General features: G+C 42.1%; 9 protein-coding genes, 1 long non-coding RNA gene and 1 other non-coding gene across 20 annotated transcripts; 6 read left to right on the top strand and 5 right to left on the bottom strand.

Moving 5' to 3' along the window:
- Nucleotides 1-52,817: 52,817 nt before the first annotated feature.
- On the bottom strand, nucleotides 52,818-53,653 carry dctpp1 (dCTP pyrophosphatase 1). Its single transcript, XM_061829477.1, has one exon. The coding sequence runs from the start codon at nucleotides 53,557-53,559 to the stop codon at nucleotides 53,098-53,100; it is 462 nt and encodes a 153-aa protein (XP_061685461.1). The 5' UTR covers nucleotides 53,560-53,653; the 3' UTR covers nucleotides 52,818-53,097.
- gatb (glutamyl-tRNA(Gln) amidotransferase, subunit B) lies at nucleotides 53,650-68,263 on the top strand. 3 transcript variants are annotated; one of them, XR_009796360.1, is made up of 15 exons: nucleotides 53,650-53,886; nucleotides 55,389-55,542; nucleotides 55,624-55,737; nucleotides 59,761-59,959; nucleotides 60,048-60,170; nucleotides 60,411-60,494; nucleotides 61,170-61,283; nucleotides 62,271-62,355; nucleotides 62,591-62,635; nucleotides 62,904-63,096; nucleotides 64,518-64,651; nucleotides 66,020-66,098; nucleotides 66,171-66,308; nucleotides 66,475-66,928; nucleotides 67,008-68,263. XR_009796360.1 is itself a non-coding variant. In XM_061829475.1 (14 exons), exons 1-14 carry the CDS (start codon nucleotides 53,741-53,743, stop codon nucleotides 66,607-66,609), a joined length of 1,743 nt encoding a protein of 580 aa, XP_061685459.1. In that variant the 5' UTR covers nucleotides 53,650-53,740; the 3' UTR covers nucleotides 66,610-67,058. The 3 variants fall into 3 exon arrangements, 2 of the variants coding, with proteins under 2 accessions (XP_061685459.1, XP_061685460.1); XM_061829475.1 differs by having other exon boundaries at nucleotides 66,475-67,058; XM_061829476.1 differs by lacking the exon at nucleotides 60,411-60,494 and having other exon boundaries at nucleotides 53,670-53,886; nucleotides 66,475-67,058.
- Nucleotides 68,264-68,441: 178 nt separating this feature from the next.
- fhip1aa (FHF complex subunit HOOK interacting protein 1Aa) lies at nucleotides 68,442-92,515 on the bottom strand. 3 transcript variants are annotated; one of them, XM_061829471.1, is made up of 13 exons: nucleotides 92,367-92,515; nucleotides 86,021-86,082; nucleotides 84,127-84,323; nucleotides 79,825-80,502; nucleotides 78,927-79,085; nucleotides 78,758-78,844; nucleotides 77,975-78,142; nucleotides 77,014-77,093; nucleotides 76,753-76,922; nucleotides 74,900-75,733; nucleotides 72,103-72,281; nucleotides 70,969-71,089; nucleotides 68,442-69,709 (listed from the first exon to the last, which is right to left on the bottom strand). In XM_061829471.1, exons 3-13 carry the CDS (start codon nucleotides 84,229-84,231, stop codon nucleotides 69,528-69,530), a joined length of 2,763 nt encoding a protein of 920 aa, XP_061685455.1. In that variant the 5' UTR covers nucleotides 84,232-84,323; nucleotides 86,021-86,082; nucleotides 92,367-92,515; the 3' UTR covers nucleotides 68,442-69,527. The 3 variants fall into 3 exon arrangements, with proteins under 3 accessions (XP_061685455.1, XP_061685456.1, XP_061685458.1); XM_061829472.1 differs by lacking the exon at nucleotides 86,021-86,082; XM_061829474.1 differs by lacking the exons at nucleotides 86,021-86,082; nucleotides 92,367-92,515 and adding an exon at nucleotides 84,462-84,532.
- On the top strand, nucleotides 72,161-77,135 carry LOC133505924 (uncharacterized). The gene is made up of 4 exons (XR_009796361.1): nucleotides 72,161-72,300; nucleotides 72,386-72,528; nucleotides 76,746-76,918; nucleotides 76,997-77,135. It is a non-coding gene; the product is annotated as an uncharacterized LOC133505924 (long non-coding RNA).
- Nucleotides 92,516-95,144: 2,629 nt separating the features above from the next.
- sh3d19 (SH3 domain containing 19) lies at nucleotides 95,145-105,177 on the top strand. The gene is made up of 16 exons (XM_061830464.1): nucleotides 95,145-95,247; nucleotides 96,229-96,268; nucleotides 97,655-97,769; nucleotides 98,036-98,180; nucleotides 98,252-99,118; nucleotides 99,847-99,918; nucleotides 99,994-100,106; nucleotides 100,212-100,237; nucleotides 100,318-100,477; nucleotides 100,572-100,634; nucleotides 100,817-100,883; nucleotides 101,183-101,313; nucleotides 101,393-101,448; nucleotides 102,937-103,118; nucleotides 104,561-104,661; nucleotides 104,748-105,177. Exons 1-16 carry the CDS (start codon nucleotides 95,235-95,237, stop codon nucleotides 104,853-104,855), a joined length of 2,259 nt encoding a protein of 752 aa, XP_061686448.1. The 5' UTR covers nucleotides 95,145-95,234; the 3' UTR covers nucleotides 104,856-105,177.
- A 583-nt stretch (nucleotides 105,178-105,760) lies between these two features.
- Nucleotides 105,761-110,289, bottom strand: rps3a (ribosomal protein S3A). The gene is made up of 6 exons (XM_061830466.1): nucleotides 110,131-110,289; nucleotides 108,943-109,046; nucleotides 108,264-108,451; nucleotides 106,854-107,062; nucleotides 106,666-106,775; nucleotides 105,761-105,937 (listed from the first exon to the last, which is right to left on the bottom strand). Exons 1-6 carry the CDS (start codon nucleotides 110,190-110,192, stop codon nucleotides 105,810-105,812), a joined length of 801 nt encoding a protein of 266 aa, XP_061686450.1. The 5' UTR covers nucleotides 110,193-110,289; the 3' UTR covers nucleotides 105,761-105,809.
- Nucleotides 110,290-114,971: 4,682 nt separating this feature from the next.
- Nucleotides 114,972-337,446, top strand: lrba (LPS-responsive vesicle trafficking, beach and anchor containing). Of its 4 annotated transcripts, none has more exons than XM_061828985.1 (57): nucleotides 114,972-115,851; nucleotides 135,681-135,912; nucleotides 136,737-136,837; nucleotides 137,279-137,374; nucleotides 137,456-137,577; nucleotides 137,665-137,791; nucleotides 137,900-138,019; nucleotides 139,119-139,265; nucleotides 140,898-141,095; nucleotides 144,120-144,253; nucleotides 145,573-145,681; nucleotides 146,412-146,564; nucleotides 146,924-147,092; nucleotides 147,167-147,240; nucleotides 148,544-148,606; nucleotides 148,811-148,908; nucleotides 148,992-149,084; nucleotides 149,689-149,797; nucleotides 149,910-149,991; nucleotides 152,517-152,640; nucleotides 152,710-152,902; nucleotides 158,595-159,623; nucleotides 160,275-160,459; nucleotides 161,019-161,172; nucleotides 162,061-162,241; nucleotides 164,826-164,929; nucleotides 165,325-165,432; nucleotides 167,630-167,768; nucleotides 168,511-168,862; nucleotides 178,194-178,348; nucleotides 180,955-181,039; nucleotides 181,291-181,424; nucleotides 184,133-184,194; nucleotides 197,183-197,247; nucleotides 198,640-198,748; nucleotides 212,571-212,737; nucleotides 231,125-231,249; nucleotides 231,364-231,378; nucleotides 236,917-237,060; nucleotides 238,984-239,120; nucleotides 260,907-261,024; nucleotides 261,339-261,441; nucleotides 263,257-263,372; nucleotides 263,449-263,561; nucleotides 269,421-269,561; nucleotides 271,276-271,395; nucleotides 276,811-276,963; nucleotides 296,557-296,724; nucleotides 310,195-310,284; nucleotides 312,902-313,079; nucleotides 315,368-315,439; nucleotides 319,743-319,898; nucleotides 323,876-324,043; nucleotides 328,123-328,224; nucleotides 328,301-328,497; nucleotides 335,756-335,907; nucleotides 336,634-337,446. In XM_061828985.1, exons 1-57 carry the CDS (start codon nucleotides 115,702-115,704, stop codon nucleotides 336,722-336,724), a joined length of 8,382 nt encoding a protein of 2,793 aa, XP_061684969.1. In that variant the 5' UTR covers nucleotides 114,972-115,701; the 3' UTR covers nucleotides 336,725-337,446. The 4 variants fall into 4 exon arrangements, with proteins under 4 accessions (XP_061684969.1, XP_061684968.1, XP_061684970.1 ...); XM_061828984.1 differs by having other exon boundaries at nucleotides 167,627-167,768; XM_061828986.1 differs by lacking the exon at nucleotides 231,364-231,378 and having other exon boundaries at nucleotides 167,627-167,768.
- Nucleotides 239,137-241,849, bottom strand: mab21l2 (mab-21-like 2). The gene has a single exon (XM_061828989.1). It carries the CDS (start codon nucleotides 241,041-241,043, stop codon nucleotides 239,964-239,966), a length of 1,080 nt encoding a protein of 359 aa, XP_061684973.1. The 5' UTR covers nucleotides 241,044-241,849; the 3' UTR covers nucleotides 239,137-239,963.
- trnai-gau (transfer RNA isoleucine (anticodon GAU)) lies at nucleotides 296,929-297,001 on the top strand. Its single transcript has one exon. It is a non-coding gene; the product is annotated as a tRNA-Ile (tRNA).
- Nucleotides 337,447-338,639: 1,193 nt separating the features above from the next.
- dclk2a (doublecortin-like kinase 2a) lies at nucleotides 338,640-369,586 on the bottom strand. 3 transcript variants are annotated; one of them, XM_061829631.1, is made up of 17 exons: nucleotides 368,886-369,586; nucleotides 362,017-362,354; nucleotides 350,316-350,445; nucleotides 349,212-349,310; nucleotides 349,085-349,135; nucleotides 348,915-348,997; nucleotides 347,294-347,375; nucleotides 346,899-347,007; nucleotides 345,335-345,392; nucleotides 345,143-345,262; nucleotides 343,832-343,978; nucleotides 343,622-343,755; nucleotides 342,509-342,586; nucleotides 342,316-342,412; nucleotides 341,685-341,765; nucleotides 341,486-341,599; nucleotides 338,640-340,259 (listed from the first exon to the last, which is right to left on the bottom strand). In XM_061829631.1, the coding sequence occupies exons 1-17, from the start codon at nucleotides 369,295-369,297 to the stop codon at nucleotides 339,978-339,980; spliced, it is 2,415 nt and encodes an 804-aa protein (XP_061685615.1). In that variant the 5' UTR covers nucleotides 369,298-369,586; the 3' UTR covers nucleotides 338,640-339,977. The 3 variants fall into 3 exon arrangements, with proteins under 3 accessions (XP_061685615.1, XP_061685616.1, XP_061685617.1); XM_061829632.1 differs by having other exon boundaries at nucleotides 338,640-340,256; XM_061829633.1 differs by having other exon boundaries at nucleotides 350,343-350,445.
- Nucleotides 369,587-408,708: 39,122 nt separating this feature from the next.
- On the top strand, nucleotides 408,709-499,986 carry nr3c2 (nuclear receptor subfamily 3, group C, member 2). The gene is made up of 9 exons (XM_061828757.1): nucleotides 408,709-408,988; nucleotides 410,760-412,460; nucleotides 468,018-468,145; nucleotides 478,495-478,611; nucleotides 481,176-481,487; nucleotides 485,064-485,208; nucleotides 488,613-488,743; nucleotides 493,436-493,593; nucleotides 495,090-499,986. The coding sequence occupies exons 2-9, from the start codon at nucleotides 410,779-410,781 to the stop codon at nucleotides 495,243-495,245; spliced, it is 2,829 nt and encodes a 942-aa protein (XP_061684741.1). The 5' UTR covers nucleotides 408,709-408,988; nucleotides 410,760-410,778; the 3' UTR covers nucleotides 495,246-499,986.
- The last annotated feature ends 321 nt before the right edge of the window (nucleotides 499,987-500,307 follow it).

Raw genomic sequence — 500,307 nt, 5'->3', positions numbered from 1 at the left:
ACTGAACAGAACATGTTTGAAGTCGATTCTCTATCGCGTATTACAGACAATATTGCGATATGTTTTTTTGCCAAATGCGTCAGACTTGTCCAAGAGATTTCTTCAGAGAGGTCTCAACTATTTCACGCAAGGATACGTACACGGAATTAAGATTTCGGACGGAGCAGGACGCAATGTCAGAGTTGCAGCGAAACGTTCAAACTTCATGTTGAAATCCAACAGGATAATATAGTGATGATGATGATAATAATTCAATCAAACTCAGGGAAGATACTTCTCCCTCACTTACCTTCGAACACACAGCCTTGTGTTTGTTGATATTGTCCACGTTTAGTAGTACGTGCGCTCTTCCGCGAGCCTTAATCCATCGTAGACACTTTGTCAACTGTGTTTTAGGCTTTGGAAAATGAATCAACCCAGCAGGACGTCTTTCATCGGAATTGCACATTCCCCAAGTGCATCTGAGGACCATTTTCTTCGTAACATTAACTTTTCCGAGCGCACGCTACTGACAACCGGCATTGCTTGTGGGACAATACGGCGAGAGGGGCGTGTTAAGACAACGCGGCTATCTGATTGGCTATTATCGTACCAATGATTGACAGGTCCATTGACACTAAACGAAAGCACTGCCGTTTTGGTCATCGCGTGTAGATGGAGCGTGGCCGCGAAGTTTAATGCGTCACAAACTCATAACTATAGTTCACAACAATATTAAAAATTCATCCAGTGAAAAGAGTTTCACTCATAAATTTAATAACCATATCTGACAAGAGTAGACTCTCAAAAAATAAAATAATAAGCTCAATAAGCCCCAAAAGACGCAACAATTGCACCATTTTGTTTCGAAGTTTTTTGAAAAAAAAAATCCTCATTAAAAGCACTTCCACAATTTTCTTAAAAAGTTTTATGTTATGCTTGATTCGTCTCTGAGTTTCATATTGAAAAGTGCATTAACGCACGTCACGTTGCCGCGTCGTTTTCATGACACGTGGCCTTAAATGCAACATATGCGGCGCATTCGAGTCCTCGGGGTTATTTAGCTGGAGTCATCATTGATCTCCAATGTTCTTTCGCCTTTTACTGGCGTTAATTGCTCAAAATCCGTGAGAACGAAAATCTCCAACATCTTAACGAGCTCTGCGGTGCAAACGTCCCGGTTCACGCCCCCCCCGCCCCAAAACCCCCCCTTGGAATCCCAATTAATTAGCGCAAACCGTGGACATGAAAAGAACTGAGCTCTTGCATTCCGTCATCATGGCGATGCTCTCTGGTCTCAGGGTGGGTGGGGGTGGTGAGGGTGTGTGTTGGGGGGGGGGTCACAGCGAACGACACCCACTGCCGTCCGACAGCCCCCCCCCCCACCCCCACCCGCTCGGCGGTGACACGAGACACTCTGCTGGGCATGGCGACCATTTTACTGGGACGAGTCGACGGAGGCCTTGAGCCGAATGCTGGCGCCCCCTCCCCCACTCGGGGGTTGGAGGTGGTGAAAGACGACTCGCATGATGATGATGGACAAAAAAAAAATCCTATCAAAGTCCATCGAGATGAAACGTGAAGGTTTCGGCACTTTGACATGAAAGCGCACCAGAGTGCAAGAAAATTACATCGCTTGCGTCATATCGTATAAACAGACAAAATATTAGGTACGGCTCACTTTCGCACTGATCGCAACTCCGCTGCATTGAAAATATTTTGACAAACGGATAAAAAGTGGGTCGTACACGTTTTGAAGCACGCTCGACGCTTCTTCAACGGCACTTTTTGATCGCAAATGCTAATCGTTGTTAGCCAGCTAAGCTAAGACGACCACGTTTAAATTGGTATAAGTAAGTAAGTAAGTACTCACGGTCCTTGTTGTAAACAAAACGCAAGTTTTGCAGGTCGTGTAGATACTCACTCTTGAATGTTTACCTCCTCAGCAAATATTTGATTCCAAACGTTGCTTGATTTTCTGGAGCTAGGCTAGGCCGCGCAGCTTCAACACGATCGCAAACTGCTCCAATTCGGGTACTAAAATTATACAGAAGATAGCGAGGGTGGACGACTTCAAATACTTGGGGTCAACAATCCAGAGCAATGAAGAGTGTGGTCAGGAAGTGAAGAAACGGGTCCGAGCGGGGTGGAGGAGCTGGCGGAAGATGTCTGGTGTTGTAAGTGACAGAAGAGTCTCCGCCAGGGTGAAGGGCAAAGTTTACAAAACAGTGGTGAGGCCGGCCATGATGTACGGATTAGAGACGGCGGCGCTCAAGAGACGACAGGAAGCAGAAATGAAGATGTTGAGGTTCTCGCTCGGATAGGATTAGAAATGAGCTCGTTAGAGGGACAGCCAAAGCTGGATGTTTTGGAGACGAGGTTCGAGAGCGCAGACGAGAGGGAGACCAAAGGAAAGGTCGACGGATGTTGTGAGGACAGTGGGTGTTAGAGAAGATGACAAGCCGAAAGGAAAAGAAGAAGAAGAATTAAAGACTAGAACAACAATTGCTTGAAGTTGAAGATCAGTTTTGGTCAGATGTGGAAACAAGCAATAATTCTATTTACTTCACAGTAAGTCGGTTGCTGTGAGTCTGCCTCACCCCGTGTTGTTTTGTTTTATGTGGTCAGCAAAACTAAATATGTAACACACAAGCATTGAATACATCAGCCTGACATTGACAAATCAGAGGGCCCGTTAAGAGCGTGTGAAAACGTTGTTCTGGCTTGCCAGTCATAAGCCACGTCGACCCATTGGGGAAGGGATTGCGCAATCAGAGGCGAAGCGAACAGATTTGAATGCAAATGTGCAAATTCAGAAGTTCTGACAATGGAATCATCCACATTGATGGATTTGAAGGGGAAAACTCAATAGAAAGCACAAATATTTTCCGGCAGCCCGCTTCGGTGTTTTTCTCGGCTGAGGCGTTCTAATACCGGCCGGCAAAGCTCCGCGTGGAGAAAAGAAGTCGGTGCGTCGCGGCCAAAAATGCTGCACACAAACAACTTTGAAAAAGAACTGACGACAAAAAGAAATCAGGCTTAATTTGAAGTGACGTTAAGCTCGGTTTGAAATGAAAACTGCCACTCTTTTCATTTTTTTTTTTTTTTTTTTTTTTGCGACTACGCGCGTGTGGCGGGCGCGGCGCATCCATATTGCATGAGGGAGCCTCCTCATTAATCAAAGATCCACAAAAGAAACTCGTTATGTTAATTGGACGCTTGTTTTCTAACGAAACACTTTTGATTTTCTGATCATCTCAAGTGTGCGCGAGAATGGATCGTGTGATCATCTATTTTCCTTTTGTTCGTCACTTTTTCATGCATTTATCATTTTTTTTCCACAACCGTGTATTCAAAATGAATTACGGGCCGCATTAGCGACTGATTTTGTCATGCATTCAAATGTTTTATTTTTTTTTTATCATGTGTGATGGTTTTATACATATATTTCATGTTTTAATCCTCGTTTCCTTCTTTATTCCTAGAGCACCGTGCGACAAATTATGAAATTCACTTTATTCATCCCCCTTCTAAAAAAAGAGGGATAAAATAAATACAATAATAATAATAAAAATATTACTTGTTAAAAATATATCTCATATTAAATATGAATAAAAATATAAATTATATTATAGATATTATATTTTATTATGTGATATATATTATATTGTATTATCTTATATAAATTATATATACACATATATTATATTATATATGATAAAAATTTAAAACTAAAAATTGATACATACATAGTTGCTTAATTAACTGTTATGAATCTTTTATTCACCGTGGGATGTGATGTATTATGCAAAGATGTAACCGTATTCAATTATACAAATGTGTAACGATAGCACATGGTACAAGTTTGTCGTATAAATATTTGCTTTAAATTTGGCTTTGTTTGCTTCGCCGTCTGCGGTTCAAGAATTGGGAAATCTCTTGGGAACGTTCAAATTTTCTCCGACGATAGGGCGAAAGATAACTTTAGAAAGCGAGGGAAACCCATATCAGTATGAGGTTAAATAAATCAATAAATTATGATGAAATCGGTGAAATGTCCTGGGGGGGGGGTCAAAGGGTTAATCTCACACAGATCACATGACACTGAGACGTGTTGAGTGCCTGTCACGTCCAGGCTTCATGCAGACGCTTCTGCTCTCATCTCTCTCTCTCTCTCCTCTCTCTCTCTCTCTCTCTCTCTCTCTCTCTCTCTCTCTTCTCTCTCTCTCTCTCTCCTCTCTCTCTCTCTCTCTCTCTCTCTCTCTCTTCTCTCTCTCTCTCTCTTTCTCCTCCAGTCAAGCGATTGAAATGCAGCGAGTGCGCTGCTGGCTGGAAGGAGGAAGGAGACGCAGATGAAAAGGAGCGTCGCCAGCTGACATCGCGCTCGTGTTTGTCTCCGAGCGAGAGAGCGAGAGAGAGGAGACAAACAGCGGCGCCTCTGTGGTGCGCCTCCCCCCCCCTCCCCCTTTCCATTCGGGGTCTGATCGCCGGCTTTGTGACGCCGTCGCCGCGGGGCCTTCTCCGCGCGACACAGTGCTACTTTTTACTCAAGTCGATTTTTAAAAATGTTCCTCTCCAATGCATCCTAGTCAGTCTAGTCAATGCTTCAGTTGTCCATCCAAAATAAGACGGAGGTTTAATTCTGAAAAAAAAAAAAAAAAAAAAAAGTATATAGTGGGCAGCATGGTGGGCTCAGCTGGAAAGCGTTGGCCTCACAGTTCTGAGGTCCCGGGTTCAATCCCGGCCCGGGTGGACGTACTTGACGAATGACTGACACGGCTCGTTTGGTGCTTCTCGGGTCCCCGTCCAATCCTCAGATGCAATAAAATGTAAGCCAATTCAATACGATTTCATATATAAATGTGTCGGCACGGTGGAACAGCTGTAGACCGTTGGTCTCGCAGTTTTGAGGGGCGGGGTTGAATCCATCCATCCATTTTCTTAGCCGCTTTTCCTCACTAGTCATGGTTAGTGCTGGAGCCTATCCCAGCTGTCAACGGGCAGGAGGCGGGGAACACCCTAAACTGGTTGCCAGCCAATCGCAGCGCACATGGAGACAAACAGCCATCCTCGCACTCACACCTAGGGGCAATTTAGTGTGTCCATGTTAATGTTGGATGTTTTTGGGATGTGGGAGGAAACCAGAGTGCACACCCGGAGAAAACCTCACACAGACACGGGGAGAACATGCAAACTCCACACATTGAACCCGGGACCTCAGAAGTGTGAGGCCAATGCTTTACCAGCTGAGCCCACCGTGCCGCCGCATCCCAAAAACATGCAGCATTAATTGGACACTCTAAATCAGGTGTGTCAAACTCAAATTCACAGTGGGACAAAATTTTAAGACCTTTTATAATGGAACCAAAAAAGTGTGTAATACCGGCGGGCAAATATTAATTTGAAATTGCCTCGCGGGCCAGATGTGGCCCGCAGGCCAGAATTTGACACCTATGCTCTAAATTGACCCAAGGTGAGATTGTCTCCATGTGCCCTGCGATTGGCTGGCAACCAGTTCAGGGTGTACCCCGCCTCATGCCCGTTGACCGCTAGGATAGGCTCCAGCACTCCCCGTGACCCCTGTGAGGATAAGCGGCGAAGAAAATGGATGTACGGAAAAGTATTTAGTGGTCCCTTGACATATGAGTGACCTGACAAAAGAGTTTCTCAAGATACGAGTGTGTGTGTTGTCACAGCGATGAAACTGTTGCGGGGTATTGTTAGCGTAGCTAGCTGGATTTTTTTCCGCTTCGCCGTCACCATCATGTTCATTTCACGGAGACAAAAAAAAAGCGAGCAGAGCGGCGAACACAAACAAGACGCGGCCCGAAGGCCCCATCAACAACATCAAAACATGTCTGCCGTGAATAAATCATCCGTTTGATTCATTGGCTTTTAATGGGGGCCGATTAATTCCGCCGTTTGTCGGCGACGATGCGGAGCGGATGCGTAAAGATGAGACCGTCGAGATCATCATAAAATCTTTAAAAACTCGACGGGCCGTGTTTGAAGTCACTTTTGGCGAGAGAATTTCATCTGTGTAGAATTGAATTGAAATCAGATGAACAAGCAAGAGCCAAAAATTGGATTTTTATTTGTTTCTGGCACTAACAATCTTTTTGCTTTTCTTTTTTTAATTCGATGCAGGGCCAAGAGCCGAGAATCAATCTCGGCAGGCAGTGGTTGTCCTTTCCGTTTGTCGTCGTTCATCAGGTCTGCGTATTTCAACATCATGAAGGAGGATTTCCAAAAGAGAAGACGCGTCCTGCGACCAGTCAAATCGGTGAAGGCAACAAACAAGATTGTTGGGAAGGGTCGAGATTTTCATGAGACCCCGAGAATATGGTTTTAATCTATCCGGCGATGTTGAAGCCTAAAACCTTTGAGTTGAACTTCGAGGGAATCTAAGCAGATATCTGTTTTGTTTTTTTTTTTTTCCTACGTTTGAAGTGCTGGGTACATCTGCAAAGACTAAGAAAATGCAATATCGTGACCGTAAATGTCCTCTTTACAGAATTCTTTTTTTTTTTTTTCATACGGGGGGATAAAACACACCCCTTTGACATCTTGGGGGTGTATACTTTTTTTTTTTTTTTTAGCATGACTCCCTTCCCCCTCTATATACCATAATTTTCGGCCTGCAAGCCATCACTTTTTTCACACGCTTTCAACCCAGCAGTTTATACGGTGATGCGGCGCTAGCGTTAGCGCGATGCTAGCGTTAGCGCACCTGGTGATAAGCTAATGCTGGCGTCGTGTTAATGCTAGTTCCAGGCTAATGCTAGCGTGGCGCTAGCGTTAAACACTTCACACGCTTTCAACCCTGTAGTGTATGCGGTGATGTGGCGCTCGTGTTAGCGCGGTGCTCGCGTTACAATACCTGGTTATAACCTGGTGATGAGCTGATGTTAGCGTTGTGTTAATGCTAGCGTGGCGCTACCGTTAAACTCTTCAGACACTTTAAACGATTTCTCCATGATGTTTTTCGTGTTGGGTCTGCGTTTGCCACGTGACCGTGGCGGCAATAGCCATCTCTCGCTGTTGTTTTCCCTCCCCTGTTCAGGTGTCGTCGTGCGTGTTTACCGTTGAATGCTGCTCATCAAATACGTGCCCCCCCCCACTGTCCGCCTCCCCCACCCAACCCGCACACGAAGCCCCACCGATCGGTCGTAACTTTAGCCGCCGGGCGGCTAACGTTCCCATTAGCCGAGATGTGAGATGAATGACTTTCCCGGGCAACAAGGCCCCCCCACCCCCCGTTGACGCGGGGCCTTAAATCAATGGCGGCTGGCGGCGGTCGTGCCTCGGAGACGTTTTCACCTCGCCGTGCGTTTTAATATTTTATCGGCAACTCTTTGCTGGGAAAATCTTTGTGCTCTGTGTAAAAATGAGCGCACCGTTACTGTAGACCTCTATGAACCATCAACGACATGTTAGCCGTCCGCCCGTCGCGTGCGTCCGTCATCATTAGCCACCGTTGTTATTCATTCAATCATAAACTCAACCGAACGCTCATCTTTTTCCTCATGTCAATCCCTCCATCCATCATGACCAATTGTATCCATAATTTATGCATCCATCCAGCTATTAGCCTTTCATCCAAACTTCCATTTTTCCCGCATCTGCTAATCCATCCATCATCCGCTCACTCATTCTTTTCACCATCCATCCATTCATCTGCCAATGCCATCTTTCTATCTACTCAATAACCCATATATTAATTTTGAAAGCATCGATTATCTGTTCATCCAAACCTCAACCTGCCCTTTTCCTCCACTCCATCCCTCCATCAGTATTTTCCAAGTGCTCGCAGACATAACGGGCGAGCAGCTCACCCCCCGCGGCGGCGGCGGCGGCGCAATCGTCAGCCGTCCGGCCGCCCGTCGCCGAGTCTGTAACGAGAGGTCCACTCCTGCGCCGACGCCGCCGAGTGCCATTCGTCACCATTACGGCCGCGTGCGATTTCCGCGCGTTACTGTCATGACCCTGCCGCTCCAGCACGAGCTGTGCGGGTGTCCGCGCAGGTGCGCTGATTGGAAGGTGCACACCTGCGCCTCATGCAGCCTGATTATGCTGTGGATTTATATGACCGCGATGACAACTGGCCGGCGCCAGTTCGTTGATCTTCATGTCCCGTTCGTGTGCTCCGGTATCCCTGATCGAACCTGTGTGTACCGACCTTCGTCCGTTCTCCGACCAACCTTGTAAGGCCGACTCCTTCGTTACTTCTGCCTGCTTTGATTGTTCTCCTGTGTACCGACTCCTGCCTGTCCGCTCACCTGCTCTCTTCGCCCGACGTCCCAACTACCGCTGCTGCACCGGACTGCCTGCTCGATTCCCTACCTCTGCATATAATAAACGTGTCTCCTTGAACTACCTTGCGTCTTCCGAGTCCTGCATTTGGGTCCTACTCTCGTTCCGATGGGACGTGACAGTTACCTTGCCTGACATTTGCGGGCGCACGGCGCCATTAGCGGGCAGCCCGGCTGCAAATTACCTTTCCGGAGTGGGTCGCTCAAAGCCCACGCGCACGTCCATCCGTTTGATCGTCCTTCCGCCTTCATCAAAGTGAACTTACTCGCAAATCCATCTTTGTTTCCCTCTATCATCCGTCCATCTTAACTTACATCTGTGATGCGGTCATTTTAAATTCCATCCATCCATCCATGTTTTGCTGTCCATCATCCATCCATTCTGCCCTTCTTCCATTTTTGCATTGTTACATGTCTGGCAGGTTTCTGTCCATCCATTCATCCTTCTTAATTTACAGCCATTCACCCATCTTACATTTATCCATCTTTCCCATGTCATCCATCCTTCTTAACTTCAGTCTCACATCCACCAATTGTGATTTACATCTGCCCATCCACCTTTTCATCTTGGTTTCCACTAATCCTTCATCGATCCATCCATCTTGACTTCCATTTTTGCATTGCTACACCTCTGGCAGGTTTCTGTCCATACATTCATCTGTCCATCAGTCATCCTTCATCTAATTTAGGCATTTATCCATCCATCCATCCATCCCTCAGCTTACATCCGTTCACCCATCTTACTTCCATCTTAGATCTGTCCATCTTTATCTACCACCCATCCTTAACTTCACTCTTACATCCACCAATCATAATTTATATCCGTCCATCCACTTTTTCATCTTAATTTCCACTTATCCTTCATCGATTGATCCATCCATCTTGACTTCCATTTTTGCATTGTTACGTGTCTGGCAGGTTTCTGTCAATTCATCCATCCTTCATCTCATTTAGGCATTCATCAGTCTTATCCATCCATCCATCCATCCATCCATTTTGACTTGCCATCTTTGAGAAAATCCATCCAACTGTTGTTGTTTACTGAAATTAATATTCAAACATTGTGTACTACTGAATCTGCTCCCTCTACAGTACACACACAAAAAAATAAAAACGACAGTGCGTGTGGGGCCGTCATTCGTCAAGTGATCGGCTTCAGTGGAAGATGAAAGGAGAAAATCCATCCCGGTGCAAACGGGCCAGCCGCGGTGCGTTTGTGCCGCTAACCGTCACCGTTTTACCCCGCACCGATTCCCAACAGCGCTGCGTTGCTTTCAAATCGCAATTGCCGCTTAGTTTCTGCATTGTGGCTTCTGCATGCATTATCTCCCTCTCTGGTGCACTTTTTCCAGGGCCGAGCTGTAGGGATGGGTTTTTTTTTTTTAGCCTTGGATGATGAGCTCGAAGCGACAAAGTTAAGTGCACGCTGTGAATAGAGCGAAAAAGTTCTATAGCTGGAAAAGGTTCCAGCCGCCCAGGTTTGTTTCTCCTTTAAATGCAAAGCGACGGCGGGACAATAAGCTGTCAGTCAAAGGTTGTTTCATGAGTACTTGCTATTCCCGCCCGGGCCTTGGCGGAGCGTGAACGCATTGCTGAGCGGACTGTGAATAGACATCGGTTTTTGGGTCCACCCCCCCCCACCTTAACTCTGGACTTTCCATATAAAAAGGTGTTTTTGAGTAAAGTGAATGTGAGGTTGGCCTGTTTGTCAAGTCTTTCAATTAGCGTGTACAAAGTGTCCCTCTGTACTGAGACGTGTAATATCAATAGCAGGGGTGGGAAGTACAAAGACTTTCTTAGTGTACTTGACTACATTTTTATGTGATTTTACACTACTTTTTTTTTTTTTTACAAATTTTTGATTTTACTCTGTTGATTTGAAAACAGAAATCTGACATGACACACTAGGAAAAACTATATTTATATGTGTTTATCTATGACACAGTGGAAGAGCTGGAAAGTGTTGGCCTAACAGTTCTGAGGTCCAGGGTTCGATCCCTGTGTGGAGTTTGCATGTTCTGCCCATGCCTAAGTGGGTTTTCTCCGGGCACTCCGGTTTCCTCCCACATCCCCAAAAACACGCAACATGAAGTGGACACTCTAAATTGCCCCTAGGTGTGATTGCCAGTGCGGCTGCTTATCTCCGTGTGCCCTGCGATTGGCTGGCGACCAGTTCAGGGTGTACCCCGGCTCCTGCTCGTTGAGAGCTGGGAGAGGCTCCGGAACTCCCCGTGACCCTCGTGAGGATAAGCGGCTAAGAGGATGGATGGATGGATGGATAGATGTGTATATCTCGTAAATAGGATTTGTTCTTTTCATTTTTGAAAATTTTCTCTACTTTTTTGAACCGAAATTACAAGCACCCCTTCCTGCCCCACAACCAAATCGTTTTTTTAACATAAATTGAAGAGCAGTTGAATGGTACTTGAAGATGTTTTTGCCACCGCTGGTAAATCCATAGCGACCCTCGTTTACCTCGCTGCTCTCCAGTGTAATCGCCTTCGCTTTGCTCCTGGGCGTGAAATGACTTTGGCTACTGTGACCCCCCCCCCTCCCCCCCACACACACACACACACTTGGAGTTTGAGCCAATGGCTCGCCACTTAATTGTTGCCGGCGAGGGGCCGGTTGTCGGGGCAACGGTGATTGACAGGATGAGTGACACGGTGCCAGTGGCCCCTTTGGTTGTTAATCATATTTGTGACATGACGTGGAGGGAAAAGTGAGTCCTTCACGTGACATTTGGTGGCATTTAGCGGGCGGAATGTGACCGAGTCAGCAATGATGCAAAAGGTCGAGGTGTGCGAGGGGGCTGGGGGGGGAGTTTGTTCTGGATGTGTGATGTTTGTCACTGCTTGAGAGTGTACCGGACCGCTGGTGAGAGCCTGGGGAAGTGTCGTATCTAAAAAGACAAAGCTGTTATATTCTTTCAACATAATTCAGCAAATTACAGTGCAAATCAAAACAATCAATAGAAAGATATTAATATTATGTTTGTGTGTGCGGCTCTGCACCAAAAAAACACTTTTACGCTGGATACGTTCTATGTAAATGGAAAGTCATATCTACAGTGCACATTTATGTTTGTCTGTCTGCAATCCTTGCCACCGACAAGGATTTTATTTGACATTTTCAAATTTTATTTTATTTAATTTTATCCATGTAATTTAATTTCATTTCATTTAATAATAATTATAGTATATAACAAAAAAATTCATCTATATTTATTTATTTAATCAGAAATTGACATAATGTAAAATTTCTAGACCTTTAAACAATTTGGGACAACACTGATAACGATGTGATTTCTTCTGAAGCTTCGGATGGGTTTATTGACATGTTTATGAGACATCTGTGGATGTACTTGGTGTAGGTAACTTCTTTGTTGTGTTCATAGGAAAGTCAAAAGAAATCAGCCAATACATCAGGAAGACAATGGTGGACTCGCACAAGTCTGTTTCATCCTCGGGTACAATTTCCAGATGCCTGAATGGGCTACATACATCTTTTCAAACAATTATATGCAAGTGTAAACACCATAAGAATCACATCAGTAAAGCAAAGCATATTTATTTGTAGAGCACATTTCATACACAAGATAATTCCTTTTTACATGGTTAAAAGCATTTAAATAAAAAGGAAATAAAACATTTGAAACAGAAAAAAAATGAACATACGTGTACAGTTAAAACCGGGTACAGTGCAAGATATATCATTTAAAAATGAAAAAAAGGTTTTTAACCTAGATTAAAAAAAAAACATTCACGCTTGGCGCTGACGCAGCATTGTGAATGAGTTGCAGCTGTTTAATACTCTTTTTGGAGATCAGAAGACCATTACAATAGACAAGTCTACTACTCCTGGTCTGCTTGACACATACAAGACTTCTCTCTAGATATGTTTTTCAGATGGTAAAAGGCAGTTTTTCTGATGAATTTGATATGACTGTTGAAAGTCAGGTCGGAATCTATCAGAAGGCCAAAGGTTAGGACTTTGTCTTTTGGTTTTCAAAGATAGTATTGCTCAAAACAATTCAAATTTGTAGATAGCCGAATACAGCCGCAGTTATAATTAAAATGCAGCGAGTTTCACTTCGCCTCTCGAGTGCAATTAAGGAGTGTTCTTCTATGTCTCCAAAACAGGCTTGTTGGTGTTTTCTTGACAAAGGTTTCTATTTTAGGGCACGCGCGCTTGCACTTTTCAGGTGGCCCAGCTCCTCGGTGTGGTTCTGCTTAATTAACGTCGCACCATCTGCCCGTCTCCCGAGGAAGAAGCCCTCCGGCTGCTCTCTTTCATCTCACCCGCGTGTAACTGGGTGTATTACCGGGAATTGACGTGTAAATGTTCACCGGTGAGACTCGAAAAAAAAAAAAAAAACACGGTCCGCCTGCGGTTCTGCGCACCGACCGACGTCAAACGTCATCTCTTTTTTTAAATTTATTCAATATGATATTCTTCATTTTCTTCTTATCCTATTTGCCGAGTCGTGCCGTCCGCGTGCAGGCCGCCGCCACGCTATTGATCACAGAAACGAGTGATTGACGAGTCAAATTAAACGTCCTGTCAACACTTGAAATATTGACATCGAAGAATAAGGCGCACGCTGCGATGATTTCAAATGCATAATAAACAGCCACGATGGTGCCCTCATTGAAATTATTCATCTTTAAAGTGATATATTAACGGATATGATAAATGTTTGGAGTCACGTCTTGTCATCTCAGTTTTGTGGGGTTTCATACTAAAAAGGTTTAAATGAGTGAGAAACGGACATATTGTTGGATTTCTTTCAAATTAGTGGGAAAAAAATGGATGTGCAATATTTGTAGTGTTGTTTTTATTTTTTCACTCAAGGCATGAGGAAATTTTGGGGTGATGTCATACTTTCAGATGTCTGCATTCATTTTGGCGATGATTAATTGTAGTCTCGTGACATAAAGCGGCGTGAAGCTATTTTTCTCTATCGTGAGTGTATGGGAGAATCATCAAAAGGTCTCCGATGATATTGAACACGTCCCAAAAAAAAAAAAAGTTTTTTATTTTTTTTTTTGGTGTCTGGTACGATTAAATCAAAAGTCAAGGAAAATAGTTTGTCCAAGTATCGTTAAATAGATTTTAAAAAGAGCTTTGGTGAAAATCTCACAATAGAACAATGTTATTAAAAGTGAAGCCAATTTTCAGTACAGACATAGATTTTATTTGACATTTTCAAATGTTATTTAATTTAATTTAATAATTATTATATGTAATAAATAAATCAATACATAATTTTATAAATACATATTTTTTTTAATTTTATTTGTCAGAAATTGACAAATTGTAAAATTTTTATTCCTTGAAACAATTTGTGACGACCCCGATGACGACGTCATTTCTTTGGAAGCTTCTGATGGGTTGATTGAGATGTTTCTGAGACTTCTGTGGATGTACTTGAATTCGGTAACCTGACACAGACTGCTTCTTTGTTGAGATATCAAGTCATTTGATATCGAAATAAAAAAATCAGCCAGTATATCAGGAAGACAATGGTGGACTCACACAAGTCTGTTTCATCCTCGGGTACACTGTTATTTTCTATTTGAAATTAAAATTAAAAATGTAGTGTTTTTTTGTCAGGGCGGTCGCGAACGATGAAATCAAAAGTCAAGGAAAATAGTTTGTCCAAATATTGTTGAATAGATTTGAAAAAAGGGCTTGGGTGAAAATATCGCAATAGCACGATGTTATTAAGAGTGCAGCCAATTTTCAGTATAGGCAGAGATTTTAAGCAAGAAACATGGCGTACACAATTAATGACGCGGTGGTCCAGATCTGGGCCCCGTGCCTTGTATTTGACACCTGTTCTGTAAAACATTCTGCGCACTGCAATATATCCTCAAGCACCATTCATGTAGGCATAGAAGCACGAGTTTGCATTTGAGTGGCCTTGCAGTCGATGGTGTTGCTGTTGTATACAAGATACTTCATGTATTTATTAATTTTTTCAAGTTCTTTTCGCGATAACTGTCTTGATTGTGAATAGTTTTTCATTTTATTTACTGTGCCTCATGTTTAACATGTTGTCTTTTATTATCGTTATCTCGCATGCACAGTCTCATATGACAAGAAAGGCTTTTGATTGGATTTAGTGTGACTTGTCGATTTGCTTCTCGCGCTTCTGTCCATCGAGCTTCAGGCGTGCCGGTGTCAAACAAATCACGCCGGCGCCCGTTTCACCGTTTGTCCGTCGCTGTGATGGGGACGCGCGACCTTGACGCCTCGCGCGTTTCTCCAAGGACGCCGGTCGAGAAAGATTGCAAGACGCCCTCGCTGACGGCCCTTTGTTTCACTTCGTTTCCCTGCGTTCGAATTGTACACGCGTATGTTGCGATTTTGCTGATCTCTTATGCACTGCTTGATTAATAAGTGATGACAGAAGACGAGCGGCGGCCTCGGAAGGTCAGCGCCAACTGGGGCGCGAGTGCAAACACCAACGGGGAGCGTTAACCTTGAGGAAGGAGACAAAACGCGTGGACTGGCATCTTGTCTTTAAACATTCAAACTGTGACTGTTAAAATTGCGAAACCCGTCAGTTTCTCCAAATTTTGTGGCTAACTAGTTAGCTTCTCCAAATGTTACATGTGAGTGAGGGGCGTGGGGGGTGCTGGAACAGATTCACGGCGTTTCCATTCATTCCAGTGAATGAAAATGTTTTGACTTATGAATGTTTTGCATTTTGAGCGAGGTCCGGGAATGAATTAAAGTCATATCTCAAGGCAGCGCTGTATTTGGGGAGGGGGAAGGGGGTTTGTGCGTTATTTACAGCACGAGGACACGGGATTGTACTTCCATAACCGGGGGCAGCTACAAATTGGAATTGCTTCAAGTTTTATGGTCCACCAAACAGTGCAATGAGAGAGGAGCGAGAGTGACAATCACACACACACATTGCTGAATATATGCATGATGTTAGTTTTTTTTTTTTTTTTTTTTTAACTTCTCAGCTGCTTCTCATTTCCTCACCCGACTTGTTCCGCTCTCTTTATTGAGTGCAGGTCGGCGATGCGAGTTGCAGTGCGGCGAGGAAGTCACGCACGTCCTAAAAATCCTTCGGAGCGGCTGATGGAGGCGGCGAGCCGAGTGAGCCGGAAACGCGTGCGACGTGCAAATGGGTCGACACTGTTTTGACACTTTAGCGTACGGTGAGTGTAAGTCACCAAAAACATGTTTACAGTACTCGTGTTTGTGAATGAACTAAGTGATGTTGATGTGCGTGAATGGATAAACATATCTATATCTATATGAATGGACAGATGTTTATGTCTGTCAATGGGCAGAAATGTTTACAGTGAAGTATTTGAACCCCCTGCTATATTGCAAGTTTTCCCACTAAGAAATCATGGAGGGGTCGGAAGTTTTCATCGTAGGTGGATGTCCACGGTCAGAGAGAGAATCTAAAAAGAAAAATCCAGAAATCACAATGTCTGATTTTTTTCAACGATTTATTTGTCTGATACAGCTGCAAATAAGTATTTGAACACCTGAGAAAACCAATGTTAATATTAGCTACAGTAGCCTTTGTTTGCAATTACAGAGGTCAAACGTTTCACCAGGTTCGCACACGCTGCAGGAGGGATTTTGGCCCACTCCTCCACACAGATCTTCTCTAGATCAGACCGGTTTCTGGGCTGTCGCTGAGAAACACGGAGTTTCAGCTCCCTCCAAAAATTTTCTATTGGGTTTAGGTCTGGAGACTGGTCATTGGCAAACTTAAAACGGGCCTTGATATGTGCTGGTTGAAGCATGGGAACCTTCCCTGCCACACATAATTTCAAACCATGATGTCTTAGTGTATTGACAACAGTCACCTTGGAAACGGTGGTCCCAGCTCTTTTCAGGACATTGACCAAGTCCGGTCATGTAGTCCTGGGTTGATTCCTCACCTTTCTGAGGATCACTGAGACCCCACGAGGTGATATCTTGCATGACCGTCATGTTTAGCTTCTTCCATTTTCTAACGATTGCTCCAACAGTGGACCTTTTTTCCACCAAGCTGCTTGGCAATTTCTCCGTAAACCTTTCCAGCCGTCTGGAGTTGTACAATTTTGTCTCTGGTGTCTTTGGACAGCTCTTTAGTCTCTGCCATGTTACAAGTTTGAGTCTTACTGCTTGTATGGGGTGGACAGGTGTCTTTATGCATCTGATTCAGGATAATACATGGAATGGAGGTGGACTTTTAAAGGCGGACTAACGGGTCTTTGAGGGTCAGAATTCTAGCTGATAGACAGGTGTTCAAATACTTATTTGCAGCTGTATCACACAAATAAATCGTTAAAAAAATCATACATCGTGATGTCTGGATTTTTCTTTTTAGACGATCTCTCTCACAGTGGACAGTGAAAATTTCAGACTCCTCCATGATTCCTAAGTGGGGGAACTTGCAATATAGCAGGGTGTTCAAATACTTCTTTTCTTCACTGTATATATAGCAGTGGACAGATATATGTAAGTTTTGGTGGTGTGGATGCTGTGTGAGCGCATCTACAGTGACAAATGAGCAGAGTAGAAGCTCGCACTTTTGATTTCCCGCAGGCATGCAGAGTCCAATTCAACATGCAGCTTTGCAGTCCCAGTTTTTAAAATGATTTTTTTTCCCCCCATCATCCCCCAGCCGTTTTCATACTGGTGGCACCAGAGGGGCCGCCTTGCGTTTTCAAGCCGTGCCAGGGCTTTTTTTGTGTTTTACGCAGAAAGTCAAAGAAAAGGTGATGCCGGCTTGACGTCAGTTTCAGTTTTCAGCGTGGAATGAGGAGGGGGCGCAACGGCACCTCCGCGGTATTTCGAGGACGTTTACGCACGCGAAACAACCCGTTCACGAGACGACTCATGCTTTCCGTTACCGGTGGTTGCAGGTTGCAACATGTCACGCTTGAAGGAAGAAACTGTTTGGAAAGGCGCACACGTTGGGTAGTGAATACGCGGCTCGGGGGCTAATGGGTGAGCTCATCGATGTTGTTCAGGGCGTCACTACTTTCGGTTTTGTGTTCTGTGCGGGGTCCACATCGCAAAGACACGCCTCTGGCTCACGCTGAAGACATTTGGGCGCAGACTGTATGGATGTACTTGACTGACAGCTCAAAAACGAGTGGGGCGTGTTTTCAGCGCTGTCATTCAAATTTGGCAGGCTTGTTCACAAGACCCTCCTCTGTGGTGTGTCAAATTTCAGACATTTTATTATCACTGTGCTTTGCGTTTTCACGAACTCGTAAATTCTAAGCACAACGATTAATACCAACGCTAACTACAAAGCTTTACCCCGATGCTAACCTGCAACTCTGATCCTCGTTTATTATAAACCTAACCCTTTTCCAGCCGAAACATTGAAGCCCTAACCCTAACCCAAAGACTTTATCCTGACCAAAACCCCTGATCACCCACATTTCCCCCCTTCCCCTCCTCACAAGAACCTCTTCCCCTTTATTCTATCAACTCGCTCCAACCAGAAAACTTTAAGTCAACCCCTAAACCTAAAAACTGACTCACTTTAATCCCATCTAAAGAAAGGCAACTTTTTTTCCTTTCGATATTTCCTCAGTGACGCTCAACTCACGGGAAAAGAAAGTATTATTTCTTAAACGGCCGAGCGGTGAATTGCCTGATAATGTAACGTTAAGAAGACAAGCTCCAAACACGATGTGAACGTCTAAAAGACGTCGCTTCCACCACAATCCTATTAACTTTCAATCCTATTAAAATTTCTCTCCGTGTTCTTCGTATCGAACCGGAGGACTTAAGTTTCCGGCCAAAAGTCTTTTGCGAGTTCTCTGGGCAATTCCGGCGGTTGTCTTTTGCTGGGAGTAGGAAGGAGGCGGGCGACGGGGCGGGGTGTTTAGCGGAGGCTGCTAATTGCTTTGGGACGGGCTCTAATGCGTTCCGTGGAGGTGGGAGGTTTTCTTCTGGTTTGCTAAGAGCCCAATAAGACGGATAAGCGAAATGCAGCGGGATGGACCCGCTCTGCGTGCCTGGTGTAATTTCCCGGCGAGGTAGCCCACTGAAGTCCGCGTCGCTGTTTCTTTCATGGATATCCGTGTGGGGATGCCGGCAAAAGCGAGTCAGTGGCGCTTGGACTTGTGATCTCGAAACCATTTTAAGGGAGGTTCTGCAGGGAAAATCTTATTTTTATTTATTGATTGATGTGTTCCGCGTTGCTAGGCAGCGTTCATAGGGCAGAGCTGTCAGTGCCCCAACATCCAATTCATTCATTCCACTATGCAGTTACCTTGGAAACGTGGGGCAAAGGGGTCGGGTGCCCCTCACGGCAGAGAAAGGACAGGGACGTGCGGCACAAACACCAAGAAAAAGTCATTATAATATGTGATCAAAGCTGTAAAGTTATAAGAAAGAAGTTGCAAGTGGAATATCCATCTATGCATTTTCTCAGCAGCTTATCCTCACAAGGGTCGTGGGAGTGCTGGATCCTACACCAGATGTCAACGGGTACGAGGCAGGATACACCCTGAACTGGTTGCCAGCCAATCGCAGGGCACATGGAGACAAACAGCCGCACTCACAATCACACCGACGGGGCAATTTAGAGGGTCCAATTCATGTTGCATGTTTTTGGGATGTGGGAGGAAACCAGAGAGCCTGGAGAAAACCCACGCAGGTATGGGGAGAACATCCAAACTCCACACAGGCAGGCGGGTCCGGGATTGAACCTGGGACCTCAGAACCGTGAGGCCAAACCTTTCCAGATGATCCACGGTGCGCCCCTTTACACAAATGTCAAAAAAAGTATTAACCGTGAGGGGAAAAAAATGTTACAAGAAATAAGTTGCTTGAGTAAAAAAAAATCTGTAAAGTTGAGTAAAAGAGTCATAATGTTATGAGGATAACATTTTAAGGGAATAGAAATGACGACAAAAGTAGCAATTATGCCAGAAAACATTCCCAACGTTCCTTAGATAAAAACAATGATAATATTTAAAAAAGAGAATTATTACGGGAAAAAAGATGCAATTGGGACAAAAAAACTTTACAGGCTCAGCAGTTATGGATTAGTACTGTGGTTTTCAAACTTTTTTGGGTGCCCCGTCCCGCCCCCCCCATTTTGGAGATTCACTTTTCCTTCGCCCCCCACTTGAAATCTTCTTTGACGGGGGCGTTGCTCGCAAGTAAAATTTCCGAAACGCTGGCAGGGGATAGCGCTGAAAATTGTAAACTGGGGTAGGGGGGCTGAAACTATCCACCCCCCCCATCATGATGCCATGCCGCCCATTTTGAAAAACACTGTCATAAAGCAAGATGAAAAAGTTGGAAAAAGCATGTTGCAAAAACAAAACAAAACAAAACACAACCAAGTTCACAACGTCTGCTTTCAACAGTCTTCTAAAATCAAAGCAATGCTAAATTTTCCATTCCTTTAAAAAGTTCCTACAAATCTGTCTTTGCCTATTAATAATTACCTTTGCATCATTTCTCCCCGCTCACGATTTGCTCCTCGGAACACGAGGCCTTATTAAAGCGCAGCTATCGTTGCCTCGAGGCGCGGCCTCAACGCGGTTGTCCAACTTTCCAACGGAAGGCGATTCGCGTCGTCAGCAGACAACAACGCCGCTGCTCCTGCTGCGTCGGCACCCCCTAAAAATAGACCTGGCGCTCCCGCAATGTGTCGGCGTCAGCGCCGCACACCTGCTGATGCCGCGCTGCTCTCTGTGTTCTGAAGGTCACGTAGGAACTAATTGAAGTCTTCGGATGGCCCGGGAAGTTGGTTCGAGTGGAAAAAGATCGCTGTGTGCGCCAAGTTGGCGACTGCTTTGTGGTGCTCATTACAGCCACCTACAGGACAGGAGTGGAAGGGTGAGAATTTCGCAGTCGGGAAGTTTACACAAGTTTTGTATTGGTGAGCTTTGACGGAGTGTTGGTACATTTTGGGAGGAGGGGGGTTGGAATGTGATATTTAGGATGAAATCTAATCAAAAGAAGTCCATTTTCTGTCGATGCAGGAAAAAAAATTTCAAGGAAAAATTCTAAATGTTACAAGGAAACAGTGAAATGTATGAGAAGTTGACAGCCGTTTGCAATTTTTTTTTTAATAAAACTCTCAAGATTATATCTTCCTTTTTTTTCCTCTATGAAAGAGATAAACACCTAGATACTACAGTACAGTACTTTTGAAATTACTACAATATTTTTTGGGGGGGATGTGTACTTTGTAAAAAGAGTTTTACCATGTTTCATCATCGCAGCCCTTGTTTATATCTTCTGCTGTTGATTTTCTCACAAGCGCTAGCGTGGTGGCGGGGGCGGGGGATTGGGTGGGGGGGTCGAGTGCTCATAGAAGTCGAGGCAATGAGCTTCGCGCCCGACTGCGTGCCGAAGTGAGGTTCAAGCGTGTAGGGAAAAACGAGGCTTTCTGGCCCGACGAGCAGCAAGCGGCCGTCGCTCTGGTTGCGTCTAAATCGCTCTCCGGGATTCGACCCGAGAGGACGTGAAGCGTTATCGCAAACGGCGGAGCCGTTCGATCGTCATTTGGACGAGAGATCAAGAGACACTAACGGACAACCGAAATGGATAATGTCTTCTCAGGTGTCAAACTCAAGGCCCGTGGGCCAGATGCGGCCCGCCACATCATTTTTGTGTGGCTCACGAAAGAAAATCATGTTTGTCATCTTCTGTGATTTTTGCGCAAATCTGTACCCAACCTCCAAAATTGTAATCGTAATAAACAATAATGTTATCGAGATATTCCATTTCACTGTTAGCAAACTGTTTTTCTACAACAACCTAAATGGTAGGCGGGCAAACTGTTATCCTTGTCTTCTGATTTCAAAACTAATTGTCCCTCAATTTGTTGTGTAAAGATAAGAATGTGATTTGGTGATTAAACCTTTTTATGGTTTGACTGTGGTTTCACCCCCTGCTAAAGCCTTGCAAGCTAGTTAAAGTGAACAAAAGAAGTATTTGAACACCCTGCTATATAGCAGGTTTTCCCACTTAGAACTCATGGAGGGGTCTGAAATTTCCATCGTAGGTGCATGTCCACTGTGAGAGAGATCATCTAAAAAGAACAATCCAGAAATCACAATGTATTATTTTTTTTTCAACTATTTATTTCTGTGATGCAGCTGCAAATAAGTATTCGAACACCTGAGAAAACCAATGTTAATATTTGGTACAGTAGCCTTTGTTTGCAATTACAGAGGTCAAACGTTTCCTGGAGTTGTTCACCAGGTTTGCACACACTGCAGGAGGGATTTTGACCCACTCCTCCACACAGATCTTCTCTAGATCAGACAGGTTTCTGGGCTGTCGTTGAGAAACACGGAGTTTCAGCTCCCTCCAAAGATTTTCTATTGGGTTTAGGTCTGGAGGCTGACTAGGTCACGCCAGAACCTTGATATGCTTCTCACAGAGCCACTCCTTGGTTTTCCTGGCCGTGTGCTTCGGGTCATTGTCGTGTTGAAAGACCCAGCCACGACGCATCTTCAATGCTCTGACTGAGGGAAAGAGTATTATCAAGAGTCACCTTGGAAAGGAAATTATTTTTTAACGATTTATTTGTGTGATACAGCTGCAAATAAGTATTTGAACACCTGCCTATCAGCTAGAATTCTGACCCTCAAAGACCCGTTAGTCCGCCTTTAAACGTCCACCTCCACCCCATGTATAATCCTGAATCAGATGCACCTGTGCGAGGTTGTTAGGGGCGTAAAGACACCTGTCCACCCCGTACAAGCAGTAAGACTCAAACTTGTAACATGGCCAAGACCAAACTCCAGACCTAAACCCAATAGAAAATCTTTGGAGGGAGCTGAAACTCCATGTTTCTCAGCGACAGCCCAGAAACCCGTCTGATCCAGAGAAGATCTGTGTGGAGGAGTGGCCCAAAATCCCTCCTGCAGTGTGTGCAAACCTGGTGAACAACTACAGGACACGTTTGACCTCTGTAATTGCAAACAAAGGCTACTGTGCCTAATATTAACATTGGTTTTCTCAGGTGTTCGAATACTTATTTGCAGCTGTCTCACACAAATAAACTATACATTGTGAAATCTGGATTTTTCTTTTTAGATTCATTATCTCTCTGACAGTGGACATGCACCTATGATGAAAATTTCAGACCCCTTCCATGAGTTCTAAGTGGGAGAACTTGCAATATAGCAGGGGGTTCAAATACTTATTTTCTTCACTGTAATTAGTTAGTTAGTTAGTTGGTTGCTCTGTCTGGTGGTATGTATCATTTTGCCGTGATTTTTTTTCCAATCAAATGAGTCAAACATTTTCAATATTTTTTTAAGTTTAATCTTTCCAGTTTGCCTTTGAATGAGCACAATTTCATGAAGATAGTCATAATGATTAATGTTTGGCAGACATACTGTGGATTTTGTCCGGATGACATCACTTTGTGTCAAAACACTTGCCGTTAAGTGGAAAAAAAATAAGGTGTGCAAGGGTAATCCTAAAAATATTGAACGCTCCTTGTGTAACTGCATTTAGAAAACCTGAAGTGAAACCCGCACCAACAGTTGTGCGTCGCACAACAAAGGCAGCCGGCGTGCGTCGCTGTCACAACTAATCGCGGCCATCTCCCATGATGCATCATTAAGTCGAACCATTACAGGACTGAAAAGTTCCTCATCAGCTCAGTGCCGCAACCTGTGGCTCAGTGCGGCTTTTTTTTTTTTTTTTTTGGACAAATAGTAATCCGTTGACCCGTGCCGGATGCCGTTAATTGGATCGGCCTGCCACTCACCGACGAGTCTGCCGGGAGTTTCGCGGCGGCGGAGCTCGGCCGACCTGTCCGATCGCGTTCATCTCGCTGACGTCTCGGCCGAGGCGGTCGCTCGGATTTATTGGCGCGGCTGAGAAAGGAAGGTTTTGCCGTTAGAGGAGCCGAATTAGACTCGAGGCTCGTGTTGGGTCCACCGGGGAGGCGATTGGCTGTTGGAGCGAATGTTTGCGTCATGCAGATTTAATGATCTTTGCACGTCCTCGTGCTAAAATAGGAGAGAATCAAGCTGCCATATTGCTTCAAAATAGTTGTAAATTTGTGTGTGTGTGTGTGGCGGGGGTGTTGTTACATTACAAGGAAAAATGTTGAGACAATATCAGATTGCCGCATCACCAGAATACTTGCATTTCTGCCACCAACCCTTGAGCAACTGCTTTTAACCCAAGAAAAAGCAGTTGGCAAAATGTCTCTTTGTAGTCAAAATTGGTCGCACCACGGCGTCCTGTCAATTTTGCGCCATAAAATATGTAAATCCGCGCTAGCTGACAACATCTGCTTCCACTTAGCCTGCGAGTTAGCTTAGCTGCTAGCGTTAGCTGGCTATCTCCCAATCTTCAATTAATCAATAAAGTCATAATATTCCGAGAAAATAGTTGTAGTGTATCTCAAAATTCTTTAATTTTACAGTAAAAAGTTGTAATGCAGGCGGCACAGTGGATCAGCTGGTAGAGCGTTGGCCACACAGTTCTGATGTCCCGGGTTCGATCCCGTCCCCGCCTGTGTGGAGTTTCCATGTTCTCCCCGTGCCTGCTTGGGTTTCCTCCGGGCAATCCGGTTTCCTCCCACATTCCAAAAAACAGGCAACATTAATTGGACACTCTAAATTGCCCGTCGGTGTGATTGTGAGTGCGGCTGTTTGTTTCGATGTGCCCTGCGATTGGCTGGCAACCGGTTCAGGGTGTGTCCCGCCTCCTGCCCGTTGACAGCTGGGATAGGCTACAGCACTCCCCGTGACCCTCATGAGGATAAGCGGTGAAGAAATTGGATGGAAGTTGCAATTCTAGGAGAAAAGCATTTATTTTATTTTAAGAGTACAAGGTCTTAATGTTACTGGCGTTAAAAAAATAATAATAAACACATTGAAAATAAATTGTCACGCTGATTGCGAAGAGTTATTTTTAGCAGGAAAAATGTCGTAATGTTGGGAAAAAAAAATCTGGAAATGTAACGTAAGCGGACGGTTCCAATTGGCCGTCGACATAACCGTCATCATCAATTCGCCGATTGATGACGTGCAGCATAGACTTGCAGCCAAATATCGCAAGAACCGCCGGAAAGAGTCCGCGTTAAAGCGCTGCACCCTTCTCACTTTGAATGATAACTAGTTGTCATCAGTCTTGGTATACTGAGCCCCCCCCCCCACCCCCCCAAACAGTCCTCCAAAGTTGCGCGTTTGTGATGTCGGCGCCGTTCTGGGCCCGTCACTCTCCTTTTTGAAGCCAAGTGTGAAATGGGCTTTAAATCACTTTGGCCGCTCGCAGCCACATTAGCGACTCCCCAGCAAAAAGGCCGTCTTATCTGTTTGGCTGCAAATGAGCAAAGTCGTCGCCGCGGCTTCCGTGCTGGGGCGAAACGCGGCCCGTTCCCGAAATCCTCTCAAAGGCGCGCGAGGAATTGAACGCGGCGCGGACGCAACCAGAGGGCACCTTTCGCAATCCGCTCGCTGGCTTCATTTGAAATTTATCTGCTATAGTAGAAAACCATTAAAATAAAAAATAAAATTAAAAAAAAAAACTCTTCCAGCTCCTCCAGGCCTCACAGTTCATCATGAGAGGATAGTTCATTCGGTCATTAGATAAAATGATGTGGGCCAGCATACAACATGGCTTATTATTGCTTTATTACTTATGCATAAGGCTTGGTGTCGAACGTGCGCATCAGTCACTCCAGCGGACAGTTAATCCAAATTTGTCTTCCCATCCCAGCTGTCAACGGGCAGGTGGCGCGGTACACCCTGGACTGGTCGCCGGCCAATCGCAGGGCACATGGAGACAAACAGCCGCCGTCATAATCACAACTACGGGCAATTTAGAGTGTCCAATTAATGTTGCATATTTTGGGGATGTGAGAGGAAAATGGAGTGTGCCCCACACAGCCACGGGGAGAACATGCAAACACAAGCCGGGCCGGGATTCAACCTCGATCCTCAGAACTGTGAGGCCAACGCTCTACAGCTGCCGCACCGTGCCGCTATATTTACATTTCAAATCGTATTAAATTGGGTTACATTTTTTTGCATATGAGGGGACCAGAGAAGCACCAAAGGAGCCACCCGAGCCGTGTCAGTCATTCGTCAAGTACGTCCCACTTGTCTGGGTGGGGTGGGGGGTGGGGGGGGGGCACAGCCCCTTTAATTACAAGTGCCGGACAAATGTCAGCTGTGGGGGTTCAACCCTCGAGCGTTTGCGTTCGATGGGCCTCCAGCGGCGAGGCGAGCGTCTCGGCGCTCTCGCTCTCTTGATGTCGCTATCTTTGCGCGGTTCTTGGGGAAATGACAGCGTCTGGCGCTCGGGAAAGCGTCTGCTGTGATGAATCACGTCGCGGTGCCGAGGAGGATGGGGCGGGGGGTAGGGGGGGGGGGACGGGGTGCAGCAGTGCACACATTTCCTGGATGTGACATTTGAAAGGCACACTTCTGCAGTGGTACCTTGAGATATGAGTCACCCGACTTACAAGTTTTTTTTCTTCCAAGCTGTTCAGTTTTTGCAGTCAGGTTGCCATCTTGCTTCATGTTAGCATACCCGCTGTTAGCGTGTAAGATGTCTGAAGCCTCAGATTGTCCTTTTTATAGTGCGGTGGCTCTTTGGTGAGGCAAATTCCTTTTCATGTTCCGCTTTAATCGGCGAGCTCTTCGTTCTCATCCCCCTCGCGATGAACGCGACGCGCTACGTGCCGTGTCTGCCAGCTGGGGGTGCGTTCGGAGTCGGAGCTTCTTAATTGGGCCTCTGATGCTCCAATCAAGACGTAATGATGCGCACGTCTCTGCAGAGGTGAGACGGACGCGCAGTAAATCCTCGCGGTTGAAATGTGGTGATGGGGAGAGCCGCTGTCCAAAAACAAGAAATGCAAATCATTTCAGTGTACCTGCAAATCCCCAAGATACAGTGTAGAAAATAAGTATTTGAACACCCTGCTATATTGCAAGTTCTCCGACTTAGAAATCATCGAGGGGTCTGAAATTTCCATCGTAGGTGCATGTCCACTGTGAGAGAGATAATCTAAAAAGAACAATCCAGAAATCATAATGTAGGATTTTTTTTAACGATTTATTTGTGTTATACAGCTACAAATAAGTATTTGAACACCTGTCAAGCAGGTAGAATTCAGACCCTCAAAGACCTGTTAGTCCGCCTTGAAAAGTCCACCTCCACTCTATTATGTATTATCCTGAATCAGATGCATAAAGACACCTGTCCACCCCATACGATCAGTAAGACTCAAACTTGTAACATGGCCAAGACCAAAGAGCTGTCCAAAGACACCAGAGACAAAATTGTACAACTCCAAACGGCTGGAAAGGGCTACGGAGAAATTGACGAGCAGCTCGGTGAAAAAAGGTCCACTGTTGGAGCAATCATTAGAAATTGGAAGAAGCTAAACATGACGGTCATGCAAGATATCACCTCCTGGGGTCTCAATGATCTTTAGAAAGGTGAGAAATCAGCCCAGAACTACACGACAGGACTTGGTCAATGACCTGAAAACAGCTGGGACCACTGTTTCCATGGTGACTGTTGGGAATACACTAAGACGTAATCGTTTGGAAGGTTCCCCTGGTTAATCCAGCACATGTCGAGGCCCGTTTCAAGTTTGCCAATGACCATTTGGATAATACGGAGGAGTCATGGGAGAAAGTTTTGTGGTCAGATGAGACCAAAATGGAACTTTTTGGTCATAATTCCATTAACCGTGTTTGGAAGAAGACGAATGATGAGTTCCATCCCAAGAACACCATCCCTACTGCGAAGCATGGGGGTGGTAGCATCAGCTTTGGGGGTGTTTTTTCTGCACATGGGACGGGACGACCGCACTCGATTAAGGAGAGGATGACCGCGGCCATTTATTGTGAGAATTTGGGGAACAACCTTTTTCCCTCAAGATGGGTCGTGGCTGGGTCTTTCAACATGATAATGACCCGAAGCACAAAGCCAGGAAAACCAAGGAGTGGCTCCTTAAGAAGCATATCAAGGTTCTGACGTGGCTTAGCCAGCCAGTCTCCAGTTCTAAACCCAATAGAAATCTTTGGAGGGAACTGAAACTCCATGACAGGTGTTCAAATCCTTATTTGCAGCTTTATTACACAAATAAATCGTATAAAAAATCATGCATTGTGATTTCTGGATGTTTCTTTTTAGATGATCTCTCTCTCACAGTGGACATGCACCTACGATGAAAATTTCAGAACCCTCCATGATTTCTATGTGGGAGAACTTGCAATATAGCAGGGTGTTCAAATACTTATTTTCTTCACTGTGAGTTATTTGCATAGATTATAGTAACGCAATCAGATGACTTTGGTGTGAGCAGCACTGTGGACGACCGGTTAGCCCATTTGGCTCACAGTTCTGAGGACCTGGGTTGGTGACCACCCTCGTCTTCGTAGAGCTTGCATGTTTTCTGAGGGCCTGCGTGGGTTAAGTGATGATTCGAAATTGGCCTTTGGTGTGAATGTTAGTGCAAGTGGTTGTTTGTTCCCGTGTGCCCTGTGATTGGCTGGCAACCACTTGTGGGTGGAGCTGGGAGAGGCCTGCAACCCGAGCGAGGAGAAGCGGTGTGCAAAAATGGACGGATGGATGTGCATGTCGCATGCAATTGAAATATGGGGGGGGGGGGCAGCGGTAGTAAAAGAGATGTGATCGCACGAGCCCCCGTGAAGCGCTCGGACGTATCGTCTTGATCTCAAAGGCGCTCCTGCCGCGCGATCGCGGTCTGGAGGACCTTTCACGAGAGAGCGCACATCATTCTTCGTCAGAGTGACGGCTCTCTTATCTTTGACATCCGCCGGGCCTCTGCGTCATGTTCCAGATCACCACTGTGTGGTCTTTGCAGTGTGTGGGTGGTTCTCCATGGGGGGGTGTTATTTTTTTTTCCAACCACACTCACAGCAGTTCAGTAAGAGGATGTTTTTATATATGTTGACTGTTATGTGTTTGTAATTAAAGATTTCATGTTCGGCTGGAAAGGAGATTGCGTGTCCCTTTTGTGCCAGAACAGTTTTACTGTGCCACGGCGGCGTTTTTGAGCTGCCGCTCTGGTTCTTTGTATTCTGATGAATTTTTTTTTATTGAAAATTCAGTTGGACAGAACGGTTCTAAAGAGAAGTGATGGGAAAAAAAGACAGGACATTAGCTAGAAGGAAGATGAGGAAAGTAGATCAGTATAAACGTAGTACAGCAACACATTAGATTTGAGTTTATTATGGGGCAGACATGCTAGACTTCGAAGGAAGGACAGGACAGGACGGGACAGGACAAAGATTCAGGATAGAAAGAGTTGTACACCCGACGTGTGGTCGGAGAGGCTATGTAAATCCTAAACCTCTTCAGAAGTAGAGTACAAGTGAGGGGATACTCAGGAGGTTTCCAGAGTACTGAGTTATTTATCTCAAGGAGTTAGTGGCCCCACACCAAGCGCATAAGTCCCAGAGGGGAGTTTCTGTGGACACCGCAGAGTAGTCGTAGTTGTATTAGTGATGGTGGTTGTATTTGTAGGTCTAGCTGTGGTTTTGGTGTCAGTTGTACTAGTAGTTGAGGTAGTAGCACGCATGGAGAGGCTCCAGCACTCCCGTGACGCTTGTGAGGATAAACGGAACAGGAGATGAAAGAATGAATAGTGCTAAGGGTAGTAGTTGTGGTTGTGTTACTTGTAGTATGTATTATTGTAATGATATTAGTAGTAGGCTAGTTGTAGTTGTTGTGGTCGTAAGGAATGAAGTGTAATCACTCGTCCAATAATAGCCAATCAGATAGCCGCATTGTCTTAACCCCCTGGCTGGATTCCACAATTTTATCCTGTTGGATTTCAATATGAAGTTCGTGAGGCGTCAAATTTTTTTTGAATCAATCGCCAACGTTTCGCTGGAACTCTGACATTGCGTCCTGCTCCGTCCAAAATCTTAATTCCGTGTACGTATCCTTGCGTGAAATAGTTGATCCTCTCTGGAGAATTCTCTTGGATAAGTCTGGCGCATTTGGCAAAAAACATACCCCAATATTATCTGGAATAAGTGATTAAGAATCCAGTTCAAACCTGTTATGTTGAGTCGCCATTTTGGAAGATTGTGGGTCATGGCATCTGCAGCTAAGCGTAGCTGAAGATCGGCAGTCAGAAAGGTCCATAGTACTCGTAATATCAGTAGTTAGGAGTAGCAGTGGTGGCGGTTATGAAAGGAAATATGTATTGCCGATAGTCCTTTGCGGCGGCAATATTTAAAGACCACCGTCTTGGTTTACAGACTATTTGTAGACGCTGGAGTGTGATGCGAGAGAGATCAAAAAATAATTAAATAAAAACTTCGTTTTAATTAAAAATAAAAAAAGTACAGATCAGCATACAGAAAGAAACATGCATCGCAAATACAGTCCGAGTGAACATTATAACAATGTGAACATAATGCGTCAATAATGGTGAGACTAATATCATATCCATATAAAAAAATACCAGCTATAAACAAAATATTCAGTATTGAAGATTTGAAACCCACAATAAGGACAAACTATCAACTTCAGTTCTATTGCTACGTGCTATCTACGGTACATACATAAAAATAGGAAACTGCGAGCAAGAATGTGCCTCACTGATGGCTTTACTGCCACCTACAGGACTGGCATGTGACCTGCGATCAAAAAAGCAAGAAAATAGTCGCGGGCGACGACACATTTCAATCTCCCAAACTCCTTGACAAAGGAACACGAACAAACTTTGAAAAATGTCTTAATGACGCCAAGGGAACGATGAAACGTCCTCGGCTGTGGCAACATCACATTTTCGTTCGAGTCCATCTCTGACAGAAATGACAAATGGGGTAGTTTTTTTCTTCTTCTTTTCTCTCTCCGCAAAGCGATCATTAGCTGCAGATATTGGGATGAATCGCGCTTTTATGTCAAGAAGTACCGGAAGAGTACAAAACAAAGTCGGCGGCTCCCGCGCTCGTACGCCGGAGTTAAGACGGCACCCCCAAAGAGTTCCGTTTGAGCCCCCTTAGGATGACATCATCAGACATTGAGGATTAAGAGGCCTGAGGTTAAATTAACACGAAAGAGTTTCAAGAGGATGTGCAAAAAGTTTTTTCCCGCTCAAAGTCATGATCCGACTTTCATATTCGTGGGAACTGCTCACCTTTTAAGGGGAATTCCGGTGGTTTGGATTAACAACGTATCCAACAGGTCATGTCATGTGTACTCTATCTTGAAAATGTGATGTTAATGCTCTCTCATTTAATGAAGATTTTTATCGGCAATTACGAATTTTCACGCGTGCCGCCATTTTGGCGAGTCACATGACCTGCGTGCGCGGATGCGACGTGATAGGCGTGTAAACAAAGGCTCGATTACGATGGGACACAATTATGCCCAGCGCTGATTTCTCGGATTTATCCTCATCTGATGAAGAAATAGCAGCGTCGGTTGATCGGGAAGACGGAGGAATACTTCCGTACAGATTTAAACCTGTGGCTGTAAATAACGTAGAATTTTCGGATGTTTTTTCGGACGAACAAAGGTAATTGTATTACTACCTAACCTACCTCGCGGCCCGGCGCCGGAGCTTGCTCGCCGAGTGCTGCCGGAGCTCGCTTGTGGCCAGTTGCCGGCCGCCGGAGCTCGTGAGCTCGCTCGTACCCCGCCGCCAGACCTTGCTCGCGGCCCCGCCACCGTCATTCCCGTCCGAAGAACCATCCGAATATTCAACATTATCTACAGCCACAGGTTAAAATTTGTATGGAAGGATTCCCCCGTCTTCCCGATCAACCGATACTGCTATTTCGTCATCAGATGAGGATAAATCTGAGAAATCAGCCCTGGCCATAATTGTGTCCCATCGTAATCGAACCTTTGTTTGCACTTCTATTAGGTCGCATCCGCGCACTGGGTCACGTGACTCGCCAAAATGGCGGCGCCCATGAAGATTCGCAATTGCCGATAAAAAACTTCTCAAAACATCATTAAATGAGAGAGCATTAACATCACATTTTCAAGATACAGTACATATGACATGACCTGTTGTATACATTGTTAATCCAAACCACCGGAATTCCCCTTTAAAGGCGACAGGACCGCGTCCTGCCTTTTCGGCGCACTGCAAGGACAAGCAAGACGTTACCGTGTTCGGGCGCAACTCACTGACTCCCCCGAGGCTCTTTTGCACAAAGATCCTCAAAAGTGGCCACTGACGGAAGGAAAATCTCAAATAAGGACATCCCAAGACCCCATCACGAGTTTCACTGATCGACGCGAAATTGTGTATCCTGTATGTCTATCATAACAAGACGCACGACAAACTCTCAAGGGGGAAGTCAGCCATTTTGGTTTGGCGCAGCCATTTTGGGGAGCAACTCCACGAAAAAGGGTCTGGAACGTTTGGAACGAATTTGCCCCCGACACCAATTTTACCAACTGACATGAAACTTGGCGGACGTGTCGAGCATAACAAGATTTGAATGACCCTCTCCTGGAATCGAACAGGGAGTTTTCCGTTCTGGTTTGAAGCTTACGTTTTGGGAGGGACCAAATGCCACACGAAGTCACGAAACCAAGTGGACATAATTGTATATCGTGATAGGTTTACATTCATCGCTGCTCGGAGATTTAATGATGATATTTTCCGATATTCTCATTTTATGATCGGTTGTGACGGCTCCTTCGGGTTTTATTTGTTTTTCCAATCGCGGGGCCGTGCCGCGTATGTAGGTTGCGCACCCGTGCGCATATATCTGAGCCGCATTCATCCTCCAATTAACCGGCAAGTCGTTGGAAAAGAAGGAAGAGGGCGGGCGGGCGGGCGGGGAGGGAAAAAAAAGGAATTGGGATGAGAGATGGCGCCGGGGGCTCTTTGCTACACTTCACAGGCATCCGTCTAATTACTTTTCTCCCTAACTAACTCACGACAACTCTCGGAACAGCGGGGGGAACAACAAATATCTTTCAGCCCCTGCATAATCCCCCCACATGGTACCACGTACATGCTCATTTATAAACAACATATTAAATAAGAATCAAAAGGAAAGTCGAGAGGCAGACGATACACAGCGTAAATAGAGGAAATTTGAAAAGCCGAAGTTCAGGGGTTATGGATCTCCCCCGACCCCTAATAAAATTGCCTCTATGCTTTCAACCTTAAATTATAATCCCAGAATATTTTATTTCAAACTCATTTTAGAACACTACAAGAGTAGAATTACATTGTAAAGGTGAGGAGAAAAAAAATCATTTCACCTGAATGAGTTGCATTACTATGACAACAAAGTCTGATTTAAATAATATCATAATACAGTGCTGCTTTAAGATGCAAGTATAACTGGTTCCATGACCATGCTCATAATTTAAAACCCTCGTATATGAAATCATCCTTCTCATTTGTAATGCGTGGAAATGTTGTTAATCCAAAGTTTTTGCTTTTTAATAAGGAAAAAAAAAAAGCACTGTGTTATTGTTTCTAAAACAAATCCAACAAATATAAAACAATACATATTTAAATAGAATGTAAAGAATTATTCTACTACGAATGTAAGGTAATGGAATACAGTATACCGTAATTTCCGGCCTACAAGGCGCGACTTTTTTCATACGCTTTCAACCCTGCGGTTTATGCGGTGCTGCGGCTAATTTGTGCATTTTTTCTGACGGCCGCAAGGGGTGCACTAGAGCGGAAAAGGTAAAAATGAGACCGGTGGAATATATGTGCCGAGGAAGTGACTTTTACTGGCCCTGTTGGTGCTGCTCTAGCGTTAGCGCTATGCTAGCGTGTTTTCTGGTGTGTTACTGCCGTGTCTCAGTGATATTTATCGGTAAGTTTTATTTTAACTGGCCCTGTTAGCGTTGTTGAGATTCTTTGCTAATATAAGTACATAATGTAATATAGTGAGATGCTAATATAGCTAACGCTTGTAACTCAATTTTCTGCTAGCAAATCAAGCTTGCAGCGTTAGCGCCACTGGCGTTAGCCCTAGCTTTAGTGTGATACCAGCGTCAGCACTAGCGTTAGCGCGTCGCTAGTGTTAGCATTAGCACCACGCTAGTGTTAAACTCTTTCTGTGTATCGTCTTTGGAAATATCTCATGTTTGAATGTGGGTTTCACTGTGGACACTTGCGGCATACACAGCTGCGGCCTATGTATGTACCAATTATGTATTTCCTTTACAAAAGTACTCGGTGAGGTTTGTAACAAGGTACGATCTGTAGGCCGGGAATTGCGGTATCATTTTTTGGATCCTTAGCGTATATGCCTGCCCAAGTTTTCTTACGTTATCTCTCCAAAAGGGTTTGAATACCGCAACTAGTGATGGTAACCGTTAGCATGAAAATGGTGTTTACCATTATATGTTAGCATCAAGCTAAGCTGACTCTGAGCTATGTAGTGCTTTTAAATGCGAAATGTGTAACTTTCTTTGTTTTCTATTTAGTTTACAGCAGGGCTCGCCAACCTTTTTGAGACTGAAGGCTACTTCGTGACCACCAAGCGTACGAAGGGCTACATGACCTGTAAGCAAACTTCCAAAATAACAAAACTCCTGATACTTTACAAATATATAAATACTTTCCATGATACGAAATTATTTCCAATTTTTCATGAATGTAAGCAAGTCAGATTCCAAATTGAAAGCACAAATACCTCAAGTGCTCCTCGCGGGCAACCATGCGCCCGCGGGCACCATGTTGGTGACCCCCAGTTTACAATAAACTTCAAATGGGAGAGGCAGTAAACATCTCTTTTTGATGAATTGTTCTCGACGCGCTATTAAGATTCCTTCATAGTTTCTTCGCAGGACTCGCCCCGCTCCACCATCACGAGCCTCTGCGGTGCGATGGGCTGTTGTATCCCTGTACAACACATCCTACTGCTTCCAGATGGAAAAAGTGACTTAAAAGTATGCCGGCATTCATGTGAATATTTCATATTAATATTTCCCACTAATTCACACTAATCCAAAATTTAGCCCATCCTAAACCGCTTTAAACCCCAACCCTGGACTTAAAAATAACAAACTTCTTTTGCTTTTATTTTCGTACAAATGTAATACATTTTTGGAACTGTCATGCCGTTACATCTGCGTAACATGCCCCGCCCACTACGCGGGAGCCAATCATATTGAGCGTGTCTTGTCTAGAAGCTACGTGGGAATCGTTCGCTACAGTGTTTGCCCAACCGAACTCGTCATGAAGTGCGCTGAATTGCGTTAACTGCTGACGGAGCGCTCCTTCCTCGAGTTTCGCAAGACAAAGCAAAGAATCAGCCAAATGACGAGAACAAGTTTGTTGTGTTACAGGAATAAAATAATAATCGGACGAGAAAAACTCGTTTTTATTTTGTGAGAACGTGAAAGTTGGAGCAGTTTAAGAGCAATATAATGAAATTATTCGCCAATAAAACGGGAAGAATGTGACTTTCCAAGCATGGGCCCCAATGATGTCTTAGAATTTGTATATTTATGCGATTCATCCATTTTTTTGCTGCTTATCCTCACGAGGGTCACGAAGTGCTGGAGCCTATCCCAGCTGTCAACAGTCAAGAGGCGTGGTTGCCAGCCAATCGCAGGGCACATCGAAACAAACAGCCACACTCCCAATCATACCTAGCGACAATTTAGAGTGTCCAATTATTATTACGTTTTTTGTGATGTGGGAGGAAACCGCAGTGCCCAGAGAAAACTCACGCAAGCACTGGGAGAACATGCAAACTCCACATACGCGGGTCCAGGATTGAACCAGAGACCTCAGAATGCTTTTTTTTTAGCTGAGCCCACCGTGCCGCCATATTTGTACTACAAACGCTAATATTTCTACATTTCTATTTTAACCTAAACTTTTTCACAACCAGTAATAAAATCTCAGTAGCAAACTACAATATCTAATGATGCTTTTTAAGGTAGAAAAAAATACTTGAAATTTCCTCTCTAATCATTTTGCTTAAATTGAGTAATACATGCCTCACTCACTTCCTTGGTTCCAGTTTGTGCAGCAAAGAAGGACATTTTGGCGACATCTTGTGGCATCCTAAGGTGATGCACAGTGCTTGAATAATAAATGAGATCTCTGAGAATAGTGATAGATACCTCGACTTGTTTGCGTATCTGCCTCACAGTTCTGAGATCCGGGGTACAGATCCCGGACTCGTCTGCGCGCAGTTTGCATGTTCACCCCATGCCTGCGTGGACTTTCTCCGAGTACTCCGGTTTCCTCCCACATCCCCAAAATACGTGCGGTAGTTTACTTGAAGACTCTAAATTGCCCATAGGTGTGAATGGGAGTTCGGATGTTTATGTGTGCCCTGCAATTGGCTGGTGACCAGTTTGGGGTGTACCCCGCCTCCTGCCCCAAAATAATTGCAGGACGACCTGTGAAAGAAAATGAATGGATGGATTGCGGTACCTCAATTTACAAGTTATCTGACAAATTTTTTAAGCTTGATTTGCAAGCAGAAATTTGAGTTACAAGCGTTAGCTGTATTAGCATCTAGCTATATTAGCAGCGAATCTCAACAAGCTGCAGTTTGATGGATACTTAATTTTTTAACAATTCCTTAAAAAGAAGCTTGTGCTCATTACGTCACACCGCGACATTCGCTATTGAAAACACACTGTGCTTCCTACTATGGGACACGGAAGCTCTTTTCGTAGAAAAAAAAGAAGAAGTGACCGAGGCAATATTAACCTATCGTTTCGAGCCATGTTTAGATGATATGCGGATCACCTCTATCTAAAAACAGACTCCCAGACAGAATGTATGAGGTAACGGGTTCATCGACACATTTAGCACCCCTGACTTACGAACGCGGATCTTTTGTCACATTTTGAGAGGATTATTATATAAACACCTACCTGTCATTTGGAACCCACGAAGCTCTCGTCCTTTGCACCCGATCTTTTGGAAACTTATGAAGGGTAAATCCACCCTCCCGAGTGTTCGAGCAATGCAACGAGCCGGCATTTTGGCTAACACGAAGGAACAACGAGTTACCTTGCAGCAGGTAAAACTAGTACAACCACACGAGACCACCTGAGTGGGCGTCTGCGACTAACGTCACTTCCTGCTTCTTCTCTAAAACAAATCCCTCGAGTGGATTTTCATGGCGGGAGTGACAAAAAGCCATATACGTCAAAATCATGTTCTGTGGTGAAAAAAAATGGATGGCTCCATTCCGGCTGCCTTTTTTTCCATTAATAACATACTAAAAATCATGCATTTCATGACAGTGGAGCTTTAATATTTAATACACAATGCCAACACCATAGACAGGACAATCAAACTAGCATTAATATTGCAGTAATTATCACCATTTGAATTCAACTCACAGGGATGGATTCTTTCTTTTCTGTGAAAACAGTTTTATTGAAGCTTCAGTGGGACGATGATCTCCTGAGTTTCATCCTTAAATTTGCATGTCACATGTATATTTGTACATGTGTACTTATGTGGATGTATTAAACTTCCCATTTAAAGGCCAAGGTACACACATTATGATGAGCAGCACAATGGTTATTGAATTATCATGATGCACAAACTATTTAATTTCATTACAGTCCGTTTAATTGTCTTATTACTGTATGTTTTGAAAAATTACAATACGGTGGAACACTGTCTATTTTTCTTCATAGAAATGTGGTACAAAAGGACGGATTAATGCCATTTCCATTCATTTCAATGGGCAAAGATGATTTCAGATCTGAACGTCGCTCACAGAACAAATGAAACTCGCAAGTCGAGGCATCGAGTTGGAGAGCGCGTGAATGGCGAATCACGAATCGGCTCGACGCTGACTCATTTTTATGTCTACACACTCAGCTATTAGTTACATTTAATTTCACAGCACATAAAGCCGGCCTTTTATTAGTTTCCCCCTCTCACAGCGTGATGCGTGCTCAAAAGCTCATCAGCCGTGGAATATGCGCTACCTCGGAATTATTGAAAATCAAATCATAAAACAATAAACCCCATCTGTCTGCCACCAGCCCACCCACTCACTCGCCTCGACGCAATCTCAGTCATCATTCTGCCCTCGTCCGAACACGTCTCAAGATAAGCGAGGAGAGCTGTTTGCTTGTTTTTCCAAATGGAAATGATTTATTTCTTTCCTCCCCCGGCGCCTTTATCTTCACCTGTGTGCGCAAAAAAAAAAAAAAAGAGGGGGAAGTTTTTCTGGTGGCTAATGTGGGAAGTGCACCGTAAAAGCATCTTAATTGGCCGAATAGCCCACGCCAGTCCCTCAAAATGGGACATTTATAGACAGACGCGGTCTTGGAACGCAACAAAGTGACTCAAACAAAATACACTTCTGCCTCTAATGGGCAATATTTCACGCTTCCCATTACCCGAACGATATTTGCCTGTGTGCGCGCGTGAATGCCTTGCTGTGATTAACGTCACAAACGGGCTGACTGACGACTCGACGCCGCGGCCGCTCTCCATCATTTGCACTAACTGGACACATCATTAGGCACACCTGCACATCCACTACAAAAGATGTAGTACGTGAGAAATCTTATTTTTTGAGGCAAAACACCTACGTTTTCTTCTTAATAGCTTTAATATCAAACAATACGATGTTTCACAAAAGCAAAGAAACATTAAACAAACCACACCACAAAAATTGCAAACATTACACAAATTCTGGCAGGATATATAAAACATATACGCACTACTTGAAGATGAACTGAACAATTTTAGGTGGAAAAATGTACACCAAAAATATTCCAGTAATTTTTATAATTCTTGAAACGGAGCGGGCCTTACTTTGCCCACCGCTGGATTACAAGGTACGGTACGATGGTGTATTCCCGCATACAGTAGCTACAATACTTCCCATACATCATCGGAGCCACTCAGTGCCGCATTTAAATGGCAAAACGGTCGCATGCTGCGTCGGTGATTGAGGATTCTCATTAAGACCTTGGGGCTCGGCACCGGAGAGGCCGAGCATAATGAGGGACGACGCCGACCGCCCGGGATTCTCGGGACACTCGTTCAGTCGGAACGCGCTTTTTATTGATCGTGGCGCCCGGCGATATATTGACGATAGAAGGCGCACGCTTCTCCGCACTGCACGGCTCTTTTGTTTCATCGCCGCGCGTAAAATCATAGACAAGCAATCTTGCGGCACGGCCAAACAGTGACATATTGTTTGTCGTGGCCGTTCCTATCGTACGGCAACGCGCCACAAAAGATTGAGTCTCCCCGTCTTGTTTTGTACAGCTGTAAAAAGACAATTTTAGTACGAAATCCCAAGGTCAGAAATCATTACCGTAATTCCCAGACTACAGAGCGCACCTGTTATAAGCCTCACCGAACACCAAACATAGCTGAGTCATCTTAGCTTAATGCTAACATATATTGGTAAACACAATTTTCATGCTAACGGTTAGCATCGCTAGTTGCGGTTTTCAAACTTTTTTGGAGCGATTACTTAATAAAACACAGGCAGCCGCATATTCTCATGATGCAAAAAAATGACTTACCATAATTCCTGGCCTACAGAGTGCAACTGGCTACACCGAGTACATTTGTAAAGGAAATACCATTTGGTACATACATACGCCGCAGCTGTGTAAAAGCCGCAAGTGCCCACATTGAGACCCACATTCAAACACGAGATATTTACAAACAAAGACGGTACACAGAAAGAGGTTATCAGTAGCACTAACCCTAGCGCCGTGCTAAAGTTAATGCTAGCGCCACGCTAATGCTAACAGGGTTGGTTAAAATAAAACTTACCGGTAAATATCACTCAGACACACTTTTAACACAACAGCAACATGCTAGCACAATGCTAACGCCAGCCCAGCGCTAACAGGGCTGGTAAAAGTCACTTCTTCGACACATATATTCCACCGGTCTCATTCTTACTTTTTCCGCTCGAGTGCCCCCTTGCGGACGTTAGAAAAAATGCACAAATTAGCCGCATCACAGCATAAACCAGAGGGTTGAATGCTTATGAAAAAAGTCACAGCTTGTAGGCCGGAAATTACGGTAATTACTTTTCTTGATAGTTAATTAATTGGTTAGTTAGCTCGCTTTTTTGTTGTTGATTAGGTTCCATAGAAAAGACACTCTGTTAAAAAAAAAAGAAGCCAGTTAGTTGGCGTTCTAGTTCATTAGTTAGCTAGCTAGTTAGCTGGGTTTCTTTTTGTTGGGTTACAGAAAGTGAGAATAATGGACTTACACCAAAAAAATGGGGTGCATAATGGAAAAACAGTTCATTCACATTCATTGTTGATCCAAAAAAAGGTGCGACAACCTCAAGGCCAGACGTCGCTTTTAGTTGATGACTTAAATAATTACTCGGCCGTTAATCGGTTGGTTTGGTGGCTAGTTTGCTGGTTTACAGAAAACAAGAGAACTGACTTTTGTCAAAAAAAGAATTGGGACAAGCGCGTCGCAGCTACTTTCTGCTTACGTTGGGGCCAAGCAGAGATTGTGATACACTCCAGTGGTCTCCTGGGTAATTAAATGATATGTATTTTTTTGCAGCATATGCGAAGTTTATTCTGAAAATAAAATCACATTTCCCCCCCGGAGTAAATTCCGGTGTACATAGTGCAGCAGTGTTTCTTTATGTGACTACATGATTGATTTTGCTCTCACTGCCCCACTAAATTCGATGTGCATGTATTCCGCCTGCAGGGGGCCTAAAATGTCGCAGAGCCATCAAACACTGCTGCAGGATTGCTCATCTTTTTATTTTTATTTATTTTTTAAAAATTATGGTTGGCTGCTTTACTGTGTGTTTCTTCTTGTTTGAAACATAATAAAAGTGTCGCAAAAAGCTGCACAGCAGAACGACGACTCGGGATTACGCAAACTCTGCATTCCAGAAAACCCATAAATCGGAATTTTCAAGTCTTAAAGAAGGCATGCGACTAATGAAGCGTAATTCCCCTCGCGTTCCGACAGTTGTTGCCACGATGTACCGCCTTACAAAGTTCTCGTAATCTGAGGGAAAAATACAGAATTTGTATATTAGTATGTAAAAAAAAAAATATATATATATATTATATATATTAACAGATTCACTGCACACATTGCAATTAATCAAATATTTTTTTTAAATTGTAATGTGACGTGAATAAAACATATTAAGTGACATTGCAAAGTTGGGGCAATAAAGTACGGAAGCGTATTACTGCCACAGCAAAAAAAACAAAAAAAACTTATCACATAATTATGTGAAACATATCACATAATTATTTGAAACTTATCACATATTTTTAAGTTGGGCAAGCGTATCACATAATTATGTGAAACTTGTCACATATTTTTAAGTGATAAGTTTCACATAATTATGTGAAAATTTTCACATAATTATGTGAAACGTGACCTTTTTTTTTTGGTGTGACAGTAATATGCTTCCGTAATAAAGTAAAACTATATTATGAGATAAAAGTCTTAATATTATATTGTATACATTTATATTACAATGTTATCAAACTAGTCCAATTTTCCACACTCTCAAAGTTCAATTTTTTTTCATTTTTGCATCATAAGTAAAACTGTTGCTTAGACAAACTATATACACTGAAAGAAAGGTTGCAAATCATCGCCAGGAGCGGCGATACCGCGCAGTGAATTTTAGATGAGGTGAGTTTTAACCATTTAATTTATTCACCCACCAGACATGAAACTGTCGCCTCCTCATGTTTTAAATATGCGCACTGCTTTGTGTGTGCTTCCGTGTGTGTGTATGCCCATGTTTGTTTTTGTGTGCATCCATGTTGTGTGTGTGTGTGTGTGTGTGTGTGTGTGTGTGTCCGCCCTTCATGACGCAGTCAGCGGTGACTTCAATTTGAGTCTTTCAGGATTCCCAAGTAGCTAAACGGCACGATTCGCGTCCTTTCCCGGAATGCTTAATCTCCGACTCCCACCCACCCCACCTCACATTCCGCCAGCCGCCACCGCAATGGCGGTTGTACGTCGTCAAAGTCGGATCGTTCCGTCAGCGCCTGCATTGATCGGTCCCCTCTCCGTTGTCGCTCGGCTCGCGCGATTGAGGTGCATCCTAATGACGTCCCGGAGGCCGGGCGGCGTTATTGAAAGAGGACGCGCCGCCGTCAGGCGGCAAACGGCAGATAACTGGAAATTGAAATTCCCTCCCAAAAAAATTCAAATGGGGTGAGATGATCTCGGCGGGCCAGGATGGAACGGGAAAAGAAATTAAAAACGAGAATGCTGATCCAGCGATCAAAGCATAACATAGTAATTACCAAATGCAGTCCAGTTGTGCCCCAGGGGTTAGCATCACGACGGCGGAATCCGTGAGCTAGCCGTTGAGCTCCTTCACGACATTTTGGTGATTGTTTGGTTTCAAAATGTTCCCAAAAAATGGTGGCGTTTTATATGTACTGTATTAATATGAGGGAAGTGATTGCTTTGTTTCCAGGATTCACGCAAAAAGTAATTTTGACACAACGCGTGATTGGGTGCGATTGATTTGCTCACACCATTCACTCGCACACACACAGTATGCTTTCATTTATATATTTATATATAGTGTTGATTGAAGATCTGTGAATACTTGATTGTCAGTGTTCACACAAAGCCGCTTATCCTCACAAGAGGGACGGGATTGCTGGAGCTAAAGGCAGCTGTCGACGGGCAGGAGTCGGAGTACACCCTGAACTGGTTGGCATTGTTTTTCTCAGGTGTTCAAATACTTGTTTGGAGCTGTATCATACATATAAATCGTTAAATAAAAATCATACATTGTGATTTCTGAATTTTTCTTTTTAGATGATCTCTCTCACAGTGGACACGCACCTACGATGAAAAATTTCAAACCCCTCCTATAGCCGGGTGTTCAAATACTTATTTTTTTTCACTGTGCGTGTGTATATATAGTACTACAGCGTGTCTGCGTGCAATGAATCACCTGTTAGGTCTTCGGGAGGTTGTGTGTGACTTTGGTCGAAAACAACATCCCTAAAAAAAAAAAAAAGGAGGCGTATTTAGCCTTTTATTGTCCTCCATAAAAGCGGCCATTAAAGCCACAATGTCACTCTCCTCCGTCCTGAATTAATGGAGCCTCTCCGGGGGAAGATGGCCACCATTATGGGGAGTGGGGGCGGGGGCGGGGGTAGCAAAAAGGCAGGATGCTGCTCCTTGCCGCTCGTCTGTCTGCCGTGCGTGATGACGAGTTCATTGCTGTGTCACAACCTTGAATGAGCACCCGAGATGTTTTGTCACGCGAGGGTCCGATTCTCTTCTTGGTAGTCTTCCCTCACGTGTTTGTGTTTTACTTATTGGCAGATTTTTTTTTTTTTTCAAATATTTCTTTCGGAGCATGTTGTGGCTCCTTGGCACCCAGGAACTATGTTTTAGTCAGTTGAGGAGCTTTATACTGTGCTTTCGCACCATCTAATGGGATCTTGGTACTAAGGAACTATGCTGAAGTGAGTTGAGAAAATTTAGGGAGACTGTTTCTGGCATCTTTAAGCAATTGTAACCCTTTGGGGGGGGGGGGAATCATTTCCAAATAATAACAGTCTTCATTTTATACTCCTGTCCTACAGGTGGCATGATTGCCATTTTTATTGCGCCGGTATTACCAATTATTCTAAACTTAAATTACAATAACTCACTGGCCAGTCCAGTACTGGAATGGCGTAATCCATACTGGGAACTCCACAGCTTCATAATTCTGCTATTTTTAAATTTAGCCTCGCATTTGGCGCCTCTACTAATTTGTGTTGACGCAGAAAATTGTCTAATGCAATATTTTATTGTGAAATAACAAATGTGGGGAGTTCACAATAGATTTCTCGATGAAATACTAAACTGAATTTGTCCAAGTCTGGATTAAATCTTGCTTGAGTAAATAGTAGTAGTAATAATACTAGTAATAATAATAGTAAGTAGTAGTATAGTAGTAATAGTAGTAAGTATTATATATCTAACTGTATTCAACTTTAATTTAAAATAGAGTAATTAAAAAAATACAGTAACTCCATAAATTCAATGATGTGGTGGAACCCTGCTAAAAAAATTTCTATAGAACATTTCAAAATAATTTCTAAAAAATTATAGAAATGTAGGACCCAAATCCTATTGTTCTGCAGAAATTCTATAGAAAATCACAGCCAAAGTTCTATAGAAGAAGTTTTTTTGTACAAATTCTATAGAATTCTATAGAATTTCTATAGAATTTTTTTAGCAGGGAATTTGCAGGGAATTTTTATATCTTTCAAATATTTTAGAAATAAGTACAGAATTGACAGAAATGTCGAACAGTGGTGGGCCACTGCCCAAGTTGTCCCCAATTTGCACAATTAAAGAAAATGCCAAATTTAATTACAAAATGTAGGCACATATGCACCAAATTTTTACAAATGTATTTTTTGCCCAATTTAACGAAATAATGCTCCAAAAGTGCCACATTATAATTTCATCAAAACTTTTTTTTTTTTTCACCACCACTGCTCTATTTGTTGCCCCCACTTGGGCCCCGATGAAAGTGGACCGGAAACAGCTTTTGTTATGAAACACCACTAGGTGGCAGTATCGTGCTGCAAAACCCTTCCAGTTCCCACTTCCGTATCCCATCAGCCGGCTTCGAGATGAACAATTTAAACATTATTTTCATTTCGTGACCGTGGTTACCTTATCCTAGCACGCAGTCGGTCGTAAACGAATAAATCGACACTCAACCAGGCTGCGTGTGAAATAAACAAAAACCCAGAATCAAGCTCATTAGGGACCCGCTCAGAAAGCCGCTCATCTCCTATTCGTCCAAACATTTTCCGCAGAGCCGGCTGCGACCCAAATTTCCTTAAAATGTGCAAAAAATATGCAAGAGATATGCAAAAAGCCCTGGCGCGCTGGGACTATTGATTTAATTTCAGCGCTTTCCGGTCCCCGTGTGCGTTGTCGGGGTATTTTGTCACTTAATTACGCGGCGAGATTGCATTTATCCTCGCCTGACTCCTCACACCGTTGACTTTTATGTCAGACGATTTCTTTTTTATGTTGAAATGTCGCAGCAGCGGTGGTTGAAACATCACAGCCTATCATAGCAGGGCAGGCCGGAAGCGCCAATGTGATTGGACACTTGGTAAGAGCCAATGAGCTGACATCTGAACATAACATATGAAAACTTCTGTCTACTTTGTTTTGCTTTCTTGTAATAAAGATCTACTATAATTCCCGGCCTACAGGTTCGGTACGCGCCGTAGCGTTAAACTCTTTCTCTGTACCGAGGCTTATAACTAGGTGCGCTAACGCTAGCGCCGTGCTAACGCTAGCACCGTGCTAACGCTAACTCCGCACTAACACTAGCGCCTAGGGTTGAAAGTGTGTGAAAAAAGTCGTGGCTTGTATTCCGGAAATTAAGGTATTTTTTTTTTTTTTTTTTTTAGCTCAACTAACCGACCCTTCCGAACTGTCAATCACTCGTACAATAATAGCCAGTCAGATAGCCGCATTGTCTTAACCCCTGGCTTGATTTTAATATGAAGTTTGCGAGGCGTCAAAGTTTTTTTTCTGATCGATCGCCAACGTTTCGCTGTAACTCTGACATTGCGTCCTGCTCCGTCCGAAATCTTAATTCCGTGTACGTATCCTTGCGTTGAAATAGTTGGGACCTGACTGAGGAACTCTCTTGGACAAATCTGACCCATTTGGCAAAAAACATACCCCAATATTATCTGGAATACGCAATAGAGAATCGAATTCAAACACGTTCTGCTCAGTCGCCATTTTGGAAGTTTGTGGGACATGGCTCAGGGGGCGGAGCTTAAGATCGCCATCAGAAAGGTCGATTGTCCCAAACCAGGAAATGAAAATTACCATTTGACCAGGTAGCTAAACTCTTAAATTAGTTTGTTGGTTTTGAACTGACGGACGAAGTCAGCTCATCCGCTCATCCGCTCAGATCAGTTAACGAAGATTTGTTTTCGTTCCCTTCGGCTCGGAGCAACCTTGAGAACACGACGACATGCTGCAGTCTACATTTCACTTTGATAATCCTCATTCCTCAGAGAAATTGAAGAGTGGCTTTATGATGCTGGAAGCTCATTTCATATGTGATTGACTGCCCAGTTTGGACCTGGCTTCTCTCACCAAAAGTCGTCTCACTTTTTTTTTTCTCTAAAGGTGCTAAAATTATTTTTGACGATTACAGTTTGATGGTAAAGCCTCACAGTTCTGAGGTCCCAGGTTCAATCCCGGCCCCGCCTGTGTGGAGTTTGCATGTTCTCCCCGTGCCTGTGTGGGTTTCCGCCCACATCCCAAAAACACGCAACATTAATTGGACACCCGAAATTGCCCCAAGGTGTGATTGTGAGTGCGGCTGTTTGTCTCGATATGCCCTGCGATTGACTGGCAACCAGCTCAGGGTGTACCCCGCCTCCTGCCCGTCGACAGCCGGGACAGGCTCCAGCACTCCTTGCGACCCTTGTGAGGATAAGTGGCTAAGAAAATGGATGGACAGTTTGATGAATTAATTCAGTTTTGGTGATTTCTTGGTGGGAGAAAACTCCATCCACATAAGCAGCTAATGTGCTCGTTCAAACACGGGGCTTGCAAAAAGGTTTTTAAAAAAAAAAACACCCAGAACAGAACAATCGAAGCACTCTGGACCTCTCCCGTCCCATCTGGCTTGTTTTTGGTGCTGGGAATGGACCCCCCCTCGGTGGTACCCCTTGAATAGAGAGGGGTGCGCCTCCGCCTCTTGGCAAGAGTGTCAGTGCCCGGCAGCCTGGCTTTTTGTCCGGTGTGACCCCCCCCCACACCATTCCACAACCTATTATCCAACTTTTTGCAGTTTTGTTCAAAGCTCAGTTCTCAATTATTACTCCCCCCCCCATTTTATGATGTGACGTATTTAACTGTGGAATTAATGACAAATTATTATTTCTAATATCTGTGTTTCGCAAGCTTTCCATTGATATGAACCATTTCAAAACAGGACAGAAATTAAGTTTTGAACGTTTTTAGGGACTTTACACTTCCTTTTAAAGAGAAATATGGAATATGCAGATTGGAGCACCTTGTGCCTGAGCTCATTATTCAGAATTGATTCTCATTCATTAATACAAACACACCGGTGCAAAGAAAATTGGCCGGCACCAACCTGTCATGGATCCGACTGTGATTTTGTGTAAACGGACAACTTGAGCGCAGGGTTGTGAACATGTCGGCGCATTTATTAGTGCACGAGACCCAACGTGAGCTCGTACCGTAATTTCACGTTTTCAACCCTGCGGTTTATGCAGTGATGCGGTTAATTTGTGCATTTTTTTTCTAGCGGCCACAAGGGGCATCCGAGCGGAAAAATTTTGAATGAGAAAGCTGGAATATATGTTCCCAGGACGTGACTTTTACCGGTCCAGCCCTGTTCGCACTGAGCCATTGTGTTACTGCCATGTCTCAGTGATTTTTACCGGTATAATTTTGTTTTAACCATTCCCGTGCGCGGCACTAGCATTAATGTTAGCGCAGTGGGCACTTGCGGCTTTTACACAGCTGCGACGTATGTATGTACCAAATGGTATCTGTAGGCCGGGAATTACGGTATACAGAATGATGCGGTGATGATCGCCGATGACTTTAATGCGCCCGCAAAGCTCACTATCTCTCTATCTGTGCCCCCCCCCCACATGAAATTCACCAGCTCCATCTCCAAATATGGAGCCCTATACGGTGATAAAATAAGTAGCGCACATGCTGAACGAGATGCACACTTTGTTCTCTGATAGCGTTTATATCCGTTAACAACCAGCGATGCTATCGCCTCCAGTGACGATGTTTAACATTTATAGTTGCCCCCCCACTTCCAAAGAATCAGCCGCTAGACCAAAACAGCCCCAGACACACATCAATGTCTGTTCACACTGAGATTGAAGTCCCTGATGAGAGGCTGATTTATCTCCAGCTACATGTGCGGGGGCCCCTTTTGTCATGCCAGCTTCCAAACCTCCCCTTGGTATTATTGTATGTGCAGGAGGGGGGGGGGCACCCTTGAGTGGCCAAGAAGCGCAACTCATCAATGGACAATGTAATCTGCCATACACACAGTCAAGAAAAGTACTAGAGCAAATGTGTGTGTGTGTGACCTAGCGGTAGTGTATGGAGCCCCTAAAGGGACATTGTAAAAAAAAAAAAAAAAAAGTTTCTCATTGTAATGAGACACCTTCTCATTGTAATGAGTAACTGGTCCATTGCATGTGTGCATGTAGAAAAGACCCATTTCGATTTCAGTCTATACGGAGCCCCTAAAGGGACATTGAAAAAAAAAAGTTTCTCGTTGTAATGAGAAATGTTCTCATTGTGATGAGAAACTTTCTCATTGCAATGAGAAAGTTTCCCTTTCGGGGCTCTGTAGTAGTGAAAACCACACCCAAAAAAAAGAAACAATTAAATATTTTGTCATCTATTTCAGGTTTTTAGTAGACGATGGAAATAAAGAAAAGTTACTGCTAAAAATATTATTTTTACAAATATTTAAAATACATTTACTTGAAAACATTTTCTGTTGAGGTAGAGTTTTGGTTTTATACACACACAAAGTATTTGCACTGGTTTTAAACAGCGAAAAACAAATATGCTTGGAATTTGAAATTGAGCTTGTTCTTTAAAATAAAATATCCCTTTTTTCATTATATATATATATATTGCGTTTTAAAAATAACAATGTTTTAAGATAATGCTTATATTTTTCATAAATCTATACTTGCACAAATATTAAATTATACTTATGACGACTGATTTTTTTTACCAAATTATCTTTAATTTTTGGTGCAAAAACTACACAAAAATACATTCATATTTCAAAAACAAAACATTTTAAAAATATTTAAAGTATATCTAAGACCGTTTTAGTATATTTTTCAGTTCATGAAAAGTAAAAAAAAAAATCGTATAATGAAAAAAATGAAATGAAAAAAAAAAATTAATTTGCGACATTGTGAGCATTTTACAGTACGTTGCCTAATGGTCATAATCATGGTGTAGTTTTATAGTTTTGACTGCCGTTCTGTGGTATTGTATTTTTTTCTTTTCTCCTAAGAAGCGTTGCAAAATGAGGCAGAACCAGGGTCCACAATTCTTTGGCAGGGAACAAACAGAGGAGAAGAAAGGAGCAAGAAGCGCCGACCGTGTGATGACCCGGCGAGAAAAAAAAATGCAGAGAGACGAATGGACGCGTGGTCAAAGGCGCCCGAGGCAGGTTGGCTTCCGCTTCACACTTTATCACAATGGCAAAGTCGGGTTTTCTGCCAGCGCTCGTCGCTGTGCTGGAACGAAATGGACGAGGCTGCTGTTGATGGAAATCCTAAGGCGGGTGGGGGAAGGGTAGGGGGGGGGGTGCAGGAATTGACCATAATGAAGCGGAGGGGGCCACTTGGGTAATACTCAGACGATATAAGCGACAAACGTGAAGGCGACTCGAACACCTCGTGATTTGTGGGAGATTTCAAATTAGGACGACTTTTGCGCAACAATTCGGAATAATCGACCTTCAAATGTGGCTGCGGACAAATGCTAGGAATGCGTCCTTTAAAAATATGAAAAGAAGAATACATTTGAAGGACATGTTTAATCACAGTCCAATGTTATCATCCTTCAAATGTGTCAATCTTGGAAGATGGGATGATGCTTTCGATAGTAGTGATATATCCTTGAAAAGAAAAGTTAAAAGAAGCCTGCATTTGAAGGACACGCCTTCACGCTACAATATAACACAAACATGCCTTCAAACACAGCCTCCGGATTAGCAATACAGTTTTCAAAATACATGAGAAGTCCACTTTTAAAGGAATTTTTGATTGGACTGTCACTACCCTTCAAATGTAGCTTCCAAATAATGGAACTCACCTTGAAGTAAAAAAGACTGCAAAACAGAGCAGTGTTGAATCTTGAGGGGGAAAACTAAATAAAAGTAAATCTGCATTTGTAGCAGGACCTTTCAAGCAGGGAATACCGTCAAACTGTATTACAATATAATTGGACTTCAATTGCAGCCTTCGAAGGCTCCAGAATGCCTCAACGAATAGCAGGGATACATTCTTAGAGAAACATGAAAAGAAGGCTGGTTTTGAAGGACTTTTCAAATTGGGACCGCCTTTGTATTAAATATTGTAGCTGCGGACAAATGCTAGGAATGCATTCTTTAAAAATATGAAAAGAAGGATACATTTGAAGGACATGATTAATAAGAAGTCCAATATTATCATCCTTCAAATGTGTCAATCTTGGAAAATGGGAAGATGCTATCGATAGTATTGATATATCCTTGAAAAGAAAAGTTAAAAGAAGTCTGCATTTGAAGGACATGCCTTCATGGTACAATATAACACAAACATGCCTTCAAATACAGCCTTCGAATATGCGATACAGTTTTCAAAATACATGAGAAGTCCACTTTTAAAGGAGTTTTTGATTGGACTGTCACTACCCTTCAAATGTAGCCTCCAAATAATGAAGCCCATCTTGAAGTCTAAAAGACTACAAAACAGAGCAGTGTTGAATCTTGAGGGGTAAAAATAAATAAAAGTAAAGCTGAATTTGTAGCAGGACCTTTCAAGCAGGGAATGCCGTCAAACAGTATTACAGTATAATCGGACTTCAATTGACCCCTCCGTGGATATTGCGCAATCCGCGTCACTGACCAATCAGAGGCCAGAGATCTGCATAGACCAAAGCCCGTTTTTGCTCCCGCCATTTTCTCTGACAACATTGAATGGTCCAGTATAAGTTTAGTTAGCGTTTTATCGCGTATTTGGGTTATTTAACAAAAAAATATGGTTAAGAGGTGTAGTCACGGACTTTGTAATAGTGACGACAGGTATCCTGAAAGGCTAGTTGGTGGAGTTCGATTCGTACCCTTTCCAAAACCGAAGACCCAGTACGAAAAATGCCTTCGATGGATCAAACTTTGTGGAAGACCGCATCATCAACTAAATCCATCTAATATCAACCGGAACACATATGTTTGCACGAAGGTATGCCCTATATTTGATTTTCAATAGATGTCTCGTATAAATGAATTCGAAGTTCTTCGCTAGCATAACACTGCTGCGTGTGAACGATTGCCACACTTATTCTTTGTTGAGCGATATTTAGCGATGATCGGACTGCACAAACTTATTGATTTCTTGCTGGCTCGCGGCCAGAAGCTTAACCAGACGGTGTTTGCACGAAGGTATGCCCTAAATTTGATTTTTAATACACGTCTCGTATAAATGAATGAGACGTTCTGCGCTAGCATAACATTGCTACGTGCGAACGAATGCCACACTTATTCTTTGTTGAGCGATATTTAGCGATGATCGGACTGCACAAACGTGTCGCTTTCTTGCTGGCTCGCGGACGAAGCTTAACCAGACTGTGTTTGCCCGAAGATATGCCCTAAATTCGATTTTTAATACACGTCTCGTATAAATGAATGAGATGTTCTGCGCTAGCGTAACATTGCTACGTGTGAATGATTGAATGAAACCAGAAGCATGGCGTCTCTCTCAGTTAAAATGTATTGTATTTAGAATTTATAATATATCGTTGATTTGAATGAAATCAGAAGCATGGAGTCTGTCTCAGTTCAGAATATATTGTATTGTATTTGCCATTTTTACTGTTTGTCTTACGTGAGCGCACGTGGCGTGACGTCACTTCAGGAGGCGTGGTTAAGTGCCCTGTACGGAGGGGTCAATTGCAGCCTTTGAAGGCGACAGAATGCCACAACGAATAGCAGTGATACATTCTTCGTGAAACACGAAAAGACGGCTGGTTCTGAAGGACTTTTGAAATTGGGACCGCCTTTGTATTAAATATTGTAGCTGCGGACAAATGCTAGGAATGCATCTTTTAAAAATATGAAAAGAAGGATACATTTGAAGGACATGTTTAATAAGAAGTCCGCTTTTAAAGGAGTTTTTGATTGGAATGTCACTAGCCTTCAAATGTGGTCTCCAAATAATGAAGCCCATCTCGAAGTCTAAAAGACTGCAAAACAGAGCAGTGTTGAATCTTGAGGGGTAAAAATGAATAAAAGTAAAGCTGCATTTGTAGCAGGACCTTTCAAACAGGGAATACCATCAAACTGTATTACAATATAATTGGACTTCAATTGCAGCCTTTGAAGGCGACAGAATGCCTCAATGAATAGTAGTGATACATTCTTCGAAAAACAGGAAAAGAAGGCTGCTTTTGAAGGGTTTTTCAAACTGGGACCGCCTTTGTATTGGATAGCTGACATTATTGGCCTTCAAATGCGAGCTCCAAAGTACGTATGCAGCTTATAAGGTAGCCGTGCAACCTTCAAAGATTGGAAAACAAAGACACATTTGAAGGAAACTTTGAATGGGAGGTCAGCCTTCAACTCAAAATTGGTAGAGCGCTTTGAAACAACCCCAGCGACGTTACTGTATGTAAAAATAAAACAAATCACAGCAAATACTGCCTCGATATTTGCGACGCAGCCCACGAAAAACTGCACAAAACCAGCAAGCACCTATCCTGCTCTGACCCATTTTCTGAACATGTTCTAGACTTTTTTCCTTTTCTTTTCTCCCAAGCCAGATGCGTCGGGGTTGGAAATAACGGTTGGGGGGAAAGGGCTCCCCCCTTCGGTTGCGTCTGGGTGAACTTGCGACCCCCCCACCTCCTCCTCCTTAGCAACAGTCCTTCGTAGCAACAGTCTTCTTTGAATGAGGATAGCCTTGAAGGCCATTCAGAGAGTGGATTTGAAGTACAATGCGGGCCACTATCATCACCACAACGTTCGCCATCTAGCGTCAAGTAAATGCGTTTGGTGCCCCAAATAGAGTGTGGGGGGGGGGGGGGGTCTCCTGAGTGCAAAACGTGGCGGACTAGAATCTTGAGTAGCAAAAAGAAGAATTTGCCACTAAATTGAGCTTTTCCCCCCTCTCCGGTTCTGTTCTCAAAATGAGAGCAGACAGGGCAGAAAGGCGCCTTTTACCGAGTCCGATCGCAGCAGCCACACGACCCCACTTTGATGAGGATAAGCGGTAAAGAAAATGGACGGATGTTTTGAGTGACCGTCACAGATATCTTAGGTTTTGAGCGCGGTCACAGAAGGAATTAAACCTGGAACTCAAGGCAGCGCTCCACTGGTGCAGTCTAGCAAAGGCCAGCACCAGCGCTCACGTGGCCAAAAGTAAATACATAAATATGTAAAAATAGTAATGCAGCACAGTGTACAGTGGTTATCACGTCTGCCTCCCAATTGAAAGGTTCTGGGTTTGAAACTTGGCTGCGTGAACTCTGGGTACCCTGATTTCAGTCCACATTCCGTGAGCATGCATGATTGTCGGGCTCATTGAAGACCCACAAATGTCAAATCTGTGGCCCGCGGGCCATTATCAGCCCCCACCTGATTGTGAAATTATGGCAGTGCAGCTCTTGTGTTTTATGTGGATGGCACTTTAACAGTGTTGACCCAATCACGCATACAATAATTACCAACATACGCAGTTTAAAGATGGAAGTCCATCCCTCATAAATAATAAATTGCCTTTTACTAGTGGAGAAAAAAATTGTCATAGTGGCAGTGAATCAACACTAAAGATGTGATAAGAGAAATCCCGAGACACGAGTGACTTCAAAAACTTTACTTTGGTTGAGTTACAACAAAGTTGCCTTTTACATACATGCCATGACAAGAAGTGACGCTGTAAAGTTAGTGTGCGATTTTTTTTTCAAGGGTTTCCTTGAGCTAAGTAAATAAAAAAAGATACTTTTCAAAGTATTAACACATTTCTGAACGTGACTTTGAACATGTAGATCCTTCCGAGCATTCAAGATGTGATTGCCGCCGCCGCCACCACCACCACCGATTCCAGATTGTACAAATAAAACGAATATAGGAATTAAAAATCAGTCTTTATATTCGGTGTACTTCTTAGCCGAGCCGTGCACTTTGCTGGCGGGGTACTTGAGTCTGTTCAGAGCCATTTTGCGGAGCACGGCTTGGGGTAAGTCCACGCGGCACTTCTCGGCCAGCTCCACCAGGTAGATGAAGACGTCGCTCAGCTCGTGAGCGAGCTGCTCCCGCTCGGAGTCGCTCCAGTCGGGCAGGCCGTCGGCCACTTCGCCCTTCCACTGGAAGAGCTCCGAGACTTCGCCCACCTCGCCCACCATGGCCAGGAGCAGGTTGCGGGGCTGGTGGAACTTGTTCCAGTCGCGCTCGTCGGTGAACGCGGCCTGCATGCGACGGATGTCCTCCACGCTCGGCTCCGGGCTGAAGGTGAAGCGGCCCCCCGTGGAGTTTGCTGCGTGTGGCGGCGCGGTTCCGTTCACCGGACCGTCTTTGTACGCTTTCCCGTTTGTGGCCATCATGTTGAAGCTGCTTTGGCTCACCTCAGGAGTCTTGTTGATAAAGTTCGTCCCGCCAAACGCCGACCCGGAAATACGTCATTTTCACTACCGTGGGATCTGTAGTTTAAACACGAGCTTCTCGCGTGAGTTACGTCCATAATAAAACTACAATTCCCATACGTATCTGCCCTTCACAAACAACATGGCAGCCTCCTGTGTTACAAAAAGACTCCGCTACAAAATGCTAAAAAGAACATTTTTATTGTGTCCCAATACGTCGTGTACGGTCCGTGGATTTAACGTAGAATCTTCGCGATATCACGACCAGTTGCAAAGCACAAATAAAAGGTTAGTGAAGTCGATAAAGTGGAATAAATGTTCGCGGTGTGACTAACCTGCTAGCCCGTCTGTAATATGTTATGATCGTAGTTACGACGTTGTTCTACGTCTTCTTTCCCTCGTAAATTCACTTTTTCTTTTTATTATATCCTTCATAGTGAAAACATCAAAATGCGATTTCACCGGATCATTATTGCTACTCTTGACCAAAATGTCAAACCTTTTCTCGTAACATTTTTTCTGCATCTTTATCTTGGTAACATTGTAGTATTTTTGGTTAATAGCTCGTAACTTTACTATTTTATTCAATTTTAAAATAATTTCTCAACTATTTAACTATTTAGTTGTAACGACAATTTTTTTCCTTCAATTCTTTATTCTCAAAATTTTACAGCTATTTTCTCTTTCCATAGCAACGTTATTGAACTGTTTTTTTTTTTACACTCATAACTTTCCCGATTTATGGGTTGTTGTTTGCTGAAAATATGGCAACTTTCTCAATATAATATACACTGTGCAGTGACAGATTCTAGACTCTTCTTCTCCCATTATCCTTGTAACAACGCGTTATTTTTTTCTGTTGTCACGATTATATGTTAATAACTATTTACCAATTTTCTGGTCATAAATTGACACTTCATAATCATAGTAGTTTTGTGCCTTTTTCGGGAGGGTAGAGTGTCTCCTTTTTTCCTCATATTACGTTTTTTGTTGTTGAAATATAAGATCATTTTTGTTGTATTGAGTACTTTTTTTTAAGTTTATTGTCATGACATTACATATTTTTTGTCATGCCTTTACCACCGTATACTTAAAAAAAAAATCAAACTTTATTTTAATGAAGTTAAACTTTTTCCTCCTACTTTTGCAACTTTATTTTTGGACTTGATTTTATTCTCATAGCATTGAAACATTACCGTAATATTCTGACTAACTTTAATTTTTTTCTCAAAAATGTTTGTAATTTTATGGTTATTATTGTTACGGTACTTTGGTATTTTTCTTATAACATTGCAGATTTATTCCACTAACTCAAGTATATTCTCAAACTTTTTTCTCACAACATCCCAACTCTGTCATCTTAGTACAACATTTTTGCTCTACCATTATGACTTTATTTGCTTAACATTACACCTTGATTCTTGTAATATTATGACTTTATCATTCTAACCTTACTATTTTTTTCCTCTTAACGCTTCAACTTTTTTTTTTTTTAATCTTAGCAGTGCTTTTTGACTCTTCAGTCTTGTAAGCATTTGGTTTAATATTCCGATTTAATTTTTAAAAATTGTGTAACCTATCCAAAATTACCCTTGTGATATGACTTTTTTCCTAATAATATATTCAGACTTTATGATTGTTCTGTTACAATTTGTTTCTCACAACAGTGCAACTTTTTCTTGCAAGATGTTAATTGTGTGAACTGAATGTTCTGGCTTTTTGTTGTGTATACATTGCAACGTTGTTATCATATTGTGACTTTTATTTATTTATTTATTTTTACTGTGCAGCGTTTCCACGCAGCTGGAGGGCGTGGTCGGCCTGGAGATCCACGCCCAGATTCAAGCCTGCACTAAAATGTTCTCCGGCTCGGCCGTCCACTTCCTATCGCCTCCAAACTCCCTCGTGTCTTTCTTCGACGCCTCTTTGCCCGGTACATTACCTGTAAGGACTTGAGTCACAAGCCTCCTCGTACGATCGTCTTTCGGTCGGTCCGAATAATCAGCACAATTTGTGATTCGCCAGGTCCTGAACAGACGATGCGTTGAGGCAGCTGTAATGACGGGATTGGCCCTCAACTGCCGAATCAACGAGAAGTCGTTTTTTGACAGGAAGCACTACTTCTACGCTGATCTCCCTGTAAGTTTTCAGTTCTATCGTCTTATGTCAGGTCATTTGCTCGTATCATATTTGGGGGTCATTTCTTTTCTGTGACAGACTCATTAAATGCTCCGCCGACCAAATGTGGTTGACTGTGATTAGCCCGTGTCGTTACCGATTTCAGGGTTTGGAAAAGTTTCCGAGCCACTCAAATTTGCCATCAGTGGTATGAACTGTTTTGAATGGAAAAATACAAATGTAACTAAGAGTGTAAAATTTAAAGAAAATGATCAAATTTGCAGATACAGTGGATCAGGTGGAAAGCGTTGCCCTCACAGTTCTGACATCCCGGGTTCATTCCCAGACCCGCCTGTTCTCCCCGTGCCTCTGTGGGTTTCTTCCGGGCACTCCGGTTTCCTCCCACATCCTAAAAACATGCAACATGAACTGGACACTCCAAATTGCCCCAAGGTGTGATTACGAATGCGGGTGTCTGTCTCAATGTGCCCTGTGATTGGCTGGCGACCACTTCAGGGTGTACCCCGCCTCCTGCCCTTTGACAGCTGGGATAGGCTCCAGCACTAACCATGACTAGTGAGGATAAGCGGCTAAGAAAATGGATGGATAGATGGATGGATGGATTATAAAATGTATTTTAAAAATATCCAAATAAAATTGAATAAGAATATTTGAAATTGGACACAGTGGCTCAGCTGGTAAAGCGTTGGCCTCAGAGTTCTGAGGACCTGGGTTCGATCCCGGCCCCGCCTATGTGGAGTTTGCATGTTCTCCCCATGCCAGCGTGGGTTTCCTCCGGGCACTCCGGTTTCCTCCCACATCCCAAAAACATGCAACATTAATTGGACACTCTAAATTGCCCCAAGGTGTGATTGTGAGTGCGACTGTTGTCTGTCTCCATGTGCCCTGCAATTGGCTGGCAACCAGTGCAGGGTGTACCCCGCCTCCTGCCCAGGGACAGCTGGGATAGGCTCTGGCACTCCTGCAACCCTTGTGAGGATAAGCGGCTAAGAAAATGGATGGATGGTTGGATAGCCTGCGTCGTTGCCGATTTCAGGGTATGCGGCAGTTTGAAAAAGTTTCAGAACCACTCAAATTTACCATCAGTTTTGAATGAAACATACCCAAATTTAACGAGGAGTATAACATTTAAAGAATGTTATAAAATGTATTTAAAAAATGCAAGCGTCCAAATAAAATTGAGTAAGAGTTTATGAAATTTTATACACACACACTAGCACAGTGTGTGTATCCTAAAACTAATATTTGTTTCTCATTTAAAAGATTTTTTTGTCTAAAATATTCAGCTAAAATCCATTGAGGGTAGTTCAATTGACTTGATTAATTTCATATTTTGCTGGAATGAAATCATTGAAGTCTTTTTGTGTCAAAATCTTATCAGCCTGGCACCTATTTGACGAACTCCTCCTTGCAGAGGTTCTCCATATGTGTCATATCGCAAAGGCATCTGCCGTTGGATTTGGGTCCAGGTTCTGACAGAACCGTAAAAAAAAAAAAAAAACATTTTTTTCCCCCATTTTTATTAGTAGCCAGGCCATTCTGCTCGTGAAAGCCCACCGCTTCGCTTCAGTCCCGCCTTGCTCATGGAGCGTGAGTCATCTTATACGATCGGGTTGCCACGGCAACGCGGGGCAGTTGTACGCACCGAGGGGCCGGCGCGAGGAATACGGCGAGCGGATGAAATATTTATTACTCTCCCGATTTTCAGGCTGAAAAATGAAAACCTCGAGAAGGGGAAAATACGCAACACTTGCCTGGTGCATTTTAATGAATGGATGGAGCCGGGCTATGATTTGCATAATTTATTTCCTTTTCATTCTTACTATATTATTAACGTTATTATTTTTTTTAAGCTTGGAAGTTAAACTGGTGCTCATTATTTAATGAATTGACATATATTTGCCAACTTGTGACGGAGGCTAAAAGGAGAGCAGTAATGAGAGTGGGTATGCAATTTATACAAGGGAGGGGGGCAAAAGAGGACATTTTTGTTTGCTTCTGCTGTTTGTGAATTGAGTTCAGCAACAGTCAAGTTTGTCACTTTGGAGTGTTTCCACTTTGGTTTGACTGCCCCCTGTTGGCACAAAGTGGATAATTGGAGTCTATTTTAAGAGAAAAACCTCAACATTTGGTCCTTGCGTCATCTCCTCAAATCTTTTAATCCGAGGGGTGACTGTGGCTCTTTTTTTGTTAATTTGCAAGTATACGTTTGACTTTCTTACTATTGATTTTACACCTTGAGGTTAACCCATTTATGGGCAAAGTGGCAATTTTTTGCCTTATGGAGGTAAAAGTCTCCGAGCAGGCCACAATGAAGGAAATAACACTTCTTTTTCGTTTAACGCATAAAACAAAGGGCCAAAAAAGATGTACCCTCTCACGGGCAGCGTCCCAAAACTGGGACGGGTATGTTGTCAGTTCTGTGAAGTGGTACATACTAGAGATATGTTTATTAATTAATTCTTATTCTAGAATGACAATTACGCATTAATAATACTGTTGGATTAATGTTTTGAAGACAAACTTTGTTGCATACTGACCTTTCTGCCTTTCTTCTTTCGGAAAACGCTCCGCGTGTACTTGAGGCGGCCATGTTGGGTCAGGAAGGAAAGGGAAATAACGCCGCGCTAACTTTGACCGATGAGTTATCCTCTCCTGACACCAAATTATGGCTTCTGATTAAAACACTTCAATATTTTGATATACTGAAGGTTATAATGCGTGAAAATCATGATGTCCCAAAAATGGGACGCTGTCCACGAATGGGTTTTTTAAAGTCTTGACACCAAAAGCATGACGTGTGTGGTTTAAAAGTTGGTGACATTTGATTATTTCGATCCAAAAACATTTTTTTTTTTTTTTGTATGCACCATTGTCATCTCACAAGGATGTATTGACAAAATATTTGTCGATCCAGAAAGCCTTCGTTGAGGCCTTGAAATCAAAGTGTAACTACAAGTTTTTTTTCCAAGTTGAATTTGAACCTTGAAATTTGTCTTTTGGCTCATTCACATCAAAGATAGTTGCTGCAAAAATAGCATGATTAGCATATGTGGTACTATACAGATACATCTTAATAAATGAAATAATAATAATTCAAAAAAGTGAAACTTTTAGTGACGCACTGCACACGGTCAGAGTGAAATGTATTTTTGGACCAGAAGGCCTCGCCGTCAGTCGGAATTCATCCAAAATCTGTTGAGGTCATGAGTGTGCAGCCCAGTCAAGGTCATCTGCACCAAACTTAGTCATTAGGTCACGGTTTTTAGTCTTTGGATGATCTTATGAGGCCATGTGAACTGAATTCTCAAATGGGGGTTATGGAAGGGAATTACCGTAATTTCCGGCCTACAAGCCGCGACTTTCTTCCCACGCTTTCAACCCTGCGGTTTGCGCAATTTGTGCATTTTTTTTTCTTCTACTGGCCTCAAGGGGGCGCTCGAGCGGAAAAGGTAAGGGCGAGACCGGTGGAATATATGTGCAGAGGAAGTGACTTTTACCGGTCTGGCGCTGTTAGCGCTGTGCTAGCGTGTTACTGCCGTGTTTCAGTGATTTTTACCGCTATGTTTTTTTGTTTTTTTTTTTTTTTTTTTAACCGGCCCTATTAGCGCGCTAGGGTTAGTGTGGCGGCGCTAGCATTAGCGCGGCAGCGCTAGCGTTAAACTTTCTTAAGAAATGTATTTTGTTTTACTTTGTGAAAAATTGCACGATTTAAAAAAAAAAAAAAAAAAAACATCCTGAAATGGAACTATGAATTTTCACATCTCGTGTGACTTTTTGCAGGTGATATTCCACGCCAAAAAATTTTGGGGTTGTCATCATATGAGGGCATTTTGGCACTTAAATTAGCCATCCAGAACTTTATTTAAAGGTGTGACTCGATGAGGTTTCTTAAGAAATGTATTTTGTTTTACTTTGTGAACAATTGCACAATTAAAAAAAAAAAAAAACCATCCTGAAATGCAACTATGGATTTTCACATCTCGTGTGACTTTTGAAGCTATTTTGTACATTTGGCGCCAGGCAGGCTACCAGATCACGCAGCACCGGCGGCCCGTGGCGGTGGGCGGGGTGCTGAGCTACAGCCTCCTGGCCGGCGAGAAAAGGAACCAGGTGCTCCGCAAAAAGGTCCGCATTAAGCAGATCCAGCTGGAGCAGGACAGCGGCAAGAGCCTGCACGACGACGCCCGCGGCCAGACGCTCGTCGACCTCAACAGAGCGGGTGAGAGGCCCCCCCCCCCCCGTTTGGGGTCGGGCCCCCTTTGCCCCGAGCGAAGGGGCGTTGAAGCCTGGTGATGTCACACAATCAGGTGTGGGCCTGATGGAGCTGGTGATGGAGCCCGACATGACGTGCGGCGAGGAGGCGGCGGCGGCCATCAGGGAACTTCAGCTCATCTTGCAGGCTCTCCGTACCTGCAAAGGAAACATGGCGGGTATGACGCTCACTTTGCTTTCTCGATCCGGTATCAGTCTTGAAAAAAAAATGACAAGTCACTACAAATCATTGAGAGTAGAACCAGCCCATTGGGACACATGCCGTTATCTATATTGGGGTTGAAAAAAAGATATTATATATATATATATATATATCAGCCAATAACTGATGTGTCAGCCAATATATGAAATAAGAACACTTTATGTATGTATCTATTTATTTCGGCTTGTCCCGTTAGGGGTCGCCACCGTATGCAGTAAATGCAGAATGCCCCGCCCCTCCATTGCGGGGGTTACATACCCTAATCCTAGACATGGATACGGTGAGTAAGTCGTCGAGATTTACACGGAAGAGTTTGAAAGCCTAGAAAAGTCTGGACGCATACAAATACTTTGTTGCCGGATCTGTTGTCAACGGGGACACTGCTCGTGAACGCGGAAGTGTGTTCGGCTACATGTTAACCTTTGCCGCAATTCATTGATCTTTTCAGCTAGTATTCAATACAAATACCAATATTTAAGTAATTGACCCCTGGTTTTACACAAACACGCATTCATTAACTTATGATTGGAAAAACAAAAAAGGACAAGCGAGTCGGCTCCTCCGTAGCGTTTCCCAAGAAGTACTTACGATGCCAAGTTGGTTCAGTTGAGAATAATGCATAAAAAAAAAAAATAGGATGGTCTGCTCCTCCGTACACGAAGCGTGTTGCAGCCACACGTTAACCTACGTAAACCTCTGTGTGACCGATGGTTTATTTTCTTTTTTTAAATACGTTGGGTGTGTGCATTTTGAATATTCTGCTCCGGTTCAACATCCCCCACAATGTCGAGCAGCTTTTTTTGACCGGCAATATGGCGCCGTGAAAACGCTGACGTCACGTGCACGAGCTCTATATTAGAAAATGATGGGCATGAATTATCAGTTGCATGTTTGTATGCTTGAGTTCATGTATGCTGCCCCCTCCCGAAAATGGATCAAAGTGACTCGTCCGCAGAGGGCCAGCTGAGGGTGGACGCCAACGTGTCGGTGCACAGACCGGGCGAGCCGCTGGGCGTCAGGACGGAGGTGAAGAACATCAACAGCGTTCGATACCTGGCCAGGGCCATCGGTAAGTGATGCCTTGCACGGAGGTCCTCGGTTAGCGTACACGGTTTTGCGGTTACCAATGTGACGTGATCAACTAGTAAGAGGAGCGCTGGAAGTCAGGACCTTACTTACTGCTTTTCATTTTATTGTTTTATATTCATGGTTCAAAGGTGTTTTTCATGCAAATATTTCTTGTAATTATGACAACCCCGTTAGCATATAGGTTGCTGATATTTTTTACAGATTGCCTCTGAATTCAAGTATCGATTTGAGTAGTGGTGGCATTGTGGGGCGAATATAAAGTCTACACACCCCTGTACTACTGTCCAATTTTTGTGATATAAGCAAAATGACCCCCCAAAAATGCCATCATTAATCTGCCCAATAATCTGTACAATTTAATAATCATTTTAATGAATGGGATTGTGATTGGGCGTCATGGTGGGCGCAGATGGTAAAGCGTTGGCCTCACAGTTCTGAGGTCCCGGGTTCAATCCCGACCCGCCTGTGTGGAGTTTGCATGTTCTCCCCGTGCCTGAGTGGGTTTTCTTCCAGGCACTCCGGTTTCCTCCCACATCCCAAAAACGTGCAGCATTAATTGGACACTCTAAATTGCCCATAGGTGTGATTGGAAGTGCGGCTGTGTCTGTATGTGCCCTGCGATTGGCTGGCAATCAGTTCAGGGTGTACCCCGCCTCCTGCCCGTTGACACCTGGCATGGGCGCCAGTGCTCCCCGCGACCCTCGTGAGGATAAGCGGCGAAGAAAATGGATGGATGGAAGGGATTGTGATTGTTTTTTATGGCAGCTCACCCACAATCCTTCCACCCATCCATTTTCTTAGCCACTTATCCTCACAAGGGTCGCGGGGAGCACTGGCGCCCATGCCAGGTGTCCACCCGCAATCCTATTGAGCACAATTGATATATCAAATTGGAAAGTTCCTGTCCATTCTCCAGCATGAGTTCTTAAAACCTACATGAATAATGCGCTTCACGTTTCACGACCAGACTACGAGATCCAGCGACAGAGAGATGTCCTGCGCCGAGGAGGCGGCGTGCACAACGAGACCCGCGCCTACGACTCCAAATCCGGGTAAGAGCAGGATCAGCGGCAGGTTCCTTACTGTCAGACTCACGATGACGAATGGGAGTTTCTTCGCTTTCCCGTCTCCGTCTTGACCCAGGAGTCCTTCCAATTTGGAAACTTGAATGAATGGCGCACCCGAGCCCAGGAACGCACACTACGGGCTTCAAGCGAGGGGATGGAGACATTTTCACGATCAATGAGGTGCATTCTTTGTATTCATCTTGTTTTTGTTTTTTTTTAGGACGACCGTGCCCATGAGGGACAAAGAGGGTCTTCAGGACTACAGGTGAAAACTAGCTGCCTCTGCTGGATGCAGCATTAGGTACACCTCCGATCCAATATGAGAATCAGATCTAAAATTGTAACTTTTACAGGCAAAATAGTTCAGGAATTAATTGATCAGGCTGGTTCTGAAGTTAATGGGTCAGTCAGTTGCCGAGTTAGCAAGTGAGTTGTGTTTGTGTTTGTGTTCGGCCTTGGCTCGAGCAGGTGTACCTAATGTTCCGTCCACTCAATCGGAACCTTCATCGCGTGACGCGTTTGCGCTCCTTCAGGTTCATGCCCGAGCCCAACCTTCCCCCGCTGATAGTCTACGAAGACCCTTCCCGCGTTCCCTCAGGCGCCGACATCCGGCGGGCGGTGGTGGTGCAGAGTCTGCGGGCCGAGCTGCCCGAGCTGCCCGGCGTGAGGAGAGACCGGCTGGTGAAGACGTACGACATCCGGCCCGAGCACGGCTTCACCCTGCTGGTCAGTACCACTATCAGACCCCTGGAACTGTTGCTTGCCCCGTTCGGACAAGTACATTCAAATATTTTCTATATCTTAGTGGACACCACATGATCACATGGGTTGCGCATCCAATCGGCTGCGTTTAAACTCAAATGAGGAAGTGAAGCCCTCAGGCAGCCTGGATAGGCGACTTGGCTTTGTAGAGATGGCACAAATCTACATCCGTTTTCTTTTTGCCACTTATCCTCACGAGGGTCGCGGAGAGTACTGGAGCCTATCCCAGCTGTCAAGGGGCAGGAGGCGGGGTACACCCTGGACTGGTTGCCAGGCAATCGCAGGGCACATCGAGACAAACAGCCGCACTCACAATCGCACCTGGGGGCAATTTAGAGTGTGCAATTAATTTTGCACGTTTTTGGGATGCGGGAGGAACCCGGAGTGACAGAGAAAACCCACACTGGCACGGGGAGAACATGCAGACTGCACACAGGCGAGGGCGAGATCGAACCCGGGTCCTCAGAACTGTGAGGCCAACGCTATGCCAGCTGAACTACCGTGCCACACAAATCTACATTTCAAGCACAATTTCACATTTCATTCTGAGACAAGGCCATGACCATATCGAGGCACTTTTCAATTCTGCAATATCGTGAAGATTGTGAGGTCCTTACATACAATATTTTTTTTTTTCACACCCTCACCCGATTTGGAATGTTACGTTGAGCGAGCTTGCCCGTGAATATTTTAGAATTGCCTCAGGCATTCGGGAAATCGGTAAAGTTCAAATCCTAACTTAAAAAAAAAAATTCTCTCAGTCTGATGTTGGGCCCAGCTAGAACTGGCTTCAACCTTTAAACAGGTCCCGGCTGCTCGAGCCACAGCAACAGGAAGAGAGGGCAATAATTTTCCTCGCTATGTTTACAGTCAGTGTAATTTCCATTTCCCGTCATTCCCCGGACACTCACGCTCTTCACCGCTTCAGAAGAAGGCCACAAGGGGGCGCAAATACCCCGTACAACCCTCCAACGATTGACATGTTGCAGAAGAGAAAAACATTTCATGTAGGAGTTTTTTCATTTTTAGCTCAGATGATAATTTTTTAATAAATTTTGGGGCATGTTACCAATCTCCCAGCAATGGCATCAACATAAAAGACATGACAGAAAGTATATTAAAAAAAAATTTAATCAAATTTCAATAATAATAAAAAAAAAAAAAAAGCATGCAGCTCATAGAAATATCAAGATTACTGTCATTATTCAAAACAGGTTTATCATGAAACCGGCTACTTTTGTGAAGTTTCTCCTCTCTGTTTGCACCCATGTTGTTAGTGCAAGCAGTGAAGGGACAGAAGCCTCACAAAAATAACTAAATACTCAAATAAATAAAATTGGTCCGACGGTTAAATAATGAATGTCTGTTGTTGTTATGTGGCGCAGAACGAGGAAGGCCTGGTGGAATACTTTGAGAGTGTGCTGAAGGCCACCAGGCGGGAGCCCAGGAAGGTGATTGGCTGGGTGACCAACGAGCTGCTGGCCCTCCTCAAACAACAAGATTTGAACGTCAGCCAAAGGTGACGCGGGCGGACCAAACATCCTCGATGAGTGGCACCGATGTCGTGTAAAATACTAAATGCGTGCGCTCCCCGTTGGAAATACAGCGTTGTCTTAAGAGTTAAGAGTAAGTTGAATTCGGTCCGTGACCACGCTTATACTGCAAAACACCTCAAATCATCTTTCTCCATTGAAATAAATGGAAATTCCATTAATGTGTTCAGCATTTTTGGAGTGAAATAAAAAACAGCACTCCATAATATACCGTAATTTCCATCCTACAGAGGGCACCGGATTGCAAACCTCACCCAGTATATTTGTAAAGGAAATACCATTTGGTACATGCATAAGTGTAAAAGCCGCAGGTGCCCACATTGAAACCAACATTGAAACACGAGATATTTAAAAAGAAAGATTCAATGTTTTAACACCTTACCTTTGCTTAACATAGCAACAACACACTAGCATGAACAGAGCTGTTTAAAAAAGGTAAAAAACAAAACATACAGATTAAAAAAAAAAAAAACAGCCGTGGCAGCTCAACAGTAGCAACTGAGTAGCACAGCACTAACAGAGCCGGTAAAAAAAAAAAAAACATACCTAAATGTCTGAGATGCGGCAGTAACACAGCAGAAACATGCTAGCGCACTGTAGTAGAGCCGTTTAAAAAAAAAAAAAAAAAAAAAAACATACCAGTAAAAATCGCTGAGACGCAGCGATAACACAGCAGCAACATGCTAGCACAGCGCTAACAGGGCCGGTTAAAAAAGTCGCTTCCTCGGCACACTCCTTTGGTCTCACTCTTACTTTTTCCGCTCGAGAAAAAAAAGGCACAAATTAGCCGCATCACAGCATAAGCCACAGAAAGCGTGTGAAAAGTCGCGGCTTATAGACTGGAAATTATGGTACTAGAGTAATAATATGAATGTAAATAATGTAACAGGTTTTTGCATCATTAGTTCATGCCGCAATTCATTTTGTTGTGCTGTTCCTTCTGGTGTGCCCACCTTGGCCACCAGGAGGGAGTATAATACTGTATACTCATGCAGACGCTGACCAAAAAAGGAATTGTACTACTACGATTGTGACTTACTCAGGAAGATACTCTAATGTCATTTTTCAGAGAGAATAATGAATATTTGCTGGTCACTATTGTCACATTATCTGTATCGCATTTGCTGCTCCTATAAAGTGTGGCGATTGATGCTGTTAGCGCATCAATGGGATTTTTCATAATATGGTAGCATTAAGCTAAAAGGCCATTGAGAATGCAACGTAGCTCGATTTTTTTTTCATTTCAAATTGAGACTCAATAGCGCGGCTCTGCCAAGTCCAAATTTAGTTCCAAGAATGAAGAGTGAACGTGCCAATTTTTGCCGCAATTTCAGCCGCATCCCCCCCTCCTCCATGGCCCAGCTGCTGGAGATCCTGGAAGAAGGAAGAATCTCCTCTTCAGTGGCCAAGCAGGTCCGTACTCACGCCCCTCACACACACACTGAGGCGGTTCGCAATCTTCACGCGTGCGTGTCGACGTCTCAGGTGTTCCGGGAGATGTGGAGGTGTTCGGGTGCAAAGACGGCGGATCAGATCATCCACGAGCAGGACTTGGGCCTCGTCAGTGACACGGCGCAGCTGCACGCCATCTGCGCCAGGGTTCTGGACTCGCATCCGCGCGAGGTCAGGGGCCGCCATCTTGTCAACTTCGTGACGCTTTGACATTAAATTGACGTCGGGGAAAATTTTACTTTTTGTGATGCTTAATATGATTAAAAAAAACAACATTTACATCTCTTATTTAAAAAAGATTATCATTTGTTTTGATCATTTCTGTTGTTGCGTACAGGTGCAGGCCTTCCGGGCGGGCAACGAGAAAGTTCTGAACAAGCTGATGGGTTCGGTTCAGAGGGAGACCAAAGGGCGGGCCGACCCGGTTGCGGTGCGGAAGATTCTGCGGGACAAAATTTCTGAAACTGTATGAGTATTGGCTTTGTGTATATGATGTACATTTTTACATAATGTAACTTGCTTTCACTAAACATGTCACAAGAACCAATTGACAAACTCTCACTGTGTACATTTATTTATTTTCTTTATTTATATTTCTAACTCACACGACTTTCCACATTAACGTAAGTGAGATTCAAAATTTAAAGCACAAATAATGATAATAATTTGCGACCTGTGCTGTTTTTAGAATACGCCTATCCCGCCTCCTGCCCGAAGATAGCTGGGATAGGCTCCAGCACTCCCATGACCCTTGTGAGGATAAGCAGCTCAGATAATGGACAGATGCCGGGGTAACAATATGCAATATGATAAACTTACCTTTCTGACGGAAACGTAGCTAATTCCGCATCACTTTTTAAATCACCTCAGCTTGATACTCCGCCGAAGTTTCAACAAAGCTCCCGAAACCCGAGCTAACAGGTCAGCCAGAGCATGCCGAGGTGTACGTTGAAAAGCTACGATCGTGGACGCAACAATTATATTGATGATAATTGACGACACCTTGTCGAAATGACCTTTCCCAAATTTTATTGCACTGCCATTTTTTGTCCTCAACAACAAAACAAGAATAGCAACAAAACTTTATTGCAACATTCGTTCTCGCTACCAAACCAAAATGAATTGAACATTTAAGATATCATCTCAAAGACTGCATCAGACGCTATTGTCTTATTTTCTCGATTGAGTCGAGCCATGGCCTAAAAATGTTAAAATCTGAATTAAATTGTCACATTTCTGAATCGTTCCATTCGGATTCCTTTCAAACAGGCACTAAAATGTGAATGCGGGTAGCGGACGATGTTAAAGGGTATTTTTGACCCGCTTTTGTGGAAACTTAAAGGAGACAGATATAAAATTCACTTTTTAAAAGATCGTATAGAGCTCGTGCACCTACGTCGCCCAAATCACGTCACTGGCCGGAAGTGTCGGTCAAACAAACTATTCTTAAGGCTGAGTCGATTGGAGATGACGCAAAAATACATTTTATAGCACGACGCCCAGAGTTTTGTCCGATACCGTTAAACGTTTAGCGGGTGATAATAAACGAAGGTATGTGGGGAAAAATGAGGGACACTCGCCCTAGAGGAGCCATATTTAATGCCAAAGTCGATTTTTTTTTTTAAGATATTGGACTGTTAACCCGCTTCCGCTTGTCTAGGACAACTGGATCTACACGTGGATCTGCTGAGTAAGTCGTCCAGATTTACACGGAAGACTTTGAAAGCGTAGTAAAGTCTGGGTGCATACAAATACTTTGTCGCTGGATCTGTTCTCAATCAAGAAAAACCCACATAGCGATGGAGCCACTCAGATTTTTTTCAATACAAACACTAATATTTAAATAAAGGACCTCTGGTTTAACACAAATTCGCTTCATTAACTATGATTGGGGGAAAAAAAAAGACAACGGGTTGACGGCTCGTGGATGCGGAAGCGTATTGCTGCCACACATTAAATTTCGATAAACCTCTATGTGACAGCCTTTTTTTTTTTTTTAAATATGCACAGTTCTCAAATGAGTCTCTGTTTTCAGTCCAATGCGTATTTAAAAAAAAGAAAATAAACCGCTGGGATAGGCTTCAGCCCCTGTACACGGAAGCGTGTTGCGGCCACATGTTGAACTTCAGTAAACCTCTGTGTGACTGATGATTTATTTTCTTTTTTAAAAAACGCAATGGACTGAGAACAATGCATATTAGAAAAATAAAAAAGTCTGTCGGGGAGAGGTTTACCAAAGATTAACATGTGGCCGCAACACGCTTCTGTGTATGTTGGAGACTTCCCCCCTGTCGTTCCCCCCCCCCCCCCCAACGCATTGTTTCAAAATGAGCCAACTTGGCATGATAAATACTTGTTCGGAATTTGAGATTGAGAAGAATAATTCCCACCTGAAATGAAGCGATCGCTACACAGGCGTGTGTGTATTTGGTTGGGCACCAACCATCACGTTTAATTGCTGAAATCCATCGATGTTTTCTCGTCTTTTCAGCTGATATTCCATAGAATGATCTCTTTGAATATCTGTCTCGTCTGTTGCGACAAGCAACAGCGCAAAAAGTCTCGGGCATTGTGAATATTGTGCTCCGGTTCAACGTCCCCCACACTGTCGAGCAGCTCTGTTTGACCGGCAACATGGCGGCGTGAAAATGGTGAGTGACGTCACGCGCACGAGCTCCATCCAAACTACCGGGCTTCTGAAATTCCTCTCTCAACACAACTCAAGTGTGAAATTAAACAGACTAAATATTGTATGAACCGCCCGCTTCCCAAAATGTTGCCCGAGAGCGAGCCCTTCGGAATATTGATTGATTGTGACGGGCGAATTGACACATCCAGTTTCTCCACCCACAACTTAGCTTTAAAAAAAAAAAAAAGGGGGGGGGGCGCTTTGTAACAGACACAATATCCTAACCCACATGCTAAACATAGCATAGCAAGGAACACTTAAATAACCCAACCACCTTACCCCACAATATTTTCTAATATTCTCCTTAATTTGCATAGTGAATACGATATGTACAAGTCATTAAATAGGCTGGCGTGGCAGAAGGAAGAGGAAATGTGGCTTCCCCCATAAAGACTAGGTACCAATAATAATAATAATAATAATAATAATAGAAACGCCGCTTCATGAGGTTTAAAATTAGAGACCGCACCCTTGCTCGACAATAAGTCCAGAGCTGTATTGCGCTTGCGGATGCTAACGTCGCTAAGGCTAGAGTCCAAAAAGGCCGCCCACCCTGAGACAATTGAATTAAAAGGGCCCGTAATCGCCTACAAAAGCTTCAATAAATACAAATATATATTTAACATCTCTTTGGTTGGTGGCCTGAAAAGATAGAAAAATAAAAAAAATAATGTCTTGAGTTTGCCGCCGAAGGAGTCGAATTACTCTTCCATGGGAATGTAAGACAAGATGGAGTGCTCTTGGGCAAGGGCGGCCAGTTCCTTGAGGAATTCGCTGAAGAGGACGGTGGCAAACACGTCGGTCCGCTCGGCGGAGATGGACCTGGGCTGCGGAGGCGGCGAGCTCTTCAGGATGCCGCCGCTTCGCACTCGATTGCTTCTGTCTGGGGGGGACAACCGGATGTGCATTAGGTACACCTGAACAATACACTATTGCACTTTTGATTACTTATTGCACAGTTAAAACACAGTTTTTGAAGGTAAGGAATATTTTCAATTTATTAACCCCCCCTACAATTTTTGAAATATATCACTTTATAAAAACAAGGTAATAGCAAAATTGAAACGAATGTAAAGGTGATTTAATGGCACATTTCAATTCAATCTACTGCTCCTTTTGGTGTGCTTGGAACTGTCGTCGTGGCCACCGGGGGCAGTAGAATGCTAGTCATGCATCCACACGCAAACAAATAGTTTAGACTCCTGGGAGTGATGCAATAAAACACTAATATTTGTCATTTTTCGGAGAGGATAACTGCATTCAAGGGAGTACTATATTTGTCTACATGTGTTGCGCCACTGCTTGTCTTATATCCGTTGTTTCTAAAACCGTGATTATTGATGCTAATCATTCACATGTCAACAGCATCAAAGACAAATGAAGTTTATTCACGTAAAGATCCTTATCTCCACGTGGTTCATTAAAATTGAAAAGTATTATTTCTCCATCCATTTTCTTCACCGCTTATCATCACGAGGGTCGGGGTGAAAAGTATTATTCCCAAATCAAACAATTAAAAAAAAAAAAATCAAGTATAACTTGAAAGTAGATCTGAATTAGTATAACAGAAACTGCGCAGTTTGTTATCCATCAGTTTTCTTTTGCTGCTTATCCTCACAAGAGTCGCGGAGAGTGCTGGAGCCTATCCCAGCTGTCAACGGGCAGGAGGCGGGGAACACCCTGAACTGGTCGCCAGCCAATCGCAGGGCACATTGAGACAGACACCTGCATTCGTAATCACACCTTGGGGCAATTTAGAGTGTCCAATTAATGTTGCATGATTTTGGGGTGTGGGAGGAAGCCGGAGTGCCCGGAGAAAACCCACGCAGGCACGGGGAGAACATGCAAACTCCACACAGGTGGAGCCGGGATCGAACCCGGGTTCTCAGAACTGTGAGGCCAACGCGTTACCAGCTGCGCCACTGTGCCGCCGTTGTTTCTTGTATATATATATATATATATTTATTTTCAGTGCGATGTTTCCATTTCCTGTAGAGCCCTTATGGGCGTCTCGCATGTTGCTCAAGGGTACCTCGGCAGTGCCATGATTACAAATGTACAAAGGTCCCGATTGCTTCAATCCCTGACGCACAAAAAACAAAAAAAAAAAGGGGTGGGGGGGTGGGGGCAAAGCTCCATCACCTGCTTCTCCGTAAAGGGTGTCCCTGGTCAGCAGCCAGTGCTGGGCGGCGACAATCAGCTCAGGGAAGTCCTGACTGCTTGCAGCCAGCTGCTCGATCTGGTTCTTCACCGTGGCCAGAACCTGAAAGGGGCCACTCATTCAGGTCCTCAATCGCATTTACGTCATCCGTGGACTCATCAACTGGCGTTAAAAGCTGACTTTCCGCAAGAGTCTTTCTCAAACCAGGTGGAAGGAATAAACCAATAGATTATTGAATTAATTGACAGCTACTTTTAAATCGTTAATCTTTTAAATTATAACTTGAACAGATTTCAATCGCTCAACAGCAAGTGTCCTGCAATTCCTGCAGTCGTCTGTAAAAGCCGACAGATTATCTTGTTTTTAGACATTTGCAAACATCTGCTTTGAGCAAAAGAATTTAACAGACAAATTCGATTAAGTGCATCATGATCAGTTAATATTTGTGCATTTTACACACTGCCAAATTTAAACGTGATACGGAAATGAACAAATAATTTGATTGTTAAGATGAATCAAATAAGCAAACCTAGTTGACCGCAATTCAAACTGTGAGGCCAATGGAAATTCCCCACACGGGGGAGGGCTCAGACCGTCGCACGCGGGAGAGGCAAAAGGATGGGGAAATTTCAGACTGGTGTGACGGTCTGAGCGCTCCCCCGTGCTGAAAAGTCCCCTCGGGATTAATCGGCATGCACGTCGAATTTTTGGAATTTTTGGACTTTTTCTACATCCGTGCCAGTCTGAAACGTCCCCATTTATTCATCTTCTTTCTTGAACAAGAATCAACACTTCTTTCTCCATTCTCTTCTTCTTCTTCTTCTTGTTCAAAGCTGGAACGTGCTTTCCAGTTGATCAATAAATAATACGTTCGCATTTGTTTCTGTATTCTTTCATTCGCCGTGTTCGGCTTTGTGAGACGTCCATAGCGAAATGCACTCGGAGCGAAAATGAAGAAGCATGGACGGGGGACGTTTTCAGACTGGCACAGATATTGAAAAAGTAAAAAAATGTAAAGAATTCTACACACATGCGCATTAATCCCAAGGAGACTTTTCAGCACGGGGAAGGGCTCAAACGGTACCACCGTGCGAAAATTTGGATGCGGGCGTCACCTGGTAGAGTGAGCGGACGGTGGGCTGGAAGACCAAGTTGGTGTTGAGGAGGAAGGAGCGCAGCAGAGGTTGAGGGTAAGCCGCCAGCTGCGCCAGGATGCCCGTCAGCAACAAGTTGACGTGCAGCGAGTTGGACAGCATGTTCTCCAGGCGCGACAGCAGGACGCTGACAAACGGACCTGTCCACGTTTCCACAGCGTAAAAATGATGCATTTACAGGAAAGACTTAAAACAATAGAGTGCTGAATTTGTTGTTTAAGCATCTTTATCCTGATTTTCACAGGGCCGTAGACTTTGTGTCGTTGTCAACCTTCACCAGAGACAACATGACTTCGTGGGTAACCCGATAGGAGCGAACGGGCCGGTGCCGCCCGTCTTTTGTCACACATGCCTGTGACATTCGGCTGGGACGTTATGTGGCCAAGGGTAAGTTGACCTGTGCTTATTTTTATGATTAAAGTCCCCAATAATCATTTTATTTTTATCCGAATTTGATTTGACATTGTAAGAGCTATCGAGTTTTGCATCTTCTCCCCGTGCCTGCGTGGGTTTCCTCCGGGCACTCCGGTTTCCTCCCACATCCCAAAAACATGCAGCATTTATGGGACACTCTAAATTGCCCCTCGGTGTGATTGTGAGTGCGGCGGTTTGTTTCAATGTGCCCTGCGATTGGCTGGCGACCAGTCCAGGGTGTACCCCGCCTCCTGCCCCTTGACAGCTGGGATAGGCTCCAGCACTCTCCGCGACCCTCGTGAGGATAAGCGACTAGGAAAAATGGATGGATGCGTGTAAGAGCCATCACCCCTGTTAGTACGTTTCATTCTTTTTGGCACATCCATCGGGACGCGGCCACAACACACGACAGCCGAGAGGTGGCACTTGTTATTCAAGTAATCGATCCTCATTTTATATAATTACTGATTTCTTTCTTTATTCCTTCAAATTTGACAGGCCTGTTAACGTTACTCTTCTCTGCGGTGTGTGGGATTTACTGCACGTGCCAATTTTTTGTTTGACGAAACAATATGGTTTGGCTAATCATTTAAACATCAAATTCGGTGTCATAATGAACTTGAAAACCTTGGAAAGTCCACTTGGCCTCTTTTTTTGGAGGGGCTTCCTTTGGTTTCCTCAAAGAGGAAATGATGTTAACATGTCTCTCATTTCTTGACGGCAAAAGTGCGAACAGTTGCAATTAATACTTTAAAAGGTGTGTTTGAATAAGTTAATTTTTTTTTTTTTATGGTCTCCATATAGCGCAGATTTTCACCTATTGCAGTTGGGTCTTGAACAGACTGCGATAAATGGGGTGGATTCACTTTATTGAAATATCCATCCATCGATTTTCTTAGCCGCTTATCCTCACAAGGGTCGTGGGGAATGCTGGAGCCTATCCCAGCTGTCAACGGGCAGGAGGCGGGGTACACCCTGAACTGGTTGCCAGCCAATCACAGGACACGTAGACAAACAACCAATCGCACTCACAGTCACGCCTACGGGCAATTTCGAGTGTTCAATTAATGTTGCACGTTTTTGGGATGTGGGAGGAAACCGGAGTTCCCGGACAAAACCCACCCAGGCACGGGGAGGACATGCAAACTCCACAAAGGTGGGTCTGGGATGGACCTCAGAACTGTGAGGCTAACGCTTTACCAGCTTACCCACCGTGCTATCGGTATTTAAATATAAGGACGATATTTATTATCTATTCATTATTTTTGTGTTTAGTCCATCAGTACATTTTGCAAATCTCTTTGGTGGCATCATTACTCTACATTCGTCACGTTGCATCATTTGCACATGCGTCGCTCAGTCGGCTTTTTACTGGTTTAGAATCTCTGTATTTTAGTGTTTGTTTATTTTTATTTTTTACCCCAAGATTTACTTTTCAAGCAGCCAGCCTCTTATGAGCTGCTTTAGGTTAATGTTATGTTGCCTCCTATATCTAAAATACAAAATTACCTTTTTGTACACTGTATTGTCTGTGCTTTCATCCTGGATCAAGCTGTGCCAAGGTGGAATTTTAAAATGACACACCATCTCATCCTGCACTTTCTACTTTGGTTTCAGGCCAGACCATTCCCTCTCGAAATAGAGAAAATCTCAGTTTAACCACTTTTTCTTCGATTATTCACCTACTCCGATAGTCATTGCATCTTAAAACAACAGCATTTCTTTTTTATCTTTCTCCGTTAATATCGAAAGTAAACATAAGCAGCACGTCTAGCTCGTCTTTGCTCTACGTTGCCCAGACTGTGTTGCTAACTAAAGCGGCGGTGGTGGGCGCTGTCTCATATATAAAACACATTGATGGGCTGCGTAAGTACTTTAACATTTGTAATTATGAGTGTACGTCTTTAAGGTAAACAAGGAAAAAGAGAGTGGCGGAGCAACGGTCGTTGTTAGAGAAGGTTCCGTGTGCTGCCTAAAAGAAACCAGTGGCTTCTTCTTTTCATTTTTTACAGTATGTACGTGAATTCTGCCATTGGATGAAACAGCCAGTCATCATTTTTTTTTTGTGCGCAATGCAGAATATCTGCAAAGAGACTGCATCAGCGGTGCACAGTTGCGCACGCGCACAGTTTAGAGGGAACATTGGCTGACATTTTTTTTTTTTTTTGGCACGCCATCCCGCGATCGACCAAGACTGCCTCAATCAAGCACCCCTGGACTTAAATGTATATTTTGTTATAGTGGCTAGTTTGTTGTCGTACAAGAACGGTTCAACTAATGGAGACAAAGTCCACGGATGATTCCGCTCCTGATTCTTAACTGAAGCTACAAGTCAGCAACTCACCTGTAAAAGGTGCCAAGTGACTCCTGGCGGTGCTACGAAAGGTCAAACCAAAGGGCAACTGCAGCTTCTCGGGCTCCGGCGTCTCCGCGCAGAAGGAAGCGAAGTCCATTTCCTCGTCCTCCGCCAGGCCGCCATCCTTTGCGTCTCCGTCACATTTCCCGGCTTTAGCGCCGGCGTCGCCGTCGAACGTCCGGATGAGCTCGTCGTACTGAGCCAGGAGGTCCTCGCCCGGGTCTGTGGGACTTTTAGCACCCTCGACCAGGTGCTTCTGAGGGAATCCGTTCTTCACGGGGTTGGGGTCTTTGCGTGGAGCCGCCTCGGCGGCTGCGGCGTCTTTCTTGGCCACCAGATCGTAGACCATGACATCATCCTGGAACTCGTTCTCCTCGACGTAAGAGCCCTTCACCAACAAAATGGCTGACTTTCTCATTTCCTCGATGTGTCTGGGGGGGTCAGCGGAAGGGGGCGGTACGGGCGGAAGTTTGGGCTCGTCGCTCAGCGGCGCGCACGCGTCGTAACTGTCGTCCCACTCCAGCTCCAGCTGGTTGGGCGGCGGTCGCCCGGGTCTGAGGTGCTGGGCCGCCGCGCCCCGCGGGGGTCTCGTCCTGAGCGCGGGTTCTTCCAGGACGCCCGGCTGGTATTTCTCCGGAGGGGGGTCCTCGCCGTCGTACGCGGCCGACCACACTCGGCACGCCCGCATGCAGGCGCCGATGCGCGCGTGGGCGTCGTCCAGGTAGTGGAGGTAGCTGACGTCCAAGTAGATCTCGGAGCCGATGGTGCACGAGGAGTTCCCGACGGGGTCGCCCTCCACAGAGACGCCGCCGTCCCTCTCAGCTGAAGCAAAATCGACAAGAATTCCAAGAAAACGTTGAGGGGAAATGTTGGACACGCAAACTGCTTTGCCAAAACACAGGACAATAAAAGTGGTTCAACCAAAATACAACAGAAACCATTTTTTATTCATTTGAATTAAAAAAAAAAAAAGACAAAAAAGTGAGAATATAAAAATGTGATTTCAATAAATTTTTTAAAATGATACAATTTAAAGTTGATAATTATACACCTGCATATCCTGAGAAGGGTTGCGTCAGGAAGGGCATCCGGCGTAAAAATTGGGCCAAACATATATGTGCGTTCATCTGAGATGACACGCTGTGGCGACCCCGAAAGGGACAAGCCGAAAGAAACTTTATATTTTGAAAAAAGAAAATGTTATGACTTAAATAATTGTTTATTAATACTTTCGATAATTAAATCATACAATAAGCAAATGTTTTATGAAACCTTAATTTCCTCCTAGCTTATTTTAATTAATATATAAATAATGGAACACAATTATAATATGGGGAACATTTAAATATAAATAATTAAAATAACCAGTCGTCTTGATATTTTGGAATTTCCACTGATTTCAAACTGAATATTAGCAAGTTTCTTTCGGCTTGTCCCTTTTGGGGTCGCCATAGCGTGTCATCTCAGATGAACGCACATATATGTTTGGCACAATTTTTACACCGGATGCCCTTCCTGACGCAACCCTTCTCAGGGAGTGGAGGCCCCCCCTGGGATACGAACCCACAACCCACTGAGCTACAGGGCCTCTCTAATTTCAATATGAATATTAAAAAGGATAAATGATGATGGGAAAAACATTTGAATATTTTTAAAATGTGTGCCTTTATTTTATCATTTTGAATACAAATATTTTTGTATTAATTTTGTCAACATTTAAAATAATATTACTATTGAACAATAACTGTTAATTTTTGTTTTTGGGGTGAACATTTTGCAATTGCTCATCTTTTAATGATCAATACTTATAAATATAAATATATACGTTAAAAAGTACTCACCTTTGGAGAAGAGGATGGACTCCAGCTGTCGGAGTGGCGGCGGGCTGCGGTCGGGCGAGCAGCAGGACGGCGTCAAGGCCAAGATCTTTGCCGCCGACGCCGAGTAGAAGTCGCGCTCCCTCACCACGCGCCGCTGACTCAGCATCATGTGATTGCACGGGATCAGGTACCTGGAGGAGTACGTGGTGCGTGCTCTAAAACACTCTCTTCATTGATTTTTTTTAAATCTTTATTTTGGATGAAGCGATGCTGGGAGTTCACCTGAGGATGAGCTGCAACATGACGTCTTCACAGTGCAAACCGATCAGAGTGCGGAAAAGCGCCAGCGACACGATGCCCAGCTGAAGAAACGCAAAAGAAGACATTTCAGCTGTACCTAATATTTTGTCCTGCGAGGGTTAGCTCACAAAATGTTCATATTTCAGATCAAAATGTAGGGCGGGGCTGCAGGGGGGAGGAATGTTTGATCTGTTGGTGTGTCATTGTTGACAGTTGGCAAACATTCGAAACGGCTGACTGGCAACAGGCCCAGCAAGTTGGCCTGGGTGTTGGCACGGCAACAGTTTACAACTAATGCGATGTAAATAGTTCAAAAGCTAATTGATCATAATACATCAAAATGTAATTTCATTCATTTTTATTACATAATGCAATATAATAATAAAGAAAAAGTAAAGAAGCGCCTTTATTTTTTAGCCATTTCACTGAAATAAGACCTTTTTTAATTGAATACAATATAACAAAAATATATTTACAGTATATATATATATATTTACAGAATATTTGAAATTTGCATTTCCAATAATAAACTGTAATGAAAGAGGTTTTTTTTATAAAGTCAGAAAATGTAACATAACTAAAGCTTTGGAAAGGTCATAATATGCATGATTTTTTTTTAATTTTAAATATTTTAATACAGTAATATTTTTATTAAGCCTTTACGCATATTTTACAGTAGTGTCTAGTGTAGTTTTCCAGGCTTTATTCAGCCAGGGCATCCATTTTTAATTAGAAAAACCTCATAGCACACCACAAACAAAACATGTAAAGTAAGTAAATGTTCAGTTGTTCTCAGTTGATTCCATGTGAAATCTTGGCCTGTCTATGATTTCATTCATTTTTGAAGCATCTAAGTTGAATTTGCTTTTGGGTATTATGGTGGTCGGAAATCACGGGTCTAGTGTCGGGTGCCGTCTGTCCCCGTCTGCCTTCGGCGGCGTACCTGGAAGGGTGTGTTGATCCGGCTGACCAGCGTGTCTAAAATGTGGACATTTTCGTGGCGGTGGAGCAGGATGAAGGACAGGAAGGTCTGCAGCAGGGCCGGCTCGCTGATGCTTCTCAGGAACAGGTCCAGGTACGCTGTGGTGGTCATCACCTCCTCCAGGGTCAGCTGCACGGCGGAACCAAATAAAGAAAAAAGAAAAACATTTACCGTAATTTCCGGCCTACAAGCCACGACTTTTTTCCACACGCTTTCAACTCTGTCGTTTATGCGGCGATGCAGCTAATTTGTGCATTTTTTTTTCTAACGGGCGCAAGGGGGGCACTCGAGCGAAAAAGGTAAGAGTGAGACCGGTGGAATATATGTGCCGAGGAAGTGACTTTTACCGGCCCGGTTAGCGCTGCGCTAGCGTTCGCGCTGTGCTAGCGTTCGCGCTGTGCTAGCGTGTTGGTGCTTTGTTACAGCCGTGTATCAGTGATTATATGCTGGTAAGTTTTATTTTCCTCGTACCTGCGTGGGTTTTCTCCGGGCACTCCGGTTTCCTCCCACCTCCCAAAAACACGCAACATTAATTGGACACTCTAAATTGCCCCTCGGTGTGATTGTGGGTGCAGCTGTTTGTCTCTATGTGCCCTGCGATTGGCTGGCAACCAGTTCAGGGTGTACCCCGCCTCCTTCCCGTTGACAGCTGGGATAGGCTCCAGCACTCCCCGCAACCCTCGTGAGGATAAGCGGCTAAGAAAATGGATGGATGGATGGATGGATGGATGGATGTGTATGAACCTTGTGGAGAGCGGGTGCAAGTACGGGCACGAGGAAACCATTGTAGATGTACCCCAGCAGCTGGTCTCTGATATCAGGGTGAGCCACCTGGGAAGCAAAGTTAGCAATGAGAATTAAAATTTTTTGTTTTAACGTTGAATTATGATTATTATTATTATTATTATCTTACCTGGATGACAGCATTGCAAAATTCCAGGGAGTTGAGAAACTGGACCAGGGGGGGCACGCGGATCCAGTCGTCCCTGTGCAGATAGTGCCACTCGTCACTGGGGGTTTCCAGCTTGGTGGGCAGCGACGAATAAAGGCCGCTGAGGCCCGTGGCGAGAACCTGAGGTCAAAGGGAAGATGATTATTTGTTCGGCTACAAATATTCACTTATTGGGGTTGGATGGAAGGCGATACAGTATTTTGGATCATAATACAATCATAAATGTCTGACACATAGTGCAAAGTGTGTATACAGCAGAAGATCATTTGTGAAGTCAGCTGTTCGCGGATATACATACGTATGTCTCAAAAGTTATCATTTAAAATAGAAACTCATCAATTTTTCATCAAACGTGACCAATTTAGCACTGTGAATTGTTAGCAAAATGCAAATTGCTGTTAGCAGTACCCAGAAATGTTCGTTTTGCTAATGCTAAAGGGTACCGTTAGCAATTAGCAATACAGCCTGTGGCATGAATCGGATTCCTCCCTCCTCTCTACAGTTAATTAATTCCGTGCAGTAAGAGAGCAGAAACACAAGCATTAGCGGCAGTTTATCCGCAGTCAGATTATCCTCGTGTAGCCGGCCAAGCCAAGCCCTTTTCATTCACCGTTGGCCATTGTTAACTCTGCAATGGTGGCAAAAGCTGCTCATTTTTCCTTCTATTCTGCCCCGTCTGACGCGGGATTAGCATCATTCAATAAACGCGAGACGCGTACCGTTCATTGCAGTACGGAAAGCGCTAAAGGCCCCTTCAGAGGATATTTATGAGGAAATATAATGAAGTATTAGCATTGGAAAAATGTGCATTTTTTTGCAACTTTTCAACCTGACAAAATGAAAAATTTGCCGCACTGACCGGACAGAAGAAGGTGTTCTCCGCCACGTGTCCGGCCACCCGCCGGTTCTCTGCCGACAAGGACATGATGAGCAGGAGGGCGTCTCGCGCCTGCTGCCCCACAGCGCCCTCGCGGTGGATGAAAGGGATGAGCAGCGAGAAGATGAGGAAGTTGGCCGCGCCCTGGTCCTCGCTGGTGTGGAAGAACAGCTCCAGGACGGACGGGTCCTTGGCCAGGACGCAGCAGAGCTGGTGCAGGAGGAGCACCAGCTGGGCCTCCACGGCGGGCTCCCCGCCCGATCCGGAGCACGCCGACAGCAGCATCATGAGCGGTCGCAGCACCGGTTTGTGGTGCAGGAGGGGTTGGCGCGACTGGCAGACCAGCATCTCGTACATCTTCAGCTGCTCCAGCTTCATGGCGTCGGTGAACTCGCGGCGCAGGCTCCAGACGAACAGGCGCTCCATCACGTTCTCCAGCACCACGAACTCCAGGATGGGGCCCATGGCCCCCGCCTTGCCGCAGTCCTCCTCCATCAGCAAGAAGAGCATGTGCTCCACGTAGTTCTGCACCGCGCTCGCCTCGTCGCCCGGCACGGGGCCGAAGCGCGGGCCGCCGCTCAGGCCCAGCGTGCCCGGCGAGGGCGCCGCGGCCGACGTGCCGCCGCGCAGGGGGTCGTGTTTTTCCAGGATCTTCACCACCTGTGAAGAAGAAACGTGACCTCAGGCTAATTGTCAAACTTCGGAGTACGAGTACAAGCGACGTAGTACTGGGCCCAAAATCCAGCCCGGGAATTTAGATGGAGAGGACCCTGGTACGCACAACTGAAAACCAAATTTGTGAATATGACTTATAATGCTGACAGTTTAATCATCAACGATATGATTACACACACACACACTGTCCTTTGTGTATGGATTGCTTCCTTCCCTTCAGTGTGCGTGACATGGAGAACCCCACCCCCAACCCCACCCCACCCCTCGCCCCCACCTTCCCCGACAATGGAGCCTCCTCAGTCGTGCACCTTTTGCTGTGGCAACAAACAAAGCAGGCACAACACAAGTGGGTCGATGGAAACGGGAGCCTCCTGGGAGCTCGGCCTCAGGGAACAAAACGTACGCAGGCGCAAGCGTTATTTCTGTCAGATGAGCGCACATCCTCTTTTTCCTGGACAGCTTCACTTTTCTTGGCACGGTCGCCATTTTGAAAGCAAGAGACCGACTCTCCGTTCACTGTCATTCAACTCTTCAGACATTTTTTTTTTCCCTTCCTCCACGGTTTGTTTGCTCAAATTTTAGATTAGATGTCACTGTTCAGGTTTTAGCTGTCATATCATTACAGCAGCAGGAGCGGACTGATTAATTACTTATTTGCGTTGTTAAATTAAGTCGTAAGCCAATCTGCGTTAGCCAAAATGCTATGGAAGAGGTATGGCACGGTGGCGCAGCTTGAAAGCGTTGGCCTCACAGTTCTGAGGACATGGGTTCAATCCCGGCCCTGCCTGTGTGGAGTTTGCATGTTCTCCCCGTGCCTGCCTGGGTTTTCTCCGGGCACTCCGATTTCCTCCCACATCCCAAAAACATGCAACATTTGTTGGAAATTAAATAATAACAACTGTGAGGCCAAAATTGCCCCTAGGTGTGACTATTGTCTATCTAGCTGAGAGAGGCTCCAGCAACCCTGCGACGCTTATGAGGATAAGCGGCGAAGAAAATGAATGAATGGATGTTAACATTGGAATAAATGGATTTTTAACAAACCTTTTCCATAATTTACTTGTGAAAAATTATGTTTGGGATATTTTTTAACTTATTTCAAGAGAGGGCACATGGAGACAGACACCAGTCGCACTCACACCTAGGGGCAATTTAGAGTGATTGATTAATGTTTTGGGGTGTGGAGAAAACCTGAGTGTCCGGAGAAAACCAACGCAGGCACAGGGGGAACATGCAAACTCCACACAGGTGGGGCCGGGATTGAACCCGGGACCTCAGAACTGTGAGGCCAATGCTTTCCATTTGATCCACCTTGTTGCCCATTTATGAACTACATCTAATGCAATTAAAGAACATTTCTGATTATGTCAACACTCTTTTCAACTTGAAGCTAAGATGAAAATCATTTACGTGTTCAATCATTGCTCTGTGTTAAATATAAAAGACACGAAACAAATCTTTTTTCAGTTAAGCACTGCTCCGTATTTGGTTTCTTATGAGACCAGTTTATTTGATCACCGTATTTTTGATTAAAATAGCTTTGTGATAAACATTTTAAAAAACTACATACAAAGTACTCTGTATTAACCATAAAATACACATCAAACAATTTAAATAGTATTTTCAGTTAAATCGCATTGTAATATTCACAAAGCTTTCTTTTTCTTTCTTTTTTTTTTGCATGAGCATCAACATTGAGTATAGTTCTACGTACAGTCATGCACATCTGGACTGAAAATGTCCAAGTTAGTGCCAAGAACGAAACAGTTCGAATTGCGGGCGTTTCCCCTTGGAAATTTTCGCCTGCAGTCCCTTGGAAAGATACAACTCGTGTGCATTGAATATCTTGGGACACGATCCACAAGGACTTTCAGGCTTACAAGCGGTACAAAATATTGTTTTGAAATACAAGGCAAGAGCGACATGTCTTCATTCACGTGGGTGTGGGTGCAGAACTGCTCGCGGGTCCCGCAGGGGTGGGCGGGCAAGCTGAGACAGACACGGCCACCCTGCCAAGATTCCACTGGCAGGAGGACCACGCGGCACTTTAGTGTTGCCGGGACACGGCCGGAGCGCTTTCCGCCGTCGCCGTAGCGACAAATATTTTTCAGCGGGCCTCGCCTCGATGACGGGACAGTGACACTTGACCCTCCCGCTCCGTGTCCCGGCAGAAATATCCGAAAGCTGCAATTATTCTCATCTTGTCAATCCGAACCCGGCGGACAGTGCCAGTTATTGAAGTACGGCACGGAATCTAGGTGGGGAAACGCTCGTTGTCAAAACAGGATTAATCAAATCGTAATTCTTTTTAGCACGCTATTGCCGATTACGCAACAAAAGTAAAAAAAATACACAGAAATTGGTGGAGATTCTCATTTATATGCGTTTTATGGAAAACATTTGTACCAGTTTGAGAAAGAAAATGTACCGTAATTCCCGGCCTACAGAGTGCACCTTGTTACAAGCATCACCGAGTACATTTGTAAAGGAAATACCATTTGGTACGTACATACGCCGCAGAGGTGTAAAAGCCGCAAGTGCCCACATTGAAACCAGCATTGAAACACGAGATATTTACACAGAAAGAGTTTAACATTAGCACCGTGCTAACGGTAACGGGGCCGGTTAAAATAAAACTTACCAGTAAATATTACTGAGACACACCAGTAACACAGAAGGAACACGCTAGGACAGCGCTAATGCCAGTGCAGCGCTAACAGGGCGGACCGGTGAAAGTCACTTCCTTGGCAGATATATTCCACCAGTCTCATTCTTACCTTTTCCGCTCGAGTGCCCCCTTGCGGCCGTTAGGAAAAAAAATGCACAAATTAGCCGCATCGCCGCATAAACTGCAGGGTTGAAAGCGTGTGGAAAAAAGTCGCGGTATATAGACAAATTACGGAAAATCCATAAATAGGTGAACATTGCAGAAAAAACAACACTTGAAGAGAAATTTTACCCGTCAATACTTAAATGGCTAAAAAAACAACTTATAATTAGGTGAAAAATTGGTTAATAATTCAGAATTTGGGCGCCACAATGATGCAACCGGTTAGACGGTTGGCCTCAAAATTACTGACATTTGCATCGGTATTAAAAAAAAAAAACGAAAAAAAACAAAAAAGGAATATCTCAAATTTGACCAAAAAAATAGGGACAAATAAAATCTCAAATTTTGATAAAAAATTGGTGAGAATTATGAAAAATGCTCAACAATTAAGCAATAGTTCCAACTCACGGAAAAATTGAAAACAAATTGTCCAGAACTACATCTGTGACCAAAAAAAAAAAAAAAAAAGAAAAATCCTGGTCAAAAATAAAAATAATTAAAATTCGACCCCAAAAATGTGTGATATTTTCACACGGTTAAAAACAAACAAACAAATAAATAAATAATGATTCTCCAATAAGAGCACCCATACACACCTGTTTGATTTGGGTCTAACTATTGGGAAAACTTAACTTCTTTTTACACTTGAAAACACAACTCGACCAATTTTACTTTTTGTCTTTGGTCACGTAAAAACTGATTTTGTGTTGTCATGTTGCTATTTCAAACAAAATACAATGTTTAACTTGCTTTGACGTTTGGCAGCTGTTGACACGTACCTGAGCCCAGTGGTTCTTGAACACGATCATGCACGTCTCTGGATCGGCCCCCCGGAGCACCATAGTCGGCGCGCCTTGGTTTCCGTTGGCGACCATGGATGCCATCGCGGCGACCGGTCTTTATGAGTCTTTCACCATGTCATAGGAGGCCGCCCCCGACTGCCGTAACCAAGGGAAACAGACCAACCGCGGAGGACCTGCAGGAGGCGGAAAACAAACTGTCATTGAAGGTTTTTCCTGAAGAAGGCGCGACATAACGTCGCGCGCTGTTCTTCCTCTGCCCCGCCGCGCTGGAGCTATGCTAGGCATGCAGGAACAATAACAGGAGAAGTCACATGACTGGGCGGAGGAGCCCACTTGCCGCCGAGCTGTCAGATTCCTTTTCGGAGTAGCTCGGAAGTCCCGAGAGGCTTTTAGCGTCGTACGTGCCGATTAGAGGAAAAAAACAAATCGTTTGCCGTGTGCACACGAGTACAGTAACTTTGCAGTTCAACCGGGAAAGTGGCCACAGTAATAATTGGCCGCAGAAAGTTATGGAGAAGGTTGTTTTGGAGGACATGACTGGAAAAGTAAAACAGCGATTCACTTTAACGACCCTGTTCAACCCGCTTCAGTAATTCTGGTCAAATTTACAGCAAGGGTACGCGTCTCGTCGCACTTGTCTTTCTGGAGAGCTGTCATGTAGTCGTGATGTCACATCATTGCGTAAAAAAAATGTCTCAAATCATGGAAACAAAGTTGACAAAAGGGTGATTTCACTGCATAAGATTTTATTTTTAAATAAATTCAATTTTATTCCTGTAAGACTAATATTTTATTGACGAATAAAAATATTATATCACTTAGATGTTCCAAAAACGTAGCTCTCAAACAAACTTTTCATTTCAAACATTTCTTGAAACATTATGAGTTTATTCTTAAAAAATTACTTCAACCTTGTTCACCTTTTGTCACATAATACATTTATTCTTGGAAAAAAATACAACTTATGTCTTGTTAAAAAAAAACAATATCATGACATATATAAATCTAACTTTATTTTAATATTTTCCTCTCTTGTGACTTACTTTCCCAATATATAAAATATATATATTTTTTGTATTATTTATAATTATTTTTTTGAAATATATAAAATTTTTTCTTATGACCTAATGAGTTTTCTTTCACAAAATTCACATTTTTTAAAACCGTTTGAGAAAACTAGGACTTTATTTTCGTAGTACATCACAAATACTACTGAATTCTTGTAAGGCTTAGACTTTTTTCACAACATTACAACATCCATCCCTCCATTTTCTTAACCACTTATCCTCACGAGCGTCGCGGGGAGTGCTGGAGCCTATCCCAACTGTCAACGGGCAGGAGGCGGGGTACACCCTGAACTGGTTGCCAGTCAATCGCAGGGCACATCGAGACAAACAGGCGCAGTCACAATCACACCTTGGGGCAATTTAGAGTGTCCAATTAATGTTGCATGTTTTGTGGGATGCGGGAGGAAACCGGAGCGCCCTGAGAAAACCCACGCAGGCACGGGGAGAACATGCAAAATCAACACAGGCGGGTCCGGGATCAAAACCGGGACCTCGGAACTGTGAGGCTTTACAGCTGATCCAGCTTGCCACCACATTACATTATTGTTAAAAAAATTTTTAAAAAACATTATTCCGATACATTGTTCCATTATGTAGACAATGCACACAGTACCCAAGGCTACATCGTGACATTAAGTGTCAGTGATTAACTATAAAGCTGTCACGACAGCACATCTCAGCCTTCCTAAACGTACCACGAGGCCCATTTTGAAATTCACGCAGCACACGTCCAAAACTTTGCCGTCTGCTTTTACTCAAAGACGGCCCGGAATGCCACGAAAGGAACGTTGCGGCGGCCTTACCTCATCATCTTCAAGAGGGATCACGAGGCTCAGCCGAACGAGATCTCCTCATCCGACACCGGCTAAATAAAAACAGAGAACGAGGGAGAGTTTGGGAAGCGTTTGCGTGCGGAGCGTGGGAGGCGAGGCATTCTTGGAAATGACTGGACGTGAGTAAGATGCTCCGAGAAACACGTGAACGCGAGAGGAGGAGAGACCGAGGAGCCAAAAGGGAGGAGATTCAAAAACAGGGGGTGAGAGAAAGTCCAGAGTAAAAGATGACGACTTCCACGTGTGCAGCGGGCGGAGCGTCCGTCCACCCCCCCAAATAAAAAAAAATATAAAAAAAATTGCAACGTCAGCGCTTCCTCATTGCTGCATTCCTTCAAGGTCCTCAACATTCCTGTCCGGGAAGACAATAAAAGTATTGTCCTGTCCAAATTAGCCCCACGGTGCAAAAACGCCGCTGCTGGAGAAGAGGGGGAGGGGGACGGGGGACGGGTCCCACGCCGTGCGTCGCGGGAATCGCATCACGCCGTCATGTGAGATGACGTCCACGATCGTGTTAAAATAAACACAGTGGACAAGTGGGTCAGCGGCAACCGGGATAAATCTTTCTTGGAAAATGCGGTTGACTGGCTCAAAAAAAGAGACGGACCGTTCTTTGGCCTCCTGAGTGGCAGCCCTCAATTTTGGGCTATTTTTAAAAAAATCATTACCAAATGACTATATGTGGCACAGTGGATCAGCTGGTAAAGCGTTGGCCTCACAGTTCTGAGGGTTCGGGTTCAAACACGGACCCGCCTGTGTGGATTTTCCATGTTCTCCCTGTGACTGCGTGGGTTTTCCCCGGGCACTCCGGTTTCCTCCCACATCCCAAAACCATGCAACATGAATTGGACACTCTAAATTGCCCCTAGGTGTGATTGTGAGTGTGATTGTTGTCTGTGTCGATGTGCCCTGCGATTGGCTGGCAACCAGTTCAGGGTGTTCCCTCCCTCCTGCCCATTGACAGCTGGGATAGGCTCCAGCCCTCCCTCCGACCCTTGTGAGGATAAGCAGCAAAAGAAAATGGATGGATGGATGACTATGTGTGAAATGAAATACTAATTCAGAAACTAGATCATATGAAAAATGCATTGTTTAAAAAGCGTCATTAATATTCTCAGAGTGTTACAAAATCAATTGTAAAATACAAATAAGGTGAAGTAAGTCAGACTTTAATTTGTTATGGAAATGAATGGAAAGGGCATGATTGTGTGTTTTCCTCCCAAAACAAACTAAATATTTTGGTGTGCGGACCTTCGCAACCTGGGGGGTAGACACAACTTCTTTCAGATCAACAGTACAAAGCAAAGGTGCAAAAAAGTGTAATCTTCAATTGAGTGGCAATGAACGGCTTGAAGCCTCTTTTGGGAAAAATATTTTGTATTCATATCTGACAAGGGCAGCACACCGTGGCTGACAAGCTATCGCTTGTTGTGAAGTGATTTTGAGTCACTTTGAGCGCACAAGTCAAAGCAATAAATAAACAAATAGACCTAGTATTGGCTCATATCGCAAATGTCTATAATTTGGAGTTTTCCCAAAACCCTAATGTGCTTTTGGAATCACCCAAACCAATTTCTAGTCTTCAACTAACCCTAACTAGCATGTTATAGTCAAAAGTGAAGACAATTTTCACAACAATCTGCTTTTTTTATAAATAACAAATTCCTTACCAAGTACACCAACTGCAGATGTCTCAATTTTTTTTGCCCTGTGTTGTGAGCCAAGTTGACGTACGAGTAAAGTAAACTGTGTTAAAAGCAAATTTAGCAGCCAATTCATTAAACTGATACGTCAAAGCACCAGTGCAGAGTCTTCAATGGACCCGATTGTTGTTTTCTCCAGTTTAGCTGCCGACAAGTCCCAAACAACAACAAAAATGATAAGCCCAGGCCAAGCACTGCAAAGATTAAAAAAATAAGAATCAAAAGAAGGAGCCCTGAGGGAAGTTTGGTGATTCAAGCCGCTGTCAGCGCTCCCACAGGTTTTTACTCGCTCAGGTGTGCTACGTATGCCCAAATAGTTCGCAGCAGCACACCCAAATCTCTCTTTATACTGACAAAATAAAAGTTTTTATTTATCTGTGGCTCAGAGGAAGTACAGTATTGACGAGAGTCCAGGCGGTTGCTATAGCGACACGCAGGCTAACCAAGGCGAGAGCTCCTGATAAAATATTTAAAGCCGTACGTGAAGTCGCTGCAAGGCCGCCGCTCAATAACACAGCAGGAAGGGAAAACTACATAGCTACACTACGTTATGCTGAAACTTCACATGATAACAGTCGCTGTGATTTGACAGGCACGTATGTGCCCGCGCGCCATCGCACTCGCTAATCTGCACAGTCGAGCACGAAAAAATCCCGCACGTAAAATTTGTCACGAGTTGAAATACATAGATATCGAAAGACGTCGCTTATTTTGTGTAGTCCTGACCAATGTTCCCTCTGAGCTGCGCCACTGTGAAATGGGCCTTTCCGGCCTGTCACTCACTCGTACAATAATAGCCAATCAGATGGCCGCATTGTCTTAACCCCTGGCTTGACACGCCCCTCTCGCCGTATTGTCCCACAACCAATGTTGGTTGACAGTAGCGTGCGCTTGGAAAAGTTCATGTTACGAAGAAAATGGTCCTCAGATGCGCTTGGGGAACGTGCAATTCTGCTGAACGATATCCTGCTAGGTTACAAGGGGCCCGCTTGATTCATGTTCCAAAGCCTAAAACACAGTTCACGAAGTGTCTACGATGGATTAAGGCTCGCGGAAGAGCGCACGTTCAACTAAATGTGGACAATATCAACAAACACAAGGGTGTAAGTTCCAAGGTAAGTGAGGGAGAAGTATCAATGAGTATAGTATCAATGATATTACTCGTGATCTTTCCAAGTAAAAAGTACTCACCCTGCTTTACATGCACAGTACGATTCCACTATTTTATCCTGTCGGATTTCAATATGAAATTTGTGAGGCTTCAAACTTTTTTGCATCGATCGTCAACGTTTCGCTGTAACTCTGACATTGGGTCCTGTTCCATCCAAAATTTGAATTCCGTGTACATATCTTTGCGTGAAATGGTTGAGACCTCTCTGTAGAACTCTCTTGGACAACAGCTAGGACGCCTCTCATCTTGCGCTAACATTAGCCTCGGCCCGGCTCTGCTGGTACCCACTTTTCCGCACTGGAGATGTGGTGTCGCAGCACAAACTAGCTCAGTTACCATTTTTAAATTATTACCGTCTTGTTACTATCTCCTTCACCTTGACAATAGTGCAGATATGCAAAAGAGTGAGATAATAAAGGTGAATTATTTTGACATGTACAAGACGAGAATTTGAAGCAACAAGTTACAAGGCAACTCTTTCCTGTTGTGAAATTGAATGTTAACATTCTACGCATTTTAATATTATTACATATTATATTATCTACCCCTGAACCCCCTCCAAAAAATTGAAACCTAACAAATTTTAGGCCGCATACTAATCTGTGAAATAAAGAAGAATCTGAAAATGTTTCAAGGACTGCAAGAAATGAGCTCATTGGAGCTGCGGGCTCGCTATCTCGACACACAAATTGAGATTTTGTATGAACACAATGCTGGAATGCAATGACATCACCCAGACTTCCATGTTTCTATGAGGGTGGGTGTACAATAGGCTTCTGTCTGGCTTACAAATCTCATCCCGGGTGTGTTTGCATGACGTCTTCCTCGCTGATTAAGAAAAAAAAAATGGAAAAAAACTAATGGCGATGAGAGGGGGAAGATGGTGGTTTACTGATTTTAGTCACACAAACAAGTCGTGGAACAGCGTTTGAGGCGTGAAATGTTGACTCACGGTCAAATATTTGCTTTATCGTGTTTAAAAATGAACCAGTCGGACTGATTTTTTATTTGTTTATCCAATTTTTTACCTCCAATGCGTTTTTCTTTGCACTTGTTAGCTACACCAATTTTCGTGGTTCACGTTAAAATGTCGTAACCGGTAGAGAATAAAAATTTTCTGATGTAACTTCTCTACATTTTAATGTCTATCCATCCATCTTCTTAGCTGCTTATCCTCACAAGGGTCGCGGGAGTGCGGGAGCCTATCCCAGCTGTCAACAGGCACTAGGCGGGGTACACCCTGAATTATCTGTCAGCCAATTGCATGGCACATGGAAGCAGATGACAGTCGCACCCACATTCACACCTACGAGCAATTTAGAGTCACCAATCATTGCATGTTTTTGAGATGTGGGAGGAAACCAGAGTGCCCAAAGAAAACCCACGTAGGCACGTGGAGAACATGCAAACTCCACACAAGCGGGGCCGGGATTTGAACCCGGGTCCTCAGAACTGTGAGGTAGAAAACACTCTAATCAGTTATTCAATGCGAGGCACATTTTAATGTGTTTTTTTCTAAATAAGATTTCCAAATGAAGGGTTAAAATCGGTCCAATAAATCAAATGTCCCAAAAAAATATTAATTTATCATATTACACAAGCGGTTATAAAGCATCTGGGGTCATCGACTGGCTGTGGGAAGGGAGGGAGCTGGGGGCTAATCCCAAACTCGGGACAACTCGGGACACAGCTGATCCGGTCAGCGGCATCTGCTTTGCCAAAGCTTTTTTTTTTTTCCATGTACAATCCAAATATTAATCAGCGCTTTGTTTTGTAACACTTATTATAAACAAAGAAGCAGACACAAGGGTACATTAATGAACAAAAGCTGCATTGTGTATTTATATCAACTAGCAGGTTGCGTCTTTATAAATATAATAATATTTTTTCTTGGAAATATCATTGCATATGCATTTTTAATTTTATTTTCATCCCTCCCATTTTTTTGTCTTTTATCATTTATTTTAAACTTTTTGTCATTTTCTCTTGCAGTTGTATATATTATTTTCACAACCATTCAATATATTTTTCCCTCCACAATTTTGTAATTACATTAGAAACTGCAGATATGTATTTAGAATTTATTTTTTAAGTTTATGCCGCCTGTATTTCCAATATGTGTAATAACACCTAAAGCAACAGTGAATTGAGCTGAATGACAACGTAGCGCAGCAATATATCATATAGATATCACAAAACTCTGGCATCTATCCATTCATCCTTTTTCCTACCCGCTTAACCTCACAAGGTTCGCGGGATTGCTGGAGCCTAACCCAGCTGTCAACGGACAGGAGGCGGGGTACACCCTCAACTGGTTGCCAGCCAATCGCAGAAAACTCAGGAATATATGCATTTATTATTTTTCCTTTGTGAAAAAAAAAGTATACACATTTATATACAGGGTGTCCCAAAAATGTATACATACTTTAAATAATGATATTTCTAAATTCTTTGACATGTCAAAAATCATTTGAATTGTAATGAACATTAAGTTAACAAATATTTAAAGTGTGTACATTTTTTAGACACCCTGTATATATATTTATATCTACAATGCATGTAGTATACAGCTCACAAGTGGCCAATGTGGGCACGCTCGAAGGCGCCACACAATTAATGCATAAAATTTTCAGGTTTTATATTCTATTTAATTATGTTTTTTAAAATAAAGTACAACACTGAAGCGCGCTATGTTTACAAAATGAAAAATGGTCTTTTATAAGGAGCTGGAACAGATTCATGGCATTTCCATTCATTTCAATAGAGAAAGACGATTTGAGAAGGTTTTTGCGTTCCGGAACAAATTAAACTACCATGTCAAGGCACCACTTTACTGTAGGTGTGTTTGCGAAATGACAAGGGTTCTGTACATGTATTGGTTTTAACAAGCACGTGCTAATGTCAGCAGCGTGAGGGCTCCAGAGCAGTCATGGAATGACATCCACTGTGACGTCATAAGGCAACCCAACACCATCACAGCTGATATTCGAGCTCCGGGAGCCTTCAAATCAATGGAATTAGTGACGCATGTTGACATATACTGCGAATTACAATTAACAACATTAATATCTTAAGGGGAAATGAAATTTTGAAGGTTTTAGAGTGTATTATGATTAGTTTAAGGAGTGTCCACTATGAAGACCATTCAAAGAATGTCTTCATGATGGTAAAAAAAAATAAAATAATGGTGACACCAATTCAGAGGATGCGTTCGGAGCAATAATAAAGAGAAAGGAATTTGTTGTTGTATTAGCAATGGTAAACCGAGCCAAGTCTAGCTAACTAGCGATCAACCCAAACACACACGCGTGTCAATCACAGCCGCGCATGCGCAGACGATCACCTACGCGCACTGCCAAGACAAACCCGAAAAGTCACCGCGAGAGAAACAAAAACAAAAAAAGAACAAGAACCGCAGGCACAGTTTTTGTGTCTTTCTTACCGTGTGATGCCGACAGATACTCGGGCCACGTCGGTCCACAACGCAGATATATGTAAGTCTTTTAAATGCCGAGGTTTGGGAAGTCTTGACGTGGTTGAGATCCCGGCCAAATGAAGCGTTTGGAGGGCTGCATAGGTAAAACCAGTCAAGCCCCGCCCACTCGGACGATTAAGGTCTCAAGGCGTTGCCTCAGATTTGTCCTGAAAACGACACCACTCTATATTGTATCAGTTAACTTATTTTAATTATGATGAAGCTTCCATAATGTGCCACTGTGGCGTGGTTTTATGGAATCCATAATCAGTCAAAAACGCTCTCCGAAGAGATGCTATAAAATGCACTAGTTGTCAAAGGTCTCCCTCTGTCGGACAAAGACGTTACTGCGCGAGAAAAGCCAACCATCCGTTGGTTTTCCAAGCCGCCTATCCTCACAAGGGCCATTCTACATGAAACAGAAACCAATAAAATATAACCTGTTATCAATTGCCTTGGTTGCCTGAATAAATAAATGAAGGTTAAATAAATATATACAATATTACAAGTATAAGGTATTGGATGATCTGATAATGTATCGAACGGTATATGGATAATGTATGACATGTTTTTAGATGATATGATACTATGATGTGAAAGGACATGGTATTGTACAATGTGTAAAATGTGATATGATGGAATATGCTATGATTGCATATGCATAATATGGCATTTTATGTTAGTGTATGATGTGATAAGACACGGTCAATCGGGTATGCTATGATATGGTATGGCATTATATATGTATAAACATAAAGAGTGCCTTTCATCCAGTGAAGTCCCCCACCCCCCCTCATTTCAGTGGGGAGTGTGGGTCCACGTTGACCCCCCATCAGAATCCCACCCACACAAAGTGCTGCAGTCAGCTGGACCACTCTGACCACCGTGGAAACAGCATCACACGCACACACGCTCTCAGCAGCCTGCACACTTTTTAAAAAAAAAACAACAACAATAATTTCACCTTTTTTAATGACTTTTTTTAATTGTTCTTCATTGTTTTCACTGATCATGGCTGAAGTGAGGCATAGAGAAGAAGCGGAGGAGCGTTCTGAGCTTCACCGTGTCATCGACCCAGCAACAGGTACGTTTATACAGTGTCAGGGGTGCCTTGAGATATGAGTGAGCAAACTTATGAGTTTTTTGACCTGCGAGCTGTCATTCGTTCTTTTTTGTTTTTGAAATTTGCTGGACTAGCATTTTTTGCTTCGAGCTGTTTAATGCCGCTCCCAGGTGAAGTTTACTGTTATACTAAACATAAAACAAAGACAAGAACATCTTGTGTCTTTTTTTTAAACAACATACACTATCTTTGCTTCACGGAAAGTCTGTTTAGCGTCATGCTAGCAAACAATGCAAAATCCTACTGACTTGTTAACAGTTAGTCATTCAAATATTATTTATACTTGATGAAAAATGACCAGTATTACAGCATATTATGAGAGCGCTTACAGTAGCAGTGCTATTTGTCTTTGTTTGTGTCTGTGCGACTATACGGTATTATACTGCCTCCCGGTGGCCAAAGCTGGCCCACCAGAAGGAGCAGCCCGATCAATTGGATTGCAGCATAAAATTACCATGCACAAACTAAGTAATTATTTTATTATGTCATTATTCAACGTCTTTACAACGTACAGTAGTCCAGAGTGCCATTCGTGTGTATTTATTCGGTTGTATACCGTGAGTTTAAGTTTAAGGAGGCAGCCAGATGGCTTGTTGTGCAGCTGCTGTGCGCCTGTTGTGGTCCAAAGCACGTATACGATGTCAGCATGTGTCGGGGTGGCACAGACGCAGCTGTGACGGGAAAAAAAGAAATATTCTGCTGACCTCCGCGGCTTCACGGACCACGTGTGCTAGTGTCCAGTCACACATAAACATCTCGACGTGTGAATACAATGTGACTCTTTTTTTTTTTTTTTTTTGATCTTTTGGAAGATGAGGAATGAGAAATGGTCGTCGTACCGGGGTTGATTCGGGGGAAGCTGAGCGGAATCTTGTTTATGTTTAGGGATGGGGAAATTTAATTACATTTTTTTAAGTGGTGAAAGCTTCAGGATTGTTATTGGTTCTTTGGGGTCAATTTTTGCCATTTTTAAAATGAAATTTCAATGTTTTTTTTTCAGGGGGTGATTTTTGCCAAATTTAGTCAGGTGATGTATGGTTATTTTGAAATTCAGTCGTATTGATACATTTTATACATGGCGGCTTTTTCAACTTTCATTGATTTGTTTTCAAGGTAGAGTTTTTGTAAAATTCATGTCAAAATTTTATTTCAAATATTCTTTTTACCAGGTGCAATTTTTACTCGAACTAAAATCTTCTTGTGTTTTTAGGATTCTATTTTTTGTTTTGAAATTTGTGTTCATTCTTTTGTATCAACTTCAATTATTTGTTTTTGCCACCTAAAACTTTTACCTACATTTTTTCAAATGGCAAGAATATTCTTTCACATCGAAACTTCTCGGATATGCGTATCAAATTTTGAGGAATATTTTTTTTTTTGCAGATGTAAATATTGCCTAGGTTTTATGAAATTTTTAAGGATAATTTGGAGGATGATATCCCTGAATAATTGTAATCTAATTTCCTGTATTTTATGTACATAGTTTTTATAATATATATAGTACTTATTTTAATTTTTTTATTTTTACTTGAATATTAATTCATAATTTTCTACAATATTTTTGGACTACTACTTGATTTAATTCGTTAAATATTATTCTTGGGAAACCCTCGTTTGATGGTGTACTTCACTTTTTTCCATTTTGACATTGTGGTGTGTCATGGCCTCCATTTCCTGATTGACTGCATTCCACCTGATGTGATTGGTCCAACATGGTGATTGTGGGTGTGTGACTTTTGTATTTTTTTGTTTCTCTCTCTTACACACACACACATATAATGGCATAAACACACTGAGTGTTTGTGGGTCAATCCTCTGGGAAGATTCAAATGGAAACATGCTAGGAATGGGGGATTTTTCATACTCCAGGTATTTCCGCAACAGGTACGCGCACTTTAATTTGCACAGGTGTAAAAGAAGGTGTTTCTTCGTATATGTAAACAAGATAGTGGTGGGTAGTTTAGGAAACTAAAAGCTTTGTCAGGTTAAAAATGAAATGAGACTCGCGTCGTTGAGGGAGGTGAGTAAAAGCCATTAACAAAAAACAGATGTGACTGGATATATTCCTTTATCAAAAATGTTTAAATCCTGCTTTGAGTCACATGAGTATTGCGAGTTTGACATTAGTACTTTGTGTACCATTTATGTCGATAGTAACTAGGATTGCAATCCTCTTCATTAAGTAGTCAACGTGTGTAAGTTCTAATTTTATGTAAGGCTCAAGAACACGCAAGGAATTTGTCTCCGGGTGGTTGGAGCTGCTCGAGTACAACAATAGTTCGACGACAGACCACCATTGGGACACAAAAACACACAACGAAGAGTCACTTAGCCTCAAACAATTAATTGGAGAGAAGAAGCTGTTGGAATGCCTGCTTCTTTTAGTTTGCGTTGTTTTGATAGCACTGACTTGAAGGAAGGAAGTGGAAGAGGTGGCGACCGGGATGTGGAGGGTCCAAGAGGAGCATTCATAAAAATAGTTCATACTTTCAATGTCTGGCATTTACACCCTAACCTGCTTCAGATCCGGTAGGAACTTTTAGTGTTCAATTGCATTGCTGATGTGTCATTGCAGTCGCTAGCTAGCCTAGGCAAGAAATTGCTGCCGTCGTAATCGGTTTGACACGTACTAATTACTTTCGAGACGTAGTCTTCACACCAACACCTCAAATGATGAATACGACAACTCTCTGTTCATCTTCACAGATCGTCTTGACGGAAGCAAAGCAGATCTTTTGCATTGCAGGTAAGTCATCACGACGCCAGATGAATCTTAGTTGTATATTAACCCCTGCCGAGACAGACGCAGACAAAAATTTTCCATTAAAATATTACTATAAAGAGGTGGCACGGTGGAGCAGCTGTAAAGTGTTGGCCTCACAGTTCTGAAGTCCAGGGTTCGATCCCGGCCCCGACTGTGTGGAGTTTGCATGTTCTCCGTGAGTTTTCTACGGGCACTCCAGTTTCCTCCCACATCCCCAAAACAAGCAATATTAAAGGACACTCTAAATTGCCCATAGGTGTGACTGTTTCTGTTGTCCGTCTCGATGCGCCCTGCGATTGGCAGGCAACCGGTTCAGGGTGCACCCCACCTCCTGCCCATTGAAAGGTGGGATAGGCTACAGCACTCCCCGCGACCCTTGTGAGGATAAGCGGCTAAGAAAATGGATGGGTGTTATATGAGTCTAACCTTTCCAAAATCTCAGTCAAACTAATAGATGGTAGGTGTGCTTCAAATTCATATTTGGAAAAATGAGTCATGTTTGAGGACAACAGAAGAATGGCACCTGATCAGAGAGGGAGAGAGACGATCACAAGTGTCAAGCTTTAGAAAAAGGAAGTGATGAGATTTTGTGGCTTTTTAAAATTGTAATTATGGAATTTTCCAAAAGCAAACAGTATTTTACACATTTTCCCTTAGTAGTGTAATGGATTTAATTTTGTAAATAATTTACATAATCTCGTTAGATGTGGACAGTAAATAGTCGACAGCACTGAGTTTACATTATGTGTGTTACAAAGAACAGAACTCCGTGGAATTCCAAATAAATACGGAATTTGTTTTGGCCCACTTGCATCATGCTAAAATAAGGATTAATTGTTATAGCGCCAAAGCGTAAAAAAGGTTCAGAGTGGAGGAGACAGCAGAGCCCAAAAGCCCAACGGTTTGTGGCGTGAACATGTTTTAGCCACTCAGGTATTTTCTTAACAGTATTTTACCTCCATTCTTGAAATGTTTTATTTTATCTTCTTTTATTTTCCATTATTATATTTTTCAAATATCTGCATCTTTTATCAAGCTACAATTGGTTTTGTCTTTTTTAGATGGAATCATGTCGATTTTTTTTTTTTTTGTTTATCTTCACATACGAGATTCCATTAAACGAAGTAGGTTTGTATAACAAGTTTTAGACAGGACATAATAGAATAAGAGCTGTGTATGGATTGTAAAATGATATACAACTTTTCATATGTTTCTGAGCAAGGATGATAATACAAGAGACCAAAGGTATCGAAAAAAGTCTTTAAAGTCCTTGCATGGAAAACTACAGAAATAATTTCCATATTGTGTCGTTTTTTGAATTATGCTTGGGGATTTTGGACTACTGAAGGGTGTGTTGTGTTTTCATAGTCAACCAGAGATCACTATCATCTCCACGGAACCTCTGGACAACAACAACTGGTTCTCAGCATCCCCAGTGGTCTTTCCTACCACCCCTCCATCCAGCTGGGCTGCAGAAATCCAGGTTTGTTCGAGCTTGGCTCTTTATCAAGTTTCTATGAGAACACCAGATGGAATTCTGCCAAATTACAGTATTTGGGATTCCGCATTGTACCACTGCAGAACTGGTTAACTTTGGAGAATCTCTTAAAAAAAAAAAAAAAATCTATCTAAAAAAACCACATTTTTGAAAAAATCTTTGTACTTTAAGGATCTGTGTGGATTCCACTATTCAAAATGGAACCAAGTTTAGAAGCCGTCTTGCTAAAGTGCCTCCTTTCCACAACTCAGGCCCCACCGTCCTATGATCAGGTGATTCAAGAAAAGACCCGAGAGGAGCACATTGTTCGACCCACTGCAGCCCCCCGGCGTTCCCCTGACTGTACCAGCACCACCTGCTCCACGCAGACCGACCCCATCAGGGATAAATCGGCCGGTAAAACCATTTGACGTTGCGCTGGGAACTTTTCTTTATCTCCTACTCTTTTGACCATGATTCTTCTTTAGGTAAAAAGCCACAAAAACCTCCCAGAACATCCTTGTCCAGACCTGAATGCTCTTCTGAAAGTGGTCCACACAAATCAAAAGAAAGGTGGGATTCAGGAGATCAATGCACCAGATCAGTCACCTTCCACTGGAAGGCGACTGCAGCACTTGACCCACCTCCTCGTGCAACAACTTATTCTGTTCCTACAATAGAACTGAGTCCTGTCCCGTTTCCTCGCACAAAATCAAGAAAACAGACAGAAGATAACATTCAAACTTTGATCAAATTTGAAGATGATGAGGTCCCCGCAGATGCAGCAGATATTTCCTCGAATGACTATCTGAAAGATCTACTGGAGGTATTTAGTTCAAACCAAGACCAAGCAAATCAGGAGGAAGAAGTTCATGGAGAGATGAACAGTCAGCGAAACATCCAGGCCAGGATCAAGGCCTTTGAGAGCCAGATCGCCCCTGAGGACGGGAGTGCTAGTGAAGCGATCAAACCGCAGCCTCTTCCGAGAAAGACTGTGAAGCCCCCGACGGTGTCCGCTAAACCTCCTCTGGCTGCCAGATCTCTGTTGGTTCAAGACAGTCCAAATGTATCAAGCCAGGATCATATGCCCGTTTTCAAACCTCAGCTACCGCAGGAGTCTCCAGGAAAGTCCATGTCAGAGGAATTGGAGACTGTGCTCACTAAGGATGGACCACCGCACCGATCACACCGTGCAGTGTTAACCAGGGACAACAGCATCCACGATGAGGAGCCTCCCTTGCCGCCAAGACCCCCAGTAAAGCACACCAAAGAACCACTAAAGCCCAATCTCAACATCAACAACCACAATTCCACCACCATCCTTAGAGATGACGAATATTTTGATACTCCAGCAAGTAAGTCAAATCCTGGGCTTGCAGTGGGCTCCTATCAGAATACGTGGCATCTTGTGTGGTGTTTCCAGTTCAAGTTTGAAATTTTGGGAGTTAACTTGGCAAAATTTCAATAGTAGGTACACCACTCAACAAAAGATAGTGATAATGGTCAGATGAAATTCCAGGACGAACCAAAATCCACGATAGCCTAGAGGTAAACTTAATTTGTTCTTTTCCAAACTTGTCCAACTGTTCAATATTTAACCACTTTTTGCACAACCTGTTCTCAAATTGGCAAATGACAAAGTACAAAACACCTTTTTAATTTATGGACCAATACATTTTCTGCTTCAATTACTTTTGGTATTTAAACAGTTCTCTTCATCATGATGGTAACGTTTTGATGTCACAAGACCAAGAGACTTAACAAATGATCAAAAGTACCAAAGTTGGTCTTTCGTCAAATGAGATGACCTAAGCATGCATTATGTAGTCAACTTCACCCGTTTCGCAAATAACCTTGCAACCAGCATGACTAACCAAGTTGTTTTTACGCTAACAAACCCCGACTTCCCTAAATTGAAAACAAACCACTTCTTGCCTGACTTCAATGCAAGTATTTATCGCGGTCTTAATGCACAACAAGCAAGGACAATGCTGTAAAAACTGGATAAATCTTCTAATTGCTCATAGTTGCCAAATGATTTTAAGAAAAAGTGTTTGTTTGTATTCTTGGTATATGACCACAGATCCCACTCCTGTCAAGGCAAGACCATCTGTAACAAGAAGGCCCACCACCATAAGAGTCCGCAGCCAAACTGGTGAAACCCCTGAGCTAGAATGTGAAGCATGCTAGCAAAGTGCTATGGAGGATGACAGTTTGTATCTCCCATCAGTCCCAGAAAGTCTTCAGGGCAATCCTCCTCCACTTCCTGCTCGGAAACCTGTAGGCTCCCCAAACGCTACGACCATTCCCAAGCAAAGATCCTTACCCAGCGTCCCAACACAGGTTTCTGAATTCCTGTTTTAATCAATGGATCAATTAATAAAGCTGTCTTAGATGACGTTATGATCATCCATTGACCCATCCATCATAAAAACTGTTTCTTTACAGGAATTACTAAGGAACAATCAAGTTCAGTGAGTACAAGGAAAAATCTCTCTCTTTTTTCCAATTTTCCATTTCATAATTGAAATAATGCCTTCTCGTCGCACTTAAGGCGGGAAAACATAAGAAAAACTCTCCCACCGCGCCCACCTCCGGCCAAACTCGGTCCTGGACGACCTCCGCCACCCAAAGTGCAGGCCACCAAGCCCCACAAAGGATTTTTCCTGCCTCCCAGACCTGTCCAGGGCCACTGTCTCTATGAAAAATACACCGTGAGGAGTCTTCCCAAAGCATGTCACTGTTTATGTAAAGGAGCTATTTACAATGATAACGTTACTTTTTTGTTTGTTTGTGTTCCAATTTAAGATTCCACATGGATCTGCCTCCTCGGACTTAAACGGCAGCCGTACCGCACCGCGCCGATTCCAAGTGAGTTAAGCTATTTATTATATATGTGCTCGGCTTTTCCTGGTTACATCATGTTGTTAGCCAGTCATAGGGCTGGTTCATAACTGCCACATTCGTCAATAAAGGTCCGTTTGGACCCCTTCATGCTTTCCTTGGTCGGCCTTTGATATCTTAACATGGAGACTTTGTGCTTGTTTGTGCAGGCTGACGGTCCCTCTTACAAGCAAGAAAATGGACTACAGGTTCAAGCCTTGTATGACTTCACTCCAGGTGACCCAATTTTCAGTGATGGATAGCACACCAGTACTAGATTCTTTGCTGAGTAGGACAAAATTGATACCTGCAGCATCGAGATTAGGTATTTTAATTGAACCCTTGACGTGATTAGCGTAGCATACGTTAGCACAGATGCAACTTCAAAATACACCTCGGGTAATTGTGCAGAAATCAAACTTTCAGAGTTTCGTTCCTTTCGTTGTAGATGTTTTTTAAATATAGAATATGGATATGTAACTTGATAGAAAACAGTCTTTTTTTGTTGTTGTTGTTGTTGTCATGTTACGGGTTAGAGGGTCCAGGAGAGTTGGGTTTGAAGGCCGGTGACATCATCAACATGGTGGAGCGGGTGGACAGTGAATGGTACAGGGGCACTTGTAGAGGATCCACTGGTTACTTCCCAGTTAACTTCGTCAAAGTGCTAGTAAGTGATAGTCCTCATCTAAAGTGTCATATTCATAATAAAAAAATGCGTTATTCTTGGGTTTTTTTTCTCCAATTAGTCAGATGCACCAGCAAATCCTGTTCCTGAGACGAAACCAAAGCCAATTTCCATCACGTAGGTTTTTTTCATCCACTTAGCGACTGCTACATCGAAGAATTGTTTCAAGACCTGTGCCCTTTTTTTAATACGATATATATATTTTTATTTTTGCATCTTTTCTTCTCTGTCAACGCATTTTAAATCCTCTAGGTGGCTTTGTAGAAAATCCATGTGCACAAAGCAGCTGTTTAATCACTATATTGTGCATCAATATTTTTTTTTTGTATTCCTTTCAGAAATTATTTCATTAACTTCAGCCTTACTCAAAACTACCAATAATTAACCTTCTTAAATTTAATATTTGGTAGTATTGAGTTTTTGTAACTTAAAAGTGAATTACTTTCCATAATTGCGCTTTTTTCCCCACAAATCACTCAGACAACTACAAACTTCCTCAAAACTACTAAATATAAAATCACTTTTAGGAATGTAACATTAAATACATTTTTTTTTCATCTGAAGAAACGGTCTCGACTTTGTAAAAAAAAAAAACACGGAATTATTTTCCACATAAAGTATTTTTCAATCAGTGAAAGAACTTCACATTTAGTCATAACTGTATACTTTTCTGTTTGTAACACTTTGTGCATATAGAGTGAGTGCTAAAAGTGTACGCACCACAATTTGAATGCCAGGTTTGTGATGAGGAAAGGAAATCTTACTAAAACACCCAAACTTTATTTGGGGTTATTTAAAGGCAATTCAAATGGTGGCAGATTCGCAGGGTCCCATTCAACATAAGTTGGCATGTGATTGTTAACTCGAAACTCCGAACTGTCAAGAACCAACGGTGCGGGGCTCGACCCAAATGCAGGACTCCGAGACGAGGGCATGATGTGAGGCGTAGTTTTATTCAAAGCTGAGGTCATACACGTTGGAAGCAGTCCGAGAAGGCAGAGGCACAGCAACGCTAGGCTATAAGCTAAATCCAAAAACATGAAGTGAGGTCTGATGACTAGGAGGCAAACTTGGAAACATGAACTAAGACGGGACTAAACTATAGTGGCACAAAATCGCTGTGACGAGGATAGCTCACACTAAACTTTCTCTCGGTGGTGGGGATTCCTGCTGGCAGTGAATGCAACTCACCAACTCCAGGCAACAAACTACTAATACTTGGTCTAATTACGTTGCCTCATGCGAAACAGCTGTGACCGTTGGTAGGTGTCAGAATTTCCCGGCCAAAGCGGTGGCCAGGCCACGCTCCTCTTGGCCGTGGTCCATTCTTGCTCATGACAAGAACCACATCCCTACTTACAGGGGTGTGCATACTTATGCAACCACATTATTTTAGTTGTTTAAGTTCATATCCCCTCCCTAAAACATTTTTGTTTTTCAATCGACTTGTATGTTAATGGTGAAAAATGTTTTGAAATGATTAATTTTGTTCCCAATTCACAATAACCAGTTATTTGAACACGGGTGTGTAGACTTTTTATGTCCTTTTCTGCCTCAAAAGTTACAAGAGCACAAGGGTTAAAATGCCACATTTTCTCAAACCAGGCCCAGTTACCCGGCCCGTGATTTTGAGGGCGAGAGTGATGTGATCCGGCTGCAGGGCAACGTGGACAACGAGTGGGCCCATTCGCAGACGGGCGCCACTTCCGGAATTCTCATCGAAGATCTGCCCCCGCCGCCCGTTCAGCACCAGAGTCGGAGTAATCCCAACAGGGTCACGTTTTCAAGTAAGGCGTAACGCGCCACTAAACACATAAAACATTAGTTTTAATGTTTGTTTTCATTGTTGGCTTTTTTTCTTATAGAAAGTAAATAAACCCCAAAATGTGTGTGCATAGTTCTGTTTTAAATAGACTTTGGTTATGCCTACACTCTATCGAGACATATTTTAATTTTTATTCCAGTGAATGGGTTTTACCATCTGAATCGGAGTACTGTACTGTTAAAATTCTCTAGACATACATAATTCAATGCAAAAATAATTTCTGTTTTGCCTAAAATTTTAAAGAAATTAGATTTAATATTGTTTCAAACCACACATTTTACATCTTTAACGTAAACCCCCCCCTAAAAATTCTTTTGTAGAGGAACCATGAACAAAAATGTTTTTGTGCGTAAAAAAAATATTGTGTTAAACCACGTTCACATTTAATAAACCAAGGAACCATATTTTTTTTTTTACCACATTAGCCAAAATTCTGTTGAATTCAAAATATTCGCACGATCATATAAAATAACCTCCCCACCATGTATGTTTGGGGAAAAAACATTTGTATATTTATAATGTGAAATTTTTAAGGATATTGTACACTAAACAGTTTTCTGCCTTAGATAATTTTGATTTAAAAAATTTTGTCATTAATAGAATGTTTTTTTTTTTTTCTCCCCAAATCAACAATTTTTGTGTAAGCGATTGAACACACGCACAAAAAAAAAATTGGAGATTTGTGATTTTTCTTTTTTCTTAAGTTAAAAACCTTTTTGAAGACTCATACAGTATTTAATGTGAAATCTTTTTTCGGTTTCATATTACATTTTTACATGTTTATTATTTCATGTGATATATTTTTTTCCCTCAAAATAAAAAAAAATGATTTTTTTTTCTTTGTGTCCCATCACCTTAACCCATGCATATTCAAGTTTTATTTTCAGCTGACATAAATATATATGAAACCAGAATATAACTTAGACATAAAAGACATATACTGTGCGAAAGCACTTTTTTTTTTTCACTGTCTGAACTCAAATCACACTGAACCTCTCCTGACCACCAAAATTATTTAATTTTGTTAAATGCCACAATAATCTAAGAATTTATTAGAGAATTTTCTATTACGCATTTTCTTTGGTGCAGCCCAGATACCGAGGTCACGGCTTTGTACAATGTATCTCCAAAATTGTTTATTTATTTATTTCCCCCTTTTTATCGTGCACAAACAAAAAAAATGTTTTGCCCCAGGAAGTAGTCACATCAAAGTGTGTATCTCCAGATTCTTTAAATATTATGGCATTTATACAGGACAAAAAAGACAAATATTTGCTTCATATTTTTCCAAGGAAAGTATAATATTCAGGGTACTGCCCCTTTGAATACAGTAATTTAAAACTGTCCTCTTGTGATCTTTTCATCATAAAATGTTTTAATTTTTAAAAAAAAAATGATGACCAGGTCCAAAGTTGTCAAATAGCAACCAGTTTGAGGTGGGTGGCGTGAAGGGAAGGGCCATGTACGACTTCACTTCTGACTGCGATGAGGAGCTCTCTATGCAGGTCATCATTTTAATAAAATCTAATTTAGAAAAGTTATATTCAAGCATTTGCATCATCCTGAGATTGTGCAGTTGGTTTTGTTCCAGGTCGGGGACCTCATCGTGAACCTGGAATCCGTGGATGACGACTGGTTCCTGGGTGACTTGAGGGGTAAACGGGCCCTCGTGCCTAAAAACTACGTTGAAGTACTCTGATGTACTCACGACAGATTTTTGTCAAATGCAGTGCTTGACAACACTAAATATTATCCCCTGTATTAGATTTATAATGGTTACTTATTTGACTAATTCTGTAACAAAAGTTGTGGTTCTTCCATGGATTGTAACCTATTCCCCACTTATCAATCCATACACAATTTGTTTTGGTCTTGAAAACAAGGGAAAATGAGATCTTACAAAATTATTTCCAAGGGCACTACTTTTATGTGTCGACAATCAAATATATATATTTTTTCTGAACCATTTTTTTTTGCACCTCATCTCTTTTTAAAGCCCAATAAAAACAAAAATAGCCCTTGTCTTGTCGTGTTTACAAGAAAAATGCATTACTGTATTGTTCTTCCTCCAATTACCCAGATGTACGACCCAAAATGTGCCAATCCATTGTTTGACACATTTCCCCTTGCCAAACATGAAATAAGTTTTTAAGTCATTTTTCCTTTATAATGAGCTAAAAAAGAGTGGGGGTGGGGGGTTAAGGCATTTGATTATATTTCCACCTTTTCAATTGAGCCAAAACATTTTTAGGGGTCAGGTAAAACCAGGTCCAATTTTTTTTGCAATTCCTACCAATAGATCAGGACAATCCATTTTTGAAAATGCTTTCCAAAAGGACAAGGAGGTGGGGTACACCTTGAACTGCTTGCCAGCCAATCACAGGACACAGAGACAAACAGTTGCACTCACTATCACACCAAAGGGCAATTTAGAGTCAAAATTAATGCATGTTTTTGAGATGTGGGAAGAAACTGGACTTCCCGGAGAAAACCCAAAAGTCACGGGGGGGGGAACATGCAAACTCCACAGAGGCAGTGGCCGGAATCTGAACCCTCATTTTAGGATTGAATGAACAGCAGTGACATAAAGAAAAGTCAATAATGGTCATTTACATTTTTTTTTATTATTAAATCTGTCAGGATGGTTATTTTTTTAGACCGACTCCTGGATGGGGGGCTCATAACCGTCGGCCCTCTCCACCTTAGCTCCGGTGTCATCTCCAGGTCCTTTGCTGGTGCTACCGGAACTGCCTTCGCCGTGGAGCTCCATCAGTTTGCCCACTGCAAATGGAAGAAAAATTACACACAGTTAAGGTGGACAAAATAACATTAAGTTCAATTGAAAAACGGGAGAAAAAAAATACCATTCAATACATCTTTTTATGTTAACTTTGATTGACAGTACAGAACTCTAAATGCAGTACACAATAGCCGTAGGACAAAAAGAAAAAAAAATTATAATATGGCAAACGTGTTCAACATGCAGGGAGCCAGAACAGGACTTCTTACTGTTCTGTACTTCATTTTTAAGGTTTGAGCCATGTTTAAAGATGTCGGTGTTTGTGTCTTTTGGGATAATAGTTTCATAATTGTCATTTTAAATTTTAATGTAGCTCATTACAACAATCGCAACATCACTTTTAGGGGAGCATAAATTGTTCAAGGACACTTGCTGTTCACAGTCTGGGTCGGTACTGACCCCCAGCAATTGTGACAATTTACTGTATACCCGGGAACTGTAATAAATTGTGTATTGGCGGGTGAAAGGCGAAAGTTTCTTTTGGAGCAAGAACCAATCAATGTTTCTACACTGCAAATATTTGTTGTTTAAAAGGTGTATGCAATATTATTAATATGCAAATTCTTGGACAGATGCCGCAATTTTTCAATAGGGATTACAAAAATAAATAATGAGAGCAATCAAAGCTTATATAGGACTAACAGTTTGCCATTATGCATTACATCAACTGAAAGTATGAAAGTTATTGCGAACACAATTGACTCCTTACATTCAAACTTGGGCTTCTTGAGCATTTTGACCTTGCGGACGTAGACGTCGTGCAGAGGGTAGATGGACTGGCAAGCCTTCTCGACGTCCTTGCCAACGCTGTCAGGGATCCTGCAACGGAAAACACCAAAGACGTTATTTGAATTATGGAGTACAACACCACCGAGATTTCTACTCTGCGCCACTTACAGCTTGTTGACGACCTCCTTCAGGTCGTTAGTCTGCACCTCGCGGGTCATTATCTCCATCATCTTCTTGCGGATCTGACGCACCTGCTGGTGCTGGGCGTAAGAAGTCTTTCGGATCTGGTTGGTGCGCTTCTTGGTGAAGCCCACACAGAAGAGACGCAGCAGGTAGCCGTCAGTGGTCTTCACGTCCACGTGGGCCTCGATCATCGTCTGGGGGAACACCAGGGACCATCTCAGCGTGAGAGGCTATAATAGGGCTGCAGCTAGCCAATATTTTTTGAATCAATTAGTCCACAGATTATACCATCAATTAAATATGTTTCGGGTCAAACAAAACCATTCATGCCGGTGTTTTAATAGTCTATTATAAATTCTCTATTCAATTTTGTGCACATATTGTTCACAGTTGCAGTCACTCTGATTCGGCGAGCGCATACGCGCCCGCGAGCTATCACACTCAAATCTGCACAGTCGAGCATGGGGGAAAAAAATATATATATATATCACATGCACCAAATTTATTCAGAGTAGAAATGCACAGATATTGAAAGACGTCGCTTATTGTGCAGACTTGATCAATGTTCCCTCTAAGCTGCACCACTGCGCACTTGTCGCACACATGAAAACCGAACCAGCGCAATTAACCACAGCCTGACGTCATTTTTTTCTAAACACTGAAGCACGTGGTCTTTAAAAACGAGCTGTTGCTCAGCCTACTACTTCCACTCCCCGCCCCCGGCTCCTAAAGGGGTACACTCAATTACAAATAGAACACACACCTGTAACTTTATATCTGCGGGCATGATTGGTGGACCACACCCGTAACTTTATACCTGCGGGCATGACTGACCACACCCATACATTTTTCAGATGTGACTGACTGCAGTTGTAGTTTACGTTCGGCACCTTTGTTGTGCAGCGAAAGAATTCTTCATTGAACATATAAAACTTAATTTTTTGCTCGCAGATACTTCCGTAATATCACTGCTAAACGTTTGTATGTACAACCATTCAATGCAAAAGCATTTTTTGCACAACTTACTATTCTCTCAAGAAGGAGCTGCATAGCAAAATTTAAAACAAGTGTTTTATCCGTGAACATTTCTGAGGATGTCATTGTACGCTTCTATGCCTTCCTGAAACTCTACCAATTCCTCCTTTGCAACCCCGTAAATGACGCTAACCTCTGTGGACACATTCCGCTGAGAACATCCGAAATGGTGAGGCTTCAAACAAGAGCTTACCAGAGGGAAGTGTCCACTCACCTTAGTATCAGATTATCATCAGGTTGCAACAAAGACTGGAACAGTTACAGAAAAGCACAGAACTGGAAATCCTTGGAATTTTCATTTTTGTGAATCTTGCGGTCCACCCCCGTACAAATAAAGAAAATATCTCTAAGTGACGTTACCTGCCACTTCTTGACCATAGAGCACATCTTGTCACGGGTCAGGTCCATGCCGTGGAAGTTGGTGAGGCAATTCTTGCCCTGCACATCCTCCGTGATCAACTTGAACTTGCGGAAGGCCACCTCGTCGTTCTGCAGGTCGGCGAGGCTCACCTCGAAAACGCGACCCTTCAGACCATCAGAGGCGATTCCTGGGAGACGATGAGTGACATGCTAAAGCGGGTTGAAGATTTAAGGCCATTTGAGTGCAAATGAGTCAATACGCTGTGATGGGAACTGTTGTAATTAATCTGTCATTAGGGACAGAAACAAGTTGCCGACTTGGTGTAATAGCCAAATGATCCACTTGAAAATTTAGAATAGTATGACGCAGTAGGGCCTTTTTGTTTTTAGTTTACATGGTAAATAATTTTGATAATTGATAAATTGTTGAGGCCTTGTTTAATTGTCCAAATCCTAGAATTTTCTTCCTCTCAACAGGAAATACTTATCGTAATAATAAAGTTGACATCACACAACGAAACGAGTAAGTGAATTATAGTCCTTGTGTATGTGCAGCCAATTTTATGTCAATAAAAGGATGGAGAAGTTCATGTAAATACAATAAATGATTTAATGTAAATATGACCCTTAGGACCAGCCAATTGAGAGTATGTAATAGTTAACAATAGAGCAGACTTACTGGTTCCCTGAGTCCTGGTGACCAAGGTCTTGCCAATATTACGGATGATGAACATGGCCGGCGCCTTGACATCGTACCAGTCCTTTTTGGAGAAAGGGTCCACACTAGAAGAAACCACATGTATATTTGATAGGGTTTTCCTCCATACAAAATTTTGGTGACCACCTCTTGCTCGATGGTTATTCCTCCATTTTTAAAGATGCCATGTACTGGAAAATTAAAGTCACTCCTAAAAAACATTTTCTTTCCTGCTGTCTGTCCCCATTCAGGTACACGTTCACAATTCCAAACATGTTTTGTGAGTTGATTAGCATTATTCATTGTTGACGATACTATACACTAATTTCTATCATCACTTGTCATTTTTGTGACGTTTTCACCAAGTAAATTGTATCATGTTTTTCTGCACCACATTAATTAGAACCACAATTTTTTTTTTATCCGATTGTTCCTTCTGACGCGCTTCTCTCCTTCCACATTTATCAACCCAGCCATACCAACCATCCCAACTTAAATTTCAGGACGTTACGAACTCTCCAACTAAATGCAGACATTTGACACACTTGAGTCAATTTCTCATCCTTTCCAAATCATTCCAGTTTCAACATGTGCAGATAGTCCGAATTTAAGGAATTATTGGTCATACTCCCCAACTTCAACAAAATTCCGAAATCAATTGATAGTACGTATTTACCATTTACTTCCACATTTGATCGATTCAAACCGTCCAAACTCTCACATTCCAACAGCTCAAATGATCCCACAACAAGTTAGCTCTTCAGCAATCATACGGATATGTACAAGAAATACATTCCTAAATTTAATTTGTTGAGAAGTTTAAGACATGCCACTCGTAACTGTGACGCCGGCTAACATGTTAGCGTCAGCAAACGCGTGAAGCTTGTCAAATGCTCCTGAAGGACTAAGACCCAATTCTGGTTCTCACTAGTCGGTTCATGCAAAAACCAACTGTGCCATGAAACAAAAAATAACTTAATGCAGACAAGGACATGACAAGAATTGCTCACGCCGAAGCTAGTGACATTAGGCCGGTGTCGACACATATAGCAGAGAACCCGAGCTATCCGCCAAATATCGAGTTCATCCTTTGTTGCTTTAGTACGTTATCGGTATAAATATGAAGGACGTTAGCTTCTTAATTCCCAGCTGAGTGAATTTCCTACTTACATCTTCTTTTTGGCACCCTTTTTGCCACCTTTGGTCAGCCTCTTATTCTTGCCGACTGCCATGTTGGCTACAGGGAGTGAAAGAGGAGGAAAAGAGCAAGTCGCGCGAGAGTTAAAAGTGGGATTTGTCCTTTCCTGTCGCGATGCCTTGGTTTCTGTTCGCAAAAGGGACGTGCATACGTAACGGCCACATTGGTGGGGGCAACAGTCCTGCACGCACATTGAAAATGAATCATAACTTGCTATTTTCTCAACCGAGTTTCACGAGGCTTGCTATTTCGGAAACGCCGAAGCATGTCCTACACAACATGGAATGTGCAGAAATTTTATTTTTTAGTACACCAAGACATTTGAATTTCCTTTACGTTTAGGTCGATTTATTTTGGAATAATATAGTATCTTGTTTGTTTTGATTCATTTTTATATTAAAAAACATTTAGCTTTTATCTATTTAAAAATGCTAGTGTTGTTCGGCCGCAGCCTACTGCGTGGTTTGAGTTTTGGTCCCTTGTGTGATGGAGTTTGACACCGCTGGTAAGTGGTGTCAGCACAAAGGTCAACAGTGTGGAAACAATACAAGTGTGCAAGCTCATGAGATTTACTTGCCCTTCAACTGAGCTGGCGATACCATGTGAAGAGTCAACACAGACGAGTACGTGCTCACATATTAATTACCGCTGTAAACGTACTGATGGCACTTTGATACTGAAGATTCAATAACGGTTTCAAAATCCAATTCTATAGAACCACTGCTTCAAATTTTGCCGAAAATCACATACTGGACTGGACTGACGTTAGAAAGCAGCCTGACTGGTTGACAATGAAGTGATTCATGAAAGCCAGGTGATTTACTACAACCGGCTTCCTCTTGATTTGACAGGTGACTGGTTGAGTCACGTTCCTATCAGGCAGGATTGTAAGGATGTAGCAGCCAGTCAAATTGTAGCGAGGAATATCCTGCCTAAATCTCAAGTGTGATTTTTTTTATACAATACCTCAACTCTTGTCTGAGCTCACAGCTACACAGATGATAAAGTACATTTGAATATGAGCCCTGTTAAATTGTCAGTGTATATGTGATCGCTGCACCATTTGTGTTCAAAATAAATAAATAAATCGTAAACCGTAGCAACATTTATGCTAATTAGCATTCACTTTAAGTGAGCAGACTCAGGGTCAAAGCGATGGTTATTTTATGCTTGGTTTGTAGCTAAACTTCAAATGAGCTCTTAGAATCAGTATCAAACATCCATCCATCCATCCATTTTCTTAGCTGCTTATCCTCACGAGGGTCGCCGGGAGTGCTGGATCCTATCCCAGCTGTCAACGGGCAGGAGGCGGGGTACACCCTGAAGTGGTTGCTAGCCAATCGCAGGGCACATAAAGAGACAAACAGCCACACTCACAATCACAACTAGGGGCGATTTACAGTGTCCAACTAATGTTGCATGTTTTTGGGATGTGGGAGGAAACTGGAGTGCCTGGAGGAAACCCATGCAGGCATGCAAACTCCACACTTGTGGGTCTGGGATTGAACCCGGAACCTCAGAACTGTGAGGCCAACCCTTTACCAGCTGAACCACCGTGCCGCCGCTCTTGTTAAAATCTACAAAAATAAATAATAACATTGAGGGGCGGCACGGTGGGCTCAGCTGGAAAGCGTTGGCCTAACACTTCTGAGGACCCGGGTTCAATCCCAGCCCTCCCCTGTGTGGAGTTTTCATAGTCTCTCCATGCCTGCATGGGTTTTCTCCGGGCACTTCGGTTTCCTCCCACATCCTAAAAACATGCAACATTAATTGGATACTCTAAATTGCCCCTGCGGGTGTTTGTTTCAATGTGCCCCGCGATTGGGTGGAAACCAGTTCAGGGTGTACCCCGCCTCCTGCTCATTGACGGCTGGGATAGGCGCAAGCACTCCTCACGACTCATGTGAGGATAAGCGGCTAAGAAAATTGATAGATGGATGGATAACATTGTGATATTGCAAGCATTTTTGGCTTACCAAACATCAACAATAGTTGAAAAACCCATTATCCTTGATTTCTGATTCCAAAAGAAGTTCATAAATTTCACGTATAAATATGATGAGGCGATTAAAGGTTTTTACGGTTTGAGTCATGACGGCCGTCTGAGGGAAACTGTAACTACAATGTGGCCCACGACAAAAATGAGTTTGATAGCCCTGACTCCAGACGGTCTCGAAAGAATATGATGGTTCAAAAATATAAAAAGACAAAGATGAAAATATATAAAACTCCAAGAATAAAGACAAAAAAAAAAAACCCACAACAACAGAAAAAAGCACGCTCAAGTTCAAAAATGAAAAGTGAATTAAATAGGCAGCATTTAATTGAATTGCATTGAAAGCAATGTGACATTGTTTGTGACAGGAGGAAAGCACAAACGGCATTAGCAAATTTTTAAAATCCATTACCAACAGGTAACGTTACAGTTAAGTCATAACATGCCGGACAGTGCTGATGATGAGCGTCGTGTTTCTCTGTCAGGTGTCAAGTTTTAGGAAACGCTGGTCAGTGATTTGTGTCAGCCTTTGTGTGTGTGTCCGCATCACTTCTGTTAGAAGGCAAATTATGGAACTAAATATGTGCCACCAGGATTTGAATTAAAAATGCCACTGAAAATTGTTGAATTGCATTTTGAAGGTTCAACTGGCTACAATTCACCGTCTAAATTCTGTGTTAACAAGGCAAGGTTACTTCAGGTCTTCTTAACACTGAACACTGAATTTAGACGGTGAATTTCAGACAGCGAATCGTAGCCAGATGAATCTCAGGAGACTGAAAATATTGTGTTTGAATTTTGAAGGTTGAATTTTTTTATATGGCGAATTTGTTAACCTTGAAAAGTTAAACTGAAATACAGCTATTGAAAATGTGATCGCTTTGAAATAACAATGTGAATTTTATAACATAAAATTTTCAGTGGGATTTTTAATTCAAATCCTGGTGGCACATATTTACTGCAGCTTTGTTTTTCAACAGGAGAGGTCACTGTAACTGATGCTTCGAATAGTGAACGAACACTTTACTACAGCGTAGATTGTTGCCAAAAGTATTTACTCACCTAGCGTGACTCGCGTATATCCTACATTCTAAATCCATACGGTTTAATAAGATATTGGGCTACCCTTTGCAGCTGTAACACCTTCTACTCTTGTGGGAAGGCTTTCAACAAAGTTTAGGAGTGAGTTTAGAGACATTTTTCCCCGTTATTCTAGGACCATATATTTAAAGTTACGCACTGATTTTCGAAAAGAAGGCTTGGCTCACTGTCGACTCCAAATCAACCGAAAGGTGATCACTCGCGTCGAGGGCAGGACTCGGTGCAGGCTATTCAAGTGCGTGGTTACCAATTTCTCTCATCACTGTCTTTATGGGCCTTGCTTTGTGCAGTGGTGCATAAATCAAGGTTCATAAAGACACGGATGAGAGAGTTTGATCTGGATTCACTTGACCAAGCCTACACAATCCTGACCTCAACCCTATACAACACTTTTGGATAAATTAGCGTGGGGAGTCAAAGCCAGGCCTTCTTGCCCACCGTCAGTGTGTAACCATCCAGCCATTTTCAGAACCACTTAGCCTCACTCGGGATCCGCGGGTCCAGAAGCAGATCCCAGCTCTGGTTAGCCATACCGCTTATCAGCAAATCAATGCACACATATTTAGACCTACAGGCAATTTCAGGTTACCTAGCAAACATGTGTTTTTTTTTTTTGGCGGTACGGTGGCTCAGCTGGTAAAGCGTTACTCAAACCATAAAAACCTTTAATCGCCTCATCATATTTACACATGAAATTTATGGACTATTTTCTTTTTTTTTCTAATCAGAAATCAAGGGTAATATTGTAATTTCTCGAGTATAATGCGTCCTTGAGTATAATGCGCACCCCCAAAGTTTGCCTAAAAAAAAATCAGGAAAACCTTTCAACCAATGTACAATGCGCACCACAAATTTGCTGCTATCCATATGCTCAAAATATTAGGAAAGATCTGTATTTGTATTATGAAGCGTTACCAGCTGAGCCACCGTGCCGCTATCTATCTATCTATCTATCTATCTATCTATCTATCTATCTATCTATCTATCTATCTATCTATCTATCTATCTATCTATCTATCTATCTGAGATGAGATGCTGTGGCTACCCCTAACGGGACAAGCTAAAAGAAGAAGTAGATTGCCGTGGAGCGGCTGTAAAGCATTGGCCTCACAGTTCTGAGGTCCTGGGTTCAATCCCGGCTCCGCCTGTGTGGAGTTTGCATCTTCTCCCCGTGCCTGTGTGGGGTTTCCTCCGGGCACTCCGGTTTCCTCCCACATCCCGAAAATATGCGACATTAATTGGACTCTCTAAATTGCCCCTAGTTGTGATTGTGAGTGCGGCTGTTTTGTCTCCAATGTACCCTGTGATTGGCTGGTGACCAGTTCAGGGTGTACCCAGCCTCCTGCCCGTCAACAGCTGGGATTGGCTCCAGCGCTCCCCGTGACCCTCGTGAGGATAAGCGGCAAAGGAAATGGATGTATGGATGTGAATAAATCAATAAATAAAAGATAACTTAGCCTCCATGGTCCTCCTTACCTGGGGCACCAGGGTCTGGACAGGGCCCTTACTTGCCAGTGCCAAAATGTAAATTCACGATGTAATTTAGATAATTTTCCTTCCATTGGAAGTTTCTCAATATGCTTGTTCGTGTTTCCATTTTATTTTTCAATGGAGACAAAAAGAGGCCGTTAAAAAAAAAAAAACTCGACAGTGTCCCTGCACCTGAGTTGAACACACCTGCCTTGCCCGCCGGCCTCTGGAGCGAAAGCAGCCGTCATTCCGAGTGACTGCCCCTCGCCGCGCATGCGCACACACCCTTACTCAAGGGCTTCCACTGTCATGGCGGTGACGGTCTGAAAGCTACGGGGGAGTAAATCAGGAAGCGAAGGGCGGACGGAGCGAGCAGCCGGGCGAACGCTTCGCTCTCTTCGGCCAAGCTTGAGTGCACTTCCCGGTTCGACGAGGCGAGCGGACCCCCGCCGCACTCACCCCCCCCCCGTCCCCCCGCTCCCTTTGTGTGGTGGTTCAGTCGGCGTGTGTACGAGCTTTGAGAGTTTGGCACCGCGACCTGTCAAGTGTGCGGACTCCATGACAATAGCAACTTCCGCCGGTTGTAAAAGTGGACCTTTTTGGACGTTTTTCGAGGAAGCGAACGTCGGAGAAAAGCTGGCCGTGCTCTTACCTGCCTCCCCGGACCCTTTCACCTCACCTACGCGACCTCTTCATTCTTCTTCGGACGGCATTAATCCGCCTGCGGGATATCAAGTTACGGACTGAAAGAAGAGTTTGGCGGAGCGACGCTCTCGGTACTTTATTGGACTTTATCGCAAATGGCAAGGGACGTACTCTTGCTTATGTGCCTGTAGACCGCCAACACCGAAACCGGAGGGACATAATAAAGAGAACCTCCCTCTACCTTCCCTTTGACTCGCCACCGCCGCCATTGGAGGCGAACAGGTGGTTTTACCTGTGGACGCCACCTGCTATCCGGTTCCCACCTTGAGCAATGGCGAGCGAGGAAACCGCGTCGGGCACCGTGCCGCTCAACCCCGCCGTGCCCATCCGAGGCATCAGGATGAAATTCGCCGTGCTGGGCGGCCTCATGGAAGTTGGGGAAGTTTCCAACCGAGACCTCGTGGAGACCGTGTTCAACCTGGTAAGCTGATTATGAACGCTCAGAATAGGTCGCGGGAATGGCACCTTCACGCTGGGATAATTTCATATTTTTGGGCAAAAATGGTCAATTCGCCTCCACAACTGCTTGTCGTGTTCGTGTTTTAATTCCACCTTGCTGTTGTTCACTGTCAAATCTGTCGTCAATCAGTCAGCTGGCGGCCAACTCGAATACTCCCTCCCAGCATATTCAACATCCCCATGACGTATTGTTAAGTGTCCTTGGGCCCATCAGATATTATCATCATGATGATGTATTTAATTGGAGCGAAATAATTTGGTGGATTAGTCTTGCATCTTTCTCAGGGGCACCTGTGATCAGGTTTCAAGGGATTAATTAATTTATCAGAGATGTCAAACTAATTTTTGTAGCCGGGCACATCTTGGTTATTGTTTCCCCTGGAGGGCCATTATCACTTTGAACTCATTTAAAAGTAAAATTATCTCATATCACATACCCAAATGTAATTGGATAACTGCTTCTGAAATAAGCAAAATACATTTAACGTTTTCATTTTATTTTTAAAGGAGGATTGTAACAAATGCTTGCAATTAGTCAACGTCATTAAAAGTGAAAATAATTTTGGTATTTCAGAAAGACACATGAAATGGATGCACATGATTTGCCTTCGAAATGGATGCAAATGATTTGCCTTCGTGGGCCGTATAAAATGACGTGGGGGGTCTGGATGTGGTCCCCGGGCCCTAACTTTGACACCTGTGTTTTATAACGTAAAACCAAGGCTGTTTTGCTCGTTCATTATGAGTTGCCGTTCCAGGTCCTTAAGGTATGTTAAAGAGGCATTAGTGAAGAGCCAGTGCTACTTCTTTCTTTTGGGGGCTACTAATTGTGTGCATGTGCATGCAGCTTCAAGCTCTGAATGCTTCCTACAACCGTGACAGAAAAGATGCATCATCCCATAGTTTTTGTAAGTTTTCGTATTGCAGTATACAACTTTGTGTCATCTGATGCTAAGTAAAGCTCTGCAGCAATGCATGTGTACAACAGTGGGAACCCTGCTTCTGCCTGATCAACAGTTCTAGTAGAGAGACCTTGAACCTTTCTGAAGGCGGTAGCTAGGGATTTTTGGGATAGTGTATCGGCTTCAAATTTTCCTGGGGGCACTCCTTTGCAAGATTGTATTTTGGGCTAGTGAGGCAATTTTAGGGGTCATTACCACACCTACAATCTATATAACACAAATTTTGAGCCACTTTTACAAGTTAGCGTTGCTGCTTGAACTTCGCTGGAGGTGGTAGTTATGCAGTTTTGTCTGCTATCTCACACATTTTGAGGTTAGCAAGTTAGCTAAATTTGTGGGGTTCGCCCAGGCCTGGGAAATCAGTGAATTCTGTCAGAGAAATTTTAGCTTGATAATCTTGCAGCGTAGTGTCCTTTAACAAGCCCAATTTGGTGGTGGTGGTGGTGGGGGGGTATAATTTATCATTATTATTCCAGTCGGCAATAGTAGTGAGAGTTTCAGGGGATGCTAGCAAATTAACCAGGTTAAGTTAACCAGGAAATTTTGAGGTCCTGTGACCATACATATTTTCAATGGAGCTCACTTGGATACTAGTAGTGAAGCATCATGATTGTTGAGTGTTATTACTTGAACTTTCCTGGGGATGCTATTGAGAAAATTTGGGAGGCTAGCATTGCTACTTGGACATCTCTGGTGTGTGGTGTCTTGCCAATTGTGATGGTGTCGCCAAGACGTCATTTTTAGGCCCCCCTCTTTTTTCCCTGGAGGGCGGTGAATTCATGGGTATTATTGATTTAACTGTCTGCGAGTAAATTCATGAAACAATTTTGGGGGCTAACATATTACATAATTTTTTTCCAGGGCTGTGCTAGCTAGCTAATTTAGTATCACTACATGTAAAGTTACTCTGATGGCACCACTAGTAAACAAACAATTTAATGTCATATGACGAAGACAGATTTAGAATTCGGGTTAAATGGTTTTGATGATGATTTTAGCTTTCTCTACTGCTACAGGTTGAGTGCCAGTCAAAAAGATGTCACATGAGGTAAATTCCTTCGAAGGGACATGGAACATTGGCCCGTAATTTTAAATGGTTATGTTCATTTTAAAAAGATAGCCGTCATATTAATTCAGGCATAATTAACATGCTCATTTAGGTTCTGGCTAATTAATTGACCAGAGAGCAAAAATTGGAAATGCCTTAAACTTGATCACGTTAGATGTAGCATAAATTGTAAATAAGCCCAATGACTGACTCCATGTGACTGACTATTTTAGGTTAGGGTAGCGGTCTATTTCCATTTTTATAACAGATGATTGTGTGTGGTGGGTTTGTTTCCCAGTCTCTCCCTTTTATAAGTGGCTACTGTGCCACCATGTAGTCTTGAGATCTTCTCTGTTACTGTTTATGACATCAGCTTGATTTATCCTCCTAGCAAATCTAAACGGAACATTTTTTTGTCATGTTATTTTAGGTAAACTGTTGTCAGCACATTTTCTGCCACCTGGAATTATGATGGCACCTGTGCTCCACAAACATTTATGGAATGGTCTGTGCCCTGGTTTGAATTTTGTACACATCTATCATTATCCTGGAACTCACTTTCACTATTTCTATTCCATAAACTGGCTTTGCATACTGTTATAGACAAGTAAGCTGTGTCAGTTATATGACAGAGCCTGTAGTCACAGACTGAATAAAATGAGAAATTATTAGAGTTGACATGCACAGAAACAACAATATGTAAGTGGTAAATTGAATGTGACACGATGATTGGTGTCAGGATCCTCATTGCCAGGAGAAGCAAATCAGCCTGCGACATATCCAGGTCAGTGATAGTGTGCACGTATGAATGTGTCTGTGTATAACCTGTTGGGCAAGACCTTATCCCACTTTATTTAGTGGGTTCTTGATAAGGTTCTCGGTGGAAAATTGGAAGTTTTGACTGGAAACTGCTATAAAACCTGAAAAGGGTCAGGTCAGTCAGTGTGAAGGACAACATGCAATTGGAGCTCAGCTGGTTTGGTGGTAGGAAGGGGGATGGGGTGGTGGTGCTGAAGTTAGAACCTGCAAAACCGCTTTGTCATGGTGGCAACAGTTCGTCCTTGCCGTTGTGTGTTGCAGTCAATTGTAGTGTGTTGCGGTTGTCACGAAGCTTTTAGCAGTGCGAGTCAAACATTTTGTTATGATGACATCATCAAGCTGGCAAGGCAATAGATCAGGTGTTATGGTGTTACAAGACTGCTAAAATGCAACTTCAAAAGATCCAAAGTCATCTTTACCATTTCAAGCTCATCCCAATAATCAACGTCAGTTTCCGTTTAGCTAGTGAATTGGTGCTGTCATTTTCCTGTGTATAATGCACATAGTTTTTACACCCAAAAATGTCAATCTATGGTGTGTGTTATATAAAGGGAAAAGGAAAAAGTATTTCCCAATTTATAAATGTATGCTGCCATCTATACGCTATGAGAACACAGTATACGTTCATTTAAATATGCCACATCATGGGGAGGTTTTTTGAAAGGTGTACACTTTCATTCTAATATTCCATTGCCACTTAGAGGCTATAAAGAAGGCGTAGCCTACACCTTCATTCCGTTATGATAGGATAACATCTGATGCCATAATATGTACAGTTGTGCACATAACATACCCTGGCAGAATTTGTGAAATACTATATATATATATATAATTTATTTATTTTTTAAAATAAAACTTACTCAACAACAACCATCATTATTTTCTTTGTTTTGTTTAGTGGTAATACAGTCTTGAAATGGTTGCCAGTTTGAATTCCATTAAAATAAAACTAAATGTGTTTCGCCTGGTCCTTCGTTTTCTTGAAAGAAATGTGCTTATCTTGAAAAAAATCCTAACTGGGGAATTGGACTGTTTTCTCATCCACTAAACAAAAATAGGGATGTGACTTTCAATATAAGAGCAGGTAAATTGAAAGTATCACGTTAAAATAAATTGCTTAACATCAGAATTATCTGAAAAAAGTGAACGAAATACAGATACTTCATTTTGATCATATAGGTACAAGCAAAATTAATCATTTTAAAAACGCATTATACATGGGTCGAAGGGTTCTCGAGAATTTTGAGGTCAACTTTGGGGGTGCGTATTATACATGGGTCCTCATTATACACAAGAAATTACAGTAAATGTCGTAGTACTTTGGAATACATTTTCGTATGCTGATCATTGGTAATAAAGAATATGGGACCTAATTCTGCCCTGATGAGACACAAAAATGCAAGTAATTAGACTTTACGCCAGTGTGATTGTTTTGATTGATATTGGCAGACAACATTTTATGCTGCTCGGCTGATGGACTTTCAAAAATCAGGAACCAAAGCGAGTTGGCAAGTTAGCGAATGGTGAACCGCAAAGAATGCAAAACAATCATTTCAAACTCATTTTACAACATTCATTTAAAAATGTGAATAGTATATATGCATATATGAGATTTGATTTTCATTACAGCAAACATACACATATGGCGAACACTCCCTGGTACTTCCATTGGCAACGCAGGGTAATCCTAGTTCCTCCCCAATTTACCGAGCTCTACAACAACGAGATTACTACTTTCTTCGACGCCATCTTGTCATTTTTAGAGGATGTAGAAATAAAACAGTGTTTTTATGTAAATCGGTCATGTAGTTTTTTGATAATCTACTCCAAACCTCTCATAAGATCATACTCATTGCAGGTATTTAGCAAACAATTGAAAGAAAATATTTTGATTTTCATCCCTCTGTCATTGACTGGGTGTAGTATAGTTTACAAAACATTTACTGTAGCTTGCAACACTCTCCCCTGTCAATGCTGACTGTAAGCGGAGGCAAGCAATTGTGACACTTTATACCGGTACATGATTTCAGTTAAAGGCCTTATGTTAAATGATCACCCTTCCCTACAGTGGCGGCCGAGTATGCCCTCCCAAGCTCACCCGCCACTTCACTGATAAAGTCAATGTAAAAGACCAATAGTGACGGGAAGAGTCTCGGTCCCAGTGTGAGTCACTGCCCTACTTCTGAGCCACGCGGCTTTCGATCACCATCAACCCGTTGTTTGGTTTGTACCATCTCTCGCTAACCGAAACTCATTACTGCTATAGATAGCTACAGACACATAGTCAAATATTTAAAAAAAAACTAACAAACAAACAAATGATACCATGCCATTAAAAATATACTATACCATACCCTAAAATGCATTACCAACATCTATAGGCTGTGCATAACATATTTAAAAACTAAATTATACTGTAAAAACTATACCAAAGAATACTTGTAAAAATATACTAGTGGAATGGTATGGTTTTTGACAGCCGGCCAAACGGTTTTTGTATGGTGCGCGTTTGTCCTGTTCGGTTCCTAACATGCAATTATTTTTTTTGTTCCAATTTACCAATGAGGCAAAGCATTGTGGAACCTCCAGTGCATAGTCGCAACTTAGCCAAGATGGTGGTGTGTACATGTTATTTGATTCATGCCCTTCCAGCGATGTGGCAGCCAGTCATACTGAAGCTGGGCACGTCACCAGTGTTCTTGCATTTGAGAGAAGAAATACAGATTCCTTCGAAGTAATAGGCTTACTATGGTACTCTCATATCTTTAGCTCTCCCACGCAAGAGCTCTGTTACATATAAAAGAAGACTGGAAATTGCTCAGATGTTTTGATGCTAGCATGTAGCTAGCTAGCCATGAAAAATTGTTTTGTTTTAATTCATACACCGTCCACCTGATCTGTGAATACCCTCAAATTAAAGCTCAAAGTGTGCAGTTTAAGCATGTCTTGTTTGTTTGGAGGGGAAAAGATGACAACTGTGTCCATGTCCAAATATTTATGGACCTGACTGGAAGGTTACAGATATATTAATGTAGCCAGTAACATAAATATGAAGTTTATAGCGTGAAGATCATGCATAAGGTTATCTCATTCATGTCTAATTATCATAGGTAGGTCTTTGTTGAACCAAGGCAACTATCTTAAAATAGAAAAATGTCAACCTCACCACTGACGAAAATATCCTAAAAAGTATGAATACTGGAAAATAATGATCTTGTATTAATTTAGTCAGAAATGTGCTTGCTTAGTTCAAAATCTGGGCTTCTTTAGTTAAACACAAAGCTTACAAAAATGCAAACATGTTTTGGCACCCATGCCAACATTTTGCATGAAAGGATACATTAAGCCTTTTTTTCCTTGACTCTCTGACATGAAATTAGACTCAATTTGAACAGTTTTAGATCTTCATTTTCTTTTGGCTTGTCCCGTTAGGGGTCATCACAGCGTGTCATCTTTTTCCATGTAAGCCTATCTCGTGCATCTTCTTCTCTAACACCCACTGTCCTCATGTCCTCCCTCCCAACATCCATAAATTACCAAAAATTATGTTTTGCTAAATGCCAGTGAGAGATTTTCTTTAGTGTGTGTGTCTATATATATATATATAAAAACCAGAAGCACAAACATAAAGATTGTTGTAGAGTTGTCTACCCCACAAGGTGAAACAGCTAATCTGTTCAGTAGGGCTGACACGATTAGTTGACTAATCACATCGACGTCTTAACTTAATAATCAACTTTTTTTTTTTTTTTAAAGCTTTGTTTTTCCCTCCATTCCTTCCTCTTGCTCACGCTTGTTTACAAGGCTCTAAGGGTTGGTCGCCCTGAGACACAAGCACAGTAGGTATTATCCTTTCTGGGTATTTCTAGTGATGCATATGCAGTAGTGGTTATCTGGTACCTGGAAGAACCAGCCTTATCAGGCTTTAGCTTTACCGTGAGCAACAACCGGCAAAGCTTGACTTTTTGACCAAAGATGCATTGCAAAACCTGCAAGACTGTGTCTTTTATGAAAGCACAGCAATGATAGATAAAAAGGAAGTACATCGTGTGATAATTTTCACATTTGTTGGAGAATAGTGAAATAAAAATAGATGTTTTACCTAACGAGAAATAATATCAAATAATAATCATATTTACAATATTGATCAAAATAATAATGATTATTTTGGCCAGAATCATGTAGCCTGAGCAGTGGACCATTTATTTTTTTTGACAATATGGGATATTAAACAGGATTTAATTGATTAATTTAATAAGACTAGGGTATTATTTCATCATTTTATCCTGAATTTGAGTACTGAAGGTTTTTTCTCATTCAAAGAGCAAATCAATATGATATATCATATGGAAGATTCATATATCCCCTGCAATTGGGTGGCAACCAGTTCAGGCTGTAACCCACCTCATGCCCAAAGATAGCTTGGATAGAATCCAGCACTCCCATGATCTTTGTGAGGATAAGCGGCTCGGATAATGGATGGATGGATGGATGAAAGATGTCTTTAAGGCAAGTGTTTACATATGCTACTTGGAAAATAGAGACACAAACCAAATTAAAGCAGATTTTTATTTTTTATTGTTTTACTCTTTGTTAGCTATTAAGTCCAAAAGTCAGGTTTGACCATATTCTGAGAAAGCGGCTCGTAAATGTTTTACTCTCATCTTCAGTAAGGATTTTTTTTTCTTTTTAAATTTATGGTAATGGTGTGTGTGTATTTGAGTTTGTGTACTTATGTTTCTGTTGTGATTTACTGTATGTCAAACTTTTGCTGGTAAAGTTACTGGAAGACTTTATGGAGGTCTAAATAGTAAAAATATGGGACCTTTTAACCATATAACTTCAGTCTGAATAATACTATTTCCCCGAAAATATAACTTTAATCTTGTAGTGTAATTTTCTTTTCATCTTAGCCATATACAACACAGGTCTCAAACAGGTGTGTGTGTGTGTGTGTGTGTATATGTTTGTCTCTCTCTCTCTCTATTAATGTATATATCATGGTGAGATTCTTGACTGTTTTTCTTTGTTGTGAAACTGTTAAAAGCGGTCTGCTCTTTAGCCTCAGCAGCCCATCTCACTTTCAGTCGACACCGAGTCAGCTTCATCCAAGTGAAGGACAGCTGGCCTGACAGCTGGACTCCCGGCCGCTCTGTGGGGCCACTCTGACGTTTGACGAGTTATTGGTGTGGAATGTGGCTTTACCTGAAGCAAGGTCATGGTGCTAACTGCGAGAAACGTGGTTGGGTTGGCTTTTGGGTCTTGCTTCCCTTTGCACGATCAAAGAGAATGAATTGACCGTGGATCCCACATATTCATGGTTCGGCATTTGGATGCATTTCGCAGATTTTCAGATTTTCTTTATTTGTGTATGTGTGTAGGGTGGAGGGGCGGGCTGGATAGCCTCGTTATTTGTTGTAAAACTCACTTATTTGCTGTTCTTAGGGAAAAGCGCTAAAGGTATTGCTATGGGGTCATCTGGTGGAGATTTATTTAGAGATTTTTTTGTTTGTTTCAGCTGTAAAGTAAAGCAGAAAGGAGGATCTGTATCTCTTTAATACAGGAGCAGTTTTACAATGTCACAGTGGACTTTTTAAGATGCTGCTGTGGTTTCTTAGTATTTTAATGATTGTTTATTGAAAATCAGTTAGTCAGTTGACCAAAACAAGGTTTCCTAGGGGTGTGTGGAAAAACAACACCAAGCACTAACTGTAAACAAGATGACAAAAGTACACGCGCGCACACACACACACACACACACACACACACACACACACACACACACACACACACACACACCTGGAACAATGGTTCATTATATGTGAGTGGTCTACAGTGAGGGAAGGACAGGACAAGATAGAACAGGGCTGGCTCTCAGACAGGAGGGGAAACATGCAGGACAAGGCTCATGAGCCCAGCTATACACTTAAAGTGAGGTGGGCGTGGTGTTGTAAATTATAAATGTTAATGAATCTGAGTGTGAGTGAGGAGATCAATAATTTGCATACTCTAACAATATTATGATTTAAATTTTTTTCTCTCATTTAGGCAGGAGAGTCACTGATGGTGTAGTGGTACACGCGCTTGACTTTCCTGCGCCGTGATGGTGTCAATATATCAATAATTTGCATACTCTAACAATATTATGATTTATATTTTTTACTCTGATTTAGGCAGGAGAGTCACTGATGGTGTGGTGGTACACACGCTTGACTTTCCTGCTCAGTGATGGTGTTAATATTTACACTTCGGCTGACTGGGGACCAGTTCAGGATGTGGTCCTTCTTTCGCCCAAAGTTAGCTGGGATAGGCTCTGGCACTCCCGCGACTCTTGTGGGGATAAGGGGCTTGGAAAAAGAGATGATTTATGCACCGTCTGTATCAAAAGTTCTCAAAATATTACAATGCTGAGGTTTAATGACAATAGTTTGGGAATCAGCTTGACGCTCTGTTGTACATTTGCATTTTAAAAGACTGGACAGGGGAAGCTGTTGTGTCATGTGGTACTGTAATATACACATGTAGTAACACTCCAGGTAGTCTCCAGATTCCTCATGGAGGATTTTCCCTGAGGAAACTGTCCTTGATAACATTTTCATTGATTGGATTAGTAATTAAACACAGGCACTTTGTATATTACACTACTTTTTTTTTTTTTTAATTGAGCATTTTGTCTTGCTAATGCAAAACTTGAAGTTGGGATGAGGTTTGTCAACTGCCACTAACTGCCAAAGAAAGTAATAATGTGACTGTTGAATGCAAAGGGCAATACTCGCAAAACTGGTTTTAGAAACACAAACACAAGCGAGAGGTCTATCAGGTTATATTAGAATTACTGGTGTTTCTAATCCATGCTTGGTTCTCAAAATTGTAAATGTCATATCTTTAGTGCCACTGGGTTGCAAATCCTGGGCTTACGTCAAACAAGGAAATTCTTTGTTTACTTTAAGATCGAATCGCCTCCTTTCCTTTTCCGCCACTTTGCCACTTGCACATTCCTATGGATGAATCTGACTAATTCCAGACATCTCATTCCACACTGCCTACATATGAAGTTTTTATGTATTGCATAAGTTTTGTTTGGATCTCATCGGGAAAGATGATTACTCTGTGGGACCAAAATTATGTGAAAACACTGGAAAGATAGTTCTAAATTTGTGTGTAAGGATAACTTCCCGACAAGCCCTTCACTGTGGTTGATGATTGCAACCAAGAGACAAGCATTGACAGTAAATATTAAAGCTTGTTCATCCCTCAGCAATGGAAAAAATGTTGGTTTTGAAAAAACAAACAAAAAAAAAAAGACGTCAACATGCGTATGTATTGCTTTCGGCTTGTTCTGTTAGGGGTTGCCACAGCGTGCCATCTCAGATGAACGCTCATATTTGTTTGCCGCAGTTTTTACGCTTGATGCTCTTCCTGACGCAAACTCTCTGCATTTAGCTGAGGAGAGAGCTGGATCCTATCCAACCCTGAACTGGTCACCAGTCAGTCGCAGGGCAGATATCAACATCACTGAGCGGGAATCGATCCCACACTGCCCACAGCAAAGTCAACCATGTGTACAACTACACCATCAGCGACTCCAGATTTAAAATCACTTCAGAAAAAAATCTTGAGTAAGGCTTTCAAAATTCATGCATATACCCAAATATATGAAGGGATTCAGTATATATCGTGCTGTCAGTTTTAGGCCAAAATGTCCACTTAACACAATGCGGGACTGTTCTAAATGAAGAAGATTTTGCATCTTGAACGACTCTTATAGGGAATAGTTCCTATAAACAGAAATGTCTCTTGTTCTTTGTTCTTGTTGCTATGTTGTTCCTTGTTCTTTGTTCTGAATAAATGTCGTACCAGGGCAGCACTGACTTCCCGGGAAAAAATTCCTTGTGTGTTTTTACACACTTGGCCAATAAAACTGATTCTGATTCTACACTGAAGACAGGTTATATCATTTAAAACACTCATGGAGTAAAGTGAAGTGAACATTCAGAATGGCTGGTTTCCTCCCATGTTCTCTCATGCGCATTGTATTTGCTTGTGTCGTGGAAATATACCATTACTGTGAAGCTGCCGTTTCCCATTGAAGTGCTTCTGAAGATATTCTTAGAAAGCTGGTTTAAGATTTTTTTTTTTTCATGTAGTCCATTTCACCTTGCTTTTCTTTGTCATTCATCAATGTTTTTTCTTGGTTCAAGCAAAACAAGAAAATTCCCTTGACAGTGTCAGATCTCCTAATCCAAATACATGATATTATAAAGATGCTAAGCCCAATAATAATTAATACTTGCGCAAATAATACAAAATAGATTACACTTCAGGAGAATCGGTATTTTATTTTGTAGTTGTGGGCATAGTTTAATGGCTAATTGCACACTATACTGGTAGAACTGGTCTAAATTATTATGAATTAGTGTGTGAATTCTGCTGAATGGCTATTGCGTGGAATATGGCGTTTTGATGTTTATATGTTGGGGGAGGGGATTTATGTCAGAAAGTATACACCCCAGCATGCCTTTGTCACTGGTCTAGTTTTTCAAATCCGACCGTGCCTGTGTGGAGTTTAAATGTTGTCCCTGTGCCTGCATAGATTTTAGCCAGGTACGCTGGTTTACTTCCACATCCCAAAAACATGCATCGTTAGTTAATTGGAGGCTCTAAATTCTCAATAGGTGTGAATGTGAGTGCTTAAAAAAAAAAAAATATATATATATATATATATATATATATATATATATAAAATATTTCCTGTGGATTGGCTTGGGTTTGGAGGCCCTAAATAGGAACACTCGAGCTGGAAAAAAAAAAAAGTCTATACAGTGCAGAAAAAAACCCCTCAAAGTGTCATAAGACTCCTCTTGAAAACATGAAGATGTGTTAGAAAGAATAAAATTGATAAATTGTTAGCTAAATAAAAGGTGATGCTTCAGCCTCTTAGAAACATCTGTTTCTGCAGTCTGACAGGACATCTGATGGTTGTTATTTGTACCGGAAAATGTTTTTCTACAAGCTACAGTTATGTGAATCTCTAAAGTTTCGGATACAGAATCTTTTTCATTGAGTGTATAGTAATCCGTCTTGATGAAAGGAACTACTTTTTTTCATTTCTTTTTTTTTTTACCATTGCTTGGACCAAATTATTTGCTTGATCTCTTTGCAGCGTTGAGATAGCTCACGTGTTAGGCCTTCGTGATCGTCTCTCTCTGCCTAGTGCGTTCATGGACCAGTGGGCTCAACTGCCTTTGGTTGGATGAGATGGCTCGTTAAAAACAGGATACATTTAAAGGGCTATTGGGAAAAAGTAGGTCATCAGCTCGTCGTCGTTCTGACAGCTCGTTTGAGTGTTTATTGGCCTCGCTTTTGTCGAAAAGACAAAAAAACAAAACAAAAACCCAATCGTGTGTGGTCCTTATCTAAAGGTCAACATTGCTGCTTGTGGCTCAAATGTTGTCACATGGAACTTGATGGCAAGAATATCTGCTGCATTCTGTCCAATTAAAAGCTGTAGTGACCTGAGATATAATTTTGTGTGATTAACCAAAAACCTTCTGCTTTATGGCGTTATACAGAGTAGTCTAAGAACTTCAAGCTTACATACGTATGTATGTCCTCCAAATGACTAGGTGTCATTAAGGGGACAATACAAAGACAGTTGAATCCTCAGCATTGTCCTGCAGGAGATATCAGAACATTTCCAGATCAGGTTTAATGAGATATACTGTATTTCTATATCAAACTCCAAATGTTCCCCTTTGAACTAATCCCCCTGAAGTCTAACAAACTTTCTGAGCTTTTCAGTCATGCCTTTGTGCACTTTTGAAACAATTCTACTGGGATCTTCCATAGCTAGCGTTGGGCAATCGAGAATTGATTGAAACCATGACTGATATTCTGGTTCTTTTGGAATCGTTTAATTTAAAAATTCAGTTTCACAGTTTTGATGTGTATAGTCCGCCAACCCTCAAGAAATTTGACAGTATCACAAACACTAACCTTTTGACTCATTGGTGGCTAGGGAAAGGAATCAATTATATTCGAGCATTTGCTTCCATTCACTAGTCTTTTTCATCCCGTCTCATTTTACTCTCGTTTTCACCGCTGTCATGTGACGTTAGCTTTTGTGCCAAAATGTTGAGTTCTGATGCTTAGCGTTCAACATAGAAGGCTACACGCTTAAAAGTCATGTGAAAACCTGAATACTGTATTTGCATATATAAATCATTTGTTATAAACATCCATCCAGTTTCTGAAGTGCTTATCCTCACAAGTCGCGAATAACTATTTTAACAATGCTATATTGAGCTTTTAGTTTAAATGTTAAGTGAATTAGACTACTTAAACACACATTCCCTAATCGTTCATAGATTAGATTAACATTTCATTGAATTCATTTTAATCTGTCCTCCGAGCTGCTATGAAAAGGGATGTTCATAATTTAATTTTTTTTTAATATCCCCCTAAAAGAATCATAATAGAAAATTGGTTGGAATTGGCATCGGGTCTGAAATCGCTCAAATCCAAATGATGCCCAACCCTATCCGCAGCTGTCTTCCCCAGGAAACAAACACAGGCTAACAATTAGCATCTATGTGAGAGTGTTGTTATCCTTTATGGAGGGTGCATAATATTTAAAAACAAATGCAACAAATATACACTGTCGTCACATAACATAGCAATACAGGCATACATTCATCTCCTGGAAAGAATGGCTAATATTACTGCGACACTGAGAGGAGCTCAGTCTCCAGTACAATATGTTCATCTGTCTCTTAGAATGTCCCCAGCTGGCCTCGGTGCTTCAAACCAGAATGATTGGCATGTGATTTGAAGGAGAAAAAAAGTAACCATTTTTATTCTATTTAAATGACAATATATGTTTCTATGATGTTGCATATTTTATAGAGTGATACTTTTCTTGTTAATCACCTTTTTTGGGAGCCTGGGACGCTTAAAGGAATGAATTCCATTTTCATTCATTTCAATAGGGAAGATGAGTTCCGATACAAGTGTTTTAAGTGACGAGCTTCATCATAGAATGAATTGATGTCGCCTCTCAAGGCACAACTGCATGAGCAAAAACCCAATTTTGACTTGGAATACATACAACAGCCTCTGTGCAAGTTTGTGAAATAACAGTGGTGGATGGTGTTTGTCTGTGTGTGTGTGTGTGTGTGTGTGTGTGTGTGTGAGTGTTTTGGGCTTCTTGGTTGACTGGCTGTATAAAATGGCTACTAGCACTCGGGCATAGAAATAAGAAGTAGCGGTGACTGCTGCAATGGTAAAACTGGAAACAAATGATTGATTACAGTGAAAATGCCAAATGTGCGTAACATGCGTGGCTGAGAAACCTGTGGACATAGTTATTATTTTCTTATTAGTTGAACAAATAAATCCAGAAAAGTCCTCCTCCACTCTTAAACATTAGCCGAGCTTGGGCTACCTGTTCTTGTGGTGTCCCAATGATTCCTGCCGTGCTCCCATATTCTTCCCCATGGTGACCATGGAAAACATACTTTGTGTCTTGCCATAATGGCTGCTCAGCCATGAATATTTCAGGTAGGTCTCAGGGGGTTGGTGGCCAAGAGTCAGGCTAGGTTACCCAGCCTGGGATCTGGTGTCTGGTTGCCATAAAGCCCCAGTGTTTAAGTGGAGAGGACTGTTGGGATTGGGCCTTGGCTACAGCTGGCAACCTGTCATGCTTGTTCCAGATGTAGCCACAGTATTTAAATGATGGGACAGGGCACAGAATGTGTGTGAATTAATTGAGGCTGTTGAGGTTGGTTTGAATGCAGTTGTGGGCAATCGCCTAAACACTATCAAAAGCTGTGATCTTCAACAGTCTATTTATTTTGATGAATCTGTATTAATTTCTCTACTGTCTAGTCTTTTAGTTTAGTGGTTTCTCTCTTGACTCCAGTATGCATATGAGACTTTTTTTGTGTCCAATCAGATTCCAGCCTCCAGGTGCTACCATGTAAATTTAATCTTGCTTATGGCCTTCAACACCGCTTGGTCTGTTACTAAGGGCCTGCTGTTGTTGTTTTTAACGAATCAGGTTTCAAATTTGCCTCACAAGTGGCCCCCAATAACATAAACATTTTTCCGGTAGAGTAAGCAGAGTTCAACTAGCAAAACAAGTCTTTAGCCATCTGCACACAATTGAGTTCGTAATCAGCATCTCTGGTGTATTTGTTTTTGGTTTGCCATGTTATCTGCTAAATATTGATTCTGAACTCCTCCAGATGTACATGGCACAGTTGTGTGGTGTTATAATGTGCTTTTGTGTAGTATTGATAGTTCCATTAATTGGGACGTACTAATGATTGTATTAAGAAGTTGATTAAGTTGGGTAAGTTCCCACTGAAGTCCCAGGAACCAAATGCACAGTCCGCCAGCATTTGAATGTCAAGGTTGTCTGTTACACATCTGAAATAAGGCATACGTAATGAAGGGACATTCTGAACATCGGATTAATTTAGGCTCTCAGCCTGACATAATGCGAGCAGATATTGATTCACTACTTCTCAGAATCAAAGCTGGGACAAATTTAGCAATATGTGTCAGCGTCCTTGTTTTCAGTGTCAGGCTCATAAATCTACACTTTCTGAGGAAAAATAATAGCAGCCAGCAGAGGCTAATAGCACATCTGGATGCAGTCCCATTGGTTCAACCAAAGGTTTTGTTGTTGGGGTGTTGCAAAATCTCTTTTGGTGTCCAATAAATATTGCACGGTCAAATATGAAGTACAACATAAAACAGATGAGGTAAAGGACAAGAGGGTAATGGCCTCTTGCTGTAGCCCCAAGTTATGCTGTACTTTGTAAACAAATACAGTGCAGTTCAGCCTCTGGCGAGATGTCATTGCTAACAATAGTCTTCATTGTTCATTTTTGAAAAAGAATTCCAACTAATAAGAACAGCTTAAGAATGACATCAAGTGGCCAATCAAACACTTTTTATGGTGCTCTTACATGTAGTTTTATTTATTTTTACAATTAAGTGTTCTTCTTTAGACATACAGTATATGAAACATTTTTCTCCCTTTCAATATTTATTGTTGTTGTTTATCATTGAACCCACCCACAATAACGTTATTAGTCTGTTGTTAAGTAATGTAACAAAACGATGCAGATAGTTGATAACTACAGATATTCCCAATTATCATTTTGTTTTGTTTTTTGGATGGCCAATTTGGCTCCCAAATCCTTGGGGTTCCAGCCATGTCAATCGTTGTACGTGATTTTATGTCCATCCACCCATCTATTTTCTGAGCCGCTTATCCCAGCTGTTATCGGGTAATGAGCAGGGTACACCCTGAACTGGTTGCCAGCCAATCGCAGGGCACATAGAGACAGTCAACGGTCACACTTCCAATCATACCTAGGGGGAATTTAGAGTCTCCAATTAATGCTTATTTTTCCGATGTGGGAGGAAAACCATGCAGGCACAGGGAGAACATGCAAACTCCACACAGGCAGGACTGGGCTTTGAATCCCGGTCCTCAGAACTGTGAGGCCAGTACTCTACCACTGCTTCACCGTTCCGCCTGTGATTTTATGTATAGGTAAAAAATAAAATCACTGTTCATTACCTCGGTACCCTACTGTACTGTAAAATGCAAATATATGTGGCCCCCAAAAAAGACAAATTTAGGATACGTTAAAATAAAATTAACTTGCAAATTTTGAATGCAAAGCAATGGTCACCTTTATTGTCATGAACATGAATAAATGGACACGCTAAATGTGTTTCTTCATTGACTTGAAATTCTTTGGAATAATCTGAAACAATTATTTAAAAAAAAATGGCCTTTCTCATTTTTCATTGGTCTTGTTTGTACTTGATAAAATGAAACAGATTTTTTTTTCAGTCCAGACCCATTTCAAATAACACACGCACACACGCGTATATGAAAAATATATTAAACCCTTATTTGAGTGCTTATTATAACAAAATAGGCCAACTCTTGCGTTTGAAGTTTTTACTTGTTTTAGTGAAATGTCAGTCTATCCTTAAAACACAATTGCCGTTGTCTGATTTTGTTGGTACTTTGTTGTAAACCGTTTGTTAACTAAGTCAGTCTTACATCTCCTTCAAAGTAGGCAGTAGATGCTATGCCTGGAGATACTGTACATGGTTAGACACTTTCAACGTCTAATGAGGTTAACAGCGCTTATAAAAATTTACACAGTACTCTTTAAAAAAAAAAAAAAAAAAAAAACTAATTACAAAACCTGTTCCACTATAGTCTAACCTATAACCTACAGAACTATTTTCTTTTTTTAAATTCTTTTTGGGCCAAAATTCCAAATGGTATGTTTCACGCGAACGGAACACTGCTCATCACCAAAATAAGACAATACCTACAACCAGTCATGGTGCTGGTTTTTTTCCCCTGGAACTGGGACCCAAGTCATGGGGGAGAGAATTATGAGCAATCTTAAATGTTAATCAGTTGTTGAACAAACCTTTTAGGCTTCTGCTAAAGAGCAGAAAAGAGTCAGAATAAAGTCAACAGGGACAGCCGAACTTTGTTTGGGCTTCTTCAGCGCCACTTTAAATTGGGGCAGGTATTTGCTGACTTCCATTTAATGTTTGACACTTATGCTGTCGCATTACTTTTTCACTTTCCCCTCTTGAAAAGATTAAAAGTCAGTTGACTTTGGGTTGTAGGTCACATTAATTATGGAAAAGTTTTGAAATTATTTATCTTGGTCGCATTTTTGAATATCACAAAAAAACCTGCTGTTTAAACATAGGGATGTAGAATTTTTACATGTACTATAAGTGTTCAATCTGTTATAAAAGACAGCAACCGTGTTGACGTGCATTTGGATATCTGAACAAAGTTGACAGTGGTGAATTTCAAGAATAGGGAATGTTGTTAAAAGTGGAGACGTTTTGTCCAGCTGATATGCCAAATTTATCTACATGTGAAGTTTTCCATCATACAGTACTTACTTGTTCAACCAAATTCTTTTTTCGTCAGTCTTGGCACAAAATAAAATAAACAAAATAATTGGATTTTCTGCCTTAGTGTGCATTTTTGTGGTGCCAAGGCTACGTTGACCTCAAATTAATCACTTTTCCCCTATTAACGTGATAGTTGAAGAATGCCCGGCCTGGCTTCAAAACCAGGCACATTCCATCACTGATCACTATGTAAATATCGTAACGTATTTTAATTCCTGTTAGTTTTGATTTGTCAAGACACAATGGAGAGACAATAATTGCACCTAACAGTTTTTGGCGAGATAGATATTGTCATTGTTCACATCCTGGATTGAGGTTAAATGGATAGTCATATTGTTGTTTCGTGGCTCCTTTGTCTAACGCAGAACACAGAAACACAACTTAATCTATCTTCAGTCACTGTAATAGGGCAGCCTCCATTCCACGATCCGATATTGTTCTCACGCACAGCCCTTGTAATGGGTGTGCAGCCCAACACGTGTTCATTTGTTCTGTTGATTCAAAACATGACATCTCACTGGCGGAATGAATTCGACGTCTACATTGTTACTTTCCTTATCTCTTTTTGATTAGGCCGGTTTCAATAATAAAAACGTCATGGCCGCTATTAGGAAGTGAGAGATTGTGACTTTTATGCCTTGCGGCACTATTTGCAAGTACAAAAAGAGCACTAGGTCTGTGGAATGAACATGGCATTGCATAGATGGTTTCTGGTTGTGGGTCCGGAAAAAAAAAAAAAGAAAACAATTGAAATGTAATGAAAAAAACCTTAAAATTTGAAATTTAAAATTGGGTTATGACGACCGGTGACATAATCAGGTTTAAAGGAGAAATCCAGTGGTTTACATGAACAATGTATCCAATAGGTCATGTAATATGTACTCTATTTTGACAATGTGATGTTAAATTCTCTCATTTAATAGTGTTTTGAGAAGATTTTTATCGACTATGAATTTTCAGGGGCGCTGCCATTTGTCACATGACTTTCGTGGGCGGATGTGACGTGTTGTTCCAAATGCTCGATTACATGGGGCACCATTTATGTCCAGCGCTGATTTCTCGGATTTATACTCATCTGATGAAGAAATAGCAGCATCGGTTGATCGGGAAGACGGAGGAATACTTCCATACAGATTTGAGGCTGTAAATAATGTTGAACATTCGGATGGTTCAGGAATGACGCGGAGTCTGACTACTCTGAGGCCTACGCGCGACATAAGTGCGCATTCCCGTCCAAAGAACCACTCGCGGCTGCTGGCCTGGAGCTCGGGGGGGGCCTTTGTTTACGCACTTATGTCACACGTAGGCCTCGAGTAGTTAGACTCCGCGTCATTCATGTCCGAAGAACCATCTGAATATTCAATATTATTTACAGCCACAGGTTCAAATCTGTATGGAGGTATTCCTCCGTCTTCCCAATCAACCGATACTGCTATTTCTTCACCAGATGAGTATAAATCCGAGGAATCAGCGTTGGGCTTAAATGGTGTCCCATGTAATTGAGTGTATGGAACAACACGTCACATCCGCCCACGTAGGTCATGTGACTCGCAAAAATGGCAGCGCCCCTGAAAATTCGTAATTGTCGATAAAAAAAAATCTTCTCAAAACACTATTAAATGAGAGAGGATTTAACATCACATTGTCAAAATAGAGTACAAATTACATGTCCTATTGGATACATTGTTGTTTTTTTTCCACATTTTTCAGATTCAAACAGCATCCGTTTGACCCACAATGTAGCAGAATGGTTAAAATGAAAACATTTTCTAGATTTTGAAAGTTTGAAGTTTGACTCACGACAAAACAGGAGGCTTTAAATAAATAAAATCTACATTTCTAATCTTTAAATGGGTCCATTTGACTGGAAGCATAACAGATGGGTTATATAGTCCTGAGTTTTTGTTACTGTCACTATTAAAATGTTTCTCTCTCTCTCTCGCTCTCTCTCTCTCTCTCTCTCTCTCTCTCTTTCTGCCCTCCCAGCTGGTTGGCGGCCAGTTTGACCTGGAGATGAACTTTATCATCCAGGAGCCAGAGAGCATTTTGTGTATGGTGGAGCTCTTGGACAAGTGCAAGCTCACCTGCCAGGCTGAGGTGTGGAGCATCTTCACCGCCATCCTCAAGAAGAGCGTGCGCAATCTGCAGGCGTGCACTGACGTGGGCCTCATTCAGTTGGTGCTACAGGGAATCTCCAACACAGACAGCATGATTGCAGGTACCCAAGGCCAAGTGGGACAACATAATCCCTTAAATACTTTACTAGGCAATGTTTTGAGTAACATTTTAATACGATTAACTGGATAAGGGTCGGAGTTGCCTATCCCAGCGGTCTTTGGATGAAATATGTGGGGTACACCCCGTACTGGTTACCATTTAGTTATTTAAAGATAACGATACCATCGATCCATTTCTATAGCCCCTTGTCCGTTTATAAGGGTCGACAGGCAGCAAGAGCCAAATTGGTTAGTCCTCTCATTTTGGCAGAAACTCTATAACAAAGTAGCAACTTAACTTTATAGATAAATTGTCTTTTTTTTCATCAAATCTCTCAAACATAAATTGGGACCAAACCCTGCTATGAAAATCTTCAATTAATTGACCCTCCCACATATTGGGTAGGTGGCCATTTGATGCCTGGGATAGGGTTGTGCCAAACTTGTCAGGGAATTGAAGGTGGTTTGGTTGCTTAAGTTAAAATGTTTTGGAAAGATCTTATTGGGGGTGGGGGGCTTAAGGTGCCCGAATAAGCGTGTGTCAACTGTTGTAAGGCCTTCCGATATTGTTAAGATTATTGTGATCTAGTCTAACGGCTTACGCATCAGTGCTTTTGTTGCCAGCAAAAAAAAAAAAGTGCATGCCTCCAGCAACTGTGCAGTCAAGTGAGGGTGATGTAGATGTTTACTCAAGTGAAAGAGTTCCATCTTTTTATGTCATTTTTTTTGATACGCAATCAAACGTTCATGATTTCATGGCCAAATAACATTTTTGTTTACATTATTGGGATGTCATGTCTGTCCACTGACTTTTTTTCTTTTTCAGACCTGCTCGTAGATATGCTGGGCGTGCTGGCCAGCTACAGTATCACAGTTAAAGAGCTGAAATTGTTCTTCAGCAAGCTGCAAGGGGAAAAGGGCCAGTGGGTGAGTCAGATGATGATGTTTCAGTCGTATGTGTGAGGAATGTGCTGGGAACGCGTCAAGTGCTCGCCGTTGCCCCCTTCAGCCCCACAGGCTTCATCAATGACCTTGTCACGCAGATGTGATGGTTCATGTTGGTCCAGAAGATTTCTTTTATAATCGGTGCTATGGATTCTGCACAGTGCAATGATGATAATATAATAAGCCATGCATTTTCAAGTTGTTCTGTAGTCTATTAAATGAGATATCACACAGTGAACCTCTTTCTGATCAACAAAATAACTGTATGACTGACTGATTTAACAAAGCTCAGTAGTTTATATTGTCATTCATCCTGTGAAAACCAATGTCTAAATCAGGACAAACTTAAATTGTGCATTCTTTCGACTAGGTTAGGTTATTCAATTATTTATATATATATATATTTTTTTTTGCGTGACTCAGCCTCAACATGCAGTGAAGCTTCTGTCAGTCCTGAAGTACATGGCTCAGAGATATGGCCCAGACTCCTTCTTCAGCTTTCCTGGCAAAAACGCAGCTGTAAGTTCACTTCATTATACTACCGTTGTGCTGGAAACAACATTAAATTAATTCAGCGTTGTTGTTTTGGCTCGCCAACAGGCGATAGCGCTACCGCCCATCACAAAATGGCCGTATCAGAACGGCTTTACATTCCATACATGGCTCCGCATGGATCCCCTCAACAACATCAATGTGGATAAAGACAAGCCTTACCTATACTGGTCAGTCCTGGTTCCTTGACACCCATTTCCCTTGGGACAAAAAGAGCATCAGAATCTTACCCACTATCTTCTCTATTTTCCATTCAGTTTCCGCACCAGTAAAGGCCTAGGCTACTCTGCACATTTTGTGGGCGGTTGCTTGATAGTGACCTCTTTGAAAACCAAGGGAAAAGGATTCCAGCACTGTGTGAAATATGACTTCAAACCTCAGAAGGTAAGATAAGACCAAACAACAAGAAAAATGCTATTCGTCACTGTGTTCTTAAATAATACATTTTCTTTATCACTTGGCTTATTTATTTTGGCCTTTCTCTCATTGCAGTGGTACATGGTGACACTGGTGCATGTCTACAACCGCTGGAAAAACAGTGAAATTAGCTGCTACGTCAACGGTGAGCTAGCGTCCTTCGGAGAGATCGCCTGGTTTGTCAACACCAGTGACGTGAGTAGAAAGCCATGGCAAAACTGTACATAATTGGTCTTGGGCTGTCCCCGGGGTTGAGTCAACTGTCGAAGTGTGTGGCTTTAAAAGATTATGAAAGGCTGTTCTGTGACTGAGATCAATGTAGGAATACACTATATTGGTACCTTTGTCTTTGGACGGGTTGAAGTATGGGTTTTGGGGGAGTGGGATTGTGGTGTGCCAATTCTGTCAATCTGTTGAAGTGGAAGCTTGAGTTAAAAAGTTGGCCGTGGGATGGTGGGTTTGAAATTGGTTTGTGGTGCAAAAGTTGGTGTTAAAGTGGGTAGGTGGCTTAAAAAGTCTGGGAAAGATTGTCCTAGGACATATCGAAGTAGCTCTACACTGCATGAGGATGGGGGGTATTGGTTTCCAGGGACTGAACTGAGCTAGGCCGTTGAAGGGCAGACGGATTGAGGGGGTTGTTGCAGTGTCCAGGAATAGGGGCCAGCTCTGCTGAATGTCTAAGGGGTTGTGTGCCTTGAGAAATTTGGGATTGGCTGTTCATTGAGCTAAAATTATTGTAGCTGTATGCGCATTTTCCTGGGGTTTTTCCGCTGGTTAAGTGGAGGAAAGAGGTTTTAATGGATAGAGGAGTGCCGAATCAATCAGGGTGTTGAACAGGATAAGTGTCTTCAATGTCTTAATCACCTCCTGTATTTGGCCAAATGCCAATTAATTTAGAACCAGTGTTGTCCATTATAGATAAATGTAATCTCTACTCTCTGCTAGATCAGATGGCTTCGCTGCGCAGCTTTCGTTTAGCGTTTCTTTTAGTGTGAGTGTTAAGAGGTGAAATGTTGGGAAGGACGCACCCTCTCTTCTCTGCCTATCACTCGCAGATCATTGCATGCACTTGTCACAGCATGGTGGGTTGTTTCTCTAAAATCACGTTTTAGAAAAAGATCTGGTGACTGCTGCCAAGAGAGGCTGTCATTGGGGATATTTATAGCACGCAGTCCTTGCATCTTTGCAGCTATTTTTACCTCTTTTTATCATACCTTAATACTGTTTCTTTTCATTTTTAAAATATTTTTTGTGCTGTTTAGAGTGCTCTCAAAATGAATGCTTTGTCCTACAGACGTTCGACAAGTGCTTTCTTGGCTCGTCTGAGACGGCTGATGCCAATCGGGTCTTCTGTGGCCAGATGGGCGCCGTCTACTTATTTGGAGAAGCCCTTAATGCTGCACAAATCCTGGCCATCTACCAGCTGGGGCCAGGGTACCAGGTAAGATGGAAAGGAGGATGACAACCCCGCCCATTTAAGATCCAGTGGTAACCAAAAGTGTTTTATTTTTACTTAACCTACTCTCTCTCTCTCTATATATGTATTTATATATATACACAGAGTTACAACCCCCCCAGAAATCACCAACAAAAACACGATGAAACAATTTTATATTTATAAGTAAAAACAGTTCTATGAAGTGTGCATATAACTGATTTAAGATAACCTTTTTTTCATCCCAAAATGTGGAAATTTGCATTGTTACAGCAGCTGTTGTGGATATAGGAAATAATATACATACTACATAAGAGAAGCTGTATTTAAATTCTTCTTAAACGTACAAGTACATGTAACTAACAATTTACACCAGGAGGTACCTTGCACAAAATGGAAAACAAAAATATTGTCAAACTACCCAATTCACTCTGTCAATAATGTTTTGTTTGCTTTTAAAATAGTGCAGAGTTGTAATTTTGACATTTGAGATCTGATTAATCTGAATTAATAGACTTTTTTTTTTAAACAGAATTGGCAAAGGTGAATTAATCCATAGACACAGAAATTTTTTATGATGGAATGTTGAACTCTCATGTGGGTACATTGAATCACGCTGCAACTGGTTCCACCATTGCAAGGTGGATGTAATAAGATTAAAATGACAATTTTCAAGTCATAATTTATTGATGATTATGATTGTCGTAGGGAAATGTTGTAGACAATATTTTGAAAATATTGAAATTCATGATTATGATTGTTGTAGGGAAATGTTCTATACAACATTTTGAAAATATTGAAATTCAGACAATTTTGGACACGTTGTTCCAGAAGTGAATTTTTACAAGTTGTCAGCCGAATAGTTATTCCTATTTTTTTTAATGGATTTTTTTTAATTTTACCTCCCCACTCACAGTATTTCCCCCAAACCTGATACATTTATTTTAATTCATTAACAAAAAATGGATGTCAAACTCATTTTGTGGGTTGTGGGCCACATCGTAGTTGTTTCTCTCAGCCGACCATTGTGACTGTGAACCCAAAAATATTTATGATTGCCCCATATTACATATACAATACACATTGATCTAACTTGTTTTGAAACCAGAAGCCGGTAAACCCTGTTCAACTATTACATTTTTTTAAAAGGGGAGATTGATAACAAAAAATAAATAATGTATCTCAGTCTTTCAAAAAGTGAAAACAATATACAACTGTTGTATTTTAAATGAGGATGACCTGTACGGAAACTTGATGGATGTATTTTAGCAAGAAACATGAAGTCAGCGCAAGATTTGCGTTTACCGGCCACACAAAATTGTAGTGGTCCCTGATTTTGACACCTGTGAGGGAAATTATTCAAAATGCAAAAACTGTAAACATCCAAAACAAAAACTAGTTTAAATCTGCACTAGATATAATAAAATATGGCTCAGTGTAATAGACATAATAACATTAGGGGCAATAAAGATTACTGGTGTCATTTTCGGGTGTTGTAGCCTCATGTTATTTATTCAGTAGTGTTATTTATTCAGCCACATGAGGGTCGAAGAGGAATGACAGCTGTCAATTTGTCTCTGAAGTGTGTTTGTTTTTTTCCATCTCCTGCTCATCTTGTCTCTCCTCATTGCTCCTCAGGGCACATTCAAGCACAAGGCCGAAAGCGACCTCCTGTTTGCTGAGCACCACAAGACACTACTGTACGATGGCAAGCTGTCTGCTGCCATTGCCTTTGCGTACAACCCCCGTGCCACTGACGCCCAGCTCTGCCTTGAATCCTCCCCAAAGGACAATTCTTCCATTTTTGTGCATTCTCCACATGCGCTCATGCTCCAGGTACACTGCAATTGTGTTTCGGAATTACTTCCTGTCCATTAAACTGTGCACTCAACAGTGAGTTTACCATTTTTTTTTTTTAAGTGCAGTTCTAATATGTAGTTAGTATAGGTTATTTAGAAACAGTAGTGTCCTTACTACAGCCCAAAACCAGTCTACATGTGTTTCGTGGACTTGGAGAAGGTATTTGACCGTGTCCCTCGGGGAGTTCTGTGGGGGGTGCTTCGGGAGTATGGGATACTGAACCACCTCATACAGGGTCTTCAGTCCCTGTATGACCAGTTTCAGAGTTTGGTCCCCATTGCCAACAGTAAGATGCACTTGTTTCTGGTGAGGGTTGGAGCATAACTTCTTTGGACAGAATTTCTAGGCGCAGCCAAGGCAAAGAGGTGGTTTGACCTCAGTATTGCATCTCTGCTTTTTGCAGATTATGTGGATTTATCAGTCCATGATCTCGAACTCTCACTGGAGCAGTTTGCAGAAGAGTGTGAGGCGGCTGGGATTAGAATCAGCACCTCCAAATGTGAGACCATGGTCCTCAGTTGTTAAAGGATGGGGTGTCCTCTCCAGGTCAGGGATGTGAGCATTCCCCAAGTGGAGGAGTTCAAATATCTTGGGGTTTTATTCCCCCAATTTGGGGAGAATGGAACAGGAGATCGCCACATGGATCGGCGCAGGGTCTGCAGTAATGCGGATTTTATATCGGTACGTTGTGGTGATGAAGGAGCTAAACTGAAACACGAAGCTCCTTATTTACCGGTTAATCTACATCCCTGCCCTCACCTGTGGTCATGAGCTGTGGGTGGTGACCGAAAGAACAAGATGCCGGAAACAAGCGGCCGAAATGAGTTTCCTACACAGGGTGTTTGGGCTCTTCTTTAGAGAGAGGGTGAAAAGCTCATTCATCTGAGAGGAGCTCAGAGTACAGCCCCTGCTGCTCTGCATTAGGAGGAGCCAGATGAGGTGGCTCGGTCATCTGTTTAGGATGCCTCCAAGTCTCCTCCCTGGTGAGGTGTTCTGTGCACGTCCCACCAGGACGAGACCCTGGGGATGCCCCAGGACATGTTGGAGAGACTAAGTCTCTCGGCCTTCCTGGGAATCCCTCGGGATCCCCTCGGAGGAGCTGGAGAAGGTGACTGTGGAGTGGAAAGTATGAGCTCCCCTGCTATAGTTACTGCCCCTGTGAACTGACTTCAGATAACTGGAAGAAAATGGATGGGTGATGGATGCAGGCATGAGCATTTCACGGAAACGATCGTTCCGTTACCGTGTTGTTATCCAGCCTGAGAAAACACGGAGCTGAAAGTCTATTTCCCAGATCTCTGGGCTTACTTTTAATAAAATTTGCCCATGTGTGGAATGTAAAACAAGTTCTCAATGAAATACAATAATCTGTATAAAACGAACCTACATGAACCCCTTTATTTTTAATGATTAAAACGCCCATCTTTGTCAGTGTGGTTTACAAACAGCACCGGTTTCCGCTTCTGCGCTACGCATGCGCAAGGTCGAGTTATTCATATCCGGGTCACTCAAACGCTAGTCATGCCTGCTAAGGCTTTATTTTGAAGTACATGTAAAAACCGGTTCCCATGAGCATTATCAATGGGAACCGAAAAATCGTTTCCCACCGTTTCCCAGGACAAAAATCAACGGAACCAAAAGATCGGTTACCATATTTGCCGAAATCCTCATGCCTGGGATGGCATCTTGAAATGTGATGAGAAACCTACGGTCACTAGTATCCTATAATGCTTTGCACCGATTTAAAAACTCCCCAACCAATTTTCTGTTTGTGGTGGTGTTCGATTTCCAGTATCAATAAATTAAGGAATTCTGACCCAAAGTACAGTGTATGAATGAAAGTTGTGCAACACATCACAACAAGGCTTGCCAGGAAATGCACTGTTTGTACAGTATAGTTTTGTAAAATACACATATTGAAACAATATAATTCTGCTATATATTTTTTTCTTACAATATTTTCACCAGCTGACACAGTTCAAATAATATAGCCATAGTACCATTGTTCCAAAAGTATTTAAAATTTGACTGATGAGTGAACTGTATAGTCTACTTTATAAAAATGTAGTGATTAGGAAGTAGGGAATAATGGAATGATTTTGAGCACACTTTGTTGGGACTCATTCACTTCTTCCCCTACCTAATACAGATCGCAAGAATTTTTAATAGAGCCGCGGCGGCAACCGCCTCATTAGAACAGAGGTGGAAACAAGTTCACCTGCTGGAAACACCTCCAGGTCTGCTTATTAGGGCGCTCACGACTTTCACACGTAGCAAACTTCATCACATGCACACGCATACGCACACGCAATTACACAACTGCACATTTCTTACTGCTCATTTCACGGAAGAACTCCTTGACTTTTCCTTCTCATCCAGGAAAAGGGCTTTTTTTGCCTGGATTTTCAAGCAACCTTCTGCCAACACAGCACACAGTGAGAAATGATGAAAACAATGAGGATGAAACAATTACAATGAGCTTCAATATTTGCTCGCGTAACCTATCATACTGTATATGTGACGTAATGCCATGTGATGTCATTGTTAGATTACAATCTGAACCGTAGCTTGGCTCCATTGCAAAGAGTGCTCCCAATAGTTCAGGAGGACAAACAATTAGATCAATAAAACACAGATAATTTTTATTCTTTTATTTGAATGCAAATATAAATATTCTTAAACATCTAGATTATTGAATAGCGCACCTAATGAAAATGGTTACTACCTAATCTTAGTTTTATTTTCTCCTCCAAATGAATCTAAATATATAATGCACCTATAAATTTATGGCTGCAAGTATGGTCCAACAAGTTTACTTTTTTTCCTATATATCAAAAAGTCAAAATACTTATTACCATAGCATTTTGTAAAATATTGACTATGTACGCATTGTTGTGGTGAATAAGCTTTCTTCCCCCCCACCCCCTCCATTCAAACACGAGATGTCACCGGACATCATCATTGCCATGAACTTCAATGTGGCTTTGTGTTTTTGTGCAGGATGTGAAAGCGGTGGTGACTCACTCCATTCAGAGTGGCATTCACTCCATCGGTGGTGTGCAGGTCCTCTACCCACTCTTTGCGCAGCTTGACTTCTGCCAGCCCTCCAGCCACGAGCTGGACACCTCTGTCTGGTAACTATGGAAACGCACATACTGTTCACATGTAAAGTATTATATCATACTGAGTGCATCTACATGGTGTGTCGACTATAACTCTTGCGGGGAAAAAAAGTGTAATCTCTTGACTTTGTGCACATAAGGATATTTTTCATTGTTTGAATGTTAAATGTGTTAGTTTCTAAAATCACAGCACACCACATACAAAGATTCTGTTCCATCAGCAATCTAGAATCATGATCATGCGCGATCTAAGAAGAACAAAACTAGCAAAAACGACAACAACACAAACCGCAACATGGAAGCGGAAACACAAGAGTAGGGAATATGATTTATTTTTTTCAAGTGAAAATTTAACTACAAAGGAGGAAACAGTGTTATAGAAAATATTTGAGACATTGCAAAAGTAGACTTTATAGTCTCCTGAATGAGCTAGAGTATAGTTCTCAAGACTGGACAAGTTTACTCACATCTCAGGTTGGAGGATATAGTCCATCATCATAACTTTATAAAGTATAAAATGTAACATTTTCCATCCTTGGTTGGGAAGTGGCAAAACTGGGGATAAAAATAACTTGATTATCTTCATGTGTGTCCCGGGCTTTAATATGCTTATACGGCAAAACAGTTAGATCAAAATTTTGAGGGTTTTTTTTTTTTTTTTTTTTTTTTAACTTTCCAGGAGGTCCTACTGAGTGGGTTTTGGGGGTTAGTGTTGGAGACTCCTAAAATACATATATATGTATACAGTATATTTTTTACTAATCAAATAGTTGTGTTTGGAAAATTAGAGATTACGGGAATGTTGAGCTCCCCCAAAAGCGTTTGTGACAAGCAGCAATAAAGAGTCTAAGAAACCTTCTGGTGACAGGTGCCATTTTTTTTCACATTTTTTTCCTGATATTTGCCACAAAAATGGATACTTCAAACCAAAATGGCCAACTTCCTCCTCAATGTCATGCATGGGTTGCTGTGACTTTTTCATATATCCTGTTATAATAGACATGTCCACCCAATTCGGTGTCAATGGGGGTAATTTTTCCAGGAGGCACTACTGAGTTTCACAAATATATATATATATTTTTTTTTGCACGCTAGCTTCACAATAATTACCTGAATGTCTCTTATGTTCTCTTCTCCCATTTGTCCTTCTCGAGGCGACACTGTGTGTTCCACCGGCACGACGGGGACACGACACCCTCATTAAATCACATCACATGTCGTGTGCGGCCCCCTTCACACTCGAGGCTCTGTCAGCAGCAGCTCACACAGATTATTGTTACTGTCTGTCACTGTTGTGACTGTTTTTGTCTCTGTGTGTGTTTGCCTCCTAGCTGCACTCTGCTGTCTTTTGTGATGGAGCTGCTGAAGAACTCTGTGGCCATGCAAGAGCAGGTCCTGGCCTGCAAAGGCTTCTTGGTCATCGGATACAGTTTAGAGAAGGTCGGTTAAAATCCAGGGGCCCTTTTCGCACCGTATCATGTACTCCAAAAAGAAACATTCGAAGATTCATCCTTGTTGTTGACTATCCAAAAAGGCAAGAATGAACATCACCCCACCAAAAAAAAAATAGTATTTCGTAATAAAGAAATGATGAAACCACTTAACTTGAATTCCAGAACAGGAAAAAAAGTTATATAAAATATTTAAAAATAAATCAGATTGTGAGTTGTTGATTCTGATGTCAAATTATTTACTTGCATTCCTCAACTGAAAGAATAGTTTTAGTGGCTACATCTTTATAATCATTTCAATAATTGGCAAAGTTTTAAAAAAAAAAAGGATGTTCAGTAAGTTATGTTATAGAGGTCTGCCATCTTGTCTCGGAAAGTTTTGGTATTACACAACTTTTAACCATGAAAAATAAATAAAATGGTAAAACTTTAATACATCATTGGAATTGAAACAATGCACATTAAACCGCTTCATAATACTAAATGGTCTTGATGCCCATATTATTTTAAGCCCATGTATACTTGAAAATGAAAGTGCTTAGTGTTACCTAGGCTTGGATTCCCAGTGCATCGCCATCATACAAAAAACAAATTTCATTTGATTTTGCATTTTCCACTTATCTGAAGGACACAGCTGTGTTTGTATGCTAGACAAACGGCCTTCGCGAGTTTTCAGACATTATCACCTCACCCCAACTCCCTTTGTTGTCCTGCTGCAGTCATCCAAGGTGCACGTGACGCGGGCCGTCTTGGACATCGTTCTGGCCTTCTCCAGATACCTGAGCAACTTGCAGAATGGCATCCTGCTGCTGAAGCAGCTGTGCGACCACATTCTGTTTAACCCTGCCATCTGGATCCATGCCCCCGCCAAGGTAACAACATTTGGTACAAGACCAGAGCTCGGCAGAGCGGCCAAAAATGTTAAGAAATACTGTTGCTTTAGAAAAATATGAATCAAGTAATTTACTGAATAAGGGTAATTAGCCACTCAAATATCATTCAATCTTACTCAAGTACTGAGTAACTGCTGAGTAACTGGCTGTATTTTTTTAATCAGTGCATGAATGTCAAATAGAAGAAATTTAAGATGGGAATGTCCAGCTTTAAATATTGCCCAACAGTAATACCTCTATTCCTCTATTGGTGAAATATGGCAACTGACAAGCTTCCTATTGCTTAAATCCAAAGGTGCACTGAATTTAGGTCCTTACCTGCTGTTGCTCCTTCACAGGTGCAGCTGACTCTGTACACATACCTGGCCACCGAGTTCATCAGCACCGTCACTATCTACAACGCCATCCGCCGGGTGGGCACCGTGCTGCAGGTCATGCACACGCTCAAGTACTACTACTGGGTGGTCAACCCGCAGGACCGTAGCGGCGTCGTGCCCAAAGGCCTGGGTAACAATTCCCGATTGAACGTTTGGCATTCATGACAATCAGTCGACAAACGGTCCGCTTCCAATGTTTTACAGATGGTTTGAGGCCAAAGGAAATGCTTTCTTTGCGAGCCTTTCTGCTTTTGTTTGTCAAGCAGCTTATAATGAAGGTAAGTTAGCGGATGTGCAGTGGAACATCCAATGTGGAATGCCACCAATGTTATACAATTTGGACGGCAACCAAGCTGTGTCATTTACTCAAACCATCATCATTAGTGATTTCTGCTCACTCAAGATCTTGCAGGTGAACTCCAGAAATGTTTTGCTTCGTCTTTGGCCTTTTTGCTGCTTCCATCACACAAAGTGTATCAGTGATGGCAAACAAAATGTGCGCTAAACAGAACAGGAAATGATAGAACCTTACTGTGATATAATAACAGAGGTTCCGGCTGCTCAGTCAAAAAACTTCTGCTACATTTTTATGTAAGACCTTACAGTATTAGTAATATAGTACAAGAAGTATATTCCATGAAATTACATAACAGACCATAACTTACTAAGTATTGTAAAGTACTGGCTAATTGGTTTAATTTCAGGATATGATATGGTCTGGTGGCTCAGTCCAAAATTGTACAACAGATGCTAATGTAAATACATCGTTGTCAATAGCATAATAGATAACAATTAGCACTGAAATGACTAGAGATGCTATTTTAGGGTTGGTTAGGAGGTTTCACTGCTCAGTACAATATGATATGAGCAATGCAGTCAAATCTACAGTGTTCCCCCTTTATTCGCGGGGGTTATGTTCCTTACACCCCCGCGAATGACCAAAATCTGTTAATGGACGCAGTATGTAATCAGTGTTTTTAAGTATACTTCGTTGGGCAAGTCACACCACAACATTTGAAAATGTTGGAACTCAGTGTGCACATAAGGTGCACCACATTGTAAGGCGGCATGTCTAATGTGGCACCTCGTCTATTCAGAAGAGAATTTTAAGACCTCTCTGATCGTGAAAATACGATGCATTTAAAAAGACAAAACAAAAACTTGGAGAGCAAAATACGCGAATATTCGGGAGCTGTGAACGGTGAACCGCGAATGGGCAAAGGCACAGTGTAATTTCTTAAAAACAAATGCTCATGTATTTGCATGTTGCTAAAAGCATACACGCTTACGACAGCCATATTTGCTGTTTGTATGAGATAGAACTGCCTCAACCAAGTATTCCAAAAAAACATGAATGTTTTATTACAGACTCTAAATTGTACATGTTAGTGTAGATCGTGTTTTTCTTTGTACCCTTCGATTCCTGGGCTTACTTCACCTCTCGCCCACTTTCTGCTGAGATAAGCTCCAGCTCACCTGCGATAGAAAATGGATGATTTGTTTTTGTTTTTTACCATTAATATATTTTTATATTGGCAAAGCAGTGGCAATAATGATGATTTTATCTTCAATGTCATTCAGGACCACGGTGTGAAAGAAGATGAGCTCCAAAGCATCCTCAATTACCTCCTCACCATGCATGAGGTGCGTGTGCATACGTGACTACCACTAGATGGCATCATTGATCTACACTTCCTCCTTTACTGTTGCTCTGAAAAGCACAAGCCAACAAAATCCCCAGTGTATCTATTGTAATATTGGACTCTTATGTGGTGCATACATATAATAACATCATAAAATATGACACATATGCAAAGCATACATACATACCTTGTATTTTTCTGGCAGGATGACAACCTCATGGATGTACTGCAGTTGCTGGTAGCGCTGATGTCAGAGCACCCTGGATCCATGGTTCAGGCCTTTGACCAGCGTAACGGAATTCGGTAGAGCAGTAATACGACACATAGTTTTATTAATATTTCACCTGGCTTAATATTAAATACTCCATTCCTGGTCTTTGGTGTAGTGTGATTTACAAGCTTCTGGCATCCAAAAGTGAAGGGATAAGAGTGCAGACGCTCAAAGTGTTGGGATACTTCATCAGACATTTGACACCTAAGTAAGTATATTGTCTCTCATGATTGTATTCAATGTGCAGAACACATTGTTCAAATGAATATAAACTATTTCCTCATAGAACTGCCCAGGGCAGCACTCAACTGCAGAGTAACAGGCATCTATTCCAGAGGCCTTTACTGTACGAATGCAATTTAGTAAAGCCATTAAATCTTTTCTTTTTTTCCCCCGACAAAAACTTAACTTATAAAAACAATTATAAATTAATTAAAACATTTTTTTAAAAATAAATTATGTAGAATGTTTTTATATCAATTTCCCCCTTCCTCAAATGGGAGATGAAGTCTGTATTTCTCCTAGTAGTTTTAGTACGGTTTTCGTGATGTAGTTTTTCACAGAATTGATTGAAGGATTAAATAGGTCCAAATATAGTTAAGCAAAATGATTAGATTTTTTAACCTATTTTCCCATTACATTAATATACATGGACTGATATGTTTACTTTGAATTCACAGCATCATAATGACAATAGAAGGGTGAATATTTACTGTAATTTCTGCATTTGTTTTACAAGAAAACAATAGCTCTGCAATATTTCTGATTAGTGCCTTGAAGTTCTCCATTTTTTAATATGTTGTTCTGATCAGGAGGAAGTCTGAGGTCATGCAGAGTCATGGTCTCTTCTCCCTGCTCACGGAACGCCTGATGCTCCACTCGGCCCAGTTCTCCATGACCACTTACAATGTGCTCTTTGAGGTTAGCTTACTTTCAAGAAAACAATACATGTATTATGATATGACACAACAATGGAGGACTATGCATATCAAAGTGAGTGAATTGTTTATTTACTCCTGCGATCCCTGTTTAGATCCTCACTGAGCAGATTTGCACACAAGTGATCCATAAACAGCATCCGGATCCCGACTCCACTGTGAAGATCATCAACCCACGTAAGTGCTTTTGCGTTATTGAAATCACCGCCTGTCTTGCCTGTCTTTCTTTTTCAGAAATTATTTCAATTTCACCACACCCCCTCAAATGAGTTAATAGGTTTGACATCCTTCCACACGTATGTTGCCAGCCATGATTTCTCTGAAGTAGATTAGATAGATAGAGCTGCACTGTGTTTGTTTACGGAGCAGAAGTGTGGCTAGATTGGGACGGTAACAAACTCTGTACAGCTCTGTACTCTACTGAAAAATCTGAATAAAATAGATGCCTTAGCTTCAATTTAGTCCCATAAAAGTCTAACTTTTGACTGAGTAAAACTGGATCGGAACTCTTTCAAAAACCAAGGACCCTTTTGTGTTCTGTTATGGCTCTCTTTGACATTTTTTTTTTTCGTTTTGCGCGATCTCTCCCTCTTTCATATTTCTACAGAGGAACACATGCAGTCAGTCAGTCAGTACATCTTTTTCCAAAAAGGCTCTGGCACAAGCTTAAGCGAACGTCTTTAATGTGACAAAGTCCGGCTGCAGTCCCACGCTGATTATGTGCAGCCACGGCTCCACTAAAAAGCGTCCCAGCCGGGCCAGATCACTTTATATGAGCGCTGGTCTGTTTTTTTTTTTTTTTTTCTTTTTCTGTGCCTTTTCTTGATTTTAATCTGTGACAAAGTCTCAAAACAGCCCTCTGATTGTAGTCTTCACGATTGTCAGAGGCAATCAAACGGCACAGAGGAAGTGCTGTTTCCCTCAAATTAACTTTGAAAAACAAGACGGAGGGAACACACCGTGTCCTCTTGGGAGGGTAATTTTCTGGCGGTGAAGGTTCAGCAAATCATAATTTGTGTGCTTTAAAGAGAAGAAATGACGATGGACCTACGGGGAGACGGTCAACATCAAGGTCTAAAGAGACCTTTGTTACCTCCAACAACTAACATTGTTTTGGTAATTTATTTAAACTGACCATACATTTCACAAGGGCCCAAGTAATACTTTAAGCATTACTCTGAAATCTCATTTATACATTAAATATTCTCTTCTGTATGGCCATTTTTTTGAGTTTGGATAGTTTGTTCCTGAAAGATTTGCAGGTTTTCTCCAATCGAGTTCCGACAATGGATATAAAAAGTCTACACAGCCTCGTTGAAATGCTCGGTTTTTGTGATGTAAAAGGAGACAAAAATCATTTCAAAACTTTTTCTGTCATTGTGACCAAAAGATTCTGCAATTCAAGAAATTCTACATGTTTTAGAGAGGGAAAGTAAAAACAGACAACAGAGATGATATAGTTGCACAAGTGCACAAAGCCTCTTTTTACTGGGGATGTAAAATGGGTATCAGCACACATCTTCCACTGTTTAAAGTTCTGATGTTCAGTCGGATTTTCCTGATGTTTGTGTAGTCACGTCTACAGCATAAGCCATGGTCCGCAGAGAGATTCCACAGCATCAAAGTTGTGGAAAAAGTTTTGTAATTATTTATCATGATCTTATGTTTAATTTATTCACAAAAACCTGGCATTTAATGCACTGTGTAGTCGGGATTTAAGCCACACAATCACTGTTCAGTGTGTCCTATGGTTAAAGTTTTGTTCAAAATGGCTACAGTAAGAGTTAACCAAATTCTATAATTAATGAAAGATTCTCAAATGTTGGTTTTTAAAAGACTTAGATGTTGTAATTTTTTTTTTTTCTTTCAAGATAAAATGTGTTCTCAACATATTCAGAAATTTTCTCCAGAAAAATTATATAATATTGGTAATATTATGATGTGATGATTATATTGTGACTTTATATTTGTAATATTGTACAAAAATAACTTTAATATTTGGATTTTGTAATGAGATATAACTTTTATTTGGTATGTATCATACTTGAAATATTCTTTTAACTTTGTTCAAGAAAAGAATGAGCACAATGTTGTTCTAATATTCCAGTTTTCTTAACCCCCAATCAGATTTAAATATTGTGTATATGTAAAAAAAAAAAAGACTTAAATCATAATGTTATGACAATAAAAGCACATCCACCTTAAATTTGTTAAATTCAGACATTTTCTCTAATAACATATATAATGGATATAATTTTGTTCCTGCAATCACTTTTTTCCTTCAAGGTAACTTTTATAATCTTAATATTGAGCTTTCTGGGGAAAAAAAAAAAAAAAAAAAAAAAACTTTTGCATGATAGGTAAAGCATTTGACCTATTACATGATATGACTGACTGGCGAACAGTCCAGGTTGTAGTCCACCTTTTGCCCGAAGTTAGGTGGGATAGGCTCCTGCGACTCTTGTGAGAATAAGCGGCTTTGAAAATGAAAGGTTGGATATGATGACTAAGACTATTATTGAGTGATTTTATTTTATTTTCAACAAGGTGAACTCAAATTTTAAATTGTAATATTGTTTTTTTTTCATGAGAAATCTAAATTATTTTCTCAAAATACAATATTATTCCAATATTTAGATTTTTGTTCAAATGTAAAGTATTTTCCTTTTTTTTCTTTCACAACATTTATGTATCGTTTTTAGAGATCCTGAAGGTTATTGCCGCTTTGCTGAAGAATTCCCCGGTGTCGTCAGAGACCATGGAGGTGCGCAAGGTTTTCTTGTCAGACATGATCAAGCTGTTCAACAACAGCCGAGAGAACCGCAGGTAACGCGCACATGCGCACGCACACATACTCAGGCGCGCACGGTCTCCTAACGCCGTCTCTCACCAAAGGAGCCTACTGCAGTGCTCCGTGTGGCAGGAGTGGATGCTGTCGCTGTCCTTCATTAGCCCGCGCAACAGCGAGGAGCAGAAAGTCACCGAGATGGTGTATGCCGTCTTCCGCATCCTGCTCTACCACGCTGTCAAGTACGAGTGGGGCGGCTGGCGCGTCTGGGTGGACACCCTGTCCATCACCCACGCCAAGGTCAGAGAGCTAATTATGGCCCTCACACCAGCACAAGTTACACAGCTTTATTGCTCAATCATGGCATAGTTTTCATTATTTTCTCCACCAAGGATTTTTCATTTTCCTGTGTACAGTTCTGCAATTCTTCCATTGGATTTAGGTCTGGTTTCTGGCCTTCACATCAACTTTCATGTACATCATTTGATTTGCACCAAGAAATAAGCTTACCTTCCATCCTAACTAAATCGTCTCATTAGATTAACACTAAAACCAAAACGGCAGTACGAGCAGTCAATCAACTTCTCCCGGGTCTTTATTTACATATAGAATACCTTTCATTCATAGATGAAAATAAACCGCTGGCAGTTCTTATTTGCAAAAAGCGCAGTATAACGCTTGAAGAAAGTCATTGTGGCTATCGCATTACGCTCGTCTGTTCCAACACTGTGAACTAACAGTGGGACGGTGTGGGATTGTGGTTTGGGTGAGTGGGTGGGGGGAATTAAAAGCCCCGCCAGAGTGAAGAGTGAGTTAAAGATGTGCTTGTGATTTGAGGCACCCCTTTGCACAGTGTGGGTGCAGGTAGTGTTTGTAACCTGTAGGGGGCACAGGCATGCTGTGTGGCTCCAAAGTGCCTCCGGACCAAAATCAATGATTGAATGCATGCACTAGTGGCTCTTGTCGTTCATCTATATAACTTGAATTATTATTAAGCAGTATAATTCAATGACTTTAAAACACATCAGTATATTTTTCATTTGTAATTTTCATTTTTTTAAGTATTTAAAAAATTGCACGGGGCATTTTTTCCAATTTATAAATTTATTACTTTAAATGTACATTTTTAATGAGTTTTAATTATAACCTTTGTTACATTCATGTTTTTCTATTATTGTAATTAAATGCCAAACATTTTTGTTTTATAGATTTAAAGGTTATGTTCAACCAAGACCAAATTAAATTTAAAACAAGTATTTTTTTTATTACATATTATAAGTAGCTGTTTGTTTTCAAATTTAACAAAATAATTTCATACAATTGACATGTTTAATTGTCTATGTAAAAATGTATTATTATCATTGTATCTCACTATTGATCAGGTGAAGGAATGATTCCACTACTTTCCAGTGAGCTGTGTTGTGTCCCCAGTGGAATTCACAACATTTATTCTTACAATGCATTATTCACTGAGAAATGAAGTAACCCTGTCAGCGGTGTTCAAATTTCAGGAAAACCTTGATTCAGAAGGTCAATCATTTTAATATTTTAATTTTTTTTTTTGCCCGTAACACATTCATAAAGCCTAATGTAATATTATATTTTGTGTAATCTTATTAAAAGCAACAAGGCAACAACAACATAAAGCCTATAAAAACAAAAACCCTTTGTGTGGCGATTGTCAGACTCTCCACTACGCACGCACGCACACGCACACACACACACACACACACAGCCATACAAGTGCTCTGATTCGCCACAAAAGGTACATGTATGTGCTATAAAAAGCTAAAGAAACTCAATTGCAATTTTATTTTCCCGTTTGATAGATTTCCTGCCACCTTTGTAGCGCTGAAGCTGTTTGTCACTGTTGCTCTCTCCTCCCACTGCTGCAGGGCTCTGTGCCTTCATGTGAATGTGTGAGTGAGTGCGTGTGTGTGTGTGTGTGTGTGTCTTTGAAAACGAGTCGCCAGGCGCACGTTCTCGCCTTTTCCCTCTCGAGGAAGCCCTTCTCCTATCCAAACCCATTGAATATTCATCGGAGTGGCACGGGACCCGTTGGAAGAGCCAAGCCTCATAAATACTAGCAATCCTCATGAGAGCATAGACTCATTCGGAAATATGTTCCCACTTCATGATTTAGTTTCTGTGGCGTCAAACACGGTAAAAATTGAAGACGACGTATCACGAGGTGTGTTTACCACGAGCCTCTTTTGTTCTGGTACTGTAAAACCCTGCATATTTGCAGTTCACCGGTTTGGGTTTGTCTGTTTGCTTTTATTGTCCTTATCCGCTGTTATTTAGTTAAAAAAAATAATCACCTTTTGGTGTTTCGGGAATATTTGTGTACTTCTGATTGATTGCTTGAAAACTGTATTTCGAGCAATTGAGAAAAAGAACAACAAAACAAATATCAGGTTAAATCGTACATATTTTTGAAAAGGTGTAGGAAGTAAAAATGTTTGGTCATAGCCCTAGCTCTACTTCCAGACAATCCTAATCACTATTACTTTAAATGTAGATCTATATAATATTACACAAATGTAATAATAAATTAAATAATCCTTATTCCTATATACAATAAAACAACGATACATATTATATATGTAACTATCAGCAGTGTCTTGGATATTGAGAAATGAAAAAAAAAACAAAAAAACTAACTTGCCACGAGATGGTGGCATACCTCTGTATAATAGGAAAGTAGTCATTAGTGTTAAAGAAGTACAATCTTTGTGTGTCAGGAAGGAGCTAAGCTTAGCTTGAATTGTTACCAGACGTTCGAGAGGGTCTTCACTGTGTATGTGTTTTTGCTCAACTCAATTTCTTGTTTTTGTTGTGTGTGTGATGAGCAAATTCTTGCGCCCCAATCTTCTTGGGAAACGGTCGGGCCATCAATTATGTTAAACCTGTGAGTTATTTTATAAGAAATCCTTGCGTGTGGTCAACACTGAGTTGGGATAAACAGTGTGTTCTGTGATTGTGACGTGTAATCGAAAACTTGGCAAAATGGACACACACTATTAATAGTTGTGCTAAATTTGAGACATTTTCACCCTTTGCGAATCAAACTCACCAAAACCACAATTATTGCATTTCTCCTGATTGATTGTCCTGTCTTGTGGGACAAGTTAAGAGGAGTTTTTTTTTTTGCCTCCCCAATGAGCTTGGAAAATGGTCAGGGCAGATGATCATATATTGGGCTGGACCACAGACTTCCTGATTTCTGATGTGAAATAAAAATATAGCCAGCAAAGGGGGATACACACCTCCCAAGTATCAGGCCAAATTGCAGAATTTTTTTACCCTTGCGATTGAAGTAAGCAAAATTCATATCAAATCTTGCTGAAAGATTATCCTGTAGTGTGGGGTATGCAAAGAGTGAAAATAAAAACAAAAAAATGTGAAAAATATCTGCAGCTCCATTCTGAAAGGAGAGTATCCAGGGGTCCACACTAATGCAGATTATTATTTTTTTAATAATTCCAATTGAAGAGCTCTTCTGAAGTGATTACATGTGACTTGATTCTATTCTCTGTTGGATTAATGTGCAGTAAATGCAATTGGAAGATTTGTGTGACATGCGCACGTTGACCTAACCGTCACATTATTTATCAAGATGGGGGTCCGCCCTCTCTGTCGCACAGTACTTGGGATTGTTTTCAGTCTTAAGAAAACTGTTTGATTAAAACAGATAAAGTTACAAGTTCATAATGTAAAACGAGATATCTGTCCCGTATGAGCTCTGGTTGGAAGCTGCCATATTTACATGCGTTAATGATGTTTTTGTGCATTTTTTTGTGCATTTTGTCAAGACAGAGCATTCATAGACGGTGCAATTTGGCAAAAGCAACATTCCACCCCTGTGAAACCGAACAAAATCCCATTCCATTTTGGCCTTTTCATTCCAATTGAAGTGTTTATATGGATCTTCTAAAACAATTGTAATCGAAATAGAAGCCCATGTAACCCCAATCGCCCTCTCTTCGAACGGAACCAAACCAAACAGCTTAGCTGAAATGCATCCCTGACTTCCGCTGTCGACACATTTTACTGAACACATTACATTGTATCATAATGACATCCTGAATTAAATTGTTTTGATTTGACAATGTATTCAATGCTGCCTGGACCATCTACCGTACTGTACCAGTCCGTACTGTACCATACAATACTTTTCCATACCAAACCGGATTGCACTCCTGAGTGAAAGGAACCACGATGCTCATCGGAAGTGAGGCACAGTGTCTGTCAATGTTATTGCATTGTGTCCCACCATGTAGCCCGAGTCTCCTCTTTATCTTGTTAGAACAGCTGCATTGAATTTTTGTTTTTGTTTTTTGCAGTTACCCTAAAATTTAAGTGCGAAAATAGATCACCCCAACCCCATTCGAGTACAATGTCTTGCCACATCATTTCCACAGCACCGGGAATCCAGCCATTTAATTGTGAAAACCGCTTTACGTCCAATTAAGGCCAAACTAATAGCGCGGTGGCTCTAAAAATCGAGAGAAAACTACAGAGTGGTGGGGGCTGAACCACAACTCCTGCTGTACTCGAGAGGAAGCTATGGATTACCAGTCACTGATTTGCATTGCAGAAGATTAATGAGCAGCCGTGTCGCAGGCTAATTTAGAACAATAACGCCTAATTAATTACAAACAATCAGCTTCGCTTTCTTCAAAGCTATGCTTTCTTCACATTCTATTACTCACCTTTCTTTATTCCTCTGGTTCCGGTTTTATTCATTTTCTTAGCCCTTCACCCCTCTCTTATTCCCTGCTGTTCAAATGGCCTCTGGTTTAAAAAAAAAAAAGTGCAAAGTGGGTTTAGTTTCACTGAGAACTCCCCCTTCCACCACCATCTTTGACTTTCTGTCCTGCAGCCCCAATGATTAATGCGTGTTCTTGAATTAGGCGTGGGAGGATTTGCCAATGCTGGCCGGACATGCACCCGCGCTGTGCTAATAGAATCTGCCACTAATCCATGACTGCCTACAAGTGCAGCTTCTTCCCAAAATTCCACCGGCCGACATTGTGGTTATGGACAAACAGTCTGGTCCATCCAGCGCTCTCTGATGCTAGCCGGACTGATTGGGGTTAATAGGTCTTTAATAATTGCCAGTAAGAAAGGGGAAAATGTTGCATCAGAGCAGGATTTCGTGGCGTTAAGGCACAGTTACCCCAAGCTGGTGTGATAATGACCCTCACCCTCCGAAGTGGAAATGATAGTTACCTCTGTACTCAGAACATTTTAGGAAATATATGCATTTTGGATTTACTTTGAAGTGTTGTGCCGCAATCTTGTCTCATTTTATCTTAACTTATTGTTTCGTAATCAAATCGTTTGGCATTGTTTTGCATCATTATTATCGTATCACATTGTTCAGTTTGTCTTCCTATGGCTTTTTGTAAACAGTCTTACAGTAGTCATCCCATAAAAAAAAACATTAGATGACACAACAAGAAAACAATATAGAAGAATCTGGTAAAGACAGGAAAGATTATACCGTGCGGTATGATCAAGTAGGTTACAATATGGTATGACGTGTATTTTGATTTATGATTTTTTTTGTGATACTACATGCTATGATGGAACATGATACAATATGATATGAAAGATGGAGAGACTAAATAATCCTCTGAGAGATGTTAAGGATGCAATATTTTATGATTTGAGTAGTATGCAATGTGACATCAATCTCAATTTTTATACTAAAATATACTATACTAAATAAACTGAAAACAAGCATTTTCCACTAAGCAGTGCGGTTTGGTTTGATCTGTATGATTCAATACAGTGCAACATAGGACATGATGCAATCTGATGTGGGAATTGATACAAAATGATAATTTAACTTTATTAACGCAAATATTCCAATGGAAGATTAGGTTTCATTTCCACTAGGCAGTGAAGTTTAGTCTGCTTTGATGCGATACGATATGACGTGATGTAACCAAAAATTCGGTGCGATGCATTTCTGTTTTTGCAGGTCGCCTTCGAGCAGCACAAGGAGCACCTGTCCCACATGTTCCGCCAGTACCAACGGCAGGAATCTGCCGGGTCTCTCTCCACCATCAGAACCATTTCCGGAATCGGCCAGAGCTCTGAGACCTCAGACTGCACCAATGGGCCCCCTTCTACTGTCATCGAGCTCACGGTGGATGAAACCCTCGCTGAGACGTCTGTTCTGCTGAAGTCCTCCATCACTGTGTCACAAGAGGTGGTCGAGGATGAGCAGAGATCGGCTCAGGAGGCTTCTCAAAAAGCTGCTGGGATTCCAACCAAAAACCTAGAAGAACAGTGTGAAAAAACAACCCAGCAGGAATCAATTGAGACTGAGAAGGCTGATAATTTACCGGAGCCACCTAAGAATGAAGCTCCTGTAACAGTTGAGGGAGAAGTTGCTAAAGACAAAGACTCTACAAGTGAAGGAGCTGCCAAAGAGGACGGCGACCATATGTCTCCCGAGTTGGCGGGTGATCTTGATAACAGCTTGCCGGGTGGTGACTCAGTCTTCAACGAGGATTTGGTGGACGCGTCCTCTGTCAGCGACCTCGTTGACGACACCCAAGAGGAGTCGTCGTACACCTCTGCTGCAACTGAAGAGGATGCGATAGAAAAAAACAGAGACCATGACGTGAACCAGGAAGTATGTGAGATGCAGGAAGTCGCTTTAGAAGAAAACAATGAAGAAAATGGAGATAAACTGGTATCTGAGCGTATGGAAACCACAGCAGCTGAAACCCCTGAACAAAATGTGATAGACCCACCAAAAGAGGAACCCACAACACTAGACCAGCAGCCCTCAGCGTCCTCTACAGACCAGCAGACTCTGGAAGGGTCAGACCCGATCTCACCAAGTCAAGAGACAGCCACCAGCGGGGAAGAATCCTCTACTGGTGCCCCAGGTAGAAGCGCCACTGGCCAGAAGACGAAAGAGATCAAAATAGCCCGACTGGATGTGGCTAATGTAGCTTTAGATACGGAGAGGCTGGAAATGAAGGAGGCACCCTCAACAGTATGTATCTTTTTCATCAAGTTTTAATTAATGCAGACATATTAAACCTTTCACAATTTAAAAACTACTGTAAATTAAATCTTGTACCCTGTCGTACAGCGGATACCCATAAATATTTTATAGTATTTTCGGAGGTAGAGGCAGCACTTCACAAAGTAACCAAATTATTTTTTTTATTAAATAATAGGGCATTTCGACTTAGTGAGAGCTCCTCAGTGTTGGGATTGTGGCTTTTATTAGGGTATTCTCTTTCCCATTGAAAGTGTGTAGCAACAAATCTCCAAGGCTGATCTTCACAACTCTGTGTACAAATTAAAACTGAACGGTGGTTACCCAAAGGCACCAATGGACAATTTAACAATATCTCATTCCCAGTAAATGACGTACACATACAAATTGCATTGTATTTTCACTGGTGGAGGCAGCACTTCACCCGGCCGCCGAATCATAGTTTGTCATCAAGGGTAGTAGATTTGTGTATAGTTGCATGCAGTTACCTAACACAAAAACCCCCCACTTCCACATGGATGTGGACTCAGCCTGGAGAAAGTTAGTGCAGGCCAGGGTTATCCGCTCACTTACTTATATACAAACAAAAAGTCAGGCTTTAAAAACAGTATACCTCATATAATGTCATTGTGGTGTCTACAGGCGATAAGCCAAACTGTGACGACAGCAGCCGGTGCGGCTTCCTCCGCCCAGTCCAAAGAGAGCGGAACCTCGGTACCGCGGTCCACCATGTTTCGCATCCCCGAATTCCGCTGGTCCCACATGCATCAGCGCCTCCTGACAGACTTGCTCTTTGCCATCGAGACGGACGTTCAAGCGTGGAGGAGGTAGGCCAGTCTTCTTCCCTTAATTTAAAAAAACAAAACAAAAAAACAAAAAAACCCCACCAAAACAAAAAAAAAAAAAAGCACGATATTGAACATGATAGTTTGCGACTTCATGCTGCTTTAGCCCTTTCAGTTTTGAATACAATGCTCTGACATTATATGGCCTCCAAACCATTATCTGAAGATGGAACACAGGCTTGAAACTCATCCCTTGTCTCAAACCCTTTAAAAAAACTTGTAACTCTAACTGGAAAAACTAAACTTTGACAGTAAATGAAACCCAGGCTCAAACCCTAATTTGAACCACTAACTCTTGTCTGAAATTAGAACTGAGTCTTGAAACCCTAATCGTTGTTTGAACGGAATCCAGGTTTTAAACCCTGTCTTGAAACACCTAATTTGAAACCCAAACCTTTGTTTGAGTGTGAAACTCAGGGTTGAAACACTAATTTAGAATCTTAAACCTTGTCTGATAATTTGTAGTCTTCTTGAATCCTATTTTGAGATCCTCACTCTCTTGTCTGAAGCTGGAATTTGGTGTATATTTCTGTCTCTTCAGCCACTCCACCAAGACGGTCCTGGACTTCGTGAATAGCAGTGACAACGTGGTTTTTGTGCACAATAGTGTGCACCTCATCTCGCAGGTGGTGGACAACCTGGTTATGGCATGTGGCGGCATCCTCCCGCTGCTCTCTGCTGCCACCTCCTCCTCTGTAAGACACACACAGGAAGTTATCCATCCGTATTGACCTTTTGCCAATCGTGTTAGCCGCTTCCTTAACATGGTTAGCTTGGTTATTTATTATTTTTTTTGTCTCGTCTGACGACCTCTCCTTTATGGGATGCTGTGTTTCTTTGTGAGCCAGGGAAACAGATTTATTATTTCTAACTACATTTGCAACAACTGCAAAATAAAAATACAGATGAGTGCCTTTTCTGCTTGCACTATTAAGTACCTCTCCTCAAAAAAGACGTTTTCAGGAAGTAGGACCGTTGGTCGAACTTGACTATTGAAATTAAACATCACCTAAAATATGCTAAGGTAAATTGTGTAACTGTATTCCTAGCTTTTGATTCATGTAGTCAATATTTGTTGATTTAAATCAAATTGCATGTAATGTCACCAATCTAATTTAATTTAATTACCTTTATTTTTACTTACCATTCATGTATTTTGCATTAAATTTAATTACTTTATATGCATAACGCATTTAAGTTCTATGGTGGCAAATATACTTTTGTACTTATTTTTAATTTGAATTAACCCAAATGTTAACAATTTCATCTAATCCATTTTGATTGATTTAGCTACAATTTGAGGAAAGTTTTATTTAAATAGATTTGATCAGTAAATTCAGTTCAAAACTTTACATGTATCAAAGAATTGGCCACAAATTTCTCTTGTAATTTGGAATGTATTTTTTCATAATCTAGCAGTTATTAAGTATCAAATTTACTCATTTAAATTACATTTTTTTTCCATGACAGCAGAGATTTAGTGCCTTGAATTACAATGAATACTATACTACGGTCATTTTAGTTTGTAAACACATGGGATTACCTACCATTTTAATATCTGTGGTGTCTGTTTATGCCTCCAGCATGAGCTCGAGAACATCGAGCCTTCTCAGGGCCTGACGCTTGACGCCTCCGTGGCCTTCCTGCAGCGCCTCGTCAACCTCATGGACATTCTAGTCTTTGCCAGCTCGCTCAGCTTCGCCGAGATCGAGGCCGAGAAAAACATGTCGTCTGGTGGCATCCTGCGACAGTGCCTCCGCCTTGGTAACGTCACCTCCTCATAATCTTTTTTTTCTATTTAAAAAATTGCTTTTGTGTGTTTTCTCTCTGCTTTCTTTCCCTTATCTTGTTATTATAACCCCCACCGCATGGCAGTGGTCGTAAAATGGTTGCTTTCCTGATCTAGTGATTTAGCCATATAAAGGCCTCTGTTGTGCTACTACGCATGCTGCACTGTGGAAAGTGAAGCCCCCCGGCAATTTTCATACCTTTTTATTCCAGGCTGTTAAAAATGCTATAGCAGCATGCACATTAATTCGAAATCCTTACCCCAACGATTTGAGAAAATGCTCTTAATTCCAAGGGTATTTTCTGGTTTCTTTTAAACAAATATCCTGATTGCTATTTAGCATGCAATTATTGTGGTGGACGTTTATCTTCAGTGTTAATCACTAAACAAAAGACAAGAATTAGTCCATATTGTAACTAACACAACAGCGGATATTGCCGACAAATAAACTTTCCTGTTGGCCAGCCCTAATTGTTGTGATGTATTGATATGAAGAAGTCTTTATTTTACTAAGATACGACGTTCCCCGCAGCCCGTGAGCCTGACCGCTTAGCCATCAGCGGCTGGGCGTTTTAGGATATGGGGGGTGGAAACTGAACCATTCACACACACCAGAAAGAATCCTCTCACTTTAACTTTTGTCAGGAAGGGCTTTTGATTTTTGACACAGGCAATTTTGATTCTCCAGCGTGGTGAACGTGGGCAATATTCACTTCACATTCTGTTTCAACCAGCCATTGACGAGGTGGCAAACGGCAGCACAAATCCCGTTAAAGGTTAATGAAACCACAACGTTTATGCAAGTTTAGTTAGCCCGTCTGTTGTGTTTTGCACTTTGTAACAGAACAAAACAAGTAGACCTTTGTAAGCTTGTGATGTAGTTTTTTCCATTTTTTTATTTACTTAGTAATCTTTGACTGGGAATCACCTTTAAGATTTGTTCAGTTGAGGCTTATCTGCCAAACTGCTGCTTGTTGTTAATTTTACTGCATCTCTATCTGTTGCTCGATTTTAAATTTTTTAGCAGGCAAGTCAAAGCGAGAAATCGGCTGAGCAATGGCTTGTATCTCGAATGTCTTGCCTTCTAATATGAGATAAGATTTAATGTAGTTAGTAAGGTCGTGGAGGATACAATAATCAAAGCTTCTCAAATGCAAAGTTGTATTTAAAAAAGAAACCAGCTGCACAGCACTCATGCAGTTCCAGTGTTAGAAAATCAGTTGCTGCATTTATGAAATGAATATTTGATGAGGTATGTGCTCCCCGTTGCAGCCACCTAATCTGATTTGGGGAGAGTGTAACAAGGTTTTAGCGTCTACCAGCCCTCCTTCCCTCCCCTCCCTCTTCTTTTTACAAATGGCCGTATGAGAGAGTGGTCCTAATGGAAAAAGCCAGGCCATTTCCAGACGGAATTATTCCCTCCTTCACTTTCCAAATGGCGGAGATTCGTCAGTTGTCAAGTAGCAGAAGCACTGAGTGGGGGTTGTGGATTACAATAGATGACATTAGATTACAAGTGTGCCACATGTGAAGTGAAGTTGCATCCAGGGTAAGATGTTATTTGCCACAACGGAGGGGAAAGGGTCTCGGTGCAGACTCAGCACACCGATGCACACGGACACACACACACGGGGGGGACACACACACACGGTCACACACACAAAGTAGTTTGATACAAGAGTGCACCTTGCACTATATGACCTTGGAGCAGACACACTGAACCAGGCTGACAACGGCAACAAATTGTCACATATACACCGCTGCACCCATACGTGTTCTTTTCTCCCTCTTTGCTGATACTGCTTATTCTTGTACCATTATTTCATTTGCTCCTTCTTCTCTGACCCGTTCACTCTGTATCCAGCACATTCTCTGACTTCATTGTGAAGCCTAATTCTTCTTTGTAACTCAGATTTAGCGCACACACATTTTTTTTTTTAAGTTTTAAATTTAAAAACAGAAAGAGGAAAATTAGCATACTACAGTACGATGCTTTCTAAACTCATACAGCAATAACATAATTAAACATGATATAAAGATTACAAAGAGTTCTGCATCATGATTTCATGCTTAGTTTTATTGTAGTGCTCCTTCTGGTGTGTGCACTTCGGCTACCAGGAAGCGGATAAATATGTACATATGTATATACACAAAGAGCTGCAGTAATACTCCTTTTTCACAGAGGATAAAGAATACATGCTGATTATGTCTGCACCTGTTGCTACCGTTAGTGTTCAAATGTAAGCTTTTTAAAGGTTTATTCCGTAACTACCATGCTACTGATGCTAGTTCTACTAGCTTGTATGATGTTTTACACAGTGTGATAGCATAAAGTTAACGGACATTTATAAGAAAACGTTATCTGGGTTTGTTAAATATGTCACATAAAATTAGAATTTGGTTTGGTTTTCTTGTAAAGCTCAACTGGGACTTGTAGTAAACTGCTTGACTAGAGCTCTTGGTCCCCCCCATAACCCAGGCTGTAACACCAATGTTGAAGCCTTATCCCTCATTTGGTTGTTCATTCCATTATTTTCATCATTGCTCCTCTCCTTGTAGTGTGTGCGATGGCGGTGAGAAACTGCCTGGAGTGTCAGCAGGCTCATTTGAAGCTCAACAAAGAAGCCAACACAGCCATCCCTGGCAAATCTTTGTCAACACAGGCAAGTATTAGCCAGGGTACCTTCTTCTACTCTTTTTTTTTTTTTTTTTTTTTAAATCTAACCTTGTAATCATTTTTAGACCCGATTGAAGCTTTCCTCCTCCCCATTGACCACTGCCAACCAGGCATTATTGCATTAGCTCATAGCTTATTGTATTACCCCCCCCTACCTTTGTCATTGTTGTTTTGTTGATCTGATCCTGCGGCTTCCAGTAAAAATCACGCCGATTTCCCTGAACCGCTCCCGCCATGTGTGTTAAAGCTCATTCATAATGCAGCCACTCTATAGAAAAGCCATTACGTTAAGGATGCCGTCAGCCCACTGGAGGAAACCCAACCCCACCTGTATGCATTTGTCTTGTAGAACAGATCAAATGTCTCTTTTGATTGGCGCAGAGTCCTGTGGACGCGGTGACTGGCGGGATGTCTTCTGTGCGTGACTTTGAGCGACTGCTACAGGACATGGACATCAACCGCCTCAGGGCAGTCGTCTTCCGGGATATTGTGAGTTAGGAAACCACACGTACACACACACCACGTTTGACTCTGAAGATGGATTTCCATTGAGTGCTCGAGTTCCGTTAAATATGATTCAGTATGGTTTGCGTTTTCACCAGGACCCAAAACAACTGAAGGGACACTATTCCACTACTATTACAGTCAATAAAAAGCTTTAGCACCATACATCCAGGAGTGGCAACCTGAAAAAATTATCCTTACCAAAAGTGCTAAAGTTTAAAGCCTTACCCTTTCTTTAAACCCTGATCCTGATTTGAAACCCTAATTTGGAGCCTGAATCTGTCCTGGAGACCCGAGCCCTTTTTTTTTTTTTTTTTAATATCTCCTGACTTGAAACCCCGATGGAAACCCTAAACCTGACTTGAAACTCTAATTTTAAACGCTCATGGTTGTTCAAAACCCTAAACCTGACTTTAAACCCAATCTTGCAAAATTAACCCTGATTTAAAATGTCTAATTGAAAGTTTACCCTTACTTGAAACCCTCCTCTGAAAGCAAAATATGTCCTCAAATGCTCATTTGATACCCTAACCCTTGTCTGAAACCCTAAACCTGAGTTGAAACCACAACTTGAAAATTTTACCCTGACTTGAAACCCAAAACCAAAACTTTCCCCTTACATTTAACCCTCTTTTAAAATCAAAATCTGTCTTTAGACACTAATTTGAAGCCTCAATTTGGAAAATTTTACCTTGATTTCAAACCCTTCCTTTAGTTGGAAATAATCACAAGCCCTAATCTGTTTTGAAACTTAAATTTGAAGGACTGACTAGTGCTTGTTTGAAACACTAACCCACACTTATTTGATCATTCAAAGCCTTAACCAACTTGTCCATCCATCCATTTCCTGCACCGCTTTATCCTCCCTAAGGTGGTGGGTATGATGCAACCTATCCCAGCTATCTCCGGGGAAGACGCGGTGTACACTCTGAACTGGTCACTATCCAATTGCAGGGCACATGTAGAGAACCATTCGCACTCACATTCATACCTATGGGCAGTTTAAGGTCTTCAATTAACCTACCACGCATGTTTATTTTCTGGATGTGGGAGGAAACCGGGTTACCACGAGAGAACCCCTGCAGTCACTGTGGGAACATGCAAACTCCACACAGACAAGGCTGAGATTTGAATTCTGGTCCTCAGAACTGTGAGGCAAATGTGCTAACCAGTCAACCACCATTCCATTTTATATTATTTTTAAAACAAAGCTATGTATCTATATGGGTTGGGCAACTATTGTAATCTACTATATTTTGTTGAAATATGAGCTGACGTTACATCATTAATATTTTTACAGCACAATACAGTGGTCCTCAATCATTTTTATGCCACAGACTGGTTTCACAAAGATGGATTTTGATGGCCTGCATATAGTTTACAAAATATACGCGCATGCCCATTAATTACAAGGAGACTTTTCAGCACTGGGAGCGCTCAGACCGTCACACCGGTTGGTCCAATAAAGCACAGCCAAAAACTGTGTGCACTTTTTAGAACTATTTTCAAGTTGTTTGCTTGAACACACGTGTAACACACCTACATGTTGTAAAATGGGGGATTGTATGCAAAAGATTAAGCATTTATGAGTTTCACTGTTTCTATTTCATTTGTAATTTTATTGTATTTGAGGGTAGACTTGCCACCGGTCTAATTTTTGGTAAAATATTTCTACACGTTTGTAGCATCCATACAGTTGTAATCCCTGACGTCCTCGGTTACATGGTCTGGCAGTCCTAAAACACAGCGTTGTGGATTAATCGACTTCAAGCTATATCATCATTGCGAACTGATAAAGTTGACGTCAACGCCTATGCATGTAAAAGCTCGTTAACTGGTATGCTACAATTAATGAGATCTAGATGGTTGTGGTAATGCTGTAATAATAGAGCTACTCTATTAAATGTGTTACAATGCCTGAAGAAATCCATTAACTCCATATTCAGATACTTTCCAAATAATTTGAGAATCCACAGTGGGATAAAATGTGGTCATCTACATCCATGCATTTCTAATTTGTGTTGCTTTTATCCCGTTTCAAGAGAATATGATCTGAACAGACCTTTAATGCTTGGCGTAAAATTGACTTTAAAGCACTCAAGTGATAAATTTCGGAGAACACACACACACACATACGTACATGTGAATACGGATGTTGTTTAGTGTGTTTTTGTTCCAGGAGGACAGTAAGCAGGCTCAGTTCCTGGCTCTGGCTGTGGTCTACTTCATCTCTGTCCTCATGGTGTCCAAATATCGAGACATCCTGGAGCCTCACAACGACAACAAACACCCGCAGCGATCCCAGTCAATCAGGAGTTCAGGTATAGGAGGGCCACTTGAAACCCTGCAGGATCGAAACTTAAGAAACACTTACCCCTTATTTGAAACCCTGATCCAGGTTTGAAACCAACCTTTGAAACCGTAGATCTTGAACCCTGGCTGAAAATCCTGACTTGAAACCCTAACCCCAACTTTAAGTCCTAACCCAGGCTGAAAACCCTAATTTGAAACACTTAGCCTAATCGTGTTCAAATCCTCTTATGACAGTGTAGCTCTGACTTGAAACCCTAACTCTTGTTTTGAAACCTTAACTCAGGTTTGGAAGCCTACCTTTAAACGTTAACACTGACTTGAAGTTATACTTTGAAAACCTAACCGCAGCTTGAACCACTAATTTCGAACTCTATCCCTGATTTTTTGAAGGCTTAATTTGAACTCTAAACCTTCTTTGATGCCCTATACAGGCAATAAACCCATAGTTAAAATCCATACCCATGCTTGAAACTCCTATTTGAAGGCTTATCTAGTCTTCTCTTTTATAAATGACTGCTAAATAAAAATGAAAATGACCAAAACAGAGTGCGAGACAGCCCAGTTCTGGGGTGAACATCTGCGGCGCCATATTAGATATCAAATGCACCATAATAGTATAACTTGAAACCTTGACTTGGCTTTAGACCCAGGATTTGACAGCCTAATATGTGTGATATTTTTTGGTTGAATTGTCATTACTCATTTCACAACTGTGTAAGACATCTCATAGAAGGATTATGTTTTATATAGACAGCGGTGCCGGGCTGGAGACAGAGAATGGGGTCTCCCTCCGCCACTATGACTCTGGCATTGGAGACGAGCACGCCTCTATCGCAATGGCCAGTGAGGCAGAGTTCTCATCCTCTGGCAGTGCTGCTCACGGCCCAGACGCCATCTCGGAGGCCCTGTCCACACTGTCTTCCGAGGTCAGACCCACTGATACAAAGGGCAAGAACGTGAAGGACATTCTGCGTAGCCTGGTCAGCACGCCGACCAATGACATCATGGTGGACCCCGGTCTGCTGCCACCCACTTTTCTTGGCAACGTGGCGGGCGTAGGCGAGGTTCCCAGGGATTCCCTGCAGATCCGATCTTTTGACAGGTGAGTGCATTGCTTGACAACAAAACGTTCCTACAGGAAATACAATAATACATCTGAACCACTGAGAACTAGATTGGGCTCCCTCCATTTTTTTCCTTTAGTAAAAGTTACATAGTTTTATGGCTGCCACAAAATCTGAGGGATTTATGTTTTATAGTTCTTTCAGAAATTGTAGTTTTCCTCAAACCTTATTTGCAAACATCTGTCAAATACAATGCATTTTGTAATAGACGATAAACGATATTCACCTCTACTAACATGCAGGTACACTGGCACCCAAGTTGAGTTGAGTGACCTTTCACTCTGAACCTCACTCTCTGGTATGTTTTTTTTGCTTTAGGTGAAAGCCTGGTTTTGTACGGTCATGCTAAAAGCCACGACTGCATTGTCTTATGTATATATTTGCCGAAAGAAAATCCTCCTTTTTTTATTCTGGAATTTAGCAAATTTAAATAATTTTGGTAATCTAACTGACCTAAAACTGGAAAAATATTTGTCTGGATTTAGGTCTTCTTTTTATACAGTCATAGCTAAAAACTGGGGTGCCAATGTTTTTGTGCATAACTATAAGTGTGGCTATCCTGGAAGTAGTATGAGTTGTTCCAGTTTTTATGCTGATGAATCTGGGAAACTTCAGTGTGCAAGAATGAATGTCCTCCTATTTGTCAAAATTGGATCTAAACCTCATTTTAGACCAACCAGTATTTATCTGAAAACCAAGCACTTTCTCTCTTAATTTCCGCACATAACTCCAAAATGCCTTCAAACTGAGGTAAAGTCATTGTAATATTTATCGTCTGAAATATAAATGCTTAAAGCATTTTTTGGTGTGACATTTGAACATTGTACGAGTGTACAAATAAGCTCAGCCCTTTCTTACCACTCTCCTACAAGTGCACAAATGAAGTGACCACTCATTTTACAACCTTAAACAAGTGTAATAATGAGGTAAACAGGTCCTTTATTTGCAAAAAGCCCATTTCACTCTTAAATGACATTCATACATCAGGGTGACTCAGTCTTGTACAAAATGGCATTGAGCAATTCTCATTTGAATCAACCCCCCCCCCCCCGCCCCCCCCCATTTTCTGGAATTTACAAGTCTCCCTCACATTACAGTTACTATTTTTTTGGCATTTGAAATGCTCAAGATTTTGTGCTAGCCCATTCTCCTGCCAATGTGCTGGTGCAGGAAGTTAATTGGATTCTATTTTTACTGATCACCGGCGAGATTGGAAGTGGGTCATGGGGCAGTTGCACATAGTCAATCACCGTATTTATTCCAGCCTAATCCAGAGTAAAGACAGTCAATGGTTTAACTACGCTTCCTGTGTTTCATGGCGGTTGGCAAGATAAATGAATACTGTGTTCCCTGTCCAAAAATATAGGTACTGATTGGGTGAGAGGAGACCATATTGCTCTTCCTCAACTACCTGGGTGTCTGTCACATTGAAAAGTTGATTTTTTTGTGAGGATAAAATGTTCCAGAGAACCAGAATTAAATTTCAGGATCTTACATTCATCTTCACAGTTATTGGATTTCACTTCCAAACTTGTTTGATTTCAAATTGTACTTGTCAGATTGGAATTTGAATTTTGTGATGCAAATTCCGTTTTTTAATGTAAGAAATAAGATATTGAAGTTAAAATACGAATGATTCAAATTTAATCTCAGCCCATAGTCACGTTTTCACACACATGAAATGCTATTTATAACAAATATATTTATTTTTTATACTAACTAAAATCTTGTATTTAATGCACCTTATTAGAACAATGCATTTTTTTTCTTATTTTGGGCAATAGGGCGAAAGTTAGTTATTTTTCATAGAAATTATATATTTACACACACAAACTCTTGAGTGGTGTTGCCGATCGTCGAGTTAGTGTATAAGGGAAGTATCAGTGGAGTTGTACGTTAAAAGCAGACAATCCTATGCCAAGTGGTCTTAAAGTGGACATGCAGGGCTTTCACCAGTGGGCGGTGATATATGTGAAATACTGTTTTTCCACTTTGCTCCCGTGTGTTGGTGGGCGAAAAAACACTGGTTTCCCCAGGACTCCATATGGCCGTTGCTTTTCAAAGTTGACAGTTTCATACCTGACAAAAGCTCCTGACCTTGAAGACGTCTATGGGAGTACCCCTGGAGGATCTACAAGAACATTCTGTAACAGAAACCCCTTTGAACTGAGGGATCGTGACTCTCCTCCTCTATCAATACTGGTAACCCTGGAGTGGGGCGGGGAAAGGGGAAACAGTCATGTGGTGAATCCACAGACAGGCCCAGGTGATGGAAGATGGTCCTCGAGTCTGGTTTACATTTTGACTGCGAGGATGAATAAAAGACTTCTTCATGGGGTGGACTGCTGAAGTTGAGGTTCTCACATTTTGAAGAAAACACCTCCTCCCTGGAGCTAGCCAGGCAGTCAGCGAGTCTAAACCCCCCGACTATGGGAATTCCACAGCTTCTTGGTGATGATGGTGTGTCTTTATCTGAGGAATGCTTTGTCAGGTCTGCGGGTGCTCCTCATATCAGGGGGATTAGACTGTCTCCCTCCCGCTGAGCACACTTGCCCGTTTACAGGGAAGGACGTCAGGAGCGCTGGAAATCATAGACCTGCAGCCCGGGGAGCTTCCTCATGCAACACACGCGAGCTCGAGTTCACAGCCAGACACCTTTAACAGGGGCTGGAAGAGGCTTTAACATAAACACTCACGATAAGGCAGATGTACTGGAGAGGCCCCGCACTTTGTGAAAATGAATACAGTGGTACCTCGACTTAGGAGTGACCCAATTTGCGTTTTTCGAGACATGCGCCGACTGTTGGAAAGAGAGAGGGGGAAAAAAAAAAGTCTTGACTTGTGATATTAGAGGTTGGAAGCAGTCTTCACCAAAAACAGCAGCTACTGAACATTTTTTTTTGTTTAAATCACAGTTTGTGTGTCAACTGAAACAAGAATTATTTTGTATATTTAGCCAAATTGCACAACTTATGAAAGTTCAGTTAATGCTGACGCACAATGCAAATTTCAATAGATGGGGAAATTAAACTAGCAATGATGTCGCAGTAGTTTTACCCCAAAACAATTTTACCCATTAAGTAAAAGATATTTGGCCACAAACGGTGTAGGAACAGATGTAGCTTGACAAAATATTAACACTGGTAGGCATACTTTATCTTAATTGAAAAAAATGACTAATATTACAGCATCTCAATGGGTCACAATTGTGACTGTGATCTTTGTGTAATTATGTAAGTTTTATAGTAGCTCCTGTTGACTAAGGTGCATACACCAGTAGTAGGAGTAGCACGTCAGCAAGATTTAAGAATGAACTCATGATGCACAAACCTAGAGTATGTTTTTGCTTTGTATTGCAGTATGCTATTTTTTAATTAAAAAAACTATATATTTTGACAGTATTTTTCTAGGGCTTGCAGTGTTAATGGCTTTTCATTCCTTTTAATGTGGAGAGTTGATTTGAGATCTGAGTGATTTGAATTGTGAGTGTGGACTCTGTATAAAATAAATACAAATTGTCAGGTATACATTTGAAAATGGACAAACCCAAGTATTACCACCACCATGTACGTCACGCAGAATCTGTCTTACATCACACCACATAACTATTAACAATTCGTGCAAACAATGTACTGGATGAAAATAAAAACCATTCCCAGATTGAGAACTTCTATTTCACAGTAAAATATACCCTTATGATTTTGTTTTTCTTTTTTGGGAGGGAGGGGCCTTCAAGTATTCATGCAGTCTCCCACTACATATTTGTTCTAAACTTGAAAATTTCAAGTTAAGTTTTTAGACCAAATGTAACTTTTTACCACATTTGTTAAATGTATCATAATTTAGTTTCTCCAGGATGTATTCATGTTCTCTCATATCTTAGATCTCTGCTAAATAAACACATTTTAATATAATTTTTTTAAATTGCCAATTTTAATATCGTTCAACTGTTGTTTTGCAAAGATTTTAGCCAAAACCTTAGATTTACACAATATTTTAATTCATAAAATACATTTATACAATACAAAATTTGAGGGGAAAAAAAAACTTAGCTGCTCTGAACCAGGTTTATACTAAGGGCATCTTTATTTGAATTTAACAATGGCAAATCGAATTTTTGCCAATCCTTGAAGTATTGGACTACAAATAAATACAAAATGAGCAAATTGCATTTATCTGTGACCCATATATTTGAGTTTGATAAATCTGTGAAATGGATAATGAGGTATTATAGGGAATCCTTTGTATCAGGGGACATTGATGAGGTTCAACCTGAAAAGTCTTAAAAGTCCTTATGCAATCTTTTCTACAAACTTCTGTGGAATGTTCCAGTTGGGAGCATCTCATTTAGTACATAATTATTACTCCATTCTCACCAATTGTTCACATTGTGCATGAATCACATACTCTTACTGTTTATCATTTACTGCTTGGCATCAACAAGTAAACCACAAGTTCTCCTGCGACATGACAACGAGACAAGATGACATTCTACACAGACTGCCTGCCAAAACACGGCACCTCTCCTCTCATCCAGACGCTTGGATTTACGAGAGCAACATAAGGGGGAACAAGAAAATCCAGATAAAAACTGGGTGTGGGTCAGAAGGTGAAGTATTCCCCCCCACCCCCCTCCTTTTCTGATTTATTTACTAGCGCAGACCTGGTGGATTTCTCCCATCCATTTCTCAGCCGTGCCCCTGTTATGACAGGCAGTCTGCAAATATTTGCTGACACGAACCAGAACCAAACAGTGTCATTGTACAAGCTGCTGATTTAGATCAGCAGAATGTGCGAGTGTTGGACGGCGGGGATATACACGGGGCGCGCTTGTTTGCATTCCTGCCGTGCGTGTACAGAAGACTTGTGTCCAACGTGAAGTGTTGTTAATGGAGCGCTTGGAGGAAACGCAGAATGTCAGAAACAAACAGCGCTTGACTGACAGCAAGTTGAATTTCTCGCATCACCCTTCAAAATGGACGACTGTAAATGACAATTGTCACAAAACGGAGGACCGTAAGTATCACAATGTAGGCCTTTGAATCGTGCGTTTTGCAAATTGGAGGACTGTCAACACATCTCAAGATAGAGGACTGTAAAGAGAATGTCACTAAATTGAGGATTGTAAATATGTCAAATGGATAATTGTAAATAGATGTCACTAAATGAACAAGTGCAAATAGCGATTGTCGCAAAATGGATGACTTTAAAGGAGGGATGTCAGAAAAGCACTCAATATCGTAAAAATGTCAATTATAGTAAATGCACAAGTCAATAAATGATTGTCATAAAATGTAGAACCGTAAATTGATGTCACAAAATGGAGTGTAACTATTTCAAAAGAACATCTACATCTCTAGGTCATATAAAACAGAACCGTGTAAATAAATCTTGCAATTTAAAAAAGGGAACATGAATGAATATTTTGCAAAATGGTAGACTGTTTAACGAATATGATGGAAATTAAAGACTAAATAATCAATACATAGAAAAATGGAGGACTGAAAATAACTTGTAGGAAAATGGAGGACCAACAGTGTTTTCACAAAATTGACATCAAAGAGAATGCGGTCACGTTCCTAGTTTTGGCTGTGTTGGGTTGATTTTGTTTTTCGTGTGATCCATGTCTAGTGTGCTGATTTTGTCGGTTGCTTCATTGCATTTTTGAAAGTTATGTCAAGTTTGTAGTCCAGGTTTAAGTCATATTTTATCACTTTGGGTATTTTTGGTTGTTACTTTGTTGTTTTTAGAATCAAAGAATTATGAGATTCCTCTACTCCTGCCTTGTTTCCCTGCATTTGGGTCCTCCACGCCTTGCCATGCCTTCCTCGCCCTTCACTAGCACCCACCGTGACAAGTTCTCAATTTGACTGAGTATCTAGTGTTAAGTTGCTAATTAATTGGGGCATGGCATCTGAGTGTTACTATGGGGTTTAGTATATTCTTTTTTTTTTTCCCTACACCACACTTAATGACTTTGCATCCCGGCGGCTTTGAGAGGAGTGTGGTAGAAATTGTAAAAGTTTTACGCACACAACTTCACACCATTTAAAATTGCACTAATTACCGGAACACAACATTCACGGCATACGCTTATAGTAGCTTGAAGCCATTAAATAATTCACACCCACACGTGCACCTTGGGCTTCCTGCGTTGTGACTGCCTGACGACTGATTAATTGTCCGGGGCGGCCATTCATGATAAGTGTGGCTAATGACCTGCTGAATAATTCAGACTCCCTTAGAAGCACATGGAAGGTTTGACAGCAACCCAATTTGTATCACTCTTTTTTTTTTTTGCTTTTTATATAGCATGTTGGTTTAGGTAGTTGCAGCAGTCATCTTCAATTCCAGATACAGCCGTCCTGTGTTGCGGTTATCTGAAGAGGAGCAAAAGTTAGCAGATAACATGTCTGCGGCCTGCTCTCAGCTATCAAAACTGTTTGATTTCAACAATGCAATTCTGTTGCAAAATGAAGGATCATAAATAGTGGGTGAGTTCCAAAATGGAGGACTGATAGTGACAAACAGTGACAAACATGTTAGAAAACTGACTTTTGAAAATAATTCTCCTAAAATGGAGGACAGTGACTACCACAATATGCAGGAATGTAAATAACGTACTTTATATAGCTGGGGTAGTCAACCAGTCAGAGATCAAGAGCCACATTTTTTTACTGTTACTGTAAGGAACCACATCATACTGTACACAAAAACATCATTCCCTCCTCACGCACGTACCTTTTCTCAATTTATGTAAATGTCACACACCAACATAACAAAAATCCATTACTACAGAGTATCAAGACCACAGGCCAGTAATTTACAAAAAAAAAAGTGTAATCCTTCTCACACAGACAATCTATAAGTTTAATGAAGTGCACACACAAAAACATAATAAAAATAGTATTTTCTTTTAATTTTAATTTTTTAATTAGTGGGACTTTTAACATTCCTTATCTTGAACAATCTTCAAATCTGGCTTGTATTCCCTTGTTGCCACTCGAAGCAGTTCTTTCACGTGGGTGTCGGTCAAAACAGATAGATGATTTTTCAAAGTGGCCAACTTGTGACTGCAAAGTTCAGTCCCTTTCAGAGATTCCAGGTTCATGTTAGTGTAGAGTGAGCTGAAGTGTCGCTGAAGGTCTGAAGCTTTGAAATGCGATAAAGATGTCTGACACAAAAGACGTGGCTCGCTGCATTCTGTGTTCATCCACATATTTTCGTCTAACAGCATTTTGAGAGCGAATTCGACACATTTTCTCAAAGGATAGCGAGCAAACTGGGAAGCTTATTTTCCTTAAATGCACATGCCAGTTTTGTGAAAATACCGTAATAAACTCAAGCACAGGCTCAGGCAAAACGCGCACATTCATTAAAAAGCCTCAAGTTCGATTTGCTCTCCTGCCATCATCAAAGTCGCATAAAAACAGGCAAAGAGCCGCATGTGGCACAAGAGCCATGGGTTCCCCACCCCTGCTATACAGCACTGTAAATAATAAATACAGAACAGAGGACTGAAAATAGTGGATATGTTTCAAAATTGAGGATTGTAAATGACAAACGCTCCAAAATGGAGGATCATAAATAATGAACGTGGCAAAATGGAAGACTAATTAACAGCTAGGTTTCATAATGGAGGACTAGTAGATAAATTTATATTATAAATGTAGGACTGTAAATGATATGTAAAAGTTGGTCTGGAAAAGAGTCATTTTGCAAAATGTACCAAAAGGCTAAAAATGCAGGACTCTAAATAATGTAAATAAAGTAAATCCTGTAAAAAGGACAGAATAATTTCATAAAATGAACAATTTAGGACTGCAAAGTTTTTGCTATTGAGGACTGTAATTAATATGTTTCAAATTGGAAACTTGACTGGCTTGGATAAACTCATGGTATATTTTGTTAAATTGGTTAAACTTTGCTTTTTTAAACTTGTGTACCTATATGAACTACCCTCTGCGCTAACCTGGCTTGCCAGGGCTAAATAATGCTCGCATAGATCAGTGACTTCCAACATTTATAGAGCCAAGGCACATATTTTACAATTGAAAAATCCTACGGCACACCAACAAAAGTAAATGTCACCAAACATGGATTGATTAATTACTGTATGTACTTCCTGCCGTCTAATAGAAGAGGATTTTTTTTGTTCTGTCTGTTAATGTGCCGCACTGGCATAAATAGATGAATCAAGATATACATTATTTCTTGGAGTAAATGGTCTTTTTTTTTTTTCAGCAATTACATAAAATTGGATAACTTCCCATGGCATACCTGAAGAGCGCTCACGGCACACTGTTTGGGAATCACTGGCCGAGATCGTACCTTAATTGCTTCACGACTGTGTATGAGCCTTTGGTCTCTTGCCCTTCCACTGTACTTCAACATATGCATCGCATGTTTTACCGTACATGACGCACGTGTGTGTGCGTGTCTGTGTCAGCAGCTAGTGATTAGGCTCTGCTTCCCCTGTGTCAGCACTGATAAGCAGGGTCAGCCTCCCTTTGATATGGCCAGTGGTCTGTCAGAGCTCTGCTCCAGACTGACGCCTTATCTGCAGCACGCTGTTCGCCTCTCCGGCTGCCGTTTCAGCTGCACTTTCAGACTACTACCCCGCTTTACTTTCAAAACTACTCTCAAATGTAGGGATGTTTTCAGGGTGTAGCTAGTGTCGCCATTAAAAAAAAAAAAGCCAAAGAATAAACTTTAACTAGTCGGTCCCTTGATCCTCTATACTGACATCTCGCGCCAACTCAGTTTTGTGTGGTTTCTAGGATTATTTTCATCAAAACTCTAGGTTGGATTCCCAACTCTGCACGTACGGACAAAACAGAAGAAGGCAGAAGAAGAAACGACAATCTCGACTGACATCTTCCACAGACTCCAAATGTTTTTTCAATGTCGAAAGATATTTGTCACAAAAATCCTGAGCTCAAAATTATGATGATGACCATGAATCATGAAAATGTACAAACCTTTATCCCACTTGTAATTGTATATTTTTTTCCCCAGAAAGTTGGATTGAATTAAAAACAGCAAATGCGGCTTGGAAAATTGGCATAGACCGGCATTGATCCTCTGAACAGTGTTTTTTTGTGACCTCTGAAGGTTTTGTGGCTTTTGAAGACATTTTTACCAAAATATTTTAGCTGAACTCTGAAATTGGCACACATGCAAAAATAGAGATGCAAAAAGCCAAAAAACCTTCAACTGAATGTTCATTTTTGAGTTTATATCTCTGTTTGTCAACTACTGCCATGAAACATTTGTTTACAGTGATCTGAATATTGTCTTGTCGTGCAGGAGTGTTGTCCTTGCGCCCAAGAAAGCGGGTGTGACGTCTCAGGTGGCCACTGCTGCTCCCCCTGCTCCTCCTACCGTGCCCGTTGTGTCACCCGCCGCCGCTGTGGCTGTGGTCTCTTCTGGAGATACGTCACAGCCCGGCAGCTCTGGAGATGGTCAGTATTCGCATCGCACGTGGACGGAATTACTTGGCTATGCTAGAAATCAATATTTATTCAGCAATGCTACACAAACCACTGCGACACAAAATCACATAAAGCTCCAATGGCCCTTTTTCAAATTAAACTTTGGAAAATTAGATTCAGCAAATAGATGAAAAACCTTTCACTAGACCATAAGAAAATGGTAAATGCTGGGAGGGAGTTTGCCAAAATAACTAGAAGAAATATGGGTATTGTGGATGAAACTAATAAAACCACCCATGAACCAATTAAATTCAGTATATAATTTAGAACTGCTTATGAAATAATGAATGTTAAGATGGTATCTCATATTCATTATGTATTAAAAAACATTTCTGTTTAAAAAAAAATCCCTGGGTGATTAAATGTTTTTTATTATTTTTTTTAATATTTTGATTTGATTGGCTTTTTCTTTACATTTTGGTAGGAAAATATATTTCTTTTGCTTAAATTAGTTGACATTTTATTACAACTAATTGCCATATTATGGATATGAATTTTAAAAAGAATTCAATTATTAAATTTGCTTTACTTCATGTATCTGCACACAAAAAAAAACAACCTCGCTGGAAGGCATTTAGGAAGCTGACTTTTTGTTTCAAAAAAGGACATTTTAATAACAAAACAATTAGTAGTCTGGTAGTCATTGCAGCAGTCCTGAAAATTATAAAATTGGATACCAGTTCTTGTAGTAAATTGCTTTAAACATTCCATTATTAAAAATACATAAGTGTTTTTTCCTTTTATGTATTTATTTGCATTATCTTTTGGCCTGGCTTGAGTAAAAAAAAAATTCAACAAAATCATCTGAACTTTTTTTTTAAAAGTTTGTTTTAAATGGGCTATACTTCTTCTCAAGAGGATCGTGGGAGAGGATGATGGTGGGTGGGGAATCTCGGCAGAGCTGCTTAACACCACACACGCGTGCACATTCATTTCAAACCACGTCACACGTCATTGCTGAGGAGTTATTTCTCTCAGAGACTGTCCCGGCTGGAAAAACAAGCAAGAAGTGTAGTCCTCCTCTTGCTCCTCCATATTCAGCCATGCATTAGCTTATTTACGAGGTGTGGGGAGGCCCATTTAGTGGTGGATCAATCATACGTTGACTCTGTAGCGCGTGTGCTGTTCTGCCTCAATGTGCAATGATGTTGTAAGGCAGCTTTTAGACCAACAGTGAAACGGACAGAAAAGCACCCTGCTGGTCTAAATTGCTATATGATTACCTCATAAGTAGCAAAATCAAAGGTGGGTGTTAATGTGTTATATTAAGTTTAGTTTTCGTGATTTATGGGTGTCATATTTTTCCACGTTGCAGTACTGTATTGAGCAGACAAAATCCCCATTATTACGTTACTGTGCTACCGACACGTAAAACTAAGTTACGTTACAATAAATGAAATTATTATTTTGGCCTGTAGTCATATTTTTCAACTTTGGCGTCAATGGTACCCAGGACACAGACTCATCCTTCTCTTTGAAATTTTTCCACAATACAGTATTACAAAAAAATCTCTCCTACCAGAGTCGTTAATGCGTTGCTGCTGTTTTATTATTTCCGAGATCGATGGTCATGATATTTCTCATTTGTGATTGGTATTCATCATCATTCTTTTCCTCCCCCCCCCCCCCAAACCATATCGTATACTGTCCCTGTACCACTGTCACTGCACTACCAATAATAAGTCATTTTTCATTGATTCATGGTCACTATCAAATTTCTCCCTCTTACCAGATTGTACTGAACTGCCAGGACAGAGACACTTATACTTCTTCCGTTGCTACACTCGTGTTATGTCACAATACGTTCAGTTTCTGTGATTAATGGACAGCATATTTTTCCTTTTTAACATCAGAGGTAGCCAGGACAGAGTCGCGTCATCCTCTTTTGTTGTTGTATGCTCTGGCTATATCACAATAACCAGCTATACCAGCCATATGATCACCATCATCTGTTTTGTGCTGAGGTCTGATTAAAAATGTCTGGTGGCCTGGACTTCGCAGCCAGGATAGAAATGCTTCACTAAACTACCACTATATGGGCTATAAGTTCCCTTGATGTAATTTCTGGTCATCTTATTTTTTCGCTCTGCCCAAAATTATATCCTAGTACAACAAAATGCCAATTCAAAAGCAGAATACTTCTTTTTTTCATTTGGGTCTCTTTCCAAACTGTGCAACCTTATTTCTTGGCACACGACGGGGGGGAGCATGTTCCAAGCGGGTGACAGTGAAACATTACCAGGCTCTAAGTATGTAATTTAGAGGTCTCCGTCATGAAAAGCTCTGAATTCTAAATTGATAAGGAAGACGTATTGTGCCCGGAGTACATCATGCGCTATCTAAACCATAAAAATTATACTTGTACCCCCACTTGCCCTACTCCACCATAAATCGCCCCATCCCCTCTCTTCTAACATTTGAATGGAAGCCATTGTATGATTTCATAAGAGGCATGTTTCCACGCTGGTTTATGGCGTGTGTATGCTGGCTGTGTAATGTATTGCCTTGAGTATGTGTGTGTCTGTGTCAGTGTGAGTCGAGACTAATAACAGAGTTCTATGGTTTCCCCCCTGCAGCAGCCGGCCAGGTTCCAGCTAGCGCTAGCTTGCCATCTGTCCCACCGCTCTCCCCTGTGACCCAGCACACGGCCCCCAATATGAGGTGATTCATCTTATTTTTTCCACCCTTTATACACACACAAGCGTACAAAATACGCAAACTTGTGCACACACACACACATTCACGCAGAAATGAATACATGCACGCACACCTCTTGGTCTCACATGCGCACACACATTCATTTAAATACCTTTTTATATTGATTCCAGTGTTCTGCATAAAAAGACCCATGGCCTTGAACTAGAATTTCCTGACTTTTTCCCCATCGTTTCCTCTCGATGAACATTTTCTAGCATCTCTGAGCGTCTGGAACATGCACTGGAAAAGGCAGCCCCCCTACTCAGAGAGATCTTTGTGGACTTTGCCCCGTTCCTCTCCCGGACCCTGTTGGGCAGTCACGGACAGGAGCTCCTCATCGAGGGCACAAGTGAGTGTGATGCCACAGTCTTGCGTTGCATCCAAAGCCACTGGCGAGGTTGCATATGTCCGATTTGACTGAATTCAGGTCAAGAAACATTGTGGATGTCAGCAATAAGATCATTTTTGTTTGTTAAAACGTTCAACTCTCAATGGTGAAAGTTGGTTGGACTTTTCAGCATTTCAATGTTGTTTTCCTTGTTGTAGTTTTCCAACATCTGATTTCTGATGGTGTAGCCCAATGTGCTGTTCACACTTTTGTATGTGGACATCCAATTCTATCACCATTGTCACCTGTTTAAATGAAACCTTTACTGGTATAGCTGTGTGACAAGTGCTATCGAACGAATTTGATACCGAGATTATAATTCTGTTGCAAAATGTAAAACCTGTTTCAGATTTCTGACCAAATTTCAATCAAGAGGTACTAATACAATCTGGAAACGTTAAGGTTACATTTGCCGCCGTTTAAGTTTAAAAAATCTGATTTCATGCATGTGGTGATCCTAATTTCAACATCCTGCCCCCCTCATACTGGTCAGTGTAAACAGCAATAATGTTCCTATTTCTCCTCAATGCACAACTGTACATAATACGTATGGCAAATACCAAGGCGAAGGGAGCTCTTCTTGTAGATATTGTTTTTATAATGTACTTGTATTTTTACCATTTACGAGTTCATTTTAATTCACAAAATAGTATTTTATCATAAATATAAGTTTTGATTATTATGATCACTGGTAGTGTTGTACACTACCAGTGAACATGCTGCTGTCCTTCACGCAAATTGTGCCTGTGGAATTGGCGGTCACCGCGCTGATATCCAACCACTGCCAATCCTTAGTTCTTAAATTACACTAGAATTCAAAGGTTGTATGACCAACATTTTTGTACCCAATTTCACACATTCAGCTTTGTGACAAGTGTTGTCAGTTACTTGAATTTTCTTCAGTTTAATTTTTTGTTAACATGATTAGGTTCTGGCCCATGGTTTTCAATTAAATCTTAGGAAGAAAAAATGGGATTCCCCCAAAATTGGACCTGAACGTAACCATTTGGTATACCCCGCTGCTTAAATTGCCTTTAAGGCAGTAGCGTGATGAGCCCGGTAGCAGCGCTTGAAGGTTTCCAGGGGCCCGGGTCAGAGGCCAGGCCCCTAATAGCAGTGTTTGGGATGTCTGCTGCCACCAAACAAAATGGAAAGTTGATTGATAGTTGCAGGAGGGGGTCAGGGTAACTGTGTAGAAAGTAAGCAGGGGGGAGGTGTGTGTTTGTACATATCCACGTCCCATCCCTCCATCTGAGGCTCTGGACACTCTAAAGAACCCCTTGATCCCCCCCTTTGCTGGCCATTAGGGATCAATGCGGGACATATGTCAGCACAAATCAGACCTGTAATACAAAGCCCAAATATATATTAGTTTACATTAACATCATGTCAGCTCATTAGTCGCATCAATAATTTGAGCGCCCTTACAGATGGTACAGCGTGAGCTAATACAGTTTCTGATTGTTTCCACCAACCAGTACAGGCTAGTTTTGTGATGCGATTATATGACTATGATTGAGTCAGTGTTTTAAAGTGTCAAACAAGTTAACAACTATGTAATGAAACTAAAATAAAGTAAAACTACTCCAAGATGCCCAGCGAAGGAAGAGGAACCATTTTGTTGGGAAGCTTCTCATTAATTAGCCATTAGCCTTTCAACTCCATGGTATTTTTGCTCGGATGATCTTGCTTAATCTGTGTGTTGACGTAGGTAATATTTAATTTGCAGCCAGAACCTGTTCTCTGTTGCAGTAAGTTTCTGGTTTTCTATGGTTGGCATCACACTTTTTCCCCTTGCTGCTGGTACCATTTATTGATTGTGTCACCAAAAAAAAAAAAAAACGCTTTGAAATCCAAATTTTGTTTGGCTTCTGTAGCACATTTTATTTGTATGTATTAATTAATTAATGTATTTATTTTTCTTATTTAGTAGAATCACTTAATTCCTTTTAATGTGTTTTATTTTACGGGTCACTCCAAATGGTACTGCTTTATTTTTTTTGGTGTGTGGTCTCCAAAATGTACCAATTTATGATAATTTGTTTTTAATTTGGTCAATACAAGTTACACAATTTTATTTAAATTTGTTTCATACCTGGTCCCTCCAAATTGAAATACATTATTATAATTTTGGTCTCTAAAAATCACACCCAAGCATTTCTTTATATTTTTAAACCAGTTATTTTAAACCTGTTAGTCTAAATTCTACTATATTTACTTTTACCACTTTATTGTATCCTCATTGTGTCACTTAATGTTTCTTGTACTTAATTTTTGTACCTGGTCACCAAACTCTTTTCACCTCAAAATGTAATACTTTTGAGCCACTCAACTGAAATATATTTAAAACAATTATGTTTGTATTTTAATGAAATATGGCTTTTCTTTGTTTTTTTTTTTAATACTTTTTATTTTTTTTATTTTTTTTTTTTTTTACATTTTCCATGCAAATTTTTCATGATCAATTTTCATCATAGTCAACCGAAAAACTACTGTCAAATGCTCGTCACTACTGCAAATATAGCATGTGTTGAAAGTGCAAACCACAATCTGCTTCTGCTGTTCCAAATTGATGGAGTCAACTATATATACTGGATGGTGGAAACATGGCTAGAGATGATGATTTTGTCAAATAACACCAACTTTCTGTCTTATTGTATTTCCCCCAGGCTTGGTGTGCATGAAGTCCAGCAGTTCGGTAGTAGAGCTCGTCATGCTGCTGTGTTCACAGGCAAGTCTTGCATCTTTGTCACCTTTGCGGATGCCCTTTGCTGTAGTTTTGATTTATCTGCCTCTACTTGAGGGCATTAAATCCACAACAGCAACAGCAGAGTCAGGACTCAGAGCCATCCAGTCACTTATCTCTCCATTTCTGCTCATGTCTCGTCCCCTCAACGAGGCCCGAGTAAATGGATCGAAGGCATTTTTGCTGGCAAATATCGGCCGTTGGTCAAGGGTGAGCGACCCGTCCACATCCCCTATGACCCCGGCGCCCTTTGTGGTCCCAAACCTACGAGGAGGGATAATGTCGATTTGATGGTGCTTTGCATTGATTGGCCGTTGTTTCCTGGACGCTTATGTTGCCAAGTTTATTTAGCCTTCCGCCACTTTCATGAATACTAATTCCGGGATCATAAGCAGGCGTGGGCGGATCAATGACTGCTGCTGTCAATAGGATCATTGCAGGAGACCTGATTTAGCATCACGCTACTGATGGGTGCTGTTTTAGTGCTGCCAATCAGAATCCAATACAGTGGATACCTACCATTTTGTTAATTTTGCTTTGTAACACTTACCATATTCCCACAAATAGTTTGCAAACTTATTTAATTACCCTCCTCCACACAGACATTTTTAGAATATTAAATGTTAGCAGTATTAAGCAATATTAAGTGAATGGGGAGTTTAAAAAGAAAAAAAGAAATGATTATCCTGGTTATTGTTACATGGATGGATACAGTGTTGCGAAGGGACTGAAGAAGTTTTTAATATTGTCCAAGGGAACTTTAATGTCTCACATACGTCAATGCATCTGAAAGAATGTTTCAATGCCTTGGTAAGAAGTGCTTTTGTCTTTGTTAGCAGGAGAAGTTAAGACAGGCTTAGATGTGAATGATTAAATGTACATCTTTTGTCTTTCATCTTACCGGAATTCCAGCCAATCATCTTTTACCGAGTTGTGATAAAAAGAGATGAGACTCAAATTAAATCTGAGAGACTGTTTACTAGTTGCTGCTGTTTAGCTCTGCAAAACAGAATTCAAATAGGCTATGGGTTCACTTAAAACCATCTGTGTACTTATTAGGTACGATGACAAAAGGGAGGGATCTCTTTGAGGGAGGTGTTTTTAATATTTTACCCATTTAACAATACACGGAACATGCAAGTTGCTGCTGTTTTGGTTATCAACAAAGTGAAAATTGTCGAAATGGTGGCATCCAAGAACAAAAACCGCCAAAAAAGTTCATTTTCTTTGTGTACCAACAGGTCATTAGTGTCTAGTTATTATAGGTTTCAATGGTTTATGACAGTTCTTATGCGCGATCTGTCGTTTATGAAAGGTGCACAGTGAACTACTTTTGGCAGCGGCGTAAAAGGACGTGGTCATTGGGTGAGCATGAGGAGGGATATGGAGGATCAGCCATAATTACTGGTTTTCATTGGTTATTTATGACGTAAAATCTTTTTTTTTTATATACAAATATTCACTGTAATGCCTTGACTAATGAGTAAGCATATCCTAGCATTCCAACTTGCGAGGTTTAGATGTATTTATTTGATGAAATAGTGTTTTTATTTTCAAGCCATGAGGATAGCTGATAACATTTTTTCTCAATTTACTGCAGAATAATACAAAAAACACAACTGATGAATGACGCGTCAGTTAAACCGTGCTTTCCTTTATTTTAACAGCTTTAATTTCACAAATAAATAGTACCTGCCAACTGGCTTTACGCCATCGCCAGCTTTTTAACCCCTTCCGAAGACGTTGGGCCGCATATAACGGTGGAGCGTATGATGAGATAGAGGTGGGAATGACAGGCTCTAATGCTGCTATTTGTCATATCTGTCAGGGTGTTGTTTAATACTAATCTAATCAAAGGCGGAATCTCTGTGATTGTTCCAGCCAGGTCCGACTCCTTCAACCCCCCCCCGCCCCTCCCGATTTTAGTCCCCGAGCCTGGCTATGCTCCTTTTGCGCCAAGCCTTCCCTACCTAATCTACAGACATGCACGCTCGCACCCCAATCCCCCCCCTCCCCTCTTGACACACACACTTTTCAGGGAACCACTGGGGTTGGATAGCGCAGTGTTGATTGCTTCCATAAATCATCTGAGCCAAATTCTCTCACAGCTAATGCAAATGTAATTTTATTGTGAGCGAGAAAAAGGGAAACGCAGGGACAGACTTTCCTCTGGGCTAAATTACTGCATGTAATCATTTGTGTGTGTTGTTCCTGCGTGTGATTGATGATGTCATTTAGCCCCCACCTCCCTCCTGGCGCAGGAAGTGCCCGTTCCTTGCACAGGAAGCACTCAAGCGGCCATCTTGTGGGGAGGGGGGAATGATGTTTTTGATTGATTCCCAAGCCCACCTCATTGTTGATGTGATCTCACTCTGTGTGAAATTTTAATTAATTTCCCGTGCTTTGAGATGGAGTGGAGCTGGGGTTGAGGGGTCAGGAGGCAAGGGACTCCAGAGCAGTTTTTAATCAGGCACCCCAAAGAGAGTTGCACGGGCCCCCGCATCATCTCACCATTTAGGAGGTGATGGTAAACCACTCTTTGATGGCCGACTCCTTTCTAAACAGCAACAACAGGCCTTCCAATTAAAGGCCCATATTGAGCATACGGTTACTGTTTGAATGGATTCTTGATATTGATTCCTACAGACTGCTTTCATATGCAATCAGATGATTAATGGCTGTATACTGTACTGTAGTTCCAAAGAGTATAATGTCTACGACAGTGAACCCTCCCGTATCGTCACAGTTTGTTATTCAGACCAAAATGACAAACTGTTCTTTTTTTGCCTACGGGTTTTGAGACTTCTTCGGTCTACTTATGATAGACATCACAATCCTAATACCAGATGCTGTGCATTATCGAATGTATATTTTCACCTGCAAAAACATGGCTGCAGAAGTTGTCACAGCACACTAGGCTGCCATGCAATGACAAAATTTTAAAAGTTCAGAAAGAGTTAAGAGGATAACCATAACGCCAGTAGAGCTGGCAAAGGGCTGGGTTCTGGTGCTGCCAGGGCTTGGTGTTGGTAAGAACCTGTCCAGTGCATTAGCAGGTACGACATACACGACTCCGTTGGAGTACTCCAGGCGGGAATTGATAATGATTGGATGGTGGTTTAAGCCACAGACTCAGCGAGTGATGATAGATCAAGGAGATGTTTTTGAGGCGACAGGAGGCAGACTTGCTGACTGAGACTTGAATGTGAAAAAAGAGTCAACAATGACATTTGGGTTGCGGATTAAGTGGGATTCAGAGACTGAGCAGTCATCCAAGGTGATGAAGAAAATACCCAAACTTTAGCCACAACTATGAGCTTAGTTTTGTTGCTGTTGAGTTTGTGCAGTTTAGCTGTCAACCACGTTTTTATGACATTTACTGGCTCCATTTCTTTAAACTATCGGATTAATAAATAATGTCTTGCACACAAGAGGAGTGCTCTTCCCCTCTCGGTCCAGTGCTGATATGAGAAACCATCTCATCGGTTACCGGACTGGTCGAGTGCACGTGTGCAGAGAGCCATAAATCTCCCTAGTAGCTGCATTTGTGTCCTTTAGATCAGCCATTGTCCAGCCCTCTGTCACCCTATCCATCCTTCAGATATTAATCAGAAATGCATCCTGGAGATGAGTGGGAAGGAAGGAAGTAATAGGAAGGCAATGTAGCAGAGGGCCAGATTGCTCCATGTCCACCCTGTGAGTACTTGATTTAGTTGTGCTGTGGGTGTTGTTGCTTTAAAAACTTAGGATCGTACTGGACTTGTTCATTGTCATGGAACCTTGATAGAACGGGCTAATAGAAGTGGGGGTGTCGTCCAATATAGCCATTTGTCCTTTACGTGGAAACAGTTTTTCTTTTTTTTTTTTTTGAAGCCACAACTGTGACAAAATCAACTTTAAACACAACGCTCCTACCCAATTTATTTAGCTGGGAAGAAAAAACAGTGGAACATTTCCCAATTCCCTTCACGTTGCAGAACCCTTTGCCTAACAATGCAAATATAAACGTGACGGTGTATATGGTGCACATATATTCTCACATTATGTACAGCATGGTGTATTCACTATTGTAAGGGATTGAACCAGTCGACAAAGCAGCATTTAAAGAAAGGCTGCAGACTTTTTAAAATACAAATCTTGAATCAAAAGTTTCTTCGATCTATTTTTGCAAAGCTCAACACTTTTTCTTAACCATCTGGAAACTTCATCGGCAGTCTATATCCTGCTGAGCCATTAAGATTTTAAAATGCAGAATTTTAAATGCAATTTCAGTAATTAGCCCAAGTGTTATATTGACTAACCGTAATATTCATTAAGATTATTGTTCTACATTATGATGTCAATGTGTAATACAGTATATTATTCAAAGTAATTGTTGTTAAAAAGGATGCATTTGCATTGTTCTGCTCTCATAAGACTGTCACTGGCAGAAAAAACATGGGCAATGTGTAAATATTGTACAAAGAGTTAAAAAAAAAACCAACAATAAAATCTTAGAACGTAGTATAATAATTAGTGCAATATAGTAGGACAGAGAACCGAGAACTGTGGGATAGCATAGGGAATACTGTATCTTTATTTCATGATATTTTGCAAGGACTCATTGTTCCAGGGCGGTCTCCAGACACTTGCATCCTGGGTCTCACAGTTTCAAGTGTAAAATTATCTGTTATAGGATTTAAAATAGTAATGCAATCTTGTATCATACGTTAATCCCAAAAACTATTTTAAAAAGTAAAATGTCAATTTAAAACATAGACATACATTACAAAAATATAATAAAATAATAAAGATATTAATACACCATATTATATACAAATTAATAATGAAACTGGGACTGTAATTCAAACACAATCAAATATTTATGTAATTTAAAATAGTATGTAAAATAAATTGATTTGTCATTGTTCAAAGAATTTTATAACAAAATTAAAGACGTGAATGAATTAAATGCAATGTTAGATAGCAATGTAATGCCTCTTCAACAAGAATAAAGTAAAAAAACAAACAAACAAAAAACTCATTATTCCACACAACTCAACAAAAAGCTCTCCATATATGTAGCCACTAAGGTTCGACTTCCTTGGTGTGCCTGCACTTAATAAAATGTATGTATCTTATGTCCATTTCCCCTTGGTTGTCTGAAATTATCCCAGTAACTATAAATAAGTAACGATTAGCAGTGACCAATGAGTCACATAATCCTCCAGTAATCCACTCAGGGCACATTATCATTTGTTCCCAGCGGCTCCAGTCAAAGTTAACCTATTTAACAGATGGGCACCTCTCTTGTCAGCCTATGGGGAGACAGACATTGACTTCCCCAAACACTTGTCTCCTACTGACCCTTTAACCATTTGACCTCCAGGTTTGTGGCCAGAGAGAAATTCACAGTCCCTCCACTAGAGAACAGGACTACACAATCCGTGCCATCTCCCTAAACTGCCAGGGAATCGCTTGAAGTCTTTGAAAGCAGGACAACAACCAAAGCTAGTGGCGGCGGATAGCTGCTAATGCAAGGAGCTAACGTAGCACTCTTTATTTAGTTCTTTTCAAATAGAACAATCACATTGACTCAAATGCACAAAACAGGTCACAGGTGATTGGAATTTCCCAGGGGAAACCGGTTGGTTGGAGCTAGGGGTGCAGGCCCTGAATGGGGACATGCCTGCTCGAGTCCAGACCTCTGCCAAGGCCCGACAAGTTTTATTTGGAGTCGTCATTCATCTAGGAATATAACTAAATGTCAGTAACATTGAACAAGGGTTATATTTGCAGAAATCGGTTGTTGGCAAATGATCTAAAGCCGATTAAAAACCTTGCTTACACTTGTGGAAGTAAAAAAAAAAAAAAAAAAAACTACCAGAATGAATATTGTAAATTTTTTTTGGCTTCTTACTTGCAAATTTAAGTTTTTTCAAGTGGAACCTAGCCTCACAATAGCAATAAATCAAGCTCAGCGGTCATATTTCCTTCGAGCGAGGCTTTAATGGATCAGTCGCAGACCGTGTTGCGCCGACTGCTTGGGGAGGCCTGGCAGAGAGGTGAGAGAAGTGGCGTGGAATGTGGTGAATCTGGGGGACAAAAATACTTTTTTGGCCATCATTTTCACTCTCTGTCAGAAGGCGCACCACGCTGCGCAGTCAAACTGCCGTCCAAAAAGTTCAACACCAGTGCGAGTCAGTGTTATTCTTCCCTCGTTCACCTCCACGCCCCCACCCGGTGCCCCTTTACAGCCATGCCACGCGGCGCTGCGTCCCCCTGCTGTCATTCTTCACTTCTCAGGGTCACGTCATGGAAAGGCACTTCTCCTGCTAGATGTAGAGAAAACATACTAACACCAACTAGTACTTAATTCTACCAGCTATACAGGTGGCGGGGAGGAGTCCCGGTCGGGAGGGGGGCTTCCTGACAGGAAGGCAAGTAACGGATCAGATGAGAGAAACATTAAAGGGGGATAATATTATGAAGAATTGTTTGAATAATAGCTCGTGTACAATGTACCAAGACTCGAGAGTTTTCTTCCATGACCAAGTTTGTAAATTGCACATCTATTTTGACTAATATGCTGGCCTAAATGCAACATCGTAGCTCTGCTAGGTGGTCAGGGAAACGAAAGTTGCAAAAGTTGATATTGGGCAGGAAGTAGATGCGGGGATGGTGTGCGGGGACTCATTTACATGAGCCAGGCATGAGCTGGTATTAAATTCTAACGGTAGGATGAGCACCAGCAGCAATATTGCAGTATCATAGCATTGCAAGTTCAGCTCTAAAATTTATTATTTCAAAACATTTGGGTCTATTCTTTTCAAATTCAATGCACTGTGTAGCTCCATTACTGAATGCAAAAAGAGAGAGGTTTTCAAAATAAAAGTCTAGTAATTTACTAAACTCAGAAAATGAGTTACTGCTTATCTGCGCTTTAAGAAATGTCAGTGTGGAATTAAAATTGTTAGCCATGCTACTTAGCTGCCTTGATAGGGAGTTTTACCAATTTCAGGCATGCTAACTCTTATAGATGTTTGCAAATGTTTATTTCAAGATACGCTATATTATATTGCTGTTACCTGGAATTTAAGTGTTGCGTTCTTAATATGATTCCATACTGGTTGTATTACTGCTTACAGCAATCAGTCTTCATTTTGTAAATCCTTCTCCTACCAAGCCGTGGTCCCAGAAAAACTCTTGGAAGTCGTCGGGTTCACTGAATGCTCGTATCAACAACAGTAGGGGGAGGGATTCTGTGTTTGCCTCCAATGATGACTTAAAAAAAAAAAGATTGCACTCCGAATGAAAAGTTTTCGCATAATTGGACCGATAACTTCTTACTACGACTACCAGTAACTGGTAAAGTAAATGAGACTGGACCGCCCCCGCCCCCCAAAAAAAAAAAAAAAAAAAACAGTCTGTCTTTTACAAGGCTATAAATAAAAATCTGAAAAGTTTACTTTAATCCTTGGGGTATGTTGATGAAAGTTTGTCATGGGCATGTTATTAAGGGACTTGGAAACTGTAAAATCCATTTTGTCTTATGTTGATCACATTTTTGTATGTGTTCAATAAAGCCCTTAAAAAGAACAACTTAATTAAGATCCCATTTGTTTTTACGATGCGTGGTGTGAACGGTCGGTTACGTACGCTTAAACGTGTTTCATTTGACTGACTTTCCTCCCGAAAGCCCCCGTTAAGTAGTGTTTTCTTACCTGGCGGGTCGTCTGCGCTGAAGACCTTGGAATCTTTTCTTATGTTCCTCCCCTGCTGGTCTGCCAGCCGCCCTGCTGATAAAAAACGTGTTCGGGAGCCTACAGATAAGATCGGGCGCAAAGGCTCGTTAACGTCTCCGGCGTGATTGATTGTTAAAAAAGTAGAGTTCAGTCTTGTCATTACCCTGGTCCAGGGCCTCAAAAGTTGTCGCACCCTCGGCGGCTATTACGTATTTTAGTGAGCATTGGAGATTGTCCCTTTGAGCGGTTTCGGACCAAACACGAGGAAACAATTACCTCGAAGCAAATATTTCACCCTTGAACTTTGCCTCACACCTTTCGTCACCACTTTATTGGGACATTTACAATTTAGTTTGTCTAAATTGCTTGTGTGAAAGTTATCCATATAAAATTTCTGCGGACCTCGATTGCTGTCTTAGAATTATTAAGATAGAATCAAATCTTTTGCCACTACAAATGAAAGATACAAAATATATTATACGTTGGTGTTTGTGAGGCCAGTGCCTCATTTATGGGAAAAAATATCGTTTGACGTTGGGTATAAATAGAAAATTCAGTTCATCATGACTTCATGTATCTGTAATATCAAAAAGTCAAGGGTTTGTATATACCTAAGTTTTAAGATCACAATTTGGTTTCCATTAGTAAGCAAATGGGCGGCATGCTGGATCAGCTGGTAAAGCGTTGGCCTCACGGTTCTGAGGACCTGGGTTCGATCCCGGCCCCGCCTCTGTGGAGTTTGCATGTTCTCCCTGTGCCTGGGTGCGTTTTCTCCGGGCACTCCAGTTTCCTCCCACATCCCAAAAACATGCATCATTAATTGGACACTCGAAATTCCCCCCAGGTGTGATTGTGAGTGCGGCTGTTTGTCTCTATGTGCCCTGCGATTGGCTGGTAACCAGTTCAGGGTATACCCCACCTTCCTGCCCTTGAGAGCTGGGATAAACTCCAGCACTCCCTTCGACCCTCGTGAGGATAAGCGGCAAGGAAAATGGATGGATGGATAGTAAGCAAATAAGGCACATACCGTAAGGAATAAAATAATTACATAAAAATGATTTTCCTTTTGGTGAATGCGAGCATATGTAAAATGAAAATTAAAAATTTCCACAAGTAATTTCAACAGTAAACAAAAAAATTCTAAAATGAATTACACAGATGTATGCAGTATTAAAACAAAAAATATAGATATATTAATTAAATATCAATTCATTGGTCTGTCATTCCTTCACTTCATTCATTCTTCATTCTTTCCTGCTTCCTCACTTCTTCCTGTCCTTATCACACATTTCCTTCCTTCCTTCCTTCCTGACTGTCTCTCTCGTTTCCTCCATTCATTTAATTTTGTGTCTAACTATTTTTGGACCACTAGTTAGTCGTATTAACGTCTGGGCTTTGTCTTTGCTGTTTTGGGGCTTTATATGCCATCTGATATATATGACATCATATGTCATGTAAACAAAATTGGACTCCACTTTCGCCTTGCAAATAAGTACGAGATTATGAGCAATGCCACGAACCACCACAAATGTTTTATGTTGTTTTAGGAAAACTTAAACTTTTTTTTTTCCCATTTTATTTTTTTTCTAGCCTGATTTTGAAAGCTGCTCTCGGTCCTTGAGGTCTGCTTTTTCTCACCAGTGGTGGCGTTATATTTGGATGCTGATTATGGATAATCAGCTGTAATGACGGAAGTGCATGGCTTGTATGCTTAGACTCAGTGCTTTGGGTGTGGAACACACAACAAGCCATGCCCCAATTCAGTTTTTGACCTAGCTTTTTTGAGCTACGATGCAACGTCGGTCAAATTTCCCACCATCTTCCAATCAGGATCAAGGGGGCAGCCCGCGCTCTCAGCCCTATCATCTGTCGGCAGGTCGGGTTAAAGGTGAGAGTTCACAAATGGCTGCTTGTATCCTCTCATCAGAGGCGCTGGTGGTCATACTCCCCCCGCTAAAGGCCCCTCCTATTGCGGCCATAAAAGCTGCAACGCCGCTGGAAGGCCAAAAATCCAATATTCCATCAGCAAGCTCTCTTCTCAGATCAGGGTCATCACTTTTTTTAATTCTACCAGGAGAATAGCCACCTTGTACCCAGTAATAACGCCATTAGTCTTGTGTCCAGCAAATGCCGATGGCGTTCGTCAAACTCATTTCTGACCAGCAATGGACGGGCTTGTGAGTGGCCGCTTATTTTTTTTTTTTTTTTTTTTTTCACCCCACATTGTTCACTTTCCGGTATTAGATGGTTGGACTCATCATTCATGGTTGGATCAGCTGGAGTGACTTCCCAAGTATTCAATTCTGGATCACATCTGGATCTAGATGACTGGTTTGAAAATTCAAAATTTCAACTCACCTGACGTCAGCATTGCGAAAAAAATCAGCGACGTCATCGATTAATTGACTCTGAATCAACTTTGATCATGTCATATTCAATGACACAAATCCTTCGGGTTTACATTTCCTGAACATTTTCAATTTTGGTGTGAGCATAACATTTCAATGGTGGTAGTCTAAATTTAAATAAGACTATAATAAAGTATTTCAATATCTTTGGCAGCATTACGCAAAGTCCAATTTTCAATTCTTAAAATTGTAGCGTTGTGATTGAAATCTCCACAAACGTTAAGTCATCTATTTAGTACATAGGTGTATAAAACAGAGCATTATGTATGCTGCTTATTTATTTTTGAAATTCATCTTCCTGAATCAAGAATCTCTGACCACATGAAAACACATTTGGCAGCTCTGAAGTGGAAAATTCAGAACAAATGACCAACTCACAAAACATTTACTTAGTTATATAATGCAACACTTTATGGGTTAGCACATTTTAGAGACAAGTATTTATATAAAAGCTATTAAAAAGTCACTTTTCCATAGGATGTCCTCTGTTAACAGAAGGCAAAAAGGTATAGAAACGTACTGTAGGCCTGAATTAGAATGTATGTTATAAATTATGATCGACTTGAATGCATTTTCCTGAACAGGACCTTTTTAATTTTGCTCTGTTTTTGCAGTGGTTTTGAATGACCAAGGGTATTTTTTATTAAATCGGGCGTTTTGTTTACGGTAGACGCACACGTGTGAACATCATCCATCACCATATTCCGATGATTCCGATTACTTCGCTTAGCGTGGTGTAAATCCAGCCTTAGTTATGTACAAAAATGACGGCACAGTATTTACAAGAAATCGCATAAGGAAATGTAACGTTTGCTCCTCCAGAGACCTATTTATGGCCCGACTTCCTGTGGTGTTTATTTGAAATCCGGCTTGCGGAGAGAGGGGGAGAGAGAGAACCCAGCTCGGTCTGGTCTGCAATATCCCCACGGCCACAGGCAAACTAACACTCATGTTTAATGTCCTTCAACTTCTACTTCCAAACCATCGAGGCCCTCAAGGCTTCTTTTCTCGCTTGGCCCGCAAAGTCGAGCAGAGTGCCAGCCTCCCTAGTGCGTCTCCTATTCCCTGTTGTGCCCTCTTTGTTTGGAACGGATGGTAAATACGGTCAATGCCAATCGGATCCTTCAGGATAAAAAACAGTTGTGAGTTTGAGGTTAAGTGTGGTGGTAGTTGCATACGAGAGTGACAGTGCACAGGCCGTTTTCTCCAGATTGATTGGCACTGATACCTTTGGCTGGAATGCTTTCCTAAAACAATCATCTCGTATACGAAAGGCGTCGGGGTTTATATGAGGAATTCTTGTAAATTGATCCTTCCTTCCGCCCCTGTCGCGTTGATATCTTCGTCCCTGCGGGCTTCCTAAGTTTACTGAAGGGTCGCTCAGTTCGCATAAACACACAGTTTCCTCTGTCAGCTCACAACATGATGACAGCAAAGTTCGAAAAAGAAAGAAGTTGATGCTGGAATACATTTTCACTTCTAATCTTTGATGCCCTTGTTGCCTTCAAAAGCCACATTTCCACCATGATGAAATTTCCTTTATCGACTGAAGAGAAATTTAATATTCAATATTTTTTTTTCTTCCAATTTGTAATTGCTAGTATTACTTTGTTTTATTGATGTGAAAGACAAAATGTGTTTTTCCACATTTATACCTGCACAGCCCCCAAACCCAGTTTCACTTAGCCACATGAATTTTGGTCGGCAGGTCTATCATGAGCAGACTCAGAAAAAAGGCTCGAGAACTTGCACCTGAAAAAACATGGGATGCCAGCCATTTTGGTTTGAATCTGGCCATTTCCAGGTGGTCCTCCAAAGTTGGACTTGTCCTATAAATTGTCCTGTCTCATTAGTACCAAATTTGATACAGGTCAGATGGATGCTGCTACGTTGTGAAATAAAGTTTTTTGCCATTTCGCGCTGGTCATAGTGGCAGCAGACGTTACCTTGTCATAGAACAAGAAATTAATAATTGAACTCTACAAGTTTAGAGCTTGACATAATGTCTTGTATGTGATGAAGAAAGATGAGAAAAGATAATGTTTTGAAGCCCTGTTTCCATCCCTCGTTGTTAATGAACGGGTGTAGAAAACTCAACTGAGAGGAACTTTAAAAAAAAAAAAAGTCTATACAGTTAACAAAATGACCTTGAGAGTCCAGTAAAATGACCTGTCAAAACACGGCTCATTTGTATTTAGTGATGTGGAATATGTACTGTAGCCGCTTTGAGGGCCATGTCGTGTTTTTCTTAAGGAGTAGTTTAGTCGTTAACTCTTTCACATGAGGTTTTTCATGCATACTTCTTCAACTCCCGGGAGAGGAAGTGAGGGGAAAAAGGGAAGGGGGGGGGAGCCAGCCGAGGTTCAGACAGGCCCAGTAACCTTGTTGCTTTATTATTTTTTTGACGCTTGCGTCGAAAGGTGTTGAAACGTTGGAACAGAACATGAGTCGCGCCGACCGCAGCGTCTCCCCCCTTTCTCGTCTCGACGTCCCCCAATGGCGGGTCTCTGCGGTCGGGTTGTTTGGACTGACACCTCTAAAGAAAAACTCCGGTCAAAGAGAGGCGGAAATTTGTATATTTTTGAATGATCAATGCACTTTGAGCCTGGCTTTATCACTTTTGGCCATTAATTCTCACCCCTGTCCTGACCAAAGCAGTCCCTTACCTTGCATACCCGTCGCAGCAGGAATGTTATTGCATGCTACTATTTCCATCTCCTCAAATATTTGAAGTTTTATTCAGTGGTTAATTTCGGCATACACCCTTTTGCTTTATTTAGTTTCGTAGCATTCAAATTAATAATTTTTGAGTGTGTTTTTTTTTTTTTCCTGTGGTTGCAGGAATGGCAGAACTCCATACAGAAAAACGCTGGCCTGGCCTTTATTGAGCTGGTCAACGAAGGCAGGTAAGCAACAGGCACTTTTCGATGTTATCTCCCATTTGATTCAGTATTTGTCTAGCTAATTTGAATTTGGACTGCAAATGAGTATCAATTACACTACTAATCTTTCCTAAGAAGCGTAAAAAGTCGAATACAATCCTTTCCGTAATGCTATGTGGACCTTGGGTTTATTTATGAAGCATTTTCTCCCCTCAAAACTATTCAACATGGATATAATTTCCTCCTGGTTGAAAATGTTGCATTGCACTCACACAGCAGTTATTAACTGTACAGGAAATTCTGAAAATAATCAACATTTTTAACAGTCCTACAAGTTGGTGGTGTACACAAGGATATATATATATATACACACACACACACACACATACCGTATACATGGTTTACACACATGAATAGAGCGACATGCATGGTTCATATATAGAAAAACATTTAGAGGCAAAAGTTATGCAAGAAAATATTTCGCAATATGTGGATACACAATTTATACACAGAAGTACATAGCGATACATAGTACATGGTTAATTGATGGAGATACATGGTTTATAGTTTTGAAATGCAATTTATACGTTGCTGCTTTGAGGTTAGCATTTAATTCTTTCAGTAACAACACAAGGGAAATAGCACTATATTATTTTACTTCATGGAAACTTAGACTAATAAAATAATTAAACAGGATGTAAAGAATTGAGCACCTTGTGCATCATGATTTAGTGAATAAATTCAATTCATTGTGCTACTCCTTCTGGGGTGCCAGCCTTTGCCACCGGTCGGAAGTATAATAGTATCAAGTATAATACTGTTAAAAAGCTGATTTCTTCACTGAGGATAAAAAAAGAGAAGAATACGTGATTAGAAATGTGTGTGCATGCATCACATTGGTTATTGATAACGGGGTCAGGGACAGAGAACCCCCCTACGCCCCAGCGCCTCCGCTCCCCTGCTGCCCTGCGCTGAAACAGCAGGCTTGGGTTACAGTGAGACGCCCGCCCGTCCCCCCTAAAACTCTCATGCAGTCCCTCCTCTCTGGCCCTTCGTCTGTTATTGTTCCACTTTACACACCGCTGACCTTTTGGCGCCATGCAGTGAGTTTTTTTTTTTCCTGTTCTTGCCCATAACATGCGTGTTTGATTAGCAGAGATAAGCACCAATAGGGATGGACACTCTCTGCCCCCGCTTGTCAGATGCATATCATTAACAAATCAATTAGCACCTGCACCCCAGGATGCCAGCATCTCATTCTGAAGTGCAAATTCGATTTTCTGCCCATTTTACACGCTTATTTCCTCCACCTTTTTATGGTTATTACATGGCTCTGTCCAGTTCTCTCCTTATGAGAAGCGGCCAGGATAACAGAGTGGTGATATTCTAATTATGCAAATGTTCTTCTTCCTTCAGGCTGCTGAGTCACACCATGAAGGACCACCTGGTCCGCGTGGCAAATGAAGCAGAGTTCATCCTCAGCCGGCAGAGGGCTGAAGACATCCACAAACATGCAGATTTCGAGGTAAGATGCTGCGCTGGAGATTACACAATACGTGTACAAATAGATATAAATGCTTCACACACAGAGATACATTCTACATGCATGCGAGAGTCATATCTACGACATACAATAAAACATTATCACACAGCTCTAGTTAATATCCAGAAATACATGTAGATACATGGTTTTAACAAGTAAATGTATGTAGCAACATGGTTTCTATACAGAAATACACAGAAATACATGGTTTACTCAACACCAATCTCCAGGTAAGAACATTATCGTTACAAATCACATGAGAATTCAAGATGTTCATCATCTCTGCTTCACTGGCTTCCGGTCACAATTTATTTTTGAAAGTGATGATAAAGCAAATCTTTTTTTCTTGGTTTGGAGTGAAATGAAACACTTGATCCGAGTTCACAAGAAGAACCTACGACTGCATTGTCCAATCGCGAAGTTAGGTCCGTCATGTTGAAACAACCATCTGATAGCTTTTTTCCGTCCAAGAAAACACAAGCCATGAAAAACAAGAACAACTTAAGCATCTCTGAGGAGCTGACTCAGTGACTTTAGAAGTTGCCTGTTGAGTCGGGTCTGTCCCAAACAAGCTTGTGGTACACTGGACCTCCACGCTCAGCACATGTTGCTAAGCAAACATTGTATTAACGTAGCATAACTGCTACACCCCTTTTGCAAAGCACAAACGTCGCCATTCACTGGGAACTCTTTCACACCCTTTGGGCACCCTCTGTTGGTGCCCTCCACCCTTCTTCAATTCCCGCCCTCTGCTTTCTCGATCTGCTCGCAATCATTTCCTGTCCTGCAAAGATTCTGTCCATGATATTGCCGCTTTTGGTCTATTTAGCCCCATGACAGGAATATACCGTCCTTCCCTACCCTGGGATCTGGCAGGGATTAAAAGCTGCCGACGGACCTGGAAGGTTCTAGCCTGAAGGCTTGACTCTGTCTCCACCTCGACTTCTAATATGTAGGCCTCAGCGTCACCCTGCATTTTAATATCAAATTTGAACATTATGTACATGTTCAGTCATCTTCGTAACCTGCTCCTGAACACACCATAAACAAAGGAGCTCATCGTAGACTTCAGAAAAAACAAAACGGACATTCAGTCCATTTTCTCAAGTGGGGCCTGTGTGGAAAGGGTCCGTAACTTCTGCTTCTTCAGAGTCCATATTGAGGAGAAGCTGACCTAGAATAAGAACACTACACAGGTGTTACTCTGCTTTTTGAAAATCCTCAGGAAGAACATCAGCCATAGACTGCTTGTGTCTTTTTACCGCTCCACCATGGAAAGCGTCCTCACCTACTGCCTGTCCACGTGGTTTGCTAGATGCACAGTAACAACCAGGAATGAACACCTGAGGGTCACCAAAATGTCTGAAAAGGTCATTGGGATCCCTCTGGCCTCATTGGAGGACTGTCACGGTTCTTACTGCTTCAAGAGAGCCACTGCTATCCTGAAGGACTCCCATCACTCAGGTCATTCCCTGTTTGTGCTACTTCTATCGGGCAGATGGTGCAGGACCACTAAAACAAGGACAAACAGACGCAAAAACAGCTTCTTTCCAATTGATGATTGAGCCTTAAACAATCGCGCTTGGGAATATGCCAATCCAACAACTCCAGTATTCATATATATATATATATGCGCACCCACGCACTGCAGTAATTCACAACGTGCAATATTTTGTTTCAGGTGTACCTTATGTAACTCAATCTGTTTCTCTATTATCCCTCCACTTTTAATTTTTTAACTTGTGTTTTTACTTTTTTCCCAATATTTAAATTAGTTTTATATATTATCTTTGTATTGAATGGTCTGCACCTTATTTTTTCGTTGCAATGACAATAAATCTCTGAATGTCATATTAAATTTGTTTATCCATGCATGCATGCTGTAAATATAGATACGTTTATGCCAGAAATACATATAAAAACTGTAAGGACTACAGTACAGTGTATTTTGATCAACAGAGATATTTCAATAAAGAATGCAGGAGTTACATTGAATTGTATTGGAACATGACTGTTAAAAAAAAAGTGCAGAGTGACTTTCTGAAAATGCCAGGAAATACAGTAACTCAACATTTACAGTATATATTGACGTGCATGTTTTAGAAGTCGTTAAATAGTTGCCTTTTTCAGTTTATTCATGGAGATACATTTATTGCCAAACGTGTTTATACAGCCAACGTGACAGATGACAGTGGTTGCACTTCATAGTGTATCCCATTGGTTCTTGTACAAAAGTGTTGTTGTCCAGTGTCCACAAGGGTTATGTTTTGCAATGAAGCGGCACTATCAGCCCCGTGCACTGGTCGGATATAAATGACAAGTAATAGAAAGCTGTAACTTCTCTTTAATTGGCAGTGTCTGTTGTTCATCCCCAAAACTCTGTCTCCAATTGAATTCCCCCTGCCTCCTAAATGCTCCTCAGTGACCCTTTAGAAGAAGTGAGGGCCCCTGATAAGTCCTGCTCCGATATTGCTCTATTGATTTTTGCTTCGGTGTAAGCTCTGTTTCAGCCTGATGGAGCCCACACTTTCATTTTGCCCTGCCACAATAAAAATAACAGACCATTTAAGTGCCCCCCATATTTTCCCTTGCACTAGTGGTTTTTTTTTGTATTCCATCTTTCGATTTTTAGTCTTGTTTCTATGTTGGTTATTGTTTAGCCAGACAAAGAACAAAATTGATAAAATGATGGACTGGGAGCAGCCATTCTCAAGTTATATCGCGAACTTTGATGATTTTGATGAATCCCAAATTTTGAACTGAATCCAAGCTTTTACATGTAAACTTGGATCCAATCGCTACAAAGACCTAGCGTATTCAATGTTCAGTTGATTTATTTTTTAATTACTTTAGAAACCTGTTTGTCTCTGTGTCTTATTTCGTTTAACAATGGTGCCTTGAGATGCAAGCGTACCGTAATTTCCGGTCTACAGACCGCACCTGATTATAAGCCTCACCCAGTACATTTGTAAAGGATACCATTTGGTACATACATAAGCCGAACCTGTGTAAAAGCTGCAAGTGCCCACATTGAAACCCACATTGGAATACGAGATATTTTCAAAGACGGTAGACAGAGTTTTTCGAAGTTTTAATACCTTAGCACAGCTTAACATAGCAACAACACGGTAGCACTAACAGGGCTGGTTTAAAAAAAAAAAAAAAAAACAGCCGCGGCAGCTATACAGTAGCAACACGACAGCACATCACTAACGGGGCCGGTCAAAAAAAAAAAACATACATAAATCACTGAGATGCGCCAAACACACAGCCGCAACACGCTAGTGCGGCACTAAAGCTTGCGCGGCGTTAACAGGGATGGTTAAAAAAAACAACATACCGGTAAAAATCACCGAGACACGGTAGTAACACAGCAGCAAAACACTAGCGCAGCGCTAACAGGGACGGTTAAAAAAAAAAGGTAAAAAACAAGGTAAAAGTCACTTCCTCGGCACATATATTCCACCAGTCTCACTCATACCTTTTCTGCTCGAGTGCCCCCTTGCAGACATTAGAATAAATGCACAAATTAGCCGCATCACCGCATAAGCCGCTGGGTTGAAAGTGTGTGGGAAAAAAAGTTGCGGCTTGTAGGCCTGAAATTACGGTAATTCATTCACTCACCATGCACATAAATGCATATAAAATCATTTTTCCCTGTTGAAAGTAATGAAAATGCAATTAACCCATCTGTCCTCCAAAAGCTCCCTCACATTTTAAAAACTTTCTTCATCTGAGAAATAGGACTCTATACTTGTATTATTTGTGCTGTACATGATGAGGATTTTGGAGGCCAATCACCGATTAGAGAGTTTAGAAAAAAACAAACTCACAGAGCCAATCGATAGATGGAGCAATGAATCTGTTTAAATGATCTGTTCATTTACTATACATACTTGTCGACTTAATTGTTAAAAAATATACAGTTGGAGCCAGAAGTTTACATACTGTGCCCACACTTAATTTTTTATTTTATTTCTTTATCTCAGTCTGAAGTCAAACAGACTAAACCTCCTGTTTCAGGTCAGTCAGAATCAAAATTTAGTTTTGTTAAAACAAAAAATTCCAAATTCAAGTTTGACCAAATGTAACATTTCAAAAAGTTTGTTACAATTCCAAAATCAAATTTACTATTAATAAAAAAAAAAAAAAAAAAAAAAAAAGAAAATGCAATCTAGCAGGGGCATGAAAGGTGAACAGCTTTATAGTGAGGGCTTGGTATAGTTACCGTTCATCTCCACTAAACGTAGTCTAGTCTCTGTCACACGTGGAGTGGAACTCTGCGGGACGGAACTGAGTAATCTTTGTACTGGGGAGTAAGTTATTATCACTGTCTCGGGGTGAACTAAAGATGAAGATAACTTGAAGTGGGCCTGGTGAGGTGGGGAAATCCAATTACCTTTTAGGGTTCTTTATCTAATAGGATCCTTAATGCGAAGGAAATCAGCAGATCACAACACAACTAACGATAGACGGCGAGGAGCCGGAAAAGAGACGGCGTTCGAAAGATAGGAAAACAGAACGGGGGCAGGGGAGAGGGAGAAATCGAAGTCCTTCTTTTTATAGGGCTGTTCATTAGGGATGAAATGTGGTGCTCTCAGGGCCACAAGGGCAGATAAGAAGGGCCAGATAGGGAAGCGTGAGCAAGACTCATGTCATTTCTATTCTTTGTCATCCCTTTTTTCTTTTTTTTTTATATTCACCCTCAATTCATCCTCCCGCTGTTATATGGAGTAATTGAATTTGCGCTTGGAGAGATGCAGTGAAAGCCAGACGATAGGAGGCTAATTAATGTTTGGCGTCATTTTCTTCCCTCCGCTGAGCTCGTAAAGTGATCCAAACCCTCATTCTCCAAAGTAATGACATTAACATTGAGTTGATGATTGTTACAGTGTATTATCCGTATAACCCCGGCGCTGCTACACAATGGTTCAAAAGTTTAAAAATTAAAAGAACTAAAAATCAAACTTTGCAAAGTGTCAGTTAGTATTGGAACACTAAAATAATAGAAATCCCAACTAAATCACTCATTTACAAAGTAAAAACTAAATTGCAGAATGTGAAACTACTTTATAAAATGTGTGGCATATGTCCAAAAAGTTGAAGTTCCAAACCTGAAAAAAATGAGAAAACTCAAAACTGAATTACTGTTAAGAAAAGTAAAAACTGATTTTCAAACTGACACAAATATACATGTGAAACTCCATTTCTGAAATGTGACTCTATTTTACAAAATGTTAATCAAAATGTACATTTGGCAGAGTAATTGAAAATGTCCTACAGTCTTGACAGTAAAATATAAATATATATTTGAAACTTAATCACAAAAAATGTTCAACACTTTCACCAAATCCAAGTCAAGTTCCCATTTTGGGGGGAAAAAAATTGTACAAAACCCAAAACAAACTCACGGTACTTCCAGTACTTTGCAAAACATACATCAACGCCGCAAACAAATTTACAAAATGTGAAACATTCATCCATTTGCTGTACTGTTTCACAAATAAAAATACAAATCTAAGCACATTTATCAAATCCCCCAAAAATTTGGGAAAATGCAAGTCAACTTTTAAAACACGTTAAAAAAAGGTGAAACAAATTAAGATTGAGGGAAACTAACATTATTAGAAAACACATATACAAAATTGAAACAAATTTACACTTTTTTGTTTTTTTTTTACCAAATCTGTAACAAATTTGGGAAAACTAAAATATAAAACATCAATGTAATTTTCCATTTGCAAATCTTTTCAAATACGGAGTATATTTTGGAAAACATTTAAAAATTCAATATGACATTATACAGCATACATTTTCAAACATGCCATAACTTTTTTCCCACATTGAATTTACAAACTTTAAAAAAAAATATTTACAAAAATGTAATTTTTTTTTTAATTAGTATTTTTTTCTTTTTTTTTGCAAGGGGCAGGTTGTCATTATTTTTCCAAATTCAAGTTTCCTCTGTGGATGTAACATTAGTTTCAAATTTCTACACTTTTCTCTTTGCCACCCTTTTGCTTGCTGCATGTGTCACATAAAGACAGCAGCGTCTTTAAGTGGGTCATCTCAGAGATCCAGTGTCTAACCTGCTCACAATAGTCAACCCTTTTATTGTTAGAATCGTACCAATTGCTGTAACTGGCTTGTTGTTGCAGCCAAAATCCCGATTCCCAAAGGCTATTTACACCGACTTGTAGCTGACACCTGCGACTGACTGTGGCAGGCTCTATAATGTCCTTGTACAGACTGTGACGCGTTACATCATTATTGGAAAATCTCATGTTGAGATACCACTAAATTAGTTTAGCAATGCCAATTTTAGCGCAATGTGCATCTTTATATTAAAACCTGACTCTTTACTGTCAAAATATATATTTTACTGTGGCATGTTATATCATCTCTTTTGTGCTGTACAAACATTTCCCAGCAGATTTGGGCAACAAACCATTGGGGAAACACAACTGTCTCAGTCCGGCTATCTCTTCACCTTAATTAAGTCTCCTGGTACTTCCTCTGCAACTTCTTTCATTGTGTGTCTCACTGACCAGATCCAACCCCCGCACAAAAAGACATACCCGGTTTCGTACAATCCCTTGGGTTGAGCATTATCACTGGACTGTTATCCAGCTTCGGTGGAATTGGGTCTATAACGAACACACTCTCTGACACTCAGTTTGTAATGGAGATCAATTAACTGGACCTAAATGAAGGGAGAAACAAATTTTCAGCCCAAAAAAAAAAAATATTACAATGCGTGCCGCAGAGTGCTGTATTTGTGACTGCCCAGCAGCGACGGTTTCTGCAATTTTAAATAAATGTATATATATTCATGTGAGCAACCCATACATGAGGTGGGGAAAAAAAATCTGCAGTGTGGTGCGCTGACAGTGCGACAGTAGATGTCGATTAAAAAACACTTATCCTCACTAGTCTTGTGGGTATGTTGGAGCCTATCACAGCTGATTTTGGGTGATAGGCAGGGTAGATCCTGAACTGGTTCCCACCCAATCACAGGGCACAAATAGAAAACTATTCAGACTCACATTCACACCGATGGACAATTTAGTCTTTGATTAACTTACTATGCGTGTTTTTGAAATGTGTGCGGAACCTAGAGACTTCTTCTTCTTCTTTTCCTTTCAACTTGTCCCGTTAGGGGTCGCCACAGCGTGTCATCTTTTTCCATCTAAGCCTGTCTTGTGCATCTTCTGCTCTAACATCCACTGTCCTCATGTCCTCCCTCACAACCTCCATCAACCTTTTCTTTGGTCTTCCTCTCTCTCGCTCTTTTGCCTGGCAGCTCCATCCTCAGCACCCTTCTACCGATATAGTCACTCTCTCGCATCTGGACATGTCCAAACCATCGAAGTCTGCTCTCTCTAACCTTATCTCCAAAACATCCAACTTTGGCTGTCCCTCTAATGAGCTCATTTCTAATCCTATCCAACTTGTTCAAAGCGGAAACTTGAGTACCTGGAGAAACCCCATATAGGCATGACATGCAAAAGCCACACAGGTAGGCTGGAGCACGGATTTGAACCTCATGTGAGTGACTGGCAACTAGTTTAGGGTGTAGTCCACCTTTCACCTGGGATAGCTAGGACAGCCTCCACCACTTCCTCGACCCTTGTGAGGATAACCGCCTTAAAAAAATGAACGGTTGGGGCTGCTGTAAACCAAAATCTCTGTCTTGTTGAATTTCTGGAAGAGGTCTTTCATTTTCATGCATACCTTTATGGATGATGTGTCCACTCAATATTGCGTCGATTTGTGAAACTGGTGTCATGGACTATTTTTTGTTTAAATTTCATGTTTTGTATATGAAATGGTTGCTTTTCCAACCAAAGTAGTCACCGTTTTTTAAGTTTAGGGCATGGGTCTTCTTTGTGTCTTTGCTATGATAGCCATGCCCACCCAATTTTGTGGCAATTAGTGAAACTAGTGTCCAGGGCTAATTTCCCAACTTTTGACTTCACCTTGTAGCAACACGCTCTGCTCATGTGCATATATGTACGCCACCGAAATAAAGAGGGAGTGTATGAGTTCACTCTCATCATTATCGAAATGTTGCACTTGTCACATGATGCGTCCTCCTCCTCCTGTTCATCTTCTCAGTGGGTTGTGAGGGTTAACCAGCATAATTGGCAGGAGAACAGAGGCTCATTACACCGTATCAGCCCTCTGTTTATCAATTAGAGTGACAGAGGAAGGTCTAGGGGTGTTGTTGCACACAAGAAAAGTGAAGAGGGGGATTTAAGGCTCTGTTTGAAGACAAGCATGCTTGATTTGCAATCTCTTGACGCTCGGCCGCACATCCGCCGGGCTGTCGCTCTGCGAGGGTCTCCAATTTCTCATGTGTGTTGACGAGTACTCCCGCGGGGTTTCATTTATAAAGAACGGGGTCTGGATGATGCTGGGGAATCAGCGTTGTCCTTTTCTGATAGCCCAGAATGCAAATACATGGGAAAAACACGAGGGGGGGGAGGGGTCAAGGAGATTGGTACAGAGGGAGTTTTGGGGTGGAGAACGGGGGACTGCCAGGAAAAAGGAAAACATAAAGACCCTCTTGCACTTGATCTCTTGCCCTGAATCTTTGAAATTGCAACATGAAACACCACCGGGGAGTTCAGACAATAGGCCCAAGGGGGAGAAACGGGCAAGATAGGGAGAAAAATGAGGGTTTAAAAGAACAATGGCGAACAAAAGTCAGGAAATGACAATGGCTGACAGCTACTTCAATTCTGGAATGATGCTGCTGTCATGTCGCCGCTCCCTATTATTGATTTTTTTTTTATTTTTTTCTTCCCTCTCTTGGGGGAAAAAACAAGTCTAATCCAGTTGAAAGAGATCCTTGCTAGTGGCCATCAAGGTTAACACAGCACAAATTATCTTCCTCCTGTTCCCCTTGCGTTGTCCTTAATGGAATGGTCATCGTGCTTAGATGGCAGCCTCTTCATCTCCTCCGCCTAAGAAAAAAACCTTCTGCTCAATCATTCCATGCTGGCTGCCATCTTTGTATACAGACTTCGTACTCAAGGACATGCTATACACACACACACACACACACACACACACACACACACACACACCACACACACACACACACACACACACGTGTATATATACAGTAAAAAAAAAAACAAGTATTTGAACAACCTGCTATATTGCAAGTTCTCCCACTTAGAAATCATGGAGGGGTCTGAAATTTGTGTTCAAATACTTATTTGCAGCTGTATCACACAAATAAATCATTAAAAAAAATCATACATTGTGATTTCTGGATTTTTCTTTTTAGATTCTCTCTTTCACAGTGGACATGCACCTATTATGACAATTTCACACCCCTCCATGATTTCTATGTGGAAGAATTTGCAATATAGCAGGGTGTTCAAATACTTATTTTCTTCACTGTATATATATATATATATATATATATATATATATATATATATGCACACACACATACTTGGAAATGTCATAACATCTGGTGATCAACTTCTAAAGTACTCCACGTTTCGTGCATCCGTTCTTGATCCATTTTCATGTGTCCGTTTGATAAACATGTCCACCCAATCTTGCTTCGATCGGAGAAACTGGCGTCAGGGTCTATTTTTATTTTCATCACTTTATCATTGAGTCATTTGGTGAATGGATCTTGGCAGTTTTTTTTCTCATTCCTCCTTCCATAGGCAGTCCAAATATATCAGCATGCTAGGCCATCGCTGATACATTAGCCCCCCTTCAAGCCACCCCACAAATTAGTGTGAAAGCTGATCTTGAAAATGTACAAATGTAACCTTGGATCATCTATTTAAGCATGGTTTCTTCCCTGTATTGCCACTTTGTACCATGATGTGGTTTTTGGACATGATCCCTGTTCTTTCCTACTCACAGTCACTTCCCGTACTATCCCTCCCTCCTCCGCCCCAAAATACATCCAGTCTTATTTATTTGACCGGTGAATGAATTGTGGGAGACACAAATCTGCATAATTGACTCGATTAACGCCAACTGTTATCCTTTGGTCTTTGCCGAGGTGCTGTCTACTTGGGCAGGCTAGGCCCTGGAAGGTGCTGCCCGCTATTAAAGTGTCGCGAGTCATCACGGCAAAGTAACACACTGTTTTGGTAAATGCCAGAACAAGTATTGAGATCCCGAGCGCCAGATGCTGTTTATTATTATTCTTCCGACAAATCGTTTTCATTTTGGGGGCCTCAGCATGCCGGAAAATTCATTAATTTGTGTATATTTGTGAAAAGTCTGTTATAGAAAAATCGCCCCCAGCACCAGTTTCACTGATCTACAAGAAATTCGGTGGCATGTCTATTATTTATTATTTGCTACAGGGTGTTGACATACATAAGTCTCAAGGAGCCTTGCTTGAAAATGAAGTGCAAGTTAGCTATTGCATATTTTTTTAAGTTTTATTTTACTAACCGGGTGCATGAATATGTCTCAAGCACTCATGGCTGAACAGGATGTTGGTCATTTTAATAACCAGCAGCTACTTTTGGAGTGAATTCCTTACAAAAAGTGCCTCGTAATATTACATTTAAAATTTAGCCCCCAACAAAATCGGTGGACATGTCAGTCATAACAGGAAGCAGAAAAAAGACTCAAGGACCTTTGTCTAAATTTGAACAAATTGGCCAATTTGGTTGAGGGCCACCATTTCGGGGGCAAGTACGATTAATAAAGGGCGTTATCCGTTTTCCCCAATCAACACAAAATTGTCTATAAGAAACAAGAAATAAAATCCAGAAAAAATTCCAGGACCTATGTCCAAAATTGAACAGGATTCCACCCATTTTGTTTTAAAGCAGCCATTTTAGGGGAATGTACCATGAAAAAGTGGGCTGGAAAGCAATAAATATATGAATAAACCAACTGTTACTTGTTTCTCCAGTCAACATGAAATTGGGTGGACATGTCTATCATAACAGGGCACGCAAAAATGTCTCAAAGACCTATACCCCAAATTGAACAGGAAGCCAACCATTTTGGGGATCAAGTCCATGAAAAAGTTGGCTGGCAAATTACAAAGAAATTTCTGTGGATGACGAAAAAGGCATGTTTGTCAAGCGACCTGGAACATTTAATTTAGTTCCGTGTACTTCCCTCAACATTCCCCCCGTAAAGACTGGCGCGTTTGTTCATTTCGCCGTGTTGACCTTCAAATTAACATATGAAAGTCACCATTATTAGAGTGACCCGGGTAGTTAACTGCTATTTCTTTTCTAAGCTTATAAACAAGGCTAACGGTGTGGTTTCATGGTGCTTGCACTGTGTTTTGGACAGTAATCCTGTGGGTGAGGCTTTGAATTTGAACCATTTCTACCTTGGGTTTGGTCAAGAGAGAGGGGTCAATGAAGTGTTTATGCTCATGCCATCACACTGTATGTAGACTGCAAATCCCTAAGAAGAAGAAGAGCAAGGCATGTTTTCACAAATTAGCTTGTATGTACACATAATAATGTGTATTTTCAAGTGAAGCAGCATGTAGCTCATAACCAAAGGTTGTTTGGCATGTCTTCATCCAAATAACTAAATAGTGCATTTTTTTTCCCGGTCAGTATTTGGTTGACAGCACCTGCTGTTTATCAGGAAACCTTGTGTGCTCTATGCAGTTTTTCACTCTGTTTCCCATTGTCTATCCATCCATCCATCCATCCATCCATCCATCCATCCATCCATCTATCGATCCACCTTTTCTTTCTGTACTGCTTTTCTTCACTACTCCCACAACACTGAACACTTCAGTGGTCCTCAACTGTCTTTACAAATACTGACCAAACTGTTATTTACTTTTATAAAATATGAAAGAAAAATTAAGATGCATAATGTAATTTATATGATGTTTAAAACCCCACAACCACTCCTGATGGAACAAGCTGAACTCCACTCCAACGTCATTGTAACAGTTTAACAATTATGTATTTGTACATATTTGAACACAATTTACCTACTTGGTGCTTGTGATGGGTGATCTTTTAAAAATATCCCCTCAAATAGTGCCCCCCTACTCGAATACAGATGTAGTACCCCGCTTGGCATGTTGTCAATCTGAACAAACAGCTTCTGCATCTATAAATGACCTGATGCTGTGGTTCACACAAGGGTAATAAAGACTGAATAACTGAGCCCATTTGAACACCAGTCACTAACCAAAACAGCAGCACCAAGTAAGGCACATAAAGAAGTCACTTGAATGAATTATTGTATATTGCATGATTATTTCATGTTGTGTAGTCTTTAGTAGCTGCATATGTTCTGGAGTCTCATACAAAGCGGTTACTTATTTCTCAGTGACTCATACTCAAATTAACCAAAAAGTTAGACTTTTGTTTGAAGCTGCCAATTTTGGGTGGATTTCAGGGGTCGTACTTTGACGAACCCCAACTAGAGAATTTTGCCAGATGACCCCCGAATGGAATAAAGCAGGGCTCAGCAACCTTTTTGAGGCTGAGGGCTACTTCGTGAGCACCGATCGTATGAAGGGGTACATGCCCTGTTTCTGGCAAATTTCAGACTCAGTTCATTACACGGACATAAAATATTTTTGTTTTAATTTATTGTAGTAAATGACATTACAGATATTTTAAATTTTTAATTAACGCAAGCAAGTGAGAATTTAAAGCACAAATAATAGTAACAATTTGTGGCCCTATGTATTTTTAGAACATACCTCGCCTTATATGGTCCTCGCGGGCTACCATTCGCCCACGAGCACCGAGTTGGTGACCCCTGGAATAAGGCATCCTTGAACGGTCATTCCCAACTGGTAAATTTGATACACCTTCCAAATTCCAAGAGTGCCTGGACCCCCTCTGATTTCGACAGATGCTCACAACTCTCACAGCCTCCTTTTTGTGGCCTAAACTCCAAACGTTTACCCAACCATCCTTTCTCCCCCACCTTGAACTGGATTTGCTCATCACGCTTGCCTGCAAGGTCAAGACCCTCTCTGATGGTGCACAAACAAACATAGATTGATAATTAGGGCAAATACCTCTTCAGAAAAAAACTCCTGTCATTTATATCCATGGATCTTCTGGCAGATGTGAAGAGGAAGCAATTTATGAAGTAAACCTTTTGGAAACATATTTTTCAACACCAGTCATGCGTCATTGTCTTATAAGACGCATTTTGTTAGGGATATGGAGAAAGTCAACACTCTCTTTACTTAAGTTGCTAATTGGTTCCCAAAAAGGAACAGGATCAAAGTCTAAATTCCGATGGGGAAATTTCTGACAGGGAAAAATGTCCTGGGTATCGTGTGATTCGGTGTGCCGCAGGGCTTTAGTTGCCATGTGTCCACTGTTATTAATCAACATGACACCAGGACTGAAATTACGCCCCTTCTCTTTTTTTGCCCCCCCCCCCCCCCCCCCTGCCCTTCTCACTCATCACGACTCAGTATTTTCATAGAGAAATTCAATGGGGAACCAGGACTTCCCAAAAAGGACACGCAATGTTGAAGTTGGTCTGTGGCTAAAAGTTTGGGAACACCAAATCCAGAGTTATGATTACTTTTGGGAAGAAATTTCTGCAATTCACAACATTGGAAGCAGCGATTCTTAAAAACTGTGGTGTTGCACGGTTTCAGGATGCTATGTCAGGGTTGAAAATCTGTCATGAAGAATAATATGCTTTATAATGATTACTACATAGTAAAGAAGTGATACCATCTGTTTGGACCTCAACTGGGGTGTCTTCTTAAAACGCTTGAAAAGTCTGGGGGTGCACCAGAGTTGTGTGTCAGCATTTTTCACCTCCTTTCTTTCCTTGTTCTTTTCTCCAGTCCAACTGTGCTCAATATGCGGCCGAAAAGCGTGATGAGGAGAAAATGTGCGACCACCTGATCCGTGCCGCCAAGTACCGAGACCATGTGACAGCCATGCAGCTCATCCAGAAGATTGTCAACATCCTCACTGACAAGCACGGAGCCTGGGGAGCCTCCTCTATCAGGTACTTATCATCATCATTGACTTTTTTTTGTGCTGATTAGCTGGCTGAGAGGTCACGTGGTCCACCGTCTTTATGTGAGGTGTGTCTGGCAGATAGTTTGTTCCAAAATATCATGTGTTGCCCTATTAAGGGCTTCCTTGAATGTATTTTTTTATAGTGGTAGAAGGGTATTTTTACAAATACTTACATTTTTCCTTTCATTATTATTCTATTTGGTCTCATTCTCAAAGATTCTTGAAAATAAAAAATGTTAGACAATTATATTAAAGGAAAAATAAAAAAATGTCAGACAACCAATACAGAAATGTGGCAGAACACAAAAACATTTTTCTAAATGCAAAAAATATTAAATGAAAAAGACAAAAATATTTGGCCAAAAGACAAAGCTACGAGACAGGAAAAGTCCCAAATTTTTGACAGGCTACCAAAATTTTACACATAAAATACTTAAAAATACATGAATATGATTCAAAATGAAATTTTAAATGTAAAACAAAAAAGATATTAGAAAATAATACAAATACACAGGCAAGAAATTTGCACTGGACAAAAAGACTTGATATACATGTACAAATACTTATAAACTGTAACAGTTTTAAACAACCAATTAAAAAAAATTATACAAAATGTAATTGTGACAATATTATACAGAATTCAAACATTCATCTAAAAATACAGAAATAGACTTAAAAAAAATGCTAATCTAGTACATTGATAAAAAATATTTCAAAAATCATGCTTGTCATTTTTGGTTTGCAGAATACTGCAACAATAATTTTAAAAAATTGAAACGGTAAAAGTCACTGGCATTGACTGTTTCATGCCTTGCTTGTGGGTAATGGCCATCCGATGACAATCGTTAGGCCATCGCAAATCTCGGGAGATTCTATTTGTGGCCTTTTTTTTTGTTTCCCCATCCATTTTATCGCGTTGTACTTTCATGTCCAAGTCTCTCTCTTTCCTGTTCTTTTGTAGTGTATTCGCACAATGGCCATTCTATTTAAAATGGAAACTCGTGTTCTCTACAAGCCCACGCCTCAAAGTCTCTCATTACCGACCGTCGCGGCTATTGATGTTTTTCCTAATGGCTGCCGATGGGCGCGTGGAGCCGTTGGCACAGGGCCTCGGAGCGTCTGCGCTCTTTTCATAAATCACAATCAGTCCGTTCCTGTTACGTCAATATTTTCGGTCAATTACTGTGAAGGTCAGGTGGCGCAGATTTCACACCAAAGCAGCAGAGTGCTATGTGGGCTCTTATAGCAGGAACATCTGGTGCTGGGAAAATCGTAAAAAAATGAACACCTGCAGCCCCATGTGCGAGATGTTTACAACACGCATAATGATGATGGAAAAACAAAACAATGTACAATACAAAAAAATTGCAGAAGTATTTTAAAAAATATGCAAATATTCAACAAACTATGTAGAAATAAATCTAACATTATTAGACAAAGAATTGGGAAAATAAATATTTGGATTGGATTTTGGGTATACTGTATATTTTCAGTTTTACATAAAGTACACAAATGACAGCAAATAATATATTTTTAAAAATCACAGTTTTTTTCCCAAAGAAATATTAAAAACAACAGTAAATGAACTCCAGAAAGTTGAGTGAGTTTAGAATATAGATGAAAATAAAAAAATACCATGCAAAATACACATGAGAAATAAGACAATTATTGGGGAAAAATACAACAATATAATAAAGGAAAAATACAAATATATGAGGCTAAATACTAAAATATTACAAAGGAATAAGTATTTGTAAAAAAAAAACTAATAGAAAAAAAACACATGAGAAAATAATACACAAAATTAGACAAAACTGAAATATAAGAAAATTGTACAAACAGATGTGTAGCGCTGAATATTTGATAATATATATGACAGCAAATACACAAATATTTGAATACAACAGAAAATCAGATGAAGCAATTAAGAAAAAAATGATACAAAAATATTTGCTGAAATATACAAAAGTATCAGAGGAAATAGAAACACGGGGGGAAATGACAAAACATACGTGTACACATATTTCAAAAAACCATTAGAAACAAGAATGTATAACTATCAAAGAAAAATTAGACGTTAGAAAAAATAGACAAAAAGAATACACAATGTTAAACAATATTACTCCAACCAAATACATGACAGCAAACAGTTGACAGGAACACTCGGACTTGCAGCCTCTTGAGGAAGATGCTCTTCAAATCAAATGTAGACAATAAAGTAGCCAACGTTACAACGTTTTTGTTGCACACATCTACAATTGAGGAGGGGGAGAAAAAAACATATTCCCCAAAGTTTTCCTTCAATAAAGAGTCTGAGAATGAAAATATTATCTCCCGGCTGGCTGATGGGAATTGTTGCTGCTGTCTAATATCACCGTGACCTCCCTGAACGCAATTTGTGTCTTAATATCCCGCTTTATGGCAGGCGTGGCCTCAGGAGGAAACAGACGTTATGTGAGTTGTAATTCTTTTCCTCCTCCGTCTTTTTGTTTGTGCGCGTTGTGTCCACGGAGGATTCGCGCCTGCCAGACAAAAGGCAGCAACCGTTGTTTCCGCAGCCTTGTCTTACATATCCTACGTCAGGACTTCTCGCGGAAAGCAGACGGATAGGGACTACCTGTTCATCCGTATACGTCGGCCTGTCCTATTTCCAGGACTAAAAGCGAACATCGCATGCGGTGAATGCTTGGCGCAGTCTATCCAAGCAGTGTTTATTCGGGTCAGGATCTGTCATTCATATAAAGTCGGTCAACGTGATGGAAGATCCCGCCTTGCAGTCGCTGGGGAAACGCTGTATCCTTCTTCCCACTTTCTCATACATGATCTTTTGTTGCTTTCTAATAGGCTGACAAATACAGCATCCATTCAAGATGATGTAGATCACCAGACAATAAAACAGGCCAAAATCCATATGTCAGGGCTCAAGGTAGAGCAAGAGATTATTTGAAGAGTTGGTGAGGTTTAAACAAATGCGAGTCAAGATTTAAACGTTTCTACAGAAGTAGTCGCTCTAATTTCGGTTGGTAGGGCATTCCAGAGAACTGGAACCTGAATAGAGAATGCTCTACAACCTGCTGATTTCTTTTTTGCTCTCTTGAGCAGTAAATACTGCAGTAAATGAAAGACTAACAGAAGAGTGGAAGAAGATTAAAACATGTTTTTTTCACATTTTTATTTAACTTTAATTGGTAAATACATCATCAGTAGTTTATCTTCATTCAGAGAGCTTCAAGTGAACATGAAATGGCTTTCTAAAAAAAGTACTGTAATTCCCGGCCTACAGAGCGCACCTGGTTATAAGCCTCACCCAGTACATTTGTAAAGGAAATACCATTTGGTACATACATACGTTGCAGCTGTGTAAAAGCCGGAAGTGCCCACATTGAAACACGAGATATTTACAAACAAAGATGGTACACAGAGAGTTTAACGCTAACGCCGCCGCGCTGATGCTGACGCTAACGCTAGTCCCGCGCGAACACGGCTGGTTTAAAAAAAAAAAAAAAAAAACATACCGGTAAAAATCACTGAGACATGGCAGAAACATGGAAGCACTAACAGGGATGGACCGGTAAAAGTCACTTCCTCGGCACATACATTCCACCGGTCTCTTACCTTCTCCGCTCGAGTGCCCCCTTGCGGCCGTTAGAAAAAATGCACAAATTAGCTGCATCACCACATAAACCGCAGAGTTGAAAGCGTGTGGAAAAAAAAGTCGAGCCTTATAGGCCGGAAATTGCGGTAATATATCGTTTAAGAAAATCAGACACGTGTATTAATTCGCCCTAGTGATGATGATAACTCAATGACCATGTGGACATTCAAAAAGCAGCTTCCATGTTGTGACGTGAGTGGTACAATGCTTTAGCTTTAGGGTGCGGTGGCCGCAGCATGTAAACAAGACTCTGCCAGGGACGAAATCACCAAGATTTTTCTGGAAATTGAAACAATATTTGGTGCTGACAGCAATGAAGATGTTGATATGTTCCTACTGGTTTGCGACATATGAGACTGATGACAATAGTGAAGTTGCAGTTCAGGTTGCTGGAAGCTTTGACATGTCTGATGGCAACGATATCGACCGGCTCCAAAACACTCAGTGGTGCGTGGAAGTTGATGTTCTGATGGCTGAATGAAATTACTTAATCTTTGGTTGTTGTTGTTGAAATTAATACAATTTAAATGATGATTTGAGAAGATGTGATTATGGTTTGTGTCTTTTTTTTTTTTTCACCAATACCAATTGTAGTTGAGTCTTTGTTTACTATGAAAATACACACGTGCACAGCATAAGTCTGTGCACTGATGTATAATATATATGGGATTACCACATTTCCCCATCTTTCTCTGGATTTGTCTTTTCCGTTATTGCTTCAGTTGGGGGTCTTTTGGTAATTTCAACAGGCTAACATTCTCTCCATTCATTTAGGAGCATCTTACATCTTAACATGTCTGGACAACAAGTACTTGCTTTGCTGAACTACTCCTGCTTGAGCCACTGAACAAAAGAACTTCGTGTTATTTGCTGATGTTACGTTACAAAGCAGAAGGGGCAACGTTGTCGCTGAGGGAGGCAGATTTCAAAGCGAAAAGTGACAAATATGACTAGCGCCATTTCATACAAGTTTCATGTACTTTCAAAAAGCAAATCGCTAGAGTTGACATCCACTAGCCAAGCAAGGGCTGAGCCGCACTGTGTTTCCGGCAGTAGGTAGTCTCTTTGTGGCTTGAGCATGGGGCACACAGCCTCTGTCTTTTACCTGCATAATATTTTTTGTGTGGTTACCATCCCAAAAAATCTGAATACATGCACAGCTGTACCTTTACAGCAGGTACTATTACTGGTATGAGCTCCAGAGATTCTGAGTGCACACCCTGTGGGAGACAAAAACCAATGTGGGCCATCCAGATTGTAGCATTTGTGGATACACTCCACGACATTGACACAAATTCAAATTTTCTTAAGGATTTTTTTTTTAACAACACACATTGTATTCTGAACAATTATAGCAGATGCACCAAGGGATGCAACCAATTAATCTAGGGTTGTCTCCTTTTTATGGCTGCATCAGCATCCCTTTTATTCGCGTTTTATTCCTGCCTCTTCACCTCCATGCAGCCCCCCCACCTCCTCCTTTTCCTCTTCCTCATACGAGCAGCTCATTTTCTGCAGCAAGAGGCGCTCTAATGGACACCCTTAGGCGAGAGGCTTCCCAGCCGAGGGACATCCATCTTTTTGGCTTGTCACACTCCCGCCTGGCGAAAAATCTTTGTGATGTGCACTCCAATTTTTCCTCACTAAATCAAATCTTCCCCCCCTTCAGAAAAAGATGAATGCTTCGGGATGGCAACGCGCTGCCGAGGAAATCAATACGGGCAAAATTTAAACAGTATGGTGCGTATTGATCGGCCCCCGAGAGAATGGAAATGGACAGCTTTGTAACTGCTCTGCCGGACAGTTAGCTGACCTGTAATGGACAAATTATTGATATTAGTGTTACTGTTTCATCTTGCGCTATGTCATTTTTGCCACAAAAAGAAGTCAGTCACTCAAATAGACTTTGTGGTTTTGCGGGGGGATTTTTTTTTCCTCCCGTATTTGGAAAACAATTTTTTTGACTCAAACTTCATTTCAATTTAGAATATATCTTTGAGATGTTGGTTCTTGGTGGAATTAAAAATCAAAATTTCCCATCTAGAAATACATGTTTTGCCTTTAGAATTTTTTTCCTTCATTTAGATTTACCCCTTTTCTGCAATTGACACAGAGTTGGGTGGACATCATCTATCATTACAGGATGCATGAAAATGTCTCCAAGACCCATGCTCGATATTTCCCAAAAAGTCTGCCATTTTGCTTTGACGCTGGTATTTTGAGTCAGATTTCATCCAGGCTTAAATAAACCACAAAGGAATTCACCCAAAAGCCAAAAGAGCCCCAATCGGAAGCAGGCATCCGAGACAGTTGTGCCAGGCAAAATTGTCAAATTTATTTGCCTACGCGCTCTCTGGGTGAAGTAAGGCGTCAAGTTCGATGATTGTTTTGAGGATTGGTCATTAAATTGACTTGCAGAAAGGCTTTGCTGAGCTTCATACCTCTTCTGTGAGCTTTATGTAGACAGTGCACATGCTACGGTGAGGACATTTGTGTTCACATTACAAGACAAATGAGCGCATGAGAAGCCGCAGCAGCTAGATGAATCTCTCCAGGGACGCCTCTCTGTTCCAGACTTAAATCACAATTATAATAAATAATAGTGAATGTATCGCACGCGTTCAAGCCGAGGCCTGCACTATGTCTACGTTGCCGCTTTGCGTGCAAATTCGTTTTATTTATTCTTTACAGAGCTACCGGCACAAGGCTGAAAAAGGAAATAGGACTTTCACACGTCAGTGGAGATTATCAGTTTAGTGTACACGTACCCTCGGAAATGCGTGACACGGAACGGACAGGAAGACTGAGGGAGGACGGATGAAAGGCACTGGGAGCGATTCATCTTAAGTGGAGATAAAGACAACATCCTTTCCTCTCGTTGTAGTGTACATTAGCGTGCATTCAAATATGCGTGTAAAAATGTAGACTGTTGTGGAAATATTCCCAAATCATCTTGTCAATTAAAATATTCTAAGGGAAATCATGTGTAGCAGTGCCGTCCATTTTTTTGTTTGGAAAAGAAAAACACTCAAAACAGATGTTTGCCGTAAAAGTCAAATGAAATCAAATCAGAGGGAATGCCGAGTTACACTCAACAGAATATTTCTCAATGAAAATACTGGAAATAAAAATAATCTATGGCAGTAGGGTGAATTCACCGATGAAGAGTTGAAGGTATGAGCCATGAAAAAGACCAAATTTCCCACCAAAAAGGAACCTTCAACTTATGTATGCCAGTGTTTCCGAGCCTTGATTGAGCCATGGCACTCATTTAACTTTAGAAAAATCCCACCCAAACAAATGCTACAAAAAATATGGAGTGCCACCTCGATTACACATACTAATGGAATGAGGGTTGTCCATAAATTTGAATAACTTTCAAGTCCTGAAAAGTCTCAATACAGTACAAAATTGTTGTAAATAAATGTAAAAAAAAAAGAAAAAGTTTGTACATACGTGGAAATTTTCAAGTTGACTTAAACTTACATTTAAACAATGCTGTGATGTAGAACTGCTGTTAAATGCCAAAAAAGCCATTTAGGAAGGAAGGAAGGAAGCCACAAAACAGTTTTGTAAAGGTCTTTACACCGCAATGCTCAGGTCCCACTAAAAAGCTTGTTAATAGCCAGTAAAGCCATTATGTTGCCCTGATTTTACTCCATACTTTGAACTTGAGTTCACTTCTGAACAGCCCTTATTGAGCCTCATCTTTCTTTTTGGGGGGGGCAAAAATTCCAACAATTCGTCAGAATTCACCTTTAGAGGATTTGAAATGAGATTTCAAATCATTTGCTGACGTCGACAAGCTTGGAATTTTAAACTCTGAATTGCCTTTTGGTGTGATTGTGGTTGAGAATGGTTGTTCGTCTCAGTGTGCCCTGCGATTGGCTGGCAACCAGTTCAGGGTGTACCCCTCTTCCATCCAGACGATAGCTGGGATAGGCCCACTCTAATACTTTCGCAACACTTGTGAGGATAAGTGGCTCAGAAAATGGATGGATGGATGAAGAAACGTTCCCTCAATGAACTGATTTTGTAACAATAGTGACCAAATTGTGACTAAATTCGGACAATGTTGCTTGTCGGAACAGAACGTGCGTCGTAAACCGAGCAACCCATGTATTCATTCATGCTGCCTATTTTAACTATTTAAAACCGCTAATGTCTTGTTGGGTGGCTTATAAACAAATCTAAACACAAACCGGGCCTTCCGCTGAGCGCCAGCAGCTGTAGTCATCTCGCAGCTCTCATCTGGTCATCCTACTTTAGAAACAATTAGCTTCGGCCCCGGCCTTCGCCATGATCCATCATAAACATGTAGTCTGAAGAAATGTAAGCAACGCCGCCTCCCGGTTTTGTTCCATCTCCAATGCGGTTATCATACGACAATCTTCAGCAGACTGGGTTGTGAGACAAAAAGGATTTGTTATGATGTTTGACAGATGGAAGATTGCATCAGTTGTGTAAAATAACTACAAGTGTCCTACCATGCGACCGACCTCATGGATAAGCGTTACAATATAGCCCTAAAAGTTAACATTCACCTCCGCTATGTATACAATACAGTGGTCTGGGGGGTGGGGGGGCCTCAGGGGAACAGCAACAACGTGTCACTGTCGAGCGTATTGATGCCTGAGGATGTCCATATGTTAATGCTAACATGGCCAAAAAGCTGTGTCACAGATGTAAATGTTTGCTAAATCATTTGGAATTAAGTTGAAGTTCAACGGCTACTTGATGATGATATGATTTTCTTCACAAATATAGATGGATGTGCATGCTTTTTCTTTTAATGATGTGGAAGTTTTGGAAACCCTGCTTCTAGAGTTTTTAAATGTTACAGTTTGACATCATGAAACTGTTAAATTCGATATGGCATGTCTCCCAAACAAAGTGGATCTGATTTCTGCGTCTTTGATGAGATACAAAAAAAGCTAAGCGCAGCAAATTGATTTATATAGCGCATTTCATGCACAAGGTAACGCAATCTGCTTTTTTAAAACTTTGTACAGTGCTAGAGATATATAGATAATATAAATACTCTGCAAAGCTTGAGAAATTTTTTTTTAACCTGGATTTAAAGACATTCACACTAGGACCTGATGCCTCTTCTGTTAGCAACTTATTCCATTTATTTGCAGGATAATAAATCATTTTATTTAAAATTATTAAGCCTAGGTGTTGAGTTGATGTACTTAATACAGTATTATGACATCTAACCATATTTACCACCTTATTTTACCATAATTTCATTTAATTAGAATCATTAGTTTTTCAAGTAATGCCATCTATTTTCTTAAATTCTACATTTTCTGTTCCACAATTTATAAAAAGATCTTGTAATTTTAATTTTTAGAAGTTTAATGTATTACTGGCTTGATTTTATTCACAGCTAAACATAGATGGCATCATTAAGAAAATGATACTTAATTGTTTTAATTATTTTAAATCTATTGTAAAGCCTGGCAACTTGTGCAGTTTGTACCTCAACAATTTAGAGTAGAGTAGAAGTAGAGTATTTTGGCCTCTTGCTTAACTTTAAGCATCTCATGTACAATCAGTATGAAACAGAGGTCAGTGAGAATTATACATCATTTATAACATTACACTTTACCTGTCAAAGTACTCTCCAAAGGAACTGGATAGACTTGGTGACAAGAAGTCAATTTATTTTGCATTTTAAACATTTGGTGTTTGATCGGCATAATTTATATTTTGCCACAAACATGACGCTTCACCATAATTTCGCTGTTAGATAAGATTTGTTTTTCATCATTTAAATTGAACCTTTTTTATGTTATGTTCAATTTAGAAAGATTGTCGTTGTGATTCATTTTCATAGTGTAATGAAAAAACTATGCTTTTTTTTTGCATTTTTTTTTTTACATTTATGTTAGGGTAGGGTGAATAAATGATCGTGCCCTACAAAAATTAGACATTATGGGTTTCATTTATTTTTTCAGATTATATGTTAACAATATACAGTGGTCAGCAGTGATTATTATTATTTTTTTTAGGCCATTTATGTAGATTGCAAGTGCTTTTTAGCTCTTTATTGCCACTCCCATTTGAAGTTTGTTGGAAAACTAAACCTAAAACAAAAGAGAAATATATGCGTATTAAACCAACAATCTGCTTGGTTAATACGAAATAAAATGTGAAACATTATTGACAGGCAAATAAAAATGGTATAGATGTTGCAGTAGTATCACCTTTAATCAACAGATAGTTGAGCACAGATATGCAGTAATAACCCAAGTCGAAAAATTAATATTCAAAGGCATATTTTCTTTATCCTCTGTGACTAGTACGTCTGCAACTTCCTCAGCAGTTCCGAGCATCTTCTTCAAGTAATCTTTGATACAGCCCTGTTGCTGCCCAGGAGGTGAACAATAGCATGGTCAGCACAATGAATTAACTGCATGAAGTCATAGTGCTCAAACTGTTTAATTATTTACGTTTGATTTAATTATTCATGTATGTTTATTTTTTTAAGAGAAATACTGTGGAGTGCCATTTTTTTTGTTGGTCTTATGGGAGCTAGAATGACTTAATGGCATTTCGATTCTTTTCAATGTGGAAAGATGGTTTGAGATGCCATTACCTTGAGTTATGAGCATGGTCACTGAAGAAATTGAACTTGTAAGTCAGGGTACCACTGGACTTCCAAAGCACACTCTTTTAATATTGCCTCAGGATTTTCTTCAACGCCCTCTGCCCAACAGCTCTGGAATGTCTCATTGCACGCTATGAAAGATGGCTGCTCTCAGCCTGCTCCGTTGCACCTGGGTTGCAACTCTCAGATTTATGAGTTTCATCTACCCTCAAGAAAGTATATGGCCAAGGTCACGATAAAAGGTGGGCTGATCAATATCTGAATGAAAAACCATTGAGGAGGTCCCCCCCCTTCCACTTTCTCTCCAGGTGCAATATGTGCGGCGTATCGATTGTCAGGGGCCAGTAGTTAGTCAAAGGCTATCTCCTTTGACTAACACCTTCACCCTCCTCTTCCTCCTGATAGATTGGTACACTCAACCGCAGCTGTAATTACGCACAGGCACCAGCCGATCATTTATTTTGCCGCTTTTGCCAAAAATGGCCGTTATCTTGGGAATCCAGCGCTTCCTGCTACCGCTGAGGAACAAACAGGGACACGTAAAGAAGGCTTGAAAGAAGGATGAGCCCCTTTTCCTTTACTGCTTTTCATATCCACAGAGCAGGTATCGCCAAACAGTGTGACTGAGATTTTTGTTCCAATTTTTTCTTTGTTTCACATAGAAAACATTTTCAAATACATGTGGTTGAAATTTCTTATAACATTTTGAATGTTCATTCTCTATTTTTGATGCTGAAATGTAATGAGGGCCTAAGCACCAGGTTGTGTGAATGCCCACTTTGAATTAATACATGCTATTATTCTTCTGATAAATCACTCTTTAATTGACCTCGATATTTATGCAAAGTCACCTATTTGTGGAAATATTCTGATGAAAGTGTTTTAGGGCTCCCAAAAACCTTTACCCTTGGCATAAAATTGGGTGGACATTTCAATCATAATAGAACACATGAAAAAGTCTAAAGGACCCATGCCTTAAATGAAATTATAAGATGGCCGTTTTTAGAAAAGCCGTTCTGGGGGTAAAGTTCATGAAAATGAATGTGGAAAGTTACAAGAAATAAACCTCTGACACCAATTTCGCCCATCAACACAAAATTGTCTTAAGGGTCCATGCAGGAAAATTGACGAGAACTTTGCTTCGAAGCTTCCATTTTTGAGTGATTTCTCAAGCCTTGTACTTTGACAAACTTCTACGAGAGAATCCACCCAAATGAGCCCTGGTTATAAGCAAGTAGCCCAGACACATGGGTGAGGCCAATGACGTAGAATTAAAAACTGGACTGCGCAATTTGCGTTCATCATTGGTTCCACCAAGGTCAACAGGCTGTGATTCTGGTCAGGGCGAAAATTATGGTAAACGTACACACATTATGGAAAACGATGTGATCAATATATAATAGTTAATTACGAAGGTTTAACTGAAACACACTTACCGGTGTAAAGTTACTTCTTTGTGACCATCTGCACAGTTTTGACAGCTAACAGCGCAACAAAAAAGCCAAACCTAACGTATTCCAATTAAATTCAATGTTATTATGTTTCACAATGTACAATTGTAAGGATGTCAAAGGACGTCAACTTTCACGTGAAATAGTACCCAAAGCAATGTTTTGTCATGACCTGAAGATGAAGCCGAATTACCACGTGAAAGGGTCCTGTGCGCAGTCCAGATTTTATTTTACGTTATCCTTCTTTTCCAGATCACATTCAAATCAGTCTCCCATTTTACCTTGCTGTTTTCTTGTCAGAACATATCACAAGCAGTTTTTTGATTTTCAGATTATGTTCAAATTTGGGTTATTTATAACAGCACTTAATAATGCATTTTTGTTATTTTTTTTAAATGTTCGTTATTGAGTCTTGTGCTGTTACACATCATTACGTGTCATAAACAATAATACAGCATAGTTGTATATTCCTTATTTTTTATCACTCTGAGCTAGTTGTCCACATTTTACCTTGAGCTCCTCCCCTGTTTTTTGTCTTACTTTTCGGGGTGTGACGGACACGCAGGGCTGCGCCGTCAGATTTGTCACCGGCGTTCAAGAGCATCTCTGAAAGCTGGAGGTCAGGGGATTATTAAAATGGGCCAGTAATGGCAGAATTATGCAACCTGGGTCCGGCGGATGCCCCTCATTACCCGGTGGCGGCGTTGATAAACGGCCATAACGGCCTGTTGTCAAAAACACGATGGTGAAAATGTGACGCTACATCAAAAATACAGATGGTGCCACTTCAGCGGGGTCTGTCTTCACGATTGTCATCTTTTTCTTGTGATTGAAAACTGCGCGTTTCTGACTTTGATCAATAGTTGCTACTCAATGTTTCCAACATCAGTTTTGATTCATGATAAAATAGTCACGATAATTATTGCGTAATTGTCCGCCTGTTTTGACGTTCCATTTTTACTGATTGTAATTGCTGCTAATTGTAAAGGTGCACATTAAGCTGCGGATAATTAAGGCTCAATTTGCATCCTTTCATTTAGTGGTGCGGGGTACTGGGGACCCCCTTTGGCTCCCACCCAGGGGAGTGCTTTGATCTGTACAAGCTGCTTGGATGCAATGTCATTGCCTCTTGTTTCAGTCCAGAGTGCTTTTTGAAAGCTATTGGATAAATTGGAGTTAATTGGGAGGAGTGGCTGCTGGTTATCACGTGTGTTCAGAAGTATACAGGCATCATAGTAACGAAGTAAAATCATTGTTTAAGTCTTTTCTTGCAGCGTTTTAACAAAAAGCACAATGCAACATTATAAATCAGGACCTAAGTCCGAATGTTTACTGCTTTAAAACAAAACCGCAACATTTCACCCAAAAAAAAACTAAACAAACCACTTTTTTATACAAGTTCAGTTGAAAAAAAATCTTTCAATTAAAACAAAGTAAGGGTGATTGGGTTTTCTTACTAATGTCCGTGTGGAAGTACACGCTTTAATGGGCAGTTTTACACTGACATAGCTCATAAAAGCACCAATTATTATTAAGAGCGTTCATCTGAGATACTATTGCAAACTATATTATTTGATTTTTTTTTTTTTTTTTATGGGAGTATGCCCTTTGAAGTACAGGTTTACACTGCCATAACTAATAATGACACACCACTGACAAAGGTTTATTAAAACCAAGTAAGAAGCCTTTGAAGGTTGCAGCAAAATGCCAAGCGGTGTCATTTTGAAGGCAGTGTACTCCTTCTGTGACCCTAACATTACCTCATCTCCCAAACATTAGCAAAAGTGAATTGAATTAACATACACACACGTAGATGCTCTCTTTAAAGGTGCATGGAGGAAAATCACCCGGCTGGCGCTTAATCGCAGCAAACAATCTCAGGCGGGAAGGTGTTTGTGCCTTTTTTTTTTTTTTTAATTTGAGTCTGGCGACGACTCGCCGGAGTGTCGGCTCTTTGTCAAAAGACCATGGCATTGATCGCACCACATGACAAATCCTCAATCTCGCAGTTTCTGCCCAACGCTCGCTTTATGCAAATGACAGCAAAAAAAAAATGATCCCCCGCACTGCACGGTGGCGGCATTTGAGCAATTTGAGAGGGGCCGCCAATAGCGAACGGCATTAATGTCAAATAAGAGAGGGCCGGGAAATCCTCGCCTCTCATTGACCGTACAGCCAAATTAATTTAGTGGAAAAGGTTATGTATGTGCCCAAGTGCAGTCACTTGTGGTGATATATGAAAGCGCCTTCGCAAGCTTGCTGGGAGAAAGGTCATCTTGTATCATTTACATAGCATCGACATTTACCGTTCTCGCTTCCATGTTCAGGAATGGAAGGAAAAATATTTCTCGGCGTTTAAAACAGCATTTTTGCCAATCTTGGATGACAAATAGTTTGTCTTAAACACAGTGAAAAGGTCACAGGAGGAGATTGAAGAATCACAATTCGTTTATGTATAATGCCAGCGATTTTCCATTGACAAAAAGCAATTGTGTCATTAAAATATCAGTCGTATCTCCCAAAGTCAGCCTAACCTATCTGCATAGAATTGGGTGGACGACTGTATCGTATCAGGCCCCATGAAAAAGTCCCGAAATTGAACAGGAATGCCAATATTTGGGTTTGGAGGAGCCCCCTGACTGATTGACATAAAATTGGGCGGTTAGGTCTCTTGTAACAGGACGCACAAAAGTCGCGAGGACCCACACCTGAATTCAATCAGGAAATCTGAGAATTTGGTTTGAAGCAGCCAATTTCAGGACAAATACCGGGGCTTTAATTTGACGAACTCCATCTCCCGAATTTGTTCTTCTTAGGCTACTTTGTCACATCCGGGACAGGATTTCGTGAATCTGTAGGAATGAGCTTTTTTCTTTGTCTTGAGAGTCATGAAAAAACAATTAAATATTGTAGAAGAGGTGCCTTCTGTCAAGATGTCTACTTCCATTAGTGATTAAATCTGAGCGGGCCAGACAGTGACGTGTATCAGACTATGGATCATCATCATGCTGTCGGTGGTACAATTCCATTTACATTAGACAATTTTTTTTCGTAACTGTGTGTCCTGTTCTACATTCAACATCATCACGATGTTGAGACTGTATAAATCTGTATTTCGACCACAGTGGCTTAACGAGAAGGCTGTCCTGCTAGACGCCTTTTAAGAGTGCACTAATTAGTAATTACACAAAAGTGGTCTGCGTGATCCACCACGCGTTGGCCCCCCTTTTGTTATTTTAATTGTTGTTATTTTGAAGCACGATGATGGCGGTGGTGCAGTAGTAAATCGTGCCAAGGACACGCCCGAGTGCGATGAACGCGCTCAGAATAATTTATTGCCTTTGCGAAAGCAGAAGCGGTCGAGGTATCTTTCATGCTGCACCGTCATTAGGACCCCCATTGTCACCCCCTTCTCGCCCGACACTGGCAGAAGTCCCCTCCACCCTCCTTTTTTACCAGCCTTCCGATGACTAATTACTCCAGCTCACCACTTCGCCCTCTTGTTGGATTAATGTGCATTGTGTAAAGTGCATATAGGACACCCCCAAACTCCCCCACTACCTCCTTTCAGGAGCGATGAGACATGTTGTGTCCTGGTCCAGAGCGCAGTAATTATTTTCCTTTCATGAATACCATCGCAGGGAGAATGATGAAGTGCGCACACTATCACAGGCAAACACACTGCAGGCACATGAATGACAGTTTCAAACCTGAAATAGTTACTGGTGAGAGAAGCGTGGTATACCCTGGACTGAGTGCCAGTTACAGTGTTGCCTTGAGGTACAAGTGACCTGACTTATAAGTTTCTCAGTATATGAGCTGTGATTTGGCTGCTTTTTTGCTTTGACTTACAAGCTCTGACTTGTGATCAGAGCGCTGTATGGTGGCAGTGAACTCAACTGCACAGTCGGTAGCTTTTTTTTTTTTTTTTTTGCATATAGTTAAGAATTCTACAAAAGAGGTGTCAAGCTGTTGTCACTTCCACTTGTAAAACTAAATGCAGATATTTTTAAAATCACATACAGTGAAGAAAATAAGTATTTGAACACCTTGCTATGTTGCAAGTTCGGGTCGTGGCTGGGTCTTTCAACATCACAATGACCCGAAGCACACAGCCAGGAAAACCAAAGAGTGGCGCCGTAAAAAGCATATCAAGGTTCTGGTGTGGCCTCGCCAGCCTCCAGACCTAAACCCAATAGAAAATCTTTGGAAGGAACTGAAACTCCATGTTCCTCAGAAACCTGTCTGATCTAGAGAAGATCAGTGTGGAGGAGTGGCCCAAAATCCCTCCTGCAGCGTGTGCGAACCTGGTGAACAACTACAGGAAGTGTTTGACCTCTGTAATTGCAAACAAAGGCTACTGTACCAAATATTAACATTGGTTTTCTCAGGTGTTGAAATACTTATTTGCAGCTGTATCACACAAATAAACTGTGAAAAAAATCATATATTGTGATTTCTGGATTGTTCTTTTTAGATTATCTCTCTCACAGTGGACATGCACCTACGATGACAATTTCAGACCCCTCCATGATTTCTAAGTGGGAAAACCTGCAATATAGCAGGGTGTTCAAATACTTCTTTTCTTCTCTGTAGCTTTTCCTTATGCTTGTTTATCTTATTAAAAAATGGGCATTTTGGGGCAGCGGGGTCGAGGCAGGGATGGATTATGACCTTTTATTTCAATCAGGAAAGAGGATTTAAATTACAAGTGTGGTCATGAAAGGAACTTGAACTTGTATCTCCAGGGACCACTGTACTCATCAAGGTACTCTACGGTAAAATAGAACTCTATTGTGATAGGGTGATAGTAGTGAGTTGAAAGATATGATAGGGTTTGGATACCTTTCTTAAGGCTTCTTTATAATGCGCTGACATCACAGTGGCTCTCCCATGGGTAGTTTGCCTTTATACTTGAGCCCAACCCACGCATGCAGGTTTGAAAATGTGCTGCAGTTCTGCTCCAAGTCAGAGATATGATTACGGCTGGTATTGGCTTGGATGCCACAGGGTGGGCTATCCTGAGAACATTTTGGTCATTCCGGTAGCAGTTTTTACTTCTCTTTCCGTAACAAGGAACAAAGCAACAAGAATGGCTATCGTGGAACAAATGGACTCACTGACCTGTTCTGTGGCTTTTCCCGTGGAGTACATTTTTTTTTTTTACGTGTGCACGGCAGGCTATGCACAAACTAAGCAGAGTTGGTGCGTGGGGCAATGTGTAGGTCATGTATGCAACACGGGTGATGTCAGATGCACAACCGCAGAAGTATAGAGTGCCCATTACTCCCACAGGAGAAATTTTAAATCCATCCAATTTTCTAAATCTAAATTGGTATCCGTAGACCTGAAAATTGTTTGGTGATTAACGAATCCTAAACTTTTTCTCTCCCACAGACGTCAAAGTTTTTAGAGGTCCATTTTCGAGAAATTGTTGTCATTTTCCCCTACAAAGCTCTTTTAAATGCCGTAGTGTGATCGTTGCTATTAGAGAGGAAGATTTGTGAGCCGAGCGCAGCTGGGGGATAAAGCACGCCGGGGTTCCTCCATCAGCCGCAGCATCGCTAAAACCATAAACCGTGTTCCTCTGCACACCTACAACACACCTGATACATTGCTAGTGTGTGAAGTAACCTACATTTTTGTTATTTTATGACTATGTTCTCCAGTCATTGTGACGTAAAGGTAGAAAATTGTGGAGAGGAGCACAGGGGCACTAGTCAACTTTTATTTGTCCTATAACATCCTGAAGTGTAAAAAAAAAAAAAAAAAAAGCTGCATATTAGAAATGAAATAAAACAAAACGATGTTGCCTTACAGGTAGGAAATTGTGGAGAGGCATTTGCAGAAGGCTCGTCAACTTTTAAGTACTTTTCACTTTGAGTTATCAGCTGTATAATACTTGAGTTTGTTGCAAGGATACAGGCACCTTCCTGATTCAGGGAAGATGCCTGGCCAGCCAGGCAAGAAGGGTTCTGCAGAACTCTTAAATACTGTAGTGTAGTAGGCCCAAGTGTTTATCAAATGTGAGGCAGAAATTTTTTTTCCCCAAAGAATATTTGTCAGCCACTGTAAGATTATGCACAGCCTGAACATTAATATTGTGCTTAAATAAAAGAAAATATACTTCATTTTAATAAATAGTGGACATTTTTCCTCTAAATGCTTAGTTATAATGTAAAAAATGAAATGTACTTAAGTTAAATACAACTAAACTGTAATAACTGTACTATTATGTACAACACTTTGGGAATCACTGTTGTAAGCACTTCTTCGGTCTCCTTATTTGGCCTTTTTCCCTTTCCAAATAATTTTTTTTCTTCATGTTTCGTTACTTATGAGCTTATTTTTTTTTCCTCGCTATTAACAGAGACATAGGAAGATGCACCTGATTTTCAAAATAAAACTTTTTTCAGACTGATAGATAAAATATTTTTTTGTTAAAGTCACTCTCTGTGAGCTTGTACCAAATATTTCAGGGATGGGTACCAGTCCACAGCAAGGTGCCTGTTGTTAAGTCTTTTAAGAAAAATGACCCACAATGCCGGCTTTATGGGCCCGGCCCGAGTGCTAATGTCGGGCCCGGGCTGTAGCACGCTGGTTGGGTAATTGCTAACACATGTGCTTGTACCTCTTTCTGTCTCGCTGCAGCCGGCCCAGGGACTTCTGGCGCCTGGACTACTGGGAGGACGACTTAAGACGGCGACGGCGCTTCGTGAGGAACCCCTTCGGATCCACCCACTCCGAGGCCACGCTCAAGGCCGCCGCTGAGCACGGTAAGTCAACTTGCTGCCAGGTGGTGGTGGCACTTATTAAGGTAAGGCCACTTGTGATGTGAGCGGAAACGGATTTGAAAGTGTTTATTCTTCTGTTTCTTTGCTGCAAAACAGTGGCTGGTATCCGTGGTAAGTAACATATCTACTACTTTTTATTTTCTAAAAATGCATCTGGAATTAGAGTGACTCAAGGTTGCTCGTTTTGAAGTGTATAATTGAGACATATTACACATTTTCCCCCTCAATTAACAAACAGTTCCCAGGTGTCTGAATAACATGTTTGTGGTGTGCTTTTGTCCAAACACACACCGGATCAGAAATTATAGCATACTTTACTGCCTACTTTTTGGTCAGCGCTGAAATTAGTCGGTTGCCAGGGCTCAACCCTCAAGTACAAACTGAATCACACAAAAGCATCCATATAAGGATGGGTGGGTGGATATTTTCACTTGTGGAGGAAGCACCTCATCACCAAGCCGCCAAATTACACGTCAGTATGTGGAAATTTGCATGTGATTGATGCAACGTCTCCAAACCCAAATACCCCCCCCCCCCCCCCACGTTGACACCTTCTCCTGATCAAATGCTTAAACTCTTGGAATGTGGGCATCCAACCCTCAATTGCAGCTGCTTACCTTTCAGTTTTGACATAATTTTATGACCGTGTCGTCTGGCTGCTTCAAATGGTCAGATATTTGCCAAGATGTGAGCAGAGAAACGGCGAGCTCCACACTTTCCAGAAAAAAAGGATGAGAAACGGCAGAAGACAATCTGACATGCAAAGGAAATTACTTTAAAAACAACACTATTAAATGTTGATTTTTATACTTTCATGATCGCATCACTAAGAAAGGGATCCTTTTCTTCAACACTGCATTTGCTGTAACAAGTAGGGCACTACCCCACCTGAAATATTTACACAGAAGCAGCCCTGCGTCACACATTTGCCACTTGTTGCATGAAAGAATTTAATTCTGGATCACAAACGTCCATTTAAAATTGTTAGTCCTGCTATAAATAGCAAATAGAGGACAGGTAGAAATGGCAGGAACGCAATCTAACACACATGCCAAAAGGAAAATACTAAATAAATGGCCACTAAATTTATCAAACTTGTTTATTTATATTTGGAATACATCACTTGTTGCTAGGCCGAATTATATATGTTGGAAATCAATAGTCTTGCCACAAAAAGCATCGCAGTGGAAAGGTGACAGGAACATAATCTGATATATTTTACGTTATATTTTATCAAACATTTTAATTTATGCACCTGATAGACTACTTTTTGGTATTAAAAAAAAAAGTATCCCAGGTTTCATTGAAATTTGCTCGTTGTGTGACAAATAGCAGAAAAGTATAGGGTGCGTTGACGAGAACACAATCTGACATACATTCCCTCCAAAATTACTCAAAGCAACACTGTAACCAACATGTGTCTTCGCGTTTATTTGCAGAATGTAATCTTTGATTCCAAAGTTCAAATTATACTTGGTCGTAATGCCAGAAATCGCAGAAAAAGAATCTGGTGATACAGGTTGTTGACCTGAAGACAATTTTCTTTGCTATGATACGACTTTGTTTGGGGAAAACAATCTTTATTTTCCTCCCTAATTCTTTGGCTTTCCAGCAATTGACACCCATGCTCACAGGTCTGGTTTTGCCATTTTTACCTGGTTTAACCACATCCACCCAAGCCTCGTGTGAAAAACCACCATGGCAGGTGCGAGCTCCCTCCATGCAATTTCCATCTCAGAGCAATAAGATGTCAATACTGTATGTAGCAACCCGCATTTATGTTGCATTTCCGGCATAACACAACAACATTGGAGGAGTAAAAATAGCCCGGTACGCTACCTCCCGTCCTGGGAAAATATCATTCAAATAACTTTGTTTTTCCGCCTCCCCGATGTAACCTTTCATCTTGTTTTTGCCGACCCGACATTTGTTGCGGAAGTGCGACTGGAGATGAGAACGTCGGGCCCTGGTTTCCAAGCACGGAGCGCAAAGGTCATATCTGGCTGTAATTATGTTCATCACGCGCAGAGGATGACTGGGAGGTGGAGGGAGAAGGGGTGGTGAAAGGAAACACACCCTCTCCCATCGTATCAGGCGATAGGGATGGACCTAAACCTGAATTCAGATTTTTAAGCGCTAGCGGGATTTCTGCATTACGAACAACTGTCGTCATTCATGGCGTGCCAAGATGGCCGCAAGCCTGCCGGTAAATCAGAGTCAGCTGTTTACGTCTGGAAAGTACCACCTCGCCACGGCCGAGGGGGGAGCTCGTGAAGACTAATGTCTCTGTTCTGCTCATCAACTAATTTTTGACAATTTAATCGTGGTACCAAAAAAAAAAGTGCAAGTTAGCTTCTTTGCGTATTCCAGCCAGACACCTTCATGGATTTTCTATCGTTGTGATATTTTATGGCAGGCCATCATTTTTTGGGGGTAATATTTACATTTAATCAAAATTATTTTGGAGCATTCATCTTTTGTTCATTTAAAAAAGAAACAGTAATCAGCAAATTGCTGTTTTTTGTTTTTAATCCAACATGAAAAATATTCCTTCACCTTTGGTTTGCATTCAAATTAAATGCTCATCGATTTCAGGTATTTTCTTCACAAGTTTAAAATGTAATAAGATTTTGTGAGTGTTCCTATGAAAATATTTTCCATGTATAGGCAAATTCCTTACCTTAAATCTTTTAATCATATTATTTGATAATTTTTATCGTGATTTAATTCATTTTTTAAAAGGTCCATTTTGTTTGTTTTAATTGTATTTTTTCCCGCTTAATTTTCTCTCTCGTTTATATTGTATTAAATGTTTTTATTTTATTTAAAATAATTTCCCCACTTGATTTTGTTTTTTTTGATATTAAAGTTCACTCATTTAAACTTTTATTTCAACATCAACACTGATAACTCTCTTGTCTAGATATCAGTAAGGGTATAAGTTATAAAACAATTTGGTAAATGTAATGTTGATAAATTGGTATCTTTAAAATTGCCATTGATTACACCTGTAATCTACGGGATGACTGTTTTTATACAATCATACAATGTATTATAAAAATGCCAGCGCATTCTTTTTTTTATATGAAATTCTACAAATTGTGATATTTATCAGGTTGGATGGTAGAGCGAGGTGGGAGGGGGTAGAAGGGCGGAGGTGCATTTTCAAGTGAAAAGCGTCAAATTTGAAATCCATCTCTGTTTTGGAGCCCCCCCATCTCTCATGCCCACTGGCCTAGCGTGAACACACAGTCATGTGGTATGTATTAGGGTTGGTGGGGTTGGGTTTTTTTTTTTTGGGGGGGGGGGGCAGTGGTAGTAATTTCAGCACTGCTAACTAAGGAATCCTCCAGGGAGGCCTAATTACAGGAAGAGCATTCTAACTATCAGCAGGCTGCGTATTTTCCATGACGAGATTTTTTTTTTTCCTCTTCAAAGACGCACATCACAGCTGTGCTTTTTTTTTTTTTTTCCCCCCCTCTTGGTCCATCTTCAACATGTTGATAAAAGGCAACACAGCGATGTGTTGCTGACTGGGTGGATTAAAAAGGATTGCACAAGCACACTCACAAACACACACGCTCACACACACAGAAGCAGCAGCATCTTCATGTTTGTGTACATGTAGAGCATGGGAATGTTTAGCACGTTAGCATTTTCATCTGGCAGTGGGATGAGCGGAGTGTTTGTGTTGCAATCGTAGTCCTGTTTCAATGTAAGCATGATGTCAGCAAGGTAGCATGTCGAGCTGCAGCGCTGTCATTATGATTTGTCATAATGACAAATCCATGAATGCCTCACATGCAGGGGGTTATAAAAATCTGCACACCGATTTTTGTGATGTGAGATGATGAGACTACAACATGTAATTTCAAAAATCTTTCCACCATTAAGGTGACCTATAACCTGCACTACCCAATCAAGTATCACGAGGGGAAGTTAATATAACTGACGGCTGCACAAGTATGCACACCCTCAACGAACTGTGAATGTAGGTGTGTTAAGAATTAACCACACACTGTCAAAGTGTTAAATGGAAATCAGCACACTTTTACACCATTTGAAGTGCTTCCTATTGACTGCAGGTAAAGTTTAGATGTTCTACAAAGCTTTTCCTGAGATCTTTCTATTGGAAGAGAAGCCTGACGTTTTTGTGCTAACACTGATGCTATTTGAAATTATTCATACTTCCATTCATCTCCCCGTAATCTTTGGGATTTGAACCCCGGTTCTTAGAACTGTGAGGCCAACGCTCTAACCGGTTACCACACCGTGCCGCCAAAATAAATTATTGTGAATGTATTATTTATTGTATGTAGATGTCAGGAAGACAACAACTGAACCCAATTTGGATCATGTTATTTGTGAGCTAAACTGTGCATGCAGAGAGATAAATATATCAACCTTCCTTGATGGTTCCATTTGCATAACTCATTTTTCATTTCAATTTTTTTTAGTTTTGTAACAAACTTTAGATCACATTTTCTTGTATTTTATTTCAATTTTTTTTGTCACTTTGAGTTTTTCAGAAATGTAACGATCAATTTTTTGGATTTTGTTGTTATTTTTTTATTTACTTTTTTGCAGTTTAACTATTAAAAAAGAAAATGGGCATTTGTATGTTGCGAGCCTGTTCGAAAAGCTCTGCGTTTCTCATGAATGTCTACTTTTCCACCCTTTTTTTTGTCATTTCTTGTTCATTGTGTGTCGTGCTAACCCGTTGTGGATTTTTCAGGATTTTTCTGGGCCCCGCAATTCTCCGGCGGAGAGTTTGGGCGCTCGTTGTTGAAGCTTCGCTAGCAGCATGTTTACTAGAGCTCTATTTTTACTGAGAGGAGCCCGGTCGCTTCCGCCACTTGTGTATGATGATACAACTGCCAAGAGGAGACTTCAATATTGCTCCTCTTTCATCTCCTAACAGTTTCACACGTTCCTCCTCCTGTAAGCTAAATGAACATGTAAAGTGAGCACTTGGGTTTTTTCCTTCGAACGTATTTTTAGTTCATGATTGTATTTCAATTGTCTTCCACTCCTCCACCCTCATTTTATGCACAGTACTTTGTTGCAACTGCGGTTTTTGTTCAAGTGTTAAAAGACGTTTATTCTGCAGTCCTGCTATGCCCAATTCCAACTCTTCCTGGAATAAATATACTCTACTAGTGGTTCTCAAGGTGTGGTGCGTGAAAGAAACACTAAAACGCAAATAAAATTCAAAGCTCTTAAAATATGAAATGCTGTCCAATTAAATTAGTTCAGTTACACTGAACTTTTTATTACAGTGCAATCTTTTGTTGAGTGTTTAAGAACTTAGTTTTTGAGCATTTAAGTTCAATTTTTATTTCACTGTGTGCAATGAATTTCAATTGAATCATTTAGTACCCGCCCCAATTCCTTACATATAAGTGAAGCTTTGATTTTTAAACTTTACATAATGTTCCATTGGCATTGATAATTTACTTTTTAGGAATGAAACTTTGGCGTTATTAATTTGCTATTGCCTGCTATTTTTACATGTTTTGATGTTGCTTATGATGCCTGGCGTTTGAAGAGCTAAATATATATATTTTTTATGCGGTAGTTATTGCAAAACGTTCGAGAACCACTGTCACTAAAGCGTTCTAAATTCCTGGGCGTGTTCTTACTGTGCAGTGTCTGAAGAAGACGTGCTGAAAGGCAAGCGCTCCATCAAGAGTCAGGCTGTGGCCAACCAGAACTCTGAGAGCGACGCCTCGCTGGACGCCGACGACGACACACTGTCGTCTCTGGAAGAGAAAGAGCTCGAAAACTTCACTGGTACGGAAAGAGGAAAGAATGGCGGTTATCTAACACCATACCTGCCGTTCAACATTCATCAAATGAGCTGACGCTGATATTTCGAAACTCGTTTATAGCTTAGACAACCGAAATATTAGAAAAGGGTACATTTTAAAACATTCTAATCCATTTATTTTAGTCCTCATACATTATATTGATTCATTAAACACTTAGGAAAGTGCTTTTCAGAGCAAACATTTTGGCTTGAGTTCTACATTACATTGTCTAGTTTCTGGAGATGGTGAATTTTGCATTTGCCTCAACGTTTTTTAAAATTTATGAAATATTTCAGTCTGTATCGTGCATCTCTTCGAGGTTCCCTTTTTGAATGAACCTACTGGACTAAATTAAGCTTTTGACACGATTTATTGAGATGTACCTGTACAATACCACGAAACAAACAAATAAATTGGGAGGGCTCTCAGTGGGGTTGCGTGATGGTTGTCTACCACATGCAGGGCTTTCTAGTTCAACATTTATTGTGACATCTGTTCCTAATATTTCGACCACCTCGTGTAGATTCCTAGTATGAAAACCTACACAGTAACATTAAAAAACAGGGGGAAAAAATCTCTGCAATATTTTTAAAACGACAAATGTTCCTAATAGACGTAGTAGATGTTATGCAGAGAAGTCTAAAAAATGGTGGTGGCATTTGGAGTTACGTATTGATTGTCTACCATCATGCTTTATGAGCTATTTATTTATTTTTTAAAGAGCTGTCTCTGTTTTCAGCCTCTCGTGTCACTAAATAAGATGACCAAAATATTATGTAAACCTACACAGTAACAAAAAAGAAAATGGAGAGCGTGATAGTGGATTTCATTTGGGCTCTAATCATTCTTACATTAGCCATAGTTTTAGTATTGTAGTTGTACTGAAAGTGGTTCCTTGTATTTAGCCCCTGTCATGCACCCACGAAGTGGTTAAAAAAAAATAAAATAAAATCTGAGTGCCTCATGCAGTGCTTGGTGCCCGGTGGCATACTTATTGGCTGTCTGCAGGAGTTTGAACAATGCCTTCTGCAATATTCTAATATTCGTTTTAATTCGTTTTAGCATAAGAGGCTCCAAATACTAAGCAGTCTCTTTTGGTCATGCAATCACAATAATAAAAATAATAATGAACGCATTCTTAAATTAACACAAAAACGCACGATTGTAAATGCACTTTTTTTTTTGTCTCAGGTATGGCGCAGGGGTACCTAATCAAATGGCCAACTGTGCGCGCGCGCGCGCGCGCGCGCGCGCGTGTGTGTGTGTGTGTGTGTGTGTATGTGTGTGTGTGCACATTACATTACAGCAAGAATTATTAAAAGTGTTGAGCAAAAATCCACTCATTCGATTTTAGGCTATTTTGCCGCTCATTCACATGAAAATACTTATAATTAATTAGTCAGGTAATGCGATTGGTTAGTGTAATCCGCTTTATTGGGGGCTCTATTAAAATCATACACAATAGGATTATGGTGGCCCTTTTTTCAGTAGCTTTCTACTTGGTTTGAGTGAATGGAACATATACCATGATTATTTATGTATTAGTCATTAGTCATGGCGTGTGTGTTTTTACATAGAATTGACGTACATATTATGAACACGAACCTGGAACAAATATCAGTCTGTCAAAAACAGTTGTTTTTTTCACATGAAAACATTTCGAAAAATATTGTAGGCTCTTCAAAGCATTTTTTTTTCAGAATGATAATTTTGTTTTGTGTGTTTTAAATTGGTCTTCTTTGATTTTCACAAATTGCTTCATGGCTCTCACGGGTTTAAGTACATTTCCGCGCGTCCTTTACGTTTTTAACAGGCTACCTTTCGTTCTTTTCTTTGCTCCAATTCACCCCCTCCCCCGGTTTGTTTGCAACGTGTGCGCGCCCCCCCCTCCCGTGGGCACCCGCAGGCCCGGTGAACGTGAGCACGGCGGCCCAGCTGGTGGCTCCGGCGGCGGTGGTGCGCGGCACCCTGTCCATCACCGCCTCGGAACTCTACTTCGAGGTGGACGAGGACGAGCCGGGCTTCAAGGCCATCGATCCAAAGGTAAAGCAGCGTTATGGCCACGGTATGACATTATGGTGCTACGCTTTCATGGGCCTTGCTTTGCAAGTTTGAGGCACAAATATTGCATTATAATACATTTATGTTACGATCAATTCCTAAATGTTATTTTTGCCCGCGGTAAATTAGAGGGGGAAAAAATCTTAACACTGAAGCAAATTGAGCGAAAAAACACTTCAATTACAAAAAAAAAAAACCATGAAGTGATTATGAAAATACACATTTAATTTGATTTTTGTGGCGCCACAGGTTGCCCCTTTTCGTTCGCTGTGCAGTCCGCTGCATTCAAATACGTTGTGAGGTTAAAATGGATTCATACTCCCAAGTGTCAAATAAACATTAGAAATGCTGAATTTCAATGTTGTGAGGGTAAAATAACCACTTGGCTGATATATGCATATTGTCTTCCATTTTTGTGCAACGGAAGTTAAAATCCTATGAAAATGTTTAGTTGAGTTTTTCTTGTCTTTCCCCAAATAAATGAAAACAATTTAAATCACGCCACGAGGCCTACATTTTAAACTTGCACCATTTTTATTAACATTAGTTTTTTTTCCTCTCCATGAAAAGAAAATCACCTTGGCACGTTGCTTTCATTGCATTTTTAAATAAAAGTTCTTCTTCTTCACTTGGTGAGAACATTTAAAAAGGAGAACATATCTACCTTTTCCTTCTTCTGTCGCCCCATTTTTCGCTCCAAAACCACAAAACGGTGTTTTTCTTTCATTTGGTGTTGTCATATTGATATCACAAAACAAAAGGAAAACAAGAGCCGGGAGTTTTTTTTTTTTCTTTTCTTTTCTTTTTCTTTTTTTTTTTTTTTTTTTATAACTTGTCCAAGCTCTTGGCGTTGGTGAGGATCTCCCTCGCCAGCCTCCACGTCTGCTTGGCGGCCGCCTCCAGAGCCGAGTGCGGCTTGCCCTGAAAGAGGTCCAGGTTGGGCAGGAAGTAGTGCGGGCATCTGCGGCACTGCAGGCAGGAGATGAGCTGCAGCAGGATGCCGTTGAGGCGGTCCCCCAGGCACGCCTCGTCCCAGTCGGCCTCCCTGGGATGCTTCTCGCACTCGTACAGCAGCAGCGTCTTCATGTGGTAGCTGTTGAGCGGCTGGCCTGGCAGCTCCAGGTGGCGGTCCCGCAGCGTCTTGAGAACCGACAAGCACTTTTTGCGGCAGCCGGCCATGAGCAGCCTGTTCTCGGCCTCGCTGAACTGCAGCACCCACGCGTCGCTCTCGGCCGAGCTCTGCTTGCCGGTGAGCGAGTAGCACTCCTTGGAGAGCAGGTTGAAGCCCTCGGCCTTCACCTCGGCCACGCGGTTGGGCCCCGGCCAGGGGATGTGCGCCGCCGGCCACTGCGCCGCGCTCCGGGGCCAGATGCCGGTGCACTTGAAAGCCGGCGTAATTTGCACCACGTAGCGCTCGCGGATGCGCAGGCGTACCTCGCTGGTGTCCGCCACCATTTTTACTACGTCGCGGTAGCTGCACTTGTCCACCGCCTGGGCCACCAGCGTCTGGAAGCGGGAGCGGATCTTCCGCGCCGACAGGTACCCGGACGCGGTGATGAACTCCACCCATAGGGACATGCTGCGCTTGCGGCCGTCGCTCAACTTGAGCACGGCGCAGCCGGGCAGCGAGCCGTCATCCACGAAGTTGAAGACGCCCATCTGGTTGAGGTAGAGCACCACCTCGAACTCGTTGGGGGAGGTGACCTCCATGCCTTCGTAGCGCGCGTCGATCTCGCTCAGGGAGCTGATGAAGCGGGGCTCCTGCACCTCCACTTCCTTCAGCACGTCGGACACCACCTTGCACACTTCGCGGATGGTCTTGGCGATGGCGGCCTTGCGCGCCTGGCACCGCTCGCCGTGGTACTTGTTGAGCTGGTACACCAGCTTGGCCTGCGTGGCGATCATGTTGGGGCACAGGTCCGGACCGTACGCCGGGGAGTCGCAGTAGGCCGACGGATCCAACGCTTACCGGTGGTGCTGGTGGGGGGAGACGATAAGCAACTCCCCCCCAAAATAAGTTCCTGCTCCCACCTATCAGCTCTACAAAATCCCACTTCGGTGGCGGTGGTGCTGATTTAACTCGCTCATGGTCCTGCTCGTTGCCGTCCGTGCACTTTTATGAATGGCACGCCGGAGCGAGAGTGGAGGAGGTCCAGCGAGCTCCTGAGGCGAGAGTGAAGGCAGCTCTGCCCCGGTGCAGCCAATCAGCGACTGCCGACCGGGAGAGAGAGAGAGAGAGAGAGAGAGAGAGAGAGAGAGAGAGACGCACACGCAACACGAGTGGTCCATCACGAGCTCAACTTCAGTGTCGTACACTAAAAAAAAAAAAAAAAAAATTCGTATGTTAATGACTTTTTTTTGTTTTCTTCTACCGCAACCTCATAACTAAAAGCTTACATTGGTACTTCTTTTTTTTGTTGGTAATGTGTTTTTAACTGTCATTTTACGTAGGTTAAAAAAAAATAATACAGCTATGCACATTTTGATTGGTTTTAATAACTACACATGTGGTTGCAAACTTTTTATACCGTGTACCATCCCAAAATTATTTAGCTGGAATGACCAACTTCATAATGCAGTAGAACAGTGGGGCCAAGTGTTCACCCCCCCCCCAAAAAAAAAGTACATTTACTATTTGTTCGCCATTGTAGCATTATGCAACATTTCCATTCTGCTTAAATTTAGGAAAATAAAGGGAAAAAACGATTCAATCACAATGTTATTGCACATACAAGTTAAACAATTGTACCTAAAACAAAACAAAACGTTCTTAAAGATTAAATTGAATGGTATTCTACTTAAAGTTAAACACAACTGAACAGAGCTTAAGCATAATTTACTCTAACTTCCTAAGTAATAAAATGAATGGACTTTATGCATAGCTACAAGCTTAATTTTGATGTGTTTAAGTGTATTTGATGTTTTCAATCAAAATTTTGTATTTAATTAATTCATCCACATACCTCTAGAGGGAGTCTGTGTACCACTACATTGTAACTGTACCACACTTTGAAAGTCACTGGATTACTTTTACAATTGACATCAATGTGTACTTGAAGAAAACATTTAAACAAAAAAAAAAATGTTACATAGGTAGGGAACGTCTAAAATGTTACACTTAAGTGATAATTGTAAATCAATTCACATAGTTTTATCTATTTTAGTGATACTACCTGGCATAATATAGATATGCTTTCAGTGGGGAAGAACGTTACTATAATGTTTTGACTGAATTTTATTTCAAATTTCAATTCAATTTTGACATGCAAATGCATCTGGTTCCCTCCCCACTGTTATTTTTAAAAATTAATTTCTACATGTTAAAGTGAGGTTGCAACTTCTTTACGACTTTACGACTGGACCTCGTGCTGTTGCACTGAGGAAATACATGTGTGTAGCTGATGTGACATGGGCAGGCTCACTGAGACGTCGTCGTACACACGCACGTACATGACGATGCTGCATATGCCTACACGTTGCAACTTTTCGAACACGTCCATTGCATCTTCAATGACAGCCGATGGATACTATATGGTTGCAGACAACGTCACTGTATCCCCACTGAGGGTCAACTCCTGGTTATTTATTACTTATTAATAACGCAGTCATGCTGCTTCACTCACTGCCACTTTGGTCCGACATTTTGACGAAAACCATGCGATTGTTATGATTGAAATATTAAATATAGGTCAAGAACCAGGTTCTGCCTGCTGTGTGGAAAATGTCATTATGAGATTTCGCAGGCTACAATGCTGACGATCACAGATGAGGGGGAAAAACATACTGTAATTTTATGCATTCTTCATTTTTATGTACTCATTTTTCTGTTTTTAATTTTTTGACAATGCAGACTGTGTTTTCTCATCTGTTCTAAGAACAGAGAGAATATAAAGTAGCGTATTGGAAGATTCGCGAGAGACCAGTCGTGAGAGCGCTTCTTCCACTGAAAGCCGCAGAGATGTCAGAAAAAAAGCCAAAGATTAATTAGTTCTCCTTTGCTACACACACACTCTGGATTTCGTCAGTGCCTTTTTTCTTTCTTTTTTTTTTTTTTTTTTTTTAAATACTGCCACAAGACTTAAAGCATTAGCAGATCATTCTTGATTAAATTTGTGCCGTTCTTTTGGAAATCTTTTTAAGTAAAACTACTCACTTTGATCAATTGTACTTAGTTATGGTCATTGGCATCAAAAAATGCCACACAAGTGTAAGAAAAAGTTAACCACCGTAATGTAAACAGAAATAAAGTTCAGTCAAACCTCGGTTCATTTTCCTGTAATTTATTGTTGGACCATTTTTTTCACCTAAATTTTGTCACGGTTCTCGTTCGTGTGACTCAGCCATTCATCTCCCTGAATCAATGAATGCCCATTAGAAGCATTTCGAAAGTTACAGTATGTGTAGAGGCTTCAACAGATGGCAAAGCATACTCCACAATGCAAGCTTTAATGAACCACCCAAAGCAGTAACGTACCTTATCTGCTCTGCAACCCCCCCCCCCTACCTCATCATGCCAAAAGTCAGACCTTCAAATTGAAGATTGAATTGAAGGCATGCAGCATGTTATCACAATTTAAATGTCTCCCTCAATAAACAAGCATAATATTTTGTGTTAGGCTAGGCCTCTTTCAGGTACCTTGATAGGTTCAGACCTGAGTCTTCGCACTTTCCACAACTACTGTGTGGCTTTAAATTCACCTATCTATTGAACCTTATGCTTTCTCATATTAGATTAAACCAGTTTAGACCGTTGCATCACACAGGCAAAGTGCTGAGACATTGTTTGGCTACGTCACGCAACCGTGCGAGTATGTAGACTAAGACAGGATAAAAGTAGGGAATAAATTAGGGGACGACAGACACTCTCCCGCCGCTGTGCAGAGACGTTCTCCCAGTGCTGTAATTTCAAGTCTTCTGGCATTAACCCTGCTTAACTGAGAAAATGGTAGGTAATGACAATGTCAGGATAGCAGACACAAAAGAAGATCCAGTGGAAGTTCAGACAGAATTTAAATGCTCCTGCTGAATAAGCAAAATAAAGTGTGGCAAAACGTATTTTACTGGTCAGCTTTTATTTCGAAGGCTTAACTTTTGACAGGACGTTACACCAACGCAGCCCCAACTTGTCAGTGAGCAGACCGTGAGGCTTACTGCCTTGAGTCATGAAGAAAAGTTTGCATTCTGGAATACGTCTTGGCCTCTGTTCAACCCTTTTTACGCATTACAACAGAAAGTTCCAAATGCTGTTCATTTGATAAATATGGCCAGAATCTTGGCAAGAATTTAGGAAAATTGCTCACACCTTTACTGTACATGCCACCAAGAATATTCAATCAAGGTAAAAATAACTAAAGAAAAAAGAAGTCCAATTAATCCAATTCATTAGTAATTTATATTTACTTAATTGAACTTTTTATATACAGCTACAGCTAGTCTCAATAAAATGTGTTTTTTTTTTTTTTTGGTCAATATTTTGGTACGTCTGGCAGGGATTAATTGGATTTACATTATTTCCTATGGGAAATATTGCTTTGGATTTTGTATTTCCATTTTAGACTATGGAATGTGTTATTCGTTTATTTACTGCTTGAATTTGTCGTAATCAACTAACTGTCATGCTAATGTGCAAAAAAGTGAATCACTTTATCGTCATATTAGTCATCCACTTTCTGTAGTGTTCATCCTCGCTGCGGTTGTAGGTGTGCTCGAGGGAATGCGAGTTGACTTTGGGTGAGAGGCAGGTTGCTCCCTGAACTGGTTCCCAGCCAATCGATGGGTAGATGTAGAAGTAAAGTAATACTACAGTAACTATTTTTAGGTTAATTTGTAGACATTTTTCTATAGGTGTGATCTTGAGTGTGAATGGTTATTATCCGTACCTGAGCCATATTACTCATATTGTATGGCGCAGCCAATGCCATGCAGTAAATTCAATTTCCTGTTCTATGGCTATCGTCATACTTCCCAATTTTAGCCATTGGAAAGTCCACCGTAATAAGACAAATTAAAAACCCAACATGTCGTTAATACTTTAGACACTGGAGAATCTGATTTTTTTTTCATTTTCAACTTTAGGGGTTAGAGGCGCAATGTCCAAATGTGGTGTTGGACAGTAAAATGGAGAAGTACGCTGGGGGGTGGGGGGGGTAGCGTGGGTGTGCGACTGTTTATTATCTCACACGGAGCTCCGAAGGAATAAATCGGCACGGGCTTGAGAGGAAGTGTCCAAATATTATGAAGGGCAGGCTAACTGTAGCTTAGCATAATATATGGTGACACAAAGGTGGGGGATTCTATAAAGACATAACGGATCTGTTCTGGCCCTTGTACACCCTCGCGATAGTCCAGATGCTACGTGTAATATCTGCAGTCTGCGTTACGATGTTTAGCATTTGTTTGGTTGGGATGGCAATTGAAAATACTCTAGTAGAAGAAATCATGGTGTTGAGTAATGACTTATTCAAATATCTGTCTATTTTCAAAATGCAGTCTGCATGCCAAACAGGCTGTGCGGTCACCCCCTGAGTCCATTTTAGCCAATGAGAAGGAAGTTACTAGTGGAAAAGCCATGATTGCATGAATTAGATGGTACAGCTCAGCTTTTGTGTGGCCTGTGCATGTTGGAGCGATGTCACGGCGGCTGACAGGGAGCAGAGCTAGTGTGTGTAACTTTATAAATTTGTTCACAAACTGTGCAGCAAAACATGGAGGCAGACGATATAACAGTACTCACAGGCATATATTCTTTATCCTCAGTGGAAAAATTACAACTGCAGCCAACTGAGCAGTTGTGTGTAGTGGCAGGAGGGGTTGATTTTAAGTCATGTAACGTCCTTGGTTTTGGTTTTCCTTTTCGTAGTACATTTCCCCTCCAAGTGGTCATCTAGCTACTGTGTGTATATTTATAATAAATAGAATGTCCAGTAAAGACAGATTTGTTTAAAAAAAAAAAAAAACACACACACACAAAATGCTATCCAGTTAGTGTTGTGGCTACAATTATAGGGGGGCAAACCCAACGCCCCCTCTCCTGCCATGAGCTCTGAACAAACACGCGTCAGATGTGTAAACAGACATCCTCAACGTGAAGTGTCAGGGATGTTCGTTTTCTTGCGCCAGCTGCTCCCTCCAAAAAGAAAAATCATCGCAGGCGACTAATTGGCGGACGGGGCGAAGCATCTGCTCGGCAGATAGGTGCTCGTGCGTGCGTGTTTGCTTGCAGCAGAAGCGAGCGCACTCCGCGTTTAGATCCAAAGGCATCAATATTGCATGCGTTGTTGCCGAGACCCTCTTAGAGGTTTCTAATACTGACTGAATGAGCAAGTGAGGATGGCCGTTGCTGCGTTTTGTCAAGATGTGTCGAGCTGATTGAAGTTTGTCACATAATTGGGATGAGAACTTCCGTCTGGCAAACTGGCAGTTTCTTCAGGATGCTTTTTATTCCCATGATGTTTCAAAATACTGCACAAATAAATCCCAGGAGTCTAGCTCCCTACAATTGTTTGTTTCCCCACCGTGCTAGGTTCCACCGTAGTTGGTTAAAATGTAAAAAAAGGAAAAAGCGATTGAAACTTCACCTCTGAATTTTATTTGCAGGATTAAATCATGATGCGCAATTTAATTACTAATTTTTTTTGTGCATTAGTATTGAGTGCTATTTTGTTTTTTGCTAAACATTTTATTTTTTTGTTTTTTACGGGGGAGGCTGGAAAGTGTTGTGAGTTATGAGCGTGGTCATGGAAGGAGTTAAACTCATACTGTATGTCAAAAATTATATTCAAAGAAAATCAATTTAAAAATTTCTGCAAATAGGTGGATCCATGGGTGCTGAGCCTCAAGAATGTGGGGGTCCACCGTACCTTACTGCAACCTTTGAACATATGTTCTATTTAATTACTTAGAAGTAATAAAACTAGCAAAGACCTTGTGTTCCCAAGGGTTTATTACAAATATTAAGACAAACTATACATTTTTGTTGTACACCAAACCTGCATTCAAAAGTGTATTTCAAAGGGTCCGTGTACATTTCCTTGAAGGTCAGTGTTCAGTGAAAAGCGCCCCCCCATTGAGGAGACATTGCTAAGCCTAATTAGCGGGGCGGTGACGGCTACCCGGGGTGGACCGTGGCGCCTGGATTGATGCTCCCTTGCTCAGAGAAAACCACCTGAGTGTTTGGTAAAAAGGAGCAAACCGATCGTTACCCAAAAGCGGGATTGCCCTTCCTCTTTGCGATACACAACCCCCACCCCTTCATACGCCCCCTGGCTGCCAATCACAAAGAGTCATGGTCTCCGAGCGAACAGCCGATTGATTTTCCAGTTAGAGCCTAAGTAGTTTGTGCTATTGGGCTAACGGACAGGCTGCGCAGGTATGTCATTATCAATGACCCTGAGGAAATTGTCCCCCCCCCCCCCAACCCTTTGGTCCCCTGCTTTCTTTCAGTAATTCACCACGCTGGCCTCTTTTGCTATTTCCCCCATGACACAGAGCATGGTCCATGAATTGCTTGGCCGCAACATGACGACGACCAGTACGAAGACCTTTTATTGTCATTCGACACCCGAAATGTTTTGAAGCAGCACAAATACATAAATATTGGCAATTCCCCATTAGGAGCATTGTGCCACCACGTCCAGCGATTATAAGCGGCTCATCTGAACCTGGACTTGGGTTTCTGCATTGAGGAACAGAACAAGGCTATTCCAACAAATCCAATTGACTTAATGAACGGGTCTTGAGGAACTCCACTTAAATCTTTTCCTGACTGTTGTAACTGTGGATGGAGGCAGAAGTGATTATTGTGCAAACAAATCTGATGTAGTGAAAATCCCACCGTAAAGAAGGCATTTTATGACACTTAGCTGATCTAGGTATATATACAGTGAAGAAAATAAGTATTTGAACTCCCTGCATTATTGCAAGTTCTCCCACTTGGAAATCATGGAGCGGTCTGAAATTTTCATCATAGGTGCGTGTCCACTGTGAGAAAGATCATCTAAAAAGAATAATCCAGAAATCACAATGTATGATTTTATTTATTTATTTATTGGTGATTTTTTTTTTTTTTTTGTGTGATACAGCTGCAAATAAGTATTTGAACACCTGTGAAAACCAATGTTACAATGGTACAGTAGCCTTTGTTTGCAATTACAAAGGTCAAACGTTTCATGTAGTTCACCAGGTTTGCACACACTGCACGAGGGATTTTAGCCCACTCCTCCAAAGAGATCTTCTCTAGATCCCTAAACCTAACCCTATGGGGTGGACAGGTGTCTTTATGCAGCTAACGTCCTCACACAGGTGCGTCTGATTCAGGATATTACATGGAGTGGAGGTGGACTTTTAAAGGCGGACTAACAGGTCTTTGAGGGTCAGAATTCTACCTGATAGACAGGTGTTCAAATACTTATTTGCAGCTGTATCACACAAATAAATCGTTTAAAAAAGTCATACATTGTAATTTCTGGATTTTTCTTTTTAGATTCACTCTTTCACAGTGGACATGCGCCTACGATGAAAATTTCAGACCCCTCCATGATTTCTAAGTGGGAGAACTTGCAATACAGCAGGGTGTTCAAATACTTATTTTCTTCAGTGTATATGGACCCGGTTTTGTGCACCAGGGCCTTTTACAACTGTTCTGACAAATTTGGCAAATTTATATATTTTTTGTTCAGACTCTATTTAGCCACCATTTGATAGTTGTTGAACCAATTAGTCGATTATTCAATGTGTGTTCAACTTTACCATGTTGCAATGATGATGAGAGCATGATGTCGATTCATGGCCAATCAGTTTTGCATTAATAACATGGACCCGTGGAAGGCAGCTGGTGATGTGGAGGAAGGCTCCTCTTCGCAGGCAAGCTGCAGTGCCTTAAATCGTGTTATTTCTTCCACAAAAAAATGAGATTGTGAAGCACAATCACCCTCAAATATCACAAAAGCACAAGCTCTGTGCACCACTATCACAAGAGGCACCTGCTAATGCTGGCTGGGATCTTGCTAAATCCTGGAATACGTGAGGTCAAATGGGACAGCTAAGTTGATGCTTGTTGGATGAGGATGGCAGACAGTGCGCATCCACCGAGCTGAAAACAGTTGACAACTGTCAAACAATAGTCATAAAAGTATCAATGACGCCATCAACTAATCGACATCAACTCAATTATCACCACATTTTCCCCGACGACAATTCAAATCTGAGGTCGTTTAACCCCTACCATCCGATATATTTTAAACTTTTGCATGTTGACTGCGGCTCGGTCACTGCATACCGTCACCAGTTTTGTCTTCCTCTCTGCATTAAACAGTCACAAAAGTCCATCTACTATGTCCTACTCTGTTGGATTCGGCCTCAGTGAGAACTCGGGAATCATAATGCGTTTTGAATCTGGTTGTCTTTGAACACTTTGATTGTGCACCTGCGCATCACTTAAGCGCAGGCCTGCATACTGTATAGTGTAAATTCTAGATTATTGCCCCCCGGCTTTACACTACAAAGGTTCCAAAGCGGACAGACAAATCACTTCAGTGACTGGTAAGCAAGTTGGACAATCCACATAAAGACAACTGCAGTCTAAGGCCTCTTTTTGTGGTCATCTTGGCACCTAATGATGACTAATGTCTCACTTCGAGTGCTTCACTAGTAGACGAGTTTGACTCACCTCAGCTTCCTTGTTTCGCTCAAGTCTTAACAGCCGAGCACCATCGCACAAAGAGATGCTGCCCCCCCCCTCCCTTCATTGCACCTGAGCCAAGCCCCTCCATCATGCCTTGTCTCTGAGCTTGACTGGGACGGTGCCCCCCCCAACCCTCCCCTTCCTTTTGATTGATCCCCTTGCTCCATCATTTATTCCCCTCGGCTGCCGTTGACACCCCGTGTCAAAGGCGACACCGCCGGCTGATGGATAGGCCTGCTTAGGGATGCCAGCGCGCCTGGTACGCCGCTGATATTACAATCAGCACCTGTGTACCTGCTGTTTGCTCACTATTGGGCCCGGGTCAGCGAGAATTGAAAGATCGATTGTCCAAGCCGAGGCGTACGGAGGTGCGGAATTGTAAATAGACTCGAGAGTATCCATGAATATTTTTAGCGGGCTGTGGGATGGGGAAACATCTTTTCATCTGCATACTTAACTCCAGGAAGCCTCATGAATATGATACACTTTTAACCACACGTTTGTTGTCTCGAGCTTTGTGTTTGTGTGGCTTAGAGGACAATGCGACAGTGCTGAATTCCCAATTCTCCTTTGCCACTGGGGTTAATGATCCATCCAGTCTGCTTGAAATGGTCCATCCGTTGGGTTGTTACAGCACATTACACACCCAGCCAAGACTCAATCATAGCAAAAACAACACTGAAATACCACTTTTATTAAAAATAACATTTATTCTGATCCAATAGGCAATACAACTCTTACCATACAGTGCAGTGAAAAAGCAGGTTTGTTTCCTCGGCATATTTATCACACTCATACTTGTCTTCCCAGATTTGCTTCATCTCAGTCATAGTTTCAGTTTTCAAGCATGCAGTTAATGTCATACAACAGCATCTCAGTTGCCCAGACTCTGACTTTTCCACGCCACAATACCGTATTCATATAAGTATATATTTTTAAAGCCTTTTAGCGTTGGAATTGTTTGCATGTTTCCAATTGATGCCTTGCGCCACAACCCAAGAGCATTTAGCGCATCAATGATGGCCTGGCAGATTATACGTAGACCGCAGAAATTACTGTACCATTGATTGCAGCAAGTTGTCCAAGTCCTGCACTACCAAAGCAGCCCCAGATTACGCCACCGCCACCATGTTTGACTGAAGTCATGATGTTCTTTTTATGAAATGCTATTTCTATGCCAAATGAATGGCACTCCTTCCAAAAACATTTGTCTTGTCCGCCCACAGAATATTTCTCCAAATGTCTCTGTTCCTGATCCTCTGTAGGGATTTCAATACTACAACCACAGAGCAGTTTAACTTTGGTATATCTAATATTTAAATCCTATTCTTTGCCCGGCCGTTCACAAGTCCGCTTTGGACGCCCAGCCTCGAATTCTCCGAAAGGGGTCTCCTTTTCACCCTGCACCCACTTAAACCCACTACAATAGCGGGATTAGGAAAGAATTTACTCCAGCACAGGCGGCTTTTGACGCCAAGCCGTCACAAAATAGCCACAAAAATGTCAAATTGAAGGCAAAGCGGGGCCATGGTGATAGGAGATGCTCTGCTCTTTTCCACGGAGCGTTCTGGATCTTGGGTGTCTGATATTTTCAGAATATCAGTGCATAGCACATGGGGGTATCATGGATCTAAGTTGATTGATCATTTATGCAGTTATGTAATAAAGGGTTTGCAGCCTAAAGCGTATACTATTGCAAATGAAGCAAAATACATTAATAAAATAATTAAATAAAGCAAAAAAATCTATTAATGAAGCAAAAATGAAATGCATGAATTACAAGTAATATAAATAAAATCAATTAACAATATAATAAAGTACTTTAACAATGAAAAAGCGACAAAGAAAATAAAAAGCAAATAGTGCCGAATAAATGTAAAATGTGTGTATAGAATATAATTAGAAACACATTTCCTCTCACAGAGAATTTGCAAGTTTGGGTTAAAATCATGTAAAGATTCTATTTACAATTTTGTAGTTGAAAAAAATAAATGTAATGAATAAATAGGTGATTAGTCCCACATTTAATGGTTTCAAATTCAAACTACGATCGCTGAATCAAAAGCAGTCTTCAATGTCCGCATCATTTCGTGCTGTGCTTTTGCCCAACGGCTGAATCAATTTTAATGCACTAAACTCTTCGCCTCTTCTATCAATTAAACCAGTGAGCGCTGCAGCATTTCTGTAAATCCACTTTTTTTTTTTGTATTTTTTTTTTTTTTTGCTGCCGCTTTAAATCCGCTAAGAAGCCGAGGAAGACAAAGGGCAGCAGAAAAGGCTAACCTGTTAGCAAACAGTGAAAAGGGGCTTTAATCCTTAATAGGCTAAATTCAGACTAAGTGGCCCCTAAGACGCTTTCAAAGGGAACTTTTCAGACTCGACGTTTGGGGACTTGAATGCTTTGAGGCCTTTTTTTTTTTTTTTTGGGTGGGGGTGCACTTCATAAGCTCAGTGACGCTGACTGCACACTGGGCTTGTTTATTTTCCTTTCATTCTCTTCCTAAATCGCACTCCACCGCAGCCTTTTTACTCACGTTTATTTTTTCTTGCCGCCGCTAGTTTGTTTGACTTCCCTCGAGGCAAAGGGAACTTTTTTTTTTCTCCCCCCCATGTGCAAGCAGTGATTACATCCTGAATTAGTCGCATGTCGTCGGAACAATTGTGTACGTCAGTTGTTTGTAAACGTGAACGGGCTTGATCATGTTTGACGGTCGTGTCGTAAGTGCTGTCATCGAAATTTGAAAGCGTTAGTATGTGTGGACTCTTGTGTTTTTTGAGAATGGTGCAATTCTATAATAGAACTAATCCAGAAATAATTGTCGATAAATGTATTGGTAATCGATTATTTAGAGAGATTGTTGCTCTTAAAATTGTCCAACTCCTCCGAATCTCAGCCTCTCAACAATAAATATTCTCAGATTTCTGTAGTCCTCATTGTAATCAGAATGAAATTTAATACAAAAGATATTTTGTGTTTAAGTAAAATAGGACATGGTGGCACAGTGCATGACTGGTTAGTACCTCCGCCTCAGAGTTCTGAGGTCCGGGGTTCAAATTCCGGCTGCGTCTTTGTGGAGTTTGCGTGTTCTCCCCCTGCCTGTGTGGGATTTCTCCGGGCACTCTGGTTTCCTGCCCCATCCCAAAAAACATGCATTAATTGAAGACTCTAAATTGCCCGTAGGTGTGAATGTAAGTGCGAATGGTTGTTTATATATGTCGTGTGATCGGTTGGCAACGAGTTCAGGATGTACGCCGCCTCTCACCATAGATAGTTGGGATAGGATACAGCACGCCGGCAACCCTTGTGAGGATAAGCAGAGCGGAAGATGAATGAATGAGTAGAATAAGATGTTTGCAAATATCTACTTAGCAAAGTTTTTTTTCCTGTTTCCTGGCATGTCACGGACCAAAACAAGATCGGAGTCATAATCAATTTGTTTCTGCATTTTTTGCACTGCCAATTTGAAAGAATATCCTGTTTTTGACCAAAGGGACTGGGAAAAAAAAAAAAAAAAAAAAATATATATATATATATATATATATATATTGTTAGTTGCAGCCATTCAGTGGAACCTTTGAAAACAAAGTTAAGGTCGAACTGTTTGCAAAGAATAATGTGACGTTGTACACTTCAGAATTCGATAAAGAAAATCTGGAAAATTTGTACGATTCATCCAGCTATCCATGTAGTGTACCGTTTATGCGCAAATCACAAAACTAAGCAAGAAACCTTCAAAAGTCTTAGTTTGTACTTGCTGGTTTGTCCTGGTATCACGTGAAACTTTGCTTTATGATTTTTCTATTAACAGGGGCAGAACATGAAGTCATATATAATGTAATTCACCTCTCAAGAGTCACAAATCTTTGGCTTTCATACATTTCAGTGTCCATCCGAATGTCAGCGCCCTGTGTTTTGCTTTTCCTTTGTCTTTGGATAACAAGACAATGACATTGTGCAGTTTGGAATTCGACAGCAACTCGAGAAAAACACCTTGCAAGTGTCAGAACTGGATTTTGTTTGGGTGTTGTTTTTGCTTTTGAAATCAAACATCTGTAAAATTACATTCAAAAGTCACAAAAACCTTTGGAAGAAGAATCTTCGGTGTCGTGCGTTCTCATTTTAAGGATCGAACCACTTCAACAATAACACAAGGAACAATCACCGCTGCATAAAAAGTGTTAATCCATCTTCTATACTTCTGTGCTTTTGTTTTTCATTTTCTGCTTTGCGACACTTTTCAAAAGGAAGTCACCAACAATCAATCCCAATCCCGAACGACCAAATCAGTGTGCACAGATCCTTATCGGAGAAAGTGATTGCGTCACGCTCCAGCAGTTAAAACTGCGGCTGCCCGACGACCAGCCGAGTGTGAAAGTCCAGTCATGTGCTGAGGTTTTTCCTCATTAGACCATTGTTTTTGGATTCGCACCTTCCCAAACGTTCCGTCGATCCCTGACGGCATCTTTGCGCTTATGCAATCCACCCTCCACTATTATTTATTCCCCATGCCTATCAATCAATCTCAAAGGCAAAATCTGTCTTAATTGGCTCCAGAGGGCCGGAAGAGGCTTTGTGTCAACGCTGACGAGGGTCCCGATTGGTCCGCCGGTTCAGACGGCCAACAGACCCCCTTGTTAGCGAGTCAGGGGTTGCTGGGGGTGCCGTTTGCCCGCTCGTTAGTCCGATGAACTCATTTGCTGGCGAGACTGCTGTCAAGGCCTGCTTTGCCGGAGTGCGAGGCTACACCGCGACAGGGAAAAGCAGATACGAAAACAGCATTCAGTTAAGTGAAGTGCTTTAATAGGCACCCTGTATAGGGATTCCTGTGAGCTTTTTCTTGACATTTGGCCGTTTTGTACGAGAATGAGGAAGGTTTCTTTTTAAATGTGCTTTCGTTTTCATTTGTTGTACTGCTTAAAATCCCTCAAGATGAAATTCAATGTACAGTACATGTTTTGTTACACACCACACTCGATGAACCAAATCTCACACATGCAGGCTGCAAGGGGAGAGTGAAACATGCGATGTAGGTAGCACCGCCCCCTTTTTCTAAGAACCAACATTTAATAATGCGGAAAGTACAAAATAAAAAATGTAAAACCGAATTGCATGAAAAAGAATAAATAATACAATAAAAGCATCTCAAATACAGTAAAATCGAAAAAAATAGAAAAAACATCCATCCATCCATCCTGTTTTCTTAGCCGCTTATCCTCACAAGGGTCGCGGGGAATGCTAGAGCCTAACCCAGGTGTCGACGGGTAGGAGGCGGGGTACACCTGAACTGGTTGCCAGCCAATCACAGGCCACATCGAGACAAACAGCCGCAGTCACAAAAAAATTTAGTACTGATAAAAATCCAAGTCATGCAAGAATCAGAATCAGCTTTATTGGCTTTGATCAGCTTTAATATATAAAATTTACAAAGCAAATGAAGTGACAAAATAGTGAGACAAAAAGACAAGCGCCCCCAAATTGAAATAAAATGAGAATATTAACAATAAAATAAAATTAAATGATGAAAGTCAAATGAAGTAAAAACTAAATAAAACGAAACTTAAATAAAATACCAAAAAAATTATAAATAATGCAAATTGCAAACAAAGAAAAAATCAAAAGAACAATAAAAAATGAATTGAATTAAAAAATAGATGGAAAAATAGTTAAGAAGCAACAAACTGTCAAGAAAAAAACAAAAATAAATATTATTGGTACTATCATATGAAAAGCAAATAAAGTACAATACTAAAGACAATAATAAAAACTAAAAGAATCAAAGTGAAAAGGACAATAAAAAGTTACTTAAACATTCATGTAGGTTTAGAATTGCACAATTGGAGTTCCAAATGTTTTGGGTACCTTATTTAACTACGCACGAGATGCAAAACCACTACAAACTACCACCCCAGATATGAAAGTTACTGTTAAATGATCAAAACGAAGGCGTCTTTTGGTTAATTGAAAAGCAATTTGCACCCCTCAATGCTGATGAGTCCTTAGTTCTGTTTTTTTTTTTTTTTTTTTTTTGTATTTTATGAATTTTCTCTTCTCACCGCCGCACTCGCCTCCATTTTGATGTTGATGGATCACCTCTCTTCCTCCCGCTCATTAATTTCATCACCTTATCTCCCACACAGCACTTGATTCCAACAAAAAAAAAAATAGGTAATGATAAATCCCTCATCCATTATCCTTTAACCGAAGCAGCCATGCAGAAACACTTAATAACAGGCAACAAATTGAACTTCAATCACCTCATTTTTCCACCCCCCTCACACATCCTCGAATCGACGCAGATGCTGTGACTTATTCTGCAGTTTTACATATTTGCCTCGCATTTATTTGGCCTTTTACACTGCGAGAAAAAGAATTGTTGTGCTAGTTGGCACTGGCTTCGCCTTATCAGGCCGAAAACACGCTCCTGGAGCTAGCGTCCTTCTCATCGCTTTTCAAGCTCGCTGTTGATCGTTGTTGCATCTGTTTCTGCCAGTAGGGGGCCGCCTGTGATTCTCTTCAGACATTTTCTGAAGATCTGACCTTGTGGTGTTTCGGTTTTAATGGTGTCGTTCATCTGCCTAGCGAACGCGCTCCGCATTTGATCCGAGAAATCGGACAAAATCGAGCCGTGGTGGCGTAGGCCGGCTACTTTTTAACACAGAATCCCGATGGTAGCGCAACCCACCTTTCTATCAAGATGTTTGATTGGAAAAGAGATAGATAGATAGATAGATAGATAGATAGATAGATAGATAGATAGATAGATAGATAGATAGATAGATAGATAGATAGATAGATAGATAGATAGATAGATAGATAGATAGATAGATAGATAGAAAACATGCTAGAGTCAAGGCGTCATGCTTTGCATTGAGGGCGAGTTCCACAGCCTCCTCTCTTTTTTTTTTTTGTGTCCCTCTTCATTTTCGAGCATTTTGGGCATTTGACAGTGACAAACGACAGTAGGGCAGAAATGAGCAGCAGCGAGGCAGGCAAACAGGTTGAAATAGGCGCGGGGACCTGAACAATCAGCAGCGTTCCTTTGTTTTCCCTCCGTGGCGTGACGCCTTCAAATTGATCCGCCGCTGCAGCCGACCTGAATCCGCAGACGGCGTTTCGCTCGGAATGAAACGTCAATAGAAGTGCGCCGCGTACACCGCCGCAGCTTGATTTGTTTTTGACCTTCATTTCATTCATTCATTTCTTCTTTAAAATGCGCTTTATTATTGATACACAGCCAAAACTGTACCTCTCCAGTATTTTGAATAACGTGATTTATTTTTGCGATGTTCTGTCAGATTTGAGTAGAATAAAAATATATTACTTCTATTCAACTATAGTGTATTTTATTACTACACTAACCCACAAAATTGGTTTTGCGACAGTTGAAGAGAAAAATTTAGTAGCATTTAATCTCATTGTACTTTAACCAACCAAAAATACACTGACACCTCAGTAATTCACGATAGTCAAAAGGTTTGAAATTTTTTTTTAGGTTGAAGAGTTGTTGAAACCAACATCCCTTCTAAGTAAGCCACTCGAACTAGAGTGCGCCAACTCCATTTTGGTGTTGTTCTTGTTATGTGCAGAAATGAAAAGAGAGAACGGGCATAATTCATATGAATTCCGGTGGAAATCAAGGTTTAGTCTCAATTGTTTTATATTGGGTTGTTAATAAGAGAATGTTATTTGGCTTCTTATAATTTTAAGTTGTTGTGAAGCACTTCAAATATAGCCTTGTGTATGACTTGATCTGTACAAATAAAAAGGCCTTGCTTATTGATCATCTTCCATAAAATATTGATGGATTTAATGGATACTTGTACTTAAACCGTTGTTGCACTCAACCTTTTGTGTCAGCTGGTGGGCGGCAGCAACGAAATATTAAATTACGGTACTGATCCGCAAAATGGAGTTAGACCACTCTCGGTCTCATTGGTTCAATTGCACTTTAACCGATTTGCACATTGCTTGCACAAAATAAATCGGAACCTCAGTAATTCACAAATTCTCAGTTTTTGTATTCAATTCTCCCAAATTAATATACATCAACGGTACAAGCACTTCAGCCATTTTGCATCTTGGAGTTTTTGGGGAAACATTCACTGTAGCTCCAAGCATCAAATGATTTTAGTAATACATTTGTAATTGAGTAATGACGTTTTTGGTGATAAATCAAATACTTTCCACCAGAGTAGCTGTGCTCCAGTTGTGGTTTAATTCTTTTCCATGCATATTGGAGAGTTTTACTTATGGGTGATTTCAAACCACAAGTTGTTATAGTGCTGATTTGATCAAAAGGGACAATTTTGGAATATTTTGTTCATCTGAAACATTTTCTGTTCATTTAAACAATCCTCTTCTATGATTGATAATTCATTACATCCGTAATAGTTCACAAAATTGATTTTAGCCATACAATTACTTACTTGAATTAATTTACCGTTTTTTTTTTTTTTTTTTAAATCAAATGTACACTTATAAGGTGTCTATTCCAGTATTGCTATTTATCACTAGTTCCAAAATAAGCATTCTCAACATTAATAATATATTGGGATTTATTTGTTGTAGTGTTGATAAAACAAATTTGTCCAAGAGCAACTTCAACTGTATTACACTTGTAATGTATGAGGAAAATCCACGTGTATGGTAGGGCGTGCATTGTGCTTGGAGATTAAATCTAGAACTGAACCTTTTGGGGTTATTTTTCATGCTTCCGAAAGCACATCTTGCTTTTTAAAGATGACTGATCCGCTTTTGCCGTTCCCATTTGTCACTGGATCTGCAATAATTCCAGCGTGGACAGTAACCTCCACAACGTGTCCATTTATCCCGGACGTGGTCACATTATGGCGTGGATAGTTTGTCAGGCCGCTTGTCACTTCTGCTTTTTCATCTGCAAGGTAAAAAGACCGAAACCATGGCGGAAGGGGCAGAGGAGATTTGAGGGGACATATAGATTGTGTGTGTGTCACACAAGGATAAAATATGATATTTGTCGGCCTCCGGGAATGTGGCATCTATCGGCGCAACTTCATCAGTTGTATGCATCTTCTTGACACCCGTCCTTAGGGCGGCTGGAAGGAGTGCAGCAATCTCCTCTGGAGGTGAAAGGTTACTCGCCAAGTACCTGTTCGTCATACACCTGAATATTTCATTTTCTAGCTTCCTCATTCGGTTACTCAGTAGACTTACAAGAGGTGGTTACCACTCGGAATATTCCAATCATTGTTATTCACTTATTAGTGATTAGCTCCAGACGGGCACTTTTGAAAGATCTGTCTGCGAATCCATCTCACGAGTGACCCGGCTCACATTTTTTCCAGATATGAGCCGTCACTCGTTTGTCTGACCTGCGAGCGCAAAAAATTAAGACACGAGCGCAAGATGGTGAATGTGAACAGTTTAACAATACTCGGGTTACTCATCAAGCAATCATTTACTAGTAACCCGAAGATTTTATTCCATAGCCTACTCGTGGTTAATCAGCGTAAGAACTAACAAGATATCATCGCCACTCTATTCCTCCAAATCATTCAGGCAGCTTATTCCCCTTTTAGCCTTCAGCTTGAAGGTAACCCGCATACGACTAGTTGATTTTCTGAAGTGACTGCCAAACAAAATGCATTTCTTCTTCTTTTCAATACTACTCTTGGTTTTTAAAAGCTCATAAAAAAAGTGAAAGTGTAATTCCACCCTAAGTATCATCATAACGAAAGCCACAGTTGGCATTGACCCTGCAGTCGGGGGGCTGGGTGAACAGTGGCTAATTTGCATGAGAGGTTTAGCAGCTAGGCTCTGAAAACACGTAAAGTACAGCGTAATTCTTGATTCTTGAGGTATTTGTGCAAAAGCATGTCACGGATGTGTTATTTAGATACTCGTTGGGAACTGTTTTGAATTCTTATAATTAACTTTGTCTCATTTAAATGCCGCTAACATATTTGGAAGTCAACTACTGACCCTTCTCGTGTAAAACAGTTGTAACTGGCTTCCCCTGATGTGGCATCTCGTTTTAGCCGCCACATCTCAAGGAAGCCGACGATGACGGTTGTGAGCGTAACATGGCTGAGTCGACCCCCTCCATACGTCTGCTAATGGCGGCATTTAGATGTGCTAGTCCTCTACTTAGCACTGCTTTGTTAACGAGGCATTTTTGCTTCAAAGGTGTCTGCATTGGTAATAAATAAATAAATAAAGCCGCACTAGCTGTCACTAAGCGCTTTTTCGCAAGACAAGTGTTATTATTCATCGCACATATTCAAATGTGCGCCAGTGAGCTGAGCCGGGCTGTCTGTCGAGTTTAAAGGAGCTCATTAGAAGGCCGGGCGAGGCGGAGGGGACCAGCTGAGGACAGCCACCGCTTGGGCCTCGTCTCCGAGGAATACGAGAGACTCACTTCTCTGAAGTCTCTGGAGTTCAATTAAATGTGGATTAGTGGCCGGCCGCCGAGACAGCACAAGCAGTAGAAGCAGCAGCAGCAGCGGCGGCGGCGGCAGCTATTCTAGCTACACGATTAACAGTCTCCTCCAGGCAAATGCAATATTTATATGCACGGCTACTGATGAGCAAATCGATGTTGTTGTTTTTGTATGTGAAACAAAGATCATCAAAATATTGAAAAGTTAGTGGAGCCTTGAGATACGAGGGACCTGACTGAAGAGTTTGTTGAGATATGACTATCTGCTGGATCCAGTTGTTCGCTTCCTTGACCACTTGACCCTGATGAACTGTAACAGGAAGGAACTAAATTCCTTGGTTTGCACCGAAATCAGTTTTAATAAATTAAATTTTAATAAATATTTAATAAATTGTCCCTTCTTCTAACCAAAAGGCTACGACCGTGGCACCAGCCACAATAAGTCATCTTTCAGCGTCCTAAATAGCTGCCATTTTAGCGCTAAAGGAATCTCTTTTTCATGGAGGCTGATCAATAAAACACATTAATCGTTCTCCTTGGGCTGAAAGGTGAAAAATGAACTAGCGTGACCCTCGCTATCCTCAGGTTACTGAAGAATATGTTTCATTTCCTTTCCTTGTCCCATTTTAAAGCTGCTTTTTATCCTAATTCCTTGTCCTGTTTTCCCAGATTTTAGCATACACTGAAGGTCTTCATGGGAAATGGCTGTTCACAGAGATCCGGGCCATCTTTTCCAGACGTTACCTCCTGCAGAACACTGCGCTGGAGATCTTCATGGCCAACAGAAGTAAGGCTGCAGCTTCTCAATCAAATATGATGCAGTGGTAACTTGACTTCCGGGTTCAATTCGTTCTGACATCACGCTCATAACTCGCATCACTCCTGTCGCCAACTACATGCTTCTACTTCTTTTTAGGAATAAAAAACTTAGTCTGTAAGTCCAACTTTTTTCTGACAACACAAAGCAAAACAAAGACTAAATAAACCCAGGAAACGCAAAATAGCTGTATTGGGGTGTTCACCAGCCAAGGTACCCACTGTATGCATTTGAACAGTGGAAACATTTCTTAACAAAGAATATTTGATGTAATCTTGCCATAGCCGCCGTCATGTTCAACTTCCCTGACGCCGCCACCGTCAAGAAGGTGGTCTACAGTCTTCCCCGCGTGGGCCTCGGCACCAACTTTGGCCTCCCACAGACCAGGTTAGACAAGACACCAACTACATTGTTTGCTGGACATTTAATCAATATTATCTCCACTGTACAAGCACAAATTGTCCACAGTAATTTTCATTTTATTTCCCTTATGAAGCCCAAAGTTTTGCTTGTTCTTTTTGGCAATCAGAAGCCAGAAGGAAAGAAGGTGGAGTAGTAACAATGAGAGAATAAAGAATAGTATCGCTGTTATATTTTTTTCCTTTTATTCCTGTGCAGATGTTATTCCTGTTCAAATGTACATTTTTATGAACAACTTGAGAATGTTTCTTATAAACAAAAACTTTTTTTTCCTCATTGTTTTAAGCCATCCAACTAACTGTAAATAATAGCAATATTTTAAAATAAAAGAATAGTAACTAGTTTTAACTCAATGATGAATTTGTTCTGAGGTGGTAGCATTTTTCCCCTTTTGAAATACTTTTTTTTTTTTTTTACATTTTGTGAACTAAGTTTATTATTTATATCTTAAATACATTTGTATTTTGTATAATTGTAATATGAATATTTACATAGTATACTACAGTGATGTTTTTGTTCATAACAAAAACAAGATTAATGGTAACCCATTTAAAAGCACCATTTTTAATGAAGCAAAACATTGCACACACAAAAACCAACACATTCGATGCCTGATGTTAACTTTTTTTTTTTTTTGCACAATATAATTTTGCAAGAATGAAATGCAGGGATGGAAAAAGAAGCAATTAATACATTCATGCTGTGTAAATATTCAATGAACAAGAGTGCATCGAGGAGTGATTGAATGTGGTCATGATAGTTGTATTGTGTTGGGTGGGGGTGTGTGCAGGTGTGTGTGTTCAGGTCCATTAATCAGGTTAGTTTGCAGACAGAGCAGGGTCACTTTGCCTCATTGACCTTAGACAGCAGCTAATGTCGGCAACGATGCACATGCACAATATTTTGTTCCATAATTCTCTTTATGAAACTTTCTGCATTTTACCACATCCTGAACAGAATGCACAAATGTATGTAGAGCGGGGGAAAAGAAGGAGCTTTAATATCGTTGACTGCTTGATTTCAAAAGGTCCTGTGGTGGAATCGAGTTCATAGTTTCACTTTCAAGAACTCTAATGACAGTAATCACCACCCTGACAGTGATTTATTCCATCATTCCTCTTTGTTTTAATTGGATCGGGACTCATTTGTTTTTGTCCCACCACATGTAGTACTGCGGACACACTAGGTTTGTGTACGTGTGTGTGTATATATACACATGCAAGTGTGTCCCTTCACCCCAATTTAATGGGTATTTGTCTTCTTAACTAGTGAAGCGCTACGTCTTTTTCACATGATGGTAGTTGTGTCTCAAGAGTCAAATTACAGCCTGAAGCTTGATTTTTTTTTTTTTTTTTTTTTTTTTTTTTCTTCCTCCCTTTTTCCCCCCACCCCTCTTCTGGATGTGTTATGTTTTGTGACATTGAGAGTTATTCTCACTAAAAATCACATGTTACTATTGTGTGATCCAATGGAGTGGTGTGGGAAAATTCCTGGGCCCCTTCTGAAATTATTATATTTTTTTCATAGTTTTACCACTTAAATGCTTGAGAATTTTTGAAGGGGTGCAACACTTATGAAACTGTGATTTCTTTACTCGTTTGCTATTTTGCTACATGTTAGCATACCACGAGTTAGCATCTCAGTAACCTTCATCACTATGTCCATTCAGACTGATTTAACATTACAGGTCCATGTGACGTCTCTGTTAGCGTGGTAGCTTTTGGCATGATATGAAATTCCATTTTGTTTTTCATTCGTACAACAACAATTCATTGGTTTTAGGCGCATCTCCCTGGCCACACCAAAGCAGCTTTTCAAGGCCTCCAACATGGCTCACCGCTGGCAGCGTCGCGAGATCTCCAACTTCGAGTATCTCATTTTCCTCAACACCATCTCCGGTGAGGCCCCATTTTTGTCATCTTCCATTCCTTCTTTTACCAGTTTTTCCATCCTCATCTCTTTGACTCCCGTCAGGCCGGACCTACAACGACCTGAACCAGTACCCTGTCTTCCCCTGGGTCATCACCAACTATGAAGCGGACCAACTAGACTTGACGTTGCCCAGCAACTTTAGAGACTTGTCCAAGGTACAACAAAGCAAATACCAGCTAGTGGTAAGAGGTCGAGCAGGCGGATTGGTACTTGTATACGAAGATTTATTTTTTTTTATCACATTATGTCAACTATCTGTAAAAAAAAAAATTAAGGATTTTACTTATGTTGACAGATTCTGTGAAAAAATAGGAAAATAAAACCTCCCTTTAATGCATTTCATACGATGCAATTGAAGTTTTACCGATTGACACAAAATTGGCTCCATGTCTCTCATAACAGGATGGCGACACAGTGCTGCAACTGATTGGAGGAGGGCCAGGGCGGTCAAACCTTTGTGACCATTTCAAGAATGGTCACCCTGACCATAAAAATTAAAAAAACTGATTGACACGGAATTGAGTGGACATATTGATCATAGCAGCACACACAAAGCTTTTACTGACAATTCCCTTAATATTAACAGGCAGTCAATCATTTTGGTTTGAATCAGCCATTTTGGGGCAAATGTCATGTCTTTTTTTTTCCCACTAAATGATGGCGGATCAGCTGGTAAAGCATTGGCCTCACAGTTCTGAGGTTCCGGGTTCAATCCTGGATCCGCCTGTGTGGAGTTTGCAAGTTCTCCCCGTGCCTGCGTGGGTTTTCTCCGGGCACTCCGGTTTCCTCCCACATTCCAAAAACATGCAACATTAATTGGGCATTCTAAATTGCCGCTAGGTGTGAATGTGAGTGCGGCTGTTTGTCTCTATATGCCCTGCGATTGGCTGGCAACCAGTTCAGGGTATACCACGCCTCCTGGCCATTGACAGCTGGGATAGGCTCCAGCACTCTCCGCGACCCTTGTGAGGATAAGCTGCAAAGAAAATCAGAAGAAACTATATTAGATTGATGGGCACAGACACAAAATATATAAAACGTGGCACAATCCAATCCAAGTCATACAAGAAGTCATCGTATATGAATACTTTTTCTCATTCTTTCGCCGGGCTGTCAGGCGCAGTGGACGCCTCGTCTCTTAGCGCTTCCCACAGTCCTCACTTTCAATCTGGTCCTCCGTGGAGAGCTCTCTCTTTATCTACTTCAGCCTTCTCTACACTTACGGGAAGCCGCAAAATTCCTTTATGCGGCGTCACGTTACCCGGCGCAGGCTGAAATGTGACAAAACAACAGCACTGCGCAGGACTAGACTGGAGTGGTAATAGATGTGCGCACTGGTGTTTTATTCATGCTGTTGACATACATGTGGTATCAGTGTACAGCCGCTGGAGCGTGGCAGACTGCAGTGTGTCCACAAGGCCAACAGACCTCCCCTCCACTCAATCGAACCCCCCCCCCTCCCCCGCCCCTTCGTCTTCCCATTTGGACTAGCAATCAGAATTGTAGTCTTTTGTGTTGTATTGTTACTTTTCTTAGCCCATCCAGGCCTTGATTTCTTCTCGGATGATTACTGCCAACATGGCTTTTATAGGATTCTCTTTGGTTGTACTGAAAAAACACATATGAAAAGAGGTGAAACTCATATGTTGCTCAAATTTAATTGTGATTTAATGCAAATAGACAACCACTCCATCCATACTTCTTTTCATTCTTCCATTTATTTCCTGTATTCATCCTTCCAACTTGGTATGTCTGTCCATCTGTAGTCAGTAGTGGGCAAAAGAATTGCTGGCTGAGTACAATTCAGTTCGGTTGAAGTCAACGCATTTGCATGTGTTCAAGAAATTTTTTTTTTTTTTTTTCAGTTTTTATGTTTACAATATTTGTGCAGTTGTCCCCCTACATTTAAGTGCAGCACTAATGTTCAGACTGCATTACATTATGGTGGCTTCCAATAATATCAAAAGACTATTTTTAAAATGTGAATTCTTAGGCTTCCTACATGATGATATTTTTAGGTGAAAAAAGCTACTGAAAACACTTAAGACAAGCCCAAGTGCCCTTTTTTTTCCTGTAGTTGTGTTCACCTCAGCTTCTTTTCCGCCGTCTTCTAAGTCACGTCGGCGGCAGTCTTGTCCAGTTGTCCAGAAAGCGAATCGTGTGACAAGCGCCCCGGCCGTGACATTGTGAAGCCAAAGTGGCGTGAACGGGTACGTCGGCGCGTCACACACTGTCATCGTCCGCCGGCGCAAAAAGAGGCCACACGCATTTTATGTTCAGCTCACTGTGACCCCGGGGGCGTGGGGGGCTTTCTTATCATAAACTCTAACCTCCAGCTGACATCAAATGACATCTGCACCCCCAGCACCCCATCTCCAAGATAACATTTTAGTCTCGATAAGCACTCGCTGGAACTGGCTTCATGGTTTTTTTTTTTCTTTCCTTTCCTCCCCCCACCATGTGACGTTATTGTAACGGAAGTACAGAGGCGTTATCGAGCCGAGCCTTGTGCTATAACGGAGCCCCCGTCGCAACATAGGCTAATGGCGTATTGATTTTGAACCCTGTATGGCCCATATATTTACCCCCCCCCCCCCCGGCCGCCTCCCCTACATCCATTTTCACAGTTGCAATAGCTGCAATACAAATAAATACAAGACCTTTACTGATTTACGGCTTAAATCACGTGGGATGCCTATATGATCCGACAGCTGTTGTTCTTCATCACTCATGAACTGAAACACAAAAATTAACATACTAATTAATAATAATAATGTAAAATTCTTCGGCGGCACGGTGATCAGCTGGTAAAGCGTTGGCCTCACAGTTCTGAGGACCCGGGTTCGATCCTGGGCCTGCCTGTGTGGAGTTTGCATGTCCTCCCTGTGCCTGCGTGGGTTTTCTCCGGGCACTCCGGTTTCCTCCCACATCCCAAAAACATGCAACACTCTAAATTGCCCCTAGGTGTGATTGCATGTGCGGCTGTGTATCTCTATGGGCCCTGCGATTGGCTGGCAACCAGTTCAGGGTGCCCCTTGACAGCTGGGATAGGCTCCAGAACTCGCTGTGACGCTCATGAGGATAAGCGTCAAAGAAAATTGATGTATGGATGGATAAAATTCTTCCCCAAAGTCATTCAGAAGTGCCCCCTTGTGTGTGGGGGTGGGGGTGGGTGGAGAAATCCTCACCGATCTCCACTCAATTGGGTGGCCAGGTCTATGAAAGCATCTCAAGCATCCATGACTGAGATGCAACAGGAAGTCAGCTCTTTGGATTTGACGCAGCCAATTTGACTTAAAATTCCAGGACTTGTACTTCAACAATTTTCCTAGTAGGGAACGTGCCCAAATTCCCCCCCAACCAGAAGTCAGTATACCAAACAGATAAATGACACTGGATGGCTGGAGTATAGCATTAAAGTCTGATCGTTTTGAGGATTCACCATATAAAGGGAAACTAATATATCTCGCGTTTTGAATGATTACAAAAATTATTCCCATGTAACATAACTTAATCTTTATGACATGCTGTTTATACGCCATTCATGTATTCTAAACACAGATAGCACAATGATTTCTTTCATGAAGGATTATATGCAAACTCTTTTCAGAGGAACACTTATAGTGGAGTAATTGAAGAATATTTATAAAATATTAACAATAATATCAGAATATTTTGGCAGCACATTGGATGACTAGCACATCCACATCACAGTTCACATACCTGGGATGGGCTTCAGCACGCCCGCGGAGCTAGTGAGGATAAGCGGTACGGAAAATGGATGGATAAGAATATTTTGGGTTTAAGTGTTATTTGAGAAACTTATTAGTAACTGATTTAAAATGTTCAAAATAGCTTGAAAACATATATTTATATTCACTCTCTGGAATGCTCAGCTGACCAAAAACTGTTGACCTCATCATCCCTCACTCCGCGGGGGCTCAGTATGAACGGAGACTTTGATGCGGACCGCTCTGTGGACAACTGGCGGTATTTTCCGTTTGGACTATTTCAGTTAGTGACACCATAATAAATTAGCACTTTTTAAGAATCATATTAACAAATGAACATGATTTTGGGTAGGTGCTGTTAGTGGACTTCGTTATATAATGTCATTATGAAGTCTGAGGGTCACAAAATTGCCCACGTGCTGCATTTTGTACAGCACAGGAAATCGTTGTTTTCTTTGAATTACTTGAGCTAATTCTTTGCGGTTTAACCTGAGAAGATTTTGCAAATTTTCATCTCATTAAGGCTACAACGTATTAGCATCCGTTCGCTAGCTCTCTGGTCTAATTAGAAGTGCGCTATTGGCTCGTTTATCTGAACTTGTAATTTTGGTCACGGTGACATATTGAGCCAATTTGTAGCCCGCAGATTGTGTTCTATGCCCATCGTGAAGCACTTCGCCTGCTGTACGTACTGTAAGCGCTCCACCAGAGCCCACTCCCCCCCCCCCCCCCCCCCCCAGCCCCGCTATAATTTACGGCATTAACGACGTCGGCCCGGCCTGTGCGCACGCAGTCGTGCGATGTCACCATGGCACTTTCGCTATTTTTTATTTTATATGCCTCCTTCAAGCCTTTTCTTTTTTTAATGAGTCTTCTGTTATTAGGGTTATAAATCAGAGCAATGGCTGTGATGTATAATTCACCATGTGTACTCACCCCTTACCCCGGCGGACCCCCACCCCCGAGGAAGCCACAGTGTATCACTGTCAAGTCGAAGCTGGCGTGGCACTCTGTAAATCCGCACAGACACACACACACTCAGATACATTTTCTATCACTTTGTATTATTGCAAAGTATTGATACAGTCGCTCTAGAAATATCAATATTTGTCTTGATACAGTCGCTGTACAAATATCAATATTTGTCTGATGAAATGTAGCTCATAGGGATATGAATCGTGGACTAACTCACGATACAGTACTCTAACGATATGTAAAAGTATACTTTTCTCCTTCTGTTACTGTAAAAAAAATATTTTTATTTCATTCACACTGATGATGGCGTAGTTATCAGACAGAAGCTATATTAATATTTGACGCTGGTGTCGGGATACTATATTGGAACAATGCGACGTATTGCACAATTTGCTCCCACCCTAGTATAATATCTCTATAAGGAACAAATTGTTTTTGTTCAATCAACAAACTGATCCAAAACATACTTTACCTTTTCAGATAAATAGAAAGAAACTCACAAGAATTTGAGATTTTTCATTGAGCAGCGATGATATCCAATGTTGACAGAACATGGCGGAGCTTATCAAGTTAATCGGATGTATTAGCATTTTTTGTGTTTGAATGGTAAAATTGTGAAAGAAAAGTACATTTTTGCAGTCAGATGTTAAAATTGCTTTGTAAGATGAATGTGCGAGTGTGAGATGTTCCTCATAGATACTGTATTTATTTGTTTTTTTTAAAGAAACCGATATTGTGATCAATGCTTGAAAAATGTCAAATTCTGTTCCGTTTTTGGTTTCGTGATATCCGTATGTTGAGTTTCTCTGCGACACACTTCTACCAAACACACACACACACACATAGATAAGCACGCCCCATTACACCCGCACACACAACAGTAGCAGAAGCGCAAATCAATACTCCCGGGTCCGACGCTAGTCTCCCAGTGACAGGCTGCCTATGATATGAAAGAGATGCCATTGATCCACACCCCGCTAGGCCTTCATCCTCAAAAGGCCATCATTCCATTAGCATTGATCCGCTATGTTTGGGAGTATGTGATGGATTAAGGCGGGGTGGGGGGGTGTTAGAGAATTACGTCCAGCCAACAGAGGACTAATAAAAATCGAAGTGCCTTGAAAGGGATTTCTATAAATGAGGATTTAAATAACAGCCGCCAGACAAAGGGGATGCTGCTTATTCTAAGACTGATGGCAAAGTAATGACTTTCTCATTTGTTCTACACCACACCGGGTTATTCAAGTGCTATTTCCGAGATATTAATAAGACCTTAAAGTGGATTATGATATCGAAATCCCTCCACAGCCCATCGGCGCGCTGAACCCCAAGCGGGCCGCCTTCTTCTCTGACCGCTACGATTCGTGGGATGACGAGCAGGTGCCAAAGTTCCACTACGGCACGCATTACTCCACTTCCAGCTTCACCCTCATGTGGCTACTTCGCATGGTAAGTGCACCCGAGAAATCCAGTGTTCCCCCGTCATTCACGGGAGTTACGTTCCTTACACCCCCGCGAAAATCTGCAAATAATGGATGCAATTTTCTACCTGTGTATGATATGTATCAAATTTTTGCAAGTTATACATTTTTGAGAAAATGGACAGCATGCCTCGTGTGCACAATTGTGTGACCTGTGCAATGAAGTACACTTCAAAAGACTGGTTACGCTGTTAGCATGTGTGCTAGCACAAGATTTAGTGTGTATGTAAGCTACCATATGATGCCGCTCACGAGGCAGCGAGGAACAACAGCATCTCACATTTGTAAGCAGAAGAAGTTTACGTTGCTGTGTTAGGCAAGTCATTAGAAACGATGTTTTCACACTCACGATGTCACATCGAAATTAAAATGAGCACGCCGCAGCAAACAGAATAGCAGAACTAGCAAATAATCAAACAAATAAAAGAAAGACTCGAGAAATAATTGACACAAGACATGCACATTAAACGCTATTTGCATCCTCTTGGCAATATTGTGTCTGTTGAGTGGAGGCCATCAATCTGGCCCCCACTGCCCTCCAGGGATGGGAAGGTTACTAAGGTTTTTCTTTTTTTGCTCCCCCACTTTGTATGTTATTGCGCCACTAGCTCACCATTGTCAGTGAGTCCCATTACAGCTGCAGCATTGATCCACGGGCATCATTAGCTCTACCTCGCGAGCCTCATGTTAAAACTCTCCAATGCCTATTAATGTCCCACACGTGACCCCCTTATACGTAGTATAAATGATATGTTGGTATTACGGTGGTTGTCGGTGGTCATGTTCAGGTATACGGTGGGCGTTTCACTTGGGGGTCGGGCCATAGAGACCACGATTGATCTGTCCTAACAAGATTATACATGATTAGAAATGCATCAGCAGCATGGCTTTATTGGCTTTAGAGGCTCACTGGGATTCCTTTCTTTTTTTTTTTTTTCTTGTTTTTCTACCGCAACACTTGCTACAGGCCTGAATACGTTTAGAAGAGGACTGATTGCCTCGTTGCATTACCAACATTGTAATATCAATCAAATTTGAAATTGTAATTATGAAGCGATTATGAGATTGCTCCGCAAAAGAGTATTTTTTTCCCTTTCCTTTTTGGTCCTGATTTCGCTTGTTTGAGCAGGACTAAGACTAATGTTGAAATTTTCTTTTAAGATCATACGTGGTGTTGAGTCATAACACCACAAGAAAATGATATTCAAAAAACTTGGAAAAAAAAATCACTACAAATCTGAAAAATATCTGACAACTTTTGCTAATTTTTTCTTTTTTAAAGTTAAATGTTGGGAAAATATGGGAAAATATTGTAAAATCTGACAATCATACATTTACTGATGGAAGTGTTAAAGAATGTAAATGCAAGTTACTCTATTCATATTTTTTTTTATTAATCAGCAAATTTGTTTTGGGTTGTCTATACTGTGAACTATAAAAACTAGCCTAAAAAAATTATATTGGTCAGGCCTCCTTCATAATATATATGGTTAATTTTTGTGTCCATCTTCATTTGAAACTGTGATAATAGAGAAAACATCTAGAATATAGGAAACAACATAGAGCAGGTTCTGAAACTTGAATGTTATTGTACTTTATCAGTTTTTGCTACACAGCAGGTACTCTGATCACTGATCCATACTCTTTTTTTTTTTTTTTTTTTTTTTTTAAATAATCCACAGGAGCCTTTTACCACATTCTTCCTAAACTTCCAAGGAGGCAAATTTGACCATGCCGACCGCACCTTCTCGTCAGTGTCCCGTGCCTGGAGGAACTGCCAAAGAGACACGTCAGATGTCAAGGTACAATTAAAAAAAAAAAATGAATAAAGGAAACATATTGGTACAAAATAATGACAACAGAGAGAATGCTGTTTTGCTACTGTTTCTAACCCTTCAGTGACTTTTTTGTTTTCTTTTTAAAGCAAGAAAATACCTTTGTGTCAGTGTCCTGTGGAATATCCTCTTATCCTCTATGGAACGACACGAAAAATTTCAGTAATATACCACAAATTTTGATCCCAAATTATTTCAATATCATTTCGTCGTACATTACCCTTCTAATAAATGACTTGCTGATCATTTTTTTAAAATAGTAAACCGAATGCAAAAAAAGAAAAAAATGTACTTTTAAAATAATCCTTTGATTTTGGTCTCTTGTACTATGCCCTCAATGGAACGGCGTCTGTTCATCTTTTGGAAAACATGAAATGAAAAAGCCAAACAAAACAAGTAATTTGATGCGCGCTGAATTCAAGTCTCATGAGGTACGTCAGCGCCGAAGTGTTCGTACATATTCTTTCCCTCCATTGTGTGATACGATTCCTCACTGTAGGAGCTGAGGGACATTCCACTGAACACTATGAACAACCCCATGGAATATTCCTATAGACAAGGAAGAGCTGCAACGGAAAAGAGTAATAGCGATGGCCAGTCACTAGCAATTACTATCCCGTGGCAATGAAAGCTTCCCGGTCTGGTGATCAAAGCAAAAGACTAATCCTCATCTGTCTCCCATTCAGCCGGGCTAGAACCTGGACTTCAGTCTTGCCCACCACCCCCTCCCAAAAACTCTGCTGCACTGTTAGATGTGCCCCTCAGCCCGGGTCACCCTCGCACACTTTTAACTGCTCCACTAAAACATTTACAGTCCGACATTCTATGTCAAAGCACCGTTTTCAGATCCGGGTCTCTTGGCACCGGGTCACTGAATTAGGGGCCTAGTGGGGTGAGGGAGGTGGCGGTGGTGTCGGGGGGTTTTGATGCTTGATTGCGCTCGAGAACTCCCCCACGCCCCCACCCCCGTGATAAAACATGTGGATCGCGTTACGGCATAGTTGGCCCGGTGCTTGATTGCGAAAGCGGCCGTTTTGCTCCCTCCGTCCAGACCCGTCAAGGCGGATCAGTCTTGGAGAGCTCAAAGTCACATCAAAACAACAAGCAAATATGGACCGTATCATGACATTGGCGTGTCATCCATTCAAAATCAATTACCTCCAATTATGTTTTTCTTTTATATTAAACCGTACAAAATTCTTTTTGGGTGTTTTGGTGATGAAAAAAACACATAAATTGCCAAACTGTGTCTGTACAATGAAAAAAAAAATAAAAAACCCATCATCATCATTTTCAACATTGTCACCAATAAAAATTAGACGTCACACCAACCTTACCGGGCTGGTAAGTATTGCCCGATTCTTAGTATTTTTTGCTGATCGGGTGATTGACTTTGTCATAATTCGCCGATCTGATCAATGACGTCATCGGTCGGCTCCCTCAAAGACATGTACTCCGCCTCTCCATTGTGCACAGTATATTTGTATCCAAAGATAGTTTATTCTTATTATATTCTTTCGTCTTTATCTTGTCAGTTTAAATGCGATTGGATACACTCGTTACCATCGTGCCGACTGTGGGGTAAATGTGTGCTGGTGGTCAGGAGAGGATGTTTGTTTAAGGCTTGCTTGAAGTATTTTTCATACTTTTAATACAATTCTGTTCGCAAGCAGGCAACAAAATATTACATATTCTAGCAAGGTAGTGCTAGCACTAATAGGTGTAAGCGAACATGCTGGCTAGCGTTCTGTTGAATCATGCTCTTAGATTTTGGTGTGTGTGAAGTAGTTCGGTTACAAAGTAATTTAATTACTATAAGTTAGCACCCGGGCGGCAAGGTGGATCAGCTGGTAAAGCATTGGCCTCACAGTTCTGAGGCCGCGTGTAGTTTGCATGTTCTGCCCGTGCCTGCCTTGGTTTCCTCCAGGCACGCCGCTTTCCTCCTACCTTCCAAAAACATGCAACATTAAGTGAACACTAAATTGCCCATAGGTGTGATTGTGAGTGCGACGGTTTGTCTCAATGTTTGTCTCCCTGCTGCCCGTTGACAGCTGGGATAGGCTCCAGCACGCCCTGCGAGCCTCGTGAGGATAAGCGACGAAGAAAATGGATGGATAGAAGTTAGCACCCATTATTTCTAACACGTAAAGTTGGTTTGACCTGACTGATTAGAATACATGATCTGACCAGAGCAGTTATTTCCAACTTTTATGGAGCCAAGGCACATATTTTACAGTTCTCGGCACACCAACAAACAAAAATGTCACAAAAAGTGGATTCATTAATTACTGTATGTACTTCCTGCCATTATGATAGAAGACATTCATTTGTTGACTGTCACTAGGCCTCGTTGGTATAAATAAACAACAGATTTTCGATACTGTATATGTTTTTTTAAAAATCATGTATCTCCAGCGTAGTCTTGATTGAACCACAATCACTAAACTTTACCTCAAAACATGGAAGTTTTTTCTTTTTGCATATATTTTCAATACACGTCCGTCGACTTTTTCCACTCGGACGCACGCATTCACTCGTGACGCCAAAGCTGAATTAGCAAAGAGACATTTCAATTTAGCAAAGCAAGTATACCATTTAGCTCCAGCATTAAAGCCATTCATGGAAGCTTGCCATCCCTTCCAGAGGGCAAAAAGCCCCAGTGTGTTATTTTTTTTTTTTCTTAAAAAAAGAAAAAGAAAAAGGGGTGATAATAGGCTACAACACCCAGATTCAATGTGTCTCTAGCCTGGGTGACGCTAGCATGACCCTTCAATCCCTCGACCCCTGGCCTCAGCCTAGAGGCATCAGAGAAACCTGCAAAGGTTAGAGGTAGCAACAGTGGAAGTCTAGCAAAGGGGGGTAGGGGGGTGCAGTGACCCATGACAGGACAGGATTGGGGATCGGAGGGGCTGGCCTCTGACCAAGCTGAGGAAAGGGGCCACTGCACATATAGCTGCGTTCAAGGCAACCCTCCAAATTTTGCTGTTTTGTGTGTATTTTGTCAGTAGTGTCGTGTGAGTGTGTACGTGTGTGCTTTGACAGCAGCCGGTGAACCCCCATGAGCCGGGGGTGTCGTTGGGGGGGGGGGGGGGGGGGGCTTTTTTAGTTGGAGGCTGTCTTTTATTTATTTATTTGCACAGTGAAGACATTTAACAAGTGAGAAGAAGCGACATGTTGTTTTTAGAACTTTTATGTTTCCTTGCTAATTTTGATGAGGTCTTTGCACCACATCAACATTTGTTTTGTTGCCCCTTTTATACACCCCCAAATGTCTGGATCAGACAATAAGAAGCCAATCGCAGGCATATATAAAGAACCATTCACTCACATTCACACCTTCGGGCAATTTAAAGTCTTCAGTTAACCTAGCTTGGATATTTTTGGGACGTGGGAGGAAACCGGAGTACCCGGAGAAAAACCACCCAGGCACGGGGTGAACGTGCAAACTCCACACAGGGAGGGATTTGAACCATGGTCCTTAGAACTGTGAGGCAGCTATGCTCACCAGGCAAACACTGTGCTGCATAAAAACCATTTCATTATCAAATAATTGACAACTACTGTGTAGTGATGATCTCATGAGCTAATGGTTTAGAGACGTTTAACTTCAAATTCTCCAAACCTTTGGAATTTCAAAAGTAAATATCACATTTCTGTTGTCCTCCCAAAAATCTGATTGATTATCATTGTTTAATCAAAATAAGACATTTGCAAACATCTGCATTTACTTTGGAAAGCAGTGATACAGACCATGAATCATAATCTATATTTGTGCATTTTCTGGACTGTAAATTTGAAGTAATGTCATTTTTTTTTTAAATTTGTTTTAGGGCTGGATGACTCCGTTAAAACAAAAGGCATTGTTTTTTCATGATTGTTATCACCACTTTTTATAACTTTGTAATCCCTTTTTAAAAAGCTGGCTTTGAAGCATCTGTACCTAAAACTTAAGAATGTTACTTAATGATAACATACTTCAAAAAGGACATCGTGTTTAATAACAATACAGATGAACTGGATTAGCCATTTTTCAAACCTCCTAAATAATATTGACAGTTATTTTTTTTTTGTTCTGATGGCCTCACCACTCGCAGTGGCTAACTGCTAATGCTACTGCCGGAAAATTTCCATTTCCTATTTGTTAGTTATTGCCTCTATTTTCCTAATTTTGCCATTATCGTTGACATCCTAAAAGACAGAAAAACACGTGTTTTTTTCCCAAAATTATTTTTTTTTTCCCCCCATTTTCTACATTCTTTGTTGGATTTTTGTCTGTGTAGCATTAAAACTAGCCTAGCAATTTAAGCCAAATAAAAGTGAAATGTAATCTCTCTATGTTCACAGTTCACCGCACACTTCTCTATAACTTCCATCTTAATCATTCCTGTTTACAAGTTTGAGCCAAGCAATGAGGCATCGTGGTTCTTCGCAGTGCGGCGTCTTAATTGGAGAAGCATGGGCTCTAACAATAACACGCGCTTGGAACCCAGAGGGCAACTTTGTCTGCACGTGTTCACGCTCATTATGCAACAAGTTCCGCTTTGTTAGCATTGGTGAAGGGCTCGCGTCTCGCTGTCATAACCACACAGTGTCTCGGCGTCGCACTCGTGGGGAATATGTTGTGTTATTTGAGACAGGCAAATAAAACCATCATATAAATGGGAAGGAATGCCGTGTGCTTTATTTTCCCTCCTCGGTCACACGGAACAGTGGGAAAATACTGTAAATTGAAAATTCAGTACCTGAAGTCGTTTCACTCAGGAACAAGAAATTGTATACGCTTCTAAAAGTCTCAAGAACCCATGTCGGAAACTACTTGGGAACCCAATCCTCCATTTTAGTTTACAGTAAGTCTGCCGTTTTCATTTGAAGTAATCACTATTGTGTCATCTTGGCTATTCAAGGGACCAATCAAAGACAGATTTTCCATCAGAACGGCTACCATATTTGAACCGCAACCAACTAGACAGATCGGCGATGCTAAATTGTGAATGATTTTAATATTTGTTTTATTTTGTGTCTCGCCAGAGCCTGGAAGCAAACTTTGATGGGTGTTATGGATATGGATTTTTTTTAAATTCATTCTGAGAAACCACTTGCAATTAATCAGATAAATTTTGGTCGCGGTCGTTCACAAGTTCACTCACAAAAATCTTTCGAGAACCTTTGTATAAAAACACAGAGGCCATTTGCCATTTCAATTTGAAGTGATCATTTTGGGGTCCATTTTTAGGGATCCTTCAAAAACAAATTTGTCCTATAAGTTTTGTTTGATTGTCACCAAACTAGAAACCACGTATACAAGACAGAAGGTTTACAACCACCTTTGAAGGATTTGAGGTTTACTGGAAGATTTAAGTCCTTGTGTTGTTCCCCGCACAGGAGTTGATTCCAGAGTTCTACTACCTCCCCGAGATGTTTGTCAACGCCAACTCGTACAACCTGGGAGTGATGGAGGACGGCACGCCGGTCTCGGACGTAGAACTGCCCCCGTGGGCCAAGACCCCCGAGGAATTTGTGCGAATCAATCGACAGGTAAGCCTCACCGTTCGCTTCCGCCGCTGCCGACGCGAGCTTTCCTCTGCTGCGAGAAACGGAATTTATAATGAATTCAGAGGTGACTCGAATCGACATTGTTTCCTGGCGGTGTACAATGTGGAGGAGGAGCAGGCATTTTAGCCTTTTCAGTGCCTTTGGCCACCGGGGTCTGCTAACCAGACGGTTAATATGACCAGGCCCTGATCATTAATCATGCCGCATCAATGTTATTTATTTATTTATTTTGGCGCGGGTGTGGGCCAAGCAGGCACTTAGCATGCTCTTTGTCTTGCCTTTTCCTTTTTTCATTCAAGCCCCAAAGCAAAAAATGTTGTACAAAAAAAGGTATTTTGTTGTATACAGTGCATAGTAGAGATAGAATTGTCCATTTTAATAACTGTGGTATTATTGGGGTTCCTTCAAATGCGGCTGCCTTGTCTTTTTTATTTATTTTTTTTTTTTAAAGGAAGCATCACTCATGTAGTTGTTGGCCTTAAATCCCAAAGTGGCTGGATCATTTGAAGGCTGCATTTATGCCCTAAAGCCTGTCCAAACAAAAGACTATTTAAAAATCCGGCTGTGTTTTCATGTTTCTTAAAGGATGGTCTCAGTGTGTATCCAGAGACGACTTTATCCTTCAGAGGCTGCATTTGAAGCTGGGTTACAGCTTAATGCAGCCTTCTTTTTGCGGACGCGTCACAACTATCGTATAGCGTGCAGGCTCCTAGGTCTCAGGAGTGCTGCGTCCTGAAAGGAAAACTGAATTCCAAAATGTTTTCAACAAAAATTGGTTGGATGTGCCATCTCTACTGAAAATGTGGCCCCCTGGTTAGTGATTAATAATGCCTTTTTGGAATAGGAATCCAACATTTTAATTAATTAACACAAAAGATATTGGGGGAAATTATCTACTGGAGAGCGAAAGTTGTGTCCGAGCGCTAGTAGAAAGTTTCCTGCTCTTGTTGCTCGCCATTGAATTAAAAGGTTGCAGAGGGCAAATAATTTTGGAGTTGTTGTCTTCGTGGTCTGTCCCCGTGTTCTCTATTATTTTTCCTCATTATTAACCAATTGTTGAAAATAGCTCGAGGTTCAGGCTCCACGTTCTGGGAAGTGTTGTAAAACTGCATTATTCCCTCACTCTGTGAAGTCACGTGGCATAATTGTTCCTCAAAATCGAAAGGCTAGATGTTTTTTTTTTTTTTTTAGAAAATGAGTGAAAGTTACTGTAGATACATTTTTTGTTTTTTTCAAAGTTGATCTCTGTAGTTTTTCAGAAAGAACTGATATTGTCTCAGCAACAAAAGTTAAGTGCGTGCAGATTCATTTCGACTATTAAACAGCTTATCGTTTTTATGTATTGCATTGAAGGGCTTTTCAAAAGGAGAGACAACTGGCCAGTGTGTGCCGTGTTCTACTATTTTAATTAGTGCCAACAGATAGCATTTTGTGTGTGCGTGTGTGTTAAAATAGCAATTGAACATGATTTAGGTGGAAGTGTTGTTAATGTTGGTGTGCATTGGTATATGACAGCAGTATAAGGTATAATAACTTTTGTTTGGTAACTCAAACATTCCCCTACCCACACCCACCTTAAATAGTGATTTTGGATCCCCCCCCCCTAGATTAAATACTTTTTCCATTTAGGTAAAGATCAGATGTTGTTGTTTTCCTTTTGGCTTGTCCTGTTAGGGGTCGCCACAGCGTGTCATTTCAAATGAACGCTCATATTTGTTTGGCTCAGTTTTTACACAGGATGCCCTTCCTGACGCAATCCCTCTGCATTTATCCGGGGAGGGAGCTGGAGCATATCCCAGCTAAAGACGGAATTGTTACAGAAACTTTTGACATCTTAGGTTTAGTTGCCCTTGAAGTCATAATGAAGCGTTGGGGATGTCCCCATTCAAAGGCTCCTTCAAATGTGGCCTTCATGAGGTTCCTAACCCTAACCACATATTGTAGCTTTGGAGGCTGCATTGGATGTCTGGTTATCTTCAAATGGAGCACAAAAGTTATCCCAATTTGAAGGCCCGTATAAATATGGCCTTCTTTTCATGGTTGTTGTAGTGCTACTATTGTTTACTTTGTCCGATATGCCAAAATAGTCCTTCGGAAACAGCAGTGAAAGGGGAAATCCAGTGGTTTGCGTTAACAATGCATCCAATAGGTCATGTAATATGAACTCTATATTTTTAATGTGATGTTAAATCCTCTCTCATTTAATAGTGTTTTGAGAAGATTTTTTTATCGACAATTACGAATTTTCAGGGGCGCTCCTATTTTCGTGAGTCACATGAGCTACGTGGGCGTATGTGATGTCAGACTCCGCGTCATTCCGCCCGAAGAACCATCCGAATATTCAACATTATTTACAGCCTAGCCGCGGAGCTTGCTCGCGGGGGAGCGACCTCATGGCTCCGCCGCTCGGCGGCATTATTTACAGCTACAGGTTCAAATCTGTATGAAAGTATTCCTCCGTCTTCCCGATCGATCGATAGTGCTATTTCTTCATCAGATGAGGATAAATCCAAGAAATCAGCGCTGGTTATAATGGTGTCCCATGTAATCGGGCGTTTGGAAAGGCACGTAACACGTCACATCTGCCCACGTAGGTCATGTGACTCATGAAAATGGCAGCGCTCCTGAAAATTCGGAATTGTCGATAAAAGTCTTCTCAAAACACTATTAAATGAGAGAGGATTTAACATCACACTGTCAAGATAGAGTTCATATTACGTGACCTATTGGATACATTGTTTATGCAAACCACTGGAATTCCCCTCTAAAAGGCGTTGATCTAAATTTGTGTTGAGACTGATCCAAAATTGCATCATTAAGAATGAGGAAAAACATTTATTCAGGAATTTTATTGGTCATTTGAACACATGAACGATATGTAAAACTTAAAGCCACAAAGCTTTGGATGAGGGACCGTCAAGGAAGAAAAAAAAAAAAAAAACCCAAATGGCGCTTAAGGATGAGCTCGAGGTACGGATGTGTGGGTGGACAGGCTCACTCTCGTGAAAGATAGCTGGCATTTGAGGGTGTCAGCTGGCACTGTCGGGAGAGGGATGAGCGCGCCACTGAGGAGCGACGGAAGAGTGAAGGACTTAATGGGCTGTTTGGCTCACTTTGGCTGCTACACCCGCTAATGGCTTCAACCGCAACCAGGATTTCGTCTCACACACACACACACACACACACACACACAAAAATAATGAAATAAAAATGTATAAAATATACACATGCACTCACTCACTCACACGAGCCTGCTGTCTCCACTTGTGGTTATGAGCCCGAGATGATTAACAGCTAATTAAGGTCCAATCTGGAGAGGCCATTAAAAGCCTCTCAGAGTAAAGGATTGCACGTGGCGTCGTGGCTGCCGCCCTCATGCCAAACGGCAGCTTGTTTTTGGAGCTGCGGGCGCTTCTCGCCGGGCAATAAAAGTAATCCAGCGTAAATTACGACCGCTGCAACAGATACACTGCGCACATCTCGTTACTCGTCTGTTTGGAAACACACAAGAGCGAGCAGTAAAAAGACAGTCACTCACTTAGGGTTGCAAAATGATGTCAAGTCGGAAACTCTGTAAAAGAATTGAGAGGAATTTATGGGAATAATCCAGGAGATTACAATATTGAATGTTGCCTCTTAACAGAGAATTTAAATAGGGTTTTTTTTGGGCAGTGTCATGAGCCAAAAATTAGCAGCATTCGTCAATATGTTGCTGCTCTGGTAAAGGATAAAAAAATTGAGTGCTGTAAAGTACTTTATTAGCTCTCGTGGGCAAGGAGTGCTGTCTGCAGTATTTTTCTGTTTGTACGCATGAACGTGATACCTTTCCATTATTTCCATTCCCATGGAGAGTTTCCAATATGTAATACTTGCCTAATTCCAAAGTATAACATTCTATCTAATGGAAATGTAGACACCTTTGCATTGGTACTTACAACCAAACTGAAAAAAACGCATGCTAATTGTAAGCGCCTATCATATCATACAGAGACATTACAGCATCAGTGATGGTAACAGAGTAGTCGCCAGTCTTTCACACGGAAACCAGTGTAACAGGGCACTGCGCAACTCGGACTGCAGTCAGATACAGTAATTTAATGATCGCCATTGTCTGATATATCGCAAAAATTTAACTTGGAAGACGAGGTAGGACATGGCAGATAATCTCGTTGTTAAACCTCACACACCTGTCCCTTTTGGACAGCAATCCGCAAAGGTTGAGTCAAGGCAACTGGACTGTTTTTGTTTGTTGAAGATGATTTGCCTTTAATTCAAAAGGCTTCTTCAGTTCTAAAAATGGAGGTGTACGTAAACTTGGATTACCACAACCTGGATGACAAGAAATGTAAACAGACTTTTATACAGCAGCCACCAAATAGCAAACCAAAAAAACGGGCTTTGCCAAGCAGTCTAAATGTCAGTTTTGTATAAAATGTGTTGATGCTCCAAGCTCATTTGGGCCTAAATAAATTGTGGGTTATTTGTTTTTGGTTTTGTTGAAAATAGCAAACCATCAACGACTCACTCTTCATGTTAACTTTTGCTACGACCTGTTTAGGCGTCAAGATTTTTGTCGGCCCAGAATAAGATGCACCGAACTGCGGATTATTTCTGACATGATGATCAGTAAAATCAACACATTCTACAAATGGTAATGTGAACAATGTATCAGTCGAGTCTTACATAACATATAAGCAATGAATTGTGAAGCCTTCGAGGTGGAGAAATGAAGGATCTGATTGTGTAGGCTGGATACCAAGGCACCCCCTCCCCCCCAACCCATTCCCAGTGTCCAATACCTCTTAACCCACACATACAAGTAAGAGACAGTGTGGCATGCTACAGGAGAGATGAGGGGCAGTTTGTTGTTTTTAGCGGAGGGTCGACTCGGAGGTTAAGAACTTGATCCCATGTTGTACTGATAACATCGTGTGTCTGAGCTTTGTCAAAGTCTCTGACATTCCACAACATACCGGATATACATATACAGTATACATGACAGTGCTGACTTGGTTTACTTTTTGTCTGACCATGAAGATTTTGAATATTAAATCATTGCATGTGCACCCAGTAAAGGCAGTGGTTTGATTCCGGAAGAGATGGTTCCCATTTCTTTTACCTCATGTGGAAAAAAATTGATTTTACATTGGGTTCCACATAATTACGCAAGATTCGAGAGAGCAGACTTCGATGGTTTGGACATGTTCAGAGGCGAGAGAGTGAGTATATTGGTGGAAGGGTGCTGAGGATGGAGCTGCCAGGCAAAAGAGCGAGAGGAAGACTAAAGAGAAGGTTTATGGATGTGGTGAGGGAAGACATGAGGGCAGTTGGGGTTGGAGAGGAAGATGCAGAAGATAGGCGAAGATGGCAAAAGATGACACGCTGTGGCGGCCCCTAGCGGGACAAGCCGAAAGGAAAAGAAGAAGAAGAAGTCCTTGTAAGGTTGACTTGGTCACTTTCACATTTGATAGGTGGACAGGTACTCAGAGACCCAACTAATTGTATTCAAACTATCAAAAAAATAATTTGACAGAACAGGTTCTCTTAAACACAACTGTGGGGAGGAAATCTTGAATTGGTGCATTTAAGAATCTCCTGTACATTCTAGTTCGTGGAGGAAGACAGGTGGTACTATTTGGATTCTGAGGGGTGTAACAGTGGTGCCGTGATTTACGACTGATCTGAGTCTTTCCAAATACAGTACGTATGAGCCATCATTCGGCTGCCCCCCTCAGCCCTTTCGACTTTGGAACTCAAACTTGAGATAAGAATATCAAACTCACATCACAATAAGAAGCATTTTGGAAAAGGATTTACTTGAAATTGTTTAAACAGTATAACAATCAATAAAGAGGTTTCAAATTGTTTGTCACTCCCAGTTGAAGTTACTGTTAAATTAGAGCGGGCCCTGGCCCATCCGTGGTTCACCGTTTGCGGCTCCGAATATTTGCGGATTTTGCTCTCGAAGTTTTTTTCTTTTTTTTTTTTTTTAAATACCATATTTTCGCGATCGTAGAGGTCTTTAATTCTCTTCTAAATAGATGAGGCGCCACATTAGACACGGTGCCTTACAATGCGGTGCACCTTATCTGGACACTTAGTTCCAACATTTGCAAATATTGTTGTGTGACTTGTCCAACAAAGTACACTTCAACACACTGGTTACATAGTTAGGATGTATGCCAACAAGTGTTTTTGCGTGTATGTAATCTACCATATGATGGCGCTCACGAGGCAGTGAGGAACAATTGCAATTCACATCTGTAAATTTATAAACTTACATTGCCACACTCATTGGAGTCGATGTTGTTCACATCAAAACTAAAATGATCACACCACAGAAAACAGAATACCATAATTTGCAAATAATAAAGTCGAGTAAAGAATGATTCAAGAAATAATTGACAAAACATGCACGCGGCACTAAGGAGGTCCTTAGTGCCACAAAGCATGCTGGGAGCTCCAGACAAGTCACACAGTAAGTGTGCACATAAGGCGTGTTGTCCATTTTAAAGAAAATTTAAACTTAAGTGCATCTTATATTAATACTCCACCCATTATTCACGCATTTTCATTAATCGGGGTTGTAAGGAACGTAACACTCGCGAATAAGGGGGAAACACTGTACTCGTAAAACAAAGAATTACACACTATTTAGAATGGGCCAAAAATCTCGCCCTGAAAACAGACCTCTTTAGATTAACGCTAAAATCCCATTGGTGTGCTAATGTTTAGCATCGGTAATTGCGGTTTTACAACCCTTTCAGCAACGGGTATTTGAAAAGCTGGATTAGTTTATGTAGACAGATATGACAATATTCATGGGCATAATATTCGTTATTCTCTCAGAAAAATGACCGATGTAACCCCAATATACTGAGTCATGTTTGTCGTAGAAGAATGTTTGTTGTTTGTTATTCGTGTCTGCTTGACTGCATTATACAGCACTGCTTCCTGGTGCCCGAGATGGGCACATCAGCAGGAGCAGCACAATAAATTGGATTGCGCATTAAATCATGATGCGCAAACTGTTTAATTCTTAACAGTCTGTTAAGTATGTTATTACTTCCTGATTTGGTAAACTGGAATATTATAGAGGGGTCTGTTATTAAAAAGCAAACACAAAAACATTTGTTTTTTTGGCAGGGACGCTGGAATGGTTTAATGGCATTTCCATTCATTTCAGTTGGGAAAGATGAATAGAGAGACGTTTTTTTTTTTTTGAGTTACAAGTGTGGTCACGGAGGAAATTAACCCTTGAATCTGAAGGCATTGCTGTATTTTGGTTGTCCTGGTCATTAAAGCAGGCACTGGTGCATATAATTCAAAGAATTTTCCCAGGGTAGAAGAGGGGTTTCCATTCCTGTCCAAAGCAGTAAAACTCTACACATCCCACATTCTCTGCTCCCTAGTTCATATTTTCTTCCTTTCAGGAATCTTGTGCTTTTGTCATGTCGCTGACAGACCAACAAACCACACGCATGCGGTGTACATATCCACAGGGGTATTGCATTATAAGTTACGCGTTTTATAAATAATGTGTTGTGCCTTCAGACGGGAAACCCCTTTTGCTGGTGTTGAAGGGTCAAGACAAGTGAGTGATCGTTTTGACTCAAACGCAGCACTCATCTGAACGCACCACAACACGCTTTTGCCGTTTGCACTTGCTTACACTTTGTTCTCTCCCACTGGTTAACGAGTTTGTCTGTTCAATGGTCAAGCTGTCACAAGCATTAAAAAAACTCCATTTAAAAAAAAATGGAATGAATGTTAATTTAATTGACAGTCTCGAAAACTCCATGTGCCATAATTTAAAGTCACCATCTGAATTTACTGAATCAAGCACCCGTTCAAACAGTTTTTTTTTTTTTTTTTTGTGCAACGTTGGAGGCCCCGTACATTTAGGTGAAACTCTGAATTGTGCACTGTGGGACAGTTGGTGGGGAATACATTATAGGTCTACAAACATGCCTTTCTGATTTGTTCAGCAGATACTTTCTTCCATCTTATTTGAATGTACGTATCTCATAGCTGGAATTAGTTTTCTCCTTTGAGAGCATTTGGTGCACTTCGCAGCTGTTTAAACAGCAAGCTTCAAAGACCATGTGAAAACCTGAAGGGTCTCGTCATATTAATATGATGCAAACCACATTTCTATACCCTTAAATGGCAGCTGAGTTATTCCGTCGCAACACGTTACTGATGCCGCAGTACTTGACTGGCATGACTTGTGTGGGTTCGGCTCTCACTTAGTGACCGTGCGAATGTGAGTTTGAACGGTTGACTGTGGCGGATCTTCAGCCGGCCTAGCCAGCAAGTCATTCTTGGGTCAGGTGTGTTTAAATTACAGATACATTTTGAGAAATGCGTAACAAGATTGATTTGGCTATTTAATGATTTGTCACTCGATGTTTGGGCAGGCAGAAACAAGCATTTGTACACAAGGAACTCTGATTAGATTTTACCAAATACACTACCTGCAAAAAGTTAGGAATATTTGGATTTTTAAAAGCATATTAAAATAAAGAATATGCAAATGAAATTAAAAAATATCCACCACTTGGGCATTTTTTTTCCCTTTACAACAATTAATAATTAAATAAAATAATTAAAATAGAAGTCACATTTAAGCTATTAACTATCAACTAAACAATTACCAAATTAGTCGGCAACTATTTTGATAATCCATGAAAGGTTTTTAGCCATTGTTTAATTTAAAATTGTTCATATCTTCAGATTTCAGCTGAATAATAACATTTAAAAAACAATTTTAAAAATGTTTGAGAGTGATAACGCTAAACAAAAAAAACATTGTGTGGACATTAAAAAGTCACTTCTCCATATTTTGCGCCCCAACTCTTGTCGAGGTTCCTCTCCAAAAAGCCAAAGAAAAAGCCAAATCTCTCGCCGAACAGAGCTTGTGAGTTACTCCCGTAACAACGCATTTGAGTGGATCCACTTTATCAGGTAGAAAGCGAAAGTAGCTTCGGCATTTCTTCCCACAGTTTTTCCGAGCTCTCACACCCGGGGGCCATCCATGATGAAGCGTCATGTGACGTCTGTTTACGTTCCCCTTTTATCCGAGCTCACTTGCGCATAAATGTCATCCTCACCAGCTTCTCTGCCTTCTCCACCGGGATTCACGTGTCAGCTGAGGTAAACCACCGCATGACGTACTTACGCGCTGACTGAGTGAGTGTCAGTAGCCCTCCCCGTTAGCTCCACGCTAATCTGTGCTTCACTGGGCAACGGGAACTGGGTTGGCGTGGTGTGGCCGTGATCTGGCTAATGTCAGACGGCGCTCGCCGTAGGAGGATTGTCGTATGGCAGGGGAGGACGTGTTTACTCCCCTTTTATGAGCCAGCCCCCCTCTTTCTTTCGCTCGTCTTCTTCGGTGACATCACGGACGGGGAGCCTGAGAAATACGCTGATCTACTGCTGCTGACATCCTGGCTCGCTAATGTTGTCCTTCTCCTCTATCCTCCCAGATAACTCCTTTCTTCTTCTCCTACATCTGCTTCCTTATCTCAGAGTCAGCTCAACGGACAAGCCGTGTTATTTTGGATTCTGTTAACTTTTGCAGCGAGTCAAGAATGACAAAAGTATCGTGTTAGATGCAAAAACTAAGAAATAGCTGCAGTATCAGCACAGATTAACAGCTGTGAGCATTCACTTCCAATTGGTGGGTTGCACGTGACGTCACGCTTTTTCATCCCGGTACTTGACCACCATTGTCCATCGTCGTCATGCCAGATATTTGTCGCGTCTACGGATGTGGAAGTCGCGGAACCAGAGACATTGGGCACCTGGCGTCACCCCAGTAATTGTGGGAGACAAATTCTTTAATTTTTGATCCTTTTGGTATTTTGATGAAAAAATGTAACAGACATGTTACAAAACTGTGAACTGAAATGAAAATGAGACATGAGACTGAAAAAAATGCATAACAGGCCAGAGGTACATTTGAAATAATTTGTCCATTAATGTGGAAATTTCATTCCCAAAGTAGGAATTTTTAATCTTGAACATTTTTACAACAAAATTATTTGCTTCGGTTGAGCACCGTATTTTCTGTACTACAAGGCGCACCTTCAATGAATGGCCTTTATGAAAACATTTTTCATATATAAGGCGCATTGAATGGACGCTCCAGTGGAGGCTGGGGTTACGTTATGCATCCATTAGATGGAGCTGCACTAAAGACACAATATTGATCCATATATAAGGCGCACCGGATTATAAGGGTCACCGTCGGCTTTTGAGAAAATGACAGGCTTTTAGGTGCGTCTTATAGTGTGAAAAATACGGTAAATTGAATTTCCACTAATCTGGATGTTTTTGGTTTTTCCACTATGGAAAAAAAAAAATTGAAAAAAGGGTTCTCAGGATGTGCAGTTTGGGTGACGTGGCGTACGTCACGTCTTAACTCCGTCGTCACCTCTGCAGTTGTTTTCCGTTTATTTTTGTTATACTGTAGATGAACAGGATTAACATCAGCGTTTGTTACCTCCCAAATGAAACCAAAGCACGAGGTTGAGTCGGTGCCATTAGTTTCGCCCATTTACTTCTCAATCAGCTTTGTTTACTTGCTTGTCCAGCGCCGTAAATTGGACCACTTAGTTCACCCTGGCTTGACGTGACGTGTTTGTTTTGAGGAGATACTGACCCAATCACTGCTCATTCAGATTCTTTTCCACTTGATAGTCTTCTCTTCGAGTGGATGAAGGCGGTGGAAGATTTGGTTTCGGGTTTCAGTTTGCCGACGACTGCTGCCGTTGACCCGTGTCCGCGGCTCTCGCAGTTGTGACCCGTCTAATTAGCAAAGCGGGTTGGAAGGTGGAGGGGGGGGTCTCCAACACACCACACATCTGCGGTTCTTGCATGCGAATAAAGGAAACGGCTGCCTCGAGGTTCTCCTTTCTTACGTCAACCCCCCCAATCCGTGTCGAGGCGGGCCCCTGGGTCCAGGCTTCCTGGATGACAGTCGGCTTCTCATTTACAGCGAGTTAATAAGGCCTTTAATCAGAGCGCTTGTCAACCTTCGGGCTGGGGCAAGTCCAAGGGAGCTGATCCCGAGGATCGGATGACTGCGAGAGAGAGAGAGAGAGAGAGAGAAAGAGAGAGAGAGGAGGGGGAGGCGGGGGTTAAAAAAATGGTTCACTTGGAAGGAAAAGTCAAAAGAGGGCAATTGTACTTCATATTGAGGAATTCCAGATTATTAAGATGCTTTTAGTTAATTTAGTTAGTTACAATTCATGAATGTGACCTTGAAATATTTGCGGTTCGGTATTCATAAATTCGCTTTTTCGCTATTCTTTTTTTGGCAACTTCTGTTTTTTCACTAAAAAACTGACCTATTTGCTGTTTTTTGTGTGCACACGACAAAGACTTAGCCTCTTTTTACCCCCCAGTCCTGGTGGGTGTTGGGTCATAAAGCACAGCCATCCATCCATCCATCCATTTTCTTAGCCGCTTATCCAAAGAAAAAAAAAATCACACTGTCACTATGTTTTGCATGTTCATTTTTCTTTTTTTTAAATGTTTTTTGGTCTGGCTACGCTAGGTTTTTCTCACCTTCATTCTAAAAACACACTTCTTAGGGTTAAGTGAAGCTTTTCGCCGCTGTGCTTGCAGACCTCAGTCAACCAAATGTATTATTATTGCTAGTCATCTGCTCAAAACATGTCATCAAAAGTTTTTGACAGTTTATTAATACTAAGTAACAGCGATGGACTTCAAAGGCTTCACTTGTCTTCAAAGCAAAACGAATGGAGGATGTGCATGATTTGAAGGACACTTCTGGCGGCCAGTGGCACTAGAAGACGTGTTCACGTGAGACGGCACCCCTAGCTAGTACCATGCTTACTGATTGTTTCATATTTATTTCCGCAAAGGGTTTTTTTGGACAAATATTTCCTGGAAATATATGACTCTGTAATTATACTGTAGCTTTGTGCAAGACTCCAGCATATTCTGCTTAATTAAGATTTCAACTTATTGACGCGATATCCTGCTCAGTGTGGACTATCAGACGCATCTCGTAAAATTTTAGAAAAGGAAGAGAAGGGTCACAATCATGGCCTAAAAATTCCATAAATAATCAAACTTAAAAAAAACACGTTTTAAGGTCACATTTTGTGTCAGCCAGCTGCTGATCTCTTACTATCTTGGCATCTATGGTAAGGATATTATGGCAAAAGGGGAAAAAATGGTGTCTGTAAAGTGTCGGCGTTTGACAGCAACTCGGTGAAAGTGTCAATCTGCATTCGTCTCTTGAGACGGGCGTTCTTTTTTTTTTTGTTTTTGTTTGTTGTTTTAGTCGGCGACATACTTTTATTTCAAAGGGGGAAAATCATTCAAGTAATCTGACACAGTCTGGGCACGTTCGTTTTTTGGGTGTATTTTCATTGGCGTTCGTAAGACAGCCCCGCTCAAAGCCTGGAAGGGAAAAAAAAACAGACTTGAGATTTTGGAAAAGACGTTCACGACCGTTATTGGATAGTTTGAGCAGGGGTAGTCAATATGTGGAGCTCGGGCCAAGGGAGACCAGTGTGACGGTCTGAGGCTCCCGGTGCTGCAAAGTCTCTTTGTGAGTAATGCGCATGCGCGTGTATTTTGTAAACTTCCGGCCATTCTGAAACATCCCCATCCATGCTTCAACATTGTGCAATAGGACAACTTGTCGCCGAGTTTTCATGTTGACTATGGACGTCTCAGAAGGACAAACACAGCGAACATATATATATATATGTGTGTATATCTTTTTTTTTTTTTTTTTTAAATCAACTTTTGTTCTAAGGTTAGGTTGGGGTTAGGGTATAACGTATGTTAGCTCCCTCTGTGTAGGAGAAGGGGAATTATGAGACCGGGAAAGTTCCCAGTAAGTGTCTGCTGCGTACCCAGAGTTCCCCTGTTAGTAACTTATGCGTTTTCATCATAAGGAGACTTTTCAGCACGGGGGAGCTCTCAGACCGTCACACCGGGAGCGATTGTTTGGTTGTTTTTGAAAAACGCTTGAAATTGAACCCTTGAGAATTCGTCACTTTTTTGTCATTGTTCTTCTTAGGTTGAATAAATCAACGTTTTGACAGCTTTGACTCAGTCATAAGCTCCTCAATTTTTGCAGCTGTTGATTTGGTGTGAATTTGCGTTTGGTGGCGATCACGGCCACGACCTTCCCACCCCCTCCAAAGAGGGTTTGATAGCGCCTTCTGGAATTAAATAAAAAGTTCTACTCCTGAAGTCAGTTTAAACGTGAAATTTATCTGACAAGGTCACAGTGTGTAAATCCATAATATTGTCTTTAAGTCGCTATTTCGCCACGTGAAATTTTGCCGACGTCTTAATTATGAGTCTCAAGAACCCATGCCTGAAAAGACATGGTAAGTGCAGTTTGATCTGATCATCATGATCTGCCGTTTTGGCTCTGTAATTTATTGCACATTTAAAAATAAAAATAAAAATTAATTCAGCCCCCAAAGCTGGTTTCACTCTGCAAGATGTTAGGCATGTCTATCATGTTTAAACCCACAGCCAACTCTCAGGAAGCCATGCCCGGCAATACATGAGAAATCTGCCATTTTTGTTTGAAGCACCTCTTTGAGGGTCCAAGGTTCGTTCAAAGACAGGATTTATTCTAGAAATCTTTTCAGATTATTGTGAAATTCGAGCCATGTACAGTAGATGAAACAGATGGCCGATGATTGCATGGTGGCAAGGTCTGATGATTCGCAGCTCCACGATATCGGAGTTCGACCAAATGCTCATTTTATTTTTGTTCAAACAAAAAAACAAGTCATATTAAATCAGAACAATTCATGTATTTTTTTTTTCTCTTATTTGAGACTTTGTTCCACCGCTACAAGTGCTCAAAATAACAAATTGTTTGTGCATTAATTAGTTAATAGTATCATGCTTATACATTGATTCAGCTTCCTGTTTGTGCCCCACCGATGACAAATGTGCGTCCCACCCGTGTACTTTGTCAAATATGAAACAATAGTAATGTGGGATTGTGGTGAGTTTGAACCCCACCCCGATCTGAATTTACATAAAGGCTGCTAAATTATTCATTAATTATCTCAGCAGCCCCTGTGGATGAGGGCGGCGCACAAACTGGATGCTAATTGGCCCATCAATAATCCCACCTGCTTTCTTGGGAACGGGGGCACTCCATCCCGCCTCGGGAATCGGCTATCTGCCCCAAACCTTCTGCTCGAACACACCCAACCTGGCGCCGTATCAATTATTATCCTACCTTGTCAAACAATTCTTAGGTTTCGCAATACCCATCTGTAGTTTGACTTTGTTTGTTACTTTGTAAACCATAGCTTATTTTAAAAAATGTTTTCGCTTCAAATCGACTCACACCAAGAAGTCTGGTTTGTAGTTTGTTTCAGACTTCACCACATCCAACACTTGGAAGAGCAATTTAATTAAATAGAGCGGAAAAGTCACAATTTTTTACTATTAAAAATTCAAAAAAAGGATTGTCTCTGGCTGGGATTAAGTTAAAATATTACAAAATATATAACTATTTCAAAAATATAAATATATAAGTAATTTTGCAAAATAATTTGGCATGTTTGCCCTTTTTTCCAGTTTAATAAAGTTAAAAAAATCCAATACAAATATATATACATAGTGTTTATAACTTGAAAAAATTTGTTTAAAACAGTTAATCAGCAGTGGTTCACGACCCAAGCAAAAAACAAATATGTTGTTTGTTTTAACTCTCTCTGGACCAAATAAAATTTTGTAAAATCTGATACAGAAAATGATACTCTGGACTTAAAATTTCGATTATATTAAACCTGTTGCAAATTTGCAACCCCTGCCCAGAAAGGGTTAAAACTTTAAAATATTTTAAAGCATTTGTTTTCACACTGTTGCATGATCAATTGAAGATAAACTGTTATTTAAAAAAAAAATGAAAAATCTAGTAATTTAAATTTTCAGTTTTAACTATACATTTTTTTTAATAATTTGAATGTATCTGTTGTGTGCCGAAATCCTTGCGTACTCTCATGAGAACAGTCTCGCCTGAATTCCAACGATTGAATTCCAAAGCCTCGACCTCATCGTACTGCTCGATCCTCTGACAGACGCCAAACAAGGACAATATTCCGCAGATATGTACGCTGGCGGGGGGCCCCAGCATTACACAGACTCTTGAAATAGCGAACGTGAGTGATTTCCACGTGGGCAGGCCTCAAGTGGCGTCCGCAAAGTAACGCGGCGGCTCGTCTTTGTTTCCGTGCGCTGATTGACAGTAGAGTGCGCCGCGCATTAAATTCCCATCAGCCCCTGCTTTTGGCTATTAGCAAAAAAAAAAGGTCAGTGCAGGCTGGAGCATAATGAACACAAACACACTCAGAGATTTATATAACGCCTCGTGTTAAACCCATCATTTAAAAAAAAAAAAAAACGTACTTTTAATTTGGAGAAGCACATACAATGCAAACATTATACATTACAGTGATGCGTTCTAACTTATTTGCTCCATGACATCGAGAGACCATGTACAATTTTTCGGGGGTAGTTTTAACCCTCCCAGGTTCTTTGAGCACATGTTTTTAAACATCATATTAGAATGAAAAAAAACTACAGGCATAAAATCTCTAGGGAATAATGTACGTACCGTAGTGTCTGTGCGCTTTTAAGAGAAGACGGGAGGAGTGGCATGTAACGTCAGCGAGTGTGTGAGCTGTGAGCTACAGCAGGTCATGCATAAGAGAGCATTACAGTATTGTTTCCCAAAGTGTGGTGTGTGTGTGTGTGTGTGTGTGTGTGTGTGTGTGTGTGTGTGTGTGTACCACTAGTGTTACTTAAATGAAACAGTTCAATTAAGACGTACTTACTGTAAATTTAAAGGGCCAATGTCATGAAATGCATGACTTTTAATATGTTAATAATGAAAAAAAACTGCAGCCGACATGGACCCATGCGATTTTTCACCACAAAACATGATTTGGACGTATATGGCTTTTTGTCACTCCCGACACGAAAATCCTCTCGAGGAAAGGAAATCTGCCATTTTGATTTTAGGTGGCCATTTTGGTTCTTTACCGTCCTCCAGAATTTGTAACAGAATTCCACCCCCTGAGCAAGTTTTGCTTAGCAGCGTGACACTTGGTAGGCTTATCCATCATGAGTGTACGCCCAAGAAAGTCTCAAGAACCCACACCTGAAAAGATACACAAAGCCTTTCATTTTCGTTTAAAGTGCCACTGTAATGAACTGCATGATTTTTAGTATGTTATTAATGGAAAAAAAAATCGGCAACCGACATGGACTCGTGCATTTTTATTCACCACAAAACATGATTTTGACGTATTTTTGTAACACCCGCCATGAAAATCCTCTCGAGGGATTTGTTTTGGAGAAGAAGCAGGAAGTGAAGTACATGGCAGGACCGCCCTCAAGTGGACTCGTTTGTTTCCATTAGTTTTACCTCCGGGAAGGTAGCTCGTTGTTCTTACGTGTTTGCCAAAATCCTGGCTCTTTGCATTGCTGGACATTGCTTGAACACTCGGGAGGATAGATTTACTCTTCATCAGTTTGCAAGAGACCCGGCTCGTCGTGAAAAATGGATTGCACGGGTGCAAAGGACGAGACCTTCGTGGGTTCCAAATGACAGGTAGGTGTGTATACAGCTACTAAAAAAAATAATGGTTTGGGTCGGACCACGTAATTGGTCTCTCGTAATGTGACAAAAGATCTGGGGGTGCTAAATGCGTCTGGGTGCATCGGACGGCTGCCGTGTTGGCTCCCTGGCGAAGGCTGCCGCGTCAGGCTCCCAGGTGGCGGCAGCTATGAACAACACTGCCCACAATGGCGCACTCAGCCGCGTGCAACGGCAACGCCGTAAAGCGGCTCGGCTCGGCGTCGTGATAAGCCATCTCGGCGGCGAAAATGAGCTACCCCGGCTGACAAATCAGCCTTGACTTGTCAGCCGGGGTGGCCCGTCGTGGCGCCGGGCCGCGATGGCTCATCTTCGTCGCGGAAGTGGATCGGATGGGGAGGCGGTTTGACCGTAATCGCATATCATCTGAATATGGCTCGAAACGATAGTATAATATTGCCCCGGTAACTTCACTCGGTTGTGTGATGTTCTCTTCTTCAAAAAGAGCTTCCATGTCAGAAGGGGCGTGTTCGTCTCCCATAGTAGAGTGTACCGCATGTTTTCATTGGCGAATGTCCGGGATGATGTCACGGACAGAAGATGCAGCCAATATGGCGACCACTTGGATGTCGTCAAATGACACTTCCGCAACTTTGACGCGCTCTCTGCTCATATTTATTTTTACGTATAGACATTGAAATGAATAATGTTATATGTATTTTTCATGACAATATCTATTTTAGAATGTTTCTAGGGATGACACTATTTATACTATTATTTGCATGTATTTTTTAAGACTGGTTGAGAGGATGACTGTGGCCAAGCTCATCTCCCTCAGCACAGCAGAGTGTTATTTTCTGCAACCTCGGAATCATGACAATTGCTTTTACTGTAAAATTCCATCTAGATGCCTTCCTGTCTGCAGTTGAGTCTGCATTATGAATTAGAAATAAATAAAGAAAAAAGTAAAACCTGCCGAAATCGAGTCATTACACCGATTGATAGATGTTGTTGTTGCTGTTAATAGATAAACACGATAGGGTTAAGGTCAGGGGATGAGAACAGCTCCTAAAAAAGAATTGTCGCGCTATAATTTTAAAAATTATTCTGTAAAATTGATTTCTTGAAGCATTTCAATGTTGTTTTATGGATGAGTTCACTACAAGAACCTCAAGGAAATCCCCTTTGAAATAGTTCTTGCAAGCAATAACCATTAGAGTACACGGTTAAAAAACAGGTATGTGCTCGAGTTTCCCCCCCGCAGTTTCTTCTGCGGTTGCAAGCAAGTAATTAAGAGATTGGGGACGAATTAGCGGCAGAATGAGCCGTCAGAAAGTCACATTTAAGTGAGTGATGCGCCGCGGCCCCGCCGTAAAAATTTAAATGATATAAATTGCCGTTTAAGCGCAGCGCCGGCTAATGTTTCGCCGCAAATTAATGTGACACAAGGCAGCAATGACAATCAAGGGCTGTCTCATTCTAATTTGGTCGTGCTTAGAAGGGCTTTTGTGGCACCGACAGCTTTACACAAATTAACACAATTGCCTTCTTTTTACGAGTGCCGCCATAAATGTTTTTTCCCCTCCTTGACTGGCTAATGAGGAGGGAAAGCGGCAAGCGTCTCTGTTTTGAGGCGCGCTCGGCAAAAGGGAAGAACAAAGACGCCTCGCAATGTCTCCCTAATGAACAGACAAGAGTTCCTTTAATGGCCGACGCTCCCCGGTATGATCAGATATGGATGCGTTGTGCTTTTTGCTCATTAGAGAAATCATTGGCAGGTTGCGCGGAAGGAACCGTTCGCCCGTGTTCTCCGAGGACTTGACGACATTTAAGGAATTACTACTTCTCGCTAATGACGTGATGAACATGTTTAGGGACGGTGGCGCACATCTGTCGTGTCATCATCAGCGAGTTGTCGCAATATGACAAAAGCCGTGTACCCTGCGAGGTATAAGATTTTTGTTTGATCCAGATTTACCCCTCGCACATGCTTTAAATATATTTAAACTTATTAAAACACACTTTTTGAAGTATTGTTCAGCCGTGTTAACCACTAGGTCAAGAAATTGGTTAAGATCATAAAATGTTGTGGACTTAGAGAAGGCGTTCGACCGCGTCGCTTCGAGAGTCCTGTGGGGGGGGGGGGGGTCCTTTGGGTACCAAACCGCCTGGTACGGGCTGTCCGATCCTTGTACAACCTGTGTCTGGGGTCGGTCCACAATGGCGGCAAAAAGTCGGTCTTGTTTCCAGTGAGGGTTGGACTTCGCCATGGCTGCCCTTTATCGAGTTTGTTCATAACTTTTATGGACAGAATTTCTAGGTACAGCTGAGGCGTAGAGCGGAGTCCAGTTTGGCGGCCTCAGTATTGCACCTCTGCCTTTTTGTTGGCTTCATCAAGCGGTGATCTCGAACTCTCACTGGACCGATTCGCAGTCGAATGTGAAGCGGTCGGGACGAGAATCAGCACCTCCAAATCTGAGAAACCTGGTCCTCATTTGGAAAAGGGTGGCGTGCCGTCTCCAGGCCGGGGGATAAGATCATGTCCCGAGTGGACGAGTTCAAGTATCTAGGGATCTCGTTCGCGAGCGAGGGAAGAATGGAACAGGAGATCGACAGGCGGATCGTTGCAGCACCTGTAATGATGCAGACTTTTTTTTTTTTGGTCCATCGTGGTAAAGAAGGAGCTAATCCAAAAGCGGAAGCTGTTGATTTACCAGTCGATCTACGTTCCCATCCTTAACTATAGTCACGAGCTGTGGGTCATGACCAAAAGAACAAGATCCCTTAATGCTAACATATAATGCAAAACACCATAGACATAGCTGTTATAGTAATTATCTCACCTAAAGCACAGTCCAACCAGTGGAGTTTAGCTGGGCTTGACTGTAAAAGGGACTTTTCATTTGTTGGCGTGTTGTAGCAATCACTGAGCCAAGAATATTTCCTTGCAGGCTCTGGAGAGCGAGTTTGTGTCCTGCCAGCTCCACCAGTGGATCGACCTGATCTTCGGCTACAAGCAGCAGGGGCCCGAGGCCGCCAGGTCCCTCAACGTCTTCTACTATCTCACCTACGAAGGGGCCGTCAATCTCAGCTCCATCAGCGACCCCGTGCTCAGAGAGGTGAGGCGCGTAATTCTGGCCAACGGAACCTGAATGTGAATTCTGGGGTGATTTTTTTTTAAATCTGGAAAACAAATATCTATTCAGGTCTCAGATAAAGATATATCAACTTATGTACAATGACAAATAATTTAAATAAATATTTTATTTAAATATATATTGATAAAATAAAATATTGTTATTATACAAATATATGATTATAGAGGCCCTGTAGCTCAGTGGTTAGAGCACTGGTTTGATAAACCAGGGGTTGTGGGTTCGTATCCCACTGGGGCCTCCACTCCCTGAGAAGGGTTGCGTCAGGAAGGGCATCCGGCGTAAAAATTGTGCCAAACATATGTGCGTTCATCTGAGATGACACGCTGTGGCGACCCCGAAAGGGACAAGCCGAAAGAAACTTACTATACAAATATATGATTATATGAAGTAATTTGACTATATTATAGATTACTTTTTTTTCATTTATTCATTAATTTTTTTTTTCATTATTATTGTTATAGACCGAATAAATCCCGATTTGGAGAACTTACTCACACTCAAAAATTGCTCAATAATGTTACTGGGAATTTTTTGAAAATCAGCCCATAAAGTCAGTTTCACTTGGCAACAAGAAATTTGGAACAGCCTGTTCATGAGAGAAAAAAAAGTCTCAAAAACATAGGCTGAAATAGAAACAGGAAATCTGACCATTTAGTTTCTAAGTGGGCATTTTGGCTCTTTTCCGTCCTCCAGAATTTGTAACAGAATTCGGCCCCCTGAGCGAGTTTTGCTTAGTAGCGTGACACTTGGTAGGCTTATCTATGAGTGTACGCCCAAAAAAAGTCTCAAGAACCCACACCTGAAAAGATACACAAAGCCTTCCATTTTCGTTTAAAGTGCCACTGTCATGAGATGCATGATTTTTAGTATGTTATTAATGAAAAAAACGGCAACCGACATGGACTCGTGCGTTTTTATTCACCACAAAACATGATTTTGACGTATACAGCTTTCTGTAACTCCCGCCATGAAAATCCTCCCGAGGGATTTGTTTTCGAGAAGAAGCAGGACGTGACATACATGGCAGGACTGCCCTCAAGTGGACTCGTTTGTTTCTATTAGTTTTACCTCCGGGAAGGTAGCTCGTTGTTCCTTCGTGTTAGCCAAAATGCCGGCTCGTTTGATTGCTGGACATTGCTCGAACACTCGGGAGGATGGATTTACCCTTCATAAGTTTGCAAGAGACCCGGTTCGTCGTGAAAAATGGATTGCACGGGTGCAGAGGACGAGAGCTTCGTGGGTTCCAAATGACAGGTAGGTGTGTATACAGCTACTAAAAAAAAAAAACAATAGTTGGGGGGGGGGCGTAATTCATAAATCAGGGTTGCTAAATGTGTCGATGTGCGGATCGGAAGGCTTCCTTGCAGCAGCCGCTGAAAGACGGCCTCCGCAGGTCTTGTGGATCGCTACCGGCCTTGGCGACAAGGCCGAGCCTGCCGCCAGCTTTGTCGGCCGGGGTGGCTCGTCGCCGCGGTGGCTCATGTCCGCCGCGGAAGTGGGCATTTCTCACCGCCGCGTGGAAGTGGATAGGGCAGGGAGGTGGTTTGGCCGTGATCCACGTCATCTAAATATGGCTCGGAAAAATAGGGTAATATTGCCCCGCTAACTTCACTCGGTTGTGAGATGTTGTCTTCGAAAAGAGCTTCCGTGTCAGAAGGGGCGTGTTCGTCTCCCATAGTCGGTGGCACAGCGTGTTTTCAATGGCGAATGTCCCGGTGTGATGTCACGGACAGGAGATGCAGGCAATATGGCGACCACTTTGATGTCGATTGAGACTTCCGCAACGTTGCGCATGGATGACGCCGCTCTCCGAATGAGAGTGAATAATCTTATATATATTTTTCATTTCAATATCTATTTTACAATGTTTATAGGAATGACACTAGACCTTTAAAGTGGCCATTTTATGAGGATTTGGCTATTTCCAAAGGTCTCTCAATCATGGATTCCTCCTGGACATCTGATTGCTACCAAACTTGAACCTCACATACTAGACTGACTGACAATGCTAGCTTGAGTTTTTGCCATTATGTGAAGTTTGATGACTTTTCTGTGACAAATATGAAATTCAAGTCGAGTCTAGAACTTGAGCAAACGGCCATCTAAGTAACCGAGACGGTTCCTTCCCCGATAAAGTTACATTACATTGAAGAGTATGCTGCGTCAGGGGTAAGCACACATGCACATTAGGGCAAATGGATGCGTAATGTGATTATTATAAAAGCATGTGTCCCTTTGCTGCGTCTGTACTTCACAGAGATGCAGTTAGTTGTGTTGCTAAATCGGTTACATGCGTGAACAAAACACTCTGCAGATATTGCTGAGCAAAGCATTCCGCTAGCGACTCTTCCACTCGGACGCCTTCGAGCCTGCGCCTCATTCATTATTCATAGCCCGCGTTCTGAACACATAAGCCCGAAAGCGACGCACACCGAGCGCTGCGGAGAAAAACGCAGACCGACAAACAACTTCCTGACAAGTTCACCAATCTGTTGTGAAGTCAAAAGGCGGCGAGCCAGCAAGCGAGCTCGTTGGCCGCGTTTCCGTCAGCACTTTTTTTTTTTTTTTCATTTTTTTTGGAGGGGCAGATCATACTGTAATCATTACCAGCTCATCACTCACTTAAAAAATGATTCAAGGATAAGGTCCAAGGTTAGGGTTGTGTGCAAATCACGTTGAAATGTTCTAACTTGAATTAAAATTGTATCTTTTGCTTTCATTTTGAAGCAGTTATGAAATGTTTAGTCATTGATTTGAGGTCATTCAAGAGACAATGGTTACGATTTAAGATGACATTATTGGAGATGTTTTTTTTGGGGGGGGGGGTTGGCTGGCAATCTGTTCAGGGGGTAGTCATGTGACATGTTAATTTTGCTCAGCAACAGAGGCTAATATTGGCTAAAATGGCCACACCCTGAGTTTGCTGGAGATTGATTAATTATTCAGTTTAATGCTAATTCCACAAATGCATCATTAAAGGTCAAGTGTCATGCCTATAAACATTCTAATATAGATATTGTAATGAAAAATACATACAACATTATTCACTTCAATGTCCATACGAAAAAATAAATATGAGCGTAGAGCGCGTCATCCATGCGCAAAATTGCGGAAGTCTCATTCGACATCCAAGCGGTCGCCATATTCCCTGCAACGTCTGTTCATTACGTCACACCGTCACATTCGCCATTGAAAACACGCTGTGCCGCCTACTATGGGACACGGAAGCTCTTTTCAAAGAAGAGAACATCTCACAATCAAGTGAAGTGACCGGAGCAATATTACCCTATCGTTTCGAGCCATTTTTAGATGATATGCGGATCACTTCTAACTAACAACAGACTCCCAGACAGTATGTATGAGGCAACCTGGTCGAAGCCGTGCTCGGCGCAGCCCCTGGCTTACTTGCGCAGGTCTTTGGTTACATTCTGAGAGGATTATGTCTCCCATCCCCCCAAACCCGCCCCCAAAATTATTGTGTTTTTTTTTTTTTTTTTTTTTTTAGTAGCTGTATACACACCTACCTGTCATTTGGAACCCACAAAGCTCTCGTCCTTTGCCCCCGTACAATCCATTTTTCACGACGAACGGCGAGCCGGCGTTTTGGCTAGCACGAAGGAACAACGAGCTTGCTTCCAGCAGGTAAAACTAGTAGAAACAGACGAGACCGCCTGAGTGGGTGTCTGCTACTAACGTCACTTCCTGCTTCTTGTCGAAAACAAATCCTTCGAGAGGATTTTCATGGCGGGAGTGACAAAAAGCCATATACGTAAAAATCATGTTGTGTGGTGGGGGAAAAAAATGGATGGGTCCATTCCGGCTGCCTTTTTTCATTAATAACATACTAAAAATCATGCATTTCATGACAGTGGACCTTTAACCAGAATAGCATGTTTTGCTTAGTTGTGGCACATGCAATGTATTCTTGCAAAATGAAAAAAAAATATAGTGATGTATGGATTCCTTTTGAAACTATACCATACTATCATACAACTACGATCAAAAAATGGATCTTTCAACATGAACATTACAATTAAATGGCTTTTAAAGAAGTGCACATGTGGTGAGAAAAAACTTTGCTCCTCCCCAATGTGTGAAGATGTTCGTCTCTCAGTTGAGGCGTATCACAGAAAAAAAACTCCAAATATGTTAAATTACTGTATCTCTTATTCTAAATGCTTTAAATGTGAACAAATGATCCTCATGGAGGCCATGTCCATTTTGTCCATCCCAAAATGAGAGTTCACTGAAGTGTACGGGTCCGCAGGGTATATTGTGGTCATCTACGCTTGAGCGTTTCTAATTGTAATAAAGCGGTAATAAGAATTCAAGCGACGGTCTTTTGATGGAGATGAGTTGCGGGTTTGCAAGGAGACTGCTCGTCTTCAGATGCCCTTCATGCTCGGTGGCTGCAGCCTGACGGGCACCAGGGGTGGATCTTTGATTTATCACCCCATTCACCCTAATTCCCATCCAGATGTGCTTTGGCCTTATAGCTGTGCGCACGCACACGCACACTCTCACTCACGCTACGCATGCAGATTCATAACCACGCTGTGGCGGTCATTTGCACACACACGCACACACACACACGCGCACAGTCCAAGCCCATTACCCACTCCTTTGGTTTACACACACTCCCCAGTAATGGATCACTGCTTCTTCATTATTTTTGCGGATCATAAATACATGCACACGCGTTTGAGGTACGGTCAAGCGGGTGGTGCGTGATATGTGGTCTAAAAGGGGGCTCTGGTGTGAGACGGTGTCCTCACACTTTGGGATAACCACGTCTGGCTGTCTTTGTTAATTTAACAATTTTATTCCATTTTTGGGACATCATTATTTTCACGCATTATATCCTTCAGTATATCAAAATATTTAAGTGTTTTAATCTGAAGCCATAATTCGGTATCAGGAGAGGATAACTCATCGGTCAAAGTTAGCACGGAATTATTTCCCTTTCCTTCCGGACCTAACATGGCTGCCTGAAGTTATCATACAACTTAACCATAAACGAAAAAGAAGTATTTCCTTGATTGTGGCCTTTTAGGAGACTTTTATCTCAATAAGGCAAAAAAATTGCCACCCTGCCCATGAATGGGTTAAAATAAACTAGCTCAACGTAGAAGGGTTGCGTCAGGAAGGACATCCGGCGTAAAACTGCGCCAAAAAAATACGCGTTCATCTAAGATGACACGCTGTGGCGACCCCTAACGGGACAAGCCGAAAGGAAAAGAAGAAGAAGACTGTTTATATTGTATTATACTGTGTGTTAACCGGTCATTATTAATAGACTTTTTATGATTAAAACTAATCGACCTATTTAATGATTCGAAAACAGATCTTTGACATATCTTTTATATACAGTTGAACGTATTTTTTTAACATATTAAATAATGACATGGCCTATCCCGTATTAGCATGTTAGCAATCAAACGCCGCCCCACTTGGGTCCAGGACGTCCCCACGAATGGAATCTGTGAAATTTCACGTCTCACGTCTCGCCCTCAGTCTGAGCGCCTTAATTAGTTAAATAAACCCCACGTCGTGCCGTCCCGGACGGCCGAGCCTTCCGCTTTTAAGGGCGGCGGGTGGAAGTGGATTCACGGGGTCCTGCTCCTCGTCACGGACCCCCGAGGATCTGTCTGGGAGCTCTGAGACCGACAAAAGCCGTTTCCCCAGAGTCGGCCATTACCGAGCGACGGGCTCGGCTCTGAGCGCAACCTGCGGTTCTCTGCCCGAGGCTGTTCTTTGTCAAGGCGTGGAGACGGCACGTTTTCTCTTTGATTTTTTTTTGTTTGGTAGGAAGAAGTAGTTGACCGGGGAAGTGGCTTGTGTGTTCCTGGTTGCTTGGTTTGGTTTGGCTAAGTTGTCTGGCAGCTGCGATGTCCCATCTGGCCCAATCCAAACACACGGTCCAGGACGTTTGTCGATGATGCCTTGCATTGCGTAAGCTCATAAAAGAAAAAAGAAAAAAAAAAAAAAGAGAGAGATCTTAACCAAAACTTCCCGGCAAATTTCTTTGAAGTGGGGGAGAAATGCTTTCAAAATGGTTTCTGAGTCACGGTCCTAATTTATTACACGCTAATTTTATTTGTAAGAAACGCATTACACACTGTAGATCTAAAAGGTCTACAGACCCCTGTTCGAATCTGCCTTCACCATTTGATCAAAAGCGTTGCGATCGCAGGGTGCACAACCTCATGACGACGGTGCGGTTGCACAAGTGTGCACACCCTCTTATAACTGGGGATGGGACCGTGTTCACATTGAATGAAGCAATCACTTTCAAACTTCATGAAATGATTCGGCACCCACCTGCCACCATTTTGAGTTGTCTCTGGTTAGCCCCAAATAAAGTTCAGATGTTCTCATTTTTTTTTGCATCACAAATTTGAACAGAGTTGTCTTTTATACGTGCCTAGGATGTCATTTAATTACCTCATCTTACGCAAGTCTTTCCAAAAAAAAAAAAAAAAAAAAATCTTGATACCAAACTTGACCAAATTCAAATGTTCTCAAATTAATGGTTGAAGAATTGGATTTGTTCTCATTTTAATCATTTGTAGATGACCACATACATACACACACACACATATATACACTTGTGTTTATAAGTGTGTGGACATAAACGGACAGGATCATGTGTGTTTTCCATCTCTCGGGGAGTTTGGAATATCTCAGCACAGATTAGGGGAATGTTGCCGAGACCGCCGCAGAAGCATGATTGCTTCCTGTCTTGCCTCCACCATGAGTGTGTGTGCGCGCAGATGCATTAATGCACATCTGTGTTGCCTCTGACCAAATAAAGAGAAACACACACACACCCGACGTCGCCTTCTCACAGCCGTGCAGGGCTTCCCCCTCTTTCGCGTATGATTACGGGAAAATCCTGCAACTTGTCACGAGGCGCAGTCACAGTTGGCGTAATTCAGCAGGGTTTCAAGGGAATGAAGAAAATCCCACCGCTTGTTTATTTAGTCTTTGGGTAGTTTACAGTAAATCTCACTTTTTGATGAAGTCATACTTTGGGGGATTCTGGCAGGCCATGTCCGAAGCTGTTATGGGAAGGCTACATCATTCTTTTAAATACATTTTTTGGGATGCGATATATAGCTGCAGAACAAGAAATTTGCAGCCTGTCGCGTGACAGTCACAACAACAGGTGGCGCTATAACGGTTGTTGCCTTTTGCTTTGGTATAATTTTGTAATAATAATAATAGCAAATTGAGTACATTGTTGAATATAGTGATTCTTAAATGTAAACCCCGAAAGATCATACCTTTTTTAGTCATTTTTATTATCATTTATTTTTAATTTAATAAAATATGGTTGGACTGAATTCAGTTTTCTGTTTTCAATGAATTCATAATTATCAATGCGGTCAGAATAATTGCAGTGAGAAAAAAAGGGCTTGATGTCAAATAACTCAAGTATACCTTATTTATTTTATCTTTAGAATCATTATGATATATTTTATTTGTGGAGTTATTTCAATTTACTTACATTGTTTTTATAATTTCTTCCCTTCTTAAATGAATCATATCAAATTAAAACAATTAAAATTAAAAATATATTTGAAAAATTCATTTGGATGAAAACAATCACGACTAAAACGTATTTTAACTTCTAATATTTATGTAATGCAATGATTTGTCTTTTTTAGTTAATCAAACTGAAGTTGAAATAAAATCACAAATGTATCATTAACTTCAACTGATTTTAATTGATTAACTATTTTACCTTTTTAAACACTTCACTACATATTGAATGAAAGTACTTTACATTATTTATAGAAGAAATTTAAATTGCGTAATATAATATAAAAAGGAAACCAGTGAATTAAAAAAAAAATTAAAGGGGCATGGCTTTGCAGTTGTACATGAAAATATTTGTCTAATTTTGGAAATATTCCCAAAAACAATGAGTTCAAAATAAGCGTCTTTGTCGACATCTACACTTATTTATTATCACTTTAATTACCCAATCTTTTTATCTCCCCCCCCGTCCGTGTTATTGGCACGGATTAGCATAACTTGGTCGTGTCTGACATACGGCTCCATCTTGTCGAGCGACACCGTAAATCAAGCGACGACGTCTGCGGCGGCGAGGAGGGCGACACGGGCTCTGAGGGCGTCTCCGGCATTTAAATGTATAGAATATAGAAAAGCCTCATCAGACACGGGCCAGCGCCCCGAAAAGAGATTGGCCTTGCCGACGGCCCCCCCCCCACCCCTCAACTCCATACCGTATAATCACCTGCGCTGACCTATAGTGGAGGCCTCGTAAACGTCGCGGTAATGAAGACGGGTTGAGTGGTTCTGAGGAGTCGCTCACAGGCATTGGCTTACGCTCCCGTTCCGTTGAACTCTCAGCAGCAGCGACAATGCTACTTGGTCAATTTGACCCGCATGTGTCTTGAATGTTAAAATGGGTCTCAAATGTGTTTTGAGTGCTGGGATAAGGGAACCCTTCATAATATTAATGCCAATTAAACAAATTTACTCTTGAGGATACATGTAAAACTCACAGTATAGAGAGAGACCAAACTTTTTTTTGACATTATATAATATACATACATTTTCTTGGCTGCTTATCCTCACAAGGGCCACGGGGATTATTAACATATTTTACATTTATATTTTTCTGCCTTTTTTGTTAGCCTGTCTGTGGTATTTTCCATTCTGGGTTAGCGTTAACCTAGCAGGGTTTGCTCAAGGCAAGTTTGCTGGTTTGGTTAAATTCACAATGTGTGATTCTCTTTGTTTTGTTTTCTTGCTTAAAGTGGGGGTGGCAAAAAAAAAATAAAAAAAACAACTCGAAGCATCACAAAAAATAAATCAGCCAAGCGATTGCGGTTATCATGAAAAACTCTTAAAGTGGGTCGCTAGAAAGGTAATCTGTTGGCCTTATTTGTCAATTTCTTTTTTTAATTAAAAAAATATATACGGTGCTATATTGAGGATACGCAGTACAGAAAATGGATGGACAATTTAAAAACAAATATGTTTAAATTGGTTTTTTTTTAAGATGGTTAAACACAGTGCGTGAAATTGACTTATGGAAATGTTTGTAAGAAACGAACACAGCGTTAAGGGTAACCTATTAAAACGAAATAATTTCATAATTTATAAAAACAGTCAGCGTAACTCGCGAGAAAACAGAAGGGCCAATTGAAAATGCTGAAGCAGGGGAGAAGGCAGCCTTTGTGACCTCGACTGATGCACTGCTGTCCTCTCACTTAGCGCGCCGTCCGGCATGGAAAATGTTAGCGTTCCCTTCGCTGAATGGATGTTACAGTCATAGCGTGCCGCGTCGCGAATGTTTTCCCACAGTTCTACAGGGGCTGACGAGGCGCTCTGAAGGATCTCTTTCAGTACGCCCGCACTCGTGCGTGACTTAACGTCAACAGAATAAAGCAAACGCCACGTTTTGGCCTCTACACAAAACCCCACAGACAATCGTGTAAACAATCTCGCGCAAGGAAGGCGACCACTGATTTGATGTGACACGTTCACGCGGAATACGAACATCGTAGCGACATGCCAAGCTAACGTAGCGGCGCGCATCTTCACTTTGCGCTGCTTTTCACTCAGTAGCGCCCCCTAGAAATGACAAAACAACAAGTAGCCCACCATGCCAGTTTCACAGATGATCCTAAATGTTGGTCAACATGTCTATTCTAAGAGTGTTCGAAAAAGTTTTGAACACCCGTGCCTGAAATTGAAAGCTCATGTAACTACAGGTACATGTCAATAAATTAATAAGAGGTAGCAACCTCCAGTAGCGATCTGTTATTTACTGTCGAGTCATTAAACAGAGGAAAAAAAAAGATGTCATCGTATAATCCATCTTGTCGTCTGATTCAGGTTTGACCAATCCTGGCCTCTTCTGACGTGTGCACATAAAGTCAAGTTCTAGCAAGGTGGCCGTCTGCTTTCTCCACGGCAGTCGTGGCAATAGACTGTTTTCGACTGACGTCACACACCTTCCGATTTAGAACGCCGGCGCCATCTTGGTTTGGTGAATTTGCGTAAACAAACCGTAACTAGGCAGGAATCGTTTCAGAACGGCACATGAAAGGGAGCACACTGCTATGTTGTCAGTTGCTCAAACGAAAGTGGCCGTTGTAAAGCGTCTTTCTTTCGACTCCCAACTGTTAGCAACCAAACAGCGACAACTGTGGCTGTCTTGTATTAGCTTAGCCGATCTAGCAGCCAAGTCATTCTCTTATGTTTGAGTTTGCTCGGAGCATTTTGTTCTTGGTAAGTATTAGATACCTTTCACACCTACCTAGCAATAACTAAGTTCTGTGACGATATACGTATTCTTTAGGGCCAACAGCCCACATAATATTCGTGTGTGAATGCAAAGCATGTCTCCAAAATCTGTATTTTCTGTTTTATTACAATATGTGTTCAAAAAACAAGTTACTGCACCGCTAGCTATTACGGGAGTTGAGTTAAAAATGTAGCCGTGGAGAAAAAGGTGCGGCCTCCACTTGCGACTCGTCCTGGTCGAACCTCTGTCTCTCGGAAGCAAAAATGAAAATAACAATCTACACCTCTTTCGTTGGTATAATCAACATAATTTAACACAACGCTGACTCTAATCACGCGGTACGTATTTAAATTGCATTGTGCGGTACACTAACCTTAGCAGTGTGCTTACAATGGTTACCGCCGCATGACGAACACAGCCATTGATGAATTGGTTGTAGGCCTCCAGACCTTTGTAATTCTTTAGTTGGTCCATGGTACAAGCGCTTGTCGAGAAGAGGAGATAGTGGACGATGTCTGGATAGGTTACCGACGCCCACATTTGTGTACTCCATTTGTGTTTCTCCAAGGCATACGGGTCGATATTGTCGATCAAAGCACACTTCTTGTCGTAACGGTTTCTTGAAACGACATCTGATGGCCACCGATAACTTTCCAAAGTCTTTTTAGTCATCATGCGTCACTTTTAAAGGTCGTATGAACATTTGTGTAACTCCAAAAGCATTAGAGTGAACATCGCGTCAGTAGAGGGAACCCAGCCGACGTGGCCAGGTGCCCCGGATGGAGTCACGTGGTCGAAAACAGTCTATTGGCTACCTAACCCTAACCCTAAATCCCAATTCCGACATGGAATCGAGACTAATGCTGATTTTCTAGTAATCAAAGAAAATGGCAGTATTTGATGTTTTCGCCCACTTTGATCGAGGCTCACATTCACTTTTGAGTTGCCGCGTCTTAACATCAACGTGCTTTCAAGTGAATGCGGCACACCAGCCTGGTTATTTCTCAGGCGAAGTAGCACACGCGGGCCTGGACGCATGAGCTCACTCTCACGGGGCTCCGGCCGAGCGGGACCCGGGCGAGTCAGCCGACACGCACGAAGTCGTCACTCCCACGCCGGCCAAAGAGACGCCGACAGCGCCGTCATCGCTTTGGACCGTGCAGGAACTTTGATGCGGTTCGTTTTGGTGTCACCTCGCTCTTATCGCCCTCACGTTTAATTGGCTCGGAACTTCGCCTCGCAATTATTGAAGGATCGCGTTTGAAAAGAATTTGACTATTTTATTGTTTCAGTTGCTTCAAGCATTCATTGTGCCAGTATCGCATTTGTGGTCGTCAGTCTGCTGCCAAATACTGTACATTGATATACAATACTGGCATGAACACTTTCATGAGCCATATGGTAAAGTACTTCAGATTTCAATTTTTTACACTTTTTGAAATATTTTCTTATCACTTTCTTGAAGTTTTTATCCTAAAATGGACATTTTATTTTTGTGATACATTAGTATACAATAAGGCAGAACGGTGGATAAGCTCTCCCGATAAGTCCCGGTTTCAATCCCAGACCCGCCTATGTGGAGTTTGCATGTTCTCCCCGTGCTTGCTTCGGTTTTCTCCGGGCACTCCCCGTGTCTGCGTGAGGTTTTCTCCAGGTGTGCACTCTGGTTTCCTCCCATATCCCAAAAACATGCAACATTAATTAGACACTAAATTGCCTGTAAGTGTGATTGTGAGTGCCGATGTTTGTCTCGACGTGGCCTGTGATTGGCTGGCAACCAGTTCAGGGTGTGCTCCGGCTCCTGCCCGTTGACAGCTGGGATCGGCTCCGGCAATCCCCGTGACCCTCGTGAGGATAAGCGGCAAAGAAAACTGATGGATTCATTAGTATTCAATACATATACATGCGGACTTTAAAAATACAGATGAATATTTGGACATGGACCTTAATTTGCAATAAGTTATCGTTTTTGTTCATTCTACTTTTATATAGAAAGTTTACACATTGTCATGAACGTTTTCATGCAACAATTATAAATTGAAATTACATTTCTATTTTTATATAACACATTTCTGTTTTGTATGCCGAATATGTCAGAACACTCACAAATATTTTTTTATCACGTGTATATATTTTAAAGAACAGATACAATACATATTTTGATTTTGAACTCGTCACATTGCCAATAGTTGTATATGGTTTAAGATGTATTATTGGTAAATTAAAGTGACAGTGACCACACTTTTAATAAATATATTTACGGTACAGTTGAATTTTTAAGCAGTTAAATTTTCATCACACTTTTATATATGAAATGTGCCTTTTACACCAAGTATTTCTATATACTATATTAAACAATCACACACACCCCCCCAACATGTTTTATAATCCGCTACATGGGGAATGTCATGTGACCAAACCGGGCAAACAGGTTGGCTGATTTCCTTTGTATGCTGAGCTAACAGACATGACTACGGCTTGATGACGTCATTGTTTGAAGCCTTTTTTTTTTGGGGGGGGGGGGGGTTCGTGTTAAAGTGAAAGTTAAATACTGTACATGTACCATGTATTTGATATGATATGTGATATGATCTATGTAAACATGAAGGAAGCCTGAACATTGAATATTATCATCCGGCCCTATGGTGATGTGTTTTAAAAAAAAAAAAAAACTTTTAAAGTTCCTATTTAAGCATATTAATTGTGAAATGTTTGTTTTCTTTTTTAAAAAATATGTTCATTTTATCTATCTGTTTTTCATTGTTGAATACATCACGTCGCAGCCCCCCGCGTGCATCAAACCGCTCGCGCCGCGACGCGCTGTACCTCCCGACAGCGAGCGGTGGTGATAATGTCCAGAGGCCTCTCGGCCGGCGTCGGCTCTGACATTTATGGTCCTATACCTCTTCATTAACACCACCTAACCAGCCCGCACGCCGCCGCCCTCTTATTCCCCGTGTGTACGATGAATTGCTGCTGTGCGTGTCAAGCAAGTGAGAAACTGTGTTCATATATGAGCGAGGGTGTGCATTGATCCACACACTCACTGATATGAAGCAATGTGTGTGTGTGTGTGTGTGTGTATATATATATATATATTTTTTTTTTTTTAGAATGACTTTATATGTTTACTGTTGTCTTTCCAGGCCGTGGAATCGCAAATCCAAAGCTTCGGGCAAACCCCCTGCCAGCTTCTCATCGAGCCGCACACCCCCCGAAGCTCGGCCATGCAAGTGGTGAGCGCTTCGATGCCTGTTTTTGAAGTTTTATTTGATCAAATACACATCAAGACGTACATATTGAATTTTTTGTCCTTGGGTGTACTCTATTATTGCCTCTTTGAATCTTTATTCTTCCTTTCCTGGCCGCAGCGTGCCTGAAAACTGAGCAATTTTAGCTACAGTGTTCATTCTGCGTGTTAATTTATGTATTTTAGGGATTCCCCAAAAGCACCCCCTCGAAAGTAAAACAACACGACAGCTTGATGTAATATTTGGTGGACAAGTACACAATATAATAACAGGACTGATCAAAAAGTCTCAAACACCCATGTGGGAAAATCTATTGGGTCATTAAAATCTGGGGAAAAAAATTCTCGGATGCAAGTTAGGTGAAAATAATGATAAAGTGGGCGTCCATTTTTTTTTTTTTTTTTTTTTTTTTTTTTTTTTTTCCCCCAAGGCTTTCCAAAGGGTTAAGACATGACATAGTGAACATGTGGCCATGAGGCATATTTCCCAGCACCCAAGTTGGAACACATCAGCAAAAGAAGCGTGAAGCGCGGCCACTTTTTAAGGGCCAAAAGTGAGGCCGGCGTGTGATGGGCCTCGGAACCCCCTTGAGTCCTTATTAGCGCGGTGTCCCTGTGGTGCTGACAGCTGCCCGTGGACCACCACACACACACACGTCACACTTAGCGCTTCACTACAGAGCTAATTGAAAAGAGATGTTTGCAAACTAAAGATTCTTTACCTTCTGTAGTCTTTTGACCTCCTCCGTTTGTGTGTTGCGAAGACTTTCGGCATGTGAGCCAGCGCCGACGGTACTGTCGGTGTCACTCGTTAGCACGCACATCGGATTTACTCGTCTCTTTCATGTTAAACACAGATTTGCTGATTCATGCGGATGTTAAAAAAATAAAAATAAAAATTGAAATAAAGCTCCAAGCGGTGATGAACATGCACCTCCTTTTTCCTGGTGAATTCCCAAAATTATCATATAACCTCTGGAATTTTCCCAAAATGGCTGATTCAACCCAAAATGGGAAATTTCAGGGATGGGTCCTTGAGACATTTTCATGTTGCCTGTTATGATCGACATTTTGAGCCAATTTCAGGTCCATCAAAGAACTTTTTTTTTTCCACATTGTCCAGGGGGCACGACTGCGTGAGTTTTTGTGGTTTCCGTAAATTCTGTACAAACATGATCACCAGGATACACGATAGATGGAGTGATTTGATGTGGTCACAGTACAGAAGATGAGACACAAATCATTTTTTTTAATGAAATGCAAGATTTTTACGGCTGTGTTGGCTATTTTGTTAGTATTGTTTACTATACTTTTACTCTGTTTGCAACTATATTTTGTTTTCTCTTTACTTTTGTTACCTTCTCCACTCTTTTGGCATCCTTTATTACTACTGAGCTAAACTACAGTTTTCGCTGTCTTTACTATTACTATAACTCGATTTAGATCAATTTTTCCTGCAGTTATCTTTACAAATAATTTAGCTATTTTTACTTTGTACTCCTACTATCTTAACTATTAACTTAACTCTTAACTACTATAATTGCAATTTTTACTAATGGTTCTACTATTTTTGATATTGTTACTTTTTTGTTGTATTTACTGTTTCCTATTTTATATTTTTACCAGTGGTTTTGATTTTTTTTTTCTTCTAATACTATGGGAAATCTCTAAGCATTTTTGCGCTTAGCTGTATTTTTCTACTCTATTTTGGTATCCTTGGTATGACTGGGAATTTGTAATATTATTTTTGCTTTTTTTTTTTAACAGTTTACTCTTTCTTTTGTCTTCACTGCTACAGACAACTTCTTTGTTACTATTTGGCCCATAATTACTATTTTTTTTTATCGTAATAGATTTTCTTTAAAAAAAAACATTTTCTGTCGTTTTTACCATTAGTTTGCAGTTGTTACTATAATTTATATCTACATTGCTGCTCATGGGGATTGTGGATGGTAAAGTGCTTTTCATTTCAAAACAATGTTCTTTATATACAGTATTTTCATTCCAGTTTATGGCAGTGTTGACTATTTTTCCTACTAATTTGTCATCTTCTATTTTTACGATCTTTACTATTAGTTTGGGTACTTTTCTGTCATAGTTCCCAAATTATTGTGCTATTTTCACTGACACTTTTGGTATCTTTACAACTCCTTCTCTACTTTTTTTTTTTTTTTTTCCTGACCATTTTTTCTCGACTGTAATTTTTACCCTTATTTCACTGTTTGCTCGTATTTTTCCTTGCTATTTCTACTACTTTATGTACTTGCTATCTTTGCTGTTTTTGCTGCTCTTGTACTATTGTTTTTTATATTAAGTACTATTTTTTTCTTACTTAACTATGAGTTTCCTCTCTTTACTAATGAGTCATTTTATTCTCTAAATGCACTTTTTTTTCTAGGTCAACTTTATTGAAAATCTACGTCCACTCTCAGCATTGACAAATCACTTTTCTATCCTCCTAACTAGCTTTCTCCTTCTCTTTTCTCCCCCCCCACTAAATCCATGTTTCCCTTTGTCCATCCTCGCCATATCCGCTCGTCACCACCATCCCTCCGTTTGTTGGGGCGGGGGGGGGTACACCTGAACAGTATCTTCTCCTGCAGACGCCGCTGATGTTCACGGAGCAGATGCAGCAGGACGTCATCATGGTGCTAAAGTTCCCGTCCAACTCTCCCGTGACCCACGTGGCCGCCAACACGCAGCCGGGCCTGGCGGCGCCCGCCGTCATCACCGTCACCACCAGCCGCCTCTTCGCCGTCAACAAGTGGCACGGCCTGGCAGGTGAGACCCGCAGATGCGCATTTCCCTTGTGTGAGTGAGAAGTCTAGAATTCACGTTGCTGCCGTCTGTCAAACGGTATTTCTTCTTGTCGTGAGAATAAAATTTTATTTTTAGAATTCTACTCACTTTTTATGCTCGCTTTTGCCATGCTATTTTCTGTGAAAAGCTCATCTTTGTATCTTGGTCGTGTTTTTGATTTTATTTTATTTACATTCATTATAGATTTTATATAATCAGAAAATAAGCCAACATACAATTCATTTTAGTCTTCTTATATCAGTGTTTTCATTTTTAATTAGAGCTATGTATTTACTAATTTTAATAATTATTTCATTCATTCATCTTTTATTTCGCTTGTCCTCACTGAATTTACTCATTTGTTGTTGCTGTCTTTACCAGTAATCTTAAGTATTTTTGCTATATTTACATTTATTGTGATCTTTATTATTTTTTTTCTCTAATTCATTTTTTTACCATTTTTAATTACTCTTTTTTTAATAAATTTTGCTAATTCTTAATGCCTTTTACTGCTATTTCTGGTTTTAATTAAAATTATTTTTCATCTATTCTTATACTTCTTTTCTGGAGTAAATATTTTTACAGCTGTTTTATGAGCTTTACTATTTTTGCTTTTCCTTAAAAATGTATTTATAATTTTTTACATTTTATTTTTGCCATTCTTGATTATCGTGCTATTTTTATAATTTATTTGACTATTTTTTTAATATTACTTCTATGTTTCCCATTTCATCTTTTAATCATTGAGCACCTTGAGTTACCTTGTATGAAATAATTTATTTTTTTCCCAACTAATTGCTCCATTTTTTTTATTCTGGTCTGGTGGAGTCTGGCTTTTAATGTAGCAGACAGGCGATCGGATCAAATGTGACACTCTCGGCGGCCTTCATTTGGCCCGACGTCCGCCTCCATACATCAGCTGAGGCCGATTTGTCCGACGCCGCATGAGGAATATTAAATTTGATATTCCCAAATTTGTGAAAGGGAAGGCTCTTCAGATGGAGTCAAGTGGCCCATTTGGCCAGACTGCTGACAATAATTGTCTTAATTAGTCATGCGTAAATATTTTGCGGGGTATCGTGTGAAAGGGATTCATTGTGAAGATCCCTTAGGGCCACACTGAAATAAACAATACATTTAGAAATTAAAGCCATAATCTTATCAGATTGTCGGAAATGTTGATGTATAAAATAATTATCACCAATGATATATTTTTCCCTTGAGCATATCTGTAGTTTTGAACTTTTTTTCCTCCACTATTTGGCTTTATTCTCAACACTGTATACCTAATCCAATTTCCCCTAAATACACGCATTTTTCTGAATTAATATATGACTTTACTCTTGAAACGATTCAACTTTATCCTGAAAAACGTTTTGCCTCTGAACATAAACACTCATTTTCTCTGAAATATGCTGCGTTTTCATTTTGCACCAGTTGCTTTCCGTAAGCCATCAAAGTTCTTTATGCCTAAACACGTGACTGGCAATTAATTGACTTTAAACTAAAGTATAATAGCCATTGCGCAGTGGTAACACTTCAATTACTCGGTTCAATTCCTCTACTATGCTAGTTTAAATCACACCCTAGCAAAACGTGACGTGACATAACACATGGCCAAACAAATGTGCGCACTAGCACTTTACATAAATGTTAACTCATTAAATGCACTTTTTAGTACTTGGAATAATAAATGAGAGATGAATAGTGATCACTTGTAAGTAGATCGCACCTATTAGTAACTCCTTCGGGAGGGAAGCAGAAACATTTGCTATTGACCATACGTGAGGTGCATTCAAGGACCACCAGCAAAACGACATTTAAACACACAAAATCAGTAAATTCCCTCGAACGCAACCACCGGGATACCACAGGGTGGCGCCAGACAAACATTTTAATTGCTTTGACCGTACCACGGAGACGGTGACGACACAAGAGTCTCGGTGAATATCGGAAGATAGGTTCGAAAAGAAATGTGCAAGTTTGTGAAAACCAATCCGCTAATACAGCCTTGTGGACTTCAATTCCAAAACCATCCATATTTCCTCTCCCCCACCCCCCCAAAAATTGTAATTAAGACACAATATCTGCTCTCAATATAGACTTTTTCCCACCTTGTTCTGTGCAACTTGATTTTTTTTTTTTAACTCTGGGTCTGTGGCGGGGGGAGTTGTCGAGTGACCCGTTGGGGGCTCTAACGAAGCCTCATCCAGCCTTCCACCTGTGTCATTGTAAGAATAATCCAACATGTGGTCTTGTTTACCTCACAGGTCATCCTAGCTCGGGGGTGCAGCAGCAGGAGCAGCAGTACCAACTTCCTGTGGAGATCGACCCTCTTGTTGGTGCGTTCTTTTTTTTTTTTTCTTTCTTTATTATAAGAGCCAGCGCTACACGAGCTCATACGTGCATGAAATGACTTTTGCGACCGTCGACGCTCGTCTTTCCTGTGATAAAGGCCGGGCTCTTGAGCAGCCGCCATTTGCATGCAAATTGGAACGCAATGAGCTGTGGCCTAGGCCGGCATTTCATCATCAAGCCCCCCCCCCGCCGGCTCCCCAACCACAACACCCGACCCTACCCACCGCTATTCTTTCTCCTTTTCCATAACCTCCCTCCATCGCATCCTCTTTGCTTTAATTTGAGCGCCGGGAAAAAGGATGCACGTCAGCCGCAATGAATACGAATGCGGTAATAATGCGTGATTGAGAACGTGCCGCCGACGGGCTGTCACGACAAATATGGCCGCCTCTCATCCTTCTTGACTTGTTGATGAGGAGGAGGAGGAGGAGGAAGAGGCGGAGGACTGGTAGTGGTGAGATGAACTCCTGTGAGAGGCTGCAGCTCACATTGTGGACACGCATCAGTCAATTTGTTGGGGACATCTTGGCCAGCTCTTGAGAGCTACATATTTAAATTCACGACTTCATTTTTAATTGACGCGACGAGAGAAGCTATTTATTTAACGGCGCAGTGCATCCCCGTTTATTGCGGAAGGTAAGTTCCAGACCCACTCGCAATGGGTGAAAAGCTGCAATATTGCGAGACCATAATTAGAAAAAAAAATGTTTTACCCTTTCCACATGCTTCAAACGTCTAAAAATCTTGCTAAAATACACTTTTAAAACGTATCTTAACACATGAATCTGAAATGTATAGACAATGTCTTACTGTATAGATTACTCCTGCGTGCTGTCAATTCCCCAAGGAATTACGGAGTTTCGTGGCCAGTCGTTATGTTGAGAAGGAAAGAAAATGAAGCGTTCTCCGGACAAAAGCTGCATAACTCCATCGTCCGCATTGAATGTCTACATTCAGTTTCAGATTTGCGTGAAGATTACACACTTATGAGGGAAAGTCAGAGAGCTGAAACAAGCAGTTGTGACAAGCAGAGATTTGTATCAAATTAAGTTCAGCCTTGGGGGAGGTCTAGTTTTACTCAACTACCTGCCAGTCACATCAATGTCAGGGTAAATGGATGGAGGGATTCAAAAAAGATGTAAAGACAAGCACTGTAGAGTGATAATGCAGCTCAAGATAGATGAGTGGATAGAAACGTAGATAGGTAGAAACATAGATATTTAGATATGTAAATATGATAGCAATGATAGCTGGATACCTTGCTATAGAGCTTGTGCACCTACGTCATAAAATCACATGACTTTTGTTTACATCGCCATATTGCCGATCGAGCAAAGCATTGTTCAATGCTAAGTCAGTTGGAGAAGACGCGAAAATACGTCTTATAGCACGACGCGCAGAGTCTTGTCCGATACCGTTTGACATTTAGAAGGTGAAAATAAACAAAGGTACATGGAAAGATTAGATAAACCCGGCATAGAGGACCCGTATTTAATGGCGAAGTTGATGTTTTCGCCAAGACGAAATTGGAGCGTTAATTCGCTTCCGCTTGTCTTGGACAACTGGGTATACACATGGATCTGGTGAGTAAGTCGTCGAGAGTTACACGGAAGACTTTGAAAGCGTGTAAAAGTCTGGACGCATACAAAAACTCCGTTGCTGGATCTGTTCTCAACGGGGAGACTGCTCGTGAACGCGGACGCGTACTCGGCTACATGGTAACCTTTGCCGAAATCCATTGATCTTTTCAGCTAGTATTCGATACAAATACCAATATTTAAATAAATGACCCCTGGTTTTACACAAACTCTCATTCATTAACTATGATTGAAAAAAAAAAAAAGGGGGGGTGGGGGGACAGAGTCGTCTCCACAGAACGTAGGCGGAAGCGATTGCGGCCCCACTTAACCTCCGTAAACCTCTGCGACGGACACTTTTTATTTCACGCATTGTTCTCAAATGAGCCAACTTGGCATTATAAACACTTCTTGGTCATTTGCGATTGAGAAGAATAATTCCTACCTGAAATGAAGCGATCGCTACCGAGTGTGTGTGTGTGTGTGTGTGTGTGTGTGTGTGTGTGTGTGTGTGTGTGTGTGTGTATATTTTAGTCGGGCACCATTCATCATGTTTAATTGCCGAAATCCATTGATATTTTCTGGTCTTTTCAGCTGGTATTCCATAGAATGATCTCTTTGAATATCTGTCGCGTCTGTTGCAGCAACCAACAGCGCAACAGGTCTCGGGTATTGTGAATATTCTCCTCCGGTTCTGTCTCCAACAATGTCGAGCAGTTCTTTTTGACCGGCAATATGCCGCTGTGAAAATGGTGCGTCACGTGCACGAGCTCTATCGTAGATGTGCAGATAGCCGTTAAAAAAGGTAGGTAGATGCGTAAATATGATAGCTATACATGGCGACCTAGATAGTTGAATACATAGATATGTAGTTATGAAAGATAGACAGATGTAGTACATAGATGGGTAAACCGACCAATCGGTAGACAAGAGGACAGTCTACATGGATAAATACATAGCTAGATGAATACGTAGAATGATGGATATTGAAATTGAGTATGCTGTGGTAGGATACTCGTTGCTCTTCTAGCTCGTTTTTTTTTTTCCATTTCACTTTGCGAGTGCATCCAGCGAGCACGTCGTTTGTGCTTATCAGCAAAATATTCACACTTTTGCACATTCTGTACAGCACCGCCGGGAATCCTGGGAAATACGAAGTGCGTCTCGCAGGTGCCGCTGGACTTTCTCACTTTCTGAAGACCGGCCTCTTGACACCTGTTCTCTCGCCTTTTTGACACCCCCACATTCCAAATGGACTCATCCGTCACATAAAACAAACCCGAAGTTCCCTCTTAAGGATGAAGCTTTGTGAGTAAAGTGCGCTTTCTCACAAGCCTCCCTCCAGCCAGACTGCCGGGAGGTGAAGTCTACGTCGTTACTCAGCCTCTCAGGGCCCCTAAACACTCGTGTCAGCGTGTTTTATGTTTTCTTTCTTTAATTGCCGTGGCAACAAAATAGAATACAACCGCCCCAGAATGTGACCCCCCTTCCATGAATTCCTTGAACTTTTATTGCCGTGATTATCAGACTGTCATCTTTGTTTATTTTGCCAGAAGCACTAAATAGCAGATTTAACTGGATTAGCTAAAGTCCAAGATCAGAACGAAAGCTAATAAGCTATTAGCTCAGGATACAGTGTAGTATGTACAGGAGCCATGGGGGCTACGAGCTTAAGATCAATGAAGTCAATAAACTATGCACTAAATATAAAGAATGTATGGGAGGCGGGGTGTGTGTGTGTGGGTTTGGCTAAGAAGCTAAAGGTACAGTATGTAAGTTAGCCAAAAGGTAAGGTGAAAGCCCAGTACGGAAGCTAATATAACATAAATAAACTGTATGCGTGGGAAAATGGATCGAACTATTAGTCAGTGGGGTTTGTTTTACAAAAAAATTGGGATATAAAAAGAAAAGATGTCAACACCTTTGTAGTTTTTCTTTACATTTGACTTTATACTTGGTTTTCTTTGTGATAATCTTTCACTTTATTGTAGAATTTCCCGTTAGCAGAATTGTAGTTTTACTTGTGCTCCTGTTCATACATACGAAAAGTACTTACAATAAATGGAAAAAAAACAATGAAAAAAATGAAAATCCACTAGCAGCAACTTTCACATCCTTTTTGCACGGAACGCAGAACGAGAACTCAGGACCTTTTGTTGACGATTTAATCCATCGGGCATATTCACCTCGGAGATACTCCCATTCGTTTTGGTGCCGACCCGATCCTTGAGTTCTTCTCTTCCTACCTGGCGGTCCTTCCATGCTTACGTTCACGATTATAACTGGTTGATTCTTCGATTATAACACAAATGGCTGACTTCCAAATCTACGGAAATAACGTGACGCGCGTGCGCATGTCATGCTTTATCGACAAGGCCGTAATAAGCGCGAAAAATAAAAGCATGATCGAGGATAACTTTTGCTAGTGTACCGCGACAATATTAGCATTGACGATGACGTTGTCGTCTGCTACCAGTGACCGAAACGATCCGGATTAGAGACGAAATAGTTAAGACGAGATCTGTCTTACAAAAAACGGACTTTTATTTTCCTGTACAAAAGTTGTTATACGGCATACGCAATTTGAAATCATAAAAAAAACAAAAATATAAGTTGACGGGTATGAATTAATGAAGCGAAAAAACAAAGAGATCATATTCTCTCGTTATTATCATTTTGACATCCTTTGCCATCCCCCTTCTCTACTCAGCCAGCAACATGGGCACCCACCGGCGGCAGATCTCAGACCTGCTGGACCAAAGCATCCAGATCAGCTCGCAGTGTTTCGTCGTGACGGCCGACAATCGCTTCATCCTCCTCTGCGGATTCTGGGACAAGAGCTTCCGGATCTACTCCACGGACACGGGTAACCTCGACTCTCAGTGTGCCCCCAGAGGTGCCGGACTCGAGTCGGACTTGAGTTGACGATTTTTCAGACTCAGACTCAAACTCAACTTGACATGGATTTAACCTCATGACAAGTCACGCCTGTTTACATTTTCAAAATTATTTTCAAGAGGACACGCCTTTTGTTTTGTTTCATGAAGAATTACGTTTTTTATAAAATTGTGAAAAGGAATGGCAAAATTGCAAGTTTAGCAAGTCAAACATAGGAGATGCAGCAACTTCACGTGATCCTACAAAAGCCACCAAATTTTTTTAAACCACGTTAACTTCATGGACTGGCTAAGTGATGGGCAATCCTTAACTAAACTTCATGTTGGTCACGCCTTTAATTAAGAAGATAAAGCAATAGACTAGTTTTAATTCCTTCCGTGACCACGTTTGTAACTTGTCTTTGTATCTTAAATAGTGTTTTCCTATTGAAATTAAATGAATTTCGAAAAACACCAACATTAATTCTGCGTGTTTCTTAGTAAGGAAACTAGCCCTTTACAGTAAAAACATAAAGAGATAACATGAATAGAATTCAAAGAATTAACATCTTGGTCATTCAAAATAAAGTACTGCAGCGGAATTCAAAATAAACTACTGCAGCGTGACAGCTCGTAAAGGTGCCCACGTGGACTTTATTTGCGCACCATCCTCGGGAGGTCAAACACATGAAATGCACCCCCCTCATTTCATGCTCGGAACATCAATATTCTTTGTGGCTTCTCCAATGTCCATTTGTCATATCCACGTCAAATAGCATTTGCTGGGCTTTTTTTTTTTTCTAGAAAAGAAAAAGAAATAATTTTCCTTTACAAATGTAATTCTATATTATGGAGTTATTTTGTTAAAATGTTAAATGACAAAAACATAGATGAATCACTATATTTTGGGATATTTAATACAGATTTAAATGAAATTGTATTTGAAAAATACACTTAAACTTACTGAGAGAAATAACCAAAAATGTATTTTCTTGTTTGTTTTTATGATTTGAGTTACATTCATTTAAATACACTTTTTTTTTTTTAATACTAAGCGCTGAAAATAAATACAGATAGCTGCCTCAAAAAACATGCATTGTCATGCATGTTTAAAATGTTTTTTGTAATTAAATGTAATTAATACATTAATTCAATAACAATCGTTGTCATTATTTGTAAAACACAAAGTGCTGGAAATTAATGTTACAAGAAAACATGCATTTATTTAACAATTTAATTTACTACAATATTTTTTTTCTGCTTAGAATTTGGTGAACATTAACACTACATTCTGTACATAAATATTATTGGGGAAAAACTTGATTCCACAGGTAAGATGATTTAAATGTAAGAAGTGAAATTGATGTGGTGATTTTCTGAATATTTGAAGAATAATCATTGAAGCAACACATTTTAATTTGTATTTAATCACTAAGTGCTGGGAAAAAAAAACACAAATGAGCTTTTTCTCATCAAATTGTAATCATTCTCACCATTACTTTTAATAATCACGTAAGAATCAATTACCCTTTGACACTATTAAACTGGGGCGTTCCCTTGAATTTAATAACAGCTTTTTTTTTTCCTCAAATATTTTGATAACCTTATTTTGGTAAAGAAAGAGACTCTTGGTCATTGTGCGGCGCACGGAGAGCTGTTCCTAATCTCTGGTTTCCTGTTCCAACCGATGCAGCATTCAGGGAGTCTGGGTCAGGAGGTCCTAAATGAAACTGTCCCAGGCTTCATCTCCACGTTGCTCTTTGCTCTATTCTTCTTCGTCTTCGCGCTTGCAATCCTCCACAAAGCGCCTCGCAATCAATTTCGCCGGCCCGTGCGCCCCCTCACCGCATGTTTAATAGAGGCGGTGTGTGTCTGTGTGAGTGTGTGCAAAGATGGCTCTATTGTGTCACTGCCACAGAAGTGTACGAGTGGAACACAGTTTAATCGCGCACGCTCAACAGCTGCCGCCAAAAGTGGTCGTCTCCCCCCCCCCCCCCAACCCCCGTGTTCGACAGTGGAGGGGGTAAGGGTGGGGGGTGTTAACAATTACACTGAGCTGATTGCTACATGTCGTCTCACACATCCAATCTAGTGTGTGTGTGTGTGTGTGTGAGAGAGAGTGCGTATGTGAGTGAGTTAAGATGTGAAATTGAATGTGTGTGTGCGTGCGAGAGAGAGGTTGTGAGAATGTGTGTGTGTCTGTGTGTGTGCGTGTTCAATACCGTCACATGTGTCTGTTTATCAAGACGTCAAACATGTTCCATCATTGTTTTTTTAGGCCGCCCTCTTTAATAACACTCATCTTTTCCCGTTGATACAACTCAATTAGGCGGACGTTTTTAGTTAGAAATTTTTTTTTTTGGGACCCAAACGTCAAACGGGAGTTTGACAGGCCGAGGTCGCTCTTAATGAGGATTAGACGGCGGAGTTGCAGTCGATCGAGGGCTGAAATCTGACAGCAATTAGCCTCTCTCTCAAAACACACGCGCACACCGAAGGAGCTGGCGCGCGCGCGCACACACACGGACACGGGACAAATATTTATTCTTGCACGAGTCGTAGCGGTCATGTTGATCTTGCAGAACGAGCGGACAGACGATGACAAACTGCAAACACAGCAGCCGCGATGTCCCGCTATTATCTCATCATTCACTGCCTTGGATTACTTTCAAGTGCCATAACATTAGGTACACCTCACGTTTTGCCCCTGTAAAAATAATAATGCTAAGTTGAGAGGGACACTGCCTAATATAACAATAAATGTATTGGTGTGGTTGTTTGCCTAATATTTTGGCCTCCCATGTTGCCAGTAAAGGAATCTTAATAACATTCAGACCCACGTTAGAGTTGTTTGGCCTTGGAGGTAAGGAAAGATTTTGAACAGTTTTCTTGCACATTGCTCAATCTGATATGTAACAATGTCTAATATCAAAATATTGCCATTTTGTGCCGGGCAACTATGTTGAAGCGCGTGGAGAAGCTTAATTTTGTCCGGCCGTAGCCTCGTCTAATCGTTTTGCCACCATCTGGTCCCTTAAATTTTGGGTTTTTCATCCTATGAACTGTATATCGGACATTTTTTTTTTGTTTTGTTAATCTTATCAGTAGTGAGCAATAATCCTTCAAAAAAGAGGCAAAATGCTTGCTTAAGCAGTTTATTTCCACTCCCACTTGGCGTTCAATGGAATGCTACACATAAAACAAAGACAATTGCATTCATTCATTCATTTTCCAAGCCGCTTATCCTCACGAGAGTGCTGGAGCATATCCCAGCTATCATCGGGCAGGCGGCGGGACACAGCCTGAACCGGTTGCCAGCCAATCGCAGGGAACACAGAGACAGACGACAGACGCACTCACATTCACACCTACGGGCAATTTAGAGTCTCCAATGAGTGCACGTTTTGTGGGATGTGTGAGGAAACCGGAGTGCCCGGAGAAAACCCACACAGGCACGGGGAGAACGTGCGAACTCCACACAGAACCCCGGTCCATCCATTTTCTTTACAATTTATCCTCACAAGGGTCGTGGGGAGTGCTGGATGCCAGCCAATCGCAGGGCACGTCGAGACAAACAACCACACTCACACCTAGGTGTGGTTGTGAGTGTCCAATTAATTTTGCATGTTTTTGGGAAAACCCGCGCAGGCACAGGGAGAACATGCAAACTCCACACAGGCGAGGCCCCGATCGAACCCAGGTTCTCAGAACTGTGAGGCCAACGCTTTACCAGCTGACCCACAATGCCGCCCACACTTTGTTGCATTCTATCAAATTATTACACTACATTTTTTACAGTGCTACTTATTTGAAATACACGTTTCAAAAATGTGAATTATTTTGGAATGCTTGAAAAGAAACGATGATTTGAGTTCCAAATGTTTAGAGTTTTAAATGTCGTTGGGGAATGAATGAGACAAAACTCCTCATTTGGGATCCTCCTCGTTTGTTTTTGTTTGGTCCACAGGCAAACTGACTCAGATTGTGTTCGGGCACCGCGACGTGGTGACGTGTCTGGCCCGATCCGAGTCGTACATCGGGGGAGACTGCTACGTGCTGTCAGGCTCCCGCGACGCCACCCTGCTGCTGTGGTACTGGAACGGCAAGTTCAGCAGCATCGGAGAGAGCGCCGCCAGTAAGTTGACGGCGTACGCGCACTTTAAACGCTAGTTACATGCTCCCGGCATGCTTTGCGGCATTGAGGACCTCCATAGCGTATACTGTAAACATAAAACAAAAAATACAAATCTGCAGCACAGTGAAGCAAAAAGCATGGCAAGCATACTGTATCTGTTATTAAAGATGATAAATTGCAGGGACTCATTGTTCCACGGCTGGGACTCATTGTTTCCAGACGGGCATCTTGGGACTCACTTAGTTTCACGTGTAAAATGATCTATGCAAGTATATTCTACGGTACTTTTTGTTTGATACGACAGCTACTTGATTGTTGTTGTTGTTTCCCATAATCTTGTGGTCTTTACCTACTTCCCTACCTACTTTTTTTTTTTTTTAAGTCATACTTCAAAATCCAACTTTAACGTATTATGATTTTGTTTTTCAAATTGGACTTTTCTAGTAAAATTAAGCCTTTTTTGGGAAAATAATGCAAAGATTTATATTTACAATGTTATGAATTTCTTTTTTTAGTATTGTGGATTTTTAGATTTCTTTATGGATTTGGGGAATTTTTTTTGTATTGACACCTAATCCATTCTGAAATGACTCAACTATTTTAATAATCATTTAGATTAATCTTGTTTAACTTTGAATTCTCCAAATCCTCAGAATTTCAGCCCCTAAATATTGTTACATTTCATTACTTGTCGAGACGGGATACTTATCTATAAAATAAGGGGTACAAACATATCCTGTTACTTCGGAAAATAATTATAAACCTTTGACCTATTTTCTGGCACGTTATTTACCAAACCACAATCTGAATCATAATCAGTTTGTGCATTTTCTGCACTGTGAATATGAAATAATGTCTTTGTTTTATTTTTATTTTTTTTTACCCAATTCATTGATTAATGGGAGAAATAATCGATAGATTAATCAATTATTGAAATAATTAACTGCATCCCTACAATTAGTTTTGCATATATTTTTATGGTATTGCAGGGAAAAAAAAAACTTTATTCCCTAATGTAAAAAAAATTGTATTGTGATTTCATTTTTTCATTCTCTTTACATTGAAAATTTTTCATATTTTATTCTGGGAGCATCTCACGTTTGCACTTTTTTTTGGACTTGCATAGTCCTGCACAGTTTGGTGGCCACTTGTTGGTAGGCAGGATTTGTCGCACGTGGACCATTGAAAAATGCGTTGTACGGCGACCCTTCCAATCACACTTATTTTGAACGGCGGTTCATTTCTCAACGCAAAGTCCACCGTGGAACCACAACACTGCGCGGACTAGGAATACCCATTGGGAAAAAAATAAGGGCGCCTGGTGGAGCGTCCCGGCTGGACAGTTGGGACGTTGGGATTTACAGCTTTCTCGCTGCGGAGTAACAACTAGTTTCATGTGACCGGAGGGGCCTCCTGCACACAGATTGGGTTTCCGTAACGTGTGTGGAGCGAAAGTGAGGGCCACTTAGAGACACTCAAAATGTGACGTTCGGCTGGAGAAATGGCGGGGGGGTGCCGGGCACCACATGAAAGTTCAGCGCCGTCTGAGGAGTGGGCGGTCACGCGGTCGATAAAAGTGAAAAATGTCCCTTTTTTTGGGTTGGAGGGGCTTGGGGGTCTCTTCATCATGTGCGCCATAACATGTGGCGTTAGCTGCCATCAAAGCCGAGCGCGCGAGCACACACACACGAGTCAGTGGAGGCTAATTTTCCAGACGAATGCGTTGTGAAGTCGTGTTCCAAACACGCTCGCCGTTGCCGCTCATTAACGGGCACATAAGCAGTATTCACGTTTATGTAAATATGTAAATCTCTCTCTATATGTCTTCATATCTTTATATCCACTGGATGCTTTTTAACCTTCGTAGATTCAATTTTAATTTGCGGTCCTCATCCAAATATAATTTTGTCCTTTTCATGGGAAAACAACATATGGAAATGGATTTTTTCCTTCTCATTTAAAAAGCAAAGCACTTTTTGTTTTTCAGCAATGGTAATGACTTTGTTTGAATAATGTATGATCATTTATATTTAATTAGAATGAAACTATTTGGTAGATTTGTAAACTTCCGTATTCATGCAGATTTTTCTGTTCATGAAATAAAAAACACTTAATTTGTCGAGTTAATAGTCATTTGATGTTAAAGCAATTACAACGATTCTGGCTGAGCCGATTTTTTTACTTTCATCCATTTTTATTTTTAATGTTAAAAATGATTCACATTTGTCACTATGGTTTTATCACTATTTGAATTTGCACTGGGTTTTTTGTATTTACTCGCTCAGACCCGGACGCGTATCGAACATTGGGTTTGCGTTTGTGTCATTGAGCCTTCGGAACTCTCACCACCAGCATTGCGTTGCTTCCTTGCAGCCGACCGCACGCTCCGAATCGCTCCGTCTGCCTTTCTTTGTCATCCAAAAGGCAGAATCCCTCATGCCAAGCGCTCATGACCACACTTGACGGTGTCGACACGGAGGCCTCTGATTGGCCGAAGGGCGCCGTGCCCTGATTCCCTACACAATGTCGCCATCTACTGGTCACACTCACAAATAACGCCGAACTCGAAAGCACTTTTCTGTTTTTTGTTTTTTTTTTCGTGTGCACCAAACATATGCAAATGAGCTACTTTTGTATTTATAAGTATTACGCTCGTTATATTGCACTTGATATTTGGAAGCACTCAATCCAAATGTACAGTGTGAATAATTAAGGGCGGTAAAGTCAATGCAAAGTGCAGAGGAAGTGCGGTTTTCTTTTTTTTTTTGTTTTGTTTTGTCTCCTTTTAGCTCGGGCCAAAACAAACACCGATAAATCTTCCTCTTCTTCTCGTTGTTTTTCTGCTTCCAGTATGTGCTCTCAAACAGAAACATCTGGAGCCAGCAACGTAACAGCCATGAAAGACTTTACGAAAGGCCTCAAAAGCATTTAAAATTTGATTTACACTTACGAAAAAATCTCAAGCATTCATTTGTTGGATTTATAGGGCTGTTTTTATTTTTGTTTAATTTCAGATGAGAAGAAATGTCATTTATTGTGCCATTTTAGTATTACTAATTAGTGTTGTGAATTTTGCGCGTTTTATTGGTACAAGTCAGTTTGATTTATCTTTATTATTTTATGAAATGTTTAATTTGTAGTTATTTTAATTAGATTTTGGGGGTTTTATTGATATTGTAAGTAAAGTATTTCTATCATTTGGAGTGCAAAATAACATGAGTCAATAACAAGATCTTAGGCTCACATGCGGCACCAGAGGTTTGCCGTTACATCACTTTCTCTTCATTGGTCGGTCGTGTTACATTGCGTCTTCTTCGTTGGTCAGTAACTGAAAAGGGTCTGAATTAAAAGTGGAGACCACTGCAGCGAGGGTGCCAAACACTTTTTTTTTTTTTTTTTTGTCGCAGGCCACACTGTAGTTCCGCTGTCCCTCATAGGGCCATTATGACTCTGAGACGATATAAATGTTTAATCCCCTCATCATATTACTATTATTCATATCCATGACAATTGAAATCTGTCGTCAAGCATAGTAATTTGTTCAACTGTTGTTCAAGTAACGATAAAATCTGTTCAGAATAACTGAACATTATTTCTTACAAATGACAGGTTTTAGTACCCGAGTTCGATCCCGTCCCCGCCTGTGTGGAGTTTGCATGTTCTCCCCGTGCCTGCGTGGGGTTTCCTCCGGGCACTCCGGTTTCCTCCCACATCCCAAAAACTTGCAACGTTAATTGGACACTCTAAATTGCCCCGAGGTGTGATTGTGAGTGCGGCTGTTTGTCTCGATGTGCGCTGTGATTGACTTGCCACCAGTTCAGGGTGTACCCCGCCCGCCTCCTGCCCCTTGACAGCTGGTGTAGGCTACAGCACTCCCTGCGATCTTTGTGAGGATAAGCGGCAAAGAAAATGGAGGGACAGATTTTAGTAAAAAAAAAAAAAAAAAAATCATTGCAGTTGGGGGCCACGTAAAATGATTTGCTAGGCCACATCTGGACCCCCTGGCCTCGGATTTGACACCCGTGAGCTACGGCATCATGACTTTGAACCGACTGTGATGTGCGTGCGCGTTTTCCCAGCAGGCATCACGACGCCCCGTGCCATCCTGACGGGCCACGACTGCGAGGTGACGTGCGCGTGCGTGTGCGCCGAGTTGGGCCTGGTGATCAGCGCGTGCAAAGGTCAGCCGCTTTCCGCCTCCGCCGCCGTCACCACTTTGCCCGAACCCCCGCGGTAAATGCGCCCTGTAAACGGCAGAGGGTCCGTGCCTGATCCACTCCATGAACGGCGACCTGCTGCGGACCCTGGAGGGCCCGGAGGAGTGCGCGCGGCCCCGCCTCATCCAGGCGTCGGCCGAGGGCCACTGCGTGGTCTACTACGACAAAGGTCGCTTCGGAGTCTTCAGTGTCAACGGGAAGCTGCTGGGTCACATGCAGGTGGAGGACAGCATCAAGGTCGGTCCTTATTGGTCGACTCCTTAATATGCGTTTCTTCTTCGTTGGTTATATTCGGTAGTGGCAACCGGTTGCTTCCCTCTTCTCCATTGGTCGGTCGACATGTCAGTCATCAGACGTGGATAAAGTGCGCACAAACTGTACTCAAGCAGAACGACTGTTGCATTAAATCGAGATAATTCAAATGGAAGTCAAAAGTAATCCTCCAAACACTCGAGTACAACAAGTATTGACTAACCGCTGAATGACTTTGGATTTTTTTTTTTTTTTTCCATCAAACCATGATTGTCAACTCAACAAAAATATTGAGAAGAGAAGCACAACTGCAGGTTTGCCCAACGGTGTCACTTTCACTCAAAGAATGCGAATAGTTTTTAATATAATAAGGCACATTATGGCTTAGATGAACTTTTAGATGACAGCAAAATAGTCAAACATTACTTTGCAGTGGTTTTCGCTGAAGTTTTGTTTTGACCGGGTTTCTGAACAAATTTTGGTTCTGCGTCGTTGTGTGTGGTCACGTGACTGCATCCGTTCATTCCAATACGTTTGATTGGTCGAATAGAGTCACCTGTCACGAGTAAACAGTTAAAACGTGTCGATCTCACTAGCAGGAATAGATTAACGGAAATAAAAGAAGCAAACCCAATATAGTGGAGTAATTTTTTTTTTTTAAAACCCCCAAAAATATTTGAATTAAAGGTGAAAAGTATGTTGCCTGTATGTATGTAAAATTACTCTGACAAGTACAATTTAATCCCAAAAATTGCTCAAGATAATGTAGCGTGTTACGAGCTCCCACCTCTTCTACCAGTTATGTCAGTGGTTTTCAACTGGTGGGTTGGCGCCCAGAAGTGTGCTGTGGAAACCGTTGTGAGTGGGTCACAGACAGCTCATAGAAAAAAGTATATTCAGATTCAGTTCCCACGTGGAATATATTGGTTACTGCAAGTGGAAATGTTACTCGCTTGTGGTTTCATCGCTAGTCGACTCCGTAAACAAATGCAGTGCAGCTCGGCCTCTGGCGAGTGGGCGACATGGCTACCAATGCGCTTTTGACGGTGTTAAAAGCGGCATTTGGAAATATAAGGTAGATTTTAAGAGGTTATAAAAGTGTGTGATGACTTAGTAACAAAAGGAAAATGTACGTCCTACTATGTTGTCTCACTGTATTCTTCGTTGGCAAGTCCAAAGGCCAAAAACAGCATCCCTGTACTACAATAGTTACCTCACATCCTCTTCATCGTTCGGTTTATGCGCTAGTTATTACAGGCAGCACTACAGTAATTATGTCACTTCCTGAGGCCACTTGGGGTGGTTCCCGTCGAGGGGCTTTAGCTGGAAGTCTCCCTGATTAAAGGCCTGTCCTGGGAAGGCCTCGGGGCACTTTCACACGGAGAGGAAACTCCTTTTGATCGGCCGGCCGGCGCCGGTCGTCGTCAGCTCGCATCGGGCACGCGGCAACCCCCCCCCCAGCCCTGCCGTAGAAAATTCCGCACTCTCCGTCGGGCCGGAACACCTACGCAATGAATGCCCGCCCTCGGCCTAACTAACGTTCCCCAGACTTCCTCCCTTCGTGGCAAAAGTGACACGAGATGGCAGCCGCCGCCGCCTCCTCCTCGTCGGCCGACCTGTTGTTTCCGGTCTGCCCTGGGAAATGTAAATGGAGGCCGCGCGGCTGTTTCCCATTAAGGAACCTCCTGTGATTTTCGGGCCTGAAACATGGCCGACGCGCAAACATGGCAGCTCAAATGTGTGATCGTGAGCGTAACTTAGGAATAAAAAAAATGATTCATTGCTTTTCAAGTCAGAACATCAGCACAATCCCTTCCAGGAGGTTTTTCCAACTTTCCTCAAAAGAAATAACAACGTCTACCATCATAAAACGTTGAGCACTGTAATGATACATGAATTCATATTATTTGCCATGTTGTTTGTGCCACACACAATTCTTCACTTGCTTTTATTTTTGTAGCTCACTTGTCAAAATAAGACTTTCTTCCCCTGGAGATGATCATCATTTTTTAAATTTTTTTTTAAAAATGGAAACATATAATCTTATTGTAAACCTGACTTTTTATCCAAACAATGTACAGCATTGTTTTTGTAAGGAGTGGATTTTTTTTTTTTTTTTTTTTTTTTTTAGAACAAATTTTATTCTCGTGACCCCCTCCCTCTCTATAAAATATGAGTTTGCTATTTTTTCTCAAAACTAGATGACTTTTTAATTCCTATTGCATTGACGGGTACACATCATGATTGGCATCAGGATTACGAAGAGGTCCTTGGAAAATATCTCCCCTGTGAGGGGGGTCCGTGAACCCAAAAAGTTTGAAAAGCCCCCCGTTTGAAACCGTCCACGTCAGGGACGTTAACGGCGCCGTAAATCCTGGCTTTTTTTTTTGGTCCCCTCGTTACCTGAAAGGAGTTGGAAAATGTGAGCGCGCGTTTCCCGGGGCGTCATCCGAGCCGGCGAGGCCATCTTGCTTCCCGCCGAGCGCTGGGACGTTTGCCTACAGCGTTCAACCCGTCCGGCGGTAGATTTACGAGCGGCCGCAGACGGTGTCCCGGCCGGGCCGCGTATCGGCTGGCGCGGCGCCTCCTGCTGGGCGTCGGCGAGGTCGTGGACTCCAGAATCCATTCATAATAAAAGCAGAAACCGTGGGTAGTAACTCCTGGAAAATTGGGAGTGGCGGAATCCTGAACTTGGACCTACTTTGGCCATTTTGGCTCCAAAATATGAACATTTGACTTTTTAATTGCGTGCGCTGCAAAAAAACAAAAACAAAAAACCTCTAAATGCTTAGCAGAGCTACACGTTTATTGATTGGGTATCGGAATTACAGCCATACATTCAAATACATTATATGAGGTAACACAATGAAAAATATAGTCCAAAAGAGTCAAGATGTTAATAACCACAGTTGCAGTGTTGTTGGATGCATAAATTAGCGTTAGCATTTTGATCTGCTGAGTCACGATAATACGGAGCCCTTGAGTTACATTGAAAGAAGAAAAAAAAAAAAAAAACTCACTGGTATCTCATTGTAATGAGTAAGTAGTCCATTGCATGTGTGCATGTATAAAAGACCCTGATTCAGGAAGCTACCGCTAGCAGGTAAATAAGCTACGACTACCTGAACGCAGGAAGCTACCGCTAGCAGGTAAATAAGCTGTGAACCATAGGTAGCCGTTTTTCGACACTCTCATTGTAATGAGTAACTCACTCATGAGTACGTTACTCATTGTAATGACTATGTAATAACTAGTAAGTTACTCATTACAATGACTAAGTTACTCTTTTCAATGAGAAACCAGTTGTTTTTTCCAATGTCCCTTTAGGGGTTCTGTACGATAACGCCACCTGCAAAGGGGAAAAATGCATCGTGTCGAGTCGCGTCGTTGATTTGTGTATTTCCCGGACGTGCAGCAAGTAGACAACGCGGAGTAAATGTCAGCCTCACAGCGGGAAGACATCTTTGTAGCGAGTCTGGAACAGCGAGTCCGTGGCAAGGAGGGGGAATGACTTCCATATTGTGTACAATGTAGGATTTGATTTTACAACATAAAAATATGTCATTCGTTTTGGTTTTCACGTAAAATAAACCTTCCAAACTGTGTTCCAAAAAGTTAAAATGGTTAACAGAGCAGCCGTGTTGTTCAATGCATACATTAGTGTTACCATTTTTTTTTTCTACTGGGTCATAATTCGACAAAGAAGTGTACGTTTCTTTTGTCGTTAATTTGTGTGTGAGTAAACATTGCCGCAGTGTGACATTTTTGTAACATTGCCGTAGTACACAATGACTCCAATTTTGACTTAACTACTGTTTTAGCATCGCCTAGTGATAGAGGACAGCATATAAATTTGGGTTACATCATAAACCACAGACTCGGAACCAGATTTATGCAAAAGTTCCATCATAAATTTTCATTCATATTGTTAAAACAACTCTGAGTTATTTTCACTCATTTAAGATCACAGTAACTAACATTGGGATCATGTAGGAATCATTCTGTAATTTTTTCAAAACAGTAGTGGGCGAAAGACGCAGCCTTAAGGAACACCAGCTGGAATATGAGCTGGGGTATCAAAGATGAATGGCAAAGAAAGACTGTCATCTTTGATCACATTTACAGAGGCTTCTCACTATACGGCAATTTGGACAGTTCTCCACCTTGCGGGCCCACTTTATGCTATAAGATCTTGTAGAACGCTGTCAGAGTTCCCTCAAAATTCAATGCTTACCATAAATATTTCAAACACAAATATCTTCTCATTTTCAGCGGCAGTGATGCCTCGGTTCTCAGCCACAATCTGTTTCAGAAAACGGTTCAAGAAGTGATTTGTTTGAAAACCGAATCGATGTTTCCCGTTACAATGAATGGAAAAAGAAACAATGCGTTCCAGGCCTAAAAGAATTATTTTTTTTAGCTTTTCCTTATAATAAACTGCATAGTAGAAATACCTGTATAGTTTCAATATTTTATATAATAAAATAATTTAAGAAATATATTTATTTTTTGCTTAAAATGTATGATTTAGTAGTAGAGTACGGTTGGCTGGGTGTACATTGCCGTATCTGTGGCGACTCGGCCCCCAGCCTTGTGAACTTTTTTTTTTTTTTTTTATGAACAAAAGTGCAGAATAACTTTAAACAAGCAACTTGCCTTCTTTGTAGCCATGATTGGGGGTTAATGCGGTAGAAGAAGAAAAACAACAGTCACTAGCGGGACATGTCTACGTACAGAGGCTGCATTATACTGAATAGCAAAAGTCCGCCGCATGCGTTGTGTTGGGATTTTTTTTTCGGGGGGCATTCGAATTGACAATAACAAAACGCGTCGTGGACAGGTCAACTGCTTGCGCCGCGCAGGATGTTATTTCTGTTTTTTTGGGGGGGTTGTTTGAATAGTAAATAACAAAACGCGTCTTGGGTGGGTCAGCTGCTTGCGCTCTGTGCATTACGGTATTTCCGGGTTTTTTCAGTGGCGTGGGAATTCACACGACAGTGCGCCGTTGGTCACCTGGTCTGGCCGCGCGTAATATGTTATTTCCGGGTTTTGTCGTTTACCGATTTTTGTTCGAAAACAGAAGCAAAAAAATATAGAAATTTTCGTTCAAAAACCAAGACTTTTTTGTATTTGAGACTGAGTAAATCACAAACTCAAAATTTGGACAGTGTATGAAGGTTTCTGTACATCTTTTTTGTCTGTTTGTTTTTATAAGTACTAGTGGGCGGAAGATAGAACCAAGAGGAACGTCGGAGTGAAATAAGTACTGTTGGGTATAAAGGATGTGAGCAGCGGCGCTTCGACAGCACTGAAAAGAGCGTAATGTGTTTTCTATTTCTTGATCTTTGCGACCAAAGCATTTCAGACATACTAAGACACCTGGGAACTCTTTTGAATTGTGGGAAAATGTCATAATACGTCTCCTTTAATTTAGGCGGGAATTTCTGAAAGTACTTTTGTGCGTCGTCCTGGTAAAACGATCGTTTGCTTCCACTTAATGCCGTTGATCGTAATCATTTTCCTCGCGGCCATGTTGGACGGCGTTGCGAGGCGCCAATTAGGCCCCGTGCGTGATGGAAACCAGAACTCCTAATTCCGCGCTTTGGAAATGACACGCAAACACAACGCCGGTCCGATTCAGGCCGCCGTCATGTGCGAACGGCGCAAATTCCTGCAAACGGCTTCCCTCCCTGCGACCGGCGGTTTAAGTTTCACTTTTGCCTTTAATGTGATTTTGATTCGACACACGTGTTGCCATTTTTTTTTCCCCTTCTTGTTTTTTCTGCTGAGTCATGGCCAAGCCGCCGCCGAGGAAAGAAAGGCGCTGTGTCGTAAGCAAGTCAGCCGCGGATGCTCTTGATTTGTGGCGTGGGGGCGGGCGGGAGAAGCAGAGGAAAAAAAAAAATGGCAGCCAGAAGGGGGGAAAAAAATGGCCGGATGACCACGTGAAAGACATATTTTCTTTTTTTGATCTGAAACAAAGAGACAGATATTGTTGTAGTTTGGCGCGTTTAAAAAAGGGGGAAAGAAGGAAACTGCTGTCCAAAATAAAAGCCTAAATTGATTAAGAATTACACGTTAAGGAGTTCTGACAAACAAGGCCAATCGGATCCTTCACTGCTACTCCTAAATGAGTAGTTTAAAGTTTTTAAAAGTCAGCAACTTGTAAACTTGCCAAATTTGAGGAAAAAAGTTTTTATTTCAGGTGGAAACGTTAACTGGATTAAAAAAAAAACTGTAACATTACAAATAAATAAAATAAGATATTGGGGGGGTGGCGTTTTTCATTTTGCTAGTTGTTAATTATTGTGACACTAAATCTTGAAAAAGTAGTATAGAAATTGAACAGAATACAATATTAAAAGTGATCATTTTGTGAGTTTTTATTATATATCGAGGTATAAATCTAATTTTAAAAAAATCAATTTTCTACACCTCAATATTGTAAGGTGGAGGAAACATGGATTTACCAAAATAAACTCACAGTATTACAAAGGAACTACATGTACTCATTTGGTGCGTTTACGTTGTAATTTTAAGAACGTTGCAATATTTTGAGGGGGGTTTAGTGTCATAAATTTCTAAATAGGCGTTCAAATTTTGAAGAAAAAAATTGTGAAAAGTTGTAAAACTGAGTGGGGGGGGGGGGATTAATACAGGGAGAAAGAAAAGTTAACCCGAAAGAAAGCGCAGTCAGTTAGGGGTTGGGGTGTGTGTATGATTTGAGAAAAATGTAATTACAAAAAAAGGTCCAATATTTTTGAGGAAATAGTTGTCTTTTAAGCACACCATTACAAATCATGAAATAAGTACAAAATCATTCTAAATGGGGGGGGTTTTAAAAATCATCTAAAAAAGTTGCTTTTTAGGAGAGTAAACCTGCAATACTGTCTTGGGATTTGGGGAGAAAGTGTGAATTTTATCGATAGAAAAAAAAATATGTTCAATGTATTTGGGGAAGAACATTTGTGTAATGTTCTAATTTTACAAGAAAAAGAAAAGCCAAGATGAGAAAATGTTTAATTAGAATATCTTCACTACAGTACTGCTGGTAAAAGTCTAAACTTGAGAAATAAGATTGTTTTTATTTTTTACACATTCGAAGTAAAAAAAAAAAAAAAAAATCCCAAATTTCTCAGAGTAAAGCGGCAATGTGATGAGGAGGACAAAAGCTCGGTGGTCGGGAAAGTCCCCCCCCATGAGTCGGTGCTGTTGTGAAACGTGATTGTGGCGCCCCCTGCAGGCGATGCTGCTGAGTCGCGACGGTCAGTATCTCCTCACCGGCGGCGACGGCGGCGTCGTCTCTGTGCTTCGGGTTCACGACCTCCAGACGCTGTTCGCCTACCCGGGCTGCGACGCCGGAATCCGCTCCATGGCCATGTCGCAGGACCAAAGGTAACCCGAACCCCCAACGTCACAACTTAACAATACCTGACGTCACGAGCTTCGTAATATGCAAGAAATAGAACTGACCAACACCAATCATTTTTATTTGTGAAAAAATATGACGCCGACCATATTTGGATGTATGAGGTTACCCCAGCTTGGCTTTCCTTTTGAAATTCAGTATTTTTTTTTTTAATTACTGCAAGTCCAGTAGTTCTCCAAATTTTTATATCAAATACAAAAAAAGTTTTTTTGGGGGGGGGCGGTGTTGACTATACTATTACAGCTAATTTTTAAAAACATTGCTATTGTAATATTTAAAAACAAACACAAAATATTATATATAAATATAGTATATTTTTAAGGTTTTTATTTGGTTTGATAGTAAACAACCGGGAAGGAGCTTTAAACTTTTTTTTGGGGGGGGGGGTTAAACTGCTCCCCATTTTCTGCCTTTGTGTTGAGTAGTTAACTGCCAGCGTACAGCATTTTTATCCCTTCGCACCACAGTAAATTCAAATATATTGAACATTAATGTTAAATTATAAAAATAGAAACAAAAATTAACTGTGATTCTTTTTCATACCACTAGAGGACGCTACACTTTGATGCCTCCTGCGTCCAAAAACCAAACGTTTCTTTTAATCGTAGCTTGAACGCCTGTTATGATCTCCATGATTAATAAATATAAAAAAACGGCATGAGTGGCTTACCGACACGGGCGTTGTGCCGCAGGTGCATCATCACGGGCATGGCGTCAGGCAGCATCGTGCTCTTCTACAACGACTTCAACAGGTGGCACCACGAGTACCAGACCAGGTACTGATCGAGCCCAATTAACCAAAAGCGCCGTCGAGCGCGTGTGATGCCAGCGACATCCTGTCGGCGGCGCTGCGTGGAGTCAGTTCTGAATGTATCCCGGGAAGAAGAAGTTATTTTTGAAAACCACTGCAGAAGAAATGGAGATATATATATATATTTTGTAGATGACAATGAAGTAACTTTCATATTGATCTTTTTTTTTTTTGAATGGGAGTGTGGTTATGTGGTTTAAAAACATCTTTTTTTAGCTGTCTATTTTCTTCTTCCGTTTCATCTTCACTCAAATAGCGATCCAAATATTTACTATTGTACTTTGTATGCGTGTGTTGGGGTTTAATTTTGAAGTTGCTGAATTTACAATTGCTTATTGAATGGGATTTATACAAATATGTATGTAAATATATCTATATATCTATATAGCTGTAGATGTATAGATATAAACAGTTTAATCTTCAATATTTAAAAAAACAAGTCCATCGGCTTCTCTGTACTATTTTTTTTTTTTCGGAACTGACTGAGCAGTCGAGGAACGGCACAAAGAAAGCTCGGCTGAGCGTTTTGTTTTTTTTTGTCTGTTTTTGTCTCTTGACCGCATCTAATCAATCGTCATGACGACGACTTTTTGTTAAACTGACGTCCAATGCTTCTTTTTCCGTTTTGTTCTGTTGTTGGTTTCTGTGTACGCGTGCAGAATTCTGACAAATAAATTGAATTTTCTAACATCAACCTGTATACAATAACGTCATTTTTCAAATGCAAATATTAGTTCAATTTTCTCCCGCGCGTGAAATGTTTGCGCTCGGAAGGAAAGTTCCGAAGCAGATGTGAGGCACGTCTCAACAACTGCAATCGAAATATTTTGTCACTCACAGCAAAGTTTTTTTTTTTTTTTTGGATGGTTCACTATACATGGTAAATGTTTAAAGGTCCACTGTCATGAAATGCGTAATTTTTATTTTGTTATTAATGAAAAAAATGGCAGCCGTTATGTACCCATGTTTTTTTTTTTTTTTTTTCGTAGCAAAAGATGATTTTAATGTATATGACTTTTTGTAACTCCCGCCATGAAAATCCTCTCGAGGGATTTGTTTTGGCAAAGAAGCTGGAAGTGACGTACAGGGCAGTAGCACATTCAAGCGCTCTCGTCTGTTTTTACTATTTTTACCTGCTGGAAGGTAGCTCGTTGTTCCTTCGTTCTATCGCTGGATATTGCCCGATGGATTCGCTCTTCATACCTTTCCAAAAGACCCGGTTCGTTGTGAAAAATGGATTGCACGGGTGGAAAGGACGAGAGCTTTGTGGTTTCCAAATGATAGGTAGGTGTGTATACAGCTACAAAAAAAAAATAATAGTTGGGGGGGATTCATCCATAAATCAGGCCGAAGCCGTGATCGGTGGCTCATCGCTGCCGTGGAGGTGGATCGGACGGGGAGGCGGTTTGGCTGCGGCAGCGGATCAGGCGGGGAGGCAGTCTCGTGGGCAGTGTTGTTTTTATCACTGCCGCGGAGGTGGATCAGACAGGGAGGCGGTTTGGCCGTGAGCCGCAGATCATCTAAGTATGGCTCGAAACAATTGGGTAATATTGTCACTTCACTCAGTTGTGATATGTTCTCTTCTTCGAAAAGAGCTTCCATGTCAGAAGGGGCGTGTTCGTGTTTTCAATGGCGAATGTCCCGGTGTGATGTCACGGACAGAAGATGCAGTCAAGATGGCGACCACATGGATGTCGTTGAATGACACTTCGGCAACTTTGCGCATGGACGACGCGCTCTCCGCTCGTGTTTTTTTTTTTTTTTTTTTTGTATAGACATTGAAGTGAAGTATCTTATATGTATTTTTCATTTCAATATCTATTTTAGAATGTTTATAGGGATTTGACACTTGACCTTTACGCTCGAAAGGAAAATGCAACACAGGTCTGAAGGAGTTACCAAAATGGTTCTTTACACAACTGGAGTTCAGTGATTCACATGAAGGGGCCATTTCCTAGCCTGTTTCAGTTGACACAAATGTTTGCATTCGCTCATAGAACTACAACACAGATTCTACGGAATCGAGAGAATAGAATAGAACGAGAATTTAGAGATCCACAGGAAAGCAAGCGCATTGATTTATACTGTAAATCCTTTGATCTTTTTCAACATCTATGCGAAGCTGTTCCCAGAACTATTTCTTTCCACTGCTAAATATCAGTTCAGTGTTTCACAGGGAAGCAAACTGTTGGGAGCAGGTTTCTCTTCATACGCAAAAGGTCCAGAGAACCAAAAAAGTCATCCTCAGAAGCACCTTTCATGCAAGTAAGCTAAGATTTCGGTGAGTCACAGGAGAAAAAAAAATATTTTCTAGGATGTTTTGTTTCTGCATATGCAGCAAATGTTTGCATTTGGAACTGGAAGTTACACTAAAGGCGTGGTACTTGCTGCCCTCTTCTGGCCAAGAAGGGCATTACAGCGGCCTTCCTTTCATCGAGCTGAACGAAATGAATTCGGAAAATAGATCAAAATGATGCTCTTATCTAACTAAGCTTTTTGTTACATTTTGCTCACTTATTATTACCGCCAACTGTCAACATTACACAACTACGCCTAGTAATTATGAATACTCTGTGGCTATAAACCGAGTGCAGAAATTGACGACTTTCCTGATAATGTAAAAAATCACGGCGAATAAATAAACCAAAATTGATGTGGCGAACTACAGTGAGAAAAATAGATTTTTAACAATTTTGTTTTAAAATATAAACTTATTTCTGGCTCATTTGGCTTGTACGGCGTAATAACTCATTAAGTTTTGAAATGATTTATCATGATTTTTTTTTTTTTTACTTGAGAAAAAGTTGATATTTTATTCAGAGCCTACGGTGTCTTGCCTTTTTTTCTACATTTGGTTATAACCGTATTCCAAAACTGAATACATTTTGAAAGAAAGTCCCTCAGAAATATTGCATAACAACAAAGGAAAAACGTTTTGGAAATCACTGCTCTGTTATTTAAAAAAAAAAGGAATTCCACTTTTTTTGTGTCGAATTTGACTATTTGTCTATTTTGGGAATACAGCTGAAATACTTGAGCAAGGCATTGGATAGTCAGTGTAAATACATACAGCGTCTCAATTCCTACGAGCAAAAGCTGAACTAGTGTATTATAATTGATGTTGTTTCACATGACGGTGTTGAAAGCAACATTCAGTCAGTTTGGTCCTCTGGAGTCCTTTCTCACCAAATACAGTCCAAACGAGTCCCGCCGGGCTGCGTCTTTTCAAACCCCCTCCAGAAGCTCCTGGGCGACAGCCGTCTCCCCCATGGCCGCCAAGCCGGGAGGCGACGGGGTGGAGGCGGACGATGAGGGCGGCGTGGACGGAGGCGAGGGGAACGACAGCGGCAGGAAGACCACGTGCTTGACGGGACTTCCGGGCGAGGGGGAGGACGTCGGATCGCTCGGAGAGGCATCCTCGGATTTCGGGGGGTCCGGTGACGGCAGCGGCGGCGGCGGCGGCTGGCGGCCGGACAGCTGGAGGGTCTCCTTATCGAGGGCCGTCTTCTGGGACGAGATACGAGAAATTCCCATAAAGTTTTTAACGTAAAAATGGACGTGTGTGGCTGGAGCCAGCACGGTATCATTTTAAACATTTTGATATGATATACCAAATATTACAGGTAATAGATTGCATAGCTTTAATTGATTAGATGTATTTTTAAATCCGTATTGTTATGATTATCACCTACAGTTAAAAAAAATTCATTTTCTCTCCACTAAATGGCGACAGAGTTCAATGCCTGCGACTGTAGCGCAGAGAGTGACTGCAACAGGTTTTTTTTGTGTAATAATTTCCCCTTAAGCGGAACATACATGCCAAAATAGCTCATTTAATTATTTACTCTGCAGCAGATCGAGCAAAATCCTAATGAGGAGCGTGAACATGATGAACAGGAAACGATGGCAGGAAGTCAAGTACAAGATCCGTAAGTCGGCCTCTGAAAATCCCAGTGGACGGGTTTTGGAGGGTCGTTGCGGGAAGGCTGACGTGAAACTTTATACGTCTGTTCCAAACAAATCTGGAACGCCGGCTCCCGTTTAATCGCGTCTGTGATCATCAAAGCGTGGCCGAAAACCCGCCAGTTTTTGAATGTGCGCGTGAAACGTTTGGATTTGAGGGGTCCCCGATGTGACGCCCCAAAACTCACTCAGCAACAACACCAGGGGAAGTTAGAGAGACTTCAGCCACCAATCAGGTTTAAAAAAAAAAAAAAAAAAAAGGTCTCAAGGATCCATGCTTGAATGTTGTCTGTTTTGGTTTGAAGCAGCCATTTTGAGGACAAATTCCAGGAAGAGTGCTTGAAATCGACGGGGGGGGGTTGCCCTGCTGGCATGAGTTTCACTAACAAACATGAAATTGGATGGACATTTGAGTTCCATGGAAAAAGTCACAGGACCCACGGAAAAAAAAAAAAAAAAAAGCAGGAAGGCCTTCACTTGGAGGAACTCCTAATCAAGAATTTCCCCACCAGTCCTGATCAGATGCAAGCGTACGACAGATTTTTTTTTTCCATGTTGGGGGGGGGGGGGGGGCTCATGACTTCAAAGTTGATCATTTTCAAAATTCACCATGAAAATTCATCCTGGACCGTTTAAAAAAAGAAAGCGTCTCATGTCAACCGTTTCACTAATCGACAAAAAAGAACAGAAAAGCCCCAAAGATCCACGGCTGAAACCGAAAAGGAGTCGGCCATTTTGAATCATCCACATCATTTTCTGGTTTTGCTTACCAAGATAACCGAGACGGCCGCGTCGTCGTCGGCGCGCTTGGCCGTGGCGCTGAAGTGCGTCCTAAGTTTTCCCGTCACCTCGGCCTTCATGTTGTTCTCCGCGTCGATGTCCTCCTGCCAAAGAAAACCCGCGGGGGCGCCGAGTGAACGGTCGGCGCCGATGAGAAGGTGCGGCCAGACGAGCGGGCGAGGACGCTACCGTCACCCATGGGTGGGCCTGGACCTCCCGCGCCGAGTAGCGAGCCTCCGCGTTTACCAAAAGCATCTTGCCGATCAGCTCCTGTGGACGCACGCGCGAATCCCATCAATGGCGTGTTTGTCACTTGCTTAACAAAATGGCTCTGCCGCCGTGTCACAATAATGATAAAAATATCTAGATAGTTGAAAATTTTAATCACTGATCTCTTTGAAATATAATTTTTTAAACAATCATTCCACTTTAAAAATATTTTTTCACTGTTTTTATAAGTTCAAGAACAAGTGTTCCAAAAAAATATTTATCAGAATATAAAATATCCAAATAATGGAAAAAAGAAATCAGATTTTGTTAATTTTTTAAAAAAATATGATTAAAAATCTAGGCGATACAACGAACACTGCGTATTTGTGGTAGCGCATTTTAAAAATTCACCCATTAACAACATTTTTTTTTTTTTGGGGGGGGGGGGCATTATCCATAAGCCCTGCCAACAGCATTTTTCCCGCCACCTTATTTTTCCTGTGACAGAACTTTCTGATTAGCAGCGGACTCGGCCCCTATCCCTCACTTGAATAAATATATCTTTTTTTGGAAGCTATAATCTATAAAATGATAAAAAATTTCACCTAACCTTGGCCGAGTGGGTGATGTTGTCCCAGTAAGGACTGGGATAGTCCAGCCGGCCCAGTAGAATTTGCTCAAAGAGCTCCTCCTGCTTGTTGCTCTCGCTGAAAAATGCAAGCAAATCGGCGTCAAACGTGCACGGAAGCGCAAAATGGCCGCTAACCCTCCCAAATGTCCGACTCGGGACGGCTCGGACGCACCTTCGGAACGGAGGGAAGCCGCACAGGAGGATGTACGTGATGACGCCCGCAGCCCAGATGTCCACCTTGACGCCGTAACTGAGCACCAAAGGGCAGAGTTGGCGAGTGGACGCTCGTCCTATCGTTCGCTTAATGCGGCGCCTCGAGATACGAGTGACCCGTCTTACAAACGCCCCGGGACACGAGCCGCCATTTGGCCTTTTTTTCCTGAGATAAAACGCGTAGTACGACGGCAGTGAAGTCAATTTAACTCGCAGTTTGGGACTAAATGAACAAGTCATTAAAAAAGGAGGCTTCAAGCTGTTTTTCTAACACTCAGTTTAAGTTTACTCCTAACATCCAAGAGAAAAAAAAAAACTAATTAAACCTCAAACAAAGGATACAAAACAACATTGATTAGCCGGATGAAAAAGTCTGTCTAGCTTAATGCTAACAAGCTTTGCAATACACGCTAACGGTTAACATCAAAAACTGCAATTTTAGAAGCAATGGCTATTTGAACACAAATGGTGGAGAAACTCAGTTAGACAGATAACATAACAGTAATCACAGACTCTTTCAGACTCAGATTCTTCATCGTTTACCAAAAAAAGGACTAACATTACTACTGTATCTTCCCGAGTCACTTCCAGTTGAATGACAGCCCGATGTGGGCACACCAGAAGAAGCAGCACAATGAAATGGATTGCAACATTAAACCATGATGCACAAACTAATATTACTCCATATATATATTACTTATAAGGTAGAATATTAGAGAGTGTTGTTTTTCTTTTTTATAACACGCACTGCGATTGGCTGGCAACCAGGTCTTGCCTGAAAATAGCTGGCTCCAGAACTCCCGCGACCCTTGTGAGGATAAGCACCTCAAAAACAGATGGCTATGAAACACAAACAAACCAAAATTATTTTGGAGGCGAGGCTGGAACGGATTAACGGCCTTTCCATTCATTTCAATGCGGAAAGACGATTTGAGATAAACGTTTTGAGTGACGAGCGTGGGCTGAGAAACCAATTAAACTCGGATCTCAAGGCGCCGCTGTACTCGGAACACAACGGGACGCCATGTTGTTTCCTTGCAAAAGAGCAGAACCCCAGGACGCCCCACCTTACCCGGACTCTGCGATGATTTCCGGCGCCACGTACGTCGGCGTTCCGCACACGGTGGTCAACGGTCCTTCCGCCACGGTGGCGAGGCCGAAGTCCCCGAGCTTGAGCGATTTGGTGCCGTCGGGATTCTCAAACACCTGCCGGGCACACCACGCGCGTCACGACGGGGGCGCCGGGCTCGACGCCGACGCGGGAGACAAAAATCGGCCTGACCAGTAAGTTTTCCGGCTTGACGTCTCTGTGGACGATGTTGAAGGCGTGAAGGTAGCGCAGGGCGGCGGCCAGGTCGGCCACCATGACGCTGGCGCTCCTCTCCGTGTAATTGGCCGAGGACGTGATGGCGTCGAATAAATCGCCTCCCTGCGATACGGGCCGCACCGCTACAAGTTACTAGCTGACTAGTCGCTACGCACGTTGTGGCTTCTATTTCTTCACACACATAGACGGGCTGATAACCAATATTTGGAACAGATATTCATTTGTATTATAAGGGAAAATATTTGCATCCAAATTTTCATATAACACAAACTCCAAAGTGCCAAATGCTCAAAGCACCTCATGTCACGCCATGTTCGGCTTAATTGGGTGTGCAGCTGTCCATCATAAACTGTATTTGTATTTTTTCTAATATTTGTAATCATTTGAATATTTTTCATTAAATGAATTGAATGAATTAAGTGATGTATTTTTGCCAATTTTGTGTTATTTTGTCATCATCCAAATTTTGTGGCATAATACTTTTGTATTTTCGATTTATTATTGGCATAATTTTCAGCTAATATTCTGTGTATTTTTCCAATATTTTTGTATTTCCACTTTATATTTGCGTATTTTTAAAATGAATTCTTCTGTATTACCTATTTATTTTTATAACAGCTATAATTTTTTTCCCGAATGTTTCTTTGATAATATAAATTTGTGTATTTTTACCTAATATTTTGTCTATTTTTCATTTGAAATTTTTCCTCAATATTTTGTATTTCTTTACAAATATTGATATTCTTTCCGATTGTACTCTAATTTGGTATTTTTGCATATTTTTTAAAATAGCATATTTTAATATTTTTTGCAATGTTTCCGTACTGGTATTCACATTATCCCCAACTAATATTTTGGACGATACCATTACTATTACTATGATATATGATGTGAAATGATCATTGAAATGTTTCATTGCTAGTATATTTACAATCCCTCCGTTTACTGCGGTTAGGTAAACGGTAACACAAAAGTAGATGACATTATTATTAATGCGTGTATCAGGAAAGAAGTACAAACATTTTCAAATTTCACGGTGCACGAGGTGCATTTAAAGATCACCAGCAAAATAGGAGTTTTGAAAGTCGGATCCAAAAACAAAAAACATTCAATAAATTGAAGCTAACATGTACACCAAGAAGCCCCCAGATGGAGCCAGAGCAAGGGAGCCTTTCAGTGGCTAACGGACAATCGATTGCACGCCCCCCCCCCCCCCCCCCCCCACAAAAAAGCACATTTGAAAATGAGTGCGCATCGAAGGTGTACCTTGACCAGCTCCATGACGAGGCACAGCTCCTTGGGCGTGTCCACCTCCTCAACCAGCATGATGATGTTGGGGTGCTTGACCCGCCTCAGCACCGACACCTCGTTCTCAATCAGGTGCTCCTGCCAAAAAAGATTCAAGTCAGGACCGAGAAGGACCGCCGGAGAATCCCAAATCAGAGACTCGGGAGCTACCTTGCCGCGACACTTGGCCTTGTCGATGATCTTCAGGGCAAATTCTCTTCCCGTGGACCTGAGCAGACGCGCCGCAATTACATGGCGGCCATAACCGTAAAAAGAAAAGCGTGCCGAGTGGCCCGCGGGGAGCAAAGAGGGGCTTCACGGAGCCACAGCAGAATTAGACAACTTAGTGCAAACGCTCAATAAAATAGCTCACATAATTTTGTTGTTCCTTGAGGGGAAACTCACTGCGGTACTACTACAACAACAACTGGTTGTATGCTACACTTACTACCGTAATTTCAAGCTTTACTTTATGAACTTTATTCACACGCTTTCAACCCCGCACTTTATGCGGTGATGCGGATAATTTGTGCATTTTTTTTTTTCCTCACGGCCGCAAGGGGGCACTCGAGCGGAAAAGTTTAGAATGAGACCGGTGGAATATATGTGCCGAGGAAGTTAATTTTAGCGCTGCGCTAGCGTTAGCACTGTGCTAGCGTGTTGCTGCTATGTTACCGGCGTCTCTCAGTGATATTTACTGGTGAGTTTTATTTTAAGTTAGCACTAGTTTAGCGCTAGTGCTAAACTCTTTCTGTGTGCCATCTTTCTTTGTAAATATCTCGTGTTTCAATGTGGGCACTTGCGGCTTTTACACAGCTGCGGCGTACGTACGTAACAAATGGTATTTCCTTTACAAATGTACTCGGTGAGACTTGTAACCAGGTGCGCTCTGTAGGCCGTGAATTCCGGTACTTCAGTCATAACGTGGTGAGGAGCCCAGACAGAAACACATGTAGCCCTCCTGTTGCTACGTTAGCACGACGTCGCTTTGCCGTATCGTGAACAGCCGCCCTGTGAAATTGACTTCCTGGTTAATTGACCCTCACTTCGCTCACGCAGCACAATTCACTGGCCCGTGTTCGTCTCGACACCACCGTGTCTTCGGCCTCTGCTCGCCACGCGCACCACCACCCCCACTCCCCGTTTTCTAAAGCTCATCGTTCGACGACGTCCGCACTAATTTTGCTCAAATTTCTGCCTCAAACGAGCGTAAGACAATGACAAAGAATTAAACTCCCCCTCTTTCATCCCAATGTTATCGTTTAAAGAGATAGCAGGAGACACTGCGCCACCTTTTGGCCGCTGGGACGACCGCCCATGTCAACGCCTGACCGCAAATCATTTTGGGGAACATACGTTGCAGTGGCGGCACGATGGAAGGCATTGGCCTCACAGTTCTGAGGACCCGGGTTCGATCCCGGCCCCACCTGTGGAGTTTGCACCTTCTCCCCGTGTCTGCGTGAGGTTTTCTCCGGGCGTGCACTCCGGTTTCCTCCCACATCCCAAAAACATGCAACATTATTGGACACTCTAAATTGCCCCTAGGTGTGATCGTGATTGTGATTGCGGCTGTTTGTCTCTCTGTGCCATGCAATTGGCTGGCGACCAGTTCAGGGTCTACCCCGCCTCCTGCCCGTTGACAGCTGGGATAGGCTCCAGCACTCCCTGCGACACTCGTGAGGATAAGTGGCAAAGAACGTGGATGAATGGATGGATTTATTTTGGTTGAGCGCACCTCTCAACACACTTCTTCACCACGGCAAAGTTGCCGTCTCCGATAACCTCCCCGATCGTGTACTTCTCCAGGATGGCGGAGGAGGTCTGGTCGTCATGGTTACCGGTTCCTGTTGAGGAAAAAAAAACTCTAAGAACAGTGTCGACACACTCTTCGTTCACAGTTTAGGCGAGATGGTCAGTCAATATTGTTGAGAATGAGGAGGAGGAGAGAGAGAGAGAGAGAGAGAGAGGAAAGGAGACTGTGTAAGGTAAGAGAAATGAAAAATGAAATGAGAGATGGGAAAAAGGAAAGAGGAGAGATGAGACAAGACTAAAGGGGGGGATAAGGAAGCGGTCACTGGGAGGGAGAAGAGTAGAGCAAGGAAAGGAAAAGAGGAGGACAAGGGGGCGTACCCTCTGGGCCGGTTGTCTCCCCCTGGGGGTTGTAGAGCGAGCTGCCGACGTTTGGATTCGAGCCGTGATGTGACGGAACCTTCTACGGTAGGAACAAAACTGTCACCTCCGTCGTCAACATAAATCAATGGCACAATTACCGCGGCAACAGCAGCCTGTCAGTCATAAATTCATTTGGACGTTTTACGGTGCGGTCGGCCTCTGCCGTGTGGCTAAATCCTAAAATCCGCCGGTAATTCTCCACTTGGCGTACGAAGGCCGACGTCTTTGCCAAGTGGCCGCATCAGCCTCTCCTACGCAGTCTCGATCGAGACTCTTGTAGTCTGCGACCGGCTGTAATCCGGCGATGAACCCGATTTGCGTTTGAGAGGGCCAGAAAATATGACATGACATGCGTATTAATTTTGTTTTTCATTTTTTTTAAGTGGGTCAAGAGCATTTTGCCTTTTTGCCTTTGAAGATTGTGCTGATTTGCCAAGATTTAGCAGATACTCGACACATGCAACCTTGACTTGAGTCAATATTTTCTTGTCCACAGATGCCAGGTCATTGCATTTTCGAAGTACAAAATAGTACTTGAGAAAACACGTTTTATAAATTCTACACACCCCTGTGGAAATGATAAATCAGATAAATCACTTTATTCCACCATTAATGTAACGAATTTCCTCTGCAATGCAATAAAAAAAAAAAATCGATCTTTCTCAGACTCAAACTTGACTGCCGCCATTTCAAATGTCCCGACTGAAGTTCAACTCTTGAAGGAGGCTTTTGAGTGGCCCTGGCCGAGTGCCGCAGAGCAAGGCACCCGATAAGCCTCGGGTCGAAAATTGGAGTTGTCTACGTTTGGCGTTACCTTGATGAGTTAAAAGCAGCAGATTTCGGGAATACGCACGTCGTGTCAAAGATGATTGATCCAATTTTTGTTGGAATATTTATTTTTCAAATTATTCCAATTTTTAAATCTTAATAAGACTAGACGGTTGTTTTTATACTTTACAGCTATACTATAATGTGATTTTTTTGTGGGAGAGGGGACCAGGGAAAGAACTGAGCATAAATAGAAAATATATATATATAAATAAATAAATAAAAAATACTTTTTTGCTGAGTAATTAGGATTAAAATATAATGAATAATTTTGAAATTCAGTTTTTAAATGTTGATGCACACAATCGCTTTCTTTGAAAGTCACAAAATAAAAAAATGTACATTTCTCATATTAGATCGACAGACTTTATTTATCCGCTGAGGGGAATTAGATCATGTCACAACACTAATATTCACCAAAAATGATCAAAAAATATTAAAATAGGAGCAACAGACTGAGTAAGAAGTCAAAAAGACAAATAAAAATGCAAATATTTTTTATAGTGAGAAAAACAAACTTTAATCACTCACAAGTGGCTTTTCTAGCTTCCTAATGAGCGTGGACTTGTATTCATTTGTGTATATTATATTAAATCAAATTATATTTTATTATTTGAAATTAATTACAAGAAAATGTCATACAATTTTTTTCAATAAATTACATTTTCAAACAGTATACTGTATTAAAATATTCCACTGATATGTTTTTTGGGTTTTTTTAATGAAAAAGTAGATAAAATGCACCTCCTACCTTGAGACCAGGGAGTTTTTGGAGGCCGGCGGGGGAGGATGCGCACGACTTGCCGGACCTCGGCGCGGAGATGTGACCGTTGACTGGGTGAAAAAATTAGTAACTTGAGTTTTATCGCAGGTTAAAAACTAGAAACGCAATCGCTGGGGTTTTGCATTTCCTGAGCTCACCTGGAGTCTTGGCAGGAGACTGAGCGGTGGAGTAGCGGGACGTCCGCCTCGCTGAAACAACAAATGTCGAAAACGAGAGTGGAACGCAGTACATAAAGGCACGCTCAAGTGTTACGGTGTCGTTTACCTGCGCCGGGGGACTTGCTGCGCCGTGAAGGTCCAGGACTCTTGCTGGTCCGGTTCGGAGTGACAGAACGGCCGTATGACGACTTCAGCACTTTGCACTCTTGACGATTCGAGACACCATACAGCACAAATCATAGGTTTGTGTGCGGCGTACATCCAGAGAGAACTCAGACTCAACATTATACGAGCAGATCATAGCAATTCCCACATAATATTGACGTGATATCAACATGGCGGCAATGGCGAGGTTGACATGATTCTCGGCGAGCAGTGAAAATGATCTTGCGTGCATATGAATTTATAACGGACATTACATATCACATACAAAGTACACTTTTGTCACGACCCCCAGGTACCCGTATATGTCTATTCAATATCAATACATTTTTCACTTTCCTTCCACCCATTTATAATAAACACCTTTGATTTTTAAAAAATAAAAAAAGCATGTTACACACACGATATGTATAAAAAAAAAAAAATTACATTTGAACCCAGGACCTCAGAACTGTGAGGCCAATCTCTAACTAGTTGCCCCATCCAGTCGCCCATTTACTAGACTAAATTGTCCTGAATTCCCATGATTTACTATTTATTCACAAATGTGTTTTTTTGTTTTTGTTCAAACATTTCTTCTTTTGTATTTCTACAATTTTAAATTATCCTTGATGTTCTCAAAAACATTTTTTTGAATACTCTTTTTTTTGTGTGTGTGTGTGTGTGTGTCCCGTTTGCCGATAAAACAACGAGGAAAAAAGGTGCGACAGGATGTCAACACGTTGGACTAAAATAACGCGATTCCGTCTCTCGAGGCCACACTTCCTGTTCCTGTACCCTCGTCAGAGAATTGTTGAATGAACTGAAATCATTCCCAAAGCGTGTCAATCAAAATTTGCGGCTTATGGGAGCAAAATTCCACAGCATAAACAAAGAAAGGAAACACAAAGTCACACGGACACACCCACTACATGCTCTGTGGTGCACTACATAGAAGAAGAATTTTGCAAGCAATAGTGCACCTGCAATAACACAACACTAACACTACAACAACACAAAGACGGACGGAAGGACGGACGTGTCTGTAATTAGTCGTCGAGGGCCCTACCGGTCATAAAGGCTGTGGAAGCCTTACCGCTGTGATCCAACGCAAAGTCGTCATGGGCGTAGCGGTACTTCTCCGGGCCGCACGCAATGAACACGTCGTCATCGCCGAAAAAGTCCTGCAGGCATGTGACCTGGCCCAAAAAAAAACACGGGAAGAAGGATGACCTTTATTGTCATGGACAACAATTAAAACTGTGAGCAGCGACCAAGAGGCCCTGCAATCTCTTTTGTCACGGCGAATTCGTCGAACCTGTCACGCTCAAACCAATGGACCTTTGCGACCTGTCAATCACTCGTAAAATAATAGCCAATCAGATAGCCGCATTGTCTTAACCCCTGGCTTGACACGCCCCTCTCCCATATTGTCCCACAAGCAACGCTGGTTGACAGTAGCGTGCGCTTGGAAAAGTTAATGTAACATTGCGTCCTGCTCCATCCAAAATGTTAATTCCGTGTACATATCCCTGCGTGAAATAGTTGAGACCTCTCTGTAGAACTTTCTTGGACAAGTCCCGACGCATTTGGCAAAAAACATACCCCAATATTATCTGGAATATGCGAAAGAGAATCAACTTCAAACATGTTCTGTTCAATCATCATTTTGGAAGCTTGTGGGACATGGCTAAGGGGGCGGAGCTTAAGATTGCCAAAAATGATCAATTCAGCGTTGCCCATCTGTGTGGGACTGTTGCTTCCACTCAAGACTCGTCGGGGAAAGTCCCAACGAAGACAAAGTCCCAGTTTGGTGAAAGTACGAGCCCTGGAATGCATCAATAACGCTAGCTGTAAACTAGAGCTGTCACTATTGAATATTTAGAAGAATCGATTATCCAATGGATATTTTGTAAAGTGCTTGAAAAATTACCGGCCCCGTTTAAATTGCGTTATTTTCAACTTCTATCCTTCAACAGCACATGTTGGTCCTGAGTGCAGGGGCTCGACTCTGTACAGAATTTAAAATAACCCTTTGCCGAACGTTTAGCATCTGTGATTAGCATTAGCACGCTACCGATTAATACCACTCATGAATCATGTTTTATGTACAATATACATACAATAGTGTCTTGAAAGTCTATTACAGAAATGACTTGCCTGTCATTTTTGGCAATGTTTTTCACGGGCCCAACAGCGTGTCCGTCTGTACCAAGCGTCCGTGCGGTCAATGTGGACAGTGGCCAAATGGGTCCAGATGGCACATACTGGTTCCAGGCGGAGTCAATATGCTTGATTAATTAATTTATTTAAAAAAAAAAGGTCTCTATCAATTTGTGGTTGAATTTTTATTCCACAGCGTTACTTAAAACCCAAATGGCCAATTTCTGGTTCACTTTCAGGTAGCAGTCCGTGAGACCTTTTGGTGTGTTCTGTTGTGATTGGTGAAACTGGTGATGTGGGGGCACCTTTTTTTTTTTTTTTTTTTAATAAAATGGAATTTTCCCCTCTCAGTGGCAGCCTCAGACCAAAATGGACAACTTCCTCTTAAATTTGCAGCATGAGTCCGTCAGCTTTTTCTGTGTCCAAAATCCACAAATTTCATGTGGTTTTGGAGGGTTTATGTCATTTTTAAATCTGTTTGAATCTAAAATTTGTTATTGGGTCGCCACGATGCCGCACAGTGACTAACAATTTGTTTTTATTTGTCAGAGCACAGTACAGATTTTTGAATGTGATTGCAGAAAAGACGACCAAGGATCTACATCGGCCCTCGGCTACTGTTGTACAAGTAACAGTGCTGAGGGAAAAACTGTAAACGATGCATTCACTGTTCCGCCCCCACATGTTGGTAACCATGTCATCTTAATAATAGGATGTCGGTGTGCGCAGTGTGGGTTTGTGGTGTCCCGAAAAAGGAGATTCCACTTAGGAAGGAGCAGCGGGTGAGAGAGAAGACTGAAATAGCAAATGTGGGCTGCGTCTGCGTTGACCAACGCTACTAAACAGAACCGAACCACAATTATGGTGGTTCGACAAAGTCTACAAAGTCTCGAGTATGCGGTGTATTTACTTCAGTGAATTTGTTTGACCCGTGTCTCTGCGCACACAGCCAACAATGACATGTTTGACATTCTTGGGCTGGGTGTTGTCATTTTCTCGTGCTGGAATTCGCCAGCTGAGCGTCACACCGAGGCGACAAATGTTATAATTGCCATGGCAACAAAGGCCCGACAGACACTTTGGATATCGGGAATACTGTACACTGAAGATAGCATGTTGAAGAACACTGAGTGAGTTCACGCTCCTTTATAATGTGTCTTTACACTTGTAAGAACCGGGAAGTTGTCATCTGAATAGGCAGGTGTCAAACTCGAGACCCTGGGGTTCAGATGCGGCCCGCCACGTCATCTTATGTGGCCCGTGAAAGCAAATCATGTTCGTCGGCTTATCTGTACCCAAATTCCAGATTGTCACAATAATAAACAATAATGTTGAGATACCGCATTTTACTGTTACCAAACCATCCATCATCTTTGCTGCTTATCCTCACAAGGGTCACGGGGAGTGCTGGAGCCTATCCCAGCTGTCAACAAGCAGGAGGCGGGGTACAACCTGCACTGGTCGCCAGCCAATCGCAGGGCAGAATGGAGACAAACGGGGGAAATTTAGATTGCCAAAATAATGTTGCATGTTTTTAGGATGTGGGAGGAAACCGGAGTGCCTGAAGAAAACCCACGCAGGCACGGGGAGAACATGCAAACTTTACACAGGCGGATCCGGGATTGATCCCGTGACCTCAGAACTGTGAGGCCAACGCTTTACCAGCTGATCCATCGTGCCGCCCTGTTACAAAACCCTTTTTCTAAAGTTACTTCAACAATGCTTGGACAAATTATCCTTGTCTTCGGATTTCAAAAAGAGTTATCCCTAAATGTGTTCGGTAATGGTCACAATATGATTTGGTGATTCAACTTTTGTATGGTTTCACTGTTCTAACGGCTAACTGAGTTTTTACTGTATAAAAAGAAAAACGGTGAGTTTGAAGATGATTAGTTCAATCATTTGCAAAAGATTCGACATGTTATTGCTGATTCAGTTGCTTACCATGTCCCAAAAATTCCTCAAATCGCAAAACGTTAATTCGTAGTGGTACTAGTTAAAGGTCAAGTGTCATCCCTATAAACATTCTAAAATAGATAGTGAAATGAAAAACGCATATAAGATTATTCACTTCAATGTCTACACGAAAAAATAAATATGAGCGGAGAGCGCGTCATCCATGCCCAAAGTTGCGGAAGTCTCATTCGACATCCATGTGTTCACCATATCGGCTGCGGAGGTGACTTATCACGGCGCCGAGCCGGGTCGCTTTACGGTGTTGTTTTAGCAGCGGCAGCCTTCGCCGGCGAGCCGTCATAGCAGCCTTCGTGGGCGAGCCCGACACGGAAGTCGTCCAATGCGTCGTCCCTGTCATACGTGCGCAGATCTTTTGTTACATTATGAGAGACCGATTACGTGGTCCGTCCCAAACTATTTTTTTTTAGTAGCTGTATACACACCGACCTGTCATTTGGAACCCAGGAGGCTCTCGTCCTTAGCACCCGTGCAATCGATTTTTCACGACGAAACGGGTCTCTTGCAAACTTATGAAGGGTAAATCCATCCTCCCGAGTGTTCAAGCAATTTTTCAGCAAAGCAACGAGCCGGCATTTTGGCTAACACGAAGGAAGAACGAGCTATATTCCAGCAGGTAAAACTAATAGAAACAAGCAAGTCCACTTGAGGGCGGTCCTGCCATGTACTTCACTTCCTGCTTCTTCTCCAAAACAAATCCCTCGAGAGGATTTTCATGGCGGGTGTTACAAAAAGCTATAGCCATCAAAATCAGGTTTTGTGGTGAAAAAAAACGCATGGGTCCATGTCGACTGCGGTTTTTTCATTAATAACATACTAAAATTAATCCATTTCATGACAGTGGCCCTTTAATAGTTTGAGGACTGCACGTAGAAAGTGACACCTGACAGAACGCCGACTGAATTTAAGTCGCACCTTCGGTTATGGTCTTTGAACTTAACCACTAGAGGAGAATTTTCTAAAATTCTCTGGAGGATCTCGCCCGTAAGACCACGATGAATGAGGACTTTCTGATACAATCACTGATCCTGACTTGCCATCTATGGTCAGATACTGTTCACAGTCCATCAGAAAACTGACCTTGGCCTTAGCTACTTCAGCCATCTTGCGTTTGTTGGTGTTCCAATTAAATAAGTGCTTTGTTGGTTATGGGGCTACGATGCTTAACGACTGGTGTGGAAACGTAGCCGGTGCAAGTCATCATTGAGGCGACAATCGTGTCAAATCATTATCTAGTCCTCGGTGATTAAACGGGGCACGCACCCAAACAACGCAAAAAAATTGAGGGCATGACTGATCGACTGGACAGGGTGAGCAAATTAATCGCTGAAAGGGAGCAAGACCCGACATCTCCAGTTCTTAGCGTTAGTGACTGATGAGAGACGAGCGTCACTGCGCGCTCTGGATGGACAAGACAGTTGGAGGTTGGAAATGACCCAAAAGGAGGCCATCTTTGTCAGTGAGGATTAACCATCACTCCACCGGGAAGGTGGGCCGGAACGCTGCTGAGAATGACGCCATGTTGCGCCTGATCGACCCCAGAGATTGGTGAGTAACGCGTGACCGCGGAGGCAGGTCAGAGAGAAAGCGGCACACATGATGTGCGATGAAGACTAAATCGGGGTGGGATCTTTTCCCACTTTGTAGTCTTTAAGGCCACTACACAGTATGGCCTCATTTTCACGTCATCAGGTTAGTTGGATTTCTGTTTTGCTTGAAATAATAATAAAAAAGAAAAGTGTATACTGTCCTGTGTGTGAAGTTAAAAAAAAAAAAATAAATCAACAGGACAGTCACAGTAAACAGCAGACTTTCATCTTTATTTAAAAATGGGACAAGCAGTCAAATGACGCAAAATAAGAACAAAAAGACAAGTCTGTAGTGATTTAATGTCTAAAGTATTCTTCTTCTAATAGTATTCTTAGTAATCAAAATATTCTTTCCATCTATTCAGCACTCTACTGGCACATTTCCATCTCTGTCCTTAATCACCCTTACCTGCTGCACATCCTTCCCATCTCTATTACTCCATCTGGCCAACCTGTAGAGATCCTTTATCCCCTTCTTTTGTGTACTAGTATATTTAAAAATGACTAATAATGTATAATATAATATAATTAATTCATGGGTAATATCTAATAGTGATGTAATAGTGAACATCTCTGGTTCAGATGATTTTTTTTTTTAAACTGTTTACTGTTCTTGTCAGGTTATTAGATAAATATCGATTCTGACCTGTCCTTGGCACAGTTGCTTCTTCTTCTTCTTTTCCTTTCAGCGTGCCCCGTTAGGGGTCGCCACAGCGAGTCATCTTTTTCCATCTCCTGCATCCTCCTTTCTCACACCCACAGTCTTCTTGTCCTCCCTCACCACATCCATCAACCTTTTCTTTGGTCTTCCTCTCTCTCGCTCTTTTGCCTGGCAGCTCCATCCTCAGCACCCTTCTACCAATATATTCCCACTTGCCTCTTCTACTCTTCCTTCACTCTCATTTTCTTCATTCATCAACTTCTCAAAGTATTCTTGCCATCTATTCAGAACACTACTGGCACCAGTCAACACATTTTCATCTCTAGCCTTAATCACCCTTATCTGCTGCACATCCTTCCTATCTCTATCCCTCTGGACAACCTGTAGAGATCCTTTTCTCCTTCTTTCGTGTTCCTTATATGCTAGTATATTGTGTTTTTGTATAGTACTGATTTTATTTTACAGAGTTATGTTTGGTAACAGCATTAAGAGCTGGATTAAGTCAGATAAGTCTCCACTGAAAACCGAAGTTCCAAGTAGAAAGTTATCTTGAAAGTTTCCAGAGGATTTGTAACCAAGTGACATTTCTTGTCCTTCAATTTTGGCAAGCTACGAATAGAAAAACTGACTTTGTGTTTCAAGCCTGCCGAGGGACAGTAGTCAAAAAAAACAGTAATAATAGAGTGAATGTTGGGGGTTCCGATTCAACAACATGATGCCAACTGGGCCTGAAAAGAGTGTTTTAGTGGGTGTGACATCACACAATACCACACAATAGACGCCGTCCCCGTTGTTGGAACCCCCCCCCCCCCCCCCCCCCCCCCTTGCCAATCTTACCCCTAAAACAAAACCGGCACTCTGTAGTCTCCTGGACATTTGTGTCTTTATGGAGTGTGTAAAGTCAAAACTTTATTTGATCAAACTTTTAATGTGGGATTAAAAAAAAAAAAGACCCTTCCCCCCAAATTAACAGTTGTAATTGTGCGATCGACAATGGGTGGCCACGCAAATATCTCGGCTGTTGACCTAAATGCTGGGCGGTCTAATCCACACTTGGCCCTGAAAACTATCAGATGGCGGCCTTGTGCGTCGCTAACCACGCTAATCTGTCTGAGGCTGCCAGCGTTTCGCACTGACCCTGAACGTCATGTGTGAAGACCAAATCACAAGTGAACCCTTTGATGGTGGGCAAGGGCGAGATAAGGGCCGGTTCCCAGTTTTGGGGCCATGAAGGAAGCGGTTGTTAAGAGCACTCCACGGGAGAACACGCAATGGTTAATTAATGACATGCTAACCAGAATCTGACATTTCTGTGATCTACAATGCTGCTGAGAGGAAGAACTAGTCGCATTAGTTACTGTTGTTAAGGTCATCAAGCTTTCGTAACCTAAACGAGGCTTCAAATCGACACTGGTCAAGTCCTCACTTCACCAACAGAGGAAAACAGGTTAGCGGACTTCCTGCGTATGTCGTGCTAACTAGCATAACCATGGGATGATGGCATGGTTCCAAGCTGAATTTGCTAAAAATTTTTGTTTTCTTCATGTCCATCAGTTGTTTAGACATCCGGGATATTATACATCATGTAAACAGGAACAACGTGTGTTGAACAAAAAGATGTTGTAGACAAGATGTTGTTATTAATCAAGATGGAAGGACTGTGGAAGTTGTCACTGTGTAATTTTTTCTCACATTTCAAGTCTCCTTTGCATGGAATTCTCTCCCAAAACAGTTAAACCAAAATGGTTAACTTGTTCCATTTCAAGCACGGTTCCTCAGGACTTTCTCGTGCCTCCCATTATGAAACGGGTCCACCACATATTTTTTATTTATTTATTTTTTAAACCATTCACACCCGGATAGCTGCTTTTACAAAAATTGGGACAGTTTTAGGGCATTCTGAGGCCACCCAAAAAGGCGATTAATTTATCAGATAATGGACCGACCCCTGAGCTTTTTTCCAACAAACAGTATCTGTGTACAAGTTGTGCTTGTCGGAGGTGATAGCATCAACAACTGATGGCGCATGTCTAAAAAAAGAGGGCGAGGCGCCATTTTAGAGCAGATGTTCCAATTAGCTCCGCTCTGGCTCATTTCTTCTCCCATTGCTGAATTGTTTAACTTCTGAGTTTGCGCTACTGGGAACTTAAGGACAGAAATGTACTCCGACTGTATCCAACGATACATTAAGGAAGGGGCAGGAAACTGATATTGTGGCTGCGTGGGTTTTCTCCGGGCACTCCGGTTTCCTCCCACATCCCAAAAACATTAGTTGGACACGCTAAATTGCCCCTAGGTGTGATTGCGAGTGCGGCTGTTTGTCTCTATGTGCCCTGCGATTGGCTGGCAAACAATTCAGGGTGTACCCCGCCTCCTGCCCGCTTACAGCTGGGATCCTCGTGAGGATAAGCAGCTAAGAAAATGGATGGATTTTCTATTAAAAAAAATGTTAATCCCTGCGATTGATTTTGGGATTGGGTGTGGCTAAACGTGCGGTTGTTGAAACCTTTTACCCGAAAGAGTTTGTGTCGGAACGCCCCCATCCCCAAAGGTACAGTGAAAAGTGTGGGTGTTGAAACATTTATTGAGAAAAGTGAGGGTATTGAAACACCCACATGCTCTGTAAGTGCAACTCACTTCTTCTTCTTCTTCTTTTCCTTTCGGCTTGTCCCGTTAGGGGTCGCCACAGCGTGTCATCTTTTGCCATCTTAGCCTATCTCCTGCATCATCCTCTCTAACCCCAACTGCCCTCATGTCTTCCCTCACTACATCCATAAACGACTTTAAAGGATTTACATTTGACACGTTCATGTGGCACAGTGGTGGATGTGGAACAAAAGCCAAATCTGACATTGGTACTGAATATTTATGGGTACACTGATGGGCCCTTAGACATGACCAGATACAAATTAGGTTTCTTTCTTAAAAGTGGCAGCTAATTAGTGACATGAACCACAGTTAACATTCAGTCTGTGAAGAGCAGAAGTCGAGACAGAGCAGCATTGTGCGGGCACACACATAGGACACCTGACAGCTGGGCTTCGGTGCTCCCTTCCAATCAGGAAAAAGTCTAATTATCCAGTTTTGGCATGGAGCCCCGGTGAATAATCGGGGGAGCATGTGAGCACGTGTGTGTGTGTGAGACGCCCTTTTACTGTTTGTGTGCATGCATGTGTGTGTGTGTGAGCAAGGGATGGGGGGGGGGGGCGATGGCGCCCGCGAGCCGGGAGGCCAATGACAACGAGGTGTCGGGGGGGGGTTGTCTTTACGGTTGACTTGAGTGAGCAAGAAAAGCGCTTTCTAGGAAAACCCTTTGGCCTCAATGGGTTGAGATTCAGAAATTCAACAAACTATGTACTATTTATCCATCCATCCATACATGCATTTTCTTTGCCGCTTATCCTCACAAGAGTCACAGGGAGTGTTGGAGCCTATCCCAGCTGTCTACGGGCAGGAGGCGGGGTACACCCTGAACTGGTTGCCAGCCAATCGCAGGGCACATGGAGACAAAAAAACGCACTCACAATCACACCTCGGGTAATTTAGAGTCTCCAATTAATGTTGCACGTTTTTGGGATGTGGGAGGAAAGCGGAGTTGACACAGGCACGGGGAGAACATGCAAACTCCACACAGGTGGGTCCGGAAATTGAACCCGGGACCTCAGAACTGTGAGGCCAACGCTTTACCAGCATATCCACTGTGCCCCCATGTACTATTTACGAAACATGAAATTCCGCTTATCTCTTCTTTAACCCAGTTAACCGAAGTTTTACATTATCGAAAGGTCCTGTCAAGTTGTTTTTTTTTTAATTGAGAAAGCAGTTTTTGTTTCTTTAGAATCAGTTAATAATGTATGTTCATTTTTTTCCTCTTTGACGGTATCTTATTTATTGAAAAAATACTTAATTCATTTATTGTAAATAATAAAACCAAATCCATACAGTTATGTATAAGTACGGGTGGAATGGAGGACCACAAATCCCGGTTACATTTCGCTCAGTCTCAATTACTGTTAATTGTCAATTTAAAAAAAACAATTTCATCTTCATGTCAATAAGGATTGGAAGAGAACTTCCTTTGCCACTCCAATGGCAAAATAAAAGTCCTCTATGTCATTTTCATAAGATTTAGCACAGGAGTTTAACACCATCAGTGCACATTTTCACTTAAATTGCTCGGTCTATGCGCATTCCTCCCTTTTTGGAGGGACATGATATGAATAACGGCAATGATACTCCAGAAGATTAATTTCATCTCCAAACTCAGACTGAGATGGTCACTGATGACTAACTTTATGGTTTACATAACGACTGTGATGTAACAATGACGACTGGGACACCAAAGTAAATCTTTTCTTACTGGGAACGGGTGGGTGGGGTGGTCCCATGTGTTCAAGAACTCACTTCATGAGACTCCCATTATGAGTCACAGAAGCATGAATTACAACCAAGGTGGTGAATTAACAAGGGGCTCGAGGTGGAACCAGGTGGGCGTGAACTGAACTGAACTCTCAAACATGACAGAGGGCTGAAATGCGTTTTCATTAGTGGCTTGTCGACATGATGCTGTTGTGCAATTGTGTGTGTGTCAGGTTAAATGTGTTATAATTACCAAGACTGCTGACACAGCTGAATCCGGTGAATCTGTTTTTGTTTTTAAAGAGAGACAAAAGTATGTCCATTTGCTGCTAAACTGCTCAAAGTGGAGTGCACTACTTGGCTGTGACCAACAAAGGCCCTGGTACGTTCATCAAGTTTGCAGTCAGAAGAACAATGCTGACGTCTGCTACGGGCAGTTGACCTACTTCCAGGCTATCAACGCAACTCCTCCGGGCAGCATGATTCTGTATCATACTGGGATGCATAAAGGAGTTCAGAACATTCAGATTGGTCTTAGCTTACTCGGACATCTGGGGTGACGTATCATCTAAATCTGACCTTATTTCGGCTAAAACTGAAGACAACTGTTTGAAAATAATAGACTTGGATTTCAACTTAAAAGAGAAAATTTAACTGAACACGACCGCTGGGCCATCTTTGTGTTACATTCTCAAAAATTTGAACAGGAAAAAAAAAATAAAATAAATTATATTATTTTTTTTGGCTTTTACATGTTAAACTAGGGTAGAGGTGACGGTAAACCAACATTAAAATGGTAACGATGATGACAGAAAAGTGATGGACCAAAGAATTGCTACATGATTTTTAAACCCTCAAGCAGTGTACACAGATACTGTATATACAATCAGGTGGAATTTTAGCACTTTCTTTGCCCCTTCTCTGTCAAAAGTCACACATTTTTGGATGTCTCCAAAAGATAACCCTGAGTGATTTTTCTGCAGTATGGAATGAGAGGGGTGGAGGCGAAAAGAGTGAGGTGACAGGGAGAAGAGATAGCGGGGGTGGCCGACTTCAAATACTTGGGGTCAACAATCCAGAGCAATGGGGAGTGTGGTAAGGAAGTGAAGAAACGGGTCAGAGCAGGTTGGAACGGCTGGCGAAAGGTGTCTGGTGTGTTATGTGACAGAAGAGTCTCCGCCAGGATGAAGGGAAAAGTCTATAAAACAGTGGTGAGGCCTGCCATGATGTACAGATTAGAGACGGTGGCTTTGAAGAGAAAACAGGAAGCAGAACTGGAGGTAGCAGAAATGAAGATGCTGAGGTTCTCGCTCGGAGTGAGCAGGTCGGATAGGATTAGAAATGAGCTCATTAGAGGGAGAGCCAAAGTTGGATGTTTTGGAGACGATGTTCGAGAGAGCAGACTTCGATGGTGTCCATGTCCAGAGGCGAGAGAGTATACTCATATTGGTAAAAGGGTGCTGAGGATAGAGCTGCCAGGCAAAAGAGCGAGAGGAAGACCAAAGAAAAGGTTGATGGATGTTGTGACCCTAACGAGAAGAAGATGGACGGTTTTGAGTATTTTTTCCTCCTCAATCTACCCAGAAAATGTTTTCGCCGACAATCACAAATGTTAAAACTGTACAACGGGAATCTGGTTTGGGGGAAGTGTACCGTCATCGTCTCGAAAATGCATGGTATGCTGTTTTGATCATCAGGAGTACATCACACACTATAGACATACACTTGCTGAATTTTGTCCTTGTCATATGTAGTGTCTGACATTATTAAATTCAGTTAAGGAAAACTTATTACATGAGTAGCCTGCTTTACACGTTAATCATCCAAGCCACGATGCAGATGCGAAATCAAGTTAGCTATATTAAAAAGGGGTGCACACAATGCTGTAGTAAAATGGGAGGTGGGCTGCAACGTGAAAACGTATTGTATGATTTAGTCCAATCGATGGATTTGGAGGAATGAGTTGTTGACAAGAAAGTAATTTTATCAAAACATTTACGGAATCGATGATTGAAGAGGCTTACCTGCTTGCCTTGCAGTGTGTACAGCCTCTTCACGGCACCAGAGTCCAGCTTGATGGCGTCCGTGATGTCGGTCAGGACCTGCTCAAAGGAGTGCGCCGTCTTCCTATTGAGCAGGACGCGCACGGCCTTGCGCGGTTTGACGCCGCTACGGACCACCGTGACCAATTTGGGCTTGATGAAGTCTTTGGGCTGGCGCTGATGCTCGCCCCTGGGAGAGACCAGCGATGAAAGGGAGCGTGATGTGCCAGTCTTGCTGCCCACAGCCCAGTTGGGGTTGACGTTCTTAGCATAGTCCACACGTCGTAAAGGTTCGTTGGAGGCGCATACGTAGCTTTCCCCTAGGGGGGAACAGAAAGATGAGGATTTAATGGTCATGGACATTTTCACCAAATGTGGATTTATTCTGAATCAAATAATCTGAGCCATTTATTTTAGAACGGGGGTGCTCAATACGTCGATCGTAATCGACCAGTTAGCCCCCGTCGTCAGTAGCTCGCGAGAGACTGGCTGCTTGAAAAGTAGATTTTTGGGTAAAAAAGTCTGGGGACCCCTATTTTAGAAAGTAATGTTACGAATGTCAGCACAGATTATCCATGGCTAAAAGTGTCACCAGTATCAGTTTTTCTTTTCAGCAAGCCAAGCCATACCCTAAAATCCAGCAAAAAAAAAAAGTTGAGTGTTTGGTCCGGATGGGAAACCAAAACATAGTAAAATAGTAAGATGGACATTTTCTCTCTAACAGAAAAGCACAACAGCCAAATGACTTCACAGCTCTCAATGACATGAAACCTCGGGGTTTGTTTACATTGACAAATACTTCGGACCTCTGGAGGAGTCTCGCGATGACCTATTGCAAGTGGAAAATCTCGCTTAAAGTGTTCCGTGTCAGAGCTTTCGGTAGGACTGACAGAGGAATGAGGCCTTCTTCAAGAAATTCTTTTCATTTTATCAACCGCAGCTATTTCCACTCTCAAATCTAATGGGCCTAGGCCACTGAGCTAGGCCTGTATCGTTTTATAGGGTGGTGCATTTGCCAGAAACAATCCCAATAAATGATAGCACTGGTATCTTGATATTTGGTTTCTGTAGGCCCAAGTTCATCCGAGACCGACTGATGCAAAGTGAAAAAGTGTGCTGTGGCCAGACGAGTCCACATTTCAAACTGTTTCTGGAAATCGTTGACGTTGTGTCCTCTGGGCCAAGGAGGAAACAAAAGGACCATCCGGACTGTTATCAGTGCAAAGTTCAAAAGCCAGCCTCTGTGATGTTACGGCGGTATGTCAGTGACAGATGGCCTGGCTAAGAGGCACATCTGTGACGGCACCATTAAGGGTGAAAGGTACATAAAGGTTTTGGTGTAACATATGCTGCCATCCAAGGAATGTCTTTTTCAGGGACGTCCCTGCTCATTTCAGCCAAGCCACATTCTGCACATGTTACAACAGTCTGGTTTCATAGGACGGGCAAGGTGATGAACACAGCGCTACCATCTTTTTTGGAACATGTTGTGGGGATCAAATTCAAAAGTAAGTCAGCCTATATTCATGGGAAAAAAATACTTTATCTGGGCATTAAATATCCTGTCCTTGGAGTGTATTGTATTCAATCCCACCCCACCCGAAAAAAAATGACCATATAAGTGTAACTATAAAAGGCTAAGACTTTTGCAAGATTGGCCTTGTCTTTGCGCTGCTGCGCTACTGCACTGGAATTCATCCAGCGCAAGATTTATCTTCCAGCATTTCAGTCAGGGAGTGGACACGCAAATTTGATATGGATGGGGGCTTGATCTGATCCACAAAGCACATCTGATCAATCCAGCACTGGTCAGGTGATGTGCATGTGCAAAGCAGTTTAAAAGCCGCACACAGTATAATCCTTTAAAACCCGCATGCGGGAAAAACTATGAAATCCAGACTCTGGCATTTGCTGGTGTATGTCGGGAGGAACGAACAGAGCGTTTTGGTGCAAGAAGGCCATTGTGACAACGTCTCCCTTGATACTTGGCTTTATTCAGCTTGCTAATTATATAGCTAGGCCACAGAAGGACACGGGGGACTATTCTACGGCTGTCATTTAACCGTTGGGGGGTAGGATCATCCTAGAATATTGTGCGCTAAGGACTAGTGACAAGTCGATTCCCCTGAGAGTGAAGAGATCTCAGGTGCAGCAAACGCAGGTTGACGCCCACCTCCTGCCGTCTATGCCTGCCACCCGCCGGAGACGGACTGCTGTCCTCATGTGCCCGACAGATGGGGTCAGAACCAACCCGGCAGATGGGGACCACGAAGCTGTTTTTCACGAGCGGTACTTCCAAAACAAAGCGATTAGACGGCGAACCAGTTCCAGGCTGTAGTCTAGGATTTGATCATCTTGGTTTTTGGGTGGGTTCTACCGAAGGTTCTTTGCTTGCATTGATGTTCTCACACTTGAAAGGATTGGAAGACGGACTGTAGTTTGATTTAGCGACTAATTAGTGCTTATGTTATAGCACCCCCAATTGACCCCTCCGTACAGGGCACTTAACCACGCCTCCTGAAGTGACGTCACGCCACACGCGCTCACGTAAGACAAACAGTAAAAATGGCAAATACAATACAATACATTCTTAACTGAGAGAGACGCCATGCTTCTGATTTCATTCAATCAATTCACACGTAGCAATGTTATGCTAGTGCAGAACGTCTCATTCATTTATACGAGACGTGTATTAAAAATCAAATTTAGGGCATATCTTCGTGCAAACACAGTCTGGTTAAGCTTCGGCCGTGAGCCAGCAAGAAATCAATACGTTTGTGCAGTCCGATCATCGCTAAATATCGCTCAACAAAGAATAAGTGTGTCAATCGTTCACACGCAGCAGTGTTATGCTAGCGAAGAACTTCGAATTCATTTATACGAGACATGTATTGAAAATCAAATATAGGGCATACCTTCGTGCAAACATATGTGTTCCGGTTGATATTAGATGGATTTAGTTGATGATGCGGTTTTCCACAAAGTTTGATCCATCGAAGGCATTTTTCGTACTGGGTCTTCGGTTTTGGAAAGGGTACGACTCGAACTCCACCAACTAGCCTTTCAGGATACCTGTCGTCACTATTACAAAGTCCGTGACTACACCTCTTAACCATATTTTTTTGTTAAATAACCCAAATACGCGATAAAACGCTAACTAAACCTATACTGGACCATTCAATGTTGTCAGAGAAAATGGCGGGAGCAAAAACGGGCTTTGGTTTATGGAGATCTCTGGCCTCTGATTGGTCAGTGACGCGGATTGCGCAATATCCACAGAGGGGTCAATTCGACTTGCTTTAGTCTGGTATTTAAAGGTGATATAATACAGGTTTTTTTTTAAATCACAATTTAAAACAGTGCCCAAGTGTCTTGACCAAGTGTCTTCATAAAGAGTACCCAGGTACCTTTATAAAATCCACAAAAGATCACAATTGAGTTGTCACACGCTGGTTGCAATCGCTCAGTTTCAAGGGGCGGTTCATTCATTAGCATGATAACTGTCCACAGAGCTCAGTGCTGTCAATAAAGATACTTTAACTCTGAGCAAATATATATACCGTAATTCCGGGCCTACAGAGCGCACCTGGTTATAAGCCTCATCGAGAACATTTGTAAAGGAAATACCATTTGGTACATACATACGCCGCAGGTGTGTAAAAGTCGCAAATGCCCACATTGAAACCCGCATTCAAACACGAGATACTTACAAAATAAGATTGTACACAGAAAGAGTTTAACGCTAGCACAGTGCTAGCGATAGCACCCCGCTAATGCTAACACTGAGCTAACGCTAACAGGGCCGGTTAAAATAAAACTTACTGGTAAATATCACAGTACAGTACAGTAACACAGCAGCAACACGCAAGCACAGCGCTAATGCTAGGGGCAGTAAAAGTCACTTCCTCAGCACATATTTTCTACCGGTCTCATTCTTATCTTTTTAGCTCAAGAGCCCCCTTGCGGCCGTCCGAAAAAATGCACAAATCAGCCGCATCACCGCATAAACTGCAAGTTTGAAAGCATGTGAAAAAAGTTGAGGCTTGTAGGCCGGAAATTACAAGATCTCAAAAAGAGAAGGAAATTAGCCACAAATCTAACAACCTTATGATGGCATTATTGGTGATTTCTGGAGACTTCCTCAAGAGCGGGAGATATTCAACCCGATGCATCCAGAATGCAAATGAATCAAAGGCATCACATGCAAATTTAACAATTGACGCCCCCCAATACAGTGAACAGCCATAAACATTGTCATTAATGGAGGCAGTATTTCATCACCAAGCTGGCAAATTAGACTTTCTCAATTAGTGTGCAGATTCATGCATGCCTAATAATCACGATACGCTCGCTCAGGGATGGCGGACGGGGGACATTGGTAATGTATTGGTTCTCGCAGCTGGCCCTGGGAGATGAGTGAACAGTTTCTAATCTGGATTTGTACTCAAAGCGGAGGCCGGAGCCAAGTAAAGCAGCTTGTTATCCCTTTGCATTTTTTCACTAGCTACTGAAAAAAATGTTTAGCACGCCAAAACCACACATTTCATTGTCCCGTTAGGGGTACATTGGATTGTGATTGGGGTACTACCATCTGCAATTCTGGTTTGATACCCATATTACTCTTTTTGTCTTAGGAAAATTCCATGCACACTTTTAGCAATCGATACAGAACAATGACTTCCCCTGGAGTCCAGTAATTGCTTTAGTGCTGTGCGTTAGCGTTAAACCTTGAGGGACCTCTACTGTACCTCTCTTTCTGACAGTGCACCTTCTACCCCTCTGTTTTGTTTTTTATTTCCATCCACCAGAGCAGTACTGTCCGGCTCAGTAACCCCATCCAGTCGTGAGTGAATTTGTCCGTTGGGTTTCCACACAAAATAGCGGGTTGACAGGACTCCATCAATGGCAGGAAACTGCTGAGCAGTGCAAAAATATCGATTCACGCAGCGTGATAGACGACAAGAGGTCGGTAGTCAGCCTACACTGGATCTGAACTCCTTTGGATATCTCTAAATCTCTCTTTTTTCATTGCAGCCCAGAGGTTTGCTTACTTTAATCCCAACCATAAAACAGTTCAACTTGTAAAGTCGGCTCAAACTTTGTTATTGTTATTGTCACTGAGCTGACGGGTGTTTAAATGCGCTGGGGAAATAAGATTTTATAGTCAAACAAATTACCTTCCAAACAGAATTACGACCAATTACCGTTGGAAGAGGGATAACAGGGCCCTCGGATCATCTTTTTCACGGCGAACCCTCAAAATTTGCATTAAATGAGGATGTGACGCTCTGCCGCCATGAGATGGCAGAAAAGTTTGGTAATTTTTTTGTTGCCCATCTCACCATTTTCACTGATTGACATCCAATTTGGTAGGAGTGCCTACGATAAGAATATCCACAAAAACGTCTCAAGAATAGACACCTGAAAATGAACAGGAATGTGACCATTTTTGGAGGTCAATTTCATGAAAAAGGGGCCTCGGGATGTTATGGGGGGGGGGGGGGGGGGAGACTGCTGACACCAGATTCACCGATTGACTTGAAATTAGGTCGACGGACCAACTGAATGGAAAGCCAAACTTTTAGATTCGTGTATTTGCTATTTCAGGGGAAAAGTCCATGAAAAAAAAGGCATGGGAAGCTAGAAAAATACAATCATAATATAAACAGAGCATAGCACAATTGTGAACAAAGATGTCTGCGCATGGGACATCTACGAGACCGACAGTTGGAAGGAATGTAGAGCGCGACCTTGAAGAGCGGCTACTTCTGCACATGTCAAACTTTTAACAATAGCAGTGGATCAAGATTATGGCACCCCGTGTCATAACTAAAACAAACAACAGAAATGCATGAAATCCCTCATCTTAACCTGACTATTTTTGGTCACAACGTTTTTTCGAAAAAACATAAAATCTTTGATCACTTTGATCTAAAATCCTCAATTACAAATCATTTCTGGAAAGAACAACAGATAACTGAAGTACATGAACTCATGCTACTTCTCACACTTCTCGCGAAACATAATTCCGCTTGCACTATATAAGTGGCTTAGGGTAAATGACACTATTTTGAAATGTTGAGTTCATTTTGGCATGAAGAATTGTGGCTGAACCGGCGTATTGGTGGATATTTTTGACTGAAACGTGTCAGCTATTCAAAATGAAACGCAAATAAAATGTTGAGAAATGAATCAAGTAATACTGATTGATAATTTGAAGCAGTTTTTGAACTGATTTTCTACAGGGGATTTGTCAATTTTTCTGGAACGTATCATAAATTTTCTAAATTCTTGGTGCCATTCCAAACAGATTTCATATTTGGAAAGAGTGTATTGCCTTAATGCCCTCTATTGACCAGCAGCCAATGATGAGAAGTACATAAAAAGAAAATACCAGGCTGCTGTACCAGTTTTACTGATCAACACAATATTGGGTGAACACGTCAATCGTACAAAAGTCTTAAAAGACCCGCGCCCCGAAGTGAAGAGGAATTTGTCCATTCGGGGTTGAAGCAGCCATTTTCGGGGGTCAATGGTCAGATGACTGTGAGAGCCTGAAAAGGGGGGTAGGTGGGATGAACAGTTTTTGATACAAATTCCACCAATCAACACGAAATTGAGTTGACGGAAAAGTCTCGGGGGATCAAAGTCTGGAATTGAACAGGAAGTGGGTCAGTTTGGTTGGGAACTGCCATTACGGGCCAAATGTATAAAAGACTTGTACTTTGATAAACCTTTAAAAATAAAAAATGAAAAAAAAAAAAATCAAAGGTGTCCAAATGTATGACCCCCCGTGTCGTTCATGAGTCGTGACGTGAACATGTTGCTTTGTGACGCCCTCAGCAGCTTACCCTCAACCAGGTCGTCCAGGCTGCTGACCTTCCTGCCCCCGTCCAGGGCGTACAGGGTCCGGACCCCCTGAGGCAGGTTGACGTTGTCCGACAGCGAGCGCGTCAGCTCCATGAGCAGCGCGTCCATGGAGCGGAAGCGGTCGGCGGACACCGCGTACACCAGCCCCTTGAAGTACTTGTCTCCGTTTCGGTAGAAGCGCACTTTCCGGGCCTTCTTCTCGGACGTGAGCGACTGCAGGGTCCGAGTCCTGTAGAAGCTGCAGTGCGCGCTGTGCGCCGGGCTGGCCGTCAGTCCCGCGCCCCGGGAGGAGCCTCCGCCCCCGGCGTGGGAGCCCGGAGCCCTCGGCGTCCAGTGCGGCTTGCCCTCGCGCTCCTCGAAGTGCTCGAATTCGATGCTCCTGCTCAGCGACATGTCGTCTTCTCACCAGTGCCGCCACAGTTTTAAACCAACACACAACTTTTTTTTTTTTTTTTTTTTTTTAATTCCGGTTTGTTTTAGGTCGGGACACAGATGAAGTAATTGTGACAACCAGCTACAAAACGAGCCCCTACGCCTCCGACGTCACTTGTTTCGACATCCTCGTCGTCCTGAAGACGATAAAGTTGGTCGGAGGGAAGTTTGGCGCGGCCGACAAGAGCTCCATCCGTCCGCCCGCCCGCTCGGGCTGCTCCGCGGCCGCTTGCGTCAAATTGTCAAATGAGGGAATGGATGGAGGTACATCCGCCAACCAGGAAGGGAGGGAAGCCCGAGGGAAGCCCACCCTCGCGCGCGTCTCATGATCCTAACGCCCGTAGGACCGCATTCCTTTGGAACCACAAGTACGCTACTGTACTTTACTGTAATGTAACGCCGTGGCTCTCAACTGGTGGGTCGGGAACCAGATGTGATTTGTGCATTCACAATGGCAATGGCTGCGTCGAGAACTTTGATTTATGGCAATGATGACAAAGGACTTTACTCTCTCTCTCATGTCGTTATTTTATATTCGCTGTTCTTCATTTGAAAAAATACAGTTTTTATGAAGTATAAATTAACATATTTTGAGTGATCAAGACATTTGTTGCAGCCAAAATCTGCTGTGTACGGTCTGACATGCATCTCAGGCCCGACTTGAGTTTTTCATCCAGCCATCAATTTTCTTTTAGCGCTTATCCTCACGTGGGTCGTGGGGAGTGCTGGAGCCTATCCCAGCAGTCAACAGGCAGGAGGCGGGGTACAGCCTGAACTGGTCACCACCCAATCGGAGGCCACATTGAGACAAACATCCACACTCACAATCACACCTAGGGTCAATTTGGAGTGTTCATTTAATGTTGCATGTTTTTGGGATATGGGAGGAAACGAATGCCCGGAGGAACCCCACGCAGGCACGGGGAGAACATGCAAACTCCACACAGGCGGGGCCGGGATTGAACCCGGGACCTCAGAACTGTGAGGCAAACGCTTTACCAGCTGAGCCAATGTGCCGCCCTGACTTGAATTTTATTTGGAGAAAAAAAAAAAATCATTTTAACAAGCATGCATCAGAAAGTAAATATATATTCATGAATGATGCATATTAGGCTTAGGACTGAGATCAGTGCGAATTAAACATTTAGCATTACGTTTCAAAATATAATTTTATTTTCAGAGGCAATTTGTAAAAAAAAAAAAATTGTGTTCTTAACTGTATTGGCATGATTTTTTTTAATCTCTAAAAATGCAACTAAACTGGTAAGAATTTCTTTTTCTTGATTCAACAGTATGTGGTGGAATAATATATTACAACTTCCATATATCTTCTTAGCCGCTTATCCTCACAAGTGTTGCGGGAGTGCTGGAGCCTATCTCAGTAGGTTTTGGGCAAAAGGCAGACTACATCCTGAAATGGTCGCCAGTCAGTCGTGCCTGACGCTGTCACTGAGTGGGAACTGAAGCCACGCTGCTGCACCAAAGTCAGGCATGTGAACCACTACACCATCAGTGATTCATTATTTAAATTTTAAAAAAAAAAAAGATAATATGTGCTGGAGCCTATCTGAGCTAACTGGGCAAAAATGTGTACTACACTCTGAACTGGTCACCAGTCAGTTGCAGGGCACATGTTGACGGTGTCACTGAGCGGGAACTGAACCCACGCTGTTTGCACAAAAGTCAGGCTTGTGAACCACTACACTATCAGTAATTCATTATTTAAATTTTAAAAAAGATACTATGTGCTGGAATCTGGACAAAATATGTACTACACCCTGAACTGGTCGGCAGCCACTTTTATCTTTGCAAAATTGTGGTTCTCCCAACATAAAGCTGTTTTCATTTCTCTTTTTTTTTTTTTGTACTTTCTTATTACTGTATTCCAACTTCTTGAAAGAAGGATATACTTGTGGATTTCTTTTTCTTTCTTGTAAAGTGAACATTGTCCCCCCCCCAAAAAAATACTTGACCTTATTTTCACAGTAATATTGCTTTTAGTCTCAAAAGAGGGTAAACCCCCGCTTACACTGCGGTTCAGTTTTTTTGTGTTCCCTGAAAGTACAGTACAGTAAAATCATGCTGGTGTTGTGTTGAAATGGGATATTTGGATTTTCTACAACTTTTTGTGCTTTTCAGTGAATACATGGACCGTGCCGCCTGCGTGCTTGCGAAAACGCCTCCGGGATTCTCCGCGTCCGAAAGCAGCTGTGTCGGATGTGGCGCCCGAGGCGACGGCGAGGGAGGAAGTGAGCGCTCAGAAAGCAAATTGGAGCACTTTTCCTGCAGGCGGGCAACAGGATATCCTGTACAGCAAGATGACTCGAGTCCCAAACTCCTCCATAAACAACAAGCAGGTAGAGGAGGGAAGCCTTAAATGGGGGTGGGGGTCCGTGTCCCCTCAACTGCATTGGCTAAAATGACAATAAAATTAGCGATTAAGGTCAGCGTTATTTTCAGGCAGTTGTATGGAAGAAACAATGCAATCACATAATCGGGAACATGCCCCCCCAGGCCCACCCCCCACTCCCCACTGCATAAACTCTCCCCCCAAAACTGGGAAAGCGAGGTTAAGTTCTTTGTTTTTGCTGTAGATTGAGTACATTCTCAGAATTTACACGTTAAATAGCAACTGAAAAAATACCCAAGTACCACTGGGTACCTTGGCAAAAAACAAAACAAAACAGTAATATCGTACGCCCAAATGTTCATTCAAGATGTGAGTTTATTTGTTTTTTATCTCTCCTACAAACTTTCGTTTTACAGCGAGCCAACGTAACATTATGGACACTTTGGAGAATAACAGTGCTTAAATATGAGGGGAAAAGACACGAATACAATTTATTGAAAATAAAAATGGTGGGGTTCAGGGGTGGGTGTCTCCCACAAGGTAACAATTGACCCCTCCGTACAGGGCACTTAACCACGCCTCCTGAAGTGACGTCACGCCACGTGCGCTCACGTAAGACAAACAGTAAAAATGGCAAATACAATACAATACATTCTGAACTGAGACAGACTCCATGCTTCTGATTTCATTCAAATCAACGATATATTATAAATTCTAAATACAATACATTTTAACTGAGAGAGACGCCATGCTTCTGGTTTCATTCAATCATTCACACGTAGCAATGTTACGCTAGCGCAGAACATCTCATTCATTTATACGAGACGTGTATTAAAAATCGAATTTAGGGCATATCTTCGTGCAAACACAGTCTGGTTAAGCTTCGGCCGCGAGCCAGCAAGAAATCAATACGTTTGTGCAGTCCGATCATCGCTAAATAGCGCTCAACAAAGAATAAGTGTGGCATTCGTTCGCACGTAGCAATGTTATGCTAGCGCAGAACGTCTCATTCATTTATACGAGACGTGTATTAAAAATCAAATTTAGGGCATACCTTCGTGCAAACACCGTCTGGTTAAGCTTCTGGCCGCGAGCCAGCAAGAAATCAATAAGTTTGTGCAGTCCGATCATCGCTAAATATCGCTCAACAAAGAATAAGTGTGTCAATCGTTCGCACGTAGCTGTGTTATGCTAGCGGAGAACCTCTCATTCATTTATACGAGACGTGTATTAAAAATCAAATTTAGGGCATATCTTCGTGCAAACACAGTCTGGTTAAGCTTCGGCCGCGAGCCAGCAAGAAATCAATAAGTTTGTGCAGTCCGATCATCACTAAATATCGCTCAACAAAGAATAAGTGTGGCATTCGTTTGCACGTAGCAGTGTTATGCTAGCGCAGAACGTCTCATTCATTTATACGAGACGTGTATTAAAAATCAAATTTAGGGCATATCTTCGTGCAAACACAGTCTGGTTAAGCTTCGGCCGTGAGCCAGGAAGAAATCAATAAGTTTGTGCAGTCCGATCATCGCTAAATATCGCTCAACAAAGAATAAGTGTGTCAATCGTTCACACGCAGCAGTGTTATGCTAGCGAAGAACTTCGAATTCATTTATACGAGACATGTATTGAAAATCAAATATAGGGCATACCTTCGTGCAAACATGTCTTCCGGTTGATATTAGATGGATTTAGTTGATGATGCGGTCTTCCACAAAGTTTGATCCATCGAAGGCATTTTTCGTACTGGGTCTTCGGTTTTGGAAAGGGTACGAATCGAACTCCACCAACTCGCCTTTCAGGATACCTGTCGTCACTATTACAAAGTCCGTGACTACACCTCTTAACCATATTTTTTTGTTAAATAACCCAAATACGCGATAAAACGCTAACTAAACCTATACTGGACCATTCAATGTTGTCAGAGAAAATGGCGGGAGCAAAAACGGGTTTTGGTTTATGCAGATCTCTGGCCTCTGATTGGTCAGTGACGCGAATTGCGCAATATCCACGGAGGGGTCAATTACAGCACTAGGACAGTATATCACTGCTGCTTATAGTTCTCGTTGAGTCGCCACCACACTGTTGCTCTCATTCTGCTCATTCACGTCATCTCCAAATGATCATGATGATAATGATTCACTTTATTTGCAATCTTCGGTAATAACTGTCTGAGCGTGAATCTGTGACCGGGAAAGCAAATCATCTAGCGCGCTCTTGTGTGCATTTTTGGACATTGCCAGAATGACGCTGCACCCTTAAGTCAAATACTGGACTGTGGTGTTAAAAAGAATTATTGGTTAAAAAAAATAATACATAAGATGACCCATTTTTTAAATAAAAACTACACCCTTTACCTTGGAACTTAAATGTTTTATTTGAACATTTATTTTAGATTTTTTTTCTTGAAATTGTATGATTTTATTTTTGTAATATAACTTTTTATCGCGAGAAAATACCGATTTATTCTTATGACTTACCAATTTTAATGCAATGAAAAAGAACTTTAACCTTGTAAGGTTAATTTTTTGTGGAGAGAAAACTTTTTTTATATTATCTTTTTTTTTATATTCTCATAATTTGATGACTTTCGATTGTACAAAGAAAAAATAGAATTTGGTCTTTTAAAAATCAAACCAATTACACAATTTTATTATTGTAAAATTTTAATATTTTATCTTATCTACCCTATCTTATTTATTTTATCTACCCCCAAAATCAGATGTAGCAACATTGATCAATACAATTTCTCGAATTGCTCGTCTTGGTCACTTGTTACGAGGCAGAGTTTATAGAGATCAATCACAAATTGGTCAAGAGTAGACAGGACCAAGAAGTCAGGAAAACACAGTCTAAGAAAATATTCTGTACAGTTTTTGCAAGTGCATCACCGCTCTGTATCAAATATTTAAAAAAAAAAAGAAACTGCATAGACTACATCTTTGGACCATCCAGCGATGACAACATTTATCTGTAAGTTCATGACGTGTCCTTGAGAGAGATACCGCAAAAAAAAAAATAATAAAAAAATGTTCTCATGGCAGTTGTGGTGTGAACTGCAAAGAATGATTTTGACGTCATGATTGTGAAAGACCTTGAGTAGACCAGCTGGCAGATAGTACCTAAACCGCCATTCAGGTCTCAAAACAGACACGAGATAGAACTGTTACATCGCTTTTCTGTTTGGCATATCAGTAACGCTATTTTTGAAACACTCCCAGATGATATTAAAGTGCATCATTATAACACTCTTTAAGTCCTGTTCATATACTGTAACTATATCATTAATAATGTTTCATGATGAAGCTAATCCTGATTAGTTTGGATTCATTTTTCTTTTAAGTGTTATGCAAAATGGTTCTGTAGACTTCAGACTAGCGAGGCCGTTCCAGAAGCATCCATGCAAGCCCAAGTCATGACAATCCCTCCATATTGCTTCAAAAATCAGATTATGTGTTTTGGATCATAATCAGATCTTTTCATTTCTTTTCTTTTGCCCATCATTTTGGCAGAGGTCAGAGGTTATTATTGCTCTTATCAGTCCATAAAACGTTTTTCCCAAACTTTTTGGGCATCATTTTCTGTAGTTTTTTGCAAAATCCAATGAGCCCTTCCAGTTCCTTTTGCTGATCTCGTGGTATGGGCTCGATATTTCTCGCAAAGTCTCACTAAGGATTTCATCAGGGATAAAATGAGAAACATTTTAGACTGGCCGAGTCAATCACCAGACCTTAACCAAATCGAGCACGCATTTTACCTCTTGAAAAGGAGATTGAAGGGAGAACCCCCCCCCCCCCCCCCCAGGAACAAACGAGAACTCAGAGAGGCTGGCATGAAGGCCTGCAAAAGTATTTCAAATCAAGAATGTAACAGTGGTGAAGTCAGTGGAACACAACCTTGATGCAATTATTACAAATAAGGGTTATGCCACCAAACATTTAAACATTATTCAACTTGATCATGTCTGCTCCGATACATTAGCTCACTTGAAAAGAAGAAAAAGAAAAAAATGAACAGAATACTTTTGGAGAGGACTGTATACTGTATATAAGTAGATTTGGGAAAAAAAGTATTGAACCCACTTGCTTTTCTTGAAGAAATGAGTTTGCATTTTTTTTTAAAGTAAAGTCAACATCATGGATTTAGTCTTCATTAGGTACAAATCTGAACTGCATCACATTGAAAGCAGTTTTCGGTACAGTATATTTACCTACTTTCAATTAGGGAGGGAAAAGTACTGCATATGAATCAAAAGTGACCAGTTTATTATCTTTGTAACGGCAGAATATTTTAGATGGAGACGTCGGGCTTTTACAGTTGGATCTAATACGAGCCACGGATTCTGTAGCATAAGCTTGACCTTTCATCCGTTCAGGATTTACGTCATCGTTCGGTTTATTTTTGTGTGCGTGTGAGATTTTGCACCTCCGCTGCACACATAGCAAAAGATGAACTATGATGCACACGTAGATCATCGCGCGCAGGGAATGAATGTGTCGGAACATGAGCGTGGCGGGTAGTTGGGACGCTGCTGGTCTTTCGCGGCGCATACCAGCCAACCAGCTGGCCCGCGGTTTCGCTTTTGTGATGTCAGAGTCAGCGTCTGCTCTCATTGGCTGAGCTCATCAGACCGTGCAAGTGTACCAATTGACGTCGCTGGTGAGTAAACCAAAAATATTAGCTGTATAGGCACGTCACTGGTATTGCATGTTATTAAAAGTGACAAAGCTTTATCCATCCATCCATTTTCTTTGCCGCTTATCCTCACGAGGGTCACGGGGAGTGCTGGAGCCTATCCCAGCTGTCAACGGGCAGGAAGCGGAGTACACCCTGAACTGGTCGCCAGCCAATCGGAGGGCACATAGAGACAAACAGCCGCACTCACAATCACATTTTCGAGCGTCGCAATAATGTTGCATGTTTTTGGGATGTGGGAGGAAATCGGAGTGCCCGGAGAAAAACCACGTAGGCGCGGGGAGAACATGCAAACTCCACAGAGGCGAGGCCGGGATCGAACGCGGGTCCTCAGAACTGTGAGGCCAACGCTTTCCAGCTGATCCACTGTGCCGCATGCGACAAAGCTTTAATGAAATAGAGTGTTGTATTCAGTACCAAGTATTTTAACTTTTTTTGCTTCACACATATTAAACACTGCAATATGATCACCAGGCAGATTCTTTCGAGATACGATCAGTCATTTGGTGGATTTGTTGCTTTGATTTGCAAGCACAAAATTTAAAATACGAATGGTACAGCAACACATGTAGACAGACAATCATAATACTCCCAGGAAAATATTCTTTGTTGTCCAAAAAGCAAGTACTATTCCTGTGGATTATTGAGGACAGACCGTCTTATAGTATTTCCATTCACTTGGTTAGCAGCACCACATCACGCTTTAGAAGTTGCGGGTTAGTATATGTACTCCAGCCTTCCTGTGTGGAGTTTGTATGTTATCCTCATGCGTGGGTTTTCTATGGGTACTCTGGTTTTCTCGCAGATTCCAAGAACATAAGTTTTAGTTCAAGTGGAAACTCAAAATTTTCTTGAGGTGTGAATGTGAGTATGATTGAAATATGGAATTACTGATTTTATACAATGTTAGATTACTGTTTGTCGATTTTTTTGTCATTTTTGTGAGGCTGGAACAGATTGTGATTCTGAAGTATTAATTATGAAGTCTAAGTATTCTGAATTTCTATTCTGTTTGCACTACTAGCATTGTCACAGAAACAAATTGATAGCTTAAGGCACCCCTCTAGTTCTCATTCTTTGCTGAGGATAAGGAATATATGCCTGTGAGTTACTATGTTGTTGTCATATCATCTGTCTGCATGTATTGCTCCACATTTTGTGTTCAGATATCCGTTGCTTAAACGCTTAAAACAGTGCAATACGGATGCTATTTGATAGCCGGTCTATGGCATTCTGCATCGTTTGCTAGCATTAGGATGAATGGACTTTTGGTAGGCAAAGCAGTGGTTAATAACTGTGCAATAATCTCTTTTCTATTTAATTTGACAGAATTGTTCAGCACAGGGTAAAATGTGACCTGTTGTGAAGTGAGTTGAGTTGAAGTCACTGGTACAAGACAAACCGTTGTATCTAATTTCTGCCTGCAACTTAAAAAAAAATAATAATTAAAAACCCGTTATTTTTTTATTTTAAAGCATCATTTTGTATGATAGGAAACAAAATATAACGTTAAATAACCTGGAAAACGGCCCATTATATTTTAAACCTGATTTTCTGTTGTTTTATCTAAGCTTCCGTTGTAGTAATGAAAAATAAAACTTACCACTTGAACGTAATTCAAACAAGCTACATCAGCTTGATCGGTAGATGGCGCTATTTGACAGTCCTCTGTGTCTTACAGCTCTCCTGTGATATGAGTTGAATTTTTTTCTTTTATTTCCGATACGGAGGCAACTTGTTGAGAGTTTCTGCCCAAGAACACCCGGAGCCATGTCAGTCTCAATCCTTTGGGGACTCCCAACAGTGGACCACGCGCGGCGTACGACTGGATACTTTGCAAAATTGGAGGCGATGCAAAAAAGACTGACAGCTTTGTGCACGTTTGCTTGACAACAAATAAAATAGATGATATATCTATTAGAAATTGTAACATTTAATCCAGTGATTCCTCACGTACTACCGGAGGAAACCCACATTAATTTCTCTTTTTTTTTTAATACTGTCAGGTCCATAAAGACTGGGACATCAACACAGTTCTGTTTTTTTTTTTTGGGGGGGGGCTCTAAATGCCACCGTAATGGATTTGAAATGGAATAAACAATATTGTGCTTTATTAACTGCTGGCTTTCAGCTTCAATTTTGAGCGCATTTACAGTTTGTATATTAAATTAAATCCAATCAAATCAAACTTGCACGTTCAAATATTTGGTTCTCAAATCATTTACAGGCGGAAACGTGGAAGGCGTAGACATCAGCAGACGTCTAATATCTTGCCTTTGTGGGGTATTCAGTTGGAACAGGATTAGCAAATTATTATATTTGGTTTTTATTGACCTCTTACAGAACATTCCAACTTTATTGAAATTGGGTATTGTAGAATGCTCCATTTTGTGCCTGTTGCTTTTGATTGACACTCTACTGTAAAAAAAAATGCAGCAGCTTGAAGTTGCTGTATTTATGACCTAGATAGCTCAAGTTATGAGCTCATATGTGTGTGTACAGTACATTTATTAATTGATTTTAATAGTTGACATGGGCCTGCACCGATGGTGTAGTGGTACACATGGCTGACTTTGGTGCAGGCAGCAATGGATCGAATCCTGCTCAGTGATGGTGTTGACATCTGCTCTCCGACTGACTGGCGACCAGTTCAGGGTGAGGCTACCTGAGATGGGCCACGTTTGTGAGGATAAGCAGCTTGCCGGAGACAAATTCCATGTGTGTCTTGGCCATTTCATCTGATAATGGATGGATGGAGACGGGCCTGTCCTGTTTGTGGATGTCACACCTAGTGTCACGACCCATCGGAATGAGAGTAGGACCCAAATGCAGGACTCATAAGATGCAAGGTAGTTCAAGGAGACACGTTTATTATATGCAGAGGTAGGGGATCGAGCAGCCAGTCCGGTGCAGCAGCGGTAGTTGGGACGTCGGGCGAAGAGAGCAGGTGAGCGGACAGGCAGGAGTCGGTACACAGGAGAACAATCAAAGCAGGCAGAAGTAACGAAGGAGTCGGGCTTACAAGGTTGGTCGGAGAACGGACGAAGGTCGGTACACACAGGTTCGATCAGGGATACCGGAGCACACGAATGGGACATGAAGATCAACGAACTGGCGCCGGCCAGTTGTCATCGCGGTCATATAAATCCACAGCATAATCAGGCTGCATGAGGCGCAGGTGTGCACCTTCCAATCAGCGCACCTGCGCGGACACCCGCACAGCTCGTGCTGGAGCGGCAGGATCATGACAGTACCCCCCCCCCCCCTCAAAGGCACGGCTCCCAGACGTCCCTAAATGAAAAAAAAACAGACAATAATTAACACAGGCAGGGGTGGGCGGAAGGGGTGTCTGGAGGAGGGCACCCCCCCCCCCCGAACCCCAGTCTGGTGGCCATCCAGGCCACCAAACACAAGGCGTCTGGGTGGACAGGTCAGGAGGACGACCCGGACGCCAAAAGCACCAGGGTCCCCAAGGGGCGATTCGGCCGGACGACCTCTGTGAGGAACCAAACGGCGAAGCAGGAACCAGAACGAGGCAGGCCACTGCTCCGGACGAGAACCTCCCACGCCGTGGTTGCAAGACGACCAGGGATTGGTCGCCACCGAGGCTTGGTCAGTAGGCAGCCGTGGATTGTCACCAACGAGGCCAGGTCATGAAGCGGCTGGGAGTCATCTGGAGCGAATAGGATGATGGAGACAAGGACCAGAGCCATGACCGCCATCCTGAAGTCTCTCCAGCTCCAGGGTGGCTCCACAGAACTCCCCAGCTCCTCCTGGACCTCAACGTGAGAAGGCGGCGACACCATCGCCTCCTCCTGGACAGCAACATGAGAAGGTGGCGACACCATCGCCTCCTCCTGGACAGCAACGTGAGAAGGTGGCGACACCATCGCCACCTCCTGGACAGCAACGCGAGAAGGCGGCGACACCATCGCCACCTCCTGGACAGCAACGCGAGAAGGCGGCGACACCATCGCCACCTCCTGGACAGCAACGCGAGAAGGCGGCGACACCATCGCCACCTCCTGGACAGCAACACGAGAAGGCGGCGACACCATCGCCACCTCCTGGACAGCAACGCGAGAAGGCGGCGACACCATCGCCACCTCCTGGACAGCAACACGAGAAGGCGGCGACATCATCACCACCTCCTGGACAGCAACGCGAGAAGGCGGCGACACCATCGCCACCTCCTGGACAGCAACGTGAGAAGGCGGCGACACCATCGCCACCTCCTGGACAGCAACGTGAGAAGGCGGCGTCGGGTCGGTCCCCACTGCCACGTGAGCTTGCAGTGCATCCGTTGAAACAGCAACGTGGGCATGGCGCGGTGGCGAATCCGTTTCCAGGGCAACGTGAACGAGAGTCGGCAGAGAGTCCGTCGAAACTGACACGTAGGCGTGTCTCGGGAGCGGGTCAGTTTCAACTGCTGCGTGAACTCTGCTTCAGCAGCGAGTCCGTCGCCGTTGCGACGTCAGCGTAGCTCGGCTGGTTCGCCAATCCTTGCCGGACCTGGGCCGTGAGAGCCACCAATTCCGCGCTCTGCCGCTCTAACTCCGCCCGCATTTCGCGGCGGAACGCCTCGTGATTTGGCGACTCCTCCTCCCTCTGGGCTGGAAGCTTTGCCACCAGCTGCGGGTCTGCCGGTTTCGCCGTTGCCGGCGAGGATTGGGAGGACGATGTCTTAGTTGCCGCGCAGCGGGAGGCACCGGGGAGAGCCCGGCCGGGGCGTCTCCTCTGGCCGCCACGCGGAGGTCCCGGGTAGATGGCCAAGCGGGTTCCCTCATACGGATTGGTGTACTTTGACCTACCGGGCGAAGACGCTCGGGTGCTGGAAACGCGGGGAGGTGAAACAAACTGACTGGGATGAAAGATCGGACGAGCAGATTCAAAATCAAAGTCATCGGAGTCGTACTCAGGCAGCCGGTCATACAAATCACGGTCCTCCTCGTATTCCGAAAAGTCAGAGTCCAGAAGAATATGAGGAGCCGGACGGGTCGTGTTCGGGACGTATTCATACCTCGCTGGCGGAGCGTAAGACAAGGAAGCGGAGGACGTCAGGGAGCCTACCCGGATCGGACAGGCTTGGTCCTCCGGCAGACGGTCTCCCTTGCGTCGGTCCCGGCGACGCTGGGTCTTTCCTGCTGGGTCCTGTGATGGCCAGTTCGTTCTGTCACGATCCATCGGAACGAGAGTAGGACCCAAATGCGGGAACTCGGAAGACGCAAGGTAGTTCAAGAAGAGACACGTTTATTATATGCAGAGGTAGGGAATCGAGCAGGCAGTCCGGTGCAGCAGCGGTAGTTGGGTCGTCGGGCGAAGAGAGCAGGTGAGCGGACAGGCAGGAGTCGGTACACAGGAGAACAATCAAAGCAGGCAGAAGTAACGAAGGAGTCGGGCTTACAAGGTTGGTCGGAGAACGGACGAAGGTCGGTACACACAGGTTCGATCAGGGATACCGGAGCACAGGAACGGGACATGAAGATCAACGAACTGGCGCCGGCCAGTTGTCATCGCGGTCATATAAATCCACAGCATAATCAGGCTGCATGAGGCGCAGGTGTGCACCTTCCAATCAGCGCACCTGCGCGGACACCCGCCCAGCTCGTGCTGGAGCGGCAGGATCATGACACCTAGCATCCGTTGCTCGGCAACAGCTCCCCCATCGGGGTCCGTGGCGCGGAAACGGCAGGAAGTGACGCTTTGCCGCCGCTCCCCGTGAATCACACCTTCGCTAGCCGACAGCGCGGGGCGGTGATGTAACGCTGTACGGTACGGTTGTGCTTTTGGGTAAAGTTAGGAGACGCTTTATTAGATGCGCCTGTCCAAGCACGTCATCATGTATTAAAAAAAATAAAGAAATAAAAGTGTGACCATTTGCATTCACACACACACACCTCCAGACAATTTAGGCTTTTCAGTTTTAATTTTACTATGTTTTTGGACCCAAAACCCAAGCAGGTAAGGAAGTGAATTGGCAAACTCCACACAGGCGAGGCCGGATTTGAACCGGGATCCTCAGAACTGCGAAGCTAATGTGCTAACTATATCCCCTTTTTAATCTATCTACATTTTATTTATCATTAGCATTTATTCTTTTTAATTTTATTCCTGCGTGTACACAATAACCCTTTACACTTATTCTTATTTTCGATTTTACATTAAATATATTGCAAACTTGCATTTTATTTTTTAAATACAAGTCTTTTCCATGTTCTCCATGTTCCCCAAAGTAAAGTGCTTCAAAAATTGGTATTTTGATGCAGATGCTTCCTGTTTTAGTTTTGAAAATAGAGATATGCTCAGGGCAGGGGCAGGGGCGGAACAATTGTATAATAAATAGATATATGATCGATAATGTTGCAGTTTCTCAATACATGTCCATCCATCCATTTTCTTAGCCACTTATCCTCACGAGGGTCGCGGGAGCGCTGGAGCCTATCCTAGCTGTGAAAGGGGAGGAGGCAGGGTACACCCTGAACTGGTTGCCGGCAAATCACAGGGCGCATAGAGACACTCACAATCACACCTACGGGCAATTTAAAGTGTCCAATTAATGTTGGATGTTGGAGGAAACCGGAGTGCCCGCAGAAAACCAACGCAGGCACAGGGAGAACATGCAAACTCCACACATGTGGAGCCGGAATCGAACCCGGGTCCTCAGAACTGTGAGGTCAACACTTTCCAGCTGCTCCACCGTGCTGCCTATTGATATATGTATTAGATGCAATTGTTTGATGGACTTTAGTGTGTTAAATAATGTCAAATTGAAGGAGAAAGTTTGGACACCTCTGCCGTAATGATTAAAGTCATAATAATTAATGTCTCTTAAGGCCAGAAGCACCAGCCACTCACTCACTCACTCACTCACTCACTCACTCACTCACTCACTCACTCCATGCTTGGCTAGTAATTAGTTATTAATAACGATCTTAATTTCAGCAAATTACTAAAGCATGTTTTATTAAAATGACTCACGAGGAGTATTTAGCAAAACATGAGCAGCATTGTGAAGTAAAATTGTCCTGATAAGAATCGCTGAAGCTTTAATGAAGAGTATTGAATAAGTACAAAAGTGAATAACCGAGTGCTTAATGTGACATCAATTTCTACGTGATTAGCAGACGCCGCCTCGCTCTCATCAAAATTCAATGTTTTGGATCAAAATCTGCCTCCAAAAGCCTCTCTGGGCTCGAGTCGGCGGTGTGGTTTTCGTCTCCTCATTCCGGTCGATGCCATCTGTTGCTCATTTTTCATTTGTTTCACGTTGGCCCGGGCATAGTCTCGCATGTTGCGAGGCTTTGGGCGTACAAGAATTTGTCCATTTCATTCGTTCCAAACGAGGGTTTCGCGACGGGAGTGACGTTGCGGAGCCAACACATTTTAAATAAGACAAAATGCTGGTGAATTCTAATGAACAAAAGGCGCTAGCGCTAGTGCACTGTTAGATATATTATACAGCCTTGCTCAAGTTGGTATATGCTGTGGAGTACTAGTACTCTGAATGGTCATGTTAGCTTTGCTGCTAACGCTAAAACAACATTAGAGGCGCTTTGACAGATGACAAAGTGTCAATGCCGAGGCTGAAAACATCGAGCCAAGGAAATCGACGTGCTAATCGCTAGCATGACTTTTCTCGTCATAACATCACCTCTAAATATTTTGTAGTGTGACATGAAGACACTCTGTGACGCGAATGTTAGCGTCGGTGCTAATGCTAACAGCACAAGAGATGTTATAAATCCATGGCCAGGCGCTAAAGAAGTGGAGCTTATAAATATACAGTACGTGTTACATGCTGCATGCTGACATACAATAATTTCTCGTGCATAATACGCACCCCCAAGGTCAATTCCAAAGTTATGGAAAACCCTTCTACCTATGTATAATGCATTTTTACAGTCCCTAATTTATCCTTTTACCCATATGATCAAAACAAAGGATAGTATTTTTTTTCTTCATTTTTTCAAAGAATTATTCAGAAGATAAGCACTTTATTTGAACATGCAATAGTCTTATTTACTTCTTATTTTGAAATTCACAGACCTACTTTATCTAGTAAATGACAAAACACGCCATTGTGCTCATATGTTTGATTACCCAGGCAGAATTTGTCAAATGCGTAAAATTCTTTAAGGAAAACATGACAGATCGGATGTTATTTTATTTGGATTCAAATTCAATTGTCAAGCATTTTACAAAAACATTGTTATGAAACAAAACATAACCATACACAAAATAATGATGGTTGAGTCAGTTGATGGAAAAGAACAAACGGTACAGTATTTGACAATTTCTGCCTTTGTATGGAGACTTTTGAGCACAACTGTAGATATACGCTGTCAAAAGTAGCCGTCAAATTGGAACGAAAGTGTCGGCCACACCTTTTACATATCCTCTTGATGGCGGCATACATTTATAAATGTGAACTCCCCCCCCCCCTTTCCCCATACCCATGTACAATGGGCTCTATTGACTTTTGACTGTATACTAGCCTTCATATGTCACGGGTGAACGTATTTGGCAACCAAATCGGTGCGGCTACGATTGCAAATCGCGGCAGGTACGTCGCGGCGGCGTGAGAACAGACAAGCCAACATTCCCGCTCACGTTCCGATCATGCACGTTGTTGGAATGTGGGAGGAAACCGGAGTACGCGGGGCAAACCCAAGGAGGGACGGGGGAGAACATGCAAACTCCACACGGGCGGAGCTGGATTTGAACCCGGGTCCTCACAACTGTGAGGCAGACCTAATAACCAGTCTTCCAACGTGCTGGACGTTGCCATAATATGGAATTCAATTTGTTTTGTAATGTAATTTCGTAATGCAATGTAATGTTGTAATGTGATTGATTATGACGATTAAATAGTTATTTATACAGTCAGCCAGAGCTTCAAGGCGTTTATTATTATTATTATTATTTGTTAATATTTATCATTATTCTTTCATCATCATTCCTGTTGCACTGATGCCCGTTTTTGGTTGCACATTAAGGAGAAAATTCCTGGTTTTGTTTTTATCCGTCCACCCATTATCATTATCCAAGCCGCTTATCCTCACAAGGGTCACGGGAGTCCCAGCTAACTTCAGGCGAAAGGCGGATTACACCTTGAGTTGGTCGCTCGTCAGTCGCAGGGCGCATGACACCATCAAATGGGCGGGAATTGATCCCACACTGCCCGCAAATTCCTCATAAAAATATATATTACACGTTTTAGCCCCTTAGCAAAATATTCAGGCAGGGGGTGGGGTGGGGGGGGGCTCTGAGCTAGTTCATTTTTGGAACAGCGAACTGCACTTTGATCTAGTTTGCATCATTATGACTTTAAAAGAGTCATTTAGCCCCTCTCCAAGCTCGACGAGGCCATCTTGTTTCCGAAACAAAAAGCCAAGTGGTCGAGCAGCCAGCGTGCACAGAATGTTCGGGGCTTGTACAAGTAAATATTAATAGATGGCGGAGAGCAACGGCTTGAATATTTCAAATGAGAGCGTCTCTAATGTTTGACTGCGTTCCCCGCTGCGATCCATTAACGCGACGTCGCAACCTCCCCCAAGGCGACGGCCGCGGCGATGTCGCGTCGCAGAGACGAGTGCGTTTGGACGCTTTGACCCCCCCAGTTGATTTTAACGCCGGCTGAGCGGAATGAAGCCGCGTCGATATTTTTTCTTCCGTTCCCTGCACAAACTGTCCTTCACTGTGTCCATCCGCACCAAACAGGAAGCGATGTCCACCCTCAACTGGGAAACTGCCATCGATTTAACTTGCTTCTTGTGTCTATTTAGCATCATGTAAGACCCTCATTTGCGAAATTAAACAATTTCACCAACCTACGTGTGGGAAACTTGGGAACGAGCCTCAAGAATTCTAAAACGGATAATCAATTCGGGCGGCACGGCGGGGCAACTGGTTAGAGAGTTGGCCTCACAGTTCTGAGGACTGGGGTTCAAATCCCAGCCCTGTCTGTGTGGAGTTTGCACGTTCTCCCCATGCCTGCGTTGGGTTTTCTCCCGGCACTCTGGTTTCCTCCCACATCCCGAAAACATGCATTGATTGGACACTCTAAATTGCCCCTAGGTGTGATTGTGAGTGCGACTGTTGACTGTCTCCATGTGGCCTGCGATTGGCTGGCAACCAGTTCAGGGTGTACCCCACCTCCATCAGTCCCTTGACCCTTGTGAGGATAAGCGGCTAAGGAAATGGATAGATGGATGGAAGGCAATTAAATGTAACCGTATAGCGCTGCAGTCTCCATGTGCTCTGTGATTGGCTGGCAACCAGTTCTGGGTGTACCCTACCTCCTGCCCATTGACAGCTGGGATTGGCTCCAGAACTCCTGCAACCCTTGTGATGATAAGCAGCTAAAAAATGGATGGATGGATGATTCATTGGGAAGAGATAGGTAGAAATGAAAACATATCATTAAATTCATCCATCCATCCATTTTCTTTGCCGCGTATCCTCACGAGGGTAACGGAGAGTCCTGGAGCCTATCCCAGCTGTCACAGGGCAGGAGGCGGGGTACACCCTGAACTGGTCGCCAGACAATCGCAGGCCACATGGAGACAGTCAACAGTCGCACTCACAATCACACCTAGGGGCAATTTAGAGTCTCCAATTAATGTTACATGTTTTTGGGATGTGGGAGGAAACCGGAGTGCCAGGAGAAAACCCACGCAGGAACGGTGAGAACATGCAAACTCCACACATGCGGGTCCGGGATTGAACCCGGGACCTCAGAACTGTGAGGCCAACGCTTTACCAGCTCATTCACCGTGCCGCCTCATTAAATTCAACGTCAGCAAAATAAAAAATCCATACTGTACGACTTTTTGGGGTAAGGCAGAGCAAGTAACTTTACTGTCTTTTGATTTGCAGGGGATAACCATCAATTCTGCGCAACAACGGGAATCGAACAGGTACAATTGGACACAATAGTGTCACTTTGAAGCTCGTCCAAACGCATAGGAGACCTTACACAAGCGTATTCTTTGAAGAAGTGCGCTAAGGATCCACGATAGAAACACAACCCGACATGTCCAATTACATTTGACTCCTCAAATGACTTTAATTAGTCGTCGAGCACTTCCAATAACAGTAATCTTCGGAACGAATTCCTCCACCGCCGTTCCAAGAAGCGCTTCTTAGCCCAGCGTGATTTGAATAATTCAAATAATAAAGTGTGCAAGCGAGCGACGAGCAGCCTGCTGCAGTGTGGAGGTGATAGTTGGAGAGTCCTGCATGAGTGCTGCGCGAATTCGGCGGCCCAACTGGCCCGGAATGCACCGCGCAGTTGCGACACATAGCTTACGCCAGGACAGGCTCTTGTCCACATTTTTTTCTTTTTTTTTGTTGTTGACGAAAACGCACGAAGTGTAGTTGCATTGTTCGAGCTCCAAAAGCCAAACGCGCCAAAAGTTGTAAACTTGGAATTCAAAGTCGATTTTCAGGAAAAATTGAACCCAAAAGCTAAACGAGACACGGAGCTCTTGATTAAGCAAATATCGGGAGACTTCAGCGCAGTGAATAACAAACTTTTGCTTTGACGTCTTTGGATTTTTTTTATGATGGCAAAAATATTTTAAAATTCATTATAACCGGAGACAAAAGTATTATGACAGAGAAGACACTAACGTAAACACGTACCATTTTGGTCTGCTAGCACTGTAGCATCGCTCTGAACAGTAGCACCAGCGCCGAAGCTAATGCTAACACAACACGAATCCTTGCTGCTCCGCTACAATTATAACGCGGTAATAGGGAAATTAATTTACATGGGTAAAAAATACCGTAACACACCACCAAATAAAAATGACGCAAAAAAATACATATTGTACTGTACGAGGGCGAGTAATAGCGATGTGCTCAACTGGCTAACAAATGTGGTTTGTGTGAAATTTGGGCATATGGAGCTGAACATGGAGGATGCTTACATCAAAGTTGTAACAGAGATTGGATACAGAAAGACTCAAACATAATTTTGTCTGAGGAAGAACATACGTAAACAAAAATATGAATGGAATTAGCATGGTTGTTTTGGTGAATGAACATCTTCAAACAGCTGTTTGAAGCACGATGTTTGTAAAAACAAATGTATTGAGAAACAAATCTCTCAAGTCACGTTCACTGGGTCTTAAGTGCTGTCGTGCAAAACGCCAAAAATGGACAACAGGAAATTAGCAAGCACGAAGCAGCAACACATAAAAAAACAGGCATGTGATATTACTTATACTACTGTATTTATGATATGACTGCAGTTTAGTACCTTGTCTGCATCGTCTTCTATTTTACTGCATCTACACTCAAGACTGGTAATTCTAAATTTGCCAACTGGAAACAACAATTTAAAATAAGTCCATCCGTTTATTTTCCGGACCGCTTCTAAGTTGCTTAAAAATCCGCAATACCGGCGCAAAAACAAAAACAAAAACGAGGAAAGATCATTTAGGGCTGTGAATCCGCTCCCGACCGGGACGACCCGAAATGTGCAAACGAACAAACGTTGACTCAGGACTCTTCATCCTTCTCATCTTCCGTCGCTTGCGATTTGAGTCGTCTTTGCTTTGATGTAAAGCAGCTTGACTGGTAATTATGAAGATTGCGCTCCATTATGTGGAGAGATGGTTTTAATATCTTTGCCGGGCATAACGTGTCGCATGCGTCACCGGCTCGGATGCATATATTGTGCTTTACGGTGTCGTAAACGGACCGCCGAAATGAATGGAGGGGATTTTTTTTTTTCACAATTACATTTAATAGCTGCATTTTTACGTTAATCGTGTGAACATTTAAGTCTGCTGGAATCTTTCAGTTAAGATGTCCAAATATGAAACTTGTGAGAGACAAACGGCATCTACACTTTTTTTTTTTTTTTTTAAACACATTTGGCGACATGGTGGAGCATCTGGTAAAGGGTTGGTCTCACAGTTCTGAGGACCCCGGGTTCGATCCCGGCCCCGCCTGTGTGGGGTTTGCATTGTCTGCGTGGGTTTCCTCCGGGCACTCCGGTTTCCTCTCACATCCCAAAAACATGCAACATTAATCGGACAGCCTAAATTGCCCATAGGTGTGATTGTGGGTGCGGCTGTTTGTCTCCATGTGCCCTGCGATTGGCTGGCAACCAGTTCGGGGTGTATCCCGCCTCCTGCCCGTTGACAGCTGGAATAGGTTCCAGGCTCTTCCCGCGACTCTTGTGAGGATAAGCGCCAAAGAAAATGGCTGTATGGAACCATATTTCTGCACCGGGGCTCCCCCTGCAGTTAGTGAGTGTCATTCTTTAAAGTCGGGGACCCCATGTTCCTTGTTATTAGCCAGTATACTGTAATATCAAAGTTAAAAAAAAAAAAAAAAAGCACCATCTGGCTGAAGGAGACCCCAATTAAAAATTTTGGCCATGCAGCAGGAGCCACGCGTTTTCAACCGTGGGGCCGTGTCGCTTTAAATGTGCGCTCTGGCGTGATATCACACAAAACTGTCCAGTTCATCTCGCTGAAGTTTGCTGAAGTGCATTTAAAGGTCTGGACGCCGGCGGGTGGTCCGCACCCTCCTCCCCTCGCTCGGTCGTAGTGCTGGCGTCAGCCTCCACGTCGCGCGGTGGGCTACAAGCAAGCGTTAGCACGCTCACGTTACTCTCCGGAATTGACGACGATGCAGTGTTCGTCGTGACGTGTAAATCCATTTTTAGCTCCCGCGAGGCGGTGTAGCAACATTACCGGCTTCTTTCATAGCTTTTATAGTCATCGTTACCCATTCACCTCTGCTAGCTAACTATGCTACGCTATGCACCCCCTCGTAATATTTGTCCTCATTCTCTTTTTCAGTTCTCGTTACTTAAACTTATGACGGGGTCGGTTAGCGTTAAAAGGCTGTTTTTTTTTTTGTTTTTTTGGAGGATGACGACAACCAGAGAAAAATTGCTGCGACGAAAGAAGTTGAAAGGAACGTTTGCCGAAAACCCGCAAGTAATTGGCACCCTCCACAAAAGCGTTCCAATTGGCTATTGATGCTACAAGATTGTGTAAAAAAAAAAAAAAAAAAAAATCCCCATTCTGCTGAACAAGGCTATATTCTGTTTAACTGAAGCTCCTGCTTTCACTTGAACATAGTTCTTTGGTACCAAGATGCAACAAGATTTTGCTGAAACAATTATTTTGTATTACATGGGGCTGGACAGAGACCAAGCTGTATTATGACAAGCAAAATTTGTAATCATTGCATATATTAATGGTTTAAGCTGTAATAAGAGTAAAGCCTTGGTTCTCGAACGTTTCCGTTTTCAAAGAAATTGGTTTTCGAATGAAAATTTTGAGATTTTTTTGCTTCTGTTTTAAGAAAACGAAAATCGGTACTCGAACGCCCCCGACAAAACCCCCAAATAATATACTGCGCACAGCAAGACCAGCTGACCCACGACACGCTTTGTTGTGAATTCCCACGCCGCCGAAAAAACCCGGAAATAACATAATGCGCGCGGCGCAAGCAGTTGACCAACCCACGACGCTTCTTGTTATTGTCTATTCGAACGCCCCCCGAAAAACCTGGAAATAACATCGCAGGCGGCATAATCAGTGCACTTTTATTATTCTTTATAATGCAGCCTCTGTACACAGACGTGTCCCGGTAGGACTACCGTATTAACCAACAATCATGGCTCCAAAGAAGGCAAGTTGCTTATTTAAAGTTATTCTCCACTTTTGTTGACAAAAAAAAAGGTTTACAAGGCCGGGGGCCGAGTCGCTACAGATACGGGAATACACTTCCTGCCTAGCGTACTACTAAAGCATACATTCTAAGCAAAAAATAAATATATTTCTGAAATTATTTTGTTATATAAAGTATTTAAACTATACATGTATTTCCCAGTAGTGATTTGCATACATACATACATAAAGCATGCATTTTAAGCAAAAAAATACATGTATTTCTTAGATTATTTTATTGTATAAAGTATTTAAACTATACATGTATTTCTGCTTTGCAGTTTATTATCAGGAAAAGCTAAAAAAATGCTTTAAAAAGCCAACATTTTTAAGGTTGGAACGCATTATTTCTTTTTCCATTCATTGCAATGGGAAACATCGATTCAGTTTTCGAACAAATCACTTCTCGAACCGTTTTCTGGAACAGATTGTGGTCCAGAACTGAGGCATCACTGTATACAAAAAAAAAACAAAAACAAAAAAACCCTCTGACATAGAAAGCACTAATATACTGTAATTTCAAAATAATTTTACATTACCCTTAAAAATCAACAACTTACACTCAGCATAAATTCCAACAACAACCCAGGCAAAATTGACCTCCTCCTGCCAAACAAACCTGACTGAACTCAACATACTTCCTTTACACCAATCACCAATTATTTATTTAGTCAGTAACAGAAAGAGCACATAAAACTCAAGATATGTATTTTCAGTCATTCATTAATTGCAAATAGGCAGGATTTTTTTCTGCCAAATAAAAATCTTCATAGTTCCGGTACTAGTACTAAAATTACAAAACCGAGAAATTTCTGTGTTGTGAAAACTACTGAATCATCACTTTATTTATTTATTTTTTTAATTACTATTACTGATAAAACTTTTGGCCAATTCACAGGTACCGTATAAATATGTATATGGTATTTTTTTTTTAAAGACAACCTTTTTGTTTGGCCGCTTATTCCACAACCACAAATTAATTTTAACCTTAAGAAACATTTCATAACGACTTCAAAGACAAATTCCAGACGCGGCGTAACTTCAACGCACGGTGGACGAAATCTGCCGTCTCGACCCGTAACGAGAGAAATTCGGTCCGTTGGCGACTTTCAAAAAGTTTCCACTATGCCAAAAACTTTGTAATTACAAAAGTTTGGAAGAATGAAGCGAGTGATAAAGACTAATCTAATGGGAGACCATCCCTACGAGTGTATTTTTTTTTTTTTTATTGAAGACAGGCGTTGGTTGTGCAGCTGCAAATGAGTCATTAACCCAGGTGCCATTCATTAACATTCTATTATTCATATGCTTTGGAGTCGCCGCATTTCCTCCACGGTGACAATTACACGCCCAGGACGGCTACATTAATTACTTCTTTATTTGTTACTAATTAGGAGAGCTATATTTAGGAGCCGTGGCGGTACCGTGTAATTATACACCGCATTGATGGTATTGGAGTCAAATCAGATGCAAGAAAGTGCAGAAAAACATATACGTACAGTATTTAATAACAATGGTTCTCAAACTGGCATCCCCGGGACCACGAGGGGTCCACGAGTTGAAACTTAGTGGTCTGCAAAAATAATTTGCGATAAATGAGGGTTCAGCTGGTAAAGCGTTGGCCTCACAGTTCTGAGGACCCGCGTTCGATCCCGGCCCCGCCTGCATGGAGTTTGCATGTTCTCCCCGTGCCTGTGTGGGTTTTCTCCGGGTGGTTCGATTTCCTCCCACATCCCAAAAACATGCAACATTAATCGGACACTCTCGGTGTGATTGTGACTACGGCTGTTTGTCTCCATGTGCCCTGCGATTTGGCTGGCAACCAGTTGAGGGTGTACCCCGCCTCCTGCTTGTTGACAGCCGGGATAGGCTCCAGCTCTCCTTGCAACCCTTGTGAGGATAAGGATAAGATAATTGAAGACTAAATTGCCCGCAGGTGTGATTGTGAGTGGGAAGAAGAAAAAAAAGGAATGAAAAAGTGGAAAGAAAGAAAAATAGGGGATAGTAAAAAAAAAAAAAAAAAATCAGCTGGTAAAGCGTTGGCCTCACAGTTCCAAGGTCCCGGGTTCAATCCCGGACCTACTCGTATGGAGTTTGCATGTTCTCCTCGTGCCTGCGTGGGTTTCCTCCCACATCCCAAAAACATACATCATTATAAATTGCCCCTGGGTGTGCGGATGTATGTCTCAATGTGGCCTGCGATTGGCCGGCAACCAGTTCAGAATGTGCTCTCCTGCCCGTTGACAGCTGGGATAGCCTCCAGCACTCCCCACGACCCTCGTGAGGATGAGCGGCGAAGAAAATGGATGGATGGGGAAAAAAAGAGTAAAAAGAAAGGAGCAAGGACAGATACTCTCAAGAAAAAGTGAGAAAAGGCACCGGCTGCCGGAGGCAGTGGGGTACTGCCACCCTGGCCCCGAACGTGGACGGTCGGAATACAGGCGTGTTTTGGCGGACACGCGACGACTCGCATTGCACTTCGTGCGCTCGAACGAAAAGACATGCATCTTTTCATCTGTGACACGCGCCTCTGAACTCTAGCGTGGCCCGTCCCGCCAACGTTGGCCGCCGGTAGATAAATATTACCTTCCCTGGCACGGGGACCCGCAGGCCCCTTGATGAAAGCCATTCGTCACCGCGGCCGGACGACCCGTCCGCTCGGACCGAGCGGCCGAGTGTGAAGGGGACGTCTCGGCTCGGCCGGCAAATCGTGATTTAATGCCTTTAATTTACGCTGTCTGCAGGCCTTATCAAAAGGTTAGGTCGGGCGGCCATGAATTTTGGGCCGGCTTCGGAAATGGCACGCGCCTTTAATCGCTGATATAAGTTTCCGGCTATTGCTTAGCGTAGCTTTTCTATTTTTTTTTTTTTTTTTTTTTTGAAAGCAAAGTGGACTCCTTTGTCATTACGCCCTGAGGGGAAAAGGTTTAATGTCAAATGGTGTTAGGAGGGGAATGATGCCAGAAATCACGATGCAATAATACATTTGTAGGTCAATGAAAATGACATATTTTATTTGTTTTTAATCTAGCCAGAGTAAACATTTTTCTTTATATTTGTCTGGCTTGTCCTCTTGTGTTCCATCCGGGGTTGCCACTATCGAATATTTTTAGAATCAATTATCTGATTCATTCTTTGTTCAGCACTCAAGTAATCAACACCACAGAAGAAAAGAATTATTATTTTATGTCACGATTATCAGGTATTAGGGCTGGATTTCTACTATGTGTAAGCTATAAACTCTGCACAGAATTTGAGACCACAATATTAGCGTTTGCTAACTGATTAGCGTATGGGATTAGCATTTTTTTTCCGTTTTCCGTTAAAAACAAACAAACGCAAACTACAATTAATATCCATATAACATCACGTACATTACACATCTAATTATGTCTTATAAATGATTTATAGATAATTCACGTCATTTTTGGGAGTGCTTTACCGCTGTCCCAACAGTGCAGTAGACACGGACGGTGGCCAAATGGTTCTGGGCAGCAAAAATCACCACAATCAGTACTTTTTATTGCATCCATCCAACCATTTTCTGAACCGCTTATCCTCACAAGGGTTACGGTGGTGCTGGAGCCTTTCCCAGCAAATTGATCGCAACTGGACTGTTGTGGTCGTCTAAAATAACTGGAAAACCACCCGAACATTCCAATTGTGATCAGTTGTCTTAAAATACACTTCCAAGACAATCAGACGCATCCAGTTGCGATCAATTTGAGAATGGAACGACCTGGATGAATGAAAATATTCACAGCCTTGTCGTGTGCATTATCGCCACCCGGTGGGGTGGAGTAAAAGAGCATCGACTGCGAGCTCCTTGAGCGGGCTTGCTGTCCCCCCCTCAACACAGACACACACAGCATGAAGGATGAAATAGTCGTAGAACTGATGAAAAGCAGGCAAGGTAGCAGAACGAATTAAAAACGTTGGCCATCGGGAGCGATTTACGGCTTTCGTCGTCATCACCCACCCAAAGTCGTGTCATCGGGGGACACGCGTATTCCACCTTAGCGTAAGTGTTCCTCCCACACGGGCGCATTTTCTTACGGCAATGCGAGGGGAAGACTGAATGTGCCACCTCAAATCGGCAAACTGTGCTGCGTGAAGATAAAAACGCACTTCCGGATCAGTCTCGATTTTAAGACGACAATCATCTAATTTGACTCCATAACGCATGGTTAACATCACTTTACTTGACTTATAATAGCTTTCGTATATTTATCTGTTTTGTTGTGTTGTGTTTTCTTCTCGTTTTGGGCTGTGAAAGTTGGAATCTGTCATTGAATTGGAGAGCAAGATGACACCACATCATCTGGAGTTTGGAAATCTGGTAAATTTGCGTTTCTACCTAACGGTTCCCACAAATCATCCGTCGTGCCAAACCAGTCCCCAGAATTTCCATCGGGCTAGCCAGGAAAGTTTGAACCCTACCAAAACAAGTGCAGACAAACCAACTGCAACAAAATGAGTCAAAATTGACCTAGATTATGCACATTTAGCTACAAAGACAGTTATCACATCTGCATTCTGAATCTTCAGCTACAAGCATTTTTTGTTGAGTTTTGCACAGCGCAGCACACGATCTGGAAGGGAGGGGGCGGGCGGGCGGGCTGGGGGGGGGAGACCTCTGCCAAGCCGCACCGACGCTCGCTATTTGTTGTTGTTTTTGCCTCTTTCAATATGAGGAGTGTAAAAACAGCAAGTTGCGGCTAGCTCTGGAGTGAGTGTCTGTCTGCCTGTTGCCAGGAAACCTCGCAAATCAATACGACTCCAGGGGGGCCGGCGGCCATCCGCAGCTTCCTCCAAGATTACTTTTCAGACTGTAAATACAGTAGATGCGTGTTTAAAAACAAACACAGGTGCTGCTCTTATTTTACCAGAGCTAACGTCTAGCATTTTCTCACTGTGTGTGTGTGTATTCTTTTTATTTTTTTCAGAAAAATTTCAGTGTTTCAGTGTCGCAGGATTTTATGTAATTTTTTTAGCAATTAATTTTTACAAGTATTTAAATGTCCCGCAACCTTTGTGAGGATGAATGGCTCAGATAATGGATGGATGAAGTATTTAAATCTTTCTTTTAATTTTCCCGAGTTTCTCGTTGTATTTTTGCAAAGTCACTTTATTAATGGTCAACTAACACAATTTCACATAAATTACACTACGATTTGAAATTGAATCAGTTGAATCTATTTTTTAATCACTGTAAATGTTTTCTTTGTATTATTTTTTTATTCTTTATTTAGGTTTCTTTACTATCAAAACAGACTTATAAAATATACACATTATATTTGTTTTTATTTCATGATGGTAGATTTTTTCATATTTCAATTTTTTTTTTACAAATGAATTTCAAGTCATATTTTTTTAATAGACTGGAAATCAGCACAATAACAAGTCAATTAATAGTTTAAGAATTTGATTTTGAATGTGTTTTTTAAATTATTATTTTATCAATTAAAATGAAGGTAATGTCTTCTCCTGTCCTTCAAAAATATTCATTTTTAATTTAAATGCTTCTTTAATAGTTGCTCTCACTCGCGAGTTGAGAGACATACTCTGTATACAGTTTTACTTTTTCTCTATTCTCTTCCCCACATTCCACCATTTGTTTGACGGTGTTATTTATTTATGTATTTATTTCTATTAGTCTTAATCTCGCCACCAGCATCCAAAACGTGAAGATGATGATTAGCGTAACGAAAGAAAAACTTATTTTGCAAGAGCAACTTTGTTGTTCTCCTCCAGCCTTGTTGGTTACAACATAACTGTTGTAAGATGGGGGTGGGGTGGGGGGGGGGGGGTGCATGCTGATGGCCATCGATCCAAACAGAAGGTGCTGTCTGGCACTCCGGACCATATTCACATATTCACTCTCACAGACACACACTGCTGGTGTTCAGCGCACACTTCCACCGGCAACTTTGCCAGTTTGTCATTTATACGAATCTGTTGTCGGACGGGGTGCGCATGCGTGTTTTTCTCCTGTATTTGGTCGACGACCCGCCGCGCAAAATATTTGCCGGGCCTTTCCAGCAGAAAACAAAAGCACGGAGAAGTGCAAGAAGAAAGAGCCGCTAATCTGTGGCTAATTGGTTGTTTTTCGTCTGGCGTGGGGGTTTCTTGCAACCATCTACCGTAATTCCCGGCCGACAGCGCGCACCTTGTTATAAGCCTCACCCAGTACATTTGTAGAGGAAATAGCATTTGGTACGCAGCTGTGTAAAAGCCGCAAGTGCCCTCATTGAAACCCACATTGAAACACTAAATATTTACAAAGAAAGACGGCACACAGAGAGTTTAATGCTAATGCTAGCGCCGCGCTAACAGGGCTGGTTAAAAAAAAAAAAACATACCGGTAAAAATCACTGAGACACAGCAGTAACACGCCGGCGCAGCGCAAAGAGGGCCGGACCGGTGTGATGGTCTGAGCGCTCCCCCGTACTCAAAAGTCTTCTTGTGATGAATGTGCATGAGTTACCAACAGGGGAACTCTGGGTACGTAGCAAACACTTACTGGGAAATCCACCGGTGTCATAGTTCCCCTTCTTCTACATAGAGAGAGCTAACATACGTTATATCCTAACCCTAACCTAACCTTAAAACAAAAGTTGATAAAAAGATATACACACAAATGTACGTTCGCTGTGTTCGTCTGTCTGAGATGTCCACAGCGAACATGAATGGCACATGCTGAAGCATGGAGGGGGATGTTTCAGACTTGGCCGGAAGCTTACAAAATATACGTGCATGCGCAATACTCACAAAGAGACTTTTCAGCACCGGGAGCGCTCAGCCCGTCACACCGGCCTACAGAGCCCACCTGGTTATAAGCCTCACCCAGTACATTTGTAAAGGAAATAGCATTTGGTACATACATAAGCCGCAGCTGAGTAAAAGTCACAACTGCCCTCATTGAAACTCACATTGAAACACTTAATATTTACAAAGAAAGACGGCACACAGAGAGTTTAACGCTAATGCTAACGCTAGCTAACAGGATTGGTTAAAAAAAAACGCTAAAAACAGCGCTAACAGGGCCAGACTGGTAAAAGTCACTTCCCATATATTCCACCGTTGTGACTATTACCTTTTTCCGCTCTTTTTCACCACCATTAGAAAAAATGCTCAAGTTAGCCGCAACACCGCATAAACCGAAGGGTTGAAAGCGTGTAAAAAAAAAAAAATCGCGGCTTATAGGCCGGAAATTACGGTAATTTGAGGCGGCCAACAAGATGGGGACCAGGACAACAAGTCAAAAGTCACAAATAAAAAAATGAGAGCACTCGCAAGGGGCGTTGTGGACCACAACTCCCACAACACAACTCCATCTGTGTATGGCACTCGCTAGGCCACGCCCCTTAAAGGCACCAATGTATTTTGGTAACTAATTGTTAAATATCATGTACTCATGTGTGTTGTTGCTTTAATGATGAAATTTTAGATTTTGTAGCATCGAAGCCTTTGGATGTATTGGACTAAAGTGAGTCCATACCTGACATCCTGGCTGTTTTTCGTCTCCTGCTCCCCCCATTCAGACAAAGCAACTCCTCAAAAGTGTTCCTGACCTGTTAAAGTTTTCTTTAACCCTTCCTCGTCGGTGTAAAGGGGAAAAAAAAGTAAGAAAGGGAAAAAAGCAAGGCGGCTGCAAAGAAAATGGTCATCAAAGCCAGACAAATTGACACCTTTTTGCCGAAGCGTCGCGAGTCCTCGCAATTTCGCACACTTTTCCCTCAACGGCGACGGCGACGCCAGGAAGGCGGCCAAACCTCGCCGCTTTCCAGATGGACGCTCGCATCTACGCTCGGCATCTGAATAATGAGTCACACTATGTGAAAAAAAAAAAAAAAAAAAAAAACTTGCAAAAGTTGCATGGGAATGTCTGCGCGCCGTTTGCAAAGCGAGCAATTTTCTCTCTCACCTGCGCTGGAGTCGCGCTTACGTTTCGCTGGCTTGACTCTCTGCGATTTGTGCTGGCGTGCCGACTTTCAGGCCGTCCAAAGTTGCTTGTCGCTTAAGTATCTGATTATCACTACATCGTATTTTTTTCCCCTAAATTTCCCAAGTATCTTCATGACCGCTCTCTGGCGAGATACACAAAGAAAAACAAGACACTCGACATCCGCTTGTACGGTGGAAATTCCTCGGTTTTGGCGAGAGGGGTCTGTCTCGCGTAAATGGAGAGTCCGACTTTTTGTTGCCATGACAACAGAGGGTGGTGACTATTCCACCTTTCTTGTGATGTGCGACGAAGCTAGCGATTTCTAAACTTCCTCAAGAGTTGGAAATGTTCCCTCCTTCATGTCCAGACTGCAAATGAATGACGCTATTAGCTAATTTAAATATACATTTTACAAATTTAGTTTAACATACGATATATATATTTTTTTTTAAGGCGAACACTGAAAACTTGGAAGTGGTCTGTTCTCTGCTGAGTACTATTCTAGTTTCTAATTTAATTTGATTTGACTTTGTTTATTTAACTTTTGTGGTGAGAACCCCGCCACCAGCTGCCTCGTTCTCGTTTGAACGCAGACTGCTGATTGCATAAATGGTTTGGAGAACAAACACATTTCATATTTTCAATAGAATTTTATTCACAGTCCAACCTCGGCACGACTGGAGTGAGTGCTAATATTTTGTCTAATCTATTTTATTTATGTTTTTTTTGCATGTGTTTTTTTTTTGTTGGAATTTTCATGTTGTTTTTATCAGATGCAATGATGTCAAATTTTTGTTCCTAAAAAGTAGATTTCATATTATTGTAAGCCACAATAACATTAAGCACTGTTTTGAACATTAACACTGCTCAAATATGGGAAAATAATTTCAAAAAGTACTTAAATGTAGGCGGCACAGTGGCCCAGCTGGTAAAGCGTTGGCCTCACAGTTCTGAGGTCCCGGGTTCGAGTTTGCATGTTCTTCATGTGTGGGTTTCCCCCGGGCACTGCGGTTTCCTCCCACATTCCAATAACATGCAACATTAATTGGACACTCTAAATTGCCCGTAGGTGTGATCGTGACTACGGCTGTTTGTCTCTATGTGCCCTGCGATTGGCTGGCAACCGGTTCAGGGTGTACCCTGCCTCTGCCCGTTGACAGCTGGCATAGGATGCAGCACTACCCGTGACCCTTATGAGGATAAGCGGCGAAGAAAATGAATGGATGGATGCGATTAGCCACACGAAATTAATTAATTAATTAATGAAATGTAATTTGATGGAATGTATTCAATTCCTTTTTGTAGTACGTCCGCCGCTTTCCACAATAAAAGCAAATCAGTGCCGTCTGCTGCCTCGCTCTTGTCATGCTTCTGAATGCAAAAACAAAAAGGCGATATTTATTCTTTTTGCTGTGTGACACGCTGTAGTGAGCGCTCTTCTACTTTTTACTTCATTTTTGTTTATTTTTGTGTGGGTTGCCAGCCGGTTTTGTTGTCACACCAAAGTTTTGTGGTGGAACAGCGATGCTGTGCTGTCGGAAAATTGTTGAAAATGAAATAAATAAATAAATACACAAATAAAAATAAAATATATATCTTTAAAGCGGGTGCTCACTTTTTATACGGTTTCCTCCTAAACGCTCTACGTTTAGTCTCACCAAATGTGATTATAAGGAGAGAAAAAAATGAAGGCTGGAATTGATCTCTCCCACAAGCTTGTTTGCAACACTCCGCACATATTACACACACACACACACACACAAAACACAAGTTGCGGCGTCGTCCTCAAACAGGAAGTGCGCGCAACAACACGACAGCACTGGCGGGCCGCTCGCGCTGGCCTAGATTCTCTGAAATCCGCTCTGGAAGTGCTCACGTCCTCAGCTGCCACCACGGGCGAGGGAGCGAGCGAGCGAGGCCATCTGGCTGAGGCGCGCATCAAATCCCAATCTGCGTTGCCGCCACCAATACGGGCGCCATTGTTTGTTTTAGACGGATTAATAAATGCTCTCACGGTTAAGGCGGCGGGTTTCAAGTTTCAAAGTTTTTGGTGGTGTTGTTTCGCAGCTTGCCAGGTGCCCCCCCGGGTCACTGCTGAAAATTAGATGTGTCGAAGACGGCGATATCAAGCTTTTATGAAAAGGAAAAAAATTAATACTATGCCTTTGAGGGCGTTTGTAGTGCGACGAAGCATGGATTCCGTGCAAAAAAAAAATTTAAAATCCAGGAAGCCAGACTGTTGAGTCTTTCAGACAAAAAAAAAAAAAAAAAGGGAGAAATTGCATAGGGCAGACACATGGAATGCAGTCTACAAGGTCTTGGTCTGCTGTCACTTGCTGAAAATAATCAGACTTCTGATCGCACTCATCCGTTTTTTTGTTTTTTTTCCCCAGTGAATCAGAATGGAGGAAGTCAACTTTGGAAATGAGCCACATGCTGTTTCACCAGAGGGCATGTAGCAGACCGCTACAAGCCCAAAATAGGAGCTATTGGTTTGGTTTGTTGGTTAATAAGCAACGGGAAGCAATGGAACTAACATTTTGGTCGAGCTCTGGCTCCAAGGGGCAGACACAGGAATTTAGTTTCCATTTTTCTGTTTTGGTTCCATTATTAAGCTCGTTAACGCGGAAGTCTAGTGTGGCGGAGAAATATGTTAGAATAGTACAGGAGACGAATGAGGGCAGTGGAACAGTGGTGAGTTGTTCCTTAGGTGTGTCAGAAGAATTTAAGGTGGAGGTGGGACTGCATCAGGGATCCGGCCTGAGCCCCTTCCTGTTTGTGGTAGTAATGGATAGGCTGACAGATGAGGTTAGACTGGAATCCCCTTGGACCATGATGCTCGCAGATGATATTGTGATATGCAGTGAAAGCAGGGAGTAGACGGAAGGACAATTAGAAAGATGGAAGCACCCACTGGAAAGGAGAGGAATGAAGATTCGCCAAAGTAAAACAGAATTTATGTGCATGAATGTGAGGGGCAGAGGGGGAAGAGATAGCGAGGGTGGACAACTTCAAATACTTGGGGTCAACGATCCAGAGCAATGGAGAGTGTGGTAAGGAAGTGATGAAACGGGTCCGAGCAGGTTGGAACAGCTGGCGGAAGGTGTCTGGTGTTCTATGTGACAGAAGAGTCTCCGCTAGGGTGAAGGGCAAAGTTTACAAAACAGTGGTGAGGCCGGCCATGATGTACGGATTAAAGACGGTGGCACTGAAGAAACAACAGGAAGCAGACCTGGAGGTGGAAGAAATGAAGATGTTGAGGTTCTCGCTCGGAGTGACCAGCTTGGATAGGATTAGAAATGAACTCATTAGAGGGACAGTCAAAGTTGGATGTTTTGGAGACAAGGTGAGGGAGAGCAGACTTCGATGGTTTGGACATGTCCAGAGAGGAGAGTGTGAGTATTTTGGCAGAAGGGTGCTGGGGATGGAGCTTCCAGGCAGAAGAGCGAGAGAGAGGAAGACCAAAGAGAAGGTTGATGGATGTGGTGAAGGAGGACATGAAGACTGTGGGTGTTAGGGAGGAAGATGCACGAGATAGGCTTAGATGTAAAAAGATGACACGCTGTGGTGACCCCTAGCGGGACAAGCCGAAAGGAAAAGAAGAAGACGATTAAGCTCGTTAATTAAAAAAAAAAAAAACAACAACATTGAAGGCAGCTAGCTAGCAGCTACAGCAGTGGAGACTTTTTTTTCTGATTACGTCTTAATTTCGCAACTGGAAATCTGTTAGGCATGTCTATCATGAGAAGACCCAGAAAAAAAGTCTCAAGACGCCTTTGCTGAAAAGACGCAGGAAGGTCGGAAGTTTCCATTTTCGGGTCACGTCGATCACTTCTTGTTCAAGGTGCACATGTCGCGTTGATTTTGTTCGATTGCTTCCAAATTTGAACCACCATCTAAAGTTTAAATCTGCGTCAAGGCGCAGTTGGCAGACATCCGCGGCAAATTTTGATCACGTGCGCAAAACTAACAAGACGACTCCGCGAGATCTGATCTTGATCAAACGTTTTCGAGAACATATCTTGACTTTTTTTTTTTTTTTCGGTCTCTTCATCCCCGCACTGTGCCTCGCACACACCGACACATGGTGTGTTATGCAATGGGTGATGCCTAATTACCACTGACATCGCAGAGCCTGTTCACTGCGAAATTAATCATGACACAGGCGTCACATTCCAGTCCCCCCCCCCCCGGGTGTGCAGCAGCCCGCGAAACCAAGAAATACACAAAAATACCCATTTGCCGGCTTATTATCGGACACAAGGTGGCGTGCACGAGGGGAGGGGGAGAATTAAAAAAAAAAAAAACACAGATAATTAGCAGGACGTTGTTTGTTATCTGTTTGGACTCGGGGGAACCGGATGGGAAATAATGAACTATTTCATGCGTAACGAGGCTTTACATATGTAGAAAGTGTCTTGTGGGTCTTACAGTCTATTTATACACGCTGACGTTGTACTGGAAAGCGCCGGCAGTCCACCAGGCTGCACGGGTAAACGTTAGTTCACGATTACGAATAGATGAGGTGAGACCACAACGACAAAGTGCAGCTAAGTGTGGCAGAATTCATGTGGCAAATGCAATCGCCAGGGCGACCGTATTGGAATTGTTTACTTTATGGCCTTTTTTTTTGGTTGCATGGTTTAGCACTCAAAAACGAGCCAAACATGGTAACTAAATTGGTATTACGGGTGTGTCGGATGTGACACCGAAAATCCTGCAGAGCTGCAGTGAACCCCAGGGTGGTTACAATCCAGCATTTATTAATTTCCCTACTTGCAGATTATTTTTTTGTCATTCATACAAGTTTTTGCTTTGACTTGCAAGCGCCAACTTGAGATGCGAGCAGTGTACGGCGGCAGAAACTCAATTCAACTCCGAAACAAGCAGGCGCTTGGCAACCGGTCAAGACGTCCGCAAAAAAGTGCTGTCAAGAAGTGAAATGTCAAACTAAACATCAAACAAAGGGGATTACACGGCTTGGATTTAAAACAACCAAAGTACTTTTTTTTAAAAGTCATTATGTGGCCTTGTAAACAAAATCTCCATTAAAATTGAGGTTTGCAGAAGAATACTTCACTATATTTATCATTTACAATGTAACTGTGAAATAAATAGCGAATTTTACTGTCATTATTCCCAAAATGTGTGTGAGTGACGAATGCCGACAAAGGTTCTGTTGCTACGAACGTTTTTCTGCGGACATTTCATAGGCGACCAATCACTGCCAAAATGTTTTCCATATTTAAATTTAGAAGATTAGCGATTGAATCAGAGTAAAGCTAATTCAAGTATTTAATATAGTCTTTGAGCCATGCAGGCGGGACTCCTGACAAAAAAAAAAAAGAAATGTTGCAGATTTTATTTTGGACTCCTTGACTGAACAATGGCTGACTCGGAGTGAGTCAAAAAGAGTCGAGGCGAGCTATGAATTCACGTGAGTGTGACATAACTCGTACTGTTGCAAATTTTAAAGGCAATCTCACTCACATTCGATTGCAACCGCGACTGCAGTTTTCCATTTATTTTTATATTTGCTCGCCTTCCACTGACAAACCGCAAATTAATTCCTTTAAATATGCAACAGGAGTTGAAAATTGTTATTGTGACAAAAGCAAAACGATGACAAGCCCAACTGGTTGCCGCTCTGCTCGCTAATCAAGTGGTCGGCCTCACGGATAAACAAATAATATCTAATAAAAAGATTAAAAAATATAATTGGCTTGCTACTTGAAATCACAACAAAAGGAGTAAAAAATAAGACAATTTTGAGTTGATATGACTCGCTTTGCTTAAAGACCTTAAATTGTCATCTCATCCGTTTTAGCGTACTTCCAGTGATATTTCCTCCACTAAAAGCTATTTTAATTGGACTTTTCTAAATGTTTAATTCATGTATTTGAATGTTTTTGATCATGTAAAACGCGTTGAATTACCTTGTGTGTGAAATGCGCTGTACAAATAAATTAGCTTCGTTTTGCTCTTGCAGTTTGGACCAAAAAAAATAAGTGAGCTAAGATTAATAGCTATGCTAGCTAGACGTTAGCTAATCGGTCCATATTGAACTCAAGTATTCACGTGGATGAATTTGCCTTAATATGGTGATGAAAACTCATTTGAATTGTAAATAAGTCATTTTGCATAGAGGATAAACTTCATTTTCCCAAAAATGTGATTAGCCAGGCGGCACTGTGGTTCAGCTGGAAAGCGCTGGCCTCACAGTTCTGAGGTCCCGGGTTCAATCCCGGACCCCGCCTGTGTGGAGTTTGCATGTTCTCCCCCGTGCCTGCGTGGGTTTTCTCCGGGCACTTCGGTTTCCTCCCACATCCCAAAAACATGCAACATTAATTGGACACTCTAAATTGCCCGTAGCTGTGATCGTGACTACGGCTGTTTGTCTCTATGTGCCCTGCGATTGGCTGGCAACCAGTTCAGGGTGTACCCTGCCTCTGCCCGTCGACAGCTGGGATAGGATGCAGCACTACCCGTGACCCTTATGAGGATAAGCGGCGAAGAAAATGAATGGATGGATGTGATTAGCCACAGCTCATTGATGCTTACAAATGGATTGCAATGACTTTTTCCACACAGAGGCTAGCCAGGTATAAAATATATTTTTTAGCTTAGAAAATAAAGTCACCAAAACAGAATTTAATATTTACTTGGGTTATTGTTGCCTGATATTTCTGATTGTAATGCTCTTAAACATCAAAGTTGCATTTGAGAAAGGGGCAAAAACTTTACGATTCCAGTTAATGCTCCAGTCGTGCATTTTTTTTTTTTTCATTTTTCCACACTTTAGCATCGAAATGCGTTGAAAGGCCAGCCTGAATATCACTTCGCAATCGACCAGACGCAGTTATCTGATTTCCAACACGTTAATAATGGTCCGATCCAGAGTCCGGCGGCAGCCTGTAAGACCCGCGTTCCCACTGAATACGCATGTACGGCTACGGCAGGGTAAAAATGTTATTTCATTAAGCGGGCCCGAAGCCCGTGCAGCGGGTGTACAAACCCCAGGTGGCGTTACGGATAGTACGGCGGAGGCCGGCCGACGCATTTCGTCGAGCGTTTAGCTCGGTCGTGACGTCTTCTTAGTGGGGCAAATTAAAACGACACGGAATCTGTGTCAACTTTTCCGCTGTTGCTTGATATTTGTTGATATGTTTTTCATCATATTGCGGGCAGTTAAATATGAGCTGACGAGTGCGGATTCAGAATGAGGGGCAGGAAACACGCCTTTGCAGTAATTAGTGTGTGCAAAATATGTATTTTATATTGAATCAAAAGTGGTGATTAAACGGTCAAATTAAAAGAGATGATAATTTTTTTGGGCACAATCGTACAAGCAGTGTTGGGGGTAAAGAATGACAAATAAATAAATAAATGTATATAATACTAAATGTAAAACGTGCTACAATTGTAATTAAGTTACAATTGCTTCTGGAAACATATATGATTACAATTTCAGTTATATTTGTACAATCCTGCAGCTGAAAATGCTCAGACTTCCCCCCCATCACTTCCTCCTTCTTAAACAAACACTCGTGATTGGTTCTCTCTGGTCACGTGTCATTCTACAGTCATCTTCACTGTGACATATTTTTTTAAAATTGTTTTTTGTATTTGTTAAAAATGAAACAAAAAAAAACTGCTTCTTACAGGTGTGATATTTCAGACATTTCAATTCATTTTAATGCACTATATTAATCTGATAGGGAGTCACTGATGCGGTGTGTAGTGGTACACACGTCTGACTTTGATCGATTCCCGCTCAGTGATGGTGTCGATTTCTGCCGTGCGACTGACTGGCGACCAGTTCAGGGTGTACTCTGCCTTTCGCCTGAAGCTTGCTGGGATAGGCCCCGCCTCTCCCGTGACCCTTGTGAGGATAAGCGGCTTGGCTAATGAATGGACTAAACTGATATGTAGAGGTCAAACTGGGTCATCGAACGTGTAAAATCAAGGTAGCGTTTTAATTGTTCGGTTTATTTTTTTTTCATAAGGCACAGCAGCCCGATTATTGGGCACAAGTGACCGTGCTCAGTGTAAACAGTTTGCATAACATTGTTATTAGGATATCATTTTTCATTATGTGACGTCACACGATTTACACTGTGCTTTTTTTAAATTTACGGCCAACTCGTTTACTGCCCCCTCCAGATTTAGCAGATGTCTCTGTGATCACCCCCGCCCCCTCCCGCCCTCCACAATGTGGATTTTATATTTACTAGAGTGGTGATTCAGAAATGAAAGTAATGTGCATTAATAAACATGTTTCAGCTTCCATTTTTTTGCCTGACTTCCGGGTCCTGACTCTGCTTTGTGGGTCATTGCACTAAATTCCCCAAAAGTGGGCAGGACTCGTGTAAACCTTGTTTTGAAAACTGGTCTTCGGGACACCATTGACTGTCCCTGATGAATTCTGTCTAGCAACAAGTAATCTAATATTTCAGGTGAGCCCAGCCACCTCAAAAAATTCATGAGGATAAGCGCAATACAAAATGGACGGACCCCTGCTTGTTATTGCCTTAATCATTACCGAAAGATGGAAAAATATAAGTGTGGTAATTAGCAATGCTGTTCCGCTTAGTTCAACTGTACTTTAATACTGTACACAATCCAAATCCTTCACTCTGCACTCCAAACATCGCAAATTCACGACTTACCCCTGCAGACATCTTGCGCTGAGTCGACGAGGGTGGGGGGTGGGGATTTCGTCTGAGAGTTAACACGCTCCAGTTCACCTGCGTCCTCCCCCCCCCCCTTCACTCCACCCCCAAACACTCACAAAGCTAAGCTCGTAGACAAAATGCGCCTGCCTGTCAAAGGAATCACTCATCCTAAAGCATACAGAAAGCTATTTTAAGATTAACGCTATTTATTTGGTCTTTTTTTGTCTTATTTGGCACTCGGCTCATCATGTAAATCACATCTAATGGAGGTTTAGAATTCACTCACATACCCTCCTTTGTCATATTTAGCAGCGCTTTTCCACCGGCCCAACAGCGCGTCCGTCTGCAACAAATGTCCGTGCGGTACACGTGGTCAAATGGTTGCACGCGTCGGTTCCAGGGGGCGAAAATGTGCTTTCATGAATATTTTTATTACACATATACATACAACAGGTCTAAATAAATTAATATTGAAATACTTTACATGTCTGCCTGTATTTACAAGTTTGTTTATGGGGTGGCGTTGGCTCTTAGGGCGTTCAAAAGGCAGTTTTACCGAAGTAGTGCGCCCCCCGGTGGAAGCTCGGGTTACAGGTGACTCTCAGAAGTTCCACCAAACACTCCAGCGTACGTTACGATAATGGGGAAGGTCATGTGACCCACCGGAGCGCTTTCCTCGATGAAGCCCCGCTGACTTTAAAAGCGCCGACGATGGCCTCGATTCTGCCCGTCTACCGAACGACCGACCGAGGGGGGCGCGGACGCGCGCACCCTCGCGCTAATCTGATTTTGGATCACTTTTATTGAGTTTTTCTTTTTATTATGGAGATCGACAGATCAAAAGATGCAAAAAGGCGTAGGGCAACATGTTGGAGCAGTTGCCACCCCCGAGCTCCCTCCCTCCCCCTTCTCTCTCTCCCTCCCTCCCTCTCTCTCTCTCTCTCTCCCTCTCTCACCCACCCAGCTCTTCCTCCTCTTCTTCCACTTCCACTCCAGCGAGCGAGCGAAGCGGCACGCCGAGCGATACACTGTCCGAGATCGCTTGTGCTTTTGCTGCAAAGCTCGCGCTGAGCAGAAGTATAATTATTGTTAATATTATTATTATTATTATAACCGAGGCGAGCTGTGAGGACAGGGGAGGGAAAAACTGGCGCAACTATGCACCACGCGCTCTTTCGCGACTCCTATTTATGACTATTATCAAATATTGTTTTTTTTTTTTTCTCTTTCGCGCCCCTGCGGATGCAAAACACCTGACAACCAACCATCGAATGTCGTCTTTAAGGTAAGCAAACGCCCCCCCCCTTAAAAAAAAACCAAAACGACGCAATATTTTCTAGGTGGATAATAACTTTCTGACATCAGGCACATTTGATACATATACATAAACACGCGCCTGCTGGAAGTTTGTCTTTTTTTTGGGGGGGGGGATTTCATGTTTATGGACGAGTTTCACGCGCACCTGTTCAGCATCTTGCACGGGGTTCGTGACTCCGTTCCCAACGACAAATATGATATTAAAAAAGGAAGGCATTAACACGGTTTTTATGGAAAACTCATGTTGTTCGTGGCGTATTTTGTCGTTGTTGTTAGTAGAATTAATTGTTCTAACAATCCAATGGGGTGTGTACTTGTCATGCACGCGCAGCGACAGCTTTAAACCACGTCCCGGACGCTATAAAACCCCGCAAGTGTCGTTATTTTTGACGTGATTACGCGTAAACCTTGTGCGCACGTCGCCTCTCCCGAACCAAAACAAAGCCGTCCAACTTTGTGTCGCAGCAATGTTGTGGCGGCCGAGGCTCGCAACTTTTTTGAGTGACAGGCGTCGCGAGCCAATCGGTGCGCGTCCTCGGGCACGCTCGTCCAATAGGAAGGAGGCACGGGACCGGGATTTAACGCAGCCCAGGAGACGTCATGTCGACCTGTTAACCCTTCACGGGGCATCCGCCACCTGTCAGCCTGTTTGTTATTCTTTTATGCAAAAGTAAAAGTCAGGGATGATTTTATCAGCGCCACTCTATGCATAACACTTGATTACTTTTTGGAATGGATTCCTCATGTATTGGAAGTCATTGAGGGTGCAGTACTAGGCTGTGACCCCCAGAGGCGCTGTCGGTTCAGTCTCAAGTTCCACGTGCTGGGGGAAAAAAAAGAGCAACGCCGGCTGGTGTGGAAAAGAGGAGTTCAGAACATTCTTAAAGAGGGAGTTTACCCAACCAACAACATGAATAAAATATGACCACCAAGTAACATGACAACTTTTTTTTCACCTGTTTAATATAAAAAGTATTCCCATAATTATGTAACTTTAGTCACATCAAATTTGGACCATTTTCATGTGACTTTTTGCATAAAAAGATTTTGTTCATTTAGAAATGCCTTTTTCCCCTGGTGTGACTTAATCTTGTAAAAATCAATGTTTTATATTTTTGCCATATTTTGTCTTTCTTCTCAAATCAAAAGGTCATTTTGTGAAAATTTGATTTCATTTATCCAAATTCTCATATTCTCATTTTATTTCTCCAAAATTACTACCTAATTCTTTCATCGTGACTTTTTCTCATCATATTGAATTTATCACACATTTCTCATTTAAAATCAAACCTATGATTGTATTAAAATATAAAAATTGGAATTTTTTTTCAGATATGTTAACTTCAACTAAAATTATGGTGATTGATATTTTTCATGCAATACTCCGTTTGTGCTGTATTTTTTCTAGTAAAAACAAATACAATTCCAATTATTATTTTAAATCATTGGTCCATAAAACTACAATTTATGTCCTGCTTTTGTTTTCACGCAAGCGTCCATTCCGACTTTTTTCCTTGTAAAAGTTTACGTAGAATTTTGACTTTGTTCTCATAAAACGCCATCTTGTAATATTCTTGTAATAAGAACCTTGGCCAATATGAGGCACGATATGAGGCGCCAGATGCATTCCGTTGGACATCCTTGAAAATATAATTCGTTTAATCTCTGGCTGGTAAAATTTTGATATCAAAACCTCATGTTGGCGTTAGTGTATCGGTAACATTTTTTGTTTTTGCAAGGTGACTCCATGAGCCAGCGATGGAGGCCAAAAGATACCAAAGTCTCTTTGAGGGGAGCGATACCGAGAACAGGTGGTCTCAGATCCCCGGTGCCATGGAGTTCTGCTCTGCCGCTGAGAGCTCCAGCCTGAGCGGCGCCGACGTCCCGATGGACAGCGCCGACGCCAACGTCGCCGACCCCAAAGAGGGCGGCGGTAAGAAACCGGAGCAACCGCTGCTTTGTCCCCGATCAAACCAGCACTTTGGCTTACCGCATGTCGGCAACAGCTCCCTCCACGGTGCAAAGCCGGAAATGGACTCCAAGGAGCTTTCCAAAACCGTGGCTGAGTCCATGGGGCTATACATGAATGCTGCCAGGGAGGCGGACTTTACCTTTGGACAGCACAGGGGCACAGGCAGCCCCGGAAAGATGCAGTACCCGCTTTGCAGGCGGCCTCTCGACGAAAGCCACCGCGGCTCAGTCAAGAGTCCCAAGCTGAAAGGGTTTGCGTTCCAGCAGGCCGCCGGCGCCCCGGGTGACGGAGCCATCTGCACCCCGGCGAGCTCCGCTTCCATGCTGGCTTCGTCGCTGTGCGGCAGCCCCCAGACTTCCAGCCCGGGGGGCGGCAACAACACGGTGTCGTCCACCACCACCAGCCCCCCGGCGGGTTTCGGCCCAGCGTGCTCACCTGTCAGTCACCCGGTCCTGGTCGGCGCCAGGCATAAGAATTCGACGGCGTGCAGTCCCGTGGAGTCCAGCACCGTGGGCTCGTCGCCCCTCATCAGGTCCCCCATGTCCAGCCCGCGGAGTATGACCAGCGTGAGGTCCCCACCATCCTGCAGCGTCAGGTCGTCCGTCTCCAGCCCCAACGCCGTGCGGCACCCCGCCTCCAGTCCGGCCAAGGCCATCGGGAGCCCACAGAACCCTTCCTCGGGAGGCTTCCTGGCATGCAGTCCGGCCGGCGAACTGAGTCTGGCGAAGGGCGACACCCACAGCCCCGAAACGACGGGTCTGATCAGCGAGCCCGACTTCAAGACCTTTGAGTTCCCCAAGGCGGAGATGGTGGACGGGGAGGTGTTTAACGTGGGTTTGGACCAGATGGGGATGGTCAAGTACATCAAGAACGAGCCAGGGACTGATTTTAGGAGCATGTGCTTGGGGGGCTCTAAATGTGACTCCTCCAGCGTGCCATTTATCGCGCAAATCAAGAATGAACCCAACAAAAACGACGAGTGCATGAACCCGCAGTCCTACGGCGACCACTCCCCGCCGCTCGGCCTCTTCCCGGCGTCCGAGACCACCTATTTGTCCTTGAGGAATAACGTAGACGAATACAGCCTCGCCGGAATCTTAGGACCCCCGGTGTCCCTCAACGGGAACTACGACCCCGACGTGTTCACCAACAATGTCCTGTCCAAAGGCGTTAAGCAAGAGTCCAGCGACGGCGGCTACTACCAGGAGAGCAACGGTGTGCCCACGTCGGCCATTGTTGGAGTTAATTCCAGCGGACACTCATTCCACTACCAGATCGGCACGCAAGGAACAATGTCCTTTGCGCGGCACGACGCCCGGGACCAGTCCAACCCCTTGTTGAATCTAATTTCGCCCGTGGCGGCGTTAATGGAGTCGTGGAAGTCACGGCCGGGCATGCCGCAGGGGTCGCTGTCGGCGCGGGGCGACGGATACCCGGGTCAGAACTGCATCGGTGACGTCATGACGAGGTAAGCGACGGATTGGGCGGGTTTGAGCTTTGCCATGAGCGACTCGCCAAACGGTTGACATTTAAAGAGCAGTCGTGTTGGGTGGTGTTGTGTCGCAAAATCATGACTTCTTTTCATCTAAAACGCTCACTTTATTTTGGTAACAGTACAACGATGTGACTTTTAGTTTGTAAAATTGCATTTTTATTCCCTTAACGTTCCCATATAGTTCTCTTTAATACTTCAATTTTATTTCATGTATCATGAAAACTTTATTCTCATATGAAAATGTTATTCTTGTAACATTACAACTTTTTTCTCATTAAAAATATTACCGAGTCACTGCAAGCGTAGTGGCACACACGGCTGACTTTGGTGCAGGCAGCGTGGGATCGATTCCCACTCAGTGATGGTGTCGATATCGGCCCTGCGACTGACCGGCGACCGGTCCAGGGTGTAGTCCACCTTTCGCCTGAAGCTAGCTGGAGTTAGGCTCCGGCCCTCCCATGACCCTCATGGGGCTAAGCGGCTAGGATAATGGACGGATAAAAATATTACAATACATGAGAACTATTTCTCCTGATAAAATAATGGATTTATTTTTATATTCAAACATTAACCCGTAAAATTTCACGTTTTGTATTGTAAATCCCAATCGGCCAAAATTGCAACTATTCTCTCGTGAAAATCTTATCTTGTAACGTTGGGCCTTTTTTTTTCCTTTTAATATTTCAACTTAATTTTTTAAATTATTTTATTTATTTGTGTATTATTTATTTATTATTTAAATGTTTTGGGGTTTTTTTTTTGTATGTATGCATTTATTTATTTATTATTTCATCAAGTACAAGTTTGTAACGTCACTGTAACATTTGTGACTTTCTCATTACATTTCGACATTATTCACCGGTTTTCTCCGTTGCCTCAGTCGCAGTCGTCTTCAGTAGCGTTGAGGCGGTTTGAACCAGTTGCTATGGAAAAAAAATACTGGTTAAAAAAAAAATGGAAGAACTCCACGTCACTCTTAGCAGTAGATCAAAGCATTTGCACGCACTGCTGTATGGCGTGTGTTGTACTGTACCACGCAGTTTACCTTTTGTCACAGGCTTTGCCGGCACGAAAGGCATTCACTGGGGGCGGGGTGGGAGATGCGATTTAACGGGCCAGACCGTTGGCAGCGTCATAAATTATGAATGATTCATGACGCGCTTTTGTTGCCAGACTGACTGGCGAGGCTGGATTGGATTGTTGAACAAGGCGAACGGGCTAAAGGGAACTACTGGAACGACGCGGCTACGCGAGCAGCTCCTATAGCGAAGTTCTGCTTCCGACGTGTTGCTTGTGAACTCGAAATCAGAAGAATGTAAAAACTGGGATACAAAAAAAAAATATTCAACTGTTAGAAAAAAAATATTCAACTGTTGATGACGAGATTCGAGCGCATGTATGCTGGTGAAAAGGTAGGGATTTTAAAAGTCCAGACAGAACATGCCCCCCTTTAAGACTCAGTAGTGCCCCTTCGAATTACCTGACCTCGCTGAGACCAGTTTCACCGATCAACACAAAAATGGGCGGACTTACGTATCATAGGTGTGTCAAAGTCATTTTTACCGGGAGCCACATCGTAGTTACGGTTCCCCTCGGAGGGCCGTTACGACTGAAACCGTGAAAATCTTCAATCGCCTCATCATATTTACCCATAAAATTTATGAACCGGTTTTCAAATCGGAAATCAAGTGTAAACTTTTCCACTATTGCTCAAGCTTGGGAACACAAAAATGGTCACAATATCTCAACGTTATCATTTGTGATGTGATACGTTGAAATTTTGGTAGAGATTTGAACCAAAATAAAAAATAAAAAAATCATAGAAGTTGAAACATGATTTGCCATCGCGGGCCAGATCTGGCCCCCGGGCATCGAGTTTGACACCAGTGGCCCATCAAAAGAGGATGCACAAGGTCTCACAGATCGATCCTAAAAAGTGAACAGGACGTCAGCCATTTTGATTTGAAGCAACCGTGTTTTGGGGGAATACCTTTAACAAACACGCAAAAAGGAGCCCCAAACCGGACCAGCACCGACAGACGTTTGTCAATTGCGAAATTTTTAACTTTACGCCGATGTATCATAACGTCAAAATTTGCCGACCACTTGTGATATTCCGCGCCTGGAAAGTCGGCCGTCTTGGTTCGACGCAGCCATTTTTTGCAGGGCAATAATTCCGAGACTCGTACTCTGCTCCCGATCCACACCGGCAGGATCACCGCCACCTTAAATCCTAACGAGATCCAGCTTAGCCGTGAAGTCAGACAGGATGTCGGTCAAAAGATTTGGCCCACATGCTCCGAGCAGACCCAAAGACAGACAGAACTTTGCTTCTGTATTGTACCACATAATGGCCCGATATTTCATTGCCATTGAAAAGAAAACCAAAAAGTTACGTAACCATTCAAAATCCCTGCAAACTTTGATCCGCCGAGAGCTTTGGACAACACAGTAAAAATCCCCTGACACCCCCCCCCCCGCCGCCCCCCTTTCACTATTCGTTTCCGCTGTAAGTGGTTTTAATTAAAGATGGCTTCTCATCTGAGCATTCTTTCAGGAGAGGAGGACTTTTGTCCTGTTTTACGCAAATGTTGCGTGCCCGCAAAAGGGGCATAAAATCACGTTTACGTGATCGGAGATGAACTGAACTTGAGTTTGAAGGCACGTATTCAAAAAGGTGAGCGTTTGCATTTGAAAGCGCATCACTAAATAGATTCATATTGATGACGACAAACGAGGAATTTTAGCATGCTTGAGACTTTTACAAGTGTAAAAAAAAAAAAAAAAAAGAGATACAGAGGTTGGAAAAATGTCCACACCCATCTTCAAATGCCGATTTTTGTGATGGGAAAAAAATTTGGAACAAGAAAAATAATTCCATCCCTCATTCATGTGAGGTATAACCTTTAAGCAAATTGGGGAAAAAAATAGAATCGAATTAATTTGCTCAGCCCTTAATCACACAGGAAGTCTCAAAGGTCTTCACAGGCCCACAAGTGACAAAAGATTGGTGACGTCCTTTTGAGCTAACTCAAAAAATAAAACTGGGGGTTGACAGACACATTTTTGTCGCGGCCAACATTGTAGTTGCGGTTTCACTCGTAGGCCTGTTATGACTGTCAAATAACAAATATTGAAGTAACACCTTATATTATTACAGAGGAGCGGCACGGTGGGTCAGATGGTAAAGCGTTGGCCTAACTGTTCTGAGGTACCGAGTTCAATACCGGTACCGCCTGTGTGGAGTTTCCTCCCACATTCCAAAAACATGCAGCATTAATTGAACTCTCTAAATTGCCCCTAGGTGTGATTATGAGTGTGGCTGTTTTGTCTCCGTCTGCCCTGCAATTGGCTGGCAACCAGTTCAGAATGTGCCCCGCCTCCTGCCCGTTGACAGCTGGGATTGGCTCTGGCACTTCCTGCGACCCTCACGAGGATAAGCGGCAAAGAAAACGGATCGATGGATTAATATTATTACAGAGACGACAACTGACTAGCTTTGAACATGAAAGTCAAGGGTAATACTTTGTATGCTGTTATTGAAGATACCGTACTATAAAGAGTTTGGTAACAAAAATACATGATTGCAACAGTTTAGTCCATATGACTTTTTTGTTATAAATTTTAGCAACAATCATGATTTGCTTTCACGGGCCACAAAACAATGATGTGGTGGCCCAGATTTGGCCCCTTGGCCTCGAGTTTGACACCTGTGTACTAGAACATCCGAAGTTCACTTTTAGTTAATCAGAGGCACTTTCATTGTGGTGGTGCTCTATTGACTTCAAAGTGTTATGAACTTAAGTATGATTGATATATATATCTTTTTTTTTCGTGGCAAGATTTGACACCAAGTTTTCATTCTACTTGAGAAACGTTTCCCCTAAATAATCTGTCTGTCGCATGGAAGTAAGCAAGGCGACCGGCTCGGTCTGGATGCCGTCCAACTCTCAATGTTCCGCGAAGGGCCGAAAAGGCGGACCCCAGAGAGTGTTCTAATGAGCCTTTAATTGTATGTTCCTCCGCTAAATGAATGGATACAAATGATTTGATGAATTCAGACGCCGCCGGATACTAAATTGCCAATTAACGGTTGAGCGTGCACAAGCGGGCTCGCGGTGCATTCTGGGCCCTCGTCTGTTGTTTTGATCGCGTAGTATTTCGACAGCCGAGGCTGCCCCTTTGTCACCGATTCACGGGAAGAATTTCAAGACGCTACCAAGGCGTTGCTGTCTGGTTTGGTGGTCTTGGTATTGAAATCGCCAACTCCCACTGGAGCGGTTCGCGTCTGAGTGTGAAGTGGCTGGGATGAGAATTAGAACCTCCAAATCTGAGCCTGTGGTACTCTGTTGGAAAAGGGTGTTGTGCCCTCTGGGTCGAAGAACAGATCCTTTCCCAAAGGGAGGAGGTCAAGTATCTTGGGGTCTTGTTCAACAAGGGTTGGAAGAACGGAGCTTGAGATCGACTGACGGTTCGGTACAGCGTTTGCGGCCATGCAGACTCGCTTAGACAGGGTCAGAAGCATTCAGGAAGGGCTGTCCTTTGCATAGAGAGGAGCCAATTGAGGGGACTCGGGCATCTATTCAGGGTGCCCGCTGGATGTTTCACCCTAAGGACAATCCAGGACATGCTGGTTTAGTACATAACTTAATCCTCAAGTCAAAAGTCAAGTAATTCTCAAATCATTTATTTAATTTTTGAACAGTTTTTAATAGTTTTCATTGTATGCTATATTCATATATTAGTGGGCAAAAGACAGAACCTTGAAGAACACCGAATGAGATATGATGATGATCCCCCTCGCAGTCAGCTGGGATAGGCTCCAGCTCACCTGACCCTAGTAGGGATAAGCGCTACAGAAAATGGATTGTTGAACGCTGAGTTGTTGAGCTGCACAATGCCTCACATTTTTTAGGTACTGGGGTCAAATCTCTTCCTCAAGCATTCCAAAAAAAAAAAAAAAAATGTACATTTTTGTGTATTTCAATTTAAATTTTTTTGCAATACTTTCTACACAAGTTTTGCATTTTGTACACGTGCACAGATTTACTTTATTAAAAAAAAAGAAAGAACACTAGCTCATCCGGCATCTCGAAAACTCTTTTAATTACAGAGCTCTCCCGCTTGTTCCCCCCCGCAACGGTAATAAAAAGGACAAAAGCGAGCTGCTAGTTCTATTGTGGTGCATTTATGGATGACGCACTCACTGCCAGTTCACTCATCATTTATATCAGTGGCGTAAATAAAATTTGACAATGACTCCCCGCTCAAAAATACTGTTAAAATAAATTGACATCTCTTTGGCACGCATTCAATAAAAGGGGAAATTTTTAGTCCTTGACAAGGGACTTATTGACCGGCGAATAATATTGCATCATTTTATCTACCCAAAGAAAAGTGGGCCCCAAAAGCAGGATACCGTGACACATCGCGATATTGTAGATTTTTAAGCAATCATTACTATTGGTTTTTACGTTATACTGGCATGTCCGAATTTCATTCATTTCACCTGTACAGTAATCCCTCTCTACTTCGTGGATCACCTATCGCGGATTCAGTGCATCGCAGATTTCTGTCCCCCGCTTCCCCTCCCTCCCAAAAAGCCAGATTGCTAATAAATTGCCAGTTAAATAAATATGTGGCACGGTGGATCAGTTGGTAAAGCGTTGGTCTCACAGTGCCTGTGTGGGTTTCCTCCGGGCAGTCTGGTTTCCTCCCACATCCCAAAAACATGCAGCATTAATTGGACACTCTAAATTGCCCCAAGGTGTGATTGTGAGTGCGGCTGTTTTTGTCTCCATGTGCCCTGCGATTGGTTGGCAACCAGTTCAGGGTGTACCCTGCCTCCTGCCCGTTGACAGCTGGGATAGGCTCCAGCACTCCCCGCCACCCTTGTGAGGATAAGCAGAGAAGAAAATGGATGAATGGATAAATAAATGAACAAACAAACATAAAAAATAACGGCAGCATACATTAGTACATTACTATAGCGGGAAGCCGCATTGATAGGGTATCATGTGGCATCCCCAGCAAGGCAACAAGGACCTATGAAGCAAAAACATAAAAAATAAAATAATAATGTCATTTACCCCTACTTTGTGGGTTTTCACTTTTCGCACGTGGGTCTAATGCTAATTAACTGCGAAAAACGAAACTGTATTTGTCTGGTGCCAGTTCACAATACACGTCTCAAGGTACACATGGAGCTGGCCTTGAAAAAAATTAAGAGCAGGAAGAGACAGAGAAGATCCCCAACAAAGCCGTCCACGTTCCCACAGGACAGAGGATAGATGCCTGTGAGAAATGTTGAATGCCATCTTTGTATGTGTTGCTCCTCCATTAGTGATAGAGTAGCATGAAGGATTACACTGAAAGTACTGTAACATCTATGCTAATTTTAGTTAGACCATCCGTGGCATTTCTCAATATACAGTAAGTTAGCATTAAGCTGATGGACTGTTATAAATTTCAACTAGGAGTGACAAAAGCGGCTTGAAGCAACCACGCGTCTTATTTATAAAACTGTGCACGTGGGTAGCCCCCCCTCCCGTTTCATCAAACTAATGTTACTCCATCAGAGCGAGAGAGTGATATCTGTGTATGTATATTTTCGCGTATGCCAGGAGGGTCTCGAACGTGTCCCAAGGGTTCACTGTATACATAAAAAAAAAAAAAAAAAGTAAAATAAGAGTGACATCGGGGGGGTTTGTTAAGTATCCAGCAGCTTTTCCACCCCCCCGAGTCTGCAAAAATATTCTGAAAATGTCTTGTTACGCGTTGAGGCAAGCGCATGAATAAATCACTTGCTGCAAGCAAGCAGTCCAGTCCGGTGGAGAATGAGGTTATTTTGCAACCCCCCCCCACCCCCCCAACTCTCCCCACCCTCCCACTTTGGAAGCGTTCACCTAGAGCTCATGAATAGTTAGCGCGTCGGGTACAGCCCGCCTCAAACCGGAGGCCGGCGCTTCTCTCATTGAAGCCTCTTTTTTGGCGTGAAAAGATGTTTTTCAGCCGTGACGCATCGCCCCGCTGGCTTGGCAAACAATTGAATCTTTGTCATTCTCGCAATATTCCCCATCTTTCACGTGTTAGGAGAAGTATGCGCATTCGCTCATTGATGTTGAAGTGAATTAAACCGCGGGCGCTTTTCGCAGTATTCCTGTCCCTTTTTGTCACAGAGATGCAAAAAAATAATGGAGACATTGTAATATCCTGTACATGCCAGGGGAGTAGTTGGTGATTCAGCTTGTAAAAAAAAAAAAAAAAAAAAAACCCAATACTTTTTTTTAACATTACATTTTAATACCATTAATTAGAAGTTATTTTATTTATTGTTGTAAAAAAAAGTTTGATTTAAAGTCAGCAGTGGTTGTTGCATTTAACATTTTTATTAAACATTTATTTATTTATTTCTATTTGCTGGATTTATATATTTTTGGTTTAACAAATGAAAAATGAACATATTTTTTAGAAGTGCAACAAATAATCAATTAATAAATAAAAATAAAACTAATCCAAAATAATCAACAAATAATCAATTAATTGGTGACCAATCGCTTATCAAATCAATGGATAACTATCTTGAGGATTTTTGACCTTGTTGAACTTGAAATTTGTCAGAATTTCATCCTCTCGAAATATTTTCACATTTCAGTCCCAAAACTGGCCAATTATCTTGGTGTTCAATCAACCTTTTTTTTTTTTTTTGCCAATGTTCAAATGATTCGTTCCCGTCCTTTTTCGAGTGAGTTTTCTTCGGTAGACGACGACGATGTGCACAAACTGAAAGCCACGTTAAGAGTCTCACTTGACACTGGCAACACAATGCGGGCTGGACCCCATAAAAGTGGGTCCGCTGTTGGCTGGCGAGCAGTTTGAGGGGGGACGGGGGGCGGGGGGGGGGTAGTGCTGGTCTCCCAGCATGTGTGAATGCTTGTCCTCTTTTGAACCTCTCCCTAAAAAAAAAAAAAAAAAAAAAAAAAAAAAAAAAAATGGAGCCCCGTGACACGGGCCCTGGCTTTTCGCGAGAGTCCGGTGCCGGAGTCGCTCTTTTAATCCACTCAGCCCACTTTTGACTTTGAACTAGTGATGGGCTCTCACTTGATATGAAAGTATGATGATGATAGTATGTTACTGTTTTAATTCAAAATTTTTGGGGCTTAAAGTTATTCTTTATTTACATTCACATTGCATAGTTAAAAAATAATATATGTCTTTTAAATATATATATATATATATATATATTATATATATATATATAGTATTCATGTTCATTATGTTATATTATTTCAAAATGTAAATGATTCTTTATAAAAATTACAATTATATCAGTCTTACAAAAAATTACATCCTATTTATTTTAAATGTATATATTGTATTCTTTTTCATTATGTTACATTTCTACATTTAAATCATTTTTCTTTCAAAAATGTTTAAATTAGATCAGTCTTTTTAATTACTTCATTAATATTTTAAATATATATATTGTATTCTTTTTCATTATATTACATCATTTCTAAATTTAAATGATTTTTACTTTAAAAATATTACAACTATATCAGTCTTTTTAATTACATTATATATATTTTAAATATATATATTGCATTATATTTCATTATGTTACATCATTTCTAAATTAAAATCATTTTTCTTTCAAAAATGTTAAAATTATGTCAGTATTTTTAATTACTTTATATATATTTTAAATATATATATATTGTATTCCTGTTCATTATGTTACATCACTTCTAAATTTAAATAATTTTTCTTTCCAAAATATTAAAATGGCTTTTAAATTACATTATATATATATATATATATATATATATATATATATATATATATATATATATATAGTATTCTTGTTCATTATGCTACATAATTTTTAAATTTAAATTATTTTTCTTTCAAAAATATGACAATTATATCAGTCTTTTAAATAATTTTTAAAAATGTTATTTTTAATTATATATTTTTTTCCTCACCATATGCAGTCCAAGTCAACAGTTTGTACACACCGTCTAGTTTTCTTTGAATACTAAACTGTTATCTATATTATTTTTCACAACATCGTGTACCACTTATTCCAATTTTCATTATTCATTACAAAGTCATTATTTGGCAAAATCCTCCCATTCATTTTCATGACATAACATTTGCTTATTTACATTTTTTTTTACAATAATTTAGTCAATTTAAAAAAATGTTAAAAAAAAAAAACAAAATATTCGTTTTACGTTGTAGCTGTTATTCTTTATATTTGGACAAAAGAACGCCAGACACCTGTTAAGACATTTAATTGTGGAAAGAAATGTAACCTATAATCCATCTCCCTTAACAGCATTTATAAAGAACTGTTTATTGTTTTGAGCACAGACGGGTTACTGGTTCCACTTGTCTGACAGACAATAAAATGACTCGTACAGTTAAACGTTTTTTTATGACGGCGCAAGTTAGGCTCAGCGAGAGAGAGGACGCGTCTTGACTGTCATTTTGACGAAAAGACAAAAGTCCCGTCGGACTGGTCACGGCTCCTCTTCTTTTACTAATTTTTTTTTCTTTCTAACATTTAACTAAAACTTGACTCAGCGTTGACGCCACAGCGCCCACGTTTTTCCTCCAGTCGCTGTTTGTGCCTTGGGACGCTCGCTTCCGAAACGCGCCGAGTGAAACCGTTTCACCCAAGCGCCGCTGCCAACTGCAATTAAACACATTAATGCCATCATTTGCCTGTGACTCAAGTTATTTGGCACCATTAAAACACCTGAATAAGCAGTCGGGAGTCATTTGTGGTGGTGTGTGTGTGTGTGTGTGTGTGTGTGGGGGGGGGTAAATAAAGTCGATGGGAGTCGGGTCTGAATTAATACTCAAGGGTGTGGTGAAGTCTTTAAAGGCGCTGACCTAGATTTGGGTGCTGGGCCTTTTGGTGCAGTTTATTTACGTTACTTCTTGAAAACTTTTAATGCGGATTTAACGTCATTTCTCTAAGACCGTCACCTGTAGGATTGAAAGTAATGATGTGAGAAAATGCAACATACTGTATGTAGCCTTTTTCTGTGTGTGTGTGTGTGTGTGTGTGTGTGTGTGTGTGTGAATGTGCACAAAATTCTAGCCAGTCAAAGTTTTCGCGTTCAGGCCGAATTTTCAGTCTTACTTTGGCACTTTTATTTTGGGAATTTTTGACATGTCCCATTTTGTTGGTGGCTAATACTATTAATGAGCTTCATGTGAAGGTTCTTTGTTTGTCTTGAATACTTTAACTATTGCATCGTCATTTATGCTCCAGTATGTATGAGGATAGCAGAACAGTGGTGAGATGTGCTGTAGGTGTGTCAGAAGAATTTAAGGTGGAGGTGGGACTGCAACAGGGATCTGCCCTGAGCCCCTTCCTGTTTGCGGTAGTAATGGATAGGCTGACAGATGAGGTTAGACTGGATTCCCCTTGGACCGCGATGTTCGCAGATGATATTGTGATATGCAGTGAAAGCAGGGAGCAGGCGGAGGAACAATTTGAAAGATGGAGGCACGCACTGGAAAGGAGAGGAATGAAGATCAGCCGAAGTAAAACACAATACATGTGCGTGGATGAGAGGAGAGTGAAGCTCCAGGCAGAAGAGATAGCGAGCGTGGACGACATCGAATACTTGGGGTCAACGATGCAGAGCAATGGAGAGTGTGGTAAGGAAGTGAAGAAACGGGTCCGAGCAGGTTGGAACAGCTGGCGGAAGGTGTCTGGTGTTCTATGTGACAGAAGAGTCTCCGCTAGAATGAAGGGCAAAGTTTATAAAAGAGTGGTGAGGGCGACCATGATGTGCGGATTAGAGGCGGTGGCACTGAAGAAACAACAGGAAGCTGAACTGGAGGTGGCAGAAATGAAGATGTTGACGATCTCGCTAGAAGTGAGAAGGTTGGATAAGACGAGAAATGAGCTCGTTAGGGGGCCAGCCAAAGTTGGATGTTTTGGAGACAAGGTTCGAGAGAGCGGACTTCAATGGTTTGGACATGTCCAGAGGCGAGAGAGTGACAATATTGGTAGAAGGACGGTAAGGATGGAGCTGTCAGGGAGAAGAGCGAGACCAAAGAAAAGGTTGATGGATGTTGTGAGGACATGAGGACAGTTGGGGTTAGAGAGGAGGAGGCACGAGATAGGCTTACATGGAAAAAGATGACACGCTGTGGCGACCCATAACCGGGACAAGTCGAAAGGAAAAGAAGAAGAAGAAGAAGAATTGTCATTTATGCAACATGAGATCATGATTGTGGCCGTACTAGATCCATGGTGTTGATGCTTTACGGTCGTCTCTGTTTTAAGTGCTTTTACTGCCATCGTGCGGCATCTGTATGCGATAACAAACCCAATTTACGGACGATTCGTTTCTGGTCTTGCTTCATTGAAACGAGAGTGTGAGCGATGGCCTCTTGACATGTTGTGATTCTTTTTGAAAACAAGGAAACGGAGTAGCAACTTCCAAAGGTAGACGGGTGGATTCATTGTTCCTTTAGAGCAGGAGTCGGGAACCTTTTCGGCTGAGAGAGCAATAAATGCCAAATATTTAAAAATGTAATTTCAAAAGAGCAATACAGTATTTTAAAAACTAAATACAAGCGTATTTACTGTAATTCCCTGCCTACAGAGCGCACCTGGTTATAAGCCTCACCCGGTACATTTGTAAAGGAAATACCATTTGGTACATACGTAGGCTGCAGCCGTGTAAAAGCCGCAAGTGCCCACATTGAAACAGTCATTGAAACACGAGATATTTACAAGGAAAGACGGTACACAGAGAGTTTAACGCTAGCGCCGCCGTCCTAACAGGGCCGGTTAAAAAAAAAAAAAAAAAAAAAAAAAAACATACTGGTAAAAAAAAAAAAAAACAGACACGGCAGTAACCTGCTAGCTAACAGGGTTGGACCGGTAAAAGTCACTTCCTCGGCACATATATATTCAGTCTCACTCTTACCTTTTCCGCTCGAGTGCCCCCTTGCGGCCGTTTGGAAAAAAAATGCACAAATTAGCTGCATTCTCGCATAAACCGCAGGGTTGAAAGCGTGTGACAAAAGTCGCGGCTTACAGGCTGGAAATTACGATATGTAAGACCCACGCTTTTAGAGTACAAGAAGTCTCTGAACTCTTTTAAATAACATTGCTACGCTCTTGCTAACCAATGATGACAAAAGAAATTCTTACCATTAATTGGACTTCTGGTGCTGCCTGGTATTGCTGATGGTCTTGTGGTCTGGTTCATACGTGGTTAGCTTAAGCTCCATGCAGGCGTTGAGACTTCCTTCCGTGAATCGTGAACGTAATTGAATTTGATTTGCCATCATGCTGTTACGATGGTGAACAGTTCTTGCCGACAAAGGCGTGTCTTTTACTCGTTTGATAATCTTGTCTTTATGCGAAGTTGTCAAACTGTTTATCGGCAACATCGAGGACGAATGCTTTGGCATACTCCCCGTGTTTGAATGGCTTTCCCTTCCTCACAATTGCTACAGCACCTGCAAAGCTATCTGAATTCCATTCACCTGGTTGGGTCCAAGCACGGTTTCTGCTGCTGACTAACTTGGACTCCAGGAAGTAGCTCTTGCGATCAGCGTTCGACCCTACTGCGCCCACGCACATTCGACTGCTACAGCAAACTACGGCAACCCGACGAGGACAAACTGTCTGCATCATTTGCGTCGCCTGCACGACAGAAATGACATGTTCAGTACATCGTTACGAGGACTCCGCGAACCATCAAAAAGCCAGATATGGCTCGCCAGGCATAGGTTCCCGCCCCCCTGATTTAGAGGTTGTTGGCACTTGGAATATTAAAACAATGGAAGGCCTCAAAAAAAAAAAAAAACATAGACACGGCAGTAACCTGCTAGCTAACAGGGTTGGACCGGTAAAAGTCACTTCCTCGGCACATATATATTCAGTCTCACTCTTACCTTTTCCGCTCGAGTGCCCCCTTGCGGCCGTTTGGAAAAAAAATGCACAAATTAGCTGCATTCTCGCATAAACCGCAGGGTTGAAAGCGTGTGACAAAAGTCGCGGCTTACAGGCTGGAAATTACGATATGTAAGACCCACGCTTTTAGAGTACAAGAAGTCTCTGAACTCTTTTAAATAACATTGCTACGCTCTTGCTAACCAATGATGACAAAAGAAATTCTTACCATTAATTGGACTTCTGGTGCTGCCTGGTATTGCTGATGGTCTTGTGGTCTGGTTCATACGTGGTTAGCTTAAGCTCCATGCAGGCGTTGAGACTTCCTTCCGTGAATCGTGAACGTAATTGAATTTGATTTGCCATCATGCTGTTACGATGGTGAACAGTTCTTGCCGACAAAGGCGTGTCTTTTACTCGTTTGATAATCTTGTCTTTATGCGAAGTTGTCAAACTGTTTATCGGCAACATCGAGGACGAATGCTTTGGCATACTCCCCGTGTTTGAATGGCTTTCCCTTCCTCACAATTGCTACAGCACCTGCAAAGCTATCTGAATTCCATTCACCTGGTTGGGTCCAAGCACGGTTTCTGCTGCTGACTAACTTGGACTCCAGGAAGTAGCTCTTGCGATCAGCGTTCGACCCTACTGCGCCCACGCACATTCGACTGCTACAGCAAACTACGGCAACCCGACGAGGACAAACTGTCTGCATCATTTGCGTCGCCTGCACGACAGAAATGACATGTTCAGTACATCGTTACGAGGACTCCGCGAACCATCAAAAAGCCAGATATGGCTCGCCAGGCATAGGTTCCCGCCCCCCTGATTTAGAGGTTGTTGGCACTTGGAATATTAAAACAATGGAAGGCCTCAAAAAAAAAAAATAATAAAAACTGGGACAAAATAAGGGCAATTGCTCAAAGAAAAGAAAACAGCAGCTACTTTCCGAAGGTGAAAACCGAAAAATGCAACGCAAAATAATTTGTACTGATCGGTTGCACGAAAACAAGTGGACAAATTGTCCTTTGTAGGGTCATCAACACCTGGTTTGATAAAACAAAAAAGTAATGGTGACATTACTCAGTTAAAACCAAGACAGCGCAGCGACTAAAAAAAAAATATGAATGTATATTTTAAGGTCTATTAGTACACAAGAAGGTCAGCCGTTCAAACAAAGCAGACATACTGTACCAGTAACTTGTCAGAACCTAAAACTTCTTTTTTTTTATTGGTCATTTCGAGACAAATTTAAAAAAAAAAAAAAATAAATTGTCACACCTGCACATAAAAGATATAATTCATATCTAGCTAGCGACCTAGAAAACGCGGTTTTCGGAATCCTGGTTATTCCTGGAGGGCCCCTTGGGGAGCCCAGGTGACACACTGACCCGGCAGGTAAAAAAGACTTCTGAGGATCAGGTGGCAGCTCCAGGTTCTGCTTTGCTGACACGGCAGCGAGGAATGTGCTCACAAGTTGACTCATCGTGTAAATGCGAGATGGAGGAAACCGTCGCAATTAAAGAGAAATTAAAAGGTGATCTGAACTCTTACCAACACACCCGAGCTTGCAGCGGGGAGTGTCTCTTTATGTTGCGAGCCAAAATTTTGATTTATGAGCGAGCTTCAGATAGACCGCCATGCGAGTCAAATGAAATTAAAAAAAAAAAAATAATAATAAAAAATAAAATTAGAGTCACAGTTGCGCACGCACTTTCAGCTGTTTATTCAACGGGACAGTTAAACACAAAAAAAGGAAGACTCATAAAGCGGCTAGAGAAGACCAAAACGTACACCAAGACTCTCACATGCAGACTAACCGGCTCGGTTTCTGGTGTCACTCACTAGGCCACGCCCCTTAAAACATGAATATCAAGCTCATTTTTGTCGCAGTGCTTATGTTATGAAACCATAAAAATGATTCATCACCTCCTCATATTATCAAACATATACACTTAATTTACAAACTCATTTTTTGGGTTCAGAATGCAAGGATGATAGCTTGCTCAACTACTGTTCGGGTTACTGTAAAAATGGGTTTGCTCACACAAAATTGCTGACAATATCTCCTATAATGTTATAATTGAAGACACATGGCATTTTGAATTTTCAGTATAAAGTCATGATCGGCTTTCGTGGGCCACATAAATTGACGTGGTGGGCTAGATGTAGCCTGAGGGCCTCGAGTTTGACACCTGTTCCTAGAAATGGGACACAATTCACAGTTGTTGTGACGCCCAAATACACGGTAATTATGCTTTATAAAACATGTTTTTTTTTCTTTACATTCTGTTTTATTTTGATGTATTCTTTTGTTTTTTTCCATTGGAGCACTACTTTTTTTTTTTTAAATTTTAAACACAACACATAAAATACATTTTGAGGTGGTTTTTGGAGGTCTGAATAGAATTTCATTGGTTTCAATGGTAAATTTGATTGCCGGTACTTTGAGTTGGGAGCACAGTCAAGGAACAAACGACACTCTTAAGTCAAGGCACCACTGTGTTCGGTACAAGTTGGGGCTTAAAACGAAGCCCGTAAACATTGTTGCCTTTTGAGTAAAACGCTTGTGAGGAACTGTGAACCCTGGAATGAAGTTAATTACAGGAGTTTTGCGTAATTGTACTCAAGCACACTAATATTCTGCTTTGCTCGGAGGCAAACTTTAGATGAGACGTGAGATGGGCAGGTCAGGATTGCGGTCGCCTTCTGCTCACCGCCGCTCAAGACGTGCGGGTATGCGTTGAACAAATGAAACAAAAAAACTTTTTTGGGTACCTTCCAGGTTGAGGATCTCACGCTGCGCAGACTCAAAACTATCCTACATTTGTGTGATGGGTTTGTCATAACCTCGAGCTTTGCTTGAGGCTGAAGGTAGCGTGTGTACATTAGCTATGCGGTGTTGCATAAATGACAAATATACCCAAGGCAACTTTCAACAATTTGCTTTTTACTCCTTTTTTTGGGGGGGGGGGGGGGTGAGTTTGCAAGACCTTTTAGAGTTGACTTATTTGAGTTCCGGGTTTTATGCAGAGTCATCCGACTTTGCTGTCACGCTGTGTCTCCGTGCGATGATGAAAAGCTAAATATTTTGCAAATTAATGCTCGCCCATCTGCGTCGTATACCAAGTTGAAGATTTAAAAAAAAAAAAAAAAAAAGAGACAATTCAGTCTTTGAAAATGAAATAAAAAAAGGTCCCCTTCAAACCAAAGACTGTCTGATTCCTTGTGTCTTTTCTGGTATGTGATTTTGAGCTTTTTTATAAATTTTTTTTTTTTTTTGGTCCACTCGTGATGGAGATGTTGGCCAAACATCGTGTTCCCAAGCAAAATTTTACCAAAAATACCCGCCATGTAGATTTCACCCAGGATAAAGACGGCTGAGAGGTTTTGTGTCGCGGATGCTCGACTGTGAATCCGTTTAATGCAAATGCTCATATTTATGAACGCTGTCAAGTCAAAAATATTGCCGGGCTGTTGAGTACACATGGTTCAAATTTCGTCATTTTGCCAAGTCTTTTTTTTTGGCCGGGATGAACGCGGCTGCGACGATTTGTCAACTATGAATGCAGTCAATCCTCCCAAGTTCCCCTGGTGGGGGAACAATACTCGTATTTATGAATAATAAATGACATTTTGCGCTCCGTTGGCTTAGAGAGGAGGGCAATTAAAGAAATCCTAAATGGGATTTTTTTTCAGCGTGCCGAGCTGTGGTTTGACAGGAAAGTCTCAGTAAAGTTCAACGTTACATAACGCCTTTGGCCTAAATATTTATACCTGGCATCATCTTGCTTCACCTTCCTCGTTCTTTTGTGTCTCATGGGAAAAATTATACTCCGTGTTCGGTATGATCACAGACAAGCAGGCATCGGGCACGTGGCGGGTCGGGTTACAAATCAGCCGTTCGGTATTACATTGCATGCAAATCTTGTGGCTTGGGGGGGTGCCTCGGTAGAACTGGTTTTCCCTGGTCGAACTTGATTCTTGCCCCTGTGGAGACGCTTATCGACGCTGCGTTTACATTGGACGCCGGCCAGGGACGGCGAACGGGCGGAGCTGAAGGTTTCTAGTCTAGCAGGTCTCTAGTTCTACAGATCAAATAGCATTACCCCTCTGTTGGTTATTGATTTTTTTTTGGAGGGGGGTTAGTGTTACCCTTCAAAAGGGTGGCGATAAACCGGCCACATAAGACAGTGGAGCCAAAACAGTCTTCAGATTTTAGCATTGCCCATCTGTCCAGTACATAACTCGTTTGGTTTAAATCCCTAATTGGACTTGGTCAAAGTATGCGTCTTGAAATTCCCCCACAATGGACAAATTCCTGTTCAATTTTGGGCAAGGGTCCCTGCATCCAGTTATTCATTCATTTTCTATAACGCTGATCCTCACTCGGGTCAGACATGTCTTCCAAGTTTGATGTCCATCAAACCTAACTTTGAAATATACATATGTCGCGAACCTCCGGTACGGGGGCGGACCCAAATGCAGGACTCCGAGACGAGGGCGTGATGTTAGACGTAGTTTTATTCAAAGCCGAGGTCATACACGGTGTAAGCAGTCCGAGAAGACAGAGGCACAACAACGCTAGGCTAGAAGCAAAATCCAAGAACATGAAGCGAGGTCTGATGACAAGGAGGCAAACTTGGAAACATGAACTAAAACGGGACTAAACTATGAATCGCTGTGACGAAGATAGCTCACACTACACTTCCTCTCGGTGGTGGAGATTCCTGCTGGCAGTGAACGCAACTCACTAACTTCAGGCAACGAACTGGCAAATGCCAGTGACAAAACTCCAACTTAAATACTTGGTGTAATCACAGTGCCTCATGCGAAACAGCTGTGACCGTTGACAGGTGTCAGAGATGAAACCGCCCAAAATGGTGCCCAAGCCACGCCCCTCTTGGCCGTGGTCCATTATTGGTCATAACAATATATATATATATTTTTAACTTTTCAGTTGCTACCTAATTTTGGGGAGTGAAGTTCAGGATTGACACACCTGCAAAAATTGACTCTAATTATCATTAAAATTGATCGACTGTGTCTGAGAGTACCTGCAAGGCCTCTTTGATGTATCATTAGCGATAGCATCGACAGCTAACAGGATGAAGCGGTCGCAATCAGTATGCTCCCACCAAATCCTTATCTTACATAACTACAGGTGGCCTGTAATTGGATTAGACTGGCGACTGTTAGCGTGCTAGCAGTTAGCACACTCACGAGGATGACACGTGCGATCCATGCCTGCCAGATTGTCCAAATAATTATTGACATCAACAAATACTAATTTTAACGCTGATTATTTGTGTTGCTGTACATTTACAAGTTACCACTCTCGTCCAGCCTTTGGGAACACTCGTGCACTGTAAAAATTAACGTTTACGGTAAATCCGGAAGTGTTTCTTCTTCTTCAGTTTTGTTAGATCACGTTTAATTACGTGAGGTTTCTGGCCTCAGAGGGCGATCAGCCGTGGAACGGAATCTGTGTGTGGTGTTGTGTGTTGAGATTATGGGAGCACAACACACGCAAGATGACTCAATGTGATTGTGATCCTTAATGTGTGGGGTCTGTCGTCAAACTTTTCAGGTATGAAAAATCCTCGTCTGCGTGAGGCCTTATTTAGTCCCATTTTTGTTTTGTGTTTGAAAAGTTGACAGCTTCACCTTTTGGGTTTGATAGCAACGCCTCGTTGAAGCATGTTTTTCATCACACAACGGTAATTACACAATCTGCAACCAGGACGACGGCCATGATAAGTGATTCGAAAATGATGTGGTTTTCTTGATGTATTTGACCTTTAGTAATTACTCCTCTGAGTAATGACAAGGAGTAAATGACTTACATATAATTACTATATACAGTGCCACCTGAATGTATTCACACCCATTCACGTTTTGCTATGTTAGACCTATTCTAAAGATGATTGGAGTAAAGTTTTCTTCAGTAAAAAGCTACATACATAACATGACAAAGTAAAGTTCTATTCTCATACATTTGTGTCATTTTACAAAAAGAGCAGAAACCAAGCAATGGAGTCTTGTCTGCAGACCTCCGAGATCTGGGGAAGGATACAAAAAGAATTTCAGCAGCACCGAAGGTCCCGAAAAGCATTCGGAAATGGAAGAAGTTTGGAACCACCGGGACACTTCCTGCACTGCGACCCTTCTCTTCCTACGTTTGACCATCCGACCTTGGTCAGAGCTGTGAACAAGAACCCTAGGGTCACTAAGGCGGAGCTCAGAGAACCATCCAGAAGGTTAACCGTTGCTACCGCACTCGACCAATCAGTGTGGCCAGACGGAAGCCACTTGTCACTAAAAGGCACATGGCAGCCCACTTGGAGTTTGCCAAAAGTCACCTTATCCATCCATCCGTTATCTCCCGCTTTTCCGGGTTGGGTCGCGGGGGAAGTAGCTTCAGCAGGGATACCCAGACTTCCCTTTCCCCAGCCACTTCTGGAAGGATCCCGAGGCGTTCCCAAGCCAGTCGAGAGACACAGTGGGACATGCCCGGAACACCTCACCAGGGAGGCGTCCGGGAGGCATCCGAATCAGATGCCCCAGCCACTTCATCTGGCTCCTCTCAATGCGGAGGAGTAGCGGCTAGACACCGAGCCCCTCCCGGATGACCGAGATTCTCACCCGTACTCTAAGGGAGAGCCCGGACACCCTGCGGAGGAAACTCATTTCGGCCGCTTGTATCCGGGATCTTGTTCTTTCGGTCACGACTGAAGTCACCTTAAAGATTCTCGAAACATGCAGAAAAAAAATTCTCTGATCACGCGAAACGAAAATAGAACTTTTTGACCTGAATAGCAAGAGTCATATCTGGAAAAGCTCCAAGAACTGGGCGACGGGTCAAGATTGAGGTTAAGACGATAGCGCCCAAATGGAGAGAAATTCTTCAACAGAACTTTGTCCTGAGCGCTCTGGAACTCGTAGTAGGCTGTCGGTTCACCTTCCAAAGTGAAAATGAGCCAAATCGCACAGCCAAGATGACAAAGGAGAAGCCTGTGAATGTCCTCCAGTGGCCAAGCCAGAGCCCCCACTTGAAGGCAATCGAACATCTCTGGGAAAAAAAAAATAAATAAATAAAAATGGCCGTCCACCGATGCTGCCCGTCCAACCTGACTGACCTTGAGAGGATCTGCAGAGAAGAACCGGAGAAAATGCAACCAAACAGCTGTTCCGAGATCATACAGACATACTCGGGCTGTGATTGGTGCTAAAGGCGCTTCAAATAAATATTAAGCCAAGGGTGTGAATACTTTATTGTAAAACAAAATGTATTAAAATCTTTAGATTTAGAATAAATCTGTAACATAGGAAAATGTGGAGAAAGTGAAGGGGTGTGAACATTTTTTGGTGGCGCTGCATATATATATATATATATATATATATATTTTTTTTTTTTTTTTTTATTTATACTGTACATATATATTTTTTTCATTTAAAGATGTAAATTACTCTTGATGCGCTTCACTTTTTAATAGCGCATTTTTACCTACAAGTGATTCTAAAACAGAATTCCAATGTTTTTTTCTGGCTGAGGTTCTTGAGCCTTTTTTGAGAGTCGGGTGGGGCTCAATTTTATTTGAAAAAAAAAAAAAACGTGTGATTCGAATTTCTGCCAGGATGATCACAGCATAAAAAATTTGTGCAGTGAACTATCAAGTATAAAAAGTTGGTCTGTTTTTCTTTGAACGACCCCTAGAAGTGGCCAGCGTGACCCTAAAGTGAACATTTCAAAGTAAAATGTTGGACTTCCGATGTATTTGTCAGGTTTCATAAAACTTTCTTTTCTTAATTTGACTTCAGAGGGGGCCCTGGTGACTTAGCTGGTAAAGCGTTGGCCTCACAGTTCTGAGGTCTCGGGTTCAATCCCGCACCCGCCTGTGTGGAGTTTGCATGTTCTCCCCGTCCTTGCGTGGGTTTTTCTCCGGGCACTCCGGTTTCCCCCCACATCCCAAAAATATGCAAAATTAGTTGAACACTCTAAATTGCCCCTCGGTGTGATTGTGAGTGCGTCCGTTTGTCTCGATGTGACTTGCGATTGGCTGGCAACCAGTTCAGGGTGTACCCCGCTTCCTGCCCCGTTGACAGCTGGGATAGGTTCCAACACTCCCACAACCCTTGTGAGGATAAGCAGCTAAGAAAATGGATGGATGGACTTCAGAGCCAGAAATAACATGGCTCCAAATTGTGGTTGAAGCAAGTTTTACGCCAGGTGACAGTTGTTATATTGCTGCGTGGAGGACGATGGACATGCTGTGGGTTAAAAAAATGACGTCTTTCTTCATGTATCGAATCTGAAGCAGTTACCGCCAATCAGTCACGACTCGTGGTGTTTTAACAGCACATGTGTAGCGTCCAGTCAGGTCACGCGTCGCTGTTGTTGTTACAGTATGTGAAAATGTTCAGACAGTGAGCTGAGGTTGCAAAGTATGAATCAGCGCTTCTGGTCTTGTTTTGCCTGGTTTGTGCCTGATGAATGAAATCCCACTGTAGCTCTATATGGTTACATTTAATTGCTCTTTCATGCTATCCATCCATCCATTTTCTTAGCGGCTTATCCTCGCAAGGGTCACGGGAGCGCAGTAGGTGGGGTGCACCCCAAACTGGTTGCCAGCCAATCGCAGTCCACAACCCTAACCACAATCACACCTCGGGACAATTTAATGCAAGTTTTTGGGAGAACGTGCAAACTCCACACAAGCAGGGTGGGGATTGAACCTGGGTCCTCAGCACTGTGAGACCAACTCTTTTTTCATGCTATTGTAATTCAGAATTGTATTTATTTTAACTTTGTTTGTCCAAGTAAGGCAACATATTCTCATTTGCAATACCCGGACATCTGGAGACAGCAGAAATGAATACAATGAACCTTCACGAATTAGCGACTCAGCATTTCAAATCTCACCGATTTCTACTTGCTGGGTGGGAAAAAAATGATATGTATATATTTGCACCTATCTGTGCATTCTTGTACTTGGTCTTAAACCATTGACATAGGAGTGTTTTTTTTTTTTTTTTCCCAAAATCAATTACGGTACATTTTTGCAATTCGCATCAGGCGGGCTTGGTATCTAAGTGTAAAATAAAAAAGGGGGTGGGGGGGACATTTTGTCTTGGGGTGAAAGTTCGCAATTAATCTAAAAGGTGCTAAACCGGTGAACTTCATTTGACCTTTGTGCTGTCCTCACGACACGTTACTATGTGAAGCCGGACAGCCAGCGAACTGATAAAGAAACTCCGTACACAAAGCCTTCTTTTCTTGCTTTCATGGAGGTCTCTTGTGGTAAATGAATTCATAAATGTAGCTGAAAGATACAGAAAAATATACATTACACTGTACAGCTGTGTGCCATTGTCCAAAAGTACACAGCTGTAGCAACGATCACTCGTTGACATCGAGCTTTCAAATAAAATGGAATTATGACCTCTACCTAATGTCTGTGAACATACGATACTTACAAAGACAAAAGTTTCCCGAGGTTCAAACACATTCAGCGGAGTTATGAGTTATTCTCAGACTTCGCCATGCTCATATTCTCACCAGAGATGTGCCCAAGATCCTCTATAACGTACAGAGCACTCACTGCATAGAAACTGACTGATCCTCACAGGTCAAGAGGTGTCATTCTGACGCTTTTTCTTTTCAAACATTTTAACACATCGCATCGTGAAATAAACACATTTTTTAACTTTTTAACTAACATTTAACACATTTATCTTGTGAAATATACAAATCTTTTAACTAAAGACATTACAACCTTCTCTAAAGTTTTGAATGCACACGTCCTACTGTTCAGAGCTTCCGGTATTTTTTTTTTTTTTTTTTGCACAATCTGGTGTTTGCTCAAACATGGAGCTGAAAAGCAAAATTCTCAAGAGGTGTCTGATCCACGAGTGGACCAATCAATGTCCTTGTTGAATTACAACTTGTATTTAAACAGTCCTGTCCGTCACCTACAAACGTTTTAGTGGATTTCAGGTTCATTGTGAAATTTCACCCCAATCCTTGATAGCTTTTTTTGTGCGTAAGTGTACACACGATGCAATCAATTATATGACATCGCCGCCGACTTACTAACAAAATATAATTTAACTGAGCCGCCAATTGGGCAGAAAAGTCAATGTTTCACTCGTTATGTGCCAGTGATTCCCAACCCCTGAGCAGAGAGAAATTATCATCGCATCTCACTTCATCGGAGCCAAAAAATGTTATTTATTTACCACGAATAATGTATTCCTGCCAGCGACCTAGCGTGACGGGCAATTAAATGCTCTTAACTTAGATGTCAAAAGGTGTATTTATATTAACATTTGAATACACTTTTTGTGACATTTTCAATTGGCGGTGTGTCGTTAGATTTTTGTGTAAAATGTGTGCTTTGGCTCAAAAAAAGGTTGGGAAACATTGCTCGCCGTTCGCTTCCAAAAACAGAGCGACGGGGCTAGCGATGGCGTCGCTGTGAGTACTAATTGGGCTGAGGACGACGGCTGTATTTGAAAATGAAAACTGGCTGGGAAATCGTGACGGGAGTTGGCATCCGTCACTGGTTGGGTTAGTGAGCCCTTCTCAGCTGGCCTAAACGCCATCAGAAGCGTTGCCCGACGTTATTTTGTTCCACTTTCATCAGACGGCGTTCCGGTTGCCTTTCGATACATTTACGCGATTTTGGATTTCTGATCCCGACGCTCACGCAGGGTGGCCAATTCTAGCTGAGTGTTACTCATTGACAACATCGATGCTGTTATTGTATCATTTGTAATTTCCTGTACTGTGATAAGGAGCGATAGCGTGCAGTTGCCCTGTTGTTGGTCGTCAGATGGTTTGCTCGGAGTGAGATGAAGCCAGCGAGAGCAACTGCGATATACAGTATATCGCCAGAACTAGTGTTGGTTTCTATCGCTGTTGATATTAAGAGGTTGATTAAATTGTGTAAGTACTCAGTGAAGCCCAAGTACCAAACGTGCACAGCTCGCCACTGCATTGTAGCGCGGGCCTTTATTTGTTTTATTTATTTTTTTGCCGGAATGCTTCAGATACTTTTTGTCATAGTGGAATTTATTGAACATCTGCGATATGGATCAGTGGTTTCGTGATTCCCTCAGAGGACTCCCTTTGCTTTGGGTCCCCATGAGGCTGACGCGCGCACACACACGCACACAGTTATAAACAAACCCAGCTGCGATGCGGACATGTTGGCATTCCGATGTGGCTTCTCGTTAGCCGTCACATCGTTTTATGATCTCATTTAACCATCCGAGGATAGGGGGCAGCTTGAACTTAAAGGACCAGTTCCGCTTTTTGGGGGGTTTACTAATTGGCTGACAAATGACTAGATGACATCTTGTAACGTTTGAATATTAAGTCATTCATAAGGCCAGATATTAGCCATTAGCTACATGGTATTAGATTAGCATCCATTTGCATGTTTCTTTTTGCTTAAGTGAAAACAAAATTTACATTCTAATAATTAAAGTCAACATTTCAGATTTTTGGTGGCACGGTGGCGCAGCTGGAACACGTTGGCCTCACAGTTCTGAGGTCCCGGGTTCCATCCCGGACCCCCCTGTGTGGAGTTTGCAAGTTCTCCCCGTGCCTGTGTGTGTTTTCTCCAGGCACTCCAGTTTCCTCCCACATTCCAAAAATATGCAACATTAATTGGACACTCGAAATTGGCCCTAGATGGGATTGTGAATGTGGCCGTTTGTCTCGATGTGCCCTGCGATTGGCTGGAAACCGGTTCAGGGTGTACCCCGACTACTGTGCATTGACAGCTGGGAGAGGCTCCAGTCCTCCCCGTGACCCTTGTGAGGATAAGCGGCTAAGAAAATGGATGGAATCACAAAAAAAAAAAAAAAATCATACAAAAATCTTGCTTGGTGACCGACTGGTTAGCTTCTGCCTCCCATGTTCTGAGGACCGGAGTTGAAATCCCCCACATCACGTTGGTGCCCTCCGGTCTACACATATTCAATGATACCTAAAAGATATTTCCGTCCATTCTCGGATGATTCACTGGCTGCTCGGTGCTGCGATTTCAAAATAACGTGCTGAGAAGTTGGGACGCAGAAGCAAACAGGGGAGGCGTCCAAGCGCAAAAATGGATGTCGCGCATCTTTTTTTAGAAGTGAGGTACATGGCATGGCTCTCGTCTATTTGGAGGGACGGGGTCGTGATGCAAGACGGGGCGGACACCCGGGAACATTCTGACTTGTCAACGCCTCATTACGATCGTCTTTGGTTGCGGCTGAGGTGCCTGTGAGAGAATCTGCTCTGTGTACTGAATGTCTACTCAGGGGTTAGGTCCTTTACACCGTTTCTATTACCCTTGAAGTCCTCAAAATTTGGTATTACTTGAGTTTCACGCACGCTTTAAACACATTCAAAATGTTTTTGAACACACCTTTTAAAGTATTCTGTTGTACCTGTTCTCACCGTCTCGTTATCAAGCTTATCGGATCACATCGCTTTGATTACTCATTTGCAAAGTTCTTCTAACCCTATAAGTGTGCTCGCTTCGAGCTGTTTGTCACACCCAGCTGAAGTTTTACTGTAAAGCAAATAAATATGAGACGTAAACGTTGCATATTCAAACACAAAACACTGAAATGTTTCACCCAACCATGTAATGTTATCTGCAGAACGTTTGTCTTAATACTAGCATATCATGCAAATGCCATGGATGGGCTAACAGAAATGAGCAGGGATTGTAAACCTTCAATAAATGCTACTTTAACAAACGGCGCAGCAACACATGCACAGAAGATACAATAACCACCATAAATTTATATTTTCACTGCTCTGTGCAAACAGCTATGACTGAAGATTGGTATTGCATTGTATCTCTTCTGTCCCAAATGCAGGACGTTGAGTCAGAGGCATAATGTTCAATGTCGTTTATTCCGGAAACTGGGTCATACACGGTGTAGCAGTTTGACAAGGCAGAGGCACAGAAACGCTATGCTAGGCGGGATCCAAAAGACATACAGCAAGGGTTCGATGACTCTGAAGCAAACTAACTAACTCAACAGGACAGGATCAAACTAAAAGGCACAATCGCTGTGACTCGGGTTACTCTAACTTACGCGTATCAGCGGAGAGTCCCACAGGCAGTGAATGCAACTCACTAACGCGAGGCAATGAACTGGCAAATGTCAGTGACAAAAATTCCAAATTAAAGGTCTAGTGTCATCCCTATAAACATTCTAACATAGATATTGAAATGAAAAAAAAACATAAGATTATTCACTTCAATGTCAACAGGAAAAAATAAATATGAGCGGAGAGCGCGTCATCCATGTGAAAAGTTGCTGAAGTGTCATTTGACATCCAAGTGGTTGCCATATTGGCTGCATTTACTGTCCGTGATGTCACCCCGGACATTCGCCATTGAAAACATGCTGTGGCCCCTACTATAGGACACGCCCCTCCATACAGGGAAGCTCTTTTCGAAGAAAACATCTCACAACCGAGTGCAGTGTCCAGGGCAATATTAGCCTATCGTTTCGAGCCATATTTAGATGACATGCGGATCACGGACAAACCACCTCCCCGCCCTATCCACTTCCGCAGCGGACGTGAGCCACCCCAGCGACGAGGCACCCCGGCCGACAAGGCTGCATGGAAGCCTTCCGATGCGCACATCAACACATTTAGCAACCCTGATTTATGAATTACACCCCACCCCAACTATTGTTTTTTTTTTTGTAGTAGCTTTATACACACTTACCTGTCATTTGGAACCCAGGAGGCTCTCGTCCTTTGCAGCCGTGCAATCCATTTTTCACGACGAACCGGGTCTCTTCCAAACTTATGAAGGGTAAATCCATCCTCCCGAGCGTTCGAGCAATGTCCACCAATGCAACGAGCCGACATTTCGGCTAACACAAAGGAACAACGAGCTACCTTGCCGGAGGTAAAACTAATAGCAACAAACGAGCCCACTTGAGGGCGATCCTGCCATGTACCTCACTTCCTGCTTCTTCTCGAAAACAAATCCCTCGAGAGGATTTTCATGGCGGGAGTTACAAAAAGCTGTATACGTCAAAATCATGTTTTGTGGTGGAAAAAAAAACACATGTTTTTGTCCATGTCAGCTGCCATTTTTTTCATTAATAAGATACTAAAAAACCTGCATTTCATGACAGTGGCACTTTAAATGCCTGTCTAATTACAGTCCCAATGTGAAACAGCTGTGACCGGTGACAGGTGTCGCCGCCCAGAGCACTGGCCTGGCCACGCCCCTCTTGGCAGCGGCCCGGCCACGCCCCTCTTGGCACTGGCCAAGCCTTGCTCATTACACAGTCGACCTCTGCACATCCACACTTATTGCAGCATAACGCGGCGAAAGCACTCTGACCAAGCTTCATTTATTTTTTCCTTCCTAAATAATAATAATAAGTAATGATATAACTGGCTTCCCATCAAGTATTAAGCCGGCAAACGATAAGGAAGGCTGGGGGGGGGGGATCAAAAGTGGGCTTTTGTTTCCAGATGGAGGTCTCAGATTTGCCGGGGACCTATGGATCCACACGGGCTTAACGTGAGCTTCATGACATTTTGTAAACAACAGCTGTGTCAATGGCAACGCGTGGGCTTTTTCCACATTTATGGTTTTAGTCCACCGCACAAAAAGACCGCGATCCAAACGCAAAATTTGATAATAATTTGGATGTTTGAGCGTGAAACGCGAGCCCAGTTCATCGCGAGGAGGGAAAGAACCAACGGCCAAAGACAAAGAGGCAATAATGTGGACTACAGACCGTTGTAAAACGATTTTGCAAGTCTATGAGCGTAAAATGTAAACGCTAAATATTTCCCACCGAGTCCTCGTTTAATGTTGATTTTGCAGCGTGTCTTTTGCGCTGAAAATTGACATTTACAGTAAATAAAAACAAAAAGGGGGACAGATTTCAGTGCTAAATGTACCATCGAATAACCTCATGATCATAACCGATTGGATTTCGTTACTATGAATGGTGCTTTGTCATAAATAACGATGTTGATTGTATGAAACTGTACAACATCCAAGAACTTTCACTTCCAAGAAATGAGTCTGTTACAGTAAACACTCAAACGACCTCAGCCATGGGTCAATGACCCCATTTGGGAGTGTTGCAAGCAGACTCTAATTGCCAAATATTATGATAATATATGGTAATTTGGGGGGCATTTTTCGTGGATGTCACTTTTGTAGTATAAAGGTTTAAATGCATAACAAATGTCGAAATCAGAGGCACGGCGGTATCTATGATTTTCGGTGTGCGTCAAGACAAAAAAAATTGGTGAAGTGACGGGTCATATATTAAAAAAATCAAAGTCATCCAATCAGTAGTGTCTGGTTTGGGGCACTTCACAAAAAAATGACAAACTCCAACTGCAACGGACAGTCAAAACGGCACCACGCAAGGCAAAACTAGGTCCAGAGCAGGCAGGGTCCTTTCGGATCCATCACATCCTGGACCACGGGCTCTTCCGGCTCCTTCCGTCGGGAAAGCGCTACAGATCAATTAAAGTCAAAAGTAGCAGGCATTCGATCAGTTTTTTTTACCTCTCGCAATTAAGTCATTGAATTCTTGATCCGCGAAGCTACTGTTTTTCTGCCTTGTGCCATGTTACGACACTCACTTCGAAGGAATAGTCCCTATAAACAGAAATATCTCTCGCTCCTTGTTCTTGTTGCTACGTTGTTCCTTGTTCTGCATGTCGTACCAGGGCAGCACCGACTGTCATCCACCAACGGTGCACGGGCGAACCCAAATGCAGGATTCCAAGACGAGGACATGATGTTCAGTGGGTTTTATTATAAACGAAAGTTTTGCATGACAACACAATCCAAGAAGGCAGGATCCAAAACACAAGAATCAATGTCCGATAACTATGAGTCAACTATAGAACATAACCAAAAGCGTGACTGGGCTATCATGGCGCAGTGGCGGAGTAACGCAGACTCGAACTGGCGAATACCCGTGACAAAACTCCAACTTAAATACATTGTCTAATCACAGTGCCTCATGTGACGCAGCTGTGACCGGCGACAGTTGTCAGAGATGAAACCGCTCGGAGCGGTGGCCAGGCCACGCCCCTCGGAGTGCTGGAGCCTATCCCAGCTGTCAACGGGCAGCAACCGGGGTACACCCTGAACTGGTTGCCAGCCGATCGCTGGGCACATCGAGACAAACAGTCGCACTCGCAATCCCACCCCGGGGCAATTTAGAGTTGCATGTTTTTGCGATGTGGGAGGAAATCGGAGTGCCCGGAGAAAACCCACGCAGGGAGAGGGACAATATGCAAACTCCACACAGGCGGGGCCGGGATTGAACCCCGGGTCCTCGGAACGGTGAGGCCAACGCTTTACTAGCTGATCCACCGTGTTACCCCTGACACAACATGACTCATGGACTCCTCTGCCCGACTGAGAACGTTTAATGTCCTTCATGAGACCTCCTCTGCCTCTTCTTCTTCTGTTACGCTGGATCTACATCCAGCAGGCCTCACCGCTGCCCCGCATGTTGCGACACAACACGTCACCACCGAATGCCCGCAACTCTAAATGTGGACTTGCCAGTCCTGTAAAACCCCACAAATACGACGGCTTAAAAAGTTCTCCCCAGTACTGCAGCACCATTTTATGCTTTGTCACAAAGCATTCAGCCGTGTACAGTCAAGGGCGCTTTTACATAAGATGCCCAAAGCGAGCGAGGAGTGTAATTCAAAACTTCGCCTCACATCCTTCCTGTCATTTTTCCTCTTGGCGAGCCGCCAGAGATGGCGAGCGCGAGCTTCTGCGACTTAACAGGGGAGTCTGTCTTTTCTCCCCGGCCACGGCCGACGGTTTCAACTTTTCGCGAGACAAAAGCCAGAGCGCACGCGCCGAAAACAACGACCAAATTGTTAGCGCGCCGCCGGGCCTCGTTAGCACGGTTGCGTCGACCGATTGTCCGGGGCACACTTGGCAGGAAATTAGCATGGGAGTGTTTTGTTCCAAAATCAATGCGTCCACATGAAATCGAATGCTTGAGGAAGCCCAAAGAAATCACCATTTTGAGGCCTTGCTGATTCTCAAAAAGTCGTTTTGCAGCTGAGAATTCGGTAGCCGATCCAAGGCAGGACCCGCAAAAAACTGTCACGACAATGGCCCAGCGCTTTAGGATAAAGCCCATTATTTTAAACCCGAGTATTTTCCAAGTCATGCGGAGGAAAACGATTAGAAAGTGTCTCTTTGGAGATTCCTCGCCTTCATTACGGCTAATTGGATTGAGCGGCGCCCACTCATTGGCTCGCATTTATGCACTGACACCGCATTTAAGGCGCTTAATGCGAAAGACGCTGATATCACGGGACTGACATGTAAGCCTCTAAATCCAGAAGGATGTTATAAGAGTTTTTAGAGGTGGGGTAGAGGGGAAAAGGGGAGCGCGGGGTTGGGGTCGGGGGGGTACCGCTGACATAATCTCAGTCACGCTAAAAGTGAGACGGAAGGGCTCTCCGACTGGAAAGAGCGGCGTGACCTGTCGATCCGCGTAAGATGTTTCTGTCAACGGCCTCTGTGGTCGTAACCCGACAAAAAGTTTGAAGGGAGATTGGAAGGAAGCAGGTTCTCATGGCAAATTGCACTCCGCCGCTTGGAAACATGCACGACCGCCGGTGTGGACGCGCTTGACCTAGAAAACGCTTCGTGTACAGCTGCACTCACAGTGCAAGTCTGAAGTTTTTTATTTTTTTATTTTTTTTTTTTGATGGAACTGCATTCAGTGTAGTAAATGTGTGAACTACGTACTGCGTCGTTTGACGAGATTTCTACGTCAGGGAAAGTGTTAAGATAGTGACGTTTAAAAAGAAACAAGGCGCATTGAATAATTGCCATCAAAGTTCCTGTGCAGTGAAAAGAGTGTCGTTTAAACTTGACACACCATCGCTATGTGTTGTTAAAGGTCAGGTGTCATGAAATGGATGATTTTTAGTATGTTATTCATGAAAAAACGGCACACCACAAAACATGATTTTGATGTATATGGCTTTTTGTAACTCCCGCCATGAAAATCCTCTCGAGGGATTTGTTTTCGTGAGAGGCAGTAGCGCGCTCAAGCGGACTCGATTCTATCTGAGTTTTACCTGCGGGAAGATAGCTCGTTGTTCCTCCGTGTTAGCCAAAATGGCGGCTCGTTGCATTGCTGGATATTGCTAACACTCGGGAGGATGGATTCGCTCTTCATACTTTTCCGAAAGACCCGGTCCGTCATGAAAAATGGATTGCACGGGTGCAAATGACGAGAGCTTCGTGGGTTCCAAATGACAGGTAAGTGTGTATACAGCTACTACAAAAAAAAAAACAATAGATGGGGTGGGGCGTAATTCATAAATCAGGGTTGCTAAATGTGTTGATGTGCGCATCGGAAGGCGTCCGTGCAGCGGCCAGTGAAGAGCGGCCTCCGCAGGCCTTATGAATCGCCACCGGCCTTGTCGACAAGGCCGAGCTAGTCGCCGGCCGACAAGGCCGGGGTGGCTCATCGCGGCGCTGGGCCATATCGGCTCATCTCCGCCAGATCAGACAGGGAGATGGTTTCGCCGCGGAGTCATCGTCACTAGTGCGTGGTGTTGTTTTTATCACTACCGTGGGGAGGTGGTTTGGCCGTGATCCACATATCATCTAAATATGGCTCGAAACAATAGGGTAATACTGCCCCGCTAACTGCTCTCGGTTGTGAGGAGATCCAGCCAATATGGCGACCACTTGGATGTCGATAGACACTTGCGCAACCTTGTGTATGGATGACTCGCTCTCCGCTCATATTTATTTTTTCGTATGGACATTGAAATGAATAATGTTATATGTATTTTTCATTTCGATATCTATTTTAGACTGTTTATAGAGATTTGACACTTGACCTTTAACAACCCTGCCAAATTTGAATGAGCATCTTTCTGATGTGTGCATATTGCTACATTTTTGAGATGTGTACAATATATTTTTTCGGGGGAAATGTATTCTTCCAAAATTGTTGGGAAAAAAATTACACTTGTAAGTCTGGGTTATCGTGACTTTTGGCTAAATGAAGTGGTGATCTTTACGACTTTGGAGGTCTGGACCATTTTTTTTTGGCTTTACTCTCTTAACGCTGTCACAATTTTTCTCTGTACCTACTACTGATAATTGCTTTTGAGAGACTTTTTGTTGGTGTCTGCTTTTTATTATCACTTAGGAGGGTAAGGAAAAAAATACAAGTCTTGCTAATGCTCTTCGTAGCAGTTAGCCAACGCCGTTGATTAGCTCGGTTGCCACCATGAAAGATTTTCCACGATCGAGACCTAAACAAATCCATTACCAGAGTAAGTAATTACACGAGATTACAATTGTGATCGTTCGGGCTTAATTTACGAGTCATTTTGGCATCCCTCCCCTGTTATTACACGTATTTACTCTCCAAAGTAATAAAAAATGAATTAGAGACAAATCGGTAAATAAATCAAACATCGGTTCCAAGCTTCCTTGTTAGCATCAGCCGGCGAGGTCCAGACTCCAACCTCGGCCGTTTTTATCGGCGTCTGCACCCTTTTCAATAAAGCCCTTGTTATATATAGACGCTTTATAACCCTACCTGTCTGTAAACAGGAAGCTGGGCAGATTACGGCCAACCATCTGGACATTAATACACAATGAAGAGCCAAAAGCGATTTTGCCGGTCACAGAGCGGCCTTGTTATTCATTTGCGAGGGACTCAAAAGTGTGCGACCGGCGACACATATACAGCAGAAGTCTGCGATTGACGCTTCCACACGATTCTTCTGTTGACACACTCAACCTAATTTCTTGTGTCTCATGTTTGTTTACGCATAGCGCAATAATCCTGTTATTGCGTTACAGCTCACTATGAGCCCCTTGTGACAAGCGGGATGACTTTTTGTTTTAAAAATAGCAAATGCAACGACTGGCCAAACACCGAGGTTCCAGCTTCACAGATTTCGTCTTACGTTGCAGCAATTTTGAAAAGGTATATTGCCCCCCCGAACATTTCAATCCCGAGTCTACGTTTTTAACCTCCTTGGTTTTTGCGCAACTTTGGAAGTATTTTCTCCAAATTTCTGTATGAATTTGGTTTGTGTGACTTGAGACGCTTTTTTTTTTTTTTTGGCATTGCATTTCTGGTCCAGTTTTGGGGACCTGAACTTTGGTGTTTTGCTTGAATTAGACTTGATCTTACAGATGTATTTTCCCCAACATTTTGCCCAAATTTGGCAGAGATTAGTTTTCTTTCTGCGCTGTATTTTTCCCACAACTTTGTCTTAATTCAGCATTTCAAGCTCCTGAAGTTTTCCGAGGTCTGTTTTTCAACCAAATATGAAGGTTCGAAGTACAGTGATGCCTCGGTTCTCGACCACAATCACTACGACCACTAACCCTTCCAGAAAACGGTTCGAGAAGTGATTTGTTTGAAAACCAAATCAATGTTTCCCATTACAATGAATGGAAAAAGAAATAATGCGTTCCAGGCATAAAAAGTGAGGCTTTTTAAAGCATTTTTTATAAATCTTTTCTGATAATAAACTGCAAAGCAGAAATACATGTATAGTTTAAATACTTTATATAATAAAATAATCTAAGAAATACATGTATTTTTTTGCTTAAAATGCATGCTTTATGTATGTATGTATGCAAATCACTACTGGGACATATCTGTGTACACAGGCTGCATTATACAGAATAACAAAAGTGCGCTGGTTGCGGCGCGCGTGTTATGTCATTTCCATTTTTTTTTTTGCAGGGAGCGTTGGAATTGACAATAACAAAATGCATCGTGGGTGGGTCAACTGCTTGCGCCGCGCACATGATGCTATTTCCGGGTTTTTTCAGCGGTATGGGAATTCACAACAAAGCGTGTCGTGGGTCAGCTGGTCTGGCTGCGCGCAGTATGTTATTTTCGGGTTTTGTTGGGGGCGTTCGAGTACCGATTTTCGTTCGATAAAAGAAGCAAAAAAATCTCGAAATTTTCATTCGAAAATGGGGACGTTTGAGAATCGAGGCATTACTGTATTTGGCGTTGTGCAAATTTGGAGGAGTATTATTGTTTTTTGGAGAGGATTGGGGCAATTTTAGCAGACTACTTTCCCCCAAAATGTGAAGATAAACCAGTTTCTAAAACTTAGTGGAATTATGTTTTTTTTAGGCATCTTTGTTCCATTAGCTAATGTCAGGTATGTCTCAAAGGCGGATTTTTCTCCCAAATTATGACTTTTTGGTGGAACCCACCCACCCAGCGTTTACCATACAATTTGTGGTGATTTGTATGACCCACAGGTATTTGTATCCCAATGTGTGGATGTTTTTTTTTTTTTTTTTTAAAGGGGTCCTTTGACCCTATAGGTTCGAGAACCCCTGCGGTAGGAGACCGAAAGGGGAACTTGACACACCGCCCACCGCGTTATCCAGTTTGGATGCTGCATTATTTCCGTAGATGATCGGCTACACGCGTCAGAATGGCGCTTCCAAACTTCACCGTGGCAAAACGAAACTGGACCGCTCGGTGGAAAGACGGCTGCGAGCTCGCTGGCGACGAGTTATGGCCGACTGAGGTTCCCTGGGAAGAGCGTAAATGAACACAGATGCGGCTTTGACTGAGTGACGCGCTCGTTGTCGTCGACAGCCGAGCGCTTTCAACTCTGATTTGTTTAAAGCCGTCGGTTCATCCAAACGACTGTGGGTTGATTTTAACGCCCTGCCAGTGTCGATGTTTGACAGCATGTCACCCTCGAACAAACTTTTAATCCGAATAAATTAGATGTTGTTCAGCGGCGCGCAAAGGTGGCAATCGGACATGATGCTCACGGCGCAGGGGTGTCCAGGAAAAACACGAAGGCGGCGAAAGCCTCCGTCCGGGCTGAGAGAACATGAGCGATGATAGAAAGAACCCACCCCCATCAAAAAAAAGAAGGGAGGGAAAAATATATTTGACCTGTAATTGTACAGATTGTCGCCAATCGAGAAGAAAAATGATACTCCGGACAAATGGAGGCCGATAAATCATACAAGTCAAACTCAGAAGGAAAATTTGAAATAACGACCAGCAAACTAAGAATTTGTGCAACTTAAAGCCCAGGTGTCATGCCTATAAACATTCTAAAACGGATATTGTAATGAAAAATACATATAACATTATTCACTTTAATGTCTATACGAAAAAATAAATACGAAAGGAGAGCACCAGTGGTCGCCATATTGACTGCATCTCCTGCCCGTGACATCACCCCAGACATTCGCCATTGAAAACACGCTGTGGCCCCTACTGTGGGAGACGAACACACCCCTTCTGACACGGAAGCTCTTTTCAAAGAAGAAAACATCTCACAACCGAGTGAAGTGACCAGGGCAATATTCCCTTATCGTTTCAAACCATATTTAGATGATATGCGGATCACGGACAAACCACATCCCCGCCCAATCCACCTCCGCGGCGGTGATGAACAACGGCGCCCGCGGCCGCGAGCGAGGACGACGGCACAGCCAAACTGCCTTCCCGTCCAATCCGGTCCGAGATGAGCCACTGCGGCCCGGCACCGCGACGAGCCACCCCGGCCGAAGCCTTGTCAACAACGCAGGTGGCGATCAGCAAGGCCTGCGGAAGCTGTCCTTCGGCGGCAGCTGCACGGAAGCCTTCCGATGCGCACATCGACACATTTCGCAGCCCATAAGTTACGGATTACTCCCCCCCCCCCCCCAACATTTTTTTTTTTGTTGCTGTTTACACACCTTCCTGTCATTTGGACATCCTTTGCTTCTATGCGATCCATTTTTCACGACGGACCGGGTCTTTTGGAAACGTATGAAGAGCGAATCCATCCTTCCGAGTGTTCGAGCAATATCCAGCAATACAACGAGCCGGCATTTTGGCTAACACGAAGGAACAGCGAGCTACCTTCCAGCAGGTAAAACTAATAGCAACAAACGAGTCCACTTGAGGGCGGTCCTGCCATGTACGTCACTTCCTGCGTCTTCTCGCAAACAAATCCCATGGCGGGAGTTACAAAAAGCTGAATACGTCAAAATCATGTTTTGTGGTGAAAAAATGGATGGGTCCATATTGGCTGCCGTTTTTTCATTAATAACACACTAAAAATCATCTTTAAAGATTTTTAAATCAATTTCAAGATGGATTTGGTGTTTCAAACTCCTTATTTTTGTGTGACTTTTGAGGCATAGTCCCAGAATAATGAAAAGAAAGTGTATGAAAAGCATAGAAAAATGTATAGAAAACTGCAGTCTAGAAGTTGAATGCGACTTAAACGGCTTCATTTTCCTCACATTTGGGAAAATTGGCCTGTACAAATGACGATTTGAATGATTTCAGCGGTGTACTTTGACTTATAATTTGAACCATACTCAAAGAACGTTGTCCAAATTCGCCAGTGATTTATGCGACTTTATAAACAAAAGATTTCATCTGATTCCAAGGTTCCATCTCTCGGATTTTGCATGAATTTGGCGGCTCAGATTTTCTGCTTCCTTAGTGTTGTATTTTTTTCCCCCACAAAACGCAAGTTGACAGGCTGATTTGAGCGAGCTGGCTCGTGCAAATGACGATTTGCGAGATGTTGGAGGTGCATTTTGACACCAAATTTCAGCACATCTCATGCGAACCAAAGATGGTGCGCAGACGGGAGAAGAGCAGAGCAGCAGAGGAAGCAGAGAAATGACTCGGCAGTCTTCCTCTCCCCTGGAAACATGGCGAAATTCCCAGCCCCCGGGGAGTGTTTGCTCGGGCTTTTGCTGTGTTTGAACGGCGTCTTTGTGGCAAAAACCCGATTCTATCGCTAATTAAAAGAAGGCGGGGCTGTTAGAAGACGTTTGTGGCGAAAACCTTCATACATGTGCGTCTGTGCCGGGGAAACACGAGCCAACCCATGACTGCGCCGGCCCCCGGGCGAGAGGCCAAGGACGGCGGGGTCGGATGACGCTGCGTTTTCGACCCCGTTTGGCTTCCGCGGGGGATGGACGCGAGTAGCCTGACGAGTTACATTAGCACTAATGCTAAGTCCGGCTGAGGGACGACACAGAGTGCACCGAGAGAGTCCAAAGAGTCCGTCCGTACGTCCCAGCGGCCTTTTGCAGCCTGCCCGTTGTCTTGAAAAATGTAATATTTTTCTGTAACACGTGCGTCTGGGTGGTAACAGCTCAAGCCATCTCCCATCGCACCGCCGGTAAACAAATCCTTGCATGCCGTTCGGCCAAGGAAGCGCGATTGGGAAAATGGGCTTCACGGCTTCAATGGTGATTTTTGCCTTTTTCTCTAAAGGCGGAGTTTGAACGCGTCAAGTGTCAGGGGGAAAAGAAGACGTTGCGTGAGAGATAAATTACTTCCAAAGAAGGTGGAACGCTGGCCGTAATTGACATTTCCACAGGTAAAAGTTGTTCAAAAATAAACATGGCAGGCAGTTAACATGATTGTTGAGAAAATTGATAATTCAGTAAGACTTCAGCTTCACATTACAGCTTATGTGCCATCTTTTTCCGATGTGGCCCTTGCTGGAAAACCTTTAGATACATGCTGTTAAAAAAATGAAACATTCAAATATTAAAATGTTTCATTTTAGTGGCTTGGAAAAAAAAATACACGTTACATGTGTATTTAAAACAAATCAAAACACATTCTATAAAATTTAAATATTGATGTATTGAGTTTTACTTATTTGAAACCAAAAAGTTAACAATTAAATCAATCTGTCCATTTTCTTAGCCGCTTATCCTCACAAGGGTCGCAGAGAGTCCTGGAGCCTACCCAGCTGTTAACGGGCAGGAGGCGGGGTAAACCCTGAACTGGTCGCCAACCAGTCGCAGGGCACATTGAGACAAACAGCCGCACTCACAATCACACCTTGGGGCAATTTAGAGTGTCCAATTAATGTTGCATGTTTTTGGGATTGTGGGAGGAAACCGGAACACCCGAAGAAAACCCACACAGGCACAGGGAGAACATGCAAACTCCACACAGGTGGGGCCGGGATTGAACCCCAACTGTGAGGCCAGCTGATCCAACCAGTTTAGGGCGTACCCCGCCTCCTGCCCGTTGACAGCTGGGATAGGCTCCGGCACGCCCCGCAACCCTTGTGAGGATAAGCAGCAAAGAAAATGGATGGATGGATGTTGTGGTTGTAGTTTACAATCATGTAAATGGTGCATATTGAGAGCAGTTGAGCTCCACGAGACGGACAAAATATCAGAAACAAAACTTTGCAATGTAATAGTTACTCGGTCTAGCGATGCTCGGACTGGACTTCTCCAGTCTTGTCCGACACGTCCTTCAAGCCCACAATCCCCCGCAGATCTGGAGCGAGACCGCGGAAAGCCACGTGCACCGCTGCAATTGCTGCTTATTAAATATACATCACAAAGGTCTGGAAACACCTGTGTGGTAGCTTTCAAGGTTAAACCGACGCCACCCACGTTAGTTTTGTACGAGTTGGCTTTGACTACGGGTTGGACCGATTAGTCGACTAATCAACTCCGCATTCATCTCGATTCAGCGTGATCTTGAGTTACATAGCGAATCACTTGTTTTCATTTTTTCTTCATGCCACTCTATTTTAATAATTTTTCGTCAAACCGGTAAGACTGCGGCAATGTGCCGAGAAAAATATGAACGACGTCATCGATTAATCGACCTTCATCACATTAGCGTTGATGCCAAAAAGTCTTCTCCAGTCATTCAAACCATCCACCCATTCATTTTCTTTTGCCGCTTATCCTCACGAGGGTCGCGGGGAGTGCTGGAGCCTATCCCAGCTGTCAATGGGCAGGAGGCGGGGTACAATTAACCAATTGCAGGGCACATCAAGACAAACAGCTGGACTCACAATCACACCTACGGGCAATTTAGAGTGTCCAATTAATGCTGCATGTTTTTGGGATGTGCCCGGAGGAAACCCACGCAGGCACGGGGAGAACAAACTCGAACCCGGGTCCTCAGAACTGTGAGGTCACCGTGCCGCCTCGTTCAAACCAAAGTGGAGAAAAATAAAATCTGAACGTCGGATGCTTATGTTGTGGCACTGTTTGCGTGACGATTGAAAATATATATTTTCATTTTTTTACTCTTAAGTTCATGTCTGAATTTCTGCGCTTCGAACACGAGGCGTATTTTTCCACCATAATGTTGTAGAATTTGGTGTTTTGAAATCTTGAACTGGTAAAAATCCACAGAGTAGATTGCACTGTTTTGTACACAATATTTAACGTTTTTTTTCCAGCCTTATTAATTAATGCTACGGCAATAACCACAAGGCATTACAAATATGGTGTTTTTTTGGTGGCTAAATTTAGCCTTTATTGAGTCTTGAGTGGGCCCACCGACAGACATATCCCTGTAAAAGGTTGTGAATGTGCTCATCATTTCGAAGCGAGTACGCGAGGACACGCTGTTCTTCAGCACAGACAGCGGTTTTCCCTTTTTTGCGCTATTTTTTTTTTTTTTTTTCCAGTCAAAGCTAATAGCGTCGTGTCCCTCAGCAGGTGCTGCATTGTTCATCCGACGGCCATCTGGGCCTGTAATCCTTCAGAGGTGAACAAACTGAATTTGAAAAAGGTCACCGCACAGACACATTTAGCTTAACCGCACCACTCCCGCGCGTGCGTTTGCCCTCCCAACTTTCTTTTCCCGGCGAACGTTGTGCTAGCTTACCGGGTCGCCATCTTCGTGTTGACCTTTCTACAAAAAGCAATGTCAAGCGTTAACGGCGACAGGCCAGATGCCGGGCCGGGTGAAAGCGCACTCGCCGTAATCCCGTCATCCCGTTCCGAGCGCTCCCCCGCGTCCAAATGTCACCGTTCGATTTCGGATCGGATCCTCGTACGGACACGTTGAGAGGTTTTCGAAATGCGACAATTAAACGCGGCTCATTGTTAAACGGTCGTTTCATCGCAGAGTGGTTGTTATCTCGAAAGGGATAAAAGCGCCCAAACAACCTTTACGGGTCGTATTTACAAACGATTCCCCAGTGATAATCATCAGCAGCACACACAACCAGCCCATAAATCACAACGAGTCGCGCACATACTGTACAGTGTTCCTCCCCCGCTATTCTCTGGAGGATGAAGACCGAGCCCTGGCACTAACAAGGGAAATCCACAAGTAAGTGACAGGTACCCAAAAGTTTTGTCATTTCCTCTAGCACAAGATGGCACCAAAGCCCTCTTTTTCTATTAGACAAGGTTGCGGGCTGACTAGACGAAACTCCTCCCCAGCATTCTATATAGCAGGGGTCACCAACGCGGTGCCCGCGGGCGAATGGTAGCACGCGAGGACCATATAAGTCGCCCGCGAGGTATGTTCTAAAAATACCATAAGCCACAAATTGTTTACTATTATTTGTGCTTCAAATTCTGAATCTTGCTCACGTGAATTAAAAATTGAAAATACCTGCAATGTCATTTACTACAATAAATTAAGACAAAAATATTTTATGTAGGTGTAATGAACTGAGTCTGAAATTTGCCGCAAAAAGTTCACGTCGGCCATCATACGATCGGCGCTCACGAAGCCTCAAAAAGCTTGCTGAGCCCTGCTATATAGTTTCTTTTTCCCCAAGGTGCCACAACATGGCAGCAAATTCATATTTTTATACTCCATGTGGTTTTCTCTGGTCGATATGTTCCCCAAATTTACGCCGCTAAGGTCACACAAATTCCGGAGGATAGAAGTCTCTAAATTTTTCAAGAAATGTACACATCTAAGACTTAACTTGAATTTGAACAAATAAAAGAAAATATATTTTTTAAATTCAGGCCAGATATGACTCTAAAATCACATAAATCTCACGTATTCAGGAGCAGCACAGCCATGAAATCAACACACAGTCTCAGGGGTAGAAACATCAAATGAGGCCATTAAACGTCAGATCAAAAGCATTTGACAATGAAATTCTGCCCAAATTTTTCTGAGAAGAGCAACTCGATATTCATAAGAATTTGAGAAGAAATATTTTACCAAAAGAAATTCCTGAAAAATATGCTCTAAGGTTGATCTCACATTTATGGAACAATTAGCCTCTAAACTTATGTAAAACATCAACATTTGAACAGAAAAACATGGCCAAGATTTTCACGTCAAAAAATGGCTTGCAAGTCTTATTAAACTACAGAATTTAACCAAAACATTCATGAAATTTTTTAACCTCTATCGCTGCACAAAACTTTGGTGTTTTGCCCAAATTAGTGGGCAATGTACACGACCTCACAAACTTCCAATTTGGCCAACATTTTTAGGAAGAAGCCATCTTTAAACTGAGACAAAACTCAAACGTCAGAGTGGTTCACAGGCTGCAGCTCGCTCGGGACCCTCATGAGGATAAGCGCTCCAGAAAACGGATTGCGTCCGCCGTTATCATTCACGTTTTTCCACCGCTGCCTGCCCGGCGCTGATGCGCCAGCCGCTACTTCCCAGGCGGCGACGAGCGAGCGCTTCTCGAGCGGACGTGCGGAATGTGCAGCGGCGGCGCTAACCGCCTGGACCGGAGCCAGCCGCTCACGGCCCACTTCTTTTAGTCTCGGTGGTTTCTGCAGCCCTACGACTCCGTCGAGCCGCTCGGCTGTGAAGCGTACAGACAATAAACACCCCCGAGGAGGCTAACTTTAGCCGTCATTTAGTCGTACAATAGTCTGTGTGTGTGTGTGTGTGTAACCCTCCCACTCGCTCCCCTAAGGTCCGCTCCGTCCACATGCCGGGATGCTAAATGACCGGTGGGAATGGAGGACCATGACATGTGACGGTGACTCCGCCGGTTCGCTGGCAACGTGTCAGCCATCGTTAACCCACATTTGGCGTCGGGCCTTTCCCCACCGCGTCACATGGAAGACGGAAAGGTCGCCGTTTGAAAGGGATGCGTTCTGGCGTGTTTGGTTTTTCTTTTGCCCGTGTATCTTATCCATCCGTCCATTTTCTCGTTCTCGTCCTCCTTTGGGTCACTGGTGATCCGAAGACCGATCCCAGCTGAGTTCTGGTGAGAAAAGTAGCTCATAACCCAGGCTGCTAGCCAGTCCGTAGCGATAAAGCCAAGGAGTATAAAGCTACTCCAATCTGATACGATACCGTCAATACATTTTTTAAAAATATTGCTTAGCCACTGTGGTTGGCAGCAACACGCAGGGCACAACACAACAAGGCAAACGACCCATCGATCAATCAATCATCTTTTGCGGGGGGTCACCAACATAGTGCACGTGGACACCAGGTAGCCCCGCGAGGACCGCCTGCGGGCCTGCTCTAAAAACTAGCTCGCCACCAAAGGAACGTTGTGATTTCCTAGGAGAGTGGTGGAGGTGATCCTTTCAAAATGTAAACGCTTAAAGAGATTTAAAGAAATAAAAGTGATTATGTTTATGTTTTGTACCTTGTTAAATCACGAGTTGATCATTATTTTGAGGAAAAACTATTTACATGATCAGTCTCGTTATATACTGTAAGTGAATATCCATCCATAAGTTTTCCGAATAGTTTATTTCTGCCACACCGATGTTATGTACTGTATTTTCTGCACTATAAGGCGCACCTTCAATGAATGGCCAATTCTAAAAAGTTTTTCATATATAAGACGCATAGAACAGACGCTACAGTAGAGGCGTGGGTTACATTATGCATTAGACGGAGCTGCACGAAAGCCTCAATATTGACCCATGTATAAGGCGCACCTGATGATAAGGCGCACCGTCGGCTTTTGAGAATATTCAAAGCTTTTAGGTACGGCTTATAGTGTGGAAAATACGGTAATTATTTTGCAAACTAACTGCTCCCATGACAAGTTTCTCTGTCCACGACATGAACAGTTTGTGTGCCAAAAATCAAAAGCCACTTTCAATCGAGTCCTTAGTCCGGCCACCGGACTACACTGTCTTAAGCACTATCTTGCAGAGTCAGTATCGTCCAGAAACATCCACATCCCACACGGGTGAGATGCCCCCCACTATCATGTCAAACTTGAAGATAAGAATAGTTGCATTCAGTTTTGTTGGATTCATAGATTAACGTGAGCTAGCTTCTGATCAGGATCAGACGTAAATATTCGGTGAAGTTATCGACGCCGTGGCGGTAAGTGAGGGGACATTTCTTTTTATGATATGTCCAAGCACCCCATACGCTCAGTATGAAGTTCTCCCTGTATAAGTGATTACCCGCCAGACTCACAAAAAGTAGCCACTTGGTTACCTGTTCAATCCAATAGTGAAATCCCTCCCTCAAAAAAAGCTAATTTCATCAAGATGTGAAATAAGTTCCATTAAGTGACCTGCAATTGATCCTTGGGGTATTTTTGGCTAAACGTATTAACTTCTTTTGGCAAGACTTGTTATTAAGATACCCCGGACCTGACCTGACCTATGGGGTAAATAATGTCTCCTTTTTAAGACTGACTTAATTGTTGCAGGGCTAACTGTTGCTAATGCGAAATGTGGAGGGTGGCGGATGGCAAGTGTGTGTGCGTGTGCGTGTGTGTGTGTGTGTGGCACAGAGGTGGCTCAGGTCGGGTCTGATCCCTTTCAGGATAATCTTCCTCTCCAGGGATTTGTCCCGTCGGGGACCTCTAAGCTCTTGGAGGTCACTTACTGCGCGGACGCAATCGGTCATGCGCTGTGCCGGAGAAAGCGGCGAAAGCATTAAAGCTAGCCGCAAAGTCTTCACGAGTCGCCGAGCGCCTGCAACTAGTTCGGTCGCGATTCCAATGATTCCGTCGAATGGCGAGCGATTGGCGTCGCGATCAAAAAAATGCCGTGCTACATTTATTTGATTTTTCATAACCGAAATGAGGTTTGCGGGTACCGAGCAAGATGCGGGTCGCCTCAGCCGTACCAAAACATGACGCCTGACATCGAACTTTAACACGTTCCGTGCCCGTTTAGTTGCATATCAAATCAATATTCCCCACTGAAACGAATTTAAATGCCTTTAATCTGTCTCACCCCCATCCCCAAAAACCGCCACCATCTTTTTTTGTGATAGTTTTCATGGAGAAAATAAAACCGTGATGTAAAAGACAGTGCAAAAAAAATAAACTGGTCTTACAAAGCGTCTTGACTGTGGTCTAACATTTAATTATTTTTTATTTCACTCAAACTGCGGCATGTCTGGAACTCACTTATAAATCAAATTAGGGCTGGAAATGCAAAAATAATTTGCTAAGTGATGCCTTTTAACTTAAAAACCGTGGAAGTTTCGCCACTTACAAGTCAAAATCCCTCTCGGGTGGCAACTTGCACCTGCACAGTGAATGATTTGATCTGCAGACCACCTGCGATATCCACCTGGACGAGTAATAGAACGTTCATCGTAATTTTCAATTTTGGTGTCTAATGATCGATAAAAATGTCGAACTATCAATATGCAGCATTGTGGGGTGTCTATGAGAGTTCCTGAGTTGTAAATCTAGCCTGGATCCACCATGTTTTGCTTGTAGCGTGTGCTTAAGATGTTTATCGACACTCCAATTGGATAAACAGCAGAATTTATTTAATATATTTACATTCATCAGATTGAATATTTCAATGCAAGACAGAGATTGCTTAACAAATCAGCATCTTATGCTATCAGTCAATGGAAAACCATATAGACAGGCGAGCTAACATTAGCATTAGAGCAAGGGAGGGATTTACAGTGAAGAAAATTAAATATTTGTACCCCCTGCTATATTGCAATTTCTCCCACTTAGAATTCATGGAGGAGTCTGAAATTTTCATCGTAGGTGCATGTCCATTGTGAGAGAGATAATCCAAAAAGAAACATCCAGAAATCACAATGTATGATTTTTTTTAACAATTTATTTGTGTGATACAGCTGCAAATAAGTATTTGAACACCTCTCTACCAGCTAGAATTCTGACCCTCCAAGACCTGTTAGTCCGCCTTTAAAAGTCCACATCCATTCCATGTATTATCCTGAATCAGATCCATAAAGACACATGTCCACCCCATACAATCAGTAAGACTCTAAACTACTAACATGGCCGAGACCAAAGAACTGTCCAAAGACACCAGAGACAAAATTGTACAACTCCACACGGGTGGAAAGGGCTACGGAGAAATTGCCAAGCAGTTTGGTGAAAAAAGGTCCACTGTTGGAGCAATCATTAGAAAATGGAAAAAGCTGAACATGACTATCAATCTCAATCGGAGTGGAGGTCCTGCAAGATATCACCTCGTGGGGTCTCAGTGATCCTTGGAAAGGTGATAAATCAGCCCAGGACTGCACGACAGGACTTGGTCAATGACCTGAAAAGAGCTGGGACCACCGTTTCCAAGGGGACTGTTGGTAATACACTAAGACGTCAAACCCAATAGAACATCTTTGGAAGGAGCTGAAACTCCGTGTTTCTCAGCGACAGCCCAGAAACCGGTCTGATCTAGAGAAGATCTGTGTGGAGGAGTGGCCCAAAACCCTTCCTGCAGTGTGTGCAAACCTGGTGAACAACTACAAGAAACCTTTGACCTCTGTAATTGCAAACAAAGGCTACTGTACCAAATATTAACATTGGTTTTCTCAGGTGTTCAAATACTTATTTGCAGCTGTATCACACAAATAAATCGTTAAGAAAATCGTACATTTTGATCTCTGGATTTTTCTTTTTCGATGAGCTCTCACAACGGACATGCACCTACGATGAAAATTTCAGACCCCTCCATTGTTTCTAAGTGGGAGAACTTGCAATATAGCAAGGTGTTCGAATACTTTTCTTCACTGTACCTTCAAATAATGAATATACACACAAACATCGTTGTAACGTACAGAAACAAAAAAAAAATAATGCACATGATTTGCTCGCGATCAGTTTAGGCTGCAGCCTGCCTCTTGCCCAAAGTCAGCCGGGAAAGGCTTCGGCTCACCTGCGACAAGCGCAATCGAAAACGGTTGGAGGAATTGGGGTCGGACGCCAACTAGAACTGGTCTGCGATTGTCCACGTGCATCTCGTTCGGCCAGGTTTGCGGCCGGCTTCAAAATGCAAAGTCTCAAGTTGATCGGCGCCGGTTCGGCGCAGCTCTGAAGCTCATACGTTCACTTAGTGAGATTTAGGCCGACAAGTAGGGATATTTGTCTCCTTGTCGTCGACATTCCTCTGCGCGTTAATCATTTTCCCAGTTTCCGGGGAGACCGCGCCAGCCTCCGTCCAGCTGTTTGTTTCCCCTTTTAACGGGCAGCTAAAATTAGCCGCCACGAGGGATCGATAGCAGATGAGCCCACGTGAGGCGCACGTGACGGGCCGACCTTCTCGTCGCCGCCAAAGATACTTAAAAAAAAAAAAATTATATATATATATATATTTTTTTTTTAAATCAGCGCTGCAGGGGGGAACTGACGAGGTGGGGAGAGAGCCGCGTGAATGAATAGCGATATTGTTTTCATGGAGGTAAAATGATCCCCGCAGCTCTTTGTTCATTGACATGCCAATTTTTGCCCATCTGATAAATGTTAGTTGAAAATATCCCTTTTTAAAAAAGTATAACCTTATTGTTCAGGTTGCTCAAGAAAAGGGAAAAATAGTCATTGCGTTCAAGTTAAAATGTGGCAACAATTAAGAGGACAAATAAGCTTTTCTTTGTCAAGAAAGAGCATGATGTACTTTTTGAAACAAAAACAAAACGCAGAAGTACTTTTGTGCATGGAGCCCCGTTGAGGAAGTCACGGACATTAAAGGTCTAAACGTGCCCTCTGGCGCCCCCTCTGGCGCGATGCGTACCCACGGATCTTGACATTTCAATACGAGATGGACTTTAAATGCAAAGAAGTGTGTCGTGGCTCTGAAGCGTGGCGCTGCCCGGAGACTGAACCAGCTCCCTTGGGAGGCCGGGACCGTGTCTGTGTGCGCATGTGTGTTTGTGTGTGTCCATGCGCAAGCCATTGTGTGCACACACGTGCATGTGTGTGTGTGTGTGTGTGCGCACTTTTGTTTACACTCAAAACAGTCTTGTCTTTACACATGAGAGTGACAACCATGATGTGCCGTTTTGGGGGGAGGTCATTTTGAGTTTGTATGGCTGATTGTAGCACGGGGGCTTGGAGGTCAGAACAATGACATCACGTCCCACGGAAATATGCTTCGGCATATTGCAAGATTGCTTTTAATTTTGAAGGAACAGGAGTGGTGTCCAGGCTGGACCACTCGCGTTGCTGTTACTTTAAAGGAAAATCGTTTGAATCGGGCGTGGTCTCCATCTTTCGTACAGAATTCTCTTCATCGGAAGCAAGATGGGTTTGAAACTATTACAGGGGTGCCTCGGTTCTCGAACACAATCCGTTCCAGTAGGCCGGTTGAATACAGAAACGTTCGAAAACCAAAGCGTGTTTTCCCATTACAATGAATGGAAAATTAAATAATGTGTTCCAAATGTTTTTTTTTTTAAGCTCTTCCTGATATACATCCTAAAAAAATCTCGAAATTTTCGTTCGAGAACCGATTTGTACGAAAACGGAGATGTTCGACAACCGAGGTGCCACTGTATTGTGATGTCAAAGAAAGAACATATTGTAGCTTGAAATGAAAATGTGTGTCAACGGCAAAAAAGTTTAAAGGACTTGTGCGCCGCCACTGTGATTTTGGAGCGCTCGCATAAAAATCGTGTACTGGTTGGTCCATCAATATTACAATCCTCCGAAATGGGAAGAAATTGTTGCGGTTGTTGTCTTTTTCGGGAAGCGGCGGACCCTGAAAAAGATTCTGAATCACATGAATGAAAACGAAAAACCATGCGGTGGTGAACTCCTCATTTTTTTTCCCGCACGCAAACGGGCGACGTTCGCGTCCACCTTGAGAGCGGAAGGAAGTTGCAAAGTCGCAAACGGGAAGTCTCGCCTTTCTGTGTGCCCAGGTGCCAGCCGGGCGCAGTGCCAGGGTCACCTTGGCCAAGGTAACCAAATCTCTCTCTCTCAATGTGCTGAGTGGGTGTCAACCGAAATGTTCAGACTGTCTTATGTAAGGGCTCTTCTCTCTCTCCCCTCTCCATTGCTATCCTCCCCCCAGCTTAACTACTTTCACTTTCACAACATGCAAAGTTGAGGGTAATATAAATAGATTTTGAGATCCTTGCACATGATCAGGTGTGTAAATATTACAATAGTGCAAATGTAGGCTCGAGGATGACTGAAGGTAATAAGAATGTGTTTGCACGTCAAAGGATTGTTTCCAACAAGCAGTAAGAGGGAAGAAAATGACTTTGCTCATAACATGAACATCCATCCATCCATTTTCTTTGCCGCTTATCCTCATGAGGGAGCGCCGGAGGCTATCCCAGCTGTCAACGGGCAGCAGGCGGGGTACACCCTGAACTGGTCGCCAGCCAATCGCAGGGCACATGGAGACAAACAACAGCCGCACTCCCAATCACACCTTGGGGCAATTTAGAGTCTCCAATTAATGTTGCATGTTTTAGGGATGTGGGAGGAAACCGGAGTGCCTGGAGAAAACCCACACAGGCACGGGAAGAACATACAAACTCCACACAGGCGGGGCCGGGACCTCAGAACTGTGAGGCCAACGCTTTACCAGCTGCTCCACTGTGCCGCCCATAACATGAACATTTTTTTTAGATAATGTTTCCCTTTGTTTTATTTTTTAAATGACATAGTATAGTGTCAAATTTTTAACCATTTATTTTTGCATGAGCTCCCCCCCCCAAAAAATAGACTTTTTCCAGGGAAAAGACAATTTTACAATAACATTCCAAAATCACACTTTCTTTTTTGAAAAAAAATAATCCTATGAAAAAAATACAACTTTTGAAGAAATATGACTTTTTTTCCCAACTGAAAATAAAATCCCAACATAAAAAAGAAATTCCATAATTTTTTCTTGGGTTTTAAACAACCTTTTTTTTCTTGAAAAAATAAAAAGTAATGATTCCCTTTCCTCCCAAAATTGCATTTTCTTGTAAAAATACTAATTTAAAAAAATGAAAGGAAATAGCTCATTTTAAATTTAGACTACAACTTTTTTTCCCTAAGATTTTTTTTGTCTTGGAAAATCTTATATTTTTGTTGTTGAAACTTATAAATAGGCAGCACAGCGGTGCAATTGTAGAGCGCTGGCTTTACAGTTCTGAGAACTGAGGTTCATATCCTGTCCCCGTCTGTGTGGAGTAGCATGATCTCCCCGTGCCTGTGTGGGTCTTATCCGGGCATTCCGGTTTCCTCCCACATCCCAAAAACATGCAACATGAATTGGAGACTCTAAATTGCCCCGAGGTGTGATTGTGAGTCCGACTGTTGTCTGTTTCCATGTGCCCTGTGATTGGCTGGCGACCAGTTCAGGGTGTCCTCTGTCTCCTGCACGTTGACAGCTGGGATAGGCTCCAGCACGTCTGTGACCCTTGTGAGGATAAGTGGCCTAGAAAATGTATGGATATACATAATGTATACATTTTTCTTGAAAAATGTCAAATTCTTTCTAGGTTTTTTTAATTCAATTGTGATTTACCGTCAAAATTCCCAACAAAAGAGGTCTGAAATGTGACATATTTTCTTATAGCTATAATTTTACACTCAGGCTAATTTGGTAAAGTGTTGATTACATTTGGGGGATTTGAACCCTCATGCTCCGTGCGTCCACCTGCACGTGCTGCTGCTATTGACTATTTGACAAAGTCCAAATGAAAATGTTTAAAAGGCTGTAGGTCACCAAGGACGACGAACGTGAGCAAAGAGAGATGCACGGCGACTCAAGAAACGGGGACGCGAGCAAGATAACTTTGTTGCGGGCGATTAATGAGCCGTGAGGTGGCGGCGGAGGTCGGCGAGGCTCACGTGGTCGAGAAGAACCCCGCTGACCCACATAAGCACATTAGCGCGGCTGGCGCATCTGTAAACAAACAGCTCAAGTGCGTGCTCGCGCGCAAAGACACACACACAAACAGACACAAAAGAATTTGTGCGGGACAGCAATGAGTTCATTGCACATGTATGCCGTGTGCCTTCAGCCACGTCGCCACACACAAAGGTGCGCAGCCTCCTCGTCGACACGGCGACAACTTCCCGTTTCTAATCTCTTTGATATGAGTATCAACCTGCTTGCAACTGTTGAAAATGGCCAACTACGGAATTTGCCCTGAAATTTTTCCAATTAAGGCTGTTGACTACCGGATCTCATTTTAATTTGAATCTCCTTTTGATTATTGATGGTATAATAACAGCATATGTTGGTGCTACGTGTATGGCATCAATTTGGCAGGCAAAATTGCTAAAAGGCGCAATGGTTAGCAATCGCGATTAGCATTAGCGAGCTAGCAATGACTATTTCAGCCCTAAAAACATTCAGCAACATTCACCTCTCTGATACTTAGCATGTGATATGTACATCAGACAACTAATAATCACTAACAGACGGTCCTTTGTCATTTTTGGGAAAGTTTATCATTGGCCCAACGCCGTGTCCGTCTGCAGTAAATGTCTATGTGAAACATGGGTTCCGGCGGCACAAAAATGCTTCCGGGTGGAACTTCCCTTTTTATTTTTTCTATGTTCCCAACAGAGCTTTGAGGCAAAAAAAAAAATTTGCTGACCTATATTTGAAGGCAGTTCAGCAGAATTATTAATCCCCCCCCCCCCCCCCCCCCCCCAGACCTTCTTCCAACTTCATATTCCATTTCTGTCAAGTGTCCTTCAGACTTGGGACTATTCCGTGCGTTCCAATTGCATGTTGATGAATGAAAATGATGTCGGGAGCTAATGTTTAAAATCTTTGAGAGAATCTATGAGCGAAACAGCAATCCAATTTCGTCTCATTAAAACTGATGACAGCAAATTTCCTTACCACTCTTTTCACAGAATTTGCCCTGAAATTTTTCCAGTTAAGGCTGTTGACGACCAGATATCATTTTAATTTGAATGTCCTTTAGATTATTGATGGTATAATAGCAGCATATGTTGGTACTGAGTGAATGGCATCAATTTGGCCGGCAAAATTGCAAAAATGCGCAATGGTTAGCAATCGCAATTAGCATTAGCGCGTTACCAAAACAAATGCCATTCAGCTCTTTGATATTATATATTATATTTGATGTTATATGTACTGTACATCACACAACTAATAGTGTCTTAAAAATCACTTACAGACGGTCCTTTGTCATTTTTGGGAAAGTTTATTATTGGCCCAACGCTGTGTCCGTCTGGAATAAATGTCTATGTGAAACATGGGTTCCGGCGGCACAAAAATGCTTCCCGGTGGAACGTCCCTTTTTATTTTTTCTATGCTCCCAACAGAGCTTTGAGGCCAAAAAAATTTGCTGACCTATTTTTGAAGGCAGTTCAGCAGAATTATCAATAACCCCCACCCCCGACGTTCTTCCAACTTCATATTCCATTTCTGTCACGTGTCCTTCAGACTTTTTAGGGTTTCTGTCATGACAGACATTTCGTCCAAATTGTGCTTCGTCAGGGACATTTTTTTTTTTTTTTTTATCTTGGGGGTTGTTGTCAGGACCTGTAAAATACACAGTACATTTTCCACCATGAAATGCAAAATCCGTTTGTTTTCAGGTGAGTTGAGCCCCCCAAAACTGCAATTAATATGTCCCTGAATAAACAGTGACGCTTGACATTCCAGTACCGTCCACGATAAAGTGGCTTTGATGCTGCGATGAATCACTGTTGGGTCTTCCCTTCTGCAAAACGTTTTTTTTGTTGTTTTTTTTTCCAGCGTGCAGATTACTTGAGGAAAAGCTCGAGGATAAGTCGCGGCCCAAACATCTTTGTGTTACAGTCTTGCTTCTATTATTATACCGCGTGTAAGCAGCCCCGCCGGTCTGAGAAGCAACAGAAAAATGGGGGCCTTGTGTACTCGCGCCGGTCGGGGGAAATAAACATCAGCTACACCAGTTAGCTCTCTTTGTGTGTTATCTTTAAGAGATGAAAGGACACAGAAAACAATGAAGCGGCCGCCCTGGGCTTTCTGCGGGAGAAGGAAGAAAATAAAGTACGGGGGAAGGGAAAATAGGGGAGGAAAACAAACGGAGGAGCGAAGAACGAGACCTTTTGATCTGGGTAGTCGGTCTCGTTCAGCGACGGGCTTCCTCGGCAATGATAAAAAGACCGTGGTCCTGGTTCACAGGATTGGAGGGCGGTTTTTTGTCACACGCGATATGACAAAAGGGCGACAATGTGTTCTAAAATGTTAGCCCAAAAATAAGTTTGCATCTTTGCTTTGATTGACCGGGCCAAGCGTTCATTGTGATCTCTGTGCTGGGGTTGATATCAGACTCATTTTCATTTTATAGTCTTCTCCTTTTTTTCCTTTCGGCTTGTCCTGATTAGGGGTCACCACAGCGTGTCATCTTTTTCCATCTCGTGCATCTATCTCTCGCCTCTGGACATGTCTGAACCATCGAAGTCTGCTCTCTGGAACCTTGTCTCCAAATCATCCAACTTTGGCTGTCCCTCTAATGAGCTCATTTCTAATCCTATCCGACCTGCTCACTCCGAGCGAGAACCTCAACATCTTCATTTCTGCTACCTCCAGTTCTACTTCCTGTTGTCTCTTCAGCGCCACCGTCTCTAATCCGTACATCATGGCCGGCCTCGCCACTGTTTTGTAAACTTTGCCCTTCATCCCAGCAGACACTCTTCTGTCACATAACACACCAGACACCTTTCGCCAGCTGTTCCAACCCGCTTGGACCCGTTTCTTCACTTCCTTACGACACTCTTCATTGCTCTGAATTGTTGAACCCAAGTATTTGAAATCGTCCACCCTCGCTATCGCTTCTCCCTGGAGCTTCACTCTTCCTCCTCCGCCCCATGCACATATATTCTGTTTTACTCCAGCTAATCTCCATTCCTCTCCTTTCCAGTGCGTGCCTCCATCTTTCTAATTGTTCCTCCACCGGCTCCCTGCTTTCACTGCACACCACAATATCATCAGTGAACATCATAGTCCAAGGAGATTCCAGTCTAACCTCATCTGTCAGCCTATCCATTACTACCGCAAACAGGAAGGGGCTCAGGGTGAATCCCCGATGCAGTCCCACCGCCACCTTAAATTCTTCTGACACACCTACGGCGCATCTCACCGCTGTCCTGCTGCCCTCATACATGTCCTGTACTATTCTAACATATTTCTCCGCCAGACCGGACTTGCCCATGCAGTAGTACCAGTTCCTCTCTTAGGCTTTCTGTTGGTCTACAAAGACACAATGTAGCACCTTCTGACCTTCTCTGTACTTTTCCACAAGCATCCTGAAGGCAAATAAGGCATCTGTGATACTCTTTCTAGGCACAAAACTGTACTGTTGCTCGCATATACTTACTTCTGACCTGAGTCTAGCCTCCACTACTCTTAATTTCATTGTGTGGCTCATCATCTTTATATTTTATTATTATTATCATGATTATTTGCACATTATAGACAAGGGGGGGAAAAGGTTTTTGTAATTGTAATTATTCTTTGCTGAAGCTGGTTTGAACTCTCCACTCCAACAATTTTTCCACATCAAGGTGAGGTGCAGCAACATGGCTAGACGGTCCCCCAAGGGTAGAAGCCGCCTGGTTGTGTGGCGGGAACAAATACCAACTAATGCAAGTAGGAACTGTACATGTTTTTTTTTTTTTTTTTTGGTTCGTTAGTTGATGAATCATTTCTTATGCCGCTTCCAGCCTTACGTAATTTTGATCAATGTGACTTCCAGCAAGGTCGCTGCACCAGCTGCCCGGCCGCGTTTGCGGCTGGTGTTTAGTTTGGGGCTTTTTTATTTGTGCACAGTCACTGCAGCCTGGCCTGTCAGCTCAGCTTTCGTAAGCGCGCAGGGAGTGACCTATATATTCCTCCGGGGGGGTGGAGTCACCTTGCTACCGGACCGGCAGGCTGACTGGCTGGCCGGCTGCTAATGTGAGTCGGGATGCATGTGTTGTTGTCCCCCCACCACCGTCGGAGCACAGAGCAATTGATCGCGACGTCAACGCCCGCCGCAGCGTGATAAGGTCCGGCGTACGCTCGCACTTGTGTCCTGTAGATTACAATGCTGAAAAACATGTCTGGACATGGATCGGATTTGCACACACACACACACACACTCACACACGAGAGGAAATGACGCGGCCCAGTGCCAGGGAGTCAGACAAACACCTCACCAGAGACTCCTCTAAGCGTCCTAACAAATTGAATGTGTGTGTAGATGGATGAGGGGGAATTAGATCAGCGCTCCTGATTGCATCTGAGTGTGCCTTCCGAGCTCGGAGGAAATGTGAGCGAGAGAGAGGGAGAGACTGAGAGAGGGAGCGAGAGAGGGCTTGGCAGCTGCTTTGATGAAGGATGGAAGGAGAATGTTAACCAGACAATCACCTTGCATCTCATTGATTCAGATGGCAGAGAGGCAATTAGTACAGAAAAGGAGAGGGAAGCTGAGGCCACTTTGGCTGTTTTGATACAAGGTGTTCTCACCGTGTACCCATCTACATATCGGCCGTGTGTGTGTGTGTGTGTGTGTGTGTACGCGCAAAAATGTGTCTGGGTTATTAGATTATTCCCTTGTAGGCAAAACACTTTCAAACCAGAAAATGGCTGGAAATGACTATTACTATACTTTTTTTTTTTTGTTGAACTTTTGTAACCTTTTGGGTAGAACGAATAGCTTACGGTGGTGCTACTCTTGAGGATGCTCGATCTCGTCAGATCTCGGAAGCTAAGCGGGTTTGGCCCTGGTTAGTACTTGGATGGGAGGCCACCTAGGTTGCGTCAAGAAGGGCATCCGGGGTAAAAACTGTGCCAAACAAATATGCGTTCATCGAAGATGACACGCTGTGGCGACCCCTAACGGGACAAGCTGAAAGGAAAAGAAGAAGAAGGGTAGAAAGAATACTGGTGCTCAGTTTCAGGTTTTGATGTTGTACGAATAACGTCACCGTCCATTAAATAGCACCTAGCATCATAAAAGTTCTGGTATACAATATTGCTGAATTTAGCAAGTTGTTAAGTTTGCGACATTTTTTGAGGGTGTGCATTCATCGCAGCTTCACCGAACTAGGCTCCTTTCATAAACTCACAGTGAATGGTTTTTATACCCCTCGGGCATCAAAAGATACCTGAGCAGGTAGCGGAACCTCAGATGCACAGTGATGTACAAGCTGTCCGGTCAAGTAGCAGTTGGAATTTAGTCGGAATTTTTTTGGGCTACCTGGCCTGGAATGGAAGGGACAGGCGGTCAGTTGAATGAGCATTGGCGCTAATTATTGTAAGCAGAAATGAAACAGAGAATACTTTTTACTTCCAGTGGCCGTGCAACATGGGATCTCTCCTGTAAAATTTTGATATTCCTAATAAATGAACCTGCATTAAACTAACTTGGTTATAATTATTGTGACATATGAAGTACCTTGTCAACCTTGTCAGGTGGCGACCGGTAATTGGTGTTAAAAGCTGCCTGCTCGGCTAACGATGGGTAATATTAGCAGTAACTTTTTTTTTTCTTTTTATGAGTGCTCCCTAAGCCTCCTTCCACCGTTCAATCATTTGACTGCACAAGCTGCCCGGTCGGGCAGCGGCTGATGTTTAGTACTGTGATTTTGAACCTGTCGCCAACGCTGTCGTTGCCTCAGCGATGTTTCACATATTTGTGTTGTGTCGTTGCAGCTCGCCGCTGAGGCAACCTTCGTCGACGGCCAAGGTGTGCCTTGTGTGCGGGGACGAAGCGTCGGGCTGCCACTACGGCGTGGTGACGTGTGGCAGCTGCAAGGTCTTCTTCAAAAGGGCCGTGGAAGGTAGGACGCTCAACTCCAAACTCTTGTCGGGATATTGAAACGGGGCTGCGCGAGATTACGTGTGGTGTGTCGGTCTGGTACGATTACATTTTTATATAGTTTGATGCTTTTAGTGGCGACAAATGACCTCGTTTTCAATTTTGCTGAGGTTTGGGAAGTTGGGGGAAAACATAATATGTAGTATTGTCGCTATGGGGAAATCCATCCATCCCTTTTCTTTGCCGCTTATCCTCACGAGGGTCCCAGCTGTCAACGGGCAGGAGGCGGGGTACACCCTGAACTGGTTGCCAGCCAATCACAGGGAACATAGAGACAAACAGCCGCACTCGCAATCACACCTAGGGGCAATTTAGAGTCTCCAATTAATGTTGCATGTTTTTGGGATGTGGGAGGAAACCGGAGTGCCCGGAGGAAACCCACGCAGGCACGGGGAGAACATGCAAACTCCACACAGGGATTGAACCCGCGACCTCAGAACTGTGAGTCCAACGCTTTACCAGCTGACCCACCATGCCGCCTCTATGGGGAAATATGAATTAAAATCATCGCATTCCGGAGTTCCAGACATTTTTCAGTGAAGGTCTAACAAATGTCTGCCGTCACTGAGTCAACCAATTAGAGAAAAGGAGGCAAATATGGACAAAGTGGATATAAAACTGGGTCAAACAGAAGTAGTGGCCAGAGGGGCCTGTTCTGTACACATGCTGTATGTGACAAAAACACATTTTTTTTTTTGTTAATTGAAATTCCCACTTTTATAATAGCTTCACTTTTTCACTTTTCGCTATGGATGTCTAAATATCCAAAATATGGGTACTTATAAAAAAAAAAAAACCGAAAACGCAACAGACACTAGCCAGTTTGGGGACAAATCCGTTTGAAATGGGGCACGGAAAGTGAGAAAGTGATTCTAGGGTTCTGTCTGACAAATTCTGACAATATTCGCCCATTTATTTACTAGACAGATGGGCGACGCTAAATTACATATCTTTTTTTATTTTGTAGTTTTTTCTGGGGAGGGAGGATTTGCTGTGAAAACCGTTATCTTGGCATTTATTTGGTTATTTGCTCGTTTAATGGGTGTAAAGCAGACCTGCCATTACAATCGGCCGCCTCCGGGTGTTTTCCTGACAATTTCACCAAGAGAAATTGCGCTCTTTCCAAATCAAATGGCCATTTAAGCCTGATGATGTTTACACAGCGTCTGACTTGACGTCGCGCGTTATCCCGATCGCCCCTCGCGCGTCGCGTCTGTTCTAAAACCACAACAATAAAAGTACGGGTGGGAGTCTCTCGACCGAACGAACGGCGGCGTTAGGAGGGCGAGGCGCGACGCCGCCAAGGTTGCGAGCAAACACAACTCGTCTGACCGCTGCCGTCCGTCATCTGCACTCCGAAGTGTAAAGAGAGAAGACGGGATGCAACGAGGCGAGGAGAGACGGAGGACAGCGATACAGCGTAGAGGAAGGACAAAGAAAAAGTCAGACAGATAAGGAGACGGAGGGAATTGAGAGGCATGGCAAGTGATGCGTCAGCACCATGACCCCCCCGTCCCACCCCGTCCATTTATTGCACTATTTCCTTCTCTGAGTGGGTAATGGAGACGAACAGCAGAGAGTAGGCAAGGGAGGGGGGCGGGGAATCTGCCCCTCATTTTGATTTCTTGCGGCACGTCCTGCCTGGAGGGGACGCAACATTTGGGCTGGCTCATAACAGGGGAAAAAAGTAATTAGCATTCAGGGATTAGAATTCGCTGACTTTGAAGGGTCCCGTTTTGGGATCTTACCAGACGATGAATGTTGTGTGGTGCTAAGCTGGACAAAAGAAGAAAAGCAAAAATGTTTGTCAAGCTAAATTCTCAAAACAAAACAAAAACAAACGTCAAACGACACGCCGGTGAGACTTTGTCTCCCGGTTGGGCTGGGAATGGCTCGGGATCCCTCAGGAGAAGTTGGACGTCTGGCATTCCCGACTTAAAATGCTGCCCCCGCAACTCAAACCCAATGAACGGAAAGACAGAGTTCATCAGAGTTCAAGATCGGGATATGGGTGCTTCAAAACAAAATGGCTCACTTCCTATTTCATTATGGGAATTGGGTCTTTAAGACTACATTGTGTCTTTGTAGACCGAGAGAAAGCCCATGACAGAGTACCAAGAGAGGAACTGTAGTACTGCATGCGCAAGTCCAGTTTGGCGGAGAAATATGTTAGAATAGTACAGGACATGTATGAGGACAGCAGAAAAGCGGTGAGATGTGCCGTAGGTGTGTCAGAAGAATTTATGGTGGAGATGGGACTGCATCAGGGATCCGGCCTGAGCCCCTTCCTGTTTGTGGTAGTTATCGATAGGGTGACGGATGAGGTGAGACTGGATTCCCCTTGGATCAAGATGTTTGCAGATAATATTGTGATATGAAGTGAAAGCAGGGAGCAGGTGGAGAAACGATTAGAAAGATGGAGGCACGTACTGGAAAGGAGAGGAATGAAGATTAGCTGGAGTAATACAGAATATATGTGCATGAATGAGAGGGGCAGAGGGGGAAGAGTGAAGCTCCAAGGAGAAGAGATAGCGAGGGTGGATGGCTTCAAATACTTGGGGCCAATGGAGAGTGTGGGAAGGAAGTGATGAAACGGGTCCAAGCAGGATGGAACAGTTCGCGGAAGGTGTCTGGTGTTCTATGTGACAGAAGAGTCTCCGCTAGAATGAAGGGCAAAGTTTAGAAAAGAGTGGTGAGGGCGACCATGATGTACGGATTAGAGGCGGTGGCACTGAAGAAACAACAGGAAGCAGACCTGGAGGTGGAAGAAATGAAGATGTTGACGATCTCGCTAGAAGTGAGAAGGTTGGATAAGATGAGAAATGAGCTCGTTAGGGGCCAGCCAAAGTTGGATGTTTTGGAGACAAGGTTCGAGAGAGCGGACTTCAATGGCTCGGACATGTCCAGAGGCGAGTGAGTGACTATATTGGTAGAAGGATGCTAAGGATGGAGCTGCCAGGCAAAAGAGCGAGAGGAAGACCAAAGAGAAGGTTTATGGATGTGGTGAGGGAAGACATGAGGGCAGTTGTGGTTAGAGATGAAGATGCAGGAGATGACACACTGTGCCGACCCCTAAAGGGACAAGCCGAAAGGAGAAGAAGAAGAAGGTCTTTAAGACCTCTTCGCTTGACCTGTTTAGATAGCCGCGGCCACTTGAAACTTTCCATGAGAAATCACAAAATTGCTCTATGAAAAACGATTTAAAATGATTTCCCACCCAACACCAGTTTCACCAGTCATGTCTCACTTCCCAACAGGAAGTGAGACATTTCGGTTTGAAGCAGCCGTTTCGGGGGAACTCCGTAAAAAATTTCACTGATGGACACGAAATTGGGTTGACATAATTTGGTTTTCTGTGAAAAAGTGGCAATTAAAATTGGAAAAAAAAAGAAAAATCCCCATCACCAGTTTTACACGAAATCCGATGGAAATCACCATCAAAGTCTCAAAGACGCACGTCCTGACAATTAAACAGGATGTCGGCCATTGTGGTTTGAGGCAGCCTATTTGGCGTGCCTTCCACAAAAAAGGGCCTTGAAATTAAACTAATTAAGCCCCTCACCAGTTTCACTGATTGATAAATTTGCCCCATTTTGTGCAAATTCCATTTCAATGTTCTTCCATTACACGACATTTTCTTTCTTTCGCTGTGTAACGCGTTTAAAATCAGTTCGCCGTCGCTAACAAACTGCGGAAACGGCCGCGCGCTCGTCTGTTTGATTTTTTTCTTTTTTTTTTTTACTGTAATAAAGAACAGCTGCGCCCAATAAACAGCTCCACGCGGCGCGGTGCACCGGGGTTGGGACGCCAGCGCATTATTCACATGTCATCAGCGGCTTGGCGCGTCGGCGCTCAGTAATAATATTCCCCTTTTAGCTCGCCTCGCTTGTTTTTGCCAGCCTCTCTTACTGAAGCGCAAAGATTTACTCACGGCGGCGGGCCCGCTGCCTTGCTAAAAAGACCACGCTTGCCAGTCGGCTTACGTCTCCCACTGGCGTACAAGAGAGGTCAGGCCGGGTTGCCGGCTTGTGCTCTTGCGGTGTCCAGTGGTCCCCCCCCCCCCCCCCCAACTCGGGATGGGGCCTCCCACAGAACTGAATGGCCCAGGTTGTGTGTGTGTTGTGTGCATGTGTGCGCGTGTGTGTGGGGGGGGGGCGTGTGTGTGTGTGTTATGTAACAACAGCTGGAACGCAGCCACCGCGCCAACATGTCTAGCAACATACAAATCGCAATCACGAAGGCTCCAAACGCGCACACAAGTGTGTGTGTACGTGTGTGTGTGTGTGTGCAGGAATAACGCCGCTGTAAGCATGTGTGTGACCCACATTGTCGAAAGGTATTTAGGTTAGAGTATGCAACGCAGCCTAGAAAACGTACAATACTGTAAAGCATGTACGTGTTGCGCTCCAGGGCGCCCCCTAGCAGGGGTGGCCAACCCGCAGCTCTCGATCCGGCTCATTGCCTGTTGAACAGAGAATGTCGGACATTAGCACGTGGCTACTGATACACAGTTGGAAACAGATCTCCAGGATGCGAATTTTCCACAGATTTTTCAGCTGAAAATGTCCATCCATCCATTCTCTTTTTGTCGCTTATGCTCACGAGGGTGCTGGAGCCTGTCAACAGGCGGGAGGGGGGGGGGTACACCCTGAACCGGTTTGCAGCCAAATCGCAGGGCACATCGAGACAAACAGCCACATTCACAATCGCACCTAGGGGCAATTTAAAGTGTCCATTTAATGTTGCATGTTTTTGGGATGTGGGAGGAAACCGGAGTGCCCGGAGAAAACCCACGCAGGCACGGGGAGGACATGCAAACTCCACACAGGCGGGTCTGACCGGGATTAAACCTGGGACCTCAGAACTGTGAGGCCAACGCTTTCCAGCTGCTCCACCGTGCCACCAAACATCTGAAATGTTGACTTTAATTATGAGAATGTAAATTTTGTTTTAACTTAAGTTAAAAAAATCATCCAAAATGAACAGACAGATGCTAATCTAATAGCATGTAGCTAATGGTAATATCTGGCTGGGACCTCAGAACTGCGAGGCCAACGCTTTACCAGCTGATACACGGTGCCGCCGCTGAAAACGTCATTTTTGTGAAACGTGTAAATCTGTTGAGAAAATGTGTGTGTATGTGGGGGGGGGGGGTAACGGCTTGACGCGGGGCGAGGCTGTGATCAGGACCGGCCGCCAGCATCTATCGGCAACGCTCGTCGTGAAATGAGTCACAGCTTTGATAGCGGAAAACGGCATTGCTATCTGTTTGCATTAAATCTGGTGTTTATAATAACGACGACGTTCCGATTTGCGGCAGCATTTTGGCGGTATTTCGTCGGTATTTTCACGCTGATGTTAACGTTTCGTAGAGAACCATTCCGTTTACCACGGCATAGATATAACTTATAGACATACATACACATATGTTATCGAGCGGTCTGCACGTTTGCCAGTATGGCGAAAGTCTTGGAGCGAAAAGATGAAAAGGGAAATTGATCAAATCCACGGGGTAAAAAAAAAACAAAACTGTTTGAGATGGGCACGGCTTGAAAAAAGTGGAACCGCGCAGAACGAAAACGGTATTAACGTCTAACCGAACACACACAAAAAGTGGACGTTCCCGGCAAAGTGCTGGGCACTCTGTGTTCCAATATGATCATTTATGGAAGCCGAGGAGCAAAAAAATATCCAGGCGGATATCCAAACTACGAAACACAAAGGTAAGTTGGACGGAAATTTCTCAAATATTATACAATTGGCAACTGTTAATACGATTAGGCCGATCTAGAGCACTGGCACTGTAGATCACGCATTTTACCACTCAATTTTATATTTCATGCTCTCTCTCTCATATATATATATATATATATATATATATATATAAACAAATTACTTGTGTACTTATTTCTGAAGTATAACTTGTAAGTGTAGTAGCCTATTTGAATTTCACTCAGTCTACGTTTTTATGTCTGAAGTTTGGCAAAATTATTTTGGTTGTTTGGACTCGTATTTTAAGTTTTCAAAATGTTATGATTGCTGTGTATTTACACTGTTAGAAGTAACCAGAGGTCACCATTTAACAGTGTGTTTTGTAAAAAAAAATCGTGCCTGAAGGGCGGCGCACCTCCCTTTGAAACACCCCCGACAGGCAGACAATTTTTTCCAACTCATCCCTGCATCTGTCATGTCGGTATTTTAGTGTTGCATTAAACACATTTTTATTTAATTTTTAGTTACTGGCCTGGGTTCTCGGCACTCTGTAGGGGTCGATTTTTCTGATGTCCAAAAACAAACATCCGCAAGTCATTGGAAGCAACTCACAAAAGAGGTTCATGATAGCCTTTAGATGCCACAAGTTGCCGTCATAGCAAACACACTACTTGTGTCTAAATGGAGAGAGTTCAAATAGAAAACTATCAGGTGCCAACAGTGCGGGGGCGGACCCAAATGGGGGACTCCCAGGCGAAGGCATAATGTTCAGTTAACTTCACAACTAAAGAAATGCACAATTACACAGTCCAAAAAGGCAGAATCCAAAAAACAAGAAACGAGGTTCGATGACCATGAGGCAAAGTAGCGGAGTGACCCGGGATGCGGTGAAGCATACGCACTGACACAAAGCAACGAACTGGCAAAAAATCCAACTAAATGCTTGGTCTAATTACAGTGCCGAATGCGAAACAGCTGTGACAGGTGTCAGAGGTGGCCCCACCCAAAGCAGTGGGCTGGCCACGCCCCTCTTGGCAGCGGCTGAGCCTTGCTCATGACAGAAAACTAAAAATACAGGGATTAAAAACAACAACAAAGGGATAAAATAAGATAAGATCCTGTATTTGAATTTCTCTCTCAATCTGATGGAGGAATCTGTGGGTTTATATGCAAAATTTCACAGTAGTAGAAAAAGAAGGAAAAAGAAGAAGAAATTCCACCTCTCAGGCTTGTTTGCTCCGCTTGCTAATGTGCGACCATCGTGGGATTGCTCAAAGCTTTTTTTTTTCTTTTTTTTGAATGAATGGATGCTTAAAAAGCATAAATCCATCATCGTGATAATGACATGGATTTTACCACACGGATGGCAAGTTTAACGCACGCGCCAGGTGTTAAATGGTGTTGGTGGGGGGGGGGGGGGTAGACTCCTTGCTGGTTCCTCGAGGTTGAAATGTTACTGTGCCTTTAAAAATGAAATGTCAGCCTGGCTTTAGTTCAACAAAGTCTGTGTGTGTGTGTGGGGGAGGGGGAGGGGGTGTTTCCCTTGCTGAATGATGTAACAGAATGCAGTAATACACAAGAGTTGGCAAATTACCAAGTACAACATTACATAAAAAAAATAATGCATTTAGGATATGGTTTCTGTGTTTGTACACAAAACTATGGAGTAATAAAAAAAGGGAAGAAAAAAAATACATGGGACAGTTAAACTCACAAAGAATAAAAAATAAATCTTCCAATAGTTAACATTTTAATATGATTAATTTATACATAACATTGTTTTAACAATAAAATCCAAACATTTCATGTTTTCAAAATATCCCTAAATACTGTAACTAAATAGATACTGTACCCTGCAATAATCTATATTAATCTTCTTACTTTTAGAGAATTGGACAATACATTAAATTTAATAAATCTTTAGAAATAGCTACTGATTTGTATCGTAAAATATTATAATAATATCCTGTGCCTTTGGATTTACTTAAAAAAAAAAGTTCTATTGTTCTGGTGGGCTTTTCCTGACTTCCAAATGAATTATTGGAAGTTTTAATAATTGAAAAGGTAATATTCTGTTAAATGATGTCCTAAAGTTATAGTTTTCACATTTTTAATGCCAAAATGTCCTGATTGTTATGTGTCCCGTCATGATTTTCAACGTGATGCTAATGCTAATTCCATTGTTCGATATGTAAGAATTTTTTTTTTACCTATTGGTCAATATTCTATTTGTATTTTCACATTTGAAGATTTCCCTTTTCATTCTTCTTGTCTTTCTTCCTCTTCCTGTTATTCATTACCTTGTTGCGATACACCAGAGGGGTCTGTGCTCTGAATTGCCAGGACGAGGCAGCCATTTCTCCTTCGCGTAGTAGCATACAGCAAAAAATAAATGGGGTTATTTCTGACATATGTGTGATTTATCAAAATGCCAGAACGCGTGCACGTCTTTTACTGTTATACGTATTCTATAAAGACAATAAGTTTAATATGTAGTTAGGATCATTTAAACGAAATTACCGCATATGCATTGATGCAAAACGACATTGCAGTCATTAGAGCGTACATCGGGCCCGACGCAAGTGCATTTAGTGGCCCATGTGACAACTTCAAAATCATTGACCCGACTCAAGGAACGAGCCCAACGGTCAAGAGATGCAACGGTGTGCGCGCGTGTGTTTGTGTTGTGGATGCGGGATGGGGATGTGGGGGGGATTGGGGGGTCTTGAGACCACAGGCTGCCGCCGCTGCCCGCGATGTGTTTCCTGTGTCGCAGTTTACTGCTTTTTAGAGCGGGAAAAATGGGCTTATGTAACGGTCATGTGACTTTGCCAGAAATAGTGAAGCAGGGCTACAGCTGCTGCCGCTCCTCCTGCAGCTCGCCTCCTTGGCGTGTGCTACACACACGCAGAATATGCACCGTTGCACACTACGGAGAGCGAGGTCATGCGCCGAGCTCGCGGGGGTCCTCGCGCTCGTTTGTGTGTGTGTGTGTGTGTGTGAGGGGTGGGCAGGACCCATACAAGGATCGCAGTGTCTCGTTTTGTTTTGTTTTTTTCCCCAAAATTGCCAAGCGGAAACGGCATGTAACGACTATGTATGTGTGCGTGCGGGCGCGAGTGTGTAGGCGAATGGCGCTCGGTATCGGGAAGAAGCGAGGGATGGATGGAAGAGAAGGGGTGAGGGAAAGGGAGGGAGCCCATTGGTTGGAGCTGAGGGCCCAATTTGAGGGGGTAGGGGCGTGCATCACTTGTCGCGTTGACCCTTCTAATCGCCCACCGGTGTACATTGGAAAGTACATGCAGAACAGTTTATTTTGGTAGGTTTCGACTTCCCGTTTGCGGTTTTGCGCAGCTTTTTATGACCGGGGTCGTGCATTTCCGGGTGTTTTTGTTTGAGCTGAGCGAAGATGTAAATTACTCATATTTTAGGGAGTTATTTGGGCGTTAACGGCCTATTCCAAAGAGAATTGAGACACTGAAAACTAGAGTGGGATGACTTTTTTTCATTTTTCAATTTGCAGGAGAGTTTTATAGCTGCAATCAAATCTGGGAGATTTATATCTTGGTGATTTATACGGTCATGGCTACCTCTTCTGGATACTTATATTTTTTTTTTATAGAAATTGTGGTTTTCGTCAGATTTTTGACATCGTGCCAAGTATAATGATTTTGATGAGATGCAGTATAATGATACGCTTATCCCCAACTGACGTCGTCGTCATCGGTTTCATCCCCGGCAGTATCTTAGTGGGACAGAAAGAGTGCAATAGTAGTTTAAGTATCCATCAAATCAGTCGATATTTCATGATAGATGAGAACTATCATTCACTTAAAGCGGACTACTAATCTAGAGATGCTCTGGAAAGCCAAAGCACGACTGACTTTCTGACTTTTCTCACTTTCAGGTACGTGAATCCTAGTTGAAGGGTCCATCTTGAAATTGGGAGTTGTTCAGGTGTTGAATTATGAAAAGTTGGGTGTGAGAAAAGACTGTCCATTTGTCAATATCGGAAGTAAAGTATTGCTTGACTGAAAGATGAGCATTTTTGTCTCTTCATTCTTGTGCTTAACTATGATTTTTAAAAAATTTAATTGAGCTATCCAAGTGTAGCGGCTCAAATGGGGCAGCAGCTTGAGGATAGAAGAGGGTGAAATAATATTTTTTTGGAATTGATTGTAGGCATCCCTTTAAGGATTATTTCACACTATCAATGATAAAAGGCTAATGTGTACATACATATATATATATATATATTTTTTTTTTTTCTGTTTCAATCCACAACAAGACTTTTCTACAACTGTAAAAATTTTACATTTTTATTTTTTTTTATCTGAGGAAAAAGAAAACATAAGCTAGTAAATAATAATAATAATAATCTGGCTAAAAATGACAAAACAAACAATATTTTCATATAATTTTCTAAAAAATAAATAAAAAAAAATATCACAAAATTCAGAAATACAAAATTTACATTGGATAAAGCAGACTAGTTGAAACAGTAACAAAACGTACTCGGCTGCCACTACGTGTGTCGCGGCACTACTTTTTTCCTATCACCAAATCATGCCCTTGACTTTCTCCATTTGCTTCTCTTAGGTCAGCACAACTACCTTTGCGCGGGAAGAAACGACTGCATCATTGACAAGATCCGAAGGAAAAACTGCCCGGCGTGCCGCGTACGCAAGTGTCTTCAGGCCGGGATGAACCTCGGAGGTGAGGAGTCGCCAGACGGCCGAAGTAGCTAGTGAAACACTCCATCTACACTTTCCTGTGGCGTACCCCAAGGTTCGGTATTAGGCCCAATCTGAGTTTCTATTCTTAAGATGCACTTTGGCCAAATAATCAAGCGCAATAAAATAATTTTTCACCAAGAGTGGATCCGAGAAGCTTAGCTGCTCTAAAAGAATCCCTTTCTGACATCAATGACCTGAGGACACAACGCATTCGCCAACTCGATAACTTGAAATATGAGATAATTCTCTTCCATATGCACAACATCTATAATGTTCCATTCAGCTTTTGCATCATTACAGATGACACACATATCCAAATAGTTAAGAGCTATTTTTTGGTTTGAATTTCACATGCACATCCCACATCAATAGTCCACCAGTCACGTTTCTTCCACATACGCATCACGGCCAAAATAAAATCAATAATTACTAAACCTGAGAGCGTAAAAATATACCTATGGGCTATTTTTCCCTAGGTTAGATTATTTTTGAAACTCATTCCTGTCCAGTATCAGTAAAAAAAAAAAAAAAAAAAGAAGTTTCTCACCTCTCGGTGGTTCAGAATGCAGCAGCTCGGCTTCTCGTCGAAACAAACAAGACATCAGCCCAATATGATGATTTTGTTTTCAAAGTGATTTTAAGATTTTCCTGATGACTTTTAAAGGATATATGGGCCTGGCTCCGGGCGACAGTCCATAACGGAACATTTAACCCCATATGAGCCATCCAGCTGCCACAGATACTCCGATGAGGGCGCTCGGGTGGTTCCGAAGTTGAGGCTTAAAACTAAAAGTGACGGACGGAACATTCTCCGTCACAGCGCCTAGACCAGGGGTCACCAACCTATTTGAGGCCGAAGGCTACTTTGTGAGCACCGATCGTATGAAGGGCGACACGACCTCTTCTTCGAAACGAACTTCCAAAATAACAAAACTCCCAACATTTTACAAATGTAGAAATACATTATATGAGATTATTTGAAAAAAAAGTCATTAATGTAAACAAGTCATATTCAAAGTTTAAAACAATTTGTGACCTGTGCTATTTTTAGAACTTGCCTCGCGGGCCCCTTAAGTGGTCCTCGCGGGCAACCACGTGCCCGCGGGCACCATGTTGGTGACCACTGGCCTAGACCTTGAAACAATCTGTCCCAGGATCCGAAAAAAAAAAAACAAAAAACAAATATGTCTTAAAACTCACTTTTACAGACTGGCCTTTAAGTCATATCGTCTTCTAACCACCTCGTATGTATGTATGAATCTATGATATTTTTTCCCATTTTATTATATATATATAGCATACTTAATAGCATATTAATTAATGAGCATATTTTTTGCTGTTTTTTGGGGGGTTGTCTTTGTAAACGTTTTTGAGGCGCTATAAAACAAAGTATTAAGGTGCCGCTAAAGCACTTGTCTGATTTAAAAGTAGTGCTTTGGCACCATCTGGGGGCCAGGGAACAAGGACGGGGTTGAGCGTCGACGTCGAAAGGTCAGAGTGGGTGAATCACTCGGCGGGATTTTCTTGTCTTCCAATCGGCCAATTTAAAAAGGACTTTCAATTCGGCCGTCTGATGCCCTCACCGGACTGTGTACTGCACAAAACTCTGTGGAGACGTGAACTCTTCAGCCAAATAGGTGAAAAAGTGTACATATGTCTGCGCGAATTGACAAAAACAAGCTAGTTGGGGAACAGTTTAGCGGTTAGCTTCGGCGATAGCTGCGAGCTTTCGTTCCGGCGGGAGCGTGAACATGGGGCTGGCGGTGCGGCATGGACTTGTAATTGGTGGTACGTATGAATGAAGTTGCTTCAATTTGCGCCGCTGCTCTTGTTCCACCAGTCCCGCGCTCCTGCTGTCATGAATATTTTAAGATTTGATGATCAACATAGCTAGTGAGGCTAAAGCTATTCTCATCCTTAACAAGTTTATTTTTACTCCACAAACTGACGTATAAAGACAGCGTTGCCTTGTTGGCGGTCCAGTTGGCCGCGCCACAGAGCGTTATAGTCTGGTGACGGCAGACGGCAGTTTAAAGTCCTCTTTAAAACGGCTAATTGGAAGACGAGATGCCAAAAAACACGTGAGTAGCAGTTAGTCCACTTTAAACTGCAAACCGATGCGGACTAGCAACTGACGACTAATCGCTTCACCCGCTAATGACGACGAGAATTTTATCCTTTGAAGTTGAACAATGACACTTTTGATGCTTTATGAGACTGACGCCGATTTATATAGGTCTGTACTTGACCAAAAATTGCTCACTTGCTAAATATTCGAGTCTATACTCACATACTTTAAATATTTTTTTTACTTTTATTACATCAGAGGTGACTACAAAAAAAAAAAAAAAAGTCATTCAACCCTGACAAGAAACCACGCTGAAGTGAAGGGAGGAGCTTCTATTACAAATGCGAAAGCACTGGGTAAAATAAAAGCAGTGCTTTGGCGTCATTTTTTTTTTTGGGGGGGGGGGTGATTTTTGCTAATAGCTGCAGCGGCGTCCCTATCCGGCGTGAACGCTAACAGCGCGCTTCTCCCGACAGCCCGTAAATCCAAAAAGTTGGGCAAGTTAAAGGGCGTCGGCGACGACCCGCAAGCGGGCAAGGAAAGCCAGGCGGAGGAGGAGCTGAACGCCGGCGCCGCCAACGGCGCCCTGGTGCCCCGCAGACCCAGCGTGGTCGCGCCTTTCCTGCCGCCGTCCATCTGCAGCGTGCTGGAGTTCATCGAGCCCGAAGAGGTGTACTCGGGCTTCGACAACACGCTGCCCGACACCGCCGACCACCTGCTGTCCAGCCTCAACTGCCTGGCCGGCAAGCAGATGGTCCGCCTGGTCAAGTGGGCCAAAGTACTTCCAGGTTAGTGCCGACATGTGGCCTCGATGCTATTTTGGTGGTGGTCCTTTTTTTTTTTTCCCCCCAGCATTAAAACATTTTTTTAAAAAAACACATTTGGACCGATGAAGCTGAATCAAATGGTACCTTTTGGAGCTCCAAAACATAGAATTCAGGGCGCCATGCCACGAAGCACATTAGTGTGACGTCAAAGATCATCAAGTGTGCCGCGGGAATTTATCTAATTGGCACAGAAAAGGTCCGGAAAGTATTATTTAGTCACTACAAATAATGTACCTATGCCAGCGACGGACGTACAGTGACAGGCACAACAGATCATCATCAATTTTTCCAATGCAAAATATTTGCTCGTCTCAGTAAAGGTTGCACAAGTCTGACTTAAAGGGTAACCACAGAGATTCGAAAAAGGCAACGATTGTCATTTTTAAACAGATTTTTTTCCCAAATTTTGTTAGACTTCTTCATTATTACATTTTTATTATTTTTGTAAATTATTAATTATTTTAGTATATAATTAACAACACTGATGACAGTGCATGTACTGCTATACAATTTTCAAAACTGGAAAACTATTTTTCATTGGAATCATCAATTTTTTAAATTTTGATTTAGTTTTAATATTTACATATAGTCGTGATGCTTACATAAGTTATTTTGTAAATTACAATTAAAAAAAATCTGAATAACTCATTGTATATGCTAAATATATATAATATACAAAAATATATATATTAATAGTTATAGTTTTGTAAATTATAATTAAAAAAATCTGAAGAATTCATTATGATTTCTGTAAAAAAAAAAAAAAAAAAAAAAAATATATAATATATATATATATACACACACACACATATATACACACACACACACACACAAACAGACACACATTATATAAAACGTATGTACAGGATTTTTTTTTTTAATGAATATAAATATATTCATCTAAAAAAATTGTACCAAGTAGTTTTAGTTTTTTTTTGGTTTTCTTATACCGGTCTGAACTTCTGATTTTACATTTTCATGAAAGTTAAGAATATAAAGAAAAAAAAACTACATCAGATCAGTTTTTTTTTTTTTTTTTTAGTTTTATTTAAGCCCGCATGTTTCTCCACTTGTACGAAGATGAGATATTTGACTTCAAGCGGCCAAAGCGTTCTCGGCGTCCACTGCTCACGTTCGACATCCCCGTTTCTGCGAAACGTCAGTCCAGTAAAATGTAAATGAAAAGACTCTTGTAATGCAATCCCACGTTTGAAGGAAAACGATATTCATACGGGCGCTCGCCCGCGTCGTCTGTCAGGCTTCCCGCTTTTCTTTCCACTGCGGACGACATTCCGCAAATCTTCCAATGAGATTACCCACGAAATCCTATTTGACCATTAAATAGAAATGGGGATTTATAAGAGCGAAGGCATTTACGTTGCCGCTCTGGCCAGATGTTGGCTCCGACGCGTCTCGTTAAAGTGCAGTTAGATGAGATAAAGATGTTCCGTGCGGGAATATGAATGAGTTCGCTCGAAAGTCGGCAGGCGTATTAAATCCCGTCCCGCTCATATTGCAAGTCAGGTTAGAACGAGTTATATGGAAATAAATGGCAAAATGAAAAGGCACAAACATCTGCCGGCCTTATTTTGGCTCTTTTGGTTTCTCCGTTTTTAAAAGGGAGAAACCAAAAGAGATGTAATTCATCCTGTAAAAATCAATTTTTGCTTTTTGATGTCTTGAGTTTTGAGGAGAATACGTCTTCTCTTAAGCATGTTTCTTCTTATTTGTGATTTTCTTTATGCACGTTTTTTTTTTCATTTTATTGCAGTTATGTTTAAATTTGCCATTATTGTATTAATTGCTGTGAAGGGCATTAAAATGCTCATGATACATTTTAGGCCAAATTGTCATTTTATTTATTTTAAATGAGAAAACATTTTAGGATAAAATGACTCCTGCTCGCCTTATTTTTGTTTTATTTATTTTTTATGTAACATATAATTAACATTAATTTTGATTTTTTTATATTACATATTTTATATTATTTTATTTGGGCTATATTTTATATTATATTTCATCTGGTGGATTTATTTTTCTTTTGTGTTTTCATTGTATAAAAAAATACTTTTGAATGCACATAGTTTGAAATGATATTCGTGAGGCGTATTAAAATAAACTTAACTATATACAGTACTGCAGGTCAAAGTGACCAATGAAAATAATTTTGGGGGTCCTGTTTTTGGCCTATTTTATTTTATTTTTCCCGGGTTCTGACTTGACCAAAAAAATAAAATAAAATAAAAATTGAGCTACAAGTGCTACCTCCGGTGGCAGCAAACTTCGAAAAACTAGCAGTGAACAATTCCTCGCCTGAAAAGTGTTTGATTCAAGTTTAGTGTCACTCCCAGTTGAAAGTTACAAAGAAAATGGACATCTTGTGTATTCAACCAAACTAGATACCTTACCAGCACTAGCTCAAGCTCAATACTAACACAGGAAGTAAAATTTGATTGACAGGTTAGCAATTTTCAAGCAATAGATATTTGAACACAAATGGTGCGGCAAGACATGCGGATGTAGGACTAATATTATTGCAACTTATTGAGCTTAGAAGTCCGTCTTTGTGTATTTTACTGGCCCCTGGTGGTAAAGGCGTGCACAACGGAAGGAGCAGCAAAAACAAAAATTACAATTCTTAATATTGTATTTCATTTTTGCTGTTTGTTTGCATTAAGTATAGTACTGTGGAGTGCTATATTTCTTAAAAAAGATACCATTTTTGTTGTCGGAACACATTAACGGCATTTCCATTCATTTCATTGGCCAAAAGAGATTTGCCATAGAAATGTTTTGAGTTACGATCGTGATCACGAAAGGAATGGAAGTCGTAAATGGAGGCACTCCAAGATAGTATTACAGAATGTTTGCGGCTTGTTTAAAAACACGCAAGGTGACATCCCCGCAGACGGAAATAGTCCCAGCGCCTTGTGGGTAAATTGCTCGTCTGTCCTCAGTTGCCTTATTTTTTATTTATTTATTTATTTATTTTTTGTAGTTCGTGGAGCTTCTCGGCAAGCATTGATCGAGAGTTTGGCACCGATCCTATTCCTGCTTCTATTTGCGGAGGCCCTCGCGAGGCGTCATAAGTGGAATCCTCGCTTGGATTTTGCATGTTACTCAAAGGAGGCGCGTTAACCTCGACGTGTTGAATTAAAATTAGTAGGAAGAAACGCGACACTCGAGAGAACTGGAAGAGAAGCTGCTGAAAATGTGCTTTGTTTTGTTTACAATTGTCACAAATTTATTGTTTTCTACTTTTAGCATTGCATTTTTAATGGAATCATTTTCTAAAATTTTATAATTTCATTTTTAATACCACTGTAAATATCCTAACTTTACATAACATTACATTATTATTATTATTATGTTTATTTTCTTTTTTGCTTTGTGTCATTTTTTTATGAATACTTAAAAGTTTCAAAAGTTGGAGAACAGAAATGTAGACATTTTGAAAACAGAGCTTAAAAAAAAAAAACAGAATGAGCCAAAACTTTGTAGTCGTTTCGGGATTGACTTTGTGGGTCTTTGCACTAGGTTTTCGGGGCCTGCCCATCGAGGACCAAATCACGCTGATCCAGTACTCGTGGATGTGCCTGTCCTCCTTTAGCCTCAGCTGGCGCTCCTACAAACACACCAACGGACAGTTGCTCTACTTCGCCCCCGACCTCATCTTCAACGAGTAGGTCCAAGCACACAGAAATATTGAAAATACTCTCAGTATTGTAATTTCTTTGTGCTACATATCTGCTTCCAAGAGGCGGAGCCTAGCGGGTTGGAGTGTGACATTGGGAAGTCTGTGTGTGAGAGTCTGCGCGTGAGCTGTGGCTGACAGCAGTACCTAGATGAGGGTCCTCATTGCGTTTGCGTCCTAGTGTCAATAATCATCTAAAAAAATGCATGTTCATGTCGCACATGTGTCAGGGGGGCGTACAGTCAATGTTGCTATTCGCATGGGAAATTTACCCTACACACAAAAGGTTTGCAATTGCCCATGAATGCCACAAGATGTCAAAATGAAAATCCTCAACTCAGTTCAACATACATGGCATACATAAACGGCGAATACAGTGACGCCTCTGTTCTCGACCACAATCTGTTCCAGAAAACGGTTCGAAAAGTGAATTGTTCGAAAACCGAATCGATGTTTGCCGTTACAATGAATAGAAAAAGAAATAATGCGTTCCAAGCCTAAAAAAATTTGGGCTTTTCGAAGCATTTTTTTTTAGCTTTTCCTGATAATAAACTGCATAGTAGAAATACATGTATAGTTTAAATACTTTATATAATAACATAATTTAAGAAATATATTTATTTATTGCTTAAAATGCATGCTTTAATAGTAGAGTACGCTAGGCTGGGAGTGCATCTGTAGCGATTTGCCCCCCATCCTTGTAAACTTTTTTTTTTTTTTTTTTTAACAAAAGTGCACAATAACTTTAAACAAGCAACTTGCCTTCTTTGGCGCCATGATTGGGGGTTAATACGGTAGAAGAACAAAAACAACAGTCACTACCGGGACATGTCTGTGTACAGAGGCTGCGTTATACCGAACAACAAAAATGCGCTGCTTGCGCCGCGCGCGTTGTCATTTCCGGGTTTTTTTTCGGGCGGCGCTCGAATTGACAATAAGAAAGTGGGTCGTGGGTGGGTCAGCTGGTCTGGCCGCACGCAATATGTTATTTCTGGGTTTTGTTGGGGGCGTTCGAGTACCGATTTTCGTTCCTAAACAGAAGCAAAAAAAAAAAAAAATTCTCAATTTTCGTTCGAAAATGGGGACGGTCGAAAACTGAGGCTTTACTGTATTTGCAAATTCCAAACGGTGAATATGCAAGGGTTCACTGTATTCTGAAAAAAAAAAAAAAAGAAAATAAAAAATTGCTTAAAATAATCTTCACTATGGCTGGGTTCACTTCATAGTTTGGAAAAAAAAAAATCCAAGGTTTTAGAAATCTGTGGGATTTATTTTTAAATTGTTATGCCTTTTTATTTACAAATACTCTGTTGCTGTGTAGAGGTTGGCTAAGACGTTTTTTCCTCGTTAAAAAAATTAAAATAAAAAATGTGATTTCACACTTGGCCTGGGAGGGCAGGGGGGAGAGGAACTATTTTTTCCATCTGGATGCCAACTTGCGTGAATTGGCTGAGCGCAAATACGGCGATGACTTTTTCTTCTTCTGGCGGAGGGAAAAAGCATTTTAGACAAGTAGAAAACATCGAGAGAGTATAAAGCGCAGTGAAAAGCGGCAGGCGGCTTATTTTGGACAATGACTCAGCAAAAACAACTTCAGGCGAGCAGCTGCAGAGAATCTGTGCAACCACAAAGCACAAAGATTTTTATAATGTTGCTATAGATATGTAGTTACATTACGCTGGGTCGCATTGGATGCTAATTTCGATTACATTAGATGCCACATTACCTTATTGTGTGACTTGCAACATGTTACTTTGCATTCATCACTCATATATTGTATTTGACGTATGTTACCGAAATTTTACTTACTGTAATTTCCGGCCTATAAACCGTGACATTTTTCACACGCTTTCAATCCTGCGGTTTATGCGGTGATGCGGCTAATTTGTGCATTTTTTTCTAATGGCCGCAAGCGGGCACTCGGGTTAGGTAAGAGTGAGACCGGTGGAATATATGTGCCGAGGAAGTGACTTTTACCGGTCAGGCACTGTTAGCGCTGCACTAGCGTGTTACTTCCGTGTCTCAGTGATTTTTTTACACGTATTTATTTTTTTTTTTTTTTTTTTTTTTTTTTATTTTTTTTTTAAATCGGCCTTTAATCTGTTAGCGCGGACGGCGCTAGAATTAGCGCGCCGGTGCTAGCGTTACCGCAGCGGTGCTAGCTTTACCGCAGCGGTGCTAACGTTAAACTCTTTGAATACCGTCGTTCTTTGTAAATATTTTGTGTTTTAAATGTGGGCACTTGCGGCTTTTACACAGCTGCTGTACCAAATGGTATTTCCTTTACAAATGTACTGGGTGAGGCTTATAACCAGGTGCGCTCTGTCGGCCGGGAATTACGGTACATTACCTACTGAGGTATGCTATTCCTCTACATCACGTTAGATACTTGTTACGCTGCATCGTTTCTTCTTACCTAACCCCATTACGGTATGTTATATTACATCATGATACATCAAAGTGTTTGCTATTACATTGTTATATACCGCAGCTGTAACATTATCTTATGTTACTGTTACCTTTCCTTACGTTTCTATGTGCATAAAGTCGCTGTCGGGGGGAATCCTCGCATCTACATAATCAGCATTTTTCAGGGGGGAAAAAAAAAATTCTCGTGTTACCAAAATGCATCGTTTAGGTTGGTATTGTAGCTTTATTTTCATTTTCATCACACACTCTTGCGGACCGTCAACACAAAGCCACCTCAAAATGATGTTTAATTGCTAAAATTAATCATTAAAAAAGAAAAAGAACAAAATAGTTCCAGTATCAAGGATTTAAACAGTGCCTGCCATCCACATCGTAGACTATACCAGTGATTCCTAACCAGTGTGCTATGAGCAATCTTCAGGTGTGACGTGGGAAATTATCAAATGTTACTTATCTTCTCAAAAGTTTTTCATAGAGTACATGAAATATTGTATCTTTGTGCCAGCGAGGCGTCGTGGCAGCCAGAACAAATAAAAATCTCTCCCATTCGATGGCAGGAAGTACATACAGTAATCGTTGTGTATCGTGTGCCGTGAGATTTCCCAATTGTAAAATATCCGCCTTCGCTCCATAAAGGTTGGAAATCCTCAGTCTACACGCAAGCCAACCCCCCTACCCACCTCCCACCCGACCAGACAAAAAAAGCCTTTATTTAATACTTCACAAAAGCGAAGGACTGATGTTGCATAATCTTCTCTTTTTCCAACTCTGCCTCAAGCACTCTTTTGGCTCCACTAAAATGCTTAGGGGTCATTTACAAAGATATAAGTGACAAAAAAAAAAAAAATAAAACAACCCTGTGGTTTCGATCATTCTAGATATCTCCAATATCTTGTTTATACTATTCAATATGAAAAGGGAAATGATGACAATAAGATCCTTTTGATCTCACCCGTTTGCAGGGATCGCATGCAGCAGTCGGCCATGTATGAACTGTGCCTGGGCATGAGGCAGGTGAGCCAGGAGTTTGTCCGGCTGCAGCTCACCTACGAGGAGTTCCTCTCCATGAAGGTCCTGCTGCTCCTCAGCACAAGTAAGGAACGTCTTAGCCGCCAAAATGCTAACGTTTTAGCGCTTTTGCGGTATGAAGAATGGAAGAAATGTGAGTTTGGAAGACTTTTTCCGGGAATGATGCTAGGCATAGAAGCGTGACTTACAAGAGAAACTCATGCAGACTGAAGGTTGTTTTTCGTCCTTCGTTCGAAAATGTTGAAAACCCCGGGTGGGGGGCATTTAGCCGTTCTTCGGCGATTGGCGCGTTTCTGACACCTCATGAGCACATGGGCACTGAAAAGCCGGCTAATGTTCAATCTGACCACGCAAGCTGGCATGATTTAAAACAAACCCATGTCGATTGAAGGCTCACGAAGTGATTATTCATCATTTCATTTTCAATACAAGTCGAAAGGCGAAGCTCTGAATTTACCAGTCGATCTACGTTCCCACCCTCACCTATGGACATGAGCTGTGGGTTGTGAGGGAAAGAACAAGATCCCAGATACAAGCGGCCGAAATGAGTTTCCTCCGCAGGGTCTCCGGGCTCTCCCTGAGAGAACAGGTGAGAAGCTCGGTCATCCGGGAGGGGCTCAGTGTCGAGCCGGTGCTCCTGCGCATTGAGAGGAGCCAGGCGAGGTGGCTGGGGCCTCTGATGCGGATGCCTCCCTGGTGAGGTGTTTCCGGGTATGTTCCACCGGAAAGAGACCCCGGGGACAACCCAGGACACAGTGGGGAGACTATGTCTATCGGTTGGCCTGGGAACGCCTCGGGATCCCTCTGGAATAGTTGGAAGAAGTGGCTGGGGAAAGGGAAGTCTGGCTATCCCTGCTGAAACTACTTCCCCTGTGACCCGACCCAGAGAAGCAGTAAAAAAAATGGATGGATGGATGGATAAAATTCAATTCATATCCTGATTGGATAATTTTCCTACAATCTAAGTCCTGGGAGAAAAAGGAACCGTAGTCAACTCTACTGATCACTGCATGAAAATCTGGCTCATGGTGGTACTTCCAGGCCTTAAACAGAAACTCAACACAGACTGAAGTATTCTTTGCCTCATAGCTATGATGTTATTCTTTCTATATACTATAGATTGTTCAATTATAAAGAAGCGCGGTAGACAAAGTCAGGAAGGATTTTCAAATCGTGGCAGGGCATTTTTTTCTCAGACTGGAAAAACACACGTTCTAGGATAAGATGACACCTGGACTGACTTGAAGTATCTAGTTCGACGACCCTCAATCACCTCGACGGACTGTCACCATCCACACCCGTCAGCAGCTATTAAACACTGCAAAAGTATCAAAGATCTTCAGGGACCCGAATGGCTCTCCAGTTCGTGCATTTTACATCCCGGTGGTGGTGGAGCGAGAAGGGCTGAGATTAAGCAGCCTAGCGGCGAATTTGAAAAGTCTGGGCGCTAAAACGTCTTTAAACCGCCAACACCGGTGCCAATCAGTGGAGGTATTTATGGCGGACGGAGATGTCGGAATGCACGCGAAAGACGGATGACGGGCGTTTTTCCAGACTTTTCTGATCAGACAAAGTGCGCTTTGGAAGCCAACCAATGTGTTTTCACATTAAAATAAAATAAAAAAAAATGTTGTTCACTGACTTTTGGACACAAGAGGTAGGAAAAGTCTGCTTGCCCAAGATTTACCATTCCAAAAGGTACCACTTTGAGTAATAGTTTTGAGTGGGGAAAGAGCAGATTTCCCAATCATTTTATGTTACGTAAAGAAGATGTCATTAAATGAATATTAAATAAACAACATCATATCCTGTCAATCACAACAACTGATGTGGGCAACCCAAGGACTGCATGAACAGTGACGAATCAAGAAAAAAATGTAGATTTGAAGAATGAAAAGCCCGCTGGATACTTTCGAGAGGCCAAAGAAAGAAAAACGTACGCTGCAATGTATGTTAGAAAAATATGTATAAGCCCAAGATTTACTGTTGCTAAGCATAATGTGGCGAGCTGAACTGAAGTAGACCAAAAACTAGATATTCAGTGCACTGGAAGTACAAAGCTACAGGACAGTACCTCTCATTTAGTATATATATTTTTTTTTTAAATGCATTTTTAGGAGTCCAAAGCAGTTGACAGATCTTGGATCCTGGAAAAAGAAAATATCTCGTTGCTGTGTCATAGGGTACGTTTGAAAATTCACTTCAGGCCCGCTCGCCGCACTCCGGAAGGTTCAGAAACTCGGCTGAGGAGATGCAGCGGCAGGCAGAACCAGATGGAAGCTTCAAGCTGACACGGTCAATACGGCGAACGCACTTGTCTGTAAATTCTGAGAAAATGGAGGGCGCTCTGCCCCTCTCTGGACGTTGCGCAGAGTTGTGTCGGTCAAAATTACCACGTACACACTATCAATCACGGAAGAGGAAGTTTCCGAGATGACTTCTCAGTATGCAGTGTTGCAAAACAACAACAAACATTTAAGGACAAAGCAATAATCGAAAAAGGAAGCCTCCTTCGAAAAACAAAGACAAAAGGAAAGTCAAAGGGAGGCCATCGCCGGGCCTTCTGTTGCCGTGGCCTCCCTCTCCGGTGCTCGCTGCTTGTCTGGACCTGGGCCACCGAGCCAGGCCGTGCTCCAAGAACCGCAATTTTACTCTCTCTTTACTTTTGCTGTTGGCCGTGTCATCCGGTAAAGAAAAACGACAGATGACTATGAGATCTCCGAGGTCTCAACGCCCTGACACCTTTTGAATGTTCGCACATAATTCACAAGGGTAGCGTCAGAGTTGGCATATGGTTAGGATTAGGGTCGGGTATGGTTGGGGTCGGGTTCGGGTCATGGTTGAGTTTGGGTTGGAGAATTTACTGAAACGTATTTCTTCATGCCGTACTCAGGAAGGAAGGGTCAGGGTAAGGTTTGGGTTAGGATTACGTTCAGGTTAGATAGGGAATAGGATTATGGTAAATTCAGGGTTTGGGTTAGACTCGGGTTCGGTTCAAGGTTTAGAATTAGGCTAAGGCGAGGAATTCTAATGTACTCCTTCGTGTAATATTCAAGGATGAAGGGTTAGGGTACGGTTAGATGGAAAGACAGTTTTCTAATCCCAAGCGCAGAAAACTGTTAACGTGTGACTGTACAATTTGGAAGCCCCCCCGGGAAGCGGTTGTGACTCATTTTCACAAGCGAGCGTGCCATCTCCTAGGCGACTTTTGGTGAAAACTCCGTTAGTTCCAGCCATTCAGAGAGGAAGCTGGCGGAAAGGAAGAGAGTGTTTACACAGGAATTGTCAGAGCTCGTCGGCGTATGACGGCGGGCGATGAGCGCCTCTGGCCTGGAACCAACGAAAGAACGAGGGGATAAAGAGGACAGGAGAGGAACTGCTAATGCTCTCTGACCTTGGTCTTAGGTTTCAACCCAGCCTGTGGTGTCTGATGACCCCGTTTGGCATTGGGTAGGCGAGCGCTTTCGCCTCGCCTCTGCACAAATAGATATGATATTCCAAAAGAGACCGTGGTGGAATATAAGAACTTATTCAAGTGTTTAAAAAAGGGAAAGACAACCTGGTACTGCTCGGCGCTCCAACTACACTGCGACTCTGTAAACAAATACAGTGCAGCTCAGCCTTGGAAATGTGCCCAAAATGGATGACAAATGTCCTGTAATGGGTTGATTGTTGAAACTGGTGATAAGGGTGCATTTTTTTAACTGACCTGGACCTTTTTTCACAGATTGGCTGTCCTACGAAGACAGACGTGTCCAGCTATTTAAGCGTCGACTCATGAAACCCATGTCGGGGGCTAATTTTGTTACTTTTCAGGACCGAAGTTCAAGGAATTCACACCTGAAATGACAAATGGTGGACTTTCCAGTCAATTTCAGTCATGGATCCATTACTTTTTTTTTCTTTGCATATGCCCACCTGATTTGGTGAAAATGGTGGTTAATTCTTCCAAGTTTTCGAAGCACCTTTTTCACGGAATCCGCTCCCAAAACGGCTACTTCGCAGAAACCAAAATGGTCGATTCCCAAGTTGATTTTGGACTCTTTCATGTCCACAAAACGTTGCGTTGATTGGGGAAACTGGTGAGAAGGGCCGCAACTAAGTCAGCTTTAAATAATTTCAGGCATGTTGAGGCCCCCCCCCCCCCCCCAACAGACTGCGTTACCTGCCCTCGGTACAGCTTCTAAATGCCAGGTCAGTCTCTATTCAGGATGTATATGGGTCAACTGGGAGGGGGTGGAGGGAAAAAAAAAACCCAAAAAGGTCCAAACGCGTCCTTTGGGTATTAGCACATTCTCATCATGTCAGCCATGAAATACGCTCAGCCCGCCTCACAATCTGTTTTGGGATTTTCTTGGATAACGCCAGCCACGCCTCGAGGCTGTTCATCGGCGTAGAAAGAGGCAAAAATAATCTTGACGAATTCGCGAGCGCGCTTCCCGAGTTATTGACCTACAACCGCGGCTTCTTTCAACAGACGCGACGCTAACCGACAGGAAGGAGGCTGTAGCCAACGGCGAAGCGGCTCCTGCGCCTCGTCGTCAAACTGTCACTGAATTTCAGGCTCGAGTCCTGGAGACATTTTAGTCCGTCCTGTAACGATAAATTTGTCTCCCCAATTTTTGTGTTGGGAGCAAATGTGTGTGGCAAAAGGTGACTTGGCTCGGCAAACATTAGGAATTAAGATCGCAGTTGTTTATTGGTTCAACCCCAGCCCTGCGCAGCTTTTTCTGATACCCGTGGCGTCTTCCCGCAGTTCCCAAAGAGGGTCTGAAGAACCAGGCGGCGTTCGAGGAGATGCGAGTTAATTACATCACCGAGCTCCGGCGGGCCGTGGGGAAGGCCACCAACAACTCCGGCCAAACCTGGCAACGCTTCTTCCAGCTCACCAAGCTACTGGACGCCATGCATGATGTAAGTATGCACCAACGGCAGTCGCCATGCCCTACTCCGGTACCCGGCCCTCCTTTGGCAGCTTTGGGCGTATAAGAAGGTGTTCGCTGGCAACTTTGCGCTGCTATCATTGGATTTTTTTTTTTCCCTCTCTGGAATAGCAGCAGAGCGGATTTGGATCATACTTAGCGGTTGGCTGATGCGGTGGCTCCAAATAAGGATTACTGCATCCCAATCTGGCCCTCGGAGGGGGTTGCGGTTATTTCGGCCGACCGGAACAGAAGGGGGATCAATGCCAACTGACGGTTTTCTGGATCACGGCGGTCACCGTAGAGATTCCGCTTGCCAAAATTTAATAACCTTAATGCGCGGATGAATCGGGGTTCAGGAATCATGGATGCTAAACATCAAATGGGCCTCCTTGTGGTGAGTTATGTCAAAAGGTCAAAGTTCATTCTGCTGCATGAGCAAAGCTACAGTCCGATTCCATTTGGGTTGCTCGACACAGAAGTTCCCCGAGGAGATAATTTTGGACTCTAATGTAGTTTTTGTTTTGTGCCTTTTCCAGGACCAAAAATATGAGCTTGTGTGATACGGTAACATTTTGTATCATATAATGAACGGCATTATCAGAACGACGTAAAGTTTTTTTTTTTTAAAAATCAGTTCATAAATGTCGGTCATTTTATGCTAATAAATTTGGGATACGTATGTTTATTTCATGCTTAAAAAGTTCAAATGTTAGGGAAAAAAAAGTCAATTTAGTCAGGAAGAAAATGTTCAAAAATCAGATTAGAAGATTAAAGTTGTACTTTTGGAAAAATAAATCAACGTTTTGCAATAGAATTTTTTTGCACGCAGAATTTATCATTTATCTGCGGTAAATAAATCTGAATTTTACAATCTTTTAAACATTTTATTTTATGAGATTATAGTTGTATTATTATGTTCTCTGTAAAAGAAAGTTGTGAATTTATGAGGAGAAAAAGGACATGGCTGTAATTTTCAAGAATTCATCATTTCATCATAAAAAGTGGGTAATTTTACAGAAAATATTCATAGTTTTGCCATTTTGAGCAAATATAGCTGATACATTCTAGAAAAAAAACCATCTGATTCTCTTTCATGATCACGCTAAAAAGATTGTTGCTAGGCAGAATTCATGAGGCGCAATCATCTGTAGCCCACTGGACGTTGAAAATAGTTATATACATGTAATATAGAGGTTATGTACAGCTTTTTGAGAGAAGCATTGCTAAACAAAAAATGTGAAGAATTGTGGCCACAAATTACCCAATTACCAACAATTTTTACCGACAAAAAAATAAATGAAATATTTAAATAAAAATAATTTTAAAAAAGTAAATATCAGCAATTGGTAAAAATTAACTAATGGATAGCAGAATAGCTCAGTTTTATTAAAAATTAGTTTTCAATCATCAGTTTTCATCACGCCAAAGTATGCGCAGGACTGCGACTTGAATCTAAAAGTTATTTTTGTTTGTTTTGTGCGGCAGCTGGTGGCCAACCTGCTGTTCTTTTGCTTCTACACCTTCCGCGAGTCGCAGGCCTTGAAGGTGGAGTTCCCCGACATGCTGGTGGAGATCATCAGCGACCAGATACCAAAGGTGGAGTCGGGCCTCACGCACACCATTTACTTCCACAAGAAGTGACCAGGGCAAAAGTAATGACGAAAAAAAACCAACAACAACAAGAAACGCGCGACCGAGAACTCGGAGCAACGGCAAAGTGGGGGAAGCCTCGCGACTGAGCGAGCGAGTACCCGTAGCATGCCGGCAGAACACGGTGGAGGAAAAAAAAAAAAAACAGGACCGGACTCATCGGGTTGGAGTCGGGAATATATCCCTCTGCCCCCCCCCCCCCCCCCCCCCCCCACGACCCCCCTGTGCACCCCAAAGACGCTTAATATCTTTTCAACGGAGATAAAGCCATACATTTCCGAGGCTGTGCTAGCGCTACATTCACGCTAACACACCACACAATACAGATGCACTTAAAAAAAAAATCCCGAAAATCACTCAAATTAACGGTGGCTTATGCAGTCTCTCACATACATAAATCAATATCTATACAGTATATCCAGATAGTTAGCCATTGCTTCGCAGGAGATGTAAACCAGGACAACAACAAAGACAACACGCTCGACTAGAAGGCCAAAGGTCGCGTTGAATATCATCCAAGGGCTACAAGTGTACAACACCGAAATGCATCACCGTCAGATCACGGTCGAATTCAATTGGTGTCGTTAAAAAAAAAAAAAACAAAAAAAAAACATTTTTAACGTATACAGTCAAGTCCAAAATGATTCATACCCGAGTGGATTTGGGTGTAATGTGGGATGCAAAAGCGGGAAAATAAACACTTGACCTCGCTTCTTTTTCCACATACATCCATGTGAATAAAGTTGTTTTACAGGAAACTGGGGGGGGGGGGCATTTTAGGAAAGAAATAAGATAATTAAGATTTGTTTTTATTTTATGAGAAAAAAAAATATGATCGAGAAGTGAATGAAAAATGCGTACAATGGTAAAAACGTGTTTAGAAAAGTGCAATGTAAGTGTAATTATCATCGGTAGTCCTATGTAATTTTTTTTATTTTTAAAGTACGAATATAATAATGCAGTACGTTATAAAATTTTATAAAGTACTTTATACGTTATAAAGTATGACAAATATTCATTTAAAGTAAATCCAAGAGGGAAAGAAATTTGAATTGAAAAAAACTAAGTGCCCAAAAAAATTTGAATATTTATTATGTTGAGGGGGGGGATATAAATTTTACAGGAATGAATATAATGATTTTAATTGTCATTTTGGGATTAAAAAAAAACAATTACAGTGTTCACAACAATATATGAAAATAAACTAGTTGTACAAGAAACCAATCATTTGAAAAGTATAAAGTTGTAAGCCTACACTGAAACGCTTTCATTTTTTTACAAGAGCAATCTATCTTGAGTTGAAATATGGGAATAAAGTCATAACTTGAAAATATGTATAAAAGTTTTTTTTTTTATTTGCAAGAGTAAAGTTGAAACATGATGAGTAATTTTTATGAGTTGAAAACATGGCTGACCCGCGAGAAGCCATTTTTCATCTTTTAGATGAATTTTTGAAAGGAATCAATTTTTTTTAGTCACTGTCTTGTCCCCTCACACGATTCACCTCTGACTCCAAATATTCTGCGAGGGTATGAAATATTTTGTGCTCAACTGTGCAGTGAAACAATCCAAAACTAATATGCAAAAGGATAAAACGCGAGGGTGTGCAACCGGGACAATGTTGTTGAGTGATTCCATTTGCAAAAACGCAAGCGCGACCAAATGCCGTTAATGGATTGGACGGACGGGCGCTGCTCGTTTTGAGTTCTCTCCGGAGCAGCTGGTCCAATTCACGTCTGTTTCTACTCACAATCTGACTAAGACAAGCCAGCCCTTTGTCACACCCCACTCTTCCTCAAAATAATACTATTAATAAAGCATTTTTATAAGAGTTGTCTTTTTTTTTTCCCCCACTTTCCTCAGACGAGCCGCTCCTTTTAAATGAAGGTGCTTCATTTTTTTTTTTTTTTTTACTGCCGGGCAAAATATTTGTACAGTGATGTTTGATTAAATGAACAATGCAAACACACACACATACACCGTCGCTGCCCAACATAAATGTCACAATTTTGTAAATTAGCCCACTTTTTTTTCATGAATCATCCCTCTCCACCCAAAAAAATGTAGCAAATCAAAATGTTATTTTACTTTTTTTGTTCGAAACAAATACAATGATGGTTTAAAGATGAAAACCCCCAAAACATTGTTTTGATGTCAGGCTGAAAAACATTGAATTTTTTTTTTTTTTGGAAGGGGGCAGGGGAAGAAAATACATTATTTTTGTAGCAAAAAATAAACAATTGGTGGGTATTTATATTTTTAACCAACCTCCCCACTGATTTTTTTTTTACTGCAAGCAAAAAGCAAGACAGTACATCTTACATATTTTGTCCTTCACCAAAAGCCCACGAAAGAACAAGTCGCTTTTTTTTTTTTGCTAAAATTTTGAGCCAAATTAGGTAGCACAGTGGAGGCTGTTTAGACCGTCTGCCTCAAAGTACTGTAAACCGGGGTTCAAATCCCAGCCCCGCCTGTGTAGAGTTTGCATGTTCGCCTGCGTGGGTTTTCTCCGAGAACTCCAGTTTCCTCCCACATCCCCAAAACATGCAACATTAATTGCACACCCTAAATTGCCCCTCGGTGTGATTGTGATTGTGACTGTTGTCTGTCTCCATGTGCCCTGCGATTGGCTAGCAACCCGCCTCCTGCCTGAAGTTAGCTGGGATAGCTTTCCAGCACTCCCGTGACCCTTGTGAGGATAAGCGGCTAAGAGAATGGATGGATGGGGCCAAAATATTCCCAGATAAATTTTCCCCTTAGTTTTAGTCAGAAAACTCCCACTATATATGTTTTTAGTTAACCCTCACACCCCCCAAAAAGTGTTTTTTTGTATAATTTTTTTAGCCCCTGCCCCAATTTTATTTATTTTAAAAAATATATATAAATCAAAGGACATTCTTTTTTTGTTTTAACTAGCAGCTGAAAAAAAAAATTATTTTAAGGGATTTTTTTTTCCCTAGAGCCCCCTCTCCCCCCAAAAAATTCTCAATTTTGTCAAGAACAAAAAAATAAAGATTTGTGTTTCAAGTAAAAAAAAATTTGTACATCGATGCGTTCAAGCGACGACACACACACACACACACCACACACACACACACTGTACAGTTGATTTAAGACAGAGACTTAATCTGCAGTGCTTAATGTACAGCTACTAATGAACTAGTGAGAGCTCTTGTAAAATTTGTAGGTACACTTGACCATTCACAGTATGATTTTGTACACTTGTTGCGTCCAACGACTGCGAGTGATGCTACTGAGGGGCATTAAGAGAGCAGCCCCCACCCCCTGAACCTAAATGCTCCTTTCCATGATTTCAGTGTGAAAAGAGTATGATTTGCATTTTTTTTTCTTCTGTGGATTAGCCATATTTCTTTTTTTTTGTTTGTTTTTTTTGCACAAAGGAGCTACGGTTGTAAGCGAGAGAAGCAACTAGCGAGGTCGGTCGGACGTAAAGAATCGGGACATCCCTCCGTGTTCGTCTCGGATACAGTGGAACCTCCATCATGTCGCTTGACTTCCAACTTGTCGTCATTTCTATCGGAATGTTTCCCCCATAAGAAATTATGAATATTAACGTTTTGCCAACATAAAACTTTTAGCTGGTGGGTTGAATGATCCTAATATAAATACAGAATAGAAATGATGGGAAACAGTCAGGTGAGAAAATACTTTACAGGTTAAAAAAAAAAAAACATTTAAAGAACAACATTGCAATTTTCATTTGAAATATCTGAAATTGTAATTTCCATTTTACAGGAAAAAAGATTTGCCAAGGAAACATCATACATGTACATGGTAGAAGAAACTGATTGTTTCCTGGTCGCATTAAAAAGCTTGTCGCTGGGGAGAATTTATGGGATGGAGGAAAAAAATAAATAAAATTGGCATTCAGCAGTTATGCAGTCCCCAAAACCCTTTAAAAATATATTTAAACAAGCATTTAATATCCTATGCACAATTTACAAGTGTTCCTCGCATAATTGGGAACCACTTGTTGGGAATTTACCTATTTGCAAATTTTGGGGAGAACCTATCCTCAGTTGCTCACAGAAAAACTAACCTATTTGCTGTTTTCTGTGCTTGAGCCAATGCCGTTTTGCGTAAAATGCACCAATGAACCATGTTGAAGTAAACTGAGACGCTTCCTTTAGCATTTTCTGGCATCTTTGTGCCAAGAAACTTAGTTGGCGTTGAGGAAATTTATTTAGACTAAATTGTTTTTTTTTTTTACCCCATCTTGTCACAAAATCATGTTTGAATGCCAACTGTTCCACTTTGGAGGTTCCACTGTATCCGTGAAAAACATAAACAGCGAAGTGATCATGTTTGTTGCGAGGAACCCTCAAATTAATCCCGCCCCCCCAACCCCCATGTGTTTGTCCTTTGTAAGGAATCACTGCTAATGTCTAAATATGGTCGAATGGGAAAGTATTTTTGAGAGAATTATATTTTGCTGGAAAATATTTAAGTACTTTTGTCTTAAAAAAAAAAGCCAACTCCTTTTTGTAAGATGTTGATAAATGCATGCGTTTTGATGATAACGAGATGTTTACATTGTATTTAAGGAAAAAAAAAAAAGAACGAAAAAAGGGAAACTTGTGCCTTTTTTTGATCGCACCTGATTTAAAGTTTAACACTATTGTACATAGTACAAAAAAGAATCTTTTTCTGTTGAGTGTAAAACATTTTTACGGAATGATGTGTTGAACACCCCCCCCCCCCCCACACACACACACACCACACACACACACACACACACAGTCGCCATGTTTTTTTGTGTTGGAAGTAGAAATGAATGTACGATATACATTGTGACAGACTTATGACGTGAATGTGAGACAAAAAGACATCTATAACCTTTATTCTAATATTTTTGTTATTTTTTTCCCCCCTCGTCGTTACTCATGTGGCTCGAAACGAGGATCATGTTGAAAAAAGTATTTCTTATTTTGTAACAAAATATTTGAAGAGATGGATCTTTTTTGGTTTTTTTTTGAGTTGTTGCTGTTGAGATGATTTCCTAATCCAAGGTTGTTGACCAGCACCACAATAA

This window comes from Syngnathoides biaculeatus, chromosome 9, assembly GCF_019802595.1.
Source record: "Syngnathoides biaculeatus isolate LvHL_M chromosome 9, ASM1980259v1, whole genome shotgun sequence".
In the NCBI taxonomy this organism is placed as follows: Eukaryota; Metazoa; Chordata; class Actinopteri; order Syngnathiformes; family Syngnathidae; genus Syngnathoides; species Syngnathoides biaculeatus.
Note: the sequence above shows the minus strand (reverse complement) of the source record. Positions and strands in the feature narration are given on the sequence as shown.

Bases quoted from the DNA above. Each gene is read 5' to 3' on its own strand.
- sh3d19 (XM_061830464.1), top strand. The intron at 100,635-100,816 runs GTGAGTTAAGCT...TTGTTTGTGCAG, and splicing joins CCGCACCGCGCCGATTCCAA to GCTGACGGTCCCTCTTACAA. The intron at 100,884-101,182 runs GTGACCCAATTT...GTTACGGGTTAG, and splicing joins CTTGTATGACTTCACTCCAG to AGGGTCCAGGAGAGTTGGGT.
- nr3c2 (XM_061828757.1), top strand. From the start codon at position 410,779: ATGGAGGCCAAAAGATACCAAAGTCTCTTTGAGGGGAGCGATACCGAG. The intron at 412,461-468,017 runs GTAAGCGACGGA...GTGTCGTTGCAG, and splicing joins ATCGGTGACGTCATGACGAG to CTCGCCGCTGAGGCAACCTT. The intron at 488,744-493,435 runs GTAAGGAACGTC...GTCTTCCCGCAG, and splicing joins CCTGCTGCTCCTCAGCACAA to TTCCCAAAGAGGGTCTGAAG.
- mab21l2 (XM_061828989.1), bottom strand. From the start codon at position 241,043: ATGATCGCCACGCAGGCCAAGCTGGTGTACCAGCTCAACAAGTACCAC.
- lrba (XM_061828984.1), top strand. From the start codon at position 115,702: ATGGCGAGCGAGGAAACCGCGTCGGGCACCGTGCCGCTCAACCCCGCC. The intron at 184,195-197,182 runs GCAAGTCTTGCA...CTGTGGTTGCAG, and splicing joins TCATGCTGCTGTGTTCACAG to GAATGGCAGAACTCCATACA. The intron at 197,248-198,639 runs GTAAGCAACAGG...TTCTTCCTTCAG, and splicing joins GAGCTGGTCAACGAAGGCAG to GCTGCTGAGTCACACCATGA.
- fhip1aa (XM_061829471.1), bottom strand. From the start codon at position 84,231: ATGGCATCCATGGTCGCCAACGGAAACCAAGGCGCGCCGACTATGGTG. The intron at 80,503-84,126 runs GTACGTGTCAAC...TCTTCTTCACAG, and splicing joins TCAAGAACCACTGGGCTCAG to GTGGTGAAGATCCTGGAAAA. The intron at 72,282-74,899 runs GTGAGTTGCTGA...AAACGTGGACAG, and splicing joins TCACTTGGCACCTTTTACAG to GTCCGTTTGTCAGCGTCCTG.
- rps3a (XM_061830466.1), bottom strand. From the start codon at position 110,192: ATGGCAGTCGGCAAGAATAAGAGGCTGACCAAAGGTGGCAAAAAGGGT. The intron at 108,452-108,942 runs GTAAGTCTGCTC...ATCGTCTCCCAG, and splicing joins CACCAGGACTCAGGGAACCA to GAATCGCCTCTGATGGTCTG. The intron at 107,063-108,263 runs GTAACGTCACTT...GTGTTCCCCCAG, and splicing joins CTATGGTCAAGAAGTGGCAG to ACGATGATCGAGGCCCACGT.
- dctpp1 (XM_061829477.1), bottom strand. From the start codon at position 53,559: ATGATGGCCACAAACGGGAAAGCGTACAAAGACGGTCCGGTGAACGGA.
- gatb (XM_061829475.1), top strand. From the start codon at position 53,741: ATGGCAGCCTCCTGTGTTACAAAAAGACTCCGCTACAAAATGCTAAAA. The intron at 55,543-55,623 runs GTAAGGACTTGA...GTGATTCGCCAG, and splicing joins CTTTGCCCGGTACATTACCT to GTCCTGAACAGACGATGCGT. The intron at 62,636-62,903 runs GTGAAAACTAGC...GCGCTCCTTCAG, and splicing joins GAGGGTCTTCAGGACTACAG to GTTCATGCCCGAGCCCAACC.
- dclk2a (XM_061829631.1), bottom strand. From the start codon at position 369,297: ATGTCGCTGAGCAGGAGCATCGAATTCGAGCACTTCGAGGAGCGCGAG. The intron at 349,136-349,211 runs GTAAACGACACC...TTGTTGTTTCAG, and splicing joins CAGCAAGTCCCCCGGCGCAG to CGAGGCGGACGTCCCGCTAC. The intron at 341,600-341,684 runs GTAGCGTCCTCG...TTTCTTTGGCAG, and splicing joins AGGCCCACCCATGGGTGACG to GAGGACATCGACGCGGAGAA.